The sequence below is a fragment of the Argiope bruennichi genome, chromosome 3 (genome assembly GCF_947563725.1).
Source record: "Argiope bruennichi chromosome 3, qqArgBrue1.1, whole genome shotgun sequence".
NCBI lineage: Eukaryota > Metazoa > Arthropoda > Arachnida > Araneae > Araneidae > Argiope > Argiope bruennichi.
Genome location: NC_079153.1, coordinates 25,508,213 through 25,958,630, shown reverse-complemented (window position 1 = coordinate 25,958,630; position 450,418 = coordinate 25,508,213). Strand labels below are relative to the sequence as shown.

Genomic DNA, 450,418 nt, shown 5'->3' with positions numbered 1-450,418 from the left:
GCTGGACAATATGTGGTGAGAAATGGAACATCGTCTAGGCATTCTTAAAGCTATCAAAGTTGTTCAAAATGAAATTTGCTGATATAAGTGGTTTTAATAACTATATACCCGTCTTTAAAATACATCGAAACAACAATATATAAAAATTATATACAATTACTTTTCCGTAATCAGGGAAAGACTTAGTTATCACCTTGCACTATCTTAATGGAACTTCTTTCTATGAGCATGTGGTGAAGCTTATAAGCCAGCTAACAGCTACGACACATGAATATTACTTTTGTCTTGTGGTCTTGTTACTCGGCTGCGAACCACAAGGTTCCAGGTTCTATCTTTGCTCATACCAATCTCAGCCACAAGCACATTGATGGCTGCATAAAAGTTCAAACTAAAGGTAACTGCATGTATGTCTTTGCCAAAAAGCCTAATTAAAATTTAAATAATTATTAATTAGAAGTCTTCATTAAAATATTCTCAATAATATAAGAAATTTGCATAAACATCCAGATTCAGATCATTATTTTTGTTACGTTGAATTACCAAAAGAAAATTTTTATAATTTAATTCTGCTTCTGGCAGTGGACATTTGTGACTCCCATGAATGTGCAGCGAAGCGATGCTAGCGCCACCACTCTGAACGGCCGCATTTATATCGTTGGTGGCTTCAACGGCAGCGAATGCCTGGCGTCTGCAGAATTTTACAACCCTCAAACTGACCAATGGACAACCACCCCTTCCATGAAACAGCGTCGTTCTGGTGTATCGATCATCAGCCATCATGGTCAAATTTATGCTCTCGGAGGATTCAATGGTATATCAAGACTCGTGAATGGAGAAAAGTACGATCCTGAGACAGATCAATGGTCGCCCATCCCAGACATGTTCAACCCAAGGAGCAATTTCGCCATCGAGGTGAGAAATAATTATGAGAAATAATGATTAAAACTGGTTACACACAAATATTCCACACCAAGTAAATCTGGTCATTCGATATTCGATTGGCACGGAGTGACAAATTAGATATCTCACTCATCTTAACTTCCATCACTCCAACCTCACTGTACCACTTGAAATGGAGATTTGCAATGTAAAGTTTTCATGAATGGGAGTTGAAGTGAAGTTGGTATGAAATGATCCTGAATGACCGGCCTAAATGAGTAAGTGAATAAATGGAATGATGTGGTGGGCCATCACTCCATTGGCGAAGAGTGAAGTGCGATTACATAATCAGTGTAAGTTACAACATTTTTCACACATTGAAATTTTTAACTTTTCTACATTGAAGAAATAAATAAATTTAATAAAAACAGATTTTGAAAATCCACTTTAATTTATGTAGTAAAAAGTAGAAATCTTTTTTACTTCCAATTTTTAATTCCAATTTAATTTTGAAAGTCATTTTTTTTCTCAAAATCACAACTATATTGGAAGCCCTTGTACAAAATCAAAATTCATTTAAATACAGTGAAAATTAAAATAATTTGGTTAGATTTATTAAAATAATGTATTGTCATAAGCAAAACACAATTAAACAACAAAAAAAACATCTGTTTCGGTCAGTTGATATCCGATTAAACGATAATAGTTACTTCTCAAAATGGAAATACATGAATTAAATTTATATCTATTATTTATATATTTAAGAAACTTTATCTATTATGATTAGCTCATCCTTAAATGGCAAATTATTTAGTTAATTGTTTTTTATCAAATGTTAATGAAAACCATCTTCAGACATCATTAAGAGAAACAATAGACCTTTAAATTTAGAACTATATTGCAGTTATAGAAATATGCAATGTTACTGCAAATATTAATATATCAAATTTCATCTGTCTAGCTCGGGTGCGCTTTTGAAATAAAATGGAAAGAAGCAATATCATATGATACTGGACAATTAGCAAAAATAATAATAATAATAATAACAAGTTTCCAATAAATCCAGAAAAGTTTTGTAACACTATTACCTAAGTAATCCATTCAATAATATAAATATATATTAATGTTACTTAATATGATGGAATATGAAAATGTATTTATTTATTTTTCGAATTACATGCAATTTATGGTACTTAAAGAAACCAAATCGCATTGCTGAAAATAAATTTCACATAGCTAATGAAAACAAGAATTTTTCTAATTAAATGTAAATAACTACATTTGTTATTCGAAGTGTACCTAAAATAGGTTATTTTATGCCTAAAAATAGTACTGATAATAATTAAATAGATAGTTTCCAGTATTTTGCAATGAAGTTGTGTATTCATTAACTATAGTCAAAGTAGACTATAGACTATTTCATTAGTCGAAAAAGCAAAAACTGATGCTACAAATTGTCTTAATTTCCTATAATTAAATGGATTAATTATTGGAAATCAAGACAATAATTCGAAGAAATTAATTTGTCTAAAATCATTTTTATAAACAATTTTTTATTTTCAATTGTGCACTCTATTTTTCAAATCAGTTTTTTAAAAAATGATAAAAAATGGAGAAAGATGTAAAGTTCAGTGAATTTACTTTCCAAGAGATTGTGAAATGATGACGCCATATGTAATAATGGCACCTAAAACAGTATGAATTACTTTTACATCCAAAGTAAACAATTCCAAAGGCGTAATTACTAATTTCAAGCCCAGTTTATCGTGTATCCGACCAAGTAATTCAAAATTAGCGGCAAAAGATTCTTTTTCAAATATCTTTGAATCTGATTCCATGGCAACCAAAATTTTCAAATCATAATACTCCTGTTTAATTTTAGAAGCCAAATGCGCAAGGTAAATGAACATGACATAAAAGATGATAATAACACACGAGACAAACAATTGCGTTTGCGGTTCAGACTGATAAAACTGGTCGCCATCTAAAATATTTGTCAAACAAAAGAATGTTGAGCTCAACCAGTAGCATATAAGTATAAAAATTACCCCAGAGAGAGATTCATTCACAGATTGGAGCAATGAGGTGGTCTTATGGATCTCCTGAGCAAAGTGTGCAAAAGTCTCATTTGATAAAACGTTTTTGATCATTTTTTGTATTTTTAAATTCTGCCATTGGACAATTTGCCGTTCCATCTTGAAAGTAAGGCAAAACAGCAATGCAGTCACTGTTGAAGCATAATTCGCAAGAGTAGTTCTGGAAGCTATCACAATGCGAAACAGAAAGTTGGCAGTTTTCATTAAAAGTGGCCATTTCTTGATATGCACAGAAAAATCCTTCCATGCCAAGCCTTCGATAGTATCATCGTTGGTATCTGTAATTAACCACATTTTTACAAAAGTTGCGATGCCGTAAAGAAGCACAAGAAAACTCCAGGTCCAAACCCATTTTCTGAGACCTTTCTTCCCAAGGGAGTTATTGTAACTTCTGAGAAGATATCTGTCCATTTTTTTGAAGTTCTTCACGACTATCCACAACTTAGCCTGGACAACGTATCTCAATAAAATTAATAATAACGTATCAAGTAACAGCATTATATGACGCTTAAGAAATGTGGTAGTGGTTTCATAAACATTGAGGACCAGAGAGGCTACAATAATCAAATTCCATATGATACATAAAAAGTATTTTATAACGTTTCTGAACAGAACAGATTCGTTTGGTTTTCTTGGCATTATAACACCAATTACTAATAAAGCGTAAAGGAATGGTACCCACACGGATCTATTAAGCTCTTGCCTTCTAACTTTTCTGTTTGCAATAACTGAGAACAAGAAAGTTGGGATCTTTCGATTCCTAATACGCTTCGACATATTCGAAATAAATTCTGGTTCAGTTTTTGTTATTCTTCAATAGCTCTTGAAATTCGGGAAGTTTAAGCAAATGACTCGGTAGAAAATGCATTCTATTATTTTTGAGTTAGTTATTAATTTATCTTTTCATAAAAAAATTGCTAAAAAACCAATTTATATGCTTATTGAAAAATGGAACAATAAATGTTGCTTTGGAAAAAAAGATCCCATACTTGAAAGTTTGTTACAGAGAATGACTTAAGGTTGAAAAAGAAAATGTCCTTTTTCTATTGATGATCTACGAAGATGGAAAAAATAAATAAGTCAGTTCATGTGATTCAATAAATGGATTTTAGAAAAGATTGATAGGTTCCTTTCTACTTTTGCTAACAAATTGTTGTCATAGATGCATGATAATGAAGCTAAACTTGGACATTCTTAGTAATATAAAAGCAAAAGTACAAAAGAAAATGAAATCTGCTTTGACATATTTAAAATAATTAAAGAATGGCCTTTACTAATTTTTATAAGTGCATGGGATATGGAAAACAAATATGTTTCTTTTATGTATTGAGATCATTTTTCATATATTTTTAGGAAATCATATCACTTTCATAACTGCTAATGCATATATGGATTCTCGATGGAAAAACTTTCTTTTTTTATTATTATTATTTTTTTTCATAAAAGGAGTGGAGTATCAATCATACATATTTTTGTATTAATAAATGGAAGAAGTGTTTTACTAAAATGAAAATAAACATAAACGTTTATTTCGAAATTGATCAGAAAGGTATGTTGATTAGTTAAGAGGTGTTTTTTTTTCGACAATATTCATTAGAAAATGGAAGAAATCTAGTAAAAAGAAAACTACTAAGTACAAATGAAGCAATGAAGCAATTTCTAAATTAAAAACTAAGTGGAAATTCAATTTCTGATCACATTTTGATAGTTCTTGATAAAAGGAAACTGAATCAAGGAACAATTCTTGATAATATATTTAATTCTTGCTAAAAGATAAATAAATATAGAAGTATTAACAGAATAATGTTTTTCAGTTATATTTTTACTAAACTGCGTTTTTAAATGACGTTCTAAATGTTTCATATAGTAACCATTGGATATAAAGTTAACAAATGTGATATATAAATTCGTCTTGGATAACAGGTGCTCAATAAGAAAGAATTTTCAGATTTATATTAAATTTTAATTAATTAAAAATTAATCAGTATTTAAAAACTTTTTTTCTCAACTTTTACTTTGTTACAACTGTTACTTTGAAGCCTATTATTGCAGGAAAATCACGTTAATCGTTTTAAAATTCCAAAAATTAGCTTTTCAGTTTAATAGCAATATGGTTTATTCTTATAATATTTTTTTTTAAATTTTAACAAGAATTAAAAACTAATTTTATGTACAGTTTCTGACAATTCATTTTATTTTTGAAACATAATTCAAATCAATTTTGCTGTGTGTGTGTTTTAATCTGTAGAACACTACTGACACGATAAATAAAACCAGCTTGCTCTGAAAAATTACGTAAAAGCAGAATTTTTATTTTTGTTTCAGTCAATAGGATATTGCTTTTAGGTCGGCATTATTTTTGTGAATTGCGTGATGTGAAAATTTTTATGCATTCAAAAATTCGATGTTTGCTGCAATAAAACTAAACAGAAATCATACTTTCGAATCGAGCTTTATGCCATGATGACTCAAAATAGGGATTCGAATTTCTTTTATCTTTTCCTCTCAATACCCTTTCTCCTTTTAAAACTCCCTTATCGAATATTTCATTTGTCATGCTGTTATGCCAATGCACTTAGACAGAGTAGTCTCTTTCAAGGAGGATTGTCTCTTTTTTTCATCAAAAACTTTGGGATCGCAACAAACACTTACAAACATTAGGTTCTGAATAAAATATTCTAAGTAAATTTTAATTAAATTTATCACATATTTTAAATTTTAATGAATGCTTAAGACTTTCTTTCATACAATTTTTATCTTTATTTCTTCGTTATATTATTCTTAAATCATTGCGTTTTTATGTTTTATTTTGACTTCGAGATTTTTTTTTAATTTTAAAATTTACTGGTAAAGAAAGTGAAATAATAAAATAACTCTAAATTTTTTACCATTTCTTCTGAACGTTTCCGAAATATATTTCATAATTCGTTATTATTTCAAATAAAAAACTGGGTATCAGTTCTTTCCCGTCAATTTCAATATCACATGGGGTTTCGAGAATCAAAATAAAATTATAGTTAAGCGATCTACCTGAAATTGGGGTGTGAACATACGAGGTGTTATTAAAGTGTCGACTCTAGTTCTGAAACATGCTAATAAATAGCAGCACAAAATCATACACACAAACACAGAAAGTATTGAAAGCCAATAATCAGCTTTTGCCAAGAGGCTTTGCTCTAAATGTATCAAAGCTGTACTGTTCATTCTTTTGTGGCCGCGTACATTACCAATTTTGAAATTTCATCGTCAAACACCATAATGAAGGAAAAGAAGATTTTATGAAACATTCAATAAATAGTGTCACAGAGACGAAGTACATATAGAACAGTGTCCCAGCCATACTACCATGAGTCGCGCAAGGTGTTTTAAGTGACGCGTGTGCTGCAAAAGAGAAAGAACATAACTAGAAGATGATATCGCGAAAATCTATCATGCAAAATATGCTACACTCTTCTACAAAGTGAGCTTTCAGAAGCGAAAAGACTGCTGGAATTACTGTATTGCAGTGCTAAAAGACTACTTTGGAAATGACTGTGTGCACATATAGCTAAATAAAGTAGTTTATTGATAACTGAACTAGCTTTGAAACTTTCTAAAACTCTCGGATTAAAATAGATAATACTCCTATAAGATATCAACATTATAATGAATTAACTAAAAAGCATAACTAAACAAAATTTGTTCTGTAATATTCCAGGTAATGGACGACATGATCTTTGTAATAGGAGGCTTCAATGGCGTCACCACCATCTATCACGTGGAATGCTACGACGAGAGGACTGGGGAATGGTACGAGGCGACGGACATGAACTCTTACCGATCAGCACTAGCGGCATGTGTGGTACAGGGTCTGCCTAATGTGGATGACTACATCCACCAAAATCGCTCGGGTCTTATGGAGGAGAAGAGGCAGAAACTACTGCAGCAACAGGCTGTCCAAGAGGGGCGAGCCAGGATGCCTACACCCATTCTTGGCAATGAGCAACAGCAAGAGGAAGATGAAGAGGACATCTGACTAGTATAGGTGAAAAGCTTTCTTGTTCGTTCTCCGGAACTTTGGTTCTTTCTAGAAATTGGAATGGGATGTTTTGTTGCCAAATTTAAATTGAAAATTAAGAAATTCAAAAAACGTTTAATTATAAGTCAAATATGTAATGCTACATGGTTGATAATAAAAATGACAGATCTACAATAGAATAAATATTATCTCTTAAAGAATTCCTTAAAACACAAGCAAATCAAATTCTATAGAAAGTCAAATAGTTCTATATAGTCTGTAGAAAGTTCTATATAGTCAAATTATATACAAACATCATAAAACATCCCAAAATGGAATTCAAAATCCTAGAGCATTAGAGATTAGTCAAATCCTTCGCATCCCCCCCTTCACAAGTCACAGTAAATTATCATCTAGCCTTACCTCAACAATCCTTCCTCTCGATTTACAAAAATAACGATGAGCAGTGTTACCCATGTAGAAATTGATAATATGTATTAATAATTTAATAAAGACTGGAGATAGGCTTCTAAGAAAGGGAGGATGGAAATTAAAATATATATATATATATATATATATATTTTGAAGTCTATTATAGATTTAAATGAATGTCTTTAAGTGAAGTTTTTTTCTTTCTTTCCAAAACACCGGTTTTAGAACTATTCGATTCTGATTGAATGTGCTAGAGTAATAACTCTTACAAATCAAATGAAAGCAAAAATTCAGATAACTTAATAAAACCATGAAAATATCTAAAGGACTTTGGACTTCAGAAAGCTACGAAGACTTACGCATTTACCGATTTTGTCTATTTAATGATCCCAGCCTGGTGGCATTTCATAAAACCACAAAGTGAACTTCGATTTACTGTGTATTGTTTAATTAACAAATAAATTATTATTTTATAATAAGTAACGAATCATTATTTTTAGGTTTGAAACAATTTATCAAATATCTACACACATAGGAAACAGAAATACAATTGGTACGAGCAACAGTGAATGTCAGAATTCCACACTTTATAAGCCTGATGAATAAATGAACTCTTTACCTTTCTACAGAATTAAGAGAAAAGAAGAATTTTCTTATCAACTTTGACAGAGAAAGTGAGATACTATATAACTGCAGAAAAAGGTGAGAATTGCTGTTGCTTACTCTTATGTTACTTCATTTTTAAGATGCAAGCAAATTAAAAAATGTAGCCTTAACCACTTGACAGATTCTTTTTCCTACGACATTATGTCCAAAAAAAAAAGCTTTTTTATGTTCTTATATAAGTAGTATAGAGAAAGTATAGTAATCGTCAAAAATTTCGAACTCGAGATTTTGACTTAGACGCCATACTTTAGATCTCCCTGAGTTCAATAAACACATTTTTGGAAAATATCCACTTATCTGTTTGGAACAAAGATAGTTCAAAAATGTTTTGTTCTAGACGGACGAAATTTGGTATAAGCCAAATTCTTAGATTTCAATCAAATTCTGAGCAAAATTCGTTCAGAGGAAGTCTATCTATTCGGCTGTTCGAATATAATTTAGCGCAATAATTATAAAACGGAGAGAGCTAGATATATAAAATGTGGTGCACAGATTTAATATCTATAGTATAGACACCTGGCCAAATTTTGAGCCAAATCCAACTTGACTGTCGGTCGGATTGATTACTTTCAGAAATAACTAGACGAGATAATTCAAAGACGCAATGACTTAAATATATCAAATTTAAATTGTGGTTACAAATATAATTTTGTGTCAAATTAATACAGACCGACAGTCGAGAAAAACGTATCTAAAACACAAAATTCGATTTTCAGATACTGTTAACCGCATGCCAGAGATCAATAGCCAAATATCTCGCCAAGGATAGCACGAAAGATTCAGTAAAAATGCCAAAATCACGCCAAACGTTATTACTTTGTAATTATTGTACACCACTGCTATGCAAGGTGCTTTTCTACAAAATCCTACGTCGGTGTTAATGGTTGGTAAAAGTAGGCGATTGACTATTTTGACGGATGAGTTTGAATTTCCTCATAATCTTAAAAAAAACATTTGGAAGGTGCATTAAACTGAATTTTAAAAAAATAAATTAAAATTCAAGAAAAAAAATTATACACAAATGAAATTAGTATCATTAAAAAAGTAATTTTTAATGTTTAGGTGAGATAATAGTTTTGGAAGATATGAATATCGATTTCCATAGATAAGCCATAGGATTATTCATATGCTGACCGCTATACCAATTTTTTCCACACGATTTGACTTCCTGTTTGTCTAATTATTTTATCTAGTTCTTTATTCTGACTGAATGGCATTTGGTAACACAACAAGCCTTCTTAATAATTTTTTGTAGTTCTTTTAATTAAATAAGAAAAGCAATGAATTCAATGCAACTATTAAAAGGTTTAATGAAGTAGTCTTATATTCATACAATGGATTATTTAAATTTAATTTTTGCCATTTGATAATAAGTAACAAGCGCAATTTCTGCGGCGTATGAGTTAGCGTTATATACATTTACTAGCTGACCCGGCAAACGTTGTTCTGCCTTATAAATTATTTCTATTGAATATTTTGGTTGTTAACGAATGTATTGTAAGTGTGTAGGGATGGGATCTATGACAGAAAGAGGAATGGGGTACTGTAGACGATGATCGCCGATAAAAACTAAAAAACACCAACCATTCATTTTCTCAATACAATGTATTTCATTAACGTGACGAACATATACATTGTTTGATCTCTTAAAAGTTAAACGTAAAGTGAAAAAAGTAATAAATTTTTTGTCCTAAAGTATAAAAATGAAATAAAGAAAATCAATATTCATTTCGAAGAGCAATTGAGTGTACGATATTTTTTCTCAGTCCGTCTTTAGCCAACACAAATAAGCTCGATAGCTTGCCCACGCGAGAACATGCCACGTGTGAAAAACATGGTGTGCCCAAATCTAAGCCGCAAAGAGACATCGTTTGGCCTTGCGACTTATTGACTGTCACTGCAAATGCGCATCTAATAGGAAATTGAACGCGTTTGAATTCGATTGGCACGTCTGTGAGAATCAATTGAATTCGTGGCAGCAAAACATTTTCGGCTCGGAATTTGTTATTCAAAATGGTGGCTTCGATAACGTTTTTCAACATTTTTTTAATGACCAATCGCGTGTCATTACACAGCCATGGTGGGTACAAATTCTGAAGTAAAATTACCGGAGATCCAACTTTCAGTCGTAGAAGGTGTGGTGACATGCCTGGTAAATTCAGTGAGTTCAAAAACTCTGTTGGATAATTTACAGCTTCGTTAGTATCGCAAACTGTATCGATCAATTTGTATGATACCAAGTCGCCTGGCAACGACTGCTGTATCGTGAAGTTTAAATCGTCGACGTCCACATTTTTTGCTGCCAAAATGGCTCTTTCTGCCAGCCTCGCATGATTTATGTATTATGTGCGTACATCAGGAAATATGCGGTCAATGACAGCATTTTGCGAATCAACGATAGTGCAGAAGTTAGTGGACAATTTTATGCATCCAGTATTTTCATAGACAGCAACTTTTCCATCACCGATATCTAACAATTGGTCCGAGAATGTGTCAGCAGATGGATCTTGTAGCATTTGGACGTGCGCGTTTATTTTTAGCTGTACTTTTTCAACATTACGTCACAGTGGTGATGATTTCAAGCAAGCGTTGATCTCCTGAAGCGTTGATCGGTGAACGTGGATAGGAACACCCTAATTACCTAGTGTTGTGAAATATACGTTACGACCTATTCTCATCCCTGCCAAATACACATAAAAAATTTCATGAAAATCGGTCGAGCCGTTTCGGAGGAGTTCGAACACAAACACCGTGACATGAGATTTTTATATATTAGATATAAGCAGATAGATAAATAGTTTAACAGAGTGCGCTGCCAAGTTACAGGTACAAGCCTGTCATTGGTTATATGTGTAAAATATATACTTAAATCAATAAATTAGAGAAGTTGATTATTTTTCCCATCCGTTTATAAAGTGCTTGACATCCATTAGGGTAGGTTGAGTCGACACGAGTTTACAAAACTTTTGATGCAACTAAATATTTATTTCTCCTTTTCCAGGCCATAGATCCATTGCAAATGATATTATGATCAGCAGAATTATCAGCACAGGAACAGTTAAAGATTCGTGGAACAGCACGGTTGCAGAGAACAGAAGCGATTTCTCATCAAATAAAAATATGAAGATCAGTTATTTAATTTTGCATAGATTTGGTCAGAGATTTCTTGTATAGTTCAGTATGAGTTAAGCATATACAGGATGACAAGTAATAAAGTGTATTACAGCAGGCTTTGTTTTCATTCAGTCTTATAATTAGTTGGGAGGGGCTACTTTTTTATTTTGTTGTAAATAAAAGTAATTGTGACTGTATATGTAAGTTTCTGTGCACGCATGCAGCATGTATGCGTGCATCCGTAACCAGCTTTTAAAAACTGGACAGAATTCAATTCCAAATTTTGTATACATATTACAAAAGCAGGACAAAGAATATTGCCACTTTTCCAAAGGATAAAAATTAATTTGAAATAAACCAATCAAAATTTCACATTTTTTTTCTTTTAATCTGCTCTACTACTATTTTTTTCATTATAATGCAAATATTTTAACTATGATTCTATTATTTAAAAATTGTTAAAAGCAAGATTAAGCTAATCCTGCAAATTCAAATGAAGGCAAGGAAAATAAATGTTTCCGAAGCAAATGAAATGTTTTTTGTTGTTGAAGAATAAGAATGCATACGAAGTGCTATTGTCACAATACATTATCAAAATTTTAAAAGAAAACTTTAAAAGCAAATGATTAGTAATTTGTATGAGGTACAGCTATTTATTTGGCTTATTTCCTCCTTTTTGTATTAATGAAAAATTAAATATTTATTTGTCTCAAAATATTCTTGGGAACCTTTCCTTTTTCAAGATTTGTGAACAAAATTTGCAGTACTAATATGACATATCTTACTAATTTATGGAGAAAGCGGGCTTACGGCGGCTTTTAAAATCATCAGCTTCTATTGATATTCTGAGTTTTAATTATAAATCACTTCAGACGATAAAATATTTTTTTTGTATATTATATCATTTTATAAAAATGTAGTTTTCACAATAAAAATCTTAAACAAGAATTTTTTTTAATCCATGAAAAGCCAAGTCAACTAGTGGCAAATAAATTCATAGAAAGTTGGTCAAAAACAAACAGTAAGAAAATTCCTTATCGAGATTTTCTATGATTTTAAATATTCTTGGATTGAGAAGAAACTTTCTTGAAATCTGGTCTATATATGTGTGTGTTTCCCCATTTCCCAACACAAATCTGTCGAATTCTTTCTAACGTTTTTATTATTATACTCAACATAGTTAAAAAAGAGGAGTATGGACCTTCTCTTTGACAAATTGGATAATTAATTTGATATTATATATACAATTTTAGTGGCAGGTTGTGTGAACCATTCATTTTTGTTATTTTACAACTCTGTGTTTTCCACATAATCTAAAAGAATTCGATTAAAATTTGTATTTCATATTAATGCTAAATTCTACGAATTTTTTCCATAAAAGCTACTTTAAAAAAAAAATATCTTAATGAAGAGTTAATAGCCATTTGTGGAAAATTTTTTATTCAAAATGAGTATTTAATGGAGTGACTTTTCCAATTTATCAGTGATAGCTAAAATAAAATCATTAATAAAACAATACACTGAAACAATTACTAGCTTTAGAAAAAGAATAGAAATTTTGAATTTTCATTTGTTACTTAAATACAGAATACCAAACATTAAAAAAAAAATTATGCACAATATTTAATCTCTATAAGCAGATTTATATTGACTTACCAATAGACGATTTATTTCTTGCTCGACTTACACAGGAGTGGCCCATTTGAAATAAGAATAAAGACAATTTGTCCTAAAAGTTTTAGCTCAAGAGAAAGCCAAGCTTTGGTAGGCAATCAAGTAAGCTAAACCATTAGGACTTAATTCTTTGCAGGTATTCATTTCAACAGCACACAAGATGACTCAACACTAGCACATACTAACTTCTAGGAGAGATAAAATGCATTTAGAAGATTAGGAATCATACAACAATACTGGATCAGAAATGCTTCCCAGAACGAGGTAGATGCTGATGCATGTGGCAGGATTCTTGAGGTTATCTTTGAATTCCATAGCAAGATTCATTGATTATTTACTAATTGGCAGCTATTATGTATTAGAGTGTGATTATAACCAATGATGTCAGAGCTAATACCAACAAAGACAAAATTTAGATCTGATATGTATAGTTTATGTATAGAAGGGGGAAAAAAACTGTCCCTTCTCCTGTATATTCATATCAGTATTTCAATCAATGAATATCAATATGCATACATGGAAGAGAGGAAATAATATCATTTTTTAATTCAAAGAAAATAGTTTGACATTTACCTATACAATTTCAATCGCCTTCTTCTTTCTCTGTTTGATTAGAGAAAAAATATGTGGACAGAAATATGTAGAGAAAAAATATATAAATGTTTTAAAACCGTGCCAATATTAAATTATCAACCTTCATAAATTAACTAAAAGAAAAAAACTAAAAACAGTTTCCAGTGATAACATGCTAATAATTTCAAGTGAAAACATACCTTTTGCCTATTTAAAAATAGATAGATAAATCAAATTATTAAAGTATATATGAAACAAATATAACAACAGGTTCAAATATTAAGTTCGATAGAACACATCATAGATATGAAACTAAATACAGAAGTAGAAACATTATAGTTCCTTAAGAGCTAACAATAAAAGGAAAGAGTAAAACAAAACTTCATCAGAAAGATTTCAAAAAGACTAAATATGATTAACTAGAGAAAGCTATTAAAATATTTTAAGGCTCCAATCATATATCAAAACTGACAGAACTTAAAAACAGGTTCAAGATTTTTAATATTTGTTGTCAAAAACCTTTTCTCATTTTTAGACATAGCAACGAATAGCATAAATATATTTTAATATTTTCATGGATATAATAAGATGGATATAATAACGAATAGCATAAAATAAGATGGTAATACTTAATAAATTAGTTAGCCTTCAGTTCAAGGCGAATAATAATTTCAAAATTTTTTTAATCTTATAGTATGCGTGTCACTTTAGATCACAATGGAAATATATCTGCAAACGACATAACGGTCACCAAAGTTATAATGGCTGTCAAAATACATAATGTGGAAAATTTAAATGTTGTTTCAAATGTACATTAATTCAGAACTGAATGAAATTCATTCTTTGAAATAAAAAGTATGAAAAATAGATACTATTATTTTAAATAAAAATTCAGTTTCTATGCAGTAACACTTTGAATAAAACATCTCAAGAAAATTTCAAAATAAACAATGCAATTCACTTTTAATGTATTCAAAAGTTTTTATTAATTTATTATTTTTTTTCAAAAAAAGAAAGAAATTATATTATATTGTTTTTTATTGAATACATTGCATAACAATGAACTTCTTATGAGATTTTTTTTAATTATTCACTTACAAAAACTAAAAAGTCAATAAAGAAATATTTTTAATTATGAAAAAAATTCATTTTGATTCCAATATAATCAAACTCAAATTACAGATGGCATTTTAAAATTATTTTGATAGCAGATTCATTTGGAGGGACAGAAAAAATTGAATTATAAATGGATTCAAATTAAAAACAAACTGAATTAACCAAATTGTTCATTTTACAACTCATATTTTTTTAGTTTGAAGCAAATTACAAATAAAGATGAAAACTGAAAAAATACACAATATGTATACAGCAGGAAATATTAAGCATCTTATCACAGTAAAATTCATCTTATGGTAAGATAACACCATATACTCAGATTATTTGTACTTTATAATTTACAATTTATAACTAGTAACAATAAAAAATTCAGCCAAACTAGACAATATACACTTTTGAATTGAAGCCTTTAAAACACTTAATTTGATCTTGATTAAAATAGATATTCTTTGAAAGATACAAGACACAGAAAAAAATTACGTGCCTATTCTGTACAAATTAGGGTAATTTTGGCATATCAATAATGGAAATACTTTTTAATTCGTTGTTGAAGATGTGCATCAAAGAAAAATTGAAAAATACACATAATGCATGATCACAAATTTCATTCAAGATCATCAAAAATTTTTGCAATAAATATTTATTTCCACAGTATCATGTTAACAATCCAATTTCCATGATGTATCATAAAATAAAACTAAATAGGAGATTTAAAAATATCACTGTAGCTTTCAATATCAAGTTAATTTGAAGGAAAAAGATTTCTCAATCAAAACGGTTTCATTCAACATATAGTTTCAAAAAGACAATGACTTTAACATACTGTTAAACAAAATTTTAATTTTGAATATAAATGTTTTTTAAACATGCATATTACCATGGCATATGTTCATTTATCTTAATGCAAAGAAACCATCATTTTTACATAATATTTTTAGCAAATATTTTATATTTAAAAACAAGTAAATCAATACATATAATAATTAAATACAATATATTTTGATTATATTCAAGCTGCAAATAATTTATCGGAATGGCCTTAGACCATATCCTTGTAGTCATGACTTAAAACATTTCAAAATCAACATCTTTCAAATTAAAAATAATAATAATAATAATAACGATAAATAACATTTGTGTCTGTGTATAGACCACATTTTCATTTTCTGAAATGAACAATTTTAAATAGTGGTGAAAATAGCAAATAAAAGTTAAAATGAAAATAAACTTCTTCAATGATATGGAAAACAACTTTAATAAAATACAAAAAGAAAAGAAGCTTTATTATTTCAAATTAGATAGATTTCAAAACAAATATTTCTTTTCCAGTAAAATAAATAATTTATACTGAAAATACAAATTCAAAATTGAAGAAAATTTAAATACTCATGCATTTGAATACAGCAAAACATCATTCATTACATCCTCAATAAATTAACCTTTAAATGCACGAAATAAATAATAAATAAAATATACCAGCAAATGTTTCAATCAATTAATTCAAGAAACACAATTCAAAATTTTCTCTTGCATATTAAGAAAATAAATTTAGATATTCAGTTGTTCTGATATGAAATACAATATTGATTTATTATTTTCACAACAAATCATACAATAATAAATATATACAATAAACTGCAATGTAAAATAATATTATTTGAAATTAATTTTTCAACATAAGATTGCTTTATAAACAAATCTAATGATCCAAAGACATAATTATATTTAAAATAATACTGCAGCAAAAATATCTGAAAATAAATTTCACAAATACAAGATATAATCCAGGATAAAATAGATCACGGATTCTTTTAATAATACAAAAAATACCCTTTATATTATATAAAGGTAGTACCTTTTACTTTTGAAGAGCGTGAAAAAAATTTTATATGTGAAACTCATTCTTGTAGAATGTCCATAGCCTAAATTAAGACTTGTATAATATATATTAAACTAACTTCACTTGGACTGAACTAATAAGATGAAATTCAATATTTAAATTTAAAATTTTTCAAATATATTGTATTTACAAAAAAATATAGAGCTTTTAAAAACTATTTACCTGTTTTCTAGATTACAAAAATTAAATTATTTCCCTTATAATAATAAATATCATAAAATATGTCGTAATAAAATATAACCAAACATAACCATTCTTTAAAATATCTATCTAATAAAAATATTATCTAAATATGTGAATTTAGGAAACCAGAAAGAAATAGTAAACAAAATTCCAATAAGTAATGCTATAAGAAAATTAAGTTTCTGCCACTCAAAGAAATAATGATGTATTAAAATTACATACACATTTAAAAAAAATTTAGTGATATTAAGACTTGACTAAATTCAATTAAATAATAATTTCAATTAATGACAAAATAATTAGCAAACAAAATATAAAAATATGTATTGGCACACAAAATAAAGCTTCTAAATAAAAAAGTAATATATAACTATTTAAATACAAAATTTTTTTTAAAAAAAAGCCGTGATTAACTTTTTTTATTAGTAATTGCATAAAAAATAAACTACATTAATATTAATTTAAACTAATAAAATGGAACATCATTTAAATTAAACAAATTCTGTTTAAATTATTTTTAATATGAAAAGCATATGATCAAATTTTTTAAATGATTGACATATAATGACTTTTATCTGTAAGTAAGAGTTTATAAACGTAGTTGAAAATAAGCTTAATGCAGGTATTATTTATTGGATATAATGTAATACAAGTCAAAATATTAACTAAGCATAGAATTTATCAGGATTAAAATTCAATTTTAAATATTATATTCCAAATGAAATAATCTGAAGTATTTTTAGATTTTGACATACAATAGAGCAGATTAGCTAAACTGCTTTGAATTAACTGCATTTTGTAATACCTCTCATGCTGGAGGAAATATATTACATGAATACTTTATTGCTAGAAAGCATTCAAATTAATATAGAAATTAATATTTCAATAATTGCAAAAACAAGACAGAGGAATATGTTGTATGTCTTTCTCCCAGCTTGTCATATACTTTCAATGTCAATTTAGTTTAGTTCTACTTGAAATAAAAAAGAAGAAAGAAAGGAAAGAAAAAGAACATGCAATTTGGACATTTTGTTTTTTCTGGATCTACAGGTTCAAAATTTAATATAAAACTAGATTTTTCAGATTACGTAACAAATTTTTTAAAGTTGACTACTTATATTCAGATGTGTAGACTAATTGATAGACAGTCAATCATTTGAGGGATTTGATCTAAAATTTCTAATAACATAACCATATGCAAGATCTCATCAATCTAACTGTACCATTTTTGAATTACTATAATCACTGAATAACTTTTTTATAATAATTGTAAGTGAAATTGAGCTCAGTGACTGACTTCCTGATAAAGGAATATACTTAAAATTTAGCAAAAAGTTCAAATTTCAGTGTAAAGATCACATAACAAATCCAATCTTTTAGCCCATTGAATTTTTGGTCACAAACATACAAACATAAATTGAGACATAGACTTAGAGAGGTTAATAATATTAAAATTCATCAAAATCAAAAGATCAAATAATTTATGCAAAAGTACCATGGCATCAATTTATAGATAAAGATATAAGTGAACTTATAATTTTATGACAATAAAATGAAAATTTTAATGCCTCAAATTCAACATTTTCACCTTATATTTACATTAACTGGATTGAAGACATATATATATAGATGAAAAAATAAAACTCTTAAAAATGTCAATAAAAAATTAATTTTTGAAAGCTAAAATTGAAAGATGCAGAGCTCAAGAATCTAAAAATTCTTAAGGTTTAGTTAGATGTTAGTACACAAGTATATATAAGAAGTGTATTATCAGTAAAGATGAGATTATGAAATGGAAACATATACAGCCAAATTGCTTCCTAGCATATTATCAAAAATAAGTTTCCTTTAGCTGATTAATAATAAACTGCTATTAAATTGTTCAAAATTACATGTATTTAAAATTTTCAAAATCCAAATCGAGGAAAGCACACTGGGAAAGTTTCATTAGTATCTCATTCAGAAGCTTAAAAGAGATTTTTCACATTATAAACCTTTCGATTTCAAGCTGTGATCAAAAATGAGAATGACACCAGAGCCAGAATTTCTTCTCCAAAAATTTCTATCCTTCAAAACTATGCCAGTAGCATGGCATGTGATATGATCCTGCATGAATTTAAGGCATGTGAGTGAAATACTGATGTAATAGAATCATGAACCCTTGACTCTGATCTTGAAACAGTGGTTTTGCTATGAGGCTACTTATATCCCAAGATAACCACAACAAATAAAATACTCGTCAAAGAGTAAGAATAGCACTAGAGATAGTTTTTCTCTCCAATCTTCCATACCACATTAGCATCAGAGTATGTGACCCTGTATTGATGTAAAGCACGCATGATAGAAAATTAAAGGAATTGAATCATATATCCTCAATTCTATGATCTTAAAACAATGGCTTTGCCATGAAGTCACCTAATGGATGCTGGACCATTCATTAGGATACACATTTAAAAATTTCTGCCCTTTTAGTTAAATGGTAAACAATTAGCAAAGGAATGAAAATAAACACATCGAGAAGTATAATTCTGAAGACGACAGATGCATACTCTATTAAAATGAATCTAATTAGGCACATATCTACTGAAGATTCCAAAAATAAATAAAGCAAGAGATTAATTCAAACTTTATCTAAATTCAGAAAACATTTTGAAACACATTATTAAGTTAATATACACTCATTTAACTGGCAAATATTATTCAAATTCTTGCACAAACAATCTGAACTAAAGAAAGTGTGTCAAGAAGAAAACTATCAATATTATTCCATTTCCAAATATGCCAACCTAAAATAAGGTTATTTGTTAAAATGTGTCTGATGATATTAAGAAAAAAAAATGTCATCCCAGTAATGAGATATCACTATTTATTGAAAAGGGAAAAAAGAAGCAATTAATGCAATATTATTATAACATTTGTTGAATATTAAAAAGGAATCAAATCTTAATATCATTTATAAGTTTTCAATTAATAAACAATAAAGATGATATGAATTACATTACAATCAGAATAAAAATTTTAAAAAAACAGCATAAGCCAAAGAAACTTTATATATTTGAATTAACAACAATTTTAAAAATAGAAATTAAACAAAAGAGTGTGACTGATTGCCTATATATGAAACAGAAAATAAATATATAGATATTTATTCATTTTACAAGTTTATTTGATCCCCAAGTATACGTATAATTCTTTTGAAATATTAACAAAATAGAAATTTCACACACAAGGTAATTTATTCTACATGTTTAAGATTAAGAAATCAACTAACAACAACAAAATATTAAGAAATTTTTTAAAGGCTGAAAATTTCAACATGTTGACATTAAGCTATTTTTGAATTAATTCACATGATTTTCAATGTGGTGAAAATAATATTTTATCACATTATCACCCTAAAACTTGTAACACAATGAACAGCAAAAGATGAACATTGAACAAGAAAGGAAAATGAAGATTTTTTTTAAATTCATCTCTAACCAATAAAACAATTACTAGGCAAGTTTTAACAAATAATATTTATCCAAAGATAGTTTGAAAAGCAATACCTAAAAAAATAATCTGAAAGTATAAAGAAACTCCAAAAATGACAAAAATATAAGATGTCCACTCTTAATTGCTGATTTCTAAATGATTAAAAGTAGGGATATACTTCCAATTAGAGCAATTCTTAATTTTTTTTTATATTTTATACTGGTTGAGTCAATAAATAAAATGTTTAAAAATTAGGAAGTCTAAAATGTAATACAGCTTCCGTATTCTATTCATTACATTTAGAAAAATATTTTTGGTACAGTAATATTTTACACACAATTCCATATTACTGCAATAAAACTCAATGAATTATGAAACATTAAATATAACTATTCAAAGAAAATTTGGCAATCAATGAGAAATGCTTATTTAAAGTAGCAAAGGACAGGTCAAAAATAATGAAATTCAAATCTTCCTAGTTCTATTAATTTCACTCGCAGAAGAATGAAATTTTTGTTTAAAATGTTAGTTAATCAAAAATATATTAACAATTCGGATAAAAAATGTCAGGAAAAAGAGATACATAGATTCATAATTTTTTAATTGATTTATTTACAGGCTAAAACAACATATTCTTTATTTCTTTTTATTTGAAGCATATATCCATATCTTTGATTTTAAAAACTAGCTATATTTGCAAATTTAAAATGTTATATGTGTCTGCATATTATATGAATACATAATACAACAAAATATAAATCAAAAGTAAATTGGAATAAAGATGAAAAATCTCCAAAGCTAAGAACATATAAAGAGAAAATATAAGACAGAAGAGGTACGAATGTGCAAGATTCTGCAAACTGTGGAAATAAACTTTAAAAAAAATGTAGAGACAAATTATAAAATAATTGATATATCAATTTTTGGAGGAAAAAAAAATATTGGAAATCTTAAGTTTCTACAAATCATTTTTTAAAGGAATTTAGGAATTTTGCAACTATTTTTAATTATCCATGTGTAATTTTTATTTTTCAATAAAAATAATGCTGAGCTGTTTTGAGAAAATAACCTCAAGTTAGAGAATGGCAGGAATTTTATGTACTAAATTTTCAATTTCTTCATATTTTATCTCCGATTTCTATCCATATTTGAAATATGTTGATTTATTGTACACTTTTCTTTGATTTATTTTTGTATCTCAGTTTTGCATTTATTTTCATTCTCATACCCATCTGTTTATTATAGCATTTGGATTGTAAACAGTACTTTTTCACTTATTAGCTTGATACTGTTTGTAGAAAATGCTATAATCCCTTTAACAGTTCACATTCATTTCATCCTCTTACAAGCAATCATGAGCACCTTCATTTACTTTTTTAACACTTTATTTCTATCTCTATTATAGATTTATATATATATATATATATATATATATATATATATATATATATATAACATTTTCTGGTTTATGAATGGAAGAATATAGTTCTATTTTATTCAAGATTATAGAGAATGCTCCATTTTCAAAATCTTTGTTAGAACCATGATCAGCAGAGTGTGTAGCCTGAATAGAGAGTTAAAGATTCCTAGAGAGTTGTGGTGGTAATTCTGCTTTCCGGCCTTCCCCATTGTTATTCCAAGCTAAACAGAATAAATAGATTGGCCAAAGGTATTTTGATACTAAGGTCTTTTTACAAATTGATGAAATTCTTAGGACAAAACCAAGCAATAAACCAAATAATAAAGTTATTTCTTCTCACCAAATAATGTGCATTTAAGAAATGAATCTTTTGCCTACTTTTTAAGGATTCAAAGAAAAATCATACTTTTTCAGAGCTCAATTACAGTAAAAAGAAATTCAAGTAGTTCTCAATGATTTTCAATGACTATTGAGCTCTACATTCTAGATTTTTAAAGCATAATCGTATAATGTGTGTTTATATAATATAATGTGTATTTATATAATGTTCTTATAAAGTTCATATAATGTGTATTTATATAGCTGTCATTTTTGTTTAGTTGTCTATGTAATTTATTTATCCAAGACGAATAAAAGTAAAAATTAGCAATTCATATCCATTTAAAAAAAACGTTAACAAAAACTTAATAACGATGATGAAAAGAAGAAAATTCATTACCTATCACTTTTTCATACTGAATTTTACACTGAAATAGTCATTGGTTCCTCGGGGATGGGTTTGTGGATCTCGATCAACAAAACATTATGTTAGATTGGGATCCATTCCTCAAAGCAAGTGGAAATGTTGCTATGAATCCTGTAATATTGATAGCACATGAATCAGAACAGATATGAAAGAAACAATAGAAAACTGAATTTAAATTGATACAAATTATTCATTTTTTTTTTTTTTTTGCAAAAAAAAAAAGCTCATTATTAATACATACACAAGATGATTGTAAAAATATGTTTTTACATATATTCTAATATGTTAATGATTTTATCTCTGTCTAATTAAATATTTATGTTAAGTCTTATAATGCTAAATATTCAGTTAGCAAGTAAATAAAAAAAAATTCAACACACAAAAATTTGCTTTATATAAAATGCAATTTGTCTTCCTATCCCATACGTGAAAATCAAAAACAATCTACACAGGTTTAGTTAGTTAGTCAGCTATGCAAAAAACATCAATATTTATTACTTCTGAAAGGACTTGAGAAGAGTATGGCTATAAATAAAGTAATAAGAAAAAGCTATACACAATCAAATTATGCATTCAAAATGGTACAGCAATAATATGCATATTTAAGAAAAGATAAAAACATTTCTTGTTCTTTAAAAGCTCTTATTCTACAAGGTTGCTAAACTGAAATATTATGAAACCAGCAAAAGATAATAGCTACACTAACTCAGTTTTCATCACTAAGATTTTATGCAATAAACAACAAAGCATTTAAGCAGTAATCAACTACACCATGTCAGAGGAAGAAAAGAAACAAGAAAACATTAGAGCTAAAGCAAATCATTCCTACTTTATGGAAGTGCAAGGTTACTGTCATCTTTTGGATACAATTAAACCTTTTTTTTTATTGAAGCCAGGCTAATTCTTTCTTTTAAAAAGGGATATTTTAAAAATCATTGAAGCAATACATAATATTTCATGCTATAATTAAAAAATATGATTTATAAGAATAATAAACTGTTTAGCTATAATTATAGTTAATTCAAATGAGCAATGTACTTTATTCAGAGAAACTTTCCAATGATTAATTCTCCTCTCTGATTTTAAGGTGTCAAATCCTTAGAGTAGTAATTACAGAATATGCTTTAAATGCAAATAAATAAAATTACTTACAGCTTTCATACATACAGTTAACTATAAAATTAATTAAACTCCAATCCCTTAGTAAATATTTCTATGACTGAAAACAACTGACAGTTAAATTTTCATTACTGTATAATAAAGATATGATTTTTTTAAAAACTGAATAGATACTTTAATATTTTTTTTTTCTTAAATTTTATTTCATAACTAATCAAAATTTATATATCATTTCAAAATTCAAATATTGACTTATAAACAATAACTTACTTTTTCTTTTTTTTTTAAACATTTAATAATTAAAAACTTAACAAAAACTCTTAATTTTTATTTATTATATAAATTTTTTAAAAAAATCACATTTTTTCCATTTATTATATACTTATATAAATTTAATGCTGTTTTCCAATTATTTTTTATGATAAAAAAACTATTATCTCATCATATTTTGCATCTTCTTCCACAGTAAATTCTTTGAAAAATTAATATTTCTTCCTCTTTAATGATTACAATAACAAATAAAATTAACTAAAAAAATAAAATTAGCTAAAATAAAAATATAAATTAATAATGCTAATTTTAATGTTATAATAATAATAAGTTGTCAAATATTTTCTTTCTTCTCTATCATTTTTTTTGTCTAGATTTTATTTTTGTAAACACCAAATATGAATTATTTTTTTATTTCTTGCGATTTGAATAACTTTTTAAACCTTTATCAACAGAATATTAATAATATCTATAATGATTTCATCCGATAACAAATTCACCCTTACTTTCTTTGATATTAATATTTTTCTTGAACTTAAACTTATGCTCATCATATTTTTAAAAGGTAAAAACAAATGCATGTAGTAGTAAAACATAAATTATTTTATGTTTAAAAAATATTTATAATTATTTTCATCAAATTTTCTTTCTTCTTATCATTTTTATTTCCTTTAGTCATTAGTACTTTATTCTCAAAGATAAAATATTATAAATTAAAAATATAATTATATATATATATATATAATTATAAGTAAATTCTTGAATTATTTGTAACATTTATAACCAAGTTCAATCTTTTTCTTCCTCAGGAACATTATATCATTGTCTTTTAATTCTTCTATAAACCTCACTTTACCATTATCATCTTTTTCTTAGACATTCAAAACATTTGATGTTCCTGCTGTGAAATAAACAAAATCAAATTTTAGGGATTCATTCTATTTTAAATTTATTAAAAAAACCTGCATATTAAAATTTAATTGAGAACAGAAATTTTACAATAATAAATCATGCTATAAAAAGCATTTATTAAAACAATAATTTTTTCAATACCTTTTAATATTGCATAAAGGTATTATAATATCCATGTTAAAAATGGATAACTAAGAATATAATAAATGGGAGAAAACACTAAGAAATGGCTTGATAAAAAATACTTTTATAATTCAATCATTCTACTTAATGAATAATAAAATGAAGGGAGGAAAAAACCCTAAGGATCTGTCTAGATTATTATTTTAAATTAAAAATTACAAGGAAATTAATTCAACGCTATATAATGTTCATATAAACAAATAAGAAGGCATCTTCAAAAAGTTAAGAAAAGTTACTGCTTGTTTGAGTAATTGCTTATTTGCTTACATACTGGTTTAGGCAAATTTCAATGTCTCCATCCATCCAATTCCATAGATAAATATGGTTAATGTCTAATAAATTTGTTCACGAAAGAATAAGAAGAAAGAACACGCAATATCCATATATATAATGCAAATTATCTCAAATTTAATATAAAAACCTTTTCTGCTACCAATTTCAATTCTAATAAAGTCAAACAGTAATTCTTCAACCAGTTTTGTTTGCTTATTGACAAATTTAGGCATGTACAGCAGCAAAAACCTTTATTCCCTTACAGAAAAAAATTCAAAGTCAGTTACATGATGCTGAAATGCTTTAAATCTTGAACGACAATGACTGCTAAAAAATTCTTTCAACCGGCAATTCATTTCCTTTTCTAAACAAAAACAGATACTTCAAAACATTAAAAACAGTTACAGTTAAATTAAAATATTTTCATTATAATTTTCGACGCTTTACCAAAGCAAAATTAATAATTTTCTATTTTTAGACAAAACATGAATCCCAACTGACAATTTCAGAATGACTGAAAGACTTCTTTTAATTTATGTGAATATCCTCGTTAATCTAATTACGATAAAGTGAGAAAAAAAACAGCAGAGATTATTCGTGTTTTTGAATACAGAATTGAAGTACCTCAAAATATATAATACCTAATTTAAATTAGATATAATGCTTAAATTGATCAGTAACCTAAGTATTTTTTTCTTCAAAAGTTTTCAATCTCCAGGAAAATGTAGGGAGGAAAACTTTCTTTCTCACTTTTCTCTATCCTGCCTTTCTAGAGAGAATTTCCAGAAAGATTCCTTTCTCGTCTTGTCAGCTCCGATTTCCTATTGTTAAGCATGCGTAATCATAAAGTATTGTTACAAAGAAAAGAACTGAGAAGTGAAGTATCAATGATGTTGAATTGAAAGTGTGGTACAAGGGGAGTTTCTGAAAAATATTTTCTGCCTCTAAAGTGGGAAAAAAAAAAAAAAAAAAAACGTGAAGGAAAACAAACGACTGCTTCACCTGTAGCAAGTACAAAATGTTCTTGTTCTTGATGATTTGTTTATTTTTATTTATTTATTTATTTTCATTTAATCTGTGTAGAAGTGCTCTGACAATATGATTCAAACAAATATCCAACAAAAACCGCAGGCGATAAATTAAAAAATAATGAAAAATTATTTTGCTGTTATTAAATCTGAGCGAAATTGTTAATAATCTAAATTATTATTTTGACTTTTATAAAACTTTCAGATACAAATGGTGACTATTTTTTTTTTTTTTTTAATTTGCGCGAAACCATTCGATTTATTTTTCAGATTCTATTTAGAATCATGATTCAAGATATAAAGAAACCTTTGAATAAAACCTAGATATCTTCAAATTTCCTTATAAGGAACTGTATTTTTATAATGTTACGGAATAAGTCAATTTTTTGGTCTTGAAAACCTGTATTGTTGTCTGTAATTAAAGGTTAATTCTTCTTATGCAACACTGCTACCAAAAAGAATAAAATATTTTTTAGAGCTTGTTGTGAATCGGGTAAGTTACAAGCAACTACAATGAATTCATAAAACGTTTTTTCAACTATTACTCAGGCATAAAAAGAAAGTATCTGAACTTTTTTGTATCAAAACAAGAAAGATTCTAATTGCCCTAATAATTAACAATTGTTTGAACTTCTTTTAATTTCAATTAAAAAACAAAGGTTTCAAATGTATTTTACAACAATGTAATTTATAACAGATGTTATACTTAAATCATTTGTATTATTGCTATTAAAGCTTGTTTCGCTTATTTTCTGCATTAGAAAGTTTCAGTATAAAGCATGTTCTTATTACAATTTCTGAATTTTATTGTACGTACAATTAAGAATTATTTGAATTATGCATTCATTTTTAAACACTGCTCCTCTTTCCTTTGATATATATTTAGTGAATAAAAACATAGACAGAAAATTAGAGAAGTGCATAGTACAATGAATAGAATAATGCGAAATTTTTACATAGTATGAATTGCATGCCTATTAAGATTTAAAGTTTAGAAATATTTTGCTGAGAAGTATATTAAAACGAAATTGCAAAAAATTGTTAGTTGAAACCTTTAGCTATCATCAATCCCAGAGAACCAACTGGCCCCCAAAACTGGCTAGCGTATGATAAATTATATTCTCTCATTGAAAGGATGATTCATACATTTAAATTAGGATTTTTCTTCTTCAACGAGAATGGCATTCATCAAACCATAAAAATCTCTAATACTTAAATGGGGTGTGGTGGTAACATTATAAGCCAGTTAACAACTTCCGGAGAAGAGTGTACACTTTTGTCTAGTGGCTTTGTTACTCGGCTATGAACCCTAACGTTGCGTGTTCGAACCTCAACCTGCACATTGGTGACCCTGATTCTGAACAACCGCATCCTTTATTCAGCTGTCGTGGCTCCATCCACCGGCAGCAACCACTCACACACACTCGCCGTCGCCCGCCATAACACTTGGCGCGATAACAACGTTCGTCGCTCGCCATAACGCCTGGCTCGATAATCACGTTCGTCGCTCGCCATCACTGGTGCGATAAACTCTACCGACTCACTGGTGGGGGACTATTGTGGTGGTAACATTATAAGCCAGTTAACAACTTCCAGAGAAGAGTGTACACTTTTGTCTAGTGGCTTTGTTACTCGGCTATGAACCCTAACGTTGCGAGTTCGAACCTCAACCTGCACAGGGGTATCATTTCATATTTGCACAGAAGTTCAAAATCCAAAAGACGAGGTGTTTATACCCTTGGTATTTGAATAATTGTTTCAAGTGGAGACACGAAAGCAAATAAGATCAGCCATTAAAGTATTTAATTTTCTTAGAAACGAGTTTCAACATATTGGTTAGAAAATACAATAATTAAAATGTTTATAATTTCATTCAATGGATTTAATAAGTTTTTATGGACCTTTTATGTGCTTGATATAAAGGGTATGAAAACCAAATATTTACCAAGTGAAGTATATTTTATTCTAATTGATTTAGCACAAAATTTCATTGTGTTTGGTAATTTTTGTGGAACGACCGTATTCCAAATTGCATTCAAATGTCCACTGTTGTGAATTCGACTCATCGTGTTCTCAAGCATACAGCAGGGGTGTAGCTACGTAGAGGAAGGAGGTAAGGAATTAAACACCCCGCTACTAATATTGTGGGGCGCTGTGGTGACAAAATATTAATGCATTTATTTCACCTTTTGAACACTTATAAGTGTATTTATAAAGGCAAAGTTAGCAAAAAATATCAGTTTTATTTGCAGTTAGCTGTGAAATTTAACTTCAAGAGATTTTTCATCTTTGAAATGCAGTTTAATTGAACTCCAAACCCCTGTCATTAATAAAAGAACTGAAAGGTTGCTATGTTATTATTAAAGCGAGGGTAAGTTATAAATAATTATTCCATTCAATTAGCACAATGACCTAACAATGTATTTGATTGGCTGGTTCTGCGAACAATAACACAGTGCTATCAGTTACAAAGTAGTCATCACTAGCTAATTCATCAGTATCTTCCATTTTTATCGGCAGCGTCTTCAGCATAATCACTGCTATACGCTCCAGAGAAGCGAGAACCGGTATATTTAATCTGGTCGTTTCTCATCCCTATGTGGTTTCCAGTTCTATTCGGGCTGGAGGCAATCCAATTCGGAATAGATATTTCGGGTTTATGGGTCAAAATGTTAATACGTTTGCATTCATATCGTGAAATAAAAACATCATGAAGAATTGGAAAAGAATGTAATACCCTGGATGCAATTGCTGTTTACTAAATCACTGCCTGTTACCCTTTCAACTATACTAGAAGTTCTCTAAGCGAGATTAGTAAAGCGAAAAGAAGTTATAAAGAATAATAACTTTTGATAATCCTGCATCAAAAGTTGACTATCCAATGTATCTGAACGACTAGCCAATGTGAATAATAACACAAGTATAAAAGTCAGTTATAAAATAACCATAATCGAATTTACATGCATTTGGAATTGCAAACCGTTAAAGCTTTGACAATTATGGTTCAAAATTTCATACATATATATATATTTTAAATGTGATTTATATATATTTATATAAACATAATTTTGGATATATAAATACATATTGTGCATCAGATTTTATTATATAGCTATTTATGTTTTATAGTTATTGTTTTTACTTGTTCTTGGACGGACTAGAATATTTCCTCTGAGTGGATTTCGTTTAAAATTTATTAGATATCTGCAAATAATCTTAAACACATAAACAAGCACATAAACCTAATTTCATCCTTTCAGCTCAAAGCGTTTTTGAATTATCGTTTTCGCAGATATACACACATAATTCAAAAAATGCGTTTTTCTGACTCAGAGAGGTTTTGAAACATGGAGGTTAGCTAAGTTTTCGAGTTTGACGATTGCAAAACTTTTCTTTTGTATACTTCATGCACCAAAAAGTAAATTTTAAGGTGTTTTTTAAATCTAAATATGAAAATTGACTTTTGCATGAAAAAAATTATGCACTTATAGAGGCCATAATTGTATCCAGATAAGTTATACCAAAAAATATTAACTGTTTTACTGTTAGGAAACTACTTTCGGAATAATGAGCAGCCCTCGCATACTTTTCAAACGGACTGCATCTTTTTTGTCCCAAGACTTTCGACAGTAAATTTTCTGTTGTCGTATCGATGACACTACTTTTCAAAGCCCTAACAAATGCTGGCTTTTGTCTTTTATCGATTCTTCTGGATGTGGATTCGTTTCTAGGTTGGAACACTGGAATCTGGATGTATTTCATTCATTTGCCGGCTAGGAAGAAGGTTGTTTCCCTGATATGCTGATAAATTTTGTTTCCTTACTTCAATAATTTCTAATTCTTCCCCCTTTTTTTTCACAACTTCCTTGTCTCTTGCCGTTTTTTTTTTTTATTATTATTATTATTATTTCTTAGTGAGTTCTTTATTAATGGAGTTCCAAAATGATAACAAAGGAAAAACGAATTTATCGTGATAAATACTCAGTAAAATATGATAAAAAATACCCCCCAAAAGTTTCAAATTTTTATAACATAAACCATTTTGGTTGGACTTTTGAGAAAAAATGCATAAAAAGAAGAAAGCGATTAAATAGAATTAAACAGAAGAAAGTCTTTCTCAACATGTAACTATGGTCATTTCTCTTTGCATGTTGTTTTCGAATGCGGAGAATTCTTTGCTTTCATCAGTATTCACGAAATGACATGTCTGCTTTTATCATCATTCACAAAATCGCGTGTCTGTTTTGATCAATATTGGCAAAATTACAATTTTATAATTATTTTTAACATAGTTGACAAAGAATTTAATATCTGCTTTTATCTGTATTAAAATTTATAATTAGTTTTTTGCTGTGCACACTGTTGATTCTTAAGCATTGAGACTTTTGAATAAGCCATATCACGAAACGCAATTAAAAAAATATCTTCAATAAATGTCATTTAAAAAAAATATTTTCAAGGGAAATTTAGGTGGGAATTGAGCTGAGCATTTGATTGTGACTGTGCAGTAAAACAAATTTACATACAAACAACCGATTGTTTAGGAACAGGATCTAGATCTTGTGTCGATAATAAGAATGTATACAAATTTTGAGTGATATTTAGATTAAAAAATTATTTATTTAATTGATATAAGAATAATTTTTTTAATTTATAACGTAAAAAATATATGTTTTATGTGAACAGATGTTATATAATACAAAACATCTGCATTATTAAATATAGATAATACAAAAATTAGTTTAATAATTATATGTATACGTATATAAGTATGTGTATGTTATGTATATAAACATTTAAAATATTCTATGGTTATATATTTGACATACTGTAATATGATCATTTAAATTTATACATTTTTATGGCATTTTATTTTTAGCAAAGTCAACGACAGTTTTGGTTTGAATAATGTATTTTAGTATATCATATCCTATGGATAAGTTATTTAATGCATTTTAGCATTAAGTTATATTGCCCTAATAAGGTCTTAAAGTTTAAAATGTTTAATGTTTAAAACATTTTATTACAATTGTAGGTATATTCATACCACATTAATGATATTGGGGAATGCATGCATTTTATTTTTTACATGATTTATTTACAAAATACATCAACCTTTTGAAACTTTTCCGGATACTAGCTCAGTATATACTTATAAAAATCAAAGCATTCTTCAAATCTTTTTAAATCAACATAATATTCTTTAATTAAAGCTATTGCTTTTAATCCTATTTAGTAGTTTTATTCTTCTAAATTTATTATAAATCCAAATTTGGACATGCATATATGTAAATATATCTTTTTTAATCTAAGTGCAATTCTAATTTTTATCTTAATTCAACTCATATTAATTTCATCCTAAAATGTTTATTTCCTTATCCAATTCCCACTTTTTATTTCATTAATTTTTTAAGCGTACTATAAAATTGCTGATTTATGCATTTACTCTAAGTGAAGGGATAAAACACCTTAAAGCTTACAACATTTTTTCAAAGATACCGAAGATTCCCATTCCTAAACTGGTAGTTTTCGAAGAAATTCCTATCAAAATCTCATAGTACAATCACCGAAGAGAAAAATTTGTCTCTTTTGCTCTTGTGTCGCGATGTAAACTGATGCATCTAATATTATCGTTTGCTTCTTGTACAAATTATGGCTCCCGGGATGAAGTAAATCGTTCATATTTCAAAAGTCTCTTCTATTCGGCCATATCCTATGGATAAGTTATTTAATGTATTTTAGCATTAAGTTATATATATATAGCAACTGCTAAACTGCTAAAATATGTTATATATAATATGGAAGTACGAATCTACATATACTTGCATATAAAATGATTGTTCTTTAACACACACACACACAATTTTCTTCTTTCTTTGTTCCTTTTTCACTTCTTCTAAATTCGGAAAAAAGATAATATTTCGAAATGCTTTGAAAATATTTATATGTTTCTGTTCAGAGCCCAAGATATAAATGTGATGAATATAATACGTTCATGATTATTTCTCTGTTTTTAAGTTAATATTCTGTGAACATATATCAGGTTTTTTGAAAATATCCTTCCAAAAGAAAATCATGCCACTAATTTTCCAATAATTGAGAATGCTTTTCCAACTTCCAGTTTTTAATCTTCCAGAAACGTTTCGTGTTTCATCAGTTGAAATAATATTTAGGACTTTTCTGAATGATTTATTTCGATCAAATAATGCAATAATTGCTTCTCCTCGTGCAGACCATCCAATCATATCCAATGTGCTTTGTAAATTGCATTCTTTGCCGAAGTTATCTTTTAATATTCGCCGTCGACTTGTTGAGGCTGAAAAAATTATACTTTTATATTAAAATAGTTGACTAAGTTGAAAAGTCAATTTTTTTGGCAAATTGATTAAAAGTATTTTTATTTAACGATCTTAATCTCTGAACAGCTTTCTTAATAAAGCCATTTGAATTTTGTACGTACGCTCACTCTTTGGAAAATTACATAGATTGTCATACTTTAATAACTTGATTTTAATACTATAGTTACATATTTAAATGCTATTTTTGTAATATCTAATTTTAGTAAAATCTTTATGTGGAAAGCCTCAATTTCAAATACAATATATATAAAAAAATGACTAATTTTATATAATTTTTCAGCATGTTCTGTAGTTGGAATAAGTAATCCTTCCTCTAAAAAATTTTACAACTGTTTTTATAATAAATGTTAGAAATGTTATGATGTGAAAAAAAATTTAAAATCTTATGTTATTAGTAGAACTGTCAATATTTAAAGATTAGATATAAGAACAGTTTATTTCATACTTCAGGAGCTAGATAATATTTTTTTAAGTTATTTATAATATCTTGAAGGAATCATTAGATTAACTTCCTAACAAGTTCTTTTTCTATTTATTTATTTTTTTTTGTCTATATTTTATTTCACCCAGCAAAACGATATTTTTCCAACATTTCTTTTTAAATTATTTATAATTTTGCTTTTATCTGATATATTTTACATTTAAATATATTTTATGCCAAATTATAAATATTTTATAAGATTTTTTAGAGAAATTTATTTTAATAAAGTCATATGTGTGGAGAAATGAAAATAATTTTGCTACATGATTCCATTGCATATTCTACAGATAAATTTAAAAAAGCAGGAGTGTATGAGTATTTTATTTTATAATTTAATTCTTACTTGAAGATCATTATAATTCCTCGTTAAATTAGATGACTTATTTTAAAACTGCTTCCAACTATTTTGTACATCATTTCTAGTACTTTTAATATATCTGCATTATGAATGCTTTAACTTTATATCTCACTCACCTCTTGAATAAAATTTAGAAACATTTATACTTAAATACCAGTCTTGCTTACATATTCAAAAATGGTTATTGATAGGTCAGAATATAAACATACGGCATTGAATCAATCATGAAGGAAAAATAGTCCCCTTCATTCAGTTCAGAAATAATGAAATTCTTATCATTTCCCCTCAAAATATTGTTACTGAAATCTTCGGCGATCGTACGGCTCGAAGCCTAACAAGTTCGATTGTTGATAACGAATCTTTATCCCTCAGGAAACACGGAATATAAGTATTAAAACACATCGAAAGTGTGGAAAAAGACAATACCTACAGAAATAAGTAACACACATTTAAGTAGCAAATCGCCAGATGAATAATAGTATAGTAGAACAGCTCTCAGATTACAGCTTAGAGAAATCGCTTCGCTCACACAAAGAATCTAAAGAGAATATTCATTAAACTCATCAGCTTATTTTCTCCTTCTTATCTAATATCTGGAACAGGATATAGAATTCTCTAGAAGAATCCAGACATTGACTTCAAATATAGATATCACCAAAATTCTTGCATATTCTGGAAGTCTCATTTTTGTCACTAAAAATCTCCAAATTCGTCTCCAAGACCAGAATTTTTTATCTGGCATCCATTTAGGATCTATTAAAATACCTGTAAAATTCTTTTCACTTCTACGAGGTTAACTACGTGGAAAAGAAATATTACAGATATTTAATATTAATATATTCCTTGCAGATTTTTGTAGATGTATAAAAACTTTGTTCTCCATTCCTTTATATCCGTCATATGTTAGGCGTAACAAAGTAAATATAATTTTTTTCAGTTATAAAATTGTCCATTATATATTTTATTAAGTAGCTTTTATGGAGTATATATTATTGTGCATAAAAATATTCACATTGAAATAATTTTGAAAATATTATACACATTCAAAATGCTATGCTAATCATCTTATTACGATTATAATAACCATATTACTCATTGAATAATAAAATATAGCATACAGCATTCTTTAATTTAGTAACCCAAAGCATAATTAAATTATTATATCTCATGCGTTGTTGTGATGTTAGGTATCAGTGCACATTCATACTTTACGATTTAAAATGAAGGTAGCATCCATTAAACGCATCGCATATATTTTTTAAAAAATTGTATTCAGGTTTACATAACATAAAACCGACAGATCTCCAGTAGTAAAATTTGAGTAATAGTTCTACTTTTAATTACTATGGAACATAACTTATTAATTCTACTAATTTTAAAATTATGATATTTTTAATTCAAAAGGAAAATAAAAGCAGTTTAAGAAATTTTTAAACGCCCATGGACTTCAATTTAATTAACTTATTTATTACAAAGATTTTGAGGGAAAAAAAATGTTACACTATGGCCAGGATACCAATTACCTTCTTTACGTCATTGGTATACTAACAGACATTCGTACATTGACTGAGTGACTGATAAAATTTCTGCAACACAAGAGCCATATGGCAATGCTCCGAAAGAAAAAGTGCGCTTCCATCTTCTTTAAAAATAATTCACCAACTTATTGTATCTATCAATAGTTGATAATTTTTAATATTCAGAAAATATAATCACAACCTTGTTCTACGGCAAGGGTGGGCAGACTTTTCCGGGGTACGGGTTACTTTTAATTTTTTCAAAGTGTTGCATCCATCCAGTGAAATAGGTGTGGTGCGCTAGAAAAAAGTCTACTATATTTATTATAACTTAATAAAAAAAATGCTAAATTTGTACTGACCAATATAATTACAAACATAATAATAATAGCTACAGATATAATAATAGCAAATGATGCATTTAATATCAAGTAATTTAAAATACATTAGGAAATAAATCACTTTTATCTAAAGATAGTTTTCATAGTTATAGTTAGTAGAAGACTTGTCCACCAATCTTGAATATCTCGGTATATAATTACTAACTGCTAATCTGGCACTGGATTCTAAGTGGTCGTCAGTGAGACGGGAACAATATCTTGTCTTAATTACATTCATCGTTGAAAATGCAGATTTATACACTTAGGTAGAGCCAAAGAACGATGTTAAATGATATGCCACTTCTTTAAAATTAGGATAATTTACTTCGTCTATTAGATTCTAAAAGTTATTCTTAGGTTCTGAACTATGTGCTTTCAAAATTATATTATTTTGAAAAAGAAAAACTTCGTTTTCCTCAAGAGATAAAGAAAATATATAAGTTATATTATCATTTATTTCTTCCATATCAACATTGCCAAATGGGTAACATTTGAATGTAACAATTGGTTCTAGTCTAGTCAATTCTTGAAAACGTTCCTAGAATTCGGGTGAAGTTTTATTATTTCATCATAATATTTCTCTTTGTTTCATGTACCTCCATTTTTAAGCAGCTTTTCAAAAATATTTTTGAAATTTTACGTCTGTATTCCAGTTCCATTCTTTTAGTTTGCGCGTGTTAGGTTTTAGCAAAGAAGTCACTCCAAATTGTCTTGGCTTTCCACCGGTCGATCGCGATCGACTTAATGTCCACCCGTGCTCTACGGGCCTTGCTCAAGATCAGTTTTATGCGGCGGAAAGAGGGATAGCAAATTTTTAGGGTGCATTCAAGAAGATTTCAAGCAGACCACTTCCGTTACTTTTTCCCTACGAAATCCGCCTTTTTGTTATTCCTTACACCTATGTAGTCTAGAATCTAGCAAAATATCTTGTGGGCAAAACTGATTTTAGGGCAAAATTATTTCTTAATCTCTTTTATTATCAATGGTAGGCTTTGTTATATTTATGAGCTTTCACAAAGATTTTGAGATCTTTCTTAATAATTCATTTTTATTTTCTCATATACGAAATAAAGAAAGTACTGTAATCGTTGAAAAATTCGATTGTTTATTGTATGATTGTAGATTGTTTTAATAAAATGTTGACTCCTACTGGGGGACAACTCATATGAAAATGAAAAGTTTCCGGTATGGTGATTGGTTCTCGCCACCCAGATTGGTACACATTTATTTATACGTAATCGGGGCGTGCTTCCCACTGGATGGGTTGTAACGTGGTCGGTGATGGCCCTTAGGACTCAACCACAGTTCCCACCAATTTTGCTGTTGCGGCGGTCCGCTCATTCAAAATTTAATTCACATATATTGTAATGAGATAGGATGTAGTAGCCTACATATGGTTATCAAATTTTGAACGAAACCCATTCACATTAACTTTATCTGTTTAGCTGTTCGAGTGCAACTTAACTTTATAACTGCAAAACACGAAGAGTTAGACAATTTAATTTACAAGTGTAGCAACTAAAATATAGATTTTTATCAAATTTCGAACCATATTGGAGAAACGGTTGATCATTTATTGGTCTGTTCATCCACATGCATATAAACGCAATAATTCATAAAAGCAACTCAAATGAATGTTATTTTGTGAATACAATTGTAGTTTTGTGGAAAATTTTGTTGCCAATCTAGAGGCAAAAGATTCAATTAAAAGGCCAATTTCACGCCAAAGATCTTATTTCGTAGATATCGTTCACCAATGCCGTGAGTGGATTTGGTGAACGATTGAAAAATTGTGAAACTTGAATGATTTTTCAAATTTTATGTGCTGAAAGGAGAACAAATAATTTAATGGAAAATATGTAGAGAGTTTAGGTGAGACTCCTATTTAGGTTCTCCCTACTTTCAACTGGTGAAGCACCAAACATACAGGAGATTAATAAAAGTAATATAAATTTATTCTGTAAAAATAATTTAATATTTTTGTAAAATCTCAGTTTTATTTACGAACTTCATATACATACGGATGCACAGATGGGAATCCAGAAATACTTTTTTCAGATTCATTGAAACAGAAAGTTCGAATGTTTTTCAAAATCACAATACTAGGAGAAATACTTTCCACATAACAGAAGCGACATGCATTGTCGTGAGAATTTATACAAACTAAATCATGGACGTAATGGACATTTACGGTTTGTTTTAATGCAACACAAGATATGACTTCGAATTTTTAATTCTTCATCGCAACACAAGATAGGACTTCGAATTTTTAATTCTTCATCATAGGATAAGGACGATACTTAAACCGGAAGTCCTTTCTCTAAGCTTCCGTGCAGGCCGAGGTGGCCTGGTGGTAAGGTCCCGGCTTGTGAACAGTAGGGTTTCAGGTTCGAGACCAGATTCCACCGAAGAACCGTCGTGTAAGGGGGTCTGTTGCACGTTAAATCCGTCATGCCAAACGTCCTCCCGCTGGTGTGGTGTGGCATTGAGAGAGGGGTGCCAGCTCAGGTGTCGTCCTCGTCATCTGACCGCAGTTCAAAATGACGAGGTCCGTCCCAAAATAGCCCTAGTGTTGCTTTACAACGGGACGTTAATATAACTAAACTAAACTAAAACTAAACTAACTAAGCTTCCGTGCATGGCAATAGGATTATATTTTCACCTAAGGGATATAAAGTGCAGATGTCAATTCTTCAATGGAATCGAGTTTCGAACCTGGAATTCCCTGGCCTTATCATTAGACAACGAATATGAATTCCCTTACTACGGGAGTGCTTATACGAAAGACAAATACTGTTCCTATTTCTGTATATACATTTTACCTTAAAATTTAGCTATTGGCATAGCAAGCATAATAGACGCCTGGCGCATGATATAATTTTTCCGCCCCCAGTCATCGCCAGTGATCTAGTATAAGCGACTGATCATGACATTATCTTTTTGACCTTGAATAATATTTATCTTCAAAAAATATTATAAATGTAATTTTGTACCAACTGCGGTCCACAGAATTGGTATCTGTATCCCCCTCCGCCACTAACTGGAGCATATGATTAAAAACGATCTCTTATAGCAGGCTTATAATTTAAAATCTCACAATAAAGTAGACATGCTTATAATTTATCTTTCTTCTTCTTTTTTTGACCATCTTCGTGTTTCGGAGAGCGAATTTTTATCTACCATGAAGCGATAAACATTAACAGTCTGAGTAAAAGAGACATCGCGAGACAAAGTTAATGACCAGGTAATTTAACGTAATGTCATCAATTTTCAGAAAACGGATATTTATTTGACAATTAGCATCCTAAGCATGGTTCTGCTTATTACTCCGAGCTATAAATAGATAAAATGTTTGCTGGATAGAGCCACGAGGATGATGAAGTAACTGCTGGATGAATGAAACGCGGTGCTGCTTTGTTTCACGCACGAAAGAAGGTGATTCTGCTTTTTTTCCACCCTCCCTTCAGTGAAAATGGGAGATAGAAGTTAATGGCTATTACACAAAGCTTAGGTTTATCTTGAAAATGTCTCTGCAGAATAAAAATTTGAAAGGAAGATCATTTTGAGCTTTATGTCGGGGAAAAATGCATTCTCTGTTAACTATTTCGGGTTGTGGATTTCAATTTTTAGATTCATGCAGCATCGTTCTTTTATTTTGAGCCAGAAATAGCTTCATTAACGCGTGGCAAGAGATGAAAGAAATGCCCTCTTTAATTAATTAATTAAATAAATTCCGATAGGATGATAGCGATTAATCAGTCTCGGCGTTCTGGTCTTTTAGTTAATGATTATTGTGAAACAGATTAATTTAATCCAAAAAATTAGACACAGATCTATACTTTTAATGTAGTGTTTAAAGTATGGATTTTGTAGTAAATGCTCTGATTGTCTAATATGTTCTTTTATTTTGGGGCGTGGGAGGTTTGTGGGTTATCGGCTAAGATTGACGAAATAGCAAGATAGAATTTTAAAGAAAGCATAATATTTCTATAGATCCTATTCTATTCATAATATTTCTATAGTTTATCATATAGCATAGATATCCCTGAATTTGAAAAAAAAAAACACTTTTGGAATTATTCCTGTATATTTGTGAACACGATGACAGAGAACACTTTGAACTTGACGGATAAAATTTGGTATAGAAACTTAATACCAAATTTGTAGATTTCTATTAAATTTTGTTCGAAATTAAATCCAAAAGAAAATTAGCTGTCAAATTTTGAATGGAATCCATTGGAACTCTTAATATGCCCACTCTGTTCTATTACGAAGGATCACGATAAGTATAAAACATAAAGACCTAGATAAATAAAATTTGATTCATAGCTTTCACATCTCCAGGAATCTCGAAATCCAAAACTTGAGTGTAAAAATCGCAGTTAATTGGAATTATCTTTTTGGTAATAGTGTAAATGTTTTGTTTTTTGAAAATTTTATCAATACAATTATATGGCATGTCAAACTTAAGCTTATCATCAATAGTTTGCTATATGGGAATTACTGCTGTATTACTTTGGAATTTCGGAAAGAGTCCAGCTTATTGAACTTATCCAATGTTAAAAGTCAAGCGCCGGAGTCAATTTTCAAAGTCAGTGTTTCCATCCCAATGTTAAAATCTCTGTGCAGAGTTTTTTTTTCCAATAAGCTTTAAGAACCTTTAAATATTACAGCAGTCAGAGCGATATGCAGTTGAAGAGAATTTCCCAATGTCTTTTCTGCTTCATATTCACTACATTGTTTAAATACCCTCAATGTTATAGTACCTGGGACATGAATTGGTGCTATATCTATGTGTGAATACGATTACCCAGTACACTTGGAAATAGAAGAATAGAATTTCATATACGGTCTTAACACCAATTTTATAGATTTCTGTCAAATTTTGAAGGAAATCCAATTACAAGAATTCTATCTGTCTGGTTTTCTGATTACAAATAAACACGCTAATTCGAAAACGTAAAGAGTTAGACGGATGGAATTTTCTATATAGATGTAGCATCTAAATAGAACTGTTTTAAATTTTGAATCAAATCTTCTAAAGAGATGACTGTCTGTCGGTCTGTGCTTTCATATACATGTAAACGGGATAAGTCAAAATAGAATCGGTTTAGATAAAATAAAATTATTATTTATATGGTCTTGTTATTAACATTCTAGATCTAAGCAATCGGTTCAGAAAAACACTTCGAATTTCATATTTAGTTTTCTTTACTATATTGCGAAGCAAGCAACACTCATGTGTGGGGCCTTGAAAATAAAAATATGAGTTCTGGTGGTGACGATTGGTTAAGACCTTGCCCAAAACATTCATCTGCAGTCATATTGTTAGGTAGGGGGATTATACCTTTGGAGAGCATGTGGGAATGTTCCAAAGAAACATCCTCCTCTAGTCTTTGATAGGAAAATAAACTAGAGCAAATTTTAAAAGAAATTATAATACTTCTTACTAAATTAACGTTTCTGAAACATTTAAATAAACGCAGTATAATTGACGGTTTCACCAAATCATAAATGAATGGGGTTAAAAAACAGTGTCATAAGGTTATAAGATTGGATTGAAATTCTAGCCACTTTAAGTGATCTCCCCAGAACTTTCTCGGATATTCTCTAATAAAGATGTTATCCCAGAGAATACCTTGCATAACACTGGCGTACAACAGTTACGAAGTATTTACCTTTAGTGTGAATTTAGCATTTTTAGTGAATTTATCATGTTATCCTTGGCGAATTATTTGGCGATTAATCCCTGGCACTGTCTGGCATCCGAACGTCAAATTTGAATTTTAGGCGCGTTTTTCCCAGCAGACTGAAACAAAAATTTGACACAAAACTACATTTGTAGTTCCAAAATCATGTATCAAATTTGGTATATTTAAGTCATTATATCTTTGAGTTATCGCGTTTTCATATTTCTAAAAGTACAAACCAAGAGGCAGCCAAATTCTCTTCGGATTTGGCTCACAATTTGAAAGATATATATAGACTATAGATGTTAATTTTGTGTATCGAATTTTATTCCTGTAACTCTCTCCGTTTTGTAGTTAACATGTTAAATTATATCAAATTATTAGTTTATTATTATTATAAATTTGCTCAAAATTTGATAAAAATCTACAAATTTGATCTAAAGACCGTGCACCAAATTTCATCCGCCTAGATCAAAGCACTTTGGAGTGATCTTTGTTACAAACAGACATTTTATATACAAGTATTTTTTGAACTCGGCGAGATCGAGAACATAGAGATTCGTCAAATCTCGAGTTTGTATCTTTTGACGATTACTACACTTTCTCTATCTATGTATCCAAGAGATTAAAAATGCATTTTTGGATGCAGTTATTTGGAAAGTTTTCTTTGCAGTGAATTAAATAATTTATTTTAAAAATATATCACTATATCTGTTACTTATGGCTTTTCTTTTGTGAAATTATAGGTTGATGCTGGACTCATAACCTCGTTGTTAGATTTTTGATAAAAACTTGACTCATTATCTTATTATGGGCAATAGTACACTACTTACAGCAGTTCTAAAATTATTTTCGACAAGAAGAGATGATCATGAAAACCTTCATTTGATGATTAAATTGTAAAGAACATAAATATATACTTACTATGCTTCACTACAACATTTCAATAAAAATATTTTCTATTAGTACTGATTACACGCATGTAATCAGTGAAATATTCTGATTATATTGTCAGTTTAGATACGTTCTAGTCCTATGAACTCCGACCTACGGACAAAGATCTACGACGTCTAAGACTTACGACATAGAAGTTAGTCTCAAAACTGATTACACTTGGTAAAGACCTAATATATATACTCTATTCGAACTGGTACAGTGACATATCAGCCGCGGTTGCAGGATAGACAAAGTCAAATACGATTCCGATTAAATAGTTGCATATTTAGATGGCTGATTGCATATTAGAAGTGATTAGCTCTAAGTAGTGACGTAGTTATAGTCCTGAATATTTAATTTATACTTTCATGCCTAATAAATGAATGCTTCCTATTGCATTGTTAAGTAGAAGAAACAATATATATTTGGAAATGAAAATAAGTTATTTCACAGCTTTACTGTCAAATTTCTAAGCATTTTTTTAAATGAACAAATAAATATTAAACTGTTTTTTTTCCTTTAGAGCAATGTAAAACCGAATAACAAAAAAATTAAAAGGGAGGGCGGAAAAAACACTCAATGGAAGTGGTTTTTCCCAAAACTTTCTCGCATATTCTTTAACAACGATGTTATCTTAGTGAACGTCTTGAATGACATTGGCGTACAATACCTACGAAATATTAATTGTTGGCATGAATTTAGAATTTTTACTGCATCTATCGTGTGATCATTCGCTAGTAATGAAACAAAAATTTAACACAAAATGACACATAAAGTCACAAAATCACGAACTAAATTTGATATATTTAAGTCATTGTGTTTTGGAGTTATCACGTTTATATGTTTTTAAAAGTACAGACAGACAGATGGTCAAATCCTAGTTGGATTTCTCTCAAAATTTGGTAGGTGTCTATGATAAAGATGCCAAATCTGTGTTCCAAATTTTATCTATCTAGCTCTCTCAGTTTTGTAGTGGTAAATTATTTTCGAACAGCTAGACAGAGACACTTCCTCTGATCGGATTTTGCTCAACATTTGACAGAAAACTGCAAATTTGGTTTCAGGCTTGTATACCAAATTTCATTCGTCTAACTGAAAACTTTTTTTAAAAAAATTATCTTTGTCACAGACAGATGGACATTTTCCAGAATTGTGTTTTCGAACTCAGGATGGTCAAAAACATGGAGATTCGTCAAAATCTCGAGTTCGAATTATTTGACAATTACTATACTTTCTCTATACTACGTATTCGAGAAGAAAAAAAAGTAGAAGGGAGCGGAGGAAAAAATGTCTATATACGCCAGAGATACAAAATTTCAATTCTTCCAATATATCTTTCAGTTGCGCGCAATAAAAGAATTGTGATGCTCCCAAATCGCTGACAACCCTATTTGATTTGGTGATTCATTTTTTTGCCTACTTTCTTTTCTATTATTATTAAAAGAACTTATTGGATACTGAAATCCCATAGGTTCAGGAATTAAAATAAAAAATGAATTCAAAAATTTAAGTAGTGTTTCAGCTTTGCAATCAAAATTGGCAAACTAATACTGAACCGCATGTTTCTCGAAAAATTATGTTTCCAAAAGGCATAGAACACTACAAGATTAGAATTTATTGAAAGATGAAAAAAAAAAAAAAAAAATGTCACCGCTACTCCTAAACATTGTAACAGAATAATATTTTAGACTTAATCTATCTGTCTTTATATTATATCAAAAATGTATTTTTAATTATAGGGCGAGTTTAAAATTATAGTCTAAATAAAAATAAAATATGTTTATTATTATCTCAAACAAAATGGTGTGTCTTCGTAGGTTACTTAATTATTAATTGACTAAATTTATTAATTAATCAAAAGAAATGTATCTAATAAGCTAAATGAGTCGCTTTACTTAAGCTAATCACAATCCTAAAAATATTTTAATATACCGTGGCTAGAAAAAAACGGCCTTTTAAAGATTTTAAAATGTTCGGACGAACACGAATGGACAGACTGACATTCTTTTCTAGGATTTTATATGAAATTTATTAGAAATGTACAGTTTAGTTTTCCATAGAAAAAAAAAGGATAATTTAAGTTTATGTGGATTATATAAATTTCACAAAAATATAACGGCTATACAAATTATTTTGACATAAAGTGTAAAAGTCATGCATCAAATTTAACTTATTTTGTTTGATATAGGATATATTTCAAATTTTACTGCCACTTGAATGATATAGTTAAAAACCAATTAATTTCGAGATTATGTAATATTTATTATATTAAAATAAAAAAAATTGAAGAAAAATTAAAACAGTCGTGCAAACTAAGTTTGGTAGTACTTAGTAGTATAAACAAGTGGTTTTAAATACTGTTTTTTATCAAATTTATTGAGATAAAGAGCATAAAGAAAATGGATATAAATTCTTATCTCTATTTTTCTATTTAAATGAGAAAAAAAAACCAGTTCGTATGTTTAATGTGAGAAAAGATGGCTTTAAACAACCTTGCATTCTTTTACTTTCCTTTATTAAATGCATTCAAACGAATTTATTTTTTCCAATGAATCTCAAATTCTATTAAATTTATTTTATTTAAATAAAGAAAATAGATTTTGTTACGTAGGACTTGATTTATCTTTCCGACGGGGGTGAAAAACGGCTTCTTCTTTTATTCAGAGAAAAAGGTGGTTTCGGACAGTTTTACGTTCTTTTATTCTCCCTACTTAAAGCATTCATTCGAATGACTGTTTTAGAATAAAGGTTAAATATCATTAAATTTATCTTACTAAAATAGCTGAAATGGGCTGAAAGGTTATAAAAATTTGTTTTATTCGCTCCTTGTGTGAAAAAGCGATTCCAAACAGTTTTAGGTTATCTTTATTCTCTACTATAAATGAATAACATTAATTCGAATGTTTTTTCATTAATCTATACTTATAATAAAGCTCAATGCGTGTGTGTGTGTGTGTGTGTGTGTGTTGGATCTACAGGCCAGGTCATTTGACATAAAGCTACCAAATTTGGTACATGTATACCTTGGAGGTCGGGAATGTGCACCTGGGGTCCCTTTTTTTGAAATTTTAATTATTAATTAAAAACTAACTTTCCCGCCAAAAAAATCTTCCATTTTCCCCACCGCCAACCTTTCCGCCAAAAAAAATCTTCCATTTTCCCCACCGCCAAATGAGTAAGGCTTCAATTTTTTTTCTTCTCCCAACAGTAATGAGGCTAGGGTTAACATTTTTCGGCGGATTATTTTAAAAGATTCTGTTCATTTTCTTAATGTTTTATACATTTAAAATTAAACATTGTTAATTAATCCATGTTTTAGATTCATTCTGAAGTACTTTTGAATTAAAATAACACAGAATAAAGGAAATTAAAAATGTATAATCCGCATAGCGTTACCCCAACTGGCGTAGAAAAATTCACGCACTTGCGTTACCGGAGCTGTCGAAGAAAATTCACGCATGCGCATTCTGATTGTTGCCTTGACAACCGTTATCAACGGATGATTTAAATTATTTTTAGGTTGGTTGCATGCTTTTGTAAGTAAATTGTATTTATGTTAGTTATATATTTTTTGTATATGCTTATAGTTTTAAGTACGTCGTTTTTTAAGTAGTTTTTTAAACCTGTTTTCGACCGATTATTGTAAACGATTCATTTTATTTTCTTAAAGTTTGATGCATTTAAAATGAAACATTGTTAATTAATCGATCTGTTCATGATGAATCTGAGAAAATTTTGTTGACAAATTCTTGAGATATTACATAACTTAAGAAAGATATTCTTTAGTGCCCATAAAGTTTAAACGCTCAGTGACTCTATTATCAGTAATCATATTATTAAAAAAAATGCTTTGTTTCAGTAAAAAATATTATTATATTAATTGCAGTTTAGTCATTTCCACTTTAATTTTTAGCATAAATTCTACCGGAACTAACAGAAAATTAGAGAGATACATATTATGTTATGGCTGAAGAACTTTATATTATTATGAGTGAATTACATGACTATCAAAATTTGAAGCTTTAAAATATTTGATGAAGAAGCCATTAAAGTAGGAATTACATAAAATATTTAATTATTAAAATTTTAACGAACATTAAGATTGGCGAACCGGCTGGTCGCCAAAGGCGGCTAGTAAGTCTTATATATCACTAAATTAATCTTATACAAACATTGGAAATGAAACTATGTTTTTTCACTTTTAAAATTTTTGGCAGGAGTAAAAAAGAGCGTTTCGTTCTTATACTTCCAGTTACTCCAGGTTCATGATTTCATGCAGTTTTACGTTGTTTTATTCAGTACAAACTATCACAATGTAAGGCACTTAATTTGATAATATTGTTTAAAAAATGAATCATACATATTATTGAAATTATCTTATTTAAGCAATTATAATGGATATAATTTTTTAATCGTCTTTAATTTTTTGAACTTCATGATTTTAATGAAAATAAAAACTTTAGTTGAATAGAATCTTTTTATTATAAAAAAATGAAGGGGGAAAAAAACAGGCATTCAGTTCGATTATTTAACAAATTACTCAAAATTAGGAAAAAATAATATTTCAACAAATCCTTTTTTCATACGATGGGATATATAGAATCTTATCGCTTCATAGCTGGTATAAACATCAAATAATATATAACCAAATTATTAAAAATATTAATATAAGCAAAAAGAATAAATAAAAAGGAAAATAAATTATAAATCCGTCCTGAAGACTTTCTCAAGGGTGCAGAGATTCAAACAAGGGATTTTTTCTACAAGGGGTCTGACTTTCATCCACAAATATTGACCTCTCCCTGAAGCAGGGCAGCTATCCCCTGAAGTAGGCGCAGCTATAAACCCGGGAAGCTTCAATTGTAGTTTGACGTGGTGCCTTTTTTGTAAAGTAGTCTGGAGTTTTTCCTGCTACTGGTATGTTCTTTCCTTTTTTTTTTTGTAATGATATTTTTTGGTTTGTGATTGATCTTTTGTAGTTTATATTGTGTTATAGTAATTTCGCTTGGATTTGGAAGTTATAATTTATTGTTTTATTTCTGTGAAACTAGTTTATTTCTAAGGCCTTAATTTCGGGGGATTTTCGGGTCACGAGAGGTCAATATTTTTAGGACGAAAGTCAGACCCCTCACAGAAAAAATCGCTTGTTTGAATCGCTGCCTGAGGGTGAACCTTGAAAAAATCTTCAGGCCGGATTCATCATTTCTTTTCCTTTTTTTATTCTTTTATTTATATTAAATTAATATTTTTAATAATTTGGGTAAATTCATCTGTGTTTTAGTAATAGCAGCATTAGCGCTCTCTAAATACATATGCATCTATTTTAGTTTTTTTAGTTTGATTCAGAAATAATTTTTAATTGAAATGTCATAATATTTGTATTTTTGATAAATAATATATAATATATCATAAAGTTTATTCACTCATCATAAAACAACCCATACTGTTATGAACGACAAAAATTCATTCCATCACATAATACGCCAGTATTAATCACAGCAGCATACACAACTTATTGGTACAATATGATTTGTTTAATTTTTTTATTTTCTCGTATACTTAGTATATAGAAAGTACAGTAATCGTTAAAAAATTCGAACTTGAGTTATTGGCGAACTTCCACGCCTCCCTGAGAGTTCGAAAAACACATTTTTGGAAAATGTCCGTCTGTCTGACTGTGACAAAGATAATTCAAAACCCCTCAGAGCTAAATAATTGAAATTTGGTATATGGTCTTTACACCATAATTTTAGATTTTGTCAAATTTAAAATAAAATATGTTCAGAGGAATTTGGTTTGTCATACTTTTTGAATATAAACTAACAAGATAATCACAAAACGGAAAGAACGTAGACGGACAAAATTCGGTACATAGATTTAACATCTATAGTATATAAACCTGTCTATACTATAAAGCTATAATAATTGCTACAAAATTAAAATAATTTGACTATAAATTTTGCGCCAATTACAATTATGTGTTAACTGTCTGTCGGTCTGTACTTTCAGAAACATGTCAACGCGATAATTCAAAAACGCAATGACTTACATATATCAAATTTGGCATGTGATTTTGTAACAGTGAGTGCAGTTTGGCGCCAAATTTTTGTTACAATTGGCGGAGAAAAAACTAGTCTAAAACACAAGTTCGATTTTGGGATACTATTAAAGCATGCTAAATATTAATCGCCAAATAACTTGCTAAGGATGATACTATAGATTCAATAAAAATCCTAAATTAATGCCAAAAGTTAATATTTCATAATTATTGTAGGCCAATGTCATATAAGGCGTTCTCTGGCATGACAAGTTTATTACAGAGCATGCGTGAAAATTTTGAGAAGACCACTTCGCCTGGTTTCGTTTATTTACGTATTTAACTTCCATGTATAGCACTGCCCAATGAAAAAACAATTTTAAATAAAATATTAAACTATATGACTTCAACTTTTCGAGATGAGTTAAAATCTATTCTACGGTGCATAAAAAGCTATGCAAAAGGTGGGGCAGTTTTTAACCCACCTATCCCAAAAGAGTTAACAAGTCTAATATGTAATTAATCTTATTCTAACATAAGAAATAAAATTGTTTTTTAATATTTATCGTTTCTTTCTCCGGAATGAAATAAATAGATAAAAATGGTTTGCTCTTTTATTTTGGGAAAATTTGGATTCAAATAATTTAACATTGATCTATCCTCTTTTACTTAAAATAAAAGTTTTATAAAGTTAAAGCATTTAATTTGATTAATTTTTTAAAAAATGAATCCTACATATTATTAAATTTCTTTTTAAAAGAATGAAACAATCTTATAATTATTAAGTTTATGAAGCAATTTTACATGAATTAAACTAAATTTATGAACTTATGAAACAATTTTACACGAATTAAATTAAATTTATGAAGTAATTTTAAATTAAATTAAATTTATGAAATTATGAAACAATTATACATATTATTTATTTTATCTTATTTAAAATGGCCAGAAGTCTTCATGTTGCCTTTATTAACAGGGCAAACAATAACAATAATAATAAGAAGAAGAAAATAAGGGTTCGTAAGTTTCTGAGAGAATTACGAACAGTTTTAGGTTTTCTTTATTGTTCCCTGCTAAATGCATTTGTTCTAAGAACTTTTTTTTCTCTAATCAGTCTCAAAAAGTGATCTTCTGCAACAGTTCCTCTGGGTTCGTCGTGGGTTTGGAGACCTCCAGGTGCCGCCTCCTGTCTCCAGGAGGAGGGAGTGCGCAAGAGATCTCGCCAAATCGACCGCAGCGGGCAACCCTGCTCACGAGCGGCACAGTCGGTGGGCGCTCGCATAGGAAGCAGCACGAACACCCCCCTCTCTTGCGCGGAGATGGAGACACCCGACTGACCTCCCTTCCTTCCACAGCAGACGAACCTCCTCCTTCTCTCCAGATTCCGAAGATGTTCGATTGGCGAGCCCGATGGACTCGAACCATGTGCCGAGATGGGCTAGGGTAGAGGCAACGACCTTAACTGTCAACCGCGCTGTCATAGATGCGAGAAAGAACCAGCAGGTCCCGAGAAACCTTAGCAGGTGAGTGAGCTGAAGTTGTGGGTCGAACACTTTTATAAAGCCCTATTGATTCCTCTCTCACTCCAGAAATAGCTGGAAATCTCCTCGTGTTCCTCGCACACTGTTTGATTACATATGGGATGGGATTCAACATTGCGTTGGAGTATCATTTGGGAGAAACGAAATGAATCCAAATGAAAGAATATCTCGGAAAAAAGTTATTCACTTTGCCAAATAGCCTCTCACTGCGATTATTTTCTACTTTATTTTTAAAATCACATTCTAATTTAATGTCAATGTTTTAATTTTGAATGCTTACACTACTCTCAAGCAACATCAGTTATTGTTTTTGACGATAGTTGACTATGTCCCATTTTCCCGACATTTCCCCTATTTTAAAATCCATACGATTTTACTCTCTAATAGGAATTACTCTTATTTTTTCTATCACATTTTGATATAATGTCTATGTTTTAATTTTCAACGCTTACATTATTTTCAAACAAAAGTTATTTTTTTCGGTGATTTCTGGTAACGTCCCATATCTTCATAACTTTTCCCCTTTTTTAAAATTCTTCGGACTTTACTCTAACACTAGAATTTTGTTCTAGGATTTACTCTCTTACAATTATTTTTTATCACATTCTTGTATAATTTCCATGTTTTAATTTTCAATGTTTGCGCTACTTTCAAACAACATTTATTCTTTCGACGATTTTTGGTAATGTTCCTTATCTCCAGCTTTTCCCCTGTTTTAAAATCCCTACGATTTTGCTCTTTAAGATGATTTACTCTTAATTCTTTATCACATTTTCAATATAATGCCCATGTTTTAATTTTCAACACTTGCACTAATTTAAACATTTGCATTACATTTTAAACAAAAATACTTTTTCCAATGATTATTGATAATGTTAAATATCTTCAACTTTTCCCACGATTCTATAATCCAACGGATTTTAGTCTCTGCTAGGATTCCCTCTTATTTTTTTTATCACATTCTAATATGATCTCCATGTTTTCATTTTCCATATTTGTACTACTTTGAAACAACAAAAGTTATTCTTTCGACGATTGTTGTAATGTCCCATATCTCCAACTTTTCCCCCGTTTAAAAATCTGTAGGATTTTACTCTCTAATAGAATTTACTCTTATTTTTTTTTGTCTTATTATAATATAACTCCATGATTTCGATAATACCCAAACCGTCATAAATTCATGTTTTTCGTAAATGTTATTACTTTTTCTGATTGTTTAGTCTCGTTTTATTTTAAATAGATGCCACATCATGATAAAGTTTGGCACGCAATGACCGAAAAACGGTTTCTACTCTAACAAAACACAAACAAAGCAAACATTTAAGAAATCTCGTTATTTCTGTTCTATCATTTCTGTTTGATATGTGATTATTCACGCATTCATCCATTCATTTTTCATCTCTTAAAACGTTTTTCATTCTCAACGCCTTATCGTATTGTGTTGCTCTCTCTACTATAAAATTTGATGACGTCTTCTATTTTGGGAATGTGTTGTATCTTTTCAATTTGGATTCAATATAATACATGTGATATTTAAGGATTAACCATCGTTCCTATATCCAATTATAAGGCTTATGAATGACTTAAGTTTAAATTTTGTTAATAAAATTGACCATAGGTGTTCGGGTATCATAGTCAAGAGGTTAAAAAAAATTGAGTCTTTATTTTTTCATATGCTGAAGTGCATATTAAGGATGGAAAATAGCCATTAAATAAAATTTCAAAAGTCATAAAATCTTTAAAAAATGTTAAAATTTTAAAAATTAAGCAAAAATTATAATTAATTTTTTCATATTTTATTACCAAAAAGATTGTCAGCTATAATCCGCAAAAAATATCTCCCTATTTTTATTTGCTCACTTAATATTTGATCTTTGATATTGTTGACAGCTGTATATATATATATATATATATATATATATATATATATATATATATATATATATATATATATATATATATATATATATATATATATATATATATATATATATATATATATATATATATATATATGTATATATATGTATATATATATATATATATATATATATATATATATATATATATATGTATATATATATATGTATATATATATATATATATATATATATATATATATATATATATATATATATATATATATATATATATATATATAATATAATATAATTCTTTTCAAAATAATATCTGATGATGTTAACTATATTTTAAAATAGTCCACTGGTATCTTACTTTTATGTAAAATTTGGAAACTTTTTTCTTGATTGTGCAAGCATGTATTTACAAAATTTTGCCTAAATGGATCATCTGTGATATCTATTTCATTGTATTGAGAGTTTAAGCATTATTATTGCAATTATTTTTACCAGTTATTTTAAATATAGTTTGATTCTAGAGCTAAATCAAAATCAACTTAATATTTGTAATAATATTATTAACTTAATATATTAAATTATTATTGAGGAATAAAAAATTTATTCAAAAGATTATTTTTAATTTTATGCAAAAGGAGAATTTAAAATGTTACTATAATTCAATTTATTTTTTTTTACCAAAAAATTAAAAATTGAACAAAGAATCTTGCTGAAAACTTTTTTTGCAGAACAACAATGATATATTAAAACTATTTGTTCAAAAATTAAGAAGCATTGACAAATGTAACTTTTTAAGCGTTTTGTTTAATTTTTAATAAACAAAGAGAAAATTAGATTAAAAAAAATAAAACATTTAGTTAAAAATTTGAAGAAAATTTCGGTCTGAACATCGTAGCTATTGTATTTAAGATTCATTCGCCTATTTTTATATTATTTTAATATACATAATATAACTATAGCAACGGAAACGTGCACAGAGAAAACCAGTTTAATATCATTACAACGCTCATGAGTAAAATTACGCTGTCAAAAGCAACAAAGTTATAAAAATGCTTAAAATATTTTTAAGGATTTATTAAAAGCGAAGAAAAATTGATAAAGAAATAAAAATTTGAAATTGAAAGTGATTTAAATTTTTTTTTTTGTCTCTAATATGCTCCGAAATCATTGAGGGAAAAATTATAAGATTTTGATACATTTTTTAAACTCAAATCCAATAAAAATTTTGAAATTTTTTTAGTGAACATCTGTTACTCAAAAGTAACCACTCGCCAAATTTAGTAACTCAAGGATTGTGGTTTTCTCTCTTGAGTATTTTCAACGACTGTTTCATTGTGAATGTCTCATTATGTACTAAGAGACAGTTACAAGTAGGGATTGCAATACCGGACCAAAATTTCAATACCGGTATTCGGTATTTTTTAAATCTTAATACCGGGATACCGGTTTTAATACCGATATTAGAAATTTTAGAAAAAGAAAGAAAATACAGGTGTTTCTTTGTTTTATTTACCAGTTTTGTTAGAGAGCGTAAATATCACAAAAAATAATTTGTAACTTATAAATTATAACAGTATATAATCACAAAAAAGTAAAGAAACATCTTATTTATTTAAATCACAAAAAAAGTGTAAATATCACTATTCAGTCTGTGGAACTATTACAAATTTTTGAAATGTGATCTAAAAAAACAATGCATCAATTGTACTGTCATTAAGCCTGAAAAGTAATTTTGTATAAAAATTACCAGCTGTCGAAAACGCTCTTTTGGCATCTACGCTAGATGGTGGTACTGTTAGCAATGCGCGATATACTTTTTCCAAGTTTTTACCTCTAAATCCCTCATCTTCAAATAAATCGATTTCTCGTCGGAGGGTTTTGGTTATAACTGATTTCTGTATTTTACTTTGTTTCGTTGAATTTTTTTTTAATCGCTAATTCTAATTTTTGTTCAAGAGACAATTCCTTTTCACTATCGACAGTAGTGACATCATAATCTTCGATAATTGAACCGAATTCTTCTGAATGTGGATAGGTTTGTGGGTAAAAAAATTGTAAGGAAATTTACTCTAAACTTAATCAGATTTGAATTGGTTATTTTCTTTTCTTTTTCATTTTAAAAATCATTATAATTATGTAAATGCCGTAAGACATTTCCTATTTCGGAATGCCTATCTTCTGTGCAATTTTTCAATGTAATATATATTTCTTCAGATAGTGATGTATCCTGTTCTTTCAGTGACTGCAACATGAAATTTATGGTTGCATTAGCTAATAAATTAGAATCTCTCCGACATAATGCCTCAATAGTCAGTTTTATTGGAAGTAGAGCTGATATAGTTCTGGATATTAAGTCGAATTCACTATCTGAAAAATTAATTTATAGGTTTAAGTCGATTATTGCTTTTTGGATTGGATTTCTCAGTTTCAAAAATCGTTCCATCATTAGGAGTAAACTGTTCCAACGTGTTTTAGAATCTAATATTAACATATATTCTGTTTTATTTTCAGTTAGTATATATTTTAGTAATATATCCTTTTTATAGGGGAACGTTTAAATATCTTAACAATTTTTCGAGCTTTATAAATTATAGGAAGCAATTCTTCATAGGTTAATATTTCATCCTCATTAGCAATATCTTCTTCAACAATTACATTGTCATTATCTTCATTGTCAATATCACTCTCACTCTTACTCTTTTCAAAGTTGGAATCCGAAGTTTCTATATCCACAGTATTTGGATTCTTCTGTTCTTTATGTTTTTGGTATAATACATCTATTACTCCTACTTGAATACCATGTGCATAGCACAACTGCTGATTTGCACCAATCAACTTTCCAACTTTTTTCATAATTGTTGCCCCATCAGTCATTATGGATACAATATTTTCTTTCAGGGGATAATCTATGTTTCGCTAATTCAGATTTAAGCTATTAAAAAAGCCAATAATTAGTTAATTAATTTCGCCCCTTAGGGAGACATAAAAACAAAAACGTATACTATTTTGCTATGTCCGCGATCCCTGAACATATAGTGGAGACAATTTTAAAAATTTCTAGTAAATACCGAAAAACCGGTATTTAAACTTGTGAATACCGGTATTACAAAATTGTACAAATGACTCAAAATACCGGTATTCGGTATCCCGGTATACCGGTATTGCAATCCCTAGTTACAAGCCTATAAACAGTATTTAAATATATAATAAACTATCATAAAAGTATATGACATTAAAACGCAGGTTTGGAGAATTCTCAAATTGCTTATATATAACAGTATTTTATATTTGAATATTATATTTAGTTTAGTTCATTTTAATTACCGTCCCATTGAAAAGCAACCCTAGGGCTATTTTGGGACGGCTCTCGCAATTTTGAACTACGGTCAAATAAAGAGGACAACACCTGAGCTGGCACTGCCCTCTCCACACCACACCAACGGGAGGAAGTTTGGCTCTGACGAATTTAACGTGCAATAGACCCCCTTACACGAAGGTTCTTCTACGGAACCTGAAACCCTACGGCTCATGAGCCGAGACCTTACCACCAGGCCACCGCGGCCCATTTGAATATTATAGAAAAGCATATTATAATCTTACATTTTATTTTTACATACAAAGTAAGTAAAAAGAAAGTACTGTAACTGTCAAAAAAAAAAAAAAAATTCTACCTCAGATTTTAAATGAATGTTTCAATTTTTCTCCATATCGGAAAAATTATGTAAAATTGTTATAATGTTTGTCTTTTTATAAATACGGTAACTCAAAAACGCGACAGAAAAGAAATTTGAAATTTTGTATGTGATCGATACATAAAAATTTGAACAAACTTCGAAAATTTGAAGTTTTTCTCCTTTTTTATTTTTATGAAAATATGATAACTCAAAAACAAGATGTTCCAGATATATAATCTTTGGCATATATTTTTGTCGCCAAAATTTTAAATCCGCATTAAATTTGGACGAATCAGAGTGTTGATTGATTGTTTGTCTTTGAGACGATGAACATGGTTTCACAGAAACACAATCACAATTGTGTAATGAATTTTAATGCTTGATCTTCACACCACAGTTGCAGTTCTGGTTAAATTTGAAAAAAAAAAAAAAAAAAAAAATGACTACGATTAGACCTTGAACAAAGGAAAGAGTTAAAGTTTCAAAATGCATTATCTTCTATATACAATACAGGCCGAAGTCGCGCAAGAATGTGCATTGCTATTATCTATGCATATGTTATCTATTTAGATAACATTTCACCTCGTTATTTTTAATATAAGGTGATTTTTTCCTCCTTGCTGGCAAGGAGGAAAAAATCCTATTGCTGGCAACTAGGATATTTTTACATTGATTAGACAGATCAACCTCTTTTACTTCATTGCATTTTCAACATTTTTTTTCTTTAGAGGTTATTAATAATTTCATTTGTCAAGAATATCCTTTAACTTTTTCTAGGGCTGTGGGAAGTATGCTTCCCACCAAATTTATCAATCTTTGTATGAATTTATGTAGGTTGGCATAAGTTCGGACAAATTTTTTTAGATAGAAACAGATGCTTTATTTATTTATTTTACACAAAATGATGTGTCTTGATTTGTTACTTAATTATTAATTTACCAAATTAATTAATTAATCAAATTAAATTTATCTAATAAGCTAAATGAATCCCTTTTCTTATTCTAATTTCAAGCCTAAAAATATTTTAACTTAATATGACTACCAAAAAATGGCCCTTTAAAGGGTTAAAATATTTACTTTCACCTTCATTGAAGTTTGTGTAAATAAATTACTATGCATTTGTATAATACTTTATAAATAATAAAAATTATATTGGTAAAAGTTATTTCTATAATATGAACGGTAAATTCTAAATTCCATATCTCTATTCAATATATAGTAGTAAGTCACTATAGTTTTTTTAAGAAAATAATTTTCACCAACCAAAATAAATATTTTGAACACGATCATTTTTAAATGCGTATTTCTATGCTTTTATTTATCAACCATTTGCATTAGTGCTAATAATTTATTTAGTCAATAAATATTCCATTTATAGACTAAACAAGTTTAGCCATTCTAAAGATATTCCATTATCTTTATTAGAAAATTGGAAAATATTTTCATTTTTATTAAAACATATATACTTTTCTATGTATATATAAAATAAAAAAATTATTTTAAATATATAAATTTTTAAAAAAATGTCTTTCAAATCAGTAAGTATGGTTTTCGTCATTAAAAATATTTTTATAAATTGAGAAGATAATATTTTCAATTTATAATAGCTAAATGTCACGAAAATGTCTTAAAATAGTTTATTTTTCTCTTTTATATTAATATTATATTTATATTTTTTCGATGTATATTTTATATCTAGAAATGGAATATTGAAAGAGTAAAATTAATACTTCTCTGTTAGTCTGTTAACCGGATAATTAACTTATATTCAATTCGTTTTGCATTGAAATATTTGGTCATACCCAGTTAACAGGTTAAAAGAGGAATAAACTAATTTTGAAACTTATCATACTTATTAATAGAACATTTTTCACCATTTGTTTTCAAATAACGACGACTTATAATTTTGAAAACTTTATATAAAACCAGTAAAAATGAGTGCGATTTGTAAATCAGTCTGCATATTCAATGCCATTTCTTCTTGAATAATTTAGCCACTTGTAATTAAAATTAAATATTTAGCGAAGTATATATATATATAATATAATATAATACTTTCTGTATAATATTTAATTTTCTTTAGAGCTCAAACTTCATGCAGGCAATATGATTGAATATGAATTATCCGCCTTCGGCGATCATCTATTCTGTCCCCATTTTAATAGTTTTGATTTGGTTACTCCAACCAAACTTTGATGAATTGCTTCCCATCACTACAGAATAAAAATTTGTTTCAAAAATATTCTAGCAAAATAAGCACAAAGCATGCTGAATGTTTATCTACGTTTACAGTGTTATTGAATTAACTGGCGAAACGTTGTAATTGTTGAGTCAGGAGGCTGTAGTACCTAAGTTTTATTTTGTGATATATCTAGAAACTGGGGAGGAGGGGTAGTGGAGGACAGCAAATCATTGGTGATTTATTAAGGAATTATGAGCTTCCGTATAAAATAAAAACTGGGGAAATAGATACAATTGTTTGGGTTGGGTCGTAATTTTTCAATAAATAGACAATAGACAGTGAAGTGTTGTTTTTGAGATTACTTTCGGAAATTTGTGTGGTTGGTGCACAGCTGATCATTACTATATACATAATATAATGTTACAAACCTATAATGTTGCTTCCCAGCAGTCATTGGAAAGACCGTTATCCGAACAGCTCTTTTGGGTGCTCATTGGGTGCCAGTAATCTCAGAGCTTGGCGAAGAATTTGGCGACAAAACTGATATTACTGAAAACTTCGAGAATTTTATCGATTCATCCAATAGGAACCAAGATACACCAGATTGGTCCAGAACCTTCTCTGTCCGCCTCACGGGAACTATAAAAAGACAGCAGTCTCAAGCTGCAGTCAGTCGGAGTTTTGTATAGAGTCGTCGAAAGGATAATGAAGCAATGGCAGAATAGTCCAGCGAAGAATAAGTTTTGTGTGGAGCTCAAGCGATTGCTGAACTGAGCTGTGTGCCGAGTTCTGACGTTTATTATAGAAGAAGCATCGTGTCGTGTGTGGAGTAGCCAATTGTGTATTAGTGAGTCGGCAGTTGGATACAGCTAAAACGAGGAGACAGTGGAGAATTGCAGACGTTTGGATAGTCCGTAGAGCAACGTGAATTCCCTCCTTCTACTGAATTATGTCTGGCCGCATTGTGTATTGTAGTCGTTATTGCAACTGATTACAACTTGTGGACTACTGTTTGTTGTAGTGTGCTGCTGTGTGTTGTTTGTCTTCGTCTCGGCTATATATATTTGTCGTCTTTGTGTTAGTGTCTTCGTGTTCAATAAACATCGTCGTTTTTTTCTACTAAAGGACTGTTTATTTCATCGACCAACAAATCGTTAAAAGAACCTAAGAGGAAGGACGGAAGTAGTTGAGCAACAAACAAGGCGCTGTGATTTTTTTTTAACTTCGTTTATTTCTTTTCCTGGAGGCACAAGCAGCACGGACAAGGCAAGTCTGTTCCCAACGCGGCAAAAAGGCAAAAGAAGGTAAAAGAGGGAGAAATTAATTATCTCTTGTCTTATATACCATGAGATTCCGATGGGGATTTCTTACACATGTCGATTTTGATAAGGGAAACAGAGGGATATTTTAGAAGAATTTGTTTAGATCAGCAATATTTTATCCCTTCACTTGGAGCGTGGGAACCGCTGACGAAATCACCAAGTTTCAGTTGAATTAATTAAGTAGAAAAAGTAGAATGGGATCAGGAAATAAGTGCATATTTTAGAATGAAGTTAATATGGGCTGAATTACGATGAAACTTTGGAAATTAATTAAATTGCAATTAGAGTTGAAAATGACATTATATATAATATCGAAATTTATTAATTTGTTTTAGCTTTTTTATCATCATTATTCCCGTAAATGTTATAGCACAAAAATGATTTTTACAATTTTAAAATTAAAAAAAAAGTTTTCAAGGAAATACATTTTATTGCAGTGCAATTTTTTCTTAATTTTTGTAAATTAAAAAAAAAAATAGTTTTTGACTGATTTTTATTAGTAAATTTTATTTTTGTGATGAAGTATAAATATTGTCATTGTTTCCTCAATCACTTTCATTTTTTTTTCTAATTTAGAAACTTAATTTAAGAAAGAAAAATTCTATTAATTATTTGAATAGTTTATTTAAGGAAACAGAAAGTGAAATTACTTTACTGCAAAAGACAACATGCAATTTAAAAAGTTTATTTAGAAGCGTATGCATTTAGTTTCACATGATGTCATGAGATTCGACTGCTTTAGGTAAACGGCCCATTTGTTGAAAAAATTATGAACATCAAATTGTGCTTAACATCTTTAATTTTAAATGATGTATACCTAATATTCTCGGTGAACCGACCGGTGTTTCATTTAACTAGGAATACCACGCAATCGAGATTAAACACATTGAAATAAAATATTGTTTAAATTCATTTTTGAACGTTATTCTAGCAACTTTCTCGTTAATTGCTACTTGAAAGTTTTATGTTGTTTTGTAGTTCCAAAAAAAAAAAAAAAAATGTGTTACTGAATAATTTTAAAATTATCCAAGTTTTGCCATTTTTTAATTTTTTTTTTTTTTTTAAATTTCAGTTGTGCATTTTTTATACGCAATATATTAAAATCACGCTTCAGAAAGTGGACCCATTCTGCAGTTTCAACTTGTTGTACTTTACTACTTAACCAGGTTAAAAATATGAATTTGGATGAAAATTCGCATTATTTTTTTGCAGTTTTAAAAAATAGGCACGTTTCTGTTTCCAGTGATATTTTTATTTTGTCTCTGTGTCAATTAGAAGCCAAGTTATAGCAAACTATTGACATTTAATTGATGTTTATTTGTAAACGTTTAAAATTTTAAATGCATTTTCTGAGGAATGAGTTTTTTTTTTTTTTCATAATTCTGCAGCGCGAGTATCGCCATATCTCAAAAAATATTCAAGATATCTTAATGATATTTATAATTAGTGCTCTTCATGTTATGCAGAATGTAACAACTATGGCGTTGATGTTCAATGCTCTAGAAAGGAATTTATAATTGTTTGATGTAAATATTATTGAAAAAAAGTTCAGAATTTCTTAGATAATTTCATATATTACACACAAATATTTTGTTTTTTAATGCTATTCTTAGAATAAAGTGAGCTTCACTCTATAAGATATGTAATGTTGCAAAGAAAAAATGAAAAACTAGAACAATTTTTTTCTGTAGAATAATACTAGTTTTTGTAAATAAGTGCTAAAGTTTACATCAAAATAGGCTTTTTCTTGAAAAGCCGTAAATATATTCAAATAATTACACTTTAATTCCTTATTTTATACTTATGTTAATAAATATCATATAAACATTATTTATTTTTGAAAAATCCCCTAATAACCTAGTCGGATACCTTAAAACTTCTCATATAAAGATTAAATTAAATGTAAAAAAATGGTTTTTAAAGTTAGGAGGAAACACGAAGGCTCCGAAATTTGCAATGACTAAATTCCTAAAAGGCTTAATACAACTCTGACTACCAGGCAAATTTAGTAATTTTATCCAACGTTTAATAATAATGTCCCATTGTTTGCTTTGTGAATGTTTGGAACGATTTTTTTATACATGTCAAATGATACAATTGGCTGATCATAAAGCCTATCAACATCATGTAAAAATTAACAAGGATAAAATAAAGTGCTTTATTGATCGATTCTCTAATTAATGCAAATCCTATCGATGTAAAGCTGGAATCGATTACAGGAAACGCTCTTTACGATTCTGTCTTTCGGCCGTGGTAAATCTTTTAATGAAAGGAAGATTAAATAGTTTGTTTATCTGCTTTTAGACTAACTAATTAACATTTGAAACCAGCTTTTGGTGAGAAGTATTTCGGGTACTTCTAAAAATTAAATTGAAATAATTTTTTTTTTAAATCGAAATGTTATATTATTTATTTTCTAAGGATAATAAATATTTTTTGAAGTTGATTGAATAGGTTTATGTTTTGGTTTACTGGGAACATTTATTAACTCTTTCGCTTACTCTTAAGTATATTGAATTATAAAATTTTTAATATTTAAATCTGAAATTAAGTGAAAGTATTGAGTAATATAGAGCACAACTATCATTTAGAAAGACTTTAATATCTCAGATCCTCTTTATGGTATTGATATCTGGAAGACAAAGCTTCGCTCGGCAGTTTTTTTGTAAAATTTTATTTCTTGGGAGAAATATTTAGATAGGATTCACATACTGATTACATATGAATATTTTTAGGTCTTATCTACATATGAACTGGTCATTTAAGTAAATAAATCTCGAATATATTTAGTTTAACATGTTATTCGAAACAATCAACTATATTACAATATTCACTTTACAGTTTAATTATCATTACTTATATTTGTGAACTTACATTCAATTTTGCCATGCAGAAATATGACATTGTCAGCATGAGAGCAGATAGAAAAAAGGCTCCAATAGTTAGTTATTAAAAAATGTTTCTTGTGTAAAATCGCTTTGTTTCAGGAAAGACACCTATATAGATAAACTTAAAAAGCAAACATATTAAATATTAAAAATATTAATATAAATACATAATTAAAAAACTAAAGCAAAAAGGACGCCTCGAAACTGCAATACATGCGTCATTCATATGATTCGGATCATTATACTGCATTGCCAGGCAGCGGTGGCCTGGTGGTAAGGTCTCGGCTTCGGAACCGGAGGATTTCAGGTTCGAGACCCGATTCCACCGAAGAACCGTCGTGTAAGGGGGTCAGTTGCATGTTAAATCCGTCCTGACCAAACGTCCTCCCGCTGGTGTGGTGTGGTGTGGAGAGGGGGGTGCCGGCTCAGGTGTCGTCCTCGTCATCTGACCGCGGTTCAGAATGACGAGGTCCATCCCAAAATAGCCATAGTGTTGCTTCAAACGGGACGTTAATATAACTAAACTAAACTATACTGCATTGCCCACACTTCGGAGCTCTTACTTTAAGAGTTAGTAACAAAAAATATTTTTGAGTGTGTAAAATCAGGTTTTTTCTAGAAAGACACCTAAATAGATAAACTTAAAAAGCAAAACCATATTTAAATATAAAATTTGGTCCAAATCGTTAGAGCCGTTTCCGAGATACACGAAATATATATATATATATATATATATATATATACAAGAATTGCTCGTTTCAAGTTATAAGATAGAGATTGAAACAGCAATAAATGACCGAAACAGGATCATCAATTAATTAGAATTAGAAAATTTGTAGGTCTAGAGTAAATTCAGTAAGTGAAGTTAGGTTATTTGTATGATTTTTTGTTAGAAAATATTCCGAAATCAGATATTACAGCAACAGGTACTTTTTGATTAAACTGTTTTTAATGTATTCAAATTTTATGTAAAAATATGATAAATGAAATATAGAACATATAATATATTTTAATAGAATTTAAAAAACTATTCTTGCATTCCAAAACAACACAAATTCAGATATTTCTGTTTGTAAAAAAAAAAAAAAGTGTTTTTCATGTATTATGATTTTTGTTGCAGTATTAAAAAATTTTTTTTTTAAATTTTAATTATTTATTTTTATGTTATTAATTTATAATTAAAAATACGTTCGTGCGTTTATTATTTACGAATGTATTATAATTATAATGAAATTATGAAATAATTTTTTTCTTAAATTTCTATCAGGGAAGTCACTTATTTGGAATCAGAATACAGTTAACTTAATTTATTCAACGATAACTAGTTCTAGAAATTTTATATAGTATATTGTCATTAGTTTCCATTTCCCAGTTTTACAAAATTCCGAGTTAAATTATGGTAAACTGCAGCAATTTTCGAATTGAATTAACTTAGGTTTTTGCACTTCTTGCGTTTTCTTAATTTAACTTTTTTCTTTAATTGCTCTTTTTATTCCTTATCTCATAATTGGCAAATTATCCAAATGTGTTTTGGAATGCAAATGATTCGTGATATTTTTTATTTAAAGTGAGAAGTACAAAAAATATAAACTCTTAAATCAGGGAATATTTAATAAGTTCTTGAAACTGCATATTACTTAACATATTGAGTTATAATCATGGATAAAGAATATTTTCATCAACTTTTATGACAAATTTTTTACAAGACATGCAATAACTTTTTGGTGGTGTGTTCTCTAACATTTTTTTTGTAGTTTTCTCCACCATTTTTAATTTTTGAAAATTACCTCTGAATTACTTTATTAGTGAAATAATTTCCCGAGAACGAATTTAAAAACTATTCTTACAAGCACTACGTACAAAAGTACGTACTACTACTACGTAGTTTTCTCCACCATTTTTAATTTTCGAAAATTACCTCTGAATTACTTTATTAGCGAAATAATTTCCCGAGAACAAATATAAAAATTATTCTTACAAGCACTACGTACAAAAGTACGTACTACTACGTAGTTTTCTCCGCCATTTTTAATTTTCGAAAATTACCTCTGAATTACTTTATTAGCGAAATAATTTCACGAGAACGAATATAAAAATTATTCTTACAAGCACTACGTACAAAAGTACGTACTACTACGTAGTTTTCTCCACCATTTTTAATTTTTGAAAATTACCTCTGAATTACTTTATTAGCGAAATAATTTCCCGAGAACGAATATAAAAATTATTCTTACAAGCACTACGTACAAAAGTACGTACTACTACGTAGTTTTCTGCACCATTTTTAATTTTTGAAAATTACCTCTGAATTACTTTATTAGCGAAATAATTTCCCGAGAATGAATATAAAAATTATTCTTACAAGCACTACTTAAAAAAGTACGTACTACTACGTAGTTTTCTCCACCATTTTTAATTTTTGAAAATTACCTCTGAATTACTTTATTAGCGAAATAATTTCCCGAGAACGAATATAAAAATTATTCTTACAAGCACTACGTACAAAAAGATTCTATTTAATATTCAGCCAATCGTACATCCTCCTTCACAGAAATTTCAAATAATATTTGTTCGTTTGTAATCGAAAGTAAGCAATATTTTTGGATTGTATTTCTAACATAAAAATATATTTGCGGAAGGAAATATTTCTATGCATAATATTTTTATGAAGGAAACAAGATATTCTGTTTGGCATTGTAGCATTCTTCCAAGAAAATAAAAATTGATGTTTCCTTCCTATCTGATTTCATTTTCCCAATAAGCCACATTCTTGAAATTGAAATATTTAAATTTTTAGAAAAACATTGAATCGGATATAGAATGTAAAATAGTTTATGCTGGCAATTTATAATAATTTCAAGTATATGAATACATTCGTAACCATATCAGAGCTAATATATTGGAGGTAGCTTAATGATCAACGTCATGATAGTGGAAGATAGGAAATTGAGGTTGATACGCCACGAAGGAAACGACTATGTTCATCAATAAGACCCAATTACTCTCTAGAAGGCATGTGCCGTCATTGGAGTAGAGGTAACTTCACCGTAGTACACTATTATGGCCGTAAAAAAACGAACCTGCCTACTTACTGAACAACTTCTCATTCATGAACTCCTGTTTCTTTTCTGGAAGGGATTCGTTGTACTTATTGGAGAGCTAAGAACTGATATTTAAGACATTGACTGCCGTGCTGAATTTCTTATAATGTAGTTTATATAGGCCCTCCTGTCATCATTCAAGGGTAAGGGTGTCAATCTGCTTAATATTTCGTTTGCAGAATTCCATTAGATAAGCCATGGAACATATGAATTGCACACCATTCCATCTTGTGCTCATCTAACTGGTTACATAACTCAGTGTTATAGGTGCTGGGGGAGCAGGATGGTTTATGTTATGCATCATTGTTGATGTACTTATCTAATATTAGATGGAAAGAGAAAATATTACTTCTTAAAAGATTACCAAATCATCGTATTCTGCACAAGGAGTGTAGAAAGTTCCCTGTGTCGTATATATGTATAGGAAATACAACGTCACTGATTATGTGAAAGCTACTTATAACAAGTTTATAGCAGATGAACAGGAGAATCTGAATTTTCTCATTAAAAAAAATTCCCTCATTTTATCGATGCTATCTTCCTAATGCCTGAAACCAGCATCTTTAAATGATATCCACTTCACGGCACTTTGTGAATACCAAGACAGGTTTTCCATAAATGTTTAAGGAAATGTTTGACTAATAGGATTTTTCTTGTAGCTTAATTCCTAATATACAATACAAATATAAGATTCTGGAGCATATTTTTCTGATTATGTATAATATGTTTCTTCTTACAATGAAACTTGACAAGTGGTTCATGCTGGGCAGGGTCTTAGAACAGTTTTTCCAATATTTGTGTAAGTTTCTGGAGCTCGTTCTACTGAATATGTTACCGGATGTTTCTCCTATCATGCAGCGAGACATATCGTTCATTTTGAATGGGATTTTAGGACAGTTTCCCCAATGGGTATGCAAGTGTCTGGAATATACTATATTGAACGTGTTACACAGCGTTTCTTTGTCCATATACATGAATGTATAATACAGCATACAATATACATCATCAACTTGATTTTTGTACTCATGTAGAACCATTGTTGACACAAAGTATCCTTAACATACTTTTTTATCAATGTATTATAATGATCTCTTGATTGTAATATTTGGACCTATTTAAAATCTGGATTCTTCTACTTGGTATTCCATTTAGATTAATTTGTTTTTTCCTCCTTTCTTCTTAAGCAGCTTAAGAAAGATTTTACTTCTAATTTTCTTCCCTACTGTAAAAGATAATTTGATTCTAAAATTTAAGTCACATTGTCACTTGATGTATGTTACGTGAGGGTGAATTAGTTCGTTAATGAAGGAAATGATCAATAGCCATTCGAGAAAATGGAACATATGCATCAAATGTGCACCCATTAACAAATAATGAATGGAGGGGGAGGGGCAGAAATATTGCACCGTAAGTTATTATAGAATCATCTTGTCCCTACTACAAGTATAGGGAATTCTTGATGAGGTACATATTATGTACAATAAAACCCCAATATCTGAATGATCGCTAATTTTGTTCGATCTATTTGTGAAATAGATATTGTGAGAAGAATATTGCAAATGGATAAGTATAACTGATTTTTCTCTTATAAAAAATTCTCCTATTTTGTCAGTATGGCATTTTCAAAGAAAAAATCCAACATTTCTGTTTGAAGTCCACTTTACTGGACTTCATAAACGCTAAGAACTATTTTCTATAAATATTTAATGTGGTGATTGTTTAATAGAATTTTTCCTGTTCCCCGAATGCTTATTGTACAATGTATATAAATTTCTGAAGCATATTATTTTGAATATATTTCAAGACACTCCTCCTACCATGCTGACTTGATATATTTTGCATATTGGACAGAGATTTGACACAATTTTTACAGTATGAGCGCAGGCTTCTGGAATACATTCTACTGAATGTTTCAGGTATCGTCATACATCTTGACATGAAGTGCACGTGGAAGGCACCTTTGTACAGTTTTTCCAATGTGTAAGAAAGCCTTGGGAACACATTTTTCTCTAGTTTCAAAAGCAAACGGACAATATCTTTAACAGGAAACTTTGGAAATAAGTCAGGCAGATTCCAAGAATTCGATTACATATCCGCATTTAAAGAACTTAAATCTATTGAAATTCAGCAGATGTATAAATATTTTGGTCACTGAGGCACTAATAAAATCCATTGCAGAAGTCGTCACGCGAATCTCGTTTGATACGGAAATGATGACACTACACTAAGACTTTCCTAAACGATTCCAAGGGCCTGCTTTCGTCGGTGTGGGTTGACGCTACATGAGGAGATTAAGTATTTTTGTGATGTCAATGGCAATCTGCCATATATCTGTTACTTCAATCTTTTTTTCCCTCACGATGATCAACTTGAAGCAGCGAAACGCTTCTTTTTTTTTTAATGCAATTTTATTTAATCTCACTTGTTTCTTGTTTGCTAAATGGAATTTTTAAATTTATTTTTCACTTACTTTATAATGTACAACAGTTTTCAAAGTTTGTACGATTGCAAATTCTTGATGACAGAACACGATTTTAAGATTTTCCAAGATTTATTTATCAGTTGATTGTTTAATTAAATATAATTTAAATTAAATATTAGTAGTGCTATCTGATCAAAGTTTACGTTCAATACTTTATAATATTGATAGACTTTAAACTAGGGATTATAAATTTAAAATAAATAAATAAATAAATTATATGAACTTTTTGGTACATGAAAAAAATGTATTACAGAAGGATTTTTTTCTTTTTAAATTTCGCTATCAGTGTGAATAGATTGTGATCATAAGTTATGCAAATTATTCGTATTTATAAAGACGGAAGTTTTCAATTGATTTAACACTTAATTTCTTAACGTAACGTCTTGAAATTTCGCACGCTTGCGTATTTTTGATGACAATATGCTATTTTAGTATCTTCAAATCTTTATTAAGAATTTTATTCTATTAAATTTAATTAAATTTCGGTTCTGTCCAAGTAGCTCGATGTAGAAGCGAATATCAAAAAGATCTGAGAAATCTATTATCTTAGAGTATGAGTGATATCATTACTAAATTATTTGTTTATAAATATGAAACAAGGTGAACAAAAATATGTGATAAATACTTCAAAAGCGATTGTGACACCATTTCAATTGCTCACAAAAATGCCGTAAAATTAGGATATATTTTCAAATTTAGAATATTAATTTCATACATATATTATGAAATTAATTATTAATGAAGCTCCTTATACAACTGTATTAAGGAGCTTCATTAATGAAACCATATTATTATGTTTTATACATATTTTTTTATTTTACTAAATTATTTAACAAAGTCATTTAATGTTTTTTAAAAAAAATATTTTCTAATTAAGTTTTTTTTTTCATGGAAGAAGTTAATATCTTCGAAGTATTTTTAAACATATATATATAACTTGATTTGTTTCATGTTTCAAAGATATAATTTTCTTTATTTGAATTTTCATTTCAATGTGAGAGGTTCAGGCTTGTGAAAAATAAATCTCACAATCGATTTTCCATTTATTTCCTGATTTGGTAGAGTTTGGATATTTCATACACCTGTATGTTTTTGAACGCAATACACTGTTTTAATGTTTTCAGAACTTAATTGTTAGTTAATCGATTTAGTTAAATTTTGGTTCTGCTCTATTAGCGATAAAGGTAATAAATCCGGGAAAAAAAGGATTACAAGATCACATAATGTTTGTAGTGACACATTTAGTATTTTTAAGTATAAAATAATAATATAATGATTAAAAAATATAAACAATCTTATATAAGCGTACAAAAAAAAAACTAAACTAATTTTTTAATCCATATTATAAGAATAAAAACATATGCAAGCGGGAAACATTCAATATTGTATTTTCAGAAGATTAAACTATAGTGAATAATTTAAAAAAACACCTTTAATATTAAAAATTAAAATATATTACGAATATGATTATAACTTTAACTAAGATTAATTTCTCTTTTATTTTGTCTTTCAAAATTTTGATGTGAAAATCAGTATTTTCTCTTGAGAACATTAACAACGGCGTATTTTAAATCAGATTTTAGTTTTATCACTTCGATATTAAAAGACCAGCCACTTTTGAGGACCAGTTGGTTCGCCGATATCTTGATTCTGTTTAATATCATTTAAGATTATTATGCACAACTTGATGTTCATGACTCCCACAACGAACCATTTCTAAGCATCAAAGTATTATAGACATTATAGCCGTTTATTTTAATAGCCTTACACTTATTCTATTTATTATGTACATGACTCTGCTGGAGGGAGTCGAATCCTATGACATCTCAGTTATGCTAAAAACTTAGGTTCTTAGGTAATTTATTTCAAATAGTATTCGTTTGCGATAATATAATTCCATTTTCTGATTCCTCCTCTTAATTCCATAAAAAATAAATAGAATATTTCTCCTTCAAAAATGGGTGAAAATTATGATGTTAAATATTTGAAAAAACAAACAAACATTGGAAGTGGTTTGAATCTTATTGAAACAATGTAATCTATTGATGAAAATTAACTCTAAACTTTTTTTTTGAATTCAAATATCAATAAGAATTTGCACGACCATTAAGACAGTGTTTTTAAATGTTTGTTGGTATTTTTGGTTGATAATTTTTTGCAATAATATTTTTGGAGTTATAATAGAAAAATGACAAAATCACACTTAATAATTAATCAAATGTAATCCTTTTCAAAATTTCACAAACAAAATAATTCATTACAAGATGCACATTCCTATTCTCCAGAGAATATTTGTGTCTAAATTAATGACTGTTCAACGAATAGTCGATTCTGTGGAATGTCAAGACGTGTGCACAAATATATTGTCCATTATTATTAATAGAGATCTTTGGTGACCAAATGGTTCGGGAAGGTTATAGGTTCCCACATAATTTCAGTTAAATCGTTTAGATATAACTTAATGTCAGTGATTCTGCGAAAATGTCAGATATTAACACCTTGTTATATTAATATAATTAATGTCTTTATATATTTTCTATTCATTGTGCCCATGAACTTTTCTAATCAATGACAATTCTATGACAACATAGAACTAATAAAAAGGTAAATGTCCATTTCATTTATTTTCTAACTTTCGTAGTATTGTAATTTCATTTTAACATTCGTTTTGTAAACTACACAGATATTAAAGATAATATTTTTTACATGAATTTTCCTGATGGAAAAAAATCAAGCAATTATATATTTTATGAAACTGTGAGGAAGGTTTGAATTTCAAGGTAACATCGCAATTTATGATTGAAAATTAAGCAAAAATAATTTCAAAATTCAGAAAAATTTTGCACGAATATCAAATTAATATCTTTGGAAAGATAATTTTTTGAATTTTAGATGACTTTTGAGCTATAATGTTTTAGGAAAATATGGTGAAAAAGATTAACATTTTAATTAATTTTTGGTTAGAGCTTACTTAATCTTTCAATTTGAGTTTTCGCCAATGTCAGACGACAATGAGCTCATAAAAGAGTTTTTTCCAAGCATTTATGAACGTCCTCGTGTAAGTAAAATTTTATTTTCATCTTCCGCGGAAAAAAATGTTGAAAACATGATTAAAATATTTTTTTTAAAGATTTCATTAAAAATAGAAACTTAATTCACAGTTAAAACATTGGTATTGCTGAAAAGTTTACTGTAGAACTTTAAGATGATGTAAGAATCAGTTTTGTGTTATATTGTTTTTGGAAAATATGGTGGAAAAAAATCAAAATTTCGTATAATTTTTAGTTAATTAAAATTCTAATAAAAATTTCAAAAAACTAGCTTCTTGGTGCACATTTTCACCTCCAACGCATATATGTACCAGATTAAATATCTTAAGCTTTAATGATCTGGCCTGTACTGTGCCAATACACACATGTTCATTTTTATTGTTAGCAGAGATACTAACACAATTATTGCTTAATGAACTTAAAAAATGATGTTTTCAACACACTGACTAAACTGAATAAAAAAAATTTGTAATACTACTTAGCATGTAATATTAATATTAATTAAAGTCTTGTTTCCATTTAAAACAGTCAATTTTGTCACGCAATGGTGTAAAGGGTTCTGTGTTTACTGCCATTAAATTAAATGCCGTCTGCATGTGTTTATCCAAATTATGACATATATAATTTGACAGGTCAAAACATGTTTTGATAATTATCACAATAACTAAAAGGATTGGCTCATTTGTCTGGCTGAAGGTCGGCACGCAATTGTAAACTCGTACTATTTTGTAAACTCGCATTTCTGTTCCATAACTTGTCTGCGTATAGTTGTGGTAGAATAAGGTTTGACTCTCGGTTTGGTCTGGATGAACTTCCTAAAGTAAGTTCATGATCTTTTCGTTCTATTCGTTTCGAAAAACGCTATGGATGTTCTTTGTATCTAATAAATTACAAGAAACCTGGTTTTCTCGCATACGCTCGTATAATTGTACTTGTGATTTATTAACCATATACCACTGATGAACAATAGTTACGAAAAAGCCTGTTAGTATGCGATCGCTGGCGATTTTTTGAGCGATAAATCGCTGAGACGTAATTAATATAAAATTATCAGAAAGCGAATATGCACTTTAGTAACTTTTTTTTACTTGCCGATTGAAACCAAATTTTAATATAGAATTGAAATTGAAATCAGAAATACCGCATGTCCTATTTTTGAGAATTAATCCTATTTACGAGAATTACTCCTATTTACGAGAATTAATCCTATTTACTTATCCTATTTACGAGAATTACTCCTATTTACGAGAATTAATCCTATTTACTTATCCTATTTTTGAGAATTAATCCTATTTACTTACCCTATTTTTGAGAATTAATCCTATTTACTTATCCTATTTTTGAGAATTGATCCTATTTACTTATCCTATTTTTGACAATTACAATATTTCCTCTCTAAACAGGGCCGCGGTGGCCTGGTGGTAAGGTCTCGGCTCGTGAGCCGTAGAGTTTCAGGTTCGAGACCCAATTTCACCAAAGAACCGCCGTGTAAGGGGGTCTATTGCGCGTTAAATCTGTCAAGGTCAAACGTCCTCCAGTTGGTGTGGTGTGGAGAGGGGCATGCCAGCTCAGGTCTCGTTCTCGTCATCTGACTGAGTTTCAAAATTGCGAGGTTCGTCCCAAAATATCCCTAGTGTTGCTTTACAACGGGACGTTAATATAACTAAACTAAACTACTCCTTGTACATTTCTCAACCAGGAAGTAAATACAAAAGATAAAAAATCTTATTATTTCAAGTTATTGATATAAATAAATTTTAAATGTTAAGTCGCAAAATTAATTAATATATTTTGATTCTTCGTAAATACAGTTCAGAAATATAAAAGAATATCAAGAATATATATAGTATCCATTTTAATCGAATCCCAAAAGTTAATTTGTAAATCGTTTCGAATGGACTTCCATTTTCAATTAGAAAAATGATAAAATGGCATAAATAATTGTGTTTTATATTGTTTGAGTCAATAAATATTCCTCTAAAAAGTTTTAAATCCTTCACTTTTTTACAATCTTGTAGTCCTTGAACTTATATTAAGAAAACATTCTTGTTCAATTGACATTTTAAAGAAAGAAAAAAAAAAAAATACGACTCTTCTATGACTAAATCGTACTTAATTAATGTTGACTGGTTAGGAATTATTTTAGTTATTTTAGGTTATTTCATTGATCGTTGGGAAGAACATCTGTCAATCAATTGTGGATACTCGAGGCAGCTGTTTAACGCCGAAAAATTGCAAAATTCCAAGTTTCATAACTTGGTTGGTTTTACACAAAAGAGTAGAGCTTTTCTTGTTAAAAATTTTTATGTTTTAAAAATATTTAAAGGATCTCGGAATTGTATAGAAAAAGCCTTAGATTCCTTACTTTTTTTCGAAACTACATTGTAGTGTCAAGAGATTAACATATGAACGTTATTTTTTTCTGATTCAAAAATAATCTGTGATTTAAGAAATGGATTAAGATTACTGATTATATTTTGTTCTAAGAACCTCTAAAATTAATGAGTTATTGAATAAGTGCTTAAGTCAAAATAAAATTAATTCACTACATGTGAAACATCAAAATTACTAGAGGTTATTTGACATTTCTATAAGGATCTGCATAAATACATAATGTAATAATATACAAATAAAAATATATTCCTTTGGATTATTTAATTACATTTTTGAGCTCTTACCTGCGCTTTTCAGTAACGATATTCATATGTGAACGAGCGAACGACAATCAGATAGACTTCCCATAGATGTATTTCTTCCCAAATGTGGTAGAAAACAATAATTTGGTTGCTAAAATCGTCTACCTAATTCTATTCTTCCACGTTGTTGTCTTTTTAAGTATCTTATTTGCCGATATATATATAATTCCAAACTGGTATATTTGAAATAAAGAAATTCCAAAACTTGTATATTCGTCACAGTTCGTTATGTTTGATACTTTGTAAGCAAAAACGTAAATATAATGATAAATATCAGAGAAAGAAATAAAATTTATTTGTTTCATTGACTTTGATATATTGATAGATTTTTCATTGTATACTTTCCACTCCGTCAAGCTTTACTCTCACGCAAAAATATTTATTCTGCGAATATAAATCTGAGCCCAAAGCTTTACTTGAAAATGACGTTAATAGCTATATTGATGCAAAAAATATTTCATGATATTATTTTTTAGAAATATATTTAAAGCAAGATCCTTTTTAATACTACTTTTAGTATGAATTATTTTCAAAATTATTTCAACTTAATTTCTAAATTCCTAATAAAAAATTTCACTTCTTTTTTCTAAAACTGGAAAAAATGGCAATTTTTTGTTTTTGTTTTGGCTAAATTATGGAAGATTGATTTTATAAAAATTTTATATTTTAGGAAATTATCAGTCCAGAATTAATTGACCAATCAACGTCACCGAACTTTTATGTTTCCTTCATTTACATTTTTGAGATAAAAAAAAAATTAAAAACACGAATATGTTTATCTTCTTGTAGGGGATGAGACTCATTATAACTTAATTATGAGGTAGATGAAAATAATAGACGAGTTTCAAGAACATTTATTTAAGTATTTTCTAAGATCCACATTTCACTAGAGAAAACAAACACGAACACGAAAACACACGACACTCACTTGAATACAATCTAATAATGACTCCCGAGAAGGATCATTAGAAATATAACTTGTTGTTAATAAAGTAACGCCATCTGTTGTATCAAAAGAGAAAGTAGTAGAGTTATGTAACTGTTACATTTTTAAATAATCCATTTCTATTTAATAACTTGTTTCATTAAAATTTTACATTATATGAAAAGGATCTTAAATATTATTTTTGTTGTGAACATTCCTTTTTTCTCGACTTAGATAACGCCTACAGCATTAATATGACATACGAGTAAGTTAAAATATATTGTTTACTTGAAATCTATGTAAGAAGAAATATTAAAACATAAACTCTTGCAATTTAATCCGATTTTGAAAGGTTCGTGAAAAGTAAATAAATTAAGCTGTGACCAACTAGATGTTAAATATATTTTTATAATAGGTAAAATATTATAATCATATGAATTATTTTGGTTCAAGCTTGTTAGTTTGTGCATGTTATCATTAAAATGTATAATTATGTTATTCCATGATTCATATTCTATGAAATAATGGATTTTATACTTTAACTATAGCTGATACATTTCTTTAACATATCATTACATACTTTTTCATACATTTTGTACCATACGCGTTTTTTTATTTCAATATCTCAATAAAATGACTAGTCAATATTTGAGTTGATGGGAAAGGTTCAATTTGAATTTGAGAAAACTATTCAATGATTTTGTTATTTTTGTAAAAACATAAGAATGATATTTAAATTAAATATTTTTTAATCCGTTTTTTACCTCATTTGAATGATGGTCTGCAGTAACGTGTAGAAATCACAATACTTATAAAAGAATAATCGTGGACATATCACCCATCTTTCTTATTTCATAGTATATTGAATTTTTCAATGATTCCTTCTTGGTGACTTTTCATTTTTCAGATTAATATTCCAAAACATTTGGAGAAATATCGAGAGCTCGTTCTGATTCGGATAAAAATTAATCAAAATTTCAGGAAAAAAATTGATTTTGTTTTTACGATGAAATTATCACAATTTCAATCGTTAAAAATATGCTTAAAGTATTCCCTCAGAATTAATTGATAAAACTGGAATAAGTATGGTTTGGTAGAAGTGCACATTTTAAATTTAAAAGCTGATGTAAAATTTTGTTTTCATTTTATATTTGAAAATTTTATAAAAAAATATCGAAAAAAGCTCAGCACTCTTTTAAATTTAAAAGTTTATTTTTTCCTAGGGTGAATTCCAGTTTTTAATAAATAAAGGGGTACACACATTATAGGGGGAGAAGGCTTATTCTAGAATAACACTCAGAAACAAGAAAGGAAAATGGTTCTTGTTTTATGTTTTACTAGCCGCCTTTGGCGACCAGCCGGTTCGCCAATCTTAATGTTCGTTAAAATTTTAATAATTAAATATTTTATGCAATTCCAACTTTAATAGATTCTTCAGCAAAATATTTTAAAACTTCAAATTTTAATAGTCATATAATTCACTCATAATATTATAAAGGCTTTCAGTCATAACGTGATATGTATCTCTCTAATTTTCTGTTACCCCTCGTAGAATTTATGCTTTAAATTAAAGTGTAAAGGATTAATCTGCAATTAATATAATAATATTTTTTACTGAAACAAAGCATTTTTTTTAATAATATGATTACTGATAATAGAGTCACTGAGCGTTTAAACTTTATGGGCACTAAAGAATATATTTCTTAATTTATATAATATCTCAAGAATTTGTCAACAAAATTTTCTCAGATTCATCATGAACGGATCGATTCATTAACAATGTTTCATTTTAAATGCATCAAACCCTAAGAAAATAAAATGAATCGTTTAAAATAATCGGTCGAAAACAGGTTTAAAAAAACTACTTAAAAAACGATGTACTTAAAACTATAAGCATATATAAAAAAATATATAATTAACATAAATACAATTTAATTACAAAAGCATACAACTAACCTAAAAGTAATTTAAATCGTCCGTTGTTAATGGTTGCCATGCCAACAATCAGAACACAGTGCGCATGCGTGAATTTTCTTCGCCTTTTACGGTAACGCAAATGCGTGAATTTTTCTACTCCAGTTGGGGTAACGCTATGCAGATTATACATTTTTAATTTCCTTTATTCTGTGTTATTTTAATTCAAAAGTACTTCAGAATGAATCTGAAACATGGATTAATTAACAATGTTTAATTTTAAATGCATAAAACATTAAGAAAATAAACAGAATCGTTTGAAATAATCCGCCGAAAAATCTTAACCCTAGCCTCATTACTGTTGGGAGAAAAAAAGAACTAAAGCCTAAATCATTTGGCGTTGGGGAAAATGGAAGATTGTTTTGGCGGGAAAGTTAGTTTTTAATTAATAATTAAAATTCTAATTAAAATTTCAAAAAAAGGGACCCCAGGTGCACATTCCCGACCTCTAAGGTATACATGTACCAAATTTGGTAGCTGTATGTCAAATGACCTGGCCTGTAGAGCGCCAACACACACACACACACACACACATTGAGCTTTATTATAAGTATAGATATAGATATAGATAAATAGGAGAAAATGAATTTTCTTGTTTCTTTTCGCTTTTTACATGCTATATAATTACTCAGAAACAATGTTCTTTAGTGCAATAAATTTCCAATCAAAATTTATTATAACTTTACATATCTGAATATTAATAATTTTAAGACCTACCCCTTTACACCACATTTCTTTTACGATGCAATCATTTTTTTTTTAACTATACAGCATTTTGAAAAATAATCTTCGATTGCTATTACTAATTTGTTTGGTACAGACAATTATTGATATTTTACTTAAATGGAGGATGATGACATGTGACATTTCCAGACTACTTTTATCTTTCTGCTCTTGACATATTACACAGGATTATTGTTCAGAACTAACGTTACATAAAGAAAAAACATCAACAGAATTTATCGATTTTTTTCCTGATATCCTGTGTGCTTTCTCTTTTCTAGATACTAAAGATCAGCGGTGCCTGAAGCCCCTATCTGGATTTATTGGAATTCGAATTATTGGAGAAGGCATGAGGTCGATTGAAAACCAGAAGAGTCGTCACGTTAGGTTCGACTAGATCGAAGCTTTCAGTTCGAAACAAAACATATACATCGAATTTAATCAAGGATTTCCCTGACATCCCGTGCCTTAGGATACGAAGAAATGAGAACTGATATCTCGAAATGGAATTTGGCGTAGAATTGGAAGAATGTGAATGTGCGGCCATTTTGAAATAATTACTTGTCCTGCAGCGCAGTTGGAGAGATAACGAGTGGTTCTGAGAAATTCCCGCTTGTAATAGAATATTTTGGAAAATACTTAACCGAATGCACTGTTATTTCCCTAAGAGATCGTTTCTGATATTGACTATTTCCTGAGTGATGGTATTTCGTGAGAAAACAAAAAGAAAAACTTGCAAATTGAGAAGGCTGTGATGATGCTACGCTTGAAAAGCATACATTTAACATAGTAGGTCAGCGAAACGGGGTATATATCTACACAACCGTTAAAAACATACACAGAACATTAAGCTATGTAACTTGATACTAAAGTAGTGAAATATCTAAACATTCGAAAAAAATATCTATGTTTTATATTTAGATTAGAATTCTAAATAAGTTATTTGTTGATTGAAAAAGAAAATATCAGAGTTTCATATCAGTTAGAAGAGCCGTGCTATTTTGCTTAAGAGAAATCGTAAATATTAATCTTAGATGTGATTTTCTATATTTATGCAAGTTGCCACGTTCCTAATATCAAATTTAATATCAAAATAATCACAATAATTTAGGAAAAAATTAGATATATTTGGAGAGTAGATTAGGGGAAAAAGACGTCATATCATTTTTTTTATATTTTATTAACAAACACTTCTTGTTGCACTTAATCAAAAAGGAAAAATGCAGTAAAAATAATATATATATATTCGTCTTTCCTATTATGTAGTTCACACGTTAACGTCAGTCTAGTAAAATAAAACAAAGCATCTATAGATTATTGCAGGTATCTAAATATAATCATGACTGGGCGTTCTCATGTGAAGTTACATCGAACAACTGCTAACGGCTTATCGCGATGTTTCTCAGTTCAGTCACCTCGTATGTAGCAATTGCAGAACTTTGGCATTTTAATCGCATTTGAAAGTAAGCACCAAAATGGAAGGTTTGGATTCAAACTTGACAGTTGGGAACATGACGGAACATGAAGAGTGCCTTAAGGAGCGGAAGTGGTGGTGTTTTCTGCTGTCGAGTATCATTACCTGCCTGGTAGGAATCTTCATCATCTTGTTGTGGCGGGCGTGTGCGTTTATCTGCTGTCGCGGAAGTACGGCATCGGCCTCCTCGCAGGCCGCCTCCAAGACCAAAGTGCCAGCCGAAAGCGGCAAAGGTGGCAACAGTGGCAAGGAAGTGGCGGAAATAGGTTTCATGACTGAGGCAAAAGACTGGGCCGGAGAACTGATATCTGGCCAGTCCACGACGGGCAGAATACTGGTAAGTAAGAAATGATGTTTTCTATTTAGTTATCAATAGTCTCCAATATGTTAATATTCTTAATAAGTTAATATTCTTTTAAATATGGACAAGATACAAATTATTTACAAGATATGGTGGTCAGATACGCAGGGATGCTGAAATGCACGTTTATAAAGATATGGTGCAAAATATCCAACGTTGATATTTGTGCTGTACTTGTGGTCGATTTTTTTTTTATTCTTCCCATGCTTGTAGCTAATTGCACAATCTTGGATTCATATGTTAATTTAGTTCGGTTACAGGTATACTTTGTTTTCAATAATAAATTGGAGAACAACTAATGTAGAACGAACAATATTTTGAGCCCGGAAATTCTTGGAGACGCATTCGCAAGATTATGTTCTGGAGACATTCACCTTAACATGGCGCATTGTAACATCTAGTGTCCTATTCATATCTATACTCGCTGAGACTCCTACGGAGATTGTATTTCTCATTTTCAACCACATCTTGTCTAAGAATTTTCAACTTACACAGTGTATATTTGACTTAATTAGTGACTTCTGGCTTTGAATTAATTTTTTAATACAATTCTATGCTACTTTTAGACAATATAGTTGATACTGTGTCATGAGACTTTTGCAAAATATATATGTAATATAGAATTTCAATGCTATCTTTTAAAAGTTCATGTCCTGTTTTCTGTTCATTTGTTAAAAAGTAACAAGAAATGGATAAATAAGAATCTGAAAAAAAAATTTCAGCATTGCATATACTATAATGCCTTTAAATTGCTTGTTGATTGTTTTATAATAGTGTATTTATGGGCATTTGAGTTTTTAGTTGCATTCTCATGATCTTCGAATAGCTCTCAAAAATATCCCATATAAAATACATTCCTATTTCTAGTCTAAAAGTTAAATCATGTTAATTAACCACTAAATTGTTTTGTCCGAGTGCCATACGGGCATCAATTTATAAAATTTTGATGGTTGTAAGCAAAAAATAAACCATTCATGACGATTATAATTCAATATTAAAATTACTTCGAATACATAGATAAGTCAAGTATTCAATAGATTTCCATCTGAATCAAAATAAGAAAATACTCCCAAAATAGATATTGTCATTTTATTAGATAGTAAAGAAAATAAAACAGTTAAGTGGTTAAAAAGCATTTTTAATATTTCTTGGCAAACTTTATAACTTTGTTTTGAAAGCGATACAAAAATTATTAAAAAAATGCTTGTCATTAAGGCAGACATTGTTTTTTCTTTCTTTCTTTTTTCAAGCTATCATTCTTACAAAATATTTAACATTTTAATTGGCAAAAGTGAAAGTTTTTGTAAAAATGCTTTTTTTTTTTGGGGGGGGGGTATATTAAGAAAGTAGTATATACTTAATATATTTAAGCATTCTGAGAATTTCTTTTAATGAAGCAAGTAACGAAGTAATTAATTAAAATAATTGATTAATTTTAATATATTAATAAAGTATTAATTAATTGGTTACGTCTCTTAATTTTTTTCAATTAATAAATTGATTGAAATACTTGATTAATTATAATAAATTATTAATTAATTAATCACTTTTTATTTAATTAAGTTTCTTAAATTTATTTCAATTAATTACTTAATTCGTATAAATTTAGTTTAATTAGTTTTTTTTAATTATTTCCCAGAAATCTGTGAATGAAGACAGGCTTACTGTACCCACTTGAAGCATTGGAGGTTGTAGATATTACCTAAGAAATAAGGAAACATTTATTGATTTTGCACAGTTGTGCCAAATAAAGGCTTAATTTTTAGTCGTCATTAAAGATCATATAGGATTAAGGTCATAAAGGATTAATTTTTGGTTGTCACTTGCCTCTATTAATGTAGAATTAATTAATCTTTTTGAATTAATTAATCTTTATTTCATTACTTCTCTTCAATTTATTTCATTTAATTATCTCCTAAAATTTAGTTTAATTAATTAATTTTAATTATTTCCCAGAAATTTATGAACGGAGATGGGCTTACAATACCCACGAAAAGCATTTGGGTCTGTAGATCTTCCTTAGGAAACATTGGAAACATTTATTACTTTTGAACAACTGTGCTAAATTAAGGATTAATTTTTAGTTTGTCATCAAGGATCATTTAGAATTAAGGTCATTAAGGATTAATTTTTAATTTGTCATCAAGTATCACATAGAATTAAGATCATAAAGGATTAATTTTTAATAGCTACTTGCATCTGTCAATGTAGAATTTCCGCCTGAATTATTCTATAAAGATGAAGTGTGCAGTATTATATAGTGTGTTGCATTTATAACGGAGTTTTCGCTTTGAGGCAAAATACATAAGAGCTGTGTAGAAATAATCTCAAATAATTTTCAACTTTATGCAGGGAAAGAAAAATTTCGTTCGAAATTTGCAGATAAAATGGGAGTTTATTCTGTAAGCATCTATTTTGTTTACTATATTTCTCTTATGGATTTACTTATTCTTTTATATAAGGTTTTCTTAAAGCTACATATTTCTCATATTTTCCAATTATTCTTTTTATATTTTGCAAAAACCTATTTCCATATGCATCCAGTTATTCTTTTAAATTGTATTCCCAAACGCTTCGTATTCTCTTTGAATTCTAATATTCTTGGGATATATATTTAATCATTATTTGAAAATTCGCAAATCGGACACGATCTTGTATTCTGGTTTGGTTTTACACTCCAGTTGCCATCACAAAACATTAAACCGTCCCCTATTTCTACCTGGCAGCTTCTAAAGGTCATAAAATGAGTGTCAGCATTGATTTCGAAAGGCTATTTTTTCAAAACGTGGTCGTTAAAATATTGGACTATACTTTTATCAGTAAAACGATTTTTCATCTCTGATTGTGAAATTTTGAAAAGTGCAGAACTCCGATTATTTCAGTAACTTCAAAAAGGAACTTATCCAAGCAGTATCGGAGATTGGTTGCTGATTCAATAATAATTAAATCTTAACAAATTATTTGTCTGGTTTTTCATGTTTTGCTCGTTGCCGTGGAGACCTCTCATTTTATCGTTGAAATGTTATTAAAAAACACTTTCGGCACGAAGCGCGCTTCGTTGATTCAGTAAATTTTTTTATATTTTACTCCGATTACTATTGACAAAACCCCGAGTCTCATTTGCATTTTTATAAAAAGAGAAACAAAACTTATCACGCTTCCTTTATTTATTTTTTATTTTTTTCCCCTTCAAAATATCGTCTGCTATATATTTGAGGAAGAAATTATTTTATTCAAAAGAGCTCAGATTTGCTTAAGAATTTTATAATATTCAATTAAGTATTTTTTTAATTCGGATATGTTAATCATTAATGATTATGTATTTTAAGATTAATCAAAATATTTTCACAGCGTATGTTTAATCATTTTCTGTTCATTTACTTTCTGTAAGCTGCATGCAATTATCCCTTTTTGTATCATATTAAATTATCATCAAGCTCACATTTATATGTTTAAATTTTATTTTATTTATTTTGGTTATTTATTAAATATTTTATTTTGGCTCAAATTTATTATTACAGTAAATTGATTTATTATGGTAAATTTTTATTTTTAAAAATAAGTATTCTTATTATTATGGATAGATCAAATTTGCAAAATGGGTGTGTTCACTGCTGAAATATAGAGAATATGAATTTTGCTGAATTCGGAGATTGCATTTAAAAACAAGAATCAATTGCATCAGATTTTATCCTTTAAAAACATTCATTAAGAGAAGAAAAAGTATAATGAAATAAAATTTACTAAAAAGAAAAATATTCGATTTTTCAAGCTGGCTGTAAATAATTAATTGTCAGCGCATAAATTAATAATAAGGATTACATGTACAAAGTATTCATAAAAGTTTTGTGCAATCAATATAGCTAACTTCTGTGCAAGAAAAATAAGCTTTAACAAAGGGGCAGCAGTGCTTACATACAGATTATTTACATAAATTATTGCTTAAAAGGAGCGCAGAACATTTGGAAGATGCCTGTACTGGTCATGCAAGGGTTAATTGAACACGATCCATCGTAGTAACGCCAGCAAAAGGGAATTTAACATGCAAACAAGTAACTAGGGTTTGATATAACACTTCACTTTTAAATGTCTCTTTAGGAAAAATTTCCAGAGGAATTAGATCTAGTGATCATGGTAACCATAAAATTGGTTACCACATATCCAAGCCCCCCCCCCCCCCAAAATAGAATGTAACCTAATTTTAAAGTAAAATACTTTTTCTTTGTATAACAGATATGCCCTTATCTTCCTCTTTTTTTAAGATCTGCTCCCCTTTTATTGGACTTTTCTGTAAAATTTTTATTTTTAAATTTTTTATTTCCAACTTTTTGAAATTTTATGAATTTCTATAAAGCATACTTTTGATGCTTGATGATGATGATTTGATGCTTTGATGATTTTGATTTGTATAGTATACTTTTTGTAAAATATACTTCTTTCTTTCGACTTTTTTTCGAAAATATGCATCATAGAGATATGATTCTTTTAATACTCAGAAAGCGAATCTTTGTTGTGCCTAAGTTGCTATTAGTTTAAAAATGTAGTGATTTTTACATTAATTATTAAAATCCTGGTGTTCATGACACACTTCTGAGTTCTAATTTCCATATATAAAGTCATTAAAATCTGGGAAAAGCAATAAGATTTTTTATTGCAGATTCGTCTATAGCAATTCATAGGAGAGAAGGGAGAATCCATACTAAATAAGTAAAGATATATAAAATAGATAGATAGATATCATTCTTGTCTACTTTGCCGTAGACGTCAAGAATCACTCCAAGTGCAAACTTGTTTCTGGGCCAACCTTTTTATTTTCTTAGTTCATTATTTCTCGATGGCAACTCACAGGTCATTTTATTCGCATATAATTCATTAATATTGTTCAGCCAATACGGCGTATCTCTATTTAAATAACAAATATATATTTACAAAATACATGTTATACAAATACATATTACATACAGGGTGATTCTAAGATTATGTAGCACATCTTAAAGGTGAGTCATGCTACAGAAAGAAGTTATTTTCAAAATAGAACTTTGAGTTGGAAAAGCGCAATCAAATACTTTTATAATCCATTTTTTAAACTAATTTTTCAATTAATCATTTCCGAGGATCAGTTAGTGTGTGTGTGTGGGGGGAGGAGGTAATAAATTGCTAACAATTTCGATTCATTATTTTGTACAACTGTTTTAAGGGTTTCTCCAATTAAATACCTTTAAATTTCCAATTTTGATAAATATACTCATACCTTTTTGTTCAATGTACTACTTTCTTCTAATTTTCTGTCTATATCTTTGTATAACTACTTATAATTACAGGACAGTGCAGCAGTACTTAACATTTAGTACAGTCTAAAAAGTACAGTCTTAAATACAGTCTTTTCACCATTGCTTAGTTTTGAAGTTAAAAATTAATAATAAATACAACAAATGTTCAAATTTTTCATTAAAAACATATTTTATATTGAAATCCATTCTAAATGGAAAAATAAATCGAATTTTTGTATTTTGGTCATCAACAATTGAAAAAAAGTCGGTATGAAATATTAATTAAAACAATGAAAACGACTTGAATTTCATTTCAACAATGAAATATTTTATTGTAAAATACATTAATTTTCTTTAATTGTTTCAAAAATATATGGCAAAAAATAGCATATTTGGAAAAATAATTTTTTGAACCTTAAAATATTGGAAAAATTCATTTGTACTTCTATATTCTCAGTAGATGCTGCGAAAAAATGTCAAAATTTTAGTAATTTTTAATAATTAAGAATTAAAGTTCAAATTTCAAAAACATTGTTCTGTTTGTGCTAGTTTTTACCTACGAAGTATTTACCAGCCCCATTTGCACAATCTGCGTAAAGCTGTCTAACTTGTTAGCAAGCCAATTAACCACATCTTCATTATTATCAGAGATATAAATGTGCAAGCTATTTGAAATTTTGTGTTGTAGACTAATGACAGCGAATTAATTAATATTTTTAGATTTTTTAATGAACCAATCAATTTTAAATAAATTTTAATTTCATTTCAATGTCACGATCATTTAGTAAAAAAAAATATTAATATTATTAAAAAATTATCTTATAATATTTAATGCAAATATTATAAAATCTTGAAAAAAATATTTTTTTAAGATTTTATAACATTTATAATAAAGAATCATAAATTAAAGATTAACAATGAGAAAAAAAATGAAATGAAAATAATTTCTAATTTATAGTATTGGAATACGAGTTATTCTTTCTTAAAGAATATTTGATTGCGCGTCATTTACTTTCAACAAGCCCTTTACTTCGACTTCCACTCCTACAACACACCCCGATTGCTTTCCGCAAATCCAACAGTTTACTTCCAGTCGTACCAATCATTTAGAGAAATTCCCTTTCCCCCGTATTTGTTATAAAATGAGATTCTTGGACACGATCGATAGTTCTGAATGCCTGCCACTAGAAAAAAAAAAGAAAGTGGGGGAATGAGAAGTGTGCCGATGCAATATTCATTCCGCTACTTCGTTTTAAAAAGCTTCTTTATCCGTGACACTCCGGCAGACGAGTAAGTGAAATGATAGATGCGTCATCAGCATTTCTTCAAGTGATGTCTACATTTCGTGATCAAGAATGAAAATGTTAAAAGTATTGAGAACAGATTCTCGGAATTTCAATCCCTTTACCGGGCATGCCAAAACTCGTAGTTTTCAAAGATTCATTCACTGTAGCATGTTTTTGGTGAACATTTCAAAGCTTGATGCTAAGCATACGAAGTAAAATTATTGGAATTGTTATAACTTTTAGATTTTAGATTTTGAGGTTTCTCCATGTTTTAGTTCTTTTATGCGATTTCATTAGAAAATTGATTTTTGGTGAAAGCAGCGAAAATATTTTTATTTCTTCAAGTGATGTCTGCAGATCGTGATCAAGAATGAAAATTTTAAAAGTTGTAAGACCGGATTCTCTGATTATCCAATGGTTCTAACAAATTTTCGATGGAAATTTCAAAGCTTGATGCAAAGTATACAAAATAAAATTATTGAAACCGTCACAAAATTCAGTTTTCAGATTTTGTGGTGTCACCACGATTTAATCATCTTAAATGACTACATTGGGAAGTTGATTTTTTGCGGAAAATATTCAAAATACTCTATTTCTATTCAATATTTTTATTCTCCAAGTAGCTTTCTATATAAAAAAATTAATCTTATTTCTGTGCATATTACATTTTTTTTTATTTTGACACTAAATTCTGTTTTTATTTCGATAGTTACATAGATTATTTAAACTTTCATAACTTTTTAATGCTATATTTACATTTTTAGATGCCATTTTCTCAGATTCTAAATCTTCCTACAATAAATCGTTTAAATTAAAATCGTGTGATAAGTTCTCAACATGTTCTATAATTTCTGAACTATAGAATAAACAGTTTATTTATTTTAAAAAAATGATTTTACTGCCATTTTAATGCTTTGAAACGAGAAAAAAAAATTGAAAATTTTGAGCACAAATATTTAAAGCCTGGGTGAAAAATTGCTTATTTCTTAGTTCAGAAACTAAAAAATAACTTCTGAATGCATTTCAAATATTTTGAATAAATCATCTGATAAACTCTAAAACCAGAAAATGTTTTCTATATACCTTTTTTTAACCCCTTCCCACGAAAAAACCGTATTTCTTCTAATTTTCAAAACGCTTTTGGTTTTTAACTGATGCTTTTTTGTTTCAAAGATGTTTTTTTTATTAAATTTAATTTTATAAAAAAATTTTAAATATAAAAATTTCTCATAAGCATAATTATTCATTTTAATACCTTTTTTTACCATTTAAGTTTTTAATTTTGTTGGATTTGAGATGAGTTTGGCGAAATTATCTTATGGATTGCTATTGTCTCATGAACAAGCAATCCAATTTGAAAAAGAAAATATCTTTTTTAGAATTATATCGGAATACAATAATTTAAAAATACTGTTACGAACCTATAATATTGCTACCCGGCACGAATAGAGTCATCGCAAGAAAGACCGTTGTACGATCGGTCCTGTACGTGCTGAGATCAATGAACTTAGAGTTTGGCGACAGACTTGGCGAGCATTTGGCGGCTTGGCGATAAATTTGGCGAGTTTGGCGACTAAATGGATAGTACCGGAAAGTTCGAGAACTTTCAAGATCCATCCACTAACAACCGAGATGCAGCCAGGTACGCCCTGATTGGTCAGAAGATTCTAGCCCCGCCTCCCGGAACTATTAAAGACGGGCACTCAGAAGCTACGAAGTTGTTGTTGTGTGGATATCGGAAGTAGTCGTGTCGTGTGTATCGGAAGAAGTCGTGTGTATCGTCAGACGTTGTGTGGATAGTCAGAGGCGGTGTATGGTGAGCAGGCGGAGTCGCCGACAAAATAAGGTATTGGAGGATTAGACAGCAAGAAAGCTGTGGAACTATAGCAATTAAATGTGCTGCGCTATTACAATTGATTAGCGATATTTGTTGTAGAAGAAAAATTTTGTAACAATACTATGAACTAGAAGGATAGGAAAAGCGATAACTCAAAAACGCAGTGATATATCAAATGTGGTATGTGCTTTTATGACTACAAGTGTAGTTTTGCGTCAGATTTTTACTTCAACAGATTGGGAAAAACACATCAAAAATACATATTCGATTTTCGGGTATATTAACCTCCTGCCAAGGATTAACTGCGAAATAACTCGCCAAGAATGACACGATAGATTTAGCAAAAATGTTCAATTCAGGCCAAAAGTCAATATTTTGTACTTGTTGTACGCCAATGCCATGAAAGGCGTTCTTTAGGATAACACTTTTACTAGAGTGTATGTGAGAAAATTTTGTGAGAATGTACTCTCCCTGGTTTTTATTATTTTTTCCTTCTTGAAACAAACGGATTTCCCCTCTTTTTTTATAATCAAACAATGAATTTACCAATTTATTTGTTTAAATAATCAGTTTTAACAGTCAACATTTTTAATGATAAAATTACGTGTTTCATATGTTGCAGAAATCTAACTTTTGAATTTTATTTGATTTGGATTGTGCTTGTCAAAGTTGTCATAGTTACAGAACTAACGATTAGTGTCTCGTGACATGCAGGAAAAAAATTAACATTGAATAAACATTCAACTACTTTTTCTACTCATAAATATTTATTAGTTTATTTCTCAACACTGTTGCTTCATTAAATCGTTATGATGTAGATTTCAAGCAGTTTATATCGATGCAACTACCGAGCTGCAAAATAAAAGTTGTTGTTAATTTATGAGTAGAAGCTAGGCCTATTACATTGTCGCGGATTATTGAAGTGAATTCACTTTACTAAAAATTAAGAGAAGTGGTACTAAAAACTTTTATTTGAAGACGAACATACTTAATAGGTATATATATGGGATAGTTGGTAAAATCTTTTAAACCTTTTAAATTCAAACCGGCGCCTCGCATAGCCAGAAAAACTTCATGCACCTATAATAAAATATCTATGCTAAAATTATTGAGACAAGTTACAGCGCTCCTAGCGATGCAATAATGAGAGAGATTGGAGACATTTGCAACTTAAACTATGAAAGTGCAGTGATTTGAAAAAGGGCTCGTCCTAAAATTGAAAAAATGTGTGTTCTCCTATATTTCCCTCCGAGTGCGTTTTTCAGAATTTTTTTTATTATTATTTCTGTTTATTTTCTTCGTTGCTTAAATTTAACTTCGCAGTTGCTTAACTCGAAAAATATGATAATACGGAATGGATAATACATTTTTCAATTTAGAATGAACCATTTCTCAAGTCAGAGGAAGTTTGCAATTTTAATCGCAAATATTTCTGACAATTTTACAGACAACTTCATGAAATTTTCTCTTGTGTTTTTTATGGTATAGTTCACTTTTTTTTGGCTGGACTTTTTCGTCAATCTCCTTTATTCATTGAATTATATTTTTACAAATTTCTTATTTCGTCTCTAAGGGCATTGTACCTTGTCTCAATAAATTCAGTATATTCACTTTACTGTTACTACATGTTGCTTGCCTGGTTATACGATACCCATTTTGAATTTAAAGGGCCTAAAAGGACTTTACCCCCACCCTGTATACATATACATATACTATACTACACTACACTGCAATATTTCAATGATGAGGACCTACTATAATGACTGATTATTCAAATGCAATCAGTGAGCTGATAACATATAGTCAGTAAATAGTAACATGTTACATCGTCACTTCGGTTCCATTCTAGTCTGGTGAACTTCAATGTATGGGTTAAGACCTATGATGCCTAAGTCTTATGATTTATAATTTGCATTGATAATTTAGACTTACTAATTGTTACACATACCAAGAATATATATATATATATATAATATATAATATAATCCTTTTGAAGCTAACATGTTTATATATCAACTGTGGTTAAGATAAATATAATTCATATTAACAACTTCGCTTTCCTGATTCATGCCCACTTTCTGAACCACTATCTAATAAGATGCTTACATCTTAGCTTGGTTGTAGTGGAAAACATAGCATCTAATTAGATAATAGGCGTGAATCACAGGCGATTCACATGATGGATAACGTGTTAAAATAAAGAGATATAACCTAAAAATAGACTTGTTCTACTCGCATTAAACTCTATATTGTATGAGAACTTTGTGCAGATCCCATATTCTTGTGAACTATCTCAAGAATATGGGTGACACAGAGTCAACCTGTTAAATAGTTGTAGTTTTAGATACCAAGTGTAGTAATTGGCTCAAAGTAATGATGGAGTATAGAAGTCAGTAAGTTTGTTTACACTTTTGTATGTGAAAACTGAATATTTCTCATCATGTATCAAAATACGATGGAAATTTAGAAATGAAAGTAAATCTTATCATAATTTATTGTGATATTTTGTATCATATTTATTGTGATATTTTCTAAAAATACCTAAAACTTATCAAATGAGCATTTGAAATTAATTGCCTTAAAAAGTAAAATATAAAAAAGTACCAAAAATAAAATATAAAAGTGCCAAGTATTCTTTCCTTGATTTCTATTCCAAGAATATTCAATACACAAAATTGAATTGTTGCAACTGAATCGCTGTTTGAAGTAAAACCACATTGCTTCTGGATCGATTCAAATCAAGAACTAATATGCATGATACTGTTTATTATCCAAAGGCTTAATTAGACAGCCAAGATAAGTCTACAATGTGAATGAAGTGATGTATCATTTGGGATAAAACGCACTATTTGAAAAGCTCCTGTGCAAACATTCCACTACTTTCCCTCAAAATTGAAACGAAGTACCAAGAAGAAAGTTCGTTTTCCTCCGTGGTGCGCTTGCCGGTGGTTAAATATAAAAGTTTCCATCCCGTGCCAAGTTGGCTGATGGCACAGATGAACTGATCTTTTTTGTTAGTTCATCCTGGCGTTCCCGCTAATGTCCTGTTCTGCATTTCCACCGCAGACGAAGAGTCTGCTGAAACAAAGGATCATAATTTCCTCATCTAAATTTTGCCATTGCTTCTATTTAGAATCATTGGTTACCCTGAAATTTACCTTCAAAATTGAGAATGTGTCGAAGGAATGCTAAAAGTGATGTTTTCTTAGAAACTGAGATGTGTCTAAGCGACTTTGGTTGAAAAATATCTATTTACAATTGTAAAGGAGGAGAAAATGTGAAAACATGAATCAAAGAATTTTAAGAAATTTTTGATGACTAATTATTGACTATGTAAAGTAATGGTTTTCCCATTAGGTAGCTAGCAACTAGAGGAGAAGGATTGAAGACAGGCAAGAGAATTAAAAAAAAAGAGCTTAGTTTCATTGGCAAATAAATGAATTCATAAAAAAATATATTTATTATGAATCATAAAAAAATTAAGATAATTTTAACATTTCTATAACTGCCCAGGATTTGAAATGTTTCAGAATGCTCGTTTAATTATTACAGTATACATAAGCACTAAGTGTCTTCTTAAATAATATTGCATGCAAACAGGAATATCTCGCAATCATAGGTCATAACAAATAAATAAGAACATGCATTTACACAAAATTACTAAAATAAAAAATTAAACTAAATTAAACAATTAAAATTTTTATAAAATTTAAAGTATATTGGAATGTGAAACTAAACAGAACAGGCAATTAAAATAGGAATCTCATAACGTGCACTGCTTTGGGCCACAAAATGCAAAATTCGTCTTTGATTATGCATTAAACTGGAAAATAAAAAATAAAAATGAACCAGCTGGATTGGTTTCCCCAAAACTTTTTCGCATATTCTCTAACGCCTTGCATGATTTTGGCGCACAATAGTCTTGAAATATTAATCTTTGGCGTAAATATAGCATTTTTATTGAATCTATTATGTGATCTTTGGCGAATTGTTTGGCGAATAATCCCTGATATGCAGCTAATAGTATCCGAAAATCAAATTCGTATTTTAGACTTGTTTTCCCCAACCGAGTGAAACCAAAATTTGGTACAAAACTATAATCGTTGGTACAAAACACATGCTGAATTTAAAATATTTTTGAATTATATATTTCATAGATGGACATACATAATACAAAAATATATTTGTCTAAGTAAAGGTCTAAAAGTAAAGATTCCATGAAATCTCGAGTTCGAATTTTTTAATGATTATAATACTTCTTCTATACTTCGTACATGAGAAAATAATCGAAAAAACATATAAATTGGTAGTGAAAATTTAATAGTGACAACTATATAATTATATCCGATATGACACAACGTCAGCGTGAAATGTCTAAAGTCTTTCAATGCAACAATTAGAATTGTATAAAACAAGTCCAAAAGAAGTGAAAATCGTAGAATATCTGAAATGGTAGCCAATCTTTTGATAGCTCAAATAGAACAGTCTTTTGATAAAGATCTCTAAGAAACTTTGGTTGTAACCATCGAATGATTTTCTTGTTCTTTGGAGTTCCTCTATCCGAATAAAAGCCCCAGAGATAGTTCTTTGATTCCAAAGAAGAAGGATCTACTTCGTGGTATTCACTACCGAATTGTTCCAAAGATTCTTAAACTGATAAATCGCTACACCCGACCCATCAGCAGATCTGGTTCAGCTTCAACTATTCTACGGTTCCCACATCACCGGAAACAAGCTGTACACAACTTTGGCAAATTCGTCAAAGGACTGTACGCGCTTCCAGTCAGTGTCAGTACCTTATCAATTGTATTGATAAGGTTGTTGATTTATTAAATTTCTTTCCCTTGTAAAAGGCAATTCTACATATATGCAAAATAATACATTATTATTAAATTTTCGGAAAATAATGCCGTATCCCTACATAAAGAAAGTAGAACATCCAAACAAAGCAAGCATTATCTAAAACTAATATTAAATTCATGGTTTAAATGAAAAAAAAACTTATATAATTTACATTCTTACTGAAACATCAGATACATTTACAAATGGATATTTGTCAGCTTTGACTTTTGAAGAGAGCAACTAGAGTCGTAGATCTACTAATGAAGCATGAGAATAGGTTGTGGATGAAAAAAAAAACTTATAGGAATTTTAACATTTAAAATACAAATTAAATTAAAATGAGATATATGCTAATTTTTAACCATTTAGCTATTCACTATTTCTTGAGTAGCATTTTTAATATGAACCCGGACCGATTTCTAAACAAAGAGTTTTGACCAAAATGTTGATGAAAAAATCCAAATTTTAGCTGAAATACCATATACCAAAATTCAACGATCTGTATCATTGAAATTTCGAAATTTATCACTAGACATATTTCTCTTAGATTTATAGATATATTATTTTTTTTAAAAAAATGTTTTCAAATAAATCTGTAGAACGTTGATTCATCAAAATGAGGTCATCAAAGTCGAATTTTTCTGTTAAATCCTCTTTGTAAAAAATATACTCCTATCCACTTAATTCCACTATATATATTTCTTAAGCTGAGTGTTTAAAGAGGATAAGGTTTCCTTTTGTTTTCTATTTCTTTTTACATGGGATTTAAAGGTCGGTTTACTTCCTTTTTGTGACTTATTTTTACACAAAAAAGGCCAGATGCAATAAAATGATAAAGCTGGTTTTACGGCGAAAGCAAGTTTTATTCTCTTTTACGTTTTTTCAGGATGTTACTGGGCCTGCTGCTTTCATTTCCAAAATAGATAAATAAATAAAAAATAAAAAAAAAGCAAAAAGAATGTACTTGAGGGGAAAGATTTTTTTATGACTTTGGTCACATGACCTACATTTAAAACCTACTTTCTCTCACTTATGTTATCAAATTTCTGAATCTTTCAAACATTGAAATTTTACTGTCTAAAAACCGGAAACATAAATAAAAACATATAAACTCGAGTAACATTTGTTTTGAATTTTGCTACAAGATGTTTCATCAACTGTTTTTCTTTGAATTTCAGAATTTATATTCTATACAAATGCTGACGATTTTCTTTTATTCCATTAGCATATGAGTAATTAGTAAACGCTAAACGATTTTTTAAAGTATCAATATTATTTATTAAAGTCTAATTATCTCGTTATTTTATTTAGCAGTGATTTTATTCATTTTCTGCGGAAATAACGTAACTAATAAATTGAATAATTAAAAATTTTTTAATTTCCAGATTAATTATTATATTCCATTTATTCCATTGTTCAATTTATTACCGATTTTATATGATTTTTATATAAAACTGAGAGAGAAATCAATAAACGTTAAACGATTTTTTAAATTATCGATATTATTTATTATGGTATATTTATTCTATTATTTTATTTTGTCGTGATTTTATTTATTTTCTGCGGACATAAATGTAATAAATTTAATAATGAAATAATTTTTAAATTTCGAGATTAATTATTATATTCCATTTATTCAATTATTCAATTTATGACCGATTTTATACGAATTTTATATAAAATTGTGAGAGAAACCAATACACGTTAAACGATTTTTTAAGATATTGATATTATTTATTATATTATATTTTTTCTATTATTTTATTTAGCCACGATTTTATCCATTATTTGCTGAAATAAACGTAACTAATAAATTTAATAATTAAATAATTTTTAAATTTCAAGATTAATTATTTTATTACATTCATTCAATTATTCAATTTATTACCGATTTTATATGATTTTTATATAAAATTGAGAGAGAAGTCAATAAACGTTAAACGAATTTTTAAGGTATCGACATTATGTATTACATTCTATTTATTCCATTATTTTATTTTGCCGCTATTTTATTCATTTTCTGCGACCATAAGTATATCTAATAAGCTTAATATTTAAGTAATTTTTAAGTTTCTATATTGATTATTATATTCCATTGACGCAATTATTCTATTTATTAACAGTTTTATATGATTTTTATTATAATAAAGTTAGTTAATGTTAAATGTTTTTAATGTTATAATTACATCATTAAAATTAACTGTTATTCTATTTATCGAAGATTTTATTTAATATCTATTTACATATGAGTAATTAATGAACGTTAAATAATTTCTAAATCATAAATATTAATTATTGTATTCTAGTTATTGATAATTTTATGCGGTTTTTATAAGATGAAGATAATTATTAAGAATTAAATGATTTTTAATCTATTAATATTTTATTTTGTAAATTTAATGAATAATTAACATTTCAAAATCTAATATTTCAGTAGAGTATTTAGAATGTAGTGAGAATTATTTTTCTACTTATCAGCAAACGAATCTAATCAATTTTATCATAACTTTCTTGAAACTGGCGTTGCGCTTTTATATTTTCTTCAGTATTCTAAATAATTTTTATTTTGAAAATCAATAAAAAATTATAATAAGTTACGATCAAGAAAACGAAATTTCACTACAATATTTAAGCATTGGTTAAGACTTAAGAACTGGGTGCGTTTTCTCGCCAATCACGTTAAAATGGATCAATCGCCGGACCAATCAAATAAGGCATGAAAATAGCGAAAAATTCATCAACTGTAACGTGTAGGAATTATCTCATTTGATGAGAAATCGCCACAAAAATTTAAATTTGGTGATCGTACCTTATTCTTCAATCAAGCCAAGACAATTAACTTCTTTTTCTATTTATTTATTCCCAACTTTTATTTTTTCATGTATAATGTAAACTTGAAAACAATTTTTACATGAATTTTACTTCTGCCTGACATTTGTATGAATTAAAAATTTAATTAAGTTAATGTATAAGGATAGCTCAGATGAAAAGTTTACAAGTTGAATAAAAAGAATATCTTTATTGGAAATCAATAGAAATCGCCATGGGCGTTGTAACACAGGTCCGTCGATTAGGTAGCAGGTCTATGCCTTACCTATGGAGGTTGATTCTTGAGAAACTCCTCCACAACTTTCTTCATTTTGTCTTCCAAATATAAACCCGTCCCCTGAAATGATCTCTTAAGTGACCCAAAGATGTGGAAGTCACAGGGTGACAAATCCGGACTGTACAGTTGGTGTTCCTACACTTCCCAATGGAATTGTTTTAAGGCCGTCTGGATTTCACGGGAAACGTATGAGCAAGCATTGTCATGGAGAAGGATCACTTGTTGTATGAGAAGGCCTGGCTATATGCTTTTTATTGATTTCCGTAGTTTCGTCAGAGTATTGCTGTGTTATGTTGAGTTGATATTGCTCCCTTGGGGCGGGAAATAAATCAAAAGTTGCCAACGGCAATCAAAGAATCTGAAACTGTACCACAGCATGTTGTTTCGGTCTGGACGCATCCATGTGTAGCACGACTAAACTTTCGATCAATCTCTTCTACTATGAACATCTTTCACTCTTAAACTCCATACGCAATGCACACCTCCTACTTCCTTTCATATCCCTGCTGGATGGCGCTGCTATAGCTGCAGTTATTCTGACGCTATCGCAAATATCTACTTTTCATTTGAGCAATAATAACTTTTCAATAATTCCTAATATTAATGAAAATTTAAGTTTCGGAATTATAAAAAATGTATTTAATCAGGTACTGTCAAGAGTTCAAAATGTAATATTTCAGGAAATAATTCAAAAATCGTTTATTAAATTCCTTCAAATTAAGTGAATTAAAAACGTGTAAAAACACAACAGTTAAGTACCTGCAATATAAATTCATATTATTTAGATTGAATATTGTTTTTGGATCATTAAATACTTAATTGTAACGCAAAAATAATTAATTGGAGCAGGGCTTTAGCGTTTTATTGCTGAACCGAATAAAACAAATTACCAATAAATTATCTTCTTGCATTAGTTCGGCAAGATTCGCTGAAAACTCTCTTAAGAGCGAATGTCACGTGGTTTATGGAAAATAAAAGACAGGAAAACTTGACCAAGAATTTAATTTATCCATAAATTAAATAACGTAGAAAGTAATTAAGGAAAATGAATCCTAAAAATGTTGGAACTAAAAATAAGATAAAATTAAGTCTTTCGGGCTGTAAATGCGTGTAAATGCTCCCAGCTTTCTTTCGAGGTTTTGGTTCCTCTTTAAAAGTTAGAAGAAACGATTCTAAATCACTTTAGATCCAAAGCAAACGTAATTAATGCTCCTTTTTTTCTACTTCAAATAGGGAGGATAGCATTAAATGTGAAATTAATTAATTTTGTTAAGACTTTTTCTTAGAAATAATGGCTGAAAACTTTTCTACTTTTTTTTTTTTAAATAATGCATCCGAAAAACCATTTTTTCATTTTTACATTAGGGATTACTTATAAATCGCAGTTGCCATTATCTCGGACTAAGTATTTTAGTTTTTTTTTATAACAGAAATAGTGATTCAGTAATTATTAACACTTTTATCACAAAGAATAAATTGCAGGCCTTTTCGAAGGAGTTGATGATGTTTGACTCGATTCTCATTTAGGCACATTACTTTTTTTGTGTGCGTGTGTTTTCTTTTTAGAAATTTTCTTACTACCAGATGTTAAATACTGCAAACGATCTATTTAGAAGACTGAATCAAAATAAAAGAGCAGCCAAACGATTTTTTTCCCTTGATGAGATAGGGGGAAAATGTCCTTTCAATTTTGTTCTTTTTGGAAATTAAAGTAATTCTAAATGAAATAATTCTTAAGTCTGTAAGAAAAATAAAATAAAATAGCAGAATTGAACTTTTAACGGAATTTATTTAAGTCGGTTATATTCTTTCTCTCTCTTTCTTCTCTCTCTCTCTCTCTCTCTCTCTCTATATATATATATATATATATATATATATATATACAGTGGCTCAAAAAATTGAGAGTACACCTTATTTTTACTTGATAAATCCGACTTTCAATATACATAACACATTCCCGGAAAGTACAAACATGTTTTTATTTTTACACATAACAAACGGTTTAATTTAGAGTGAAAATAAAGAAAAATCTGCGAAAACCTTTTAAACTGAAAAATTTCAGAAGCATTTTAAATAAACATGCGCAGAATTTTGCCTTAAAAAATTGAGAATATACCAATGAAATTCTTGTAATATCTCGCATAGAAAGAAGGTTTCAGCATTTAGTTGCATGTCTCTTGGCTTTTATAATGGCCTCTAAACGTCGTGGTACCGATTCGATCCATTTTTGGTGGTATCTGAAGATATTTTACCCCATTCTTCTTGCACCACTTGATTTAAATGGGTTTTGTTTCTAATTTTGTGTTTTTGGACCACTGCTTCGAGTGTGGCCCACAGATATTCAAATGGTATTGATGTCGGAGTACTGTGGTGGTGTGTGTAACTGCTGTTTACAATGAAAAAGACACTATAGTTTGACGTTACGTAAGTGCATTCTGTTTGGGGTCGTTGTCCTACTGGAAAATGAAATTTTTATCTCAACCCAAATGTTTAGTATGTTCCTTTAGATTGCTGCGAAGTATATCCAAGTAAACCCTATCGTTTATAATGCCATCTATAAAAATTAAATTTCTACCCCGGATGAAGCCATGCAACCTCAAATCATGACGGAGTCACCATCGTGTTTAACTGTAGTATGTAAATATTTTGGATCCAAAGCAGTATTAGTCTTTCTCCATACAGTATGGAGAACTGATCTACTGATGACTGTCAATGTCAAAAATGTTGAGTTTTCTTTCATTACTAAATATAGCTTTTTTCCAAGGGTTATTGGTCTTCAATTGATGAGTTTGTGTAAACTTCAAATGTTTTTTCTGAATTTGCAAGCTGATGAACGGTTTCTCTCTAGCAATGTGACTTTTATACCCAGCTTGTCTAATGGCATTTCGCACAGTTTCAGCATTTACACTTTAGCCTATGATATGAAAAGTTTCTGCAACAAGTTGGATTAACCATATGGTCGCATCAATCTAAAGGAAAGTCTCGAAAAATTGGGTTTAGATGGAAATTTCATTTTCCAGCAGGACAACGACCCCAAAGAGAATGCACGTAAACGTCAAAATATGGGGTCTTTTTCATTTTAAACAGCAGTTACACACACCACCACAGTACCTTGACATCAATTCCGTTGCATATTCGCGGCCATACTCGAAAAAGTGGTCCAAAAACACAAAATTGGAAACAAAATACAATTAAAACAAGTGGTGCAAGAAGAATGGGGTGAAATATCATCAGATACCACCAAAAATTGATCGAATCGGTACCACGACATTTAGTGGCCATTATAAAAGCCAAACCACTTGCAACTAAATGCTGAAACATTCTTTCTATGCGATATATTACAAGAATTTCATTGGTGTATTCTCAATTTTTTGAGGCAAAATTCTGCGCATGTTTATTCAAAATGCTTCTTAAATTTTTCTGTTTAGAAGTTTTTCGTCGATTTTTCTTTATTTTCACTCTAAATTAAACCATTTGTTATGTGTAAAAATAAAAACATGTTTGCACTTCCCGGGAATGTGTTATTTATATTGAAAGTCGGATTTATCAAGTAAAGATAAAGTGTACTCTAAATTTTTTGAGCCACTGTATATATATAGATATATATATATAATATAAAACATATGTGCAATAAATGTATATTTAAACTAATGAAAAATAATTTCCCATCTTTTCCTAAATTAGATTCAGCAACTATTTTTTTTAATGTTGAAAAAGTGAAGTTTTAAATAATTTTGTGAAATGATGCATCCAAATGTAAATTAATTTATAATAAATTTAATGATTACTACATTTTATTTCCTCATAAAGCTGAAAATTTATATACATATAATATTAGTATTTTAAATTAGTTAAAATTTTTTCTTATTTTCGTTGCACATAATTTACTAAATTTCTGAAATAAAATCATATTCGCTTCCAATGTTAATCTTATATTCCTGTCGAGTTAGTCTCAAAGTAAAGTAATATATACATATATTTACAGATATAATCAAAACCTGAGAAATGCAGGATCAATGAGCCGATCTTAACGATTATTTGGTAAAAAAAAATAAAGGTTCAGGAAAATACAAGAATTTTGACTCTATTAGAAACTATCCGAGTCTATTTTAAGAAATTACATTCCCCGTTTGAAAACCTCTATAAACGGAAGAGGCTAAAGCAAGTCATTCAAGTGCGTTATCTTTTAGGAGGATTGATTGCAAAGGGAGCTCGTTATTTGTTGACACTGGAAGCTAATGCCCCGCTTCTGTTATTTGACTAAGGATTTGCTGTTTGTGCTTGTATTGCCGATCTCTTCAAATGATGTCTTCTTGTACATCTTCGATTCTATTTGCTACCTATGTTTCGTGGGGTTTTTTTTATTGTGAGGCTAAACATTATTATTCATTATTAACTTTGTGATTTCTTGCATCGTACAGTCAAAGGACAGATTTTCATAACAGTATATAAAGTTGATTATCTGAGTCTGTATCAATTGAGGTCGTTGTTAACCAAACCAAATTCAGAAAACTGAAGATAAAAATTTTTCAAAGTTGACTTTCGTGCTCAGTTTCACCCATTAAAGACCATTGTAAAGAGTTTATTTTATAACTTAAGAAATTTCTTAAAAAATATTAAAAGATGCAACACCATTTTTAAACACTTTAGTAGTGATATAAGCAAAATCCGTACATTTTGATGAAAAGTTGATGTGATGTGTGTATTACTTTCAGTAAAACTGAATACAATATTCCTTTCAGTAAAGTTTTTAAAAATCGTTTGATTCAATCGATATTTTTATTTTAATTAAATTGCAGCAGATGATAAAAAAGATTTCGCGTATTATGATATTTTATTCTAAAGCATTTTTTATATTAAAAATATTAGACAAAATTATTTTGATTTTGAGCAAACCTAGACGTGACACATACGGCATATATACATATATGTATATATACAATATTCAAAAATTTAACAATATATAATGCTAAGCTAAATAACCTAGAATTGCTTAAGAAATCCAGTTTTTTCTTGCTGACTGACAACAATATAACGCAGGAAATAAATGGCCACCTTGTCTTCTATAAATCTTTAACTATCACAAAATACTGTAAAACATTTGCTAAAGTTGCACTCACTTTACTTTGCGGTCAAATATCAATCTAGAAAGGGAAAAAAAGATCATACATAGAATATAAAACAGAATTTAGAAATGCAGATTCGAACTTTGAAAGGAGACATCGAATCTGGATGTTCCAGAAAAAAATGTAAGGGAATACAGTTTTATTCGCCGCAAAGAGATGAAGTCGATATTTCTTCACTGAGGTGTCGGCTATGAAAAGAAAAAAAGAAGGAAAAGAAAGGGTATGTGAGAGAGAGAGAGAGTGAGTGAGAAGCTGGCTTCCATTTTCTCTATTTCTTCGGCTGCCTGGAATAAACCTCTCTGGTTTACCGGCACCGTTCTGGTACCGAATACCAAAAGATTTTCTCTATCGCCCTGTTTTATCATTTTTTTTTTCTCTTTCTATTCACCTTTTCCGATGGGAAAGAGAGCAGATGTCAGTCAATAAGGTCAACCATAACTTTAACCAAGTTTTGGGAAGAAGAGATGTCGTTCTTTTAAAGAATTTCTGAAAGAGCAGGATTTTTTTTATCACACTTTTATTTAACTTGATTTGTTTCGAACAAGTAAAAGTACAATTTTGTCATCGATTTTTTTTTTTTTTTACTCGTCTTTAGATATATTAAAGTTCTGAAATTCTCACATTCGTAAATAGAAAAATATAGTATATTGTTCTCCTAAATAATACACTTTATCAAGTTTTTGAGATTTTATTATCAATTAATTGGTTTATTTCATTGAATTATTTATCAAAATATATTGTGGCTTCTGTTTGTGAATTTGAAAAAATATTTATTTTACGATATTATATTTATAAAGAAGAGCAATTCATTAAAGAATAAAAAATAAAAATGTTTAAAATATATTTATATTATATTGGTATAAATATTAAAAATAATTGAAAACATATTAAATAATTAAAATATTATAATAAATATTAGAAATGTAAATATAAATATTTAATGCGATACATATTTAATACCATAGTAAAATTTTCGATTTGTCGATGAATTTTATTGCGAAGCTATTACTAACTCATTTATGGTATTGATTATTTCTGGTTCTAAAAGTATTGTAATAGAAGCAAGCTGAATATTTGCTCAAGCTTTTGGTAACTTTTTACGTATATTTATATTCTTGTAAAAAGGAAAAGAATTTTTGTTACAAATGCAAATCAATGTAAGAGAATACTGAAAAGCTTCTAAATTCTAAATAAACATAAAGACATTAATAAATAATTATCAATTATAAATAATAAACTTAATAAATAAATACAAATTATAAATCCATGTGAAAAAATAAATGAGTGTTTTAAGTAGAAAATCCTCATATTTTTAAATAGGAAATTTTTCTATCTGCTGTAGATTTCTTTATGCCCTATTTTTTTAAAATTTCTTAAACACAATTTTTTGAAATTTTTGGAATTCATCTAGATTTTTTTTCTTATTGCCAAAATATTGCTTCTAATTTTTTTGCAAGTAAGCTTACAGATATCTTCCCTAACAGTTTTAACATTAAAAAAAAATTTTTTTTAGAGCTGAGCGTCACATAAAAAAAAAAAAATTGTAATTAAATAGTCAGTAAATATATTTACTTCAGAATGTAAAAATATTTTATTCTTTCTTGTCACGTGCTAGAATCATTTTTTCCTTTTTCACATCTTAATTCTAAAATAAAGAATGTATTTTTTTTTCTATCGGAATGCAAGCGATTATTTAAAAAAAAAACCAAACGAATTTGGATGAAATAAGAATTCTTTTCGTAAAAGCGATGATTATTTACAAGGCAAAAATTAAATGCTGCTTTTTTTCAGTCTAATGAAATTTTATTTTTTTAAATACATTCCTTAGTTTTTATTAGTTCATCTGGAAATCTTTTTGATCATTTGAATGGATTTTAATTTTTAAAGACGTCTGTGAATTTGTTTTTTATTGCTGTTATTTACATTATTGATCAAAGATACATATGTTGAAATAAAAGCGAGCGCAATATTTTTATGCATTGAATTTTCTATTGTATAGCTCTTTCGAATATACTTCTGTAAATAGTTATGCGAATGTCAGATATTATATTCAAATTATTGAATTGAAGACATTTCAATAGTTAACAAAAACCGATTAAATTAACTAAATAATGTTCAATTTTTATAATGAATTAATTTAATTATCATATATATTATTATTTAACAAAAATAAAATCATAATTAAAATTGTGCAAAAGTATTTAAAAAACTAATAGCAGTAAAATCAAAATGTCCGAGTCCATACTTAATCTGCTGTATGTAATATGTTGAGAGGTCCCTGCAGATTACAACGTCTGGGTTCTCAAACAAACTTAATACGTCTTTGTTCGTGGCTAGAAATTGTATGAGAAAATGTGTTTAAAAATAACTATTTAACGATTACACCACGCCTTCTTTAGGTAATTTGTCATTTAAGTTGTTAAAGCTCTACGTTAATATTCAGAAATAATGCTATAAGGAACTTATGAATTTAGATCTTTCATATAAATGTATACAAATTTTTATAAAGTGAAAGCAATGGCTTGAAATACAACTATATAAAAGAATGGTATGCAAAAATAATATAATTTTTAAACATAATGATATAAAACTTTAAATATCTAAATAATAAATTTACATGAAAAGGAATTATTTCGATTTAAAAGGGCTTTTTAATATCCAACAACCTTCTGATTATTCTACCATTTCTTATACCTCTCTAATATTATTTTTCGCAGAGCAAGCTATTATATATTTATTATTTACATATATTTATTTACTATTATATATTTTTAATCTTTATTAATTTAACTAAAATAATATATCAATAAAGTGTCGTAAACTTGTAAGGCTTTTTCAATTAAATTCGAATCTCAAATTATTGTATTAAGTAGAAACTCAGTCATCTGAGTTTAATAACTTCATTGAATAATTTTCTTATTGACTTTCAAAAGTAATATCCTGGGAAGACTGGTAATTTGTTCCTATTACATAAGCGACTGTAACCGCAGATGACTATATTTTTGTCTCATTTTTAAAAAAAAAAAATGAAAAACCAAATTTTGTTTTATTTTATTCCTTAACTAAACTATTAAAGTTTAAATATTTTCATGTCTCTAATTTTTAATATAAGATCTTTTTTTTTTTTGCTTAAAATATTACAACATTCAGTCCTTTCATCGTCTGAAAATGGTATTTAATTAAATTGAGAATATCAGTCGTTGAAAAATAATAAATAAAGTCTTTATCAATAAACCAAATCAATATAGTTACGCATACTCTGATATGCTTCTTAACAATTTAGAGTCGTATAAATTATTAATCTTTTCCTTTGAGTATTATTCCGGGTTCCCACTAATATAACTAAACTCTACTTAACTAAAATTTTTTTTGTTTATATTCTTGTTCTTCAACAATAGCAAAATATTGACACAAATATTGCATAAATTGTCTTTTAAAACTGAAAGAATCTTACCGAAAACATTTTTGAAAAATATAACAAAAATATTCAAAAATAAAATTAGAGAAGTTCAACGCCTAGCCGTTCGTAGCAACTCAGTTTCTATGCAGTTCTTAGTTTGAAAATCGTCTGCATCTGCTCAATTAACCATTAAATTAAAAAAATAATAAATAATTAAGATAATATCTACCCTTAAATGAATTAGGCAGCATTGAAAAAAATACAATTTCAAATTTTAAGATATAAAATTTTGAATAATTAGATATTTTTTAATTTTATATCGTCTTAGTAGAAGAAGAATAATTTTATATCGTCTTAAAACTCAAAATTTCGGCTAACTTGTAATTAATGCAATGCCTAATTAAATTCTGTATCTTGAAAAACTGACAGAATTCTTTATTTACATCATAAATATTTATTGTGCGAAAGTTAGTTGGATTCAAACCAGTTGTTTAAGAAGAAATGCGGAACATAAGGACTACATAGCCATAAAGATTTTTATGTATATTAAGATTTTTCACTTTATTACATTCCAGTATGGAAAATATTCGAGGTGAAAGAAAGAACAGCGAAACTTCGAATCCATATGTATTTGAATAACTATGTCGAAATATAACTGTAATTATAAAATTACCATTAATCGAAAACAACTTTTTAAATTGAGAATTTTCATCGAATTTTCTACAACGCCGATAATGGGACTCAGTGGGTCGTTGCTAAAAAACTTGATTTGCTCACCTTCCGACCATCTGGCATGTAGTTTATGAATACTTTTTCCTCTCTGAAATAAAATGTAATAAGATAAGTTATCTCCTTTGGTCCTGTTAGCGGATTTAATGCTCTTGAATTTAATAAATATGCTTCCCAGAAATAAAAAGGTTTAATCTGAAACTGATAAAAGAAATGTTGACTCTTTCTTTGTTCTGTTGTTGATTCTTTTGCTTTTTTTGTTTCATAGGAAGGGTTGGCTTTTATATAAACACTACGAAACTGCAACAACCAAATTTCGTTCAATATTTAAACTAAATCACTCATTTATTTGAATTTGCATACAATATTTAAATCTAATAACAGTCTAATGCTGTATTAATAGTCTAATGCTGTTTCCTTAGGTCTCTAAGGGGAATTCTTGAAACTTATAGCTAAAATTTAAATTTCTTTATATGTATTTTTTTCTATTCGAAGAATATCTTTCTTGATAGAATGAGGGGTTGATGCGCTTAATTTTTCATATGGCGATGACTTTTCTCACCAGTAATGGACAGGCATTTGATCGCCATAAACCATCCGAGTAATCATTATGGGGTTAAAGAATTGCAGTTTGTTTTTTCTTTTTTTATTTGGAAGATTAAGAATCACTGCTCATGCATATTCTGATTGTATCTAGCACGAAATAAAACAACACAATAATTGCTTTGTTTTAAATTAATTCAACAGTGCTAATTACTAATGTGTTAATTAGGGCTCTTCACTAATTTGTGTTTCATAATTAGTAAAGAACTTTGAATATGAATTTGGGTTCCTTTCCATCAATTAAACCTAAAATTTGGTAGTTGCAATTTCAATTTGAAAATTGCAAACCAAATTTAATACGTCCAAGTTGGTGCGTTTTTAAGTTATTATCTTAACGTACTTGCAAATATATAGGCCGACAAAGAGTGAACTATATATCTGAATGGATCCAAAATTTTACATAGATATCTAATACCAAAGATGAATTTGTATGCTTAGTTTTCTCCATTCAGTTTTTTATATTTTCGATTGTTTGTATTGGGATAGACAGACGAACATATGGATTTCTCACTTCCGGATTTTGACAGAAATTTGATAGCAATCTGCAAATTTGATGAAAAGATTACCTACCAAATTTCATGTTTTCAGCTCATTTCTTATTTGATCTATCTTATTCACAAAATGATATAAATCCAAAAATGTGCTGAAATGTGGAAGCTATCAAAATCTCAAAGTCGAATTTTTCATAATTGCAAAATTTTCTCATTGAATACCTCATATACAAGAAAGGGGGAAAACTTATACTTTTCAGAATAGAATTTCAAGGATTTATTAAAAAGATAATGATATGCAAACAGTGACGAAAAAGTAATTAACAAAAATAAAATATTAAAATGTATTCCTTAAGCAATATTAAGAAGAGATTTTTTTTTTTTAATTCAGAAGGTTAAATGTTGTTGCGCATGCTTGCTGCTATCGAACTATGGCAAAATGAGAGAAACGTGCTAAATGGCTTCTTTTGAGCCAAATTAAAACAAAAATTTTTAATTCGCTGAAATTTTACGATTATAAATTAATGCAATTTAAAATAATTGTTGGTGCTATGAAACACATTAAAAGTTAATAAAGCATGGATATACATTTTTAATTTTTAAATTTAGAGAGAAAAGGCCAAACGATAAATGGAATTATAGTTTCTTTTCAGAGTGGTTATAACATAATAATGTTTTAAAATTGATTCGTCTGTAATGATTGAATCAACAATCTATACTTAGCAATTTTTGCATCTCTCCATTTATGGAAAGAATGCCAGATTAAAACATAACTGTATAATATAAAAAAATCTTCGACTTTAAAATACATTAAAACATTAGTAAGTAATAAATTAAAAATCTCATATGTTTTTATTTACTAATTTCTTTTGTTTAACAACAAGGAAGTTTTTTAAACACAACTAATTTTGGACATCTTTTTATGAATGAATGTTTATGTTTGAATTTGTTTATAGCAAATTTGGAATATTTTTTTTAAATTAAAGAACAATTTGCAAAGAAATAAATTGTCTTTAATTAATTTTGCACAGCGATATGTTTCGCAGTTATTGAGCTTTAAACTTTAAAAACCTATTTATTTTAAATTAATAAAAATTCTAACTGTAATTTTCAAACACTTTTTCTTAGTGTGCACTTTCTATCCAAGAAATAACCATTTCTTAAAATTGATAGTTTTGGATTCATTATGCTCTGGTTATTTTTTGAGAGATTTTTATAACGTATATGTAGCAAAGTAATTTCTAGCCTAAAAGCATTATTTTGTAGAAAATAGACGACAGTTTGAGATTTTTCAAATTTTGTGAATACTTGCTTCATTTAATAAGAAATTATCAATTTATTTTCATTTAGACATATTGCATTTTGTACGAGACAAAAGCTTTTTTAAACAAATTTCTACATGTTTAAAATAGATCCTTATTATTATTATTAACATATTCCAAATTTCAATTAATTCAGGGTTGATATTTTTTGTTGTTGTTTTAAATCCTAGATTACTTTGTCTGGCCCCAGTATTATTGAAGGTGTCTCATAAAATATAGGATTAGTAAGTCGTAATCAGAATTGCGTCCCTTTGAAATCGGGGATTTCTTGTTTGTTCTTATTTTTTTTAACACTTTCTTGCTTGCGAAGTACACGAAGAAAATTTCGATCTTGAGATTTCGATGAATAATCTAGTCTCATACTTTAGTGGATAATTTTTTTTTGAAAATATGTATTTCTGTCCATCTGTTTTTGAAACAGGTAACTTAAAAAAAGAAAACAACTATACATATGAAGTTTGGTATATAGCCTTCTTTCTATAAATATAAATTATTTTGAAACCAGTCGATTGAAAAGAATGTGTTCAAAATATCTCTACTTATTTTCAAAGCACAAATTCATGTTATGTTAATATAATAGAAAATCTCAGGGAGACATCTCCAGCTGGCTCTCATCCACCTTTTTACTAGCCGCCTTTGATGACCAGGGAACCTTTACCGGAATCATTGGTTACGTAAGATTTTAATTGAATCCTCTGTATATAACTTAGTTTTAATGGGTTTCCCAGCTAAGAATATTAGACTTCAAATTTGATAGTCATGTATCTCGTGCTATATTAGGAGCATTATACAGTTATGTTCATTGTAATATACGCCTTTCTGTTATTTCATCCAAAATTTGAAGTTTTAGATATGAAGGAATTAAATTTCAACTAATTCATTAATAGTTTTGTCAAATCAAAGTATATTCGTAAAGAATATGAGCATGAAAAAAAATCATTCCATATTGAAATTTAGTATGTATTATAGAATATATTTCATGATTTATGTAATAAATCAGAGGGCAATTCATTTGAAATTTCTCTGATTCAATAAAAAGAACAATAGTATAATACTGGTCATTGAAAATTCGTCATTGCTTATTTCTCAAGTTAAATTTTAGCCATAATAGTCAGTATAGTTCAATTCATGTTAAAGTACTCTATAATTTTATTAAAAGTCAGATTTAAACAGAAATCCATTGAATATGAAAAACTATATTGAATCTTTATATGCTGTCCATTAAAAATAAAAATAAAAATAAAAGAAGAAAAACTAGAATGAAATATTTTTATTACAATATTAAAAAGGACTCCAGTCAAATTTACGATAATGAAAATATATTTGTAATATTTATTTTAAACTTTTTAAAAATTTAATTAAATATAAACAAAAAAATGTGGGAACTAAATTTGGATAGTTTAAAATATGTTTTTTTTTTTTAAATTTTTAACTATTAAAATATACCTGCAAAAAAAAATGTATTTAGGAAGTATTTTTATGTAGTAATAGCTTCGAAAGTGAACGCGGAAGATTTTTCATAGTCCAAATTCTAGCTTACTTTTTAATTAATTATATTTTTTAAATACCTCTGAGGACATATTCCAAACCTTAGAAATATATCTGAGACAAATTTTGCTGCTCCGCATCTCAGAGTATGTCCTGTAGAGTTTCAACAAATACGTCACTTTCTCCTTTATTATTTGTACAGATATGCCTACAAAAATAATTATAATTGACAAAGGTAAGAGAAGAAAAAGGAAAGAAAATGATATATATTTCCGTGTTGAAAATCGCTTTGAATTTTTTATTCTCATTTTAGTTGATTCATTTATCATTTTCTCAGTTGACAAAAAGCTTATTTTATTTCACTCAGTTTACTCTAGGAAGTTTTTTCTAATATTTTCAACCATCGATGAGGAAAATATTTCTGCCAAATTCACTCCGAATTTGGCGCTTTTACACTAATAAATCTCTTTTGGTGATAAATTGCCTGCATTTTATTATTGTCCATTTTCAATTGTGGTTTTCACAGCGGTATAGCGTGTTTTGACATCTGATCAGATTTTTCAGAGTTGAAATAAGAAAGAAAATCAGAATCACCAATTTATTTTACCTGCTCTGTGATGAAATTTATATGAATTTTGAATTTTTTTTTTAACTTTGCGTGCTATTTGTTTGTCCGGAACACTGGCTCGCTTGGCTGCCAAACTTTTAATATGTCATATATTTGTTTAAATTTTTATTTTGCTATTTGATGACACGACACTGAAAAGTATGAATTTTATTGAATCTGTCTATTACAAATTACTACGCTTGAAAATTAAATGCTCATTACTGAGAAATATCAGCTGAAAATTTCCATTTAGAATTAAGACATTAATTTATTCATAGCAATATAAACATTAGTACAATTTGGATATTATATTAAAATTTTCGAAAAAATTATTTAAATTAGAGAAAATATTGTACGAAAATAAATTTTTAAAAATTCTTCAGTTTTAAAATGGTATAAAAATCCTTTTTGTGAAATTATATCTTTAAACTATGCAACTAAAAATACTGATTAGTTTTTTAACAATTATATTTTTAATAATTTTTGAACTTTAAAATGTTGACTGTGACTTTCTTCTTTCTCAAAGAGAACATATACGAAATTTCATCAAAATAGGTAAAAAAAAACTGTAGATTTGTATCCAAATACCTTGCAAAAAACATTAATTTATATACGTTATTAATATGATTAATCAATTATTAATAATAATAACCTATAAAAGTGATTAATTGATTTATCAAATTGATCAGCTGTTATTAATATTTATCTGTTATCATTGTCAAAGTGATTTAATAATAACTAATTAATTACATTGACCATAGCTTTTTGCATTGTTATAAATATGTAAATGTATTGCTTCCTATTGTTATGTATAAAGTCTACTGGTAAAGGTTTACAGCTATAGTATTGGCTGCTGGATTGATACCAAGTCACTTACTTCCAAACTTGGCCATTTGGCGACAAAAATGAAAGACAAATAATATTACTTTAGTGATAGTTCCATTAGAATTTGAGTTACATTACTTGTAATAGAACATATTATGGGATCTATTAAAAGCAGAGGCACAGCTAAAGTAGTGTTGATCTTCTGTAAGCTGTCTCTGAGTGTTTTGTGCCGTTGTGATTGCTTATTATTGAATTTTTTGCTTGTCTGCTGCTATTTATTGCAAGTGTTGGTTTGTATTCGCTTAGTTTGTGTTTTAAAGAGCTGTTTATCGTTTAGAATCGATGAAATTTTGAGATGAGTTGCATTTAAAAGTCGCCAAGCCATATTAATCCAACTAAACAAACACAATGAATAGATGTATTATCATATACAATTCTTTAAAATATTTCAATTTTTTTTTTGTTTTAATTTTAGGGCGTTTAAAAATAAAAAAATAAGTTTTTTTATTCTTTTGTTGGATTAAATTAAACTCTAAAAAAAGGGGCTAATAATAAAAGGGAAAGCATGACATGATTTTGGAAAGGAACGTGATTTTGAAATGGACTATCGTTTTGCATGATAGTGAAATAAACTACCTTTTAATGGAGAAATTGTTTGCCGCTTGATTATGTAATGGGTTACAAATTGATAGAATAATAAACCATCTTTTCCATGACATTAAAATAAACCATAGCTACATAGAGAAATTGATTATCGTTTGATTCTTGAAATGGATTACGTTTCGCATGTTTACGAAATGGATCATGCTTGGATAAGAAAAGAATTATTTCTTCAAATAGACTACACCGTGTCACCAAGGATTGCCTCATTAAAAATTTCACAAACATTAAAATTACTTTAAATAATGCAACAAAGCTGAAAGTTTATTTTTTATTGTTTTTACATTTCCTTTTGTATCATTATCTACAAGAAACTTATAGTCAGTTATAATAAGAACAATCATTTTGAATTGTCTTACACTTATTAACCATTAAAGAAATTAAGTTATTTTGTGGAAGGTTAAATTGGATTCCTTTCGAATTATAAGCTAATACAGAAACAGTCATGAGAATCACAAAAGGATATCTGCATTTAAATCATATTTGCAAGAAAGACTTCACAAAAAACTGTAATTTATGCAACTTGGTGGCCGCTTATGAAAATGGTACTTTCAGCACGCATTTTATTTGACATTTTGCTGACTTTGTACATTTGTGTGTGTCCGTTCATTCGGATGCTCAATAATCTATATTACCCAGAACTTGGTTCTCACTCAAAATTGAGTTTTGTATGCCGTTATGTTTTGATTGCTTAGGAACCGTGTAACAAACATTTGGTTTTCTTACCAATAAATGAGAAATATTTGAATATTTATACCTCGCTATGACGCTTCAAATAAATCCCAGTGTCAAGAATTTCGAGTATTCAAACTCTTGTCTATAATTTCCAAAAACTGTATTCATCAAAAATATGATGAGTTTTTTTTTCTTGTTGAAGAAGACGCTTTTATCTGTAGTTTGTAGATAAAATAGACGGTTATTAAAAAGAATTTTATTGTTTGATTATTGGTACAAGAACGATATATGACAAAACTTTTATAAATATTTTACTTAATAGAAAATTAAATATAGTACCAGTAGAATTTCTTGCTTTGAATGTGAGATGATATAGATGATTTGCCGTACGAAGGGTTCAATTTGAAAAGCAGAAGATTTTTTTTTTTTTAATTTTATGTAAAGAATAGTATCGATATCGTGATAAATGTCAATTAACAATTTCTTTATGTGTGGTACAAATATAGTATATCAATGAAAATCTTTTGTCCTCTAATTTAATTGTAGATAAATTTTCTATTTTATTAGCAAATGATGAGTTGATTCATTTCTAGTAATGAAGGACAAGATAGACCATTTAATTGATGATCAAAAGTTTCTACAAATCTTATTCTTATTGCTTGAAAAGAGTTAAAATACTGTTTATTTGTTTTAATACCGAAAATGTCGTATTGAAATGGCAGTTTAAGATTTCCTCAATTTGTAATACAAAAATAATTTTTTTCTATAATTTATACGATAATACGATATAATTAGAGCTAAACGGTTTGGTTTGGCAGAAAACAATAAAAATTATTTTTAAACCTATTCAACAATTGTACAGTATAATGCACAATAAATTCATTTGAAGCATTTTTAGGAGCATACTTTCATTAGTAAACAAAAAATAATTTATTTTTATTGCTTTATTTTTAATATTTTATTAAAAATTCATTATTATAAATATTACGAATTTTCAAAAAAAATCTTAAATTTTGTTTTAAGGGAATTAAAATTTGACTTAATTATTCGATTAACATTTAATAAAATGTTGAAAACTTTAAAATAGTACACATTCGTCTATAAATACATGTATGCGGAAATTCTAAATTTCGGTAAATCAGAAATATAAAGGAAATCGGCACAAAATTCCATTCATATACATATAAAATTAGACAAATTCTAATAAAAGCATTTAAAATCTGTATATAAAATTAATTAAATTAACCTGGTAACTGGTTATTAATTAAATTAAAATGGTATCTTGAACTAATGTGAATACACTGCAGTGATATGACTCTCTTAATATCTACTGCAAATCATGTAACATGCAGAAAATGGCATTTGAGGGATTCACATTATATATGACATGCGGAGAGAATGGTATGATGTTTTAACAAATGAGAGCTGGACCAAATTGCAGTAAATGTTTATTATAGCCAGGGCGGAATCCCGTTAATTTAGCACTCAATAGACGCTTGAGATAATGGCGCTTAAATCCAATAATACTAGGTTGTCTGGAATGTAATTTAGTATTGAATTGCGAATCAAGCATTTTGCTATGTACGCAACAAGTTATGTTTTAGAATTCACTCGTTTTAATGAAATGGAACGGATGTTCTAACATCAGATGAAGGTGTTTTTTGTTACAGAGTTAAATATGCACGCTGATGAGTCTAACAGAATATAATAAGTTGCTGTTTATTAATTTCAAACAAAGTTTGATGATTAATTTAATGAAGAACTATAGAATTCAGAGAGACAGTGGCATAGAATAGAGGTGGTATGGTAAATTAAGAATGCATGTAATCCAACTGCAACATGGTGTCATAACATTAGCATAACATGTCATAACATAAATCTTAATGGCATGATAATATGTATGGTGGCGTCACTGAAGACTTTTTTTGTTCTATCATCCGGTAGATGTACCAATGCATTCAGGAATCCAAGAGAATATAATAAATTGCGATTCACTAACTTAGAATATAATGGTGTAATTAGTTTAAAGAAGAACTATAAAATTCAGAGAAGAAGCGACACTGTAGATAAATTTATTAGAACATAGATAGTTTGATAAATGTAACAGCACATATAATCTAACTGCAGCATGGTATCATAACATTAGCAGAATATAATAAATATTAATGGCATTATAACATGTATGGTGTCATCGCTGTGACCTGAAGACTTTAGTGTCAAGAGATATAATTTAGCAATCCAACAGAATATAATAAGTTATGGTTCACTAATTTAAAACACAGTGGGGATAATCAGTTTAACGAAGAACTATAAAATTCAGGGAAGTGTCATAATGGTTGAATATATTAGAACATAGTTTGCATGGCAAACGTAACTGGGTATATAATTTAATTGCAAGATGACGTCAAAACATTAACATAACATATATTAATGGCACGTTGACGTGTATGAAGAAGTCAATTTGACCTGATAAATGCGACAAAACAATTTTTTACGGTTGGAATAAAATCGAATCAATATATTTAACCTGTACCTCATTTAGTTGTTCAATTTTATCGTAAATCCAAATGAATGAGCGGTTTAATTCAAATCTATGGATGCAATATCAAGTTTAGTTCTTCTTCCATTAAAACCCTCAATCAAGTCCACCCAGATCTTTGTATAGGGGAATAATTCGAATTTCCTCTCCAAATAACTATTAAATATCAGCTTTTTAAATTCTCAAAACTTTCCTTTTCTTTATTGCTTAGCAGAATTTTCAGAACTTTGTCAAAAACATTATGCTCTTTATTTTCAATAATTTTTTCCCGCTCAAAACTTAAGTCACTCTCATCCAGTACAATTTTCGTAAATATTCAAAATCTGTTAGTTCTTAGCACCCTTGTTAATATTTTAGATAGAAAGTATACATATAACAAATAGCTAACATATTTTATGATGTCGCTGTCATTCAGTATCTACAGCTTTCATTTTTTTGTGTTTGCTGCTTATTTTGCAATACAGTCTGCAAAGGAAATCATTTTGTACTGTACATTTTCTTTTTTATAAATGATAAAACAAACATCTTAGACAAATCAGCGGTTTAGAGATACTTCGCAACAATGTCTTATACCACTGTATTGCACATTCTGAATAAACATATAAATAAGAGAAAAACTGAATCGAGAGTGATGCCACTCTTCTTAACCGTAATACAAAATAATTTGATTCCATAGACGACGGAACCATAACGTGGCATTCAGCTCTATTTTGAGCCAGAAATTTTTCAAGCAGTAGACCAGTTCAAGCAAAAATTTAAAAATCCAATAAAATCTACTCCAACCTCTTCTGTAGGCCATCGTTTTTAAAACAAGAATGAAAAAACTTCAACACAAAACAGCTCATCTGCGTGCTGCTGCCAAAAGACCTTGAGGTGACGTTAACAATACGCCACTGCTCATATTTCGAATTATATTCTATAATGTTTATTATACGTAGTATAATTTGTGTAATAAGTATAATTTGGGTCATTAAAACTGTATATTTTTTTTGTTGAATAACCCGACAGTCATTTGGTCTGATTTTTACTGAATTTTTGAAAAACTATTTTAAATAACAAAGCAAAATGAGGTAAAAAAGTAGCATACAATAAAAATTAGTATAAAATATGCTAGCATTTAAAAAAATTACAAAACTTTTTTCCGCTTAGAATAAAAATCGCAAATGTCAGTAGTTCAATATTTCTCTACGCTAATATTGTTGCAGTATTTTTCTTTATTTTATGGCAATATAGGAAAAGTTTGCCAAAGATGTGAATACGTAATAATAGATCATAAAATTTAATTTTTCTAATTACAGCGCTAGACCGCTATATTAAATAATATTATAAGTTAATTATTAATTGCATATATTCGTAAACCAAATTCCTAGTTAATGTTCTGACGGTCCCCAAATTTTGCATGGGTTCTATATTAAAGAATGTTATAAATTGGTTATTAATTAGGCATTTTCATTGGCTTAGATTCCGAATTCGGGCGCGAAAATACTACTATCAAATTAAAAAAAATCTTTATTGAAATCTTTTAAAATGGCCATGGAGGTCAAATTACATAGGATGATCTGATAAAAGAGATCTTCCCTTACTTACCTTGGGATTCAAACAGAATTAAATAAACACCAACCGTGATTAGTAATTTCGAGCCCTGTGTCCAGCATAGCTCCCATTAAGAGCAGTACCTGCAAGCGACCTTTCATACAGATAAGACATTTCTCCATCGGCTGTATGACTGTAGTTCAGATAACAACAACATTTTTGTACTCTCCAGGGAAGAACCTTCGACAAATTCTAATCCAAATATTTGAGGAGTCCAAGGAATGATAGGATAAAGAATTACAGCTAACAATCGGATTACTCTTGAAGGAACTTATTAGTTGAACGAAAAGGTTGAGGTTTACTCGTTCACTGGTACAGGAATTGTACTAAACCTTAAGGTAATTTAAAAATTCTGCTGCACAGCACCTGTATCGCACGTCATGAAACTGTTAGCCAACGACTCATCGCACAAACATGAAAAGTTTAATGACCAGCATCCTATAAATGACTCAGGTGAACCCATTAAAAATTTTCGAATAAGTTTCCGAACTTCTAAAGTGAATGTGCCCTGATGCGCAGCGGGCAGAGAGCTTTAGCTGCGGTCCTGGAAATTCGAAACAAAGTGTGTTGGGGGAGGACAAGTTAGGGAGGAAGGGGAGGAGCAACACTTTTGAGGAGGACGAGAATGCAGAAAGGGGGAAGGGGAGAGGCTGTCCCGAGTAAAGAAGAAATCGATGCTAATCGATGTGTAGAGGTCGTTGAGAAATGTGTTCTTGAGGCGGCCATTGGAACAGGTGGAATCACATCTTCCGGACTGAAAACAATGACTGACGAGGGGGCGGATGCTGAGAGTCAATTTTAGTGCCAAAAAATGCTCCGGTGGCTGCTAATTTTTCACTTGTAGTTCTTTCGATCTGCCTCATTTGTATGGCTATAATTTAAAATCTGTAGAATCTGAATCGAATGGTAAAATGATATACCTTTCTATTCTTTTGTATAGAAATAAATAGTTTTAAAATCTGCAGAAAAATTCGACCAACTTCAAGAATTTGATGAATCTGTATATTTAACTTCCTTGAACCAGATTTTTTTTTTTTTTTTTGTAGTTATATCAGTTGGCCTGTGAATACAGTATTTTGGAAACAGCATAATCAAGACAGACAAAAGATAATATGCAATCGTTCCAAAAAAATTTTAAATTTTTGTCAAATTTGAAAAAATTTCTTCCGGTAATATTGCCTGTCTGTCCGTTCATACGAACACGATAACTCAAAAATCTAACTGGTTTGATGGATGAAATATAGTAAACAGTTTTATTTTCAGAACCAGTGAGTTGTATCAAATTTTGGGTCAAGCGAGTGATTGCCTGTAGCTATGTGGATGTGACCGTGAAGACTTAATAAAAACCACAAACTAAATTTAATTCTTGGATATTTCCGATATTAATTTAATTCTTGTATATTTGGAATCCCTTGCAGAATATTTTGTGTTTTCTAGTTTTTGTTTTATTTAATAATGTACCACTTATTAGCCATTTCTACTCATACAGGCAATTATATAGGAGAAATGGTTAATAATTTATATAATTTATGTATAATGAATTATACTATATAATAATTTATTTAGCTAGTCCTTACACCATTATAATAAATTATACTAAATTTGTATAAAAAATTGTATAATTTATTATACCATTACAATCTCAAATTACTATTGACAGGAATACCACTTTTATGCTGACAGACCCATTTTATAATGGATGTCTTTTAAAATATAAATTTACAAGTAATATATGAATTATTGTAATTATAGACATATACAATATGTGTAATATAATAAAATTGAAACTAGTTCTATTGCCACTAATCCAAATTTAGCGACCAGCTAGTTCGCCGTGATTAAAATATCTAATCTTCAATCAAATTCAAATAAAAAAAAAATATCTGAGCTTGAAGCTCTGAAGATTATAAGATGAAATGATAAAAACATTAATTAAAATATAAAATATATTATAAATGCTCTTCAAAATTTAATTTATTTAAAAATATTCCCATTAATGCATCACGTTTTTATGTTTTTGTGTGGAAGCTCCTATTTTTTTATATATAAAAAAAGATAACGTTCCATTTTTTTGATACATTCATAAAAGAATGTATTGACATTTTTAAAAAATTTTATTTTGCATAATAATAGGCTAAATTCTTAGCTCATGCTGTTTTCATAATCTTCATTGAATTTTAAATAAAATTATCATACTGAATTCCCTAAACATTTAGCTTGAAACAGTATTTATTAAAACTGTATCAATCATCATGTCCTTTAGATCAATTAAAGGACATGATGATTTGAATCTTGAGGATCTTGAAATCTTCTGAAAAATCGGTGTATGATAATTTTTTAAGACTTTTATCGTTTCAACCATCTTTCTTTTAATTTTTAATTTATTCTTAATTTCCTAGCATGAAAACAATATATTCTGAACAAATATATATTTCCTGATAGTATGCACGAACGAAACATATTTAACACGCACGTGATTGTAAATGCAATTTTCGAATTAATGAAAAGTTATTTTATAAAAATAATGGAAATAAAATAGGTACTTTTCCGTTAGCCGGGATCAAATGTCGCCAATTGTGAACCAAACGCGAATTGCAAACGCGAAAAAATGTAAGAAATTTGGCGGAATTCTACATTATTTGGCGATTTTTCGCTTGCGACCGGCTAACGGAAAAGTACCTAAAATATTATTAAAATTAATGAAAAAACTGCACACAAATAAAAATGGTATCAATGAAAACCTTTTTTATATCACCGTATGCAAAGTATATATACAAAGGGAAAATATTCTAATTCTTGAAAAAAAAAAAAAACGAATTGAAGGTTTTAATGAATCTTCATGCTTCAAGAACACGAAAATCACACTTGCAGATTGTATCTTTCTATCTGTCTGTCAGTATGAAAACTCAAATACGAATGAAATCTGTATAGACTTTACACTACCTCAGTAGAATCCAAACAAAGTTTGAACGAAATCCATTCAGAAGAAATCTGTTCGTGCAGTTGTCCTAATGCAAGTGAATATGATAACTACAAAACATAGCTAGTTAAATAAAATTTGGTATTCAGTTTTGGGATCTAAATAAATATAGATACCAAATTCTTCTAAAATATGAAATTTTGAACTAAATCTGTTAAAGAATTCACCTTATGTAAACTCAGTAACATAAATAAAATAATTTCATCCTATGATGTTGTGATTATATTTATATGTCAAATTTTGATTTCAATCAATCGGAAAAAAAAGAATCCAAAATACAAATTCAATTTTCGGACATTACTATGAAATCGCATTCCAGCGATTAATTGACAGATACTGCATACCTGATTCAGTAAAAACAGTAGATTCAAGTCTATATCTATATTTTATAGATCTATATTTTATATTAAATATACTATTTTCAAATTATAATTATTGTTCTCCAAATTCACGCAAGATATACTCGACCTACTCGATGTTCATAGTTTTGTATGGGAGGATGGAGGAAATAGCACTTTTATAAAAGAGTATGCGAAAACTTTTGCTGGTTTTTGTTTTAAAGTGACCTAAAAATTATTAATTATGCAGGTATATATTCTGAAATTATCATGAAAAGTCTCAAATTGACTAATTTTTAGTTAAAAATTTACAAACTGGTTTTGGGAATCTTTACATTCAAGAAATAACTACCTGCTAAATTTTGTAACTTGAAGTCGAAACGCTTGTCCTGTTTAGTAGTCAGAATAATTTGTTTTGTGATGCAGATTCCACAATACAATGAACTCATAGTATATTGGTCTGAAAATACTATAATATTAAAATACCTATTGTTAGAATGCCTTGTTGTTACAGTTTTTGTTTTTCCGGCTGTTATTTTCTGAATTGATCGGTAATATCGCTAATGGATTGTAGGGAAGGAAACGCGAATTTAGATCAGGAGCATATGTCCGGCTTCTCCGTAATCAGTTTAGCAATCAGGCAGCGACTTATGAAAGCTCAGTTTTTTTATGGAATACAAATACACATCTACTGAGAGTAGAACATATAACGTAGAACACAAGTCAGATTAAAAACGCTATTGTATCATATTATAATATCATATATATATATATATATATATATATATATATATATATATATATATATATATATATATATATATATATATATATATATATATATATATATATATATATATATATATAATTATTGTATCATATGTATAACAGTAAATGACCAATATTTTACAGAAATATTGTGGAATTTTGAATGTACTCACGCATCCGGGGCAAATTCTAATGTGTTTGGAAGAGAGCACCTGTAAATAGAATGGATCTATTACCATAACAGTGAAGATTCTTAAAAATGGGTGTTTTCTTAGAAATAATGCGCTTAGCTTTAAAATTTAATTCTTCTAATAATATTAAATTATTTAATTTGAAAAAATGAAAATGCTTCCAAAGGCTGATTATTCATATCAATAAAACTGCAAATTTACCTTGATTTTAAGAAATGTTATCTCATTAACCCATTCACTGGCACAATCCATATTTGGAGATTTTGGAATTTTAAGTATACTATTCGGCGCCAGAAGTAGATTTAGTACTGTCAAATAGATTAAGTATTATAATAATTTTACAATACTGTGTATAGTGGAAAGTGTGTATTCTGTGCTTCGTTTCTTTACAAGAAATGAACAAATTTGAAATTTAACTGTAAGTTGAATGGAATAGTTTTGTCATACTTGGAACATTATATTTTTCGTTTTGTTTTATTTTATAAAGAAATACTGTACATAAATATGTAATTTAGAGTTATAATAATGATTTGTTACTAACTCAGTCTTTTTATTGTCATGTGAGAACATGATGTTGTTTTGGTTAGGAGGTTTTGAAGCTCGAAATAGCGCAGGCAGTGAATAAAGCATAAATGGCAATTTCCATCATCATCTTTTAATTGCATATATTTTTTACCTGCTTTCACCAGTATTGTATTATTATTATGTATGCTTCTTTGAAAGTAGATGTGTTTTGAAAAGGCTGACCTGCTTTTACCAGTATTGCTTTATTATTACGTATGCTTCTTTGAAAGCAGATGCGTTTTTAAAAGGTTGACGAAGAACTATGACATCATAGCTGTTATTTCGTCTCAAAATCGGTCGAGCTCCAAAACTTTGTTGGCCAGCTAGAAAAATTGAAAATGAAAGTTTAAAAAAATTATATATGGATAGATAGAGAGGGAGAGAAAGTGAGAGAGGGAGGAACAGAGACCGATAGAGAAGTCTCGTGATTGTTTTAAACCGATATAAACTGGTAAATGACGTAATTAATTAAGACCTATAAATAATAATTATAGACCTATAAATTAATAATAATCTATAAACAATAATGTTCTCACATGGTAACTTGAAATTTGCAGTCGTAGATTTCATTTTAATTTTTTATTTATTTTTATATTGAAATGATTTTAGTGATCATTTTTTAACGATACTCTTTTTCAAAGTAACAAATACTTTTAAAACAAAACGTAATTTGAATATGATTATTAGACAAATTTTTGTGCATATATATAACTTATTCCAGCCAATAATTTCAAAACAAATTTGGCATTAATGGCTAAATAAATACCCAGAGAGTCCAATCTGCAGAAATTAAAATATTCCTGGAGATTCTATAAATATTTCACGATATTTATGTGGCGATATTTTAAGCAGAGTCGAGTTTTCTAATTCTAAATAATATATTTTTTTGTAGTGAAAATACGGAATGACTTTTTCCTTATTTGATTTAATTCAAACAGTTTGGCACGTGTATGCCTGTTTATAAAAGAGTTTTTTTATATTTGTTCTTTCAATGATACAATAGTATGCGAAATTTCATTGATTAAGGTTGTTGCTCTTAGTACAAAACATGTAAAGATGTCGCAGAAAGACAAAAACATTCAGATTCAGTAAAAAAATTTATTCCAATTGAAAATTTAGTTTGAAAGTGTATCAGATTTTATTTTTCCAATTCTTGTACATATTTTAATTCATTTTTTCACATAAAGACACAATTATAAAAATGGTTTTAACGAACTTAGGAATAAATCGAAATAAAACATTTTAAAGATTAAAATATTCTTTTTTTGTGTATTTCGTATGTGAGAAAGTTAAAATGTGTATTATATTTTATGAAAATACTCCACAAGAAAGATAATTCTTTAAAAAATTATCCGATATTTATGTATTTTCAATATTAAATCTTTTAACAGTATATCAGTGATTTCTTCCTCAGACGATGAAAAATGTTTTATCTCAATTATACATAATATTCTTGATGGGCCGAACTCTATGAATTTAGAAGACTCATTATGGATAGTGATAATTACGATACCCTGAAAATTTAAAAACATTTACAAAAATGATAGAAAAGATGTCTAATCTTTTACCAGCAGTTTGAAGATTCTTTGCACTTTTGTTGGCCGTTGTTGCTTATGAAAAAGTAGGATAGTTAATGAACACAACAGTCAGTCACAATAATACCTATTTATACGGCTTAGTTCTGACTGGCTGTAATTAAAATAAAAAATACATAATATTCTTCCCTTAAACCTTTTCAAATAAACAATTTTTGCTTAAATCTTGTAATAAAATCTTTATCTTGCTTGAATCTTGAAAATTTTGAATTAAATTATTTCTTTGATTGAAAAGAGTGATTTCTCTTACAATGTAAAAATTTGTGTACTTGTTTTTTGGCCAAGCCGTCAATATAATCCAAAGTTTGTTTGACCAAGCCGTCAGTCAGTGTTTAATTCATAATCCAAGGGTGTCCAGTTAGAAGGTTAATATTCCAGCCTTCAAATCCTCTTTCCGAATCACTGAGAATTAAGTTTTCACATTTCACATAAATGGTTACGTCTGTATTTTTTTAAACATTCCTCAATATCAACAACTTTAAACTGAGACATCACATCTCCTTCTTTCTCTGCGCGGCTCAGTTGTAACAAGTCTCTTCTCTCGCTCCTCTAAGACGCGAGATGAGGGGAACTGGAAGTGAGCCAACTTGCCTCACTTTTTTGTCGAGCAGCATCTGGCAGGGAATTCAACATTCATTCACATCGCTTCTGCCGCCGAATCGACGAGAGGGAATCGGAAGAAACTCGAATGTTCCAGTAGTTTTACTAGTATTATTCATTTCAAAGAATTTGGCAGAGCTTTTCTTAATTAGATAACTTAAGAGTTTTCTCTTTCTACTGCACGAAATCGCTTTTAAAGTCGCTCCAATTTGAAGTGAGTGTCTGAGTCGGTCAAACTCGCCACCATTCGGGCAGATTGGATGTGTCTGGGGAAAGCAAATAACTTTTCGCCCTTTTGGAAAGTTTTCAAAACAAATTGGAGTTATGCTTCTGGAAATGGGGCAAACCCAATGTTTGTTTTCTTCTAAAACCGAGTTTCCGAAATAATAATGAAAATGTTCCTGTCACACGCAAAATTCACAAAAGAATTTACGCGTTGCATTCCTAATATTTACTAATCCTAATATACAGTTTAGATGCGAGTTTTCTTTAATGTTCTTTGAATAATATATCATTCTAACTATGTCATAATTCTATTTAAAATTTCTTTTATTGCTTTTCCTATTTAACATTTCACAAGTGTAAATACTACAGCATCATATTTTGACATGAATGTTATAACATCAAAATATGTAGACCTCATTATCTTGAATCCACATATAAATATTTAACTTTCGAAAGTTTTGCAGTTTTACCTCTTCGCAGAGTGTGACTCGCACATTGAATTACTGAGTTTTGGATTTGAACCTTCTGCTCTCGAATTCTAATTTCATTCCCCATTGAAGACGGTTCATTGTTTTGGCATTTTATTCATTTATTTTTAATTTTAATTGTTAAAAATACCTACAGAATGTTAAAAAGAAGTGAATTCAATTTTCAGAGAAACTCAGCTTAAAATAGTTACATGTATTTATTTTTTTGTGTAATAAACAGGTTCATGTATTAAGTAAATAATTATGCATCGAATTATCGGTAAAATCCTAGATGGGCCCACCTCTTGGCGACTTATTTGAAATCTCGCCAAGTTGACTACTAATTGAATATTTGTTATTATTATTATTTTTCAATTAAAAAACGATACTTGAAGGCCAGAAATAATAATAAAATATAATAAAAATAAATATAATAAAAAATAAATAAAAAAATCCGTCAAGTTTGATTATTTATTAATAAAATAAAATAATAAATAAATAAAAATAAGAATAAAAAATAAAATAAATATAATATAAAATAAATAAATTAAAAATAAATAAATAAAGACGTTCCCTCCACTCTTTTGGCGAGAATTCAAAAAGACGCCAAGAGGTGAGCGATCCACCCGAATTATCATTCCGAGTGCAAAGGATTAAATCTGCTGGTAAGCGAAAGTATAAGGTAATTTAAAATGAAAAAAAAAATTACATAAAATCATTTCGACATCTCAAATGTCTTTAAATTATTATAGGAGTTAATAATAAATGTCCAAAATAAGAAGCGCCATCTAATTAGCAGGATAAGTAAATTCCTAAGTCAAAGGATTAAAGTAATAACTAAATCATTCATTGAGAACTTTAATTATGGTTTCACCTTTTTTGCATTTATAAATATTTCTGTTAAATTGTATATTCCTTAAATTATATTTTTTAACCTCCATAGTATCTGCTTCCAATAGCTTTAATTAATTCGCAGCTCATCAATTTGAATTGTTGCTGTAAAAATAGAAGGTCCAATTTTACAAGCTTTTAAAAAATTGTTCAAAAAATGAAAATTTAAAGTCTGAGATTTATAAAAATACTATTTTCTATAAATTTTCTTAAGTTTTCTGATCCATTTGAAAATATTCATATATATTTCATTCAAACATATATCTCCCCAGTGACCCAACACGCAAGTGATTGTTAGAGCAACGTCTTTATTAAAATGTATATTGTTGTATGTCACAAAATGTATGTTGTATTTATTTCTTCCAAAGATTCCACGCACAAAAGTAATTATTAATCATAATTCATTTAAAAAAAACTTCAAATGAGGTAAATTATAAAACCTTTTGTTTTAGAAATTTATATTTCTAATCCTCACTTTCTAGCCAACCTTTCAAATAAAATAGCACTTCTTTATATTTTTAAAGCCACCATTTGCTTATATGAAACTTGTCACAAAGGGATTTAACAAGCATGTTATTACAATCAATAAATACTTTTTATTTGTGCATTTTAAATAATAATTCAATAATATTTTCTTCCTGAGCTGTCTGCTCCAAATCAATCCCACAATCCCCTGCAAAATGTCGTGTCAGCAATTACTTATTTATTACATTCCAAAACACGAGTATTCCCCATTTAAAAGTCATAAAATGTTCAAGCACTCATTTGGTGCTCTTTCCGCATTTCGTTGTTAACCTCTAATATGCACGAACTTCGCCTGCAGCATTTCTGGGGTAATCATAGATTGAAATTCATTTTAATCTTTGTTTAAAGCTCTTAATAAAATATCCTTTTTACCCTTGTCATATTGCATATACTCAATAAAAGTTATATAATGCTAAAATGTATATTTATAGTTCCTTTCAACTATGTTACTATTCGTATTTTATTACATGTGTTAAAATCACAGTGTGAGTTTGAATTAACCTTCAAATCTAAAATGAAATAACTTTTTAGAGCCGCACTGGATGTTGCAACGAATGCGCAAAGTAAAAGAGCCTATAAAAGAAAATTGTTTAAAGTCGTATCTACTATTTAAAAAAAATCTTTAAAACTATCATATTTAACCGGAAATCAAGATTTTATTAAAAAATTCGTTTTTATACAGTAAAAATGCAGCGTTTTTTCAAGGTTAGAAACTAACCCGGTTCTTAACAGCAAATCTTAAACATGAATTTTTATCTATCCATATCGTAATAATTGTCTTGATCCAGGATACTGGTCATGTTATTCTGGAAATATGAAAGTGTATGATTTCTATTTTAGGAGTCACATAAAATATTTGGCTTACAAGAAGATAATGTAAGATCTATTAAGTCTAAAAAAGCCATAATTATCACATATTTAAGCATAAAATCTTTATCTAGTCAGTGTTTGACCAGGATGAATTACAATATTACCTTAAAAGATTTTATCTTTGAAAATATTACACTTTAAATTCTTTTCCGATGTTCCTTACAATAAGTAAAGTTCTTAATTCTGTTTGTAGTGACTCAAAAGATATTCCAGTTAGAAATCATAAGTTAGCTAGCCGCCTTTTCAGATCATTTGTTAAAAAATATCAATGCTTGGTAAAAAATTTAATCAATTAATTAGTGTTACTTGGTCTATATGACTTCATCAGCCAAAACTGATTATTTATAAATTGATAATTTTTAACTGATATAAATTTTTGTCCATATCTTTATACATCTAATTATATTACACAAAAAAGCAGAAGAATTTAAAACTGGATGAATTAAAAAAAAATTCACTATTATTGATTCTGAAATTGAACCTTAATAGTATATATATATATATATATGTGTGTGTGTGTGTGTGTGTGTGTGTGTGTGTGTGTGTGTAACATTATTTTATGTGAAGCAGAATGCAGTTTGAAGACATTGAAGAAACTTTTTAACATTTTAAATTCTCTTTAATATCCATCGGGAAAGTATAGTTATTTACAAGCAAAGACGCGGACGCCACAGCGCTTCACAAAGCAGAAGTGAGGAAGAAGGGGAAATAAATTATGCCTCGTCTTATATAACCTTAGATTTTGATAGGGAAAATATTTCTCCACAATGCTAATATATTATTAAGATTCTGATAGGGATTTCTGACGCATGTCAATCACATGTAAGGGAAACACAGGGATCTTTTAAAAAAGAATGTGCTTACTGGACATTTTTTACCCCTTCACGTCGAGCGTGTGAAAGTTTCGGTGTTTAGCCAATTCAGCAGTTTTATAAAGCTTATCTTGAATTAATTAAGTAGAGAAAGTGGAATTGGATCACGAAATAAGAGAATATTTTAGAATGAAGTTACTATGGGCTAAGTTAAGATAAAATCTTGGAAATTAATTAAATTAAAATTAAAAGTTTAAAATATCATTACATATATATAATATAAGAGAATGCGAAAGTAAGCATGCCTTATAGTGAAGAAAGCTGGGATGTAGTAGCAATATAAACAATTTGAGCTGTGTTTCACTTCATCTATGAAATATATTTTTGTAAAATTTGCTTAAAATATTTTTAAAAAATAAATAGAAAATAGAAAATAAACTATATCATTGAAAAGATATTTTTTAGTTTGAAGATTACGTGAAAAAATAAAAAATTGTTTGCTGTGATATTTTCAGAAAAATATGGTGAAAAAAAGATTAAAATTTCGAATGACTCTTAATTAATAAAAATTCTGATTTAAATTAAAAAGAAACATTCTTTCCGAGTTGAATATTCACTTCTCTAAAGCATATATAATATACCAAGTTTGGTAAGTTAAAATCAAACGGCAAACCTACATAAAGCACTTTCATCTTTGTTATTAATAAAGAAGAAAACAAGTTGCCCTTTGATCTGTTCATTATAAGTAACAGATCTGCAATATAAAGAATGGCCTGCCTATAATCACCGCTTTGTACCAATGTTGTGTAATTTATGTGTTCTGAAAAGTTCCATAAAATCATAATCTACTAAGACCAGCAGATGAAATATAGAGTCTCTCAGTGAAGGCAACTTAGTAGATACGTCGGTAATCTGAAACTTGTGCTTCGGAAAACGGTATTATCGACCACATATGATGTCACGTTCTGCTGTAATAATCGAAAGTATTTAGACCTAGGCGAGAATATTGCTCAAATTAGAATGAATATAATGCCTCTATTTATGAAGAACAAAAAGTCAACATGCTAGAATTTGTGAGGAGTATGAGCCAAACTTTTTACAATTTTGCATTTTTTATAATAGAAAATTTAGCATTTAGCAAAGTACAACGTTATCTTTGCTGTATCTTGTTACTTATTATATATGAAGTATAAAGAACGTATTGTAATCGTCAAAAAATTCGAACTCGAGATTTTGACGATTCTCCACGTTTCAGAACTACCGAGTTCGAAAACACATTTTCTGAAAATATCCGTCTGTGACAAAGATAACTCAAAAATTATTTGAGCTATGTAATTGAAATTTGGTATACGGTCTTTACACTAAATTTGTTGATTTCGATAAATTTTGACTAAAACCAACTCAGAGGAATTCGACTTCCGAGTGTTCGAATATAATAACTACAAAACGAAGAGAGATAGATATATAAGATTCGGTACACAAATTAAAAATTTATTATGTAGACATGCTTAGTTTTGAGCCAAATACAACTACGGCTTGACTGTCTGTCTGTTTGTATTTTCAGAAACATTTAAAAGCAATGACTCAATGTATCGAATGAATCAATCAATCTAAATGTATCGAATTTTATATAGGATTTTGTGGTTACAAGTGTAATTAATTCTATGTCAAATTTTTGTTTCAATCGAGGGGGAAAAACGCGTCTAAAATACAAATTCGATTTTTGGACACTATTAAGCGCAAGCCAAGGAGTAAATGCCAAGAAATATGCCAAAGATCATACGATAGACTCAGCAATAATGCTAAATTCATGTCAAATATTAATATTCAGTAATTGCCATTCACCAATGCCATGCAAGGAATCACTTTTATGAGAGAGTATGCGAAAGAGTTATGTGAAGACCACACTCGCTGGTTACCTTTATAAAAGTGCGTTACTTTTATAAAATAACGATTTGACACTTTTTAGCATTGTTGAGTAACTATATTTTCTCGACCGTACAAATATAAAATCCAGTTATAAAATCCTTTCAAATGAGATCAACATTATATTAGAATATGTTAGAAAATAAAATCCAAAACTTTTATAACAATACGAAATCTAACTTCTTATTTGGTTCTCCCCCCCCCCAACCCGTTCCCTATAAAGATTGAAATTACAATACCTCGAAAGTTAGAAGATTGAGGAATCGAAAAATTCCATTTTTAACAAAGATATGATGTAATTGCGCTAGTTTTCAGTAGAAAGGTTCATGTACACAATGAATAGAACATAGGTAAGACTATGAACAAAAAACACGGCTTTAATGTCCATGAGTTTTAAATTAGTCTGTTCACGGAATCAAGGATATGGAATTATGTCTATTGAATTAAATATTCAAGTGAACCAACTGATCGCCAAAGGCAGTTAGCAATGAATAAAAATAAATTAAATAAGCAAATTAGTTCTTATCTATTTCAATATTTCTGATATCTTTGCAATTATTGATAGTTAATAAAAATGATTCTATGTCTGGTCAAATTTAAATAAACCATTTTTTAAAAATCTTAATCGCATATATATTTTTTAACTAATACGTGCATAGGAAATCAAATTATTTCCGACAACTGTTAACAGTTGCCGAATGAATAAGTTCAAATGTTAATAGTAGAACTAATAATCTAGTTTTAGATTTTAGATAATTAATATCGTTTTTTTCTCTTTCGACCCCTACCTGTTTCGCTTGGAATATAGGTCATGCCTACTTTCATTTAAATTTCTCGATTATTATAATTTAGTGCCTATGATTTCCTCATAAAAGCATTTATAACCATAGAATTGAGATACAAATTAAAATCATTTTTTTTATATAGCTTTATATCCACTGCAATCATTGATATTTCCTGACATCATAGTTCCATTGAAAACGTAACTGTTTGGATATTCGATCTTCATATTTCACATGTCTATCGCTATACTGTATAAAACTTAACTTTTTCATTTCTCATGTATAATGACAAAATATTTCCATTTTTAGCTTTCATCAATAGAAGAAAATCATACAATTGAATATCTAATGAAACAATGAAAACAATTTAAATTTCATTGCTATAATGAAACGCATTGTTTAAAATTTGGCAAAAATAATAATTTTTTAAAATCATCTTAATGAATTTTACTAAGATGATATCATTAAAAGGATATTTTTTAATTCATAAAATGATAATTTAAAAATTATTGTGCATTTCTATTCCCACATGTTATTGTGGATCAACTTCAAACTCTTAATTAATTTTTAGTGAATGAAAATTCTATTTAACTTTTTAAACGGCTCAGGTTGCGGGCGCAAGTAGCAGTCTACCGGCATTTTTCATGCTTAAAAAAGAAACCGCATTCCTACACTCCGAATTATATTTATGGTGTGGTGGTAGGTAGATTATTATGATCCATGCAGGAAGCAACAGGACGAATGTTTTTAGGAACATTTCTTTTAATAATCACATTCACACACTAAACAAGCACAAACACAAAGACAACACATTCACGCACGCGGCTTCACAGTTCAGCATCACATCTCATTCTAATTACAATCGCAATGTACTATGGGATGACATATGGGATGGCCTAATCAGGTATCGCCATCTAGTATCCAAAAGAGAAGATAAGAGTAATGTAACTGCTACAATGGAGAATTTGGTAACGGTACTCCAAACAATTTAGCTGCAACGCGCCATCATATGCACACAAACAAATGTACATTCTTTTTTATTAGTAGCAGGGACAGAGACGTACATTATACCGCTATTTTACACCTTTCAGCATATTGTTTTGGACACAGATTTCCTCTAAATTTGGTTTAAATAACTATCAGTTTTTTCTTCTCTATCGTTCATTGATAAAATTACAGCAAGTACTGAAATTTCTAAGAAAATTTTATTTTCTAATCCTGACGAATCAAGAGCCTTAAAAAATATCCAAAAGTTGTCTCTTCAAAAAATCGTTAAAAAATATTAAAGATTTTTTTAAAATATAAAGGACAAGCATTCATTTTAATTGTAAAATAAAATTTTCTGATGATTGCAATATTTTATCGTTATATACTTGAAAGTAAAGTAAAAATAAAAATATAAATGATGTTTTTGCTCAGAATCCACTATTCTTTATTTTTATTTATTTATTTATTTTCCCCGTCACATTTCAACAAACATCATCATGCACGTGTCTCATCAAAAACTGAAAATTGTGCTGTTTTCCTTCGTACAATCAACCGATGCTGAACGATTTTTAATTTGCGAAGTGTCGCTTGCATTATTAGAAACTGTAACGCACAGAATAGGCTATTCCAGTTTTCTTTGGCTCGATACTTAATTATTGGAAATAAATATCTGAGTTGCCAACGGCTCGAAATCGAAAATTCGCCTCTTAGAAATGTGAATAGGTAGAATGAAATGATAACTCAATAATGGAAGAACGAGAGGTTGATATTTCACATTTGGAATCAAATTATTTAATAAAATAAAATGTCTTTTTCGTGATTCTGTTTGTTTTACTATTGGATTTCACGCATCTTCTTTTCCCAAAATGAATCGAAATTATATTTATTGAATCAAGATTCTGTGGAATTGATTCGTTTAAAATTGTTTCACAAAAGAAAAAATGCGAAGCGTGAGCAAAATAATTAAAATATTCCAAGATCGAAACTCTTATTTTTTTGCATGTCTTTTTTTTTTCTTATTTGGAGGAATTTTATGAAGTTCATTCTATTTATTTTTTTCTATGCAGAATATTTGATTTGATTTGAATCGTGGCATAAAGGTTTGTCATTTTTTTATCCAATTGCCCAAGAGATTTTTTGTAAAGTTTTGCTGCTCTAAACATTTTGGTTTAGTTCTTTTGCTCAGTTGAAGAAAATCATTACATTTTCTACTTATTGTTAGATATCGCGAATACAAATTAATAATCAAAATAACACAGCTTTTATTTTACTAATATTTTGGTAAAATTTAAATAATGAAATGAAAAAAACTTTTTTAAATTTTCACTTTTGATTCTATAGAAAATCAATCCCATGATGGGTTTTATCCAAAATGAGACGATTTGTTAAGATTTAACTATAAGTTAAATAACTCCTATCTGTCACATTTTGATGATGATTGAAATCACAGATATGCCAATGTATATTTAGACTGACATCTTGGCGGTGAATGGATATTTAGACTGAAAGATTATGTTTGTCAGGAATCTAAAATTTTGGCATGGATGCCGCATACTGAATTTCTTTCATCTATTTCTTTAATTTTCATATATATATATATATATATATATATATATATATATATATATATATATTCATAATTCCAAAATTTGTTGTATGAATTCAGAGACGTTTAAAATACGGAGATGCATCAAAATTCGGCAGTTTATTTTATTAAACATTATAATATTTTCTCTTTCGCTACTTATATATAAGAAAATAGAAACTAAAATAAACCTAAGAATTTTTTCCCTGGTTAGTAGCATAACAACGGGGGAGGGGGCAAGCAGAGGCATAGATTACCTGGCAAGCAGATGCATAGATTACCTGTCAAGAAGAGGCATAGATTACATGGCAAGCAGATGCATAGATTACCTGGCAAGGAGAGGCATAGATCACCCTTATGTCCAAAGAGGCATCTCTAAGGTAAATAATTACTGCATTTATGTCGCATTTTAAAATAAAATACTATGGGGTGTAGGAAGGAAAAGGTATTAGTATGGGTACAACTTACTCTTATTACTAGATCACTGTCCCAGGAGTACCTACACTCCCTTTTATTTAATCATTACTCCATTGCCCACTCATTGAGCATTTTCTGTCCATATCCGATGCCTTTTAAATATTTGGTGGAAATAAATTCAGTTATACAACCCATTTAAAGTGAACGGGTTCAATATCTATTTATAACAGTAGTCATAGTCATACTCTTCAAAAAAAAAGGGGGGTGGGGTTGCGATTATATTTTTAAACTGCGAGTATTCTATTTCTATGCTATTATATGTTACAATCTTTCCATTTAAATGTAGAGATTAGTTTTGTTAGTACTATCAAGCGAAACATGGTTATTACAGATGTTGGTCTCAATGCGATTCATTTAAAATGGTGTTCTGTTCTTTGTGCATATTTCTTTGATGTTCCCTCAGCTGGTTAAAAATGACGAATGAAAAAAAAAATTAAAAGAAATCCGAACCTCTTGTTTGAAACAAAGTAACACGATAATGTTCTATACCTGATTCGTCTACCTTTATTTTATTTTTAAATTTATTCTTAACTCTACAGCAGTAATAACATGCAAAAAAGATCATGATGAACGGATGAGGAAAGACATAACCATAAACAGTTGTTTCGACTCACCTGAAAGCACAAGGAAAATTCTGAATGACTGGACGCTGCGACAGCATTGGCGGGAATGAAATTCGAGTCTTAAGGGCCATTATCAGCCACGGTACAACACATCCAGTAGGCATCGGTAGGTGGTAGCTGGCCCTTACGTCATTTCAATACCCTCCAAGGAAGGAATAACCAACCTCTATTCTCAAAGCTTCTCATCTTCATATCTGACGTGCCTCCAGGGAGGAGGGTAGGGTAGGCATAGTTCATATCCAGAAGCATATTTTATAAAAACGTCATTATGAGTTTTATATAGCAAGTGTTTTTGCTATTTGTACCTAATTTTACTATCAATACCTTTAATGCAATAAGTATACAAATGCAACATTACAAACACAATAGAACTAATACAACATTTGAAGCCTGTAACTTGCAATAAGAGTTTAGAGTGACTGTAACACCGCACTTACACATCTCTAAAGTAACACTTAGAAGTGTTTTTGACAGTCTTATCAATATTTATGCTGCTGATCACTATACATCCAAGAAACCAACAAAGTATTCTTGTGCAATTTTCTTATTTTCTTTTAGAGACTGCCATAAGTCTCGTATTCACTTGGTACTGGATTTTCCTCCACTAATTGGTATTTTATATAATTTTGAGCATATTTGCTAGTCTTGTGAGACAAAATCTTTCATAATTCGTAACTTTCAATTTACGCCAGTTTTTCTTTTTATTCTCTCGTTTATTTTTATTATTTCATTTTAGTCTTTAATTACTTTTAGCGCGAGCTTTCTAAAGCGTCACCAGAATCACCGTGCTATCTCAAAGCATTATTTCAATCCACTTCTTATCATTTAATAAAGTTGATTCGCGACTATCACGCGTATGTCTCCACAACCACTTAGCAGAGTCTCAGGCAAGCCCCATTCTACTCGACAAACATGTACCAACAGGGTCTGTCGTGAGTTCAACCTTGCGCATGTATTATTAATCTTACAAATGTCAGCAATTTCAGTTTGATGATATTTTGTTACAGAATAATATTAGATGAACCTCCACTGTAACAGCTGAAAACACGATTTCACACCAAAAAAGTGTTCAATATCATCCCATCTATTAAATAAAACAGTGGATAGTATTGCCATAAAATATATTTAAAAATATTTTTTAAAATTTATTAAATTTAAGAGAGAAAAATTTTTAGGAAATTAAATAGATATTACTAAAACTCTTTGTTAAAGTGGTGCAAAAATTGATATTTGTATAATAAAATGCTCCAAAAATATCATGGGGGAAATGTTAAAATTTTGATTTATTTTTGGTTGAAAACTCGTTTAAATTTTGAAATATCTTTTCTCATTAAATATCTAATGCAAATAAATAAATACCAAATTTGGTTTCTCTAGATCCATCGATCTATCCTTTAAAGCCTTTTCAGCACATATTTTCATCATACTTGCCATAAAACGCTTTGTACAGATAAGACCGCATTGTACAGATAATGAAGTACAGATGATATCGCTTTGTACAACTAATGTTTTGTAATGTTAATAACGCATTGTCATAAAACACATTGTAATAAGACAGATACAGAAAATAGTCCATAACCGTTGTCATGGTTAATATCGAGAAAAACCTCCGAGTGATTGTATAGAAATTCTTAATTAACTTCTATTCTTCTAGCTTGAACAATTTCATATGGATAGGATACCTTCATTCCATCTATTTTATATCAAGAATCGTATTAACCCTTTAAAGGGCCATTTTTTTCTAGTCATATTATGTTAAAATATTTTTAGGCTTGAAATTAGAATAAGAAAAAGGATTCATTTAGCTTATTAGATAAATTTAATGTGATTCATTAATTAATTTGGTTCATTAATAATTAAGTAACAAATCACGAGACGTCATTTTGTGTGAGATAAAGAACTGAAGCATCTAAGTTTCTGTCTGTCTAAAAAAATTTGTCAGAACTTATGCCAACCTACATAATTTCATACAAAGATTGATAAATTTGGTGGGAAGCCTACTTCCCACGGCCCTAGAAAGGGTTAATAAACTTTTAATTTGGTGCAATGAGATATCCATTCAGCCAATGTCGGTTGTCACAGGTAATAGACTTTTTTACAATGCTTTACGCCACGCTCGCAAAGACCGATATCGAAAATTTAAGCATGTTGTCAAACACAGATTTTATTCCCTGCTTAGCCTATATGCATAATCATGTTGAAAAGTTGGAATAAGCTCCGATTGATTGTGTAGCGCATTCTTCACTAATCAACTGCTGGTCTTCCAGCATAAACCGTTTCATCCGGATACTCTTCATTCCATCTACTTTATATCAAGAATCTTATTATGAACTTTTAATCTGGTGCAATGAAATGTCCATACCACCAACTTCAGTTGCCACTGATAATAGCTATTTTCCTCTTCGATGTGCTACGCCACGCTCGAGAACACCGACATCGAAAATAGCCGACGAACAACATTTAAGCATGTTGTCAAACTAGAATTTACTCCCAGCTTAGCCTATATGCATAATCATGTTGAAAAGTTGGGATAAGCTCCGATTCATTGTGTAGCACATTCTTCACTAATCAACTGCTGGTCTTCCAGCATAAACCGTTTCATCCGGATACTCTTCATTCCATCTACTTTATATCAAGAATCTTATTATGAACTTTTAATCTGGTGCAATGAAATGTCCATACCACCAACTTCAGTTGCCACTGATAATAGCTATTTTCCTCTTCGATGTGCTACGCCACGCTCGAGAACACCGACATCGAAAATAGCCGACGAACAACATTTAAGCATGTTGTCAAACTAGAATTTACTCCCAGCTTAGCCTATATGCATAATCATGTTGAAAAGTTGGGATAAGCTCCGATTCATTGTGTAGCGCATTCTTCACTAATCAACTGCTGGTCTTCCAGCATAAACCGTTTCATCCGGATACTCTTCATTCCATCTACTTTATATCAAGAATCTTATTATGAACTTTTAATCTGGTGCAATGAAATGTCCATACCACCAACTTCAGTTGCCACTGATAATAGCTATTTTCCTCTTCGATGTGCTACGCCACGCTCGAGAACACCGACATCGAAAATAGCCGACGAACAACATTTAAGCATGTTGTCAAACTAGAATTTACTCCCAGCTTAGCCTATATGCATAATCATGTTGAAAAGTTGGGATAAGCTCCGATTCATTGTGTAGCACATTCTTCACTAATCAACTGCTGGTCTTCCAGCATAAACCGTTTCATCCGGATACTCTTCATTCCATCTACTTTATATCAAGAATCTTATTATGAACTTTTAATCTGGTGCAATGAAATGTCCATACCACCAACTTCAGTTGCCACTGATAATAGCTATTTTCCTCTTCGATGTGCTACGCCACGCTCGAGAACACCGACATCGAAAATAGCCGACGAACAACATTTAAGCATGTTGTCAAACTAGAATTTACTCCCAGCTTAGCCTATATGCATAATCATGTTGAAAAGTTGGGATAAGCTCCGATTCATTGTGTAGCACATTCTTCACTAATCAACTGCTGGTCTTCCAGCATAAACCGTTTCATCCGGATACTCTTCATTCCATCTACTTTATATCAAGAATCTTATTATGAACTTTTAATCTGGTGCAATGAAATGTCCATACCACTAACTTCAGTTGCCACTGATAATAGCTATTTTCCTCTTCGATGTGCTACGCCACGCTCGAGAACACCGACATCGAAAATAGCCGACGAACAACATTTAAGCATGTTGTTAAGAACAGTTTTTCCTCGCTGAGACGCAGAATGGCTATCAGAGAGCGGCATTATTGAGAAGGTTCTCCCCTCCGAGTGTTTGTTAATGGGATGAAAGGGGACCTAATCCCTCTGATGTCACACTCGGCATGGATTAAATCCTGTGTTCGAAGTACAGCTAATGCGTATAAGCCTTCAAGTGTGTCCTCCAGAGAAGACTCCATTCAGCGAACAAATCTCCCTCATTAATGCGAGGGGATGCTAGATTTAACTTTCTTCGCGAATGGATCTGATGATCGGGGAGAGATCAGAATTTTTACGCATTCCGTCGCACAGAGGAGCTCGCGATAATTAGCATAAATATTCCTTAATCTTATAATATCTGAACGGAAATTCTGGCTACGTCTTTGGCTCTCTAATTTAAAATTTTGTTTTGAAGTGTAATTGTGTGCTGTATTTTGATGTTCAGTCAGCTGACAATTTATTATAGATAGGAGTGTTTTTAATTTTGTCAATGACACCTTGCTTATGTGCTAAAAAGATTTTCAAGATTTTAAATGTACAAACATGTAGGTGAATAAGTTTAAGAAAAATGGTTTTTAAAAACACGCTTTTGTTTAAATACTAAAATTTATAATTTTTGAAAATTTCAATTAATAATTTGTTTTAACAATTTAAATAATGAAATGAATTAATACAGTCAATAAATCAATTTATTTCAATTAATTAATTGTTAAATTTCAGCCAATCCTTCTATTTTTTAATTTATAATTTTATTTATAATTTTTGAAAATTTCAATTAATAATTTGTTTTAACAATTTAAATAATGAAATGAATTAATTAAATCAATTAATCAATTTATTTCAATTAATTAATTGTTGAATTTCAGCCAATCCTTCTATTTTTTAATTTATAATTTTATTTATAATTTTTGAAAATTTCAATTAATAATTTGTTTTAACAATTTAAATAATGAAATGAATTAATTAAGTCAATTAATCAATTTATTTCAATTAATTAATTGTTAAATATCAGTCAATCCTTCTATTTTTTTAAATTGAAAAAAAGATTCATAATAAATGTTAGGAAATCTTGAAATTAATTTTTTTTCTAATTAGGTAGCGCCACTGATAGCAAACAAAATTTGATTAAATATATCGATTAATTGATATATAAAATTTCAAAGTAGTAAAATAGCGTATAGTCGTTAAGACTATACAAATGTGAAAAAAATATGAAAAACCTATTACTTTAACAAATTTGTAAATAGTTTATTAAACAATTCAATCCTAGCAAATATCAAATAAGCTCATGTTAAATATTAAAAATGCACCATAATGCTAGCCTATTTTGGCAACTACCTTGTTTACCGAGAAAATTGACTTTTCATTATTAAAGTTTTAATATGGAATACACTTTTTTTTTAAATATTCGCATCTTAGTATTCGATAAAACTGAAAAAAAAAAAAAAAAAAAAAACTGGAATTTAACTGAATTAGGCCATTGCAAACTTCTAAGCGAAGAAATTAATAATTATATATACTGCAAAATAAAAATGGAAGCGAAACTGCTACTTCCAAGTTAGGATCCAAAGAATGAAATTTATTTGATTTTAATTCTTAATATTGGCAAAAATAAGAAACTGAAAATTTTGATAAAGGAGTTTGAATTTCATCATAACATTAGCCTGTTAATCGGGTAATTAAATTTGTACTGAACTTGTTTCGCATTGAATTATTTCGTCATATCCGACTAACAGGTTAAAACATTAGTATAGATTGTGTATAAAATTAAATTCTTAAAAAATTATTATAAATAAAAAAATGTGAGGAAATGTAATTAATATCATTAAAAAGGTAATGTTGTGTTTTAAGTTAATGTAATAATTATTTTTGTAAGGCATGAAATTTCCAAAGGAAAATCATGGAGATTACTTTCCGGTGACAGTTGAACTGATTTTTGTGCATGATAAAAAGTACTATTTGAAACCTATTTCTATCGCTTTGATTTCTTTTACATCTTTTTTTCTGATTGAATAAAGATCAGAAGAAAGCGTAGCATTTCTAATAATTTTTAGTGAGCTAGTTGAGTTAAGTGCAACTATTTTTAATATTATATGTTATAAAGAATTAGTAGAATAAGTAGTTAAGTATATTTGAATTAAATGCAACTGTATATACAGCATTTTATAAAGCAGTCGAAAACGTCATACAGAGATTTGCTTACATTTAACTGTTGCTATTCTGTAATTAGTAGTAAGAACGATTTATATATTAAATGCATTAGCGTTTATATATATATATATATATAATATATATATAAGAAAATCTTTAAAATGTTAATTAATTTGTAAATTAAAAACTTATTAAAATTTTGAAAGACACTGTATTTGAGAGCATCTACTATCCTAGAAAAGTTCTATTTACTGCGTTTGACAGCTCTGGATCGAACAGACAACCCTACAGAACGTTTTGAATGGTTCTTTTCATAATGCATATCGCATCACGCAATTTAGAAATTGTTTGATCATTCTATAAACTTTATCACGTTAAAGTAAAATGGAAAGAGAGAATTGACTGGAACAGGAAGACTTAGTCCAAAGTGAAATTGCCACTTTGATTGAAAACTCGGACAGTTTCCATTAGAATGAGGTGTTAATTTTAATCACAATAGTTCTATAAATTTTTATTTAGAATTTTAACGGCTGTGTTCATTCTTTCAATGCTAATTTTGATTCATCACAGAAAGGCTGCCAAAGTAATTTTAAATTTTCACGACACTTTATTATCACAATGATTGTTCGAACTGTTTTGTCCTATTCTCGAAATGCAGTTTTCCAATGCATTTAAGAAAACTGTTCCATCCATTCTCATTCTTAAGGACATACTAAAAATTTAGCTCTGACTTAATAAAATTGAGGGTCTTGCATATTTATTTAGTCTTCTTTGACGACCTGCTTCTTTCTTGGTGAATATTGGACGTGTTTAATTTAAAATAAATATCTGATACATAATTTGATATCCACTGTTTTTAAATACTTTTTTAAACTGCAAATTACAAAAAAAATTTATCGTGTTATTTTTCTAGCACTATGCCTTTCTGCTCTGTTTTCGTGAATCAATCGAGTCGAGGTTTATCAGGTGTGAATCGAGTCAATGAGTCGAGTCACACCTGATAAATATATGAAAGATATAATTCTCTGCATTAAGAAGCATCTAATTCCACGTTACCGTACTCAATCTATTTCAACATTGAATCAGTGCTTAGCAATTTACAGTAATTATACAAGTACTCTAACAACATGCTGGCCATTTTGAAATTTGAACATTTTATTAAAATTAGAGAATTTTTGCAATCATTAAATTGCTGTCATTAAAAAGATATTTCGTAGCTTCCTTAAACCATATATAAAATATTTTTATATGATAATGTTTTGGGAAATCAATTCGAAAAAATGAATAAAAACGTTGAAGTTTAATTTAATATTTTTATTATTTAATTAAATTTTTTAAGAGACTATTAAATATTTAAAAAAGTTTTGAAAGCATAAAAAATAGCCACGATTGACCTTGAAATAAAACCTAAAAAGGCATGTACACTTTGTTATTTTAAACATTTATTAGAATTCTTGTGATAGATAGACAGAAATATACGTACATTTTTTATATTTTATATTAAAATAATGTTGAGAATTTTAAAAACATTAATAGCCCTGTGAGCTTAATATTAATTGTTTAAAACAAAAATCATTTTATATTTAATATATTTTTAATTTTTTTAAATGTAACCTCTGAGAAATCAGGTTGATATTAGACCAGAGACCACCTGGATTAACAAATCATCGATTTAAAGGAGATTCATATATAAAAATACAATTTAGCAGGAAGACACTTATTTATTGCAAATATATAGTTTTGGGAAGTGTATACTACATATATCAAAACATAATACAAATGACGAGATAAAATAAAATTCAAAGTCCAAGCAACAGACTGTTCTTTATGTTGTACCAAAATATCATCTTTACATAGTGACTTGTTTTCTGTTTAATGCCTCCCACTCACTCTTCTAAATATATCGGTCAACAAGATGTACAAAGAAAGAACTTTCAGAAACTAACAACACAAACAACAAATTGACAATCAAATAACAATTCAATCAATAATTTTCCACGTCATATAACAATCCTTAATATTATTCCAGGCCGTATTGCAATTAAATCCTCACAAAGAGAGAATTACTCAGCATTATTCAGTCGTCTTAAATGTTCACGGTAAGGTATGATACTACATGGAATTCTCCAAAAGAATCTCTGTATCTCGGTTCTGCATTATAATCAATGCATTTCTCATCAATTTTTTGTCGTCAAAGTCGGTGTCATTGATCTGGCATCCATTCAGCATCTTATAAAAATACCTGTAATTCTCCCTTTCTAATAATGATACTCATTTAACCAGGGAACGATATTACAGATTTGTTACAATATGTATTATTTAAAATCTCTAATTTATTTTCTTTTTTTCGCCTACGTACATAAAAGTTTTAGTACTTGATTATTTAATTCTCATGAATAAAATATCAGATTTTCTTTACTGTTAGCGTACTCGGGAATTCTTCATTTTAAATTTTGGTTTATTGACTGTGAATTATCTTTCACTCAACTTCTGTCACAATGAGAATTTTCCTTCCCCGTGAAAGTTAATGGTGACCACATATTAGCTTAAAAATTTCTTTGGAAAAAAGATGATGTCATCTCTATAGGAGTTGCTTGCTGATATATTTATATTTAAAACAGATCATGCTACACAATGAATTCCATTAAGAAAGTGCCGGGTATAAAATAAATACCTAACAAACAAAGCAAAAAAGTAGTAAATACTGAATTTTAAAATCATTGAAATGATAATTTTAATTTAAAAATCATTTGCAGTCAATCTTAAAAACATTACAATTCATTTTAAGAATTTAAAATTTGTGAACACTTAAGTTAAAAACATTAAAAAAATATTTTAAGATTTTAAAAGTTGCCAACATATAATCTAAAAATGCAATAGGACATTTTATAAAAACATTAATTGATTATAAAATATTTTTTCCATATCCCGTTAAGATGTAAATTCTGATTTACAAAAACGTTATGTTGAAAAATTCAAGAGATAGAATTTAATTTCTTTAATATGTATTTAAGCATTAAGTTTTAATGCAGAAAATTTCAATAATTGTATTAAAATTTTTATAATAAAAAGTGCATGACTTCAATTAAGTTATGATTTTTTAAAAAAGGGAGGTTTTTTCTTTGTTTTGTTTTTAGAAAAATATCTTTTTTAAAAAGTAAATTAATAGAAAATATTTCCACATCAAGTTTTAGAAATTAAAAAAAAAAAAATCTCATTTCAGATGGTGAAAAAGTTCTATTAAGAAGATCCCCTTTGTTTGTGTTCTCGTTTCGCTAGCTCTAGTTACTTACCGTTCCTGCATCTAATCTTTAGTTTTTGCTTCCTTAATGTGCTACTTAAGGGACGTTATTTTTATAGCAGGTATTACACAACAGACTGCGACCCATCACCATTTACTGGGCCAAACATGGCTACTGAATCAGTTTGACATGCAATTCTGAAATCTCCGAAGAAAAGGAAGAATCTCGGAATTATTGGCAAATTGCCTAATTTGAAATACCGTGTCATTTTCTTTGTGCTACTGATCCCCAAATCAGTAATAACTGCTGATGGTGTCATAAAAGACTCCATTCCTGCGATCTCACAGCTGAAACGAAACAATAAATCAAGACTTCCGTTCTTTTACATTTTTATTCGAGGGAATACGACCAGAATCTCCGAACTTTCTTTCAGGTCAAAAGTTTTTGTCGAACTTTTCCCTTCACCAAACGATGCATTGGATGAAATATATTTTAGAAATTTATGTAAAATGTGTTTGAAAAGTTAATCATCAAAAATGTTTTAATCTGATTCCGAATGATATATGTATAAACTACGGTTTGCAGTTGTTTTAGAAGTTACTGAAAAATGTGCTACTTACATTTTTACATTACATTTTTGTACATATTAGAGGATATTCCTGGCGTTAATCGAGATTAAATCACTTTCACATAAAATATTTCTAACAAAAATTACTAGTGTATAAAATATAATAATATTGTTTACTCAATTCAGGACATAATATGTAGAAATAAAAAAGAAATAGTAGTAGATGGTTTATAGTCTCAATGCTCCGAATTAAAAGAATACCCATATATTTTTTTCATTTCAAATTAATTTTCTTTACTTTTCATTTAAAAATGAATAACATTGGAAGCAAAAATTGCACAGAAAGGAAATTAGTATAGTTGAAAAAGTAATTTTTTTTAAATTTTAAAATGGTGTGAATATTTTTTGGAATAATTTCCTCCGAAGAATTTGTGGACAAAAAAATGTCAAAATATTTGCTAATTTCTTGTAACTTGAAGCTGCAGCTGTCGTCGATCATCTGTTTTATTTGAAAGCAAGAGCTTCATTTTTAATCAAATAAGCCAAGGACCAGATATTAGATTTGATCTGTTTAAGTCATTGTGTTTCCATGCCATCGGGTTCACGAACTGACAGATATAATTCAAGAAAAAGAAACAAAAATGTTTTTCGGATGAGATGTAAAAGGACGAGATTTACTAAAATCTGGGGGTTGAATTTTGAAAAGATTATAGTACTTTTTCTTTGTGTAGTTCGGATACTAAAAATAATCAGCTGGAATGATCTCTCCATCTTTCTGATTGAAAATATCTTTCCTGTTATAACACAAAAATTATGAGCCTTGATTGAAACCATAAACTCAAAACGAACACAGAGTTTAATATTCAAAGTTATACGCATGAGAGTTTTGTGGTTCTAAGCAGAGTAAAAAAAAATCGAAAATACACTATGAATACCTTTTTTTTAACTGATTTAAACCAAAAGTTAACAAACTACAATTTTAACATCAAAATGTTACACTAGGTTTCATATATCCAACTAAATGCATTTTTAGCTATCATATTAACATTTGAGAGCATTGGCAATACAATGTCTTGTATCAATGTTTCAAAATTTGATACTGAAAGCATTTTAGTTAAAAATTGGATACGAAACATTTTAAATGTTAAATTAGTGTATCAACTTTTTCTTTAGTTCTTTATGTTGTATTGTTATCTTTTTCACTAGTTTGCAGGCAGCCTATTTGTCAAATTTCCTGTGAATATTTTATTTTTTACAAATTTGATGAAAAGACCATATATCAAATTTCATCCATTTAGCTCGAAGTATTTTGAATTATCATGTTCATAAACAGACAGACATAGAAAAATGTGCTTTAGAATGTGGAAATTCATCAAATCACATTTCTTGACAACTGCAATATTTTCGCGTACATGAGAAAGTATGTAAAAAACTTATCAAAGTTTTATAACCGACATTTTTGTTAAAGAAACAGCAGGATTGTTTTCTTCTGAACTTTGTAATATACTAACATAAAGTGGCATGTTTTTATTCTTAATAGTCGAGAAATGGTGTTGAATTTGCACCATCTAAAATTTTTTTAATGTCCAATTAGAGAATAAACATAATGGAAAAAAATTAAACTTTTAATGCATTTCATTGGTCTTTAAAACAGTGTCATTTATTTGCTAAGAAATGCATATTAAATTATAGGAAAAATACCGTGAAACAGCTATATTATCATACGAAATTTTCCACGTCTTTACAATTAAAACAAAAATAATACTTGTATTCAAAATTCACCTCAGCGCACAACATATGAACCCAAGAAAGTCATTTTATGCTCCAAAGCATATCTTTTTTTCCTTTAGTTTCTTCGCATTAAATGCAAAAGCATGTAGCCAAAGTTTTGTTTCTTTTAGTACTAACATTTGACGCCTTTAATGACTTTTTATTATTTTTTTTCAGTTCCTTTGATTTACTCTACTTTTGTCTTATATGGACTGTAAGGACTACTATCAGAGTTGCTTCTGTAGTTCAAAATAAAATTCTGATTGAATTAAAAAATTTAACTCGTGATATGATTTTTGGTGCAATCTCAGGAACTTTCGAACAAGGAAAAAAATTCTCCTAACATTATGTTTAAACTTATTTTAATAAAATCATTACAGTAAATTTTTACCAAATAAGTTTCTTCCTTGATGATATAGTAAAATATTTTTGAACTTAATTTGAAATACCTTAAGGACTGACTAAGCCAGTTTTTTAAAAAATATTTCATTGATGATATCTAAATTTCTAACGGCAATTACTTAACGACTTCTTAAAAAAAATGATTGAATAAATTCCATTTGCATGAGAGCAACATTATTAGTTGCCAATTTTCATGAGAGCAACATTATTAGTTGCCAATTTTCATGAGAGCAACATTATTAGTTGCCAATTTTCTAGCCCAAATGTTTAATGAAATTGAAATTATGATATAACCCAGACTGCTGGGTCGTTACCAGTCTAAATAACAGATCAAATTTGGAAATTCCTCCTACGATGAAGAAAATAAAAAAAAAAATGCATTTTGACTGAAATATGTTTCAGATCAGTAATTTTCATAACAAGACCACAAACTCAAGCAACTATATTTGGTCCAGTCGGAGGAACTTTTTGACTAAGATAAATTCACCTAACCTTATGTTTCAATTATTTTTATAAAATCATTAAGGTAAATTATAACCAAACAGATTAAATTCTAGATGATATAATAAAATCTACTACTTCTACTAAATCTATCTTTTACTACTTAATTTCAGACTGCTTAAAAAATGTAAGACAGTTTTTAAAAAATATTTCATTTGTGAAATTTAAATATAAATATTTATCCTTTAACTGCGATTACCTGACGATTTTTTAAAGAAGAGGATTCCATAAATCCCATTTCCTTGAGTGCAACATTATTAGTTGAATATTTTCTGACCCAGATGTTTAATGCAATTGAAATTGCGATATCAATGGACCATTGATTTATTACCAATCTTCGTCCAAATTTGGCAATGTTTCCTAAGATGAAGAAAATTAAAAATGAATTTTAATTGAAATTTGATGCAGATAAGTAATTTTCGTAGCAAAACCACAAATGAATTTAACACTTTATTTACCGACGGTACTGTAAAATACCGTTTAAATCCTGCTGATATCTTCACAATATGATTATTTTTCTAATAGTATTTAAAAAAAACATGAATATCGTACTTCCAATAGAAAGCAGTAGATATCAACTAAAAATAACATTAAAAAAATCTTTTATTATCAATTTAATTAATTAAAAAAGTTTTTTATTCTTTCTGAGTTATTCTGTACTACCAAAACTTAACTAATGGTCAAAAATAAATTTGAAAAATTTATGGTAAAATAATTCGGTATATAAAGGGTTAATTGATATACTTTGCTATGATTTTGAGTCATTGCTGCCACACACATGAAGATATGTTTTGACAGATGTTTAGACAATCAGTCAATCCTTTGGCATAATGTATCGAAAATTTGTTATACAATAGAGCTATAATTCCAGTCTTAAAACAATGCTATATTTAAAATATGAGTTAAAAATGGTTCTTTTATTTAGAGGCAGTTATTTTTAACAGCAGTAATATTTTTTTTTTGTCCACCACTACCATTTAAGAGCTTCTTCCATTCTCATTATCTCAAAAGCCGCTGCCTCGAACCTCTGAACAGAGCATCGCTCAGAAGTTTCGCTTTTATTTCCTTTCCCGTTTTCGAGCCATTCCGTTGTCGCAGACGTGACGAACATTTCAACCTTTTAGATGGCAGCATCTCTTGATTGATATGGTCTTCGACCATTTTTCTACTCCGTCTTTTTTCCCCCCCACCGCCTTTACTTTCTGTGGCTGAAATTCTTACTCGTAGCAACGCAGGCATTTTAAAAGGCTGAGTGCTTCTTTCTCGGCATACTTTTAATTTCGAATTTGCTGCGAAGGCGTGCTTTTGTGCGATAAAAGGTACTTTTCTGAAAACGTTTAACTCGGGCATAACATCACTCAACTTAAAAGTTCACCTTCAACAACACTTTCCTGTTGCGCTGAGGAATTTGAAAGAAGACTGTTTCATTGCTGAGGGAAAATTATGAATTCTTTTACAAAAGCCCGGCTTGTAATATAAAAGGTAACTAAGTGATCTAACATAAACGGCGTATTCCTTTCGGCTTTTATAACCAGATGGTACAACTATATTTCCTTATAAAATAAAACATCCTTTTTTGATATACTTTTAATTGCTTGATTTGACATTTTCTTGTTGCGTTGAGGAATTTGAAAAAATAAGCATTTTTTATTGCTCAGGGAATATTATGATACTTTAGGAAAAGCATGGCTTGTAATCTGGAAGGTAACTAAGAGATCTAACATAAACGGCGTGTTTCTAATCGGATGGTACAACTATATTTCCTGATAAAATAAAACATCCTTATTTGATTTGATTTTAATTGCTTGATTTGACAGTTTCTCTTGGCGAAAGGGGGATGCCTGATTTACAGAAATTCAATTAAGTCGTATTCATTTATTTTAATATATTCAATGATAATTTTATTCTTTTTTTATTGTATATTTGATGTAATACCAATGATAATATGTTTTTATATCATATTCATATAAATTAATCTTGAAGGAGAAATATTTTTTCTTTCCACTGTCGTTTGCTACTTGAAGCAAATGACAATGATTATTTCTAACAAGTTTCATTGCTTCTAATGCACAAATTGGTATCAAAGCTCATAAAACTCTAACTGTTGCAGAGGATATATTTCTGTATAAGAAGTCGTTCTTACTATATACTATACTTTCCCAAATTTCAGCAGCGACATAATTTATTTATGATCTAAAGTAATTTGTCTATGCACAGTCATTTTCATGCTAAAAGATGGTCCTCTACAAGATTCCATCAACTATTTTCAGTAGCATTTCTGGCTCAACATCATTGAAAATTGGTCTCACAAAATCTTTCACTTATCGGGAAATCATAAAGATTATCTTGACACGGAGACCTTACCATAACGTAGACGACCTGAATTATGTTGTGCGTGACACGCCTTCACCCATGTCACGATAGCAGTGCTCTGCAAAATATGGCATAATGGCATGCGATCCTGGATGACATATTGTGTTGCATCCCTGCTGAAGAGGAAGAATGTATGGAACATAGTAAATAAAACTTCTTACTGAATCTGCTAGGGGAAATAGATTTTAGTGACCATCCGGCATATATTTTTCGTGAATTTTAAAAGGCCTTGATAATCAAAATAGAAAAAAGCTATTATTACAAATAGAATTTGTTCGAGAGTGTAAAAGGCAAACTGAAATTGCTTTTTAATTTATATTTTCTAAATGGCAAATGTGACAGCATCTGTCTTAAAAGGTGCATGGCCAGCCATCTAAGCAGAATTTTTCTGGATTTGGCATTCCCACTTATCTTGATTTAGTGGGAAACGGTTAATCTAAAAAATAAAAATGGGCGAAGAGATTGTTACATTTTGCTAAATCAATTGTATTTATCAAAAAGAAAATGAATAAATAAAATGAAATTTTAAAATACTATCAATTTTTTATTGAAATTGGGTAATTAACAGTCTGCTTAAATTTCATTGCAGAATATAAATTATTATATATATAAATAAATATTAATTTGAATAAAAATAAATAGAATAATATAAATAAATAAATATTAGTATTATATTTAAATAAATATTAGTAGTAATAATTATTTAATATTAATACTAGTATTGAAAATAATTATTTTCTTGGATTCAGTATCTAAAAAAATAATTATTTACAATACCAGTACAGTACCAGTATAGTATATATATTAAATATATTAACCCTTATGTTCATTTTGTATAATATACCATACATACAACTTCATAAAAATATACTACCACTATAAAATAATTTTTATAAAGTTGTATGTATGGTATATAAAATGAGATGCTATACAAAATGAGGTATACTATACAAAATGTATAGCTACCTATATACATTTTTTTTTTTTTTTGCTTTTCTTCAAAAAAAAGCAATTTTGCCACGATAAGGGTTATGTAATAATTATTATTAATATTTATTTATGCATAATAAATAATAGTAATAATTATTATTTAATATTAATAGTAGTAATAATCTTCGGATATTGAATCCAAGAAAGAAATTATTTGTCATAATTTTAGAAACAAAACAGTTTGTAATTTTATGACAGCCAATTATAAAATTACAGGTGAATCGTAAAAAATTATATTATTAAAATATAAAATATAGATATAAAAGAAACAGACAAACAAGCATTCAGCTTTGTGCATAGTTTTTTTTTTCACCTTGAAATTTTTCGGTTCGAATTTTTTTTTTTTCATTCAATAAAGATCGAGTGATTATTTGAAATAGTTATAGCTCAAATTCAAATCATTTGGACTAATAAAAATACTTCCCGTGATTCTTTGAGTTAATGAATTTTAATTTGAACAACTGTATAGACAGATTGAAGAAAGTATTCATAACTGTTTAAAAAAGTGTATAATAGCACAAATTTGTTAATTTTACTTTAAATACAAAAATTCTATATTAAATTTATAGCACAAAGATATAAAAGTAATTGTTTATAAAATATTAGCAATAATCTGATGAAGACCAGACGACATTAACTGAAAAAAAAAACAGAATGAAAAAAAAAAAAAAAAAAGTGATTGAGAATTTCGCCAAATAAGTTTCGCCAAATTCACGAAAGTAGAGTTCAAACTTTTTTGGCAAAGACATACTTCCTCTTACAAGTGGAGATAAAGTTAGGTAACAGATGGCTTACGGTTCACAAATTAATTAAAACTGTTATTAAGGAAAGTTTGAGGTTCACACTTTTCTTCCGTATCCAAAGTTGTGTGAAAAGCTTTCATTAGCGTAATTTGTGTAAACTTTCCTGCAACGAAGATAGTGAACTTCAAAGGATTTAATATTTCCAAATTTCCTATAAATTTAAAGTATATTCACAATAGAAAGAAATTTATATTAAAAGACGAAGACTTTAAGAAACTTCTATTAAAACATTTACAAAATTCTATTATTAGAAAATTATTTATTATTCATTTAGAAATTTTATTAGATAATTTTTATTTATGGCATTTATTATTATTTACTATTCATTTATTATTCATTTAGAAATTTTATTAAATTATTATTATTTACTATTAATTTATTATTCATTTAAAAATTTTATCAGATTATTATTATTTATGGTATTTATTATTATTTACTTAAAAAATTTATTTAGAAATTTATATTATTTTATTATTAGAAATTTATATTAATCTTTAAGAAATTTATATATTTTTATTTTGAGAGATACCTGTATTCCTGCAATTTTAACCCTTTCTAGGGCCGTGGGAAGTATGCTTCCCATCAAATTTATCAATCTTTGTATGAAATTTTGTAGATTGGCATAAGTTCTGACAAATTTTTTTAGAATAACAGAAATTTAAATGCTTCAGTTTTTTTATCTCAATCACAATTATGTGTCTTGATTTGTTGCTTAATTATTAATTAACCAAATTAATTAATTTATCAAATTAAATTTATCTCATAAGCTAAATGAATCCCTTTTCTTATTCTAATTTCAAGCCTCAAAATATTTTTACATAATATGACTAGAAAAAAAAGGCCCTTTAAAGGGTTAATATGGATTTGTATTCTTATATTCTTATGATTCCGCTATGTATTTTTATTTGTTACTAGTTTTATATATCAAGTTTAATCAAAAGTGATATAATTATTTATTGATCTAAATTTCAACTAAATATGTAAAGTAAAAATTATTCATTCCAAAATTTTGCTTGTTATTAAACTTGCTAAATAATGTGATACTGAAATAACAGTTTGGATGGTGAAAAAAATTTCGAACATTGAAAATTAAAAATCACAATGTAATTTCTGAAATTGCATTGTAAAAATGCAATTTTCTAAAAATTGTAATTTCTGAAAAAATATTTGATTTCTTCAAACATATCTTGAAAATGCATTTTATTACAATATGCTTATTTTATGTGAACAAAGATATTGGAATTTTTGAATTCTTAGCCATTAAATTAGTTCACCTTAATTCATTCGAAAGAGTTAGTAGAAATTTTTAAAAATTGTAATATACCTATTAGGAACATAAATTGCATTATTCTAAAAATTGTTGTACTGGTTTTTTACACAGGTAATCTTAATATGCATCTCAATCATTCTTCAAAAATTCAGTTCTCCAAAAATTATTTTTAACTTGAAATGGATGCTCCATTTATAACTTAATGGGTAAAAGAATTGAGACATTTTAAACAATAAAACTTATCAGAAAATTTTTACTGTAAGTACAGATTCAAAGTCTTAAATGATTTCTTCTAAATCAGTATCAGTGATTAGATGTTAAGAAACAGTTAATGCTATCATTCGCTTTATATTACAGAATTCAAATGCATATACAAATATTCATTTAATGTGATCTTAAATACATCGTTTAATGTTATCAGTTTTGATGTAAAGAATTGAGCGATATTTCATTTTCTACTACCATTAACGATTGATATTCTTTATATTTCCCACTCCATCTGTAAGGATATTTAGCATATCTGGCAGTCATTTTCCCTCTGGGATGAGGTTCATATTCTTTTAACTGAACTAAAGAGGTCTGGATTGGTTTAAAAGGCAGTTGTGCTGTCTGGTGTGAGTTAAAAACTAAACAGCCACAAATCACTGTTACTGTCAGTTAATTACGAAAGCAAAATGGATAAAAACTGATGTGAGCGTTCGAAACAAAATTCAAAATCTTAACAGGTATGAAAGTTTGTCTAAAATGAATCAACGCAACTCTGTGGTGCAGTCAAAAATTTAGCAGTTTCTTATTAAAATTTTTTGCTTTTTGTGAGAAAAATCAATTAAAAATGTTAATAGCTCTGACGGGAACGAATATGTAAAAGAAACTCTTCCAACGAAGCTGAAATGAGTAAAACTCTCCAGATTTTGAAACACGGTATACAGTATCATTCAACAAATTTAACCCAACAGTACAAGTATGAAAAGTATGTAAATGAACTATTAAGGAATAATTATCTACAAGCAACAGTCAATAAATTTAATTTTAACTGTTTAATTATTTAATTTTTTAATTGTTGTTTTTTAAGATAAATTATAGGGAGCCCTGAGGCAAGTGTTTAAATTATTTTACTTGATATGAAAAAAAATATAGTTGATTTTATCCAATTCGATTAAACGATCACTTAACATCAATATTTTTAAATTTCAAAGTAATCACATCAAGTGGCAGTTACCACATATTTAAAGTAAAATTTAATATTTAAAGAAAGAATGAGCTGGTTTTATTATAAAACAACTCATGAATATGAATTTCTTAATATGTATGTTTTGAATAGCAAATGCATTGAATTGGCATGATTTCCAAGGTCATAACCTCAAATGAATACACTGATGAAAACATGCTGTATATATCAGCAAGAACGTGCTCGCATTTGCCTCAAAAAAGCACTGTCTCCTTTTCAAAATCAAAGAATAATTTGAATTTTAATTAAAAATCAAGCAATATTTCTACACTACTATGCGAAACATAAGTTAAAAAATCATTTTTGCAGCATTTGAAAATTCGAAAAGTGCCTTTTTAATAATACCATTTTTATTTTTGTGCAAGAAACTTACGATTATATGATTTACACTACCATTTTTCGATGTTGTAGTTGATATCGAAACAAATTACCTCATTGTTTCATTAAATCATTTAATCGTATTATATTTTTCATTATTAAAGTTATTCTCAGCTGTAATTGCTTTTTTGATACATTAAACTATATTAAATTCAGAATAAATAGTTATTTTCTTGCGGTTTAATTTAATTTAAAATATGTTTCTCATTTCAAGTTCATTAAATGAAATTATTTTATTTCATTTGTTAAATTTTCTGTCATAAAATATTTATTCATTCACACTGCTTATAACTGGAAACAGACAATCGTTTCTGCTTTGATTTTTAATTACAGATTTCTGGGTTCTTTTTATCATTATATTATTAAAATTCAAGTCTTTAATTTTCAGACGGCTTGCTTAAGAAAATCAGTGGAAAAATGGGCTCTCCAAAATTTTTTCACATACTCAGTACTATGAATTTACTGTCCCACCACTCCTCGTAAAAAATTATAGACCTTGGACAAAACCATGAACGCCATGAGTGCTCAGATTTTTTTTCCTCACGTGAGATTTAAAGCTTCATAGTATAGTAAAGAAATCTGATGCTTGTGTTTTAAATACATGCTAAAGACCGATCTTTGGCGTGAATCTAGCGTAAGATCCTTGCTGGATTTTTTCGGATATTAATTTACTAAGATGTAGAAATAACATAAAATTCAATATATTTTGGGTTTTTTTTTTCCGTTGATTGAAACTAAAACTTAACGCAGAAATCACAAAATATCTGCGGAATTTCATCTATTTAAGTCATTACGTTTTTGAATAATTACATATGTATGCATGAGGAAATACAGAGTGACAGATGATTAACCTCCTATCAATTTTAGTTTAAAATTTAAATGAAGTCTGCAATTTAGGATGTAAAACTGTAATCTGACTCTCCGAACCGCCACGAAGGCATACGGATTTAAACCATAAAACTGAATGACCGGACCACCACAACAGCAACACTGGCGGGAACTGTAGTTGAGTCCTAAGGGCCATCACCGGCTACGATACAATCCTCCCCGAAGGAAGTACGTCCCGTCATCGATGGGAGGATTCAGATCCCCCACCTATTTGTGTACTCTCTTGGGTGGCGAGATCCAACCACCATAACGGAAGCATCTCATCCTCATCTCGAGGTGCTCTCCGGGGGTTATGTAAAACTGTAAACGAAATTTAATTTATCAAGTTTGTTATGTTTGTGAAGTATCGCGTTTACGTGCATGCAGAGGTACAGGCCGACACACGATCAGTACAAAGATGGATTTCTCTTCAAATTTTATATGGATTTACATTATAGATGTGTTTTAAAATTGTTCCTGTATTGTGTTCCGAATTTGCTTTCTTACAATTCTTTCTTCCTCTATGATTGACCTACTCAAACCATCAGATATTGAATCAATTTTCATTGAATCATGTATCCACAATACCTTGTTAAACAATTGTCCTTGCAACTGACTAATCATTTGACTCAAACCTTTGAATCAATATTTAACTCGTCGTTTCGCTCAGGCTTTAGATCATTCATACGAATGCATGCATACAATACGTGTTATTAGGTTTCCTTTGCAATATAGAAAAGCAACTCCGAGTTCATCATCTGAAACTATACGATTCAAAATTAAAATTCAATGTATCAAATATAATATGATGCAAAGAAAAGTTCATTTGTGAAAGTGATTATTTGTATTTATTTACGTTCAAGTTTCTGTTTCTTTCGAAGATCAGTAGCTTACGTGTAATTCACTTTTCACAAGCAGTCATCTTTTCATGTAGCTGTAAGATAAGTTTTTAGGTTTTGATTATATCAAAGTGTATTGAGACACATATTTTAACTTTTTTCTTTCTCGTATACCAAGTATAGGAAAAGTATTATCGTCAAAACATTCGAACTCGAAATTTCACCGAATTTACACGTTTTAAACCTCCTTGAGTTCCAAAATCACATTTTTGGAAAATGCCCGTCCGTCTGTCTCAGACAAAAATAACCCAAAAACGCATAGAGCTGTAAGATGGAAATTTGAATACGGTCTTTACACCAAATTTGTAGATTTCTATCTAATGTTTTGTAAAATCTATTTAGAAGTCTTTCTGCGCGGATGTTCGAATCAAAGTTAGCATTCTATCTTCAAAACGAAGAGAGCTACATGAATAAAATTCGGTATACAAATTAAAAATCTATTGCGTAGACAATTGCCAAATTTTGTGCCACATCCAACGAGGATTCGACCATCTGTCGGTCTGTATTTTCAGAAACATGTAAACGCAATTTCTCAAAAAAAGCAATGACTTAAATCTATCAAATTTCGTTCGTGATTTTGTGACTTTATGTGTAATTTGGTGTTAAATTTTTGTTTTAATCGTTTGGGAATAATGTATCTGAAACTCAAATTCAATTTTTCAGATACTTTTGACAGCATGCCAGGGATTAATCACCAAAAAAAACACTAGCGAATGATCACACGATGTATACAGTAAAAATGCTAAATTCATGCCAAAAATAAATATTTCGTACGCATTGTACACCAATACCATACAAGGTTTTCATTAAGATAACATCGCTATTAAAGAATATGCGAGAAAGTTTTGGGAAAACCACTCCTGTTGGGTGTTTCATCCGCCCTCCTTTTTCATTTTTTGTTATCCGGTTTTACATTGTGCTAAAGGAAAAACAACCAGTTTAATATATATTCATTCATTAAAAATATGCCGAGGAATTTGACAGTAAAGTTGTGAAATAACTTATTTTAATTTCCAAATATATATTGTTTCTTTTCCAAATATATGTTGTTTCTTTTACTTAACAATACAATACAATAGGAAGCATTCATTTATTAGGCACAGAAGTATAAATTAAATATTCAGTACTATAACTACGTCACTACTAAGAGCTAATCACTTCACTTGCCATCTAAATATGCAACTATTTAATCGGAATCGCATTTGACTTTGTCTATCCTGCAACCGCGGTTGATATGTCACTGTACCAGTTCGAACAGAGTATATATACTTGTCCTTACCAAGTGTAATCAGTATTGAGACTAACTTCTATGTCGTAAGTCTTAGACGTCGTAGATCTTTGTCCGTAGGACTAGAACGTATCCGAACTGACAATATAATCAGAGTATCAGATATGTGATCTTGCGACTACAACTGTAGTTCTCTGTCAAACTTTTGCTTCATTCGATTGGAAAAAACGTGTCTAAAACTTGGCACACATGACACACACGTGATAAAATTTGGCACATATATTTAACATCTACAGTGTAGATAGACACTTGTGAACTTTTTAGCCAAATTCAATGATGGATTGACTGTCTGTTAGTCTGTACTTTCAAAAATATGTAAAAGTAATCATTCAAAAAAGCAATGGCATAAATATATCAAATTTTGTAAGGGATTATATGACTTTAAGTGCAGTTTTGTGACAATCGGTTATCTAAAACCCAAATTTGATTTTCGTATGCTATTAATCTTATTTCAGGGTTAATTGCCAAAACACTCACAAAGGATCACATGTCAGATTGAGTAAAAATGCTAATTTTGCTACAAGTCTTAATATTTTGTAACTATTGTATGGCAATGCCACGAAGGCATTCTTTGGAACAACATCTTTATTAAGAGAGTACTCGAGAAAGTTTTCAGTAGACCATTCCCACTGGTTTGCAAAATAAACTATCCTTTCAATCGTTTCCTTTTTTTCTATTTGAAGGGTGTACCAAAAAGAGTGGCTTTGGTTGGTTTCACCATTATTTTTAGAATCGAAGAAAAGTGACGTTTCGGTAGGTTGGAGTAAATCCAAATCGTTTGCAAAAGTATCTCTACCGTGCTCTGACGACGGGTCTCAGAATTCCTGCGCATTACCATTTGCGCAACCCTTTTTTTAAGCACTCCCAGAAACACTGCAAAAGAAGTATCCTATTTTTTTTTTATCGTGAATTAAAATTTTAGTAACTAGTATTAAAAGAATATGGCGTTTTTTAAATGTTTCAATCGCTTCCCAGGTTCATTGTTTGTTTGTTTTTTCGTTTATTTTGGTTTGAATTCGTTTTTTGTTATTTAATTTCGTTTCTTTTTATTGCATTTCGTTTAGTGCACTTACTTTTTTTTTATTAGAATTTGAAACTAAGAAGTCTAACTTTTACTTTTTATTAAATGAGATAAATGCAAGAAAAAATAATTCTGAGAATTTACCATGATGTGATAGTGACGTGACGTCTACGCAAAATGTACGAATAATTTGCTTTCTTGTCTGCAAAGAAAAACTTTAAAGGATTTAGTATTAATAAAAGTTTAAAGGATTTAGTATTAATAAAAGTTTAAAGGATTTAGTATTAATAAAAGTTTAAAGGATTTAGTATTAATAAAAGTTTAAAGGATTTAGTATTAATAAAAGTTTAAAGGATTTAGTATTAATAAAAGTTTAAAGGAGTTAGGATTAAGAAAAATTTAAAGTTCAAACTTTTATTCCGAAATTTATTTGGCTTGATTCATTTATCCTTATTTATTTTTTAAAATTTGCCATTGAATATATAGCAGCGATAATGTACGCTCATAGCACATGCATATACCCTCAAAATTGAATTTAATTTTGTTACAGCAAGCGTGTTCTTAAATCGAATTACTGAAGCAATTGAAAGAATTTTTATAAAATAAATCGCAAATTTGCATACAATTTTTAATTTATTAAAATTAGAGAAAAATTTTAAAGAAATAAATTGGTATCGCTAAGTGAAATGATAAAGGCATCAATAGTTCATTAGTAATGTTTTTTTATTTTAATTTTAAAGTGATATAAAAGTTTTGTTTGTGCAATAATAAAATAGAAATTTATTGTGAGAAAAAATGAACATTTTGAATAATTTTTAACTAAAAATCTAATCAAAAATTTTATCAATCCTTTCTTCTCTATCATCTGACTACGCGACCTAATTAATAATCCTATGTTCAATGGCCTGCAATGTAAACTATTTTGAATACTTTTTCATCACATATCTTGCATTATATAATTTACGGATAATATGTCAATTTATAAACATTATCATGTTGAAATGCATCTAAATTTCTAAGAACTAGCAGCCTTCGGCGACCAGTTTTTTCGCCCAAATTGTTGACTTTTTAGGCTTTTGAATGATTAGTATGCAATACATTTCTTTAAAAAATGTAACCTTGTTATTCGATGTATACGAATTAAATATTAAATATTATAATATTAAAATATGAATTCAACCGCAACAGTTTACTGTGAAGATAAAAGTTTATATATTAAGAAATAAAAAAATTCTGGAAATCAAAATCTTATTACGATATTAATGATTGGTAAAAGTATACTATTGGGTATTTTGATGGACGTGTTTTAATTCCATTATAACACTTAAAAACATCGTTACAGATAGTGTATCAAATTTAATTTTAAAAATATTATTAAAATTGAGGGAAAATTGTGCCGGAATGAAACTGATATTAAAAAGGTAATTTTTTTTTTAGTCTTTAGATAAATCCTAATTATTTTTGTAAAATAGTTATGTAAATTGTAGTGATTACTGATCCGACGACGATTAAACTTATTTTTGTGCTCTATTAAAATTTCCGTTTGAAGTTTACTTCATGATTTCTCTTATATCCTTTTTATCCGACTGAATGGACTTTTGGTGACACGGAGAACCTTCTAAAGAGCATGTTCAATAATACCCTTTGAACATGAATAATACCCTTTGTAATGTGTAATAATACCCTTTGAAGGGAAGTCATAAGAATTACAGTCTGCTGCTTATTTTAAGTATTTATATTTATCTTCATGCATCTCACGTGAATGTAAAAATAATAATAAACAACGAGGAGAACTTTTATTGGATTTCATCTTTTATTGTTTATTTTAGTAATAAATAAATAAATAAAAATATTCTTAAAAGTGACGATTTTTAAGATATGCGATCAGTCCTCAACTGATTACCAAAATGCCAAAAAGTGGTAGTTAGCAATGAGTTTTAGGCTTTTATACATTCTAAAAGGTATCTTTTTTTCATTTAGAAAAGAATCTACAGAAAATTGTTGTTGAGTCTGTAGCTCTATGGGGGTTGGTCATACTATTCACAAAGAAAAGTCGAAATTAAAAAAGTAATGTAGATATGTAATAAGTAATATAAGAAATAAGTAATGCGACTCTAAAAGTCGCAAGAAATTCAAAAGTCCACGAGTTTCAAAAGTAAAGTGTTTTAGCTTTGAATATAAGTGGTGATTCAAAGAACTCATTTTAAATGAGCTTGTAAATTGAATTTATTACATGTACATCTCACTGGCCGATAATGATAGAAAGGCATAGGAAAGATAGAATGGCACAGGGAGAGTCTCATTTAATAATTATTAAGTACTCAAACAAAACTTACTGCAGCAATTTTTAAAAATTTTTCTTATGTCATTTACTAATACGAAGTTGGAGCAATTTTTTAGGGGAGGGGGAGCTCAAAGAGGGTGGTAAGGAGAGAGGGTGAAAATTTCATTTTTTTATAACTTCCTTAATATTGAAGATAGAAAAATAAATCCAAATGGCCAAATTAGCTCCTTATTAAAACGAATAACTTTTGTATTTAAAGTTTTTTAACAACTGCAATATCTTAAAAATAAAGGGCTGGAAAAGTGATTTTCCAGCCCTAATTTTGACTGTTTCTAACATCAACAAGTTATGCTACCAATTTGGAAAAAAAATAAACTTTTTACTTTTCTTTCGTTTCTATAGTTTGAAGTTGTTTAAATCCACATGGAGTAAAGATTAAACATCTGAATTAAATTAATTTTTAAAAAATAGAAAGATTTAATGTCAACATTTTGTAAAGACTGCAACAAAAATTAGAGGCTGAAAATGGATTTTTAAACCCTAAAATTGACTGTAACAACATAACATAATTACATCTAAGTTACTATCAGGCAACATAATTGGTCCACAATTTATGTTGCCTGATAGTAACTTAGATGTAAAGGAATCTACCTTTGCCTCCCAACTTGCCAAGAGGAATATTTTCAGTTTATCTCATGGCATTTCTGGTTCCAAGTTGGAGCAATTTCTTTTTCTAATCAAGTCATAATATTGATTGTTTCTGACATCAACAGTTTATATTGCCAGATAGTAACTTAGATGTAAAGGAATCTAACTTTGCCTTCCAGCTTGCGGAGAAGATTTTTTTTGTCAGTTTGTCTTACGTCTTTTTCTAGTACGAAGTTGGAGAATTTTTTTTTTATCAAGTTATAGTATTGATTGTTTCTATCATCAACAATTTATATTGCCCGATAGTAACTTAGATGTAAAGGAAACTATCTACCTTTGCCTCTCAGCTTGCCGAGAGGAAATTTTTCAATTTGGCTTGTGTCATTTTCTAGTATGAAGTTAGAGCAATTTTTTTTAATCAAGGCAATCATTTTGAATGAATCTAGATATTAATTGATATGTCAGAATTCCAATGAAACAAATGCAAAGGATCTCACTATCTGACTCTAGAAGCAAACACAATTAAAATTCATCGATGTGCCGCTCTGAGAAGCTGACGAGCCGTTTAGGGGGAAGACGAAGAAAAAAGTAAATAAGACGCTGGAAGAAAAAGGGGCGGCGAGATCGTGCTTTATCTCTTCTGGCGCCAAAAATCTGCTTCGGAAGAACATTTTCTGCTGTCTTTATGAGGGCCGGGAGAGAAAGGGGTGGTGGAGAAGTCATTTCTCCTGGGAATTATCTCCTTCTAACAGTCGTTTATTTTCTTTCGACATTTTTGCGAAATGGAACGCGGTTCTTCTACCAATTGGAAATGGACTCGTTTCTGATTGGTAAAATCAGGATTGGGACCTCGGGGAGGGAAGCGGACAGCGATTGTTCTTGATGGTGATATTCATACCGCAGAATTTTTTTTTATTTGTTTCTGCAAATGCGGGTATTTTTAATTTTATCAAAAGCTTAGAGTCAGACATATGAATCTATTAAGCGTTGCTCTATTTGGTCAGATTTATGATAAATTCGAATAGAATGTGTGTTTTATTTTAGATGAGGTTTGAGTTGATATGGTTGAAATAAGAAATCACTTAATTTTTTAACTCATGAGAACACGGTTGGGGCCTTCGGGATTAGAGAACTTTTTTTCGTAAGAAAATATGACGGAAATTACATTTATACTATAGAAAATTTACTTGCACAAACACACAATAAATGAAACATAAAAGAGTATTTTCAGATAATTATCAGTTTTAAAATTCCACTTTTAAAAGTATTTGTAATGCGAAGTACTTAAGACATTTAAGAATTATTGAGCTATAAGAATTGAAACATACGCTCTTAAATTGAAATTATTATTTAACGAAAACAAAATAAAATTACATTGCCGAATTTCTAAAAAAAATTAGCCCAATAAAATGTGTATTTTTTGTAATAATTCGATAATGTAGGCTTGGATAGCATGTTTTTTAACGAAACAAAAAGAACTTTACATTGATGTTATGGAAAACCTAGTTATATGAAGGTACAATATATAAAATAGAGAGAAACAGTTTTTACATAAACACCTCATTTAATATTCCACATTTAAAAATATTTCGAGCAGAAATTATCGACAATAATTTTAAGAATTATTGTATTTTGAAAATTGAAAAAAAATGTAATACCTAAATTGAAATTATTATTTATTAATAGCAAAAAAAATTATATTACTGTTATTGAAAATAATTTTAAGAATTATCGCATTTTGAAAACTGTAGGAAATATAATACGTAAATTTAAATTATTATTCATTGCAAAAAATATTTTCAATAACGAAAATAAATTTAAGAATAATTGCATTTTGAGAAAAGAAAAAAAAATGTAATACTTGAATTGAAATTTTATTTTATTCATAGCAAAAATTAATTCAAAATAAATTTATTTGCATCTTCTTCCTAAGTAATCTAATACTGAAAGCTCGCATCTGGTTTCAGAGTCCAGGGCATCTGTTTTTTGAGATAATAAGGAATAGATAATAAGGTGTTTGAGATAATAAGGTTATTTGAGAAAAAAAAAAGGAAAATTCCTGAAAATGCTTTTGGTCAGCTTCTAAATAAATTTTAAGCGTTAATAAAGTTTTTTTTTTCTTTTTCTGAAAAATCTTTTTTTTTTTTTTTTTTTTTTTTTGCGTTATACTTTTAAATCTATCAGGCCTAGGAGACCTGATGCCCGTCCTCTCAGGATGGTTACATGCTTCTTATAAGCAATTAAATTCTGAAAAGTAAGCACGCGCATCATGTTTCAGAGGCCCGAAAATCTGCTTTTTGACATTAGAAAGAAAAAAAAAGAAGCGAAATTCTCTAAATGTCAGTCAAGCGATGTTGTATATGACTGCAGGGAAAACTGATATTTTCCCATTGATAAAGAGAATTTCTGTGATATATATTTAATGTAATCGAGCCTTAAAAGCACGCCCCAAGTCTTCCTGTGTTTAAAATTATGCATTAATATTTAAATTCGTTTTTTTTAATGTTGAAAATAAACCATTCAGTAAATTTACGAAAGAGAAAAGCAAAGCATTTCCAGTAGAAGTATTTTCAATGTGGCTTTCTCGGTTATTACCAAAATCTGGCACATTTTGTGTGAACCCTCATATTATAGTGAATTCCCCGCAATGAAGTCTTGATTTCGAGACTGGAGGGCTTCAGGTTCAAAATTTGATTCCACTAAACATCCATCACGTATACCGGCCTGATATATGTTAAAGCTGTAGTGAGAAGTCAAATATTCTCTCCTTGTTGTAGTGTGGAAACTCGGAGTAGGATAGTCAGTTTAGATATCTTCCTCGCCATTTGAGGAAGTTTTAAAGTTATAAGTCTGTAAGAAAACTTAAGACCACTATTGAACTTAAGACTACTATTCATGATAATAAAACTACAATAATAACTTGAAATGAAAAATAATTGTATGTTTTTCTAGGTTAGATTTTATGAAAATTATCTTTGAAATCTTTATAAAAATTATTTTTTTATTTTCTATTTGTCTTTGTATAATTTTAGTTTCTTAACAAAAAGAGGTTTTTAAAAAGTGAGCGCATTAAAAGAAGAAAAAGCTTTCACATTATCTTAAGCTCAAAATAATATTTGATCAATGATGTTTTTATCCTTCTTATTCGATTCTCCCATTTCCTCGAATTATAATATTCATATTTCATTCTGAGTTGGTAACTACACTGATGCCGATGTTTTTAATATTTTTAATACTTATTTAAATTATATACAACCTACTGAGGCGCTGCGTTGGCGTGTGGGAAGGGTTTCGAGTCGGAACCAAACGATTCTCGATTCCATTGAGAAAAGGACGTGTATATGGAACTGGTGCAAATTAAATCTGTCAAGGTCAGATGTCCTCCCACTAGTGTGGTTCGAAGCGTGAAATTACCGTCACCTGAATAAGGTCTAAAATTAATATATTCTAAAATAGTCATTGTATTGCTTTGAAACAGCTTAAAATAATTAAACTTAACAGGCAATATAATAAGGAAAATTGCATATGCATTACATTTCCATTTTCATTAATTCATGGCAATAAGATAATTTAAATTTTCTTATTTAGCATTCCGTTTTAAAATTTTTAAGTTCATAATCGTTAGAGAGATTGATAGGCGTACGAACATTTGAAGAATTTGGCCATATATGCATCTATAATATTGATGTTAAATCTGTTAGTTGAATTTCATATTTTTTTATTTGACTCCCTTTCGACTTATTACATTCTTATGTACCATAACAGATATAAAAGTATCTTGATGGAATTTCTGGGAAATTTACCTGAATTTGACAAAAATCTACAAAATTGACATTAAAACTACATACCAAATTTAATTTCTCTTACTTAATGCGTTATTGTTCATAATTCAAAATTAAATTAATGCATAAATAATAACTTCAAAAATGTGTTTCAGGAACTCAGAGAAGCCTGACACATATAGATTAGCATAAATCATGAGGTTGAACTTTTTGACTGTTACAATAATTTTTATCTTTTTGACTTATAATCAAGAAAATAAAAACTTATATATCTGAACTAAGAAAACATCAGCAAATAAAAAAGTATCTTAAATACTATGGGAGAAAATATTTCCTTTTAGATTCTCTACACTTCGGCGTAACATATTGACAAAAACAATTGTGACCATGTGTTGGATTGCCAACATATGTTGGTAATTACATGTTTATAATTAATCACCAATCAATCATCAACAATTTTAGCCTTTTTAACTTCTTGGATGGTGTCCATTAAACTCCTTTTAAGTAATCACCCTTTGTAGGAGGATTTGTAACCTTTATCATTTGATTTTACAGCGATGATAGTTTTCGTCGAAATCTTAAAAGCCATTATCTAGAAAAAGCAAAACTTACGCCACTATAAAAATAAAATACTGTCATTTGATGTTTCCTCTTTAATTACTGAGTAATTTTTCACTGTTATACACTGCTCAAAAATAATTTTTAATAATTCGATAGCTTGTTTTAAAATAAACGTTTTTAATATTTATATAATAAAATATTGAGACAAACAATAAATAAAAAAAATTGATACATTTATAAAAAGTGTTTTAAAATACACTTTAATTAGGATATCAAACTTTCGATATTTTACTCTTTAATTTGTAAGTGATCAGTATAAATATTATGAAATTCTGAAATCATTTTTTCTCACATTGGCTGACATAATGTATTATTGTTATGTATTGAAAATCTAATTAATCTATAAGTTGAGAAATATCTTTAAGTTTTGAAAAATATTTAATGAGTGTATTGTCATAAAATAGACAAATTGTACGAAATTTCAAACCTAAAACATACAGAAAGTGAGCGTAGAAATGGAGAAATTTCTTTAATTTAAAATGTGTAATAATATATACAATATTAAAACTCTATAAACTTATAAACCATAAAAAATATTTTATCTTCCTTTGATCTATAATTTTCTCGAAAGTAAGATGCAAAAAATGGTCTGTGAAATGAATATATTATTTGAAAATATTTTAGATCGCTTTTATTTATTTATTTGTATTTTGTGGAATTATATTTTTAGTTTTATTTAATTTTATTATACATTCCTATATCTGTACTATTTTTATGAACTATGGTATTCAAAATCTCTATAGTATTTAATGAGATATTTATTATACAATATTTAAATTTTGATTCATGATTCCTATGGGAATAGTAAAAGAAAATGTCTGAAATAAAGAAATTGCAAAGTTAAAAAAAAGAGCAAAAGTGTATCTAAAGTCAAAAAAATTCATAGATAAACGAAAATTTCTGTGCATTTATATATTTGGATAACTCTAACTTTGAAATGCAATTAAATATAAAATAAAAACTGATGACTTTATTCATTGAAATAAAATCTCATTCTCCAAGCTCAAGCTAAAAACAAAACAAATGATAAAGCAATAACAAAAGTGAGGATTAAAAATTCGGAAATATTAAAATTTGTGACAAAATAAATCTTAAATTAAACTGCAAGAATTTCAAATTTCAGTTTTTAATATTATTATATACAATACTACACTCGAGTACTATATGATGCATAACCTGCAAAATAAGCGAAAGGGTGGGAACACCATAAGAAAACAACTTAATTTTAATATTTGCAATTGCATGAATGATAGATGATGGTGAAAGTATATGTTAAATACTTCGATAAATAGTTTTGTCGAAGTTTATGTTAAATACTTCGGCAAAAAATGAAATGATACACATTTTGTTCAAATTCACATTGTTAAATATAAGAAAAATTGTACAAAAATAAAATAATTTAAATTTTAAAAACTGAATAACTTTTTGAATTTTAAAATATTGTAAAAGCTTCTGTATGTTGATATGTAGTAAAATTATAGTGAAACAGCGCTAAAATGTTTACCTCCATTTCACTTGATTTAAGAGGCATAACAATATTTTTATAACGCTATTAATCAGTCATGATTCTAAGAAATAAGTTCCCAAAATACTGTTTGAATTTATCAAAAGATCTGGAATTGTATATCGTTCGAGCTATAATGCATTTTATTTTATGTGTATAGAGTGCAGAATCATCCAGATCAAATATCCGTATTTAAAATAACTGTTCAAAAAATCTAGCACATGCAAAAGCTAGATACCCAGATCTTTTTATAATACTGTTCGAATTTATAAAAAGATCTGGAATTGTATATCGTTCGAGCTATAATGCATTTTATTTTATGTGTATAGAGTGCAGAATCATCCAGATCAAATATCCGTATTTAAAATAACTGTTCAAAAAATCTAGCACATGCAAAAGCTAGATACCCAGATCTTTTTATAATACTGTTCGAATTTATAAAAAGATCTGGAATTGTATATCGTTCGAGCTATAATGCATTTTATTTTATGTGTATAGAGTGCAGAATCATCCAGATCAAATATCCGTATTTAAAATAACTGTTCAAAAAATCTAGCACATGCAAAAGCTAGATACCCAGATCTTTTTATAATACTGTTCGAATTTATAAAAAGATCTGGAATTGTATATCGTTCGAGCTATAATGCATTTTATTTTATGTGTATAGAGTGCAGAATCATCCAGATCAAATATCCGTATTTAAAATAACTGTTCAAAAAATCTAGCACATGCAAAAGCTAGATACCCAGATCTTTTTATAATACTGTTCGAATTTATAAAAAGATCTGGAATTGTATATCGTTCGAGCTATAATGCATTTTATTTTATGTGTATAGAGTGCAGAATCATCCAGATCAAATATCCGTATTTAAAATAACTGTTCAAAAAATCTAGCACATGCAAAAGCTAGATACCCAGATCTTTTTATAATACTGTTCGAATTTGTAAAAAGATCTGGAATTGTATATCGTTCGAGCTATAATGCATTTTATTTTATGTGTATAGAGTGCAGAATCATCCAGATCAAATATCCGTATTTAAAATAACTGTTCAAAAAATCTAGCACATGCAAAAGCTAGAAAAAATCATTTATAAACATGAAATAAATCAAGCTAAATAAAATTAAGTATTTAAAAACTGTCTTTCTTCCAAATATACTAAAAAACATCAAAAGCTATATATTGAAAACAATGTATCAATATATTTTTCGCGAAGTGTTTTATTTGAAAATCAAACAGTGTTAATTCTCTAAAGTCTGTCTGGCTTTCTAAAAAGTGACACATTTTTAAAAGTACCATATTTTATCGTTTAAAGCCAAACAAATTCCATTACGAACTTTTATTCGAAATATTTCATTTTTTAGTATCTAGTGTCCAGCCAATTACCAAATATTATATACCAGCCGGTGGTTATTTACTTCTAAAATGGACTTTAATGCCGATATAAAATACGATATTTTGAAATTCAACCTTGAATGTTTCGGAACAAACGCAGTCCTTGAAAATTCACAACGTAAATCTTATTTGTCGGTGTTCTTTTTATATTTCTTTTTCTTTAAAGTAACTTTTCGAATAGCTGGGAGCAAGATTCTATCGTTCTTTAAAGTTGAGAAATTCTTCTTATTTGAAGATCTCGAGTTTTTAAGAGGAAAATAAAAGATTTTTAAAAAGTGTTACTGGTACGATATGAATTTATCATACACATTCATCTAAATGGTTCTCCATAAGATGCAAGAGAACATTTTAATTTTTTTCCCTTTAAAAATGTCTATAATATCTTTCACATTAAATGTTCCATTTTTATCATTTTTTTTTTCTTTGATATTCTAAAGATACAATATTTTCAAAATACAGCCTTTTTTTCATTTTTCTTTCTTTACTTTTTTAAATGTTTCTATAGTCGAAGAAAAAATATTATTATATTTTTGTGATGAACTGCGCCACTTCCGATCCTCCAGGTACTCTTTAATCATATACTAGCATAATGTTATTTATATTTGATGGTCTGTAGCGTCAATATAAATATGTAGACTGAAAGTTTAGAAGTTTTGAACTCACAAATACCTGCTAAATAGAAAATTAAAAGAAGGTTTAGATCCATTTTATTTTTTAATTGTTATTATTTGGTGCCTGAATATATTATATATATATATTTCAACAGTTGTAATTATAATAAAGGCAATAAAAATAGAAAAAAACAGCTACAAAACCAAACAGAAGTTGTTCTTTTGAATATATACATATAATACCAAATTAGATTAGAAAAAGAGATCATTCTTAATTCTGATTGATAAGAGATAATTTACAATCACATTGTCCAACATCAATCTTCACAACTTATCAATCACTGTGATGGAATATTTTAAGATGTGCAACAAGATTTTTTAAGGCGTGCAACAAGATGTGTGGAAATTTGTGCAGCAAAAATGTAATGAATGCTATATCCAATGTATGATGCCATGCATTTGAAAATCTGAAATATACTTCGTCTAAATTCACTTTTTAATAAACGGAATGCATTTTATTTTTCATTTGTTAGATATCACTATATTCAAGTAATTGTTTTCTCTTAACTAATTTCTTTATTTCTCTTAATGCAAAGTTCAATACACGCACGCACGCACGCGCACACACACACACGCACGCACGCACTTATATATATTTTAAACTCTTAATTTAATCCAAATTAATTTCCAAAACTTTATCTTGATTTAGCCCATCGTAACTTCATTCTAAAATGTTCTCTTATTTCGTGATCCAATTCCACTTTCGGTTAAATTAATTCCTCTGTAAAACTAATGCGCCATCAAAACTACGTTTCAAATGAAAGTGATACTTCCCGTTGCCCTTGAAAAGGTGTCAAAGGTCACACGTGTATTAAATTGGCGCGTGGCCAGAAATCCTATCTTATATAAGACTAGTGATCATTTGTTCGTCTTTTTTTGCTTCATTCTCTCTTACTTCTGCTTTTGTGCCGCACTGCGCCTTCTTGTAAAATAATCATGCCTGCCACTCGGAATAAAATAAAGCGAAATTAAAAAATACCAAGTCTCTTCACTGCTTCAAACCTGCATTCTACTTAAACCAAAATATGTTACATATTATTGAGCCGACAGGATTCGAAAATAGTATTATATATATATGTGTGTGTGTGTGTGTGTGTGTGTGTGTGTGTGTGTGTGTGTGTGTGTGTGTGTGTGTGTGTGTGTGTGTGTGTGTGTGTGTGTGTGTGTGTGTGTGTGTGTGTGTGTGTGTGTGTGTGTGTGTGTGTGTGTGTGTGTTCTGTCAGCAAGTTGTTCTCTGAAAGTCAGTTCGTTTCTGAAAGCATTGCAATAATGATCTTTGCTTTTATTTTATCTAAGTATTTTCTTATATTCGACTTCTCCACTAACGTTTTTGCAACTTTGCAGCACAGCTTTTAGCATTTAATTTAAATAATATTTTTTTTTTCTGTAGTAAGTTATTTTCTTGTATTCAAATTCGTTCCCGAATATGTTATTTCGTTACTAAACATTTTTTTACACGCCATCGGCAACTATACTTAAAATTTACCTTAATAGGACAACTATAAAATATCGTTATAACGAAGTAGTAACTTGTAAGCAGAAAGAAGAAATGTGCTTTGACCCATTTTCAACTAGGTGTCATTTAAACTCACGAGGAATGACACAAACAAGCAGTCTTTGCTCATCAGATGAAATTATTTTATTAAAAATACCATATGTAAGGAGCTTTAACTGTCTTAATTGCATTTTAATGATTGCTTTGCAAATTTTAAAATATTTATGATTTTTATTCTTGAGAATAATATATTTGTTTAAATTCCCAAATATATTTTCAATTAGCAGCAACAGCCGTTGCGGTCCTGCCATTATATCATGTTGAATATAAGGGCAAAAATTCACTGTTACACCTTGTATACAATACTTAAGAAACAAAATTAAAATCGTAACTGTTTATACCTATTCAGAAATTTGCAGAATAAGCATTGACTTTTATGACTTTTCCAAATATTTATCTTGACTCAGATTTTTCAAGACCCTTGAGTGATAATATAACCTGAGTGTTTTTTTAATCCAGTGCGCCAAATTATATTTTGAGATATTCATTGTTTCATATACATGCATTTTGTGATCAATACAATTGGCGCAAGAAAAACTTTGTTTTATTAATATCTGTGGTGTCGATGAATCATGAATTCGTCTCGGCCTTTTTAATTTTATGACCACCTGCAGGTGGTGGCCCTGCTAGTTGGAGTTTAAGTGTAACAACTTATTTATAATTTCATTGAAGATGCAGTATTTGTATCAGATTGAACATAACGGGGAAAAATTTACTAGCGCAGCTTCTATACAATTCTTAAGAAACAAAATCAAAATGCTATATCAAAACTGTTTACACCTATGCAGGTATTTGCAAAATATGTATCGATTTTTATGACTTTTTCAAATATTTCTATTGGCTCAGCTGTTTTTGGAGCCCGGAGTGATGATATAACCGCAGTGTTTTCTAATCCAATGCACCAAATTGCATTACAATGTATTCATTATTCATCTATACGCACTTTGTGGTCAACTCCACTGACGAAAGAAAAATTTTGTCTTATCAATCGCTGAACTCGATGAATCATGAATTCGTTTCGGTCATTATTAATTTTATGACCACCTGCAGAAAGTGTATTGTATTATTATGGTTAATTGGCTGTAACAATATAGACTTCATTTGCATTGAAGAGTTTAAGAAACTGATACATTGCGGATAAACAAATTCGTCGAAATTTGAGTTGCAAATAATGTGTATATGTACAGCCTATTTATATAAAAGAAAAACGAAATATCAATTAAAACATTATAAAACAAACATTTCAAAACATTCATGACTTTATGGATTCTATAAGTGACAATACCATCTAGTTCTGGTACATTATAACCAAACATTTTTTTAATACATATAATTTTAAGACCCACTCATTTAGTATGGTGCAATGTTCAACTACACGCGTTTTGTCGTCATTGAAGCTAAAGCAAGAAAACTTTTGACTCATTAATCTCTCAACACTCGATGAATCATAAATTCGCTTCGGTCATTATTGATTTTATGACCAACTGCAGGAAGCGTATCGCATTATTATGGCTAACTGGGTGTAACAAGGCCGATTGTATTTGCATTGTAGAGTCAAGGGAACTGGAGCGTTTTGGATGATGAAATTTGTCCCACTTTCTGTAGTAAATAAAAGGATATATTTCCAATTAAATCTTCATTCCGATTAAAATAGAGTTATGTAATTATTGAAAAAAAAAGTCATCGTTTCGTCTAAACTTTTTTTAGCAGGAACTGTCATGAATTCGTCAGAACTTTTTAACACGAAGTTGAAGATGGATTCTAATATTATAATCAACAATTATATAATCACAAATCTGAATATTCAGAGGAAAATAAATTCTTATAAAATCACTCATAAATTGTTGTAATATGTGAGAAAAAGTTCAATAATAGTAGAAGATTTTCTTTTTAATATGCTTAAAAATTTAAAAAATATACAATCACAAATCTGAATATTCAGACGAAAATAACTTCTTATAAAATCACTCATAAATTGTTGTAATATGTGAGAAAACGTTCAATAATAGTAGAAGATTTTCTTTTCAATATGCTTAAAAATTAAAAATTATACAATCACAAATCTGAATATTCAGAAGAAAATAACTTCTTATAAAATCACTCATAAAATGTCGTAATATGTGAGTAAAAGTTCAATAATAGTAGAAGATTTTCTTTTCAATATGCTTAAAAATTAAAAAATATACAATCACAAATCTGAATATTCAGAAGAAAATAACTTCTTATAAAATCACTCATAAAATGTCGTAATATGTGAGTAAAAGTTCAATAATAGTAGAAGATTTTCTTTTCAATATGCTTAAAAATTAAAAAATATACAATCACAAATCTGAATATTCAGAAGAAAATAACTTCTTATGAAATCACTCATAAAATGTTGTAATATGTGAGTAAAAATTCAATAATAGTAGAAGATTTTCTTTTCAATATGCTTAAAAATTAAAAAAATATACAATCACAAATCTGAATATTCAGAAGAAAATAACTTCTTATAAAATCACCCATAAATTGTTGTAATATATGAGTAAAAGTTCAATAATAGTAGAAGATTTTCTTTTCAATATGCTTAAAAATTAAAAATTATACAATCACAAATCTGAATATTCAGAAGAAAATAACTTCTTATAAAATCACTCATAAAATGTCGTAATATGTGAGTAAAAGTTCAATAATAGTAGAAGATTTTCTTTTCAATATGCTTAAAAATTAAAAAATATACAATCACAAATCTGAATATTCAGAAGAAAATAACTTCTTATAAAATCACTCATAAAATGTTGTAATATGTGAGTAAAAATTCAATAATAGTAGAAGATTTTCTTTTCAATATGCTTAAAAATTAAAAAAATATACAATCACAAATCTGAATATTCAGACGAAAATAACTTCTTATAATATCACTCATAAAATGTTGTAATATGTGAGTAAAAGTTCAATAATAACAGACGAGTTTCTTTCCAATATGCTTAAACACATTGAAAATCATGTAACTTGAAATTTTTAAAAATTACATATTTTTTTATTATAAATTGAAATTTTAAAATATGATATGGTCCAGAAACAAACAGTTCTAACTTATGCAGCCGTATATTTAATTAAATAATTAAAAATAGCCCAACCATTGTTCTTATTTCTTTTATTTGAAAAGCTATGAACTCTAAATGAATTTAGCCGCCTCCTGTCCTTCTATATCTTCAATTTTTCGTAAAAATTTCAAAGAAAATATTATTTTTTTAAATCTTTCTCTACAGAGAAAAGTTTCAGTTCTCAATACTTACAGAACTTGCAACTTTACAACTAGAGCAAGTTCATGAATTAGTTTCATCACTTATCAAACATAGCTATACGATCAGAAGGTCCGATGATCATTGGGGAAATTGTTAAGAGACATTTAGTTCATCCAAACTGTTTGACATGGCTAAAATAATATTATTAATTTGGTAGGTAATCAAAACGTATATAAATACAATATAATATACATTTACTATACCTATTAATTTTATTTTCATTTTGCTTTAAAAATGTCCATTTTTGTAATTTCAATCTTACGAACCTATACACATTACATATCTCAGAAATCAGTGAAATAAGCCCTATTTTATGAGGTTAAAAATTAACTTTTGTTCGTTGTCTGTACAAAATATCTTAGGTTTCATAGGTTAGTTCCGCTATGCCACACAATGTTTGTATCGAGATATTTTATTCATTTTGGCTTAGAATGAAACATTTAGCATTTTAAAATCGTTTATATGAAAAATACATTAGAGCTGAAGTATTGAATATGAGTAAAGTATAAGATTTGTTGTTGCATTTATAATGGCGATTATTATAAATTTCTGATTTTATATTGCATATTACCTGGTTAAAGTTGAAATTAACGTCGTTCTAAATTATGTATATTTTTAGTTTATGTTAATGTATTTAATATATTTTTCCGGTATGTCTAATGAACAGCTGTCATTAATTTATTTTATCTTCTCTATTCGGTATCTGGGATCCCTAAAATAGCATTTTAATTAAATATAATCTATGTTTATAGGTGAAATACTTAAAATATTTTTAATGAAAAATAAAATCGGCTTCTCCTTGGGCCTTACTTCTTGTCGGGTAGTCTGGGTCGGGATGGACTGTCTAGTGCAGTATAGAACTAAAGTATCCTTTATTGAAAAAATCGCCGAAATATAAAACAACAAATAGATCTATTAATCTTGCTATTATTTATCTTAAAAATTAACCTAGAATTCGCTCTACTTATTAAAACTCGAAGCTCTGCAAGAGTTTTATTTTACGAAATCGGAGAAAGGTAGAGGCAGACATTTATTAATGATGATCTATAAGTCATGAGTTTTCATATGAAATAACAATTAGCGAAATTGATACAGTGGTTATGACTGAGATATTTCATAGAAACTTTTCTAATAGAGGACGTAAAGTGAAACAAGAACTCAGGAAAGGTTTCTCCAAAATGATGCATCCAGTAATCTCGAACTTTCATATGAAATTTTTAAAAAAAACGGCGAAATGAATATCGTGGTTGTTAACTCTGTTTGTGGTTTCTCTAAACAACCAACCATAGCAATCAGAACTACTAAATCCGACACATGCATACTTTAAATGTGAAGAAATGCGATTAATATTTTTTAATTTATTTTTTATAATCTTTTCAGTAATCGAATAGATTTTAGCCTTTTGAATGGAATCAAAATCTAATTAAATTAAAAGATAAATGCATAATCATGCTCTGAAAATATTATAACTATTTTATTTACCTCAAGAACACGCAAAGGCACAAAATTCAAATTTTTATCTGGCAAGAATTTGAGTGAAAAAACGATGAAACATTTTCTCTATTTACAAATGTATTTCCCTATTTATAAATATAAAACAAGTCAAGTTGAATTAAAATGTATAATAAAAATGCTTATAACGCAGAAATTATTTTAGTAAACAATAAAAAAAAATTATAAAAGAAATTAAAAGAAAAATTTTAACTTTTTTTTTAGTTTAAAATTATATACAATGTGAAGAATCTCTCTAAATAAAAAATATTGTGCTCTAATGGAGCATTTAACTTTTCGTGCTGCCGTTAAAGTTCAAGAAAATTTTCTCATCAGTCATTTAAATGAAAATGAATGTTTTCAAGCCAAGCGTGTGTCAGAAATGCTTAGCTAATATGTTTTCTTAAAAGCAAACTTTACTCTTATGGTTTAAAACATAAATCAATTTCTCGTTTACGTTACTTTGACAGTTAAATGCAATTTTTGTTAGATTATTTATTTAAATAACAATTTTTATTTAAATAATATCGCAATGTTTAGATTATTGATTTCGTTTATTAAGTCAAATCAATTTATTTAGATAAAAATAAATTTATTATTAATATCATTTTTGTTAGATTATTTTATTTGAATATCGTAACATTTATTTAATTCTTTTTAGTTTATGAAAATAACTCAAACCACCTTAACCTTTAAATTTTTTTAAAATTAAAAATTACTCAGCCTATACCTACTCAATATGTTCTAGAATTTAAAAAGGAAATTAACCTCTTCTTCTGCTGGAAGAAAAAAGAATTTTTGAGCTTGATAAATTATAATTCAATGCTTACGAGCTTGTCTCTGTCAATTTCAGCCGATAAACGGTAAAATAGTACTTATGCATCTCTAGTTTCTGAAAATATTATTTTTTTCAGAAACGGTGTATAATATTCCAAAAGATAGAATTTTTTTTTTCATTTATACAACACTGCTTTATTTTTTAGCATAATTTTCACTAATCTTCAATAGATTATGTGTTACCAATTTATATAAAGATGAAAATTCAAAATAATTTAACTTCCTCAGTTCAAATTTATTATTTAATATCGTATGATATCATATAATATTCGAAATATTGTATAGTAAGCATACATAATAGTAAATTATACAAGACCATGTAATATTGCGTTCTCTCTATTTCATAATAATAATAGTAAATTAATACTTAAACAGAAATTATTGGCGATGAAAATTATTGCAGCTGCAAGTTATATTATATTATAGCATAAAATTATTAAAACCTACAATCAAATTCAATGTTCCGTGAAATCTGTCATTTGTTTTGGCACATCTTCGAACATTTAGGTTAAACTAATAATTATTTAATAAATTAAACTGATATATATAATTAATGAATTATAATTATTATAAATTATAATTAAACTAATAATTATAGGTTGTCGTCTTGCATAAAAGTCGTCATAGAAACGGTTAACACCTGTTGTCATCCTGAAAAATAATGTTTTCTTTTTAGAATCTTTTTTTTTTCCTTACCTGCAGTTAATCTCTCGTGACAAGGGATCGGTCAAATAATTTGGACTAATTTTAACTATTTTTATATTTTCGTCTGCTGATAGAAGTCATTCTTTTATTTTAGATAATACCACACCAAAGTAAACTATAAAAAAAATTCTAATTTAGGTCGAGTTACGATTCTTCAGCTATTGATGCATCAAAAGAAGCATGAAAATTGGCAGAAAGGTGTAATTACATCAGCGGCATAATTATTTAAGTGCAACAAATTACCACATCAGGAATTTAAAAACATGTTTCTGAAAATAATTGTCCAATGATTTTTATGCTAATATTAATTCATTTAAAAAATAAATCTGTGGACATAAATATAAAGATTATATTAGAGAAACTCGAAAAATTCATGCAAATCCTTTTAGAAAAAGAGGCACCATGAGATCAGTAGCCCATACTATTGAAGTTCCCATATATACATTATTCTAAATTTTGAAAAAAAGGAATATCTATAAAACGAATTTTAGCACCAAACCATTTCTAACGGAAAAGAATAAGAAAACGAAATTTCATTATCTGTGATACCCTACTTATTCTTACAATGCAGCAATAATGTTATCGAAAATATCCAGAAATTGTTTAAACATTCAAAAATAAAAATTATTGTTTAATTAAATTTCTAAATTATTGTTTAATTAAATATGGTATTTTGATAACAAATATAACACCTTATATTTATTTCCTTTTGCTATCATTATTATCGGATAGCGAGTGTAAGTTATAGAATAATACTGCACAATACCATAAAATATATTAGGGTACCATATTCTTTGATATATAAATTTGAATTTATGCGAACCTGTGTGATCAGAATTTCAAAGTACTCTTTCAATATTTACAGAATTTAATTTTCATTAAATCGATTGATTTAATTAAATTTCGTATCCATATGTGTGGTGCCATCTGTTAGCGAATTTCAGTAAAATTGTTCTCAAGGTTTCATAAATATATCATAATGAAAAAAAAAATGATGTTTAATTTAATATAATGCTTTGATAATTAATATTGCATCCTATATTTATATTCTTTTGCTATTACTATTATAGGATAGAGGGTGTAAGATATAGAATAATACAATATGATGTAACATATTTTGGTACCTGACTCTTTGATATATAAAATTTGAATTTCTGTACATTTGTGTGATCAAAATTTTAATACACTCTTTGAATATTTTCAGAACTTAAATTTTTTTTAATTGATTGATTTAGTTAAATTTTGATTCTGTATGAATGGCGCCATCTGTTGGCAAATTCCAGCAAAGTTTTTGTCAATATTTCATAATTATATCTTAATAAAAAATTAATTATATCTTAATGGATAAAATTAATAAGTCAATTAAAATGAAAAAAACTATTTTCAGTTAAAATCCATTTTAGCTTAAAAATTCAATATTTAATTTAATTTACTCATTGTTTATTCTTAAAAAGAATGAACAAAGTATAGTAAACCCCGAAAATATAATAGGGTATGAATAACTTGCTATAAAAACTGGTTAAAAATACGTAGAAATTCGGAATCAATATCATTATTTTTCTCTATAATGAAACTATAATGAAAACTTTGAATATTTGTTGTTTTGGTGGACAAGACTGGAATAGGAAAATGGCTGATAGTAAATTCATCTGGTAACAAACTGGAAAATAAATAACAGTATTCGCATTGAGTTTCTTTCTCTCTTACGCTCAGCATTGAAAAAACAAAGTGATTTATTACTACTTCGCTTGCAAGTAAACATTTAATCCACGTGCAGACGTGAGCTTCATACATAAATGCTTATCTACGTGTATCTGTTTTCTATTTTTCGAAATCGAAAACGCTCAATACTTATTTCTAAAGCCACTTCGTAGGAAAACTCAATTCTTTTCATTGTAGGTTTTATTTACTGATTTCGTCATAGAAACGGTTGACACCTGTTGTCATCCAGAAAAAATCCTTTTTTTTTTTTTTTTGTCTTACTTGCAGTTAGTCTTCGTGACAAAGGGTCGGCGAAATAATTTGGGTTGTCAATTTCGAAAACACGAAACGAATAATTTCGTAATAGCTGTTATAGCAATAAATCTCAAAAGCACTGTATAAAATTATGCGTTTCTTTTATGAATATCGATGATTTCATAAGGTTAAAAAAGTTAGGTAATCAATAATGGAGTCAATTTGTTTGGCGTCATAGTCACATGACACGCATTGTTGATATTTATTATCTATCATTTAATGATGCGTTATCTCATTAAATGTTGGATGTATTGTGACCTTACTTCTATTTACAATAATAAGATGCGATATAGATCACAAAATTAAATTGGATTAGCTCATTTGATGTGCATTGCATGGCGATTTACTGGTGTTATTACAGTGCTGAGTATAATTCGATACATTTTTATTTAACCTGACTTGTTTCGGATTTGTGATAAATTTTTCAATCGCTTCCTGATGTACTAAGCATTTATAGTGCATTTATATATAATCAATGTCCATACAGAGTATAATTAAATATTTGTCTTATGTGAGAGCGCCATCTGGTATCAAATTTGAGAAAAATTAATTGCAAAATTGCACAGTAGTTTCTAAAATGAATTATAAAACAAAAATTAACGAAGGGCGCCATCTGGTAGCAAATTTGAGAAAAACTGATTTCAAAATTGCACAGTAGTTTCTAAAATGAATTATAAAACAAAAACCAACGAAGGGCGTCATCTGGTAGCAAATTTGAGAAAAACTGATTTCAAAATTGCACTGTAGTTTCTAAAATGAACAATAAAATAAGAACTAATTACAAAAAAATAATATAAATTTAAAAGTTTTCAAAAGCATGCTTTTATTAGTATATTGAGAAGGAAATGATTTTTTCAAATATTTAAATGCATTTCTGAGACTATGCGTCGATTCGAAACAAGCGAAAATCATGAAATTTGGTAAGCCGACTTTTCAACAAATCAGCAAAAATCTACTTGATTTTGCATGAAATCTTTGAATGGCCCTTCTTCCTTCAGTCTATGGGCATGCGAATAACGTAACTAAAATGATGTGTCTCCTTCTGCAAATACTTATACAGATGAAATAAAGCAAATATTCAATAGTTCTATTTGCAGTTTTGATCCATTGCGCTAAAAGTTTGATCCTCTGTTGTCTATATGTTTGAAGTGTGGAAGCGTGAAAACTAAAAAACCCTCAGCTACTTTTAACGAGTAAAATTTGGTACTTGGTTTTGCTCCTATAACTTGTATCAAATTGCGGTGGAAAGAAAGATTTTAAGAATCCATATTAAATATTTTTTTTCTGTTCTACGAAGCACAAAATGCGTCATACTATGTTGGTTTAAGAAATAGTCCAAGAAAGAATACTTCCAAATGGTATCTTCTCATATAGGATGTTTAAGATAAAATATATTAACCGTCAAAAACAAAAGCCCTCGACCTCCGGATTAGGAGAAATCTACACGTTTTGCATGAGCACGAAAAAAATCATTTCTAGAATTTCGTCTTGCTGTCCTTGATCACGATAACGCTGTGACTCAAAAGGCTGGAAGAATGAAATTTGGTGTGCAGTTATTATAGCAAAACTTTACAATTCTGTTAAATTTTGGATGAATGAAGATACGATACTTCTTGGGACAAGGAAAAGGGGATTCATAATAAAATGATGAATTTTGCCAAATATGAATGCCGAGAAATAAAAATAAGTAAGAATCATTGGACAATAAAATCAGATAATGTATTTAATAAGTGCTTATGATATTAAAAATACTATGAAATTAATACATCTAAAAAATTATAAATGATTCCGAGAACGGCGAAATTCGCGTTTCCTTCGAAAGCGGCTATGTCTGAACGAATTTGTCATCATGAAATTTGTTCTCCAGTCCCTATGTATATGAGCACGAAAACTCATAAACATTATGAATTAGATGAATGAAATATTCAGCTTCAGTATCAAAATTGTCCAGAAGTCCATAAAATTCCAGCACGCACGCAGTTGATTAACTGATGGGAAAGGCTAAACCAACCTTTTTTCTTTTTGAAATTAGAGACATCAGAACTGCAATTTCAAAAAACCCGCCTTGAAGTGCAAGCAACTGATTCCTCTTTCCCTCTGTTTCTTTTTTTTCCCCATTCGCATTAAAGTTCAACTTTGTCCTCACGGTATTTTTCTTTTTTTCCTTCGTACCTTCTCTTATTGCCTGTTTATGAACTTCGGTTTCGGTTTTTGGTGTTCTAACAAAAACTTCGTTGATTTATTGAATATTAATTTCCTTTTATAAACGTCCACTCCTCATAAAAAAGTTATGATCTGAAGATAATGATCTGAAATCTTATTCAGACGATAATTCTTAAAATTAGAGATCATTGACTGCTATTTATTATGTAAAAAACGTTAAATGCTGCGGATCTTCAAAAAAATTGCTTTTTTCACAGTTTTTCACTGAGGGAGAAATTGAATATTAACAATTTTTTACTCTATGCCGGAAATGAAGATGGTTCAGAAATCCTCATAGAATTTTCACCAGCGAAATTTTCACAACCATAATTATTTAAAACATATTTGGTATGTAATCGTAATAGAAAAAAAATGTCTCTTTTTAGTTTCCCATTTTTACTTTGTTTTCGATGATGCATGAGCCGTTGAAGGTGTGAATGCTTTACATATACCACCTAGAAAGAAAAGGAAAACGCAAAGAAATTCTTAAAAGCATTTAAAGAATATAATGGATCTAACAATGCTCAGCAGCAGTACGTATCTGATTTAGATTACGTATCTGATGTAATCAGTTTTTCTTTTGCTTTCTAATATATTCAAGTCTACTAGAATTTACAGATTAATAATATAATATTTTAATATTTTTCAAATCTAAAATGAGAATTAATTTATTAATATAAATAAAGTTTCAATTCTATTTTAAAAGCGCCATCTAGTTGTAAGTTTGAAAAAAAACCATTTTATAAGAGTCCGTAATAATTACAATAAAGAATGAATTAGAAAATAAAATTTAAAAAATTAAAAGCAAAAAATAAGTATTAATTAAATGATATTCAAATGAGCTTTTATTAAAAATTAAAACAACAATAACTTTTCATCAAAAATCTGGAGGAATAAAAATGGAAGTCATAAATTACGAAATTTACAAACAATTTAATCTACAACATAATGCGGTTTAATTCCCTTATATTATGTTGTTGAAAAATGGAGCCACAAAAGAAAAAATCCTAAGCATTTACCAAAACTGTAATCATATTATGAATTTAAATGTTAGTTTACTTGCATTATTTTATAAGCCCCTTTCAATTATACGATTTTCCTTTTCGCAATCAGATTTTGTTTAAAACATCTTTTACTTTTTTGTACACTAATAATAAAGCGTTACATTTTTATTTTTATTAATCATTATTCTTTTGGGAAAAGTTTTAAATGCTTCTGGTATAGCTTTGAAACGCTTTTATTTAACAAGTGTTTCTCAGTTGAAACGTTCTTTGAATTTGAATTAATTATTTCGCAAAGCAAACGGTCGAATTCTCTTTAAGAGATCATTTACGGTTCTCCTGGATCCATTTGCCAGAAATTTGATTGACAAAAGATTGAAAGAATGATGATAGAAAAGTAATTGTCGGAATCATTTTCAACACCGCGTTAGGAGACCTCTTTATCTAACTAATCATCAATGACAGCTGAAACGAGGTCTTTCAGCCAATTTTAGCTTTTACTTCGTTAAGTAATTGATATAATCTATTATACTAGCAAAATTAATACGATGTCTAAAGATGTTATTTATCAAACGTAACAGTATTCAAAGTAAAAGTTTTTTTTCTCAAAGATCATTAATGAAAATCACAATGGTTTCATGTAGGGAAAGAAAGAAAATAGCGTTCTCTTTTTTCTCCTTTTAAAAACATGCTGTAATTTATTTAATAGAGTTTCTATACTGTTTCTAATTTTTCTAGACTTTTATTTAATTATTTATTTCTTATTTTAACACTCTTAATTCAACATTTTTACTTAATTTACTTGATTTAATCACGTTTGTGATAATGGAATTATATAATCAAAATTTAACTTATTTCTTGATTGGTTAAGGTATTGAAATTTTGCCATCTTATACGTCTTAATTCTAATACTTTATTGTAATGATTTCATCACTTAATTATTAATTAATGTATTTATTTAGTGCAGTTTTCATTTCATGAGCGTGGTGCCATCTAGTGACAATCTTTAGAAAAATATTTTAAATTCTAAAAAGAAAAATAATAATATATATATTTAAAATATTTGTTAAAACCAAAGCCCTCAATTTCAGAAACTTAACAGATTTGTCGATTTTCGTTTTATATGAAAGTTCATCACCCCTAGATACGTAGCATTCAATGATCTCCTGTCTTACACCATCAACCTCCTTTTCGAGAGGGACTTCAAAAAATACTATTTTCCTTGCATATTTTTGATGCAGGAAACTAAAGAATTCCTTCCTCCCTGACCGCTTTAACGATTTCGTCAATTTATATTTTTTTAAAGCACATGATGCTTAGAAATGTTGTAAATAGCCACTCAGCCAATATGGCACTTGATTTTCGACAGATATCGCAATGTAAAATTGTGTCAAAGTTCCCCAGCCAGATGAACTGGAGCAACTACAATTCATCTCTCCTCCCCCTTTTTCAAATATACCTAACCAATCAGAATAAATGTGCTAAGATAAGTTGAAATTGGCTCTGTCACTTAGGAGGAAATATGAAGCATAATACATGTATGCATACATGGACATACACTAGCAATGATTTTTATTTATAATAAGGCAACACAATCTAACATGCCAACTTGATGTTGCCATGGGTGGTTAGTTAAATTTAGTGCGATTTGTTTCATCTTGACACAAAATCAAAATTGCGGCATATTTCTTGAGGGAACTGACAGTCTTATTCTAAGTGCTACTTTGAAAGGTTTTTTTTTTTTTTTTTTGATACAACTAAGATTGCAAAAAGAAAGAAAAAATAGTTTTCAGTGAATAAACTAGTGTGGAAAATCTGAATACAAAATTGAGTCTAGAAATTTCTTTTTCTTTTCTTTTCTTTTCTTTTTTTTCAATTAGAACAAGTGACAACTACAGATTCACCGTTTATAGATCATGGCCAGGTACCTACTCCTATTTTTTTCTATCAAAAGAGAATTAATTTAACACAACCGATATTCCAAGAACACAAACAATATTCCAAGCAAATCAGATAGCAGCCAAAATTGTCTAGTTAAATTTACGTGGTGTTTTGACCCAAAATTGAAATTGTATAATATTGCTTGAGGGCTTTGAACTGTCTTTTTCTAATCCATATTTTGAATTGATTTCTTTGTACATTTTTCATGCTTTTATATAACTAAAATTTCAAAAAAAAAAAAAAAAAAAAAAATCTGTAAATAAACTTGTAGGATAAAGGTAAAAGACAAATTTGAACCTGACGGTTTAGTTTGTCATTTTCAATTGTGGCAAGTGACAGATGCAGATATATCGTAAAAAGAACAAATGACCAGTTGACTGAATCGAATTTCCAAAATTCGCTTTTGTTCTTCGATTAGAAAAAATTTTCAGTTTTTTTTTTTCTGTATTTGGTTTTTTATTCTTTTAATATATATATATAATTTATTTTGCTATTTAGAGGGAAAATACAAATCAGACAACTACACAACAGAAAAAGTATATAATTTTCTAATTACTAAACTGTGAAGCATTTTTTTAGAATCTAACAATCATGGAATTTGATCACTCCTATTTGATTAATTTTCTCATTAAAGGTAAGTTCCGAGAAATCCTATTCCTCAGTACATTAACCAGTTATTATTATTTGTCCAAAAAGCACCCGTGACGCGTTTGTTTTTTCCGGGCTCGCGCTTCATGGAACCGCGATTCATGTTTTGAACACTCTTCTTCTAGTCACGATATCTCTATGGTTACGGATTGTAGCCATGGAAGGCAGCAGCGTTTACGTAAACAATGGGTGCTGTGTAGCAATGGAGGGAAGATTAAAGGCATGCAATGCTTGTATTCTAAGGATTTAGGGATCATTACGGAAAATCTGTGACTTCGTAATATTGAACTTTTCTGAGCGAGAGAAGACGTTGACCCTTTTTATTTATTTTAACATCCCCAAGATCAGACAACAAATCTTCTGAGCGAGACATATTTAAACCAAGCCTGTCTAATCGCTATGAGATTCCTGCGCTTTAGATAGCACCAAGCTGTCTAATGCTCAGATAAAAAATTGTTTTATGATAATAAATTCTAATCGAATTAGTTTCATGTACTTGCTTCTAGTCACTCCATAAAAAGTTTGAGTAATAATAAGACATGAAATTTTGAGTTTGTTTGTTCTTTATGGCACAAAAGCCATCTTTGGTTTAGCCACACCATGCTCATGGCATTAAAACACTTATATCAATTTATAATAAAATCGAGTGGCACTTTTCTGCCTTACTACAGGCCATGACTGTTTATCCGCGCACTTGTATTGGCTTGTGCTTTGTGATTCTCCCTTGAGTCCTCTTTGCGGACAGCATCCAATTTTTGATGCTACTCATCTTGACACGTGCTCTGCACTTATGTTTTTAAACTCTAAAGTTCAAAAATACTGGAAGGGTAAAGATATAATGGCAACATAGCCAATCTTTTGGGCATTTATAATGAATAAATAAATAATAAAGTCGAAACATGGAATATCTACGAAGTCCAAATGTCTAAACATGAAAGAAGGTTGTTATTAAACCCACTGTTTTATAACAACTAAGTAATAATTTTAATTTAGGTAATAATTTTGTATTACACACATTTTTTTTATATATAAATGTTTTTTTATTCACATTTTTAATAGATAATTTTTTATTATTCACAATTTTATATAATCTTTTTTATTATTCACATTTTTTATGTTTGATATTTTATATATAAAGGTCGCCACCACCGTAATGAACAATAAGCAGTAGCTAATTAGGTATTTTCAATATAGGAATTAATTTTTAGTTCATGACATATAGGTTATTAGTGACTTATCCCCACAATTTTGATAAATGCCTTACATAATTCTGAGTCTTCGAGGATTCTTTTAACCCTTTCTAGGGCCGTGGGAAGTATGTATCCCATCAAATTTATCAATCTTTGTATGAAATTATGTAGGTTGGCATAAGTTCTGACAATTTTTTTTAGAAAGACAGAAACTTAGATGCTTCAGTTCTTTATCTCACACAAAATGATGTGTCTTGGTTTGTTAGTTAATTATTAATTAACCAAATTAATTAATTAATCAAATTAAATTTATCTAATAAGCTAAATGAATCCCTTTTCTTATTCTCATTTCAAGCCTAAAAATATTTTAGCAAAATATGACTAAAAAATGACCCTTTAAAGGGTTAATTACTGGGCTGGCAACTAAGTCATTGCCGATTTTGTCAATAGATAGCTTTAACACATTCTTTTTTTTTTGTCAACGCGTTCAAAGTACCTGATTTATCTTGTTTTCTTATTGTTTGGAATTTCACCTTTAATTTAGCGAAAAAATTGCATCGATTAGTTCTTTAGTTTCGCTTTTATCCTTATTTAAAGATAAAAGAACAAGACGCTCATTTCAGACATATTTTGTTGTATTATTTCCGAAAAGGCAAGAACCCATCGCATGCACACAAGAAGTTATGTGTCGTATATGGGAATAAAGACTTGAAAGAAAGACAGTGTTAAAACTGGTTTGCCAAGTTTCTTTCTGACAAATTTTTACTGAAAATTGAACAACGATCTGGCCGCCCAGTTGAAGTTTATGAGACCCATATCAAGCCTATTATCGATTCATATCGTCATAGCACAGCACGCGAGATTGCAGAAAAGTTAGATGTATGTGCAATACATGCATTAAAAAAAATATTAAAACAGATTGACTGCTTCAAGAAACTCGATTTATGGATCCCTCTTAAGCTTAAGAAAATTCATTTGATGCAATGCAATAGCATCTACGATTCGCTTCTGAAACACAACAAATTTTATCTATTTCTGAAACGACTTATTATTGGGGACGAAAGGTGGATAGTTTATAACAACATAAATAAGAAAAGATCGTGGATCAAAGATGAACCAACTTATATGATACCAAGAGCTGAGATTCATCAAAAAAAAAAAGATTATGCTGCCAGTTTAGTGAGATTATAAAGGAATTTGCAACTTTTACCAAGAAACCAAACGATTAATTCAAACGTTACATTCAACAACTCACCTAACTGAGCGACGCAGTTCAAGAAAAACTGGTATAATTGGCAAATCCTAAAGATGTTGTTTTCCAATATGTAATGCAAAGCTCCACACATATTTAATTTCTCGTCAAAAATTATTGGAACATCTACCATATACCCCTGATCTTGGACCTTCATATTACCATTTATTTCGTTCTATACAGAACTTCTTAAATGGTTAAATTTTTAATGGCGCTCATGATGGAAAATCCCCTTTAATTCGGTTTTTTGTTTGCAAAAATCGGCAGTTTATAAACGTGGAATTATGAAGCTACCTGAAAGGTGGCAAAAGGTCATCGACAAAAATAGACAATGCCTAACTGAATAAAGATATATTTTTAAGCAAAAATTTTGAATTTCCCTTCTCATTTAAAATCCGCAATCACTTAGTTGCCAACCAAATATTATACAAAATTTCAATATTCTAGCGCATCAGGCAATCAGTGTAAAAAAAATAACAAATTAACATCTTTATACTTTTGAAATAAATCAAGTTAAATAAAAGTTTGTAAAAAATTTTAATGAATAAGTAATAAAAACTCGAAGAAAAAAATTCTAATATTCTTCTTTCGTCAAGAAATCTCCTAATCTTGTGCGAAAAATTACACGATGTTTCTTTCACGATGTTCTTTAGCTTAAAATAAATCTTGTACCTTATTTACATAATATGCTACTTCGGCATTAATAATATTCTATTCGAAAAAAAAAGTACCAAAACCCCTTCGCCATAAAGTATAATTCATGGTAAAAGCCTTTGTCCGTGAGCAAGAAATTATTGTTAATACAAAGCAGATGCTGTTGACGATCACTTAATTCAAGGGAAATTTTCCATGGGAGATTTCATGCCCCTGTTTAGGAGAACTTTCATTTACGGTAAATGCATTTTATCAGAGTGAGTAATGAGGCTTGTCTTCCAAATTGCATCTCAGAGGGCTTTCAATACTGCGAAACCCGCGGGACTTGATGCCGCCATCTTGCCTCTCAACGAATGTTGCCACTCGAGAGCGATAAACTATGCCTCGCTTAACGCGTTGTCAGGGAAAGCACAAAAGATATTCCTCTGCCATTTTTTTAGGGAAAGAGGAGGAATCTAGAGCTAATGTGGTTTTCATAAGCCCAGCGTTGCTCTTTGGATTTTGAGAATCTATTACAAATATAAAGCTTGATCTCAGTAAATAAAAAAAATGAATTTAAAAAATATAATAATTGATTTTTAATATAAGAACATATCGGCACTATTAATTAAAATAGAGTAAGTACAATTTTCCAAAATATTCTTGTGGATGTAAAGTATTTATAAAAGTTAGCTACATTTGCTCTAAAATACTATATGCGAATTATGATTTTTGTAAATCGTCACAAGAGGTCACACGTAGTTCCTTTTATAATTTAGAATGTTAAATTGTTTTCCATTTTACGTATGATTTTTTTAATACAACATTTAACTTTTTGATAACTCATGATATTCGAAGCTATATACACTAAATTCTGACCTAAATTATTATAACATATTAATATTAACTAAAAGTAAATATAATTTTGTTTCCTTTACTTTTAATACCAATAAATTTATTTATTGATCTCATTAAAATTTAAATCCTTGCATAAAGTGTTTTTTTGGGGGGAACGATATCAACTTGGGTGATTTTCTTGTACATTTGAAAAATTCTGCATTTGTCAAATATTGTTGATATTTTGAATTCCATAAAATAGTGTGAAGATATCTTAGCAATATTCTCTGGCATTTTGTTCTAATAGGAAACTTAGCATAAAGTTTATAAGCTTTAGCCTTTTCTTAACTATATTAAAAGCATTTCTGCTAAATTTTTTCCCAAAAACTGCATTAAATTCTTAACTGCTTTAGCATTTCTATGAATTTTTTAGAATTCTATCGTAGAAAATTCTTTAGAATTCTATTGTTCGTTTTTCAGATCGCATTGTGACATTATGGAACAGTCATTAAGTAATTTTGCACTAATAAAAAAAACGTATCGATTCTTAATTAATCGCTTAACTAGGATTTGATTTAATTGTGTTGCAAATCCGAGTGATCATTCGAATTCATCTAAATTGCTCTCTAGTTACAAAAATATCATATTTGTAACTTTATTCTTCCTGCGTAGTTAACCTAATAATAAGGAAGGAATCTACATATTGTTACAAAATTTTTCTATACTGCAAAATACCGTCGATCAATCGTAATGCATTTAATCTCTAATAGTTCAGCAACTTGCTTGCTTGCTAATCCTCTAGTCTTTTTACTCGTCGGCGACTACGACCACTCTCACACACACATAATTTCCGCCGATTCACACACTCCTTCTCACTATCCACACGACTTCTCCTCCAGCTTCAGAGTGCCCGTCTTTTATAGTTCCGGGAGGCGGGGCTAGAAACTGCAGACCAATCAGGGCGTACCTGGGTGTATCTCTGTTATTACTGGATGGATTATGAAACTTCTCGAACTTTCTGGTATTATCCATTTAGTCGCCAAACTCGCCAAATTCCCCGCTAAGACGCCAAATGGTCGCCAAGCTCTCAGGTCATTGACGTAGCAGCCGCTCAGCTCAGATCTTACAACGGTCTTTCTTACGGTGATACTAGCCGTGATGGGAAGCAAATTACAAGTTTGTAACAATATATTTTTGTGGATGCTGAATATATGCTAAATCAATGATCCATCGATCTTGGAGATGAACTTGGTGACTTTGATGAAAAAGGTGTAAGTTTTCTTGAAAATACAAGAATTATGACGATATCTCTATTAAAATTAGATATCCATAAATTTTCTTCGAAAATTCCATATGCTATTGGCAGCGTATGAAAAGAGAAACATTCACTCGAGTACTGAATTATCTTTCTGGATGTTAAAAACGGAGCCAAGCTCTGTAACTGCAATCTGGGTGTAATTCCTGAAGCTTATGCATACGTTTTGAGCTTCTTCAAGTATTGTTCTTTGCGAATGCTATGGTTGTGCTTTTTCTACTTGTGCTTCCTGTTTCTTTGAGGAATAAAGCGTCGTTTTCAATTATCTAGTTTCCCCCAGCCCCATGCACCCATTAGGAATGATTTCTTTAACACTTATTTATAAAGTAACACTTCTATGACACTTATGTATAACATAACACTACAATATATTCTGATTGCATATAAAAAGACTATATATATATATATATATATATATATATATATATATATATATATATATATATATATATATATATATATATATATATATATATATATATATATATATATTGATGTCACTTACGTATTTATGACTACTAGTTATATTTTATTCAATTTCTTATCATTACGGGATGCCCGAACCATACTTCAAAATCTCGTATTGACTTTTTGAAAATTAAAATCTTTCTCCTTGCATAGTAGAAGATAAAAATATTTATATGTATTGACGTTATTTTTTTACTTATCACTAATCAACTGTAATCTATTCATTTCCTTATCATTATTCACCTCAATGTGACTTATTTCCTCATTAACAGCAACGAATGCGGGGTGACCGAACTATCCTCATCATCCCAGGCGGTCTCGGGAGATCACAACTTTCTCCAGAAGTAAAACAAACAAAAAAAGAGAGAGAGGAAAAGGCATCTGGAGAGGGAGGAAAAGTTCCTTCCTTTTGTTTTGTCGAACATCGATCTTTTTGCGTGGCATCATTAAGCCTGATGGCCCCGGCGCAGAACAATCGGACGGGTCAGACGAATGTCGTTTTGTAAACAGTGTTCGCTCATTGCCAATTAAGCAACCGCCACTGCTTTGGCAGCAACCGAAAGCTTTGTTTTTCCTTAATCGAAAGTGGAACGTTTGGAGGTGACAGAGTTGTACTAAGGTTACACGGATTGTTGCTTTCTCATATATGAAGCACGCTCAGAGAAAATATTGTAATTGTTAATAAATTCGAATTTCAGACCGACTCAAGTCCAAAAATAAATTTTTACTTTCTCTTATAAGAAGTGTAGAGAAAGTATGGTAATCGTCAAAAATTTCGAATACGAGATTTCGAAAAATATCCATATTTTAGACCACCCTGAGTTCGGAAAGCACTTTTTGCTTAATGTCTGTCGGTCTGGAACAAAGATTACTCAAAAACGCTTTAAGTCAGATAGATGGAATTTGGTATATACAATTTTAACACCACATTTGTATATTTCTATCACATTTTAAGCAAAATTCTGTTTATCGGAAGTCTGTCTCTCTGGCTTTTCGAATATAACTTACCATGATAATTACAAAACGAAGAGAATAAGAGGGATAAAATTCAGTGCACAGATTTAGCATCTGAAGCTTTTATACCTATCAAATTTTGAACGAAACAACGATACCTATCAAATTTTGAACGAAGAACGATATCTATTGTATATATAGAAGTTCAGTTCAGTTTCATTTCTATTATTCAGTTTCATTCAATTCATTCAGTTTCATTCTATTTCTATTATTCAGTTTCATATCTATTATTCTAAGATTGCAGATTCAGTTTCATTTCTATTATTCTATTGTATATATAGAAGTTCAGTTCAGTTTCATTTCTATTATTCAGTTTCATTCAATTCATTCAGTTTCATTCTATTTCTATTATTCAGTTTCATATCTATTATTCTAAGATTGCAGATTCAGTTTCTTTTCTATTATTCTATTGTATATATAGAAGTTCAGTTCAGTTTCATTTCTATTATTCAGTTTCATTCAATTCATTCAGTTTCATTCAATTCATTCAGTTTCATTCTATTTCTATTATTCAGTTTCATATCTATTATTCTAAGATTGCAGATTCAGTTTCTTTTCTATTATTCTATTGTATATATAGAAGTTCAGTTCAGTTTCATTTCTATTATTCAGTTTCATTCAATTCATTCAGTTTCATTCTATTTCTATTATTCAGTTTCATATCTATTATTCTAAGATTGCAGATTCAGTTTCATTTCTATTATTCTATTGTATATATAGAAGTTCAGTTCAGTTTCATTTCTATTATTCAGTTTCATTCAATTCATTCAGTTTCATTCTATTTCTATTATTCAGTTTCATATCTATTATTCTAAGATTGCAGATTCAGTTTCTTTTCTATTATTCTATTGTATATATAGAAGTTCAGTTCAGTTTCATTTCTATTATTCAGTTTCATTCAATTCATTCAGTTTCATTCAATTCATTCAGTTTCATTCAATTCATTCAGTTTCATTCTATTTCTATTATTCAGTTTCATATCTATTATTCTAAGATTGCAGATTCAGTTTCATTTCTATTATTCTATTGTATATATAGAAGTTCAGTTCAGTTTCATTTCTATTATTCAGTTTCATTCAATTCATTCAGTTTCATTCTATTTCTATTATTCAGTTTCATATCTATTATTCTAAGATTGCAGATTCAGTTTCATTTCTATTATTCTGTTGTATATATAGAAGTTCAGTTCAGTTTCAGAACGATATCTATTGTATATATAGAACTCAGTTCAGATCAGTTCTAGAAAGACACCTATCAAATCTTGAACGAAGAACGATACCTATCAAATTTTGAACAGATTCAGCATCTAAAGCTTTGATACCTATCAAATTTTGAACCAATTTCGACGAGGGGTTTACCAAGTCGATATGTACTTTCAAAATTCAAAAATAGTCTTACATATATCAAATTTAGTATAAAATTTTGTGAATACATTGTTTGGTATCAAACTTTTGGTTAAATTATTTGGGAAAAAGTGTTTAAAAGTACGATGTAAAAGATTATTGATAGCAAAATAGCTTTAGGTAATATATATATAAAACCATGTAAATGTTAATTTTTATAAATGGCTCTAAAATTTGCACCCAATTTAGGGCTTTAAACACAAGTCTAAAAGAAAAATCTTAATACTTATATATATATTTACAAACATATTACCTTAAATCATTTTACAATCAATTTCACCTTCATATCTTTTCCACGTTCCATCATATTTTAGCACAAGTTGTCACTGAGTATATTTCAGGTTTAATAATGATGCAAAATCTTAACTTATACATGTGAAATTACTAGCATCAAACTCTAGATAATATTCGAATTCGTCTTCTCAATTTATGTGCAAACGGTTTCTTTCTGTCTTTAACCACTTCAGAGTTATTGGCATTTAAATATGCTCCAGATATATGACGTACCTCAGATACGGACAAGTAAATTCCAAGTCTCATTGCGCAAGAGGTACAAGAAGAAATGAAACAAACGTATCGTGAGTAATGTTTAAACTTGGAAAACTACAATTGGTCTTCTTGTTTTCACGAAAACTAGTCACATCGATTTCACGCTTTTTCCTTGCTCATAAATTGAATACTTTACTGTATATGCGCATGCTCTGATGGAACGCATTGGTAAAATAATTATGATACTGGCAAGAATGGGTTAACAGTAGGAAACTAATCTTCTTCACTAATGACCTCTTAGTAATCAACAGCATTCATGACTTTGCATCGATTTGCAGCAAATGCCTTCAAAAAATGAGCTGTTTTACGCATTTAAAATGCTTCAGAATCCGTTTAACTTTTGTTAAAAGTTGTTGCATTACACTTTAACAATTTGTTTATATGCTCTTATTTTGCGCTTTGCATTCTCAGAAAAAGAATGGCAATATTTTTTAAATGAAAAATATTCGGATATTCTACAAAATAAATAAGAAAAAAGAAAAAGAAAAGATAAAAAAGGGAGAACTAACATCTGTTTTATTACATCTTCCATAAAATGTTCTTTTAATATCCAGTAATACCTCTTGTTCTTAATGTTAGTTCATCGCTTCGCATAAAAGTCAATTTTAATATTTCATAATTTTGAAAGGAATAAAAAAAGGAATTTTTCACATAAAACTTTTATTAAATATTTTTAAGACTTCTAAAAAAATTTGGAAATAATCAAGGATTTATTTCATTTTATGATCTGAAATTTATTTTTAATGAGATACGAATTTTGAATTACGAATTTTCAAAATGGCTAATGTAATTGAAAGAAATATCTATATGACAAATATGACAGATTTCTATTATATACTTTGTATAAGATGGTAATCTGTTTAAAATATGATAAAATGAAAATCCGCCATTTTTTGCATCGCCAATGCTCACAAATTTTTTATCCTTGATTGTAAATTCTTTAAAATTCTGAGAGCAAGTCTTACTTTCTGATGATCTGACGATCATTGATATGCCTTTAACAAGTCGGTCACATTTAGTTGAAAGTGTAAAAATCATTGCATCATTGGAAATATACACTTACTCACATAAGCTCAGTTCCCTACACATTCTCCAGCATACCAGCGTGATAAAAAAAAATTCAGAATGTTTCCCTTAACATACATCTATAATAGATATCGTCTGTAAACGTTACCAAACATTTTAAAGACTTCTATAAAAATCTATCAACAGTCAAGAATTTATTTCCTTTTATGGTCTGAAAATAAATTTATTTTTAATGAGATACGAATTTTCAATTACGAATTTCCAAAATGACTAATGTAATTGAGACCGAAACTGTACTAAAATTTACTTATGTGAAGCAATTATTGAAACAAAAATATTTGAAATATTAACAGAAGGCCTTTAAAAATAGCTTATCAAAGATAAAAAGGTTTGAGTGCAATAAAATGTCTAACAAAGTTTGAAATTCTATCATAAATGAATTATGCTCTGTTAGGCTATTCACTTCGTTTTATCATCAATACGTAAATAAGATCAAAGAATCGGTGCTTAGTGGTCGTTTTTTAACCATTGAAAGCATTATTGAGCAAGCGCTTATATATGTAAAACGTCGAAAATAATAAAAACAGTGGAGAAATAATTCATGTGTTCAGCATTACGATAATAGCCCCATTGTTATTTGTGAATTTTGACAAAATTAATTAAATACGGTTGCACAAGATCCGTATTTACACAATATGGCACCGCTTGAGTTTTCTTATTTCTTTGGTTGAAATTGTTTCTAATAGTTATCAGTTTGAGTCCGTTAATTCGATGAAAGAAAATTCACTGAAAATGTTTCATAGAAATGGTTTTAAAGCATATTTTGATGATTTGAAAAACTTTGGTAGCATCATACTGCAATCAGAGATTACTTTGAAAAAGGCTCAATAAATTTTGACCAATGAATTGATGTATTTGGTTTTGAGATCAGAATAGTATATTAGTTCCATTAAATCTTTCGCTGACAGAAAATGTTAATGGAAACCATGGTTTATTCTTATTTATTTGTTATTGTTTCATAATGAGACCGCACTGCTAACCAATTTACTCCAGAATACATAGCCATCCTGAAATACATAGCCATCTACCCGACAACTCTTTAATCTATAACTCTAGAACCAGAATTCCACTTTCATTTGATAGCGTTTGATACATTATATATATATATATATGATTTGTCAAGAATTTTAAAATATTGCTATTTGTAATTTTTTAAGTATTATATTAATTATTTTATGATTTATATTATGTTTTCAATAATATTTAATTATTTCTATCACCATATCTGCGCATTGAGCATTGCAAAAAAAACACGTACATTTTTGAAGCATATTTTAAATGAATAGTTCACAAAAAATGATTTTCAAAACATTTCTAATTGATTTTCTTTATTTCGTTTCAGGTAGTGCTGGTTTTTCTTCTCAGCATAGCTTCTTTGATAATTTATTTTATAGATGCGTCCAGGTAAGACTACTTTTATTCATTTCTCTTTTGATAAAAAAAAAAATAAAGCTACATCAGCTGTTCTATTATTTTCAAAATATGGCGATGAAGAACTTTCTCATAACCATTTCCTGACACTTTTTGATATTTTTTGCCTCCGATTTATCTGACTTTTATTAGATTGCACCAAGTACCGTCTCTAATGGCAATGAAGACAATATGATGTCAAAAGACTAGTCTTTATTGAAAAGGTTCATGCACTCCATAAGCAGAACATATATAGGTCAATTAAAATAACACGGCTTTAATGTTTGATATTTTGATGGAATCACGGACATGAAATTATGTCATTTAACGAATTTAACTGATATTAAATGTTATCAATATTTCCCGAGAACCAGCTGATCGCGAAAAGTATGTTGGGTTACATAAGATGCTAAGATGGTTGCATTATGATTTCATTTGTTGACGATTTAATGCGGGCAACTTCAGTTGGCGAAGTTTTTAATTTTTTGGCAATTAATCGTGGAGATTGCACATATCAACAAGTATTCATTTATTTGGAATGCTTATCCACTTGAAAAATTCCCATCAAATGCGTAACTTTAATTGTAATTTTTTTCTTTAAATATTGAATTGTAGAATATTTGTTCTAATACGTTGTTATCAAATACAGATTTCGAAATTTTGAGTTCAATGACCTTTTAACTTAGTCAACATATTAATGATTTATTTTCAGTTTTTTTTAAGTAAATTTATGAGAATATGTAGGTTATTATTTTTTACTGCATATGTGATGAGAAATTTAGCTAAACTAATAAACTTCATGAAGTGATAACCATAATAATTAACATACAATTTCCTCACAAACGAATAAAGTTATCTTATTAAGATGAGGGATTATAAGTAATAAATTTTAAGCAATATAATATTAAAAATTATTATTTCATATAATCTATCACATGATTATAGAATTATCACTTAAATGAATAATTAATATTCGGTCATGAATGAATAATTAATTATACTTTAACTTATTTAATATCGATTTTGTTGAGCCAGCGGAAACTCATAATGTTAAAATTTTATAAAGCATATATTTGTATTTCTTACAAATTTATATATTTAACAATTTGAGTAATAACAACTTTTAATCGTCCTTTCTGTAGCCTCAGTTTTACGGTCTTAGATAGTTGCGTATTTTGCCTAGTTGGAAATTTATTACGTGTGTTGCTTTGTGTTATAAATATTGCATTGAAATGAAATGGCAATGTTACTACTAAATTATCACTAGCAGCGTCCGTATGGTAGATCAATAAAGAATAAATATTGGAGCAAGTGAGGTTCTACGCAGTGTTACTTCATGCTTAAATTAGAAAATGTTAAAAGATTTTAAATTTAATAAAATTTAATTCTTATATTCCAAAGCCTACAAAAAAAATTTCTACTTTGATCGCAAAGCAATCATAACAAACTGTAATTGTTACCTTAAAAATTATTTGCACGTTATTAAAGTTACAGATTTCAAGATGGAAATTCGTAATGTTGTATGTTTAATATCTTAAATATTTTTATGGCGTTAATATCATCGATAGATCTAATATTGATACTGCAATTGATTATTTTTTCAAACCATAGAATGAACCATCAATACAATTAAAATTACAATCTAATATTGATACTGTAATCGATACGACATATAGCTTTTAGCAAATCGATATTATCGATAGCTTTTAGCAAATCGATATTTAGTTGTTTCAGTCGTTAGTTCTAAACTCAATACTATTGATTTCGTTTCGATGCTATCGATAGTCTATAAATGTTCAAGGAACTCTTGTACGCATCATGCTTCCGATCAGAATAGATTGTTTATTGCTTATTCATGAATTTTCGTAAATCAATGGATTATTAATAGTTTCAAGTTTCAGTATTACAGACTGAAATAATATGTCCTATATATTTATTAAAAATTATCAATAATTTTGGTATTATTGATAGTTTTGTGTAAATCAATAATAGTAGTATTATCGATAAGAATATTTCCTTGAGCAATCTACTGATATCCTTATTCGTGAATTTTCTTAAATCGATGGATTATTATTAGTATCCAGTTTCAATACTACAGACTGAAATAATATGTCCTATATATTCATTAAAAATTATCAATAATGGTGGTATTATCGATAGTTTTGTGTAAATAAACAATAGTAGTATAATCGATAAGAATATTTCCTTGAGTAATGTACTGATAAGCTCATTTTCAACTGAGAATTTCGATAATAGTATTCCCGAAAAGAAAATTATCCATAGTACCGATACATCTAATTTTTCTGTACTATCGATGTTTAATTAATATTAATTCACACAGTGATATCTTAATATTTCTTCTTTATTGAGAAATAACACAAGCCAATAAAGTGTAATCTTAATTTATTAAGTACAGCTTGGAAAGATTTTTAACCATTATGAGAACCAATATCAAATCCAAGCATAATTTTTAAGACTTTAAATATTTAAAAAAAATTAAGATTTAAAATGACACCATCATTCAGGTATTTAGAATTTTGATGAAAAATAAAAGAGAAGATTTCAATTCAAATGAGATAATACAGAATTTTATTTGAATTAAAAAAAAACGAAAATAAAGTCTCTTTTCTTTTAAATTAATGTTAATATGAATTAAACATTGATTAAATGCCTTTAGAGACCATATGCATTTCCACTATATTAATTACATTAATTTAATATTAACAAAGTTTGACTAGCTAAATCTTATAACACCAATATAATAAGTAAAGATCACTTTTATCTATCGCATATAATAAGTAAAGAGCATTCTGATCGGTTAATTATGCACAAAACATGGTGATAATGATTAACGAAATCCATCCATTTATTGTGGCTGGGAGGCTTCATTGTAACTTTATACATTCCACAAAATCAGAGACCTTTTATTGAAGAGTAGGCGACCATTGATGTAGTATCTAAAAGTCATAAGTTTTCAAATGAAATAAAAACTGACGAAATTAGAACAGTGGTCTCGACTGGGATATTCTAATGTGGTTTTCTAACACAAAGAATACACACTGAGATAGAGCATTGGAGAATAGAAATTGAAAATAAGATGGAGGGTGGTGAGGTACAGGCAATAAGTAATAATATATTTAGAGAACATGAGCTTTCATATGAAATTGAAATAGGCAAAATCGATACTGTGGTTGAATCTGGGCTGACAAGTTCTTTGAGTTTTGAAAATTATTTTGAATATATTGGTCTTAGATGAGAATAAATGTTCCCTTCTTGTATGATAAACTAGCGATTTACTTTATTCATTCACATTTTATTTACTGGGGATTTTCTACTTATTTGTGCCCTGACCTCAAAATCCAAAGTGAAATTCTGTATGTAAATCTGTGTAATTCTTTATGTCAGGAATGTAAAGAATTACATAGAGATAATTTAAAATTTGTTATGTAGTCATTGTTTTAAATGTGTAGATTTTTATTAAGTTTCGGCAAATATCCGTCTTTGGGAAATCTATTCTATAACATTGTCATTGAGTACGAAGACAAGATCATTCATTTGAAACAGCTAAGAATTTGAAGTTTAGCACATTATTGCTACTCGCAACTTTAGTTATTTAGTACACTGTTGCTGAACTTCAACATATTTAAATATATACAAATATGGACAAATAAAAATAATATTGGACAAGTCCATCATGGATTGACCGTGTTGCAATTTATAGATATTTCCAGACATGTAAACTCGATAATTCGATAGCGGATCAATTTATATAAATGAAATTTGATGCATGGTACTGTCAAAATAATTGCAGATTATAGATATTATTTGTTGGACAAAAGGAAGAATCTAAAAGCATGGTACGTTTCCTTCTATCTTGAAGCACAAAACACAAGCACATTGTATAATGACACAGAAAATCGAAAGGAGAGTTCTCAAACAAGTTTTATGCCTGTACAATCTCAAAAAATCTCTATTTCGTTTTATTTCGTTCTTTTTCTTGCACCTGAAGTGGTTAGAAATCGATCGCTTTATGGTTCCCCATTCTTTGAAAAAAATGGAAGTAACTAGAATTCTTTTTATTGATCTGAGACGAAGCAAAGGGGGGAATTCAGCATCCAGCTTTCTGTTTATGATATGTGACCGAATGTAGATGGGATAGATATTTAAGTACTTGTGTGATAAAAATATATTTATTGAATTTAAATGTAACAACATCGCAAGGATTAGAACTATGTTCAAATAATTGATACAATCTTTCTTAGGGCGTAAACTAACTTCATATGACAATGAACCACCCTGAAACAGGCATCAAGAATCCTGTCCATTAGCTGCTAGTAGATGCCGAATGATTTAGGAATATGGTAATTCTTCCCATAGATATGAATATTGGCATAGACAACAAAGATGGAGGATAATAATCTCTGTCAATAATAGATAATAGGATATTGATAGAAATAAGGAATCATAGATGATAACCATTGTTGTATGATGCTCGTGCATGGATGTGAATTGTCCGCACACTATCGAAAGGAGTAGATGTCTTCAAAGAGAAATATATGTTCCGTTGGTCGATCAAATTCATCAGTGGGCACTAAGGTATAACCAGAGATGTGAACACAAGATATCCCTTCGTTTATTTCGGGAGGCAGGGCATTTACGTAGGATACCACGAAGGGCCTAATTGTTGGTGACTGATTAAGAAGAATGGTAATTCTTGCCACAAACATCAGTCCTGTTAAGTGTTAAGTCCTGTCATAACAGAATGGAAGATAACTATCTCTGTCAGTAATATATAGTATAGTGTTTGCAGAAAGGAGGAATTTCAGCTGATATCCACCGTTGTATGGTGGCGGTGCGCGGATATAAACTTTCCGGTAACTACCGGGAAGACCAAAGGTCTTCAAAGTGAAATATTGTAAAATAATCGATCAAGTCCATCAGTGGACACCAAAGTGTAGATAAAGATGTGAGCACAGGATACCCTTTACTTACTCTGGAACGAGGGTGGGGAGACATTTATGCGGAATGCCTAGACGGCACTAATAGTTGGTGACTATTTAGGAAGAATGGTAATTTTTTTCTATAGACATCCGTGCTATCATAGAAAAAAATTGAAAGAAAATTATCTCAATCAGCAATAAGGAGTATGGATTGTTTTTTATGTGTATGTGTGTGTGTGTGTGTGGAAAGAGGTAGTTACACTTACACCATTGGAACATTTTCGCTGAATGTCTAGAAGGGACTAATAGTAGACGACAGATTGCGATGAATTATTTTACTCATTGACATCCAGGTTAGCATACAAAACAAAGATGGCAAATAATATTACCCATCAGCAAGGCTGCAGTTGAAAAAAAGAGTTTTAGGTGATATTGCATGATTTTAAGATAATGGTGAGCGGAAAATCTCCGCACCATAAACGAGATAAACAAGTGCCATCAAGGCGAGTTATGTTTTTCTAGTCGACCAAGTTTATTAATGGGCAGAAACTATAGCCAAAGAAGTAAGCATAGGTCATATCTTCGCTTACATTTGTAAATGTGGGATAGGTTTCAAGTGTGATTAGAGGGTACAGGGATATGACATTCGATGACTTTCAGAACAAAACAGGACTTGGCGCAATGTGATTTCAAATGCCTGACTATTATCCATAGATGATGCGCCAACACTCACATTAAATCATTCGCCAAAGTCAGACTGCATCGAGTACAGGGGAGAGTATGTCTAATTAAAGTCAGTAGAACTTAAATAATATCCAATGGAATAAGGGTAGAATTCGATTTATCCAAATATTTGTATTAAGAATAACTATAAAATGAGTAAAGCAAAAGACCGCGACCGCTTTGAAAAATTCATTTCTTGATAGAAATATTTTTTAAAAAAATTGCCAGTAAATAATTCTAAATCGACTATAAATATTAATTTTAAAAATTCAATAGTTTTAAGAAATAATATATAATTATTAAATAAACATCAAGTGGTTTTGATGAATTAAATAATATTAGTGATAGTCTTAATGGATTTCACTAAAGGACAATGAACTAATAATTCCAATATTTGTTGTTTCTGAAATCTTCGATTTTGCCGCGAAAGTCGCCGGGATTAGAGGTTATTAATCCAATATCCATTAAAGCTCTCAGGAGTCTAATTTTTTGGAATGTCATTCCTAATTTTAGTTTTTGGCTTTTGGTTAAAACTAAGAAATGGTACTCGCAAAGAATTCTTATAAAATTAAATTTAATATGAATTATCTTAAAAACGCATTTTTATTAGCGTACTAAAAACAGAATACTTTATTTTAATTACATTTCACTTTTTTTCGTTAATTCATAATTCGTAATTGTAAATATTTGGGAATCTTGAAATTATTTTTTAAAATTCATATCGCTTACTGGACGGGATCAAAATTAAATTTAATTAATTAACTTATTACTAAATTCTAAAAATTTTAAACAGCGTATTGCCATAAATGAAAGTGTACACAAATTAAATTCTCAAGTACATCAGAAAGCTAGAGAAATATTTATTACAAATTTCCTTTACAATCATGATTACAATCCAAGTTAAATAAATATAAATGCTTAAAATCTAAATATCTGACCGATGAATCAAATTAAAGCATTCACTTTCTGTTATTGTTACAAAAGTGAAGCATCAACATTGATACGTAAATATATATGATTTATTCCTTTTCATGCTTAGTTGTTAAATATTTATATCAACTTTCGAATTTGTTTTTGTATTTTCAAGTTTTGTTTTGACTATACTGCGAGTGTGCGCACATAAAAATATTACCATGAATCCCATTTGAAAAAGTGTTCAGTCACCAGATTAGATTCAATAACATATTCGGTTGTGTTTCTACTTCTAAAGTGCAATTTAATTTTTATGGCTGGTTTCTTTTGTGAATTTTGGTCACAAATATAAGTGAAATAGGAAGTCCAACTATCGTATGACGGTGGTTAAAAATTATGAATCCAATCCAAGTAACCTTCATGTTGCTACAAAATGGAACGTTGTATTTAAGTTTAAACTTATCTCCAAATGAATTTCGTTTTTTTTTTCCTGTACAATTTGCTCTTTTATGTGTAATAAGGTATTGACCAAAATTCTGTCTTTTTGTAAAAGTGTTATAAAATCCCTTTATACAAATGCATGTACACATTTGATTTTCAAATTGTAAGTATATCAGTTGCATAAAACTATTTTTAAAGTGTTTCATTGCATAAACATATATAGTAGAAAAGTTTTTTTAGCTTTTTAATTGAAAATGTAAGAACACGCAAATAGTTTATTATTAAAAATTTCCAAATTCACGGAAGAAACCTAGGACTAAAATCAAGATGAATTCATACGCGGAACATTCGAGAATCTCCAGACCAAACATTGCCGCTGGTTCCACGGAAAATAAAAATATAAACGCACGAAATTCTTTTCCGCAACCTTATATTTTAAGAACTGTGTTTGGGTTCCTGAAACTGATTTCATGTTTATATGGTATCACTCTCAAAGGTCTTCTCATGTTTGGACAACAAAATTACTTTGGTTTTATAAGCAAAATGAAACAAAACTTTTTCAGTTCATTTACCTGAATAATTATTACCCGTTGCTGGGAAACACTTGTTTGAGTGCAAAAGGTTACTAATTTAAAATGCGTAACGTTGTGCTTTTGTTGATAGTATCGGTCAAATCTCCTGGGGAAGTGCGCATGTGGTTTCCAAGAAGCTGCCCTTCCTTTCTGAAAATGCAACAATTATCATGCGGTAAAAAACACTAACTTAAACAGTTTTGAGATAAAGAAAACATTTATTTTTTCCAATTAATTTGATTTATCTTGTTGAAAATGTAAAAAAGGGTTCTTGAACTAGTCGAATTAATTATCGAATTAATTTACCATGAATTTTTTATATTTATTTTTGAACCATAAGTTACGTTTTGCTACAAAATAAAGCGAGGAAGAAGAAAAAAAAACTTTTTTAAATTAATTAAATTAATAATAAAAGATTTTTAATGTTATTTTTAGTTGATATCTACTGCTTTCTATTGGAGATAAATTTTTTGTATTCTTTCAAATGCTGTTAGAAAAAGTAGTCATATTGTGAAGATATCAGCCGAATTTAAACAGTACTTTAAAGTACCATCGGTAAATAAAGGGTTAAAAGTAATCTTGCTAATATTCTAACAATAAAATAGTTTATTATGTTTAGAATTAGTGATTTAATCTTAAGATTTAGACATATATATTTTTTTTAATTAGCTTTCAAAGCCAATTTTTCATTAGCGTACTAAAAGACATAATTTTTTCTATTTTTTGTGTTTTTAATATATAATTCATTACTGTGATTATTATGGGTTCTAGAAATTTTTTCAAATACCCTTTCAGATGGTATCACTCATATGGAGTAAAAATTTAATTAATTAATGATTAAGTTCTGAAAAGATAAAATTATTACACTCTTATTGGAAATATATAAAAGTATACATTTTTAAAACTCTCACCCACCATGAATTGAGTAAAAAAAGTAATTATATTCTTATCAATATGAAACAAATTAAATAAAAAAAATTTAAATATATTTAAATTAATTTTTGCATGATTTCAAGAGTAAATTACTATCCCGTTTACTTTACTTTTATCTCAATTTATGTTCTAAACTATATATATTTTGTGCAAAGAAAATCTTTTATTATCACTAATAATTGGACTTTCTAAAATCATTCAATTTTCGAGTTCTCTCAACCCCCTTCTCCCAAAATGTTTAATTATTTATTGGAGATTTTATTTTTCCTTGTGTATGCAAACGCGATAACACTCTAAATAGATGAAATTTATTTCTTATATAACCATTAGATCAAAGCAGTAAATCTCGACAATTTTTGAACAGACACCATTTCCTTTAGCGCCTGTTTCTATGTGTTTGAACAAAATACCTATGAAATGCAGTAATCTAAAGTATGGATTTGGCAGATGACTTTTGCATGAACATTATAAATAAACATAAAACTAGATACATAAAATCCGAGAGAAACTTTTCCGTACTTGATTTTGCTCAATATGCTATGAAAATAAATAGAACAATGCCTTTACAAAGATTGTTTTAGTAGGTTCTCTTCCATTGTTTACGCGTTATCATTAGCACATCTGGCATAGAGGACGGATGTACCAATAGGGCTGAAAGCGGATCGTTCCTCTCAGCCAATTCGAATGTTTGGAAATCGGTAGGAAACCGGCATGTCCAGTTGCGAGAAATATATCGTTCCACAAGAACAAGCATCCTTTTCGCATGTGGTCACCTATAGAAGGGAAATATTCATAAATTTAGAAACTAGGCACGTGTAGTGGTGTTAATGTTTCAATAGTTAGATGGGGGTACTCTACTATGTAGTCCTCTTTGAGCTTCGAATGTCGAGAAATCGAGGAACAAGTAATCCTTTGGTCCTGTGATGGACGGCTACACGAACTGTAGTTTCCTCAGTTCTACAGCAATCATTTGGGTTCTACAATTAACGGTCCGGTGGAAAGCATTCAGTTGTGCCGAAAAATCAATAGTTCTCGGTGAATATAATTTGAAATACCCAGTGGTAGATTAAAGCAATTTATGGTCATCGAAGAACTGCTCTACGGAGTCTTTTTTTATTAATAAAAGGATGAATTTATTTGTACAATTCGGCACTTTTTTTAACATAATCAATATGCTAATGATTACTGAAAATTCATGTTTATTTACTTATTGACCATATCCACGTTTGTACCAATATTATTTTACCCTACAATGCATTGTGTAGCCATTTGACTACACGTTTTATATATATTTTTTAACTACACATGACTGTTTCAAAGGACAATAATTTGTTTTTGGAAATCCTTTTTTAAATGCGTTTTGATAAACATTTGCGAAAATCATCTACATATGGCAAGAACGGAACTATTATTAGATTTAAACTGGAAACTTAGAAAAATACCAAGATGGCTGTTGTATACAATTAAAAAATATTAGCGAAATATTTTTTTCTTTCATTGTAAAAAATATATTGGTAAAAAAGGGACTTTTACTTTTCTTGCAGAGTAGTTATGATGCGATTTGTATCACTCAGATATTGTTAATTCATAATATAACCAAATGGCACATTTTAATGGTTTTTTTGAAATTTCACCAAAAAAAAGAAACTAAATAATAATAAAAAAATATAAAATAAAAAAAAATATTTTTCCAAAATTATATGCAGCTATTCAAAATACACGTATTTTTTGTAAAAAAAATGTCATGCATTCTATAATTAAAATAAAACTCCGCTTTTATTAATATTATAGTGACAAAATGAAAGTAATGAAATGTGTAGGAACCTAATCAATTATACTTAGTCTTAATTAAAGTCTTAATACTATCCTAATATTTTATAATTCTTAAAATTTGCAATTCTTACAAATTTACTTGATTAGTCACCACACTAATTTTATACTCTCTCTATCTAAGGCCCCTTGAGACAGGCGATCTTAGGCGGCTGTCTAATCAGAATTCGCCATTGTGACTGCTTTACTTGAACTTTGAGAAGACAATTCTAAAATTATGAGCGCAGAGGAGAATTGAATTGAATGCTACAGCATAAATTGGTTCAATAATTGAGGCATCTTTTTGCCCTTTTTTCTTCAAAATTCTATATTATTTCGAATGATTACTGTATTATATTACTTTCAACGTAATGCAAATATTATGCAGTTTCATTTTACTTTAATTAAAAATATGTATCATGGAATTAAATTTTTCTTCGTCTCCTGTGTTTGTGGTCAAAATTTCTTTTATAATAAGGAAATTTAACCCAAAATAATTTTGGGAAAACACTTTTATTTATGCACAAAATAATAATTTCTTAAAATTTTAATTATTTTCTGTTATTTTGTCTTTAACTCATAATTCATTACTGTAAATATTATAGAGTCTTAATATCAATTTTTCTCATTTTTTAAAATCAGATGGTACCCTAGAGTAAGTAATTAAAATGTAATTAATTCTGTATCCTGATATATTATAACACTCTTTTGTCATTGGCATAAATGTCCAATATGTGTCCTCAATGTTAGAAAGCGAATAAGAAAATTTATTATATAAGTGCATCCTTGAAAACGTAAGACACATTAAATTACATAAAAATAAATAAAAATATTTCTTAAAAACTAACTTTGGAATGAACAAGTTCGCAACATTCACTAGCATTAATTATTCATTAATTTATTCGTAAACATTAACTATTTTCACCTTCGGAATAAACAAGTTTAACCTTTTCTAGGGCCGTGGGAAGTATGCTTCCCACCAAATTTATCAATCTTTGAATGAAATTTTGTAGGTTGGCATAAGTTCTGACAAATTTTTTTAGAAAGACAGAAATTTAGATGCTTCAGTTCTTTATCTCAATCAAAATGATGTGTCTTGATTTGTTACTTAATTATTAATTAACAAAATTAATTAATTAATCAAATTAAATTTATCTAATAAGCTAAATGATTCCATTTTCTTATTCTAATTTCAAGTCTAAAAATATTTAAACATAATATGACTAGAAAAAAATGGCCCTTTAAAGGGTTAATTCATAAATTATTTCGAAGCATATTCAGAAGGCAAAAACGTAAATAATTTTGTAAAATAATTGAGAGAAGTAAAAATTATTTTCGCAAAGTAATTATTTCTGTTTCTTCACTGAATTCTTTTCAATTAACATTTGTAAATGCATATGGGCATGTGTAAGACTTTAATATTCGGAATTATTTCAAATTATATCATAGACTTTCATTGTAATTTTCTAAACGGTTAAAATGGAATTGCTATCTCATCTGAAGCTGTGATTACTCGGTTGTTTTTGCCTTTTTTTACTTTCTCGTGTACTAAATATAGAGGAAGCATTGTTAGCGTCAAAAAAAAAATCATGCGCGGGAATTTGGTGAATATCTACGCTTTAGATCTTTGTAAGACCGGAAAACACATTTTTGGCATTATGTCTACCTGCTTGAAAATTTGATAAGTCAAAACTGCTTTGAGAAGAGCGGCTGAAATTTGATATTTAAATTTACGATTAAATTCCCAGATTTCTCTCAAATTTTGAATGAAATCCATTCAAACGAAGCCTGACGTGCTGATTTTTCGGGTAGAAGAGAACTTGATAATTCCAAAGCGTATAGATAAATAATATACAGATTTAGCATCTATATTACAGATGTCAAATTTTTAACGAAATCCGTCAAACGGTTGGTCGTCTATCTGTATGTATTTTCTTAAGTATCTAAACGCAATATCTCATAAATGCAATGACTTAATCAATCAATAAAATTCGGTAAATTATCTTGTAACTACAATTATAGTTTCGTGTAAAATTTTAGTGTTAATCGGCCAGCAAAAAAACGTCTACAATGTATCTTCTTGTAATAGAATTAATAAAAAATGCTATAACAACGCCAAGTATCTATATTTCATAATTATCATTCATCAATGCCAAACAAAGCATTCGCGACCTTTCCCAAGGTCACCAATTTTATGTGGAGGAAAGGGAATAAGATTTTTATTAGAGAATATGCGAGAAAGTTGTGGGAAGACCACTCTCACTGGTTCCTATTAGCTCTGTTTTGTAAAATGTGATGGTAAGCTTATTTTAGTTTACACATTAAATTTAACTCAGAGCATAGACGTTAATTAAAAATATACTTTTCGTAATAAATTATGTAAAGTTATTTGATTGAGAAGAAAACAACATTCCTCTATACAATACAATAAATAGCCTTAATTGAAAATAATAAATATAATAGATAATAATTTTTAAAAAAAGAGTGAATTTCTATTTAGGAAGTTTTTTAGTTGTATATTTGTCATCTTTGTCAAATATTTGTCATATATCTTTTTTCTGAATTCCAACAGTAATTTGCCACCCTATGAATATTTCTTCTCTCCTAGTATTGGTCTTCTGTTGTCTTTATGCCCTGATGAAATCGGTTACCTCTCTCCATTCATAATTATTTACTAATAAATCCAAGAACCTCTGGAAAACTGTTTAAATGGTTGTATAATTAATGAGCTTCATATTTCTGCCAAAATGTGTGAATTTGTTCACTTTCTTTATAACTAAATCAAAATAATTTCCAAGCCTAATTATAGCTCAGAAAGGTTTTGGTTGCAGAGCAAACTGAGATCAACGCATTTTGCCCGGTTTCCTGAATTTACGAAATGACCTGTCTATATGAGGACCATAAAAATTTCGTTCAAAATTTGTTTGTCCTATTCTTCCAGATATTATTTTTCTATAATATAGATGCAAAGCAACATGATTGAGAACTTTCTTAAAGTTGTTTCATTAACCCTGGTTTTATGTGCAATGGAGGCAAGATTATTCTATTTCGTTCGATTGAAGGTTTACAAATGACATTTCTGTCTCCAGCAATTGTGTTCTCTCTGGCAGATTACTCTTTTCTTTTATTTGTTTAAAAGAAGCAAGAATATATCATATGGTACAAAGGGGAGAATTCGCCATTTTTAAAATCACTAAAGTTAATCATTCATGTTATAAACTGAATATTTTCCATTGTCAGCGCTATGGTAAGCTTCAATGCCAAATCTTTTTTCATTCATCATAAAATTTTCTATGTGAAAACCAAGACTAATATTCCCTTTTTACTTTTCATTCGATTTTTATGATGTGGAATAAGTTGACTTTCAAAGTTTGAAACATTTTATAATTTAACTACACGTAAACTCAAAAAAAGGAAAAGAAGAGAAACTGTTTAAATATTTAAAATCAGTACACCAAATATAATCAAAACTGATTAGAGACTTCTGGACACCAAGCAAAACTAGCTAGAGTGATCTCTTCGAACTCTCAAGTATATTCTTGAATAACTGTGTAATCTCCAATCTTCGCATAAAATTGTGATCAAAAGTTAATACCAAGAAATACAAAAGCTTTCAGGTTTTTGTTTTCAGAATCGAGCGTATGAAAGTAAGATTCGTATAGTAAAAAAAAAACGAATATGTTTTTCTAACGAACGCATTTTTTTTAACGATTAAAGCCAAAATTTGAAACAACAGTACAAATAGAATAGCAAGGTTAAATTCCAAATTCCATTTATTTAAAATCTTGTAATCTTAAATTATCATGTATACAAGCATACGACAGAACGAATCGATTGAAAGATAACCCCTTATTGAATGTGATTCAAAATTTGACTTGGATGCGATATCCGAATTAATGCTAAAATTAATAACATTAAATGTTAAATCTGTATACCAAATTTCATTTATTGTTGCTCTTTACGTTTTGCGGTTGTTGTGTTCATTTGTTCTAGAGAAATTAGTTTTGCTGATTGAGTTTGCTTCAACATATATATTGTTACAAAATTTGTCCGAGGTTCGTTTGGATAGTGGAAGTTATATGGTGTGAAGAACGCTCAATCACCAGGCTGCAGTAGAAAATAAAACAACGACGTTTATTTACACGAAGACACACAGGACAATACAAAGACGACAACTATATACAGCACAGAAGACGATTATCTTCAGCCGAGACGTCCAGCATACACAGCAGCATACAACAAACTCTACTGCAGACAGTAGAACACAGCTTAGTTCAGCACTCACTTGACTCCGTCGCTACTCCGCTAATCTGTGGAAGGCCACTTCTTTATCGTCGATTCCGACTACTCTTCGACTCCACTGGTCCACGACTCAATTCACCGTCTACTCACCTCTGTCGCTTCCGACTTCTCCTCAATTCACCACTCGACTCACCACTGCTGGAAGACTCGTTCTTCCCCGTCTATCCCGACGACTCTGGTTCACTACTACTCTGCTCTGTCACTTCCAACTTCTTCTCAATTCACCGTCCCGGTTCACGACTGCCCGGCAGCTGCGGTTGCTTCCTTTTATAGGTCTCCGGAGGCGGGGCTAGACGCCTCTCAACCAATCAGGAACGTTGGAGGCGTATCTCCGTTCCTACTCGACGGATCGGGAAAATTCTCGATGTTTCGGGTATAATCTATTTTGGCAACAAAGTCGCCAAATTCGTCGCCAAATGGTCGCCAAGCTCTGGGTCTTCCTATGGAACCAGCTATGCTGGGAAGCCGCCTCACAGGTTCGTAACAATATATATATAGCTCAGAAATTGAGCTTATTACTAATTGTCGAATGGCAACAGCCAAATATAAACAAAACATCATACGAATTTCAGACTGCTTTATTCATTGAACATTTTTACAACTGTACTGAATCAAACACTTCGCTTAGCTAGTTAATGGAATTGCAATATATTATTAGAAGTGTTCTGAAGATAGTTCGCCACGTCACCAAAGACAGCATGCAGTTAGAGTAAAGATAATATAAAAGAAATCAAGAAATTGTCTTCAACCAAAAAGTTCATTCAAGTGCAAAAATAGGCATAGCTGCTGCCAGATAAGTATCATGTTGAGACTTCAGATTAATGTACCGTTTCTCATCAGGCATGTCAACATCGTGCCAATCATCTAAAAGTCTGCAATCCTGCGTGTTTACCAGAAATTCTAATAAAAGGCTTTTAAAGTTACAATCAAATATTGTCACGTTTATAATTGCCGTGAAATCGTTTCAAAATGTTTCAGATTTGGTGGCCGTGTATTAATCTTAAGTATAGCCATAATCGTTATGACTTGTCTACGTAATTTGCTACGCATACTTCTTAAAAGACTTATCTTATAAAAATGGTTATTTTATTATATTAAGACGAAACAAATTACACTTTGTGTAATATTATAATTTGTTATCTACATTAAACTGTTTTAATCGTATCGAATTACAAAGTGAAATGGTTTTTTATTTAGGAAATGCATCCATATTAATAATTTAACACCCTAAAAAGTCAGTAATCTAGGTGAATTAACTGGTCACCAAAGGCGTCTAGTTTGATATAAATATATACATTTGGAATAAAAAACAAGTGTCGAGTTTCTTCGGTCTGACACAAAACGTCTTTGAGTTCATCAACATCTCGAGTTTGATGAACTTTTTATATTTCAGATAAGAGAAAATAAAAAGATTTGTTTGTTGAAACTAGGCAATCTATTTTTTATCACACTAATAAAATTGTGCCTTAAAAAATTCTTATTATTAAAAGTGATTTTTATTCATTGATTTTATTTTATGGATTTTTGTTCCCTAGTAAAATAATAGCTGTATACTTGTCGCATTAACAGAAGGGTCTCTCTCCAGAGAATAATTGAAGCAAAACGAGATATTCTGCTAATAAAAGGGAAATGGGTTCTTGGCGGGGAGCTCCGATTCAGATCGAATCTGACTCATAATCGGAAGGGCAAGAGAAAAAATGGATGCAATTCTATCTCGGCTTTTTTCTCCTTCCTCACACGCAGTGGCATCGATTCCATCAGTTTTTTCCTCCCCCCCCCCGCTTTTCCTTCTTTTCCTTTTCTTACTGCGATGCTTATTTTAGTGTATTGTGACTTTCTTTATTATTCGTAGGAAGAATCGTCAGAGAAATTACATAAACAAAGCACGTTCTAATAACCAAATGTTCCATGAAAGTTTTTCTGATACAATGGCTGCTTTTATAATTTTTATTTTTTTCTATGGGAAGTAGTAGTCATTAATTCATTGATTACGTTAGTACAATTGATTGATTTTTTTTTTAGCACTAAGGCTAAAACTGCGACAAATATCTTTTAATTTAAATAATTTGTGTAAAAATAGTTTTTAACACTCCTTTATTTGTGTACTAAAAGATATTTTCTTAATATTTTATTATTAAGAACATTTATTATTTATTTTAAAATCATTTTTAATAATTTTCTATTTTGTAAATTTGTTTCATAATTCATTAAAATAGTTATTTTGAAATTTTAAAAACTTTTTCTAATGTTCACTACCAGCTGGCACCACTTGCATACAATCAAAATATACTTAAATGGATTGATTAACTTACAATTTTGAACTTTAAAATGTTGAAATAATATATTGCCATCAAGAATATAGAAAATTTCAAATTCCAAGCACATGAGGAAATAAGTAAAAACTTATTATAAATCTCCATTTTACAAACATAAAACAAAGCAATTTAAATAATATTTATATATTGTTTATAAAAATTCTGTAAGCATTGCGTTTAAATTGCTTTGCGATTGGTAGATAGTGAGTCACCTAATCCAAGATATTTGAAGTATGTTTTGCCAGTATATTGTTTGAAATATCTAAAGAAAATTATAACTATGTCATAGTAAGAATTTAAATTGCACTTGACGGTGAAATGGCGAAAAAAAGGAAAACGAAAGGTTTAATTAATATCAAATTAACAGAGAATTAATGTAAAACAATATTATTTGTTAATTCAATTTTTAGACGCAGCGTTTATGGCAACACTATTGAATAGTCTTCCAGTTTGTTTATCTTTTCGAGTAAATGAAATTCTTCGTCTCTAGAATATCAATCGCCTGAATACGTAAACAATAAGCGTTTTAACCGTGCATTGTTTTTTTTATTTTATTGGAACGTCCAGCAATATAAGATAAAGAAAAAAATACAAAGAAAGTCCGAGCAAAAATCTGGCAATTTGGAAAGAAAAACTGATCGTGAAGCTGCGAAGCTGGCGACAAAATGTGAAAAATAGATTCAATGATTTAAATACTGCTTATATAAGCAAATAATATTCTCATTGTGGAACTTTGAGTTTTTAATCGAAAATGTAAATCATGGAAAGATTAAACTTGCAGCATTGAACGAATGGCCAGTGGAGTTTAAAAACTTGCTAACTAGAACTGACGAACATTGCATACAGAATCGGACAACATCGGGGTAAGTGAGCAAAAGCGAGCAGGGACCAAAGTCCCCTAGTATGTATATAAAATTCATATATATATATATAAAAATTCAGAAGTATGCCGGTATAGTTATACAATTTGAAAAATAAAATAAAACCATTATAAAAATTTATAAAATCAAATATAATTTTTAAAATCATTGTCAGTAATATCTATCTTTGATGTAATTAGATTCTCATAGTAAATCGTAAAGTAAGTAAGTCAAAGTAAGATAAATATCTATAAAGCATTTTATTTGTAGAAAGTGGTATTTACGGCATTCATATAAAAGATGGTTTCTTAAAAAGTACTCGATATTTTAAACAAATGGAAACTGAATCACAATTGTCTTAGAAGCTAAGAATCGATAACTATTCCAACATGAAACATCACAGCTTACTTTTTTTTTTTTTTTTTTTGATATTCTACGGTGACCTCAAAATAGTGTCTGCTTTTACCCTTATCGGATGCTAGCTTTTTTTACATGACTCTCACTAAGCTGTAGCTGATGTCGGTAAATATGTGAAATATTTAAGAATAATTAAAGAAATATTATAAGAATAACACATAATAATTCATTATTATAAGATTTTAGTTTGAAATTACTTATTTTTGGTAGGAGTATTACAAATACATGAGATCAAAATACTTATTTATAAATTTTTAATGTGTTATATTTTTGAAATAGTTTCCGACATAAAGGAATGCTTTTCTGTTATACGTAGCACAGATTTATATTGTTGTTTTTCTTCCTCCAAGCAACTTAGGATTAGAACATGCACACTCATTATGTTCTGCGGGCTCAGGTTAAGGTTTCGAGACTCGATTTCATTGAAACTACACCGTCTCTTCGAAAAATACTTCTGCACTTACCTAAATAAAGCAGAGTCTCCTTTCGCCTTTCGATTTAGCAACAGGATTTCTTTTTTAAAAATTCTAGACTCATTTGAATTATCACTTGTGCAAATCTAAATGGTTTGTTTTCATTTATATTTCGTTCTTCTATTTTGTAGTCTTTTTTTAAAGTTTATTTTTATAGTTCTCTCATATAAATTTCTATCTGTGCATCCAAAATCATTGCATTACACACCAAAGAGTTTTTTGGGCAACATGGCTGTGAGGAATTGATATATTTTATTGAATGATATATCCAATGCTGTCCGGAATTAAAATACTTTCATGCATAATTTTTTTGACATAAAAATAGCTTTTGAATAAAATATTATAATATACAAACTCAATTTATCGTCTGAAATGAATCTTAGTCAAAATCATCTAATCAATTGAATCAAACGATTTTAAAAACCAACGATAACTGATTTTCTACATAAGTTAATAAAATTTAAAACTAATTAAATATTAATATTGCAAATTTTGTTCACAAATGCTAAAGGAGAAGAAATGTTTGAAGAAAATTTTGAGACAGTTAATTTAATAGTTAATTTTTCATTAATAATATGAAAATAAACTAAATCAATAGTTCTTCAGATGCAAATTGTTAATTTCTGCTTTTCTAATTGGTTATTTATTCACTGTTGGATATGATAGACTTTCGAACTTTTGAATCCTGGTATGTTCTTCATGCTAATTTACTGTTTCCGTATCTTTCATATCAATTAATCGTTTAATTTAATTAAATATTTATGTCATACGAATGTCACAATCTGATAGTAAATTTGAGAAATATTGATTCACGATTTCATAATATATATAATAACGAATTAGAATTATAGAACTACGAATTTGAAAATAATTGAAATGAAAAATAATCCAATTTTTAGTAAATTAAAACGTGTTTTTAAAAATTGGTATTTATTTATTAAAAATTGATTTTTTATGATTATTATTTTAAAAAAGCTGATTTGGAAAATTCCTTGTTAGAGAAATGAAACAAATTCTATTCATTGATGTAAGTAGAACAAATTAAATTTTTTTTGGATTATTTAGATTCATTTCTTTCTGAAAATCGAATTAACAATTGAAATAGTTATCTATCTAAAAATGAAAGAAATTTTATTAAAAATTATCGAAAAGTGGATGTAAAAGATTAAAACATAGTTGTGAAACCTTATTCATGTCTTAAGATAAAAGCATGATTTTTTTTTAAAAATTTTTTATTGGGACTAATGAGAAAAATTCACATTTCTTTTGTGTTTTTAATTTCTTTTTTTGAAACCTCTACAATCATTGCGAATTGAGGATATTGCTTAAATATACAAATTTTGATTTTTTGTGTAGAAAATAACAGAAAATTTTTAAGGAATATTAAAACATTTATTCCGAAATATTATAATGTAGTAATAATTTGGATTAATTTGATTATCTTAATTTTATTTTTAAATTTAATATTAAAAACTGCTTTTTTATAAAGCAGCGGTAATATGCATACAAAAAAGTGTTTTTACTATTATCGAAGCTCACGGAAAAGAACTCTAGTAACAATAACAAATATTGTCGTAAAATTTACTTTTTACTAGTTTAGCTAGAAGTTAGTTACATTTTGTTTCAAATTTGGGGCAAACAAACAAAATGTATTTACTAAATTCAGTTTCTTTCAGAAGTTGTTTTTTGATGGTATTTATAATAAAAAAATAGCGTGCTCACAAAAAATGTTTTCAAAGCCATTGTAGCACGCAAATGCATAAATCCAGTAACTAACCAACGAAAAACATGTTTACGTATTATACATAAAAAAATACATTATAAAATAATCTGAAAAATAATATCTTATTCAGATAAATATATTACTGAAATAAAATCGATCTGATGTAATAAATCATAAATGAAATTTTAAATTTTAATGTGGTATATAAAATATTTTTTTGTAATAAATAGTGAGGTAAAATGTAAAAACTTTGATTGATTTTTAACTAAAATTCACACATAAATAAAAGCGTAATTTCGAAACATTCTAGCTGTGTTCTGACCGAAATTCGCATTTTCACTAATTTTCTTCTCTTTTAAAGAAAATGTTAAAAAATTTCTCTCAGCAAGCTGGAAAGCAGAAGTAGATTCCTTCACATCTAAGTTTTTGTTCCTTTACATAAATTATAGTTGTTAGAAATAGTCAATATTAGGGCGGGAAAATCACGTTTTAACCCTCAACTTAATAGATATTGCTGTTATTGAAAAACTTCAAATAAAAAGTTATTTGTTTTAATGAGGCGCCAATTTGGCTAATTGGATTTATTTTTCTATCTTTAATATTAAGAAAGTTATAGCAAAACAAAAATTTCAACTCCCTCATTTTAACCCCCTTTGAGCTAGATAACCCACTTAAGAACTCATCCGAGGTTTTTACATTTCTAACAATATATTTCAAGCAATATATATAAAATCCAAACAAAATTACTCTAAGTAGTAGATAGTCTTCCTATAGAAATTTACCTAACAGCTTGATAGTATGGTTTGGGACATTAAGATATTATTTATTATTAAGCATATTTAAAAGTGTCGGCGCAAATAGCCTTAAAAATTCCATGATAAATAAAGATTGATTTTTCGATGCTTTTTATCGGTGTTCTGCCTAAATTCGGCTATTTCAATAATATCCTTCCATTTTCAAGAAAACCTTCAAATGACTCAGAAAGATAAATTAAGACATGAAAATATGCATATTAGAGAAGTTTCAAGGTATTCGCTCTAATCGATTCTATGATAGAGAAAGGTGTATTTTCCGAAAGATTTCGCTGTATTCTGACCAAAATTGGGCTTCTCTCTAATTTCCTTTCAGTTTACAGAAAATTTTAAAACAGTTTCACTGCATCGTAAAGTAGAATAATTTATACATATTTTACAAGTTTCAGCCAAGTCTGACCCTTGAAATCTCCTTAATTGAAAATCTAATTAAAATTTTGAAATATCTTTCTTTGAGAACACCTATTACTCAAGAAGTAACTACCTGCTTAATTTAATAGTTTTTAGACGAATGGTTTGCTATTCAGGCAATTTTGTTACTGTGGTTTTATGCATTTGTAATCAATTAAATTTGTGTTATTCATTTAATGTATTACATCATTATTTTTATTTAATTCTCTGAAACAATAGTGTATTGCCTAAGTATTTAATATATTCAATGTTCTATTTTAAAAATGAGTTGTTTCTGCATGAGCTATCCTACATATATATGTCCGATGATTTCAGAAATGTCATAGATTTTACAGATGAGGGGTTTGGAAGGAAAAGGTGATAAGGATTAAGATAAAAGAAAAATTTCATTTTTTGATCATTTTGGCTAATTATTAATTTCGCCATTCATTCATTCATCGTTCATTAAATACAATGCTTGATGATATTTGCTTAAAATGAAATTTCTTCTTTTCTTTCAGAGATAAAGTGGAGACGTGTCATTCGTGGTCCACGAACACAACGCAGCAGATTGACTTAGCACTAAATATATTTTTTATGGTCTACTTTTTTATACGCGTAAGTATTTTATTCGATTACTAAATTGATTTAAGTATTTTAATTTTTATTCAATTTCCAATCAATCATGGTCAATATTGTTACCATTATTGATAAACCATAAAAATTTCATTCAGTTGATATTTGATTACTTCTCTTTCTGATTGCATGAACTGTTTTATCTCAAACGTGCACAAACGTTTTAAGATATTTGAATAATCAAAGACGCATAGATCGTATAGACATATTGGATCATAAATATCATCTGCACGTAACAGATGACGATTGGAAATTTCCATAATACACAAAATTTTGATATCAAATTTGATCTCGCTTTGCCTAGAATCTGATGAACCGATACTGATGCTTGAATGTCTCTGGGTAGAATATTTCGGAAGAAAAGTATTGTCTAACTTTTTGATGGACAACAGATCCACCAATCAGAGCGCTGTGAAATGTGGATCATTATGATTTCATCACAGTATGTAAAGGCGACCTAAAATTAACACAAGATTTGGTAACCTTATTAAAAAACCATTTAAACTGATAATTTAGACAATAAAAATGGAGAGTTACATGATATAACAAAGTGTTTTCATTATGGAACAATATTTCAAAAATGATTAAAGTCAGGCAGCCACAGTTCAAATATTTGAGAATTCTATAAAAATATAAAAATTTAAAAAAATTGTGTTTTTTATTTAATTCAAATTTTGCGTTAACACATGGTTCTATTGAGTAACTCTCGATTTTTACTAACCCTAATTTGTCAACTGTCAAATGGTTTTTTAACAAAGTTGCCAATTTTTTACTGCGCAAATGTTGGCAAATTCAAATCTTGCATTAATTTTAGGACACCCTTTAATTAGATGTATGGTTAATCATCAAATGCCTTCAAAGCTGTTGCCATTGAAGAGTGTAAAACTTTATCTCTAAATGTGAAGCACACTTGAATCTATGTACCACAGAACAATTCGTGAGTGCATGTCTTTACTGCATAAAACATTTTCGATTTACTTTTTCGCAACATACAGCATTTTCGACATATGTCCAGGTCTAATTATGTCTATTTTTACAATCATCTGAATAAGTGTAAAAGTCTTCATTTAAAAATTGTCGTAGCAGTATGAACTACTTATAAAGCCCACACTTCATGTTACCTTGTCTGAATGGGTGAAATTATCAAATAATTCTTTTTAAAGAATTTTCTAACATTCTTGTTGACAATGGATGCACTAGTAATGAATTATGCGACCCAATTTAATATTTTTGGATTATCGCAGCCTTCCTATTCCTTTTATCACTAAACATCTCGACTAAAGAATCGTTATAATATTGGAATCATTGTCTTTGGAGAAGAATTCTACAGCAATCATTCGATGCTATTCTGGCTAACGCCTCGTGATGACTAAATGCTTTAAACGCTTCTCGAAGATGCATTTTCTGTTACCTTCCTTGCGAAAACGTCGGCATGGCGCCAAATTTAAATCGTCTATTTTTTTTAATTCCTCACCCAGTAAAACGCAGGTTGTTCACCTACTTCAGTGCAATTGTACTCTTATTCGGTCATGAAGCCTTCTCGACCAAGTTTTGTTGTATTATCTCTTCCAAAAGTCGATAATTGCTTAAGTTACTACTTATTTTCATTTATCGATGTAAGTAGTAACATCGATTTATCGATATTACTATTTATTATCATATAGGGTTTGAAAATGTTCATTCTGTGGCTGCAGAAAATATAGTCATTTTTTTATGTATCTTTCTAATTGTCTGCCAACACATGGTACTGACTTTCTCCACCTTTTATTGTTATATGGATCCGATTTTTCTTTAAGCACTATGTCTGTTCCAAAAATATGCACACATTTTATTGGCTTCATGTAGATTTACAATAGGAAAAAGTATTTCACGAAAAATATATATATAATTGTATAAATTTCTGAATTAATTGATAAATGATAAGTATTACTGGAATTGTCAGTTATAACTCTAGCTAAATCTCTTTTAGAAACAGACAGAATTTCAAAAAACTGGAAAATTATCATATCATGATGTTTTGTAGTACAGCTAAGTATTTTTAAGTTCATCTACTATTCAAGATTCGCAATCTGAAGGCGCTAGTTATTATTTATCAGAATTATTACTTGAGACAAAACGTAATGAAGAGGGTCCAGATGGCATTTGAAGCTCGATTATGTTTTACAGCTTTTACGTCTTTAAAGAACAACATAAAATTCTAATAGAATAATTATTAGCTAAAAATAACAATTTTAAATATTCAGAAGTGATATTGTTTTAGAAGGAAGTCTCCCCTTTTTTACTTTTAAACCTAAATATATTTACCCGCTGATGCATCGAAGGTAAAAAAAAATATTCAGACTCGGCCCTAAATGACAGATTTTAGCACCATCAAACAAACGCAAGAACGGAAAAGTGTACGAAAGCATTTAATTGTACTTCATTTCATAGTAGATGTGTCCAAGTGGAAAACAACTACGACGTTTTTGTTGCGTGCAATTACGGTGAGATAATGTATTAGTCAAGGGACTATGTATTGGTGGATTCTTAGTTCCCTACGTATAAATATATCATGGTCATACTGCGAGAGCCAGAAAAATGATGATTAATTTCTTTCTCAGCTAAGAAGAACCAATGCTCATTAATTGACTGAAACTGGAAAAAAAACCTTTATCTTCAACGATACTGCAATGTGTTGCCAGGGCCTGAACGGGAATTAAAAACTAGGACAAAAGAAACTTTTGAACAGGTTTGTGCTAATTTGGCACAACGCTAGGTTAAGAAGACTTCTACTTGCAAACAAAATTTTAAAATTCCTGGACCACCTTTACTCCTTAGACCTTTAATAAATATTTTCCTGTGAAAGTCTTTGGCTTTAAAAAATATTACTGAGAGATCAACAGTTTCTTCCGGGATAAAAAAGTGGAAAACATTGTGTTAGTAACCCAATAAATTCTACAATGAAGCCATCCTGTCCTTCCTAAATAAGACAAATAGATAATCAGAATCTGTTTATCAACGACAATAAACTCTTTGTAGGGGGTTATATTATGAGAAAGCTATTTAAATGGTTATATTTTCAGATATAACCATTTAAAATTGAGACTGCATCATTTTCGTTCCTTTTCTTTTTCAGTTTATCGCTGCTAGCGACAAGTTATGGTTCATGCTGGAGCTTTATTCCTTCGTGGATTATTTCACCATTCCGCCCTCCTTCATATCCATCTATCTTGGCAGAACGTGGATAGGTAAGTAGACCTCCCCCCCCCCCTCCAGAAACCTTCTATGGTATTTGGAAAGAAATCATGAACAATGCACACATACTGCCGTTTTATATTTAGTATGTGCCACTCCTTTTATTATTGTTATTTTTTCATATATCCAATTTATCTACGTCTTTATTTCTTATAATACAATGTAATTCAAACGTATTGTTTCTAATATACAGGGTTGCCATAAAATAACTTTCCTTGTTTGGCGGCATATACGGCTAAAACGAATGAACGAAATGAAACCAGGTTTCATGTACAGACCGTGGAAGGAATGGTAAAATAAATTCCGCAAAAACAATAGTACTAAAAGTTGCCAGTAGGAGAAATATTAGCGTTGCTGTCTCCTACGAACGAGAAAATTTGTATACGGGATGTATAATGTAAAATTCCTAGTGCGTTCTTTATAAAGGGAAGAGCAAACGACCTATCAGCTGTTAGTTCTTGATTATTGATGTGTTCTTGACTACTGCTCGTAATTGATTGTTGATGTGTTCTTAAGATAGGCCCTACTTTACCTCAGCCTGCTTTGCTGATAAAACTGTTCTATGCTTGACAATGTAATGTCATGGATGCTCTTAGGCAAACCTGCATGTCTTATGTACAGAAAATAAGACGGCCTGTTATGAACATCAAAACTGACAGTTTACGCGCAGTAGTGGGGAACGTCATACACAGTATGCAACAAGTTGTACCCCAGGGAAGGTCAGCAAAGGGAAAATTTTACACAGCTTCCAGGGACCCTAATATTGATCAATAAAAGATCATTTTCTGAATTCATTCATAATTGTACTCCCACAGAGTCAGTATTTGCCTATTGGAAACTTTTAGTACTATTTTTTTTTCATTCTGAATTCTTCTTCCAGTGACTTCCACGGTCTCTATATGAAATGTTGTTTCATTTCGTTCATCGTTTTAACTGCAGATGTGGCCAAACAGGGAAAATAATTTTATGAGCACCCTCTATATAACTAACTATTTAATGAGCAATAGAAATGAAACATTTGCAATGAGTATGAATTCAATGTTTCTTTTGCCTAACCTGCAAGTATTCCATCCGATTTGGGATAATACTGATTAGCAGATATAAAATTGATAATTGCGATTGATTTTTTCGAGCCGTACCTTTTGCATAATTCCTGTTCAAACACAACTCTAAACCGCTTTGTATGTAGCTTGATACTAAGAATAGACTAAGCCGTTTATTTTTTTCTCAATTAGTAGTTACATTCTTGTGTCGTAGAATGATTTTCACCATCTGCTCTCACAAGAAAGTTTTAAAAGAACTTAGTTTTGTAGTGACACATTTGGCTTGCTGCCCCTATTCGTTCTGCAACTCGTCTTGTTTCTACAAACTATTGATGCTATCTATGTATGCTCTTGACTTATAGTTGCGCACGAGAACGTATTTTAGAGAAATTTCCTCTGTATTGTAATAATGGACTAATATTTCTCAAAGTCCATCATGCAGAATATCTTTTGTATAGTAATAGGAATTTTCTTCAGATTTCATATTTGCCTTTCCATCACAAAGAATAAAACTTTCAACATCCATCTACTATCCTTTACAAATCTTATCTTTTCATTATCACTCATAAAATAGTTATTGGTAAATGAAGCAGTCATTTTAAATAATCTTATAGTTGTTTAGCTATTGAATTTACTAATTATATTTTCAATTAGTTTAATCTAAAATTAAGTTGGAAACAAAATGTTTTAGTCAAAAATATTTCGTGAAATAATCGGTTTTCGAAGTTTAATAGACAAGCGTCTTATGAAACTTATTTCAATGGCTGCAATTTCAAACATTTTCATATTTTAAAGGGATTTTCAATGCATCCCTTGTATATGTGCTATTAGTTACTAATTTTCTGCAAAAGTACATGTGCACTAAAATTCAGGTTGGAACGCAATAATGTGATATTTAATATCTATTTTCCTTATTATAAGATAACTTTTATTATCAAATGTCTATAGACGTTTTATTAGCTATCATTTATTAAAAATGTTTTCTTTTGTTATCAAACGATTAAAGTCTTTTCATTCCGGCAGGCCTTCGTTTCCTGCGGGCCCTGCGCCTCATGTCTGTGCCGGACATTTTGCAGTACCTGAACGTCTTGAAGACAAGTTCATCCATAAGATTAGCCCAGTTAGTCTCCATCGTCATCAGCGTGTGGCTCACGGCAGCCGGAATTATCCACCTGGTGCGTACGAATTTTACCTATTTACTATCATTATTACTATTATCAATTTCAATATTTTAGTTATTGTGCATTCAAGATATACAAAAGAATAAAATTCTTTGAAAATCCGCCATTAGAATGATACCCGAGAATTTTGGAACTGATTAAAAAACAGATGAATGTTTTATTTGTTCCATTCTTAATAATATCGTGGGAAAGCTATTTTTCCAGCTATAACCTAGTAACTATAATAAAGGGAAATTGAGTTCTGGTCGAGATTTGGTTTAGTAATAGCATACAATTAGGGGGTTTATTAATTAAAGAATATATATTAATCATTTAATTATTAATATATTAATATGATTAATGTATAATAATATATTAATCATATAATCATATAATTAATATATATATCACATATATATTAATTAAATTATATGTGAATTGTTAATTTAATTCGAATATTTTTTTAAGTCAAAGGGAAAAAAAAGATGTACTAAGGACCGGACTCTATACTCCACTTACGATGTAATGGCCTTGACGATCATGCTGTTAGACTGCTGAACACTGCATAAGTTATTTAAAATATATACTATTGAAATAATTTGAAGATTATTTTATTGAAATCTGCTGACTATTCCGCTTTAATATTTAAAAAAATGAACATCCAACAGGTATACAATCATTATAATTAATTTCATCCCGAATTCAATTTTCCAACCCATGTTCTTCCCTTACCAGATTACTTATAAAGTAAAAGACTAATTCCACTTTCATCACTAGATGGCATTGTTAATTATGGCGTAAAGCATAGCTACTTTACTGGTACTAAATACCGTTTTTATCACTGTAGTTGCAGCCTTTCTAAGTCAAAAGTCGATGGTCCAGGATTTTAATGAAATTTTGTATAATGATATATTAAAAAAAGCTCTTTTATTAAAGAAACTCCTCCATGCTTATTTTGTCTTGTAAAATTCTTCAATTAGAATTAGTTTCCACATTTAACGCTAATATGCATTCAATGAATCAGTTACAGTTAGAAATGACATTATTCTTACAACATTGATACTCTATAATACACCATGTAATGTTTGATGTAATATATATTTTGCATTATTTCTCACATTTTAAAATTTTATTATATAATGAAGAAATTATAAAATATATAAATTTATATAATATTAGACATAAATACATTATCATGATAACTTTTTAAATAAATTTACATAAAAGCTATTAATTTTTTTTAAAAAACCATCATAATAGCTGTAAGATATTTAAATGGATGAATTTTTGGATAAATGAAAATCAAAATACTTTAATTATATAAACTTTTAACTCTTTAATCGTGTGACATACGGTCATTAAATTATAAACATATAATTTGAAGCTTATTCTTAAACTTATATCTTGAGATTAAATAATTTAAAGATACTATAATTTGATTCATAACGCTGGAATTGACAAAAATTACACTCGAAATACATGAAAACTTGAAACATTCTTTGGATTCTTAATTGTATATATAAGCCAAAACATACCCGAAATCGAGGATATCAATTAAGAAAACCAAAACAAATATGAGGTCGAAACTAGGCATTAAGTATTATTAACAATTACAATTGTAAAAGAAATGTTTTCTTTGAGTTATTCAAATGCTATAAATATCTCAGAAATAAAACTTCAATCTCAAATGCTACTAAAACAATTCAAACAATATAATCTGCATACATAAAACACTAACGTCAGTGGCGGATAAATCTAGCATATTACTCATTGTCGAATGGCAACAGTTAAATACCAACAAAACGTCATAAGAATTTCAGACTGCTTTATGCATTGAACATTTTTACAACTGTACTGAATCAAAAGCTTAACTTAGCTAATCAATGGAGATGCAATATAAAATTAGATGTGTTCTGAAGGTAGTTCGCCACGTAACTGTAGAGGACATGCAGTCAGAGGAAAAGAGATATAAAAGAAATCAAGAAATAGGCTTCAAACAAAAAGTTCAATCAAGCACAAAAGTAGGCTTAACCATTGTAATCGCAGTAAGACTTAAGATTAATGTACGGTTTCTCACCAAGCCCATCAAAATCGTGCCAATCGTCCATAAACTCTAAAATTCTGCAACCTTGGGTGTATAGCAGAAATGCTAACAAAAAGATTTTAAAGTTGCAATCAAAAATTGTTGCGATTATATTAGTCAAGAAATTCCTCAAAGATTGTTCAATTTTGGCATCCGTATAATAATTTTGAGACTAGGCGTAATCGCTCTGACACGACTACGGAAATTAATACTCATATCTTCCAAAACAATTACCTTTTAAATTTTTTTTTTTTTTAGTATTATCTCAAGACTAATAAAAGTACCTTTTTGATTATATAAATTTCATATCCGTACAATTTTTCATTTTATTGTAATAATATTTTAATTCAATTTTATATATTATCGGGAACAATGTTTTTAAATGATATGATGGAATTCAAACTCTCCAACAAAACATTCAAGCATGTGTTTTTGCCAATCATTCAATCCATAGTAGGATTTTCATTTCCATTTTTATTTCGTGATATACGCGCTTTTTAAATTGAAGTATACTGTTTTAATCGAATTCTTGTGTTTTAGCCGTACTAAATAACTAGGTGAAATGCTTTTTTTAAAAGAAATGCATCTCATATTAATAAATGAACAACCTAATAAGTTAATAATTATTTTCAAATAATATATCTTTCATTTTCCGATTTACAAATATGTATAAATGAATTGCTATACGTAGAACAAAATCCCCTCATATATAACATTTTAAAATCTAGCTAAATGAACAAAATGATTTTAATAACCTTCCTCTTGTTATTCGAGAGCCATTAGCAGTAGTTTAATTTTTACCGGCAACTTTCAGCTAAATGATTTTTCACAATTGTCGCGCCACTGTTCCGGGCCTCTTTTTACTCATGAGAAGAGATTTTCTGCTCAAAAATTCAGAAGTTGAACGGTTCCTTCCTGTGCACAACGGAAGCAATTATGTCTCTCCGTCTTTCAGCATTATCTCTAAGTTGTGTTTAATCCCTCTGGTTTTATTCTACGCAGCAGAGCAATATTTTCCGCTCGAGTTAAATAGCTCGTTACGTGAAAGTTGCTCTTTTTTCCGTTTAAAGTAGATGTCTTCATCATAATTCAAGTTCTTAAAATATGCAGAAATTTTTGCCATTTAGTCTTTTATTAGAGGATATTATTATTGTTTTAGATTATTTAAATTATTTGAAAACTTTACAACTTGGGACACTTTTGACAAGTTCGCTGCTATGGATCATTCCTCTGATTCAGACCACTATCTAATAAGATGCTTACTTCTTTATTATCTCTTAATTGTCGAAGAGAAGTTAACATCTAATTAGATAGCAGATGTGAATCATAGATAATTCACGCAATGAACAACGGATAAACTAAGCAGATATAAACTAACGATAAACGTGTTCTAATTAGCATCGAATTCTACACGAAATAAGAACTTGTGCTGGCACCCAAATGTGGATGGCACGCTGCTCAACGCATTAACTTTCTCTACATTTCCAAAAAAAACCTAAATATTTTATAATACGAAATTATTATTTTATTGAATTACAAAATAATTATTCTTATTTTTGTCTAATGAATATTTTTTATAAAGATTATTCAACCTTTTTCTGAATTTTTGTAATAAAAAAAGAGCAACAGAACAGCGTGTATAAACTCTATTATGTCTCAAATGAATAAAGACTCAAGGTAAATAATAATGGAATATTTCTCTCCAGATGTTTTCAAAGCGTTTAGTATAGTAAAAGATTTAGAGCTAATTTTCCACAATAAAATATTATGAATGCTTAATGTTATAATAAAAATAATAAACATTTACAAAAAGTTTAAAATTCTTAAATAATTTAGTTTCTATAAACCGCTGTCTTTAAATTTCAGAGAAATAAAATTGCTATTTTTATATACAAGGCGTCAACATTGCTAATTTTCTGCTAATACTTATAATAATAAAAGTAGCGTCTAAGTATAAAGTTGTCATATACTATGATGAGACTGCTTACAGCGTCACCTATATATATATAAAATTCAGGTTAATCTTATGTACCTTGAAAACGGTACAAAATACAGGAAGATCGTCAATTGCAAAATTGTAAAGCAACTTCGAATTCTAAAGCAAGGAGGCTTAGTGGTAATAATACGCAGCCCACTATTATTTTATTATATACACCACTTTCATGACCATATTTATAGCTGTTTCCAATTAAATTCGGTTCAGATTTTGAGACAATACCCTATGTATAACTTCTGTTATATAAAATATGGAAAAGAGCTCATGTGAAAGCATTTGAAATCGATAGACCTTCGCTTCAGGAGAGAATTTTACTGCAACAGCAACTAGCTTTTGGCTTTTGTTAGATTTCAGCACGGAAAAACAAAAGCCCCTCCAACTTCGAAGTTCAAGTAAAGCATGACTTCGAGTGATTAGAAATATATAATGGTTATTAGTTAAATATAATAAGGTTAAAGGAATGTTACTAAAAATCGCGTTTTACTTTTCAATCGTTTCTTGTAAAATGGTGTTTTGCCATGAACCGTGATGATGTTTTGACCGTGCCATACCAGAACTGTAAGTTTGGAAAATTCTTATCTTGCATATATATCCCACTGTGGAGGGGAGGAGAACCTCAAATATGAGGATGAAAAGTTTCCAGTATGCTGCCTGCCTCGCTTCTTGGATGGATATATGAAGATTGTGGAGATCAAGTTACCTATATATCCATAATGAGACATAACTTCCCACTGAAGGATTTGTACCATGGCTTGCGATGGCAATAAAGCTCATACCTATTTCGAATCTCCATGCTGCATCCACTGCTGTCATTCAAATTTAATCTCGGTATTTAGGAAGGAAATAAGTATCCCCGTCTTGGTTATCCCACATATACATCATTATCATCTCCTTTTCTAATAATAGATGTCTGGAATCGAGATTAACTTGTAATCTTTATTTGTCTCACTCTATATTGTGAGATAAGTGGTTTGCATACAGTGATTTGTTGTTTTTTCTTTCTTTTAGCTGGAAAATTCCGGTGATCCGTTGAGTTTCAGCAACCCCCATGAGCTGACGTACTGGGAGTGCGTTTACTTTCTCATCGTGACCATGTCGACCGTCGGATATGGCGACATCTACTGCCAGACCAGCCTGGGACGGGGATTCATCGTTTTGTTCATCCTCGTCGGCCTGGTGAGATCCTTTCTGCACGTTCATTCTATCAAGAAAATATTGAAGATATGAGTTACTGTTTTCGAAACTGACTTTTTTTTTTCAAAATTTATTAAGAAGATGTTTTATTTTAAAAACAATCTTATGTAATAACAATCTTAATTTCAAAAATTTTCAATTTTATGACTACGTATAATTATTGATAAATACACTTTATCTGAGCGTGGCAATTGTGAGTAGTAAAGAAGATAAATAGGGTTGTATTAAATAAATTAAATACTCAAAAAACTCTAATTTAAAATTTTATAAGAAATTTAAAATCTAATTAGTACAAAGTGAATATAAAATTATCACATATTAGGAAAATATTAAATATTACATATTTTTGTCTCTGTTTTGTTATACTATAGTTATTATGTTCTATTTTATAAAACTTTTTAAAGTTTGACCCAATACTGTACTTCAAAAATTTTTCTCAACCGTAATTTGTTGAGAACCATTTGTTTATGTTGTGTGTTTGAAATATATCATAAATTCAAAAGAGATTTAAAAAAAAAGTAGTTTCTAAATCTTAAGAATTTGTTAAACATTTTCTTTTTAAAAAGTTTTTTTTTTTAATTAAATACAAACTTTGAAAAAAAAGTAACTAACTAAAATTTAACAGAGTTTTAAATTTGAAGTAAACAGTATTTACAAAATAACTATTTAAGCAAAAAAATTTATTTTGAAAAATATTAAGATATATTTATTTATTTTTGTGTTTATTTTAAATTGTGGTTTAAATTAAATTATTTATAATCCTCTGCAATGCAGTTTACTAACAACATGCTTGAATGTGTGACTAACAGTTACTAACCATTTTGAACCTAATACAGTACAGTTTTGTCAACTAGTCTCCTAGTTTTGTACTACCTACCTAGTGTGCCATTGGAGTTTAGTGTGCTCTTCTACTGATCTAGAAGCTTCAATGTAAGACTGTGTTTAGAAAACGTAATTAATAGTTCATCTAACATAGTAGTGGTTTTGTCTGAAAATATGTATAGTTTATAATCCCGATATTTTAAACTAATAATATCGATATTACTCCATATAGATTTAAAATCTCATGTTTAAAAATGAAATCTCATTACACTGCATTTGTTAGCTACATCAAAAAAAGAAAAATTCGATTGGTAAATAACATTCAAAACAATAGGAGAAAAAAATCGTCTGCTGTTACGAGCAGAAAGGAAAAACAATTCTCAGATTCTTCAATTATTTAAAAATTCTTTCATATTTATTTAACTTGATGAGTTGCTTTCAAAATAGGTGAAATGTGATTATTAAAGTGAAATCTAATTATTTGAAGATATATAATAGGCGTTTTTTTTTTCTAGATTCTGAATAAATCTTCAAAAACAATTTTTAGGTATTTTTTTTAGCGTTCAAAGTTTAAATTAAATAAAGATTTTAATCTATTATCCAAAGTTTTATAAAATTTTTGAATGTTAATACATTTTACTCCATTTTACGCTCTTATTCATCCTGCTGATGGTTTTTATATATATATATATATATATATATATATATATATATATATATATATATCGTATACACTGCGAATGTACTGTAGCTCCTATCTCATGAGTTAATTTAATAAAAATTTTGTTCAATTTAGACCATATTAAGAAGATTTAAAACAAAGGTTTTGAATCTAACATCGAAAATTATATAAAATCTCGCATTATAAGGCATTATGTTTTATGTTTTTAATTCATTTCAAGGAACATTAATGTAAAATCTCCATGGAAATGCCTTTTTGCAATCTTTTTTAATATATAAATTTCATAATTTAAATAATTTATTTATTTTATATAATATATATAATAATTTATTTAATTTTGCGCATATTTAAATTTGTCAGCAATATAAAACTATTTTCCTTTTAGAGTTCTCACTCTTTAAAGCAACTGTAAGGACAAGTAATATATTTCTGTTTGCATACAGAGAATATTCTAGAAAAATTGAACTTTTCGTGTAGTACTAAATGGTCCTTTTTATATATTGTTTTTGTACAGCATGTACAGTAAGATATTTATCCCCTCCCATTCAAGCAATTTCAAAAGAAACATATCAAAAAGCGTAGTCCTAAAACTAACAGAAATGTTGCTTCACGCATATCTTCACAGACAGAGAAATTTTGCAAATCCGAAATTTAAAAATAAATATGAAAATAATATTAAATTAATTATAAGTAAACTTAAAATTAAAAATAATTAATAATAAGTGAAATTCAATGAAAAGTACAACTATAAATATTATTTTATTTATAAATTCGAAAATAGTTTCCCTTCATGTATATTTATTTTTAAAATTTCATGTGTTTTTAGGATCATTTTATTTTTAAGCCGCATTTGAGTAATAACTAAAAAAATCAAAGTTATGATTTTAATAAAATGTAATAATTTCTTAGTTGCAGTTTATAATCAGTTCAATTTCTTAGTTATAATATCTGCATCAAAACAAATCCAAATATAAGTTTTCATTTATTATTATTAAATAATTCAAATTTAGTTTAAAAACCAAAATTTTTTTTAAAGCGAAACCCATCAATTATCATTGTGATATAAATAATTACATTATTTATGCCACATTGAGAACATATATATATTACATTATTTATATCACACTATTACATGCATGAGCCGCTTCTGCTCATCTAACAATTCAATTCATTTTTTTTAATTTCAAGAAAATTATTATAGTAAAGTATCATGACAGACAAAATTAAAAGTGGATGCACTCTACTGGTAACCAATCGAGGCAAGGATTCTCCAAGGAAAAAAAAAAAAGTTTTTATGAAATTTCTCTACACTGAGTGCAATGTATTTTCAGACAGGACCCTGTCCTATTCGATTTATAAGAAAGAATGTGTTTGTTTGTGCCTTAGGCCGTCTTTGCAAGCTGCATCCCTGAAATCATAGATTTAGTAGGAACTAGGCCCAAGTACGGCGGGGAGTACCGTCAAGAACACGGCAAAAGGTACTCAAAACCCTCCATCGCTTGCCTTCCCGCAACGCCACCTGCCTGCATGCACCCTTTCCCACAGAACATCTTCCACCGATAACTAAGGTACACCGCAACATAAATCATCAGAAAAAGTATTTTAAATTAACATGTACGATTTGAAGTAGGTGAACCACACCTCAGTTAAATATTCATTGATTAGTAAGCTGAAAGGCAAAATAAAAGTTTTTATCACTTTGACTGCCTTGGGTTTCACCGTTTGCCGGCAGTTCCATATAAATTACATTATAAGAAATTTAGCACAGCATTCAATGTGTTAATTGGTATTTAATCAATACACAACAAAAAACAATAAACGGACTTCAGAACAATTTAAAATTCCACCCAAAAAAATACTACACTTTGTGCCATCCGTACAGGTAAAGCCTTTTTTGTTGCCAAGTTGTATTTCTTTCTCTACAACAATTTTTCCTTTAAAAATATTTCAGTATATGCACTAGAAGATTTTACAATCATTGTGACCAAGATTCAGTATGGTTTTCAACAATTTTTGACAAAAGAATATTTCCGGATAGTTTACTCACAATATTCCAGGACATAATCACACTAATTCTTGAAAAATAAGATTTCGAGATATAGAAATTTAAAACATAGTATTTACGTTTTAGGACAAACATAAACGTAATTTTCATAAACGTAATTTTTTACCCAACTCAATCATTGTATCTACGTTTTGAACTATCTGTGACTTAAAATCGCCATTCTTTCAAATTAGTCCAAATGTCTGCGTCTCTACTGAACATAATTATGAACTCTCAAAAACATAACGAGCTAGATAAAAGAAATTTGTTTATAGACTTTTTACGTTAGATATGTATATCTAAATGATAGTTTCGCTGAAATGTATCCAAGGAAACATTTATGTCCTATTGTATAAATTCCAGTAACTTAAGAATCAACTAGTTAAATTAATAAAAGTCACCCTAAACTGTTTACTGCATTGTTGCAGATCATTATGAGATTTCATTCTATATAAATCTATATAGGTTAAGTATTATTTATCAGCATGAAAACAGACATTATAACTCAAAAATGCGTGACAAAGTATAGAAAAGCATAATTCGATATCAACAGCAAATCGGTAGGTGATCATCGGTAGGTCATAGATCTGTGCCAAATTCTGATCCAAATCACTCAAATAGAAAAAAATGATCCGGATCAATCATATTTAAAAATGTATACTCGATTTTTTTTCGCTGCACGGCGAAATTAAACTTAAAAGACAATAAACAATGAAAGTATGCGAGTAATGTTGATGAGTCCATCACACTATCAAAATGGAGCTTCTTTTTATTGGCGTATATGGGAGCATCAAATCCCGAAACCGCAACTAAATTGAGAAGTAAAGTTTGATATGTGACATCAATATCAGTATTGTAAATCTATCGGTATAGTCAGGTATGGATCTTGTGCCTTTAAATCCCAATCCCCAGTCCCAATCAAACTACGGTCCAAATCCATCAAATAGAATAGCGCCATTTCAAAATGCGTTCTATATTCTTTTCTGCATGATGAAGCGAAACGTATTGTGGACCTTATAATGGATTTATGTGTGAAGGTCGATGGATTCATCAATAGATAATGTCTGTTTATGTCTTTGTATCTGAGATTAATACCTCAAAAATGCAACCGGGTTTAGGAAAAAAAATTGATATGCGTCTTTAACTTTAAAATCGTAGATCTCTATTATAATTTTTGTCCAAATCTATCAAATGAAAAAAAGGTGCATACATTCCTCATCTTAAATGGAAAACAATAAAAATCCTGTACCTGAATCGTATTTTCATCCAAATCCATCATTATGAAAAAGTACTGCTTCTTCCAGTTTTCAAAATATTTTTACTTTTTCAAATGTATCTTTGTTTCATAAGTGTTTTTTCAATCTATTTTATGCAAAAATTCAAAAATTGAAGCATTTTAAAACATTTTACTGAACATTTTTTTTGAAAACCGCATTTGCATCTGCAAATTGATAATTACAGCGATGAGCAACCTGGAGAATGCAGTGAGTTCCATGATCGTTCCCATTATCATTTTATCAGTTGTTTTGTAATACTGACTTGAGAAAGGCAACAATTGCCAAAATTGGGCTGAAATTTAATTTTTTACTCTCCTTTAAAATTTAAAATTCAGCTCTTATAATACTTTTCACTCGCAGTCTACAAACGTTTTTAACAAATTTATCGAAATTTAATTTGATTTGTTTACAAATCACAAAAGAATGTCTTCTAATGTCGACTAGAAGCACAGGAACATTTTCTGAAACGTTCAAGTGAAGAGTAACTTTCTTTACTCTACAATGAAGCTAAAATAGAACAGTCTATTATAGATGAATACGAGTTAATCGATAGGAGAACAATTCTGAATTTCCAAAATAAAGCACTAGCCTTTGATTCTTTGTTGATAGAAAATGCTTCGAGTATCTAGTTTCTAAATCTAGGGATAAAAAAATTGACTGTAACAAAAGCTATCGATTCTTAAAATAACCCGGGTTTTAATGGTCATTCCTGTGTAAGGTTTAGCATCTGCGAGGATGCCTACGCCGCAGTTATTTCCAAAATGCACTTGAATGTTTCAGGAAATGTTCCTATGCTTCTAGACGACATTAGAAGACTTTCTATTGTGATTTCTAAATGAATCAAATTACATGTCGATAAATTTGTTAAAAATGGTTGTAGACTGCGAATGAAAAGTATTATAAGAGCTGATTTTTAAATTTTACAGGAGAGTAAAAAATTAAACTTCATCCCAATTTTGGCAGTTGCTGCCTTTCTCAAGTCAGTATTACAAAACAACTGAAAAAATGATAATGGGAACAATCATGGAACTCATTGCATTCTCCAAGTTCCTCATCATTGTAATTATCACTTTGCAGATGCAAAGGCGGTTTGCAAAGAAAATATTCTGTAAAATGTTTTAAAATACTTGAATTTTTGCATAAAGTAGATTGAAAAAACACTTAAGAAACAAAGATACATTTGAAAAAATAAAAATATTTTGAAAACTGGAAAAAATTGAACTGGAAAAACAGGAAGAAACAGAGTTGGTTAAAAAAAGAGAGAGAGATGAATTAAAAAGTTTCTAGTTTATCAAATTATTCGTTAAAAAAATTTGCCGATGATTTAAAAAATATCCCATTTAGTTCCTAAACTAAGAAATAATAAGATTAAATAAAAAGAAATCTATTTCTGTAAAATCCTTAAATTCTTAATTAAATTTAACTATTAAATAACATGAAGTTTTTTTCCGCATTAGGACATCTGAGCGAACTTTAACTAAGAAATCTGCTTTATCTTTATATGAACTTCAAAAACAGAAAAATTATCATACCGAATTAAACAAAAGAAAACAGCATAAAAATAGCATTTTGAAACAAGGAACTGCATTAAAATTTACAAATATAAAAATGAATGTAAATTATTTCCGAAAGAATAAACACCGAAGCAAAATTCAACTGATTTTATTAAGAAAATTGTTCAAAAATTAAGAATATTGCATTTTAAAAAAATATTTGTGCCAAAAACATACTTTTTAAAGTAGTTTTGGTACCTTAAAGTGTACGGGACATTAGATTGTTTTCCCAGTTTGAATCTCATCATTTACAACATTTTGCCAAAAAAATGCCAAATAAAAAAAAGCCTTATTTTTTTTACTTCTCGTTTTCGCAACTGTTTATATATACATATATTCAAGATATAAAGATATCTTGAAATAAATTTTTATCAAATTCACTACCAAATGGCACCATTTATAAGAAATCAAATTTCATTAATTTGATCGATTAGCTGATAATTAAGATAAGATCATATTAAAATGAAATACTTTTATCAAAAACATACAGATGTGAGCAATTTTAAAAACTCTTACATGCAAAGAAATGAGTGAAAAATTGACTGCAAAATTCCGTCATCATAAACATGAAACAAGTCTAGTTTAAAAAAAAACCGTGGAAAATATCAGTGACATTATTTAATCTCAAATTTCCTTAATTTATTACAATACACAAAAGACTGATTTTATAATAATTCCTCGAGAGATAATCAAATTGTTTTTTATATATAAATACCATTTCTTGTCCAAGAGTAACTCTCAAATAAAGTACTTTGGCTTGTAAGAAAAAGACCTTAGTTTTCGAATGGAAGAAATGTTCTCCCATCACAGCAAAATGGAATGCTCCCTCCCACCATCCCATTGTCCGAAATGTTTCGCAGCCGCTGCATTGTCTGCCGTCGTTTTGATCTAGAGGTATTTCTCGCTATTTCATGCATGTTTCCATTTTTCAGCCCTTGTTTAAAGATTTTTTTAACTATAAATTTCTTTTGAATATTATTTTTTTTTCTCAATATACATCATTTTTTCTGTTTTAAAATCACAGAATACCGCCGACTGATCCAAAGTTTGTTCTGTGTTGTTAACGCTGAAAATGGCTGTTATGAATTTCATAAGCATATTACTTTTTCTTTTCATATTTGCATATATTTTTCTAAAACACCAAAATCGAATTTCCGAAAAAAAAATTGGTTTGGGGTTTTCCTTAATAACTAAAATCATCACAATTATATAGTTTTCAGCAATGTTCAGGAAGAATACATCCATAGTAGCTATTAAAATTGCTACCCGTAGATGTATAAATATATATATTTTGTCAATGGAATTAGTTTCATTTTTACTTTATTAATATGTTTTAATATAATTTTTGAAAAATTTGTAAACGATGTTATGTACAAAAGTAATGTACAAATTAATTGTTATGTACAAGAATTAATTTCAAATAATATTCTTTTCGCTTCCTCATGCTTCGATATAAAATAAAAGAAATTCAAAATTTATTGACCCGAAAATAGCAAACTAGATCAGTACACATAAATAAAAACATCGTAAATTAATTTTCTAACCCTTTGGTATTAAACATTGATTATAACTTGAGAAAATCTAAGTTGGACAAAAAATAATTTTCTTTATTACATTCTCAGATTATCTGAAAAAAATAAATGCAAAATTTTGCAGTAAATATTGGATTGTGTCAAGAAATACAAGGTGTTCAAAAGTGCATACTTTTACAAAAATGTATTTATGTAAAATCGACAACTATCGACAAAGTTTGAAACTTAACCGATATAATCCAGACACTGTGGCGAGCACGGATGGATAAAAATGCAACCATTGCTAAGAATATTTCTTAATAATTTTATATTATTATTAAAAATGGATGTTTTCAGCTTGCTCATTGTAGCTGGACTGAAAGCTATCAAAAAATTGCTGCTTATCAAAAAAATTGGATCACTGCGCTCTGAAATTCTTTGATGTAAGCAATGGCGTGAAACTTGTTTCGAGCTTCTGTTTAACTCAGCGGCACATCTCCAGACATAACAGCCAATTACCAGAGAAATCTAGATTTCTACCATATATAATTCGTTGGAGACACAGTATCCCATCTCATTTGGATGGGCTTCAGCCCGAAGGTATTAATATAATAATAAATTTCAGTTATGAAATTTTTATATCATTATTAATTGTTTATGAAACAGCAACTGATAGTACATACATATCATTGTTTCACAAAAAAAAAAAGAAGAAAAAAGAAAAAGAAGAAGAAACGGGAAAACTATTTTTTTTTTCATTCGTCACCTTACAGTCATCGTTAATACTATTTTATATTAACGAAATTAAAATCTAATTTTAAAATATGGATAACATATGCAGGTTTGAAACTTATCCTATATAATAAACCATAATTGTAAATAAAAAAGAAAATTATAAACACTTTATTAAGATTTTAACACACATGTTGCTTCATTTTTAGACATTTTTCTCCTAATTTTATTGATTGTTCAAATAAAAAGAAAAGGTCTCATGTTTTATAAACATTTTTCATATATATTATTCGTATATCAAGAATCAATATATTCTTAAGCTAAAAAATATACTTTTCTATAAAATTTTCTTTATACCATCCTCTTTTTCTGACACATTACATTCATATAAAATGTATTAGGTATAAAATAATTCATTCCTACTGCTGAAAAGTATATGAATTATAAAAATATAAAAGTTTTTATTTGAAGCTGCATTTTTAGTCACAGCCATAATTTCTACTAATAATAAACTAGAATGTCTGTGTGTGCTGGTATTCTGAAGGCTAGATCGTTTGACATAGTTCTTCCAAATTTGGCACAGATATTTTTTGGAGAGGTGAAACTCATTCTTTGGAGTGTTCATTAAAATATTTCACTTAGAATTTTCTTTACTTCAGAATTAAGCTATATTTTGCCTTTATTTTCCAAATAACTGTTAAAGATATTGTTCATACAACTAATTTTCACACTATTTAAAATTTTAAAAATGTCCTATTAATAATAAAAATATAAGTGCCCTGTACATTTTCTCAGAATTTTGGGAATTTTAAAAAAAATTGCATAATTTTCAACAATAAATTATATTGTTGCACACAAATTCACACTATGTCCATTGTTTCATCAGATATTTGATGGCGTAATTTCTTCCATTGCTTGACGCCAAAAAAAAAAATTCTGTATAAAATCTTTATAGCTTACATATGAAATAAGGAAGTTTGCTTTGTCACAAAAGTCAGAAGTTAAATGGACCGGACAATCATGTTTTTAATAACACTATGTTGTCGTGGGATAGTTGTTGTTTATTCTATGATAATTTTAATAACCATTCTTATAGAGGATGAAAGATGGTTCTTTATTAAGGTGATATATTAGGTTAGGGTCTTGGCTCTATTAGGATGGTTCTATGAACTTCTCTAATAGAAGGTGAAGGGTCGTTCCATATCAGGAGACCATATTGGGATAGAGTCTTGACCTGAATAGAATGTTTCTCTGTATAATAACAGAAGGTGAACGTTGGTTTCATATCAGGATGACATATTAGAATAGGGTGTTGACCCGATTAGGATGTTTCTAGGAATCATTCTAATAGAGTGTGAAGGAGGGTTCGTATTAGGATGATATATTAGGATAGGATGTTGACTCGATTAAGATGATTCTATGACGGATTCTAATAGAAGATGGTTTTGTATTATGACGATATATTATAATAGTGTCTTGACTCTATTAAGAAGGTTCTATGAGGATTTCTAATATAAGAATGAAGGATGGATCTGCATTAGGATGATATTAGGATAGGATCTTAACTCGATTAAAACGATTCTATGAGGAATTTTAATAGAAAATGAAGGACAGTTTCGAATTAGGACAATATGTTAGAATGGGTCTTGACTCCAGGATAGTTCTAAGAAACATCCTAATAAAGGATTACAGATGGTTTCATATTAGAATGGTATATTAGGTTAGGATCTTGACTCTATTAGCATAGTTCTATGAACTTTTCTAATAGAAGGTGAAGGAATGTTCTCTGTCAGGAGGCTACATTGTGATTGTCTTGATCAGGGTAGAATAGTTCTATGAATAATAATAGAAGGTTAGTAGTGTTTTAGGATGATATAATAGGATATATAGGGATAAGGTTCTATGAATCATTCTAATAGAAGGTGAAGGATGGTTCCATGTCAGGATGACATATTAGGATAGAATCTTGACTTAATCAAGTTGATGGTTCTATGAGGGATTCTAATAAAGTATGAAAGATGGTTCTATGTTAGGATTATATATTAGTATAGGGTCTTGACTCATTTAAGATGATTCTATGAAGCATTCTGATAGATGAAGGACGGATCCATGTCAAAATAGTATATTAGGATAGGGCCTTGACTCGATTAAGATGGCTCTATGAAGCATTCTAATAAATGAAGAATGGTTCTATATCAGGATGATACATTAGAGCAAGATTTTTACTCAATTAGGATGGTTCTATGAACTATTTTAATGGAGTCAGTAATATACAGTGATCAAAAAAATAAATAAAGTAATTATAAAATATAAAAACATGTATAATATAAAAAATATGGTTTTAATGTCTATTATAATTTGATAATTAAAAATATGAAACAATTATGAATATTATGCAATGATTAAGAAAATTAATTACAAGTAAACATAAACAGTATTCGCAATGAAGTCCGATAGTGCCGATCATAAAGCCGCATTAAATAATTAGTAACTCTAGCACATGCACTAAATGAATCCAATACAAACGCCTTAATAAAAGAATGAAATACCCCAGTATTCAGATGTTGCTGTAATCCCATCCTCTCAAAACACTCGTTAAGAAACAGGAAATAACAACAACGAATTTATATAATTTGGAATTTTTTTTAATAAAAGAGAAATGGTGAGGTAAAAGCTATCCTACATATGTGCTTGCGATTTAATGCATGAGTGTCTATATCTATTAAATTACACAGCAATGAAGGCTCATTTTATTGGGTCTTGAGTCTTGCACGGAACAAACTTTGGTGATTCGTCGGCCTCTTTCTGTTTGTATTCCCCATCTTGTCGCTTATCTTGGGTGTTTCTATCGGTATCTGTTTCTCCCCTGGGTTCACGCAGGCAGTGTTCGCCAGTTGGATACCAGAAATTACCGAGCTGATTGGACACCCGTCCAAATACGGAGGAGTTCTCAGAAAGGAAGGAGGAAAGAGGTAATATATCAAGAAACACAGTCAGGGTTTGTCTTCTCTTGCAGCTACATCCACTGGATGGGAGGAATTAATTATTTTCATTCTTCAGAATTAATACTATCTAATTCGAAAAAAAAAATTAAAAACATGATTGTTTTTTAAATATTATATTATTTTTAATTATTAGATAAATAGCATGTTTTTTAAAACCGTGGTATCATATCATTCATTTAAAAAATAAAAGAAAAATTATGAGTAGCTTTTAATATAATGCATAAAACAAAACAAAAATATGATGGGTAATATTCGTGCAAAAATACAATAAATAGTTTTTAATATAATTTATAGAATTTTTCAAAAATAATGTAATACACAGAATTCGTGTAAAAATGTATGATTTATAGGATAGGAAAAAAATTAGCAGTTTTTAATATAATAGCTATGGAATTCGCAAAATACAAAAAATTAGCACTTTTTAATAGCAATAAAATTTACAAAATACAAAAAAATTAGCAGTTGTTAATATAATAGCTATAGAATTCGCAAAATACAAAAAATTAGCACTTTTTAATAGCAATAAAATTTACAAAATACAAAAAAATTAGCAGTTGTTAATATAATAGCACTAGAATTCGCAAAAATTACGAATAGAATTCACAAAATACCAAAAAAATGGGCAGTTTTTAATATAATCGCAATAGAATTCGAAAAATAAAAAAAATGCATTTTTTATATATACCAATTAAATTAGCAAATTACAAAAAAAGCAGTTTTTAATGCAATAGAATTAGCAAAATATTTAAAAATGCAGTTTTTAATATAAACCAATCGAAACCAATTGGTTTAATATAAACCAATCGTTGAAATTCACAAAATACAAAAAATTAACTGTTTTTAATATAATAGCAATAGAAATAGCAAAATACAAAAAATTAGCATAAAATAGCAACAGAATTCGCAAAAAAAAAAATCAAACGGAATTCGCAAAATATAAAATCATTAGCAGCTTTTAATATAACAGCTATAGAATTAGCAAAACACAAAAAATAATAGTTTTTAATATAACAATAGCATTCGCAAAACACAAAAAATTGTATTTTTTAATATAAACAAATGGAATTCGCGAAATACAATTCGCGAATACAAAAGAATTTACAGTTTTTAATATAATAACAATAAAATTCTCAAAAAATTAGCAGTTTTTAATATAAAGGCAATAGAATTTGAAAAATACAAATTAGCAGCTTTCAAGCGTAATGTAGAGAATTTGTAAAAAAATTTAAAATGTATGTGGTTTGTAAAAAACTGAATAATGTATGGAATTTGTAAAGAAAGTTATGAATATGATTAAAAAAAGAGTATAAGGTTTTCCAAAACAAAAGAAAAGAAAAAACATAAGAATGAAATTTTTTGTATAGTACATAGAATAAGGAAAAAAAATACAAGAAGAATTTTTATATTTATAATGCAGTGAATTCTTAAAAGCCATAATGTATAAAATTCGCAAAAAATATCCATAGAATAATTTTGTTAGTATAATGTGTAGAAGTTGCAAAAAAGTATAATGCATAAGATATTTAAAAGCAATATATTTGATAATGAGAGGGATTTGAAAAAATTGTATATCATATAAATATGATACATAGATTTAAAATTTTAGTAAGTGTATAAGATTTGCAAATAATTGTAAACAGCAATTTTTAATTATAATGCGTATCTAAAAAGAATTACAAAAATGCATTTAAAATAAATAGAAGACATATAGAGATTTGATATATAATGTCGCAATTTCTTATTTGATGTATAGAATTTTGAAAAAAATATGTATTACGAAAATATTTCTTAAAACTATACTGCGTTTATTTCATTTTCTTTTTCAGCGCTTAGAAAAACATTTAATCCAGCGTCAGTTTGGTGAAATTATTCTTAAAATTCATGTCAAATATTAGATCTACAAATATCTAAATGTTTTTGAAATTTTATTTCAACACATTTTCTTATTGAACCATTTAAAAATAAAGCAAATTTGTCAATATATTGCTCAAAAACTAAAAATTTCTAACTGAATAAAAATATTATAATAGTTTTATTTTAATTCTTTTAAATGCATGTGTAATTAAAATTTCCCTATGATTAAATATCCTTAATTTAAAAATTTATAAAAATTTCTTCTATCAAACAGAAGTTATATTTGATATTCATGTATTTTTAAAAAAGACATTTGATTTTTGCTTTCATATCCCAAAATAAATAAATCAAAAGTGAAAGAATTAAGTAGCAAAAAAAGTGAATTTTTATCGACTTTGTAGGATTTTCAAAAATAATCCAGTGGATGTAAGTATTTGAAAAAATTTAATTTCATATATTGAGAAAATTTGACTTTTACAAACTTATTTCAACTCATTTATGAGCTTAATGGTTACAAGTTGTTTCTCTGATAAACAAAAACACTCCTCAATTATATAGCAATTGCAGTAAAAAGATAAAAGTATAACTTATAACAAGTCCTTTCTAAAAGTTTAAACTTAACTTTTGATATGAAGCAAAAGTTGCATTCGTCTGAAGCTTATTCAAAGTCGGTCGTGTTCAGTCTGTATTTGAGAAGCACTTGTAAATAATATTTTGTTGTTGAGCAGTTGCATCCTGGTGATCATATTTTGCTTTGAGTGAGATGCATGCGTCCGTCGCAAAAGCTGCTTGCGAACGTCATCGAGACGCATTTATTAAATGTTTCAAAATCAGCATTTGCTTTAAAAGCTTGCACTTGTCGCTGCTTAGCTTTTATTTTTTGCAGCTTTATCATGTGATTATAAATTGCTTTTATTTCGTAATTTAATGTTTCGTGCATTTTAAGAAAAACAAGTTTATGTGTTTTGTAAACGCATCGATAGTGCATTAATATAATTTAATAAATATAGCTGTGTGTTGAATATTTTAGAGAATATTAATAGTATGTTTAGTAGTGTTAATTCCTTTAAAGTATACAGGGTGTTTCAAAATGAATATCGAGATTTTAATTATGTACAAAACATCTCAGATAAAACATACATTAGAGAGTCAGCAACATACTGAAAATTTTTATAAGCCTTTTTTTTTAATTTTAAGAGGTTACTTAAGCATTAAATCCTATTAAGAAAAAAAAATCCCAGTTTTCGAGCGGAAAATCTGCTTTTCTTTATTTCTAAAATGCAAATCTGAAATTTCAATTAAGCGTGTGTACTGTATTTGATTACTGGCTTATTGACTGTGATCCTTCGAGGGTTAAATAAGATGTATTATTGATGTGCTGGATTCTGTTTAAATTGAAAAATCTGAACGCCAAGAAAGTGTGGAGGACGCGTCTAATGTGCGACTTCAGTTCTTGAAAATTTGAATTGCAATAAAGTTAACACATATTCTTTTATAAATGGTTAAATAATTGAAGATTTATAAAGAATTGTGTGTATATGTCCTTTCTATCGCATGAACCTACTCATTTGAGAATCAGGATCGAATCAGCTGTTGTAACAGTTATGTTGACCAATGTTGAGAACAATTCGTTTATAAGCATAATGTGTGTCTTCCGATGAATTCTATTCATATTCAATATTTTCACGAAAAATGGCTCAAATTTATCATTTCTTTCCATGCAGATAAACGTGCTCAAACTCAATAAATTCTTTTATAAATATTTCCTAGCTTTACAATCCTGATATTCATTTTGAAACATCTAGCATAAAATGCTTAAAGGTGAATAACTTTTCTTTTTTTCAATATTGCTGTTGTGGTTTAAATAGCATTTGATAACTATGTGTTTTAGTTCATGAAATAATTTGCATTGATGTAAACTATAAATATGTGAGTTTGCCTGAATTTCCTAGATATCATAAAGCATATGCTATTAAAGTTTATGTATATTCATTTGTATATGTTGTGAACTAGAAAAAAGTATTGTAAAGAAAAATGTCTGCTTTTAAACGTTTTGGGTGAAATTCTTTTTCAGTTTTCATTTATGCAGCGCATTATATACTTTACCATTATTAATTTCATTAAAATGTGAGTATTGAGTATCCTTTGCAAATTATAGTAAGCACATACGTAAACTTCTTTGTTTTATATACATTCCAAATACTTTAAGAAAGATATTTTAAGTTTCTTTTTCAATACATATATTAAAATATGAGTTTAAAATATAATTTTTTTTTGTATTTTCAAGTACTTTCGCCAAATAATCAATATTTCCTTCATTTACGATTTTTTGTTCGTTTGTTTTGAGTTTCTGCGTAAATATTTTGGTAATTTCTAATTCGAAACCGATGACTTTTGAGGGTCATCAATATAATTTAGAGCTTTGTGAGTTATAAAAAATATTCGTAAAATAAGATAATTTTTGAAATTGTAAAATTCTGGGCAGCGGTATATATCGTTCTCTCAATACTGAAAATATACGCCTTTATTGTTATATTGTATTTAAAATCAATCTTACTACTATTAAAATTAAATAAGTAATACAATACTAATTGAAGTAAAAGTTAAATAAGAAATACTATACTAATTAAATTATGTATACTACTATAATAATTAAATGTAAAAATAAATGTATTTTAATTCATCTGAGAGTTATATACTTAAATTTTATAATGTCATTCTTGTAACTGGCATTTTTAAACCCTTTTTAACACACTCAGATAGTTTAAGTATTAAACAATTTATAACTGTCTTAAATGGTTGTTTCTATTTTTAATGACTAATTTTTTAAAGCATTGATTCTCTGCGAAGAAAGTTTACTAAATGACTGAAATTCCCCTACTAAAAGCAGAAAATCAGTAGGAAAAAAAATACCTTTAATTCACCTTCTTCCTGATAAGCTTAGCTTCTTTCAGACTCCTTTTAGTTTTCTTGAAGCGTGTTATTTCAAAGATTGGCGCTGCCGGCGTTTTTTCGAAAGCCAGGCGCTGTTCAAGTTTAAAAACTTCCTGTAAATAAGATTTTGAGAGCACCAGGAGGCATAAAATGCAGGTGTAGCGTATTAAAAAAGAAGTCAAACTCCTTTGTCGCCTGCTCCCAGCGACTCCTAGAAGCAGAGAATAAGGGACCTTTGAACAAAAGACCTCAGAGTATTTGAGTTCAGTATTTTATTAAAGTATGGTGGCATTTTTTTTTGTTGCTGTTTGGTGGCGGATAGAATTTTGCAAATGAGAATTTTTGTTCCCTTTTTTTTAATTAAAGTTATAAATAAGAGAACGGGATATGAATTACGTGATGTAATATGACAACTATATTACGGAAAAGGAAATTAAACTTTTAATATAATTCATTGAGGTTTTACTACCTATAGCTAACTTAAAAAGATTCTACCTTATAAAAAGAACATCTATGCCTCTTTCACCATTTTATCGGTATTCATTGTGCTAAATATATGGCATACAGAGTGATTCAAAAGTCCTTAGGCAAGCCTTAAAGTATATTAAACAAATGAATTATTTTTATAAGGATGGTGTGGTTGGAAAGGCAAGAAGACTTGCTGTGACATTAGAACAAACAGGACATGTGTTGCGACAAACGGTAAAGCTTCTTCTATCAATATTTTGTAGAATTTTCCTCCGAATCATGATGGCATGAGCAAACAATATCCTACAGTGAATCATTTTTATAAGGATAGTGTGGTTGGAAATGCAAGAGACTTCGTTATATGGCATTAGAATGAACAGGACATGTGTTACGATGAATACCTTTTAATACATAATACTAGAAACATTTCTTCTACCCATATCTGGTAGAATTTTCCTTCGAGCTATGATAGCGCAACCAAACAATCTCCAACAGTGAGTCATTGTTATAAGGATGGTGTGGTTGGAAATACAAGAGGACTCGCTGCGACATTAGAATGAATAGGACATGTGTTAAGACGAACACCTGCTAAAGTGTAATGCTGGAAATACAATTATTACATTCATACCTAGTAGAATTTTTGTTCGAGAGATGATGGCAGTTGGTATGGCACGAACAAAAAGATCTCTTACAGTGTAAGTCCAGATGTAACTGCTGAAGTGTCAGTGTTTTTCAGATTTTTTATTGCTTGTGAGTAACTAGATATTGCCAAAAATCAGTTAAACATATTCATTTTGGAAGCTCTCGAAAATTGACTATCATAATGAAACATACCATATTTTGGCAAGAGAATCGGCCTGTGCAACAGCTAATTGTTAGAATATCAAACAAACCAATTAGCCATTGTTGCTGAGTTTGCTCCCTCATGCTCCTGTATAACAATGACTCTTCTATGTGTGCATGATGCGTCTTTAAACTTCATCTAACGAATTATCCCGTAGGTCATCGATAAAGTATCTAGATTTCAAGAACCCAAAAATAAACTTATCCTGAAAGAAACATGCAAGATTAATTTCAATCCCATTCAGTATCCTCATATTTCTTTGCAGGTTCATCGAGTTTAATATAAGTAGGAATAAATATTTATGACAGAATTAGAGGCAGAATTGGAAAACATACGGCGGTTCTCACATCTCTACGACATATTTCATTAAAATGACAGTATTTAAGAAAACTTTTCGTGATTTTGGTGATTTGGAACTTTGTTAATTGGTAGAACAGTGAATACTGGTTAGATTTATGTCATAAAATACGCTCAAGTAATTTAATCGTCTAACCAACGAACCGGAAGTCAGTTGCATACGATGGCACTTCCGATTCGTTGGTTACATACATCTGATGCAAATAATCTCGCATATGCTAGCTAAAATTTCGCATTCCATCATATTTTTGCCACCGCATACATTTCAAATATAATTATATAACAAAATTTTATTTAGAGCATGCTATCCTATTCGCATCAGACTTAGGAGCACATCTGACTTCCGGTTCGTTGGTTACAATTCTAGATAAAATGTTTAATTAGAATTTAAACATAGACATTCTAATTACAGGTCTTGAATGTAGGCTCAATGTTGGCAATTTCATACTCATTCTTGCGAGTTTCATTGCTTAGCACATGTTGGACCTCCGTCTCATGAAATTCGCTTGTCTATAATTGTGAAAGAGATACTAGTATTCGGCAGCGGATCGTCTAGAAAACAATCCCAGAAGTCTCTTGCAAACTCCAACTATGCGAGTAACAGCAGAATAAATTATCATTAAAACATCAGTCTTTATTTCAAAGAGAATCGTTCTAGATTATGATTAACATTTCTTTCGTATAATTCGGTCCATAGTCTTGAGTTAGTTGATGGCACTTCATAAGTAGCACTGAAGGAATTCTAATACTAATTATACAATCGAAATGTCATAAAAAATGTCAAAATATGAAAAAAAATATAAAAAGCTATTTCTTTGGTTTAAGTCGTTCAGTTGGCTAACTAAAATTGCTTTCCAAATTTGCACTCGGATAAGTTATCAAATGAATGGTAGAAGAGGGGTAGAGTTTGAAACATCAGTTTTCAGAGTTTAAATTTAAAACAATCGATTGATTTCAGAAGGATATGTGAAATGAAAAGTTGTTGGTGTCAAAAGGACTTATAAAATGAATTGTCGCATGTTATGATAACTTAATTAGATCAAGAGAAAAAAAATTAAAGTGCAACTTCTTTTTTTTTTATTTAACTAAAATTACTTTTTTTAATTCAGTGATTTTTTAAATTCATATTGAGTAATATTTTGAAGTAATTGGTAATAATTTCATATCGATGTCTATAATATATTTTGAAAAATTCGACTTTATAGAAAAAACAGAGCCGTCGAAAAATGCTTACAATGTGCGAATATGTTACAATCAGTCAAAATTCACCGCCTGAAAAAGAATTCTACTCTAAACGTGTTATTTTACAATTTCAAATGGTAATATAACGGTTAATTTTCAAAATAGAGTTGGAAATTGAATCTTAAATTAACATTTTGTCTCAATTATCAAGTATGGAGTAATTTTCAGTACATTTTAATCTTCTTCTGGAATTAATCGCCAAAACGTAAGATTTCTTTTTCTTGTTCAGCTATAGAGGTTGTTTTAAATACGCATCATCAACTTATACCAATAAAATTGCTGTTTTGCATTTTTTTTTCATGTAAAAGCGCAATTTGCCTGGCGTAAAAGTAGCAAGAAATAAATTCGCTTTAGGATATTTACAAAGCCACTGTTTAGAGTTCACATTGAACTTCATAAATTTGCAAAGAAACTTGATGAATTGCTAACTTTAATGAGACTGAAATTCATCAATTATTATATTTGAACATTTCAATATAGTTCATTATTTTTAGATAAATTCAGGCCTTTATATCTGATTTCATATTTTGTCCAATTCAAACGCAAAAGTCTAAACTCAGATTAATTCTCCAAGCATGAGGCCTTCTTTGAAATGCCTCATTATAGAATGTTAAATAATTATTTCCAAAATTTATATTTTTAAAAGAAAATTTGGCCTGGATTTGGTTTATGTAAATTTTTAACTTATAATCTATTCATGGGCTAAATTTGCATGTCAGTCAATTACAGAAAATTTTCTAAAAATATAATTTGGCATTTGTTTAAAATTTTGTGCGAAAATCAATGCTACATTTAATATATTAAAAACTTGAAATTTTATATAGATTTATACTATAGTATTAGACTTCAAAAAAGGGTTAAGAAATTATTTATATTCTATTTTTAAAATAATTTATTACTAACTTAAAAGTTATTTTATTCCATTATTTATTACTTTTCAAAGCATTATTTTGTTATCGTATACTTTTTAAAAATATTCCTAATTACCTCAAGTGTGTAGAAAATATTTATAATTTAAATTAATTCTGCTGAAATCTAATCATATTATGGGGGAGTTGATTAAAATGACTAATGTCTTTAGTTATTCTTAATATCAAAATTTTGGCAGCATTTTTTTTTCGCTAACCCTAAAAATGTTTTGGGTTTAATTTCAATCTCAACGACTACGATAAGATGCTAGTAAATGGGTTGTGTTGCCTGCTTTCAGACACATAGTGGTGTGCGGGCACATCAACTACGACTCCGTGTCCTACTTCTTGAAAGACTTTCTTCATGAAGACAGAGAAGATGTAGATGTTGAAGTCGTCTTCCTTCACAGGTAAGGCATACTCTCTCACTGTCACTTAGAAACCAAATAATGAATTTATTAAAAGTAATTTTATAAAACTACTTTTATAAAACACACTTTTATCAATTTTTTTATTGCTTTTCTGCCTTTAATTTATAATTTATTATTATTAATATTATGAATTCTTAATAAGATTTTTTCTCGGAAAGTCATCAACAGATGGCGCCACTCATACAGAATAAAATTTTAATAAAATTAATACATATGGATAATTATGTTTTGAAAATATATAAACAAACTATGTTGGTATTGTGAATGCACAAATATGAAAAATTTCAGAATTCTGATATAAATCAGGAAGCGAGAACAAAATAGTTGGCAAAATTTGATTTTAACAAACTTAAAACAATTCGAATTAAATGAAAGTGTAAAATTCATTGAATTATTCTTGTTTCATTGTGTTCTGAAAAAGTAAATTTCATTTACACCCCCTTACACTTTAAATTTCTTAGTTATAACATTGATGAGAAATTTATATCATAATGAATGAATTTTTAAATTAAGTTATTTAATTAAGTTAATTAAGTTATTCCCAAACTTCTGATATATTGTCAACAATATCTCAAATTAACTTTGTGGTTCTGCTCATAATGTGCCAGTTTCATTTTCTTAACTTGATGACACTTTCATTGAAATTTGTTTTACGGTTAGAAAGCTGGAATTTTATAACTGATTCCTGATTACGAAAATTCTGAAATTTTGTTCACGTATATTCTAAATGAAAAATGTACTATTTCAGTGTTTTTAGAATTTAATTATCAGTCTCGGTAAATTTAATCAAATTCTGGTTCTATACGGGTGGCGCCACCTAGTAATGAATTTTCAAGAATTTGATTACAAGGCATCATAACATTTATAACAATGAGTGATAAATTACTCTCTGAAAAACTAGAAAATAAAATAAAGTAGGAAATATCTTCTGTTATTTTTATTGATTTTATTGATATATTTTTATTGATATTTTATTTTAAATAATATTGATATTTTTAAATATCTATTCGGTATATTATTAATTACAAATAATCATACAGGTGTTATTAGAATTAAATTTGTTAATTGTCAGAATATCTTTTAGCACTTTTTAAATACCTTTCGTTCTTTTTCAGAAAACCTCCGGACCTAGAGTTAGAGGGTCTCTTCAAGAGGCACTTCACGACAGTCGAATTTTTTCAAGGCACAGTCATGAATCCCGTGGATTTACAGCGAGTGAAGGTAGGAACATTTATATTTATTTTCTGTAAAAATCTGAACAGCATTTCCTGTTTTCATCTTGGAACTTGATTATTATAATTACCTTAAAATTATTTTTATTTGTTAATCCTTTCAGTAAATCATTAGCACATTGACCAACATGTTGAAATACCTAGCATTAAAATAATAATGGGTGATGTCTTCATGCATATTTAGTACGAAACAAAAATCTAAATACTTTCTTATTTGAAGCAAAAAGGATTTTTCTTTTATTTGTTAATTAATTTATAGGTAAACTCATTAATTAATAAATGAAGTTAATTTTATTAATTGTAATAAGAACCATTATTTTTTTCATACATCAATCCCAAATTACTTTAATATGCTTTATTAATACTACTACTACTAATAATAATGAAGATTCGAATTTATAATCAGAAACGTCGTAATATGATAATATTTTAGAACTAACAAAATTTTAATTGTATCTTAAAAATTTAGTCTTAACAGTATAACATCGATAACATACAAAACAAAAGCATATTTAAAATTACCGCCACACAAAGCAGTGTAAATATAGCAGCTAAAACTTAGAAATTATTTATTATAAAATAAAAAATTTCATATATGCACTATCATTTATTAAAAATATGTTTAAAAATATTTTTAAAATTTATTAAAATTAGAGAAAAGAATTTGTTGGTATTCAGTTTTAAAGCATTATAAAAAGGTTTTCTTAGTGCGAGAATAAAATTCAAGGTTTATGAAGAAAAACATAAAATTTTTGATTAATTTTTAATTAAAATTTTAGAAATACTTAGTGAGCACTTAATACCCAAGGAATAATTATGAACCAAATTTGGTAATTTTTTTGTACAACGGTCAACCCTGTACAGCATTTTAAACATTTTTTTTTTTCATCGTGTATCTTGATTCGCGCATGCTGCTTTGTATAGATTGGCGGCCAATAAATATTGTTATGTTTAATATTTTAATATACTAGTAAATAACCAATTTTCATATTACATTTTATAAATAACTAATCGTTTTTGGTAAAAATTGTTTCCCCAGGAGTAATGATCGCTAAAATTTTCAATTAAATATTTTCCATAATTGTGTCTTGATGACTTCCTCAGCAACATATTCTTGAACTTCACATTTTGATATACATATAAATCCTGCAATTTTAAAAGTCTTACACCATTTTGTACATTTTACTATGTTTTTCATTCATTTTTTTTGTCAATTTTTAATTTTCTGGGGGTTTTTTGGTGCATTTTGAAACATTTTTCACATTCTTTTAATTCGAAATAAAAACGTAAAATCTGAAAATAATTTTTTAAAGAAATTAAATTATTTTAAAACCTACTCAGCCTTAAAAAGAAACCAATTCTTCACTTTTTGATGATTCAATATTAATCATCAAAAATGAAATATTAATTGCAATGATGAAATCTATTTCAATGTCACTTCAACATTGAAACATAGTATTGTAAAATATATTCAAAGCACTTTTTAAGAATGGATTAAAAATAAAAAAAGTCTACGAAAGTTCCTGTAAATAAAAAGTTATTTTTAAAAAAAATTAAGAGGATATAAACTTTATTTTTGTACTGTAATGTATCAGAAAATTATGTTGGAAAAAATATAAAAAAATTGTCTTAGTTTAATTAATCAAAACTTTTTTTAAATTGCTCTACAAGCCACATTTTCATCTTCCAAAATAACTAGGGAAAGTTCTAGGTTTTGGTGTTTATACAGTTCTAAAACATTCACATATAGGCGCGCCCACACTTACACACACACAAACCAACATTCATTTTTATTTTTTGTAGAGATTTCAACATCATAAAATACAGCTCTTATGAATAATTTAAAATATTATGATAAGAATAAAGCATAGTATAAACGAATAAATTTATATTTTAATGCTATATTTTATTCTTATCATAATATTTTATATTTAATGGCAGATTTAAAAGAAATAATGAAATACTTAAGACAAGTTACTGCGAAAAATATACTTTTTAATTTCCTAAAACAAAATCACGATTTTTTCCTTTATATTAAGAAATCCTCTTCTTAAAATTGGCGGCATTCTGAGAATTTCAATAGAGTTAGACCACTTTTGTCCCTCGATATGGCTGAATCATTCATTTTCTTGAAAAATCAGAAATAAAAATAAAGTTATTGACAATTTGATTAATATTTAGGAGATAATATTTATAAACTGGTACATTATCTGCAAATTACTTCATAGATATGGAAAAATTATTTTATACTCCATAAGAGAGACTAATGGATCTAGGACTACCAAATTTTAAACGTAGTTACTGCTTGGGTACTGTATACTTAAAAATATAATCAGTTTTGTTTATTGAAATATTAAAGTTATCGAAGTATTTTTATCGAGATATTGAAGTTATTCTTTAAACTCTGAATTGTAGTTGAAGTAATTTTAAAGACGAAATGGATTTTATACTAAACACTGAAAAAAATTTAATGAGATTTGAATCCCTATTTCAAGACATGGTAGTGTGATAATACTTTAGGAAAATAGTTTTTGCACAATAATAATAAAATTCATATTGCAAAACACTCATTTTCACATTATTTTAATATTAAAAAAAGGATTCACTTGCAGTATTAATTTTATTCTCATATAATTTTAATAAATTTTAAAGATATTTTAAATATATTGTATAACAATAATTTTCATTGCTTTAGCAATTGCAAGTATATATACATGCTTTGTAACAATAATACCATCAATCCGCAAACTTTTTTTTAAAAGAATTCCCAATTTAGAAATTTCGCACACAGTTTTCCAAATAAGATAAAATATTTTTTTAAAGCGAAGCGAATTATTATTAAATTCTATTCTATAACAGCAAGATATAATTTGAACTTTTAATAATAAACAATTAAACATAGCTCGAGTTGCGGGATGCAGCAAAAAATAGACTAGCTTGAAATCTATGCATAATAGGTAATTGTAGAGTTAAACCCGAAAAAGGGAATGGTTTTCCCACCTTTCTAGCATGCTATCGATAAATATATACATTTATTATTAAACTTATGCCATTGGCAAACACTAGTTACAAAACAACCTATTAGAGTATCAACCTATTGTGTATTAATTGCATCACTGGGATACAGTTAATACACAAATATAAGAATAAGTATTTTGGTCGCTTTTTTTCAATTGATTGAAATTAAAACTTAACACCTAATTGCAATTCTAGTCACAAAATTACACACCAATTTTTGCTTTTTTTAAATCATTCTGTTTTCGAGTTATTGCGTTTACATTCTTGTGGATGTGCAAGTCGACAGACGGTCTTCACTATGAAGGATTTGCTTCCAAATTTGATATGTAAAGAAATCCATCATTGATGATAAACCAAATTTTATCTTTCTAAATCTCTTCCTTCTGCAGTTATAATTTTCGCTTATACTCGGATAACCGGATTGACAGACTTTGTCTTAATAGATTTTATTCAAAATTTGACTTTAATCTATCAATTTAATGTAAAAATCATATCATGTAATTTATTTCATCTATCTAAATCAAAGCATTATCGAGTTATCTTATTAATAGATAGATACACCTAATACCACAAATATATTGTTCGGCGGTCTAAAACATGAAAATTTGTCAAAATCTCAAATTACAATATTTTACAATATACATAATTACAATATTTTACAATATACATAATTACAATATTTTACAATATACATAATTACAATATTTTACAATATACATAATTACAATATTTTACAATATACATAATTACAATATTTTACAATATACGAACTTTATAAAAGAGAAAGTAATTACCCTTTTCATCCAAGTAACTCTTATAGAGAATTAAAGCTGAAGAACATTGTTTACTCTCCGAATATTCAATACTTTGGCTTCTGATAAACTAAAAGACAGGACATACAACTTTAAGCAGAACTAGGAATCTTCCCAGAGTTACTTGAGTGGATATTCGAAATATCAGAAGTATCAAGCAAAAAAATCAGACACATTCTTTGATTTTAAATATATATATATATATTCCGAATTAGCGATATCAATTAAGAAAACTGAGGTCATCTAACTTTTAAATTTGAGTCTACTTTGTATCTAAAAGGCAAAGCGATTGAAATTAAATATTTATCTAAAAGTCCAAAACTCAATGGCTACCATCATTTCTATAACTAAAATTTATTTTTTAAAGCGGTACTTGAAATCTGTACAGGTCATTTGCGTATGGATAATAAAACATCCAATAAATCATTCTAATTCATTTACAAAAAATATTAGGTGTCTAGGAGCTCCCTTTTGTTTAATGTCAAAAATAGCAATTAATACTTTCTCCCTTATATAAGTCATTTTAAACATTACTGAACGTAGTATTCTTTAAACTCAAGAGAAAATTGCTATTTTCATGTGACAATAATAAAATGGCATGCTATTTTATATTCAGGCTTATTGTATCAAACAAATGAATTAAAAGGAAATATGTCAAAAATGGATGAAACATTTTCTTATTTGTTTCGACATAGTTAAATTATTTATATGTGGATCTTCTTCCGTGAATCTCATCTTATATTTTTATCTAAATATCATTGAACAACGATTTATCTTTAAAGACATAATCTGGATGCCATCCAAATCAATCAAAAAATATTTTAAAGTTTACCATATTTCAAGATTGTAGATAATGTTCCAAACTTTTCTAGAACTTGTTCTTATCAATCTCGCAACCTGTCAAAATAGCATTGATTGATAGTTTCATGATTTGTACGCAAATGTCCCGTACTCAAAAATTACACAGTTTTTAAAAAAAGAGATAAATGCATCAATCCTTAAACATTATCATGCTATGGTATTTTGGACTTGAGATTTGAATATTCTTTAATTTTTTTAATAGCACATAATCCATTTCTTGTAGAAAACTTTAACTACAATTCATCATTTTCTTTAGTGCTAAAACTGATATTCAGAATTGATAAATCCATTAATAAAAAAATTGTTAAATCTAATTTCGTAAGTAAAAGGTAATTCTTTTTTTCTAAGCTCCTTATTTTATATTAAAAGTCAAGAAATAATTCGTTTGCTTGTTATGATTTTGGAGTAGATTTTCTCGCTGCATAGCTTTTGTTAGGATGAAATCAATAAAAATAAGATAATTCACTTATGCATTTAGGAATGAAAAAAGAGTTCAGCGCAAATGAAAAAAGGGTCTCTATTTAATTATAAAAGCAAATATTTTCTAGTTTTTGGGAATAATGAGGTAAAATGTCAAAATAATGGTGACGTAGTGATCTCAGAACACATGGGGTAAAAACTGAAAATCTAATTTAAAATATAATAAATTAAGTACCTAAAAAAAGTTGCGGTAAATAAAATGCGAATTCGCATACTGAAAGAAATGAATTTATTAAAAATAAATATTGGCGTGGAAGATGTAAACTCGAATACATGAACAATAAAACAAATATTTATTTTAAAATGGTATAGAAATAACTGTTGCGTAGGCTTGCCACACAGTAATATCGCTCATATTTTGAGTCTATTAAAACATACTGTTACGAAATCGTCCAGTAAGTTTAAATCCAACAAGTTCGGTAACGGAAAGCTACGCTTTATTTCTTGAAAAATATTGTCATGTAGATACTATAGTATAGAACTCAATGACACACACAAGAGGTAGAGCTAAACCCATTTATTAACTGAACTCAGAACACAGTGACTGGCAAATCTTCTGCTTTTATACTAGCAGGGAAAGTTCCAGAATACTTTTCTGGAGACAGTAAGAAAAGTTCAGAACACTTGTCTGGTAAACTAAAGAAATGTCCAGAATCTTCTGGAACATGAAATCAAGGAATTAAATATTTACACAAACTGTGAATCGCACTGTCTCTAGCGGGATTCGAACTCACAATCTCTTGATTATGAGATCAGTGCTATGACCATTCGGCCATGGAGAGTCGACTGCCTCTTTTCAATGCGGCAATATGAAACAAATAACAAAAACGCAGTCGAGATGTATACAAAGGAAACAGCACTTGTAGATACTAACAACGCATGCAAACAGCAAATCTTAAGATAGGAAACATCTCAGCAAGACAACTAAAAAACTTACTTCAAAGATATAATCAATAATAAAAGTTAAAAAATAAAACCATTACTTCAAAGATAAAACCATTACTTCAAAGATATAATCAATCCTCGTGTGAAAACCTCTGTTTATATATTCTCCCAATACGGTACTGAATTTTCAAGAAGGATTCCCAATGGATATAACGCTAAAATCCTTACATTTTCAAAAATCTTCATTTTTATCGCTAAATTCCTCGTCAAACAGTCAAATGGTGACCAATGCCGAAGGGTTATTGATTATGTATGCATTACGAATATCTGTAATTCTGTCTTTTCAGTAATGGGATTAGCATTACGAAAAAATAAGATTACAGATTTGTAACGATACTAATAGTACGCAACAGAATTCACTCGTTCTGACCGCTGTTTAAAATTAGGAATTCCATCCTAAATTAGCTCATGCGTTACTTTAAAATAGGACGTAAATCTATCTAAACTAAAGTAAATGAAACGCATACTCAACTGCAATTGCCACTCAATCCATAGAGAAAATAAATTAAATTTAAGATGGCAAATCGAGAACACATACCAGCATTGGTTAAGATTTCATAAACTTTTATTAGTCTAAATGCAATCTACAGAAAACTCTTGATATCAATCACTCTTTCTTCTAATTTAAAATCGGACATTCATTCGGTTTAAACAAAATAATGACAAATCCTCTATTAAAATAATTTCCAATCAATGAATTTAGGAGTTAATGTATGAAGTTTTCTAGATTTTTTCACGCTTTTATTTCGCAGTTGTATGAGGGTTATTTTTTTGTGAATGTGAAGCATGTGAATTAAATATTTATATTTTTAATCAGATTTCGTAAAGTACATCCTATTTTAAACATTATTCATTATATAAACCAACGAGTTTTCAATTTTATTGACATCCTTAGACTCCATTTGCTCCGTCATATCAAAAATATAATATACGATAAAAGAAGATCTAGTTTAATAATCAGAAATTTAAAGAATAACAGTCTGCTCATCTAAACGAGGGGGGGGGTCTCTTCAAAACTTTCTCGTATGTTCTCTGATAAATTTATTATTCCAGACAACCACTTACATGTCTTTGGCGTACAATATTTACGAAATATTAACCTTTGGCGTGAATTTAGCCTTTTTACTGAATCTATCGAGTCATCCTTGGCGAGTTTCTTGGCGATTACTCTATGGCAAGCAGTTAATAGTATTCCAAAATCGAATTTATGTTTTAGACAGGTTTTTCCCAACCAATTGGAACAAAATTATGATCCAAAGCTGTACTTGTAGTCATAAAATCCAGTATCAAATTTGATCTATTTAAATCATTGAGTTTTTGAGTTATCAATCTTACATGTTTCTGAAAATACAGACCAAAAGAAGTTCAACCTCGTGTTCTATTTGCTTTAAAATTTGACTATAGATGTTTGATCTATTTACCAAATTTTATCTATCTAGCTCTATTCATTTTGAAGTTATCGTTTTAAATTATATTCTAACAGGCGGACTTCTTCTAAATAGGTTTTACTTAAAATTTGATAGAAAGCTGAAAATTTGGTGTAAAGACTGTATACTATATTTCATACGTCTAGCTCAAAGCGTTTCTTAGTTATCTTTGTCAAAGATAGATAGAGAAACGGACATTTTCAAAAAGATGCGTTTTTCAAATTCAAGGAAGCCTAAAACGTGGAGATTCGTCAAAATCTTGAGTACGATTTGACGATTACTATACTTCCTTTAAACTAAGCATAAGAGAAAGTAAAAACTGATTTTTTTTTATTATTCTTTTATTAAGTGCTTTTTTTAATGTGTATGTATGATCCTTTCTAAAGTAATTTTTATATACTTTCTCATACAAAAATTGAAATTATAATATTTGTCAAAAAAATTAGAGCTTCGAACTTAAAGTTTTTATGAATTCCTGCGTTTCAGATCTCCATGAGTCCAAAATTCTATTTTTGGAATCATGCCTGTCCGTCTGCATACCGATTCTACGACCTAAAAACCGAAATAGCTGAATAAATGGAATTTGTTATATGATATTAGCAGCAAAATTGTTAACTTCTATCTCACTCAAAAAGAAAGTAACTGAGGAGAGAAAAATATCGCCTTTCTCCGATTAATGCTCTTCATAATTGCAAACCAGCAGCATTCAGACAGTATTGTTATTATCCAATAATTTAAGTCCCCTATTATAACCAATACATTTCAAAAACAAATTTCCATATTATGCAAAATACGATGAAATATTTAATTTAATATAATAAAGCATATATAGAAATATTTGTTTTTTATGTAACATTTTTTAATAAACTTATTTAAATAATGAAGAAACGTGCATTTCTTATTAAAGTATAATAAATGCATACAAGTTAATAAATTTACGATAATAATATATATAATATGATAATAATATATGTTAATATATTAACATATATATAAGATACGTTAATCTAATAATAATATATGAATAAACATTTGGTTAAAACAATCTGGCACTCTATCAGAATCCTATCAACAGACTTCATGTTTCTGCTACATAGTTCTTTCGAACAATCTATTAATTACCTTTATCAATAATTTATTTGATTGACAACAATATATCCATTTTAATTTATAAATGTTATGGTATATATTTCTACGGTAAACTTCATAATCTCTAAGATAAATTTTTAAGTGTATCTAGATGTTTATAGAATTGGCCTATTAGATAAAAAAAAGTCTTGACGATAACTCAGAAGTGAAATAAGATAGAATAATAATTATTTTGTGATTTTTCCACCATTGTTGTAGATCAGTGTCAATTTTTATACCAAACAGACTAAAATAAATAGGTACTGTTACAAAATGCAATCCCAGTTCCTTATTATATGTCAAAATTGCAAAATGAACTCTATATTCTAGAGTAGCTTGTTATTAAAAAAATTGCAAATGTGAAATATGAAATACATTGAGGATATTAATTTGGGTCAAATTATAGCAACAAACATCACCCATTGCAACACTAGCGTTGACTTCAGAGTTGTACAGCTGTATACCCAACCACTGTGAAGAAAAAGAAGGAAAAATCGAAAGGGAAAGAAAAAATTGAAATAAACATTTGCTGATGCAAAACTATATGACTGCTCAAGTTGTAATCATAATATAGTGAACTAATAGATAATAACTATTTATTAGTTCCGTTTCTGATTATAAAAAAAAAATATTTCGGTGAAAAATCGATATGTAGAGTTAAGATTAATGAGCTTCCTGTTCGCTCTAAATTGGTATTCACGACAAATGATTATGAATTATCTGCATTAAAAGCGTTTTTATTTATAATTTCTATTTGTAGTTCAAACATTTCTCAGTTCCTCTTCTTATTATTATTGAATTATTTAATATTATTCTTATTAAAAGCGTTTTTATTTATAATTTTTATTTGTTGATCAAATATTTCACAGTTCTTCTTCTTCTTATTGAATTATTTAATATTATTCTTATTAAAAGCGTTTTTATTTATAATTTTTATTTGTTGTTCAAATATCTCACAGTTCTTATTATTATTAAATTATTGAATATTCTTATTAAAAGCGTTTTTATTTATAATTTTCATTTTTTTTCTTCAAATATCTCATAATTCTTCTTATTGTATCCATTGCAGGTGCAGCAAGCTGATGCCTGTTTGGTGCTGGCCAATAAGTATTGTCAAGATCCAGATGCAGAAGACGCTGCCAATATAATGCGGGTTATCTCAATCAAAAACTTCTCAGATGATATACGAGTGATCATACAGCTTATGCAATATCACAACAAGGTACTTCTTTTCTGATTAATTTTCCTCACATAACTTTGGGTGCGATACCAATAAAAGGATCCTAAATAAAGGTCTTCAAAATCTTAGCAGTGAATGTTAACGAAATAACGCTTGCAATCAAACTTAGCGATTATTGAAGCTGCACTAAAGGAATAGTTATTCTTAGATCTATTCAGAATTATAGACACAATTCCATTAGAATTAGAATAACTCGAAACATAAACCTGCGAAATCTTAGTGATGAAGGCTGACATATTGGAATAGCACCGAGGTGTAAGCATAGCGAGAACTGGAATTTTACTAACAAAATAGTTCCATTGTTTCTTCTATTCAGAAATATAAATACAATCTGTTGGGGACGATTAGACATAAACCTGACATTTATATTGGGAGATATATACTTTGGAAAGTGGAAATGTGCACAAAACGTTTTTTTAAGTTAATTAAATTGCAATTATTAAAAATTAATTTTAAATTTTGATTTTTTTTCTCCGACAAATTCCGAAACTATACAACAAAAAAATGTCTGCATCATCTAAAAAATTCAAAATATTATATTTTCAATAACACTAATTCTTTATCACATAGAATCTTTTCTATATTTAATACATTTTTACAAACTTTAAATATCTTTTCCAATAAAAATACAAAGATATGAGAAAATTGTGAGTAAATATTACACATATCACGAAAAATTATAAAAATTATTTATTTACCGCTATTAGACAGATTTCTTATAATATAATTTCATACAGAATTCCATTACAATGTAAAGACTACCTTTTTTTTATGCGATAAATTTCGAAAATATGAACAACAAAAATTTTTATATCATGTAAAAATTCAAAATATTATATTTTCAATAACACTAAGTTTTTGCCGTATAAAAGTTTTTTATATTTAATATTTTTTTTTAAAAATTAGGAACTTTTTTAACACGAATACAGAGATGTGCGAGAATTCTGAAGAAATACTAAACATATCAATATCATTAAGTAATAAAAATTATTTATTTAAACCAATAAGACAGATTTACTATAAAATATAAAGCTTTTATATAACATGATTTCATCCAGAATTTGATTACAATGTAAAAACAACGTGCGAAATTTCATCCATGTAGGTTAATGCATTTCTTGAATTATTACATTGACAGACAAATATAATCCCTAAAATAGTTTTATTCAGATTTACGAATGTCTGAAATATGGAAATTTTCAAAATCTCGAAATCGAATGTTTTGATGATGAAAATACATTTTTAGAACAAGCTTCAAATATAAGAGAGTATTAAAAAATTGATTATAGTTCTAAAAATAAAGAAATATCAAAAGCCATCATCTTTAACCCCATTCGAATTTTTAAAAAAAGATATTTATGTTAAATTAGTTATTTAGAAAGAGCATTTAACAAGAAAAGAATAATAGGAGAACTGAGAATTTTAACTGCTTTTATGTAATAAAAGTACGATCGAAAAAAAGGCTATATAATTATTCATGCATCACAAAAATTAAAAACAAAAAATAAAATTATTTCATTTCTAAACCTTCCAAAGCGAAATGTTTTTCCCCTTTGCCATTTTTGTGAGTAAATGACCATAATGAGACTTTCGCGTTTTTAGATTAACTCCTTCAGTAGCTAATTTAGTATCAACTCGAACGGTATTCGATTTTTTTTATATGCGTGAAGACCAAGATTAACTGGAGGGAAAGAGATTTCATGTCGAAGAACATTTACCACAAAACGTCTATTTTAAAACATTGTTCCATCTCTTCAAAGTTTATTCCCGAGAAAATTGAATTTCGTAAGTTGTTCAACAGAGTAAATTGCTAACACATGGAAAGTCATTTCAGAAATGCGACTATAAATCCATTCGAATAAGACAAAATGCACGATATGCCTCAATAAAAAAATGTTTTAGACATTTTATTAGAAAAATGGGGCGATTTGCGATTATTCTTAGTTTTTAAGTGAATTTCATGGATCAGGAAATATTAATTCTGCTTTTCTACTCACAATCCCCTATTTTCATGAAAATAACATCCATGTGTAGCTTCATTCGATTTCTTCCTTTTTTCAATAGAGACTTCTTTAGAAAATGACCATGCATTTTAAAAAGAACAAATGAAAGGCAGTTGTCTATGTTGAAGATGTTTTCTGTTTATTTCCATAGGATATTTTTAAAAGAGAAATTTGATATGTTTATTCAACAATTGCAAATATTTCATTTTTACAACTAAAAATTAGCATTTTCTTTTAGTTATAAAGTGTTTTTCAACAGAAAGACTTTTTATACAATTGATAAATTTATTATTTTTACTTACTCAATGCGGCTATGAGATTTTACTTCCCAAGTGTGAATGATGATTGATGAGTTAGGTATTACATTTGATGCTTTACCTAATTGTGCGCACTTGGGCATACGATTTTTCTTATTCTTGACCATTTTATTTATTTGCAAGTCGCCTATGGCAACCAACTTATTGACTTTTCAGGTTGTTAAATATAAATGTGGAATATATATTTTAAACAGCTTCACTCTATTATATGTTATGATCCAAAAAAAATGAATTTAATTCAACAAATCAAAATATATTTACACACTTTCAAATTAAAACGCTAATTACAACACATAAAAGCGTGAGTGAAAATCCTATTTCGAGTTATTGTCCAAAAATGTAATTTTTGAATCTTAATTTTAACATCCTCAAACGCACGCGATTCAATAATTTGATGGATTAATTTGAATTTCATCATAACATAGAGAATTAATTGTAACAAATTACATATTTCATTAAAAAAATATTATAAAAATATTATTTTTTGTGAGGTAATAGTTTTGAAAGAAATGGTTGTCAATTTTCATAGCTAAATAACAGCCATCACTCTTCTGATACTGATTAAACCTATGTTAGAGCTCGATTAAACTATGACGCTTCTTTCTTGATTTCTTTTACATCTTCTTTCTCTGAGGCGAATAGACTTTTTAGTGAGCTCTATTTAAAACATTTCTAATAAAATTTTGCAGATTCATTAATTAGCGGAACTTTGAATGAAAGTGTAAAAACGTTCAGTGAAGCAGTTAAAAAATTTATATAATGATCTGTTTACATTCATTGTTGCCATTTGACAATATGTAATAAGTGTGATTTCTGTACCACGTACAGTATCATTTTTTATATATATTCGTGTTAGTCACGTTTTTAATTGTTATGTTTCTACGCATTTAATCTAACAAATGTGTACAACAATTTCTACGCCAAGTACAATAACGTTTTTATATAGAAAGAGATGTTAGGCACGTTTTTAACTATTCTTTTTTCCGTATTTAATCTAACAAATGTATGAAACAACCAAAACATTCATAAATGTGCTTTCATATAATATCCGGAAACTTCTTTCTTAATGCAGAATCGTCTACTGCATTCCTTGATTGCAAAATTATTTTTATTATTGATAAGCTTCTAGTTCTGAATACGTGTCTACATGTCTGTGTCTACGTATTCTAGTGTTTGTATCCGCATATCTAAGTATTTATATTCTTGTATGTGTCTACCTATTCGTGTGTTTACGTGCCTATAGGTGCCTACGTGTCTATAGGGATATGAATTTTTATCTCTGTGCATTTGCGTATTGTGTGTATTTTAAACTAAAATGAGGACGAGTGCTAAAAGTTGTATGTCTTTAGAACGATGCACAAGAGTAAATTATGCCAAGTATATATAGTTACAAATTGATAAACATAACGTTGATCACAATTAAAATACATACTTTCAATAATAATATTTTTAAGTAAAAATTATTTTTCCATAAACTATTTTAATGCACGCAATCTTTTTATTATACTACAGCCCTTGATTGACTGTTCTTGAGTTTTAGTCACTTCAAGATAAAGGATATATCAAATCTTTCCTTCAATTCATCCTTTAACCCTTATGTTCATTTTGTATGGTATACTATACAAAATGAGATACTAGACAAAATGAGGTATACTATACAAAATGTATAGCTACCTATATACATTTTTTTTTTTTTTGCTTTTCTCCAAAAAAGCAATCTTGCCACGATAAGGGTTAAATAAGGTTTAAAACAACTAAAAAATTTCCAATGATTTGAAACAGAAATTTCAAGAATAGTTATTTATAGAATTACCATATTACAAAATAGTCTTCATTAAATTTTAAAAGAATTAATAACAATTAAAGAAAAATATAACATAAAAGAATTATGCACATAAAGGAATTTGATGTAGCTAAAAATGTACAACATTAAATTTTAAGATGGTGTTAAATTATTCTTTCTAAGATAAGTTGCTCCGATTTTACTGTGAAAAAACAGTGAACATTCAGTTTAAGTATTTTTTAATTAACTGAATATTTAATTTACTTGCACACTGTAAAAAATAGACAATACTCTTGTGTTAAAGATTTGTGCGCCATTATGATAAAGAACAAGTGTACAAGGTTTAGTTTAAATCGATCCATTTGCTTTGGAAAACGTGGAGCTTGCATACATATATAGCTACAATGACTTTTATTTGTATAGAGATATATGGAATTTATGACAATATTGCCATTTTTCCTTTCTCATACACACGTTATAGTTTTAAAAAAAAGGTAATTCAATCATCAAAAGCATTCACTTTGAGATTCTGATTTGATCTCATAAAATGCCTTTTTTGGAATTGATACTATCGATAAATAAGATAAATCAAAGTTGCAAAGAGCTAGACGTATGAAATTTGTATATAGTATTAACAATAAAATTATATATATTTTCGAATGTTGTTCAAATTTATCAACAAGGAAACAGTTCATGTCTCTCCATTTCTATGCATGAGTGCACACTGACATACATAAACTAGCTGGAGTTGTCTCTCAAAAAAATTCTCGCATACTCTCCAAGAAATTTGTAATGCTTGAGAATGCCTTGCATGCATGGCATTGGCGTACAATAGTTACAAAATATTAACTTTTGATATGAATTGAGCATTTCTACTGAATCTATCAAGTCATCCTTGGCGATTGTTTTGATGGTTAATCCATGGCATGCTGTTAATAGTATCTGAAAATCGAATTTGTACATGGCATTCTTTTATGAATGAATAATTTTGAATTTATAATGAATTATTAGAACATGAATAATTTTAGACATGTTTTTCTCAATAGATTGTAACATAGATTTGGTATAAAACTACGCATTTAGTCACAAAATCCCATGCCAAATTTAATATGTTTAAGTCATTGCGTTTTTGAATTATTGCGTTTACAGCTTTCTGAACGTACAGACTGACAGACAATCAACCCTTTGTTATTTCTGGCTCGAAATATCATTGGTGTCTGTGCTTTAGTTAAATCTGCCAAATCTTATCAATCTAGCTGTCGTCGTTTTGTAGTTATCGTGTTAACTTATATCCGAACAGCCGGACAGACGAAATTCCTCTGAACAGGTTTTATTCAAAATTTCTTTGAAATCTGCATATTTGATTATTTGTATTTAAACTGTCTAATTCAATACAATTTTTATTTATCTTTGTCACATACAGACATACGGACATTTTTTCAAAAATTTGTTTTCGAACTCGGGGAGATCTAAAACGTAAAAATGCAATAAAATCTCGAGTTTCATTTTTTTTTTTTTTTTACTATTGTTATACATTCTCCATACTACGTATACCAGAAATTAAAAAGGCAAAACATATAAAAATGAATTCTAGTATATTGTTTATCATCTGAAATCTCAATCTAATAAATTTTAAATCAAATTACTATCCATTTATCCACGTCATCTGTATATTCGCTCACATGCGGACGCGATAGTTTAAAAAAAAGCGCAGCGACTGAAATAATTGAAATTTGCTGTGAAATCTTGACAATAAAACTTGTAGATATGTTTCAAATTTTAGTTCTAATCGTTTAATGTGCGTTATAGATTTTCATCACTATATTACAAAAACAGGCCTTACAGAGAAAACATGCTATAATATGTTAATGTACTAGAAAGATAAAGAGAAAACATCCCACACGTTTTTTTTTCTATTGAAAGAAAAATCGCATTAGCGGCAAATTTAACTTTAGCAATAAAGATTACTCACTTTAGAAGCAGTGTGAAAAACAGATGAGCTCGAACGTCATCAAGTTAAGCAGTCATAATGGAAAAAGCGAGGGCATCTTTTAAGCCGGCTTAACCGGAAGAGTGCTGCAGTATGATTCTTTATCCCCATGTTAAGTGCACGAAGATGGTAAAGTTAAAGTCCTTGAAAGTGAATGACTAAAGTAACTTATAAAAGGCTGCTTGGGAAAAGAAAGTTTAGCTATCATTATGGAAACTAAAGAGAAAAGATTATGCAAGCTCTTAAATAAGTTTTGATGGAAGAAATACAATAGCATTACCGACAATATATTTTCTTATCATCAATAACTAAAGTAAAGTGAAACACATCAAACAGTCAATATTAATAAAGATTGCAATAAGCACAATATTATCAATTTCATACTATTTATCAAAGCTTAAAAATATACTCAAAACTTGTTTAATAAATATAGTACACTGCCCCCTTTTAATTTTTTTGTATGCGAAGTATATAAGGTAGCTGAGGAGAAAATATTGGGAAGGAGAAATACTGGAATAACCAGAATATTCAAACTTGAAATTTTGTCGATTTTCCACATTTTAACCCTCGCTGAATGCGGAAAAAAACACATTTTTGTAATTATGTTTGTTAATACTATAGTTCAAAAACACTCTGAGCTATACACATGAAATTTGGTATGAGGTAGTTCAAATTTATAGATTTGTTGCATGCAATTTTAAACACAATTCATTCTGAGAACTTTTGTTTGTCCGACTGTCTGAATGCAAATAACCATGATAGCTACAAAATTCAAAAGGTTAGATACGTAAAATTTAGCACATGGATTTAACATCTTTAATGTAGTTCCTATCAAATTTGAAGGGTTTGACTATCTGTCGGTCTGTATTTTCATATGCGTATATACGCAAATAATTCAAAATCTTAAAATCTTAAGTAAATGAAATTTAGTATATGATCTTCTGACTAATATTGTAGTTCTATATTATATTGTGGTTCTGATAGGTTGGAGAAACAAAGCGTCGAAGTTACATTTGATTTTCTGAAACTTCCGTATTAACATGTCGGCGATTAATCGCCAAAGTAGATTTTCAAAGCTTGCTCCCTAGATTCTCACTTAAGATTGATTTTTTCGTAGTTATTGTTCGCTGATAATACACATGTACAGCTTTTCTATACTATACTATAAAGCATAAAATTCTCAAATGTTAAAATAAAAATCTGAGCACTTGTGGCATTCAGGCCTTCTCCAAGGTCCGCCATTATCTAGACATGGGCAGGGAGTAACGCCTTTATTAGTGAGTATGCGAGAAACTTCCGTAAAGATCACTTTAGCCGGTTTGTTATACATAAATAATTCATATTACAGCGAGAATACAAAAAAAAATTATTTAGATTTTTCTAATTCGCAAAAAAAAAAAAAAAAAAAAAAAACTTTTAGTTTGTATGGTTTTGAATAAAATGGTCAACTTATTATCGTGAATCTTGATAGTTTAGTATCACAATTCATATGAGTACTAATAATTTCCTTTATATGTAGTCTTTTACCGTCATTAATATCCACGAAAATGCATTGTTGGATTAGAATTTCTTTTTATACCACTATCTATACTATATAAATGATGTCTCTATAATCATAGCTAATTTAAAATCAATAGAGATAGACAAAATATTTGTTGAAAAATAATACAAAGAATTACATTTTACGTTCTTTGAGTCAATAAATATATTGCTAAAAATATTCCCCTTGACCTTTTAATCATATTCAATAAAATATTCTAAACATAATATCATTTTAAACGACAAGAGTTCCCCGTTTCAGAGTTTAAATTTGATTGAGAAATGAAACATTTAATATCATAATTGTGTGCGATTTTAGACTGTTATAAGGTTACTTCGTGAAAGATCCGCCAATGAAAACAAAATTTTCCACCAGGTGGTCGTTGATTGATTTAGAATAATGAATTTCAATGTTTCATAATTCGGTCAGATTTGGGTGCAGAAATAGAAACTTCATTGTTAAAATCTTCAGCATATCAAGAATATTTTACGAATTAGACCGTTCAGCTATCCATTTATTGGCATAAACAGTATAAAAAATTATTTATGCCACTTAAAATATTTTTCAACTAAATATTTTAGAAATTAGCAATTGGAGAATTATTAGAATAAAGCGTTTACATAAAACTACTACCTTCTATTTTGATACAACATCTTTTTACGTTACGTTTGATACAATGTTATTTTATTAACATCAATGTATATTTCCCATGATCCATCTTGGGGTTCATTATTAAATTATATTCTAAGTGAGTGTCGGGTATTTTCGTGTTCGTGCTCGCTTTGTCTTGTGAAATGTGGAATTTAGAAAATAATTAAATAACTGTTCCTAAAATTCGTTCTATTATATTCGTCTACCTCATAATGAAGTTATAAAGAGTTTCGTTCCTCTACAAGAGTATATACATATAATATATAAGTATTAATATAATATACGGATATATAACCTGTATATACATATAACAGTGGAAACATAGGAGGAGAATTTTCATTTGTTGATACAGTTTTGATGATAATGTAACTAGATAGCAAAAATTAAATCTGACTTGTTTCCACGAAACCAAAGATGCAATCCAAAAAGCTGAAAGCAAAAGCTGTTGCAAATACAACTAAAAAATAGCTATATCAGCAGTTTTAATAAAACTTGAGAAAACTACGGCCTCCACTTCCCATTAATCAAAATAGAAGGGCTTTATATCTATCTACCTATGTTAATAAGCAGAGTAAAAATAAGTGTTTTCGTTATATTAACGTCCCGTTTTAAAGCAACACTAGGGCTATTTTTAGACGAACCTCGTAATTTTGTACCTTGGTCAGATGACGAGGACTACACCTGAGCTGCCCCCCCCCCTCTACCACACTACACCAGCGGGAGGACGTTTGGCCCGGACGACTGATTCCACCAACGGTTCTTTGGTAGAATCAAGTCCCTAACCTGAAACACTTCGGTTCCGATGTCGAGACTTTACCACCAGGCCACCGCGGCCAGTAAAAATAAGAGAAATCCCATATATACAATCATTGATGTATCGCTTTCTCTTTTAGGCTTACCTACTGAACATTCCGAGTTGGAACTGGAAAAATGGAGATGATGTCATCTGCCTAGCCGAGCTGAAACTTGGCTTCATAGCACAAAGTTGTCTGGCCCCAGGGTTTTCCACAATGGTCGCTAACCTCTTTGCCATGAGATCCTATAAAACGGTACGTAGCATTCAATACTTCACCATATTTCTTCGTGTTTTATTTTATTTGTTAATTTCAGATTTTTTTTTCCAGAATTTGAAAATAAAATTTTCGTAATACTATTCTGAAGATTCGGTCCGAAATATCACAGCATGATAATGACTTTTCTCGTAATTATGTAAGGTATTGTGTAAATGGACCCACAAACTCAGAGAGTTGTTTATAGACATAGAGAGGAACAATGATTGCAATAAAACATGGAGACGTAAACTAAGTTGCGAGGGTACAAATCGAGAAAATAATGAAAAGCATCGGTGCAAAATACGCTTAAAACTATTTTTTTTTTAAATCATTGAAAGTGAAATAAAGAAATAAAGTTATGTTTAATGAAAAGCTTGACTTTTGAATTTGAAAAATGTGTGATACTGGTTTTAGATCAAATCTATGTTTTAAGATTATTGATTGGAAAATACCAATGATTCGATTCATTCTTTAATTAAAAATACAATTAAAATATTAGTGAGAATCAACAATCCCAAAAGTAGTTGCTTTTTTTATTTGGTTTCACTAGGCACAACGGTCTGCCTTCTAGAGAATTTCAATTGATTTTGTATTGATTGTATTTGTATAGTCTAGAATACTATTAACACAGAACCAATTGAAATACAGGTCTTTAAAAAAGAGAAAAATTATATCTTGGATGTAAAGGCATTGAGTAAAATTGTTTTTAATATTTAACTTAATTTTTTGTTCTAGTCTTCCCCTGAATAGATACTTCCTCATTTAATATGCTTATGTTATTACTTCTAAATGGTTTTTATTAAATTATTCAAAAATGTTTATCCTAGACCATCTGCCTTTACGCCTATTTTTGATTAAATATAATTTAATATTATATTCTGAGCATCCAACAAGCATGCTTTTTATTACTTAATTTCATTTATAAAGTTTCTATAAAGCATCGCATATTCTCTGTTTGATTTAATGTCATTCAGTTTAATTTGCTTTGTTTTATTGCGAAAGCTGTATAAAGTTCATTAGATTATGTCAATATCAATAATGTATAAATATCAATTTGTATTATCACAGTGTGACTGTAATGAGTTGGCAGTTGAAGTTTTCTCAAAACAGACTAATGCATTTGATGAAAGATATCAACATATAAAATGGGGTGTGGATTGCAAGAACAAAATAGGAATGCTTAATAGGGTTGCATTGAACTTAACAAATGTTTCCCTACTTCTTCACTTCTTGAGAAGAAGAGAAAAGCAGCCATACTGAGCAAACTCTGATTCGCATCTCTTTCCTCAATCATTTAAATAGACTCGTCTAATGCCATGTAACTCTTAAGTCGTCATACCAGCTAACTCGTCAAATCCAGGATATTCTGTAATATTACTGTCTTTATCATATTTATCGGATGCTTGCAATAAATTTTATTTATAAGGATATAAAATGCCACGTATAAAAAGTTTTGCATATAAACAGATTCTGAAAAACGTTAACGGTTCAGCTAAATATACATATATGAGTCATTATCACAGAGATCTATAGTCTGAAACGCTAAATACAACTGCTGGAAGAGAAATTTGACAAAAATATCAGACGATATAAAACGCTTACATTCCTACAACTATGTAACAAATCAACACGAAAATTAGGATTATTATTTGTGACAAATCAACATCAAATTAAAAAGGTATAAATATCCATACATTTTTAATTTAATGTTGATCTTTTGTTAGTTAAGATGTCAAGTCATTCAGATCCGTGTACGTTTTGCAAGAATTATCTTAACAAGGTAGTCGAACGTTTTAGGACATTTGTCAAGTAAGTTCTCCATCTCTCCGCAAGTTCTCCCCCTTGATTTAGATTTCTTCATGTGCCTCACATGAAGAAATCTAAATCAAGCTATGTTGAGAGTTATATGATTTGGCGGCGTCTACCTTGACATCATCGCACCAGCAAAAGTGAGCTATCGCAATATATCATATCCAAACAGAAGAATAGATGGGACACTACCATCTATACCATCTCTTCTTAGCGCCATATAGCGCTCTGTAAATTGCTATTGCGTATTCGTATTATAGTGCAGAATCAAACTGAGTGTGTCTCTTACTGAGCAAGATCATTTTTTTTTTCACATTACATTCACCGGACGAATTATATCCGCAATAGTTTAACAGTCTATGCTTTGATTATCCCTGGAGCCTTAGTTATATCCGTGCACTCTCAACTGAACGTAGTTTTGAAGCTTACTGGAAATTAACATAGTGTCTGTGATGTTTCTTTTCAAAGTTGTATTGCGTCAATCTGTATCATGCATTTTATATTGTTTCATTTTCTTTTTGTTACTACTCAATCATAGCGATCATTGCGTTTATGATCAAATAATGCAATGTCAAAATGACTTTGCCTGTTTATTTCTGATCCGTTACTAAATACTAGATCAAAACATTTCGACTCAGCATGTTTTTTGCTACGAAAAAAAGAATCAATCTCAATATCAAATAGCAATATGCTTTCTACACGGAGGAACCATATGCAAGCAACAAAATACAGATAAAGCATGTATAATGCTTGCAATAAGAATTAGAAGCACACAAGAAATAAATTGATAATAAACAACCATTACAACAGAAAGCACTTACGGAGAATTGGCAGGCAATCAACATCTCATAAAGAGATTTCGCTCAACTTCTCATGTATATCGAGTAATCTACAATTCCACTAGCTATTGACTATTTCATTTTCTCGCTTGGTGCATTCGGCTTTTTATTGTACCCGTGAGTGCGTGGGCATTGAATGTTCTAGACGGTATCATAACTTTGCTGCTAATCGATATATTACCAAAATGACGGCAGTTCAAACACTTTTATCTTCAAAATTACCAAATTCATCACAGAGTTGTCAAATGATCGCCAAATTTGTCACTAAGGCCAAGAGTCATTAAATCGATATCCATTCAGCAAGTAGTCATAAAAGCTTTCTGTAAAACTCTCTTCCTTACCTTCAAACTAACAGAGCAAGGAAGCAATATTACAAATTCATGAAGTTATTAAGTAATTATTTTATAGTTGAAAGTAGATAAAGGATAACCGTGTCAAATACGAATTTTCATTTTAGATTGAAATGGAATCAGATCTTTTTCCGGAAAACGAAATTAATCACGGATTCCTTGATGTTTTTCAAAGAAAAAAAAAGTCGGCTTATTAAAGCTCATGCTTACGACTCCTCATTCATGAAAAATGAAAAAATTAGTGTTCATCGGCATGTTTGTTTGTTAAGGTAATACAATGATTGATGATTTTACATCAATCATAAATTTGATTATTGGAAGGATCATTACGAATTAAATTTCTTAATCAATGATTATTTGCGAAGAAAATATGGTAAAAAAATTATAAATGAAAATATTCCTTTATTTCTTTTGAAACATAAATAAAGGGTTTTAATTGAAGTATTTTATTGTTTGATAAAAAAAATGTGGATAAATTCACTTTTACGCACTCTTGATAAAATGAATTCATGCCATATTACTTCGCATAAAACTGCACGAATTATAAATGAAATAAGACAAAAAATGCAACTAGAAAATAATTAAATTTATAAGATTTTGTTTAGATTAACTTCTCCACCTCGATGATATGTCATACGGCTTTGAAAAATATATCACAGCTTCAAAATTTATAGCTCTAAACTTTTCGAAATTCTTTTAAAGAAGAAATTTAAAGCACAGCAAGAGAACCGTCGCGCAGGTTGTCAACTCTATTGATATGGTATTCAGTTCTATAATGCATCCTAGAGTCTTTCATATTCAAAAAAGCGAACGTCGCGGATATTATTAAAAATGGCATCAAGGCTTTGGGACAGAAAGAATTTTTCTTTATTTCTGTCTCTGCTTCGCTTTTTCGTCCTTTTATTTTGGTACAGAGACTTCGCCTTAAAATTGAAATGCACAGATTCATACTTTCTTCATGAGGCATCGTAAATACATTCTATGCAGTCTGTTATGAACTAAATACAATATTTAACGAAAAAAAATTTTAAATTATGTATTAGAATAGAACTTAATTATGAATTTATTATTATCATAAGTGTCAGAGGTTTAATGTAATATTTTAACATCTGTACACAGTGCCGAATTTAGACACTTTACAGTCTTATTCGAATTTCATAACTAGCTCCTTCTTTTATTAAATCAGTCAAATTAATTTAACATTTCAACACATTTTTTACTTAACACTTTAATGACTACTCACATAGTATGTGTGTAATATCCTGAACAACTGCTCCACTCACACAGATTATGTGTGATGTTACCGGCGAAGGTTTTTGGTCTGTACCACTTTCTCTGCATGACGATTGATGATTTTAAATCAATTTTTCAAAAATATAACCAGCCCCTGGCGATGTTTGACTGCGTAGAAGTTCGACTATTAAAGTGTTAATTAGCGTATTAATGAATTAGTTTAGATTAATTTTTTATATTTTAGTTACTCTGTGGAAATGCATTTGCTATTATTTTTATGACTCATAATAAATAACAACATAATAACAAACATGGCATTCACGTTTGACATGTTATGTAAGAAACATGGCATACACAATATTTTTGAAACAGCACTCTCAGTGTTTATAAATATTGTAATCACAAAATGAATGTAATGATACCGATAGAAACCTAGCCAATAATGCTTGACAATAATATTTTATAATAACAATTAATATTTTGCAGTAACAATTAATATTTAATATTATTTATTTCACTAATATTTATATTATAACAACTAATATTTATTTGGTAACAGGCTAATTTTATTTTTTAATCTCTTTCCTGAAACTTCCTTAGTCCACTGACCCTAAGGTAACTGTCTAATCTGTCTGGTCGGAAATCTGGCATTGCCTGTATAATTACTTAGAATATTCTGATTGGTGGTCAGTAGCGGATAGACACTTAAAACAACCGTAAGGAGTGTAGCAAGATTCTGAGAGCTTTCACTGCAAACTTTTCAAAAGTCATAGCTGATCTGTATGGGTTTTTTGTGCACCACAAGTGGTACGAAAGATCTCAAATTATCAAACATGTTTGAGGTTGTGTTACAAACTGGGATTCCCAATGACCTTGAACTTATTAAATATTTTCCAACTTAAAAGTCCACTTTAAAACCACTTTTACCTTAAGCACACTCAGTGTTTTTATCCACTGTATATCACGTGCAGTAGTCATAATAGTATCTACAAATGGGAGAAAACATTATAATGAGATACCACAAGGATACCGTTTAGAACATACTTTTCATTGACTTCGATTCCTTTTACAATAGACTTTGACAAAAATATACAAGATTATGAAATTCTATTTAGTTTTCTTCTATTATATGACTTTAGATTTTTAAAAAATTGCGGTATAATTTGTATAATTCCGTAACTTCGCATCATCTTTGAGGAATCTTTTAAATTTTATGAAATCAGTTACTTTTACATTTCAATGTCATTTATTCTCATTTAAGTATTACATAAATAAATTCGTAAAACAAACATTTTCTTGGTGTTTCATTATAATATTTGTTATAAATGAAATATTACAGTATGGAAATCGGTGTTTATTTGAAAACAAAAATTAACTAGGGCTTATAAGAAAATAAAAGTGAATTAGCATTTATTTGAAAATAAAAATGAACTAGGGTTTATTTAAAAATAAAAGGGATTTTACGTTTATTTGAAAATAAAAGTGAGTTTGCTTTTATGTAAAAATAAAAGTGAGTTTGCTTTTATGTAAAAATAAAAGTGAGTTTGCTTTTACTTGAAAACAAAAATGAACTAGGGTTTGTTTGAAAATAAAAATGAATTAACATTTATTTGAGAACAAAAATGAACTAGAGTTTATTTGAAAAGAAAAAAGAATTAAAATTTATTTGAAAACAAAAAGGATTTTGGGTTTATATGAAAATAAAAGTGAGTTTGTGTTTATGTGAAAATAAAAGTGAGTTTATGTTTATTTGAAAACAAAACTGTATTAGGGTATATGTGAAAATGAAACTGAATTTGCGTTTATTTAAATAGAAAAATGAACTAGGGTTTATTTGAAAACAAAAATAAGCTACGAAGTTTTAAATAATAGCTTTAAGTGAATTTAAAGTTCTTAACAAAATTAACTAAACTGGAAAAATTAAAAACATATATCTGCATTCAGAATCAAATTCTCATTAACTCTTGTAGGCTCTCGAAGTAAGTAGCGGCAGTAAATTTTGGCGCTTGCCTCAAATCCCAGTAAGTATGTCGAAAGTTACAAATGGGTATCTCTAGAACGTCTTATGCATGCACTGGTGTTGGGAAAGTATTTAATGTTTTTAAGACAGATTTTATGACAGTAGATTTTGTATAATTTTTATTGTTTTAATTTTTAACATTCTTTGTCACATTTGAAAAAAAAAAGTTTTATGGTTCTTTAAAATATTATTGTATACTTTAAATGCTGTAACATTTTATGACCGTTTTAGTTATCTTAATTTATCATGTGTTATTATTTTATGACCTTCCAGTTAAAGAACTGTGAATGAAAAAAAAACATTATCGTTTCGGCTGCCATATAGAAGAAAAATTCAGAAACATTAAATACTATCTGTCTTTGGGGACCAACTAGTCATTATTGGCTGCATTTAATTTCAATTATATCTTTTACGCTTAATTTGATATACATTATTCCAAAAGTAAAGTATTTTTAAAAATAAAATTTTAATAGAAATTAGAACCATGTTGGTTAATTTATATTTGTGTTCTCGTTTAATGTGCGCATGAACCTTCTTAATAGAATTAAATCCCATGACATACTGAAACTTAAAACCTAAGTACTTCGAAACTTTAGTACCTGAATAATATATTTCAAATGGCGCTTTATCTTTTCAGAAATGTAATTTTTCTTTCGAATTCCTCATTTAAACTGCGTGGATAATTTTCAGAATATTTTTTTCTTCAGCTTTGAACAATATACAGAAGATAATCATGCAAATTAATATTTGATGAAATGATGAAAGTAATTTGAATTTCATTGCAGTAATGAAATTTTTGCTAAAAATTATTTAAATAATAATTTAGCAAAATTATAAAAATTCAGGAAAAATACATGGCAATTATATTGATGTCATTCAAAATATTTTTTTAATTTTTTTTTTAAATTATATAAAAATACACATTTGCGTGATAATATTTCCGAGAGTTATCGAGGAAAAACTGCAAAATATCGCTTACCTTTAACGAAATAAATCTCTAACTAAATATTTTTTTTAATTCGCTTCGACGTGGACATGTGCAATATAACGCCATCATATACGTGAATATAAAATCCCTTTTATTATTATCAGAAATTTATTTTATTAAAAAATCAAGAAGCAACATATTTTATCGAAAAACTAAATTGCTTTATTATATCATGTCGCTTCAAACTTTAATATAATTTGTCTGATTTGAAAATCAAATTCTCACTAATTCTTATAGGCTGCCGAAGAGAGCAGCAGAAATAAGGTTAGCCACTTGCCAAAAGCGCCAGTAAGTTCACAAAAAAAGCTATATATGGGTATTTCTAGAACATCTTTTGCATGTATTGGTGTTGGGAAAAGTAGTATATAATTTTATAACACATTTTACTCCAGAAGATTTTGTGGAATTTCTACTATTATAACTATATTTAATATTTTCTCTATTCCTTATTTGTGGAACAGCTAAATAGCTCTTTAGAATACGATTAAAATACTCAACAATGGTGTCACGATATGATTATTTCGATCAACTTAATTTATCATACATTTATCATATAATAGCAAGAGTTTTTACTTTTATTTGGGGGGGAGGGGGTTACTCATATCACTGACTCTCCGACCCGCCCGAAGGCACATGGATAAAGATAACTGAATGACCGGACCGCCGCAACAGCAACATTGGAGGGAACAGTAGTTGAGTCCTAAGGGCCATCACCAGTCACGGTACAGCCCTTCCCGAAGGAAATACTTCCCGTCATCGATGGAAGGAACCAGATCCCCCACCTTTTTGTGCAACCTCCAGGGTGATAAGATCCAACCATCATACCGGAAGCATCTCATCCTCTTTTCGAGGTGCCCCCCCCCCCCCGGGATTCGGAGGAGTAGAAACTTTCAGTTAAGGTTGCTGCAATTTTTGTCGTCATCTATTGAACATCCAAAATAGTAGATTTTACTTCAAGTGAAATCAGCTTCAAAATTTAACTCCCGTTGGTAGTATGTGTCTATAAGTAAAATCAAAGGATTACTCAGAAATAATAAAAGTAAATAAATGAATGAAAATGAAGGACAATAGGTATGGAATTCAGCAAATGAATCCGAAATTATACAAAACCTACAAATAAATTATTCTGACCTTCATATTAGGTTTTCTTACAAATGTTACCTCAATCATCCGCAGATATTATTTATCTTCCCCGATACAATATATACATGAATTTGTGAAGAAATTAAGATATTTTTTTCCTTTTTGTTATTTTGCATAATGTCAAACATTCCGAATGTGTCCAAAAAAAGCTATATAAATGAAAAAGGATATCTCTACAATCTGGCATTAGGCCAACATTGACCCTTCAGTTGGATCCGTAATTGTCAATAGGATGCAGAATGTGTGAAAGATAAAAATGCCACAATATGTTAATACGAGTGATCTTCGTATGGTGTATACAACAGATTGTGATTCATATTTTGTAATATTAATTACATGTAATATAATATTTTGTTTAATCCCGTATATTTTGTGTGATAATACAGGTTTTGTTATTTAAGTGCGTTTTTGATCATTCGTTGTTTTTATTATTCCAGCGATATTTTACTTTGATATCTTTAAGATTATTGAGAACCTACTGAACATAAACATATCACTAGAAACTAAGATTTGTAAGATAAGAAATAGTAAACTCAAAGTACGAACTTAGACAAATATTAAAAATAAACCAGGTATACACAGAATAGTCATAGTTTCATAGAAATACATAATCGCGAAAGTACTGTGTAACCCCTGATAGGCAATAGTACTAAGCTGAGTAGACTGACTATCCTACCTAGATTTATTTAATACAGAAAGACATATCTTCAAAAAGTGAAATGGCAAGTGTGTCTAAAAGAAGCGATTATGTGTAATTGGAATTCCACAAGCAGCAGAGTTTTATGTTATAAACAACAATTCAAAGTGGACTGCCGTTGAGGAAGATCATTTTGTCGTTACATACTTGGTACCAATACAATTCGACAAGGGAGTCAATCCATATTCTTTGAATAAGTTTTTTAGAATTGGAGGAAAGCAAAGTAACTCTTGCAAGAAATTTTCTCAGCTTGTTCTATGGCAAAAACGACGCCTCATCATCAAATGCTTAGGTTATAGTTGATAGATAATGTTACGAATCTGTGATGCCATGTGTGACGAATCTGTGATGACCATAGTTGGTTCCATAGGAGGTCCCAGAGTTTGGCGACAAACTTGGCAACCATTTGGCGACTTGGCGATGAATTTGGCGACTTTGGCGCCAAAATATATTATACCCGAAACATCGAGAATTTTCCCGATCCGTCCATTAGGAACCGAGATACGCCTCGAACGTTCCTGATTGGTTGAGAGGTTTCTAGCCCCGCCTCCTGAGACCTATAAAAGGAGCTGCAGCTGCCGGGAAGTAGTCGTGAATTGAGTCGTCGTAGTCAGAAGCGACAGAGAAGAGTAGTCGGGATCGACGGTGAAGAGTGGTACGAATCGACGGTGAAGAACTGGTCTTCCAGTGATTAGCGGTACAGCGACGGAGTCAAGCTAGTGCTGAACTAAGCTGTGTGCTACTGTCTGCAGTAGAGTCTGGTTGTATGCTGCACGTCTCGGCTGAAGATAATAGTCTTCTATGCTGTATATAATTGTAGTCTTTGTGCTGTCATGTGTGTCTTCGTGTAAATAAACGTCATTGTTTTTTTTTCTACTCCCACCTACTGATTGAGCGTTCTCCACACCATATAACTCCCACTATCCAAACGAACCCAGGAAATATCATAACAATATTTTTTGCAAATCCCATACTTGCCGTGAACACAGATTGACAAGGGATCTACCACATATTCTTCGAAAATGTGTCATCCAGATTCGCTTAGTCGAAGCTGGATGAAGAATTCTCTTCAGAAACTTTAAGTTTCTGAAGAGAATTTTGACATTCCATGATTTCTTTTAAACTGAACGATCTGCTTCTTTCCCTATAGAGTCCAGACACACCCAAATGGCAGAATGATTACCTGTGCGGGACTGGAATGGAGATGTACACTGAAACTCTCTCCTCGTCTTTTGTGGGAATGAGTTTCCCTCAAGCGGCAGAGTAAGTAAAACTTTAATTTTTATCTTTTGTCTAAACAGCTGTTAAAGCAATCGAACTTAATTACCAATTTAAAATTAAATCTTGTGTCTTGAACCAGTAATTTAATTAGTCAGTGATGAGACAGACACATGTCAAATAATTAGGGCGAAGGCCTTAAGTAAAGTCAAAAAGTACTTTACAGTATGAGAAAAAAAAAGTCGAAAAGTACTTTACTTTTTTTAAGATCAAATGCTTTTATTACTGATAATGCATGTGAAGACCCAGTAAAAGAATCAATTAATTAAACTAGATATTTGATTATAAATACTTATCGATGACTTATTGGTTTCTAGAAAATAACAAACAAATGATTATGGTGCTGTCTTTTTGAGATGAATGAAGTACACTGAAAAGATGAGTTTGCATATTTAAAATCCATTTGACTCCGAAAGATTCTAACGTCTCTCCAGAAATATTTCATAGTCATATTATATATATTATGCAGAAATATTTTATACAGAAGGAAAGGATAGAGGGTGTTTTTTCAATTAAGAATAGATGTTGGTGGAGTGGTTTAACATACATTATAAAATCCAATTTTAATTAATTTTTTAAATTATAAGGTGTAAAAAATAATTCTTTATTTGTTTATAGTCTTTATTAATACAATTGTTTTGTAGATTAAACAGCGTCTTTACATTTATTTTTGTTCATTTTAAACTTTAATTTCAGAAAAAAATTCTATAACTTTTTCAAAATCCAAAAACCTGATCAAAGGATATTTAATTAGTGTCAATGAAATTTCAGTATCTAAGCTGAAATCCGCGAAGTCTATGAGTCCCTGAAATTTTAAATTTATTTAATTAGATTATGTGATTATTAAAAGTATTGTAAGAGCTAAGTGACAGAAAGGAAATTTGACAAGTTATGCTTGATAAAGTGCTAGTGTTTTCCTTAAATTTTATGATCGATAGAATTTGTATTATTTACAAATTTTTTCGGCTTCTTGGGGTCGAATAAGAGATACATTTTTTCCCTATTTTTTTCAAAATAATTTAAATTAACATAACAATTTACAAATATTTTTAATTCATTTTTGAGATTTTTATACAAAAATAATTATTTGTTTCTTAATACTTTTTTAATTTAAGCAGGAAAATAATTCAAAATATTGATACCCTTTCTAATTAATTTTCAAAATTATTTAAATTAAATTTATAGTTTTAGTAATTTTTTTAAATAAATAGTTTAAATTGATTTGTTATTTATTTTTATGCAAAAATAAATTACCTTTCTCCTAAGACTTAATTTAAAGTAAACAGAAAAATAATTTCAAGAATTAATGCGTTTTTATGTTTCTTTTTCAAATTATTTAAATTAAATTAACAATTTACAAATAGCTTTAATTAATATGTTTACCTTTTTTTTTATGCAAAAAACTATTTATTCCTATAAAACTTGAATTGTGATTTAATTTTTGAATAGGAAAAAAATATAAATATGACTTAATTTCTTCTTTAATTTATTTAAATTCAATTGATAAATTAGAAATAGTTTTAAATAATATGTAATTCTTTGCTAAAGCCGTTTCATCTTCTATCTCTGATACACCAACAATATTCACAGACATTTGAGCATCAGATTATTTTAGCTAGCTATTTAGTTTAACTAGCTATTTATTATGTTAAATTAATTAAAGAAAGATAAAATACATTTTTTAATCACATCAAAATCCGGGAACTATCTAGGCTTTCTAATTCTAAAGAATGAAAACAAGGTTGATACAAAAAGTGAGTACAGTGTTCTTTATCTCAGTATTATATGCTCAGTATTCTTGAGTGAGAACTTATTGTTAAAATTGTTTTATTGTCTACTTTTCCTGAAGTTGGAGTGTTTTTACAGGTAAATGTGTGAAGAAGTGTCTAGAAATGTACTTTCTAATAACCTAATTTTCAAAAAATTACAAGGGGGAATCCCAGAACTTTCCCCGGAAGTTTCATCCTTCATGTCAGAGAGGAGCTTTCGCACATGGTTACATTTCTACCTTAATGGTCCACAAGTTCCTTCGATTTATGAACCACTGATTTGCATAAAGTGTAGGCAGTGAAAGAAGACAATATTCGTACTTGATGCCAATAAGAAATGTACTTGATGCCAGTGAATACTGCCGCTGATTCCACAGATGTGTCCTTGGAACTGGTTAATTGTCCAATCAAAGAGCAGCTCTACCATTTCCGTTTTCAACTTCACACATAAGGCAGATATTTGCACATCTCGGATTCGTTACGAATGCCTACTGCAAATCCCAATGAAAAATAATATCTTATGCTGCATATTTCCCTCAATCTATTAAACAAAGCCTTTCCGAACAAGCAAAAAATTATTATTTTGATTCTCTATATCACTCTATGCAATTTTGGCAAATATTTTCCAAAAACTTTTATTTAATTCCTACGTGTTTATTAACTAATAATGTTATTTCAATCTTACAATTGTATTACATTACAATATTAATCCTTGGAAATACAAAAAGATGAAAACTATAGTATAAAAAGTATTTTTCTTCTGAACTTTATTTGGTTCTTCAAAAAGTTGATTGGTAAAAATCGATTTAGTTAGAAATCTTGTTTCCATATCTGATTTTTTTTTTTTTTTTTTTGTGCGTTTGCTTCCTTAGGTTGTGCTTTGTAAAACTGAAACTTTTATTGCTGGCTATTGAAATCATAAACGACGATGGTTCCGACTCGAAAATTTCCATCAACCCCAAAAGTCAAACTAAACTTACTCCGGACACCCAAGGATTCTTTATTGCACAGTCAGCGGATGAAGTCAAAAGGTAAACATGACATTTTGCTCAATATAGGTTATTTATCGTTTTTAGCATACGGAGAATGTTTGCTCCTCGATTTTTCTCGTCTATTTGCATAATATTGCTAGTGTTTTTTTTTTTCTTAGTACTTAAAAATATTTTTTCATTCTATATGTAGAAAATTATAACTTTTGAAATTTAAAAGAACGATCTGATGTTGCTTATTAGATAAGTAAAAAAATTCAATTGCGTTCAGCAATACATTTTATACTTTCATGTTTCCTCTATTATTTTCAAAATAAAAAATATTGTAATCTAGTACTAAATGTATGTGAGAAATAAATGATATTAGCAGACTATAAAGGAATAACGTTTTAACCAATAATATATTTTTTAATTAGTTAACTTATATTTTACTGCAGAATATTAATTCGTTAATCTTTTATTGTGATTAAAATGTTACATTTAATTATTGTAAAAGTTTTAATAAGCACTCTGAACAAAAGCATTTTCCAAAATATAATTGATCAGAAAGTACGCATTGTCGATACTTTTGTGTGACATTTACGATTTGTTTTATTTATTTATGATGCTGGAATCGTTATTTCCAACGTCCCTAACGCTTAGAATGCTAATTCAGAGCAATTAATTTTTGATAACGTAAAATAATATTCAAATTAACTTCAAAAGTTCACAATTACAATGTAAGCATAACATTCATTTTAATTGTCCAGATTTTCAAAAATTTAATCACGGTAAACATTTTCTATTTATATTCATTTATTTAACTTCTCGTGTTTCCTGTTTCTAAAGACGGAATTTTGTAATTCAATCTTCCTTCATTACCTGATGGGCTAACATTTCGACATAAGAAATTCTCTATTTTAATGTTTTAGAATTATTGAAAATAAAGGATGCTTTTATAGAATAATAAAATAGAAAATATAGAATATAAATATTGAATAATAAAATGGAAGCATTTTTAGAGCTTATTCGCTGTTTTAATATTTCTAGCTATTTCACTATTTTATTAGGAATAAAATAATCATTATAAATAACTTAGGCAGTCAAGTAGCTATTTTACGTAACATAAATACTTAGGCACTAAGTTTTGTTTCAATATTAGGGTTAGCACATGGTGATGAATTTGAGACCGAATAAATTCAAAAATTCCAAAATATTTTTAATAATAAATTATAAATTAAAGTTTAAAAAGTATCAAATGAATAAAAAAAATTATTATACTTTTTAGTACACTAATAAATGTATGCTTTTGAAAATCGGTTTTATTAAATGCATTTATTTGCTTCGGTTTTTGAAAGTATCCACAGAATATTATTTAACTTATTTATTTTCCTAATTGCTCAGTTTTAACATTTTATTGCCTGCTACAAAATTTGAAAAAAAATTATTAATTGTTAATTACTAACATAAGTAATGCATTATAAATTAAAGTTTAAAGGTGTCAGATGAATAAAATAAAATTATTATACTTCTCAACAATAAAACTATGTTTTTGAAAATCTTTTTTATTAAATTTATTTATCTTTATTAAATTAACTAACAAAGTTGGTTTCTAAAAAGTATCATTTGAAAATTATTTAGCTTTTTTAAAATTAGTTAGACTTAAGTTTTTTTATTGTCTTCATGGTTTCACCATTTGAAAAATATGTAATTACCTGTAAATTTCTTTCCAGGGTCTGGTATTACTGCAAAAACTGCCACGAAGACATCAGGGATGAGAAGCAGATAAAGAAATGCAAATGCAAAAACCGTAAGTCCGTCATTCGAGTTAACGTGTTCTGTATGGCATCATATTTGTTCTCGCGTTTACTTTTTCTATTAAAAATACTCTGAGGCAGAGTTCCGCATGGATCGATTTCGTAAATTGCGATCAATTTTTTAAATTATAATTACTAACCAATGAATCATAAATCACTATAATTTTTTTGCATATCCCTTAGCCCTAATTTCAATCCATATTCAGTTAGAGATGATTCCATGATATACAGGAATGTTTTTAACCCCCACTTACCCAAAATAGCAATCATTGGATAAGCAAATCTTCATATCATATTGGCTGTCAAAGTGGATGGTCCTCTCTAATTTTTTCAAACGTTTTCTAAAGGACTCGCTTCATTTTCTGCCGTTTGAATTGTTAATAAACGATTTTCAATATTTATATCTTCACTCTAAATAATCTATTTAGTTTTGAATATTCTCTACAGTTACATTTTATGCCCTGTATCCCACCAGTCATCTTTCAACTCAAAATGTTTTTATTGATAATGATAAAAACTTATGCTGGCTTAAGAGTCAAAAGCTTTGAATTAACTTAATAGCATTTGCAGGATTTAATTTTCATTTTGTCTTTATTCTATTTTCATAAGAGTATTAATTCAATGTCAGAACGAATGAAAAAGCATTTAAATAATTTTGCGCTTGAAATCTGACAATTGTTTTTAATCGTGTTTCAAATAAAAATGTTGAACCTTTAAAAGGAATCTGGATTTTTCTAGATTATCTTAAACAGAAAGGTTAAAAGAAAGAGGTTTGAAAGAACAGTGGTTCTAGCGAAGCAACAGTAAATACATAGATTCCTCACATTACGTTAGTGACTACAATTGTAAACAATTATGGGTCTTGTTATTTTCTTATTTCGTCAAAAAACTTTTTTCTGATTCGCTCTTTTTATTAAGACTTAAAAATGTACACTTAATTTTTTTAATCTTAATTTCTGTGGTTTTCGTCATTGCCATGATTATTTTCGTATACCTCGAACAAGTCCTTTATGCGATATACGTATCACAGGTTAGGAATTTCTGCTCTAAACTCATGTGTGTAGGGAAGAATTCGCATCTAGAATTTCAGATGGATGTGGAAGTTCAGGAAATGCAGAAACCCAAGGAGCAGGATAAATGTAGAAATTCAAAGTTATGCTCACAAAAATACTGTTTAGCAGTCCCTTAGCAGTGAATGGAGCCTGCTTCATCATCCATGAAAGACTTAGCAGAATAAAAATACAATAATATTTTGATCGCCAACTAATAGCCAAAAATGTTCATATAATCTTTAGATAATGCTCTGTTTTCTAATAATAGTAGCTTCAAACTAGCCAAACCTTTCCACGCCATGATAGATCAGTTGAAGTTTTCATGAAATTCATATGGGACAAGACATTTTGTCTAATCTCAAAAATGATTTTGGATTTCTAATTCATTTGCTAGTAACTGTTTTTAATTAGGTTTTATTTCTTAATTTGCTGATATTTTAACCACTTGCCAACTCCTTTTATTCGCAAAACAAATTTTGCTATCCAAAACAATCATAAAAGTGTCTTCATGTTTCAAATGCAAAGAATTGATTGAGGAAAAGGCATTATATGTTGATCAAAAGTAATTGTTTGATAATTTTGATGTAATCTGTAAGAAAAGAGCATTTTCATTGCCATATCCACTTTCAAATGTTGAAAATTCTTAATAATGGCATCATTACATTAAACTTTATGAACCAACTTTAAATTACTACCGAGAGTTTTAAAAATTTTATTTTGCATTTCATATAACGCTCTCAACCATTGCAGCTTTTAAAAATTTCTTTATGTAAATCAGAAGTCCAAACAATTTTCATCGACTTTAATCGGCACCAATTTTTAGTTTCTTAAAAATAGATACGATCGTGATCGAAGAACTGATTTAATAAAAAGAATTCTTTAAGATCCAATGTCAAACTACAGATTCATGCTGGACTCTGCTTTAGAGAAATTTAAAGAAATTAGGATTTGAATAGATTATTGATAGTACTTTAAGATATGCATTGTTTTAAAAAAGTTCAATATTCATAGAAAATATAACTCTCACCGTCGAACTTTAGCTACCCGATTTGATTTAATTAAGAAAAGGGAAAAATAGAATTTGAGGAAATCTTATGTATATATATTTACAGCCGCCACCTCTTTTAAATGAATATGAAGTTTAAAACATAATACTGGACTTTTGTTTTGTCATTACTGAAACAAATATATTTAAAGTTTATATATACATAAATTTTTCAATGTGAGCTATTTTTTACATTTTCTTTTTACTTATCTATACCGAATAGTAGAAATGAGGTAAAATTCTGTAAAATAGTCATTACCATTTGGCTCGTTTGGCAAAAGACAGTTTGAAAAGAAACAGTCAACCACCATCAGCAATATTTTATGATTTGGTATCAAAACCGTTATGTACTCCCGTAATTTAACTATTATTATTATTATTTAACTATTCTATATGTTATGCGGGATGTCCACTCTACACGGTCAAAAAGTTAGTTTTTAAAACATTTGAGAATTCATATCTTCCATTTGGAAAAGTTCTATAAATGAGTTAAAAACTCATATATTACGTTATTTTAGGCAATTAATATTTTACTGAAAAAATACCGAAGTCTGCGTTTTTATACAAAAGTTAATTTCTAAAACTTTTGAGAATTCAGATACTTCCATTTGGAGAAATGCTATAAATGAGGTGAAGATTCATATGTTACGTTATTTGAGATTAATAGTGTTTTACTGAAAAAATAACGAAGTCTGCGTTTTCATACAATTATCTGCTCTTACTTTTCATATTAAGTAAAATATTTTTGAAGCACTAATAATTTAAATAAACTAAATTTAAATAACTAAAATAATAAAATGGTTTAAATAATCGTCTGTACTTAAAACTGTTCAATTTATGAAGCGCAATATTTCTATATATTTCAAATTAATCAATAATTGCTGCTAGGAAACGTTTATTAACGAATTTTTCTCTAAGTGACCATCAAAATGGTCTGAAATTATCTAAAATTGAAAAACTCAAAATTTCATGACTCAGTCAATTTTAGCCAAACGTAAAAGGTTTGATCTTTTTTTGTTTAAAATCAAGGATATTCTCAAGGATATTTTGCTAAATGTGACTAATATAGTAAGAGGAATGTACAAATATTCAAGCTTCGTAATTTTTCCGTGAGTCTATTAATTGGCTCAAACAACGTGAATCGTGAACTTTCTGTATTATTCAGATAATTATTTGATTGAAGTGCATGTCTATCACTAACTGTTTAGAAATTAGCTTCTAGAGCCAGAGTAAAGTGGACACCCTGTTTAATACCAATGAAATTAATTTTTAATGTTTCCAAATTTTTCAAAATAAACACGTAATGGATTCCTGTTGGTTTGACAATCGGGCATCTGATTTCAGGTAAGAAAAAAATTTCAAATAAAACAACTAAAGTTCGATGGTGAGAGTATAGAAATTGTGTTGAATCGTTTAAGGAACAAGAATGGAAAACAATTTAAAATATTCACGAAATGTTATAATTTTATATTTATAACATTAGTAAAACATTTATGAATTTCACTATAATTTTATTCAGTTATTATTGATAATAAAAAATCTGAAAAATGACTTTTATTAATATACCGAAAATTCTTACTTCTTGGTTCGCAGATTATTAAATTTGTATAAACCTTCCAGAGCTTTATTTTAACCTTATAAATAATTTTAAAATGAAGATAAAATTTTGTTCAACACATAAAAAAGAAAATTTATGGATAAACTTTGTCCAATAATTTTTAATTTTGTGAATTTATAATATAATAGATTATAGGTTTAAATAATAAGTTTATCATTATGCTATGAATTTACAGCTAAAACTTTATGAATACTAAATAGGATAATATGTATTTTTGCATGATGCGTACATAAAATATTATATTTTTATACAGAATTCAATGTGATATTAACGCATGTATCTTTCCTTTAAAATAAATGTCAGCACAGAAATTCTAAAGCTAGCATTTACACTCTTTCTGGCCGATCTCTGTTTAATAAAACAACTGTCTAATAATAAATGAATCTCGCTTCTTTCTCATATATGCTTTATCGTATCATACTGCCATGAATAATATTGTTACAGTGGAGGGTATTAGTAATGAACTATTTCTGAAATTCATTTTCTTAATTATTTTAAAACTTTAAACTTCTAAAGAACAATATTTTGACAAGAAAAATTTTTTGTCGCTGCAGAAATTATTTGTTGATAATCTAAATATTTGGTCTTCGAAAATTAAATTAAACTCGAAATATATATTTATTTCATAACTCTGCCTTTAAGAATATGAAATAACTTTGTCTTGATAAATAACATTAAAAGTAACGTTATCAAATTACAAGGGTTAGAAATTTAATCGAAGGAACAATATAATACATCTGATACAACATAGGTACTGGCTTTTAAAGTATATAGTCCTTCAATGCACTTATCAGTTATTTGTACAATTCGTTTTCAATGTCGTGGAATCAGCGGAATAGTTTAATCAGTAACATTTCTGCTGATGTTTTGGATCAAACTATCTATTGATTTAAGAATCTTTGGAACAGCTCGATTCCGAGTTAAGAATCTTTGGAACAACTCAATTCGTGAAAGACGTTTTTGTTCTTCAAAATCGTAACTAATAAACTAAAGCCAGTCTAACTATGATTTGATTTAGAGAAAAAGGGACCACTTCGTGTCATTCGCTTCTGAAATGTTTTAGAGACTTTTAAAGAGATATAATACTGGTCAGTAGAACAAGTACTGATTCGTATTTTACACTTATCCGACATCACTGGAAGCAAGTAGCATAGAATGCTGTTAATTGTACTGATGGATTTCGAACATTAAAAGTTAATACCTGCCATGCATCAGATATAATTATATTTTCGCCATTATTAAATTCCTACCTTTTGTTTAATATCATAGTGACAAATAATCCCTTGTCTAATTTTAACACTTTTCTTGAACTCAAAATTAAAGTTCTGGTTTTGCTCAAACTTCTTGAGCAGAGAATATGAATATTAAAGCTCGGGCAGCTGTCGAATAATTGCTTGTTTCTTGTATCTCTTACAGCTTCAGCTCAATTTTATTATTCTCTTGAAAAGCTGTAGCTTCGCTTTAGCCATGATCAGTTCTTCAATTTATGCTTACTTTTTCTGGAAGGATATTTCTTGTATTTTATCTCAAATTTTGAAATATATAGTAATTTTTCACGATGGTATGTACGAGCTTCTGAAATGTTCCAAAACGCTCCTTCCAAAACATTAACTTCGTGTAAATGGAAGTCACTAATTGTACTGAAACTTCAAATTTTTGGTCAAGGTGCACAAAATTGCCGGATATTTCTGGAAAAAAAATTCCCTCGAACGTTGGAGTTAACATAGGATTCAGAATATGTAGTGCTATAAAATGTAGTTCTAGAAAAATGAAATCCCCACTCTTGTAATCTTGACAACTTTTGACGACACCCACTTCTATCATTTTTCTGAAATTTTTCTGTCTATCTATGAAATTTTGAATCTAAAATAAGTAAAATAGGCTCTCCCCCCCCCCTTTTTTTGGGGGGGTTACTTACATATTTTTACTTATTTTTTATTACTTAACCAATTTTTAAATATTTTTTTACTAACAAAACGTGTTTTTTTCGATTTTAGTTTCTATTTTTTTACTTTATATTACGTTTTATTTTTGTTTTACAATCTCTCATTTTGTTATTTTAACTTTCTTTAAAGAGGTATTCATCATTGGTTGAAATCAGTACAATGAGAGGCTCTTTAACAAAGATGAAATTTCTGGTGGCGTGTTCTTGAAATTGAGTACAATCATCTTACTGAGTTACGAGAGAAATTGATTCCTTAAACTTCCATGTACTTCAATCCCGTTTAATTTGTAATTGGCATAAATCATGAAAGCTATCAATATTTATAGCAAATAAGAGAAACTCCATTAAATGTTTCAATTGATTCAAGTAAATTTGTTTGCCTGATGGAAGAAATTCCATGCTAGAATGTTAATTCTCTACTTTACTTGTAATCCTTTGATGCTTTTCAACTATGGATATTTAACTACAGCAAGTGTTAGTCTTCAAATAGGATAATTTTATCTATGAAATATATTCAAAGATAAGTTGAATCCAAAACAGGACTTGAGATCACAAACTACGTATTTTTTTAGTAGGCTAAGAAGATTGAATATATGCAGCAAGATAAAATAAAATTAATTGAGATCGACAGGCAAAGTACAAAAATTTATTTTGAAATTTAATAAAAACATAAATAAACGTATAGAAATATATTGAGATGGCACATAAATAAAATTATTTGTAGGCGCATGAAAAAATTCTTTATATAATTTATTATATAACTGTGAATTTATATAAAACGCTTGTTACGTATATCGGAAGATGATTGTGTTCAATTTTCTTTTTGAGGTTTAAAGTTCAAAATTGAATTGAACCTAAGATTTACCACATTTGCTTGTATGATTCTATGGTCTTGTGAAAAAGACGCCCATTCTGAAATAGTCCAATAGTAGTATCGAATAGCTTATCATTTGAAATAGCTCTGAAAGATAAATGGAAATTTACAATTGCAAATTTATTTATTGTTATTTTTATTTTAATGACCATAAATTTAATCAAAGGAAATAAAATAATATGAAATATGAATTCTGTCTTTTTAGCAATACAGCTGCTGTAAATAAAATTATCTGCTTTTTTCATCCTGAAAGGTTTTAGTAATTATAATTATTATAATTAAGATTCTTTAAATTAGCAACGTATTTTAACATTTCAAAAAAATAATCTGCCCATGAATTTTGGAGGAAAACAATTTGAGTATTAATCCAAGATGCTCTCATTTAACTATAGAATGACGGCTCTAAAATGAAATGCCTATTAACTACAGATTAATCGCAATAGAAGAGATAATAAGAGAAAAATCTTTTTTTTTTTTAAATACTTGAATACTAAATTACTATCTTGAACACCGACGAGAACGATGCATTTTATTTAATATAGAAATTAATAATATAAAATTCTCTAAAATATTTGGCGAAAGGTTGTTCTTATATCTACAAAAATTCTTTGAAATAAAGTTGTATTTTTTTTAAAAATTAAAAGCAGATTTTAGATGTAGGTTGCAAGACAGGGAATGTTTGTGCGAAAATTATATGCTTACCTGATAAGCGGTGGTAATAGGAGATTGGTATACAGGATAAGGTAATTCATTGTGATTGCCTTGGTAACAAATGATTATTACTTCCTTGGAAATAATTTAAAGTAGAAACAATTTAACATATTACAGCTGAAGCCACACGTTTTGTTTGCATATGTAATAATTGTTTTATAAGACAGTCCTTGATCATATGGACACTATCCAAGAGGTTATCTATGTCACTATCTTTATGGAAATGTCTCAAATGATAGTAAAATGGACAGCTCTACAGTTTTTTTCATTGATTCAGACAAAGGAGTTAATCTTCATATAACCTTACAACAGATGTATGATAATAAAAGATTCAAACGACCTCATACAAAACTACTTCCGTACTTTTTATGAATTGCTTATCTTTTTTACATATAGATTAATCATTTAATCATATTTTGATTTTAAATTCTACTTGTTCATCCAATAGTTCAATATTGGTTAAAAAAAAGTTAAGTTACTCAAAAATAATGAATCACTATGTACCAATGTCAACGAAGCTGCTTCACAATAACGAAACATGAAATAGGCTACTACTTGAATGTGGCACTGTCATCATGGATATTAACTTACAGCACATCTGTAGATCTATTAATATAAAATGCCCACCAATATTCTTTTGATATGTTTACGATATTGTATAGCATGCAGAATATGAACAACATCACGGAGATATTGTACAATATCTTATTTGCATTGAAAAACAAGATATTTTCTTTTCAATGATTCTTTACAAGGAAGTAAGCTATTTGTAATAAAGGCAACAACTTTGAATTACACTAAATGCAGCACCAGATTAAATAATTTAAAGGAATTTAATTGTTCTTTCTCTTGCATGAGAAAAGATTTCGCCAAGTGTTCGACAGGATTCGGATCCACACTTTGCAGCTCTGAATCTCTCTGACTTAATAGCATGCCTTGCTATGAATGCACCATCTGCGTCCGTGGACAGTTTCTAATGCTTATTAAAGCTTCCCGTAGTTGGGTCCAAACAGAGATCGGTGGCTGTCTCTTCACTGCCTCGTCAGCTTTCTGTGTTGTTCGTCCTCTGCCAGACGCACGCCTTGCTGTCTTTGCGCTTCTCTTACTCTCTCTCCAGTAACTAATTCACTTTCTTTTTGATGTAGAAAACAGATTTAAGAGAAACGCCTGGGCGATGCTGCTGTTTAGAAAACCAAGTACGTGAACTCATTTCCAGATTCAGATTTTAGGATTTGGTTTACGATCTGGATTTCCAGGCGCCGTCCTTTGAGTTGGGACTGCTGCAAAAATCCCAGTCGAAAAGCACTAATGTGTCTCTATGGCATTCTTTAATATTTGCGTTCAGATAAGTGCTTCTATTCAAAATTGTGCACAGTGTCCACAAAATCACTTTACAATTTCAGAACGTTCACTCCGATATCGCAATTCTTGAGATATGGCGATCAAATCCCCTTACTCCCACGTACTCAGCAGCTGTTAATATATGTGATCATATTGCATTTCTGCCCTTAAGATATTCTTTTGATTGAAGAGACTTCGTTAATCACAAATTTATAAATTGATTACTTCTGAAGATAATGCAATATGTGTATCGTTGTTTAGAGGGCATCTGCATATCATTACTTATATGCTCTATAACAATAGAATCAAGAAAAACATCGGCCAAAAGAATTTTTTAATTTATGCATTGGATTAGAAATTTATGGTGGTAGAGGGAATTCTTAGTAAAGGAGGGATTAAACTGCCACCATTGCTACCATTGAGGATGTTATGTTCTAAAGAATGTGACAAGAAAATGAGTTTTGCCTTGATTTATTTCATGCAAATAATTCCCTGTAGAAAGGTAATTAGGAAGTAAAAGTGCCCGTACTCGTCTTATATTTTTCTATTTATTTGTTTTCTCAATTAAATCTTGAAATTGTAGAGATTTTGTGGATGCCTTGTATTTGTATCTTTAAGGTAAACCTTAAGGTATAAGTTAAAACTTCACCTCCAAAGTAACCTTAGTTAAGGTATCCTTAAGGATCCTTAAGTTAAGGTTTCTTTTCACAAAAAGTCGGTGAATATACTGAAATTTCTTACTTTTAACTTCAATAAATGTTAACGTTTAGAATTACCTCACTGTATATGCTAAAAAGAGTTTTTAAATAATTGATTTATCATTTTTCTAGAGATTATGAACTTTCATAAGAGATCTCAAATTCAGCCTTTTCTTAAGCCTTCTGTTAATAGATATAGAAATCCATTCGTTAATTATTCAAAATTAGATAACTTTATATATCATTGCAGTTGAGTAGTAATTCGCTTGAAAATATCTGGTATTATTAGGGAATTATCTTAAATAGCGATTTAATATAATTCCGTTTTAAAGGGGGAAAGTCGCCCGAGGCTGAAAAGTATAAAAATTGTTTTTCTTTAATCAGAAATAAGGTGACTATTAATTTATAAAATATTTTATTATGCATGCATTGTATTTCTCACGAATTTGCATTTGATAATGAGCACGAAAGAAATCGTGTTGCACATACACATTACTTTAGATATGATACATTTCTGTGGAAACATGAATTTAAACATTTTCAGAAACTATCACTATCTTGAGATGGATTGATTTTCGCTTGTGTAATAATTCTAAATTATTTTTAATACATCAAGTGCTTTATGTATGGATATATCCATTTTATTGTTCAATTAATCATTGTAAGTTTACTTCTCGGTGCCTATTTTTGACACAACTCGAACTTTTTATAAGCTCATTTTTTTTCCAGACCTATGTTATGTTTCTTTCTTTAAATATGACTATTAAGATATATCCAAAGAGGTAGATAACATTCTTATTTTTCTTCATTATGATTTAAAAAAAGAATGTTCTTTCAATTTAGCTCTTTAGAATTTTATCTCTACTTTGGAGAAGAATTTTCATGAAATATTTGCTGCTAAATATCTAAATTTTATTCAACTGAATGAAATAAGTGTTATGAGAAGCAAAAGTTCAAAAGTGCAAATTCACCTTTACCATTCGTAGTGTCCCATTAAGTGGTTTCATTTGACGGAAGCAAACAGTAGGAATGTTCTCCCTTCGATTTCCTTATGTACTATCCCAATATTGGACCATATTGTTTTAAGTCTGGTTATCATAGCCGACTGCTCTAAGCAGCATGGGGGCATGCGGACAAATTTGAATGTCCGGACGCTGCAACAACAAAGCAGGAACTATAGTTAAGTCCTAAGAGTCATCGTTAGTCATAGTACAACCTCTCTCGAAGAAGGCACTTCCTATTATTGGTAGGAGGTTGCCCATGGTTACCCATGCTATTTTTTGTACTCAATAGAGCTGCAAAAACCAACCATTATGCCGGAAACTTTTCATACAATTTCTGATGTCTTCCATGGGGGGATATGCTGAAACATGAGAAAGATTGCCTTTGTTTCAGTGATTGACTTATTGTTAAGTTTGGTAATATAGTTCCGTTACCTTTTGATTAATTGTGTTCAAAATTCGATACAGATAATTTGGTATAAGACAGCATACTTACGACCTTCAAGGAAAAAATTATCTTATTTATGAATTACATTAATGCCAAAACCTCATGCAATAAATAAATGAATAAATAAAATTCATAAAAATTATAGTCAAGGTCTATAATTGTTATTCTGTGTTATGGCAGGATACCATATATATTAGGATATATGTCAGAAAATTGCTGATTTTAAATTGTGTGCGTTTGTGGACTGTCATGTTTTTTGTGAAATAATCAAAATCATTACTTTTAACTATTACCAGTTTTTTAACTATTGTCATTTACCATTCTTTGAAAGTCATTTTCGACACAACAAGTTCAAAGCTAATTTCCAACCGCAAACAGTACAGTTTCCAAGAAATTTTCTTTGCAATTAAATATTTAACATCACAACTACCATGTTGTTGTTGTTTTTAATTAAATTCGATACTTTAATGAAGTAAAACAGATTATTTTTGACTTTTAAATGGATGTTATAGCTTATTATTATAGACTGATGTCAAAGTTCTTAAAATGCAATGTTTCTAAATCCATTTACATTTTAGTATTATTTTAACATTTCAGTATTATTTTAACATTTCAGTATTATTTTAACATTCTGTATTATTTTAACATTCTGTATTATTTTAACATTATTAATATTCGATATTATTTTAACGTTATTAACATTCCGTATTATTTTAACATTATTAACATTCGATATTATTTTAACGTTATTAACATTCCGCATTATATTAACATCTATTTAAAAATTCAAAAACTTTGTTTATACAATTTTTACCCTGACTGACAATTACCAATTTTTCGGGCTTTGGCATTCTCACTATTTTAAATTTATAAAAGTAATTAATAAAAATAGCTTTTAAAAACTTTTTTTTAAATCTGTTAAAAATTGGTTATCCTTCTTTTGCACACACACAACTTTGCTTTAATTTATAACTTTATTTCCTATTATAAAATCTTTAACTCAATTTTTTTTCTAGTTTTTATTATTATTATTATTAGGTGGTGCTACTAATATGGCGTCAAAATTTAATTATATCAAAGAATAACCAAAATTATACTATTAAAATTATACTTTATCAATAAGAAAATACATCAAGAAAAATCAATTCTAAAATTCCATCTTTTTTTATTATTATTTTAAATTCAATCTTTAACTTGAGACAAGTCAAATTAAAGAAAAGTGAGGGAAAAAGATGCAATCATATAGATAATATTTCGTCAATATTTTTTGTCACTATCTCTACAAATTACCAATTTTGGGGATGCGGCATTCTTATTAATTTAATAAAAAAAACGTGTTAGCTTATTCGTGAAATATTTTTAAAATAAAAGCAAAAATCTTTTTTTTTTTAAATTCAAACTGCGAAGCCCACTAAAAGCCGTAACTTTATCTTTCAAATATCGCTCGCTTGCGGCAGAGATCATGCGAGCCAGTGTTCTAAATCGAACACACTTGAGATCATAATCTCGTTTCGAATTTTATTGCAGAACTCTTAATAAGTTCTCTTCTCTCTTATCTCCTACTCACGACGTCATTTCCGGTCTGAAACGGAGATGAGCATCTCCGCAGCCTCATCAGTAGCGCCACCACTGTTGATGACTTTTTTTATCGTCCCCCCTTTCACTCCCCACCCTTTCCCCAGTAATGGATCCGTCGATTTTGAAGTTCCATTGGAAAAATATGGATCTTTTTTTCTTTTTTTTTCCCCTCATGGGAAATTTCTTTTGTTCATAAGTATCAAAATTTATGTGGATTTGTTTCAATCTTTCGGAAAGATAAATGAACGTCAATATAATTGCTTTTTTTCTATTTTAGGTATGGAAGAAAAAGAAATCAAGATATGTTAAAATAGATTTTGATAATTAAAGTTTAAAGCTATCTCATCATTTCCCTAAAGGTTTTAAATAAAAATAAGGGCTTTCACTTATTTTCTATTGCTAAATGAAAAAAAAAATAGTTTTGTTTAATAGCAATAATAATTACTAACCATTAAAAATATTTATAATAGTTTTCTTTCATAGTAAATATATTGCTTGAAATTGGAAAAGGTTTCAAATAAATTTAATAAAAACAGTTTTTAACGCTACTTTTAATAATTTTTCTATTTTCATCATTTTCTCTTTAAAGTTACATTATAATCCATTATTATAGTTCTTAAGTAATCTTGGATTAATTTTTTCTTAAATTCATAAAGCCTTTGACTCCGTAAATTTTAAAAATCACTATTTAGATGCGTTGTTTGTAAATAAATTCAAATATTAAAAAAAAAAAAAACGAACTGATACTATATGCTAAACGATAATACTATAATAATAAAAATCTGTAATTGTAAAAATAAATACTCTAAACTGCAAAAAAAAACGTGGGATGCAATAGAAAATGAACTGATTGCCAACCCATAGAAATCGAGGGATAAACAACTGGAGCGTTAACAGCTGGCAGCATTACTAAGAAACCAGATTTTGATAAAAATCAATTGATAAACTGATAATTTAGTTCTGCCAATATTATAATATTAGCATCCATAAAATTTGAAAATTTTGTAAATGAAAAAGTGACTGAAAATTCGATTACTAAATTTCCTCTTTACAAACTTGAAATAAGTCAAGTTTAAAGAAAAATATTCAAAAGTGTACTTTTATTAGTAGGTTAGATATTTTCTTTTTCTCAAAGACAAATTTGGTGTTCCGTTATTTTTTGCATCCGAGAAGAATATTTTTCCTAGATATTTTCGAGAAAGACATTTCTTGTTTATCTTGGGCGATGTGACATGTTGGTAAGGTCTTAGTTTCGCGATAAGAGGACATCGGGTTTTAAACCCTATTACTCTGAAGTTCATTACACGATAGATCGCTTATGTGAATCTGGTACATATTAAATCTGATATCGAATATTAAACATCCGAGGAAGTTTGCAAGGGGTGTGCTGGCTCAGTTGCTGTTGTCGTCATCTGATATTGATTGAAATTTACGAGGTCCATCCCCAAATAGCCTTTGCATTTCTTCAAAACAGGACGTTATAACGACAAAATTAAATTGCTAATCTGTTCACGTAATATGCAATCAAGTGTTGTTTTTTTTTAATTGGCCACTTAGCTGTAATGGATAATTTAAGGATAATTATAAAGGTCATTTTTTTTTCAATTTCAGCTTAGAAATTGCTATGTATTGGTATGGGTTGGTAAGAAATATCATGTGTGAACAAAATTTAGAATAATAGTAATAAAGATTTTGCATGAAGACTAAATAAAATAACTAATTATAAATTTTCAAAAAGAAATCACGATGAAAGGAAAGGAATAAAAGCACTCGGCACGTTTGGGCAAAAAAAAAAAAAAAAATTAAAAAAATATAGATTGGATGCATTTGCTGACTTTATGGCATTTCTTTGGGTTATATTAAAGCAAATACTTTTTCAAAAGAATTCTTTTAAATTTGCAAAAAGAAATCAGTATGGAGAAATAAAAATAGTATTTTCATTATTATACTTTGTTCGGTTTGGTTTATCCACAATCGTTTTAATAGGGTGAATATATTTCATCCATATAAATGGAGTGAAAATTCATAGTCTGTACGCCACAGAAAGCCAAATTACTGAGTAGATTTTTCCTGGGGTTTTTTCAAAAATTAGTGATCAAAAATATAATATTAAGAAGCAAAAAAAGGTTTCGGAAAAATTTTTTGATAATTTCAATTAAATTACTAATCACTAAAATTGTTTCTATATACAGAAAATATTATTTTATCTTTATTATTTCCGTTATTATTTATGGAAAGTATTACATATACTTTAAATCGTTTTATTTATATTTTTCCTAATTGCCGCTCGCTTTGTTGAATTAAAATTTATACAATTCTTTAAAAATTATAAATTGTGGAGGGGAAATGGCTTTGGTGGATTTTAAAAATGATTTTTTTTTCAGGTTTGTAACTTTTATAAAAAGCACAAATGTAACTTAGTTACTAATTTTGCAACAAAAAAATTTAGGGAAATTAAAACATGCCAAAAATTAAGGATAAAAAAACATTTTAAGGGAAAACCTTTTGTTAAACAGTTAAACATTAGCGTCGAAAAGCAAAAATAAAGGAAGACAAAGATGGAACAAGATTAGACTCAGCGAACACAGAGACAATGATGAAGTGGAAAAAAACAAACTAGAAGTGATTACAAGACAGAAAGAAATTTTCAAGTGTTTGTAGCTTGATAATGGCATTCTTATCTAAATTTAACAGGCTTTGGGAAGAGCCATCGCGGTTAACAGAGTTCAAATCTGGAATTTCTTTAACAAGATAAGATCTGGAATCATTGAATATTCGACAATGGAAAAAGAATATGTAACATAAATTTTTCATCTTGGATTCAAATTTCACAAGTAGGAGATGTAATAATATTAAATCTATAAAAATGTTTTTAATAGGAAGCATATTAATTCGAAATTTACGTAAGAGCATTTTTCGCATTTTTCTTGTTTAGAAAAATTGTTTGGTGCAATTGGGAATTTAAAAATGGCTTAGAAAAATTTGTATTCTTATTTGAATTAAAAATAAATTCGCAGACGATAAAAAGATTTTGTAATTTAAAATATTTATATGAAGATATTTTTCAAATAAAAAATTCATTCATTTTTTTTAAATGCATATATTTGTGTGCGTTTTGATATACTTTCAACTGGTAATAGTGAGCACTTTTTTTTCGCATTTAACATTTACATAAAATAGACGTCAACAGTTGATTTGATACATGATGATATTTGCAATGCTGTCAAAACTTCAATTTTTGCTTTCAAATACTTAAGTGTAAGAAAGACTTAAGTGATTATTCGTTAAAAAATTAATTGAATAGTTAATTTTTTGTTAAAATAAGGAGTAAAAATATTCTCATCTTGAACAACGTCAGATATATCAGCTGATCAATAAAAAAAAGGAAAGGGAGAAATATGTAGAAACTAATTTCTAAAATAATTAATATTTGTTCGTTAATTTTCTAATGTGAACATCTGACCACTTACTAAAACTAATGCTATAACATGAATAATTTTTTTTTGAACAAAATAATGACAATTGTGCATTTCTTCTCTAAAATGAAGGGGAGGAAAGCATGCTATTTCCTCCATCATAAATTAAAAACTATTTTCATTCATTTTATTTTTATTTATTTTGAAAGAAGTTCCCATTACAGCTCCCGCCATTTCTGTTGTTCCGCCTCGAAACGGTAATCGTCAAAAGAGTCCAGGCAAGGTCAACTCTATGAGTTCGATCACATCGCCAGGAAGAAAGCATTATCACACCAGGTAACTACCGAAGCTAACTTTTTCTCTCTTGCTAATTTTGATTTTATAGTTAAAAATTGTACTTAGCAATTGTGTGTTGTTTTTTGCACTTGGTTTGTAAAGTTTTGCATGAGTTTAACTTCAAAGTAAGCTTTAGTAAAAGAATCACCATTTGACCACAAATTGCATTCACTGTTGATTCCAGAAAAATGTTGGTTTATAGATGCGAAATGAATTTTTTATACAAATAGAAAGTCAAAAACATCTTTACAACTCAGAAATTGAGAAAAGGAACAATCCTCAGATATAAATATATTAAGATGTGGGTCTAATAATTAAAACATAAATATAAAAATACCTGAAACTGAAGAAACTTGTTAAAGAGTCCCAAACTTTATCTCCATAATTGTAACGACCACGACAATAGAAGTCGAACTTGTGGAAATTTGTCACAAACAACCATGTCCTATAGGAAACTGATTATATTTTGAGTTTTATAAAGATCGTTTTATTTATATATATGGGTGTGAATTCCCATTTTCGAAAGGCTCCAAAATATTCTACCTTTTTTCAAAGGAACACTCTTTGAAATTTTATTTTAAATACAACTTTTGTTACATTCACTTTATCAAGAAAATTTCGCTTTGATAAGACAATAGATAACCAATTATTTGACCTAATGTGGCCAGATGACATGTCAGAAACAAAAAGACCTTTTATCTCTAATAAATACTATTAATCCTATTTTCTTAACTTTTTAAAATTTATATATTGTAATAAGTCCACGAATAAAAAATGTTGTATATATTTTAAGATATAAATTTTATGATTTTTTCAGATGCATAGAAAAAATCATAAAATTAAATCATAAAATCAGAATTTTATGATTTAAATTTCAAGATGCATAGAATCTTGCGCAATATGATATTTATATTTAAGTGCAGATATCTACATTTTAAAATAAAAAAATAATTTAAGCTCATGAAAATTTACAATAATGTGTAGCGATAAAGTTTATTGTGAAAAAATCAAAAATGACAGAATTTAGTCTTTGGGAGGGGATTTTTACATTTATTTGACATGAAACGGCATATGAATGGACTTTTACAGATTTTCCTCCCAACATCTTAGTAAAGTTAATTTTTCCTACTCTGTTACGAAGAATTATTTACTAGACAAATATTGCAGAATTTACTGTCAATGTTTTCAGAAATCAGTGCTTATCTGTATTGTGTTTATAAATATCTGCATTCATTATTTAAGTAAAGACTTTTCATTCCTTTTCTCCTGTAAACTGATCCACACTTGCAAAACAAATTTTAATGTACTTGCATTTTTTACTTTTTAAAAGTTGTGAGCCTTTAATGTATTTCTATGAAGTGAACAGACAAAATAAAATCTAATTTATTGATTATCCGTATATTGTCATCAATTCTATTATGGATTATCCAACTATTGTCATCAATTCTATTATTGAAGATCCAACTATTGTCACCAAAAGCTGCAATGATGTAGAAAGCAATTAACTCTTTGAAGGTGAACTATTAAAGATATTGTTTACCAGCAGAAAGGTCGTCATGAAATGTGTCTTTACACGCACTGAGGTATGTCTTAATTGCTTTCTCTTGATGAGCAATCGCTTCTAGTGGTGGCTTTCCGTCACCGCAAATAAAGAAACAAAAACTGCTGACAGAACAGTTCATTCCATTCAGGCGAGGCCATCTGGCAGATGGAGAAAAGAACACATACAATCCACCAATCAATCAATCGAACGATATCTTCAGTGCCTCGATCGGTGACACTATTTTTCCCAATCGTTGATTGATTGCAGCTTCCGCTCCGCAGAGGGCTTCCTCTGGAAAAGCAACAAAGCGGGCTTATAACTCATCAATTTTCCCTCAACATGTCTTCTCAAGATGGTTGGAGGACTTTCCGCAAATATCGGCGATTTTTCTGAACCGCCTTTTTTCCATTGTCTCGTTCTTTTGGATTTGAAAGATCTGTAATTCATCGATAGCTATTAAGTTAGATTTAGATGAAGAAAATAATGGAGAGAAAACAGTTGTGACTTCTGATATTTTAGATCCAAGAAATGATACAGATTACCAAAATATATAAAGCAGCATATTTACTGCGAGATTTCGCTATAAATTGATTTGAGAATTATGGTAAACATTTATATAGTCTGCCATCTGAGTGCATGATTTCACTTTATTACAGTTCGAATCTTAGTGAAATCTTTAAAGAATGTAGAGAGAAATAAGAAATGAAATAAGGAAATTAAATGATCCGAAAGATCCAGCCAAATAGTTGGAAATATATTTCCTGAATAAAGATACATCTTCATTTAGGATGTAATTTTGAAATAGTTAGTTGAAAGAAAAACAAATTTTAAAAGAAAATTTCACATGGAAATTATACATGTATGTAGGGTATAGAGTTAAGTAGCATCATATACATATCATATAAATTTATATATGCATAATACCTCATATAACATTATAATGTCATGGACAGAGCAAGTTGTATCAATTTTAACTAATGAAAGAAAGTGATAGAAGAACCTGTGAGGTTCATAAAACACTATAGCAACTGTCCCATCTCCAACCTTTTGCAAGTTACGGTGAATTAAATAATTTTGCTCAAAATCGTGAAAAATTCCAAATTTAACATATTTTGGGCACATCCTCAAACAAAGTAAGCACATATTCTGAAAGAACAGTTAAAATCCTTTAAGATGACACCAGTTCCATGAAAATACAAGAATTTATAGCCGAGTAATAAGAGCTGAAACATTGGAGAAATTCAAAAGCGAAATGTTGCCAAACTTATTAATTCTAAATTCAAAAAAAATAGTACAAACTACAATTTGTAAAATATATATATGTCAAATAAGTCTATGTATATCGCTTATTAGGTTATAAATACTATCAACAAAAAGCAGATAATATTAAGTGACAGAGTTTTTATTAAAAAGCAATCGAATGATTAAAACAATTTATTGCTAAAAAAAAGTGAAGAATAAAGACCTATATACAAGAAAATTCTTGGTGCTTTATTAAATGCTTCATCAGAAAGAAAAATCTTTCTTATTGAAATGATTTATATGTGAGCATAATCCATCATCAGTATTCTTTTATTGATTTAATGCAGCAATAGTATTATATAATGATAGAATTGTCAGACTTGCCATATATTAATAATTCTCATGTTCACATATGCCAGAATCACTGACTAGTTGCCAGAAAACAAGGTAAAATATATCAGCTAAATATATCAATTTGTACGATATCAGCTTATTCGTAAGTGCTAAAATTCTTGGATTAACATGAGAAATTTATATTTTAAAGCCTACAACTAATTTTAATTCAACTGAATCAAATAGAAAAATAATAATTTGAGACTGATATACAAAAGGGTGCTCTGTATTCCTTTGCATTTTTGCAGAAATGTTGTGACAGCACTGATTTGCTTCAGTGATTTGTGGTAAAAACATTTAGAGGAAATATAAAAGTTAAATACTTTAACGAATACATGACAAAAGAAGTACAACAAAAAAATTAGTATCTGTACCCTGAAAAATGTTTTATGTGATGCATTTTTATATCTCTTATAATGAATAGTAGTGCAGTTTGTAGGCATAGTTTGAGTAGTATTCTATAGAGAGTAGCGTGAGTATGAATGTGCGTGAGTGCGTTTCTGGCACCAAAGCACTGACTGTGTGTTCTTCAGTGCAGGCCTCACACCCATGCAAGCTGTCTCACGGGCATTCTTACCAACTCCGACTCTTGCCTATGAAGTCAAGAAGCTCATGTACGCCCTCTTTTCCTATTTCTTCTCTCACTCTTTCTTCCCTCCTGTCTTCTTTGGCTTTCCTCTAGCACTTCGCATTGGTCGCTTTGCAACTCAATCCGTCTTTGCCCTTGAATGACCTTTCCCAAAGAATTTCACCGATTTGGCTTTATTTTATAAATTTTATGGGCAAATAGCAACTGTTTTGTAATTTTAATGTTACTACTGAATTTAAAATTGTTTTTGAAGCTTTGTCCCTCATTTTATTGCTGCCTCTGCAAAAGCAGAAGATAAATCTATAAATAATTGTTATTCATTAATTTAATTGAATATAAGTGGCTATTATCTCTTTACGATTGCAAATCCAAATTTGGTAATTAAATACATTGATATTTAAAAAAATATTGTTTCAATGCATTTATATATTAATTTAACTAGTTTTCTTGTTGAGCTACAAAGCGATCAATTTCGAAGCTACTGTACATTTCGTTCGAAGTTAATTATAATATAATTAACTTCGAATTCACTGTACTTCCATACTTCTTGCCTTTACATACCCTGCTTTTCCTCTGCCCTGCAGTAATAGTGCACCTATGTATGCAGATGCCTTGTCAAGAGACAGCTTTTCAGGAAAGATAGACTTGAATCAATGGCTAAAATAAAAATTTAAAACCATGTCAAATATAAAAGGACTGCAATTATATGTTTTAAAGTATGTTATTTATTTTTAGATTTGCACTGCCTAGTAACTAAAGACACGCATTTTAGTTTTCTCTTAGATGTCTAAGCATAGCATGCAGTTTTCCTTAAATAAATTTAACCATTTCAGTTTTCTCAAAATGTTAGTTATATTATTTTGATTTAGCAGCTGGAAAGTTGAAAAACTGAATTGAAATTATTTTTGTTGACTGTCAGAACGCAATAGTTTCATGTGTAATATAAAAATCAGTTAAACTGTATAAATGATAATAATTGTTATTTATTGTGTTCTTTAATTTGTAGAAAATTCTTCTTTATGTATAAAATCATTTCCTTTTTAATATGCCCCAAATTAAGTTGGACATCTCGTATATTCCAGTAAGTCTACAACAAAAAGAAAAAAGCTTTTCTCTGATATCTCTAGATTAAGCGCTTGCTTTGAGAGCACCTGCTTAGACAGTTCAGCGTAGAATAGAATATCAAATGCATGTCCAAATAGCAGTCTTTTAGAAATAAAATGTTCATGTATTTTTTAAAATATATATAAATTTTTGAACATAGAAGAAACGAAAAAATCTAATATTTTGCATGACATCAGAGACCTCCAAATGTTTGAATCAGAGATTAGTCAAAATAAAAAAAAATGGAGGGAAAGCTATATTTTGGTTGGGGCGTTGTTTAAATGATAATTTTTATAGATTGTCATTAACTGTATAACTATCTTCAAATGTCAGTAAGATTCATAATTAAAAAAATCGCTCAAAATCCCCCCCCCCCAGAACAGTCATTGGACCAAGATTTACCAAATTTAGCACAAAGTTATTTCTTGGGTTTTAAGTTCTTAGTAGAGTTGGCGAGAGTTTCTCAAAACTTAAATTAGATTTTTAATGAGAAGTTAATCAAATTTTAATTTAATTAATCAAATTTTAATGAGAAATCAATTAAATTTTGTGTAATAATACGGATTATAATATTAAACAAAAAAGATTTTTCACACTTTAAAAATTAAAAAAAATCGGCATTTCATTGATATCAATTTTATTTTTGCTTAATTTTCCTTATCTAATTTTTATAAATTTTAAAAGCAAACAATAGCAACATCGCGTTTCATTGTTTTATCTAAAAAAACCATCAAGTGTGCATTTACAGAAAGCTAATATAAAAAGAAATGAAAAAAAAAGTTTAAAGATTTTATGATTAAAAATAAAATAAACATCGAAGAATCAAGTCTTAAACACTGTCGTACTATATTTCCAATTAGAAGTTTAAAATATTTTTCATTTTTTTTTCTTCAACTGTCGAAACTAAATTCGAAATAAATTCCATTTTATCACACATGAATTCGTAAAAATAGTTTGTCATGTTTAATGAGAATTTTACTTTTAAATGCCGATAGCGTTTATTTAAACAAACGCAAAATTATAAATCTCAGTTTTTCCTTTATTTTGAATTTATTTTAAAACAAAATCTCTTTATTCATATTTGTGTTTGCTTAGTAAAATTTATAGCATCAATTACTAATAGATTTCATGTAGGGAAAAAACGGAAATTTTTTTAAGACAAAATTGGGCAAATATTTATGATGTTATGCAAAATAATAGATTTTACATCAATTTAATAAGATCTGAATGTACTAATATATATTTTTCAAAAATGCATTTTATGATAACATATATATATTATCGTTCACTTTGGGAAAAAATAGTGCCATAATAAAAAAATAATCTTTCCTCTTTCTTTTACTTAGAAGATTCAAATCAGGAGACATAATTTTTTTTGAAGGATAATATCATTTCAGTTCCAGTATTCATCGCTGGAGAGACCAACACAGCATAGTCAACGCCCTGTTATCTTACAGAAAATAACTCCAAATAGACCCAATTCAAACTGTTCTCCTGTAAAATTACAATTTTTTTTTTCTTTCTCACTATGGCATTCTTCTCCCAAGTGAATGATATTTATATGAAATAAATTGTGCATCCATTTCTGTACTGCCGTATTATCCGCATATACGAGCTTTTAGAAATTGAAAGCCCCAATAAAGTTTATACAATGTATATGAGAAAAAAATCCGTAATTGGATCCATATTTTTTTTATTGTTAGTTATTAGCAAAAGCTAATAACAAAAAAATGTAGACATTGATTTTTCTTTCCTATTTTTGTGATATCAATTATTCTTCGTTCACATACAATGCAATCAAAAAAAGGGAATAATGTTCGACCCATTTTCAAGAAATGTATTACGTATTCTTTTATGTTTTTGTCTTCACTCATGATTTAGATAAAGAAAAAATGAATCAAAATAAACTAAAATTTTATTATGTTTTTTTATGAATCTTTTGAGTTTACTTTTATTAGCATTTTTTCCTTAATTCTTCATTTAACTATTTTTAATTTATTTCATGAAAGTATTCATTTAAAAACAGAAATTTTCATCTAAAATTTTCGCAATAAGTATAATTTTTTCACTAAATCATTTTTCGCAAAAAGTATATATGCATATGCTTCGCTTATGATAAAGCAATAAGTATAAGATTAATAATGAATCTTTATTATTCGAGAAATAATTAATTCTTAATGAATACATAGCAAAATATTTTTAAATCATTGAATTCAAACTTAATTTATTAAACTGTATGAAAATATAAATCAGTAATACATATGCTTCCCAGATTATAGAAAAGAAAAAACTTCAGTAATTTTAAACTTTTCACTTTCTATCTTCAAACTTTCTGATTCAAAACCAACGAACATTTAAAATCAAGAAACAAAACGTAAACTCCAAGTAAATGTTATTGTTTTACCGATTTCCTGACAATCTTAAGAAAATGTATTGAAACAATTTCTCCTATCAATTTCAGTTTCAAATATTTGATACTTCCGTATATTTTTTAATAAAAATTGTGAATTGCTATCCCTTTAATCAGTCGATAGTGAACTCCAGTATTAAGGCATGCTTAAATGGCAACGTTTAATTCATTTATTGTTTTGTGAACAGCTCTCGCTTTGTGCATTCCATTTCTATTTTGCAAAGGTCAGACACGAATTCACTCATTTCCGTTGTAATCCGATTAGTTTTGCTTCAAAACGAAGTAGATTGATGGAATGGTTATTTCAGGCCAACTGGTCGCGGTAGTGCAGGCAGTGTATCCGAGCGTCCCTTTGGGATGATGGCAGAAGATCAGGGGAAGGATTTCGATTTCGAAAGAACTGAAATGAAGTACGATTCCACAGGGATGTTTCACTGGTGCCCTGCTCGCTCCATCGAAGACTGCATTCTGGTAAGATTCTTCTTCTGTTCGATTTCATCGGAAACGTTGTTTTTAAAAACATATTAAACGTTCTTTTTGGAGAGAAGACGTTCTTTTTTTTCTTTTTCTTTCTTTTCTTTTTTTTTTTTGCGCTATCGGAACTACGTCCATGTTATATTAACAAATGTTGATATGATTTCCTTTGAAAAAGTGAAAAAAATTAATATAGTATATAAAATAAAATAAAATTAGCTATTTTATGGTAGGAAAAATATGCATAATAGTTAATAGAGAAGTCTTTGAACATCACCTACCATTAGCGCAGTACAGACAAATATAATTGCTTGTCTCAATGAACATTAAAACTATCCAAAATACCAAACTGCATTGGAGTAGAATGGCCAAACATAGCTCTTGCTCCAATGAACAACAAAACTATCCAAGATATCAAGTTGCATTGGCGTAGCATGACCAAACATAGTTCTTTCCCCAATGAACAACAAAACTATCCAAAATACCAAACTTCATTGGAGCAGTATGGCCAAAAATAGTTCTTGCCCCAATTAACAACAAAACTATCCAAGATATCAAGCTGCATTGGCGTAGTATGGCCAAACATAGTTCTTACCACAATGAACAACAGAACTATCAGAGATACCAAGCTGCATTGGCGTAATATAGATGAATATAGTTCTTGTCCCAATAAACAACATAACTATCTATGATATCAAGTTTCATTGGCGTAGTATGGCCAAACATAATTCTTGCCCCCAATGAACAACAAAACTATCCAAGTTATCAAATTGCATTGGTTTAGAATGGCGAAACATAGTTCTTTCTCCAATTAACAACAAAACTATTCAAGTTATTAAGTTGCATTGGCTTAGAATGGCCAAACATAGTTCATGCCCCAATGAACAACAAAACTATCTAAAATATCAAGATGCATGGGCGTAGTATGGCCAAACATAGTTCTTGCCCCAGTGAACAACAAAACTACCAGAGATATCAAACTGCATTGGTGTAGTATAGATAAACATAGTTCTTGACCCAATGAACAACAAAACTACTAAAAATATCAAGTTGCATTGGCGTAGTATGGCCAAACATAAATCTTGCCCCAATAAAAGCCAAAACTTCCCAAGATATTAAATTGCATCCTTCAGAATTGTTTTGTGGATTATAAATGAAATTTGTGAGCTATGCAACTTTATAGCTTTTGTTGGAATTGGCAAATTTTATTCATGTGTTAAATTCCTTAAAAACCTATTTTCCAAGATATTTCAACAACATTTTCCATGTATCTTTCTTCATTCGATTTCAACCTTCTGAAATTATTCCTCTTGTAAGTTCAAAATACTTCAAATAAACCGTTCACTACTCATGCGTACTGCTGGTTATCTGCGCACTTTATCGATTTCAGTCCTGCCAATAACTTGCTCTTGAGGGCCATTTGTGGAAGATTGGCAGTAGATGGTGGGCAAGATCAGTAAATATCTGAACCTTATTGATATTATTGGCGCCGGATTACAGAATGCGCTGACAAGATTGCCAAATTAAAAATCACCAACTACATATTCCGATCATAATCAAAAGAAGATCATTAGAGAAGTAGGTAACGAAAAATATATCGGGTATCAAATTTTATTTTTAATTTATGTCTGTATATCTTCCATTGTAGGATCGCAATCAGGCCGCCATGACGGTCCTAAACGGCCACGTGGTGCTCTGTCTATTCGCGGACAAGGACTCTCCCTTGATTGGTCTGCGCAACCTCGTGATGCCGTTGCGAGCCAGCAACTTCCATTACCACGAGCTGAAGCACGTGGTGATCGTGGGGAACGTAGACTACCTTAGGAGAGAATGGAAGATGTTGCAGAATCTGCCCAAGATATCAATCCTCAGCGTGAGTTTCTTTACCATAGTTTAAAACAGTAATTAGAAGAAGATCAACATAAAAATGCTACAAAAATATAATCAAGGAGTATATTAAATTAGTTTTAAAAACTTTCATAATGTACGGGCATTTTCCCTCTTCAAGGTTAACTATAAAAATGTAGTTATAGCTATTGCCATACTAACTATAAATGGTTAGAGTATAAGCATTCCGAGAGCATTAAAATCTCGACAAATAAATATCTTAATAGTCCTTTAGTCACGACTTAATTAGCAGATACACGATTACTTCATTTTTCAATAACTAAATGGTACTATGACTGAGAGAAAATTATTTTTTGCTGTCTTTCTAATTTGTTTTAGTAAAAATTCATGGGTTTTTTTTTTTTTTTTTTGCATCTACTTTAAATTGTGATTTTTTATCTGTATTATTTATTAATGGGAAACAAAATATATTGGTGGATACAGTACGACCACATCTGTTTGAAAAAACTGATGTTAATGTAAACGACCAATTTTGTTAATTAAATCTTATTTTATTCAAATATAACCACACATAAATATTTACTATTTAGTAAGCACAATTTGAAGATTTCTTGTATTTCAACACAATGCCCCGATTTAAATTCTCAATGAGGAAATCTTTGTCAAAAATATGTTTCAAAAATAGAAATAAATTAAGATAAAATCTTCATTATAATTCATTTTCTTGGAGCTATTAATTTTATTCTTTATATCTAAATTTTTAATGCTTTATTTTTGTCTAACCAGGTTTATCTGCATTTTTATAATGTTCCATGTCTTCACAAATAAATCGAATTTTTATTTTTGATGTATAAATATTTTTTTACGAAATTAACATGAAGAGTCACCTTATATTTGGATCAACCTTTCCTCCATTGAACCTTCTGTCGCAGAATTTCAAACAAATTCTACCTTTCTGTCCAATAAATTGTGAAACTATCAAATTATAAATAATACGTCATTACTGCAATAGCTTCATCATGATGGAATTATAGTCAAATATTGAAATTAAAAATATTCTTTATATGAAAAATGTAATAAACCATCTTGAGTGGTCTACCCAAAACGTTCTTGTATTCTCTCTAATAAATTTGTCATACCAGAGAACGCCTCGTATGGCAGTGGCGTATAATAGTTATGAAATATTAATCTTTGTCTGGAATTTACCACTTTTACTGAATCTATCGTGTTATTTTTGGCGAGTTATTTGGCGATTAATTCTTATCATGAGTTAATATTATTCAAAAATCGGATTTATGTCTTAAACATGTTTTTCTCAATCGATTGAAATAAAAATTTGGCATTCTTGGCGAGTTATTTGGCGATTAATCCTTATCATGCGTTACTATTATTCAAAAATCGAATTGATATCTTAAACACGTTTTTCTCGTTCGATTGAAATAAAAATTTGGTAAAAAACTGCATTTGTAGTCGCATATTCCTATACCAAATTTGATATATTTGTCATTGCATTTTTGAATTATCTCTTTTACTTGTATCTGAAAGTACAGACCAACAGACAGTTAACCTGTAGTTGGATTTGGCTCAAAATTTGACAGGTGTCTATTCTTTAGATATTAAATCTGTGTACCGAATCCTATGTATCTATCTATCTTCCTTTTGTAATTATCGTATTAGTTTATAATCGAATAACCGAAAAAAGTGGACTTCTTCTGAACAGAATTTACTCAAAATTTAATAGAAATGTGCATATTTGGTGTAAAGACCGTATACCAAATTTCAACCGTCTAGCTCCCATAGCTTTTGAGTTATCTTTGTCACAGACAGACGAACTGTTTCAAAAATGTGTCTTTTGAACTCATGGAGGTTTAAAACTAAGAGATTCGTCAAAATCTCAAGTTCGAATTTTTTTTAAGATTACTATACTCTCTTTATACTACGTAAATGAAAAAGTAACAAGTAATATAAAAAATCAATTTTAATTCAATTCCTACTTAGGTTAACAAAGACAATTTTTATTTTAGTTATTTTTTATTAAATAATTATCTAAAAATTAAGTATCAAAAAATTATTGATTTTCGCAAGAATTGAACTCGCATTCTTCACCTTCACATGAAAAGTACTGAAATCCTTGCATTTTACCGATTGAGCTACTGCCTGTAATTAATAAATTAATATTGAAAAAATCTGTATTAACATCAAGTGTCATCCACTACAAGTTTAAAAAAATGTATTTGAACTTGAATGGATGAATGAAAAGTATTTTATTAACGATTGAAAATTTGAACAAGATATATAAATATATATAAGGAGAGTGTGAACTAATAATAAGAATTGAAAAATAATTAAATTTTATTTTAAAAAGTAGCTTATTAATCTTATTAATCTTTTGTCTCTGCTTAATAAAACCATTTATGTTTAGTATTTATAAGATAGTAAGGTGATATATGTTTGAAATTCTATTTCTTCAACTGACTCTTGGCGGGCGGGAAAGTATGGATTGCTGAAATTTATCCAAATAAAAAATAGAGTGAAATCTGCTGTATAATTGCTATAAAATAATTCGATCCATTTTGTCTTTCAAGCTAGCCTAAGTTTTGAATATTACTAAATGAGATCTTCTTTATGTGAAGGAATGGTTAGAGTGAAATGAGATTTCATAGTTAAGAGCATTTAAAAATAAAAGTAAATATCAGTCAAAAAAGGGGATAGGATATGCAGATTGGGAGCTTTTACCGTAAAAGACTAGAAAACATGAATTCACAAAGAAGAAGATCAGAAAGGAAATAGTAATTTTATTTGAAAGTTAATAAAGGGTTCACATTTCTAGACCATGTTAGAATTTTGGATCAACGAGATTATTTCCGGATGTCTAACATTTCATTCCCAGTTGTATTCCAAATCTTTAATCACTTGTTCTAATATCTTCCTTCCCCTTTTCTATTGTCTTTCAACAGGTTTGATGTTTAAACCAAAGGTTTCCAAACATTGCAAGCCACTTCACTCTCTATGCAAAAAGATTTTTGATAGAACAACACTACACGATGTTTCTGAAGGGATTCATAAGCCCAAAAGAAGTTTTTGTGAAAAAAAAAACTTTTATTATTAAATACAATTTTACATGAAACATTTCTATTATAGAGTTTGATGAAAATTTTATGCCCACGTCATATTTTTGAAAATTTTGAAAAATAGATGCAATACATATACAATTAAAATCTTGTTGCAACTCCTCTAAAGTTGACAATTTGGAAAACCCTGGTTTAAACTAACTTCTAAAGAAAAAAAATATTTGTAGTGCATATTTTTCTGTGTACAAATTATACTGTATTTGAAGCTGTGAACACATACATGAGGGATTGTAAAAGATGAAAGATCTTAATTTTCTAAAGTTTTGACGAACAGGTATATTAAAAATCGACATTTAGACAGTTAGATTAATGGTCTAAATTCTAATCTTTAAAAGTATTTCAGATTTCATCTAGACATTAACTAGAGATAAAGAAGACAATTTCAACTAGAAATTATATAGAAAGGATGTGATGAGAATCGGGCAAGCAGTTCAACTGAATATGAATTGTCTTCGAAACATTCTATAATATGCCATATCACCAGTTGTGTCGTTCGGAAAATTAACAGGTTCGTGAATCTGTCGAGTTAAATGGCAGTTGAACTAATCAGCTTACTTTCCAGTGATTTGAAAGGGAACACTGGAACAGACAAGCAACGGAAGTCACGTTGCATCGGAAATTAAAACGTCAATTAAGATCTCTAGCGAAATGAACTCGTCATTCCTCGTGAAACTGCAAAGCAACTCAGATGATTCTGAGCGAATGTTGAAGATTTCTGTTATTCTAATTTGTTGCAAAATAGACAGATAATACTTGCATTCTAAGATTTACTGGCGACATTTTTGTTTTGTTTCTAATTGAGAGTTAGTCATATCTTGTTTCTGATACACGTCCGAATAATATTATATCAAGTTGATAGTTTGTAATACATTGTCGAGTCATAGCTTCATATTTGATGTTAATGTGAATATTTAAAGTCTCTGTTTTTTATTGTTGTAATTTGAGAATAATTACCAAATTTGATGTTTTATTTTCATTATTTTGGATATTAATTTAAAAACTAACCTTTCTTTACAAAATGACGTCATAACTGTACTGCTTCTTGTGGTATATATATATAATGATATTTCTAAATACAATTTAAACTTAATTAATTTTCTAATTTCTATCTTAATTTAATCCATATTAACTTCATTCTAAAATGTTCTCTTATTTCCTGATCCAGTTCCACCTTTTTTTTTATTTAATTAATGCTACACGAGCTTTTTAAAACTGTAAAATCAGCGGTTCTCGCGCTCCGAGTGAAATAAAAATCCTTAATGTTTACTGCATTCTTTTAAAAGACATCTAGATTTCCCTTATCTAAAGTGCCACGTGTAAAAGAATCCCTATCAGAATCTTATAGTGTGAAATCACTGGGGAAAGATATTTGGCTCTGTTTAGCTTTTTTTGTTCTTCTCTTGTGTCGTGGACTAACGTATCTCGTCGCTACTTACTTGTACATAAATTATACCCTCCGGGATGGAATAAATCAGAAGTTTTAAAAATTCAAAAGTGTCTTCTCTCTTCGGCCACGCTGGTGCTTAAAAAATTAGGCTTTTACATATATACCGAACTAAAAAGTATAAATCACATTTTCTTCAATTTGAATTTGAGCCACATGTCCGTGTGCTTTGATTAATCAGTCGCTCGAAAAGCTTAATCATCAAAAATAAAATATAAAAATATAAAGGATATAGAATTCGTTTTTTAAATTGTTCAACAGAAATAAATATTAAATTAATTTGTCATTTTCCGACGGTTTCTTATTGCTTCTATGTGTAAACAAATAAATATGCGTCTAAATTAGGACACATTTCTTACCTTAAAACAAACAAAAAGAATAAGGCAATTTAACAAAAGATATACGAGCCCATAACATCAACCCAAGGAATCATCAAATAATTAAATGTTAAGTTGGAGTTTTACCTGGATATTAAATAAAAAATCAATTCTAATTTTAGTCCTTGAGTTTTTCGATTAAATAGAAAGCATAATAATATTCTTAGTTTTAAAGAATTTCCGCGATTATCTAGTTGAGAACCCTCTTAAGTTCTTCCTTCTTGCACAGAATAAATTATATTTGTTTAACTCCTTAACTGTTTTATTTTCTTGTCTATCTAATAAGATTACCCCTTCCATTTTGGGAATACTTTCTTATTTTGATTCAAGTGGAAATCCATTGAATATTTGACTTATCTTTGTATTCGATGTAATTTTAATATTGAATTATAATTGTTATGAATGGTTTATTTTTTGCTTACAACTATCAAAATTCGAAAATCGATGCACGTATGGCACTCGGGCAAAACATTTAAGAGGTTAAATAAATTATAAAACGATTGAAACCTATGTTCTTTCATATGGTCACTACTATTTGATTAATACGGGTTGATTTTTAAAAAATCAAACTTCAAAATAAAAATATTACGCAATAATTAATTAAAAAAGTTTTTACTTGTTCTACAGTTTTAGAATTTTTTTTTCATGAAATTTACTAATTCTTTAAACCAATAGTAGACGTATTGTTTTTAGCAATTAACAAACATTCTTTTTTAAAAATGAAGTAAAGAATGAAAGTATTTTTAAATTATGAAGAATTCCATTACAACTGGCAAAATTACATATTTTTATGAATCTGTAATCATTTTATGGACATGTCATAATCATAATCTGGAAAAAAATTATACAGATATTTTAAAGGATGTAAGATTATTGACCTGTCATCTACCTTAATGACTAATTTGCTGATTTTGGCAATAAAAAAACAGTTTCTGAAAGTACAACAGTCAAGGCGATATCTCTTTTAGGACAGAAGATCCAGCGATTGTTCTGGAAGGTCTTTTATTTTGTCAAATAACTTATATAAAGCGAGCCAGCCAACCAAGTAAATTCTCTCTTTTAAATGCCATTGGTTCTATATTTGTTTTATGCTGAGCGTTTCATGCTATGTTATTTAATTAGTGATTTACAATTTGCTTGTATGTTGCTGCTATTTTCAAGTGCTGTCTTTGTTTACGATTCGACTGTTGTTTTGCTACCCGTTTTTTCGTGTTTTCTGTGGAGTGAAGTATCATTATCAATTATCGAACTTGTTTAACGCCTCCTGATACACCCATGGATGTATTTTTCTGCAATAATATTTCCTTCTTATTTTATCAGATACCTTCCAAAATCCTCTAGTTATTAGGTTTGAGATTTACAATAAAATAGTATACAATAATAAACAACAATAATAATACAACAATAATAATAATAAATTACAATAATAATCTTTCATGAAAATAACACTCCAATTTGTGTCGTGCGGAAGTACCAGCTTAAATGTTGTCTTCTTCATATGACAGAGGCTCAAAATTACTAAGTCCTTTCCCAAATAAACTTCACACAACTTCGAAACAGGACGTTAATTTAAATAAATTAAATTAAATTAAACCTGGAAATAAAATTTTATGACTTCATTTTAAGAGCCTGGTCAGTTTAAGTAGAATGAGGAATGCAAATGTATAATTAGAGGCTGTATAATCAGAATTCTTCCTTTGAGTACTGCTCTGCCCCATTTAATAATTATGATTTCACTCCCTGCGTGTGACTAACAAATCTCTACTCTAATCTCTCAGTGAGCTATTTTACACACCTGTCCTGTAAAATAATTCATTGTTGGTGGATGGATTTAATGATCTAATGAGTTAAAAAAAGAATAGATAACCTAGTAGGCAATCAAAAATGTTAATAATTTTTAGGTGGGAGGAGAGGATAAATAGCATTCGTGACATAATTAGATTTTTCTCACTCACTGCTTATCATCAATGACTCTCCAAATTTAAATGGCTCTAAAATTGTTTTAAAAACAAATTTAGGATAGAATAAGTAGCATAGCTAGGATAAGTAGAATCCAGTCATAATTTGATTTTTTTAAGAATAAATAGCTCTAAAATGCTCATAAAATTAAATATTCTAGTTATCATGAGTGACGTAGCAAAGATAAGCAGCACACAGTCATAATTTGATTCTTTTCGCTCAATGCCCATCATCTGTGACTCGATAAATTTAAATGCTTCTAAAATTCTATTATTCATCAGTGGTATGCGAGGGTAAGCCTCACCCAGTCATAATTTGATTCTTTTCGCTCAATGTTCATTATCAATAGCTTGACAAGAATCAATAGCTCTAAAATGCTCATAAAATTAAATATTCTAATTATCATCAGTGGCGTAGCAAAGATAAGCAGCACCCAGTCATAATTTGATTCTTTTCACTCAATGCCCATCATCTGTGACTCGATAAATTTAAATGGCTCTAAAATTCTATTAATCATCAGTGGTATGGCGAGGGTAAGTCGCACCCAGTCATAATTTGATTCTTTTCGCTCAATGCTCATTATCAATAGCTTGACAAGAATCAATAGCTCCAAATTGCTCATAAAATTAAATATTCTAATTATCATCAGTGGCGTAGCAAAGATAAGCAGCGCCCAGTCATAATTTGATTCTTTTCGCTCAATGCCCATCATCTGTGACTTGATAAATTTAAATGGCTCTAAAATTCTATTAATCATCAGTGGTGTGGCGAGGGTAAGTCGCACCCAGTCATAATTTGATTCTTTTCGCTCAATGCTCATTATCAATAGCTTGACAAGAATCAATAGCTCCAAATTGCTCATAAAATTAAATATTCTAATTATCATCAGTGGCGTAGCAAAGATAAGCAGCGCCCAGTCATAATTTGATTCTTTTCGCTCAATGCCCATCATCTGTGACTCGATAAATTTAAATGGCTCTAAAATTGTTTTAAAAACAAATTTAGGATAGAATAAGTAGCATAGCTAGGATAAGTAGAATCCAGTCATAATTTGATTTTTTTAAGAATAAATAGCTCTAAAATGCTCATAAAATTAAATATTCTAGTTATCATCAGTGGCGTAGCAAAGATAAGCAGCACCCAGTCATAATTTGATTCTTTTCACTCAATGCCCATCATCTGTGACTCGATAAATTTAAATGGCTCTAAAATTCTATTAATCATCAGTGGTATGGCGAGGGTAAGTCGCACCCAGTCATAATTTGATTCTTTTCGCTCAATGCTCATTATCAATAGCTTGACAAGAATCAATAGCTCCAAATTGCTCATAAAATTAAATATTCTAATTATCATCAGTGGCGTAGCAAAGATAAGCAGCGCCCAGTCATAATTTGATTCTTTTCGCTCAATGCCCATCATCTGTGACTCGATAAATTTAAATGGCTCTAAAATTCTATTAATCATCAGTGGTGTGGCGAGGGTAAGTCGCACCCAGTCATAATTTGATTCTTTTCGCTAAATGCTCATTATCAATAGTTTGACAAGAATAAATAGCTCTAATGTTCATAAAATAAAATATTCTAGTTATCATCAGTAGCGTAGCAAAGATAACCAGCACACAGTCATAATTTGATTCTTTTCGCTCAATGCCCATCATCTGCGACTCGATAAATTTAAATGGCCCTAAAATTCTATTAATCATCAGTGGCAGGGTAAGTCGCCTCCAGTCATAATTCGATTCTTTAGTAGTTTGACAAGTGTAAATAACTCCATAATTTTTATGAAATTAAAAATTTCAGAAATCGTCAGTGGCGTAACGAAGATAAGCAGCACCTGAGATTAATTTGATTTTTACGTCAAGAGCCCGCCGCCAATGTCTTACCAGTTATAAACGTCTCCAAAATTCTAATAAAATTAAAAAATCTAGTAATATCTAGTGGCATCCAGATAAGCAACACTCGGGACATAATTTAATTTTTTCGCCCTCTACCTGCCATTAGTTGCTTAACAAGTGTTAATGGCGCTATTAAATCTGGGCAATTTTTTTTTCACATCTTCAACAAATTTGACTTTAAATTGTAATATAAATTTCTGTCTCTTTTGCACTCCCTAGTAATCTATAACCCATTAGTATTCCCCTGTTGTTATGCCATTGGAAATCTTATCTTCCATTGTTCTGAAAAGGATCAAAAGTAAGAAAGTATTATAATAATATGAAATGTTAATGTGAATATATTTTATGCAAAAATAAATTTAATTTTCTTAACTTAAATAAATGCAAATCTAGAAGCATCTAACATAACTCTCAACACGGGAATTATATTCTGAAATGTAGTACAAGTTCGAGTCAAGTTCTTATATAAAAATTTATGTAACAACTTTCCATACTACTGTGAGTGTAGCTGCTATATTATCATGTGAGAACATGATATTGTTTTGGTTAGGAGGTATTGAATCTCGAAATCGCGTAGGCAATGAATAAAGCATAAATGGCCATTTTCATCATCATCTTTTAATCGCATAATTTTTTACCTGCTTTTACCAGTATTGGGTTATGATTATGCATGCTCCTTTAAAAGGAGATGCGTTTTTAAATGGTTGACCTGCTTTTACCAGTATTGCTTTATTATTACGTATGCTTCTTTGACAGCAGATGCGTTTTTAAAAGATTGACGTAGAACTATGGCATCATAGCTGCTATTTCATCTCAAAATCGGTCGAGCTCTCCAAAACTTCGTTTGCCAGCTACAAAAATTGATAATGAAAGTTAAAAAATTATCATCATCATCATATATATATATATATATATATATAGAGAGAGAGAGAGAGAGAGAGAGAGAGAGAGAGAGTGGATAGAGACCGATAGAGAAATCTCGTGATTGTTTCAAACCGATTTAAACTGGTTAATGATTTAAATTAATACAAATAATGACAAAAAAATAATAATTTTTTCACATGATAACTTGAAATTTGCTATCGTAGATTTCCTTTTAGGTTTTTTTTTTTTTTTTTTTTTTTTCATTTTTGAGGATGGTGTATAAGTAACATAAAGTTAGTTTTTTATCATAAGTGTTTCAACAATGTTAAACATAATAATTCACAGAATATTTCAAATTATTTTCTATAATGATTCCTTCTTTTAATAAACTGGTAGCATCTTAAAAATTTCTTTAAATCTTTTGCTGAATACCGTACTTTTTTATTAACTAAATACAAAATTTAAAAAATAAAAAACATTGCAATTACTATAGGATTTCCACTACTATTTTTCCATTCACGCCAGAGTGTAAATGAAAACATTGTGTTTTGGGATTTTTTTATAAAGAAACTGATTCTCTAATATTTAAATTATTATGAATTAAATGTGAAGGAATTTAATTCTTTTCCAACTCAGGACCGATATCGGTATAAAAACAAATAATACGCCATTATTTAAGTATTCACTTACATTGTCAAAAGTAATATTTCAAAATATAAAGAAATTATTAAAACTAATAAATCGATATATAAAATGAAAAATAAGACAAATTCTTTTAATAAATTTCAATAATCCTAAAGCCAATCAATAATTCATAAAATATTTAATATATTTATTGCCAGGTGCCAATTTAATTATTTTTTCGCTTTTTCACACCTACACAATTTCCCACGGGTTTTCAACCTCTGATTAAGAATTAATTAAATGATTAAACCCAATCAAAATACATACAGTGGTTATAAAAATAACGGAGACTTATAAAAATAACGGAGACTTATAAAAATAACGGAGACTTATAAAAATAACGGAGACATCTGTGAATAAAAGTGACATTTTTGAATGCGCTTTGTAAGCATTAAAATATAATAATAGCCACCAGTTCTTTTATAAATAGCAATATATATATTCCAGTAATATGTGTTAGCTTTATTAAAGTTCTGTAATTCTTGTATTTTTTTTTCAAAAGCGTTGTTGTTGTTGTTTCTTATGACACTTAAGCCGGAGGGGAGCGTCTCTTGTTTTTTATAGTAGCGCCAACTAGGGCCAAGAGTACGACTTTGCCACTCACGCATCACTCATTCGCTTGCACAACCCCTTTTTACAGGAGGGCACATTCACACATCTCACAGATAGAACAAAGGAAGAACAACCATGCCCAAACCGGGACTCGAACCCAGGACGCCCAGATCGCGGGTTCAAAAGCGTAAAATGTCAGACAACTCAGATTTTCAAAGAGGCCTTATTGTAGGAACCCATCTAGTTGCAGTAAGTGTAACCGAAACATCCCAACTTTTAGGTGTTTTTATAGGTACGGTGCCATGACAGCATACAGACAGTGCGCCAAGACAAGCTCGACAAAGCAAAATAGTGGGCGGAAAGAGAAGCTCAGTGAAAGAGATTGGTGGATATTGAAGCGAATTGTAATGTCTAAAATGCGAACAACTGCAGCAAATGTGACCGCAGAGCTCAATACCCATCTGGATTCTCCAGTGTCAGTGATTACAGTTAGAAGGCACCTTTATAAACAGAACATTTATAGCAAAGCAGCAATTCCCAAGCCACTTGTCACAGATGTTAGTGGCAAACGTCGTTTACAGTGGTGTCACACGAACAAAATCTGGTCGATTGATAAGTGGAAAAAAGTAACATGGTCTGACGAAGTGTTTCACACTTTTCCCTACAACAGGACGGGTGCACCTTTTGAGGGCACCTGCTCAAGCGTATGATTATGATTGTCTCCTTCCAGCTGTCAAGCATGGAGGTAGATCTGTCATGATATGGACAGCCATGTCGTGGTTTTCTGCTGGACCAATTGTAACCCCGAAAGGAAGAATCACTGGGGAAAAGTATAGAGAAATTCTAGATGACTAAGTCCATCCTATGATTGTTTCCTGCAAGAGATGAAATTTTCCAGGATGATAATGCACCTATCCATGCAGCGTTACATGTCCAATCATGGTTTGATGAACACGAGGATGAATTTAAACATCTTCCTTGGCTCGCACAGTCATTCCACCTCAATATAATTGAACCGTTATGGACTATTTTAGAGAGTGCAATCGAAATCGATGTCCTCCATCGACATTTCTCCCAGAACTTTTACAATATCGCCAGGAAGAATGGTATAATATTCCTCTAAACATTATTCGACACTTGTATGAATCGATTCCTAGGCGAATCCAAGTTGTATTACATGCCAAAGGCCGTCCTACACTATATTAATAAAAGATTCTTTATAAATCTAAGGTTTCCATTATTTTGATAACCACCTGTATATAGCAAACATTTAAAGAAAAATAATAGTATAAAATATTAAATTTATTACAAGACCATTCTATATGTAAATTTCAAAAATAAGAGTAAAATCGAAAGGAGAAAAAATGTATTTAAAGTAATAAAGACTTAGTTCTTTTGACCAGAAAACTTATTGCAAAATATGAAACCTGCCCATCAGAAAATTTTAATACTTTTCCGTCAGACGAAATACAGGCAATTTCATCTGAGGGAAAATGTACTAAATATTGTGACATTTGTTCATCAAATATTTTTTAACATTTCCGTTTGATCAGCTGTGGTAAAACCGATCTTGTTTGCACATGATGAGGAAAATTCCTTCTGTTCATTTTTTTCCGTTTCACGGAAATAAAAATGCTCTCTATATTTTCATCTGCAACCACTCTCAACTTTCACTTTTCAATTCATGTTGTCTTATGCTGATTGATTGACATCTACTTGTACAGGGCACTCCTCTGAGCCGCGCAGACTTGCGGGCGGTGAACATCAACTTGTGCGACATGTGCGTCATTCTCTCCGCCAAAATCCCGAGTTCGGAGGATCCAACCCTGGCGGACAAAGAGGCCATACTCGCCTCCCTCAACATCAAAGCCATGACCTTCGACGATACCATTGGTGTTCTGACACAGCGTGAGTTCTTCTACACTATTTAATCTCACTTGTTAATGTGTAGACGATACAATCTATTGCTTTGAAATATTCATAAATATGTATAGTTTATTTTCATGCTATAAAATATTTACAGATAGTTTGTGTATCTGTTAGTATTATTATGTTAGAATTGATATTCATGTGAAGTAACCTGCTTAAGCACAATCTTATCAATATATTTTTATTCAACATAGAACAAAAAAATTTATCTAAAAATAACCAGAAACGGAATCAAGCTACTCCCACCATGCAAATGTGTCTGGGATATTATAACGATGGACCCCATTACGGTCAGTCCTGATGCATATCAATTACTAAGAGGTACAACTCCCACTCTCTTTCATATCCATAACAAAGCGAGAACCTGCTTAGTTATATTGCAACTTCTCATTTCATTATCTGAATTGCGTCTCCTGTGGAATAAAAATCTAAAAATAAATTAAATAATAGTTAAATTAAATATAATAATAATTAAATTAAATAATAATTCTTTAAATAATCTTCTTTAATTCATTACTATTAAATTTTCTAAAAATGAGATGAATATAAAATATTCCAAAATGTGGATAAATGTCATAAACTTCACGTTGAGAAAAAGCTAAAAACATAAAATATTATCCATATTGATAATATTATATATATATATATATATATATATATATATATATATATATATATATTATCAATAACATATGATAGCAAAAATAATAATAACAATAACTGTATATTGCCGCATTGAAGAAGGACAGTTGAATCTCCATGGCCGAATGGTCATGGCACAGGTCTCATAATCAAGAGACCTTGAGTTCGAACCCGCTAGAGACAATGGGATTCATAGTATGTGTAAATATTTCATTACTTGGTTTTATGTTTTCCTTTATTTCATGTTCCAGAAGATACTGGACATTTCTTTAGTTTACCAGACAAGTGTTCTGGACTTTTTTTACTGTCTCCAGAAAAGTATTCTGGAACTTTCCCTGCTACTATAAAAGTAGAAGATTTGTCAGTCACTGTATTCTCAGTTCTGAGTTCAGTTAATAAATTGGTTTAGCTCTATTTCTTGTGTGTCGTTGAGTTCTACGTGACAATATAAAAATTATTTTTGGGATGACTGATGGTTATTTGTTTTATCTTTTTGATAATAAAACATTAATTTTTTAAATCACTATCTCAACCAATTTTTACATTTTCTTACCCCGAAGTTCCCTTTTGAGAACTGAAGCATTCATTCATAACACTCTCGCAATTATATAAAATCTTTTATATTTAAAACAATATATCTGAGAGAATCAGATATAATGAAGTATCTATATATGCAATATGAGAATCAGCTTACTGGAAAGTTATGTTCCGGTCCCATAAATTTGATTAAAATGCTTTTAAACTAAACACCTTTTGAAATTTTGGGAGCAACCATTAAATTATGAGAAAAGGAGAGCGACAGAGAAACACTTTATAAGCGTTATCAATCAAATTCCGTTTCAAATTATATAAGTTCTTATTTGCTCACTAAGCAAAAAAAAAAAATCATGAATAATTTAAGTTGAATTTGCACATATTCAAATGAACTCAACTACACTGCCCATGGCAAATTATCAGTGCATGAAAAGCTGTCTGATGTATCATTAAATCATTTCCGGTGATGCTTAGTAAAATTTTAATGTAATTATTATTAATGGTGGAATGCGACTGTTTGGAACATTCTTATTCAAAATCGTTGTAAATAGATTTTTTTTCCTTGAATTTCGTATTAATGTAATGTAAAATATCGTTTACTATAGGAATTTATTGATTAATTTGAAATCAAAACTAAAAGTTTCGAAAAATTTGGGGGGTTTTTTAATTGTTTCGTTGATTAAGTAAGTCTGTACGTTATAATCTCAGTAATTTGACTGAAATATTTTCTAAAAGATTTCAATGCATTTAACTAAAAATGTAATAACGAACTCCTAAAAAAATTTGAATGTGCTAGATGTGAATTATATTTGCTTTATTTATTTATTTTTTTTTGTTTGAAGTCGTATTGTTTCTATTGCTATATTCAAAATGCTATATATTGTTTAATTATTAATATGCATATTCATTTATTGAAATTAGTGTTTTAAATTGTTAAAATATATAAATATTATAATAATTATATCTTTGTTTATTAAAATACTGATTTTTTTTCATTACTTTTGCTTTCAAAGCTTTTTTTTTACAACTTTTTTCATCCATTTTACTCTTTATTTATCAAACTTTTCTTATTTTTTGTGTCACATTTACCTGTAAACAAACGAAATTCCTTAAGATGAATTTTATCCAAAATTTGATTTAAATTTTCTGTTTTGAGATTAAAACCACACAAAGTATTTTTATCAAATTTCGCCAGTTCTAGTTAATTTCGTTTTTAAATTATTCGTACTCTCAGACATCATTTCCAGAACTGAATTTTTCAGATTTTTAAAGAGGTTTAAAAGTAGTGAATAAGGTCAAAGCCCCGAAATCGAATTTCTTAATAATTACAATACATTTCGCTGTGTTCTTCTTATATGAGAGAGTAAGACTGATTATGTACTAGTAACTGAACCTTTCTTTTTCCCCCAAGCAAATACTGATTCTGTTCTTAATTGCTTCAGATGAATCTGGAAGAGATGGGATGTCTCCTTTAGGCAGTCCTATCGTTTTACAAAGAAGAGGATCCGTATATGGGACAAATGTACCTTTAATTACAGAACTAGGTAATCTATCTCTTGTTTTTCTATTCTCCTGCACAATTTTATTTAAGTGAGTATAGAAATTATGGATCAAATACAGTTAGAATTAAGAATTGGCTCTTTCACGTAAATTAGAAAGATTTGAAAGAGAAATCGAAATTCGAAGGATAAACTAACTAGATGCATTTTAACTCGTTATTTAATTTTTTGATCGATATAGAGAAGTGTTAAATGATACGATATCAACCTGATACTTTGTATCAAGTACTCAAAAAGACCAGGTTTACAAAATTATTATAAATCAAAAGTATCAGGCACTACATTAGTTACAAAACTCACTTGGTAATCTCCTCGCCCTCATTCGTTTTCGGTTGTATGAAATTGAACCAACCTGATACGAAATAACAGATCGATGCAGTATTCCCAATCCTACTTCATTACTTACCTTGGTAACGCTATTAACATACATTATGTTTTTTTAACTACTTTTGTATATTGTTTCTTACCATTACTTGGAATTAAAATGTTTTTAATGCAATTTTTTATCTTTCTTTTGCGTGTTCATTGATTAAACAATATTGATGGGTTTCTGTAAATTAAAAAAAAATGTTTGTTTCATTTAATTAAAAACAAACAGGAATTTCAAACATCAGAATATTTATTACTACAATAAATTGAGCACAAATAAAAATAAAGAGTGGAACAATGAATGGAATCTTCGTAATAAAATAATTAAAAATATATATTTTTTAAAAATTTATTACATTTTATATTTTAGATCTACACATGACAAAATAAAAAATTAAAATTAAATTAAATAATTAAATAAAATAAAATAATTAAAATTAAATTAAAAACTAAAATAATTAAATAAAATAAAATAACTAAATAAAATAAAATAATTAAAATTAAATTAAAAACTAAAATAATTAAATTAAATAATTTAAATTAAATTAAAAACTAAAATAATTAAATTAAATAATTTAAATTAAATTAAAAACTAAAATAATTAAATTAAAAACTAAAATAATTAAATTAAATAATTAAAATTAAATTAAAAACTAAAATAATTAAATTAAATAATTACAATTAAGCTCCAGCTGTCAGCTTTGTAAAAAGACCTTTGCTTTTTAACAATGCTTTAAAAAAATTCAAAATTAAAACTAGCAAGCCAATCTGAATTTCGATAACATTCTTCAAAACTGATAGGTTTTAATAGACATGTTTAATGCATGCTGACAGTAAAGAAATAGGTGATCCAGATTTTACCTTGTGATTCAGATACAATAGTAACAAATCAAGGTATCGATCTATTCTGGATCCAGCAAAATCATATATCCACTCAACCTTAATATAAAGCAATTGTTATTGTTACAAATAAGTAACGATATTTTAAAAAATAACAATATGTAACATTTTAATGTAAATCATTATAATCTTAGTGTGTTAATGTAAATCATTAGAACCTTAATAAAGCGAAAATATTGATAGCTTTACTATATTCTCCCATATTCTTGATTATTATAATCAGACTAAATGTACAGAATGTCCACCTTAATTGTGGTTATATAGGTAATATTTAAATCAATATAGATAGGCATATACTTCTAAATGGAAATGTTCTTTCTATCTTTGAGCCCATAAATAAATCGGGAGACACAGAGCGTTTGTTTGCAAATTTATAGTGCTCGACTTACCAGCTTGCAATGCATTATCACTCCGAAGAGAGAATTGAGACCACGTCTGAGTGCCTCAACTTTTCTAGTTTTCCGAGAGAGTATGAAATTTTCTAGAAGTTTCTCCAAATCTCGGCTTCTAAGAGAAACATCGCCATTGTTTCTAGAATCTTCGTTTTGTCACTAAAATGGTTCAAATTTATAGCCAAGTCAACAAATGATCGCCAAGATTAGAACCTGGCAATCAATTTGCCTTTGTATTAACCTGGCATCTATTCCGTTAAGAATATCGGAAAGCTCTCTTTTCAACGATAATACCAATATTGCAATAAAGTAATATTACAGATTCGTAGCAATATTTTCGCTTAAATGAATACTCGAAATAAATATTTTTAAAGAAATTGCTAATATTGCTAATTTATGTTTTTTAAAAAAATGGTACCATGTAGAAAAGTAAATAAACACTAAATTTGTTATCCTACTAAGTTATAAAACCCCTTGAAGTCAACTATTAGCATTACAAAATGATTGAGCATCTCATGAAATGAAATACTTCATTAATAGTGATGAGTTTCATTTTCTCATCCAAAACCCTTGCCAGAGTCTCAAACTGACGTCTACAGTTACGCTAGTTGATTCACGGTATAATAATTCTTTCTAACTTTTCCAGTGAATGACACCAACGTCCAGTTCTTGGATCAGGACGATGACGACGATCCTGACACCGAGCTGTATCTCACTCAGCCGTTTGCTTGCGGCACAGCCTTTGCTGTATCTGTACTGGATTCTCTCATGAGCACCGTAAGTATTTGTTTGAGGCTCATTTCATTTGTTTAAGTGAACTTCATTTTACTCAGCCAACATCTGAAAGGAAGCATATACAAATATTTATAAATAATTGTTACAAATTAATACTATATGCATTCTATCCAGTAAATGCACGAACTCTGGTTATAAAAAATTAAAGAAAATTCACACTTCTTATTTAAAATATTAAAAATGGATGCTGAGGTTTTAAAACTGATTCTTCTTATTTGTGTAATTTTTATGAATTTTCTTTCAGTTATAGCAATAGAAAATTTCGCATAAAAATTATATTTAAAGTCAATCAAATGAAATCAGTAATTACATATAAATATAATTAGTAAAATAATGAAAGTTTCATTGCAAAATATATTTATAAATATTTTGCAAAACTTATTAAAATTATACGAGCCGGCGTCCTGGTATAGGGGTAGTGCGTCTTTCCCGTGATCTGGGCGTCTCGGGTTCGAGTCCCGGTTCGGATATGGTTGTTCTTCTATATTCCGTCTGTGAGGTGTGTGAATATGTTATAAAAGTGGTTGTGCAAGCGAATGTGACGTATGAAGCAGCTAAGTCGCACTCTTGGCCCTAGATGGCGCTACTGAAAAAACAAGAGATGCTCACTCGGCTTAAATCGCTGACAGATCACTATCGGTGGGCTTGTAAAGTGCCATAAATCGCAACAAAACACAAAATTATACGAAAATGTGTGAAAATATAAAATTTATATAATTGAAATGTTTTTGTAATTTAAAAGTGGAGTGAAATTAAATTTATGCAATATTATGCTGAAATTATCAAAAAGGAATTTTAAAACTTCGACTAATTTTAATTAAAGTTTTGAAAAAAAAGAATTTTTAAGCACGTTCTACTCAGGTATCTGCTTTGGTAATTCTTTGTCCACTGAAATACGTTCAGAACATTGTGCATTTATTTATTAATATGCATGGTACATCACACAATATATAGATAATATGCCGGCCTGTAAATATTCAGATTATGAGGCAGTTCATCATTTCAAATTCCTGAGGCTTGTTCTCAAAACTAGTTTTAATTTCAAGACTGTGGAAACTCATTTTGGAATAAGATTGATTTGGCTTAGTCTTTCAAATAATATCAGAAGCTTGAAGACAGATGCTGAATATTTAGGATTTCGGGCAATTTCGTGCATAATTTCCTCACCCCCCCCCTTGACGTTTTGTTATAATCATGATCATTTATAGTTCCTCAAAATTATGTCTTCACCAATAATTAGAGCAGTGAGTTAATAATCGTTTGGTGTTTTCATCAACACATAAATCCAATAATTGTCTTTTCTTAGCATCATCCTTGTCATCATAAATACTTGTCTGAAATCTTGATCCTTTTGAGTTGTTGAGTTACAGAGTTGTTTCTTTCAACCTGTTATCTTCATAAATAATCCTCAATGTTTCTTAAACTTCCTGATAATTTTCTCCCGAGTTTATTCAAACTTTTTTCAGATTCTTGAACACCGACGGTTTTCTCAAATCAATCCATTCGCAACTATTTAAACAGTGAAAAACGATCCGAAAGCACAAAAAGACTGCATTCATTAGATTTTTTCATTAACACATGAGGTCAATGACCGTCCTTGCCATCTTCTCGACCCTTACTGAAATAGTAATTGACTTTAATAAAAAGCTGCTTTTTCACCCGTGTATTATCTTCCTAAATATACCTCAGCATTTCAGGAATTTCCTTAAAGCTTTACCTAATTTTCATCAAAAAATTATTGATAATAAAATCAATAAATTTTTTTATCAATCTTTATCATCGATGAAGACAAAAAAATAGTGTCATATAAAATATCACAATTTAGTTATAGATTCTCCTGGAAGGGTTGATGGTTGCTGACTCTCTAATCAAAAAACTCTTAGCAAAACGACAACGATGAAGAGAAATTCGCAATGAAAAGTGTGGTTTCATGAGATTAAATCAATATTTCTGTACAAAGAAATCTTCTATATACCATAAAGAAACTCTTTCATTGAGAATCCATAGTTCGTTGATTCTTAGAAGAAAAATTCTTAACAGGTATATTGTAACTGATGAACCACCTGATATCATTTCTTGAATTTCCTGATATTATTTCTCTTGATTTCTTCTTTTGAGTTTGTATCTAAGAAAGGGCTGTTCATCCACCAATTCATAATATTGAAACGTCAAATTCTAGAACGATATATTATGTGTCCAGTATGCGCCTGTATGAGATTAAATCAATATTTCTGTACAAAGGAGTCTTCGATACACCATAAAGAAACTCTTTCATTGAGAAACCGTAGTTCGTTGATTCTTAGAAAAAAATTCTTAACAGGTAGATTGAAACAGATGAACCACCTGATATCATTTCTTGTATTTCCTGATATTATTTCTCTTGGTTTCTTTTCTTGGGTTTGTATCTAAGAAAGCGCCGTTCATCCACCAATACATAATATTGAAACGTCAAATTCTAGAACGATATATTATGTGTCCAGTATGCGCCTGTATGAGATTAAATCAATATTTCTGTACAAAGGAGTCTTCGATACACCATAAAGAAACTCTTTCATTGAGAATCCGTAGTTCGTTGATTCTTAGAAAAAAATTCTTAACAGGTAGATTGAAACTGATGAACCACCTGATATCATTTCTTGTATTTCCTGATATTATTTCTCTTGGTTTCTTTTTTTGGGTTTGTATCTAAGAAAGCGCCGTTCATCCACCAATTCATAATATTGAAACGTCAAATTCTAGAACGATATATTATGTGTCCAGTATGCGCCTGTATGAGATTAAATCCATATTTCTCTGCAAAGGAGTCTTCTATATACCATAAAGAAACTCTTTCATTGAGAATCCGTAGTTCCTTGATTTTTAGAAGAAAAATTCTTAACAGGTAGATTGAAACTGATGAATCACCTGATATCATTTCTTGGATTTCCTGACATCATTTCTCTTGATTTCTTTTTTTGGGTTTGTATCTAAGAAAGCGCCGTTCATCCACCAATTCATAATATTGAAACGTCAAATTCTAGAACGATATATTATGTGTCCAGTATGCGCCTGCATGAGATTAAATCCATATTTCTCTGCAAAGGAGTCTTCTATATACCATAAAGAAACTCTTTCATTGAGAATCCGTAGTTCCTTGATTTTTAGAAGAAAAATTCTTAACAGGTAGATTGAAACTGATGAATCACCTGATATCATTTCTTGGATTTCCTGACATCATTTCTCTTGATTTCTTTTTTTGGGTTTGTATCTAAGAAAGCGCCGTTCATCCACCAATTCATAATATTGAAACGTCAAATTCTAGAACGATATATTATGTGTCCAGTATGCGCCTGCATGAGATTAAATCCATATTTCTCTGCAAAGGAGTCTTCTATATACCATAAAGAAACTCTTTCATTGAGAATCCGTAGTTCCTTGATTTTTAGAAGAAAAATTCTTAACAGGTAGATTGAAACTGATGAACCACCTGATATCATTTCTTGTATTTCCTGATATTATTTCTCTTGGTTTCTTTTTTTGGGTTTGTATCTAAGAAAGCACAGTTCATCCACCAATTAATAATATTGAAACGACAAATTCTAGAACGATATATTATGTGTCCAGTATGCGCCTGTGTGAGATTAAATCAATATTTCTGTACAAAGGAGTCTTCGATACACCATAAAGAAACTCTTTCATTGAGAATCCGTAGTTCGTTGATTCTTAGAAAAAAATTCTTAACAGGTAGATTGAAACTGATGAACCACCTGATATCATTTCTTGTATTTCCTGATATTATTTCTCTTGGTTTCTTTTTTTGGGTTTGTATCTAAGAAAGCACAGTTCATCCACCAATTAATAATATTGAAACGACAAATTCTAGAACGATATATTATGTGTCCAGTATGCGCCTGTATGAGATTAAATCAATATTTCTGTACAAAGGAGTCTTCGATACACCATAAAGAAACTCTTTCATTGAGAATCCGTAGTTCGTTGATTCTTAGAAAAAAATTCTTAACAGGTAGATTGAAACTGATGAACCACCTGATATCATTTCTTGTATTTCCTGATATTATTTCTCTTGGTTTCTTTTTTTGGGTTTGTATCTAAGAAAGCGCCGTTCATCCACCAATTCATAATATTGAAACGTCAAATTCTAGAACGATATATTATGTGTCCAGTATGCGCCTGTATGAGATTAAATCCATATTTCTCTGCAAAGGAGTCTTCTATATACCATAAAGAAACTCTTTCATTGAGAATCCGTAGTTCCTTGATTTTTAGAAGAAAAATTCTTAACAGGTAGATTGAAACTGATGAATCACCTGATATCATTTCTTGGATTTCCTGACATCATTTCTCTTGATTTCTTTTTTTGGGTTTGTATCTAAGAAAGCGCCGTTCATCCACCAATTCATAATATTGAAACGTCAAATTCTAGAACGATATATTATGTGTCCAGTATGCGCCTGCATGAGATTAAATCCATATTTCTCTGCAAAGGAGTCTTCTATATACCATAAAGAAACTCTTTCATTGAGAATCCGTAGTTCCTTGATTTTTAGAAGAAAAATTCTTAACAGGTAGATTGAAACTGATGAATCACCTGATATCATTTCTTGGATTTCCTGACATCATTTCTCTTGATTTCTTTTTTTGGGTTTGTATCTAAGAAAGCACCGTTCATCCACCAATTCATAATATTGAAACGTCAAATTCTAGAACGATATATTATGTGTCCAGTATGCGCCTGCATGAGATTAAATCAATATTTCTCTACAAAGGAGTCTTCTATATACCATAAAGAAACTCTTTCATTGAGAATCCGTAGTTCCTTGATTTTTAGAAGAAAAATTCTTAACAGGTAGATTGAAACTGATGAATCACTGATATCATTTCTTGGATTTCCTGACATCATTTCTCTTGATTTCTTTTTTTGAGTTTGTATCTAAGAAAGCACCGTTCATCCACCAATTCATAATATTGAAACGTCAAATTCTAGAACGATATATTATGTGTCCAGTATGCGCCTGCATGAGATTAAATCAATATTTCTGTACAAAGGAGTCTTCGATACACCATAAAGAAACTCTTTCATTGAGAATCCGTAGTTCGTTGATTCTTAGAAAAAAATTCTTAACAGGTAGATTGAAACTGATGAACCACCTGATATCATTTCTTGTATTTCCTGATATTATTTCTCTTGGTTTCTTCTTTTGGGTTTGTATCTAAGGAAGTGCCGTTCATCCACCAATTAATAATATTGAAACGACAAATTCTAAAACAATATATTACGTGTCAAGTTTCCAGATCTGGTATTGGACAATATGTGGTGAGTACAACAATACAACCTAAATATTAAACACATTGAATTCCATTAAAAGAATGTCTGCAAACTCCCATATGGTATTTACAATTTACAAAAATAAGCCAATGTCTAAATATAATATTTGTTCTTAAGAAATTTCCGTAATCTGGAAAATAATTCTTGCTAACCATGTGCATGAAGCTACTGTTTCAAACTGTTAATATAAGAACTGTATTACATAACTAGAAGACAACACTGCCCTGTTCGAAGGTGCATGATAAAGATTTAATATATAAGGAAGTGACTTTAACACTATTTATATCTGAACCAATTGTTAATTTTACCTTTAAATTGAGCCTTGTATCTTACTTATTTCTCTTTCGTAGACTTACTTCAACGCGAATGCTCTGACTTTGATCCGATCTTTAATTACGGGCGGCGCCACCCCTGAACTGGAGCTGATTTTAGCGGAAGGAGCCGGCCTCCGTGGCGGATACAGCACGCCGGAATCCCTCAACAACAGGGACAGATGCAGAGTGGGACAGATATCTCTGTCTGATGGACCCCTTGCCTGTCATGGGGTATGTTCAACACAAGAATTATATTAAGCTAAAAGTGACCAAATTTTATGAATATCAACCTAAAATGCTTTAAGTTGGGTTATTGAGTATCACTCAATTCCAAAACCTAGCATGAATGCAAAAATAAAGCATAGCTGATGCGGTGGGTAATCAAATATTGAATTCTTTCCCACTCCATTTGTAGTGGGAGTTGCCAATCAGGAATTCGACGTAAAATAGATATGGAGAAAGGAGACAAAGAATTGAGGGATATTCTTGCTAAACTTTCGCTGAGAGAATAAGAGTGACTAGCAATGGATTAAGTTGAATTTCTTGGAGTAAACAAAATAATTGAGTGCACAAAATAAAATAAATAAATAAAATAATAAAATTAATTATTATACCTTAACCTTAAATATCTAAGACAAGGATGTCGTATTTATTTTAGAGACTTTGGATCAAAAACTAAATCTCTCTTGGTCTCACCAGAATCCTTCACTGAATTGTTGATGCTTCTGAATTTACACATTGAGGATGTTTTAGTCAGCAACTATTGTAGTATTTATGTAGATTATAAACATACCACTATTGATAATAATATAGGCTTTAAGAAAATCAAATATATTTAAGGAATTCATTGATTTAGATTAAAATTATTTTTCGAGCTTAGATAACAATTTTTCTTTAGATCTAGATTTTAAATTTAAATTTGTATTAAGATTTTTAAAAGACAAAAAAATTAACATATATCCTTGAAAATAATTAGTGCATAACATTTATTCTCGATTGCCAATTTTCCATTAAAACTTTCATATCTACATGGTTCACAAGAATGTTCCTTACCGCTAGATATTTTTGAAAATTCCTCGTTAAAACGTAATATATAAAACACAAAATTCATTACAAAATAATAAAAGTTACTTTTTAGGATGTGATACATGTGAATAAATGCAATGTCATTGCAAAAAATCCTTAAAATATATTCTAGTTTAATTATAATATATTTTTATTAAACCTCTCTTGAAAATAAAATAACTCCATTCTAAGCAAATGATTCATTTGCATACGACTCTTAATATGTTGCTATTGGAAAATAATGAAAGGCTTTCAAATTGTACCACTTTGAATTTGCCAACAAATTACGCCGGCATGCCAAAGGCAGTAAGATATCACTGGTAAATAACAACTAATTGGCCAATGACACTCCATCGATGCCATAAGCAAATAATAATAAATTTGCCAATGGCACCCCGTCAATGTCTCTGGCAAAAAAAATGACTAATTTGCCTATAATTCAGTACGATATCGTTGGAAAACAACAATCAATTTAGCAATGACACAACGTCGATGCCCTTTGCAAATAACGACCAATTTGCCAATGACACCCCGTCGAAGTCACTGGCAAATAACGACCCATTTGCCAATGACACTCCATCAATGTCGTTGGCAAATAACGACCAATTTGCTAATAACACCCCCTTGATGTCGTTGACAGATTAAGGATCGACTTGCTAATGGCCCAACATGATGTAATAAGCAAATAACGACCAGCTTGCCAATGACACCAAGTTGATTGTTGTTTAAAGTATTAAAAGCTGATTGGACTTTCGCTATTCTACCTGTAAATAATATTAAATGACACACAAGAGGATTTTAATACTTTCTCAATAACTTGTAAAGAATATTAAAAGCAAGTAATATAAAAGTGGTCTTTATATTACTTTATATAAAAGTTATCTTTTAAGAACCAAATATCTTGTTACTTTTCATCTAATTGCTCAGAATAAAATTTCCCTTTGAGATCTATCTGAAGTTATGTTTCTTATGCTTCGGCAGGAAGGTGGAAAGTACGGTGATGTGTTCGTAGCTGCCCTCAAGAACTACGGAATGTTGTGCATCGGCCTCTACAGATACAGAGATACCAGCTCTTCTTTCGAGGCCTCTACAAAGAGATACGTCATCACAAATCCACCAATAGATTTTCCTCTTATACCCACAGATAAGGTAAATCTACATATTTTTCAATCCAATGGTGTTAAACAATTTAGTTAAGGTAGTTAAAAGCCATTTAACTATCGTATTAATTTGATTAATTTACCTACTTTATTAATTTGATTAATTTACCTACTTTATTAATTTGATTAATTTACCTACTTTATTAATTTGATCATGTTTTGTGAAAAAATGTTCGAGAGTCAATCTCTCAGTTCATGGATCTACCTTTCAATTTAGACAAAGCTAGCATAAACTAAACTAACAATAACATAGCAACTTAATTCTGAAAAGAGTAATACCATATGCTTGTATTTAAAATTTAAAGTAGGCTTGGAATAATGTAAAACATAACAGATTTTGCCTTTAGTAAATATATGCAGATTGTCCTGAAATTTCGTATAAATTAATTATAATTCGATTCCTTACTCTCAGAGGATGAAAGGTATTTAAAAAATATTTAAAGAATCATAGAATTTTCACTTCAGTTTTAGAGAAAATCACTTTAAAGGAACGATAGCATCACTTTTGGTTTTACTTAAGAGCTTCATTTAAAACATGAGTATTAAAACATGAACATCCCCATGCTTTAATACATTATGAGTAAACATGCATATACTCATAACTAAAATCGTCATAAAACATTAGGATTTTTTTTGCATTTTTGTTTAAAAGAACAGATGTATCGAACTTTGGTAATGCTTAAAATGCTCTTAAGTCAAATTTCCAAAATTTTCACTCTCTCCATTTTGCATTCAGATTTAAGAAAAATGCAAAGACACTGACACTCAACACTGAATATGTAAATCAGTTTAAAAATCTCAGTTATAACAGAAAGTGAGTTAGTTGTGCGTTTTAATGCAATTTGCACATATCACGCTGCTAGATCGGGTTTAACACATTGACTACCTAGATGGATTTCTTACAATGTGAGGTATATATCACCGGTGACCACACGGCAGTCAGGGGATAAATCTTCTATCCACGGAGCGCACAATTACTTCTTGATATGCAAAATGGTCTTTTGAACATTTGCCTCTGTAAACATCATACTTCTTATGTGAACTGTTGTTTCCAAAAACAATTAAATGCATTGTTTTTTAACTGGAACTGATGTCATTGTTTGTAAAGGCTTCTCAAAAAGTACAGATGTTTGTAAATTTATCATCCTCTGCTACAAATGCATCGCTCTCTTATTCTGCCATTAAATGTTATCCACTCTTATTGTGGTCCAAAACTTATTTTTTTAAATTGTTAGAAGTAGATAAATATTTCTATTTGGGTCAATTCTTTAAATGACTTGGAAAATTATATTTTATGTTGTTTAAATCAATTTTAAAATATTCTTGACATTGTAAAATTTTAAACAAAATGAGATCCATCCTTCTACGACTAAAATTGGTTTTGTTATGAAACACTAAGATTTATCTTCGTCGAATTTTATATGATACATGGTCCCAAGAGAGATTTCAAGCGATAGTTTGCAAATTGAAATGATGCGTTGCTTTGTAACATTTATAAGTTGCTCTTAAAATAAATTTGTATACAACTTCTATTAGGTTTAAAGCTATAACTCAGCTAATATGAGTTATAAAATAATGGAGGAGGAGAAGATGTCCTATTATTAAAGATATACACAGTTTTACCCTAAATATCCTATTAGCACAAGATATTATACGATATTCCCACGATGTTGTTCTATGTTCTGAATTCCGCCCAATGTCCGGAAGATATCGTAAGAATGTTGTTCAGCATTTTATGCTAATACAGTATGATTATTAGAACCGTGAGACCGTATAAAAAATTAGAATTCAAACCTTTTCAGAAACACATTAATTGACACAAACAACTTAAAATGTAATTCTTCCCGTCATAAATTATTTTTAATGCAAATAAATATCTCTCTATAATATTTTGGAAATTATCTATTGAATTATAAGTCTGTATATCCAATATACAGAGAGAATAGATTCTTTATTAAAAACATTTAGCCATTTATTTCCAGATTGATACGCTTTTTCGCTTTCCAGTTTCGATTTATCAAGACATGCACAGTAAAATTCTACCTTTGATTGTGAATGATTGCAATTTTTCTTTTTCTTTTCAGGTGTTTGTCTTGATGCAATTTGATCCTGGACTCGAATATCAACCCAACCGCGGCGAGCGGGACGATAACTCCTGACTGTTGTACTGCAGCGCCTTGACGGATGGGCCCTACAGTTTCGTCTGACCTATCACAAGGACTGGTGCCACGACCGGTCATCGAAGTCAGCTTTCGCCGTCGCTTCCATCAATGCCATCTTGGGCTGCTGCTTTCTTTTGCCTTAATTTCTGCAAACGCTGATATCACTCTGCGCAGTGCCAATCCTCTCGCCACAAGACTCAGAAGTTCGTTCACGCGTGTGTCAGCGAGTTTTTTTTCACTCCTGTCCTCGAAGAATTGGCGGTCTGCCATCTTGCTTGGCGACACAGATGATGTCATGCTGTTCTTCTACATCGAAGCACTTACATATCCTAAAACACTGAATATAATGTTTAGATTATATAAAATATTTTTCTTGCGTGTCTTCAAGAGGGAAATATATCTTGTTCAGCAGGAATAGATTGTTACCACGTGGACAGGACAATGGATGCATGAAAGTTTGAAGTTACATTGTGATGATCCTTGGTATCTTGAAGAAACAGGTGTGGGGAAAAAATTAACTATTTTCGAGTTTGAAACAAACATTTACCTTCGAACGATTAAGGCTTCGTATATCTACGTGGTAGCTATGTATTTTTGTGCTGTTTCATATCAAAAAGTTTAATATCACTTGAGACCTGTTTGCCTACAACAGACCTCAAAAGTTCAGAGGTTTGTATATCAAATATATATATATACATATACATATATCAATGTTGATTAAAAGTAGTAAAATTATTGTAAATTTTTCCAAACAAAATATTAGCTTATTATATCGTAGCTTAAAAAAATTAGACAATTTATAGATTGTCGAAGGTGGAAAACAAAATTCTTTATTTCTAACGCAATTTCATCTTTTGGACGATGTTGTGATATTTAGTAAAATATAAACAATAAAGTGAGTGTTTGTCAACATTCCATGGATTTCGGCAATTTCTTATCAACAAAATATTTAAAAATCCTCACACAAGGTTGTTCTTTTTATTACTTCAATAAATATTTGTAACAAGAAAAGATGGAGAAAATATGCTGGATTATATTAAATTGTCAATTTCGACTTTTAAAAATTTTTAAACGTATATGAAAAGCTTTTTTAAATGTTAAAATATTTTAGAAAATATTCTTTTTCTATGATATTAATGCGCATTTCTTCCTTAAGTACGTATGAATGCAGCAAGGCCTCAATGTCATTAAAAAATCGCTTATATTACTTTTTAATACTTGCTCTTCTTTATGTAAGTTTAAAGTAGCTTTAATTTGTACAACACATATATTTTTAGATTGATACTATGAAAATGGCTTCGGTATCTTTGTTAAAACTTTTCTTCTTGTGGTGCGTCTGTGTGATAAATGATACAGCAACACTTTACGACAACTGTTAAATTGCAAAAAAAAAATGTTTATGTGAAACATTTACTTGATACAAAATGCAAAAGAGATTATATGTTGTATGAACACGAAACACACACAAAAAAATGTTTATTGAAATTTAAAAATTTGTGCTGAAATAAAGCAAGTTACCAATTTAGTTTTTGTTTAATCTTTTACTTCTTTTCCTTAAATCTTTATTTCAAACAGTGAAAAATTAATTCAAATTGCATGGAAAACGTCAGTTTTTTTATACTATAACCATAAATTAATATTATAATTAAACCACTAGACATATTGTGGTCTGTTAAACCTTACTATTAAACACCTTATGGAAAAAAAGATTCTAGAAATAATTAGAAATATATTTAAAAAATATATGGAACATTGTATTTTATTCGCTCTCTGATTGGCAGATACAGGGTCACATGACACTTGGAGTTTTGTTTTGCCAGCATTGTTTGAAATATTTTGTGAAAAATATCATTACGTCGTAATAAATATTTATATTGCACTTGGTAAAATGGTGAATCAGAAACGGCAAAGTAAAGTTTTGATTAACATCAAATTAACAGCAAATGACTTTAAAACAATATTATTTTTAATTCTACTTTTGTATACACCGTTTGTGGCAACACTAATGAATAATTTTCAAGTTTGTTTAAATTCGAGAAATGGAAACTTTTCGTCTCCCGACTAACAATCGGTTGAATATGTAAGAAATGCACGTGTTAATCTTTTATTGTTTTTTTAAATAGTAATGCGGTGTCCAGCAATATCCGATGAATTAAAAATGCGAAGGAAAACCGAGCGAGAATCTGTCAATTTGAAAAGAAAAGTAAAAACCTTTGCAGCTGCCAGTGAGACTAGCTTTCGCCATGACCATCAATAAGTCACAACTTTAGAGTTTTGACAAAGTTGATCTGATTATTAATGATCAAAGTGCTATATTTTCACTCGATCAATTGTATATAGCATTTTCCAGAGCGAATCTAGAACTGGAATCAGAATCCAGACTAAAGGAGACAGAAAATGTTTTCATTAAAGATACTTTTAGATAGCAAAAATTAAACAACATAAAATATTATATCAGTATTTTTTTAATGCTTTTACGAAAGTTTTTATTTAATGTGTTTACTTTTTTTTAATTTCTTCGGTTAATATGGGCTATGACATCAGAGGAAGTTCTCTAATAGAGACGGTGCATCTTGTTTCAAATTAAGTGATGTAGCCCAATTAAACGTTAAAAAAAAGTTAATTGCTTATCATTTAAACTGTGTTCAGTATTATACTGAAGCTAACAATTCTTCGTCTTTGACACTTTCCTTGACCTTACTTAAACTTCCTGAATCCTCATCTCGTGTGTTTTTAGGTCTTAGTGTTTGAGCATTTTTAATATAATTGCATGTATCATATACATTTTCTTTTTACTACCATTTGTTTGGGGCAGAATAGCCACGTTTGGTTCTTGTATAATTAAATAACCAACTTTCGGTTAATACGGGGGTTTGGAGTTTGGTTAATACGGGTTAAAAATTCGACATTCATCTCCAAAAGATTTTGTCTATCCTGCTAAACAATCGTAAGTTAATTTCTTCCAATCGGCCGAGACATCCAGGGTATTCTGAATTATAGTCGTTAGGGCGTTGATATGGAGACATTTCTATCACTGGCCACAGCCCGACACTGGAAGGAGAAATGTCACATCATCAGATTGGAAAAATTTGATCTCAAATCCGTTAAAGAATTAAGAACTCACTTACTTATTCGACGACTTGTCATCTAAATATATATTATAGCGTCCCCTCAACCTACTATAGAAGGGGTTTTTTTTGTTTTTTTTTTATAGCGGGTGATAAAAATCCATGATAAATTGTAAGGGGTGACAGAGCACATTACAATAAACAATTTTTGTGAAGGAATGCAATAAACTGTCAAAAAGTCCATTGAAGTACTAAGACAAAAGATATACTTTACAGAAAAAGTAAATTGTTTGCTTATAGCATTGTTAACAAATAGTTCTTAACAGCAAAGCTTATACCCGAAACATTCAGATCAGTAAGAAATTGAATATATTTTATCCTAAAGAACTTTATTTAAAATTCCCTTCATAAATTGAAAAAATATTTTATATAAATGATCTTCGGTAATTCTTACGAAATGTGAACTTTCTCCTGACATTAAGGGTTCTATAAAAACCTGGCTCATTTTTCTCAAGCATTTAATAATGTGAATTGATTACCATTTGTTCTGAAAACTCTTAACATTTCGTCCATCAACAGCAATACAAGCTTGGGAACATTGATAGAAGGTTGCGCTTGTAGTTTCGGGCAGAATCCATTGACGATTTGTTCTAAAATATTTGGTGAGGAAACAAATTTACGAGATATATTTAGCTACTTTGAAATTGTATGTCAAGTACTTCAATGTCGTTTCCAAGCTTATATTATTGTTTTGAACGCATTTGTGTTCGATAATTTACGCCTTGCTGTGAACCGTTTCAGTTAGCAAAACGCTGTGTTTTCAGTGTCCAGACTAAAACTTAAAAAAATAGTGCAGAAATAGTGTAATTATTTGCAATATTGAACGAGAAACTTCTGAGGAACCATCATAACAAATCTGACGGAATTTGGGTGAACATTTTTGAAGTAATAACTCTTTTCAAACTCGCTACTTAGAGTCAACGCCCACCAAATGAACAGTAAATCCATTCCGTTGGCGTCCATTCTCGACAATCTCTTTAAGCAAATTGAATTTACTTTTCATTGAAATTTTTTATGGATCCTTTGACTCGTTTTTGGAAAGATATTTGAACTTTGATCTCATTCATCTTTGTTTAAACCCTTACAAGGTAAATTTTTAATAATTATTCATTCATTTTGTATCAACTATTGTAAAGCGTAGAATTGTTTACATTAAGCTTATTTTAATTATTTAATAAAATTTTTAGATTTTGATAAATGGCATATCATCCATGTTTTTTGAAAAACTTCTTATAACAAGATATTTTAAATTTTGATATATCTGTCGTTTTAATTCAAATCTTAAGATTTGTTGTGTATTTAGCTTGGTATTTTTAGCTTTGAATTTGTAACTATTTTAACTGGATTTTGCCATATTTAAACTTATAAATTTTAAAAGAATCTTATCTTGATTGGATTTATAAATTAGAGTTAAGAAATGGAAAAAAGCATCCAGTTACTTGTGAATTGTATTGCTTTATTACTGAAATGTTTGCATCGAAATGGACAAGCAGTTAATTCACCGAATGAGACTGAGGTCATGGCATCGAATCACTCAGTCCCCTTTTAGACAGATTCCTGTAGGATGATAACCTATTGCTATGGTTCTCATAACAAGACTTCAGGGAAATTTCTGCAGTTCTTCGCCGAAAATGGTTCCTACATATATAAATATTAGATTTTGCCCATGTTATCTTGTAAACAAGATGACTGGTGTAATTTTGTTTGGATTTTAACCGGCTTGGAATATGTTGTAAGAAATGTAAAACCCTCGGATGAGTTTGTAAATGGGTCTGTCCTACATATATAAATATTAGATTTTGCCCATGTTATCTTGTAAACAAGATGACTGGTGTAATTTTGTTTGGATTTTAACAGGCTTGGAATATGTTGTAAGAAATGTAAAACCCTCGGATGAGTTTGTAAATGGGTCTGTCCTACATATATAAATATTAGATTTTGCCCATGTTATCTTGTAAACAAGATGACTGGTGTAATTTTGTTTGGATTTTAACCGGCTTGGAATATGTTGTAAGAAATGTAAAACCCTCGGATGAGTTTGTAAATGGGTCTGTCCTACATATATAAATATTAGATTTTGCCCATGTTATCTTGTAAACAAGATGACTGGTGTAATTTTGTTTGGATTTTAACAGGCTTGGAATATGTTGTAAGAAATGTAAAACCCTCGGATGAGTTTGTAAATGGGCCATCTAGCTCAAAGGGGCTGGAAATAGTGGGGGGGAGGTGTTGGACTTCTCATGTCGCTGTAATTTTCTTAATATTGAAGATAAAAAAATAAATCCAATTAATTAAATTAGCTCTTCGTTAAGACAAACAACTTTTGTATTTAAGGCTAATTTCGATAATTGCAATATTTTAGAAGTTAGAATCTAACGAGGAATTTTCAAGCCCTAATTTTGGGATAACGTTAGTGAACGCTATGCAAGATAGTTACAAATTTGTGGCTTGGCGTTCACTACCCTTATCCAAAATTCACAATTTTATGAGGGGGGAGGGGGCAGGAAGTTAATTGGAGGGTATGTGAGAATGTTCTGGAAGACTATGTTCGTTAATTTTTGTCTAAGGATTGAAAGGAATTTCAATACAGAAATATAGATTAAGAAGAATCTACCTTTGCGTTTCAACTTGCCGAACTGCATCTTTTTATCTGGATTTTAATCTTTCAAACTAAACATTTTGATTGAAAATTCATCATTATTTCCAAATATGTCCCCTTTTCATCACTGAAATTTTTCGAAGTTATGCCTTCAAATTTCAGGAATTAAGAATATCTAATCGGCAAGGAGAGAAGAAATACCAAATTGAACTAATGTGTTCCAGATTGAAAGAAATGCTGGACGAGCCAAAAAAAAAGCAAATAATGGTATGACAGTATGACAAAGGTAACTGCGTAAAAAAATCATTAAAAGAATCTATTTTTATTATTATGATTATGCCCTGCTATTTTGAAATCTTAATGACAAACGACAGTTCTCTAAGACTATACAATAGGAATTTATGAACACAGATGCAGACTGCACTACGATACAGAATTTAAGGTTCGATTAAGAACCAATTAGAATACAAGAAATGCGAAAACTGTCTTCAACCTATCTTCAACCAACCACAGTCATTCCGAAAAATAAAATTAAAATATCTTGAAAAGAAGAATGGATATTTGAAAATAACCGAGAAAATCTATTCGAGGTGTCATCACTCCATTAATTTTAGATAACTAGAAAGATTTATGCATAAAAGATTTTAATAAAACAGAAGAAAAAAGATATTAGATGTGATTAAGAAAAATGATTTGACAAGGAGTAGGCGCAAACTATAAAAAAAAAGTCCACCATTACAAACAAAGCTCTCAAGAGACAGAGGAATTTTTTTTCATTCAGCCAAAAACTAAAGGAAAAAACTAACTGCTTCAAAACAGTAAAAAAGGCTGTTTTGAAACAGTTACAATTGGGAGAATGTCAAATCCAGTCTCCCAAAACAACTCTACTGTTATGGTAAAGGACATCACCTGATTTAATTGAATTTCAACAAACATGGTTGAGTCACAAGTCCTCAAAACCCTTTTAAATATATATGAAAAGGATAATAAGGATAAGGATTAAAAAGGTTGAAAGACCTAATGCATTCTAAATAATATTGTTAAGCCCTTAGAAGAGAACAATTATTTCAAAACTTCAAGAGGAGGAACAATTTTCACCTGGGGTCATCAACGAACTTCGGAATTTCAGTCCGGTTAGAGATAGATGCTAAACCTTGTGTTATATCTACCAGTCTATTTACAACGTCTTCAGGGTCTAAAGATGAAGAAAGTTTCGAAAAGAGGATAAACAATAGAGCACGTACTTTTATTTAGCAATAATAGTTGGCATTTTTTGTCACATATCTATCGAATTTCAGAAAGACATTAAAATTGAATATCATTTTTTAATCAACCCCCTAATGTCCTTTTCTAAATTTTCTAATTAGATACTGTTTTTGGATTTGGAATGACAATGTCATATTGATTCAGCTAAAAGTCTTTGGAGCATTTGAGGCTTTTACAGATTTTGTGTAATTTACGTATCAAATTATAACTTCTGTTACGCTACTTAAAAAACATAGTTATTCGAGTCCACGTACATCACTCGAGTACCGCAGTTAAGGGGTTAAAATCTAAAATTATATTCCTATTAGCACTGACAACTAAAGAAGTTGCAAACATGATGTTTGATAAATTCAGTTTGAATAATCTGCCGTATAAAGAACTTTAAATAATATTTTTATCATGCATGCCATATAGAATGATACAATTAACAGACTTTATATCAGACTATAAAGAACACTACTGATATGGGCAAAATAGTAGATTCATTGGAAAAAAAATGCATTTATTATTATCAAGGGCTTGGTAGTAAGGTCTTTTCTTCGGAACCGGAGAGCTTTAGGTTTGAGACCCGATTCCACCGAAGAACCGTCGTGTAAGCGCGTCTGGTACACGTTAAATTCGTCGGGGCCAAACGTACTCCTGTTGGTGTGGTGTGGAAACTGGGAGAGGCGGCACTGCCAGCTCAGGTGTCGTCCACGTCATCTGACTCGGTTCAAAATTATGAGATCCGTTCCTAAATAGGCCAAGTGTTGCTTAAAACGGTGTTGCTTATAACTAAACTAAACTAAATTATTCATTTATTGACATTTGTAGAAAACTACTGAAGTAAAGCTTTTAATTTGGATACGTGAATATTTTAATGCTAAAAGCAAACTTCATTGTCATAATGTTCAAACGCATCCTATTAGTCACGTTTACTTTAATATCAAAATAATTAGGTCTATAAATATCAAATCAAAACTGGATTCTTTAATAAAGTCTGTGAATTAAAATTCAACGGAAACAGATCATCAAAATAATTTTCACATTAATACGATTTTCAGGTTTCCTGAATTGCAACTTATGAGGATTCATTTTTTAGCCCTTTCATCTGTTACTAGTACACTTTGTAGGACCACTGTCTGGAAACTCCTTTTTTGTGGCTAAAATAAATCACTCAAAACCATAGAAACCACTCGCATGATATCAATCTCATGACAAATGCAATTGCATATGTTACACAGCAACTAGCTCTAAATTCTCTTAGGCTCTTTCAATAGCAAAAGATTTCTAGTGGATTCTAAAATTAAATTAATACAACCCTTTCCTTGTGTATCATGACAAGATGAATTGACTGTATTGCCGATTATATTTTTTTCGAATATCAATAATGCAAGCAGAATATATATATGTATGTATGTAACATTATTTTGGTTGAAGCAGAGTGCAGGTTTGAAGACGTCGAAGAGACATGTTATATTTTTAAATTAATTTTAATATCCATTTCGTGAAAGCATAATTATTTACAAGCAGACGCAGCGCGACACAAATGCAGAAGTAAGAAAGGAGGACGAACAAATGATCACTAGTCTTATATAAGATGGGATTTCCGGCAAAGCGCCGATGGAATATATATGATGACCTTTGACAAGAACAACGAAAGTATCACTTTCATTTGATACGTAGTACTGATGACGCATTAGTTTTACAGAGGAATTAATTAAACCAAAAGTGGAATTGGATCACGAAATAAGAGAATATTTTTAGAATGAAGTTATGAATTGAATGGGCTAAATTAAGAAAAAATCTTGGAAATTAATTAAATTGAAATTAGAATTAAAATATCATTACACACACACACACACACACACACACACACACACACACATATGTATATATATATATATATATACACACACACACACACACACACATATGTATATATATATATATATATACACACACACACACACACACACACACACACATATGTATATATATATATATATATACACACACACATAAATAAGTGATCGGGAAAGTAATGTTAAGCCCTTTAAATGAGTAGCAGAAAAACATTTAGACAATATAGTCAAGGAAGTAACATGTACTTTCAATTAAGTGGCAATGCTGAAATTATTGATAGGGTTACAACGTCTCTAGCGGCGAAATGAGAAAGTTACAAAAGATAACTAAAAAAAAATTTAGCCAATTTTAATTAGCCAACAAGTCTAGTTAGAAAAATGTACACTATACTATAATAAACATACAGGAAAAAGTTTCATAGTTATCTGCAAAATTGACAGGAGATATTTGAGAAAAAAATTATGAACTTTCCCATGGCCTAAAAACAAGTGTCTGACTCAAAATTTGAAAAATGTATTTGCAGGTATTATCATATAATTTTTCCGAGCTAAGCAGCGGCGAAGTGGAATTTAAATAACAAAGAAAGCAAAAAGAGTTTTTTTAAAAAAAGCGGAAAAACGTACTGCCTATATATATATATATATATATATATATATATATATATATATATATATATATATATATATATATACACAATGTGAAAACACACAATTTTTATCAGTTTCGTGGCCAAAGAGAGAAAACACTTTGAAAATTTTAAAAAGTTCGTTTTTATTCCATCCCAGAAGGCATAATTTATGTACAAGAAGAGAGGGCGAACTGACGTCCGTTCACAAGCGATAAAAGAGCGAAAACAGACAGAAATATTTATCTCCAATGATTATATACTATCAGATTCTGACAGGGATTTCTTTATACGTGTCGTTTTAGATAAGAGAATTATAGGTATCTTTTAAAAAGAATACGTTTAGCTTGACAGATTTTTATCCCTTCACTCGGAGCGTGATAACCGCTGATTTAAGTATTTTTACAGAGCTCCTGTAGCATTAATTAAATAAAAGAGGCGGAATTGGATCAGGAAATAAGTGAAAATTTTAGAATGAAGTTAATATGGGTTAAATTAAGATAAAAATTAGGAAACTAATTAGGATTTAATTTAGGTTTGGAGATATCATTACATATATATAATATGATAGTGTTCCAATTAAAAGTGAGATTGTGGGTCAAAATATCTATATCATTCCAATTGATAGAACTTCATGGTTTCTCTGATAGATGGCTATGAACATGAGGATTTTAAAATGTTGACTTCCTTGTTGGGGGGGGGGGGGGTCACTGGTGATCAGCGGGGCCATATGAATTACAATGCAAGAAATTCAGCGTAGTAGTCAACTTATTAATACGAAAAGGTTAACGGATGAGGTAGGGAGGATGAGCAAAAAACATTGTCATGCTATTTTTTCTTCTTGCATACAGCCGATCACTCCGCCACCACTGCACAAGGCAGTATCGACAGGATTTGTTGTGGCCGATTGCTGTCTTTAACATAATTCCATCCATATTATTGACAAATTCTCGGAGCTGGCATCCTCGTCTAGGTGGTTGGCCCAAGCACAGGTTGGTCAATCACTGACCTTCCTCCTCATCTTCCCCTACATTTGTCATCCTGTTTTAAGAGGTCAACAATTTCAGAAAATTTTCTCAAAATTCTCTGTATTCCTCCAAATGTGCTTCCCACAACAGAAGAAAGGCAAAAGCTTTTAAACTTTAAATTGTTTGGCAAAAAACTGTCAATTTTCAACAATTGTCATGTTGCTAGTTTGCAACAATTGTCAATACAACAATTGTCATGCTGTCAGAGTTTCGGAGTTACTTTATTTATTTATTTTATTTTTTATTATTATTTTTTTTACACTAGGTCCCATATTTCTCACTAAACTTATAGTATTTTGACTTGATAGATAATTAAGATTGAATACATAACCAAGAAATTAATCATCAGTTTGTGCCCTATTGTATGAATGATATTAATACTGTATATTTGAATAACCTAATCGACTCAATAATGTTTTTCTGAATACTATTCAATTCCTTAAAAAAATATTTCTACACAAATGCAGTTACTTTATTAAATAGAATGTCTGGTTATGATTACTTTTTAACCGTGATTTAATAACTACCTTTGATAAAAGTGAGAGAAATTAAAAGAAACTGTTTCTACTTTTTCATATTCAGATAATTCCTATGGTTAAATTGAATGAAAATAGAATTTCAAATTTACACTAGAAATAATCGCAATAAATTAAATCATAGTATCTAAACAATTCCAATATTATTGTAAAAAGATCCTATTTGCCATTAATGTAATATTGAATTGAAATTGGTTAAATAAAATAAGAATAAAATTGTCAGCATTTCAATTAAACTAAAAATGAAGTAACCTATTTAAAAAATATTTATTATAAATTTTATTTTAAAATTTGAATTTAAAACAACGATATATTTTATTTTTAACATTATTAAATCTACAGGCTGAATCAATCTGTAAAACATCGTGTAGCATACATGATACAAAACCATTCAAAAAGTTCTAGAAGGCAGACACTTGGATCTAAATTTGTTCAATCAAATCAGAGTTTTTAAACTGTCACGTACGCCACTAAATATCGAATAAAGGGGACATTTCCCTAACGAAATATTTCTGCACTGTTCGCGATCACATGTCCTGTGCTCCTGTTTGCAAAAAGAAGAAGATTTTAAGCACGAAAAATCAGGAAACAGTTTTCTAGACTCATCATCCATTTATTCACATTGAGCCACTTTTTATTTTTTATGGAATTTACGATAAGAAATGCCATATCATGGTAATGAACATTTCTTCAAGACAATAAAAATTATTTTCTACATAAACTACTAATTTCACAAGAAACTCGCTGGGTTTCCGCGTGATCATCAAAATAAATTTGCTCTATTTTTCCTCGCGAGCTACTGGTCGCTCACACTGCAACTCAATCGCTCTACTTTTCTAAACTGCCAAGCAAACAAGAAATCTTTTCTGCACAACTTTCAAGACAACGGGAAGCGCTGCCATCTGGGGTTAGGAAGGGTAACTAATCCGAACACAAATTTTTATTTTGATTTTTAAGAACTTGAATGATTTTCCTTTGGTAGAGCAATGCACAAAAGCCATTTCTATGCAACTTTAAAACTATATTTTGCAGTAATACCATTGCTATCCCCCCCCCCCAATTTTAAACATATTTTTACTTATTTTATAAATAGGGTGATCGGTGAAAACGTTTTTTAACACAAAAGCTTTTTCAAAACGTCATCTCACACACGAGAGAAATAATATGTCCCTTTACTGACTGTAATGACACGAACGTATTCTTAAAGAAAACACATATCTCAAATAAAACGCAGCACTCGGACTTTTCTTAAAATTATCTATTCAAATCAAAAGCACAACCAACATTCTCCCTCCGCCACACAAGCTCTTCTCTTCATATCATATAAAAAACACTAACCCTTAACAAGCGGTGGCGAATCTTGCCAATCGTTTCCGGAGACGTCGCCAATGGCGGCCAAACATCACACCTTTCCCACAAGATAATGATTAATCTCAATTTAATTGTTATCTGAAATTAGAACATTTTATCCACCATTGTGACGAGCTGCCGAAACGTTACAATACAAGTATACTACATATAAATTGAATATCAAGAGATAAAATTTAAGAATTGCAATAAAATTTGCATACTTATGCTAAAATTATAAATGAAAATACTATTTACATTCTTCAGTAGAGACAGGCAGTCTAGACAACGCAACTGCATTCACAAGTTTGCCTCCCGGGCAATGTTCTATATCTAGTTGATACCTCTACAGGGCAAGAGTCCATATTTGTAACTTTGATGACTGCGGGGCATTCTTAACGATGTAAGTTGGGGAGATTATGGTCACTGATGGTCCTAATAGATGCTCCAAAACTCCATGATTCAAATTTCTTCAAGCCCCATAAGTCCTCTATTGAGTAAGCCTCCCTCTCTATCATTGGCCATTGAGTTTGTGCTTGAGTCAATTTCTGATTCGCATAGCAGATAAGATATTGCTTTCCGTTTCAGCTCTGTGATAACCATGCCCCAATGCCTATTTAAGATACGTCTGTATGGATAAAGAAAGGCAGCTCCAATGATGGTGTATGAAGTTCTGTAGTTTTGGACAATTTATCTTTCAGTTCTCGAAAGGATTCTCGATGCGTTTCTTTCCAGGCAAGGACTTCCGGTGATCTTTCCTTCGTCAACTCAGTGAGGGGATGAGCCGTTTCTGCGTAATTTGGCGTAAAATCTTTCTAATAGTTCAACAATTGAAGTGCATTTTCAGCTGTGTTTTTGTTCTTGGTACTTCCAACTCTTGTATTGTTCTTGTTTTTTCTGGATCGGGTTGATGCTTCCCAGAGCCTGTTGTGTGTCCAAGATATTTGATTTGAGATCTCGCAAAAGAACATTTCTTCGAGTTTACAGTGAACCTAATCTCATCTAATTTTGTAAATATGCAATCCAGGTGTTGCAGATGAGTTTTAAAGTCAGGGGAAAATATTGCAATATCATCGATGTAAGCTCTTGTGAATTCACTACATTATTTTAAAATATTATTTATGACTCTTTGAAATCTGAATGCAGAATTTTTAAGTCCGAAAGGTAAAACTTTAAATGGATATTGAGCTCTATAAGTTTTAAAAGATGTATAGACTTTACTCTGCTCTTCCATTGGAATGCTCAGTATCCCTTTAATAAGTTCAAAGTTGTGATGACGTTAGCTTTACCTATACTATACATTAATCAACAGCATTTTCCATAGGAAAATCATTTGGTTTTGTAACAGTATTCAGAGTTCACACACAGCACAGGGTTCAGCACACAAGTCTCAAACTCACACCTTTCTTACTAACGCAAACCACTGGATGAGCTATGTCGGCATCACCCTCTTCTATTAATCCTTTTTCCAATAATTCGTCCACCTGTTCATCAACTCTTTTCTTTAAAGCCTTCAGTATTCTATAAATGTATGGCTTCTTCCGTTCCATATTTGGTATCAAGCGAATTTTATGTCTTTCAACATTTGCTTTTTTGAGCTTTCCGGTAAATAATCCATAATGTTTTTTAATCAGCACTTTTATCTGTTTTCTCTGTAGTTCATTTAAATGATCCAATAATATCTCACTCATTTCATTTTTCTTCTTTCTCGGGAACTGTTATAATTTCTCTGAATTCTTCCTCATCCTCAAAAATAACTCCCACAGCATTGACTCTTGTCTGGAATTTTCGGATTTTGTTTACATGGACTCTCTTTCTTTTTCCATCAGGTAATTTGACTACATAGGAATGTGGTGGAATGACTCTGACAATTTTACCAGGTCCAGTCCACCGAGCATACAATTTGTTGCTCGAGTCCGGAATGAGTAAATACACCAGATCTCCAATCGTAAAGCTTTTCGTTGCAGTTCCCCTATTAAAATAATCAGCATAGGATTGCTGTCTCTTCTCGGCAAATACTTTCACCATTTCAGCAGATTCCTCCATTTTCATTTCCAGTTCCTGTAGGTATTCCACTGTAGATTGGCTCATATTCGTTAGGTAAAGAAATCTCTCCAGACCAAGTCGATTTTAGCAATGCCAAAGGACCTCTTGCCTGTCTTCCATACATTAGCTGGAACGGTAAACTCCAGTTGTACAGTTTGGAACCTCACAGTAAGCTAACAGAAGAAATGGAATGTGCTTATACCAATTTGATGGATCAATTCTTATCACATGATGTAACATCTGTTTCAAAACCTTGTTGTATCTTTCAACCAAACCATTACTAGCTGGATATCCAGGGCACGAAAATTTCGGATGACATCCTAATCTTTTATGGAATTCTTAGGTGAGTTTTGATATAAAATTGGTTCCCTAGTCACTAGAAATAATATTCAGAATGCCGGTTCTCATAAAAATTTCTAATAGGCATCGGACGTAGACGTAGTTTGCTGTCAAACTTCTCAGTGGTACTGCTTCAGGCCAGCGGGAATGTTGGTCCATTAAACATAATACATATTTGAATTTTCTTGCTGAAGTAGGTTCAATAGGTCCAATTACGTCAATATTTACAACTTGAAATGGTAATTCTGGTCTTAGCACAGAGGTAATTGGGATTCTAGCAGCTTTCTTCGCGGGACTTCTCAACTGACAATCTTTACACGTTTTACAAAAATTTTCCACATCCTGGGGAAGACCAGGCCAGAAAAATGAATAACGAATCCTCTCTAATTTTTCGCATTCCCATGTGAGCACCAGAAATTGATTCATGAGCTAGCTTCAAAACTTGTTCTCGTGTATCTTTAGAAAGTACAAGTTGAGTTACCGGCTGTCATAAAATTTTATCCCTATGATAGAGGAGATCATCAAAAAAAAATGTACCCATTTGTTTTCTTTATCCTTTGAAGGCAAGGACCCTTTAGTGATTCACAAGTTTTCTGAGACTTTCGTAGATTTATTATAGTTTCATTGGTAGACTCAATTTCAGTTTCTGGTGTCATCAATATTTTTATTTTCTTCGCCGTTTATACTAGTATGACTCATATTGCTCCCTTCCTTAAGGCGCGTTCAAGGGTTGCAATAAAGAAAAACTAGCTGTTACCTCATTTGGCTGTTCGTAATTCAAATTTTTCAAATTTGGCGCTTCGGTTTTACTACTCCCTTTGTTAAAAGAATACTCTTCCGACGAACTGATTAACAATTTATAAACATCCGGTGCTATCAAGAAGGGAACATTCAATTTGTCAGTTACTGCAGTTAGAGTATCTACATTATTAAATAAGTTCGCTCGATTCATAAAGTAAATGGGGATTCTACAGACTCTCGCCTCTATTTGTTTACCAAATGCAGGAGTTTAAAAAAATCTTGATTCCTTCTATATCGTATAAATTAAGTACCAATGGCGAATGAACAATAGAAATTTGTGTTCCAGAATCAATAATTGCTTCAATTTCTTTTGAATTAATATAAACATTGATCTTCTTTAAAGGTGTAACCAGATTTTGATTCAGCTCCGCTTGCAAGTGCGAAGACTCCAGTTTAGCTACTACTGCTTGGTTTGAGGGGTTATTATTCCTATTAGAGTTTGGATTCCCATTAGAATTTCTATCGTGTTGTCTTGTAATTTTTTTCCTTCTTCGATTATCTACACAATCCCTTAACAGATGCAGATGACTTCCACAGAAATAGAAATGCTTTCATTTTGGAATACTATCATTTACTCTTGTAATTTCTCTTCTATGGTGAGGAGGAATATATTTACTAGATGAAAATATTTACTTCTAAAATCACTTCGGACCTCATCGAATGGTTTCTGCTTGGCTCCAAAGTAAATGTCACATTCCTTAGCGAGATCTTGTAGTTTGAACCATTTTTCTCCCTGTCATATGGAAATATGAGATGCAGTTTTATTGTCCAACGAGTCAAACAATTTATCCGAAATTACAAGTTCTTTCAGGACCTGAAAATCTTTTACTTCTTTGAACTTACAATAATTTTCTCACATAGATGTCAATCTGGCTGCAAATTGGGCATGAGTTTCTCCCAAGTTTCTTTTTGCTCTTCGGAAGTTTTTCAGACAAACCTGAGGTGTTGATTCGAATCATTTTAAAATTAGAGTTTTCATTTTAGCATAATCCTTCATGAATATAGACCAGCACATTCGAAGCCTTGTCACCAAGTAATCTCAACAGGATTTCCGCTTGAAATTCTTCTGAAACTTTCTTATGTCTAAAGGCTTGTTCAATCGAATCGAAAAATATATTCCAAGATTATGTCTTTGGTGGAACAAGGATTGTCAAAACTTCCACTCCTTTAATAAGATTTTATCTAGGGACATTTCATTTTCATCTCCGTTGCGATCACTACCACTCAAATTTTTGTTTACATTATTCCGCAATCTGGCTAGTTCCACTTCGCATTGTAATTCCTCCATTTTTCTCCTATGGTTTTCTTCTGCCTGTTTTCGATTTTCTTCTTCTCGTCTTTTATTTTCATCTTGTCTTCTATTTTCCCCTGTCGAAATCAGATAATTTCTAATAAACTCTTCATCTTTCTTATATTCTTCGCTTTCAATTAGTTTATTCTTTAGTTCAACTAACTTCATGTCAATCGTCGCTGCTTCTCCAATTTCATTCAGTACAAACACTGAATCTTTTCTAACGTTTTTACCCATTTTTTAAGTCAAAATTCAGACTAAAAACTACACTTCACTAACCTCTGATTCTCGAAATAAAGCGTGTTATAATGACACGAGTGTATTCTTAAAGTATACACATGTCTCAAATAAAACGCAGCACTCAAGTCTTTTCTTAAAATTATCTATTCAAATCAAAAGCACAACCAACATTCTCTCTCCGCCACACAAGCTCTTCTCTTCGTAAACCGGAGGGTTTCAGGTTCGTGATCCGATTCCACCGAAGAACCGTCGTGTAAGGGGGTCTGTTGCACGTTAAATCCGTCATGACCAAACGTCCTCCCGCTGGTGTGGTGTGGTGTGGAGAAGGGGGTGCCAGCTCAGGTGTCGTCCTCGTCATCTGACCGTGGTTCAAAATGACGAGGTCCGTCCCAAAATAGCCCTAGTGTTGCTTCAAACGGAACGTTAATATAACCAAACCAAACCAAACCAAATCTTCTCTTCGTATCATAAAATCAGCGGCGGCGAATCTTGCCAATCGTTTCCGCAGACGTCGCCAATGGCGGCCAAACATCACACTGACTATGCTGAATTTATTGAAACGGTTTATAAGGTCTCTAACTGCAAAATAAAGAAGGGGGGGAAAAAACACTAAAAATAAGATATTGGCCAAAAAAAACAATAAGAAAAATCTATGTTACACCATAAAAGAAGAAAGAAAAAAAAAAAAGGAAAAAGTTTCCAGGAGCTGTCTACAAAATTGATAGATATATTTGCTATTATAATTATGAAAGTTTCTGTGACATGAAAAAAGTTTCTTCTTATAACTGAAATGCATATCCTCACCCTCTTTCCTATTATTTGTTTCAGATTCCTTTTTTCTAAATATAATATTTTTGTTTACTTTCGTCAGACTTAAATTTCTTTCCACCGTTGTTTAACTCGGAAAAACTGTGCGATATAAAAACGGAGAATACATTCTTCAATTTCAGCAGAACTTTTTTAAAGGTCATAGAAAGTTATCTGCAACTCCATATATATATATATATATATATATATAATTAAGAATAAGATAACTAAGAATAAAACTGTCAAAAAACAGACAAATTTATCCTAAAACATGATCATGTTATAAAGTTTTGAAAAAAAAAAGTTTAAATTTTCTTATTTTAAGAAAAATTGCATGAACATAAATTAATATGCAAATGGCAAAAGTTCGAATTATTATAATTACATAAATGTTTTGATTTGAAAATGAAAAATTTATTTCAATAAACCACCATTATAAAAATATAAATTTTTATGTCCCAACTGAAATTTTGAAAATTTACTGCTACTATATTTTCTTTCAGAGACTAAAATGGTATATTGAAATATAAAATGCTACTCAATAAAGTGTAGGATATTTCTTTTACTGTATACAGATTGTAGGCAAATAATTAAACCAGCGAGAGTGATTCACTTGAATACAGCAGTTATAAAATATTAACCTTTGACATGACTATAGCACATTTTTAAAGAATCTATGGAGAGTTTGGCATCCTTGTAGAGTTTTTTTTTGGCAATTAATCCCTGATATGCAGTTAATGGTATTCAAAAATCGAATTTGGTTTTTAGACATGTTCTTCCCAATTTATTGAAACAATAATAAGTCATAAAACTATGTTTGTAGTTACAATTTACCATACCAAATTTGATTTATTTAAATTATTGCAAGTACATGTTTTTGAAAGTACAGACCGACTCCCACCCCCTGTCATATTTGGCCCAAACTTTGATAAATGTTTACACAATAAACATTAAATTTGTATGAAGAATTTTAACTAAATAGCTCTTTTCCTTTTGTAGTTACCATGTTAAATATTATTTGAATAGCTAAACATTCAGACTTCTGAACAGATTTTGCACAAAATTTGACAGAAATCTACAAATTTGGTGTAAAGTCTGTATACTAAATGTCATCCGTCCAGCTCAAAGTATTTTTGAGTTATATTTGTCACAGAGAGACAGATGGACATTTTCCAAAAATGTGTTTTCTGAACTCAGCAAAGTCTGAAACATAAGAATTTGCCAAAATTAATTTCAAATACTTTCTCTATACTACATATACATAAAAGTACAATATACACAAAAGTGCTTAAATCCTGGGATACTAGTAGAAAAATTTATCAATCAAAAACATGTCAATCACAGCATGTTAAAAAAGAATAAGAAAATATAGCAACAAGTTTATTATTATTATTATATGGATGGATAGCATTGGCCTCTCTCTTAGAATAATACGTTGGCATATAACATCAGACAAAAAAAATTTTATCAATCATAAATGTGTCTGGATATTTGTATATCAATTATTAATGTGAAATTACTTTTTTTCATTTTCAAATCATGTGGTGATTGAACAGAATAGGTTTAGAGCAAACACAAATTAGTTAAATCCTAACTGCTTATTGATACAGCAATTGTACCAGCCCACAAACAAATGGGGAGAGGGAGGTACTTCAGTTTAGTTATATTAATGTCCTGTTTTAAAGCGACACTAAGGTTATTTTGGGACGGAACTCGTAATTTTGAACCATGGTTAGATGACGAGGATGACACTCTCCCTTTCTCTATACCACACCAGCGGGAGAACATTTGGCCCCAATGGATTTAATGCGCACCAGATACACTGACATGAAGTTCTTTGGTGGAATCGGGTCTCAAACCTGAAGCCCTACAGATCTAAAAACCAAGAGAGGCTTTACCGCCCCCCCCCACAAAGGGGGGGAGGGAGAGATAATGCACTGAATACAGCATTTGAACTGCCTATAAAAGAATAATTAAGTATTATACAAATAACTGATTTTACCATTTAGACCACCATATATAAATTCCATAGTGCATATTAGGAACATGGATAAAGCTATTTGCATATAATATTCAACGTTTACAAGTGGCTGCTGAAAAAGTAGGGCTCAATTTCTCCAGTTAAAAGGAAGCCTTGTGCTTTAATAGAGATATTTCATAATTTTTGGCACTTTATTGTATGAATTTATGTAATTTACATTTTTATTTTTCTAATATTCATTAAGTATTTTGAAGAGTATATATAACATTAAATGTCTTGTAAATTCATCAAAAGGTTAACTTTTATTACTTAACACTAATTTTATAAATATATTCAGTTCAAATTTAATATGTGTTTTTTGATTAAATACACTGAATAAACTATGACAACATTTTGCACAAGTTAGTAACATAATGTATTTTGAGCCAAAATGATTCACAGTTCTAATACATTGCAAAATAATTAAAGATCAACATCTTCAATTGCAAGTACGCAAATACAAAAAGAAGTCATAATAATTTACAATATTTAGTATTATGTACAAAAGAATATAAAACTTATTCTTCTTCCATTGCTTCTTGCTTATGGTTAGCTACAGAACCAACAGCATCATCACCATTCATTTCTTTCTCAGTATCTCTACTTTTACGATCAGATTTATTATTAGAGTCATAGCACATGTTATAATTGTCTGATTCTCTAAAGCTTCTTAATCTTGAGGATTTGCTTTTGTTTAGAGCATTATCAGTCAAGAAAAGAGAAGACTGCAGACCTTCCTTAAGGCTGCATAATGTTTTATGATATTTTTCTGATTCAATCTGAGTTCTTCTCAATTCTTCTTCAGTGGCATGCAGTTTTTGTTTTAGCTCTTCGATTTCCTGAGAAAGCTTTTGCGAAAGTTTTTCTTTGTTAGATGTTGCTTCATTCACATTTTCTAAAGAAAAGAGAAAAAAAATGTCTTACAAAAAATGCAACATTTTGTTTGAATAGTACAGTTTGTAAAAAAAATATTTCTTCATACAAGCATATATCACCAACACAATTTACTAGTCCCCCCCCCTAAAAAAAATAATTATGCATCAAAGATAAATAGTAGCAAATATAACAGTTTATGCTCTTATTGAAAATTTGTATCTACAGCAAATTAGTGTGAGGTTCACAGATATAGATGTCAACATGCATACTTCCTTTAATATAGTGTTTTTAGAAACTGTTATTTATTTATTTTTTTATTAAAAGTACATTTTGAAATCAAGGCAAGTTTTGGTAAATATAATACTATAGGAACCGAAAATCTTACTTTTATATCTACAAGGGAAAACGAAAATTTTATCAATTGACTTTGATTATAATTTCTAACACTTGAAAGTTAGTGTCAGTATCTTTAGTAAACTTGCTAACATTAACACACAAAATATGGCTTAAGTATCCAGCGATGTCAAAAATAAATAAAAAAAATAACCCTCAATGTAATAAAATCAAGGATCTAAATCATGGTCAAACTACAGATTATTAATATTATTACTGAAAAAGATTTAATCACATTTGATAGTTTTTCCTTTCAGAATATTCATAAGCAAATATAATAATCAAACAAAACAAAAAAAGGAGTAATATAAAGAACAGGGATTTTCAAAAAATGTGAGTTGTTAATTGAAGCACTCTGCCTTAAGAGATATATCAAACATTACAGGTCTTTAATCTTTATAATTTATCTTCGGAGAATATACATGTAAGGCAAACAAAACTAATGAAAATAATCATTTTCTCTACATGGGAAAAAGTAGTCAGGGAAAAAAAGTAATCATTCTTTTTAACCCTTTCAAGACAAGAGGCCTATATCCTAGACGCACATATGCGAAATGAATCATACCACAGGACAAGGGTTGTGCATCACTAAGTCTAACTTAAAAAAAAAAAAAAAAAAAAAATCACAAAAAAATAACGTTTAAGTCCTAACATCGTCATTTTTTCTACCTTTTTAGATTATTAGTTCATTCATAATATGAGCACATACTTCCTCTGACAAATCAGGTTTTCTTCCAGTAAAAAACAGAAACCGAAGTCTTCCACAATAAAAAGAGAAGTGCGCGAAATGTAAATGAAAGCTACGAAAAATAAACAGAGCTTACAGTAACACCCAAAAAGACTAGTTACAGTTACACAGTAATAACAAAAAAGGAAAAGAATTCGGAGGAAGATCAGAACAAGAATTATTCGGTCAAGTGGAAAGTTACACAACCCTCCTCCTCTGCAACAGCTGATGAGTAAAATATTAAAGTCAGGTTGAATACAAGCAAACTGAAGGTTAGGATACTAAAACTATATTTAATTCAAAAGTAATAGACATAGGAAGCCATCTAGTGGCATTTAAAAATTGTTCCAGTTTACAATGCACATATGCATCACCGTCCCACGAGTTCGATTTCCAGTAATGCACAGGTAGTATGCCCGGCTGTGAGACACATTCGTTGATGATGCATATATAATATGCCCGTCATGAAAGGGTTAGCAATATTTTCTGATTTGGATTTCATACTTCCTATTTTTGACACCAATGGTATATCTTATTATTCAGCTGAACATACAATACAAATAATATGTTTTAGTGTATCTAAAAATAAATAATGGATTGTAGACTTTTATTTTATAATGTAAGAGTATAATGAGGTTTTGGGAATGGCATTAGTGATGTTGAAAGAAATTTGCCAGATATAAATACAAAACACAAAGCTCATTTGGACATAAAATCTATAAGAACTAAAATTAAAGAAAATGTTAAATATTAGAAAAAATTCCAAACTCAAATCATCTAATTTTAAATTCTAAATTGCAACCATCTACTTACATTATTTAGACATGACACGGGCTTGGCATGAAACAAACAAAAATAAATAGCTAAACTTTATAAACTAATGAAATGTGCCAAACCTAAGTGCCAAAAAGCAAATAAATATGATTAATTTAACAATAAAATGAATAAATTTATATAAAAAAATGCCTGATATATTAATAATAATAAATAATATTATTAAAATATGGTAGAATTATTACATAAATAAAAAATAAAATTCAGTTCTAAAAATTCTGATATCAACATTTTTTTCAGAAATGTCACATGTTGCATTTGAAAATACCTATGAAGATTAGTTTTTAGTTTAATTATATTATCGCCCCATTTTTAAGGCAACACTAGGGATCCTCGTAATTTTGGGCTGCGGTCAGATGACGAGGACGAGACCCGAGCTGGCACTCCACTCTCCAAACTTCCACACCGCACCAGCCAGAGAATGTTTGGCTCTGACCGATTTAGTGTGCATCAGACCCGCTTACACAACAATTCTTCAGTGTAATCGGATCTCGAACCTGAAGCCCTTCTTCCGAAGCCTAGACCTTATTACCAGGCCATCGCATATCCCATACAAATGCAGAAAGATTATGATATGAAGATAAGGGTACTTCTTTTTTTAAGACATTTTTTACGGACCAATTCATCTATGCATTCCACGTTATCAAATATGCTTTAAAAATAAATTTTTCAGCAGTTAAAATTTACATTGCAAAATAAAAGTACTCTCGATAGTTTGAAATTTGCAAGAGCAGATTTTATTTTTATTAAGTTATTTTGAAAATTGGATGAGTAACTGCAATCAACACTTACCAAGTTGTATCTGTAATTCTTTAACACTCTCATCAGTATTTAAACGAGCCTTTTCACTTCGTTCGATCTGCTCCATCAATTTACCAACATCAACAAGTGCCCCTTGATAAGATATCAGTGATGAATTTGATCCATTCTCTTTTTTGACTGAATTACAATTGTCCATGGGCACGTGTTTTAGAGAAGGTATATATTTCTTGTTTCCTATTTAGAATAAATTTCAAAAACACCATTACAATCAGTCTGTAACAAAAATACTTAAACACACACATTACAATACACAAGAAAACATTTCTCAGGTCATAATTACAAATACTTCTTGTACAAATTTAATCCAGTATCAATAGTAATGTGTAAAAAAAACTGGTGATTAATTTCCTTTGAGTATTTTTTGCATCTACAAATATTTTTTAATTGCATTCTTATTCATTGTACTAAAATATTAGAAGAAAAACATAAAACTTTATTCAATTTAAAATTTATTTCAGTAAATAAAAACGTTTCACCCACATATTATATTGTCATATGCATTCTGCATTTCTTCCTACTTTATTAATTTCAAATTCCTTTAAAAGTATTTAAATATGTCATAAATTTTAAAAACTATTTTTATTTTAGTTACTTTTTAGAACAAAGAATTTTTTGAAATAGAAATGAATAAGATTTTGTATAATTATCTTGAAAATATACCAATATTTTATATTTTAGTTTAAAATCACAGTTTCTAATTTCACCAATGGTTAGTTTTATACAAATATGAAATGAATATTTCAAATATATTTCACATAAGCATGTTTGGATAAGTTATGAATTATCATCATTTTTGTAAATTTCTACATGCTTTAAAAAGTTTTATACATAAATATACATCACAATAAGAAAATTACATAAGAATATAATTTAATGAAATATTTTTTTAAGGCAAAGCAAAAATAATTTACTTTGCTGGAACAAATGATGTGTCAAATTTAACATGCGAATCAATAGATTAGAACTGAATTACAAAATGCATAAGATTTTTAAAAAAATTACTATTTTCTTAATGAATGATGTCTTGACCTACAATAATGAAATGCAGATGAAATGTTAATGAAAATGCAGATCAATTTTTTAAAAAATGTAAATATATAATAATTATATTTTATACTGTACCTATAGCTAAATCTTCAATATTTATTTTAGACACATCTGCTTTGCAAATTTTATCACTGTCAACTGGACGATCTGTTAATTTACGATAATGAAAAATTTCACGTTTGCAAACTTTTTGAATTAATTTCCGAGCCTATAAAGAAGAAAAAAAATACTTTAGCAATACAGCAAACTAAAATAGTGTCAAATGAACGAAAAAATAATTGAATATTACCACAGATTATAATGCAAACAAAAATTTCTTTACCAGAATTTAAAAATTAATAATGTTCAAATATTTTTCAAAAAATCATCAATTCATTTAAAAGTTTTTCCTATGTTGTAATTCATAAAATGAATTTCCTATGTTGTAATTATCAGCCTGCTTACTATTATACTTCTCAAAAATAAAAATGATCCAATAGTTGTTGATTTATAATAAAACTTTCAAATTCAATTATTTAAATATTGAGATGCATTAACATCTTGTACATGTCACCAAATTTAGTTTCCTGCATTTATTATCTCAAAAACATAAAATCAGTATTTATTTTAGAATTATAAATAAAACTGTAAGCATCATTTAGAATTCCCTAATCAACCATATTGTGATAACGATTTCAAAAGCCCCATTTGGGAAGAAATAGCAAAGGATAACTGCATTTAATTCACTATTAAATCAACAATGTAATTACATTAGCCACTGAGCAAATGTAAAAAGCTTTAAACTGAAAATTTCACCTAACTGATTTGGATGACATCTTTTCTCATTTTTATTATTAATTTTAATAAGAATATTGTTTCATTTACTCTGAGTTAAATTAGAAAAATGTAATTTGCTGTTTCACATAGTTTAAATTTTAGGTTTATCATATAGAAATAATTCATTATTTAATTTAACCTTTAAAGTTATTAACAAAAACTATTTTAAACAACTTACAAAATAAACTGGAGAAGCTTAAATGAATTAATATAATGCATGAATTAACTAACAGATTCTGGACACATTTTTAATAAGATCTATTAACTGTAAATAAATTTCTTATGCCTATCACATATGACTTATTTTAACAGTACAGTGCATTGTATAGTCATTTAGCTACACTTTTTTTATTTTTTTATAAGCTTCACAGACTGTTCCAAATGGCAACAATGAGTGTTTGGAAAACCTTTTTTAGAAAAGAACAATATATGCCAATAGAGGCACTAGAATTAGATTTAAACTGGAAGTTTGGAAAAATACAAAGATGTCTGTTGCATGAATAATTCTACCCTTAAAAATACTATCAAAATATTTATGTTTTCTCCTTATAAAAATAGTTTTTATTTTTATTGCAGATTTGTTATAATGCGATTTGTATCACCGGGATATTGTTTAATTCATAAAGTAAATATTTCACATTTTAATTTTTTTTTAATTTCACAAAAAAATAACTTAAATTTTTTTAAAATAATTTTTATAAATTATTTGCAACTATTCAAAATATACATATGTTTTTTTGGAATAAAAGTAAAAAGTCATGCATTCTAGGATCTAAGGAATATATATATATTTTTTTAATTTAAACTTTAGCTTTCCTATGCAATACTATGTGTTTATAGTGAAGAAAATAAAGTAACATTTAACTGAAATACTTACTTGGGCACGAGACAACATCAAACCAAGAGTATAAAATATTTCTTCAATATCTTTATCCAGTATGTATCCACAATGTGTTTGATCAAAATACACAAAAGAAAGTAATAAATAAGGATCATAAGTTATCATTTGTAACTTCTTTTTCCTTCGTTTTTTCTTTTCTACATGAAAATAAGCACAGATATTAAAATCTTGATTACAAAAAAATAATAAACAGATTTTTTTAATACATAAAACCATTAATGGTTGATAATTATATACTGAGCATTAACTATTTTACCTCGTTTGTCATCATCACATTCATCCTCTTCCGATTCATCATCATCTTTCTCCGATTCATGCTCATTAGAATCATCTCTTCTACGATTATCATCTTTTTCATCCTGAAAAGAATATTAAGATTAATATATTGAAATATAACACAAGTACTTAGTAAGGCAACGAAAATGGCCATTAAACAAAAAGAGAAAGAAGAAGGAAACCAAAAAAATAAAGAAATGAGATTCTTGCTTTGAAAATATAAAAATATCTTAAATTTGTATTGAACATACTTTTCTATCTTTTTTGTCCTCCTTTTTATCTCCCTTCTTTTTATCCTAAGGAAAAAAATTTCAAATTCAAACTGTTTTTTAAACACAACATACATCAAAATGCACATTCAGCTTATTATTTCTTATAAAATAATTTATATAGCATCAACAAATCTTAAAGGAATTTATGAATTTTTTAATATTTTCATACATTACTATTTACTGCTTTCTAAATTTTGACTTTCCTCAAATTGCTGACAATTGTAATCAGATCACCAAGAAATCCAATAATATGCATTTTTATAATCTGAAGATTAAAAACAAGAGTTCCATAAAATTAAACGATATGCATTTTTAAAATAATTTTAAAACATTAGGAAAATCTTCAAATATGTAATGATGTCAATTCTGATAACTTTTGAAGTGCAAACCCTTCAGTTAACACAAAATTGATTTTAGCTCTTGACTGTTCTGAAATGCAGGGCATGAAGTAGGGTGTTATGATATATTAACAGCAAATCGTAAATAAAAGTATACCAAATGGTAATGAGAGTTAACTTTGTCACAAAACGAGAAGTCTCTTAATCTGAACTAAGATAGTGAACTGAACTAAAATAGTTAAAATACTAAATGCAAAGCATTTATTGGAAAAATGAAGATTATTTCAAAAAATTTTGAATTATTTTTAGGATATTTAACTAAGCATAATTATAATTAACTAAGCATAAGGATATTTAACTAAGCATATTAATAGTTAAATACTTTGATTGCATTGTTAACTTGAGCATTAATTAGCATTAATTAACTTGTTAATCTCTTGCATCCTGATTACATGACAGGAAATTATGCTTCACTTTGTTTTAGAAGTTAATATGTATTTCCTAGCTACTAAATGATTTTCAGCTGGCACATCCATCCATTAGCCACATTTTGAAGCCTAAGTGCTACCATTTTGATTTCTTTTTCTTTTCTTTCCCTTTTTCTTTTTCCCCCTTCTTCTTTTGTTTAGATTTACTTTCAAAGTGAAGGAAAAAAGATTTTAATTTTTTGGAAATTTTATAAGGTTTTAAATTTTTTAATACATATTTCCAGAAAGCAATTTTTAATATTTTTTATATCTACTAAAAAAACTGTAATTTTAGTTGACAATTATATTTATATGGCAGTATGATTTTTATATTTAAATGCAAATTCTGTAGATACATTCCATAATAAGCAGTATAAAATGGATGTTATGTGCAAATCCTTGGAAACAAAACCATGTATCTTATATAATGAAGTTTATTCACAAAATGTATAAAATTGTTTCCCTCAAACAAGTTGTATAAGAAGCAACAAATATTTGGAGAAAATTACAAAGTTTTTCTGCAAAAAATATGACACAACCAAATGCTACGAAATGAAAATCCCCCCCCCTTGAATAAGTATGCATAGTATTCACTTTTCATGTAATACTTCCACATATGTGTGGAATACATTATTTTCAACAAAATTTTAACATTTAATAACATTTTTAACATTTAAAAACAATTCAGTATTCATTTCAAGATTTTTTTTAATCAATAGCAAGTAATAAATGCTCCCTTTAAATAAAATTAGATATGAATTAACAACTAAGAAAAATTCAACATATCAAAGAAATAATTAATAATTATGATTATAATTAATATAATAATGATTATAATAATGATTAATAATAATGATTATTAATAACATTAATAATCATTATAAATTTTAATTCAATCTCACTGAAGTTTTCAGTCATAAGCTACAATAATATAACTATAAAGTCATAAGTGAAACTTACTTTCTCATCATCCTTTATTTCTGGTGCTTCCACAAGCCCACGATAAATGCGGAAACCAAAGTCCCGCATCATCATTTCATTAAATATTTCTGCAAATAGGGATACCTAAAAAAAAAAGTATAAAATTTTAAATCTATACTTATAATAAAGCTCAATGTGTGTGGGTGTTGGCGCTCTACAGACCAGACCATTCAACCTACAGCTACCAAATTTGGCACATGTTTACCTTGGAGGCTGGGAATGTGCACCTGGGGGTTATTTTTTACGAATTTTTAATTAGAATTTTATTTATTTAAAAATTAAGCGAAATTTTGGTGTGTTTCTGCTATAACTTCCGAAAATATTACCACACAAAAAAGATTTTCACATGAAATTAAAGATCAAAAATTTATCTTTTAAATGATACTATGTTTTAACCTTAAAATTAAATTTCTATTTTTAATGAATTTTTAAATAAATATTTTAACTATATTTTTCAACAATTTTTTTGTACAAAATAAAAATAAAATTTAAGCTGCATGAGTACATTTCGCATTAATGGGAAAAATTAATTTTTTCCAAAGTGTTGCCATCACATTGATTAAAGCTTCAATTAAAAATAAATTAAATCTTTTTGGAAATGAAATCTGCAAAAATATAATTTTCAGCACGTGTCTTGTAAGAAATGAACCAAATATAAAATATTATTTTTTCTAAAAAATAAATTAAAGAAAAATTATTTTATGATCCTTTACACTCTCTATATTATTAATCCAATAAATCAGTTTTATTTTAAGGCAAGTTTTGTTTAATATGAACAGGATATCCATTCAAATCAGGGACACACAGCTAATTTGTAAACCTTTAGTAAGACACAGATTTGCTAAAATGGTCTAAATGGAAAATGATTATATTTTATGTAACTTGATTCAATAAATGCTCTAATAAATAACGAATTTTTGATTTTACATAAAGCTTCTGCTGTGGAAATCACGATAAACAAAATGTTCTTGAAACACTAATGTTTTAAACAAAAAGAGTTAATTTCCAATCAACTAAATCAATCACTTAAACTGACTGATTTATGAAAATTTGAATATCACTATTGAATAAAAAAAGGATAATTTTAGATTTTCCATCGATCGTTTCAAAGAAAATACGCCAATCAACGTGCAGGTTTCTCAAGATTAATTGGCCTAAGATTATGAAAATGTTGAGTTTTTCTAAATTTTTAACATTCAAAACTTCATAAATAAGTCTTAGTTGATCGTGGAAAATAGAAACATTTATTCATTTATTTAAAATTTTGTGTGTCCAGAATATTTCTCAGAATATAATACCTTACTGCATTAAATTTAGACTTTATAATTTTTGAAATATATTTATAGGCCAGAACAAAATATTATTATTGATTTCAATTCAATCCTTTTGAAAGCAAAACTAAAAACTGAATTTTATGCTGAATCGGAGAAATTTTTGTTGAATTATTCTTTGAGATATTACATAAATTATGAAAAATATTTTGTAGTTCACATAAGACTTAAATACCGAGCGATTCTGTTTGCAATAATCATATTCAATAATAATAATAATAAATAAATAACAATAAAGATGATAAATAAAATAAAACGCTTGGTTTAATTAAAAAATATCTTTATATTAATTGCAATTTCATCATTTCCACTTTAAATTAAAGTTGAAGTTTTACCGGAAATGACAACAAATTAGCAAAATATATATAGTAAATTGAACGAAACGATCTAAACAACAGTATAAATTTGGTATGACTACCAAAATTTGAAGATTAAAAATATTTTGTTTGAGAATCTATTAAGAGACCAGTTACTTAAAATATTTAATTGAAAATTGTAGCGAGCGGTAATACTGGCAAACCGGCTGTCGCCAAAGGCGGCTAGTATACAATAAGTTTATCAAACAAATGTGAAAAATCCTCAAGTTCACCCAAATCAGAAATATAATATTCAAAATACTTGCTCAAAAATTACAAATTGTGCTTAAAGGCAAAAAGAGAATTTAAAAAGGATAAGATTTAAATATGCATAAAAAAAAGAGAATAACTTCTATAACATCATTTACAATGACAATTTCACAAATACCACAACACTGTATAACTGAAAGCCATCATCATCAAACACAGCAAATGTTTCAAGCAGCAGCAATTTTTCAACATTAACAGAAATGTTTTCACTTATAGCAGAGCTCACAATAGCTTTAAATTTAAAAATAGCCAAGAATTTGGTGGTATTTTTTTGTATATCAAGTTAGTTCAAAAAAACTTAAGGTATTATAAAATGAAATTCAATAACTTCATCATGGTCATATCTAACTTTTATACTTTGTTCTCTCCATTAAACGATTTGCAGTTTTGCTCAGGCATAATAGATTACACTGATTTCATAGATTACACTGATTAGGTTTAGAATCAATATAAAGCATAATAGTAATTGATAAAAAAGTTTAAAAAGCAAAATAATTAGTAATTAATAAATGATAATAATTTAAAATACAGACATAACAGTAAAATTCAAAAGCAAATATTATAAAGAAACTAATTTCAAGAATTATTTACAATATTTAACTAAAACATTTTTTCCAACATCTTTATACCAACTTTACAAATAAATTGGTTCTAGATAAATATTTATTGAAATACCTGTCTAAATGTCATTTAACAAAATCAACAAAATATAAAATCAATTTCTTCCAAAACAAATAATAATAGTCAATGTAATAAATACATTTTAAAAATGCAAAATGAATGCCATACTTCAAATGAATGTTCTTTATTGTCTTCTTGCCGATAATCCAGTAATAATGACAAAGACATAACTGCACAATCAAATTTTCCATTTTTTGCAGTTCTTGAAGGCTGTACTATTACAGCTGGACTATCAGGAAAATTTATTTTTTCCCCACCAACTTTCTCTTTTTCATCTTTAGATTTTTTATCTTCTTCCTGAAAATTAAAGCAAAATATCTTTCAACACTTATCAACAGTGAATTATAATACAAGAAAACATATCAGTGCATTAACTAATGTTCTAAATTACTACTGTTGGAACTAGAAATTATAAATTTAGACGAGTGGATTTTTAAAAAATGACAATGTCTGCATCTCATATGTGACTTAAATTTTCATTTTATTTATTTTTTTATAAAAGTTTTATTAATTTTTTTGTAGCAATATTTCTGTAGCACAGGTAATTTCATAATTTTGAAAAAATGCAATTTAAATATGGTCTCTGAATTTTTTCAGAAGGAAAAGATGGGGGGAAAAAAACTCTTACGTGAATTATTTCAATTTACAATTAAGATGTATGTACGTCTGCTGATATAAAATGAAACTACTTTACTATGTAAAATTTAACTTTTATCAAACTGAAAAGTAAACAAAATTTTAATATTTTTTCCATAGTTTTCAGTCAAAATATTTTGTAGCAAATATTCTATATAAAAGCAAGTTTTATATCATAAAAATATAGATCTCCATGCATGCACGCACACACATACACACATTTGCAGAAATGTTCTTTGATCCATATGTTGAGGTGCACAAATATTTTTTTCTCTTTTTATCTTGATTTTTCACTTCCTTATTGCCCCCATGAATAAAAATTCTCAAAAAGTACTTACTAAATTATGAAAATTTATTTTTTAAAAGCATAATTCAACTTGGCTTACTCTATCTTAGTTATTCAATCACTCTTATTTTTGTAGGACATTCAAAATTATAGAGAAAAAAAAAACTAGTCAGCTGACCAGCAGTAAATTTATAATTCAGAATGAAAGGGATTCTAAAGTGCCACAACTTAAACAATAGGCAGGAGTTTAAAGTAGAAAAATAATTTCTTTTGAGGGAAGAAGGGGAAATTATAAAGTTGCAAAAACATAAATGAAAGTTTCAAATTAAACATGCACACAATTACACTCCTTATAAATAAATACATTAAAAAAATTGTAACAAAATAAAATGTATGTTTATGTTTGTTTATGATAATATGACTATAAAAAAAAGAATTATCCATTATACCAGAAAATAGAAATAAACTACATCCAATAAGCATTTTTTTAAATTTTAAAGTTATGTAAAATTAGAGTTGAGAATATGTTTTTCAAATTTCAAATGAATTTTAAATTTAAATCAATCTTTATACAAAGGTCAAAAGTTAGGAAATAATATACAGGGTGTTTATAAAGTCCCGGACCCATTTTGATGTTTAATAACTCATAAAATAATAAAGATAGATTTAAATTAATAACATAAATGGTTAAATAGACTCAAAAAGTTTCATGACCCTTGTCAATGAACTTCCACGTGTGCCCCCTTCGTCGCACGAAGAATATCAAGTCGATAGTCAATTTCACGCCAGGTAGCGACAAGCATGTCGGCATCCACAGAGCCATTTGAGCACATTATGGCGATTAACAATGCCAGAAACATGAAAGAATGCTTCATCGGAGAACATTATGCATGAAAGAATGCTTCATCGGAGAACATTATGCTCTTCAGAAAATCAGCAGCATCTTCTATCCTCCTTAGCATATCTGTTGCAAAGGCCATTCTCCAAGGCCTATCATTCGGTTCCAAAACTTGAACAATTTGAACTTTGTATGCATGCAGTCTTAATTTTTTCTTAATAACCTTGTACACCGTCGAAATTGGGATATCCAATTCTGTTGCCGCTGATCTCACAGATATTCTAGGATTGTGTAAAAATGTCTCTCTGACACGCTCAACATCAAAATCACTTGTGCAAGGACGTCCGGAACGTTTCTTATCTTCGATACTTCCAATTTCTAGAAAATTCTTTTTCCACCGCAAGATGCTGTTTTTGGATGGAGGATCTTTTTGGTAAATTCTTCTGAAATTTCTCTGTGCTTGCACTATCGATTTCATTTCTATGAACCACCATAAAATCTGTGCTTTCTCTTGTGGTGTATGCATTCTCCTTAATATCCGCTAGAATAAAACATCACATACAAAAGTACTACATAGAACAAACACATCAAAAGTAAACATAACATTGCAGTAGTTGCCAAAAACAAAAGAGAGAAAAATGCAATTAATAATCAGACAATATTTAGAAAAGTACAGATATTTAGACTGGAAAATGAAATTATCTGAAATTAACCTATCGTGCAGACGATATTTACAAAAGTCAAAATATTCAAACCTAAAAAGGAAAATATATGAGTTATTCCATCAATAAATGCCATAAGTTTGTTTATATCTTTATTATTTTACGAGTTATTAAACATCAAAATGGGTCCGGGACTTTATAAACACCCTGTATTTTACATTCTTGGTTAAATGGATAAGTCATAATTTTTTTTAAATTTTAACCAGTATTTTTAGTTTTAATATCAGAATTTCATTCACAATAAAGCTTTCAAGCAACTGTAGCAATAAAATTGTGTCACTAATTTTATCACCAACCTTTTATAAACATAATTTTCCCTCAATCTTTTTTATTGAACTTATTTTCATTTCAATATAATTTTCACCACAGTAGTAATTCAAATTTCTACATAAATAAACAATGATGAAACAAATATCATAATAGTCATTAATTGCTGTTGTTTGTTGTTTTGCATTTATTATCTCTAAGTCAATAAATTCATTAAGAGTTCTTCAGCATTTAGATATTAATTCTACGTAAAAGAATAAAAACTACAAGATAATATTATATGATAAAATGATTAGCCTTTATAGAAAAGTAGAACTGTAAAAAATACTACAATACTAAACAATAAAAATTTAACAATTTTAAAAAATTACCTTTTCTTTTTTCTTATCGTCTTCACCATTACCATCAGTATTTTCTTCTACATTCTCTTGCTTCAGTTCAGCTAACTTTTCTTCGGATTCCTTTTCTGATTCAGTTTTCAGTGCTTTAGTCAATCTAGCTATCAGCTGTGATTTTAATCCCTTTACACTTAGATTCCTAGCTTCTAACTCACGTTTAAGATCATTCACCTACAGGTAAAATGTCATGTATTTTTTAGCACCATGATTTAAATAATGCATAAATATAACAAAATATTGACATATTTTTAGTGATAATAAGATTCTGTAAATAGATTTTAATCTTTAAAACATTTTGTCTAAGCAGTAGATATAAAATTACATAGATAAATTTAATTATTTTACAACTAAACACAAAAGTAAAATAATAAAACTTGCTAATTCAATTTTAAATTAAAATTATAAATGAAATAATAAAATATTATATTTAAAGGGCCGAACAATTCAGGAATTAAAAATAAGAAGTGTTTTAGTAAAATAATAAAACTAGCTTAAATTTGTTTCAATTTTATATGAAAATTATAAATGGCACAATAAAATATTATATTTAAAAGGCCAAGCAATTCAGGAATTAAAATAAGAATTTTTTTTTTTTTAAACTTTGAAGTAGTTATAAAAAGAATTCTTAAAAATGCAAAAAATAACCATTTTATTAAATATATTTATTGTAATATTAAACAAAACACCTGCATATTAAAGATTACAACAAAACAAGACTCAATTTTATACATTTTGAATTCTTGTTTAAATCTTTAGAATAAAAACTAGCTATCCAAAATAATGTGACATGCTATTAATGTTACATGTATTGTTTAAAAACTATATTATTAGATTAAGTTTTATACCAAAAAAATCTGAATTAAACCTTTAATACCAAAAAAAATCTGAATTAAACATAAAAAAAACATTAAAAAATACTTCCAGATTTATTTATTTTAATGGCACATGGTTAATTGGAAAATAAAATCAATACTTCACTTTAATATTGAAGGCATAAGAAAACTCTATTTAATTAAAAGCTTTCTTAATCTAAACTTTACTTCTATCAGAAAAATAAAGGGTTGCATAGAATTTGAAATTTATTCATTATATTCACAGCAGTATTTAAATTTCACATATCAAAAACATATCAAACAACAATCATATCAAACAACTGAAAACATATCATACAAAAATTATGTATACATGAATTGTTATGCACTTGGGAATTCCAAAACTCACTTTTATTGTTTTAGGATCTAATTCCGAAAAATGAGTAGGTTCCTTTTTCTCAGCTTCTGGTGCACCTTCTTCTTCTTCCTATACAAGATAATAAAAACAATTCATTATAAACATATATGCTTCTGAACCTTAATTACCTTGAAATTAAAAACCCAGAAGAAAAAAAGTTTGAAAATTATTCTCAAAAATTTTAATTATTCATTTACATCTGAATGTCTCCAGTTTTTTAAAATTTTAACCCTACTCAATCATGTAAGGATGTTAACACTATAAATTTAAAGTTTTGAGAAGCATAAATTAAAATTTATATATAAATAACCTTTCTTCTTCTGGGATAACAAAATTAATTTTAAAAAGAAAAAAAATTGAGAAACATAGGGGCAAACTTTGAACAGTTCCTCGACATCTTACACATATCTGGATCTACACATAAAAGATGAAGTTCCTGTGGAATGAAAAATATAAAATAACTATATACTGTAAACTGTCTTACACCACAATACAAATACTCATCCAGCAGCTCGATGATTTCTTCAGTTCACCTTTTAAGAGACAGAAAAAAATTAATTATCAATAGATGTTGACTAGCCATGTTTAAAATTTTGCCCTATGGAAGTATCAAAACTAACAGATAAAGCTTTGAGCAATAGCATTTTGTTTTTATAGCTAGCTTCCAATGCTGTCAATAATTCAAAAAATAATTAGAGTCTTTAAAACTTTAAAAGATATGCAAAGAGAAATGAGTAATGAAGAAAAATGCTTCTTTATAATTAGCAAATGAATAAATTGATTCACAAAAGAAATATTTTTAGTTTTTTAAAAAAATACTTATTTAAACAAAAAGCATACAAAATATTTAATTATAAACTGTTAAAATGTCTCTCATAAAATTAAAGGGTGATTTTTTTTTTTTTTTTTTACTCATTTCTCCATACAACCTGAAATTATAATTTCCATTCATTAGACAAGTGATATTTTATAAAAAAAAAAATTAGGCTTTCATATTTCACTAACACCTAACTCTCTGCCATTAAAGTTAATTAAAGTTATTTAATTTAACTGAAGTATTTTATTATGAGTAAAAGTATGACAGAAAGATTTGTATCATGATTAAATAGCAATTATCTTTTAATTTGCATACAAACAAAAATATTCCAATTGTGGAACAAAACATTTTTATAACAGCAGATCACACTTTGATTTATGCAAATTCATAGAAATAATTTCATTCATAAGAATTTGTTTCAACGACTAATGTTCAAAATAACGATAGTAATAAATATTAATAAAAATTTCATCTCTTGTTTTTCAATCTTTTTAAATTTGTTGATGAGCAGATAATTACTGAAAATTCAAAGCTAATAACTAACAAATATTTCTGTTGTTTATTTTGTTCTTTTTAACAACTACCAACTCACGGAATTTCAAAAAATATCGTTATTTACATCGGCAATGATTGTTGGTAACAGTTTTTATTAAGGAATTAATCATATTTATATATAAAATGGCCGGCCTATTAATTTTTATAATTTCAAATAAAGATTTAAAGGTATTTTTAAAGTATTTTTATGACAATTTAATTAAAATAGAATTGATTTGAAATAGCATGATTGAATTTTTTTTATACTTCTAAAGAAAATAAAACAGTTAATCTTTTTTACATGCTTAAAAAAATTAAATGTACATCTGAATTGTTATGAATGCTAGCAACACAATTAATGCTAGAAAAGATTTGAAATTTTTAAAAAAATGTACTTTGATTTTTTAAAAAAAAAAAAATGGACCCAAATATACTTGTAGAAATGAAAAGATGCGACATAATTTATCAGAAGTAACTTAAATGAAGGTTTTACAAATCAGATGTACATACATGATTTTTTTTTATAAAAATCTTTCTAAATTTGACAATGATTACAAAATACAATGGTCAAATTTAGAGCATAATTTAAAATGCAAAGAAAATTATTTACATATTTGGTGTTTCCAAGTAATAATTTAAATATTTAAAATTTTTAAAAACTTCTAATAATTACATAGAAGTAAAATAGTTTTTTTTTTATTATTATTATTTTACCATAAATACTAAACATGCACAATGAAATTTGCACATGCTTTTTAAAATATTTCAATTCCTAAAAATAGTTGTTCACACCTTCAAACACCAAATAATAGTAAATAATTTAAATAAACAATATAAATTTCAATCATTTAAAAGTTTCAAAGACCCTTGGCAAATACATTAAAACTTCTTTAATTCATTAAATTCACTTCCAAATTCAAGAAAAACAAGTTTTACATAAAACAATCTATAATCAAGTTGAACTAGATATAAACACAAAATGCTATGCAACATTACATATTTTTTAAAAAGTTATCAAAATGCTCAATTGCATATTTTTTTAATGTTTTAAATCTATCAGTTTGCTTTTAGAATTTGCATTTTAACTTCCATTTGTTAAATCCAAATTGTGTTTTTTGAAATACAAATGTTTATTGCTGTTTCTGAAAGTAACCAATCAAAGAACATGGCTAGTCAATGGATGATGGTGCTGTGTTGCACATTCTCTAGAGCAAAACAATGGTAAAAAGAAAAGAAACCATATAATGTATCAGTGCCTGGGCTTCAAGGTCTGAAGTTTCTTCAGGGAGCTTCGGCTGAAGCGGTTTTTTGCAACATCCAGTAGCAATCATGCCATCCCACTCTACACGTGTGGGGAGGCAGCTCCAAACATCTGGCACGAAAAGAACCACAGTTTCGACGCGCATGCCGCGGCCTTTGTGGCTCGACGACTCTCCCCGCCGGTAGTAGATCTCAGCAAAACGATACCTGAAGGTGTCAAAGAAAGACAGAACGACAGCTATGTATGCTAGAGAGAAAATGGAGGCAAATGAGCCTCCGACCGAGTCTACACAGAGGATGCCAACAACAGGGTAACAAATGTTCCATTCTAAAGGAACTTTGCCCATTTAAAATAATTTTAAATCAAACAATTCTAATAAAGTATAAGCATTTTAATCTTAACCCAATGGAATTATTTTTCCCTGTACAAATATTTTTCATTCAAAATGTTTTGATTTAGCCTGTTACCAAAATGAATGTTGGCAACCTCATTTCAAGTTCTGTTCTTATTTTGTAGCATTTGATCTTTATGCTCATTTCATAAAATTTTCTTTTAAAAAGTATTCATAAAAAGACCCATTCATTATTCAAATATTATAGGATAAATTACTAAGATTTTCAAACAAAAGAATTTTAATGGAAAATGGGGGAGATAAAGTACCTATTCATAATTAACCCATAGTTAATTAAAAGCTAATCATTTCTTAATTAATTTAGAAATGACAGCAATGAATTAAAATTAGAAATTGACAATAGGAAAAAAGTAGGGAGAATGAAAATAACCATACTAAATTTTTAATGCATAAAGAACAAATGTACTTTCTTTTATATATAAAGCACAGGATGACAGCTTATGAAACTTCATATAAATGTAGAACTCATGATAGAGACCTCAATAAAATAAATTGATAAAAATAAAGTTTTAAAATATTCAAATTACAATTTTTTAATTTAACTATCATTAAATAAACGTTACCAGTTATTAAGATATATAGATATATATTTTAATATTTGGATTTTCTATAGCTGATAATTTGGATTTTCTGATAAAAGTTTCTGGACTTTTACAAAAGCTCTACATTTATGAAGTTAACATTTAAAATAATTTTCAGCTTTATTGGCTTTGAAATGCAAAACTTATTTATTAGATCATATAATATTTTATAGAAACATAAAAACATTTAAAAATGCATAAAATTGAATCACATAAATAAAATTTCTTATAAATCATGTTTTCTTGATGATTTAAGGAATCAAGTCACAAATAAAAAGTTAATTAATATTGCAGATTTCCATAGGAGCTTGAAACTAATTTTTCAAAATATGCAATACTTTTGATTATCAGATCAATACTTTAAGCTGCAAGACTGAAAGGTAAATATAATAGCAGTGAAAATACTTCCAGACATAACATAAAAGAAGATTAACAGTTACATCTGGAAAAACAAGCAATCTCAGAAAATTTTCCGAATGCTCTTGATTTTAAAATTTCAAAGTGAAATCCTCCATATTAGATAAGAATGATTTATAACAAAGTACTAGTTCAAAGCTTTTCTGAATTTTAATGAGTCACAATTCAAATTTCAAACTTGATTTGATCATTAAATGCACAGACAATGAGAGTGTTTAAGAGAGAAATTGGATGCCAATCAGCCTTCAAGTAACCATTCTTAAAATTATGCAGCCAGAATCTATTTTTATCAGAAAATTTCTCAAAGAATCTCTTTTTAAGAATTCTTTTTTTAATAACTATGCATGAAATAACTGAAAAACATCTGAAAGAAAATCACTTCAAACAGCTGTAATTATAAATATCAAACAAATAAATTAACTAATTTTCAAAAAGAATACATTGTTGGCAGTTGATTCTTATTAAAAACTGTAATAACAAATATCATCCACAAAATATTTTATATCAAGAAAACTACCAGAAAGAAACAAAACTAACATTATATATAATCATTTTAAATAAAACAAAACATTCATATTAAAATGATACAATATAATGGACCCATACTAGTAAGAATAACAATAAAATTTTCATAATAAAGCATTTATCAAATCAAACTAATCCTGATTAGTAGAAGAAATAAAAACTGTTGATATTACAAAAGCTCTAGCAACTATCTTGACAAGACCAACATATCAATTTTAGGAAATATTCTGTCTAAAAAATTAATAGCCTTTAGCAATCTCAACTCAGAGTTATACCAATAAGTCATGATTTAAAATTTAAAAAAAAATTAATGAACAACTCACCAAATTTGAAGGTAAATATATATGGTCTACTATGTTTTTACAACAAAATTTCTAATAATAAAAATCGCAGGACAAAAAAAAAGGACCACTTTATGTTTAAATTGTAAAAACATCAGAAACTGGAAGATAGTAAATATATTTTATAAATAATGGATTAAACTTCAAAACAAGAAAAAAAAAACCCTTTAAAAAATGAAACAAGGAAATGAAAAATAAGTCAAACGAATGTATTTAATAACCAAATACTTAGAAGACAGACAGTACTAAAAATAAAAATAAACCAAAGTGAAAATGCTGAAGGATTGTCATAAACATCATATATCAATATGATACTTGCCATATAAATGACACATAATAAATGGAATTCGGTGCCATTTAAAATCAGATTAAAATGCAAAGATATAAAGCTAGTCTTATAAAGTTACAATTTGTCAGAATCATTATTTAAGAATTTATTTCTACGAACAAAGAACATGTATGAGGAATGAATATGACTTGAAAATCATTATTGAGGCAAATTATACAAAATAATATTTATATTTAATAAAAATGATATCCATATTTATATTTGTAAACCTTTGAAATGAGAGAAAAGAAAATTAATGCAACAAAATAGTTTTAAATAAATAAAAACTATCATTAAATGCAGTTAATAAAAATTGCTTTACAATAGAAAGAATTAATTCCTCAGATATCGAAAGACTATTAATTAAAAATAAATCCACATCTGAATTATAAGATTATTACATCCACATCTGAATTTCTAGAAAACAAATAAGTATCTGTCAGCCAACTTCTGATGACCAAATTTCCAAGAATAAGACACATAAGCTTAACAACTGTCAAATTGAAGAATTGTTAAAAACAATGAAAATTTCATTAAAAATATAAGAAAGATGTCTGTTATGCGAAAGACATATTTGAAAGAACACGACTAGACAGGATTTTTTTAAAGTGAGGCACATTACATATCAATCAAAAGACTTAAGTGTTAGCAAAAATTGAACAAATATGCTTAAAATCTAAAGGCAGCAGTTATATAAGATTTAAAAATTGATTCAAAAATGAACGAAATTTGTAAATTGCTTTGACTGAAATAAATATATAGTGAATACATAAATGAACAAAATAAGTAATAGCAAATGGAAATAGAATTAAATTACATTTGAAAAAATTTATTGAAGTGAAGTTCAAATTCAATTCATATAACAGAATGTCTTCCATTGTATTAAAAGTATATTTGAATGAATTGTTTAAAGCAATTCAATAAAAGTTTTTAAAAATTAATAACCAGATATTAGTTTCAATGAATTTAAGATACCTTGAAATTCTAATTTCCATTAATAGCTGTATTGGGGGAAGAAAAATCTCTGATAAAAACAGTTCTATCAAAAAACTACAATAAGGAAAGAAAACAAGAATAAAGCTGAGTACTTGAGCAAAATTCAAAACCACCAATTACCTGATAAAAATTCTGTAATGCAAAAAAAATTTTAATTGCCCAATAAAAATATTCTCCAACTCATGCGATTTTTTTTTCTTTTGGAATTTTGTAGTTTAATTTTCGAATAAATGTAACAAAACAGAAAATTATATTCCTTATAATAATTTTAAAGATAGACAAAGTCAGAAATTGGTAAGAAATATTCATAAAAAATATATGACAATGGATACATACTTAAAAAAGGGAATTGAAAGATGCTACTGAGCAATTAGTTTCAAAAGTTATACAATAACAACTATGCAATACAAAGGATCACAGATTCAGTTTAAAATTCAAACAGGAAATGTAAGAAGGAGACCATTACAATGAAAGAGACATAAAAAAATGCTCAATTTAGAAAAGAACAAATGTAATATCTACTTGAAAATAATGAGTAAATAACTCATAAGAAAGACTGGAACTGTGATTATATAAACAATGGAATTCACTATGTGCACTTTCAAAATAACAAGCCATACTGCTGAAAAAAAGAAATTTTTATGCTTCATATATAAATAAAATTTAAACCATCTCAAACAACAATTAAACAGGTATAAAATTTTAAACATTTTTAATCAAAATTACTTTTTTTTTTTTTTTCTAAATGCATAATTATTTGAGATGGTTAAAATTTTTCTAAGAATGATGCAAACATAATCAGAATGAACAAAATGTTATTAAAGAAACTTAACAAATCTTAAAAACAATTAATAAACAGGAGAAAAAATAAATGACATACATTCTGATTATGATCACATATCATCAAAAGTTACTATTTTAATCATATTATATGATCATCAGGTTAATTCAAAATCTTGACAAGTTTCCATTATTTTAAAATTAAATTTACTGAAAAAATAATAAACTTTACTCATTTAAGTACTTAAAAGTAATTTAAAAAATTTCTTTATGGAAGAGCAAAATAAGTTTTGCATAATAAATCCCATAAGTATTTCAGAAATTTCATCAATCAAAAAGTCATCCTGTACTTTTTACTCTTAAAATATATTTTCTAAAAGAAAAGGAAATAAGAACACACTTGATTCACTGACAAACTCATAAATTTTATTAATCTCACCTTTCATATGACCAGATTTCAATAAACCACCAGACAGCAGGAGAAAATTTATACCCTAACTGGATGCTAACTCAAATTAAAATCTCTCCCACAAAAGTAGACCAGAGGGGGCAAAACACAAAGTTTAAAGATTCCATTTTTTAAAATTATGTGTTAAAAAAATTTACAAAGAAATAATAATAACAATCATTCAGGGCACATAAAACACTACATTTAAAAGAGATGAAACAAGACGTATCTAGCTGGACAAAAAAAAAATGTTTTTTAGTGGGGTAAAACAGACAGAACGGCAAAACACTGAGAAAATTAAAACAAAGAGATACACGTGCCTGAATACCAGATAAGTACATACATTTGAAAGTAGTGAAATCAAGAGGATGGAAACATTAAAGACGAAAGACAGTTCAGAAATTCGATCAGAACATGAAAAAATTATAACAAAAATATTATCAGAATGCACATGGAAAAAAGTTAACATGTCACAATGTAATTTAAAAATGAAATTTGAAAATAAAGGAGGGTAAATCATATATATATATTTTTCCTATTAAAGTTTTTTTAAATAAATGGGATTCAGCATCCATGAAAATGTATCAGGAAAGTGAAGAGTAAAAAAAAAAAAAGAGGGGAGGATACAATATCTAAAAAAACATGAAAAATTCTCACAATGGATACTCTTATAAAAATATGTTATGGACATATAACTGCAGCAATAAAAAAATGCCTGAAATAAAATAGCATTAATAAATAAAATAGATTACATAATATTTAGAAGAATAATTAAATTAATATTTATAACATTTTAATCACCATTATAAGAAAGAATATCATATAATTCAATGTACCTCACCATTAGTTCATAACTTACCACTGACTGCATTTGCTCAAATCTATTCCAGTTAAAGCTTTACATGTTCGAATAGCAGTTTTAACTAAAGTAGCTGGGTCCTTCTCAGGGTTTGGTCCATCCAATGAAGGAGACCAAGGTCCACCTATGGCTACAGTTTCATTCTTTCCTTTTAGACCAACAAGGAAGCTAATTAACCGTGTAGGATGGACAAAATTTTCTTTTGCATCATCACCATCTTGTGCTAAGGCACAAGATTTCTTGAATATTTCATTCAGCGATGGAATGGACATAAGCATCACCTATTAAAAAGATGAAACAAAATATTAAGCAAAAATTTTAGTAATTTGCTTATTTGGCTGACATATCTGAAAAAAAAAGGTAAAAAATAAATAAATAAACAACAAAGGGATTTTTTTTTTTCAAAACAGTGTAAATCAAAGCTCCTATATATATATATATATAATATAACATGAGGCATTTTTTTTTTCAAAACAGTGTAAATCAAAGCTCCTATATATATATATATATAATATAACATGAGGCAAAGTGCATTTGGGGCCAAGCATTCTTACCTGATTTTATGAGTATTTCATATACTGAAATCAAATCTGCTTTTAATTTTTACTTTTGGAATCTTGTTTGTAAGATATAATGATAGCATTATAAACATTAACAAATAAAATTAGGCTTATGATACAGTTGCTAAATTAAAACTCTTTCCTATTAAGAATTAAGTAAAACAATTTTTAAAAAATTGGAAAGAGCACAGCAACATAACTGAACTTTTTTTCTTCCACATAAAAAAAGTTGTAAAGCAACAATAGCTTACTTTAAAACATTAAAAATAGCAAATATTAAGATGTCTGGTGTAAAATTTCAAAGAAAAAATGATAAGGAAGTTTTACATTTTATTTTAAGGATTTTCAAATTGTATGCATCAAGTAATATATATATATATATATATATTAATAATGAGACAGAAATCTAATAAAATTATTTGTATTTATAAAAAAAAATTAACAAATAAAATATTTACTTTGGCACTGTAGGTGTAGTCTGCATCTGGTGGTTCAAGGACTGCATCATTTTCAAGTATAGGTTCTGTATCTTTCCCAACAATATGAAAATTACATGGATGATCCATTACAAATGGTCTATGAAGGGGGAAAACATCTTGCCAGAGGAAACTAGCAGCGCAAAAATCCGAAGGAATATAAAGATTGGAATAACGTTTACGCAATTCCATAACATTTCCAGTTTTACTATAAGAAAATAGAAGAAAGATACGATTCAAGCAGACTACTACATTCTACAAAAAGAAATATTTTTTTAAATAAAAAATTATTTTATTTCTGAATAAATTTATTTTTAATTTAATCTCAATTTTTTACACTAGGAAACTTCATACCCATAGATATTTCAATCATGGTAATTTTCTTAAGTCCTAAGAAAATTAATAAACAGTTAGTAGCATTCATCAATAGTCTTCAGTCAAACAATTTACAATAGGCAGCTGCCATTCTAACTCTACTACCTGAAGACTCTTAAGTAAATTTGTCATCTTTCATACTCTAAAGGGTTTGAACTTCTCTCTTGGAGATGAGAAAAATTCAAATATTTTTATGGTTTTAGAATCTTTATACCATACTTTGATATAAAGTAAGATATGGATTTGTATTTCTGCATGATTTAATTTTGAGATTATTGTGAATTTGTATTTTTATATGGCAACTATTTGGCAAATTTAGAACAGTGTCCCAAGAGGTAAAAAAAAAAAAAAAAAAAAAAAACAGTTTAATAAAACAAAATTGAAGTGGCTTCACTTTTTATGAATGTAGTAATTTATTTTAGAATATTTATCTCATAAAGAAGATTTATACAGCTAGGCTCAATGTAGATATTATTTAATAATGCTTGTAATTAATATCATTGTGAATTTAATTTGACTTTGAACTTGATTCTTAAGGTATTATACCCTATTTTGACAAGTTATGCTTTTTACTATAATTTCAATAGCTCTGAATAACTTACAAATATGTTCATAGATTAAAAGAAATTATTACTGCTCCCTTCGTTCCCACACATACATATACACGGCTCATGTTCTGTCATTATTTATGATTACATTTTTTTTTATGTTAGTTATAATTGTTAATTTTGTAAAATTAAAGAGCACAACACTGCTAAATTTTATAAATATCTAGCTTTAACCTATAAAAGTTTAAAGCGATTTCTGAATGTGTAAATCAGTTCTCAAGAAAAATTTTTAGAACTTATTTATTCCTTCTTTTTTTTTTTTTTTTTTTTTTGAAAATTTTTTTAAATTTTTTCCGAAAAAAAAAAAGTTTAAACATTTTTTTTTTATATTTAATCTTATTTATTGTTTATTTACTTTGCTTCCATTTAAAATATTTAATCAAAACTTTCATACCATAAAGTCTAATATTTCAACCTTTGAATAAAGCATAAAAACACTTCAAGGTACTTTTTGTTATAAAATTATATCATGATATTTACTTTTACAACAGGTTTACGTATTTTATTAGTCTTAAATTTCCATAATTTTTACAACAGAGAAAGTACAAAATTTACTTACAGATCTAAGGATATTTTTGGTATCTGGACAGTATATCGAGGAACAGTTCGTTGTCTCCTACGTGGAGGGCTACGACTCGATCGCCGTGGTGATCTGGAACGCTTCCTGGGTGGTGGTGAGTACCTCTCTCTTTCACGATATCTGTCCCGTCTATCATCTCTCCGCACTTCTCTGTCTCGTTCTCTTTCACGACGAGATGGCGGTGAATGCCTTCTAACAACATTAGACATTCTTGGTCCTAACAGAGGGATAAATAGAAATGAACTATATTAATTATTTTAATTTCTTGTATGTGAAGTATACAAAAATAAAGTAGTAATTGCCAAAAGAGTATATCTAAAGATTTTGACCAATCTACACATTTTGAAACCCTCTGAGCACAGGAAAAAAAACTGAAGAATCAAGTAACTGATAATTTGAATATACCAGAGGCTAAACAGATAAATTTAATATATTTGTGTTTTTATATCTAAATGTATTTTTTTATCAAATTTTAGATAAAATATATCTGCAGGAAGTCTAAATGCATGTAAATATGGTAATAATAATAATAAAAAAAAACAAGAAAAGCTTCACACAAAAAAAAAATTTATGGTTAGAATTTTAAATTAAATCTATTAAAAAACTGACAATTGTCAGTCTGTATATTAACATGCATGTGAATATGACAACTCAAAAATCCAGTTGAATTAATTTGAATAAATGATATTTAATAGTATACTATAATTGAAGATGTGTTATATTTTAATGCCAAAAGGTCAAAAGTTCATTACACTATGAGGTTCAAAAACATTGCAGTACATTTGTATTCTTAGAAATCAAAGGAAGGAAAATCTAATGATAATTATGAAGGAATTGAATAATTATTTTTCTTATATTTAAAAGCCTTATTATTCCAAATAAAAATATCTATCAAATAATTTATTCAATCTGTTTTGTAAACAATATGTCTTGATTTTTCTTGCAATAAATAATAATGGTTAGACTTAAAAAAAATACATTTTATTATTACTGCCTGTTTCTTTATACCTTTATTATCCATTAATTCACCAAAATCCACTTCTTGTACCCAAGGATGTTGATTATTATGTTGAATAGCTAATCTTTGCTGCTGTTGCTGTTGACCTATATTAAAATAAACATAACTACATTCTATAAAATGCAAAATTATCCATTTATATAAATAAATTTAGTTATGTATAGAAGAGTTTAATATAATATTAACAGCATATTTTTAGTAAACCAATCAGGAATTTTTACACGTTCCTTTCACTATGCATAAAGAAAGAGAAAAATAGAACACTTTTAAGAAAAAGATGTTCCTCTAGAATTTATAAAGTATCAAGCTTTAAAGCTTGCTTCAACAAAACATTACTACAAAATATGTTTTATACCATTCAAAATTTCAATATTTTTTGGAATGATATTTTAACCAGGATTTGTAGAGTCCAGATTGTAAGGAAAGGAATTATAAAATAAAGTTTTAAAAAGAAAAAACATCAACTATATATTATTTAACATAGATTCTCTACTTAAACTACAAATACTACTAAAATATATTTCTCTACTTTTATATTTCATTTAAAATAATAAATAATTTACAACATTATTATAGAAATTTATCTTAAAATTACATAACTGCAATATTTAAATTGTCAGAAATGTTATTTAACAATTACATTTCTGATATTCTCTGCTTAAACTACAAATACTACTAAAATATATTTCTCTACTTTTATATTTCACTTAAAATAATAAATAATTTACAACATTATAATTGAAATTAATTTTAAAATTACATAACTGCAATATTTAAATTGTCAGAAATGTTATTTAACAATTACATTTCTAACTGATAGTATTAGTAATTTAAGGTTAAGTGCTAATATGAAAAGCAAAAATAGAAACATGAAACATTTATATTAATTTGTCAGAAATGTTATTTAACAATTACATTTCTAACTGATAGTATTAGTAATTTAAGGTTAAGTGCTAATATGAAAAGCAAAAATAGAAACATGAAACATTTATATTAATTTAAAAATTCATGTTTAGTAACTGCTACCATAAAACTTACAATCTGTTACTATACAACAACTACACACATCTCACAATTATGAAGTAACACTGGCTTATATTAGATTGAAAAATATTATATTAGATAGCATCTTGTAAATGAATGGAACTTTACCTATAATATTCATTAATCACAATTTCAGAAACAATTATTTTAAGTTTAGGATTTTCTAAAACTTTAACCGATTCCTTATTTCAATTAAACTAAGATAATTACTGAAATGTTTAAAAATAATATTTAAACTATTGATACTTTTAATATAAATTTGGAAATGTATATTTATAGCAGTAAAAATAGGAAATGTGCAAGATATTAAAATCACTGATGACCATAAATGAATAAAATAGCTTTATTTCAGTACAGAGAAACGATATGCATTTACATAACAAATAGAGGTAAGAGATTTAATATTATAGTAAAAGTGATGTGAAGCATAAAAGTGAAATGACAAAATGCAAATTAAGATTCATAACACCGAGTCAATTCTGAAAGTATTTCAAAAATGCTTTTTTTTTAGTTTATTGAATTAATAGTTATTTTATTAGACAGAGATCAATCCAAAAATGTTTATTTGCATTAGTAATTCCGCCAGTAATAAATATTAATCTTTGAACAACTGTTAACTTTTATTACAAGGATTAGAAGAGCCATAACTTTACTACAAATTTATAATATCAAAGATTGTAATTAACATTCTAATCTCATTCTATTTATTCTGATACAAATTTATTTAAATGAGATTATTATAAGTAGAATTATAAACATGAAATAATTTATTTTAAACTAATTTTATTTAAAGAAAAATTCAAACATGTTTACCCAAAGTTTCTATGACAGCCATTTCCTGCTGAACTTGCCATCGACCAGGTTGAGCTACTGTAGTAAAACCAGCTTGATTATTTGCTACATTTGCAATTGCAGCATTCATATTCACATTTTGAGAAACATTAATTCCTAAAGATACAGGGGCAGCTACTACTGCAGTTAAAGGTCCTTGCTGTCCAATGGCAGGGCGATTATTGTTTCCTTGAGGCACATTTAACTAAAAAGGAATTCATTAACTCAGACAATATACCAACTTCAATGTCAACAACAAAGTTTAAAATTGCAGATTCTTAAAATATGTAGGGTAATGGAAAAATTAACACCAAGTGCTTTGGCTATATTCTTCAATATGAGCTAAGTGAAATTTGTATTTTAAATAAAAATAATTTTTTTGTTTTGTTTAACATGAACTAATGTTTTATCTATATTTTTATATGTACACTTAGTCATGAAACAGATTTCAATTCATAAATAAGAGTCATGGAGTATTGGTAGTCAAAAAAGTTATGATGGGAAAATGTTTAAGGCAATCAGAACAGAATCAGACAATCAGAATTAAGAATCAGAACAAATCTAGTTCTTAATTCAAATAACTAAACTAGAAAAACAAAAGTTATTAAAAATCAAAAGGAAAGTTGCAAATTTATCAATTAAACAGATAGTATGTTTACTATTTCAAAACAAATAACAACCTCTAACATCCAGTTAAAAACAGATTATATCTTGACGACAGATGTTGCAACATTATAACTATCTTTTACTGACAAAGATGGTTTTAATTTTTGATTTAAATTAATACTTTGCATAAAATATATTTAGAATTTTTTTACAATAATTGAAATACATCAACAATAAAAAATATTGCATATGTTAATAATAGAACAATAGAAAAAAATTGCTTTAAATAGTTTAAAACTAATTTTTCAATTATTACAAATTTGAGTAATATCTTTCCTACTATTACAACCCTCCCCCCAAAAAATGACAAGTTTCTACCTCATATCTATGCAGAATAACAAATTATAAACTAATACATAATACAATTAAGTATTTCCAAATTTAATTTTCAAAAAATAAACAAGAAATCACAATTTTCATTATTTTTTAGAGAAACTACAAAGCATAATACTGCTAAAGTAATGTCTAATAATGTAGTACACACAAAATAAAAGAACATATTCAATGAATTCAGTTTGCATGTTGGTTGATACCATACTATTGGAAAAATGCATCACGAAGAGCATATTTTGGCTGCTACTGTGCTAATGGAAAATTATCAAAAATAATAATAATAACTAACCTGAACAACTTGATTAGATATAACTTGATTAGGAAGAACTTGAATTCTAGTAGCATTCCATTTAAATGGACTATTGGAATTATACGAAGCTTCAACAAGGACCCTCTCACCTGCTTTTGGTATATTTCCCTTCACAGCACTACCAAATTAAAATAAAATAAGAATAAATCTCAAAACAATAAGTATGTTAAAAAAAAATAATATAATAGCATAAATTTTCTTGTTCATCTCAGTTCCAGACATCATACAATTTATTTTCTAAAACAGAACCAGATAGTTGTAGTGTTAAGTAGATTATATTAGTGAATGAAAACTTTTTCATAAATTTATTTCATTAAAGCAAATTAAGGCATTTGGTACACTTTATATCATTCAAGGCAATAAAGTTTATCTTCAAACATCAATGAATTTTGCAGTGGTTAACTATAAAGCAGAACAAGGTATCAAAATTTCTTCAATTCAACACCTATCTAAAACTTTCAAAATTTAGCTTTATCTGAGATTAATATTCCAAGTCTTTTAAATTAAAACAAAATATTAAAACATGCACTAGAAAAGCAGAAAGGTGGTGATTAAAAGATCACATAAGTAGCAAAAGAAAGATTTTTTTTAAAATTGCCTAAGGCAAATTTATTTATCACTGAGCCATATATAACTAATATGTCCCGCAAATATAAAGAAATCTACAATTTGTATTGAATTTGAATTTTCTATACCTTCTGTAGAGTTTTAGATACAGAATGTTTTTTATCACTTTGCTAAAGACAATAATTATCTTAAAATGCAAAAAAAATTTATTAAAGAGTAAAAAAATATATAAGAAAGAAAATAATTGTTTCATTCTTTAGATAAAGTCTTATTATTATTACTGTAGGTGAATTACAATATAAAGTCAAAAAAATTTCTTTTATATGTTCATTTTTAAAAAAAACTATCTTATAAAAAAATTTCATTCATCAAAATAATACAAGAAGTATAATTAATGTTTTGTACATTTTACCATATAATCGAATTATATTATTACAAATTCTGTGAACTGAATTATTTTGACTCATTACTCAGCAAAATTTCTACTCCTTCCCAGAAAATTTCATAATCTTACAAGAATATATAAAAGCTTTGGCCAATTACTGTAATATATAATTTCCAATGAGTGAGTTGCGGTGAATGAATAAATATGATACATAATCATTGGTGATTTGGCCAAAAAAAAAAAAAAAACTGCAGAAGTTGGCCAAGAATTTCAGTAATTTTGTCGCATAGTATTTTGAATTTTTCCCATACTCTGTGAGTGAACTAATTTGAACAATTATAGTCAATTAAAGAATGGGTTGCTTTTGCTTTCATCAGCTGTAAATATTTTTAAATGACAAAAGAAAATAAATTTCAGTTTATATCAAGTTAATTGAAACCAATTCAATCGATGAATCCATTTCTGTTATTGTAATATACAATTTAAAAAAAACTTTTTTAGTTAATTCTGATAACCTTAAACCATTTATCCTGGCATATTACTTATAATACAGTTAATTTCATTTCTGTGATTAAACTGAATCTTTCTTTCATTAATATGTATTATAATTGCAGGTTATAAATAGTTACAAAAGTTGTATTGACATACAACTCTATTAACTATTTTGAAATCAAAATATCACAGATTTTGATTTTTTTTCCCCTTCTTATTTTTTATAATCTGCCAAAATTATTGATATTTTAAAAGTTCTTTATTAAACTATGGCAAATAACCAGTCATCCTAATGACAAAGAAAACAAAGAGAAAATTGGGGGGGGGGGCATATTTAAATATAATTAAATAAAAATTTATTTTTAGCGCACATAATTCATATGAAATTGCAGCTTAACACTAGTTACTTACAGTTACAAAAATTAGATGTTGATAAACGTAGAAAAACTAAAAATCCCAGCACAATCCAGTATTAATGCCTTTTTTTAAGTTTAAGTGGCAAAAAAGGTTTTGACTTTAAGAATGCAGATAAATTGATTTAGTTATATTATATATGCCTGGGAAAGATAAAATTTTGTGAAATATCAATAAAATTTAGAGGCAAAATATAATGTATTAATTACTTAAACTAAAAGTTTCTTATTCTCTCAGAAGAAATAAGCAACTCATAGGCATGGACTTAAAAGCAATTTGATTCAAATAAAAATAAATAAAATTTTACTTACCTCATTTGGAAGAAAACATCTTCATCCACAAACCCAAAATTTTCATGTAATTTTGTTACAGTGCCAGTAAATACCCTATGCTTATATTGCTGAGCTTGTTGCTGGGGTTGTTGTGGAGCAGGATGCTGCTGAACTACAGCTGCAGCTGCCTGCTGAACAACAGCTGTTTGATGAGGATGTGGTTGAGGACCTTGATATTGAGTGGTCTGGGCTAAGAGTCTGGGAGCAGGATAACTTACAGTAGCTACCTGAGTTGTTGCAAGAGATGTTGGTAATGCAACACCAGGTTGTGGTAGGCGAGCAATTTCTACTACCATTCCATTCTAAAAATTAACAATAAAATGAGATGTATATTAAAAAATTTCTCGAAAACATATAACATGTGAATTTTATTTGTTACAAAGGCTCATTCAAGTAAAATTACAAATGCATGACATTAAACTATTAAGGATATATAAATATATCTAAGTCTAATAAAATTATGATTAGACTTACTTTAATCACATTAAAACACAAATGATGCTGATGTAAAAAGAAAACATAATTAAACAAATCTATTAGAGATAAAACCTAAAACTTCAAGTACCATGCAAGAACTAGAATCTAAATACTCAAAAATTAAAGTAAGAGAAAAATAATCATTTTAACAGTAAAAAAAGGAAAGAAAGAAAATGTTCTAAGTATTACAAACATCCATAATGTAATGCATAATGAATTTCAAACTTGAATTTATGTGAATTATTTTTAGCAGTTTACAATACTGATAATATTCAAAGACTAGGTATTTATTCCATCATTCAAATAGAACTGTGGTAATTATCAATGAAAAAAAATCAGTGATATATCAAGACAAAGATTAGAAAGCAGTATATCAAACTCATCTAAATTTTGAATATTCAATTTTCATTATGCCTTCTGCAATGGGCACTTGATGAATATGGGTTTGGTTTGGTTTAGTTATATTAACATCCCATCTTTTAAAGCAACACTATGGCTATTTTAAGATGAACCTCGTAATTTTGAGCTGCGGTCAGATGACAAGGATGACACCTGAGCTGGCACACAGCCCTCTCAAAACTTCCACACTACTTTGTGAAGACGGGTGGGGAGGGAGTAATTTGGGATGCATGGAGGAAGAGTTTATGATGCACTCCAATAAAACATTTACTGAGGGGGCTGGAACGAAACTGGCATAGAGTGTTCATAAAAGACCAGAAATGGATGGGTGAAAAAATAGAATGATGTGAAATGCAATCACTTTATTAGTGTAGCATGATGATGACTATCTGGTTTTAAATTTATATCACATGAAGAAGAATCAATTTTAGTCACTGCAATTACCAAAAATTTGAAAATCATACTAGTTGAAAGAGTTTGAAAATTTTGACTCTCTAAATGGCACAACCAATTTCCTCCAATTCCCTTAACTCATTTCAGAAGACAATTATTCATATTTATATATGCATATTTTTAAAATTCCAGATAAAAAAAATTTATGAAATTTCAAATTTGATTAAGCATTGAAATATTTATTTAAGAGCTAATTTAACAGGGCCTTGATACTAGGTAAGAATAACTGAACATTTAGAGAGTTAAAAAAAGTTTCCTTATATTCACACATAAAACAGTGTCTGTACATATGCCTTTTATATAAGTCTACAATCCATTTTTAAAATTGCCACATGAGTTTTTCAAAAAGGGAAAAAATTATAATAATTTTTCATGTTGTAAATGTTAATTAAAATTTAGATAGCAGATTATTTAAGTAGACAGATGAATTAAGCTCAAACTTGGTATTTTTAATCAATTTAATACAAATATAACTTTCAAAAAATTATCACACGAGAAATATTTTCCCACCATTTTAAAATATATATATTTCTAATAATATTAAGTTTTCTAGAAAATTTAGCCAAATTTTTTAAGCAATGAATGCTGCTAGAACAGAACAAAATTCAACCCTTATTGCAAAGTCGCAATTCAGTTAGATTATACAGAGTATAAGAGAGAAAAAGAGAATTTGATTTTCTTTTGTTCTGTCGCATGTAAACAGTCATATGTGGTCTGCTCAACTGCTAGAACAACAAATCAATTAAGAAATTATGTTTCAAAAGGAATATAAGAAAAAACTAAATGTAGTCAAGCTCATCAATAAATTTTAAAAAATAATCACTATGCATTGTTTGTTGGAATTATACATGGTGCTGATGTTTATACACTTCACAGCATCGCCCATTCATGTAATGTAAACAGTGAATAGCTCTTCTATACAAATTTAAGTGTGAAGCTTCATATATCCAACTAGATATATCTATAAAGTGTTTCAAAATGATTGTTATATTAGAAAATGATAGAATGCAGATAGACAAGTACAAATCAACAATATATGCTCAAAACTCAACCTGGAAGTACTAGAAGAGAATAAATTTTTAGAGAGTACTTTTAAAGAGTAAATTTTAACTTTTAATTTGAGCCAGCAAATAACAATTATGTATGGGTCATAGGGATAAAAGTCTAGGCTGAATGAATTCATAGATAAACTTTCAACTCAAAGAAAGGTAGAAATGGTAATAAGTTCAAATTTTCATTTCTACCAAACTTGTTTACTATTAAAAACAGGATGACAATTTAAACTGGGCAAATAATACCTCATCATAACCAGCAACATTTGCAGTAAAAATTCTTTAAATAGGAAATTTCTTAAAAATTAAGGGTTCAAAAATGATATTGAATAAGTTAATTAAAAAATGGACTAATTAAAAATGCTTTTAAACTTTTCATATCTTATGAAAAGATCTCATTAAATGCATTTTCTGCAATCTTCTTTCTTTCATTCTCGAAATTAAAGTCCTTATAAAAATTACAACTGTAAATGTCAGAGGTTTAAATTTTTTTTTCCTTTAAATATTAAAATTCGCTTTTCAGCCTATATCTTTCAAATAATTGAGAGTATTAAAAAACTTTCAATGCAAAAGCAGACAAAGAAATAATTCTTTAATAAGAGAGTTACAGAGACAAAAAACTTTAACCCACCACCACCACGATATTAACACACACCACCACATGTGGTGCTTCTTTAAAACATATTACTGTCCAGTTCAAATTAAATTGAAATAATTTTAGTTATCATGTTCACAAGATAATTAGGTACAAAATGATGGGAAGCTCCTCTTGCATGTCACAGTTTGGATTCCAAGTGTATATTATCTGTTGATTTATGCTTGACCAGCTGCATTTTATCATCTTCTTAATAAAAACTAGCAAGAATTCAGAAAAGTCCTGTATCCAATAATTTGTGAGTATATATACACTAAATATTGCTCTAAAAATTTTCAAACTTAAAGAAAATCATAAATATAATAGAAATTAAAATTTTATTTATGGTAATATGGAGATATATCTGGTTTCACAATAATAATGCCTTATTTTGTTTTCTAAAATGTATTGCTTTCTTTTACACTCAAGAAAATTTTTAAACTCAGTCCAGCAACTTTATTTTGAAATCATTTCCTTAGATTGTTTCAATTTATTTTAACTAATATAAACTACAACTTTATTTCAAATGATCAGCAGTTTCATTCCATCAATTTAGTGCATTATAATACTCCATTTTAAGAGGATTAATCAGCTGGTAACCAAAAATGGCTAGTTTGGTATAATTTCACACATATTTTGAAGGTGTAAGCAACAGCTAATCTATTTTTTTAAAAAAATTTCAGATCTAAAATACAAATGGACACAGAGTATAAGAATGGATTTTCAGATATAAAATAGTGGTGAGGAATGATGGAATTGCAAAGCACCAAAAATAAAGATAGCTAAATTCTAGACTAACAATTAGAAAAAACTTACATTTACATTTGCCACTTGAGTAGTAGCAGCTAATGAAGCAGGAATGGCAATCCCTTGCTAAAATAAAGAAACAATTCACAAAGTTTTTTTTTTTTTTATGAAATAGCACAAACAATTCTATAATTTTCAATAAATATATTTTCTACTATATAAAAAGAAAATTTAGATACAATAGGGAAATGAAACATCTCCCAATATTTTCAAAAATATGAATAAACCATAAAGGGATACTTAGGAATTTATTATTTATTAAAGAACACAAATAGAAAGGGAGAAAGCTTACAAATTCTAACAGTATTTAGTGAGAATACATGCAAAAGATTTATGACTTACCAGAAAGTATCAAAATATTACTCAAAACTCTGAGAGTTAGATAGATTTATGAGGACACAAATGATCAAAACCTTATTTTATTATTGGCTAAAGAACTTTAGTATCAAAAAGATATAATATATATAACATTTATTCAGAAATTGGAATGAATTTATGATGACATTAAAGGTCAGAAGTAACAAGATCTACTAATTAAAGATATTATAGACAAACATTCATTTATTTGAGGAAGAGAATGAAAATTAATGGTAATATTGGAAATAGGAATATTATTACTGTGTTTACCCAAAAATGATATATCACATACTTATCATCATAAGTACATACAAGCATATTCATTTGTCCTAAACTATAACTTTATAAATGGTATAAATAAAAATTAACAATTAGGGAAAATTAATGAATTAATGAACAACAGGCTAAAATCCTGTTGTATTTCATTGTAGGCATTCACAAACACACCTACAAGTACATGTTCAACTACTTTCAGACTATACAAGCTGCTATGATATTGTAATTGTCCAATTAACAAGAAGAAGCTCAGTTTTTTTTCTTTTGACATAAAAGTGTATTTAAGAAATTGGTTATTAAGCTGTAAAGTAAAATTTTAACAAATTTTTAAAAAAGCACATTGTAAAAAAGATTCAATTTTAATTAAGAGACTTCACTTACTTGCTGAAGCATTGCTCCTTGCTGCAAAGCACTCTGGAGAAAAAAATTTAAAAAATTTATTATAACATAAGAATAAAAAAATAAACAAATTAATTAATTAATTAACATAATTTAAAATAAGTACCTGTGTTAAAGTTATTGCGGCCAGACCTGTGCCATATGACGCACTAACAGCTGGAGCCTGCTGGGCCTGCTGATTCTGTGCAGCTGCAACCACAGCAGCGGCTGTAGCCAAAGAATTAGCACCACCAGCAGTAAGTCCAGTGCCAGCAAGACCTGTTGCAGGTGCAAGTCCAGCCCCAGGACCTAAACCTGCACCTGCAAGTCCAGTTCCTGCGGCAGAAGCATGGGATATTTGCTGTGCTGTTATAATAGAAGAGCCAGCAGGTGGAGGCTGAACTAAACCAGCAGCTAAAATTGAAGTATTTGAATATAATAAATATTTTTTTGCAAGGAAATACATTATAATTTTTAGTACTAAATATAAAAATAAGTTATCTTTTTAACATAGTGATATTCTTTATAAATATTCAAATACTAGAATAACAAATTTTAATCGAATACATAAATCTATATACATAAAACTCAATGTATGTATGTATATATATATTTAATTTAGTATCACTTTCAAAAAGTTGGGGTAAACTTGTTTACATTGATTGCTTAAAATTACTGTAGTGGTAAATTAAATTCAAACTACCTCTTTCTTTATAGGATAGAGATTAATAACTGAAATACAAATAACAAATGAGTTATTTGAGGAGAATTTGATTGCACTATTTCAATCTGTAAAATAAAAAATATAATGGGGTTTTCACTAAATCCTTTCCAATGAACCTCTTGTCATAATATTTATTTCTAGAGTATTAAGATATGTTTGTTTAGAACAACCAGAGCAATTTTAATGAAATTTTTTAATATCAATTTAGGGTTTTTTAAAGTTTTTTATTCAAGACAAGGTACCATGCAAACCATTATTTTTATTACTTCATACAACAAAATATCTCTCCAATGTAATATTTTTATTCATGTAACAAATTTTTGTAATAATGACAGTAAATTCCCAAAAAGTTCTCGAACAAATCAATATCAAAATCTAACAGACAATAAAACCTTATCATAATTTTATTTAAATTTAATTTTTTTTTTTTTTTTTTTTTTTTTGGTAAAACAACATTTTCAGATTTGCATATTTTTTCCAAATTTCTCCAATAAGGTTGAATACTCAGATCAGGTAAAAAATATGTTTTAGTTTAAATTTTACAGTGAAGATTCTAACATAAGAACATTTAAGGTATATAAGGTATTTTCCAAAAATTGTGGGGGAAAAAAATCATCTTCACTCTGTTTCTCTGAAAACTGATAAGGATTTGCAATTTTCATCAATAGTTTTGCTTGCTATGTGTAATGTATACATATATTATTATACAATTACATTTATATTCAGGAAAATATTACAAAATTCTTAACCTATATATATTTTTTTTTCTTTTGCACATAAAATGTAGATTTTCAAATCAAATTATAAAGACTTACAGAACCAAAAACAATAACACAGCTTGGCATTTTATTAAAATCTAACTAAAAATCACGTTGCATTATATTAAAATTTAATTTGGAAATAAACATACTGAATCAGAGCAAAGGAAATATGAATATTTGTAATATGTAATTTTTGACTGTGCATGTGAAACAAAGCTTTTATATAAGTTTATAACTGTTGTAAAGATATAATACAGAAGCTATTGATAAGTTTACAATAATAAAGTTCAAAACTTGCAAGTATTGGTATCACTGTTTAAATTTAAGCGGTTTAAAGTAAGTAATAAACATTTCAAACATGAGATTGATATGGATTTTCAAATATTATACTCTGATCATCTATTACTCTAACTAAAGTTATTTTAAAAGTGAAAACTAAATAATGCTGCTGAAAAATGTATAATGCTAAATAAATATTGATGAATAAGGATAATTACCAGTAGCTCTAACCCAAGGTGGGTTTTTCGTAGCAACAAATTGGGACATCATGAAGCTCTCCAACTTGAAAATTCAAAAGTATCTTTAAAAATAATGATGAATAGTGAAAGCACTGTTGAAAAAAAAACCATAATTAACATTACTTAATAAAAATTTATAATTTAAACAAGTTCATCATAATAATTCTTTAAAATGAAATCTATTGTTTAACTATTTGCTTGGAAAAAACATGGATACTAAGTTTCGAGACGCTGTTATGATGACAAATATTTTAGAAAATTCAGACCTCTCCCCTCTATAGAGATCTATTGCTCATTAAATTTCTTGGTATAATTGGAAAAAAAAAATCGAATACAAACTCTTTTTACTTCAACATAATTAAGAAAAAAATATTGTGCTTTATTGAAAGTGAAATTTCTTCATCATCTGAGAAAATATGATCTGTTGTAAGGTTGATGATAGTGTTCATAATAGCTAAGCTTCCAATTAAAGAATTAACTATTTAAACAAATACAGTAACCATTCTAAGCAAACTATTCAGATTCTAACACAGCCTGTCTCGAAATACTCATCTCATCAATCTAATACACATACATTATTGTTTCATATGCCTCTTCCTAATTTGATTAATTTTCTTTCAAAATATATACAAATTAATTTTTTAGCCTAGAAATAGCTGTCTTAATTATAAGCTTGTATTTCAGTAAATTTCATTTATATACTATTTAAAGCACTAAATTTAATGTTATTGAAAAATAAAATAAAACTTTAAAATTTCTTATGAAAAAGTACAGGAAAATTGGTAAAGTCATTTTACCCAACCTTTTTATAGATATCAAATTTTCAAAATATAATAAAATGCCAAAAAAATTCCTTAAATTATTACAAAAATAAAAGTTCTTTTTTTTTTTTTCCAAAATTTATATTTTTTTCAGCACACAAGCAACATTTTTTTTTTTGTCAACTTTTCAAAACATTATATTCCTACAGTTTTTTCTACATACATTTAAAATAACTTATAATTTTGCCAATTATTTTTTGAAAGTATAAAATCATTATTTTAATGACATATGATGATGAAAAACACAGCACAGAGCAAATTGAATGAAGTAAAATAAATTGCATGCTAGTCAATTGTCAAAAATATTTTTGATTAACCTAAATTTTTAATCAACCATAAAATGCTTGATGCCTTTTTTTTTAACATAGTAAAATTTAAATGGCCATTTTTGCAGAGTGTCCCTCCCCCTCTGTCCTAAACAAATTGATGCAAGCTACTAGTCATAGTACTAATTTATTTTGTTATTACTACATCAAATAATCATTGAATCATTCTTTTACACTACTTTTCTTTTAATGGTCTAAAATAAGACATCTGTTTTTATTTTCCAGTTTAAGAAAGCTAACTTGATATTGAGAAGATTTTAAAACATAATGGTGTAACTTATTTCATTTATAACCACATAAAATAATGCAAGGAACCAAATACAGAATAAACAAAATTTTAATTTTTTTTCAGAAGTTTAATATAACTAAGTAAAATGCGAATTAGAATAAAGCCCATTGATAAACTAAAGAAAATATAATATGATAACTTTCAAATTTGCAACTTATACCAAGATGGAGAAAAAAATGTATACATTTTTATTCATCTCTCAAAATATGAAAAAGAAATTATGGAAATTGTGACTGAATTAATAATATATTATTCTATTTTTATCAAACAAAATTTAGTTATATAGAATTTAAAAATTTAAGTATGATGTTACACATTTTAATATGTTGTCATTTATAAATATTAGTAATTTAAACAACCATTTAGTGATTATATATATTTTACATTTAAATATGTGTAAAGTATAAAAAAATCATTTTATTTACTTTTATGGGGTTTTTTTTTAGAGGAATGGGGGAATTTATTTATGGATTAATAAACTCAGTATGAGAAAATCAAGCTAATCTTGAAAAAAAATGCATTAATTTCAACTGATGTTCATATTCAAACAAACAAATATTAAATATTTCAGTTTCTTATTAATAATCAGATCCATTTTAAATAAAAACAAACAAATAACGACCGGAAATGTAAATCTTACTACTTTAAAGGGAAAATGTTCTAATGTAATAAGATTCTTAATCAGATTAAAATAGCAATGTTTAAAGATTATAGCATGCATATTTTACGTTGTCATCATCGGCATTGCACTGAAAATATTAAAACGAGTTTCATTCCTTAGCATAAACAATTTCAGTAAGCACGCATACATTAAAATTTTCAATTGTCATTATCTAAATAATGCATTTCATACTATTTGTCACTAGAATTTCAAAATGGGAGACCTTCTTTCAATGTATAAGCAGTTAACTTGATTACAAAGATTATATTGTGCATGCTTGTTAAAAAAGATCAACAAACGCTACCTACCAAAAATAATCTTTTTTGTAAGAGAAAAATAGGAAACAGGCGAAATTATTTCTGCTAAAAGTTTATTTATGTTTCAAGTAATATTTTTATTTATTTGCAACAAGAAAATTCAGAAGCAAGTCCTATAACAATAATAAAGTTTCCTATCCTTCAGGATTAACGTCACATTGTTACATGATAAGAGATTGTCCATCGATTTTTTTTTTTACATACAAACTAACAAAAATAAGTGACAAGTTCAAACACTTAAAAAACAAGTTGCGAGTTAAAAATTCACATCGAATGTTTTGTAAAAGGATCAAACACTGAAATCATTCCATATAATTTCAGTGCATAGAAACGATCTAACGTCATCTAACAGTAGCCATCTTAGCAAGATTTTTCTCATTTTTTTTTTTTTTTTTTCATGTTTACGAAAACAACATTTACGACAAAAATAATTTTCTAAAATTGCCACGAAATCATATAAAAAAAATTGCTATTCTTAATCTACAGTTTTATACCAGGTAAATTATTTTACATTTTCTTCAGGGGTTGGTAGAAAAATTTAACATATATTTTTATTGATTGTTAGAAGATAATACAGGCAGGAACAGTGGGAGTTCCGGTGAGGTAGTATGATTTCCGGTTTTATATTGTAAAGGAGATTATAATTTTCAACAATTTATTACAAATCAACGTCATTCATGTATTCATTACATTCTCAATAGCCACGTATTCCACAATAGTTCCAAAGATTTAAAATTGGCAACCTTTACTTAAACTTAAATTTAGAATTTCAATTGAAATTAGTTTTAACCTAATAGTACAAAATACGGAATAATATCTTTAGAATATCCTGCGTAGCGCATTATGTTGTATAGTATTGTAACATTTGGATAAACAATACCTTACAACAATTTTTAAATTGAAATAGTTTTAAAATATAAAATGCTTGGTATATTGGTCTATGTTAGGTTCTAATATATCCCGATATAAAACAAATTAGTTCCCAATATTATAAATTTTACCCATCAGAGTATGAAAAAAATTATATTCTTCTCGCTCGCCTCGTTTGCTTACTTTGTAACCTACATATGGTACTTTTCCGTTTCGTATTTAGGCTAGAATCCCAAATTTTTGGAAACGCTACAAACGTCTTATTCACTTGGCAAGACAGGACGCGGGAAAAGTATGTCATTTTTGAGAAGTATGTCATGAGATAAGTATGTCAGTTTCTGGATACCGCATATTCCATAAGAATACCACATTCTTTCTTTCTTTCTTTCTTTCTTTTTTTTTGAGATTATTCATTTAATTAATTGTTTTATTTTTAATTTCGAGTTATGAATGCGATTCGAAGTTAAAGAAGAAGCGATTTAACTTCACGAATAAGATTTGCTATCAGAATTAATTATATAACGTAAGCTCAAAATTAATAGCTTTTAAATTTATCAGATATTTAACAAGTAATATAAAAAAATTGTAAATCAGTTCCTACTTTCGCAAGAATTGAACTCGCGTTCTTCACCTTCAAGTGAAAAATAATGAAATCCTTGCATTTTACCGATTGAGCTACTGCCTGTTGATTTCGATTCTCTTTACAAACTGCTAAAACTCTATTTAAAGTATTAAAAATTAATTAAATTTAATAATTAATGAATTAATATTTGAAAATACAATATTAGCATCAAGTGTCATCTACTACAAGTTTTAAAAAAATGTATTTGAACTTGAGTGGATGAATAAAAAATATTTTATTAACGATTGAAAATTTGAACAAGATATATAAATATATATAGGGAGAGTGAACTAATTGTAGAAAAGGAAAAAATTATTATTTTTCCAAAATTTTTTTTTAATGAACAGGGCTTCGCTTCAATTTATACAAATCAAAGCTTTAGTATTAGGAATAAGGTAAAATAAATTTGTTGATGGTTTGCTTAAATATAATACTTTTGACAAGTTTTATTTGTAACAAAATACGAAGAGGAATCTTTCAAAAGCATTGACAGTTTTTTTTTTTTTTTTAATTTTCCTTCTTTTACTTTTATTTATTTATATTCTTTTCGTTTCCTAAAATTAATTACTTTTATTTTAACAAATAAAGGGCAATATAGGACATTTTATTAAAATTCGGATGCAATTACATCCTCAGTTAGGACAGTAATGTAAGAAGAAAGCATTATAATCGGCAAAAATTACGAACTCGTAATTTGTTTTCCACGTTTCAGATTTCTCTAAATCTTAAAAAAAAATAATAATATCTATTTGTGAACACAATAACTCAAAAATGCTTTCAGATAGACAAATGAAATGTGGTATATACATCAAGTTTGCACATATCTATCAAAGTTATAAGAAATCAGTTCAGAGGAAGTATTTCTGTCCAGCTGCCCAATTACATATAAACTCATTAATTACGAAATATAAAGAGTATTCAAAATGGAGTACTCAAATTTTAGTATTCAAATTTCGAGATGAATCAGTCAAGGGGATAACCGTGTGTGTTAATCTGCACATTTTTTTTTTTTTTTTTACCTATAAATGATAACTTAAAAACATAATAACTTCAATAAATGAAATCTGGTTTTCAGTTTCAAAATCTAAAATGTCATTTCTTGCCAAATTTTGAACAATTTCTGTCTATGGTTCATCGTCTGTCTATAATTGCGCGCGAATGCAACTCAAAAACGCGATTATTTAAATAATTTGGTATGGGATTACAATTCCAGCTCTATATCAAATTTTGTTAAATTGACCTGGGGAAAGACATTCAAAATATCAGAAAAATACATATTTTGTTTTCTGGTTCTTGTTTATTAACTACACGTCAGTGATTAATCGTCATAAATTGTTAAATCGGTAAAATTGCTACATTTGGATAAACGATTGATATTTTATAAATATTGAATACCATGCAATTCTTACATAAATACATGTTTTCTTTACTATATTATGATGTACACAGCATTCATGTATAAGACTCTGAAAATAAAAATCTGAACACTCGTATTGTTCACGACTCTGTTCAAGGTTCAAAATTTTATCCAGGGAAGAATTACACCTTCATTAGCGAATACAGGATAAAATTTCGAAGAGACCGCTTCCGTTGGTGTAGATTACCAATTAAACTTAGTCTTTTGGATCATATGTGCGGGAATGAAAAATTGATTATTTGGTTGATTTCAGCATTTATAAAAACTCGCATTATTTCATAAGCTCATTTCAGAATGTTCTCACAATAGTGACTGTATTTATATGTTCACAGTTGTTATATTATCAAATTCATACACCAAGGTACTTTTCTTTTTACTTTAACTGCAGACAATTGTAATTATATTTATAATCATTTATGAACAATATTTAGAACGGATTTCTTAAACCATATTTGATTATTTGACTTGATGAAGTGAAAGATCAGATCTAATCGCAATTTCGGTTTTGTAATGAGAATTCAATTTCCAGTTCAATCAAAGATCTTCGTTTTATTCGTCTGGTGTGAGTGAAAACTATAGTTTGAAACAAATATTTATTTTGGATTGGAAAGGATATCGGATACTAAGATTTATTGATACAGGAGCACATACATATGCTTAATATAAAAGGAAAGTATCATATAAATGTGTTGACAATATTTAATTATATTGGTATTAAAAACCACAAAATCTTACGATAAAATCCTTAAAACCTTTAAATCAAACAATTAAAACAAAAAAAAATCATTATGTTTAATCAGAAAATGGAAATCCATTTCATCGATGAAAATTCACATATATGAAAAATTTGACTGGTAAATAAAAAATTATAACAAATAATTATGGAAAAGAAAAAGCTAAATGATGGGAAAGAAATTCAGAAAATCATTGTATTTTTACTCGGTGCCATTTTAAGTACTATCATGGATATGGGTGCTTAAGGTCATGAATAAAATGTTTTAAAGTTACCCCATCAAAATGGGTTATTTAAAATTTTTTTTAAGGATAGCTTTATCAGTAGAGATTTTGTTTGAAGAGGACTGTCATTCTTGAACACCAAGAGGAATTTCTTCCATATTTTCTTCACCACAAAATTGATAGTATCTTCATTTGCAGACGATTTGAGATCATTGAGTTGTCACAGATATTGGACAATTTATATAAATCTGTGCATATAATTTATATGCACAGATTTATTTTTACTCTTATGTGTGGTCTTTGGCACACAAAAATATTATCGATCTGCATAATAATAGGAGTCAAAATAAGCGATCTCCTCAGAAATTTTATTCGAATTTTCTTGGTTTTCATAATTATCTTCAAACTTCGCCACTTGATTTTTTTTTAGGCTTTTCTTCATTGTTACTGTTTTAAATCTTTTTAATTCCTTTGAAATGGGAAACTGTATAATAGATCGAAATGAAATGAAATTTCTCGAATAGCAGATGGATCGAATAGCACTTGTATGCAGGACCATATTAGAATTTGAGTGCTTATATTTAAGATTATGACTGTATCTAAGGATGTAGATTCGGTTGGCACATTTTGATGTCTGTCTCTTTGGTTTGGAATATGGAAGCATAATGAAAGCTCGAAGTAAGCGTTTTAGATGCAATAGTTTCCAGGCTTCTGAATACAATATATATATATATATATATATATATATATATATATATATATATATATATATATATATATATATATATATATATATATATATATATATATATATATATATATATATATATATATATATATATATATATATATTCTTGCTTAAATGCTTTATTATTATGAATTATTCAGGGCGACGAATTATGATTGAGGCAGTTGACGCACCTGTCACAAGTGATCCAGTACTTCAGTACTTTTGTGGCAAATAAGTTATGGCAGCCACTAGCTCTGGAAATTACCAATCTCAGCAATCAAACATAGCTAAATGCCATCAGCCTATGAATTCAACTTAATTAAAGACAATGACCACCCTTTAACGCCAAGCCAAAGACAGTGAATTTCTAGCTTGATCCTTATCAGACTTATCATCAAGGTGGCTGGCTACCGTCCTAATTGATAAACCGTGAAACATAATTCACCATCAATCTAATGTGTTCACCACTCATTACAATCACATGGGTTTGGGGTTTGGATCTCCGTGGAGAACAAATAAGCAAACTGAGCACCAACTGCCTATCCTGGAGAGTTCCTTTGCTTGCTGTCGAGAGATAGAAGATAAAAAGGCAAAAATTGTAAGGGAAGTTAAATTTAAAGAGAATAAAGAGAACTGAGAAGTTGAGCATTTAGATAGAGACACCCATTTAAAGATGATGAGCCCTGAGGGAGCGTTAGTGTTTAGAAGTCACCTTCGTTATTTGACTACAGCTCAAAATTACTTTGTTCTCCGAATTGAAACACTCATCTAACGACACAGTTCTTCACCTAAGTTCTAATCAGATTGGGTGAATTCAGGATCTCAAGCTAAGATTACCACTAAAATTTTGAATTGTCATAAAAGTTTTTGGATTATTTTTTGTGGTCTTTATATCAACCTAAAGCTTCTCTCAATTTTTTCAATACTGGAAGGTGAAGGCATATACAAAATGTCCTATAAAGAGATTTAGGCTTAAAATTGATAACATTCAATTCGATTAACTACATAAATGGATATATTTATATTATTTCTAGCTCTGTTGTACACTCATGTCCAAAATTAAGATCACAAACATAAAATCTGCAAAAAATGAAAAACTATTCACTGTGTTGCCACGAAATTCGGCACAGAGGTACACTACAATGGAAGAAAGAACCTAGCCACATAACAACATGGAAAAGATTTTAATTGGGAATTAAGAAACAGGGTATATCAAAAAGTGTTACATTATGAATCAGTGATAAAACATTTATCTCAGAGAAAGCCTCTCTAATATGGAGTGTGACCACCGTGTAGTGCTATACAGGCTTCACAACGAGCTTTCATACTGTTTATGAGGATGTCAATAAATGCTTGGGGCAACAAAGCCCATTCTTCCGAAAGTGGGGCTTTTAACTCTTGGAGAGTATTAGGTGGGGGGTTACGCTGTGCAATGGCTCTTCCGAGACCATTCCAAACATGTTCAATAGGACTGAGGTCCGGAGACTTCGAGGGCCAGTCCATACGTCAAATATCCTCTTCCTCAAGAAAATCATCAACGATCTGGGCTCTGTGTGGACGCGTGTTATCGTCCATAAACATGAAGTCTGGGCCAAAAGCACCCCGGAACTACCTCACATAAGCTTCAAGGATCTCATCCCTGTAGCGATGTGCATTGACAGTACTCGCATAGAAGACGTGCAGTGGTGTACGACTGCCCAACATTATGCCACCCCAGACAAGGATTCCTCTGCCACCAAATCTGTCGATTTTTTTACGTAGGAGGGATGATAGAGAACTCCTCGCTCTTTCCAGATGAAGATTCGACTAGTGTCACTCTGTGTGGTAAATCTCGACTCATCACTGAAAAGAACACTCCCCCATTCTTGCTGTGCCCAAGACTGATGTGTTCGGAACCAGAACAACCGGGCTTTTCTGTTGGATGCAGTCAAAGGGACGCACTCAACTGGTCGCCGGCATTAAGGGCCCTCTCTGCTAGACGTCTGTATACTGTTTGTCTGGAAATTCTTATTACAGACACAGCAGCAAGGTCACGAGCAAGTTAAGGAGCCGTTGTCAGCCTATGTCGTCTAGCGCGTAATGCCAAATAGCGATCCTGTGCAGGCGTCGTTGCTCTGTGATAGCCTTGGCCGGCCTTCCTGGTTACAGTACCATTTGTTTGGAATTGATTCCACAACCTGGATACCACTTTCGGTGCCACTTGTAATCGTCGAGTCACCTCCGCCTGAGACTGCCCAGTTTCAAGCCTGCCAACGGCTCTCCATCTCAAAGAATCGTCTAAACGGTTATGAGAACCCATTCTCACTGGAAACAGGTTAAATTTTTTGTTTTAATGCAATATTCACAAAATTGCAGGCAAAAATCCCAAATGCCTAAACGGCCTAATTTCAGTAGTTCCTCATAAACTAATGCTAAACAACATTTTTTCCTACAACAGCGGTTAATATCGTGTTACCGGTCCTTCACAATATATGAAATATAATTTGTTTAAATTTTACTGGCCATTAGAATTATTTTGGAAAACTTTTTTGTGACCTTAATTTTGGAAATCAGTGTATATTTTGTATATTAAGTGCTATTGTTCCACACATTAGTAACAAACATATTTGAATAATCAAATGCATTTGTAAGTAGACTCTGTACTTTTATATATCAACTATTATGAAGGAATCCATAGATATAAGATCAATCTTGTAAGTTCGATAGCTTCTTTAAACACAACTGAATATTTTCTATGGAAATAACCAATTCTCAATTAAATCATTTGATTGTTTTTGCAATAAGAGATTTTTTTCATTTACGTTATTCATTTTATCCTCCTCTCTAGTATCTCGTATACTCTCAAGTGAATAATTATTGCCATAGGTTGTTCAGTGATTTGCATATATCAGTTTGAGTACCTTTCTAGTTGCATTCGGATTCTCTAAAAGAATTTTCAGTTTTAAAACTCTTCACATAATGAACTCGAGCTTGAAATAAAGTAGAGGAAATTTGAATACTATTTTCAGTCATTCTAAAACTTAAAATCATTTTTGATATAAATGTAAGCTATCGAAAGTAAAAAATCCTTTTTTTAATTCCGTCCTGCAGGGTGAGAAATGAGGATGAGAATGAAGCGTACGGTGGCAATGACTCGAAGCTTAATTTCCTTAATCATTTTCCCCCAAAGCATTAATAATTGTGATACATTAAAGATGTATAATCTGATATTGTTTTTTATAAGTAAATATGAAATAAATTTCGTGTGTTTCATAATTTGCATTTGCATTGAATATATAAGAGAAAAACTATTCCCAAACATGTGGAATCTGGTAATTTGATCAGCTTTGAATTGCCATTTCACAGTTGTTTAATCCTATAACCCTCACTAGTTTTTACCTCCATCACTGCTATTTTTACTATTTATTTATTAATAGGTATTCTTTGGTAATTAATTGGTTCATAGGAGATAATGATTATATTTAACTACAACTAAATGGATTAGATATAAATTAATATCAATCATTCCATCAAATTTGCAGCCACTAAAATCACGTTATTTTAATTGCCATAGATAAACTCTGTTTATTATGTATTTGAAGTCTCCTAATATAGCCCATCGAGCGTCGGCTGCCCAGCTTAAGAATGTTCTTAAAACGGCCGCAGTCAAAATAAAGGTTGAACACAATTTACTAGAAAAGAAATTGGCAGAACGTTCCTAAACCGGCCTGGTATGTTTTTGCTTTCCCCTGACCATTAACAACAGGGGGTAAACTTTCCCGCGTCTCGACCATCGCCACCCCCTAAACACCGGGGATTTTGAATAGGACTGACTGATCAATCAAGTAATAAATCTGTCGACGCAGGGCAATTGCCATGCGGTTTTTCAACTAAGAAGTTGGTTTTCGCTCTGAGAACTAAGAACTTCTCTTTTAATCTGCAATGTTTGCAGAAAATAGAATTTGTTCAATAGAATAAATTTTAAAAAAATCCGCAGTATGATTTTATAAATTTTTATTAGTAATAGAAAAATTTGTTTAATAAATTATTTAAAAGGAATTATCATTCATCAAATTGCATTACGAATATAATACATTCTTTTTACTGACATTCAGTGAATTTTACTTAAGTTTTTTCTAATTTTTAGTTGTAAGCCTTTTACTCGCATATTTGGTATTCGAAATGAAAATAGCATGATTTATAGCTCCCTGATTGAAATAAATTATAAAAAAATTATTATTAATTTAAAAATACTACATTCATTTCGGATATAAATCTGTTATAATCTGTTATTGAAAATTATAAATAAAAATTTATAAAAATTTTTTGTTTATTTTTTGATTTTTGTTTTTCATTTCATTTTTTTAAGTTTTGAAAAATAATAAAACAATCTTTTGTCAATATGTAGTAGTGAATATTTTAATGATAATATGTCGATGAAAATATTATTAACTTGAATATTTTTGACTAATTATCTTATTTTGAAATAATTAAAAAATAAGTTGAAATAATAAATTTTTAAAGTTAATTTTAATGCTAAAATAAGAAAACATAGTGTATCCATTTACTCACGAGGCTTATATCTGATAAAAATCATCATTTCATTCATATTTTTAATAAGTGAATATTTTGAATGTCAATTTCTTATATCATTCCTAATTTTGTCACAAATCTTGGTAAAAATGACTTATAGTCAGTGCAGAAATATTTTCATAAATCCAAGCATTTCTCTGCCGTTAAATATTGCGAAGAATCTTTCCTTCATCTAACTCCATCAATGAAATCAAAATTTCAACTGCACCCATTTTATTAAGTTACAACATTATGATTTTTTATGAAAATTCGTAAATTATCTCGTAGATAATTTACGAAAAATGAGACTTAGCTGCATGTGTCCAACAGTTAAGAATTACCCTTTCAGACTCTTGCTTCCATGCTCTTCATTTCTGAACAATTCAAACGAATTTCACTGGCAATATTTATAAGGTATTTCGCTGCATGTGAATTTCAAAAGGTAGATGCATAATAAAATAAATGAAAAACAATCTAGAGTAAGTAATCATAACTTCAATAACGTTTAAAACCAGTGAGTGAAAATTAAGGTTTTTATTTCATTGCAACAATAAAAATACTTGCTACAAATTTTGGCACACTCATTAAAATAAAACAAATTATAGATATTAATGAATCTGTAATTATTTTATTATTTTACCAGTTCCTTATTTTTCCAGTTTGTGCAAGAAGGGCAGAAATTCTTCATTTAAATGATCTTATCCTCCGGTCACAAAAATTGGATGGGAGAAAATTTGCTTAACAATGACATTACATATTAAGAAGGTTGTGCTAAATCAGAAATAATATATATATATAAGTTATTTTATATCTTTAAGAAAAATAGAGATAAGCGTGAATTGTTACATCATAGAATTAATTAGCAAAGACAGGTCGGAGAATCATGTTGGTGTGATAAAGCAGCAAGTTATTGGTGGTCTAGTCACAGATGACTCATCGTGGTCTCATGATGTTAAAATGTTCTCATAATGTTAAATGTCTCATGATGTTCTTATCATCTGTAACTACTTTTTATCAAAGCAAAAATAATATTCACAAATAGCTTTTTAAAAATCCAAACGCTACTATTTTCGTAAATTATGAATTTTTAAAGCATAGTAAAAATTTTAATTAAAATTTTTCCGTGGTAATTCGAAGAAAAGTAAATTAACTAATTTGACATTTGTATATTAATTTATCGAATTTAAGCATATTTTACATCAATATATTTCATTATGGAAGTGAAATTAAATTGTCTTCATTGTTGCTTCTATCATTTCAACCTAATTTTTTTCCATTGTTGATATCAAGATATGATCCAACTAATTATTTAATGCTGAGTATCTTTCAGTGGTATGCTTTTGTTAAAAATTCTGTTATACTTTAGATAAAGTTCAAGTGCAGAATCAAGCATTGGTGAAACATTTTTAGCTCATTTTTGAAAATTGCTATTAGGATTGCCCTTAGGAAGTGCATTAGAAATAAATTTCCTAAACTAAGCAATTTTTCTATTGGAAACAATCTTCAGTAGTATCTGATCAATAGCCGAATTTCAACCAGAATATAAACAAATTTAGTAAGAAAACCCACTTGCATTGTATTAGTGAACAGAGAAATCGAATTTTTTATTTTATTTTTTAGTCATTACTTATTATTGAATATATTAAGAAATACGTCTTTAAATCTTCTATGAAAAAAAACTTTAATGGATATGAAAATCAAAAATAGTAGAGCACACACTTTGTTTGACATAAAATCTAAAACTGATTAAAGAGCAAAGCTTAAAAACTTTTTTTCATAGATTATTGCCATAATACCCACGTTAACTTAATAAAAAGAACACCGCTTTCAGGAGTGATGAATTAATCTTTTGAATCCAAGACTCATAAATTTCAAGAATGGTAAAGATTAAAAGAACTACTCAAAACCTCTTTCAAGAATTAATTCTTGTCTTGCTGAATGCCTAGCAAGGGAAAATATCCTCCCTTTCAATGCAAGATTCGTATTAAAAGTACTTCTATTGTACAATCTGCCTGGCGCATGTTCTATATAACCCATTTTGAGACACTAATTTTCCTTGAATAGGCTGTTGTTCACCAGATGTAACACTTCTCTTTGTAATGTAACTTGGGCAACTTTAAGCACTAAACCTACCGACATTTTACTGCTTGATTTGATCGTAAAACTTCTTTTAACAATGCGAACAAGCCGAAAAACTACTTTCACATAGAGAAACACATGGATTTTCTTACCGAATACTAGCAATTGAAAGGAACCGAGATCCATAGATAAAAAAAGTTCTGAATCCACAGCCTTGTGATACGTTCAAACAGTTAGAAATCGTATCAGCCTTTAATGCATTTATTTAATTTCATCAAATAGTTAATGCTGTTTTATTGCAAAGCAATAATTATAATTGCACAGATACATTCATTAATTCTATTCTTCAAAGCAATATCATACACATCATCCAATTTTGAAGAATATAAATAAATGTTTTCCATTTATTAAATATATTTTCTTTCTTTCATATGCCAAACTTTTTTTAATAGTCCTTATTATTACCAAGTAATTTTTTTCATTTACGCTTTTCGCAGCCCGTCACAAGACACAACTCTTCCTCCCATTTGAATGTGCTTTGATTTTTTTATAGAGATTTTAAATATATATTTATAATATAATTATATATTTTAAAGATATAATTTCTAAAAAAATATTTTTTATATTTATAAAAAAAGCGTTTTTTTTTATAACCTGAGCCCTCCCCCCCCCCAAAAAAAAACGAAAGACAAATATGATTTGCAAAAACCAGTGAACAACGCTTGTATTTAAATAGTGAAATAAAAAATAATATTAAGCAGTATAAGAGAATAATAGTAACTACATTTATCAAGATACTTTAAATAAAAACGTCTATAAAAAAATTAAAAACGCTTTTACTAAAAACTCATTCTAAACAGTAAAAAATAAATAATTAGATCCAAAAATTTTCAAATTTGCCTTTCATTACGTATTAAATGCTTGGCCAAAATCTATATACAAAGCTTAAACAATAGTTAAAATTACATTTATAAATAAATATTTGTCTCGCTTAATAATTGGGATGAAAATAAATTTAAAAATTTTATATAAGGATTTGTTTTTTTATATTTTACAGCATTTTAATAAAAGTATTATTAAAAGTTCAAACGTACTTTTTTGCGAACTAATCACAATCATTAACTGTTATACATGATTATGACATGTAAATATGAGTATTTACCTTTATAATATACCTACCTTTAATAAGTATAATAGTTTTCATTTGGATATTAAATTTGTGGCGAAATAATGAAATATCCAAATCAGAAATGAAGTATACAGCTCATATCACCAATCGATCCTGCAATCGCGAATTCTTACGAAAAGCGTTATTTCCCCTTTTCGGGAGTTCGTTCCTCTAATTGGAGGGACCACCCAAATTCTAACTGTCAGCGAAAACCACAAAATGACCTTAACAAGCAGATGACCCACCCCGTTTATTGCATTTAAGGGGGAAAGCATTGACGACTTTCTACGTTGGAGCCGGGTTAATAGCAGTTTGCGGAAAGCAACTTCCTACGTTCCAGCCGGGTTCAAAACAGTTTTCGGAAAGCAACTTCCTACGTTCCAGCCGGTATTCAAGAGACACGTTGGAGCGACTTTCTACGTTCCAGCCGGTTGAAGGGATAGATTAGACCCATTAAAAAAATAAGTAATTTTTTAATCACTTGAAACACACACACACACAAAAAAAATAAAGTTTTGGATTACTAAATTTTAGAATCAACTTCCTTATATTCTTTATTTATTTACATTATATTTGACAAAATAACAATTCATGAAATTACTGAAATTTAAAATACATATTTAATACTGCTGCCATCTTAACAGCCATAATAAAAGAAAAATGTATTTACTTAACTTTGTGAGAGAATAACAGATTCTAATAAAAATACAAAATAAATTCATCTTTCAGAAAAAAAAAAGATTAAAAGTATCAGATTTTAATGGGTCAGAAATAAGAATTAAATTATTGCATTTATCTAAAAAATATTTCAGAATATATATTCATATTATTATTGTCATTCACTAAATAAACATATCAGCTCCTGACTGACGGCTTGCAATTGTACAATTTTCTAATCCTGATGATATCGCTTTTAGACAAGTTAGTTTTCTCTCGAGTAGGCTCGATAATTCTTCCATCTTTTCCAACCATCGTTTTGAGTCTGTCCTTGTCCTTGGAGAAAGTGTATGAACCATACAGCATGATAGAATTGAAATCGAAAGGAGTCAGGAGTCTGTTATTTGCAGGTTCCAGTCTTTTGAATTGAGATTCTTGACCTGTAAATAACAGAGATAAGTCGATAAACTCCTTTTGACTTGAGCTTAAAATATCTCATACATCCAAGTGAAAACGTGACATTTATTGTAGTGGCTTTGTATGTAATCGCAATGGTTTAATTTGCTTGTCGATGAAGTATGAAATGATGGAATCTCGTCTTCCCATTTTCTCTCTGAAAATCTAGCAAAGTGATGATTCTCGAAAAGTGGTATCCAGTTCTTTTTATTTATTTATTTATTATTATTTTTTTGACAAAGGCGGTCCCACTACTTATTATTGAGTGTCTGAAACAGCAAGAAGTATTTAAGGCTTAAAGTCAATGCAATGCTGAAGATCAAATAAACCATAAAAAAAGACACAAAGCCAGAGGAAATGTAGAATGCTCTATAAAGGGATAGCTCGAAGACAATGTTTTCACATATAGCCATTTTAATTGAATTGTTAACAATTGTTTGCAAAATTTCGACCAAGAATATATTCACCGTTCTCTTTTATCGATATTTTTGAGATAAATGATTCCATCATCTCTCCACTTACATAACATACAAGTTCCCCACCATTTCTTTATAGCTTTACACTTACAGAACGCTAATATCTTACGCTCATAGAAGCTGTCTACTTATTCGGTTCTGAGATGGAAGCATCTGGCTTTTCAATCCGCATTGAACTTATCATTAAAATGCCTTACACACTCCACAGGGGGCGATGAATGTGAATGAAAAAAACGAATCAACTTACCTTCTTTTATATTTTCCCAAAAGATTTTTATCCATTTATCTCTGTCAGATCTGCTGTGCTCATGATAGAAGCCAACAGCGTGTCCCAGTTCGTGCAGGACAGTACCCAGGTACCCGCATCCTTTCCCCAGGGAGAGGGTCTGAATCGATTTGGACTTGGTCATTCCGATTTGAGAATGACACCTGGAAGAATATGTGGGAAAAATTATATGTAGAGTCAGGGCCCGACTTAGTCTTATTTGGACCCGGGGCAAAAACCTTCTTTGGGGTCTGTTTCACTACTTCAGTAATGAAGAACCATGCATAGAACTTGTCTATGGTATTTTTCGTTCAATTCAAAGCGCTATTTAAACTTAAAACTATGCAGTTTGCGACAATTTAGCTGAATACCACCCTAGAAAGCCATGGATTTACGAAATATAGATTTTTTTGCTTTCATACGATAGATTAATGAAGAAACTAACATAAAACTGATGGATTTTAACACTGTACTGATATTTTGTTTTTTTTAAAGTTCATTAAAGGAGGAAACGTAAAATAAACTTTCTATTCGATTTGGAAGCCTCCTCTGATGTGGGGGCCCGGAGCAACTGCCCCGTATGCCCCTGCCTTAGCCAAGCTCTGTATATAGTAAAGTCAAAGCAGGTACAATTGATTTCCTTAATGATTTTCTCTTAATTTCACTTTTTATAGATGAGGTCTCTTAGTCAGAAATCATCTCACACGTAGGGACATCGAATGTCGATTTACTGCTGATATATTACTGATATAACTATATTATGATTCCAAATTCTAAATATTGACATTCTAAAATTTAATTCTAAATTATTATATCCTAAAATATTTTTCTAAATTATTATATTCTAAAATATTATTCTAAATTATTAGTGATATTCTAAAATATTAATAATGAATTGTATATCAAATGTTAATATAGTATATGTTGCTTTATTAAATAATAACATGTGAAGATATTCTTATATTGGACTCTACGACAATGAGCATATTAAGCCTTGGAGATATAGTCAGCGAAATATTAATAAACTAAAAAAAAAAGAAACTCTTTTTTTTTTTAACAACATTCTATTGGTTTTTGTTTGTAGCCAGTCGAACTATTAATATGCATTTTTAATATGAAATAATGAAAAAGTGAAAACTGCTGATATCTCTTTTTAGATAATTGAATTAAAGATATTTCCACCCTTTTGATTACCAGTGTGTCTACCTTTTCTTATATTCCTCATTAATAAGAATTATATTTTCCCCAAATATGCTTATGCGATTTTATAAGTCTTGAATCAATTATATTATCACACTTAATTTGTATCACGAATTTGTTTAAATTACCAAAGAATGCATTGTAATACTATACTTTCAGATAAAAATCTTGGAATAACTATATTAGTCCATAACAGGCCAATAATATACAAAATAGGCATAGAAAATACTTTTTTTAAAAACTAAAATGATGAAAGTCGAGAAAAAGAGAAGGTTATTTTAGAAAAGCTTTCTCAGAAATATTCAAAATATTTCTTGGTAGTACTTTCTAAATATATAAATTTCTTTGTTCCAAGACAATAAAAATTTGATGAAAAAGAGAAAATTTCCAAGTTAGATAAAAAAAAAAGATATATAAAATTAAGTCTTATGGCCAATGCTAACAACAGAACCAGAAGAATTACTAGCTTTAGCCATGCTAACATTTGAACGCCATTAAATTTCTTTTTTGTGGCACATCTTTAGACAACACCAAAGTTCATTTATTCAAAAAGATAATAAAATAACTTCCTTGTTCCAAACAAATGATGTTCTGAGCTTAATTATTATCATTAATTTTACTGATAATCAGACTTGATAAATTTTTCTTTACAGTATTGATTCTTTATCACATACAAGCCCAAGCCCTCAATACTTGTAAAATCGTACAGAACATAAGAGCGCAAAGTATAAAAGGTGTTTATTTTTCATATTATATTCATGTCAATAAAATGTTATTTCAATTATTAACTGTAAGCCATTTTACCCTAATATCTCCACTTTATAAAGGCGCTCACTAGACATTTGCAAGACGGTGCCGATGAAGCTTGACTCTGGTCTGATCTGATACATTGTGTCTGTTATGCTGATACAAACTGCACCAGCCTACAAAAGACACTAAATAAAATGTGACGACTTCTATTCCATATTACTTCCAAAGCATCTCCGAAATTTAGCTTGCATTCGTTTTTGTGCTGGATATTCTATAATTCAAACATAATAAGGCAGAATTCATATTCTGAATAATGATGCTTATTGTGATGTAAAATAATAATTTAATCTCATGTTAAGTGTGAACTCAAGAAACCTAATCATCAAAGCTGCTGTGGTGTACACAATTTAATTTTAGATAAAGTGTAAAAATGAAGATGATAATTTAAAGAAATGTATACGAATTTTTCTTGTAAATATTAGTTTAATCAAAATTTATTTTCTAACAATTTTGAGCATTATTTTGTCACGCCATTAGATTTGGCGAATTTCATTTCGTTTTTACAGATTGAAAGAATCTGATCACCAATCATTTTAGCAATTAATATATATATATATATATATATATATATATATATATATATATATATATATATATATATATATATATATATATATATATATATATATATATAACCAATCTAAAGTAAGAAAAAGTTTGAAAACGAAACTAAAATGAAAACGAAACAAAACAGTTTCGAAATCGCAACTAAAATTTATAACCTATTTAAACTAAAACCAAAAAGGAACTTCATAGTATTTAGAGAGCGCAATTGCAGCTACTTCTAAAACACAGATGAATTGATACAAAAGTATTAGAATCAAGTTAATAGGAAAAACAAAAATCAAATAAAAATTAAACCAAAAAAATTATTAAAAAATATTAAAAAAGAATCCGGCCTGAAGACTTTTTCAAGGGTCACCCTCAGGCAGGGATTCAAATAAAGGGATTTTTTCTGTGAGGACATACAGACATTAAGTCTAATAATGATTCCTCGTGACCCGAAAATCCCCCGAAATTATGCTCAAGAGATATACCATTTTAACAGAAAGGAAATACAAAATAACAAATTAGAAAAAAACCACAAAGTAAAAATACAATAAAAACAATAACAATAAAAACAAAAACAGCATTAAAATTAAAATTAAAATTAAAAACGAAAAGGCCAGAACATACCATATGTACCATATACATGGTATGTTCTGGCCTTTTCGTTTTTAATTTTAATTTTAATTTTAATGCTGTTTTTGTTTTTATTGTTATTGTTTTTATTGTATTTTTACTTTGTGGTTTTTTTCTAATTTGTTATTTTGTATTTCCTTTCTGTTAAAATGGTATATCTCTTGAGCATAATTTCGGGGGATTTTCGGGTCACGAGGAATCATTATTAGACTTAATGTCTGTATGTCCTCACAGAAAAAATCCCTTTATTTGAATCCCTGCCTGAGGGTGACCCTTGAAAAAGTCTTCAGGCCGGATTCTTTTTTAATATTTTTTAATAATTTTTTTGGTTTAATTTTTATTTGATTTTTGTTTTTCCTATTAACTTGATTCTAATACTTTTGTATATATATATATATATATATATATATATATATATATATATATATATATATTGTATCACAAAATAATAATGGAACGACTGCAATCCGCAACAAAAATGTCTAAGGAGATATGGAAAAGCTCGAAATACAAAAATGGCGAAATAATATAATTCGGAAATGCGGGCCTAAATTAAAGTTGTGAAGTGATCGTAGTCAAAGAGAGGAATTGTCGGCATCCAATTTAGTTCAAATGGAAAAGACGAGACCATTACTCTCGTCAACAAACATCTCAACACTCGGCCAAGTTTAGACGCATGAATATATATATATATATAATTAAATAACTACAAAATATCACTAACAAATTATTAAAATATCATTATCAACATCAAAATATCATTATCATTATTATCATCAAAACTATCACTAACATATTATCACAATATCATTATCATTATTAACATCAAAATATCACTAACATATTATCAAAAAAAAAATTAACATTATTATCATCAAAATATCACTAACATATTATATCAAAATATCATTATCATTATTAGCATCAAAACTATCACTAACATATTATCAATATATCATTATCTTATTATCATCAAAACTATCACTAACATATTATTAAAATATCATTATTATTATTATCATGAAAATATCACTAACATATTATCAAAATATCATTATCATTATTATCATCAAAATATCTCTAACATATTATCAAAATATCATTATCATTATTATCATCAAAATATCATAATTCTAGAGAATTGTACAAAAATTTATATTTCGTAATTCATTCAGCAATACTTTTATTTTCTTAAGAATAATAAAAGTAAACCATATTATTTAAAGCATTTTTGAGCTGCACCGTTCAAAAATTAGCTTTTGGGTTATGATTACAGTAGACACCTTGTGCATTAGCTCTATTTTCAGGATAAATAAAATGAAAATAAGAGCATATTGCATATCTTTTCTCAAGATATTGACTTAAATTCCCTTAATTAAGGATAATGTAGTCCTTATTAGAACAAAATATCCAAAAATATTGTTACAATATTTATACGCTATGGAACAACATCATGAAGATATCATATGATATCTTGTGTTGATGAGGACATTAAGCCAACAGATCTTGTTCTGTTTGACAGTTCCTTTGTAGACTGACTTAAAAGAATTCTTACCCTTGGCCTGGGTAGATTCGCACATAATTAGCTTCCCTCGTCCGTGGAACGAAACGGATACATGTCTGATTACCGTATTTCCACATAGCTTTCAACACCATTTGCAAACCTGTAATAATGAAATGATGGTCAATGAAGAGAAATTCTAAATAACTTTGAAAGGGTACTAAGATCAAAGGTCGGATGACCTTTTCTATTCTGTATTTTTGAGAGAATTCGGGGGAGGGGGGATCTCCATAATGCATTCTTTATGGAGATATTTTTTTAACAAAGTTCGCCATCTAAAACCACTGAACCAATTTCGATAATTTTGGTTTCATATAAAAGCTCATAGCTCCCTAGATATGCCAACCGTCACCTTTAAATCAACAAAGAGAAATTTTAGTTACGATAATTTTGGTTTCCTATAAAAGTTCATAATTCCTAGAAATGTCATAAAATAGTGCCACTAAATAAAAATTTTATTAAATAAATCGATTAGCTGTCAATTATATTTGGAAAAGAATAAAATAATTTATTGCCATCGAGAACAAGCAAGCGAACAAATTTTCAAAATTCTAGTACATTAGGTGATGAATGGAAAATCGATTATAAAATTCCAACTTCACAACTATGGAGCAAATGAAGTTAAATAATAAATGTTTAAAAATTATATTTACCTCTAATTCTTTTACCCTCCATCGAAAGACCTAATAGAGAAATAAAATTTTTCTTTCTCTCTTGGGATACGATTTGATCTGTTAACAAGCGGAAATACACGCTCGAGAAGCGGATTTAGTTTAGTTTTAGTAACGTGTCGTTTTAAAGCAACAAAAGGGCTATTTTGGAATAAATCTCGTGATTTTGAACCATGGTCACATGATGAGGACGACACCTGAGCTAGCACCCCTTTGTCCAAACTTTCACACCACAGCAGTTGGAGGATGTTTGGTCCCAACAGATTCAACGTTCACCCGATGCGCTTACACGATGGTTCTTCGGTGAAACCTGGTCTCGAACCTGAAAACCCACCAGTTCCAAATCTGAGACCTTACCACCAGGCCAATGTGGTCCTGAGTGAGAAGCTAGAGTTTCCATTCTGTATATCTTGATATCTTATATATTTGAGGTATTTTTACAGCCTTTTACAATCTATAACCACATAAATATGCCTAATTTTTAAAGCAATGGGATCAAACAAGTATTGTGATCAGGGCCAGATCATCTAATAAGAAAACTAGATAACAGCCTAAGAGCCGTGCAACTTTGATGCTAAGGTGGGGGATTTATTTTTTATTTTAAGCTATTTTCATGTTTATTTAATTTAGTGTTTTCTTTAATTTACAAGGTCTATATACTTGTTATGATTTAAAATTAAAATAAAATATCCTTTAAATGTCAGGAAGTAGTTTTCAGACATTTTTCATGTTTTCAAATTCGCATGCAAATTCAGTGAAATCCAACTTTTTACAGTTGACTAACTGATCACTTAACAACAGTCCTAGCATTTTTTTTTTTTGTTGTTGTTAGGGCTAAAAATAATTTCATAATTTTCCTCTCACACTGCCTAAAATTACTTTTAAATTTAAGTTTTATTATTATTATAAAGCCTCCTACTTGAATAAACCTTCTCTAGGGTAAATCGCAACGAAATGTTTTTATTCAAGTTTTTTGTAATATTTGTTGATAAAACAGATTCATTAGAGATTACTTTAAGGGAATCATACTCAACAAATAAAGGTATATGAAATGAGCTGGATCACTGGCCGCCACGACATTTAATCGGGTATCGAGCAAAATAACAGCCATTACGACACAGCCCATGTGTTCAAAACTCACTTAAGAAATGTGACCTATCATTGGAGGTTACTCGATCTCACACCATTTTTCTATCCATTAGAATTGCGAAAATCTGATTAGTTCACCTTCTCATTCCCATACTTGAAATTAGATTGGAGATGATTAAACGATTAAATTAAAATCAATAAAAACTATCTGACTTTGGAAATTTGGGAAGGGAAATGAGTTCCCCCTAAAATTCAATTGTCTAAGTTGTTTAATTTGGAATTTGGTGTTTTCTGAATATAAGACGTGCCGAAGTAACTCACGGACAGTTGAAGAGAGTCCGGGATCGAAAACATATGGGATAACGCCCCTGGGCCACAGTCGTTCATCCCTCGCAACGGCATTCCGGTCCTGGAAAAAGCATAAGTTTATTAATAAGAAAAAGTGCTTATTGAAAATAGATAATTAATGATGGATTTAATATCTTTCGAAATTAAAAAGGATTCTGTTGATTATCTCGTTTAACCCGAAAGAAGAAAACAGAATGGGAGTTTCAAAATTGTTCAGAATGAAAATTTCTGCATCCCGTGTGTATAAATTTAGTTAACGTCCCATTTTAAAGCAAAACTACGGCCATTTTGGGACGGACCTCGTCATTTTGAACCGCGGTCAGATGACGAAGACAATACATGAGCTGACACCTCCATCTCCAAACATCCACAACACACCAGCGGGAGGGCTTTGGCGCGAACGGATTTAACGTGTACTAGATGGTTCTTCGGTAGAAGCGGAGGAATTCTCTTTCTAGAATCTAGTTAATATTATTTGCCATAGAAGGAACGGGGATATTTTAGACTTTTTTTAAGAAATTAAATTTTAACTTAAATACTAACAATATTATTAGAAGGCCACTTAAAGAGGCTTTGGTTCAATATTTAATATCCATTTTTTTATGTATTAATTGGGAATTTTAGGAAAAAAAAAATAGCTATGCTGTAATGCCAGGAAATCTAAAATAATGTACGTCAAAGACCAACAAGGATTGAAGAAGAATTTTCAGATGATGCTTATCAAAAACTTTTTTGGATAAACATTTTGACAGACAATATTAATTTATGATAAAGAATATGCTTGTTCCATAGGGTTATTCTATGAGTTGAATATTCCACAGTTCAAGAAAAATGATCGATCACTTCATTTTGAATTCAATAAATTTTCTTTAAATTTAGAAAAAAAAAAAAAAAAAGAAAAAGAAAAAAAAAAAACCTTCCTTAATTTTCCCGAATTTTGACAGAGCTGTCTAAAGTGATCTTGTTATAATTATGTATATCAGTGTGTCAGGTTTTTTTATTTAATGGTGATGGTAGTGTGTATGAGGGAATTGCTTACACATTTATAAAAAGCTCATGTTAAGCATACTTTACCCATCCTTAAAATTTGCCCATGATTCTTATTCAAGCTGAGCTTATCCAGAAAATTCTCATTTTGAATAAATTAAAATTTAAAAAAAAATTCGTATGATTAAAGACTTGCATGAGCATTGTATGAAAAACAAATATATTATAATTTTTCATCAACAATTTCAATTTTGAAATATATTTTATATTCAGATCTGTTCATTAAAAGATCAATTTATGTACGAAATAAAGAATGGAAAGCATCAGCTCCTTACATCTGAAATGTCAAGGCCTATGATATCACCTTCGAATAAGTCGGGATTTTCTAAAGGATTTTCTTCCAAATATTTTTCTAAAATAAGAAAATAAAATTATTCATTGTCTCTCTATTTCTTCAAATAAAGAAAAATGGTATAGAAATTTGAGTTGCGGAATTTGATTAAAGTTTTAATTTTACAATACATCTTATTTTAAAATAACGTTCTCATTTTCTAACTATGCTAGAAAGTTTATAAAGTTTGTTTTGATCCGCCTTCTCCAGTTAAAAAAAAATCTTATACCAGGAAGATATTTTAGATAAAATATTTAAAAACGGTATTTTAAACACGCACATATTATTCTACTATATATATATACAGGGTGTTTATAAAGTCCCGGACCCATTTTGATGTTTAATAACTCATAAAATAATAAAGATAGATTAAAATTAATAACATAAATGGTTATATAGACTCAAAAAGTTCCATGACCCTTGTCAATGAACTTCCACGTGTGCCCCCTTCGTAGCACGGAGAATATCAAGTCGATAGTCAATTTCACGCCAGGTAGCGACAAGCATGTCGGCATCCACAGAGCCATTTGCGCACATTATGGCGATTAACAATGCCAGAAACATGAAAGGATGCTTCATCGGAGAACATTATGCTCTTCAGAAAATCAGCAGCATCTTCTATCCTCCTTAGCATATCTGTTGCAAAGGCCATCCTCCTAGGCCTATCGTTCGGTTCCAAAACTTGAACTTTGTATGCATGCAGTCTTAATTTTTTCTTAATAACCTTGTACACCGTCGAAATTGGCATATCCAATTCTGTTGCCGCTGATCTCACAGATATTCTAGGATTGTGTCAAAATGTCTCTCTGACACGCTCAACATCAAAATCACTTGTGCAAGGACGTCTGGAACGTTTCTTATCTTCAATACTTCCAATTTCTAGAAAATTCTTTTTCCACCGCAAGATGCTGTTTTTGGATGGAGGATCTTTTTGGTAAATTCTTCTGAAATTTCTCTGTGCTTGCACTATCGATTTCATTTCTATGAACCACCATAAAATCTGTGCTTTCTCTTGTGGTGTACGCATTCTCCTTAATATCCACTCGAATAAAACATCACATACAAAAGTACTACATAGAACAAACACATCAAAAGTAAACATAACATTGCAATAGTTGCCAAAAACAAAAGAGAGAAAAATGCAATTAATAAGCAGACAATATTTAGAAAAGTACAGATATTTAGACTGGAAAATGAAATTATCTGAAAATAACCACACGTGCAGACGATATTTACAAAAGTAAAAATATTCAAACCTGAAAAGGAAAATATATGAGTTATTCCATCAATAAATGCCATAAGTTTGTTTATATCTTTATTATTTTACGAGTTATTAAACATCAAAATGGGTCCGGGACTTTATAAACACCCTGTATATATATATATATATATATATATATATATATATATATATATATATATATATATATATATATATATATATATATATATATATATATACGTATGAAGCTGTGTAAAAATTACTGCGCAATCAATTCATATCAAGTGAAAATGATCCCTCCGTTGCTCTTGTCAAAGATGAACACGTGTATTCAATCCCCACGTGGCCGGAAATCCCATGTTATATAAGACTAGTGATCATTTATTTCGTTCCTTCCTTCCTTACTTCTGCTTTTGTGTCGCACTATGGCGGACGTACCTTGTCCGCGTCTCTGCTTGTAAATAATTATGCTTTCCCGGAACGGATATTAAAATTAATATAATTCTTCTATGTCTTCAAATCTGCCTTCTACTTTTCAGAAATATGCTTTAAACAAAAACTTCATTTGTATAAGGGATACAGAAAAGTACGACCAACTAACTGAATGTCATGCCAGAAGTGATGAGGGAAATTGTTTTGATTTGCAACGTAAACCGTTATATCAGATATAGTTAAAAAATTTCAAGAAAAAAATACTGATTTATGAGTGATATCGTAAGCATACATGTAGACTTATTAGCAGTAGAGAAATAGACTGTTCATCAGTGAAAGAAAATATTGGTCATTGTCCGATTCAAGACGCTGTAACAGTCAATAATTCGGGATTGCTTATTTTTTCACTGCATCTTGGATATTGACCATAAGAGAAGTGGCGGTGTTACGTTCTGAGTAGGTATAATATTATGCAGGCATACGAAAGCTTATAACCTGAATATTATATTAACTCTTGCATATAATTTTTGTGTTGCCACTGAAAATTGTATCACCTTCGTGTATGATAATGCACGATATCACAGTGTGACACTTGCTGACTAACTTCTTGAAAGTGAAGAAATGCAGTAAATGATGGGGTCTGGATATTCATCTGAACTTAATCCTGTATAAAATATATAGGATGCATTTCGAACAAGTATGGTAGAAAACAATTCATCACCTTTAACATAAAAGATGTCGTCGGGGCACTTAAATGGAAGTCACAGAATTTACCACATTGATTATGCCACGAGAAAAACGCATACCTTACTGAGAGTTTTTAAAATGAAATGTTATCACATTCTTATCATTATTTTATTAATCTTCCAAAAGTTCATGATATTTTTTATTCACTGTTATTTCTTGTAAACTTCAGTAAATTTGTTATTTTTTTCTTGGATTATGCTTGTATTTTATAAGTATGACTTTACCCTTCTTTGCATGATGATGGAAATTTCCATCATAACATTTAGTGAACGAAAAAGTATACTCAAAGTATACAGGTGTACTGTATACTTTGTACTCAATACTCAAAGTATGCAGGTGTGTACTGCATACTCAAAGTGTACAGGTGTACTGTAAATTGGTTGCTGCTGACAACTTTATTCACGTTCATTGCGTTATAAGAAACGTAGCTGTCAAAAAAAAAAAAAAAATGTCGCAATTATTATAGCGTGTTTGAACTTGTCATTCCTCTGCTTGTTGTAATTGGAAAAAATTTGAATATTTGAATATTTCCTTGAATATTTTTTTATAACTAATCTGATATATATTTTTTTTTCTAATGAAAGCGATAATGAGTGGAGAAATTTAGAAGAGAGGGACATTGAAGATTTTGCACTGAGCTTAACATGTAAATTTGCATGATGATGGATATTTTCATCATACAGTTTTTTAATTATTTTATATTATATATTTATAATAGAATTTTTTAAAACATTTTTCCTTTATTCTAGAGCTTGAATTATATCACCCTGATTTATTTGATTCATTTCAAGAAAAAAAAATAATGCAAAAAAAGGGTTAATATCATAAAAATGTAGCAACATTTTTTAAATATATAAAATAGTTTTCTTCTTTAATTATGGATACGATAAATAAAGGTAGAATTTTTCTCTCGAATACTTCGTTTCAGGCAACAGATTACAAAATTTTAAATTTGTAATAGATAAAAAAAAAAAAGCATATTTTTTAAAATGCAACAGATATAAGAAAGAGAAATTTTCACTTGCCCTTGTCCGATTCACCGTAACAGAAGCAAGAACCCAACAAGATAATAGCCAATGCTTGACAAAGAATCATTTTGATAACAATCAAAATTGAACAAACACAGCAGACCTTAAATATCACTCAGCGTATCACATCCTATACTGACCAGATGACATTTCCCATATTACCTCCACCCCCACTTCCCGATCATAATAGATAAAAAAGCAATCGAAAATAATAGGTTGAAAAAATGTTGTAAACAGGTAATTTTACCGGTAAAGAGTTAAAATATAAAAATTCAGCTCTTTCCCCTCATAAATGTCTTGTTTAAATTTTTACTAATCATGCATATTCACACAGGCCTTACACAGAGGGAAAAAAATTTTTTTTTTCACAATTTTAGCTGGAAATAAGCTAAAATAAATTGAAATATATAAATAAAATATTTTTTTTATATAAAATGGGATTTTCTCCCAAGTTTGCTGTTTCTTCTTTTGATTAGAAGAGCTTGCAATCTTCTCTACACTTAATAAACCTACTTTTTTTATCAGTTGAATAAAAGTATCAAAAGTGTATAACGAATTAATTAAAGAATATAAGAAAAAAATATGCACCTAACTTTAAGAAAATAAACATCATGACAAATACAATGTAAATTTATCTTAGCACATTTAAGCAAATATTAATTTACCAGGAATAGCTCAATAAAATTGAATTATCGTTTTATAATTATTTAAAATCAGAGCGAGTTGTTTTCCTAAACTTTCTCACATATTCTTTAATAAAAGTGTTATTTCGCCATCATTAAATTGCGGACCTTAGGTAAAGCCACTCGGATTTTTACTTTCAAAGTCCCATGAGCTTTTTCAATATATAGTAAAGAATAGCGGTATTTGTTCATTCATTGCATGGCACTGCCGAACAAAGTTACGAAATAATAATCTTTAGCGTTAATCTGTCGTTTTTATTAGATCTTGTGTGCCCTTTTTGATGATTAATAGCTGGCTTTTTTTAGTTTAGTTATGTTAACATCTGGTTTCAAAGCAACACTAGGGCTATTTTGGGATGGACCTCGTCATTTTGAACCGCAGTCAGATGACGAGGACGACACCTGAGCTGGCAGCCCCCTCTCCACACCAGAGGGAGGACGTTTGGCCAGAACGTTTAGTGTGCCCCAGACCCGCTTACACGACGGTTCTTCAGTGGAATCGGGTCTGAAACCTGAAACCCTCCAGTTCCGAAGCCGAGATTTTACCACCAGACCACCGCGGCCCGATTAATAGTTGGCATTCGATTAATAATCAAGAATCAGAAAATCGAATGTGCATTTGAACGTCTTTTTTCGACCGATTCAAATCAAAAATTGCCACCGTAGTTAACATCTAACCAATTTTAGTTAATAGGTAACATACAAAATTTTATTCAATTAAACCGCCGGGTTTTTGAGTTATCACTTTTACATGCACATAAAAGTACAGGAAGACAGACGGTCAATTCTTTGTCAGACTTCATTTCCAAATTTGATACGAACCGACAATTTAGGTGCTAAAGCTGAGTACCAAATTTTATCTATCTAGCTGTTTAACTTTTGTAGTTATCGTGTTTATCTATATTCAGAAAGCCATAAAGACAGACTTCCTCTGAATATACTTCGCTCAAAATTAAAAAAAAAAATTAATTAAGTTAAGTTTGGAGTCAAGACCATATACCAAATGTCATCCGTCTAGTTCAAAAGATTATTGAGTTACATTCACAAACAGATATAATTTCAAAAATGTGATTTCAGACTCAGAAAGTTATAAAACGCGGAAATTCTCCAAAATCTCAAGTTCGAATTCTTTAACGATTACAGTAGTACTTTCTTTTCGTATAAGAGAAAGTAAAAATATTATGGGTAAAAAATACAACACTAACCTAAAGCTCTACTTTTTATGGTACCGTATTATTTATTTACCAAAGTTGTTATTTTTTAATACTAAAATATCAGTAGTAATGCAAGATATGAAAATTAAAAGATCTAACTTTCCGATTAGGTGCTGTTGATGTGCAACTCAACAAATGCCAGTGGGGCTCTAGTAGTCAATAGAAAAATTATTGTATGTCACGAATGAAACAAGGAGATGCTTCATCGTACTGGACCAACTCTCTAACAGTTTGGCGACTATTAGAATTGTCATACAAATTCTAACGAAATTTCCATATATAATAATTGGTAATTCCACCTATCTAGAACAACAAATCCTCCTATGCTCTCTAATTTATGCAGCTGACAAATTTGGATAGTTATGCAATTCAGATACTATTGAACACTCGAAACCTTCAAAAAGTTTATAAATGCGCGTTGCATTGAAAAACCAAAAGACATTTTAACTTTCTTGTTTATATAACAGTATTTAAAAAAAAAATCAATTTTGTTGATTATTTATGTTTTAACCTTCAAATGCATAGCCATATAGATCTGCATGGTATGTTTAAAACTTCTTACCTCTTTATATAGCAACCTTTGCATAGTGTTTTTTTTTAAATTTTAATTTTACCAAAACTATTTTAACGTTTCCGAACGCAACTAGAATCTTTGACAGTTTATTTCTCTATTTGTGATAATTTTTGTAGAGGGCCGCGGTGACCTGGTGGAAATGTCTCGGCTTCCAAACCGGAGAGTTTCAGGTTTGAGACCCGATTCCACCGAAGAACGGTCGTGTAAGTGGGTCAGGTACATTTTAAATCCATTCGAGTTAAACTTCTTCCAGCTAGTATGGTGTGGAATTTTGAAGAGCGGGTGCCAGCTCAGGTGTCGTCCTCGTCACCTGACCGCGGTTCAAAATTACAAGGTCTGTTCCAAAATAGTTTAGTTTAGCAATATTAATGTCCCTTTAAAAATGGGACATTAATATAGCTAGACTAAAGTAAACAATTTTTGTTTTTGGTACATTATCTGAGTACAGTTTCATTTTCGCGATTATTTATATAAAAAGATTATTTGTATATATTTCACGATTATATTTATATAACTACGATTATTTATATAAAAAGAAATAAAAACATACAAGATTATTTTTCAACAGGAACAAGTTAAAAGTAACGAATAATATTTATATTTTTGTATATAATGATAAATTTATGCAAGAAAAATGTAGCTTCTTTTTGTGATGCAAAAAACGGTTCTACATAAGTTCACTAAATCTAGAGGGTCATCTTAATTCTTTGCCGTCTGTAGATGTACGTAAAGACGGCATTGTTCACTAGCCTTTGATTTCAAACATATTCCACTATGTAAGGGCACAACACAGTGGTCAAGTAGCAAATGTAGTCAAGTAGTTTCTTTATGTTTAAATGCTAAAAATAATCGTCTCGTGAATTTTCATGTTTTGTAATGTAGTGAGAGGTATTATTTATATCTGAAATATTATATTAACAGTAGGCAGTAAATGTGTGGAATTCAAGAAGTGATTGTTCATGATGATGTAAAAATATATCAATATATTTTTTTGAAAATTAAAAGAAACTCTTATGTGGCTTTTTTAATTAATTAATTAATTTTTTTTTTTTGTATTTTTCCCGTAAACTACTCCAATTTCCCTGTTTATTTCAAATTTTATTTATTCAACGCAAAAATTCATACATTTAAGGGTTAAGCCGTCAGATGTTCGAAAAACTTTTTTTTCTGCAATTTGTACTCAAAGATAACTCGAAATATATGTCAGAAAGATCAATTCAGTCTTTACTACGAATCAACGGTATTGGTATGCCCGAAACTTCCAACATACTCTTTGATACACTTGTCATGCCAAAGAACGCCTTACATGCCATTGGCGTACAATGGTTACTTTTGGCGTGAATTGAGCATTTTTACTGAATCTATCGTGTCACTCACGGAGAGTTATTTGGCGATTAATCCGTGGCATGAATTAATAATTTAGAAAATTGGAATTAGTGTTTAAGATATGTTTATCTCAATCAGTTGAAACAAAAGTTTGACACTAAATTGCACAAGTTATAAAATCCCATACCATATTTGATATACATCTTAAGTCGTTGTGTTTTTAAATTATAGCGTCTACATGTCCCTGAAAGAACAGACCGACAGACAATCTACCCATAACTGGATTTGACTCAAAATTTTTTAGCTATCTACACTATAAATGTTAAATCTGTGTACCGAATTTTATCTATCTCTTTTTGCTTTGTAATAATTATGTCAACTTATATTCGAACAGCCTCTGAGCAGATCTTACACAAGATTTGATAAAAATCTACAAATTTGGTGTAAAAACAATATACCAAATTTCAAACATCTAGCTCAAAGCGTTTTTGAGTTGTGTTTGTCACAGACAGACGGACATTTTCCAAAAAATCGGTTTTTCGAACTCAGGGAGTTCTAAATCGTGGAGATTTGTCAAAATCTCGAGTTCGAATTTTTTGACGATTACTATACTTTCTCTATACTAAGTATACGGGAAAGTAAAAAGTAATTTTCTGTGAAATTTCAGACGGAACCCATCAACGGGAAATCTGTCTGTTTGGAAACAAAGACAATATCCCTAGATCGCAACGTACTAGGAAGAATATGTGGTGGTTACATCATAAGCCAGATAACAACTTCCGAACCAGAGTGATCACTTTTGTCTAGTGGTTATGTTACTCGGCTACGAAAACAAATCAAACTTCAAAAACAAGCACAAATATATTTGGCGTATTATTTTATCATTATAATTGTAGATTCGCAACAAATCCATCAGAGGGTTACTTATCTGCTTATTTAATCTATTCGTGTGTACGCGGAAGCTGAATAATGCAACAAATTGAAAATAAAGTTCGGAATAGCTGAAAAATGCAACAAGTTAGATGTATGCTCTTTAGTGAATGGTCTTGACATCATAAATCTTCAATCGACTAAAGAGAAGTTCACCCGAAAATTCCGATTTTCTTTTGACTGTGATCATAGAGCTGAGATATAAATGGAGGGTGCAAGTCGCTTATTTCTTCTCGAAACAAGCTTACCCACCATGAGTCACGTGACTTGTGGTGAATCTTAAGAGTAAGAATACCTTTCTTGGTGCCATATCGCAAATCTTGGCATCTCAAAAACTGTCGCGCAATCTTTAGTTTCTCTGCCTTGGGTCAGGTTGGCATAACATTTCCTAAAAATGACTTTTTTTTTGTGTGTGTGTGTGTGTGTGTGTTTGTTTTATGATTATCAATCTTGGAAAACTAACCGCACTGGTTCCAAAAATAATGTTTTCTTTTTCATGGCATCTGTAACTGAGTTCTTATTTTGTTTTTCTTGCATTAATTAAAAGTAATTATTTTTCTTCTTTAAGTAAACATTTTAATTCTTTTATTTACCTAAAAATGCCTTTTAATTTTACATTACATGTTCAAATACTTTCTATCATTAACTCAAACAGATGAAAAAAAAAAAAAAAACTTTTATAAAGACAGATTTTAAAAGTGACCTAATTTTTTTTCTGTTCAAAATATGTTTACCTGCATATACCAACACTATCCCCCTGTTATTAAGAGATGGAGATAATAGAATCTTAAATAATATATTATAGACTTCTTTTGAGATTTTATTTATTGTTGCAATTATTTTTTTAAAAGATTAAAACTGTTAGGAAACCTTTTCTAATATCATTTATCTTGAATACATTATTCTTGAATATCTGTGAAAACTTTTTTAGTATTCCAATTAAAAAAATGTTTTTAAGAATTGATCATAGATTACTTAATTATTTTCGTAAAAAGAGATAATTTTTAATTATTATATTTCTAAATATTTATTCCGAGGACTATTCATTTTAGTAATTTTATTGAATAGAGTAATACAACATTTTTTTTTAAAAAGAAATTCAAAAAATCTTTTGTTAATCTAACTCAGTCACAGCTACTTTGTTGTTATTTATTATTTGTATAGCGATGTTAATCTAATTTTAGGCAGTTAGTTTTAATAAAAATTAAAATTACTGAATAATTGTAAATATATTCTTCTATATTAGTTTTATAAACTTTTGGATGAGTACTACATTTAAATCAATTTCTTTATAAATAAAAATCACTATACCTGCCCAATAGATATTTATTTAAAAACTTCTGATGAAAGCAGATAAACAATTGTATTCTTTCTTCCAGTTTCTTTACAGAATGATAATAATAATAACAATAATAATAAAACACTTTAGGGCATTGATGAGCAATAGAGTTCAAAGATCTTGACTGTTATTTTGTCAAGGTTTACATCCGTTGGAAAATAGTATATAAATATATATTATGATAGAAACATACGACAAAAACATGTATTATCAAATTAAAGTACATGAATATTGTTAAAAAATACAGCATGGCCTAGAGTAAGTAACGGGAACTGCTTTTATACCATAACTGCTTTTTATTCCATAAAAAGAAAATTCTACGAAATTCACTAGTATTTTCTCCATTTTTACCTCCCTGAAGTGTTTACAAAAAAGTAATTTCTCTCAAGGATAAAAGAAGTTTACGATTTAGATCAAAAATTTTTTCTTTTAATAATAAGAACCATAAATTATCAGACTAAATCACAGAATAATGAAACATAAGAAATCACTGCTAGGGATTGCAATACCGGGATACCGAATACCGGTATTTTGAGCCATTTGTACAATTTTGAAATACCGGTATTCACAAGTTTAAATACCGGTTTTTCGGTATTTACTAGAAATTTTTAAAATTGTCTCCATTATATGTTTAGGTATCGCGAACATAGCAAAATAGTATACGTTTTTGTTTTTATGCCTCCCTAACGGGCGAAATTAGTTAGCTAATGAATGGCTTAATTAATTACTTAGATATAAATTAGCGAAACATGGATTATCCCTGAAAGAAAATATTGTATCCATAACGACTGATGGAGCAACAATTATGAAAAAAGTTGGAAAGTTGATTGGTGCAAATCAGCAGTTGTGCTATGCACATGGAATTCAATTAGGAGTAATAGATGTATTATACAAAAAAAATAAAGAACAGAAGAATCAAAATACTGTGGATATAGAAACTTCGGATTCCAACTTTGAAAAGAGTAAGAATGAGAGTGATATTGACAAAAAATATAATGATAATGTAATTGTTGAAGAAGATATTGCTAATGAGGATGAAATATTAACCTATCAAGAATTGCTTCCTATAATTTATAAAGTTCAAAAAAATGTTAAGATATTTAATCTTTCCCCTATAAAAAGGATATATTACTTAAATATATACTAACTGAAAATAAAACAGAATATATGTTAATATTAGATTCTAAAACACATTGGAACAGTTTACTTCTAATGATGGAACGATTTTTGAAACTGAGAAATTCAATCCAAAAAGCAATAATCGACTTAAACTTGTAAATTAATTTTTCAGATAGTGAATTCGACTTAATATCCAGAACTATATCAGCTCTACTTCCAATAAAACTGACTATTGAGACATTATGTCGGAGAGATTCTAATTTATTAACAGCTAATGCAACAATAAATTTCATGTTGCAGTCACTGAAAGAACAGCACACATCACTATCTGAAGAATGATATATTACATTGGAAAATCGCACAGAAGAAAGGCATACCGAAATAGAAAATGTGTTATGGTATTTACATAATTATAGGGATTTTAAAAATGAAAATGAAAAAGAAGAAAAGAAAATAACCAATTCAAACCTGATTAAGTTTAGAGTAAATTTTCCAAAAATTTTTACCCACAAATCTATCCACATTCAGAAGAATTCGGTTCAATTATCGAAGATTATGATGTCACTACTGTCGATAGTGAAAAGGAATTGTCTCTTGAACAAAAATTAGAATTAGCGATAAATAAAAAAAAATTCTACGAACCAAAATACAATACAGAAATCAGCTATATCCAAAACCATCCGACGAGAAATCGATTTATTTGAAGATGAGGGATTTAGAGGTAAATACTTGGAAAAAAGTATATCGCGCATTGCTAACAGTACCACCAACTAGCGTAGATGACGAAAGAGCGTTTTTGACAGCTGGTAATTTTTACATAAAATTATTTTTCAGGCCTAATGACAGTACAATTAATGCATTCTGTTTTGTAAGATCACATTTCAAAAATCTGTAATAGTACCACAGACTGAATAGCGATATTTACACTTTTTTTGTGATTTAAATAAATAAGATGTTTCTTTACTTTTTTGTGATTATATACTGTTATAATTTATAAGTTACAGATTATTTTTTGTGATATTTACACTCTCTAACAAAACTGGCAAATAAAACAAAGAAACACCTGTGTTTTCTTTCTTTTTCTAAAATTTCTAATACCGGTATTAAAACCGGTATCCCGGTATTAAGATTTAAAAAATACCGAATACCGGTATTGAAATTTTGGTCCGGTATTGCAATCCCTAATCACTGCATAATAAAACAAAGAAAATAATATTTAGTTTTAAATTATAAATTCTCCAGATAAATAATAGTTTACAATACAAACATAAACGATTCAAATTAAGAGCATTAATTAAAATAATAACTAAGAGGTCCCCTGAAATGGGAAATAGTTTCCAACAAATAATTTTTAAAAAGCATAATTAATATTGACAATTGCTTTAAAAAAAATAATATAGATTCCCACTCAAAGAAGTCACAGTAATATTAAAATGTAAATATTTAGTATCCTTTAAATGAAATGGCTTTCGTATTGATCTTATGAAACTTTTTTTTTGTAACTTTTTTATTTGAAATTTTCTAATATGGTACAGACGAATCTTGATATATTCATACAAAACTGATTTTAATGGCAAAATTTCATAATTATCTAATGGATTTTGATCTTGAGCATGCTTGTTCAAAGCATTAAATATTACCTCTGAAGTACCTAAGTTTAAAAAGATCAAGCTGGACAATATGAGCCTATATATCATATATTTTTGGCTCTTAATTTGTCATCGTACTCGAATTTCCATTTCAGCAAATGACAGACTTTCAAAATATCTTCAGAGGGATAAATTAACACCCCCCCCCATCTTTCCTCTGTGATAGGTTGCACTCATACAGAAAAATCAAGAGGGGAATCCACTTATAGGTCAGGTGAGCTTGCTATCTTTTATCAATAGAGTGATACATTGTGGACATTTCACAGTTTTAGCCAATTTTCGATTTGCAAATCCAGCAATGTGAGATGAAATGTCACATATATAAGGATTTAATAATATTTCTATAACATTATCATTTTCGTCCTCCTCTTCTAAATTTACATCATTGATAGATTTGCTGTGCATATTAACCGTAGGTGAAAATTTAATATTGAGCTGTTATCCAAATCATCACTTATTAGGTTCACATGCCACAAAAGCCTTATTTAAGCAGCCTGAAACTGTTTGCAAGTGGGATTATTATTACAGTCCTCTTTACTTCTGATGGCAGAAAAAAAACAAAAACATTTCTAGATGGTCTTGTGAGAACTTGTAAGTCATCAAAAAAATCATTGTTGAATTTGGTTCTTCAAATTATTTTTATAGAGTGTTGAAGCATCATGCAAATAAATAAGAAAACCAAGAATCCTAGTTCTATGGTTGCTTTCCAGGATTGGTGGTTCATTAGGAGTTTTAAGTTCTTCGATATAGAGTTCCGCCTTTTCCATAAAGATAGAGAACTCTGCTTGAGTATTCCGAGACAGAGGTTTTTTAAAGCCTCTTCCTAATAAGTTTCTTGAATTTACAAGATCAAAAATGTTATTAAAAAATTTCACAAAGCACATTGAAAGTCTGGATGCTTTAAATCTTTTTCACGGTACTCTAGAACATCGGCAGCACTGTTACTAAATGTTTAGGCTGCAAAGCTCACCTTCATTTTTTGCCTGTGCCATTCTACATGAGCTTTTCGGAATTCCTTACATGCCAAGAACTTTATTTATTAGTAATTTTTAACCGTGATCAAATGACAACACAAGAACTGGCACCCTCTTTCCAAAGTTCCACACTATATGCTAAATAAGCCGTAAAAAATTGTTTTGCAAAATTTAGAGACTGATTGTAACTTACAAAGTAAAATAAGGTAAAATGGAGTAATATTTTGACAACTTTGTAGCATAATAACTCAAACTACATATTTAATATTTGTATTTCTTAGTATCAGTTTTAAGAATTTCACATCTGGTTTATAAACGTGCCAGTAGCTTTGCTTCTAACTACCATAGACACAAAAATAAATAATTTTTGGTATCTTAAATGATTTATTTTTCGTTGACTTTACATATCGTTTACTTTAATACAAAATAATAAATAAACAGGAAATTTTTACAAAAAAGGTGATTTTAGAATATGTGCATACCATAAGTTATTAACAAATGTTGACATTCAGACAAAAAATTTATTTGTAAAAATAGCATTTCTTTCTTTAATATTTTCTTATCCTTACAATATCCACCAGATTCTTTTTAGATCTTAATTAAAATTTATAAAAACATGCAACATTACTTGCACATTTATAAACTTTCACTATATAACATTTTTAATAAGACATACATTTCAGCTTCACTATTTCATTCACAATGAAGATTTAATATCGTTCACAGTATAATACAATTTAAATATTTATCGTAAAAAAGTCACTACATATTGGAAATAATAAAAAACTTTATTTGCATTAAAATAATTACACAATTAGTAATGAACCAATAATGTGTGTATATATATATATATATATATATATGTATGTATGTATGTATTGATGAGAAAAAAAATCATGCCAAGCTTCTTGCAGTCAAGCACATGCAACTCATTCGACATCAAAATAAAGTGAGTAGCAAAATATAATGCAGTTATATCAGTTTAAATGAAGCTTAATAACAAGTTAACTAAATTAAATATAATAACTAAACCAAACCAAACTATGAAATATTATTCTGTTATAACATGAAAATCACTGAGTGATCTAAGTTACGAAATTTTAAATAGAATTAAAATAGATATAAATAGAATATGTTTAGTGTACATACCAATGAAATAATACAGGACTATTCTTAGAAGCCTTTCCTTTGCATCCAATTGCACAGCAAAAGTAAACTATGACTTAAATAAGCTTTAAAACTGAATAGTTAAAAGTAAGACATAATCTGCCGTTGAAATATAATGGAGAATACAGTTACAATGAATACAAATTCTAACCACAAGTCATGTGATTTTATTTATTTACACCAAAATAGGATTGAAATACCTCTGCTCACTATTCCAACTCTATAAGTGTAATACAAAGCTAAGCATAAATAGCACAATGTCATGTAAAAAAGTTGCCCCCCACCTCCCCCAAAAATGTGGAATAACATTTTGTTTTCCTAAATGCACATAGAAATAAATTTCCAGTTAAAAATAAGGTGAACAATTATACGAATATATTTTGGCATCTCCAGAAATAATAAAAATTTAAATTAAAAAAAAAACTAAAAAAACATTATAATTTTTTATGTTTCTCGTAGCATAAAATTGTCATAAAAAACAAATATTTCTCTTATATTCATCTATACACATAAAATTTCAAGATTACATCCAAAGAAATTTGCAACTACATTCAATTTTACAAATGCTAATTACAAATTTAGATGGAAATATTTGCTTTAAAAATGAAAATTTATTCAATACAGAAAAAAATTCGATGCAAATATTTGTCTAGTAAATATGTAATTTAATTATCCCTAGAAGTTTGCTATCACACAGTGTGCATTGTTAAAGTTGATTGGTAAACAGTTTGAGATGTGATGTTGAAGTAAAGAATAAAGCAACTTGAGAAATTGAATGTTTAAAATGTCTCTAAGGTGTAATACAAATTCGAAAGAAAATAATACTATTCCACCCATATATTGAGCAGTTTTTTTAATGACACATTTCAGTAACTAGCAACATTACTGAAATGTTGAAAATTCAAGTTGTACATAATCACAAAACAAATATTCATGTATGCAAGTATTATTAGTAGAATTCAACTTTACAGAGGTATTAAAGCTGATTTTCAACAAATTTCGTAAATACTTAAAATAATGTATTGCTTGACCATTTTAAAATTTAATAAACATTTGATAAATGCATTATTATTTTGTGTTTCTTCCATTTCAAAAACGAATTAGGATATATGTATTATTTCTGAAACATGCAACAGAGACACATTCAAACACCAGTCTGAGGTATAAAAAAGGCTTCCAAATAAATTCGCCTTTTAATATCTCAACAAATTTTATAGCTAGAGGTTTGGTAGGAGTAGGAGAAATTATTTGACTGACATTTTAACACCACAACAATGTATTTTTTTAAACATTAAGAGCAATATATAAGGAAATAAATGCTTATTCCAAATTTTTAAAACACCTTGTATATAAAAGAAACAGGGTTAAAAATACTCTGATTGGTTTCTTAGCTGACAATTCAGCATGTTTCTGCATGCAATTATTCCTAAGAACAGAATAATCCTTCAGTTTCTTGCTACACAACAAAGACACACCAGTCAAAATGATGAAATAAGAAATAACTTTTATTTCAACAACAACACAAGTATAATAAATATATAAATTAGACATTTAAGATGACTCTTTCTGCTCACTTTTCAGGCGGAGATGGATATTTGAGGCCACTGCAGCAAAGGGATCTGCCAGAAAAGAAGGATCTTGTACAGCATGATGGTACCAATGAATGTCGTTCAACCTAGAAAGTCATTAAAAATTAACTAACAAGAAAAGAAGAAAGAAGGAAACAGCAAATTTAATATAATAGGATTTTAGACACATTTTTATTAATGTATTAAAAAATGGATTTTTTAAAAATAGATTTTTTTATCTTTTCTGTTTTTTTTTAAATTTTATAATTAATTATTATAAATATTATGGCATCTAGAAACTAATTTGTTTATATCAAATTCACTACTAAGCCACAGCACTTGCAAGGAATCAAGTTTTAATTAAATTAATTGATTAACTGATAGTTAAATTTTGTAAATATTACTATAGTGCACAGTCATTAAGAACATAAAAGTGTGTGAAATTTGAAAATTCTATTGGATTAAAATGGGAATGAAAAAATAGATTATGATTCTATATTTAGAAACACAGACCAAGGAAAGTTAAATAAAAGCATGAAATATTTGCATTTCATATTATATCAGCTATTATTCTTTTAATATGAAAGATTCAAACATACCAGATATGTGAAAGGAAAGCAAAGAAATTAAATTATCAGATTTATATTACAAATAATTGTACATACAAATTAAGTTGTTTCAAAATGAATGACTGTATATGTAAGACATAGTTTAATCAAGTTTTCTAAATGATATTTCAAATTAGACTTTGTGTTTGAATACGTTTTGTATATTTATATTTCTTGATTTTAATTCCTTTTATTTAATATTGGCTTTTATTGAATATTTTACTTCCAGTTATCATAAGTATGCAGTTGTTTTAACAGGCAATAAATTTCATGCTCATATGTTAAATATTATATCATATGTGTCATACATGTAGTGTACGGAGCGTCCCCCTGGCGGCGTTAGCGGTACGGAGCGTCATCCTAGCGGCGTTCCCGGTACGGAGTGTCATCCTAACGGCGCTCGCGTCGTCTCTCAACAGCCAATAAGAAGCTATCTGATTCCCGCTCTAAGAACTGTGTTCGCTACTGTACTGGCGTCCCTCGATGTAAAGCGGCTCAGCCGTTCGTCCCGTTCATTAAATTTGTATATGTTAAATTAGTGTGTGATTCTCTTAATATGAGCCATCTCTACGCATTAATCTCAACCGGGCTTTCCCCTAGGGCCCGTGAGAGATATTTAATTTGATATATAATCCGATTAGTAGAGGCATGTTTTTCGAGCCAGAGTTAACATACCTCTACATACATGTCATATGTTATTGTGTTAATGGCAATAGTTGGCATATGTTAATCAGTCATAACTTTTTGTTGCTAAAATAGTTATATTTCAGTATAAAGGTTCATGCTTTAAATAAAATTTGAAACAAACCAAACTAATCATTTAAAAACAAAAGCAAATTTTGAATGAAATATTAATAGAATTTTGAAGGACATTTTATTTTATATTCTTATATTTACTGCATATATAGCATAATAATTTAGCTTTGTTTAAATGCCTCTTTTTAATTTTATTCACTACAAGAGATGTTATTTTTAAATTTGACAAATGTGAGCAAAAATGTTTCATTATAACTATCAAATATTCAGGTCTACTACAGAGATCTGGATCTAAAATTCTACATGGAGAGCCTTTTCAAAATATAATATTTTGACATATACAGATTAAATAATTTATACAAAAACATAAGTAAGAAAAAAAATCTTTCTTTTTATGTTATTTTAGTGACGAATAAGATAATATTGGGTTGGTGCTTAATTATCAGATGTTTCTTTGACATGCTATATTTTAATAAAAATTTATAATATTTTATAAATTTATGAATGAAAACATTCTTCTACTTTTAGATTATAAAAATGCGTGCCTATAATCATACTTATATTCGTCATACTATGCTGTACCACTTTGAGAAAGGATGGAAATCAATGCAGTCATTTCGCAATCTCAATAAAATTTTCGTCGAGGGCACAAGCAGAGAAAGTCGACGCAGGGAATGGTTTGCCCGTTTCAAATGTGGCAACAGTAGCTCGGAGGATATGCTAGGAAGAAGTCGATTTCGACGACCAGGCATTTTTGGCAGCCGTGGAAGGGAACGATAGCTTGACAACTCGAATGCTGTCCGACAACTTCAATGTGGAACATTCAACCATCGTTCATCATCTCAAAAAGCTTGGAAAAGTATGGAAATTGGCTGGATGGATCCCCCATGAACTGAGCGGCATCAATAAAACTGAACGTGTCCGAAGCCTCACCGATTTGCTTCAACGAAAGGAGCGGGGTCCATTTTTGCAAATGGGAAACAATCATTGAAATAGATGGTGACTACACTCCAGATTAATCATTTAAAAATGTTACTATCAAATTTTTATGTTTCCTTTTTCATAATAAATAGTGTCATGAATGTCTGATAATATCATTTAAAAACGCCTGATAATTATACACCAAACCAATATAACATGTGGCATTACATACAACTTTTTACCAAAATTTTTCACATATTATTAAAGTATTCACAAATGATACTGCAATTAGAAAATATGTCACATTTTTCACTTTCTTGTAATTTATCATAATATTTGAAAAATCATTTAAAGGGTAAATTTTTTTCCCCACTGTTACATTAAATCCATCCCACTGATTTGACAAATGATTTCTTGAATGTTTCAACTTTCACAGATATAACAAGCCTAATGTCCAAGACATAGTAGATCTGAAGTTACAGAAGAAAGAATTTTAAAATTGCCTCAAGCTTCATATATTAATCAAAAGTAATCAAACTAGCAGCACAAATAATACCATTTAATAATTATAAAAAATTGAAAAATTTATCACTTACATTTCAAATTCTTGTGATTTCAAAGATTTGCATACCCGGGGTTTTTCTTTAACAGATCCAGAACTAAAAAAGAAACATATTAAAACTTTGAAATAAAACAATTTCTTAAAAAACCTATAATTAGTGCATAAAAAAGAAGAAATTTCAGTCATTATAAATATTTTCTATTCTATCATTCTTAACTTACAGTTATAAATATTACAGAATGATGAATAAATTTTTTTCTAGGTGGTGAAAAATGATACAACATCAAAATTTAATAAAATTAATCAATTAACTGATAATTAAGACATGAAAATATTAAACTAGTTTATTGTCATCCAAATTACACAAAAGTATACAAAATTTAAAAACTCTAGTACATCAGGAATATTCTCAAATCCTATTTGTCAAGTATGAAAGAGTAGTTCTGCTATACAAACCAAAAACAAACATAGAATAAAAATAGCAAATAAAGATAAAACATAATATCACCTATTTTTGTTGTCTTCTTTTACAGAAGGTAAAGCATCAACTAAAGAACCCATATTGCCAAAAGCACCAGCTAATTTTTTTCTAGCCAACATTCTTTTCTTGGCTCTTTTGTTTTGCTTTGCCAAATGCAGACCGTCATGCCCTAAAAATGAAAAACAAATTTAGAGAATCTAAATTAACCTACATACAATATTTCATTTGTTAGATAGGAAGATTTAAAACCCTTCAGGAACTCAAATTATAAGCATAAAAAGAATTAATAATTGATAGTGATTATCCATTCATTTATATTAATCAAACCATCTTTAAGAAAAATGATTTGGCATCTATACTTCTGTAATATGCATTTTATTTACATAGCATTTTTTAAATTTGTTTTCATAATATTCATATTTTGTTTGATGTATTGAAATTAAAATCATTAACCTTTGTCAACAGATGTGTTCTGTACAAAATTTCGGTATGCCTTGATAAGTCTTTCATCATCATTTATATCATCAGGGGTAATGGCTAATCTTCTCTGGAAATGTCTAACACTCAATGGAATCGTTTTCTAGAAATGAATTTTGAATGACATATATGAAACATCATTTTATACAATAAAATTTTTTTTTAACTTTCTACGTAAATTACATTGAATTTTATAATAAACAACTAGTGTTAGGAATTTTTAATGCAAACAATCTAGAAACTCATTCCCAATTTAGGTAGATATTTTCCAAATACAACTTACATTTTATATTTTTCAAACTAGATAAAAATATAATAATAAAATAAATTAATCAATCAGTAAAATGACATTTCTGGTAGCAAATGAATACATTTATTAAATTAATAAATTTAATTCATTGTTTAAATAACTTAGCTTTTAAATAATGCTGCAAAGTGAAATGAAAGTAAAAACCAGCTGCTAAAGTAACAATTAAAGTATTAATAAGTTTTTGATTGGAACTTCAACAACTTATGCTGGAAGAGTAATCTCTTCCTTTAATTTGAAAAACAATAATAACGTTAAGATAACATCAAAATAATTTCTAAAGCAATAAGTTTCTTTGGAAATTAATAATAATAATAAAAAAAAACCCTCAAGAAAGTTAGGTTTGTTTTTTATTTAAATAAAAAAAAATGTATTAAAGTGAAAAGACATTGATTCAAAGTCCATTTTACTTGCTTTCAGATAACGTATTTTTCAAATCTGGTAGCTTTTATGGCAAGTATATTTTTTGTAAAACTAACAGGCAATGTTTTCATTATTAGATAATGTTACCAATTGTTAGTGAAGAATCATTTAGTTGAAATTAAACACAAAAAATATCAAATAAGGCAAAAAAAATGAATTATTGCCTTTTTTTCTATTGGATTTGGGCATTAACTACATACCAAGGCTGAACTTTTCCCCTTAATTCAGATCATTGGCAAACTTGGACTGCATGCAATTTGCAAAATTTTGCCTTTAACCACATGCCAATAGTAAATTTTAGACTTAATCACATGTTATGTGAACTTTTGGTTTAACCACATTCTAATAGGTTGAATTTTTAGTTTAAATGCATGTCATTAGTAATCACAAACTGACAATTCCGACCCGACGGAAGGAGCACGGAAAACCCTGAATGACTGGACCACCGCATCAGCACCACTGGCAGGAACTATGACTGAGTCCTAAGGGCCATCACTGGCCACAGTACAACCCTTCCTTAAAGAAGTATGTCTCATCTTCGATTGAAGGAGGCAGACTCTCCCCTTTTTGTGTACTGACAAGGATAGCGCGAACCAACCACCATACTGGAAGCTTTTCATCCTCAATTACAAGCTGCCCCCCACCTGGATCATGTTATTGGTAAACATATTGAATAGACCAATATGACATCTCAGGCAATTATTTCGATGATTAACTAACGGTTGCAATAAACATGATGTTTCTAGCAATTAATCACCAGCATATGGCTAACACATAAGCACCATATTTGTTTCACTTTCACAGCTAAGTAAGTTCCATAAAAGATAATATAATAAATAAAAAGTATAAATATAGAAGCTAGTTATGAAAAGTAGTAAATAACAGATGATGGATGAATGAATTTGTTATATACAGTTTGAATGTTGATAAAGTATAATAATCAGATAATCATTCTTATACAGCATTAATAAAATGAAAAAGAAGTTATTAGAATAGCAGTAACTTCTATTCTCTATTTTCAAAATTTTAGCATATTGTGAAAAATGACTTTTTTACCCTTTATTTATGTGCATTCTGAAAAAAAGGTAACAAATTTGTAATTACATTTCTGTAGTTAAAAACAAATTATCAAAAAGTATCAACTTCTAAACTATATAAATGTTTTGTCTTTGCATTGTACATGCATTAAAATGATGTTTTTAAACCTAAAGACATAAATTAAATCATACAGAATTTGAAACCAAAAATTATGCGGCGTTCATACATATCTCAAATATTCAATAGACTCCTAAATGATTGAAAACTATGAAATGGTTGAAAATTTAAATTAGTGTTCTATGATCTCTATAAAATCAAAATTCTAAGTTTCATTCCATTAATTGCATCATAAAAAGTTTATAATTTTAACAGAGTTTAGACGTGACAAATGACATTTTATCTTTCAAGATATTTATTTATCATGGCTAATTACATTCTTTATTTGCTTCAAATTTCATATTGCAAAGTCCTTTAGCTCTGTGGTTTATTTAATCAGATGCAATTATAAATCAAATTAAATGAGTTACTTCTGAATAATTGAAATTTAATAATTATGTACATTTGAAATAAATCAATACTACAGATTTACTACATTTTCTTCTCTAAATTATATCAAAACATTTAATTAAATCTGCTGTATTATCATTTACTCTTTACTTTTTGAAACTGAAATAATAACAATAAAAAAAAAACCCAGCTAAAACCCTAAATAAAATAATAAATAAACTAGTTTTCAAAAATAATTACAAACATATAAATTCTGATTTGTTAAACCAAAGGAAGATGTTCTAATAGATACTAAAAGGCGAATCATTAAACTGACAGGGAAGCAAGTAGAGATATATATATCTGAATATAAAGCAATGGGAGAAACCTTCTACAAAAAATTCTAAAAGAATACTAACTTAACACATATAGCAGAGATAAAAAAAAAAAAAAAAATGCTAATTTTGCACACACTTAAAATTATTTCCAATGTTATTACACTTAAAACTTGTATATATGCATTATTATTTATGAAATTTAAAGAAATCTTTGTGTAAAATGCACAATCAAGAAAAGTATTTAGTTAGTTGACAAAATGTGTATCACACTTAATAAATGCAGTTATCTTAGTTAATATTGATATTTTTTACTAATTGACTTTACATTTGATTCAGTACTATTGTATTTGATTCTGTTAAGTATATTTTAATGACTGAAGTTATAAATGGAGAAGTGATATTTCATGGTAATATTATGCTTGCCATCAGCTTCTATTTAACAAAAAATTACCAAAGTAAAAAAAAAAAAAAAAACCATCTGAAATAGAATATTAGATAATTAAAAAGAAATAAAATAATAATTATAATAAATATAATGAAATGATAAATTATTTTATTTTGGCCATTTCAGTAACATTATAAACTAATAAACTTGAATTATTAAAATTTAAAATAATATTCAGAACTTCATAATTATTTTCTTCGTTTTTACAATTATAATTAAAAATTTATCTAAATATTTCATACCCAATATTGGGCAGTATTTCATTCAAGGGGCCTTAATGAAATGATAGTGTTATTTTATTAATGAGTTTTCCATTAAGATTTGACGAGTTATTGTTAAGGTTTAAAGGTATATGGGTTCCATAAATAGAATAGTGTCCAATATAATATCTTTTTTTAAAATACTATAAAAATTGCTAGCAATTTGTTTCAAAAATTGGAAGATAGTAAAATTTAAATTTTCAAGATTTATCTTACACATAAAAGTTATTAAATCAAATTTGAAATTTCATTTATGGCAAAATGGTTAGACTTAAAATTTTCAAACAAAGAATTAAAAGAAGTACAGAACACTGAATTAAACCATTATGTATACTTTTTCTTCCTTATCCTTTGAAGATGATGATGCTTTAAAAACAGATGATGTGTTTCTCTCTTTTTTGGATCCAGCAACTGACTGAATACGTTTTCGATATTTCCCTTTACCCATTTTCTAAATAAGTAAAAAGAAATGAAATACAAATAAAATTAGTTTATCCTGCTTTCAGATTATAACATAAGTTTTCAGAATGAAATATTAAGTCATAATAAAAAACTTTTCTGTGAAATTTATTTATAAACTTAACAATTGCAAAGAGAAATCATAAATATTGAAATTAAGCATGTATGTGATAAATCACTCTCAATCATTTTATGCTACACTTTAAAAAAATAACAAAATACAGATATATATATTTTTTTATTTAAGCAATGAATTTGACATTATTTATCAGACAGATTGTTTTAGCTTATATTTTCACTTATTGTAACAATGGAACAAAATATTATCATTATTTAAGAATAAATTCTTGATTCTATAACTTAATAAGAATATATAATAGATGACTTAGTTATAAAGTTACAGAAGCTAAAAGAAAAATATTAAAAAATAAATAAAATAAAGCTGTATTAAAAAAATTAATAGGTATAGTTTTCCCAATGCTTTAATTGTTCTTCCTATGTCACATTTTCAGTTCTTTAAACTAAGAAGAGCAAAATTTCCTTTAGTATATATACTATCCCTTTAAAATGACCTAAGATAAAATCAATTGTAAATAAAACCATTTCTTTTTTTATACAAATATGTAGGCTTCTTGTTTTTTATAGTTTGATAATTGATAAAAAAAAAATCCAAAATAACAAAAATTTTACATTTAGAATTTTTAAATTTTAATGTATTTTTAAAAACTTATTTCATTAGGAAAAACTAAACTTTAAAGATTTAATTTTTAATTTAAAATTTTTATTTTCATACCCAACTTTGCTTTGCTAAATGATGTTTGTTTTTATGCTAATGAGAACCAAAACAATGAACAAGTTTTAAAAAGTAAAAGAAAAATCAAAGGATACAAAGCATGATGATTCTTGGGGAAAAAATTAAATTAATTTTTGACACACAGAAATACATAATGCAAATTTTTCTAAATTTAAATAGTAAAAATAACTAATTAATTTTATTTTTCTAAAGTTATACTACAAGAAATGTATTAGTGGATCTATTATATATATATATATAATATGCATTTTCATAATCTAAGAACATGCAATAAATTGCTGTTTATAGCAATTTATATTTCTATTTCTTAAATTAAGGGGAAAAAATGATTTTAAATCAGGGGTGTTTGTGGGACCCCAAAAAATCCCCTGAAACTTTTACGGACTTACTACCGGCATTTTGGAGTTTCGAGAAGGGGGGGGGAGAGAAATGAAAAATTACAATTATGAAATATTGAATGACCTAATTATAAAAGTTCAATGAATTGCTTTTTTTGCAAAATTAATAACCATAAATTTTTAAACATATAAACTACTACATTTTATGCAAATATTTTAAATTATCTGAATTAATTCTTTAAAATTTATCTAATTTCTGCTGCTTTTTTTTATTTTCTGATGTTTGTGGGCTTGTCTTTCTTTTGTGGTGAACTTCATAATTGCAGGAAGATTGACTTTTATTTTCCTCATTTACAGTTGAAGAAATTTCCTCGAGAACTGCACATGCAGAGGTAGAAGCAGTTTGCTTTTCTGCTAATGTAGAAGGTTTTTCAGAGACTTTTATAGGTGACTCATCTGAAATACATGTTTTTAAGTCCTCTTGATATGTTTTCCAACTTCTGTTCATATTCAGTAAGAGATCTTTGTGAATTGGATCAGTCATTGGATTTTTTGAGCCATATTTTTCACATGAGGTTTCTTTAGAAGCCATTAAATCATATTTAATAGTCTGCACTGCATCTAGGGAATCAATCTTAAGAGAGGTTCTATAGTCAGTGACAAGTGTATCCATTAAGTTGAATGCACTTTCCACTAATGGGCCATGGAAGCAGCTAAGGCAGGCTTTGACCAATTTAGCCAATGTAGGATACTTATAATCATTTGTGAAATCATCTTTTAAATTAAAAACTTTAGACCAATATTTATCAATTGTACACTTGACTTGATTTCCACTTTCATCAGATGTGTAGAGCATTTCTTTGGTGATATCAATATCACTCTGGTGTAACCTTATTTCAGCTTCTACTTTTGACTTTTCATTATCACTAAAAATATGGGACATAAAAGATGATAATTTTTCAAAAGCTAATATTGTACTGGTTTTACCTCTTAGCTCAAAATCTAATGCTGTAAAACTAATTAGATATGAATTTTTAAGGGGTAATTTATGTTTCATATGCTGAAATTTCAAAGTGAAATTCTCTTGCGTACATAAATAAAAAAATATTTCAATAAGAGAAACGAAAAATTTACACGTGCATCAATAAATGAAACGAAAATTTTACACAGCGGTGAAAAAAAAGTTGCGAAGCGATCAATGACAAATAGCTAATACGGCGAAAAATCCCCCTTCTCTACTTATTGGCGCCACGCCAGGAGAGATAAGACCTTTGAACCCAGAGTCACGTGATCGCACATCTGGTCGCGAAGTCTCTCCCTTTTTTTTCTGCCGCGCCTACTTGCCGAAAAGAATCCAGAAGAGAATGTCCGAGAAACGGGGGAATGAGTCATAACTCGCAATAAGGAAAGAACAAAAAAGAAGTTTTTTCCCCCTTTTCACGCATTATCACTGCCTTTGGAGAAAGAAAGGAAAAGTTTTCACCACACACGCTGACCTTGCGTTTTCTGCTTTCAAAGCAAACAAAATCGCCCAGATCAAAATAAATAATTCATTATTATTCCTACTTCCTTTTGAACGACGATCCCCGGAATTCCGGGGTTTCCCCGGAGCACAAACACCCCTGTTAAATGAAACATATTCTTTTTGTGAAAATGATTTTTTTAAAAATATTTTTGAAATGATTTATTATTGTTGCAGTTATTATTGTTGGCTCCAATGTGATCACATGAGTCTGAAATTTATTATGCAAGAATTTCATTTTCCATACATTTTTGAAACAAAAAATGAAATGGAATAGATATAACAGATTGTATTCAGGACAACATGTTACTAGAAATGAATCTACAAGCTTCAGATAGAGTTACTAGAATTAAAAGTGTTATCATTCCTGTCTTATTTTTTAATGATGGGATTAAAAAATATTTCACCTGTTTTGCTTGCCTAACAATATTTTTGCCTTATTGGAAACAAGTTAAAGAAAATCACATAATTTGAAGGAAAAACACATTTCAAGCTTATAAACAGGAAATAAAGATATATGAAACTAAACCTGGATTTATTTTTAGACATTATTCATTCTGCTTTCTGTCATTTATTAAGATGGATTTCTCTTTCATACTTAAAAATTTGTCTTTAAAGTCCAATTTTTTTAAACAAAATTTCTAATTGAAATACAAGGTTTCTGAATAGAGTCTGATGTACAGAAATAGCATTTCTATAAGATGTATAGAGGCAAATAGCATTTCTTAACTTATCAAAATTAAATTGTATTGCAGTCTCGAGAAAAAAGATTTTTCTTCCAAAAATAGCCCAAATTAAATGAACAGAAATTAAACTAAAACAGAAAGATTTGCGAAATAATTAAAATTATAAACAAACAATGAGGAAGAAATAGAGTAAAATATATCATATAATCATAGCACAAAATTAGTGGCTAACTAGTAAAATTACTAAGTGAACATTCAAAGGTGTATGGCCTTGATAGCGTGGCAGTCAAAATTACTTCATATATCGTTAAATATTTGTTTTATCCTTTTCAATTTTCAAAGAAATCAGTAAAAAGGTCAGAGATAATTTTAAACTCACACTTTAAACATCGTTATTTTCATCTATTTTAGAGTATTATGTTCCCTTCAGTAAAATAAATTGATAAATTTAGTTCAAACAAAATTTAAATCATCATACCTCTCTCAAGTAAATGAATCTTCCTTCTTTTTTATGTTATTGAAAATTGGTAATAAAGTTCGCTTCAATATGAAAACACACAGAAAAGCTACTACGAACGATAAAATAAATAAAAGGTGATTCGATATTAAAATAAAAAGATGTTGCATTTGTATAGCATTTTTACATTCTGAATGACCGATATATGCAACTAACAGTGATTGCATGGAATGAAAACAAAATTGTAGAGCGGCGTTAGCTCAAGAAACTATTTTGATTCCGCTTCCCTTACGTAAGAGGTATTCGGTGTTGTTCATTGGTTGAAAGATGGGACAGCAAGGATAACATATTTGGCAAGTAAGCACATATCTTATCAGCATTTCTAACTACTAAAGAATGAAATTTATTTTCCAGTGTTTCTTTACGATGTATATCTTCCTCATCCTTCTTTCATAGATTGAGTTGCACACACTGCCTTAAAGAATATTGCTCAAAAGATTTCATTATTCTGTTCCTATTCAAATTATTTTTTTCTGTAAAATAAATTCTTTTAATTGAAAATGATGCAATTTTTTTCTGCATAGTAAATAAAGACATAAGAAACTGATCACATCCATTTCATCTACAATTTTGAAAGAAAATAAATAATTTTTTTTTTTTTTTTTTTTTTTTTGCCCAGAAAATCTGTTCCTACTTCGAGAATGTAAGGTGAGCGTGGCTCAAAATCTGTTTTAGATAAAAGCAATGAAGCCGATACCAAATTAAAGATATTGGAGAGAAACAGGGCTTCGAAATAATTTTATGTTAATGACATCATACTATTAAAAATCAGCCAATCTTTCTAGAACATAGTAATTGCAAATTCTATAAGAAATATATGTGTGAATGCATATGTGCATAGATTCAAATTTATTTTTAGATCGTTAATAGAAAAAAAAAAAAAAAAAAGACGTGAAAGTGATCTGCTCTCATATTTGAATAATATTGCTAAAAATGAGGTTAAAGATTTTAACCCTTTTTTTTTAATTTTCTTTTTTTCGTACTTTAAGTTTGAAAGTTTTGAAAGAAGTAAAGGAGGGAGTGCGTTGCATTGAAATCTCGATACTAGCATGCTAGTTAATATAGAACCCAAATGGGAACCGCTCCTTCTAAAGCTGCCTAGTTGGTTATAGAACATCCAGCTTTGATCAATATCTCTTCTTTAATAGACGCTCATTAAAGTTAAAAAGACTTTTCAAAAATTAATTATATTTTAATTAAAAGTTAAAAGAAATAATACTAATATTATTTTTAAAAATTACAGAGCATATTACTGAAAATAAGTAAAAAAATATCCCACTATAAAATGTTTTACAATAATTTCTCTAATTTTGATAAATTTGTACAAACATGTTAAACTTATTTTACAACAGACTATGTATTGTTTTTTTAATTACTGTCCAAAATTAAATTTTGTTTATAAAACGTTGCAGCGACTTTTCATATTTTTTTTCCCATGTACGCTACAGTTGCTTTAATTAAAATAAATGTTTTTTAAATAATACAAAGCTCAATAAAAAAAGGTAGCTTAAAAATAAAATTATCGAACAAAATTTTTTTTAAAGTTTCACAAGACAAGATAATAATAATAATAATAGATAAAGTAAATAAATAAATAACTTCATAACGTCGGTTGTTTCTTTTAAATTGGTATTTGCATTATTTTGAAATGATGATTTTGAATGATTATTCAACCAGAAAATTTATTTTAAAATTATTCAACCCATCTTTCATAAGAGCTATTGACTTGCATCTTCACACCTTTATCATAAACATATGGAATTATTTTTGCAATTAATACCTACAAAGCTAATTGGAGACGAAGAAAGTGAATCCCTTCAAAATAAAAGGGTGTACTCTCTGCTCTGTTAAAATAAAAAGGGTATATTTTCCGCTATTTATAGAAAATATTGTAATCGTCAAAGAAATTCAAACTCGAGATTTCGACGAATTTCCACGTTTTAGGTTTCCCAGAGTTCGAAAAATGCATTTTTGGCATTATGTCTGTCTGTCTGCCAGTGTGCGACAATGATAACTTTAAAACGCTTTGAGCTAAGCTGATGAAATTTGGTATTTGGTCTCTATACCAAATTTGTAGATTTCTATCAAGTTTTCTATAAAATCCAATTAATTTAAGTCTCTCTATCCGGTTACACGAATGCAAGTTGATACAACATGATTATTTCAAAACGAAGAAGGCTAGATAGATAAAATTTGGTGCACACATTTAACATCTAAAAAACATCTAAGACGTATTAAATATTATCAAAAATTGATACAAATCTATAGAAGTATTCACTGCTTATCGATCTGCACTTTCACAAGCATATAGACGCGATAGTTTAAATATATGAAATTCGGTATGTGTTTTTGTGCTTATAATTGTAGTTCTGAGTAAAATTGTGGATTCATTTGATTGGAAATAATATGTCTAACACGTTATTATTGCAATTCGTTAATTATTGCTAAGTGCTAGGGATTAATATATACCTATATAAAGCTTAGTGTGTGTGTGCGTGTGTGTTGGCGCTCTACAGACCAGATCGTTCGACCTACAGCTACTAAATTTGACACATGCATACCTTGGAAGTCGGGAATGTGCACCTGGGATCCCGTTTTTTGAATTTTTAATTAGAATTT

General features: G+C 28.9%; 5 protein-coding genes across 6 annotated transcripts in view; 2 read left to right on the top strand and 3 right to left on the bottom strand.

Moving 5' to 3' along the window:
• LOC129962785 (kelch-like protein 10) overlaps positions 1–8,000 on the top strand; it is a 17,152-nt gene extending 9,152 nt beyond the window's left edge. The window contains exons 7-9 of the mRNA XM_056076780.1: positions 580–912; positions 6,673–6,999; positions 7,905–8,000. Coding sequence (XP_055932755.1) covers positions 580–912; positions 6,673–6,990 — 651 coding nt within the window. The 3' untranslated portion in view covers positions 6,991–6,999; positions 7,905–8,000. The remainder of the gene's footprint in view (positions 1–579; positions 913–6,672; positions 7,000–7,904) is intronic.
• Positions 8,001–49,055: 41,055 nt separating this feature from the next.
• Positions 49,056–337,191, top strand: LOC129962640 (calcium-activated potassium channel slowpoke-like). Its single transcript, XM_056076504.1, has 25 exons — positions 49,056–49,335; positions 76,529–78,058; positions 192,872–192,933; positions 215,083–215,179; positions 218,313–218,424; positions 220,498–220,649; positions 225,722–225,889; positions 237,409–237,500; positions 246,440–246,550; positions 247,687–247,792; positions 257,544–257,696; positions 266,892–267,047; positions 277,280–277,392; positions 280,049–280,207; positions 281,878–281,954; positions 290,352–290,402; positions 297,913–298,024; positions 305,614–305,776; positions 307,428–307,652; positions 320,257–320,440; positions 323,080–323,181; positions 325,504–325,634; positions 331,329–331,523; positions 333,339–333,506; positions 335,602–337,191. The coding sequence occupies exons 2-25, from the start codon at positions 77,723–77,725 to the stop codon at positions 335,674–335,676; spliced, it is 3,300 nt and encodes a 1,099-aa protein (XP_055932479.1). The 5' UTR covers positions 49,056–49,335; positions 76,529–77,722; the 3' UTR covers positions 335,677–337,191.
• An 18,758-nt stretch (positions 337,192–355,949) lies between these two features.
• On the bottom strand, positions 355,950–398,267 carry LOC129962666 (cell division cycle and apoptosis regulator protein 1-like). Its single transcript, XM_056076559.1, has 23 exons — positions 397,894–398,267; positions 395,468–395,580; positions 393,613–393,899; positions 393,489–393,521; positions 392,484–392,540; positions 388,632–388,954; positions 386,442–386,580; positions 385,136–385,358; positions 383,269–383,364; positions 382,240–382,477; positions 380,680–380,905; positions 379,662–379,942; positions 373,970–374,180; positions 371,354–371,431; positions 370,106–370,303; positions 367,094–367,282; positions 364,327–364,431; positions 362,541–362,585; positions 362,270–362,372; positions 361,990–362,150; positions 360,372–360,504; positions 359,220–359,423; positions 355,950–356,492 (listed from the first exon to the last, which is right to left on the bottom strand). The coding sequence occupies exons 2-23, from the start codon at positions 395,517–395,519 to the stop codon at positions 356,116–356,118; spliced, it is 3,759 nt and encodes a 1,252-aa protein (XP_055932534.1). The 5' UTR covers positions 395,520–395,580; positions 397,894–398,267; the 3' UTR covers positions 355,950–356,115.
• Positions 398,268–410,863: 12,596 nt separating this feature from the next.
• On the bottom strand, positions 410,864–423,892 carry LOC129963710 (astacin-like metalloprotease toxin 5). The gene is made up of 6 exons (XM_056078231.1): positions 423,816–423,892; positions 420,334–420,410; positions 418,985–419,072; positions 416,898–417,006; positions 412,133–412,314; positions 410,864–411,393 (listed from the first exon to the last, which is right to left on the bottom strand). The coding sequence occupies exons 1-6, from the start codon at positions 423,883–423,885 to the stop codon at positions 411,152–411,154; spliced, it is 768 nt and encodes a 255-aa protein (XP_055934206.1). The 5' UTR covers positions 423,886–423,892; the 3' UTR covers positions 410,864–411,151.
• A 12,385-nt stretch (positions 423,893–436,277) lies between these two features.
• LOC129964297 (uncharacterized) lies at positions 436,278–447,983 on the bottom strand. 2 transcript variants are annotated; one of them, XM_056079070.1, is made up of 6 exons: positions 447,761–447,983; positions 443,786–443,914; positions 440,143–440,269; positions 439,717–439,858; positions 439,243–439,305; positions 436,278–436,468 (listed from the first exon to the last, which is right to left on the bottom strand). In XM_056079070.1, the coding sequence occupies exons 2-6, from the start codon at positions 443,909–443,911 to the stop codon at positions 436,345–436,347; spliced, it is 582 nt and encodes a 193-aa protein (XP_055935045.1). In that variant the 5' UTR covers positions 443,912–443,914; positions 447,761–447,983; the 3' UTR covers positions 436,278–436,344. The 2 variants fall into 2 exon arrangements, with proteins under 2 accessions (XP_055935045.1, XP_055935046.1); XM_056079071.1 differs by having other exon boundaries at positions 443,798–443,914; positions 447,761–447,982.
• Positions 447,984–450,418: the final 2,435 nt, after the last annotated feature.

Excerpts from the sequence above, each read along its gene's own strand:
- LOC129962640 (XM_056076504.1), top strand. The coding sequence starts at position 77,723 with ATGGAAGGTTTGGATTCAAACTTGACAGTTGGGAACATGACGGAACAT. Across the intron at positions 225,890-237,408 it reads TGTTCATCCTCGTCGGCCTG|GCAGTGTTCGCCAGTTGGAT; the intron begins GTGAGATCCTTT and ends GGGTTCACGCAG. Across the intron at positions 277,393-280,048 it reads AGTTTCCCTCAAGCGGCAGA|GTTGTGCTTTGTAAAACTGA; the intron begins GTAAGTAAAACT and ends TTGCTTCCTTAG.
- LOC129962666 (XM_056076559.1), bottom strand. The coding sequence starts at position 395,519 with ATGATGTCCCAATTTGTTGCTACGAAAAACCCACCTTGGGTTAGAGCT. Across the intron at positions 393,522-393,612 it reads CCGCAATAACTTTAACACAG|AGTGCTTTGCAGCAAGGAGC; the intron begins GTACTTATTTTA and ends TTTTTTCTCCAG. Across the intron at positions 370,304-371,353 it reads TAGATCCTAAAACAATAAAA|GTGAATGATCTTAAACGTGA; the intron begins GTGAGTTTTGGA and ends TTTTACCTGTAG.
- LOC129964297 (XM_056079070.1), bottom strand. The coding sequence starts at position 443,911 with ATGGGTAAAGGGAAATATCGAAAACGTATTCAGTCAGTTGCTGGATCC. Across the intron at positions 439,859-440,142 it reads GAACACATCTGTTGACAAAG|GGCATGACGGTCTGCATTTG; the intron begins GTTAATGATTTT and ends TTTCATTTTTAG. Across the intron at positions 439,306-439,716 it reads AAAGAAGACAACAAAAATAG|TTCTGGATCTGTTAAAGAAA; the intron begins GTGATATTATGT and ends TTTCTTTTTTAG.
- LOC129963710 (XM_056078231.1), bottom strand. The coding sequence starts at position 423,885 with ATGATTCTTTGTCAAGCATTGGCTATTATCTTGTTGGGTTCTTGCTTC. Across the intron at positions 417,007-418,984 it reads CGGACTCTCTTCAACTGTCC|GTTTGCAAATGGTGTTGAAA; the intron begins GTGAGTTACTTC and ends TCATTATTACAG. Across the intron at positions 411,394-412,132 it reads TTGGGAAAATATAAAAGAAG|GTCAAGAATCTCAATTCAAA; the intron begins GTAAGTTGATTC and ends TGTTATTTACAG.